The 518,208-nt window shown below is 35.8% G+C and overlaps 3 protein-coding genes, 1 long non-coding RNA gene and 1 pseudogene across 12 annotated transcripts; 3 read left to right on the top strand and 2 right to left on the bottom strand.

Annotated features, from left to right (window-relative positions):
- The first annotated feature begins 63,186 nt into the window (after positions 1 to 63,186).
- Positions 63,187 to 65,759, top strand: LOC100687161 (annotated as a pseudogene).
- Positions 65,760 to 191,425: 125,666 nt separating this feature from the next.
- On the top strand, positions 191,426 to 204,257 carry GIMD1 (GIMAP family P-loop NTPase domain containing 1). Its single transcript, XM_038581967.1, has 3 exons — positions 191,426 to 191,540; positions 192,822 to 193,216; positions 201,880 to 204,257. The coding sequence occupies exons 2-3, from the start codon at positions 192,824 to 192,826 to the stop codon at positions 202,138 to 202,140; spliced, it is 654 nt and encodes a 217-aa protein (XP_038437895.1). The 5' UTR covers positions 191,426 to 191,540; positions 192,822 to 192,823; the 3' UTR covers positions 202,141 to 204,257.
- A 7,619-nt stretch (positions 204,258 to 211,876) lies between these two features.
- Positions 211,877 to 251,705, bottom strand: AIMP1 (aminoacyl tRNA synthetase complex interacting multifunctional protein 1). 3 transcript variants are annotated; one of them, XM_038581975.1, is made up of 7 exons: positions 251,566 to 251,705; positions 236,471 to 236,604; positions 234,087 to 234,200; positions 231,484 to 231,651; positions 227,610 to 227,821; positions 221,308 to 221,476; positions 211,877 to 212,762 (listed from the first exon to the last, which is right to left on the bottom strand). In XM_038581975.1, exons 2-7 carry the CDS (start codon positions 236,577 to 236,579, stop codon positions 212,596 to 212,598), a joined length of 939 nt encoding a protein of 312 aa, XP_038437903.1. In that variant the 5' UTR covers positions 236,580 to 236,604; positions 251,566 to 251,705; the 3' UTR covers positions 211,877 to 212,595. The 3 variants fall into 3 exon arrangements, with proteins under 3 accessions (XP_038437903.1, XP_038437901.1, XP_038437902.1); XM_038581973.1 differs by having other exon boundaries at positions 251,530 to 251,683; XM_038581974.1 differs by lacking the exon at positions 251,566 to 251,705 and adding an exon at positions 251,415 to 251,553.
- Positions 251,706 to 251,898: 193 nt separating this feature from the next.
- Positions 251,899 to 474,882, top strand: TBCK (TBC1 domain containing kinase). 7 transcript variants are annotated; one of them, XM_038581969.1, is made up of 26 exons: positions 251,899 to 252,187; positions 258,910 to 259,130; positions 270,263 to 270,335; positions 303,391 to 303,505; positions 304,980 to 305,053; positions 311,623 to 311,764; positions 314,003 to 314,063; positions 323,187 to 323,248; positions 324,301 to 324,362; positions 326,856 to 327,004; positions 328,161 to 328,299; positions 329,786 to 329,885; positions 333,589 to 333,638; positions 333,841 to 333,970; positions 334,903 to 335,001; positions 342,905 to 342,967; positions 343,473 to 343,599; positions 345,001 to 345,051; positions 346,356 to 346,439; positions 352,369 to 352,454; positions 377,297 to 377,333; positions 378,398 to 378,559; positions 402,269 to 402,444; positions 436,109 to 436,284; positions 452,644 to 452,803; positions 474,305 to 474,882. In XM_038581969.1, the coding sequence occupies exons 2-26, from the start codon at positions 258,938 to 258,940 to the stop codon at positions 474,413 to 474,415; spliced, it is 2,682 nt and encodes an 893-aa protein (XP_038437897.1). In that variant the 5' UTR covers positions 251,899 to 252,187; positions 258,910 to 258,937; the 3' UTR covers positions 474,416 to 474,882. The 7 variants fall into 7 exon arrangements, 5 of the variants coding, with proteins under 5 accessions (XP_038437897.1, XP_038437896.1, XP_038437898.1 ...); XM_038581968.1 differs by having other exon boundaries at positions 251,899 to 252,183; XM_038581970.1 differs by lacking the exon at positions 251,899 to 252,187 and adding an exon at positions 252,385 to 252,566.
- Positions 419,284 to 473,025, bottom strand: LOC102156669. Its single transcript, XR_005382728.1, has 4 exons — positions 472,931 to 473,025; positions 456,326 to 456,470; positions 422,488 to 422,683; positions 419,284 to 419,677 (listed from the first exon to the last, which is right to left on the bottom strand). It is a non-coding gene; the product is annotated as an uncharacterized LOC102156669 (long non-coding RNA).
- Positions 474,883 to 518,208: the final 43,326 nt, after the last annotated feature.

The raw sequence follows: 518,208 nt of genomic DNA on the forward strand, positions 1-518,208 counted from the left end.
ATATTTCACAAATTAACTAGGGAGCAAAACATAGTATTACAGAAAATAAATCATAAATACAAAGAAAAAAGCTACTGCATAATTTGCTTCCAAATAATTTATCTATGAAATTAAACAAAGACCAATATGTTAGAAGCAGAAGAAAAAATCTCTTCCTCAAAAGTGAAAATACCTTTCTTTCTTACTTTCAACATTACAAGGCTAACAAAACGAAACTACACAAATGGAAGACTCTTGCCTGTGTACCTGTGACTTATTAATTGTATTGCAAGTGACAAGAGAAACCTTAAAAGTGTTCCTGTTGGTTAACAAGCACAATTTGAGGCAGAACTCTGCATTAGGATCACGGCATTTGTCAGGAAGTTCCACTGATTCCTCATTTTTGCTTTGTTTTCTAGCAATGTATTTAGCATGGGACCTACAGGTAGCTGCACAGTTTCTCCCACTATTTTCACAGCTCATAAAATGCTTAGGAAGTGTTTATAAAAATTGCTCAAAGAAGCTGGACCACAAAGAATTGGAGCTTCATGGATCTCAATGGCCCCGGCTTTAATTTCATTTTCAGGGAAGGAATATTTTTGTTGCAAATGCACTGGTAACATCTGTACTTCAGGTTCTCTTGGAAGAGCAAGTAAGAAGTGGTTCTGCCCAATGTATTATTTGGCCCTCACTCTGTAATATGTGATGCTCCAATTACTCTGTTCATGAACTCATGCACACAATGAATCCTCCCTCTTCCCTTAACATCACCCTCCTTTCGTTGGTCACTTTCAGTTATCTGACTACACTGGAAAGACATTATGTCATAAATAGCATAATAACATCTGCAAAGAATCCCCTTGGAATCCATTGCATGAGCTTTCAGAATCGAAGTATACTCTTGGATCTGAAGTCTACCATTTAGAAGAGCTGACCTTTAGCACTATAACATTTGAATTTTTCTTTTCATTCGTGCTGCTAGGGAACACATGGTCAGAGAAATATCATGAACAAGATCTCAGTTTATTGCTGTCTAGAGAATCACTGAATCAAGCAACAGCAAAACATTGGAGGTATCAACTTGCCTTTTTTGTTTGGTTTTGCTATTTTATAGGATAAAGGGTGGTATTAGATAATTTGAGTTTAATTGAATATATAGCCTTTGCTCTAAAATGCTGGTTTGGAGCTCTACACTTGGGTCCTATGCTGAACTTTATGGAATATAACTGTCAGCAGTGCAGGCTAATAAATACACAACATATTATGTGTATGCATATGAATCCATTAATATAAACTGTGGAGGACTGTCAGAGTAACTCTAACCCAGCTGTCATCCTTGAACACCACATGCCTAGCAAAGGTTTCACAGAGAAGATAATAGCCAGTTTCCCTTTTCTATGACTTATTTGATCAATTTATTACAATGTAAACATTTTCCTTTAACCACGCTAGGTCAGTAATTTGGGAAGAGAATGAGAAGAAATACAAAATCTGAAAAGATCCTTATTGTGCAGAACAATGCTACAATTTTTGCTTGACAATTGAAGAGCTTCATGTGGGTAACATGTGGATTTTTGTGACCCTCTTCTTCCACATATTTAACTTGAAGGAGAGTTCCAATGGAGATCACTCTACCAGTTATTTGCCTTGAAGGGAGATATAAACCCTGTTAGTACATAGGAAGCTTCTTCCTTTTAAACTGATACACTTGGGGTGCCTGGGTGGCTCAGTCAGTTAAGTGTCTGCTTTTGGCTCAGGTCATGATCCCAAGGTCCTGGGATCTAGCCCCATGTCTGGCTTCCTTCTCAGTGGAGAGCCTGCTTCTCCCTATCCCTCTACCACTCCCCTAGCTTGTGCTTGCTCTGTCTCTCACTCTCTCTGTGTGTGTCAAATAAATAAATAAAATCTTAAAATAAATGAATAAATAAACTGAGCTACTTAAAGAACAAAACACTTATTAGAGGGTGGAGTGTTGGAGGCAAGGGTCATAAGTTCCTACTTTGTGCTGCATATGCAAGGTTAACCATGGGCTGTATTGTCTGTATTTGGTCATGGCTCATTACCGTGTGTCTGTTGGAATTTGCCTTATGGGAAAAAAGTTTTCAAAATCTTGTCAAGACCATGGTGCATTTCCAGTCTCCTGAGGGAAGGTGAATATAGCCTACCCCTTACTCCCAAGTCCTCTGAACCCTGACAATTATAACACCATAAATTACCTTTTAAAACTTGAAAAAAAAAAAAAGTGTGTATTGTAGCTAGAGAGGTTAGATGTGAAATGTGTAACTAAGGAGGCCTATCCATAAAACTTAACAGAAAAAGGAAGAATGAGCTCAATCTGTGATATAAAAAGCATTATTTGATTTATGGAATATATTTTCAATTAATTGTTCCAGCATCTAGCCTTACCATAACTTAAGTAATAAGAGATTTCATGTACCTCTTCAGCTTTAAACAAGTAAAATGGGCCAAAAGTCAGTGAATATTTTCCAACTCCCTCATTCTGAAATAAGAAAAGTTTGGAAAAACACATGCAAATTCAAACTCACTCTTTAAGAAGTTTTCCCCAGTGTGAGACTTGGTTATCATCGCTTGAATCAAGACAGAGCCAACAAAGCTGGCCCATTCCCAGAAAGAGCCATCAGCAGGAATCACACGCAGCTCATTGTCCTGGTCATTGCTTTGGCCTACAGAAACAGGCCCAACAGGTCTGATGCTGAGATGGAACCTACTGAGAATACTCCACCTCCAAAGTCAGAAGATAATCTTACCAAATAGGAGGAAGCTGAATATTTCTATTATTTTTGGAGAAAAGAGAAAGGCTCCGGAATGACCTGTAGTGACCCCCATTAGCTTGAAAAGCATTCTGAGCCTTCATAAATTGTGCTAAAGGTGATAAAGAGGAAAAGAAAAAAAGATTGGGTATAGGCCAGTTTCCTAGGGTCCCCATGGTTCTAAGAAGAAGCAGAAGACCCAGGAACTTCCAAAGAGAATGCCCCAGCCCCCTCAGAGCTGGGGCATTCCCTTTTGGATCAGAGCAGACTCTTATCTTTTTTGTTGCACTGAAACACACCAGTTTACAACCAGCCCTGCTACCAGGCAGAGAAAATGAGCAGCTGTAGAGATGGTTCTGGGAACACAGTGGGGAGAGCCATGGTGTATTACTCCAATATTATTCTAAACTTCTTTATTGCCATGAAGTTATTCTAATGATCAAGACTCAAGAATACTACAGAAACCATTTGAGCTGTTGTGTGTTCAATAGGACCTGTCTTTTGGTAGCAGGATGGTCACAAAGAAAATGAAGAGTGTGTGAGGAGTAAGAAACAAGGATCAAGATCCAGACTTGAGAAGGAAAAATATAGCCTCTATTATTCTATTTCAGGTTTAGGACTGGATACCAGTTCCACAGGGAAATATGGTAAAAGGCAAGATAACTAGGTAGATGACAGATATAAAATCAAGATATAGGGGCACCTGGGTGGCTCAGTGTTTGAGCATCTGCTTTTGGCTCAGGGTGTGAGTCTGGGGTCCTGGGATCGAGTCCCACATCAGGCTCCCTGCAGAGAGCCTGCTTATTTCTCTCCCTATGTCCTTCTCTGTGTGTGTGTCTCTCATGAATAAATAAAATCTTTAAAAAGAAAAGAAAAGAAAAGAAAAGAAAAGAAAAGAAAAGAAAAGAAAGAAAGAAAAGAAAATCAAGATATAAACAAGCCAAGCCTATGTGGAGAGTCAGTGAATAAATGTGAAGAGGTTGCTGAAAAGTAGAGGCTACATTTTCTCACACATAAAATATAATGCAAATATGATTTGCCTAATTTAAGAACCATAACTCAAGTTTTCCTTATCCTAGATTTATGATTATTATTCTTCTGTTTGCTATTTTCTTTCCTTCAGAAATACCTACTATTCTGATTTATACCCTCCATTTCTATTAGTTTTTCATCTATTTTTATCTTCTTGACCATTCTTAATTCTATGACAGCTTGACTCGATGATGATGATGATGATGATGATGATGATGATGATGATGATGATGTTGGGATCCTAGAATTAGCCAACACTATACATCTGACATTTCCAGTGCATTATCTCCAGTTCCTGAAGGAGATCACTAACATGAATAATAAGACACAGCACTTAAACTTTTTTTCTTTCACAAATGCATTGCTCTTTTTTGTCCTAACAATGTATAAAGCAATGTTGGTGTATGGATGGTGGTAATTTTAATGTTTTACCTGCTTTTTATGATTTCCTATTCTCCTTCTGTGGCATCTGAGAAACATTTCTCCCACTCCATGTGTTCCTGGAGGAGCTGTCAATCATGTCTCCAGCCTTCCTTTCCTTGCCAAAGGGGTGGGAACATGATGATTTTTTATCCAATCATAATACAACATCTCCGCAACACAATGATAGAGTTAGTGTAGAACTGGCCTAAACTGGACCATTCATGGGTACTTTAGCTATAGCTGCTGCAAAAGTTGGTTCACAAGTTTTAATGATGTAGACCTGGATTACTTTTCTGCTACCTGATGGGAGACTGTCCATGTAGAAGAGGCCAATTACATATGCAGAAGCTGTGAAAAGCAGAACCAAAAGATAGAGAGAGCTGAAGCCATGAAAACATCATTTGAGCCCAGATTCCAGCCTTACCTGCCAGTTACATCAGCCAATAAATATTGTTCTTTGTTTAAGCTAGTTTAAATTGGGTTCCAGTCACTTACAACTGAAAGAACCTTGGGTTATATAAATGTCAAACATTATTAACAGGACACAGGTGATAGTCATACAAAGCCTCCTCAGCTTAATGATGAATGATTAATGTATGCTGTTCACATTTTCCAGAAATTCTTGATGTGCTACGCCAGTATTGTTGCACGTGCTCAGCAAGGTTGGTGAACATATCAGTTACTACAGTTTGTAGAAAGATTTCCAAATCATTGATTTCTTGATTTTCTGATATTGTCAACAGTTCTTGATCATTAGCGTTGGACTTTGGGTAATGCATATCTTCTTGCCTCCTAGATGTTATACAATTGTGGACGTAATATAGTTCAATAATGAAAAATCACATTCTGCTAAAGCCAGAGGTAAAATCATATATCACCCATAAGAGGTATCTGTTTCTATATCTTTCATCAAGTGAGTAAATGAGCCTGAGTTCAGTTTTATTCTAGAAACTATTTCATCTCAAAAAAATATAGTGAATATAAAGCACAATCCTATTCTCACTGTACTTCCAACATCAAGTGCATTCAACCACTGAAAATAATATTTATTGATGGCCTACTATGTTCTAGGCAGTATAATGTTACAGAGTGCAGTTGGGAAGATAAAGTTCAGATCAGTAGTGAAGGCAGGCAGTAAATTCATAAACACTAATTAATTTGGGGTAGTAATAGATTGTGTAAAAAAAAGTCAGGTAAGAGAATGGAGAGATGAAGTTTTGAAGAAGTGGCATTTAAGAAGATATCTGAAGGATTTAAGAGTAACAACGTGGGGGAGAGCAGGAAATTAGAAATTTTAAAGTTTTTGGGAAGGAATGAGTTTGGCATATTTAAGAAATGACAAGAAGCCCAGACATGAAGATACAGAATGGCCAACACTGTAGACCTTTGTAAGAAACATGGCTTTGATTCCATATATGATGCTAAGTCACTGAAGAGTTTTGAGCAAAAGAGTAGCATGATTTGATTTTAGTTTTTAACAGGTTACTCTGGGAGCTGCAGGATGGCAACAGTTGTAGAAGCAGGGAGTTAATAGAAACCAACGAAGGAGTTATTGTAAGCCAGGTGAGCCATGTGTGGCCTGAATTAACACTGATAGGAATGGAGTGTTGAGAAGTGGCTTAGGGATAAGTTTAAGGTTGAGTTAAAAGGACTTCATAACAAATTGCATGGGTTAAGGAAAGAGAAGAATCAAGGATAAATCTAAGTTTTTATCTGAGTAATTGTGCAAATGATGGTAGCATTTACTGAGAGGGGTAGTATCAAGAAGTATATTTTTCTGTATTTAGAAGGGATTTCTGCCTTCCACTTCTGCATAGGACCAGGGGAGGCAGCCAGACCAGGATTTCTTGTGCCCAGTATGGCAGGGTGGTAGAGTAGAAGTGGTTTTCACTTTCTGGCAGAGAGGCCTGAGAAAGCTCTACAGAGTTGCCTGAAGCCAAATGTGGTGTTGGAGCAGTTAAATATATTCCCTACCCTCAAGAACAACACTGACATGGCACAGAAAATTGAAGATCACAACTTTGATGATGGTAATAAGGGAAAACATAGACACCATCTGTGGGAAGATAGCTAAACCCATTCTGAAAAGAGTATCTCAGAAAAAGCCAGAACAAATCAATGATGATGACTCAGACATGATACCTACTTCACCTCATTTACCCATTTATCAACACTTGAAATGACATATGCCCCAATACTCCACCCCGCTTCGACTGGAAAACGTGGAAAATTTTTGAGATAATGTAAAAAGACCCAAGCAAAGTTTAATTTCATTATGCAGTTGAATAGAGGCTTATTACAATTCAGTTACATGAAAAATGAAGATTAGCCCCATTGTACTTCTAAGCTTGGGAACTTGAATTTATATCTTCTATGTAGGTCAGAAATAATTCTAAGTCTAATTGGCATGGAGTTTGGAGAGCCAGAACAAAAAAGATGAATCGCTGAAGTATGCGAGAGCTAAACGGAGACATATTCCCTCATCACTTTTGACCAAGGATTTCAGCAATTTCTGTGGAGATTAAAAAACCATCACCAATTGCTAGACTAAATGAATTGAACTAATATCAAGAATACATAGAATAGTTCAAGATAATTTAAATATTCTATTTAAAGTGAGTGATATAGCAAACAGTATAACTATTAAAAATTTATTTATTTACTTATTTATTTATGAGACAGAGCATGTTCAGGAGAGAGTAACTGGAGAAGGCATGGGCATAGGGAAAGAAAGAATGTTGAAGCACAGAGCCTAATAAAGAGCTTAATCCCAGCACCCTGAGATCATGACCTGAGCTGAAACCAACATTCAGCCACTTACCTGACTTGGCCACCCAGGTGCTCCAGTTTGGTTATTTCTAAGTAATTCATTTGTTTTATGAGATCACAAGTTAAAAAAAAAACCTTCAGCTATATCATGTCATGCCTTAGATATTGGGCACACCCCAGTGACAATGACTGTCACAATGCTGGTACCGAAAAAAGGTAGCTGAGGTAAGTAGTATCACTTACTAAATGTTATCCCAACCAGGCTGACTCCTGTTTATGTTGGTAAGTAGCACAATAGCAAAGATTTATTTGTAAACGTATATAATTATATGTTATATGCCACACTATGCTGTAGTACACACATTCTGTAAAATGTGTCTCAGAGCATTTTCTATCAGTTTTCTTAAAAACCACATTTGCATCTATGTATTCATTATAAAAAGTGAACATAGATTCAGATGTTAATTATAACCTAAGGAGAAATACTCTCATTTTGGTATACAATAATATAGAATTATGCTTTGTAATTCTTCAGTATAAAAATATGATGGAATTAAATTTGCATATAGAAATGCTTAAGACAAAAATAAATAAATAAATAAATAATAAATGCTTAATACTTTTACTCAAGAATTACAAATTCGATGAACTGTTCAACAAATGACCTAAAAACATAGGGTGATTTCAGAAGCTATGTCTTCTCATTGCTTTTTCTTCAATTATTTTTTTGTATTAAATGATATGTGACTTCCCAAGATTTTTTTTTTGTGAGTTCATGATTGTTTTGTTAGTTTGTATTTTGTTGATTCCATGATCCATTTCCATATCAAAATGTAGAATCAAACATGAAATCATAAAACATAATGTCTCCAAAAGGACATGAAAAAGTTCCAGGGACCTTAGAGGTTCCAAATTAAAGGCGATTAACATGGAAAGTATTTAAAGGACAGATTAGTATTCAACCCTCTGCAATGGTATCATTGACAATCAACTGTGGACAAATCTGAGCAATATAAAATTTTTCAAAGGCCTTCCATAATAAAAGTGAGAAATATATTTTATTTCTGCAGGAATGTGGATACAACTCTAGTGCCCAGTTCACCGTACTTTTGTCATCTGCACAAACTATCTTATTACATTAGACTATAATACTGGGCAAGTTATCATGTAATCCACACCAAACCAAAAATTCCTTGTTGTTTGTTTAAACCATTTTTAATTTGTATTTTTTATATGAATGGAATATCCCGAGCTTTCAAGTAAAACCAGTGCAGTACCTGGATCCAGTTGGGATGACAGAGTTTCCTGAGAAAATTCCCATTCCCTGTGGAAATGTCTTTGGAAAATCTAGTACTGACTCTATAAGTTTTGAAAAAAATATTATATAGTAGCTTAAATAACTATGATGTGGGTCTTAAATCTTTTTTTACAGTCATCCTTACTAATCATGACAAGTATATCTAATATCTTCTGGCTTGCCTGTCCAGCAACAGTTCATTTCTGGCGGAAATAGCAGCCTAATTTACCTTTTTGAAACCATCTTCTCTCAACTCAAATGACTTTAGTAAAATTATGTGACATCTCTACTATCCTTTCTCTTTTCTGCCCCATCTGAGAGGGAGTGACCTGGAGCCTATCTGTCCCAAGGCTTAGCTGGGACTCTTCCTTAGATTCCAAAGACTACCCCATATGCTTCCCATAAATTCTTTTCTTTTTTAAACTTACTTAGCCAAAGAACTCCAACTAACACAATACACAATCATTTAAATCAACATGGATTTCATTCCTGGACATTTATAAGTATTGTCATAAACATGACACTCTTCTGAACGATGTTGCTCTCATGTACATTTGAATGGAATAAAATCCATGAGTTTGAAGGACTATTACCTGCCTAAGGAAGGTGTTGAAATACATGAGTCAACCTGTAGTTCATCTGGAACAATTCTGCTTTTCTTGTACACTACAAACAATTTTATATTAGAAAATGTGCTTCTTACTTTTCTTACATGTGGTGATAGAGTTTCACTGCAAGGGCATTTTTTTTGGCCATTATAAATATTAAATTTTGTTGAGTCAGGAGACATTGTAATAATAATGCCCTCCAAAAAAATAATAATAATGCCCTCCATTTTACAACACTTCATATTGTATAAGAAAATTGTGAATATATCAATTACTCTGTTGTTGATATCACATAGGTGAGGAAACTGAGGCTTACAGAGGTTAAATGAATTTCCCAGTCATGCAGTTGGCAAATGTCAGAACTGGGAGCAGACTCAAGTTTTCTAATCTGAAGTCCAAAGTTCATTTCTTTATATCATTAACAGTCTCCGTCTAAAGGATCTCATAGTAAATGTTACAAAAATAGTGTTCTGAATGTGTCATTCAAGAAAGACCTTACACTGAACAGTTGATAGATTTATCTCAGATACAGGATTTAGGCAGCCAAATTTCAATCAAGATGCAATTGTGTTTGTAACACATAATAAATTTCTGTTTAAAAGCCTAAATCTCAGAAGAATAATTAAAGATATATGTCAGATGTTTGATTCTAATAATCTCACAAAATACCAAAGGGATATTGCATATTATTGTCTATTTTGTTTCTCTGAGATGGAATTAAGATCTCTCAGCCTGCACCTATGAGGTAGACTGATTCTCACCAAGTCTTCACCAATGTGCCTTGGAGAAGAGGAATCTTCCTAATCTCAGAACTAAGCACTGTTATGTGGATGTGAATATAGTAGTGAATAAAATAAAAATCAGGCAAAGTCCCTGAATTTATGGAGTTTATATAGGAATGAACAGAAACTAATTTGTATTAAATTAGGGATATTATAGAGCAGCCTGGATGGCTCAGCAGTTGAGCGCCGCCTTCAGTCCAGGTGTGATCCTGGAGTCCCGGGATCGAGTCCCACGTCAGGCTCCCTGAATGGAGCCTGTTTCTCCCTCTGTCTGTGTCTCTGCCTCTTTTTCTCTCTCTGTCTCTCATGAATAAATAATAAATAAATAATATCTTTAAAAAATAATAAATAAAAAAATAAATTAGGGTTACCTGCTTTCCAACTCTTTTTTTTAAATAGGATCTCATACATTTCCCTCAAAAATGTAGTATTAAGTGGTAGCAAATACATTTTATCAATAGTTATCTGTTGCTGAATAGCAAACTACTTCAAAACTTCATGGCTTTAAGCAACAACCAATCTGTAATTTCTGTGGGTCAGCAGTTTGGGCTGGGCTTACCTGGATGGTTCTAGTACTGGTCTCAGCTGGGGTCAGTACTGCATTCATGGATAACTGAGAAGTTGCCTAACATTGGCTGTTTTTGTTTTGTTTGTTTTGTTTTCTAGAACAAGTAGAGCAACTGGAAAATGTGTCTATCTTAATCAAGGGTTAGCTTAGTTTCTTCAAATGGTAGCAGTTACAAGATTTTGAAAAGAAGCAAGAGAGTACAAGCCCCAGTTTGCAATCTCTTTTCAAATCCCTGACTGCATAATGTTTGTTAATGCCCAGATAGACAAAGTAAGTCATAAGGCCAGCCTGGAGTCTGTAGGAGGTACTACCAATGGGTATGGATAAAAGGAGAAAGATTATTTATAGCCACTTTTTCAATCTACCACAGCTCATTTATTTGTTGGTTGGTTGGTCCATTTTCAATGCTAGACCAGGTTAGGTCCTATGTAACATATGGCATAGGCATGTCAATGTAATTTCCATTACAATTGAAAATCAGAAAACTTGAATTATATATTGTTAAATTATAAATTTAAATTCATAGTCAATTTACAATTAGATGGATGCATTCTAAGTCTTTCAAAAGTCCCTAAATTCATGATACAATATAACCATATAATTTTTTGCCATAAGATAAAATATGCTTCACTACTCATAATCCAGATTAGAGCTACTACCAAACCTAACATTCCATTTTTTAATTTATGCAAAATTTTTTTTTCTGGTTAAGAAAAATAAGAAAACAATACTTTCTTAGACCTCCTCCCTTTATTCTTGTCCACTATGAGGACTAGTAATTGGCTTTATTTTCAAAGCCATTTTTATACACAAAGACTTATTACACACACATTACTCCACAAACTTATGACACTGCTATCCCTTTAATTCACTTTAGTTATTTCATGAGTAGATACAACAAAGACAGCATAAAACCATAAAGCAACCAAGAAGTTAGGGGCTCAACTAGATGCGCTCAGTAGTTGAATGACTTTTTCCTACATATCAAGTCTCTCCAAACATGCAATTCAATGAAGGGCTCAGCCAAATCACTGATGACTACACAACCTAACTTTAGGGATCAACACAAAAAAATTGAAACCAAGAATATTAAGTCTATAAACACCAAGATTATATACTATTTTATTCCTCATAATCAAGAACAAATTGAAATATTTGAGTACATATGAATATATAGGTATACATAAATGCTGGCCCATGTTTTAATACAAGAAGTTATATTATATGATGTATAACTTGTTTTTAATTATGCCAACATTATCTGAAACCTCTAAAATGTTATACCTGCAAGGAATTTACTTCTACCAACTATTACCAAAGAAATACACTCTCAGACTACTTAAGTGTTTCTTTCATAATTCCCAGCACCTACCAGTGAGGTTTGCATATATCTAACATATGCTTCCATATGGCCTATCGTTCAAGGATCGTAGCTCCTTATAAGTATTTTAATAATGTCCTTTCAGTGTCCTTTGGTAAATGCCTGTTACAACTCTATCCAACATTAACTACACAGTTAAAAAATAAAAAGAGCTATTAAACTATTTATTCAGCATAAAATGTGATGAAACTTTTCTCTGCCACATTAAAAAAAAAGTAAGTCTCAACCACCAAACAAAAATGAGACAGTGGTAGCTAAAGAGTAGCTTTCTTGGCCAATAGAGGAGTCACAAAGGAAATGTCTGGGAAAGCACTTTGATCTCTGCTGGATATGCCTACCATGGTTAGCATGCGATGCTTCTCCCTTTACATAGAGGGAAGACTCAGGAAACTTCTCCACACTGTTGGTAAGGTTAGACAACTGTGGGGGGTGGTGCTGGGAAATGATTGGTAAGTGTACTGGATTTTCTCTTTCTGCCACACCATGCAGTCAGCTGCTTTGTACTGCACTTTCCCCCATAGTTCATAGCACCCTCCAACAAGGTCACACATCTACACTCTGTTATTCTATAAAGATAATAAAGAAACACTGTAACGTGCTCCATTTGGACAGCCTTCTCAGTGAGGCAAAACAGATGTCAAGAGAGGAGGACTATCAATCTAAAGCTAAAGTGAGAGGAGAAAAATTAAAATAAAAACTTCAAAATAAATCATTCACTAGGGAGTCAGTAGATGATAGAATATGACAAAGTGGAGTGGCAGCTCCAGGGAGGAAGCTCAAGACAGGCTCAAGATCCTGTTTCAGAACCAGAGTGCATTCAAAGTGTCAAAAGCGCCTCATTTTAAACAGGATCATCTGTGGATCCACAAAGGAATTGTGGGAGGTAGAAATTCTTATGAAACTAATCATGGTACTCCATTGGTCTTTTTAGAAAGGCATATCTAAAAGCTAGTTACGAATCTATAATCAGCACAGTGAACAATGCATCCTTCCCATGCTCCAAACTACCAACGCTATCTCTGAGCCCTCCACCTATCTGTGCAAATGCTATGTTGTATTTCTCTCTGTGCATTTTCTTTCCTCCCTCTCTGTCTCCCCTCCTCCTCTCTCTCACTCCTTTTTGTTCCATAGATAAACAGATAAATAAGAAAGAAATTGGATGATAGTTTTCTTTCTGTTTTTTGTTTTGTTTTGTTTTTTAATCTCCCCCTTTAAACTGTAAGGCTCTGGCAAGAAGAAATGTTGTATGCTTTTCTTTTTTTTAACTTTTTTTTTTTTTTTTTTTTGAGAAAGAGAGGTGGGGGGAGGGTACGGTGGAAAGGGGAGAGGGAGAGAGAATCTTAAGCAGGCTCCACACCCAGTGTGCAGCCTGACTCAGGGTTCAATCTCATAACCCTAAGATCATGACCTGAACTGAAATCAAGAGTTGGAGGCTTACCAGAGTGAGCCACCCAGACGACCCCATATATGATTTTTAATGCCACACACCCATGTGCTTAATTCATGGCTGCTGAGAAATTCTTTTGCACTGTCTGATTAAATGATTCAAGAGTTTTAGACTTCTTTTACAAAACATACTGGAAAATATGCATGTAACAGAATATATACAATGAGAACCAAGTTCTTTTGAATGTTTTCAGAAGAAAGATGCCAAACCCTGCTTGGCAAAGACATGTGACTTTATTTTCTTTCAATGGCACTTCAAGAAGCACAACAGAGGCCAAAATTTAATTTTTTTTTAAAAAATAGAAAAATACTCAGAATCAGCGGTTCATTTCTGTTTTTCTAAGTTCTATATTTTGGCACCAGAGAAATTATATTGCTGGGGCAAGATGATCACCCTGTTCTTGATTCTGTGGCATATAATTTGAAGATTTCATAGCACTGAATAATAGCAAGCATCTGATTCAGTTAATGTTCAAAAAGCTCTGGTTAAGCAACGAATCCATCTGGCCTGAATCAAACTGGGTGAGAGCTTACCAGAGAACCAGGGGGGAGAACTACTCTGTTGGGACATTTGAAATTGTCCAGCTCTCTAAGGAGTTAAAATTCCAAGGAAAGAGGTAGTTTATCTAATTTGAGTCTCATTTATAAGGCCCCAAGGGTAGAGAACTAGTAATGACCTAAGTCAAAACCCCATTTCTGTAGATTCATGCAAGACCATACCTCAATTATCTTACATGACAACTGGCCTCCTCTGCATCAGTCCTATAGCACCACAACCAATATTATCCTCACCCTTTATCAAAATAAGAAGTTCCATGTATCCCAAGATCACTTGCCCTTGCATCTCACAGTACCTATGCCAAGAAGCTCTTAGTATTTACAGCCTGTTTAAATTGAAGTCCATTTAACTTTATATTCTAAAACACAATCCATGAATTATCTGAAAATAATAAATGTGATTTAAGGAAGACCTACAGTATGACGACTTGTAATTTAGATTTGAATAAATTGCATTAAAAAAATAAGAAAATACTTCAAGGATGCAAGTCGAAGCAACACAATTACTTTTTCTTTCAGGTCTAAATAAGGCAATAATTTACTTAAAAGCATATCTGCTTTAAATATTGATATAGTCTCAAGAGATGATAGAATGCCTTTCTGGGTTTAAGTTTAATCAGCAGCACAGAGACAACAGACCATTCATTTCCATATTCCAGATAATGCAAAACAGTTACTTCATCTCAAGGCCTGTTGAGAGGCCAATAAAGTCACTGTATTGCATTAACTAGCACCTCTGGGCCTCTAGATGGTGGTTGTAAAATTGTAAGTGTTTGGATGAACACTTCACAGGATCTGATGATGAGTGCTTTTCACAGTAGAAAATGTGAGTCACACCACTTTTACAAGGGTATCTGCCTCATGAAGAAAGCCTGAAAAACTGGAATGAAATGTTAGCTTTGCCAGAAGAGTATCAGGAGGCATACCAAAAGACAACATGTGAAACCACGTAAGTTAAACTGTATAAATCAAAGTTCCATTTAGCTGTTTAGAAAACTGGCTTTGGCACCAAGTTCTTTATTGTCCTGAGCAACAATAGTATGAACCAGAACGGTTGCTATGAAAGTTTAAAGTTTATAGAGCTCCTCAGCATATATTCCCTCTCTAGATATTATGCTTTATCATGGCTGAAAATGATAGGAAAATGTTGCTATCATTTTCAGCCAATGATTTGGAGTCTGTCAGTAAGGCTGAAAATGTTTCAGTCTTTTTCAGCTAAACATTATTCACATAAATATATTTAATTACATTTAAATATTGTGTGATATCTCATGCCAAGTGAAGCCTTACATCTGTATGACTAGGATGGGGGTGGCCTTATTTATCTATTTGCCATGCAGCAAATCAGCAATTAAACAGGTTTCTATTTTATAATCAGCACAAATGTATTTCACATTAGGTATAAAGTTATGGTAATTTGAGAAGATTGTTAAATATAAAAATCCCAGAGATTAAAATTTACTTCCATAACTAAATTATTAATGTTTGAGGAATTGACTCAAACTTAACAAAGGCATTTCTAAAAATGTTTTTTTTTAAACACATTTTTAGTCTTTAGCTGCTGGTTTTTCTGAGTAAGCTTCCCTAACAGATAACATTTTTAACTTCATTAGGAATTTTACCTTTATAAATATTAGGTTTTTAAATAATCAAATTGGGACTTAAAATAGGATAAATATAAATATAAGGAACTTTTAAAATAGTAAGTACTTTCATTATCTTTACTTTGAATTTTTGCATTTTTCCTTTAAATAAAAATGTTTTCTGTCTATGCAGCTATATATAATTTTTTTAAAAGAGGACATGTATGTAGAAGTAGGTTTCTAAAAATCCACAAGGAAAGACAATTTTAACATATTTCAAAGATGCTATACTTCCTTTATTTTGGTTTCCACATGAATCTAAATCTTTTTGTTTATAATCAACAACAGAAAAAAAAGGATAATGAAAATAAAGTGCCTATCAACGTTTTTATTGAGGAGTATAATTTAAATGTAAATCACAGAAGCATAGTAGATGTTGTCCATTAAAAGTCCAATTCCAGTTCTAGAAGTCACATTCCCAGAAACCTAACATCTATTTTACAGTAGCAGGTCCAGATCTGTTTTTCTGAAATGACACACAGTATAGATAATCTTCACACCTGTCACTTACTCACAGACTTCAATAGAAGAAAAAAAATGTGGAGAGAAAAAGTAAACAATACCATAACACGATTACCAGTCCTAGATTTTATAAGCCAGGTGTAACAATGATTTTCTCAGTCACTGTCTCTTGCTAAGAATTCAAAAAGTTTACATAGCTGTAAAAAAATGTACCAGCTAGTATCTGAATTATGTGTTCTTTTCCCTGGGGCAAATTTAACCCTATTGCTTTCTCACCAATGATGTGGATATTAAACAATTCTAGTAAGTAAAAATGACTTCATTATGAATATAACAATCTCTGATTTGTTTAATTACTTTTAAAACTCTTTAGTCTAATATTTTTATATTGCATCCCCAAAAATACATTTCCCTTCAATTTATAACATATATGGCTTTCAGGATACTAGATAGCTGAAAAAGTGAGACTTTTTTTCTTTTTTTTTTTTTTTTTTAATTTTTTATTTATTTATGATAGTCACAGAGAGAGAGCGCGGCAGAGACACAGGCAGAGGGAGAAGCAGGCTCCATGCACCGGGAGCCCGATGTGGGATTCGATCCTGGGTCTCCAGGATCACGCCCTGGGCCAAAGGCAGGCGCCAAACCGCTGCGCCACCCAGGGATCCCGAGACTTTTTTTCTTAAACGGGGTGTTTTTAATTTAATATTCAAAACTGAATTACCATTAACATGTAAAAAGTAAATGCACATTCCAAAAAGCAAAAGTAAATTCGTTACCAAAAATCAGGTGCTAGAGACCACATGAAGGCACACAGCTGCTTGCTAAATCACATGTGTATGATGAAAAAATAGTAATCAGATTAGTTTCCCAAAACATAAGATTTTTACTGAAGGTGACTTTTCCACAGCATCAACAACTTCAGAACATTTATCCTGATGTTTGAAAACTGTCATTAAAATAGGTAGATATTCTGGTATCTTTAAACAGATTCCAATGTCCCCAGCACCTTACAAATAAATAATTCAAATTCTTAATTTTTAGGGTCAAACGTCAATGACTTTCAACAACCAAAAAGTGAAGGATTAAAATGCTTCTCTAGTGACACTGGATAAATATCACTGAGTCTTCTGTAAGCACATTAAATAAAAAAATGATGAGAAAGAATCTATGCAATTTCAAATTTGTTTCATGAGGAGATAACATCTATGTAGAAATGGGAAAGTTACTATTTTCTATTTGAAATCAGAATGTATTATAACATTTTCCACTCATTTTCCACTCGCTTCAGAATCCTTTGAAAGAGGTAAATCTGGATCCAACCCTTCCTCAGCTGTGAAAGTTGCTATTTTTGAATTGAAAGTCCACACTTAAGTCCGTTTGTCTTCCTCAAGGGCTCTTTCCCAGAAAGGCCTCAGTTGAACCTCAGGCCTAACATGTATATATGTGCATTCAAAAAGAGATGATTTCACCAAAATTCTTATTTCTGGCCACACCAACCCATGGTATGTATAGAAAGGCTTTGTCTCTATCCATTCCCAGGCATTGTAAATCAATGCCTTAATGATATTTGAAAAGATGAGTTTACCAAACAAATGGCAGAGTCTTCATCAACTTTTGATCAGGGATCACAAAAGTAAGAAGGAGTTTACATGAATCTGACCAAAAAATATTGGCCATAGTTTGAAAGGATTACCATAGAAAAAAAGTACTGCCACCCTAAATGGCCCAAGATTTAGCTCAGAGATAAAGCTTATAACACTTTCATAGTTTTGGAGAAAAAGAAAACATACACGATATTTTCCCAGCACCATCCACTTATCCTATACCCATAGGAAAAAGCTCACTCTTTCTAAAATACTTTACTTCCTATGCTACATGTATGTTCACTTGATGCTTTCCCTTTGCCTAGGTACTAAATCTACACTTCAGTTCTCTAGAATTCTTGCAATGTTTTTTCATCTCTGCTCACACACTGTTAAGAAAAGTGCGTCTTCTTCATGCTTTCTCTTCTCTCTGACCACTGAGTTGGAGGAAACCCAGCAAACTCCTCTAAGTTTCTAGATGAGAGATATAGGGCCAAAGTATGAAAGGGAGCTAGGTCCCTGAATGACCACACGGAACAGAGTCTCTGTCCCTCTGCTGGCATTGAACTTTGACAAAAGCAGAAAATATACTCTTAATCTATTAAGTTTCCTCAGGTTTGGAGGTCATTTGTTACAGCATTTAGCATATCCTAATTAAGCAATTTCCCCCATAAAGCATTGTCACAGTCAAGCATATTGTCTTACCCTTTGAATTTCTAAAAAAAAAAAATATTTTGTTAATTATTTTATTGTCATGGAAAGAATCTACCATGGTCAAATCAACAGGAAGTTTACAAAGTGCCTCTCAGCTGGAGTTATTCTTTGCTTCTTTTTCATTCATGATTCATCCAATGACCACTTTAAAACCATTAATTCTTGCTACTATAATTCACTTACAAGGATGGAGAAGTCCTTACAAGAGGATAATGACCTTGGAGTTACACAGAGAGGCTGGCAGTATGAAACAGAAATGAGATCACGTTATACTGAACTATATAACTATAATTTCCGAATCACAGAAGTGTTAAATATGTTATGTCACTAATTTTGGTCTTGTTGGAAATTTTCATTGCTCTAAAGTACAATAAACTATTCCACAAACCAGAGATATGTGGAGGGAAAAGGAAATTCAAGTAGCTGAGTGGAATTAGCCTTATCTTGTAGATACTGCAGGGTTTCCTACATTTAATCTTTATAAGCAGTGTGTTACAACCTTGGGGATGAAAAACACGGGGAACACATTAGAAACTTAAATTCCACTGTCTGACATACTGGAATTTTCAACCATTGTTTTCAGCTGGAAAAGTATAAAATAATAAACTTAGATGTTCTAAATGTGGCCTTTGGAGCTTTCTTTGTTGATGCTATCATGGGCACACATATTAAAAATGAAATGGAAGATGAATAGTTTACAGGGTAAAGAAATATTTTCCATCTTCACAATCTATGGTTTCAGGGCTCCCCTAAGGCTTTAAAATGAAGTCTACTTGGTGGTCTCAACTCTAACCCCTGGAGAATGTATTCCACATCTCCAACACAGAACACCTGATTCTGCAAAATTTGACACTTCTCGGCAGCCTCCACACAGAAGAAACTGAGGACTTGACACGCATGGAAATTAAATTATCTTCCACCCCTAGAGACATACTGTCCTCCCAGGTCAGGGTTACATTAAGGTCAAATGAAGGAGCTCAAATTTCAACCAATTCTGCACTAGCTGTGAATCGACAGAAAACACATCCTTTTGAGTTCCTGACAATCTGCTACATTTTGCACGATCCATCAAAAATAAGAATAGAATAAGGACACCAAATAAATCACTTTAAAGCAAAAATAGTTCTGTTTTATCAGTCTAGGTCAATATCTTAAAAACTAGGATTGCCTCTAACATGTGAGTTTCCCATTAGTTTGCAAATGTGTAAATAAATTCTGAGACAGTTATAAAAATTCAGTCTTGTTGGTAAAGACTAACTGTTCAATTAACCTTCATAGGAACTTAGGAGTTGTTCACTTGGTGCTGTTGATTACTAATCAACAAGTAATGGCTGAATGGCTTGCATGTAGCTAAAAACAGATTGAGATTGTAGCACTCATCATTAATGCCTCAATGAAAATATAGGAGCACTTAAAATATGAGATATGTCCTTTTAATGAAAATTAATCATTGATATTTATGAGTGCCCCTTGAATACAAAGTTATGTTAGACTTATTTAAATGTTATATATTTTCTAAGATAATTCTTACTGCTGAAAGTAGACTAGCTTTTCCACTTCCACTCAGTTCCTGCTCAGCTGATATGTCCAGCCACCCATTGGCTACAACAGGATAAACTTTAACCAAAATGGAAAGTTAAGATTATATATATTACCCTGGTGCAACAGAATATTTTCAGCTCATTCAGAACACATTACATTTCCCACACACAGGCAAAGTTTGGAGCATTCGATGAAATTATGCCTAGAAATTAAGGTGATTTGTTTCAAAGCCCTTGAAGACACCCAGACTTTGAATGTAGAAGTTATGAAAGTCTTATGGTTTCCTAGAGATTACCTACTCCATTCTTCTTTATTCTTTGTGCTGCCTCACCACAGCCTAATTATATTGTAAGAGACATAACATCATGAAGCAAGCCCTCTCTCCTTCCTCACTGGAGTTTACAGCAATATTTTTTTTTAATTTTTATTTATTTATGATAGTCACAGAGAGAGAGAGAGAGAGAGAGAGGCAGAGACAGAAGCAGGCTCCATGCACCGGGAGCCCAACGTGGGATTCGATCCTGGATCTCCAGGATCGCGCCCTGGGCCAAAGGCAGGCGTCAAACCCCTGCGCCACCCAGGGATCCCAGTTTACAGCAATATTAAGCTGTGGACACACAGCCTCCCTTGGAAGACCCAAATGGCTTAAACTGTGTCATTAGAGGTACCATACGGTAAATCCAATAAGAACGTATGGATCTGGGGATCCCTGGGTGGCTCAGTGGTTTAGTGCCTGCCTTCGGCCCCAGGGTATGATCCTGAGTCCCGGGATCGAGTCCCACATCAGGCTCCCTGCATGGAGCCTGCTTCTCCCTCTGCCTGTGTCTCTGCCTCTCTCTCTCTCTCTTTGTATCTCTCATGAATAAATAAATAAAATCTTAAAAAAAAAAAAAAAGAACATGTGCATCTTCTGAACCCATTCTGTGCACACAGGGCTTGAAACCATATCATCATCATCATCAAGCTCTTTGATCAACTGCAATCACATTTTAATGATCATCTGTTATATCAAACTGTCAAGCTTCTTACCACAAGAATTTCATGTTTTGGGCATTATATATCTACTCGTTGAAAATTCTTATTTTCCATTTTAGGCGAATGAAAAGACTGATTATTAAGCAGTCTTCTTATGTGAAAGGTTAGCTGAATCACATGTTATCTTTATACTGTTCTTGTTAATCTGTTTGTGGAACATTGTCATTTCTTTGTATTCCTCTTTCTTAGGTATCCTTTTTCCTCCACTGAATTCTGAAAGTGAGAAGTACATATGGCTATGAAACTCTTCTTAAAATGGAAAAGAAGCATTTTAAGCATTTTCAACCAGTAGATATATAATATAAATGGATTTTATGCATATATACGTAACAAAATGATTAAATGTGATATCATCAAATTACTTAAAAAGTCAAGCTCGGTTTTCCGTCTCTGTGGCTCATCAGCACATCAGCATTAGACCAAAGGGAATTTCTCCCATCTTATTACAAAGAGGCTTTCCTCCAACCTAGTGTTTTCAAGATTTCTTTGCATGGGAAATTTTTCCTATAATGTGTCTAGGACACAAGCCTAATCTAGTCCACTTTGTTTCTGAAAATCATTATCCTCAGGGCTGCATGGATTTTAGAATCCTATATGTCCAAATGTGTACATTGATAGAGCTTTCTGGTTAAAACTGCAAAGCCTTTGTAAGAGGTCCCTCCAAAATGAGTAGAGGCAGCAGTGGCAATCACTTTGCTAGAGGCAGCACCCCTGGAGAGCTATACTGCCTGGGAACCCCCAAGCTCCAGATCCCATTAGCATCATGCAAAGACAAAGTTAAGCTGGCTTTCGGCCCTCCAGGAAAACTGAAACTAATCTGGTTAAAGCACAAAAGCACAGAAAGTTCCTGTTACCAAAAGATAAATACATGTTCTCTGACCAAATAGTACAAATTGCTTGCTCCCTTCTTTTATTCTAATAATGCTGATTATAAAAAAATATAGATAGAGATACAGGCACCTTTCCCCAATACCACAGTCCTCACCAGAAATAACTTTTACCATTTCTATGCAGATAGATGATAGATAGATAGATAGATAGATAGATAGATAGATAGATAGATAACAGTAATAGCCAAAATTTATATAATAGTTGCCATGTGCCAGGATTGGTGCCAAGCCCTAGTATAGATGCTAAGTCACTTATTTCTTATAATAAACCAATGGAAACTATTCTTACCTACATTTTACAGATAACAAAACTGAGCTGCAGAAATAATAAGTGATTTGTCCAAGTTACACAGCTAGTGAGAGACCCAGCTGTAATTTGAATCCAAGCACTTTTATTCCAGATTCTATGTTTAAATACCATATAATACCATCTCTCAGTAGACAAAATGACAGAGCCAGGGTCCAAGTGGAGATACCAATACTGGCCACATGTGGATTTGACAGTAGAGACAGAGGTCAGTAGAGGTATAGAAGTGGGCATAGATGTAGACTACAGGCATAGACATAGATGTAGCTCAAGATGATTTGTGTTACTTTCTTTCTTACATTTATAGGACCATTCTCTGCATTATTCAGGGATTTTCTTTCCCTTAATTCTTGTTTGTTGAGGCATAATCTAGTCATAAAGCATTAAAACTATTTAATGGTAGATTTCTATGAATTTAGTCTACTGTTGTATAATCACCACCACAGTAAAAATATAGAATATTTCCATTATGCCAAAAAGTTCCCTTATGTTACTTTGAAGTCAGCCTTTCCACCCACCTCCAGGCCATGGCAACCATTGATCTGCTGTCTTTGAGACCTAATATATTTTGGAAATTATTCTACAGGGATGGTAAAAGTGGAATAAATACCAGTGATTTTACAAAATATAATCTGCATAAGATAAACTGTGACTTATGTGAACTGTGTTTATAACAGAATTGCACAGTACATCGGAGATAGGGTTACAGAATAGATTTATATAATGGTTATTTTATATTTTTCTATTTCAAAATTTATGGCAAATGCTAAACAAGAACAGTATGGACCACAGTTCTCTCTGAAAGGATTACCAAGCATTGGTAAGAGGAAATAACAGCTGTCCGTTTGCCTTCCTTCAGCTTGCTGAAAAGCAAAGGAGATAGTTAATAAAAATTAGCGAGAAAAAAGTGGAAAAGGAAAGAAACATTAAAAACATGGTAAACAATTTTGCATAGCTTAAAAACTACTTAAATAAGCTTCCTGTGGATGATGGTATAAAAATGAATTGCAGAGTTTAAAAAAAAATGAATTGCAGAGTTTTTTCAAGGCCTGCTCTTCAGCTAAGAGGCTGGTTCCGAAAATAAAAAAGAGCAGCCAGAAGACAAAGGACTTGGACAATTTTAGGGGGGATTTTCATCCTCATAGGTTTCTGATGCCAAAAACGGAAGAAGTTTTGAATACTTTCTTCAGCAAAGCACAACCATGACCCTCACATATCAAATTTAATATTCTCATTTAGCATTTCATAAGCTTCTACAAGGTTCCAAAGAAGAACAAGTACATTTTTTCCTTCCAGATTAATTTTTTTGGCAAACTGGAATGTGCCCAAAGGAATCCATAAGCCGCATTCATTCACACATGGAAAGAAAGAAAGCTGAAGTTCTTGATTAACAAGTTGATAAATCGTAACCTAGCCAGCAGCTGGTTTTCGTGGAGTTGCGTTGCTGTATATTGAAATGACAGAAGCAAAATACCTGTATTTTCTTTATATGTATTGCATTTAGTAGAGTACAACTCACAGAAAATAATTCTAACTAAAAACTCTGTTATACTTGTTTTGTGTATTCAGTTCAACATGGCTTAACCAAGTATAATCTGATGCCAGACATATCAGCTGGGCATTCCTAGAAGGGATGACAGAGCTTTTGGCTCATGGGTCAACTGCAGGATGATATTTTGGAAGTTCATGATAGGAAAGTACAAGGATTTTTTTCCAAAACAAATCCTTTTTAAGAGGTCCTTGATAGCCAAAGATTCTGAATATTACATTGCCAGGGTACACGCTAAAGAGGGGAATGTATAATGTACTCTCACCAAGATGATAGCAAGAGCATAGAAGTTCCACTGCAGGAAAACCTCTCCAAAGATAGAAACTATTTCTTTCACTCAAGATGTTTATCCTCCTATTTTATCTGTTTTTCTATGCAATTCAGTCCAACACAACACCTACGAAAGACTCATTTCATTCCTTTGCTTCTAGTATCAAGGATTTATTTCTAAAATATAACCCTCCATCAAATACCACCAAGTGTCTAAAAGCTTAGGAGGTTTAGTCCAGATTTTAGTCACAGAGGCAACTGAAGTTGCTGAATATTAAAGCCAATATTTCAGTCATCCTCAGAGAACTCCGGAGTCCAGCCATTGAGAGTGAACAGCTCAGTGAAATAGGCTTATGGATTTCCCTCCTTCTAACCCACTTCAACAACTCTGGCCTTAAAAGCTGGTGTAGCAGGTGGATTGAGGAATACAAAGTTGAGTGTCTTTGTTAAATTTTTTTGTGGTTTCATCACTTTATCCCCGGCTACAAGAGAATGGGTTAGAGATTGGAATATCTGAGGAGAGAAGATAGCATGTCTCAATTTGGGCAGCAGATTTCATTTAAGAAATGACTTCAAAACACTGATCTCAAGACTTAAAAAGGAACTAGATTTTGATATGTTGACTAAATATTTACAGGATGCTAAAGGATGTATCTGTCTATTGCTTTAGTTTTAACTGAAGTTACATTTATTTGCCATTCATTCTACAAAGAAAAGAATATCTAGTATTTGCCTAGCACTTCATTTTGAACACTCTACATACTTTAACTTTGGAATAGCCATATAGAGTAAGTAGTAATGTTTTTGCTTTAAATGGTAAAATTGAGTCACAGAGAGGTTCAGAGACCTGCCCAAGAACAAGCAAGTTTTTAAGTGAGGGAATTGGGGCCAGAATTCAGGTCTTTGATGTTTTAGTCCAGTGACATTCTATTATGCCACAACTATCTCCTAAGTCATTTAGTCCCAACATGAAAATGTGGTAAAAATTACAGAGAATGAATTAAGGAAAAGGCTGGAATTTGTAGGATCCTAAGATTTCTAAAGCTAGGTATTAAAAATGGTCCTCTAATATCCTGAAGCCACTAATGAATTGATTTATTAATAATAGAGACTCCCTTTATCTTGCCTTAAACCCCCCAGGTTGAGTCATACAGAATTTCCTGATATCTTGAAATAAGATCTCTCTCAGTCAATGGAAACCAGAAGATGGGAATGAGAAATAGGCCTTGTCTGTTTGAGACAGAAGGTCTCAGGTCTTTTGTTAGGTTCTGGGGATAATCTGGCTCCTCGTATTAAAATCATTCAATATCAAGAATTGAACTTTTTAGAAGAAAATAGTTAATAGTTTCTTTTACATATGTATTGAGGATATTGAGATAGATCAATCATTTAAATTCCCATTAATTAAATCAAACTTCAAGCACAAGGTCAGAAGAAAACTAGATAGTTACCCAGAAGCAAAACAAACAAACAAACAAACAAACAAACAAACAAAAACCTCATTGTCAAACCAGATGACATTTTGCAACTCTAAAAATTATTTGTTCTTCATTATAGAAAGTAATTTTGGTTATCTTTGCTTGAGCCCCAAGTATATTTACAGAAATATGAAACTCTTGCTGATTTGGAATAGAGTGTTTGACAGCACTTAAAATGGTGTTAGTAAGTGGGTTACACCAGGATATTTATGCAATTTAGTGAGCGAATTTGTATTTTGGTCTGGCAGGGCTATAAACATTATTTTGCAGTCATCATATATATTTCCTACTTCTCCGTTTAGTCAATTTGACAAAATACAGTGCCACCCTACCTTGTTAATGGCCCTCTTGAAAATTTGCCTTTTGTAATGTCAGCAAATAAGCAAACCCATATTTATTATTTTGTCTAAAATGTCTGTTAGAACATGTATATATGTAAAGATAAAATTTTTACAGTCATTGAAAATGTTGAATGGACTATGGGGGAAAAACACTTTTTTGAACATATATTGCTTCCAAAGCTATCATCAGAAGTTAGTTTTATAATTGAGGTCACCCTATTTTCTTCTTTCTTTCAAAATTATTGCTCCAACTGTTAAAATTGGCTTGCAGTGGACTCAGTAACATTACTGACTAGTTTATTTTACTGCTTAGTGACATTATAGTTGCAGTGTAACACTATTAATAACTGTGAATACAAAAAATATATATATAACAAAACCCTCTAATTAAGCTCCCACCAGCTCTGATAAAAGTTTGTCCTCAAGTTTCTAGCATTGCCATAACTACCACAGGACCCTGAGCTTATTATGTAAACACATTTAACTGCAATTCTTCTATATCATTGTCGATATCTTTATTCAACTAAATCTAAGTGCCCCAGAAGTTGACTCACTTCTTTCTTTCATTTGTTCCAAAATCACCTTTTAAAAGAGGTTTTTATTCTGAGATGGCCGTAAACAACTGTTTGTTGAATTCGGTCAACTCATTCTGGTGTCTTTATACTTGATTTCAATAAAACAAGATCTCAGTCGGAGGTGCAGGGCGCTCAGCCATCTTCAGTGTCAATGGATTATGATAAGTATTACATATAATCCCAAATGCTAAAGCCCTTCCAACACTCCATTTTTTGGCAATTTAGCCTTTTGGTGAGAGTAAGCCTGTTTGATGGATGGTCCTGAACAGGAGTTATGTGATCTCTGGCCTTTGTGTGATAGAAAACATTTTTTGGAAAAACAGTGTCTTGTATAATCCATCATGAAACAATCTTTCAATTTATCTGTTGTGACTCCAGTCTTCCCGCACCAACATAAATGTGCTTCAGATAATGTTAGTCCCAGTTCAGATGAAATTCTGCATTGGCAATTCACCCACCATTGCCAGCTGGAACGAGGCCTCCTTTTTGCTTACAACACACATTTAAAATCCAGGCCCAGAAACTGGAAGAACTATTTGTTGAACAGAGATCATGTGTGTGAACACAGCAGATGTGGAAATGCTGCTACAGCCAGATCCGCACTACAGGCAGGAATGGATTTGGGCGGGGAGGGGTGTTGTGTATGTGGGGTGGGGGGGGTTGTTAAGGGGGTGCAGCACGGGCTCACTATAACCTGACAGTGCTGAGAGATCCAAAGGCCATCTGGTCATCTTTATACCATCAATTAGTGCTAAAGTGTATACATATAGAGACACACACAAATACACACACACACACACACACATATATAGCATCTGCAGCATTAAAGTAAAAAGTTTTGTTCTGTTTTATTTTCACTGCTTTTAAGTAGCCACAGCACTCACCAAGAAGCCATCTTCTCATGATGTTTGTGTAAGTGTGAACCAGCAAGAGAAAGATCTTGGCGAATTAGAAAAGAGAAAATCACCTATTGCCCATTGTACTGTTTTTTGGCCTGGCAAAGATGTCCTTTCTGTTTTGGCTGTGGTTTCAGAGCCTTGAAGGCATACTGTGGGTGTGCAAGTTATTTGTCTACTTAAAATACAGATTCTTAAATCATTCACTCCCTCTCTGTTTCAAACAGCATATAGTGAACAATCTGTTTGCAATAATAATAGACATAAAAATTCCCCCCGCCCCCCCTCCCTCCGGCTAAATGGATGCTGATACTAGAACTGCTGTGTTTACTTTGCACCTGAATTCCACTGTGGTGAGTATTTGGGAGACTCATATTCCAAGAGAAGATTCCAAATGGCATTCTGGCAAATGACAAAGAATACAAATATAGTTCATTTTTAGATTAATTTATAGGCAGCCGTGTCCCAAGCCCCTTGGGCATCCAACAAAATTAAGAAAAAGAAAAATAACTACAAACACATCCAAGAGAAATATATCCAAATAAAACCAAGATCAGGAGCTCAAAATAAATAGTGCTATAATGAATACCACAAGCTACAAAGGGAAAACAAAACTTTAAGTTACTCAGAGCCCTTAGGGATGTAGATGTGATTAACCAATTCACAGTTGCAAAGTATTTTAAAGTATAAACCTTTGTATCATTGAGAGTTTTATGGGTTTGGGACAAGAGTCACAGGAACATGCCCTTCCTGGCCAGTCCTCTCCTGATGGCAGCTCACAGGACTAATTCCAAGTCTGCAAGCTGCTCTAAGCAACTGAGGCAGGGCCAAGAGCAGTGTGTCCATTGTTTTATTTTAATCATGTTTCAAAATAAATTAACAAAAGTCAATAGATAGATATCTTCTGTAAAGGAAGCTGAATAATTTCATTCTTAATACAAATAAATTTTTGGCTTTAAATGGGGGGAAGTAGAAGAGTTAAAGGAATGGTGCACTTGAGGTTGAGCCCCTATCAGGTTCCATGCTCAGCATGTAGTCTGCCTGAGATTCTCTCTCCTTCTCCCTCTCCCTCTCCCTTTGCCCCTCCTACTCATGCTATCTTTCTCTCTTTAAAATAAATAAATAAATCTTTAAAAAAAAGAAATCATGATATTGAATAAAAAGAAGAAAGATTTTTAAAATCTATTAAGAAGTTAATTAGACAATTAACTATATTATCAATTTACCTGAGGATGATGGGAGGTACTTTTACCTAACAATAGTGCAATAGTATATAAGTCATCTTAATCTCAGAGTATGTCTACATGGAATCTTTGATTCAAACCCAATTCATGGTGTTGATTAAAGTCCACATTTAAATGTTTGGGTCCTCTTTATATAAAGTTAAAGAAAACAAGGAAATCTCAGCAAATAAACTGTGTATTTTTGATGTGTGGTTAAATCATGAAAATAATCAAGTCTGTCTTCTCATCTTTCTGTGCTCTGAAACTAGCACAGTGTGGAGCAAAGCTTAGAAATCAGAAAACAGAACCTAGAATGGACTCAAGAATTGGCATTGCCCTCTGTATCACACCAAGGAGATGTTACTGAGACAGATCTTATAGTGATGCCACAATTGCATCTATCTATAGCTGAGTTGTTGAGACTTTTGTCCAGGCATAACTGTCAAAGCACTACTACCATGTGGAAACCATATAGCAGCAATTTTAACAAGTTTGGCTTTCTTTGAATGACTGAAATTTAAATGTCAAAGTGGAAGGGAAATGAAACTCAAAATACAGCATCAGCAAATTTGTGCAATATTTCAATTCAATTGATTGGGGTCTCTGCTAACACTGAAAACTATATTCAGGTTTTTACCATATTTATTTTTTATTATTTTATTTTATTTTATTTTTTTCTATTTGAGTCTAATTGACATACAATGTGACATTAGTTTCAGGTGTACAGCACAGTGATTCAGCATCTCTATATTTTATGCTATGCTCATCATAAGTATAGCTATAATGTAAGTGTAGTTGTAAATAAATTAAATAGTCCCATGTACTAGTTCTCAGACTTATATTTAAGCAAAAGAATGATGTGTGCATGCCATTGCTTTTGAATGAAATCATAAACAAAATGTAAAAATTTTATCTCTGAAGCAGATAAAAATAGAACTAGTCTTATGGAATCAAGACTAGGGGCCTGTGCTTCCTGGTTTTGTCCTCCTCCTTCTTATATCATATTATAACCATTTGTTTAGTTGTTTTACTCTCCCACATCATTGTAAAGATCATGAAGACAAAACCTATGCATGACTTGTTCCTCTTAATATTCTGAGTACCGTATGTAGTGCCTGACCATAGTTTTAATAAAGACTTTTTGAAGAAAAAAAGGAGGGAAGAAGTGAATGTTGGAAGAAAGGAAGAAAAATAACTGAGAGCTTAGTGAGCATTAATATTTGTGTTTGGGTACTCTGGCCAGTGAAAGGTGTAGGTTGTGCCTTAGGCTTTTGTAAGACGAGCATGAAGAAAGGTTCACAAAGATGTTCCCATAACCCTTGCACAAGTCTCTATTATAGCACTCATCATATTTTATTTCAATATCTGTTAACATATGTACATCATCCTACAAGACCATATGTGCCTCAGAGGTGATCACTCTTTTTTTTTTTTTTTTTATTATTATAGTCACAGAGAGAGAAAGAGAGAGAGAGAGGCAGAGACATAGGCAGAGGGAGAAGCAGGCTCCATGCACCGGGAGCCCGACGTGGGATTCGATCCCGGGTCTCCAGGATCGTGCCCTGGGCCAAAGGCAGGCGCTAAACTGCTGCGCCACCCAGGAATCCCCTGACTCTTCCTTTTTTTTAAAATTTTTTTATTTATTTATGATAGTCACAGAGAGAGAGAGAGAGAGGCAGAGACACAGGCAGAGGGAGAAGCAGGCTCCACGCACCGGGAGCCCGACGTGGGATTCGATCCCGGGTCTCCAGGATCGTGCCCTGGGCCAAAGGCAGGCGCCAAACCGCTGTGCCACCCAAGGATTCCCCCCTTGACTCTTTCTTATGTAAATTTGCATCCTTGACACTTTGCAGTGTCTAGGACATAATAAGTACTCAAGAAAAACTTGTTGAATAAATGATCTTTTTATGTGCTTACCAAAGATTTTGTGGAAAAGATATTTAATTACAAAATTTTCATCTGAGATATGTTAGTGTACATTTTGATTCTTATGTACAGGAAAGCAGGTAGCAAATTTGTTATTAAATAGAATAAATGTCTTTTATTCAATATAATAACTTATCCAATGGAATCATAACACCTAGCTCTTTCAGAAATAGTTACTGCACAGTTTTTTTATAGTTGTAGAAAATTAGAAATCAGCTCAATGTCAAAATATTAGGTAATAATCAATTATGGAAATATTATATATCTATTTAGAGCTAAATTTTGAAGCCCATTTAGAAATGCTTAAAATAGTTTATGTATTTAAGAAAATACCCTCTAATATGTTGTCACATAATACTTCTGTGACTTTGGCTACAGCATAATTTTTCTGATTGTTGGTTTACCTGTATAATGAGAAGCACAGTTTCTTTTCCAATGGTATAAATTTACCTATAGATCAAAATGAATTTTATTCTGACAGTTTGTAAATTCAGTCATTCAAAGTATTTTAACTTCTGACTTATAAGAACACCTATTTCTCTTTAGTGGAGGTTAAATAACGTTGCTTATTCAAGAGTAAAAAGAGAAGGAAACTAATGTTTTTGAACACTCTAATGTGACAAGCATTTTCTTTTTGTTTTTATAGCATAAAACATTTGATTATATCTAATTCATTTTTCTCATTCTATGGTATATCACAAAAGAACAATGAGTGAAGTTACTTCTCCAAGGTTCCTTCAGAAAATGACCTACCCAGCCTTTAGAATCTCACCCTAGTCATTAGGATTCATTCCCCATCTGTTTATCAGTGACTTGGAGTGACTGAGAAATCATACCTACTACATTTTGGAATTGGATTAACACACAGTAAGAAAGATACCTACTTCTTTTGAAGACTAAATTGTAGCCCAAAATGATCTTAACAACTTTAAATAAAAGTGAATACTTCGTGAGAAGACAGTCAAGGGAGAAAAATATGTGATATGAATTCAGGACGGGGAAGACTAGAGTTGCCATAAAGGCTAAGAGGTGCCATTTGAATCCTTAACTGAACATGAGTCAGCACACTGCTATTATTTTAAAAACCAGCAAGGTAGAGGAATGTACTATCAAGAACAAAACATGCTAGAACCCTGAAACAATTGTCCCACTGAGCATTAGTCAGGCATTTATTAGAGTACTTTATCCAGTTTGAGGTCCAAAAACTAAAGAAGGATAAGGAAACTTGGAAAGGAATGAGAGAAAAAGCAACAGAAAAGATTAAAAGTTCAAATAAAAGAGTCTATGAGGAATTGGAATTCATAGAGTAGAGCCTGCAAAAAGAGTGACTTTTCTAATGTTCATATAGTAACATGTTTTTTCCATAAACTGTACTTACCTAGGATATTGTGCACTCTTCTCTGGCTCCGTTGTAGCCTTTTAATAATAAAGGATTAAAATAGCCTTTAGCTTGGCGTTGATAAAAGAGACCGAAATATTAGATGCTAACTGTGTCAGTTTGTTAATAAAAAAAAATTGTATAATCATCTCTGGAACTTCTATTACTGATATCTCAAACTTAACAAAATAAGTTTCTTCTGTCAGACCTAGTTTTCTTTCCATATCCCCTTATTTTAGTTAGTGATATCACTGTGCATCCAGTCACCCCAGAATGACAGGAGCCATCTTAGACTTTTTCAACTCCCTTAACCAACCATACCAAAATAATCATGAAGTTCCACTAATTCTACCCACTAGTTATTCTGAATTGACTTCCTCCTCTCCATTGCTCCTATTCTCTTCACCCCTCATCATCTCTTGGTCTATCATCATGGATTCTTAACTATATATCCTAACATCAGTCTTTTTCTCCTCAAGCTAATTTTCCACACTATCATCCTAAAAAAACATATTTGATTTTATCCCACCCTACTCATGGATTTCTGCTGGTTCTATACTTGTTAAGGGATAAAAACAAAGCTTTGTAGCATGACATACAAACCTTAATGTCCCCAACCTAGCAGCTGGCCTCAGTCTTTTTACATCCCTTCTGAGTACCCCATATTCCAGCCACGATGAAACTCTTTACCACTTCAGACTATCTAGTTTCCTTTCAGGTCTTCCTGGTTTTACAATTATTTTTTTCACTTCACTTGAAATGTTTCCACCCTCATTTCTACTTCCTGGTTTACAATTATTGTTTTTTTCACTTGACTTGAAATGTTTCCACCCTCATTTCTACTTCCTGAATTCCTATGCATTTGTATTTTTTTTAAAGCTTGTGTAAGAAGTTACACATCTCTAAAAATCCCCATGAAACCCACTACCAAAATCTAGTTTAGATTCTTTGCCCTTGTGCTTATTTCCTTCATAGCACTGTGCACTGTATTATAATATCTGTCAAATTGAGAGATGATTGAAATGAAAATATGTCATTTGCTATGGTTATATCTTTGTATTCTCAGTGCCTGGCACATAATAGTCAATCAATAAATGTTCCCAATAAAAAAAATGTCTCTCCCCTAGACTATCTTAAGTGATCACATATCTTAAATGAACACATCACCATCTTACCCATATTTGTATATTTTTGAATGAAATTTGAAAGAATAAATATATAACATCAATCAGTTACCAAACTTGTAAATTGCTTAGCCCTCTCAGAAGTTCCTTCCTTTTTTTTTCCTTTTTATAATTTTATTTATGTTTTTATTTTTTAATTTTTTTTATTGGAGTTCAATTTGCCAACATATAGCATATCACCCAGTGCTCATCTCATCAAGTGCAAGACAATTTAAAAATTCATTGATAACATGCAGGTTGGGTTCCAAATAAACTATAACATACCTCAGATATATTATCTAATTTTCATTGGCTTTCACCTGCATCCCAGGAATTTAGCCTGAGAAAATTGTCATCGACTCAGTTACATCTGTGGAGCTGGCAAAAGCTATGCAGAGAATAACTAGCTCCATAAAATGTATGTAATGTTTTTCTTATCAAAAAAAAAAATCAACTCTAGATAAACATTGGCAGCAGTTACAGTTCCATCTGCCTGCTAACCCAAGGAAATATGTGCTTCTTCAACCACTTGTACAGAGAAAAAAAAATAAATTATATTACTCCTAAATTTTCTCACAGATATCCAAGATCGCCTCAATTTGTTCATAGTAAGAAAGCTCATTAAAATTACAGAATATTATCCAAATTATCCAAAATTAAAATGAAAGATTTTTTCATACACATCATTTTTAAAAGCCCTTTAAATTATTGAAATATATCATTTACAATAACTTTGCCTATTTAATTACAAATTGACCTAATTTACAATTTACTGAAGTCTAAAATATTTAAAGAATTAACATCTGTGTAACAGCTCTGAATTTATTGACAGTTTGATTCTTTTTTATTAAAACTAGCTGAGAATTTAAATTCAGATACGAATAAGTCATGTATATATTCCCAACTTGAAAAAATAAAAACCCTATGCTAGTTAGGTTCTTATAAAATATGTATCCTTTCTGTATATATGCCTTCTTTGAAGGTAAGAAAATAAACATTCATGAGGCAATAATTTCTTTAGTTTACTAGATTAAATATCAAATTTCTAAATATAGTTTAAATGTGTGCATATTACTTTCAATTTTAGCCCTTGGTTTGCCATTTAGCCAACGTGTTATTTTCTGTTGTTGTTAATTGAGATTTAACTTACCTATAGTGAAATGTGCAAACCTAAGTACAATTCCATGAGTTTTGAGAAAAAAGTACACCTATTAATCTACACTTTAAACAAGATAAAAAAAAATCTGCATAATCCTACAAAGTTCCCTCAGGCCCTTTGCTGGTCAATCCCAGGGGCAACCACTGTCCTGGTTTCCATCACCTTAGATTAGTTGTGCCTATTTTATTAACTTCATGCAAAATGTCTGTATTCCTTTTGTATATAGATTCCTTGACTCAGTATAACATTTTTTTTTAGTATAACATTTTGAGATTTATTTACATTGTTTGCCTATTCATTCATTTTTGTCTATTTATTTAAATGCTCTGTAACATTCTATTGCATAAATATACTACTCTTTAATAATCTATTCTTCTATTGATGGATACTTTTGTTTCTTCCTGGTTTTAGCTATTAGAATAAAGCTATCTTTTTGTAGGCATATGTTTTCATTTCTCTTGGGTAAATGCCTGAGAGTGGAATTGCTGGATTACAGAAATTCCTGAATATATTTAATTGATGAGTAACTGCTAAATAGTTACACAAAGTAGCTGTGCCACTTTACACTCTAATCAGTAATGTATGAGAGTACCATTTGCTCTCATCCTTGACAGTATTTGATCTTCTTAATATTTCAGAATCCTGTGGCGTTAAAGAAATCTCTCTCCAAGGATTTAATTTTCATTCCTTGGATGAATAAATGAGCTGAATTTTTTTTAATTATGTTTACTTTGTAATACATATTTCAATCTTCCCACTTCTTAATTGGGTGATCTTTATTATCTATCATTGAATAATATAAATTCTTTACATATTCTGATCATAAATCTTTTTCAGATATATACATTTTAAATATTTTCTTCTAGCCTATAGTTGTACTCATCTTTGCAAGGGCAATTTTTTTTAAGACTTATTTATTTTAGAGACAGAGAGAGAAATTACGGAAAAATGCAGGGATGGGCAAAGGGAGAAGGAAAGGGAGAGAATTCAAGCAGACTCCCTGTTGAGTTCAGAGCCCACCTCAGGGCTCGATCTCATGACCCTGAGGTCATGACCTGAACTGAAAGCAAGAGTCCAATGCTTACCAACTGCCACCCAGGTGCCTCTGTGAGGGCAAATTTTAATGAGCTATAATATTTATGAAGTTCATTTAATCATTGGTTTTAAGTTTTGATTAAGAAATATTTGCCTAATCCAAGATTGCAAATAGATTTTCCCATTTCATACTAGTAACTTTATGGTTTTAACTTTACATTTAGGTCTATGATTTATCACAAATTAATTTCTGTTCATGTTGTGAAATATCTGTCAGCACTTTTTTTTTTCTAGATGGACATCCAGTTGATTCAGTACCAAAAGCGCTTTCTTTTCCCAACTGAATTGCCTCAACACTTTTATTGGAAATCTATTATATATATATATATATATATATATATATATATATATATATATACTAGTATATATATATATAATATCCCTTGACTCTATTCTGTTCCAATGAGCTATTTGTCTTCATTATAATATCCTGATTACCTATAGCTTTATTTTAAGTCTTCAAATCAAACAATGCAAGTCGTCCAACTTTATTCCTTTTCAAGATTGTTTTGGCAATTCTATGTTCTTTGAATTTATATACAAATTTTGAAAATCTGTTTTCAAATGCACAGAAAATCTAGTTTGGATTTCTTTTCCAAAAGAAAAGATTTTTTTTTAAGATTTTTTTATTTATTCATGAGAGACACTGAGAGAGAGACAGAGACATAGCCAGAGGGAGAAGCAGGCTTCCTACACCCTGATGTGGGACTTAATCCCAGGACCTCAGGATCACAACCTGGGCCAAAGGCAGATGTTCAATCACTGAGCCACCCAGGTACCCCTAGTTGGGATTTCTGTTGATATGAGACTAAATGTATAAATGATTTTAAGGAAAACTGATATCTAACAGCTCATTAATATAGCACGTTTTTCTACATTTCTACATTTATTTATATGTTATTCAATTTCTCTCAATAATGTTTTGTAGTTCTCATGGAAGTCTTCCATATATTTTTTAAAAAATTTATTCCATGTTTTATGTTTTAGGATGCTATTATACATCACATTTAAAATTTAGTTTTCTAGTTGTTTGTTACTGATCTAAACAAATACAATTGATTTTCATATTCAGTTGATCCTTGAACACCACAGGTTTGAACTGTGTGGGTCCACTTATATGTGACCTTTTTTCAGTGAAGTCAGAACAATACTGTAAGTGTATTTTTTTCTTCCTTATGATTTTTCTTAATAACATTTTATTCTCTTACTTTATTGTAAGAATACAATATGTAGTACATATAAAATACAAAGTATGTTGTCAATCAACAGTTTATGTTATCAGTTAAGACTTCCAGTATAGAGTGGGCTATTAGGAAATTAAGGCTTAGGAGAGTTAAAAGTTTGAATTTTTTGACTGCATGAGTGTCAGCATGCCTAACTCCCACATTGTTCAAGGGTCAATTGTATTGGTCATGTATTTCATGACTTGTTAAATGCACTTTTAGCCTAAAGTGCTAGAGATAGATAAAATTTGAGGAAAAATTCATAGTCTTATTCATATGAAGAATCAAAAGACAGAATTCAGGGGAATCAAGACAACTGTAAACTGAGGAAGAGAATCTAGAAAGGAGAGAAACTGGGATTAGGAACCTCAAATTCTGTGTATAAATTCTGTTCCAAATTCCTAAATTATCCATACACTAGACAAACTCCAAAGAGACCAGCTAAGAAATGTAGAGATTTCAGCTATTGGTCATTGTAGGGAAGTCAGAATATGGACTTTGAGTCTATCTATGCTTTCTGATAAAGCAGAAAGGAATCAATGCTCTGAGAAACATAGCAGAATCTCCAATCTCTATAATGTTATTCACAATCCAGGATTCGAGATTAATTGTGTGTGTGTGTGTGTGTGTGTGTGTGTGTGTGTACATAGGGTGCTTTATTCTCCACAGAGTGATACATGCTAAGATGGGTTGGGCTTGGGCCGATGTCCCCATATGTACAGAACTGAATAAAGTGGGTCTCTGAGAAGAAGTCTGATTTGCCTTGATGTGGAAAGGGAGAGGAGGAAGATGGAGATGGACATTACAACCAGGGATGTGTTCAGTCCTGTGCTGGTTCTGGCCTGGAATGCAGGGAGATAAGGCAGCTCTTAGAGTAGTCACTTCCAGGCTGGGGCTCCCTGCCGAGCTTGGAGGGCCTTCTGTACCACATCTTCCCACTGGGCATCTGAGATCTCCCGAGGCCAGGCAGGAACCCCTGGAAAGGCAGGCTCACTCCAGCCATCGTCCTTTTCACCAGCTCCACATGTTCAGGGTCCTTGGGAATAGAGCTGTGGTTGCTCAGTCCGGTAGCTCCCTCCTCCACAATCCAGTAAGTCTGGATTGTGTTGTCTATCTTTAAAGAATGTTCTTTTGTTCTGGCAGAAGTGAATTTACTGATGGTTCATGGTGAACCTGTCAGAATTTTATTCTAGGCATTGCTAAGCAGGTCTAGAGCAACCATAAGGTTTGGAATTATTTCTACTGTGGCACCCTTTAGGGGTTCAATTAAATGATGCTTTTTGCAAAAGACTTTATCTGATTTAGATTTAATTTTGATTCTAGAATCAAAATTCCGAAATGATTTTATAAAAGTCCATTTAAAGTATACTAGCCATCTTCTTAAGTAGAAATTGAAGTTAGCTTCTATTTTACAATTATTTATTTTTTTAATAATAAATTTATTTTTTATTGGTGTTCAATTTACCAACATACAGAATAACACCCAGTGCTCATCCCATCAAGTGCCTCCCTCAGTGCCAGTCACCCATTCCCCCCCATCCCCCACCCTCCTCCCCTTCCACCACTCCTAGTTCGTTTCCCAGAGTTAGGAGTCTTTATGTTTTGTCTCCCTTTCTGATATTTCCCACACATTTCTTCTCCCTTCCCTTATATTCCCTTTCACTATTATTTATATTCCCCAAATGAATGAGAACATACAATATTTGTCCTTCTCCGATTGACTTACTTCACTCAGCATAATACCCTCCAGTTCCATCCACGTCGAAGAAAATGGTGGGTATTTGTCATTTCTGATGGCTGAGTAATATTCCATTATATACATAAACCACATCTTTATCCATTCATCTTTCGATGGACACTGAGGCTCCTTCCACAGTTTGGCTATTGTGGACATTGCTGCTAGAAACATCGGGGTGCAGGTGTCCCGGCTTTTCATTGCATCTGAATCTTTGGAGTAAATCCCCAACAGTGCAATTGCTGGGTCGTAGGGCAGGTCTATTTTTAACTCTTTGAGGAACCTCCACACAGTTTTCCAGAGTGGCTGCACCAGTTCACATTCCCACCAACAGTGTAAGAGGGTTCCCTTTTCTCCGCATCCTCTCCAACATTTGTGGTTTCCTGCCTTGTTAATTTTCTCCATTCTCACTGGTGTGAGGTGGTATCTCACTGTGGTTTTGATTTGTATTTCCCTGATGGCAAGTGATGCGGAGCATTTTCTCATGTGCTTGTTGGTCATGTCTATGTCTTCCTCTGTGAGATTTCTCTTCATGTCTTTTGCCCATTTCATGATTGGATTGTTTGTTTCTTTGGTGTTGAGTTTAATAAGTTCTTTATAGATCTTGGAAACTAGCCCTTTATCTGATACGCCATTTGCAAATATCTTCTCCCATTCTGTAGGTTGTCTTTTAGTTTTGTTGACTGTATCCTTTGCTGTGCAAAAGCTCTTATCTTGATGAAGTCCCAATAGTTCATTTTTGCTTTTGTTTCTTTTGCCTTCGTGGATGTATCTTGCAAGAAGTTACTGTGGCTGAGTTCAAAAAGGGTGTTGCCTGTGTTCTCCTCTAGGATTTTGATGGAATCTTGTCTCACATTAAGATCTTTCATCCATTTTGAGTTTATCTTTGTGTATGGTGAAAGAGAGTGGTCTAGTTTCATTCTTCTGCATGTGGCTGTCCAATTTTCCCAGCACCATTTATTGAAGAGACTGTCTTTCTTCCAATGGATAGTCTTTCCTCCTTTATCGAATATTAGTTGACCATAAAGTTCAGGGTCCACTTCTGGGTTCTCTATTCTGTTCCATTGATCTATGTGTCTGTTTTTGTGCCAGTACCACACTGTCTTGATGACCACAGCTTTGTAGTACACCCTGAAATCTGGCATTGTGATGCCCCCAGCTATGGTTTTCTTTTTTAAAATTCCCCTGGCTATTCGGGGTCTTTTCTGATTCCACACAAATCTTGAAATAATTTGTTCTAACTCTTTGAAGAAAGTCCATGGTATTTTGATAGGGATTGCATTAAACGTGTAAATTGCCCTGGGTAACATTGACATTTTCACAATATTAATTCTGCCAATCCATGAGCATGGAATATTTTTCCATCTCTTTGTGTCTTCCTCAATTTCTTTCAGAAGTGTTCTATAGTTTTTAGGGTATAGATCCTTTACCTCTTTGGTTAGGTTTATTCCTAGGTATCTTATGCTTTTGGGTGCAATTGTAAATGGGATTGACTCCTTAATTTCTCTTTCTTCAGTCTCATTGTTAGTGTATAGAAATGCCATTGATTTCTGGGCATTGATTTTGTATCCTGCCACGCTACCAAATTGCTGTATGAGTTCTAGCAATCTTGGAGTGGAGGCTTTGGGTTTTCTATGTCTATCATGTCATAGGTGAAGAGGGAGAGTTTGACTTCTTCTTTGCCAATTCGAATGCCTTTAATGTCTTTTTGTTGTCTGATTGCTGAGGCTAGGACTTCCAGTACTATGTTGAATAGCAGTGGTGAGAGTGGACATCCCTGTCTTGTTCCTGATCTTAGGGGAAAGGCTCCCAGTGCTTCCCCATTGAGAATGATATTTGCTGTGGGCTTTTCGTAGATGGCTTTTAAGATATCGAGGAAAGTTCCCTCTATCCCTACACTCTGAAGAGTTTTGATCAGGAATGGATGCTGTATTTTGTCAAATGCTTTCTCTGCATCTAATGAGAGGATCATATGGTTCTTGGTTTTTCTCTTGCTGATATGATGAATCACATTGATTGTTTTACGGGTGTTGAACCAGCCTTGTGTCCCGGGGATAAATCCTGCTTGGTCATGGTGAATAATTTTCTTAATGTATTGTTGGATCCTATTGGTAGTATCTTGTTGAGAATTTTTGCATCCATGTTCATCAGGGATATTGGTCTGTAATTCTCCTTTTTGGTGGGGTCTTTGGTTTTGGAATTAAGGTGATGCTGGCCTCATAGAACGAATTTGGAAGTACTCCATCTCTTTCTATCTTTCCAAACAGCTTTAGTAGAATAGGTATGGTTTCTTCTTTAAACGTTTGATAGAATTCCCCTGGGAAGCCATCTGGCCCTGGACTTTTGTGTCTTGGGAGGTTTTTGATGACTGCTTCAATTTCCTCCCTGGTTATTGGCCTGTTCAGGTTTTCTATTTCTTCCTGTTCCAGTTTTGGTAGTTTGTGGCTTTCCAGAAATGTGTCCATTTCTTCTAGATTGCCTAATTTATTGGCATATAGCAGTTCATAATATGTTTTTAAAATCGTTTGTATTTCCTTGGTGTTGGTAGTGATCTCTCCTTTCTCATTCATGATTTTATTAATTTGAGTCTTCTCTCTCTTCTTTTTAATAAGGCTGGCTAATGGTTTATCTATCTTATTAATTCTCTCAAAGAACCAACTCCTGGTTCTGTTGATCTGTTCCACAGTTCTTCTGGTCTCGATTTCGTTGAGTTCTGCTCGAATCTTTATTAACTCTCTTCTTCTGCTGGGTGTAGGATCTATTTGCTGTTTTTCCTGTAGCTCCTTTATGTGTAAGGTTAGCTTTTGTATTGGAGTTCTTTCCAGTTTTTGAATGGATGCTTGTATTGCGATGTATTTCCCCCTCAGGACTGCTTTTGCTGCATCCCAAAGATTTTGAACGGTTGTATCTTCATTCTCATTAGTTTCCATGAATCTTTTTGATTCCTCCTTAATTTCCTGGTTGACCCTTTCATCTTTTAGCAGGATGGTCCTTAACCTCCACGTGTTTGAGGTCCTTCCAAACTTCTTGTTGTGAGTTAGTTCTAATTTCAAGGCATTATGGTCTGAGAATATGCAGGGGACGATCCCAATCTTTTGGAATCGGTTCAGACCCGATTTGTGACCCAGTATGTGGTCTATTCTGGAGAAAGTTCCATGCGCACTTGAGAAGAATGTGTATTCAGTTGAGTTTGGATGTAAAGTTCTGTAGATATCTGTGAAATACATCTGGTCCAGTGTTTCATTTAAAGCTCGTTTCTGTTGGATTCGGGCTTCGGCCGCGCAGCCCCCTCCGGCGGAGCCGCCCCCGAGCCCCCCGAGCTGCTCCGGGTCCCGCCGTGCGCGCTGCAGCCCTTAGGGAGCTCGGCGCACTCTCCTGGGCGCGCAGTTGCTGTTAGTGTCCCCGGGAGCCCGAGGGCATCCCCGCCCTCCTGGGTCCTGCTCCACCTCCCCGCGAGCCCCTTTCCCCCGGGAAGGTCGGTGCAGCTCCTGCTCCTCCGGGACGGGGCTCTCCTGTCCTGGGGACACTCGCCCCGGCCTCAGCCCGGCTCCTCGCGGGCCCCTCCCCCTCGGAGGCCTTTTGTGTCTTTATTTCTTTTTCCCCGTCTTCCTACCTGGATAGAAGCGCGAACTCTTCTCACTGTAGCGTTCCAGCTGGTCTCTCTTTAAATCTCAGGCCGAATTCGTAGATTTTCAGGATGATTTGAAGGTTATCTGGTAATTTGGTGGGGACAGGTGACTTGGGGACCCTACTCTTCCGCCATCTCGCCCCTCCCCCTATTTTACATTTAAACTGAAAACATCCCAACATGGATTTTCTTCACTATCACCTCCAATGGATGTCCATGGAAATTCTGAAGAGTCCCATAGACAAACCAATGCCAATATATTATGCCCCCCTTAGAACACTTTTTCTACACTATAAAATGACTTCTTTCTTTTAGACCTTTTCTTTTTAGAACACCAAAGAAATATGGAAAAGGAAGTCCACTTTTCAATTCTTCAAATGAGAAAGAGTTAAAATTTTTATCATTAACTCCAAGTACCTTGTGTCAAAGAAAGTTTATCTCACAATCGACAAAAAAGTGTCTAGATCCTGTTCGCAGAGCTTCATGGTAGACAAGACTCTTCATCCACTCCACCAAGATGGGATGATATTAAATTTTGTGTTCAGTCATTCTAGGACCTTTGAGATACTGCAAGAAAATACCTCACCCTCACATGGGAAGGACCAGAGAACCAGGGCTGGTAATACATTATTATTATTTAAGATATCTTATTATTTAAAGATATCTTACATAGATAATAAAAGGACTTCACTGAAAATCCTTTCTGATACATTTGTCTCTAATAAAATATAATTGCAATGTAAACTATTAATTAGTTAGGGTATGGGAAGGAGGGAGTTTCCCTTGATCTTTGTCACCAGCACCTAGTATGTAAGTTAACACTTCAAAATACATTTTTCCAGGAAAATGTATTTATCTGTTTGTTTTAAAAGAATCTGCTAGAGGTGGATTCATAGAAACATGTCCTGTGTAAAATTTAGAGAATTTTCAGTAACGTATTCCAGAATTAGCAAATAAGCAGTCCATCTGGCTTATAGCCAATCTCTTTCAATCCAATCCATAAACATCCCTATACTAGGTATTCGAAGAGGAAGATAACCATTACTATTTCTTATGTTCCACTTCAAGCTTATAAGAAACTAGGATAAATGGAAGCAATAAGCAAAAACCATTTCATGTGCGAGAAACACTTTGTTACACTTGCTTTAAAAATTAGTATTATTGTTGTACTCTTCAAACTACAGAATAATATTTGCAACAGAATTCCTTGGCTTATGAGCAGCAGCTGTGGTCTGGGTGCTTTGGGCAGTAGGAAGTAAGCACTGCCTCTTTGCCAAGGATCCATTTGACTGCCAACGTGCATGGGGTTTTGTTTTGACCGGGAAGAAGAGAAAGAAATTTGGGGGGCAGAAACTGAAGGAAATGGGAATGGGAACAACAAAAGAGAAGAGTAGGCTTTTATTCTTATACCTGCAACCAGCCTGACAGGCAGATTTTAAGCCTTTATAAGAGTTTCAAGACGTGGCTTAAGGAATTGTATGAATGAACAACTGTGAAACTGAGGATACAGAGTAGGGCCTGAGGGCCCAGGGAATGTGAGCCAACAGAAAGGTAGGGAAAGGTCAGTGTCTGCCTCCTTGAGCCTCCTGACTTCAGTACTATAGATCTTATGCTCAGGTGCCGCTGGTAGCCTGGCTGTGGGGCGAGATCTCACCAGGAGCAGACAGAGGTAGCAGGATGACACTGGGTCATTAATGACAACTCCAAAGCTGGAGAAGTCCCCTAAAGACCTACAGGACGTCTTAGAAAGGACCATGTTCCTATGAGAGGAAAGCTGGCATCCATATAACCTCATTAATGTTCACAGGTTGGAAACATCTTGAGTTTTTAGGTTAGACTTACAAGTATGAATTAGGAAGTTGTATCCACGTGTGCACAAATACTTCCATATGGGTTAGGGACAAATGGGGCCAGGCAGGGCTAGGTAAGGGGCCACCAATGCAGGCTTACAAAAGTCCCCAAAATGCTGAGGTGTAAGGAAACCAGAGATAAGGGAACAAGCCAGACCAATCTGCCCTAGGTGTGGGTGGGGAGGGTGTCCTTTTTATGACAGTCATCTGTGATCCACAAAGACTAATCAGACCCTAAAAAAGTAAGGCATTAAAGATGTTATTACTAGTAACTCATTAAAGATGTTATCACTAGTCCTTACTCAATGGTGACATCAGTAGATAATGTTAAAAGGATTTAAGAGGGACGCCTGGGTGGCTCAGTGGTTGAATGTCTGCCTTTGGCTCAAGGTATGATCCTGGGGTCCTGGGATTGAGTCCCACATTGGGGTTCCTGCATGGAGCCTGCTTCTCCCTCTGCCTCTGTCTCTGCCTCTCTGTCTGTGTCTCTCATGAATAAATAAATAAATAAAATCTTAAAAAAAAATAAAAGGATTTAGGAACGCAGGTGAGCTTCTAATAAAAGACCAACCCTACAAGCCCTCAGTGGCAACCCAGTTGGGAGACCCCCGTCACTTCTGAGAGCTTTGTCTGTATCCTTGCTTAATAAACTTCTATACCTTTACTCCCTCTCCTTTGTCATTGAGATTAATTCTTCGACTCTGTGAGACAAGAGCCAAGCTCTCTCATATCACACACATACTTAGAGCAAAGCAGATGTACACCACCTTTCTTTTCTTTCTGAAAACATCTTGTCTGTCATTGGCCACAGCTTAACATTAGCCCATCTGTGATATTGACTCCTAGGTCTTTATTTTTCACAGTTCAACAAATTCTTCCACAGGCAGACCTTCACTCAGAGGTACTCACATATATGAGTCAGAAAAAGAGAACCGATAGGATAGATAGATGATAGATAACTAGCTAGCTAGCTAGCTAGCTAGCTAGATATAAAAGGAGATTTATTATAGAAATTGGCTTACATGATTATGGAAGCTGAGAAGTCCCATAATCTGCCATCTGCAAACTAGAGAACAGGAGGAGACAGTGGTATAATTCAGTCCTAGTCTGAAGGCTTGAAAATCATGGAGCTGATGGTGCAGTCTTGGTCTGAATTGGAAAGCCTAAGAAACAGGAAGGTCAACGTCCAAGGGAAGGAGATATCTTAGCTTAAAAAGACAGAGCCAGTATGTCCTTCCTATGACTTTTTATTCTATTCAGGCCCTCAATGGATTGGATGATACCCACTCAAGTTGGTGAGGGCAATGTCCTTTATTCAATCTACTTATTTAAATGCCAATGTCTTGGAAACACCCTCACAGACACACCCAGAAATGTTTTACCAATTATCTGGGCAACTGTTAGCCCAGTCAAATTGACATATAAAATTAACGATCAGACCACACTTTCATAATTCCCTAGGAAAACTCATCTGTCCTTCTGCTGTTTTTTTTTCTTTTATTTTGAAATGACAGCAATTTATTGAAATAAATATTTACTGAGTGCCGATGCTATATCAGGCTTTACACTTCGTGTAACAGAAGTTACCTTCTACCTACAGAGAGATTAAAAGCTTGTAAGGTAAATGGAGTATTACATTAATAACTAGAAAATAAGATGGAGTGTGTAAACTAGGTTAAAGAGATGCTTAGTATAAGAACATTCAGAAAGATATAATGAGTAACAACAATAATAATATCTAACGTTTAAGGAGAACTTCATACATGTCAAATGCTTCTCTAGTGCTTTTTATCTGTTACTTCATTTAATCACAATTACCCACTAAGACAGTTACTACTAATATCCCCCGCTTTTTTTAATGAACATACTGAGGCATTGAGAAGTTAAGTAACATTTCCAAAGTCACACAGCTAAAATTCATCAGAGCAGGAGAACAATAAGAATTTACTACATAAAACAAAGAAAAACCCCAAAACGTTGAAGTTAAATTAGAAACAATAAAACAGGGGGCACCCAGGTGGCTCAGTTGGTTAAGTGTCTACCTTTGTCTCAGGTCATGATACCAGGGTCCTGGGATGGAGCCCCACATCAGGCTCCCTGCTGAGCAGGAAGTCTGCTTCTTCCTCTCCCTGTTTCCCCCTCTCCCTCTACCTGCTGCTTCCCCTGCTTATGTTCTCTGTCTCTGTGTCAAATAAATAAATAAAATCTTAAAAAAAAAAGAAGAAGAAGAAACAATAAAGGGCTGATTCCATTAACCTCTAAAAACATAATGCTGAGAAATTTTCAAAAAGCTCCCTCAGCTTTTCAGTTTTTTATTAACAAATTTCTCAACAATACAATATAACTGCTCCAGATTAAGTACAATTTCTTTTTTAATTTTATTTTTCCATAGTTTCATCATTTCTGCAATAGTATTGTTTTTACTTTTTTCTTTGGAATCAGAAGTATTTCAGATAATGAGTAAAGCCAGCTTGGAAATACAATAATCAGATTCCTAGAAATCAACTTTTAAATGAACATTTGAAGCACTCCTTCCTTGTGAATTGAAAATGTTTGGATTGATAAATACATAGGTGATAGATATGTTATTTGTTAATATGAGATTGGCACTGGGCTGAGTACTTAAGGGTACAAGATGAATGAAGCAGAGAAACTGCCTTCTAGAAGTTTTTAATATTGCTTCTAGTATAGATATTATCCTCTAAAAGTTTCTAGGGGATCCCTGGGTGGCGCAGCGGTTTAGCGCCTGTCTTTGGCCTGGGGTGCGATCCTGGAGACCCAGGATCGAATCCCACATCGGGCTCCTGGTGCATGGAGCCTGCTTCTCCCTCTGCCTGTGTCTCTGCCTCTCTCTCTCTCTCTGTGACTATCATACATAAATAAATAAAAATTTTTAAAAAATAAAAGTTTCTAGTATGTGAGAGGAAATAAGAGAAATAAACAAATAGTTAATAATTTAAAATAAATGAACTCATGCCATTAAAGAGAAGTAGAACAATTGCTATGTTAATTTGGAGAAATTCTGTGTAGGACATCAGACAGCAGTGAAGACCTCTGGATTCATGACAACAAACTAACAACACACTTTTACAAAAATTGGACATCACTGGTCAAATATCCCTGCTTGACACCGATCATATTAAAGCATGAAATATCCCTCAACAAAACAAAATAACTAGAAGGAAAACTAGGAGACCACACAGGAGAAATTGCAGAACCATGCTTTTGCTTAGAGTTCTTGTCAATTGGGGAAAAAGCGTTGTAGAGTAAGGATCCAGTTCCTCATCACCTCCCATTCTCTTCCACCGTATACTGGTACCCATACATACACATACACACAATACTGACACAACTTTACAAAAGAACATATTTACTAAGTAAATAATCATTTCTAAGTATATTTCCTTTATCTTTGGAAATCAAAGATGCACATATTAAAAACACATCTTTCATATAATTTATTACTAGAATTAACAATGAAATGATCGGGAAATACCAATATTTTAAATGATTACATCTTGAAATATTATATCATAAAAATATCCTTAAAAATTCCTATATAATAGTTAAAAGAGTTTTTTAGCTGACTCTAGTGGATATGTAATTTCCATTAGTTAACCAACTTATTAAGAAAAAATATTTCTGCCTGTTGTTTATTATCTATAAAGAATCACTATATTAAGCTAAAAGATATTTTCTATCTATTGTTTTCATTTATAATCATGACAGAGTATTTTTCCTTGATTACCATGTTAAGTATCACTAAAAATGTAGTTTTGAAGGAATCCTTGAGAATTATAGAAAACCTATGATTTAGAAGCTGAATGAATTCATCAGGATCTCATTTCAAAGTAAAAAGTAGCATGAGACTATCCCTCCATCAAAGCAAATATGTTTAAATCTCCTTCCTTAGATACTATCATTATTTAAAGTTGTCAAAACTCCAAAAAAAAAAACAAACAAACAAAAAAAAAAACTTTGCACCTCCAAATTAAATCACTCTCAGTCAAATTAAATTCACTCTGATTATAAGTTGTACCTGTGGGATCCCTGGGTGGCGCAGCGGTTTGGCGCCTGCCTTTGGCCGGGGGAGCGATCCTGGAGACCCGGAATCGAGGCCCACGTCGGGCTCCCGGCATGGAGCTTGCTTCTCCCTCTGCCTGTGTCTCTGCCTCTCTGTCTCTCTCTGTGTGACTATCATGAATAAATAAATAAAATCTTTAAAAAAAAAAAAAAAAAGAAGTTGTATCTGCAATTTTTACCAAGAATGGAATATCTTTAGAAGTGGTAAGTTTCATAAAACTTCTAATACCTTTTCACTTCAATTTTGTGAGCAATGAAAACTTTTTCTTCTGTTTTAAGTCATTATTTTTCAAAGGAAACTTGATTTTGAACATTTGGGTAAAGAGAAGCTTCTGTTAAAGTAAACAGCAAAAGTTATTCTAAGTAATTTGGGGGATAAAATTCTTTTAATGCAACATTCCAGAGCTGGAACTCTGATGGCCATTTAGGATGAGGAGCTTGAGAGATTTTTGTTCTTAATTTATAGCTCATAATTTTCTGTTGGATTCTAAATTTAAAGCATTGGTTTCTCCCTTTTGTAATATAAACCTAAGATATCATGGTAAATTCTTTCTGAATGAAACTCCATAACACTTAAAATTATTGCAATCATAACACTAATAATACTTGGCTGCTATTTTCATGTAGAAAATATTCTTTCATTTCCAGAAAGTGTTTTAAGAGGGATTGAAAAAAGCAATGGGCCTTTAATTACAATTCAATTACACTAGTGAAATTTAAAGAAAAGTTCAGCATGAATAATTATTCCCTTGGTTATGAAGAGTGTATTTTGGGAAATGCATTAACTAGGGAAGCCACTATTTAGTAGTTATTGTTTCCCTTGAGATGTTTCTCCGACTTTCTTAAATACAGGATTTGAGGGGATCCCTGGGTGGCTCAGCGGTTTAGCGCCTGTCTTTGGCCCGGGGTGCGGTCCTGGAGTCCCGGGATCGAGTTCCGCATCGGGCTCCCTGCATGGAGTCTTCTTCTCCCTCTGCCTGTGTCTCTGCCTCTCTCTCTCTCTCTATGTCTGTCATGGATAAATAAGTAAAATTTAAAAAATAAATAAATACAGGATTTGGTTTATTTTACTACTATAAAACTAAAATAGACTTATTTATATGACTGATAATTTACTAAATTATAATCATAATTTCTTAAAATAGTCTTCTAAGTAGAAAAACATTGCAGAGGATACAAAAGAATCCTTCTCTGTAAGAACCAGATATAGAATTTTCTTTTTTCAGTCTTGCTATAAAAATATAAAATATAGTTCCAAAAGTACTTTGGCAAGTCTAAGAACTATATTCTCCAAATTTTACTTTTTCTGTTGAAGCATAACATACATTCATATTCTTAAAGTGCACAAACATTAAGTATATAGCTGTACAAATTTTTACAGTGGTCACATGTATTATCCAGATCCAAATATTACATTACCAGCAGCCTCATGCCCTCAGTTGTTTTCACCACCAGCATCTAAGCTAAGAATTTCAGTGTCTGAATTTCATTGTTGAACATTATTTATGGGATTTATCTTTGTTGTTACATGCCTAGAAATCCATTATTTTCCCATGCTATATCGTATTCCACTGCATGAGTACATTATAGTTTATTTATCTATTCTAATTTTGATGGATATTTGAGTCATTTTTAGTTCTAGGCCATTATGAATCATGCTGTTATGAATGTTTTTGACTCTTGGTGCAGGTATGTGTTCATTTCTATTGGATACACATCTAAGAGTAGAATGGGTGAGTCATAGGATATATGTAAGTTCAGCTTTACCAGATGCTGCCAGACATTACTTTCACAAATGACTTTTAAAGCAGTGTATGAAATTTCCAGATACTCCACATTGTTGCCAACATTTGGAATATATATATATATTTTTCTTTTAATTTTCACCATTCTGGTAGACCTGTAGTAGCATCTCATAGAGTTTTTAAATTTTGCTTTTCCCTGGTAAGTCATGATACTAAAGTATCTTTTCACACATATATTTTAAGTATGGATTTTTTTATCAGGTGTCTCTTCAGGTTTTATGTCCATTTTAATGTCTTTTTTTATTAGTTTGTGGAATTTATATACATAAAGGAAATGAGTCTTTTGTTAAATGACTTGTTTTTATGCTTTTATGAGTGTCTTTTGAATAACAAAAGTTGGTAATTTGGATGAAGTCCAATGTATTACTCTTTCCTTCGCTGTTTTATGTACTATGTAAGAAGTCCTGGCCTACCCTTAAAGTGATGATGATATTCTCCTATATTAACTATTAGCACTTTTCATATTTTGATATATGCTGTGAAGTATGTGATCAAATTTCATTACTGCATGAATATGCAATTAATTCAACATGTTTTATTTAACAAAACATCTTGGGGAGGTGGGCAGAGGGATGGGCTAGATGGGTGATGGGTATTAAGGAGTACACTTGTAATGAATGCTGGGTGTTCCATGTAAGTGATGAATCACTAAATTCTACATACTACACTATATGTTAACTAACTGAAATTTAAATAAAAACTTGATATAGAAAAAATTGTGAAAAATAAAAAAAAATATTTGCTCTAACACACTGCAATAGTACTTTTGTCACAAAATGGATGTATATATGAGTCTATTTCTATGCTCTCTGCTCTATTGTTCTGCGTATTTATTATCTCAGTGCCAACTGTCTTAATTGCCATAGCTTTAAAAATAAATCTTTTTATCTAGTAATTCAAATTTTCAGTATTTATTATTCATTTTCAAGATAGTCTTGTCAACATAAGATTATTCACGTCAGTTATGCAACTTAAAGTATGTGGGAAAAAGCTTTCATAAGTCATCCTGGCTGTAAAGTAGTAGACTACTAGTCTATAATTTTGTGGTAAATACTGATTGTCCAAGTTCATTTGAAAGTTTGACTATCCCTTCAGATGTGAATTGATTTGGGAAGGAGAACCTTTCATCTTAGGCCTTGAAGCTACTTTTTAGGGGGAATATAGGAGTTATCCTCAGTAAGAAATAAGCAGTGACTCATGAATCTATTAAATGAAGGAAGTTACGAAGACTCAAAATAGGAATCCACATTCTTTTGTTTCCTATACTAATCAGATGATAAAGTTTGTGTATGTGTATGCATGGTGCTGTGTTTAAAAATGATTAAACATAACATGTGGAGCCTGGGTGGCTCAATCAGTTAAGCATCCAACTCTTGATTTTGGTTCAGGTCATGATCTCAGTGTCTTGGGATCAAGCCCTGCATTGGGCTCTGTGCTCAGTGGGGAGTCTGCTTGAGGATTTGTCTCCCTCTTTTCTGCTCCTCCCTCTGCTCATGCTCTCTCAAGTAAATAAATGAATAAACGAATGAATGAATAAATAAGTAAATCTTTAAAAATGATTAAATATGCACAATTAGTTATGATATAGTTTATTATTTCCATTTTCCCAATGGAAGAATAAACACAAAATCTGTGACTTTTCAAGGTCACAAAATTAGAAAACCAGCAGAATCAAACACAAATTCATATTCTCTGATTCAAAGCCTAAACTTCTTCCTACTCTCTTTTGTTTTTTAAATTTCCTGTATGATCATATGTACTAGAAGTTCCTGTATGATCATATGTAGTAGAAGTTTAGTGGAGACATGTCACTCATTTGGCTGTCTAACTGGTGTAAATGATACTTATCTGTTCAATTACATACCAAAATCGACCTCATTCACAAAACAGTAAATATAAATTCTTTAGAAAAAATAAATTAATCTACTTTTCTTGTCATGGTTATTGCCAGTATTAAGATATATGTTACACTGGATATTTGTTTTCTGATAGTGTGGTGAAATATAAAGTACTGAGGAGTTTAAAGGAGATCTGTGAGGACAAGGATGTAGTTCATTGTCTTTTCCTAGACCAAAGAGAAGAAGTCTAAGAGTTTAACTGAAAACAAAATTAATATAGGCCAAATGAATAATTTAATCCAGGAATGGAAATTAACTCAATTATAATTGGAAATTTTGTCTTCGATTTCTTTTGTAATATCTCAATCTCTGGGATGTTAGTGAAAATAATGCTAAGTATCCAGGAAACATTCCATACAAGAAATAAAGTTCATGTTCCCCTTTTAAAACTCACGTGTATATTAAGTAAAACAACCTCTATGTTTTCTTTGATATATATAATTATGTTTATCTAAACTTATATTTTTGTATATAATCATCAACTAATCAAATTTGTGAGAAATACTTGGTGTACTTGAGGTTTTAAAATTTTTATAATATTTGTTAGTACTAAGGTGTTATCCTGCCAGTATTAACATTATATTTAAGTTCAAAGCACTGAAATATTGGATTTAGATTGACCGTATACTTGGGCTCACCATATACTCTCATTACGTTTATTCTCACTGCTGGTAAATATAGTGATTCCTTTTCCATGTGAATTTTGTTTTTAAAGGTAAACAAAAATGAGAAAAGTTAAAAAAATGTTTAAAGAATCTATATATTTTTTAAAAGTTATAATTATTGAAATTCAATAACTTAAGGTGCATATACTTAAAGTATAAAACATAATAAATTTTGACAACTGTATAAACTCATAAAACCATCACTTCAATCACAACAGTGAATATATTTATTATCCTCAAAACTTTCACTTTACCCTTTACATTCTGTCCCCAGTTGCTTTCCACCCCATTCCTATCCATGAGGAATGCCAATCTTACTTCCATCATTACAGAGCTTTTTTGAATTTGATATGAATGGAATATAAAACATGAGCTCTCTTTTGCCTTGCTGCTTTCACTCAGCACAATACTGTATACACTCATCTATTTTGTGCACATCAATAGTCCATCTGTTAATAAGTGAGTTTACAGGATACAGGATTAATATGCAAAGAACAATTATTTATATGTTCTAACAACAAGTAATCATTGCATAGTATAATCCAACATGTGGTTATACTATAACATGATATATCTGTTGAGAAATATTTGGGTCATTTTCCATTTTTAGCAATTACAAATAAAATTGTCATAAATTTTCATGTGCAAGTCTTTGTATGGACATGTGCTTTCATTTCTCTGGAGCAAAGAGTTAGAAATTGCTGGTGTATACATACACAGATAGTATGTGTTTAATTTTTGAAACACAGCCAAACTATTTCCTAAAGTGATTATAACATTTTTTATTCTTACCAGCTGTGAGATTTCAAGTTGTTTCACATCTTTGCCAATACTTGGTACTATGGATTAAATTGTGTCCTATCAAAATTCATTGTTAAAACTCTAAGCACCAATGATGATGATATTTTGAGATAGGACCTTTGGGAAATAATTAGATTTAGATAAGATCATAAGGGTGAGGCCCTCATGATGGGAATAATGACCTTATCAGAAGAAACAGTAGAGAGTTTTTGTGTTTTCCCATTGCCGTCTCCCCCCACCATATGAGACATATTGAGAAGGAGGCCCTCTATGAGCCAGGAAGAGACCTTCACTAGATTAGACTATACTGGTACCTTGATCTTGATTTCCAGCTTCCAGAGCTGTGATAAAATAAATTTCTGTTTATAACCACTGAGTCTGTAGTATTTTGTTAAGGAAGCCTGAGCAGACAAAGACACCTGGTATGATTAAAATCCATTTTAATATTCAGTTGTATGTTTTCTTATTGTTGAGTTTTGATAGTTTATGTATTTTAATACAAATTTTTTATGTAAATTGTGCAAATATACTTTTGCACTCTAGCTTCTCTTTCAGTGTTCTTTGCAGTATCTTTTAAAGAACAGAAGTTCTTAATTTTGAATAAGTCCAATTTATTTTTATGGAATATATTTTTGTGTTGTGTCTAAGAACCATTGTCTATGAGAAAGTAAAATGATACAAGCACATTGGAAAATAGTCCAGCAACTCCTCAAACAGCTAAACATAGGTATATCATATGATGTAGCAATTCCCCTCCTAGCTATGCACTCAAGAGAAATGAAAAACCTGTCTACATAAAAAGTTGTGCATGAACGTTTATGGCAGCAGTATTAATAGTTAATTAATATGGCCCAAGTGGTAGAGAAGTTTGCCCCATATCTTGGACTTAATGCAGTCTTCTCTTGTTTTGGGCCTCACTTAAAACTAGCAGCAAAAAACAGGCCATATATGCTGCCTTCAAAAAATCCAAAGAGGCCATTAGGTGTTGTGCTTCTTTCTTGGTTGTAGGAGGGGCTAAATCCAACAATTTTACCTTTACCTTAAATGGGTTGTCTTTCTATGCCCCACACCACTGGATCCCTAAAAATTCATTCATGTAGAAAGCCCCAGAATTTTCATTGGATTTATTTCACTATGACATACAAATGTCTCACCAATAATTTGAGTGTAATTGCTACTACTTTCTCACTAGGTCCAATAAGCACAATGTAATGGAGCAGTATGATATCTTATGGAAGGGAAAGGTAATCAAGATCCCTGCAAAATAAATATGACCTAGGGATAGAGAATTGATATCCCCTGAGGTAGTGAGTGTTTTTCTGACCTTGCCAACTGAAAGCAAAATGCTTCTGGTGGACTCTAGGAACAGGTATGGAAAAAAAGGCATTTGCCAGAATTCCTACATATCAAGTACCAGGGTATGTTATTTTGCTCAAGCAATGAACTCATATTTGGTATAGCAGCTGCAATTAGAGTCATCAGCTGTTTAAGCTTAGGATAACCCACTGTCGTTCTCTAAGATTCATCTGTCTCTGCATGGGCCAAGTAGGAGAGTTTAATAGAAATGTGAAAGGAATTACCACCCCTGCATCTTTCAAGTCCTTCATGGTGGAAATCATCTCTGTAATCCCTCCAGGAATGTGGTTCTGGTTTTGGTTTACTATTTTCCTAGTAAAGGCTGTTCTGATGACCTCTACCTGGCCTTTCCTTCATAGTGGTCCTCACTTCACAGCTAGGAAACTAATGGGGGATTCTGATTATGCATTCTGGATCTGGAAAAATAACTCATATGGGTTTGAGGACCCATTAGATGCACTGTAAGATGGACTTGTGCTGAAACACCATTGATCACCTAACCTTTATAATTTTCTATTTGGTTGGAGGATCACAGTGACGTTTTGGGTTTCGCAGAATTAGTGTCAGTTCAGAGTCAATGTCATGTAGTCCCTTAAAATCTGATTATCCCCTTTTCTCCATTGTATAGTTACCTTGGTAAAAGAGTATTTTTAGAGAAGGTTGGGAGAATAATTAACAGTGTAAAGAACTTTTCTCTTCTCCTTCAACATTTTGTTAGCAGTTTTGGATCTTTTGCCTTTCTATATAGACTTTAGGTTTAGTTTAACAATAACCACAAAATAACTTTGTGGGACTTTGGTTGGGATTTCATTAAATTTATAGATCAAGATGGAAAGAACTGACATCTTGAAAATATTAAGGTTTTCTGCCCATCAACATGAAATATTTCTCCATTTATTTAGTTCTTTGATATCTCTCATCAGAGCTCTATAGTTTTTCTCATATGGATCTTGTATATATCTTGTTAGATATACATCTAAGTATTTAATTTGGGAGGATGCTAATGTAAATGGTAATGTTTTTAATTTAAAATTCCACTTTGTTCATTGATGGTATAAAAAAGCAATTGACTTTTGTATATTAACCATACATTGTGCAACCTTAGTATAATTACTTACTAGCTCCAGTTTTTTATCTTCTGTAGTTGTTAATTCTTTTGAATTTTTTATATAGATGTAATCATGTAATCAACAGTTTCATTTATATTTTATATATATATATATATATATATATATATATATATATATACACATACATACACACACACACATACACACTTTTGGTCTCATTTTCTTGTCTTATTGCATTACCTAAGAATTTTAGAGCTCTAGTGAAAAAGAGTGGTGAGGAGACACTCTTGCCTTGTTCTGGATTTTAGCAGAAAGACTTTGAGTTTCTCACCATCAAGTATGAAGGGTTTTTTTTTTTTTAATTTATCAATTTAAAAATTCTGGTTGAGAAAATTCTCGTATATTCCTAGTTTACTGAGAGTTTTTATCATGAATGAGTGTTGGATTTTGTCAAATGCATTTTCTGCATCTATTGATATGATTGTGAGTTTTTCTTCTTTAGTCTGTGATTGTGATGGATCATATTATTCAATTTTTGAATGCCAAATCAAACTTGCACACCTGGAATAAATCTCCCTTGGTCATGGTGTATAATCTTATTCATACATTCTTGGATTTGATTTATTAATATTTTGTTGATGGTTTTTGCCTCTATGTTAGAGAGATATTAGTCTGTGGATTTTTTTCTTGTAATGTCTTTGTCTGATTTTGATATTAAGGTAATGCTGGCCTCATATAATGAGCGAGGAAGTAGTCCTTCTGCTTCTCCTTTCTGAAAGAAATTGCGGAGGATTGATATAATTTCTTCCTTAAATATTTGATATTGAATTGGATCTGGCGCTTCCTGTTTTGGAAGATTATTAATGTTTCAATTGAAAAATAGTTATAGACTTTATTAAGATTGTCCATTTCTTCTTATGTAAGCTTTTGGCAGGTTGTGTCTTTCACAAAATTAGTCCATTTCAGGTAAATTGTCAAATTTTAGGCCATTGCACTCCCCTACCCTTTAATCATAGGGACAGAGACACCTGCTGAAAGTTGGTAACCTGGACTCAGGCTTGTTGCTGTGCTTTAGTCTAAACTCCAAGCTCCTGCAACTGTCTTTCTGGGACAAGTGTGAACAAATAAGTTTAGCAGCAGAAACAGCAGACCAGAAGAGAGTGGCATGATATATTGAACATGCTCAGTGGGAAAAATTATGCATCCAATAAATACTCTGTCCATTAAGACTGTCATTTAGAATAGAACGATTTATAAAGAGTTTCCCAGACAAACAAAAACTAAAGGAGTTCATGATCGCTAAACCAGTCCTTCAAGAAATATTAAAGGGAACTCTTTGAGGGGGAAAGAAAAACCAAAAGAGACAAAGACTAGAAAGGAAGAGAGAAAATCTCCAGAAACAATGACTCAACAGGTAATATAATGGCACTAAATTCATATCTATCAATAATTACTCTAAATGTAAATGGATTCAATGACCCAATCAAAAGACATAGTGTATCAGAATGGATAAAAAAATAAGACCCTTCTATATGCTGCCTACAATAGACTCATGTTAGACCTAAAGATACCTGCAGATTGAAAGTGAGGGGATGAAGAACCATTTATCATGCTAATGGATGTAAAAAGATAGCCAGAGTAGTCATACTTATATTACACACACTAGATTTTAAACTGAAGACTATAGTAAGAGGTAAAAATAAATATGATGATCTAACAATTGTAAATATTTATGCCCCCAACTTGGGAACACCCCAATTAATTAAAACAATTAATAACAAGCATAAGGAAACTCATTGATAATAATACAATAATAGTAGGGGACTTTAACATCCTAATTAGAGCAATGGACAGATCATCTAAGCAGGAAATCAACAAGGAACAATGGCTTTGAATGGCACATTGGCTCGGATGTACTTAACAGATATATTCAGAATATTTCATCCTAAAGCAGCAAAGTACATATTCTTTAGAGTGTACATGGAACATTCTCCAGAATAGATCATGTACTGGGTCACCAGTTAGGCCTCAATGAATGTGAAAAGATTGAGATCATTCCATGCATACTTTCTGACCACAAAACTATGAAACTTTAAGTCAAACATAAGAAAAAAATTTGGAAAGTCCACAAATATATGAAGATAAAGGAACATCCTACTAAAGAGTAAATAGGTTAACCAGGAAATTAAAGAAGAAATTAAAATACACATGGAAACAAATGAAAAAAGAAAATATGACAGCTCAAAACCTTTGAGATGTAGCAAAGAAAGTCTGAGGAAGGAAGTATAGAGCAATACAGGCCTTCCTTAAGAAGCAAGAAAAGACATAAATACACAGCATAACCTTACACCTAAAGAATCTGTAAGAAGACAGCAAATAAAGTCTAAATCCAGCAGAAGAACAGAAATAATAAATTTTTTAAAAATATTTTATTTATTCATGAGAGACACACAGAGAGAGAGGCAGAGACACAAGCAGAGGGAGAAACAGGCTCCATGCAGGAAGCCCGATGTGGGACTCGATCCCAGGTCTCCAGGATCAGGCCTGGGGCTGAAGGCTAAACCGCTGAGCCACCTGGGCTGCCCTGAAATAACAAAATTAATAAGATTCAAACCCCCTACCCAGACCTATCACAAAGAAGAGAAAGGACTCAAATAAATAAAATCACAAATGAAAGAGGAAAGGTAACAACCAACACCAAAGAAATACAAACAATTGTAAAGGAATATTATGAGCAATTATATACTGACAAATTAGGGAAACTGGAAGAAGTGGATACATTCCTAGAAACATAGAAACTACAAAAGCTGAAACAGGAAGGAATAGAAAACTTGAAGAGCAAAGAAATTGTAATCAAAGAAATCAAAGAAAGTAATCAAAAATCTCCCAACAAACAAGAATCTAGAGCTGGATGGCCTCCCAGGAGAATTCTACTAAACATTTAAAGAAGAATTAACACCTATTCTTAAATTGTTCCAAGAAATAGAAATGGAAGGAAAACTTCCAAACTCATTCTATGAGGCCAGCATTACCTTGATCTTCAAACCAGACAAACATCCCACTAAAAAGGAGAATTATAGATCAATATCCCTAATGAACATGGATACAAAATTCTCCAAAAAATACTAGCAAAACAAATCCAACAGTACATTAAAGGAATCATTCACCACAATCAGGTGGGATTTATTTTTGGGCTGCAACGGTGGTTCAATATTTGCAAATCAATCAGTGTGATACACTGCATTAATAAAAGAAAGGATAAGAACCATACGATACTCTCAATGTATGCAGAAAAAGCATTTGACAAAGTACAGCATCCATTCTTGATCAAAATCCTCAACAAAGTAGGGATAGAGGGAACATACCTCAACATCATAAGGCCATATACAAAAGACTTATGGCTAATATAATCCTCAAAGGGAAAAATAGAGTTTTTCCTCTAAGATCAGGAACAAGACAGGGATGTCCACTCTCATCATTGTTATTTAATATACAACTGGAAGTCCTAGACTAAGAAATCAGGCAACAAAAAGAAGTAAAAAGGGGTTCAAATCAACAAGGAAGAAGTCAAATTTTCATTATTGAAAGATGCAGATGACATGATACTCCATGTAAACTCCTAAAGACTCCACCAAAAAATTGCTATAACTGATACATGAATTCACTAAAGTAAAAAATCAAGGTACAGAAATCCATTGCATTTACATATACTAATAATGAAGTGACAGAAAGAGAAATCAAAGAATTGATCCCATTTATAATTGCACCAAAACCATAAGACACCTAAGAATAAACCTAACCAAAGAGGTAAAAAAATCTGTACTCTTAAAACTGTAGAACTCTTATGAAAGAAATTGAATATAGCACAAAGAAATGGAAAAGCATTCCATGCCCATGGATGGAAGAACAAATATTGTTAAAATGTCTCTACTACCCAAAGCGATCTACACATTCAATGCAATCCCTATCAGAATACCACCAGAATTTTTCACAGAGCTAGAACAAACAATCCTAAAATTTGTATGGAACCACAAAAGACCCCAAATAGCCAAGGCAATCTTGAAAAAGAAAAGCAAAGCTGGTGGCATCACAATTCCAGACTTCAAGCTATATTACAAACTGTAGCCATCAAGATAGTATGATACTTGCACAAAAACAGACACACAGATGAATGGAACATAATAGAAAACCCCAAAATAGATCCACAACTATATGGTCAACTAATCTTTTACAAAGCAGGAAACAATATCTAATGGATAAAAGACAGTCTTTTCAAAAAATGGTCTTGGGAAACTTGATGCAGAAGAACGAAACTGAACCACTTTCTTACACCATACACAAAAACAAATTAAAAATGGATGAAAGACTAAATGTGAGACAGGAATCCATTAAAATCCCAGAAAAGAACACAGGCAGCATCAACCTCTTTGACCTCAGCCTTAGTAACTTCACTCAACACATCACTGGAAGCAGGGTAAACAAAAGCAAAAATGAACTACTGGGGCTTTATCAAGATGAAAAACTTCTGCACAGTGAAGGAATCAACAAAACTAAAAGGCGTCCTTTGGAATGGGAGAAGATATTTACAAGTGACATATCAGATAAAGGGCTAGTATCAAAAATCTATAAAGAACTTACCAAACTCAATACCCCAAACCAAATAATCCAGTTAAGAAATGAGCAGTAGACACAAATAGACATTTTTCCAAAGAAGACATACAAATGGCTAACAGGCACATGAAAAGATGCTCAACATCATTGATCATTAGGGAAATATAAATAAAAATTTATCAAATTTGATATAATATCAAATTAGGGAAACATCATTGATCATTAGGGAAATATAAATCAAAATTATATCAAATTTGATATAATATCAAATCAATGATACCACCTCATACCAGTCAGTATGGCTAAAATTCACAACTCCAGAAAAAACAGTCTGGTGAAGATTCAGAGAAAGGAGAACTCCCTTATACTGTTGGTGGAAATGCAAAATGGTACAGCCACTCTGGGAAACAGTGTGGAGGTTTCTCAAAAAGTTAAAAATACAACTAGCAATTACACTACTAGGTATTTATCCCAAGGATACAAAAATACTGATTAAAAGGGACACATGCATCCTGATATGTATAGCAGCATTATTAACAATAGCTAAATTATGGCAAGAGCTCATATTTCTGTCTACTAATGAATGTATAAAGATGTGGTATACACGTACACACAGGAATATTACTGAGCCATAAAAAGAATAAAATCTTGACATTTGCAACGATGTGGATGGAGCTAGTATTATGCTAAGGGAAATAAGTCAGTCACAAAAAGACAATGGTTTCACTCATATATGTAATTTAAGAAGCAGATGAACATAGGGGAAAGGAAAAAAAGAGAATGAGGCAAACCATGAAAGAGACTCTTAACTATAGAGAACAAATTGAGGGTTGCTGCAGGGGATGTGAGTGGAGGGGGATGGGTTAATAGGTGACAGGGATTTAAGGAGTGCACTTGTGATCAGCAGTGGTGTAGTATGGAAGTGTTGAATCTAAACTCTATTCCTGAAACTAATATTACACTATGTATTAACAAATTAGAATTTAAATAAAAACATGACACATAATAAAAATAAATATTTATAACAATATATCATATAAAATATAATAATATATTCAGTATAATATATTCCATATATATTCCAAATATATATATTCTAGATATCATATATGGAATTATATATAGTCCATACTATCAATTTCCCCTTAAGCACTGTTTTTGCTGCATTCTACAAGTTCTGTTTTCACTTTCACATAGTTCAAAACATTTTGCTGCATTCTACAAGTTCTGTTTTCACTTTCACATAGTTCAAAACATTTTAAAGTTTCTCTTGAGATTTCTTCTTTGGCCCATGGTGATTCAGAAGTGGTTGTTTAATTAAAGCTGCTGATGTTTTAACTTAGCATCATTTAGTTCATGAAATAAGTCATTAAGGGTGCGCTATAACTTTCATTTGAACTATTAAACATCAGATGCTTATTTCCCATTTGAAAATAATTAAAGACCCATTTATTTTATCGTTTGAATTAGTCTCTTGTAATTGATTTACCCAACAATTTTGTCATTAGGGTAGCAATGGATTTCACTCAGATGACAAGACATGTCAACACAAATGTAAAATTTCTGCAAATAGCATCCAGTAGTTAATCATATACTGGATCCAAAAATTTCTATTCTGGATATCTGAAATACAGTAGACATGGTTTGTTAACAGGAATGAGGTCACTGGCAAAGATGATGGAAAGTTCCAGGCAAAGACAGAAAGAATATATAATTTACCTAAACATGCATTCCTAAACTTCAGTTGCATAGTGGAAATAGGAAAGGTTGGGAAGCAGAGGAAGAGAATTTTGTCAGGCACAGAGAGTTGCAAGACAATGAGAAATGGATTAGCTAGAAAGTGTTTTGAAATTACTCATATTTTGAGTCTATTTTATGTTTTTAAGATTTTGAATTTAGCTTTAAATTTATGATTCACTTTATTTTAGGAGAACAGCTAGCAAAGAATAAAGAATAATTTCTGTTGACTTATGTTGTATCAATGTACGAGGAAAAAAAAGACACATGACATAGATTTCAGGGTACAGTTTGATGTGACAGCATGATTCATATTCGGCTTCCTATGACTATATTCTACAATCAGTGTCCATCAAGCTCTTTGTGGTTAAATTCCATGAGCTGACTATAGTACATGTGGTCAACATAAACAGATCAGTATGAATTGGTCATGGGAATCCTTTTTCTTGTCTAACCTTTACATAATTCCCTTTTTATGTGGTATGAAGTTAATTCTTTCTCCTATAATATTTAGTGATCTCTCTAATTGCATTAACTTCGTAGATGGTTCAAAGATTCAAAAATAAATCTTTAATGCTATGGCTTTACAGAAGGCATAGAAATTGAGAATGTTGAAATATACATGTTAATACCATATTTTGGGACCACTATGTATAAAAGGAACAGTAAACTATAAGGATTCCATTTGCTTTTTCTCATCTTCATTCATCTTTCAAGTTGCTACCTAGTCCCATCAAATAATTCCATCCAAAAAATTGTATTAATTAAAAAACACATTTCCATAATCTATAGAATTTTCTTATGGTGGAAGTAGCTTTAAAATAATTTTTTCATTTGTTTTTATTTTAAACTTTGCAAGTTCTGAGAATACAATTTCATCATGAATTTTTGTAAATCAATTTTTATAAATCAAATGATAGAAAGATGATAAACTATAATAATTGTGTCAAATAATCAAATGGGCAAAGCCAGAATAAAGCAAAGGATTAGCTCATTCACTCAATAAACATGTATTTCTTGAATACCTCACCATGTATTAGGAAAAGATAGAGTAAATTGATGAGCAGAAACTCATTCTATGATATTCTCCTCCAGAGAAAATTGAGTGAACACCATTGTTTCTATCACTGGGGAGCTGTTCTTATATTCAAGAGAGAGCAGAAAGATGTGACACTTGGGCAAATTACTTAGCCTCTCTAAGCCTTAGTTTCTCAACTTTAACATGGGGATGATAATAATAGTACCTGTATCATATATTGCTTCTAAATGATAATTGCTTAAGTAATGCAAATAAAACACTTAGAAAAGTGGCAAAGAGTAAGTATACAATAAAAATATTAAAAGAAAGCCTTACAATATGTTGTATTGTCTCTAGGTTATAATTAAACAACCTAACAAATATAAATTCTAGGTGTTTAGATCTTTAATATCTTGGGATAGAATCTATATCATGTTTCCTTTAAGCACTGGAAATACAGCAACATCTCCTTCTCGAGCTTCCCCCACTTTCTGTACTTTTCATCCTGATCTTTGTGATTTCTGTGCATGTTCCAGCTACGTTGACTATGAGTTTAGACCCTGTCAGGGTGAATCTTATTCACTCTTTCTTCCTGAAATTTCCTAATGTAATGCTATCATTGAATGTGGTTTCTGGGGGGGGGCGGGGGGGGGGGGCAGAGTGAAAGGAAACAAAATTCATAGTTATCCTCCAGATGAAGAAGACAGTGCCCGAGTCTTCTTGCAAGGATATTGTTCTTGCAAAAAATAACTCTTTAAATTAGACTCTTACTTTGCTTCAGAAATAGCCTACACCCTCTTCCGCCGTTGTCACCGCCATCCTTGGCGCCACTCGCTTCGCTCAGATCTACCTGGGAGAATCCACCGCCATCCGCCACCATGGTGAACTTCACGGTAGACCAGATCCGGGCCATCATGGACAAGAAGGCCAACATCCAAAACACGTCTGTCATCTCCCACGTGGACCACGGCAAGTCCACGTTGACGGACTCGCTGTGTGCAAGGCCGGTATCATTGCCTCCGCCCGCGCTGGGGAGACCCGCTTCGCTGACACCCAGAAGGACGCGCAGGAGCGTCATCACCATCAAGTCCACGGCTATCTCACTCTTCTATGAGCTCTCCAAAAAAGGACTTGAACTTTATCAAGCAGAGTAAGGATGGCTCTGGCTTTCTAATCAACCTCATGGACTCCCCAGGGCACGTGGACTTCTCCTCGGAGGTGACTGTCACCCCCGTGTCACCGACCGTGCCTTGGTGGTAGTGGACCGTGTGTCTGGTGTGTGGCCACTGCGGGGCGCATCAAGCCAGTGCTGATGAGGAACAAGATGGACCGGGCTCTGCCGGAGCTGCAGTTGGAGCCTGAGGAGCTCTACCAGACCTTCCAGCGCCCTGTGGAGAACGTCAACGTCATCATTTCTACCTACGGGGAGGGCGAGAGCAGTCCCATGGGCAACATCAGGATCGACCCCGTACTTGGGACCGTTGGTTTTGGGTCCGGACTCCACGGTGGGCCTTTACCTTGAAGCAGTTTGCAGAGATGTATGTGGCCAAATTTGCTACCAAGGGCGAGGGCCAGCTGGGGCCTGCTGAGTGGACCAAGAAAGTGGAGGACATGATGAAGAATCTGTGGGGTGACTGGTATTTTGATCCAGCCAACGGCAAATTCAGCAAGTCAGCCACCAGCCCTGACGGCAAGAAGCTACGGCGGACGTTTTGCCAGCTCATCTTGGACCCTATTTTCAAGGCGTTTGACGCCATCATGAATTTCAAGAAAGAGGAGACAGCAAAGCTGATTGAAAAGCTGGACATCAAGCTGGACAGTGGAGGCAAAGATAAGGAAGGCAAACCACTGCTGAAGGCTGTGATGCGCCGCTGGCTACCTGCTGGGGATGCTTTGCTGCAGATGATCACCATCCATCTGCCTTCCCCTGTGACAGCCCAGAAATACCGCTGTGAGCTCTTGTATGAGGGCCCCCCAGACAACGAGGCAGCCATGGGCATTAAAAGCTGTGACCTCAAAGGCCCTCTCATGATGTACATTCCTAAAATGGTGCCAACCTCTGACAAAGGTCAGTTCTATGCTTTTGGTCGTGTATTCTCAGAGCTGGTGTCCACTGGCCTGAAAGTCAGGATCATGGTGCCCAACTACACCCCTGGGAAGAAGGAGGACCTGTACCTGAAGCCCATCCAGAGAACAATCCTGATGATGGGCCGTTATGTTGAGCCTATTGAAGATGTGCTTTGTGGGAACATTGTGGATCTGGTGGGAGTGGACCAGTTCCTGGTAAAGACTGGCACCATCACCATCTTTGAGCATGCCCACAACATGAAGGTGATGAAGTTCAGCGTGAGCCCCATTGTCCGGGTTGCTGTGGAGGCCAAGGATCCAGCTGACCTTCCCAAGCTAGTGGAGGGTCTGAAACGGCTGGCCAAGTCAGACCCCATGGTGCAGTGCATCATTGAGGAGTCAGGGGAGCACATCATCGAGGGGGCTGGGGAGCTGCACCTGGAGATCTGTCTGAAGGACCTGGAGAAGGACCATGCGTGCATTCCCATCAAGAAATCTGACCCTGTAGTCCCCTACCATGAGACCGTCAGTGAGGAGTAGAATGTGCTCTGCTTGTCCAAGTCCCCCAACAAGCACAACTGGGTGTACATGAGGCACGGCCCTTCCCTGACGGCCTGGCTGAGGACATTGACAAGGGTGAGGTGTCAGCCCACCAGGAGCTCAAGCAGCAGGCCCGCTATCTGGCTGAGAAGTATGAGTGGGATGTGGCTGAGGCCCGCAAGATCTGGTGCTTCGGGCCTGACGGCACTGGCACCAACATCCTCACTGATATCACTAAGGGTGTGCAGTACCTCAATGAGATCAAGAATAGTGTGGTAGCTGGCTTCCAGTGGGCCACCAAAGAGGGTGCTCTGTGTGAGGAAAACATAAGTGGTGTGCGCTTCCATGAGCACGATGTGACCCTGCACGTGGACGCCATCCACCGTGGGGGTGGCCAGATTATCCCCATTGCCCGGCACTGCCTCTACACCAGTGTACTGACTGCCCAGCCCTGGCTTATGGAGCCTATCTACCTTGTGGAGATTCAGTGTCCAGAACAAGTGGTTGGTGGCATCTATGATGTCCTGAATAGGAAGCTGGGTCACGTCTTTGAGGAGTCCCAGGTGGCAGGCACTCCCATGTTTGTTGTGAAGGCCTACCTGCCTGTGAATGAGTCCTTTGGCTTCACTGCTGACCTGAGGTCCAACACCAGTGGCCAAGCCTTCCCCTAATGTGTATTTGACCACTGGCAGATCCTGCCCCGGATCCCTTTGACAACACCAGCCGCCCCAGCCAGGTGGTGGCTGAAGCACCCAAGCATAAAGGCTTGAAGGAAGGCATCCCTGCCCTGGACAACTTCCTGGACAAATTGTAGGTAGCCCTCCCCTGCAGCCCACCACCCCAGCTGGGACTCAGCACAGCCCCTACACCCAGCTGACGACTGACCACAGCAACAAGCCCTCGCATTCTCCATGACACCTCAAGACTGTCCAGTGATGCTCTACCTGATAGGTTCTGGGGCCCACTCAGTGCCATCACTCAACATGAACACTTGATGCCGTTTTTTTCAATATTTATTTCAAGATTTCAAAGGCAACAAACGCCCTAGCAGCTGGGATTTATTTGGCTGGTGGGGGCGGGGTAGGCAGGATGGCACACTCAACATTTTTTTTTCCCATTTCAGAAACTCAAATGTCAAAAAAAGAACAAAAGTGCATTGAGAGATTTATTTGGGTAAATGGCCCGTAGTGGATTTCCCCCCAGAAAGAGGGAAGGAACAAGCGGGTAGACCTTTCTTTTTGAACAGAAGCTAGAAGGCAGGAAACTTTGTGTGGTGTCACCGTGAGCACCTCCAGCTGTATTAGTGCCATTGGAATAATAAATTTGATATGGTGGTGAAAAATAAATAAATAGCCTACACCCATCAGTGAAACTGTCAGAGCTCTACATTTGAACCTGTAAATCACTGAGAAAGGAAGGTATTCTTTTCATGCACAATGGAAAAGAGCCAATGATCAGCTAGAACTAGAAGGTACCAATATAGGAGAAATGATTTTGAATATCTCCTTCTCATTTTAACATTTAGTAACAATCGGTAGCTTAGGATTAGCCAGGTCACTGGTGAAGAACAGTGTCTGGAGATTCTTATTTCAATCACCCAACTACCCAACCATCCATCCATCTGCCAATATCTCCTTCCATACATTGATCTATCCACCTTCCTACTCACCCATCCATTCAAGTACTCATCTATACATCTATCTTTCCATTCATGCACTTATTCACCCACCTATCATCCATCCACCCATTCAATTGCTTATATATATATATATAAAATATATATTATCCATTTACATCTACTACATACATCCTAAGTAGGTTGAAATCACCCCATGGATGAATATTGGCATTGACATATGCTAAAATTATGGGCTTTTTTTTTTTTTTTTTTTGGAGACCTGCTTATTATACAACTGGTGGTATTAAAAACTAGCATACACTGGTAATAGCCTAGTGACTATTCCCTTCTTCTGAGCTTTTTTTTTTTTTTTTTTGTATATTAAGTGCCAGTTTATTTTAAAGATTTTTTTTTTTATTTGAGAAAAAGAGAACATGAGTGGAGGGAGGGGCAGAGGGAGAGGGAGAAGCAGACTCCCTGCTGAGCAGGGAGCCAAAGATTCTGGGCTTGATCCCAAGACCCCGGGATTATAACTTGAGCTGAAGGCAGACACTTAACCAACTGAGCCAACCAGGCACTCCAAGTTCCTGTTTATTTTAAACAAACTGTAAAAATCATGAGATGGCCAAGCACCCTGCCATATCTGGCCAATGCACTTTTCCTCATATAGAAGAAATGCTGGGAACCTGTGGACTCAGAAAATGCTCACAGGACCTTAAGGACCTGGGGCTGGAGGATGGTGTTGGGAGGCCAGATGCCCAGAGTCTAAGAAGGTAAAATTGGGAGTGGGGTGGGGCTTTGTGGAATGGATAAAAATTTCACTGCATAGATTCTAATGTGAAATAAAATAACAAAATCATATTATTTTTTCCCTGTAATTGAATTTAATCTTTCTTTTGAGTCCCATTACATCAAATTCCAGAAACTTAACCTCAGTCTTCATCACCCTCCACCTGGAGTTACATCTAATTTGAGTCCATAACGTCAGTGTGGATTGGAGGTGTTCATATAACTGATCACTGGTAATATCAAATACTCATAATGACATCTCATCCATTAAGGATTACTCATTCTCATCTTTTTTCCCTATACTGATTTACTCAGGTCACCACTGGCCATCTTTGCCACATGAGAAATATTCTAATGCTCCCAACAGCTCTAAGTCTGAGGAAACCATGAGGCTAACTTGAAAATCTGCCTCCACAGTGTTTCCACTCCCCCAGGCTCTTCCTGGGATGGTTTGAGCAAGGTAAGCACATAGGACCCTTCTGATTTCAGATATTCCAACTTATCTGAGGATTTTTGATACCTTTCTCCTCCTCCTGGAATATAGCAGAACCCTTTCAATGGGATCTGTCAGCAGAAATTGATTTATTCTCCCTAGTTCTCCCATTTCTCCCACCTTGTCCTGGGGGATGTTTTTCAGTGTAGATAAAAGGATTATATTTTATAGCATCATGGATTTTATATTTCCTAAGTATTTTTGGTACTAAACTTTTGCACTTCAAAATTAAGTTTAGAGAGCTTTTTTTTTTTTTTTTTTTTTTCTGTTTCATGTTTCTCAACTGAGATAAATACTTCTGACTGTATAGGAAAAATACTAAGAGGTGTAAGAAAAATAAGTACAGAGAATTGCAAGCACATCTGATAAAACTTCAAATAATCATACCCCATAACACTTGCTTTAATATATTTTTTTCTATAAGACCAAGACAGAAACCTCTTTTAAAATAATTGCGTGGCTTATGTTTTATAGGTAGTTGTAGAGTCAAATGAGGGGTTATAAGCAAAGTATTTGGTCAGGAAACAAGAGAAATTGTAAGGATTAGGTCCAGGAACATTTAGTATAGAATGTGATCTGACACCTATATCACTGGGGGATAGTTAAGGAGACAAGAATAGCTGTATGCATTAGTAGGCAGGGAAAAAAAGGACTGGTTTTATATATTCCACATGTAATCTCCTTACCTTTTTTTTTTTCTCCTAGATCTTTGAAAACTAGAATGAGAGCATACGTCTCAAGGTACACATAAAAGTTGTCTTTTTGACTTTCTATTTCAAAAATTGGCATTGGAGAATTAGGTTAAAATCTAGTCAGGAATGTAAGATATCATAAATGTCCATTGAACATTGAAACAGCAATATTTTTGAATGGTTAAAACATCTTAGATTTTTCACTAATACCTCTTCTTTCTGAAGAATGTGAATTGCTAATATCTATTCACAATTTCTGGTACCCTTTTCTAAACTTTCTCAATAATTCACAGCTTCTCCTGACTTCTAAAACTTTATAAAAGGATAATGAATCATTTCGAGTGTAAACTCAATATAAATTATTTCACTTCCCAGAGAGAAAGAAAATGTCACACAAAACATTCTAAATGAAAGGACTGATCCTGATCCCATGCTATTCCAAAAGGAGGATTCATTTAAATACATCTGTTAATCTTTCTCACAAAGACAAATTTTGCAAGAGTTGGCCAAGGAAGGATAGATAATATAACATGGAAATCCCTTGCATGATTATAGTATTTCTCTAGAGCATGCTTATTGTTAATTTATGACTTTGCACCTTCCATCAAGACTATTGGGAATAAATTCTTCTAAGTGCTTTTGCTCTTTTGAATGTGAGTTCATAAATAAGACAACATATTTCAGGAAAAATTATGGGGCATTATGCATTACTTAAATTAACCCCTGGGTTGACTTCAGAATGGAAATGGGTAAATGATACGTAAGGCGAGAGTTGTTTAATCAGTTCTATGCAACCCCATCTTAAAATGTTGCAGCATAAAATCACAAGACCTCCAAATGACCAAATATTCAGCAAGAAGTCAAAGGAAGTTCTCAAGATTGTTTTATTTTTAAGTAATTTCTACACTCAACATGGGGCTCAAAATCACAACCCTGAGATTTTGAGTTGCATGCTCTCCTGACTGAGCCAGCCAGGTTCCCCTCAAGGAAGCTCTCTATATTAGCACTGAACCAGGACCCCTATAATACAAAATATTCATTTCATTTAGTGCATATAACCCTTATACATCAAAAAATATAATCCAGGATCAATCTGAATTAAAATCACATGTAGTATTATATAAGATACTCACCAGGGAAGAATACTAGAATTTTCAAATTTTCTGATTTGGAGATAATACCAAAACAACACCACCAAAAAATGACGAATAAGTCTAGAGGTATTGTAGCTGTCAGGTTAACTTGGAAGAAATGTCTCTCTTGCAAATGCCAAGACCATGCTGGTAAAGCTACACATTGGACCATAAATACATAGATTTTGTGCAACAGTTGTAGCGCTGGAAGTCCAAATCTAAACCTAGCTTTCAATCCCAATGCCTGCACTTAATAGCTATACGAATTTACATATAACACAAAACCTATTTGGGCATCAGTTTCCTCACCTATGAAATATGCATAAAGTTATTTAAACTGTAAGGTAGTTTCAACTATATAAAATATGTGTGCAAAACAACCAGCAGAGTGATCAATGCAGAATTAGTATTGGCTAAAAACTGGTTCTCTCGTCTCTTCTTTCCCTTTTCTGTTGTTGAACATGAAAAACATGCTGAGAAAATAAGAAAAACACAAATCTTATCCATCATTCAGCTCTAAAAATCTACGCTGGAACATCTGTTTAACCCAAGTTTCCTAGCAAATAGAGCCTGAGGCAAAACTTGAGTACTGACGCTTTATTAGAAAATGCAAAAGTAGCAAAATAAGGCAAGGAAGAATAGGAAACAAACAGATAGTGCATTACCAGAAAACTGTGCTTCATTAATAGACACAAACTTTCCCTCTATTACTTGCAGCATCAATAGACAAACTATAGAGTAACAACACTATGCTCCTATGCTTCTATGACAAAGAAGGGAAAATGGAGAGAGACTTTTTCTGTCTGCTTCTACATCTTCCATTGGTCAATGTTTGCCCATGGGGAGTTCCAATTTGCCTTTGAGGGGTCAGACAATGGAAGTGCCCAAGCTTTCATGGAGAGTGGCTCTCCTTAGCTGCAGCTAGAACTGAACAAAGGGTCAAGGGCTCCAGAGAGAGGTAAACTGAGAATCTGAACTAGCACCTTAAAAGGTGTCAAGTGGTATACCCATGCTCCTCATGATCTTTTCTTCATTAGATTTGCTTGAGTCTCATGTGGCACCAAGTTCTCTTTCTCGAATCCTTTAAACTCTTATTATTGGATTTTATTCAGATGTGGATGAAAGAGAGCTTTTAATATCAGATACATCTGTGTGCAGGTGTCATACAATTTGAAGCATACAGTGGAAGATAACTTTGAGTATCAAAATTAGATATTGACATGCCATTTTTGTTTTCCAGTATTGAGCTGTGCAGAGTTGTAACTGTGGACAATAGATTCCACGTGGTAACACAAGTTACCTGGTAACACAAAGTTGTAGACTCATCCTGAACTATCGAAAGAGGTTTTTGATTAGTAGAAATTGGAAATTCTATTCTATTTACTTTTTTAAAGGTTTTATTTATTTATTCATGATAGAGAAAGAGAGGCAGAGACATAGGCAGAGGGAGAATCAGAGAGAGAAAGAAGCAGACTCCCTGTGGGGAGTGCAAGACTTGATCCCAGAACCCCAGGATCACACTTGGAGCCAAAAGCAGCTGTTCAACAACTGAGCCACCCAGACATCCCAGAAATTGGAAATTTTAGACATAAAGGCATGCTGGAGAAATTCTTGGCTTATAGAAAAATAGCAAATGTCTTAACCACAGTCTGTACCTAGTTCTAAAATATACCTAAGTACCAAACAGTTGAGGCCTCAGTGCCTTCTGGCATTGTACAGCTCAGTACAACTCTAAGAAAATGTATTCACTAGGACTCTGAAGTCAATTATTGGATTTTTCTGAAAATGTGTCATGTAACTCATTCTAATGCCTCAGAACATCTTTTTCAGTAGGGGATGGACAAAATTGGTAATGATTACACTTTGAGAAAAGAAGGAAAAGAATAATAGAATGACTCATGAAAATCCTATTATGTTTTTGTCTACATAGTTCAGTTTTTCTAAGAAACTTCCCAGAGGTAATGATAATAAAAGCAGAGTTGCAATAACAGAAAGAAATTATGCTGAAAGCTCTAGTTTCACATATTCAATGCATTCAAATGTTATAAGACTTCTATAAGTTACATAAATTCATGACTTCTTTTTGCAGAATAATTATTTAGTTATTTTAGTGAAATATTCCAAATGTTCATTTTTATGATATCTGGTCATCCTGATATCACCACTAATTAGCTGTGGGACTCTCAGAAAATCACCTCAATTCTTTGTTCCTCCATTTGTTCATCTGTAAGGTGGAGAAAATAACAGTTATTTTGATAACTGATAGAGTTAATTATGGAGTACTCAGAAAAATGCTAGGCATTTGTCAAGTGCTCAAGAAAAGTTGGTTATCATTTTTATTATTATTTAGTAGTATTCATGGTAGTATAAAGTTATATAATGCAGAAGAGTTTGAAGAAGAGAGTAAAATCACATTAAGTCCACCTTACATAAATATTCATCCTTAATAATGACTAAACATTATTTTGGCATCTTTTTACATATGCAGAAATAAAACTCCACATACATACAAAAAATACATAGGACACCAAAATCGTCTTCTGCAAATAAGAAACACTCCGTTTTTTGGAAAGATTTCACTTTTTTATTCATGAGAGACACGAAAAGAGAGGCAGAGACATAGGTAGAGGGAGAAGCAGGCTCCATGCACGAAGACTGATGTGGGACTCCGATTCCAGGAGTACCCTTCCATTTTATATTCTAAAATAAAAACAACAAATTTAACTGAATTTAAATGTAACGGAACTAAGAACTGAAAGGAACATAGATTACTGAACTTCAGATATTTTCTGGAGGATCCAAGACCAATAGATATTAGTTCTTGAAAGAGTCCTTTGAGATTAAGAAACAAAATTATAAAAACCATTAAGATACGGAAATCATTAAGTGCCTTTTGTTTTTTGTGAGTTTTTTGTTTTGCTTTGAGACATTATCAACTGCCTCCATGTTTTGAAAAAGTAATAAATAAACCCACAACTTTTTCCCATCTTCCCTCTCCCATTCTTGAAAGACATATCTTTTTAAAAGATATATTATTAATCTTATATTTTCAAGGTTATAAGATTGATATTGTGATCTTAAATGGTAATTCTCCAATTTTAAAACAATAATGTGTGCTCTGTATTTAAAAGAACTTAAGATTTTCACCACTTTTGTGATGTTTTGGTTTGGTTTCGTTATTTTTGTTGCAGTTGTCTTTTGTTTTAAACCACAGCTTCTTTAAGTGTATCCTTTATTTCAGTTCTCCTCTTGCTTGTCTGAATATAGATGCCATATAGGTTACTCCTAAGATTTATCATTTTCACAAAATTTTACCTTACCTGAGGTTTTAATTTAATCACAACTGCAGTACTTGTAACTTGTGCATTGACTTTAAATACATAAAGAAGGCAATGGCATAAAGGGAAGTCTGAGAGTCCAAGCATAATTCAACACATGCACCTTTCTGGCCCTGAAATGTAGGGACTCACACACAAAGACCAGCAAGAGGTCTCTAAGTGCTAACGCCTGCACCTGATAGCCAGCAAAGAAATAGGATCTTAATTTTACAAAGTCATGGAACTAGTTTCTGCCAACAGCCTGAATGAGTTTGGAAATGAATTCTTCCCAGAGCCTTTCTATAAAAGTCAAGTTGTCAACACCTTGATTTTGGATTTGTGAAACCCTAAGTATTGAGAAACCAAACAAGCTGACCCAGACTTCTGACCTATAGAACCATGAGACAACAGATTTGTGTTGTTCTAAGCTACTCAATTTGTACTAATTTGTTACAGCAGCCATAGAAAATTAATATATCTTGTCAGCTATATAAAATTAATATACCTGGCCACACCCAGCAGTAATAGAGGTGGGGAAATGTGTTTTAGTTTTCTTTAGCTATGTGCAGTACATGCAGCTGAAAACTCTGAGTCAGTTTGTTTGAAAAATAATGGAGAGAATGTGCATTTGTGCCACAGTTAGTTTCTACCACAAAAGGAAAAGGCTTGAATTAATGAGGAAAGGGAGAAATAAAGAAATAAAGAAATAAAGAAAGAAATAAAGAAATAAAATAGCTCTTTAAAAGGTTCAAAATTATTAGAGACCATTCAAGATATTACTCTTCTAATTTTGCCACTGAATGTTCTGTGCCTTTAAAACTGAATATAAGGGGATCCCTGGGTGGCGCAGTGGTTTAGCGCCTGCCTTTGGCCCAGGGCGCGATCCTGGAGACCCGGGATCGAATCCCACGTCGGGCTCCCGGTGCATGGAGCCTGCTTCTCCCTCTGCCTGTGTCTCCGCCCCTCTCTCTCTCTCTCTCACTGTGTGCCTATCATAAATAAATAAAATTAAAAAAAAAAAACTGAATATAAGATTATACAATCAAAGTGCTCTAATCTCTCGTGTATGAGACTGACAATCGATTGGTTAATATTTTTCTAAAAAGTCCGTTACATTGGTGAATCATAATAAAAAATACATATCTTAAAGATCCTATTAGCTTAAAACAAATATGCATTCACTGGCCAATCTTTTTATGCGGAGTCGGCGCTTTCTTTGAATGTATGGCAAAAAATGGTTTTCTTGCACTTCTTTCAAAATTTTCAGTTTGAGTTTCTTTAAAACAGAACAAAAACTTTTAAAAATTTGAAATGCAATCTGAGTACATAATCCTTCTAAAGGTTCTTTAGAAACCCATCTCTCCCACAACTAATTCATCATCATTCCTTTTATCCACATGCCTTTATCCTTTTTTGAAGTATTCAATTTCATTTTCATCAACTTTCATTTCCTTTCCACTAATATTTCATGAATGTATATATTTATTAAACTATACAATCTCAACAGTAAGTGCTACTTACATCACACTTGACTGTTGATGAATGAAAAATAAATGAGGAGGTATACTAGAGTGAATATGGTATTTGCACCTTCTGGAGTAGGTGTAAGTAAGAATATTTGGAAAGGTAATAGAAAGCAGCCCTTAATCTGGTAGGTCAGTTAAGAAGGGTAGGATAAGAAAATTTACAATTTTTTACTATCCCAACAGAAATACGAACGAAAGCAAAACAAAACAGTAAATTATCACTAATTATCACTACCTACAAGTTTGATCTCTAGCTTTATTGAGACCTTTGAACCATACCTCCCTCAAACATGTAGAACCATCAATCAGTTCTCACACTCAAGAAACTGTTAAGGCCTGAAAAAATAAGCTCATGTTATTTCCTTCTTCCTTTGCAAAGTTCTTTTTCCTTTGTAAGTCCCAGGGGTCAAGTAGAGTTTCTCAGAAAATGGTGTGATGGACAAGAACTTAATAAAAATGTAAGATTCTTGCTTGTCAAAATGGAGCAGGATGGGACACAGCAAGGTGTGGAAAGAGGGAGGTTAGAGTATGAGATCCTATTCTATAAACATTCTCATCTACTGATATGGTAACTTTAATGTAACTTTCTGAAAAGGAAAAACAAACAATATTTTCTAGTAACACAATTTAAGTATTCCTTTTCATAAACTAAACATTATCTGCTAGAAATTTTCATTTATTTCCTGACCTCCTACACTGATTTCATGTTTTAAAACGAGTTCTAATTTTCATTTGAGAATGATTTCTTTTCAGCACCAAGCTGTAAGTTTCTCTCATTGAGTTAGTTTAATAGCTTTAATTTTTCTGACCTAATTTCAAAAATATTAATGAAAAAATTTCAACAGTAGAAGAGATTTTTAAAGGAAAACTTAGCTATGATTCTGACCATTTCAACAAAACTGTTTTCCTTTTAAATTTCTCTTCTAGAGTTTTATCTATATGCATACATAGTTTTGACATTATTGCAAATACAGTGAGCACTTTTATTATATTATTCTTTTCATATTTGACATTATATGATAAACATTCTTTTATGTTTGTTAAATAGTTTCCACAATTACCATTGGGGAATTCCTTTTCAAACTAACATATACTTCATGTTAGGAAGAAAATTCTTGGTACCATAACCTTGACTGTCTTATTAAAACATGCAGATAATTGATCATTAGCTATATGCTGGCACTAACTCCATGGTTTAGAGTTTGGGCTTTGGAATCAAACAGGTTCTGCTTTGAGTCTGGGTACTGCCATGTAATAGCTATGTGACTTTGGACACCTTGTTTAACCTTGAAGTTGCCATTTGTAATTTGGGGGGGGGGGGGATAGTATTTAAGTCATAGAAAAATTGCAAAGATCGAGTAAAATAATTCATATAAAGCACTTGACCACAATGCCCGACACATAGTATTTAATAAGTGGTACTTATTGTGAGATAATTACTATCAGTTCTGTGTAAGCACTATTCTTCAATCCCCAAATTTATAATATTTCATAATTTAGAGTAAAAATTGAGAGGGAGACTCAAATTAAGCCCCGCTATCTTCACAATCCATTGCCAACTACATAGCCCTTGATGTACACCTGCTACCTACACCACCCAGTGCCTGTTATTTTCCATTATCATTTATTTACATCTGAAAACTCTGTATCTCCTCAGATAAACTGCAAGATCAGGATAATATTATTCCTCTTTGTGGCTCAACAGGAAGATGCCATTACTTCTAGTCTGTTACTTCTCCAAAGCAGCGTCTTTGTCCAGTTTTTCCACATTGTCCTGGATGCTAACATTGCTTCTAGTTTGGTTTATTTCCTTACACTTTCTGACTTTATAGTTTCAACTCACCTTCCATGGCCTGGCTTTACACATCTTCTAAATTAATGTTAAGAACATTTGAATTTAAAAAGAAGAGATTGCGGTGGAAGAAAATGTAGCTTTGGGTGGAGAATAGAGTATTTTAAATACTAAAGTGGATAAATAAATTTAAAACATTTGTTTAAACTTGTTTTCCATTGTATTTATTTACTGTTACAAATCCTTCATTGAAGGAGTCTTAAACACAAACATATTTAGAACAAAAGGTTTTTTTAAACATATGTACAGACATTATCCAAGTCTATGCAATAAGACCTTGCCCCAGAATCAGCCAATTTCACTAAGTTTGGCAGTTTTTAGTTCTGAGTTCTATGATAGGGCCAATGGAATCACAAGCTGTGCTGTATCTGACAGGTTTAACCTTCAAGTCCCACACAAACCAACCTCCACTGACACAAAGATTGAAAGAAACCCATTTTGACCACCACAGAAAAGTCCAATGAAATTCAGACAGAATAGCTCCTTTGTACATTCATATATGCAACCTGAAAGTACCATCTGTCATATGTCAAACATGATGTTAACAAAGGTTTCAGTTATCCACATTTTATTCTGCTGTTGCCAAATCAAAAGTTATTATTTTTTAACTTGCTGGATCCTTAACATATCACAGTTTACAACAGGAAAATATCCAGCTGACCACTATTCAGAGACTAGAGACACAGAGTATAAAAATCACAAGTTCTGAACAAGGATTGTGTGAAATCTCAGCATCATTTTAAACCTAATTACACTTATAAGTTATAGATGGTTTCTAAATTGGTGAAAGTTTTATTCATGGTATTTACAATTTCCTTAGGGCAAAAATACTATCTGATTAAAATGGAATTTGTAAAGCTCAACCTCATAAACTTATGCTATGATAAACCACATACCAAAGAAATTAATTGAAATGAAGTTTCCTGTTATTTCAGGGCAAAGCATGGGAAATAACCCAAGAGGGTGTTGTGAGGGAGGGACATGTCATGCCTGTTATAGCATCCCCATAACTTCAATTATTAGAGAGCCATTTCTTCTGATTAGGATCCCTAAATGGTCTGATCAATGGTTGAGAACGATTAGAGACTGGGGAGAGGTTGATCATAAAAGAGGAATAAAAGAGAGTATTCCTAAAAAGAGTAGGAACTCTCATTAGACTCTTCATGAGCCAATAGAATAAAGCTATTTGAAGCAGTGCCCACTTAGAATTCCCTTCTCTCCATCTCTCCCTGTCAAACCCTACCTTTGTTTGCTTCCAACATAAAGTCAGGTCACCTCTTCTTAAATCTTTGTCTGTTACTCCACGTGGCAGTGGATCCCACCATCTCATGGCCCTCCCATTAGGGCCAGACGTTATCATAGTGTCTTGAGTAAGGTCTCTCTCCCCTGCTGAATTCCCAGCTCACTGAAGGCAGAGACCATGAGCTGCTATCTTTAGATGCTCTCTTCCTCCATGGCACCCAACTGTAATGCCTGGGAAGTGGGAGGGAGATAAATAGCATTGACTCCTTCCGGTTGGGTTGCACCTACTCACAGTCCAGCAGATGGCAGCAGCGCTGTCTTCAGAGGAGGCGGAACGTTTTATCAACATTCTGGTCTCTGCTCATTAATAAAAGCACTGCTGCACCTCCCTCTTTCTCCTTCATCCATGGCTGAACCATCAACTCATGCTATGAATTCATAGCAGTGTACATGCTAACAATGTGTGAGTGTCCGATTTGCAATTCTCTGTAATTATTTGAAAAACAGCGGTGGAAGTTGTGAAATACAATAAGCCCCACTCCTGTTACCGGCTAACACACACGTTTTGAAACACATGGCATAAATAGATCACACATACATGATACGTGTTTTATTGAGGGTGGAGAAATGCGTAGGGGAGTGTATATTCTCCATCCCTCCTGTTTCCAGGTGGGGAGGCTTCAATCTTTCTTTCTATCCCAGTTTACCCCTCCCTATGTAGTGGATGTGAGAGAAATCACTGAGCAAGTTTACTGCAGCCTTTTCCTCTTTTTCTCTCTTTCTAGAGCCATCTATCCAAGGACCCTGCTTTAAGGTCTGACTCCATATCATGTGGTAAATGTCCGGGACTTCAGGGAGGTCAGCAGTCACATTGCTCTTGATGCCTGATAGGTAAGTGTGTCTGATCAAAGCGAAGTATTAGGAACCATTGCAGCTGTATACCTAAATGCAGTCATCAGACCAGATATTGATTAGTAATAAAGCTGGCATTTTGATTTCCATCAGTATGATTCCTGTGTCTATATTTACTAAGGAGAAGAGAGTGGTTTTACTTGGGGGTCCTCACAAACCCCAACAAATGGTATTCAAAATAGCCCTATGTTTTAAGGGTCTAAAAAAGAATTTTACCCTCATTTGTTGTAGAACTAAATATTTTCTCTTGTTTTATAACCAACATTTAAACTAATATGCCTTCAATCATTAGCTGCTTCATCAAATGCTGGAATTAAATAATATTTTAAAAATAAGCTCTCAAAGACTACTCTTTTTTACTACAAGTAATTGGCATCAAAGTCGATAGACATAGCAACTAGTCTCTGCAACAAAATAACTTTATATGGTCCTGACATTTCAACGCCCAGCCTCCTCTTCTCCATTATAGAAATTTTCATTCCTTCCAGAAGTAGTCGGCCATACTTTCAACATTTGGTTAACCAGTTGAAACAAAGCACATTAATTTACCTCACTGAATAAAATACTCAAAAAATAAAATACTCAAAAGCATTTTGCTTTCTTGACTAGCCAAGGCTTATAGCTTTATATATATATACTCTCTTTCCTAATGAGGCCTTGAGCAACTAATTGTTTCAAGGCCCTAGAATAGTCTCCAATAATCTCAAAATAACCTTGACATTTTTAGTTGCTAATCAGCTACAGCTGAAGGGAAATTTCAGAAGCGTTAATGAGACGGGCCAATGATGTATACATTTATATTTCAAAGCCAAAAATTCTCCCTTTTTATCCCCAAATTAGCATAATCCTTAACCAATCTTCAGTCAAGGTTCAAACAGCAACATTTGTAGCGTCTTCTTCACTGCTTTCCCAAAATGTTTAAAGAGGAGGAAAATTCATAAACTAAAAAGTTTACACTATGTTTCCTCTTATCCCAATATTCTTCCCTTTCACCCTGGTTCATGTTTGTTATTTATGGGGTTTTTTTTCCATTTCATGTGCATAGAATTGAATTAGCCAAACCTATTGTTCATGGCATAGTCTCATCATTAGTCTATTCAAGTTTGGATTTATTTAGTTAGCTATTTCATTTATAATTTTAATGATGAGATATTTACCCATAGTTCAGCCACTCACCAAAAGATTTCTGTCCTCAAGGATATGTTCAACAATAATATTCTAAAATATATTTTAAGTCAAAGGACATTTGAAGATAATAAATGCTTTGAAAGACATACACACACACACACACCACCACCACCACCACCACCACCACCATACCAGAATATGGGAGCTAGGAAACGAAAAAGATGGGCAAAAGAGGCTGTAGTATTAATTAAATGAGTCCGAATAGGACTCATCTTGAGAATGGGATTTAGTCAAAGACTTGAAAGAGACAAAAGTGTTATCCAAGCAGATATCTGGAAGAAGAACGTTCCAGGTAAAAGGAATATCCAAAGGAAATATCTCAAGATGGGACAGTCCCTTGCATATGTGAGGAATAGCAAGGAATCTGCTGTGATTACTGGAGACTGAACAAGGAAGAGAGTAGAAGGTTCTAGCCTTTTAGCCATTGTATGGACTATAGTATTTGCCTGCCTTGAATGAAATAGGGAGTTATTTCAGGGTTTTAAGCAGAAGAGTGTCATGGTATAATTTGAGTTTTAAGAGGCTCTCTGGCTTATTTCTTGACAACAGATTCCAAAGGTACAGAATAATGGGAAACCTGATTAGAGATTCTGGAGACGGTGAGAAATGGATAGATTCTGAATAAATTTGGAATTAGAACTAACAAGATTACTTGAAAGATGAATATGAGATGTGAAAGAACAAAAGTATTCTACAATGGCTTTCTAGTCATAAGCAATAGTAGGGATAAAGTTGCCAGAACTGAGATTAGTGAAGCATTATTGTTAATGGATTAGGATCAGAAGCTCATTATTGGGCATGTTGAGTTTGAGAGGTATTAGACATCCAAGTGGAAATAATGACGGGTGCATGAATGTCAGGTGTGGAAAAAATATGGTCGTAGAGATGTGAATACGAAAGTAATTACTGTATAGAAGACATTTAAGGCCATGAGTGTAAATAAAAAGGAGGGGAAAAAAAAGAGAAAACAATTTAATATTCCAAAATTAAGAAGCCAAAAAGAAGAGGATTCAGTCAAGGAGACTGAGAAGGAGCAATCTGCACTAAAAGGAAGAAAACTAAGAGAGAATGGCATTCTTGAAACCAAGAGAACAGTTTATTAAGGAAGAATGAGTGATCAGATGTATCAAATGAGACTGACATATCAAGTTAGATGAAGATTGAGAATTGACCATCATATTTAAGATTATGGAAGTCACCGGTGACCTCAAGAACAATTTTTGGGGGCAGCCCCAGTGACCCAGTGGTTTGAAGGCACCACCTTCAGCCCAGGGTATGATCCTGGAGGCCTGTGATCAAGTCCCACGTCGGTCTCCTGCATGGAGCCTGCTTCTCCCTCTCTGCCTGGGTCTCTGCCTCTCTCTCTCTCTCTGTGTCTTTCATGAATAAATAAATAAAATCTTTAAAAGAAAAGAAAAGAAAAGAAAAAGAATTGAAATCAAAGAGTAAAGATAACTCCTTTGCTCCAAAGGGGAGCCAAGAAATGCAGTGGTAAACGGAGTAGAAAATGGGTGAAGAGGAATATTCTAAGACAAAAGAAAAATTTGATGATGAGAGAGGGAGAAAGGAATATTGTTAGAGCAATATCCTTGAATAGGCAACAGAGAATAAGATCTAAAGGCTGAAGAATGTAAGGCTGGTAATGCATCTGAGTTTTTATGAGGGCAGGAGACTGGAAAGGTTTTAGGAGATGAAGTGTGGGAGCAACAAAGAATAGAATGGTAATGTGCAGAGCCTGGATGGAGTTTCTCTTAATTTTTCAAACACTATTCATATAAGCATAAACACATCACTCTAGATTTAGTATTTAGCAATTGATTACTTGAAATATAGATGACCCAACATTTTCCATTCCACTGCTTACTCTAACCTCCTAAGAATTGGTAAGAAAAAGAAATGTTCAAAATCCATATCAATATGAATATTTTTAGCAGGTCATCAGATTAAAGATGGGTAATAAGAGACTATTTATAAAATACATTTAACAATTTTCTGAGGACTTTACATACCTATGTTTCCATTGCCAGGACATTCTTAAGTTCCATATCTGAGTATAATTCTATGGATAATTCAAAATGATAGTTTTTAAAAAGAACAAATAGATTTGGTTTAGATAGCCTTTGACATAGCTAAAAGAGAACAGAGTTCCAGTTATTAATCACAATAAACAAATGAATTCATAATAATAGAGTTCACAGCAATGCAGCACAATTTGTTTTGTGAAAATAATTGATTTGCTGGAGATTTGCTAGTCCAACAAGATAGTATGTGGGCCTTAAAAGAGGTATCTGTATTCCTTCACATAAAAATATTTCCAATATTTCCTGGAGAAAAAGCTGGTTACAATAAATATTTTTCTATCAATATAGAATTAGAGGAAAAAGTCAGATGACATTCCTAAAAGAGTATGCAATAAAATATAAATGGCACCTTCATAGTAGTGAGAATTCAAGTGATTATCTCATTCCCTACATTTTTCTGTATTGCTGACATTATTTCCAATATTAGCTTTATAATTTGGAAAAAGTATAGCAAAGCAATAATATTTTGAATAAGAAAAGAAGCAATAATCAAGAAAAAACAAATTTATTATACATTATGTAATGCTAATGAATAGTTCCAGTTATCATCATGAAGCACAGACTTAGAATGCTAAATTTTAACCTTAATTCTATCACAGTCTTGTTTGTGTGGCTGCAAAAAACTAAAAGGTCATTTGTATGACTATTGTATCATTGCAAAAAAGATAATAAAAAGTGATTACACCAGGGTGTGGTGGATTAACTAATCAGTGCTTGAAAGCAACTTTGGAAAAGTGATGTCAATAATTTTGAAGTTTTTTTAAATTCATAGATTAAAGTCTGTGCTTTTCCAAGAAAAAAAATCAGAGCTTCAGAGACCTTCAACTCCAAATGCCAAACTCTGCCCTCAGTTATGTGTGTGCAATTAGCTGCATGTGCCTAATTGAGGGCAGAATTTGGCATGTAAAATTTGGAATAATCTGGAAATTTTTTAAATGTGGAAAAAATTAAAATCTGTTTGATAAAATATGATGTGACCCAATTCAAATGGGCTTTGATGTATTTAAGAAACAGTGTTTTCACTTATTGAGAAAATACAAATTTCATTCAGCCCGATGTAGAACAGACAATTCTTAAGGATAAGAGGGAAGACAGTATCACCACTGATCTTTCCCCAGGGTTACAAGGATCATGTCTATTAAAAGTGATTGTGTGTTCCCTTACTATTAATGAATGCCTCACACAACAACAACAACAAAAGGAAGATAAGATAAAAGAAGGAGAGAGAGAGAGAAAGGGTTTGTGTGTGAATAATCTTGAACTTCTCAGAGAATTCATGACTGAGGCTTTCACATGCAACTGGTATACTTTTATTATTTACAAATTCTCTTATCCTGCACTCCCTACTCACTATTAGATTGAGCTCTTCTGCAAATAGAACCTTCCCAAAGTCATCTATCAAGAATAAAATTAACCCAAGCAAAGTGAACTTTCAGATTTTGTTTCTACTGCAATTTTCCTTTCACAGGTCATCTAAATAAGACCATCAAAATTTTGCGTCTAGTAATTTCTGAAGCCATTTTCAATTTTTTTCATTTTAAAACAGAAATTGAAGAAAAAGTAAATCAAGCTCCATATCTAGATATTTATCATATTCTAAACTTTTTCTTTCAATGTCACATTTTAAATTCTGATATATCCTTTTTATCCTTGCCATCTCACCAAGTGAGGGGTCAGAGAAGAGAAATAAAATCCAGAACTCTTCTCCCCCATTTCTGCCTTAAAAAAAAAAAAAAAAAAAAAAAGTTAGTTGTGCAATGTGCATAGTGTTCATTCTGCTGGTTGTGTGTGTTGAACTGTTTATCAACCCACAAAGTATGATCTGTTTCTCCTTTATGGTCCTTTCAACACACACACACACACACAAATTAGCATTCTTTCTCCATGCCCCTCAAGAGAGTCATCTGGATTATAACCACACTACCCATGGGATTAAACCACTTGTAAAGAAGTGGAGTCCTTTGCATTTGGATCTTGAAACTTTGAAAACAACCTTAAGCTATCCTCCTAAAAACATTAAAAGGAGCATTTTTGTGTGCTTGTCAGGCATCTTTACAAGTTCTTGTGCAAGGATAAAATGTGAGTGGTTTGCATTTTATATGTTCATTATTTCAAAATAGCCTTGCCTATCACCATAGATATAAAATCAGGAGAAGCCAAAGTCTTTCTAATGGCTTCCCCCCTACCGCCCATGCACCAAAGGCAAGATATTTCACAATTAAATATTAATATAGTTTCTGCCCACTGTCTCTATAATCAAAACCAATGTAATTGGTCAGAGACCCAGAGACCTGGTGCTGCCCATCTCTTCCACCCAGTGAATCACAAGACCTACATTTCAGTTTAAATTTTTGAAAAGGCTGGTCTATTTTGTCAGCATCTAATCAATATTTGTTTCATACTCTCAATCTAAAAATCCCCTCTAATATTAGCTGGAGCTTGACCCTCTGTAAAGGTAAGTTCCTAGTTTCATAGTATATTCATTTGCGAGGACTATCATAACAAAATACCATAGACTAGGTGGACTAAATGACAGAAATTTATTTTCTCACAGTCTGGAAGCTGGAAGTCCAAGATCAAGACACCTTCAAGGTTGACTCTCCTGAAGCCTCCTTGTACTCTTCATGCAATCTACCCTCTATGCAGGAGTGCCTAGTTTCTCTCTCTCTCTTCTTAGAAGGACATCAGTCCTACTGAATTGGGGCCTCACATCTCTGGCCTCATTTTCACCTATTCACTTCTTCAGATGTCTTATTTCCAAATATAGTTACATTTGTGGGTTGGAACTTCAACAAATGAATTCGAGGAGAGGGGACATAATTCAGTCCCTAACACATGCTTGAACTTCTTTATATTAACGTCACACACACTCCATCCCAGGAGTTATAGCCAGACAAACATTTGATCAGATATATCTTGAGGAACTTCACATTTAAAAAATAGACAGGGGGGAACCCTGGGTGGCACAGCGGTTTAGCACCTGCCTTTGGCCCAGGGCGCGATCCTGGAGACCCGGGATCGAATCCCACGTCGGGCTCCCGGTGCATGGAGCCTGCTTCTCCCTCTGCCTATGTCTCTGCCTCTCTCTCTCTCTGTGTGACTATCATAAATAAATAAAAATTAAAAAAAAATAGGGGATCCCTGGGTGCGCAGCAGTTTGGTGCCTGCCTTTGGCCCAGGGCGTGATCCTGGAGACCCGGGATCGAATCCCACATCGGGCTCCCGGTCCATGGAGCCTGCTTCTCCCTCTGCCTATGTCTCTGCCTCTCTCTCTCTCTCTCTCTCTCTCTGTGACTATCATAAATAAATAAAAATAAAATAAAAAATAGACAGGAGTTTATATATTGTTGATCAACGGTATCTTTGAAATCTTACTTTTCATCAATACATAGATTTCTTGTCAAGCAGAGTATAAAGTCAATAAATAGTTCATATTTTAAAGCCATGAATTAATCAATGAAATAACAAGTTGAGTAAATAAATTTGTTAATGGCATGACAATTCTCAAGTCGCCAACATTCCACCATGCCAGTGTTCATGATGTAATTATATATAAATTTTATATAACTAAATATACTTCTAGTAATTCTATAAGTGCAGAGGTTTATTTACTATAAATGCATTTCAGTAATTTCTTAATCCCAAGTAAATTTTCTCTGGGATTAAAAAAAAAAGCATTTTTAAATCCTCTACCATATTAGATATAATTGATGCAGTGATTCAAGGACTAAATCACTAGAAAGTCCTCAAGGAATTGTGAGTGTTCATCCTGGCCCTTCCATTTAGGCATTCCCTAAGTTCCTTGCATAGGCATTTTTTCTTCTTAGCTTACTTTGTAGACATTCTCTTAATGATCTCACCCATTCCCATAGTTTTACTCTCACTTTTTCCACAGATGATACCAAACTGAGCACCTAAGCCTACATTTCCAACAACTTACTGCGTTTCTCTGTAGTGTTGCAGGCACCTCACATGGAAATCATTTTCTTATAAAAATAGAATTGTCATATAAAGGATGTGCTACTGTGACATAAGAAATATTTTTTGATCTTCATCTCTACTTCTTGGCACAGAACTTTAAAAACTCTTGGGATTTCTTGAGTGCTAAGGGTAAAGGGAGCATTCTTTATTATTCATAATTCCCTTTCAAACATACCTGAGTTTATGCTAATGAAGTGACTTTTGGAGGATGGGGGCTGGTTACCAAAGGAACTGACTGGTGAAATTAGAGGATTGGAACCTGCTTTTAGCCTCACCCCAGACCTCCAGAAAGGGAAATGTGGCTGGGGATCAAGTTAATTACCAATAGCGGATGATTTAATCAATCGTGCCTAAGTAATGGAACCTCCATAAACAACTCTAAGGAGATTCAGAGAGACTCCAGGTTGGTGAATGCAACCACGTGCCAGGAGAGTGGTGGTTCCCAAATTCCACAAGGACAGAAGCTTTTGCATTCAGGACTCTGCCAGACCTTGACCTATGTACTTCTCATCTGGCTGTTTATTTGTATCCTTTAAAATATCCTTTATAATAAAATAGTAATAGTAAAGTATTTCCCTGAGTTCTGTGAGCCATTACAGTAAATTATAGAAACTAAGGAAAGGATCAGGGAACCCCCAATTGTAGCCAAGGCAGAGAGAAGTATGAGTAACCTGGAGATCCACTACTTGTTATTGGTATCTAAAGGAGGGAGTGGGGAGGAGTCTTGTGGGACTGACCACTTAAACTGTGTGGTCTGTGCCAACTCTGGGTTGTTAGTTTCAGAAGGAATTAAATAGTAGGATATCTGGTTGGTGTCCACAGAGAATTGGAAAGGTTGTTGGTGTGGAAAATAAATACATTTGGTGTCAGAAGTGCTGTGAATAAAGAAACAGTTTCCCTTTAAAGATGAAGAGCATGATCTTTCGATTCAGACTGATCTGGGTTCCAACACAAATGCCCAGACTTGCCAGTGGTGACCTTGGGAAAGTTTTTTTTTTTTTTTAATTTTTTTTGAACATTTTTATTTATTTATGACAGTCACAGAGAGAGAGAGGCAGGGACATAGGCAGAGGGAGAAGCAGGCTCCATGCACCGAGAGCCCAACGTGGGATTTGATCCCGGGTCTCCAGGATCGCGCCCTGGGCCAAAGGCAGGAGCCAAACCGCTGCGCCACCCAGGGATCCCGACCTTAGGAAAGTTACTCAAGCTCTCTGAGTCCTGAGTTAATCAATCAAGCAATAATTTTCCCCCGGTTTTCTTCCCTCCAACTTTCTCTCATTATTCCTATCGTTTTTTGCAGACTTTCCTTCACATCACTCATATTTTTTTAGCCTTTTAGCATCTGACCAGATCAATTTAAAAGCTTCTGTGGTCCTTACTTGTAACATTTATTCCCATTCTATTTTATCCAGCGTTTTTTCCCATTGAAGCCAAAAAAACATCCTAAGCTCCAGCCATAAAGGACATATTGTTCACAAACACATACTGCAGAAGTGGGCAACCATTCTACACACTTCTACTCACATTATCCCCTACATCTAAAACACTTCCTTCCTTATATCCACCTACCCAAATTCTACTCACTATTCTGACATAAGAATGATTATTCATCCCAACTCTGCATTCCTCTCCATGTACTGAAATGACTGAGAATAGATACGATAATCAGTTCAGACACATACTTAGTCAAAAAGACATTTAAACATTGCTATAATAATAAAACTAATATTAGTTTGTAATATTGGATTAAAGAATGTACCTTGATCTATGACCAGAATTAAAGTCTTTTTTTTAATTCATTTCTCCCAGATCTACAGATCAGAACTAGTCCTCTAAAGGAGAGTTGAGGTCTTCAGAATAGACATGCTCATCCAGAACCCCTCCTATACCCTTTAGGCCCTGGAGCCAGGACCTAAACCAAGGTTTATGGTTCAGGGTTACATGCCCTGAAACAAGGACATTTACCCTATGGAGAAGCCTAGGAAAAAACACACACCTCCTTAAGGTAAACAGATCTCAAAGAGGGGAGGAGGAAGTATATTTAAGTGAAACAAGTGCAAGGGCTCTCGTCTCAATTTCACCAATTATGTCAGTCTTCTTGAGGTGGAGGGTGGGGTGAGAAGCAAATGGAAGAAAGGTCAAGTTTCACTTTTTATTTGTTATGGAAAGATCAGAGTTCCTACTTCTTGAGTACATGTGGGCAGAAGCACTGGAAGAAGGAAAATGTGGTCCCACCTATGCTCTATATTTCAATGTTTAACTTTGAAATCTTAAAATGAGCATAAAAAATTTTCCTTCTGTGGAGAAGTTGAAAGTATAGCTAAACATAAAAACTGTATTAAAAATGTAAATACTGAAATGAAACAATCAGATAATAGAGGGGAAAAGTTGAAAAAGCTGACTGGCAAGATGGGAGCAGGAAAGAACAGAAAACATATGGAAAGTGTGTGTGTGTGTGTGTGTGTGTGTGTGTGTGTGTGTGTGTTTTAATTATTAAGGCATATGTGGCCAAAAACTTAAATATAAAAGTTTGTATATTTTTAAATATATTTGCATTCCTTGTCTCTGTAGTGGGTAACATCATAAGGCAGATTTGTGTTTTATTTACTTGCATTGTTTGAATTTCTTGAAAGGATAAGTAAAGACTGCTTAACATGAATTAAAAGATTGGGGCTTTTTCTCAACATACTATAAATGTAGGATAATAAAATTCAGTTTGGTTTTACTGCTGACAGTGCTATAATGTGATGGTGTAATTGCAGTTGAGAAAAAATTAAGTACCTGAAAACAGGTACTTGAATTTTTCTCATGAATGATATATACATTTGTATATATACACATACATCCTTAGGGCCAAAATTTCCATGCTCATTTTTAAGTTTAAAAGTATAATTATTTTAGAAAATGGGAAAAGATTCCACTCAATCATTTGTGATTGAGTATTTTTAAAACATATTTTTTGCATTAAAAATAAGTTTGATGTGCATTTGTTTTTTTGTATTTAGATGAGCCCAAACCATGGTTTTGAAAGAGAACTTTGAATTTGACCTACATTAAAATCCTCTTTGATATATGAGGGAAAAAATACGTCTAAAAGTATAAATAGCCAAGCTGAAAAAGCTACAGAATTGTGTTCAAATTACCTCAAATACTGAGTTTTCCATTAAACCTATAGTAAAATGCAAATTCTTAAATTAGTGAACATGAAGAATCTTCACATTAAATTACTGAGACAATATCAATGAGTTAATTCCCTTATTTATTTTTTAACAAAAAAAATATTCATTTGCTGTCCATTTTGTGTCAAGCACAGTTTGATGGTTTTTTTCACAGTAATGAACAAAAAAGGCTTAAAACTTTAGCTCTGACTGAAGTTACATTCAAACAGATTATAAACAAAATAAGCAAAATACATAGTATGCTATTGCTAAGTGCTACAAAGTTAATATACAGCAGCACCAGGAATATAAAATATTTCCGGGGAGGGAGAGATCACTACTATGCTAAAATTGTTTATCAGTTTTCTAAGATCAGTCCAGTGAATGGTCAGTTTCAGGGTTATAGTAGCCTTGGTCCCAGGACCAAGGCTTTATGGATTTATGTCAGATTAGGAGGTGGTGAAAGAGAAGCCTGAGCCTGACATTGGTTCACCACTGTCCAATAACCCACATTCAGAAGTACTGATTAGACCTAATCTGGGGGTATAAGAACAAAGTAGGACTTCTTCAGGTACCAGCCTCTGGGAAAGCAGCTCTGTTCCCCATTTTACAAGTGATCAAACAGACCTCAAAGGGTTTAAAACAAATTCACCAAGTTTAATTAGAGGCAGAGTAAGTACTTTAAAAAGTGCTAATCAAAGTGTGGTTCTCTGATAGTAACTGGTTCATGAAAACTTTCTCATTCTCAACAGGAGAAGAATTTAAGAAAAAGCATTTAGAAACTGTGAAAGCAATTTGACAGTTTTTTATCTATTCCATCCAATAATTAAAACTTAGAACTCGGGATCCCTGGGTGGCGCAGCGGTTTGGTGCCTGCCTTTGGCCCAGGGCGTGATCCTGGAGACCCGGGATCGAATCCCACATCGGGCTCCCGGTGCATGGAGCCTGCTTCTCCCTCTGCCTGTGTCTCTGCCTCTCTCTCCCTCTCTCTGTGTGACTATCATAAATAAATAAAAATTTAAAAAAAATATTTAAAAAAAAAAAAATAAAAAAAAAATAAAACTTAGAACTCTTTTTTGTCTTTAAATTTTATTTTGTAGTAATTCACTTGTTGGCATTTTATAAAATAATCAATCTGATGGGATGCCTGGGTGGCTCAGTGGTTGAGCGTCTGCCCTTGGCTCAGGGAGTAATCCTGGGGTCCTGGAATCGAGTCCCTCATCAGGCTTCCTGCATGGAGCCTGCTTCTCCCTCTGCCTGTGTCTCTGCCTCTCTCTGTGTGTCTCATGAATAAAGAAGAAAAAAATCTTTAAAAAAATAAAATAAAATAATCAATCTGAGACAGATTGCAAAGTCAAAAAACAACCTAGTTCTCCATAGGTAGTTTGAGAAGCACTGGACTAAAATATTGATCCCTTGACTAAAAGTCATTCTACAAACTACCACATATTACCATGAGTACCTTTTTTGTACCAAGCGCAGTGTTAGGGCCATATATCCAGAAACACTCTATGCCTTCATGGGTGTACAACAGACTGAGACTATAAACAAGTGAACAAGCTCTGGGCGTGGAGAATTCAATGATTTCCATTAAATCTCATTGCCTCTTGCTTGTGTGGACTGAAAATCTTAGATTCTGTATCCCTTCACTACCACTAGTATAAACTCACAGAGCCAGCTTTTGGGAACACATGTGTTACCCATGGTAACTATGTATTTCTTTTGAATATAGAGACCTGAGTCTATCTGTAGAAGCAAGGATCTTCAGGATTAAGATCAGAGCATTTCTTTTCTCATAAATTGCCTTCAAACAATCTTACTATTTGGCTGTATTCTAAAATGTGGTGAAAAGGATATTCTATGTGCAATCCCCAAATGAGGATTCCTATCCTTCTGCATTAGACAGCCAAAAAAGTTGTGAATTTTTAATCAGCCTTGTGACGTACTACAGTTTTAAACATATTTTTAATTTTAATCTTGGGTTTATAATCCCTGGATTAAATACTATAGTATTTATAGTTGATAATCAAAATAGGCAAATTCTTTAAGAGGTAATTTTTTTAATGTGGTAATCTACAAATATTCTAGCCTTAACTACCTTAGATTTATGAAGAAGTTTAGTCTGGAATGATGGTATTCATTTTGCTATTATTATTATTATTATTATTATTCATTTTAGTCAGTGGTTTATAAACATATCAATGATAAAGGGCTGAAATAGAAGAGATTGAAAAGAGATGTGTGAGACATATTGAGAGATTTTGAAACATCTGTCCAGTGGCCTCTTCTTGGTGTAGGAGACTAAAGTTCATCTGGCAATAAAAATAAATAAAACTAAATTTTAAAAATCAGTACTAATTGGTACCATCTAGAAAAATAGCAGGGCTGTTTAAAGATGGCTTAAGTTGACATTTGATAGCCAGGGGAAGGGGGGAAAGCAAATAAAACTGTTTAACTCAATGGGTTAGGCAATTGATAGTGAAGGAGTCCCAATATTTTTGGATTGACTTTGTGTGTGTAAAACTTAGGTCTTATATATCCCTATTCTTCAGATTCTCCTGTACTCATCTCCCCTAGTACCATTCACTGGGGAAGAAATACAAAGACATCTCAGTATCTTGGAGACTTGAAAAGTAATTGTTCTAGACTTGGTAATAAGCTGCTCATACAAGAGCTATCTAATGTATTTGTCCCAAACATTGCTTCCTCAAAGACTAGGAGATTGAGCTGTTTATAAATTCCTTTTGGGGGGATCCCTGGGTGGCGCAGCAGTTTAGCGCCTGCCTTTGGCCCAGGGCGTGATCCTGGAGACCTGGGATCGAATCCCACGTGGGGCTCCCGGTGCATGGAGCCTGCTTCTCCCTCTGCTTGTGTCTCTGCCTCTCTCTCTCTCTCTCTCTCTCTCTGTGACTATCATAAATAAATAAAAATTAAAAAAAATTCCTTTTGGCATTCTATCCTCACAACTGTTGATCATCCTCCTGGTTCTTCCAAGTCAAGTGACATCTGATTAATTGGGAGCTTACATTGCTATTTTATTAATGTTCTTCCTTAGTTTGCATTACCTTGTATTTTATCATAAGACCGAACCTTTTTGTCAGATAACTTATAGTTTCTCTATCTATCACTGTGTATCACACTGAGGCAGTATCACACTGCCTCCCCAACCATAGACTATCTTCTTTTGGATGTCAAGCATATGATTGCTTTCTATGGATCATTAAATTGCTTTCTTTTAAAAGAAATTTGCTTAGCCATTTAATGCTGTGTTGAATATCAGTTGAGCCATTTGGGTTTATTTGGTGGGTTGTTTAAGCAGATCAGTTTTAAAAAAAATAGACATTTGGGATGCCTGAGTGCCTCAGCGGTTTAGTGCCTGCCTTCAGCCCAGGGCGTGATCCTGGAGTCCCAGGATCAAGTCCCATGTCGGGCTCCCTGCATAGAGCCTGCTTCTCCCTCTGCCTGTGTCTCTGCCTCTCTCTCTCTCTCCCTCTCTCTCTCTATCTCTATTCTCTCTTTCTGTCTCTCATGGATAAATAAATAATCTTTAAAAAAATAAAATTAAAAAAAACAAAACTAGACATTTCTTCCTAACACCATTCAGTTAGTTGAAACTCCTTAGAAAAGTATGATTCCAGCTTTATAGTCACCCTGACATAATTCCAAGTTGTGATAAGAGTTTCTTTCCATGAATAAACATAATGCCAGCTAGATTCCTGCAACCTCTCTCCCATGAGTCAAGTGTGGCAATCTGCAGGCAATGTTAGACTGCGACATGAAGCAGCCTTCTGTAGGCTGCTTTGGCACAGTTTCAAAATAACAGTTTTCAATTATTCTACATTCAAACTCTCCAAAGTTTCTCTGTTGCCATTAGAATTAAATATAATCTCCCTACAATGACTGGGAAAACCCTACCCCTTCAGACCTCAGCACGTCTCCAAATGCACCTCTCCTTTTCCCGCCACAATCCAGTTATGCATGCCTTCTTTCTGTTGTCTCTGCCAAGCACACAACTATGCCAGCCTTTGAACTTGTACTCCTTCACCCTGGAATGTTCTTCCTTCATATCTTCATGTGTCAACCTCTTTCCTATCCCTTAGGCCTTAGGTTGGACAGAATGTCTTCAAAGAATCCCTTGCTAACAACACTCTATGGCTGAAAGCTCCATCCTGTTCCCTCCGCTCCCATCTCTCTGTATCTCACTGCCCTTTTCTGTAGCATGTCACTCTATTTCATAGCTCATGTCAATATCCGAAGTATTATTTATTTTGTTTTACTCATAAAATGCCTCTTTCCACAAGAATGTAGGCTCCACAAAAACAAGGACTTTTTCTCATCTGCAGCTATATTCCCAGTACTCGAGTCTGCCACAGTAGGTACTAAATAAATATTTGGAGGGTCAATAAATACGTATTTATTTACAAGAGGGACTGAGTACTGCATGTGGTAAGATCAAAGAAGATAGGTAATTAATGGCAGCTGTGGCCTCCACCCTGCTGTCCTGAGTAATTAAGCAATGCTCTGCTAAGCAATACTCAGGGCTGTGGTTAACCTGTGCCACCCTCCTTGAAAGATGGTTTGGAGCTACTTGAGCCATGGAAGGGTCTCCTCTTCCTTCACTACATGAGTGGCTTGTCTTTTTTTTTTTCTTTCCAATCACTTACAGTACTATCTCTGAAAGGATGTCTTATATATAATGTTCTCCATACTAATATATTTCCATTGATTTTTTAGTGGCTTAAAGCCTATTCTGATGACTGGATATCCCCTGGTTTGGAGTTTTTAATAGAGTGGGCCTGGAAGCAGCACAACCATTTCTATTCTCATTTCCCTGATAAACTCAAATGCTCTTGTCTCACCATCACCCCTAACTACAAGGGGGCTGGGATCTCTCAAGTGTGCCCAAATAAAAGGAAGAAATGGGTTTGGTGAGCAGATGGATCAGTCTTCACCACAACTAATTTCCTTCAAAGGGACTATTGGGTGTATTAGATGAGATAACAGTTGAAGATACTTACTCCAAAACCTGCTATAGTAAGTGGTGTTGTCATTAATTCAGGCATGTATAGGATAAGGGGAAGGTTACACCATTATTCTTTATCCCACCATCTAGTTCAGAGTGATTTCTGCCTCTTTGATTGGATGAGAGCTGATCTTAGAAGTGTTCTCCAGCTCTCTCCTCCTATAAGTAGAAACCCAGATCTTTTCCAACTCCGCTTCTTCAACATTATTGAAACAGAATAACTATCCAACATTCATATGAGAGCAATAAATTTTAAGGAAGTATCTCCTTTAACACAATCTTAAATGCCATGCTTAGCATAATATAAAAAAGTAGATATCAAGAATTCTCAAGCAAACTTTAGTAGAAATATTAAGTTGAGGAAACAGGGGGCACCCACAATTCACACCCCCTTTGCTAAAAATATATTTTAAACAACTTTATTGAGTTATAATTTATATATCATACAATGTACTCATTTTAAGCATACAATTAAATTATTTTATTAAATTTATAGAGTTTTACAACCATCACCATAATCTAATTTTAAAACATTTCCATTATCTCAAAAAGTTCCCTTATGCCTGTTTGCAGTCAATCCCCAACCCCACAGTCAGCCCCAGGCAACCACTCATCTGTTTTCTGCCTCCTTAGATTTGCCTTTTGGAGAATTTATATAAATGGAATCATACAATATCTGATCTTCCGTGTCTAGTTTCTTTCACTTATCATATTTTTTAAGTGGTCAATTCATGTTGTAGTATATGTCAGTAGTTCATTCCTTTTGGTTGTTGAACAGTATTCTATAGTATTGATATATCACACTTTGCTTATCCATTTATCAAATTATGAACATTTGGACTGTTTTCTGTATTTGGATACTGTGAATAATTTTAGTAGGACTTCCCATTCTTGCAATGGTAGTTAGAAGGATATGTCCAAAGATGTTACTATATGTTATAGAAACAGAGTAGTATGGTGGAAAAATCGTCAGATTTTATCCCAAAATAACTTGGACATATACCTAATTTCTCTCTTTTCTGGCCTGCCTGACCTTAGATAATAACCTTGTACTTTCTGGTAGTAAGAGCCTAGAATGGTATGTGACACAGTAGATGCTCCATAAATGTATATCCCCACTCTACTGTCCTTGCTCCATTGTTCTCTCTAATAAATTCAGAACCTCTTATCACCACCTCAAAATGCTGAGCCAAACTTCCCATATTCACATGGATTGTTTTTTCAAGATTGTGAATAAAATAAGAGTACCTTTTGTGTACCCTTCGAGGAAGGGTTTGGAGAAAGCCACTTTGTCTCCTTCGCTCTGTTCTTACTGGTCTATAAAATAGGAGCTTCTGTTCTTTCAAAGGTGTTGATGAGAAGCATCTATCTTCCCTTCTACATCTCATCTGTTCCTCTATGTGTGTGTGGGGGGGGGGAAGAAGCAGAGGAAGAGGGAAAGAGAGAATCTCAAACAGGATCCACACTCAGTGCAAAGCACAATGAGGGGCTCCATCTTATGGCCCTGAGATCATGACCTTAGCCAAAACCAAAAGTTGGTCACTCCACTGACTGAACTACCCAGTTGCCCCTCATTTGTTCCTCTTTACAGAAGGAGCTGTGATTTATCTGTTTGATATGTTGAAGAGTCTGTTATTTACTGATCCATATTTTTCTGGTGGTTAGGCTTAACATGGTAAGTCACTGCACACATACAGGAAGACTCCTCATGTCCCTGACCTGAGTTTCCTGGCTCGACATGGTGAGGCATTGCTGGTTGGATGAGTTACTGCTCTGAAGGTCTTACTGCTCAAGTGAATTCAAACATAACTCTGGAAAGAAATATTAGAAAGCTAGATAGGCCACATCCAAGCTGTATTTGCCAATCCAGCTTTACCTTCAATAAAACTGACATTACAATTTTCTGATTCCTGTGCCTCGTTTTCAATCTGTCATTTTGAGGGCAAAGGATGTGATTAATTCCCTCAAACCCAACATATGGAGGCTATTTGTCTCTTTCAGAAAGACAGGGCTGGGAATATATTTAGGCAGGCTTACTTTTGTAGTCTTTTTTTCCTTCCATGTGTGGAAGACTCTTCTTAGGACTAACCACCCAGTAATGTAATATTGTTATCCTATCATTTAACACAAGTTTATTCAATTCCTCTTGGGTTTCCCAAAAGAATTTGTTAGCTTTCTTTCTCTGAAGTAACAAATTACAGTCTGAGTCTGTCTCATATACCACATCAATCACTTGTTCAGTCCCTAGGATTGCTAAATGATTGACCCAATTGGATTGTTTAAGCTGTCCAATCATTTGGATTTGGGGTGTTAAAACAACTGAAGTGGTCTGACTACTTAGACTTAAAATGCCTGACAAACCATGATGAAGACTAAAACATTCAATTTAACTGGAAAACAAAGTTGTGGAATCTTTTAGATGCATCCACATGTGTGCACAAGCACAAAAGTGTCTCTCAGATTCTCATTCTATCTCCCCTCCCATCCTCTCCCTTCCTCTCCCTTCTCATCTCTCATATTTCTCTACTTCAATATTTATTTTTTTATTGAGGTATACTTGACATATAACATCATATTAGTTTTAGGTATATAACGTGTGATCACCACAATAAGTCTAATTAACATCTACCACCATACATAGTTATAAATTTTTTTTCTTGTGATGAAAATTTTTAAGATCCATTCCCTAGTCTCTATTTGTCTTTACCTTCCTTCTTGTCTCTATCTCTGAGAGTCAGCAAAGATTCATAATGGCAAAATATGCATTTTTTATTAGAGTGCTTCTTTTGCATTTCATCCAACATCAGAATCTAAGAAAGACTAAAAAGAAATGATTACATTTGTTCACTTAAAGATTCAGATGAATCACTGAACTATTTTATCATGCATAAGAAGAAACAACTTGATCTTGGCAGAAAGAGTCGAAATACAAGGAACACCCCTGAGAATATAGTGAGTCCCAGCATATTACTAAGATAAGGCAAGCCTCCCTGTTCTTAACACTAAACTATCTAAATCTTTAGAATAACAACTTGAAGGTTGCCCTGTTTACTTACAATCCAATATTATCCCCTTGGAAGTCATCCTCGTTCTTCACCTTTCTTCACCTTTAAGTATGTTTGGGCATGGTTGTTTGGCCAGAGTCCCTCAGAAACTGGAAAATAATTGACTTTGTGAAGATCCAAGTCCTAGCAACAATTACCAAAGTAAGATAAAAACTAAACAATTAAGTAGCAAGAAACACATTAATCCTTGAGTAGAAAAAGGTTATCACCTTCTAGTCTTCAAGTTAGCCTCTGATATGATATCATGAAGTCATCTTTTAAGACTGGAAAATCAAAGTTGCAAGTGTCCCTCCTGTAAATGTCACATCAGCACAGAAGACACAGCTGAATTATCCCAAGAGGTGTGATGCCTTGTGAATGACACAGCAACAAGTGGTAGGGTAATCCCATGAGAAGCTCTCCAAAAAGAGCTTGTTGAGATTTTTGGCCATCATTTAAGATTATAACACCCTCATTTTGAAGAAACTCTCAAGACCTCATCTTTTGAGATTCTGACTCATTAAGAATGTTACTCTCAGCACTACTGAAAATAATCATATTCAAAACACTACAGAGCCATGTGAGAACATAGAATTCTCTGTAATGTGTATAAAGGAAAGAACACAAAAAGTCTTAATTAAAATACTGTGATATTTGGAAAGTACTTTTTATTACACAACAGATTACTCAGTACATCAATTGTTTTTTTTTAAACATGGAACAATTTAATCATAAGGCCATTAGTGCATTGCAAAATGGTTCTGCTCCTGTTCTTTTTTATTTCTTTTAAAATAAAGTGATAATTGTCCTGCTGTCAAGACTCACTCTAAGACACTACATGCCTTGAATATTTTATTTTGGATTTTAATTAGACCTGAAAAACTAAGTGAGCCTGAGAGATGGGAGAACTTTTGTATTAACTTATTAGATCTGGACATTTCATTTTAATGTCTATTAATATCAACATATCAAGTATAGGGATCCGTGCACAACATTTAGAGAATAACATAATATGGAAAATTTAACATCTTAAAGTACTCTATAAATGTTCAAGAATGTTAATTGTCCCCAAATTTATTTATAATCTTTAAGGATCCCATATCTATAAATATTAGAATATTTTGCTCAATGTTTTCATCTTTCATAATTCTATGGGAAACTATTTTACTTATTTTTTTCTATTTTACTTATTATAAAGAAGTCATATAATTATCTTCACAGTTTAATCCAGCCATAAAAAAAGTGCTTTTCTTTATTTAACATTTAAATGTGAAAAATCGCATACTGATAATACATTAAGTAAAAAACTATCCTGGAACCAGCACCTTCACTCTTTGTTCTGGATTAACCCCTGTAAGTAATTTTCTTCCTCAGAAAGGTATCAGGGAGGAAAACACATCAGCTACTTAGGATATATTCTGGAAAAAATGTGCCAGTGGCTGTCAGGCCAAGCAGGGCACTCCACAGTTCACTAACAAAGATAGGCTAATTCCTTATACTATATATATTTTTTTCTTTCTTGATCTTTAATATGTAAAACTATAGAGAATAAAATAACAAATGCCCATAAACAGTTAATAAATGTTAATGGTTGAATATGTTTACTATAGCTCTGTTGATATAAGTCTTTTTTTTTTTTAATTCCAGTGTAACATACACTGTTATACTAGTTTCAGGTGTACAATATAGTAATTCAGCAATTCCATATATTACTCAGTGTTAGTTAAGTGTACTCTTAAAACTCATCACCTATTTTACCCATCTCCCCACCAACATCCCCTCTGGTAACCATCTGTTTGTTTTCTATAATTAAGAGTCTGTTTTTTTGGTTTTGATAGATGATGGATAAGAAGATATATATTATTCAGCCATAGAAAAGAATGAAATTTTGTCATCTGCAACGACATGGATAGAACTAGAGTATAATGCTAAGCAAAATAAGTCAGAGAAAGAAAAATACCATATGATTTCATTTATATGTGGTATTTAAGAAACAAAACAAAGATACGAGGTTTTTTTGTTATTCATTTGCTTCTTTATATATATATATATATATATATATATATAGAGAGAGAGAGAGAGAGAGAGAGAGAGAGATTTTTTATTTTATTTTTCAAGTTTTTATTTAAATTCCAGTTAGTTAACATATAGCATAATATTAGTTTCAGGAGTAGAATTTAATGATTTATCACTTGGAAATAACTGATTATTTGAAAATAACTCATTAGCTGAAAATTTTATTGTATACTTATCTTGCTATATTTCCTTCCTTCTCTCCTACAGGATATCTCTATCTCATATTTGGTGTAAATCTTTCCCCTACATGCTTTGATTCCTTCTCTCCATTGAAATAAAGGTAACCAGTTCCAATGTGTAGGACTATTTTATCACAGTATATATATGCTTCTTACTTTTTTACTCATTAGCTTTTTTATTGATATCCCTATCAATATCAATACATATATATAACCCCTTTTAAAAAAATTACAATAACCTATTTTATTAGCTAAATATACCACAATTTATTTATTCACTCCTCTATTGATGTGTATTTAGATTGCTTCCAGGCTTCACTAGTAAAATCAATGCTCCCTATGCACACATGCCAGTTTCTCTGGGATATATACTAAGAAGTAGAACTGCTAGATTGTCAGATGAGTACATTTTTAATAGTATTGTTGTTGTCAAAATGCTTTCCAAAATGTACATTCCTACTATCACTATATAAGAGTCCCATTTTTTTAGGTCCTTACCCAATATTCTCAGACTTCAAACATTTAGAATTTTCAGATCTTGAAGCTGTTATTAATGGCTATAATATTGTATTTCATTATTACTTTAGCTTGTATTTTACTTATCACTAAACTATCCAAAGTCGATAGCCATTTCAATTTCCTCTTTCCTAAACTCCCTCTTCATGCCCTTTATTCATTGTTATGGGGTTGAAAAGGAGTTTATATGGAGCACAGGTTGGAACTATAAACCAAATTAGCAGTGATCAGCTGTTATAAATAAGTTAAACATGCTCAGATGTATCTGTTAAATTTTAACATGCATATTCTTAGGCTAAATGTGATAAGTTCATCTTATAACTTTGTTTAGCATTACCTGTGCTTCACACACTCAGAGGAGATTGCTGTACTACCCAGAATGGCACTCAAATTCCCTTCTATCCTTTGAACTGACTTCTTCAACTCTTCCAAAAACATAGATTTGTGGGAATCTGAGATGGAAGGGGAAAAAGGCTATTTCAGATAAGCAATTTCTTTTCCATATCTTCTAAGGACAGCTTCTGTACCATTTTAAAGAAATATAAATAATTTATTTGTTGAAAGAATATGTGAGCTTAATCATTTTTATTCAATCCAGCAAAGCAAGTAGGTACTCATTCACAATTATCTTTTTTGTTGTCTTTACTCATTGATTTGTAGGAGTTCTATATGTATTCTAGATATTAATACTTTGTTCTCCATGTCATAAATATCTTTTCTCCTTCTTGTTTATTGTATCTCTTATTGTTTAGAACTTTATAATTTCAATGTAGTTAAATGTATCAATATATTCCTTTATGACATTCTTTTTTAGTTACTTGTTGAAGATATCTTCTCTACCTCAATGCAATGAAGATATTCATTATATTCTTTGAAAAGATTGTAAGGTGCCTACATGACTCAATTTGTTAAGCATCTGCCTTCAGCTCAGGTCATGATCCAGGTGTCCTGGGATTGAGCCCTATATTGGGCTCCTCTGTCTGCCCCTCCTCCCTCCGCTCATTCTCTCTCTCAAGTAAATAAATAAAATCTTAAAAAAAGAAAGATTGTAAGGTCTTTAATAGAATGGAATTGAATACATGTATTATTTTTCATATTTGGATAGGTAATAGTTCCATCATCATTTGTTATTGTTTGACATATAGTAATGAAATATGAGAGATGAACTGAAATCCCATTTGTAAGGTTTGTGTGGTTTTGGTCTTGTGTTTGTTTCTGCTTTCTCTTTTGTCCTTTTGATGTGTTTGCCCTTTCCTGAGCTAACACCATGAGAATAAAAATTCTATACTTATATAAGTATATAAATAAGTATATAATTCCGTAAGTATATAAGCAAGTGTTGATAACGAGCATTGCAAGTATCTCTTCCTCCTCCTTCTTTCTCTTCACAATTAACTCAGGTGATTTTTTTGTGGTGGGGGGGACTTACACTCTTTCATATTTATTTTAGAATCAATTGCTCAAACTCCATGAAAAACACTGTTGAAATTTTTATTAAATCACAATGAATTTATGGATAAATTGGGAAGAGTTGAAATCTTTATGGTATTTTATCTTCCTACCTATGAACAAAGCATATTTCAGTTAATCAAGTTTCCCTGTAAATGCTTCAAAACTACTTTAAAATTTTACCCATGTAAAACTTAAATAACTGTTTTCAATTTACTTTTTGTTATCATATGTTTTGTTATATAGCAAATCCTTTTTTAAATATATATATATATATATATATATATATATATATATAAGATTTTCAAAGCATCTGTTGCTGTTATATAGGAACATTATGGATTTTATACATAGATCTTATCCCCACCAATTAATAATTTAACTGGATATATTTTTGCATATTTTTGTGAAAATCAGATTGCCTAAAAATTATGCTTTGATGGAGAATAAAGAAGCTGAGAAAAAAAAGAGATAAACAACTACTAGATCACGAGGGGAGAATTTGAGAAATAAGTGCTACCATAAAATGAAACAGAATAATTGGGATCCCAGAAGAAGAAGAAAGAGATGGAAGTGAGTCAGAAGGTATATTGAAGCAAATTGTAGTGGAGAACTTCCCTAATCTGGGGAAGGAAACAGGCATTCAAATCCAGGAGGCACAGAGAACCCTCATTAAAATCATCAATAAAACCATCAATAAAAATAGATTAACAACTTGACATATAATAGAGAAACTTGGAAATCTCAGAGACAAAGAGAAAATCCTGAAAGTAGCTTGGGCAAAAGGTCCAAAACCTACAAGGATAGAAACACTAGAGTGGCAACAAACCTAGCCACAGAGCCCTGGCAGACCAGAAACGACTGGCATGATATATTCAGAGTCCTAAATGAGAAAAATATGCAGCCAGGAATACTTCATCCAGCTAAGCTGTCATTCAAAATAGAAGGAGAGGTAAAAAGCTTTCAGGACAAACATAAACTAAAAGAACTTGTGATCACTAAACCAGCCCTGCAAGAAGTAGTAAAGGGGATTCTATAAGCGAAAAGACAGCCCAAATGTAACATAGACCAGAAAGGAACAGAGACAATATTCAGAAACAGTGGCTAAATTCATATCTTTCAATAATTACTCTGAATGAAAATGGGCTAAATGCCCAATCAAAAGACAAAGGATATCAGATTGGATAAAAAAGCAAGACATTGATATGCTGTCTGCAAGAGATTCATTTTAGACCCAAAGATATTTCCAGATTGAAAGTGAGGGTGTAGATAACCACTTATCATGCTAATCAAAAGAAAGCTGGGGTAGCAATCCTTATAACAGACAAATTCAATTTTAAACCAAAGACTGTAACAAAAGATGAGGAAGGACACTATATCATAATTAAAGAGTCTATACAACAAGAAAATCTAACAATTGTAAATATTTATCCCCTAACATGAGAGCAGCCAATGATATAAAACAACTAATAACAAAATTAAGGAAACACATTGATAAAATACAATAGCAAGGGACTTTAATATCCCATTTGCTGTAGTGGACAGATCATCTAAGTAGAAGATCAACAAGGATACAAGGACTTTGAATGACCACTGGACCAGATGGACTTCACAGATATATTCAGAGCATTCCATCCTAAAGCCACAGAATACACATTCTTCTTAAGTGCACATAGAACATTCTCCAGAATAGATCACATACTGAGTCACAAATCAGGTCTCAACCAGTACTGAAAGATTGGGATGATTACCTGCATATTTTCAGACCACAATGCTTTGAAACTTGAATTCAATCACAAAAGGAAATTTGGAAAGAATTAAAATACATGAAAGCTAAAGAGCATCCTACTAAAGAATGAATGAGTCAACAGGGAAGTTAAAGAATAATTTTAAAAATTCATGGAAACAAATTAAAATATGACTGTTCATAATCTTTGGGATGCAGCAAAGGCAGACCTAAGAGGGAAGTACATAGCAATATAAGCCCTTCTCAAGAAACAAGAAAGGTCTCAAATACACAACCTAACTTTACACCTAAAGGAGCAGGAGAAAGAACAGCAAATAAAGTCTGAACCCAGGAGGAGAAGAGAATTAGTAAAAATTAGAGCAGAAATCAATGAAATAGAAACCAAAAGAACAGTAAAAAGATCAATGAACCTAGGAGTTTATTCTTTGAAAGAATTAATAAGATTGATATACCCCCAGCCAGACTTATCAAAAAGAAAAGAGAAAAGACCCAAATAAATAAAATCATGAAGGAAAGAGGAGAAATCACAACCAACACTGAAGAAATACAAACACTTATAAGGATATATGGCAACTCTATGCCAACAAATTAGGCAATCTGGAAGAAACGAATGCATACCTAGAGACATATAAACTACCAAAACTGAAAAAGAAAGAAATAGACAACCTTAACAAACCCATAATCAGCAAGGAAATTGAAGCAGTATTCAAAAATCTCCCAACAAACAAGAGTTCACGGCCAGATGGCTTACCAGGAGAATTCTATTAAACATTTAAAGAATTAACACTTATTCTTCTGAATCTGTTTTAAAAACTAGAAATGGAGGGGAAAATTCCAAACTCATTCTATAAGGCCAGCATTACCTTGATCCCAAAACCAAACAAAGACCCCACCAAAAAGGAGAATTACAACCGATATCCCTGATGAACATGGATGGAAAAATTCTCACCAAAATATTAGCCAATAGGATCCAATAGCACACTAAAAGAATTCTTCACCACAATTAAGTGGGATTTATTCCTGGGCTGCAAGAATGGTTCAATATCCACAAATCAATGTGCTACACTTCATTAATAAAAGAACAGGAACCCTATGATCCTCTCAATAGATACATAAAAAGCATTTGGCAAAGTACAGAATCCTTTCTTGATTAAAACTCTTCACCGTGTAAGGATAGAGGGAACATACTTCAATACTCTAAAAGCCATATACAAAAGCCCACCCACAGCAAATATCATTCTCAACAGGGAAAAACTCAGAGCTTTTCCTCTGAGGTCAGGAATACGGCAGGGATGTCCATTATCACCATCACTGTTCAACATAGAAGTCGTAGCCTCAGCAGTCAGACAACAAAAAGAAATAAAAGACATTCAAATTGGCAAAGAAGTAAAACTCTCCCTCTTTGCAGATGACATGATTGTCTGTGGAAAACCCAAAAGACTCCACCCCAAACTCATACAGGAATTCAGCAAAGTGACAGGATATAAAATCAATGCACAGAAATCAGTCGCATTTCTATACACTAACAATGAGACAGAAGAAAGAGAAATTAAGGAATCAATCCCATTTATAATTGCATCAAATACATAAGATACCTAACCTAACCAAAGAGGCAAAGGATCTGCATTCAGAAAACTAGGAATATACCTAACCAAAGAGGCAAAGGATCTGCATTCAGAAAACTATAGAACACTTATGAAAGAAATTAAGGAAGACACAAAGAAAAAGAAAAATATTCCATGCTTATGGATTGGAAGAACAAATATTATTAAAATGTCTATGTTACCAGGGAACCTGGGTGGCTCAGGCAATTGAGCATCTGACTTCAGCTCAGGTCATGATCCCAGGGTCCTGAGAATAAGCCCCATGTCATGATCTCTGCTCAGTGGAGAGCCTGTTTTTTCCTCTCTTTCTCTCCCCTCCCCCCTGCTCATGCTATCTCTTTCACTTGCTCTCTATCTCAAATAAATAAATATAATTTTAAAATGTCTATTTTACCTAGAGCAATCCATACCTTCAATGCTATTCCTATCAAAATATCATCAAATTTTTTCACAGAGCTGGAATAAATAATCCTAAAATTTGTATGGAACCAGAAAAGACCCCAAATAGACAAAGGAATGTTGAAAAAGAAAATCAAAGCTGTGGCATCACAAATCTGGACTTCAAGCTCTATCAAAAAGCTGTAATCATCAAGATAGTATGGTACTGGCACAAAAACACATAGTTCAATGGAACAGAATAGAGGACCCTGAAATGGACCCTTAACTCTGTGATCAACTAACCTTCAACAAAGCAGTAAAGAATATCCAATGGAAAAAAGACAGTCTCTTCAACAAATACTGTGGGGAAAATTGGACAGCCACATGCAGAAGAAGGAAACCATTTCCTCACACCATATACAAAAATAGACTCAAAATGTTTGAAAGACCTAAATGTGAGAGAGGAATCTATCAAAATCCTAGAGGAAAACAAAGGCAGTAACCTTTATGACCTCAGCCACAGCAACTTCTTACTAGACACACCCCCAAAGGCAAGGGAAACAATGGCAAAACTGAACTATTGGGATTCCATCAAGATAAAAAGCTTCTGCCCAGGAAAGGAAACAGTTAACAAAACCAAAAGACCACCGACAGAATGGGGGAAGATATTTGTAAATCTCTCATCATATAAAGAGCTAGTATCAAAAATCTATAAGGAATTTATCAAATTCAACACCTAAAGAACACATAATCCAGTCAAGAAATGGGCAGAAGACATGAACAGACATTTCTCCAAAGAAGACATATAAATGGCCCACAGACACATGAAAAAATGCCAACATCCTTGGCACCAGGGAAATACTAATCAAAACCACAATGAGATACCACTTCACACCAGTCAGAAGGGCTAAAATTAACAAGTCAGGAAATAACAAATGTTGGCAAGGATGGGAAGAAAGGAGAAGCCTCTTACACTCTTGGTGGGAATGCAAGCTGGTGCAGCCTCCCTGGAAAATAGTATGGAGGTTCCTCAAAAAGTTGAAAATAGAGCTAATCTACAACCTAGCAATTTCACTACTAGAGATTTCCCCCAAAATACAAATGTAGTGATCCAAAGGGGCACCTCTACCCCAATGTTTATAGCAGCAATGTCCACAATAGCCAAACTATGAGATGTCCATCAACAGATGAATGAATAAAGAAGATGTGGTATACAATGGAGTACTACTCAGCCATGAAAGAAAGAAAGAAAGAAGAAAGGAAGAAGAAGGAAGGAAGAAGAAGAAGGAAGAAGGAAGAAGAAGGAAGGAAGGAAGGTAGAAGGAAGGAAGGAAGGAAGGAAGGAAATCTTGCCATTTGCAACAACATAGATGGAACTAGAGGGTATTATGCTTAGCTAAATAAGTCAATTAGAAAAAGACAACTGTATGATCTCGTTCATATGTGGAACTTAAGAAACAAAACACAATCATCAGGGAAGAGAGGAAAAAATAAAACAAGACAAAATAAGGGGGAGAGAGAGACAAATCATGAGAGACTCTTAATCATAGGAAACAAACTGAGAGTTGCTTGGGGGGTGGGATAACTGGGTGATGGATATTAAGGAGGGCATATGATATAATGAGCACTGGGTATTATATAAGACTGATGAATCACTTCTTACCTCTACCTCTGAAACTAATAATACATTATATGTTAATTAGTTAAAATTAAATTTAAAAAATCTAAATGTAAAAAAACAAAAAGTAAAGAAGATTAAAAAACTAAAACTTGAAAAAAACTAAAACTTAAAAAAATTAAAAACAAAAATTATGACCTTGTCTTTCTTACGTAATCTGTATATCTCTTATCTCCTTTCTTTTTCTCATTGTAATTATTAAAACCACTGACACAGCATAAAAAATAAAAATATTAGTAATAGCAGATTTATTTATTTATTTATTTTAGGGAGAGGTGGGGGAGGGGCAGAGGGAGAGAGATAATCTCAAGCAGACTCCCAGCTGAGCATGAGCTGATGTGGGGCTCAACCTCAGGACCCTGAGATCATGACTTGAATCAAAATCAAGCACTGGATGGCTAACCAACTGAGCCACTCAGGTGCCCTCGTGAGAGCAGTGATTTTGAAGAAGGCTAACCATATTGCCTTTCCATTTCTTATGTTTACTAATTGTTTAATAGTAGCTTTTATTATGAAAGAATATTGAATTTCATTGAATGTCTTTTTTTTACATTTATTGAGATGAAGGTATGCTTTTATCACATTTTAGCTATTAATGTGCTGAATACATAAATATATTTTCTATTTTTGAACAATTCATCTATGCTAGGATAAATGCTATTTGATAACAATGGTACACTCAATTTGCCTAACAACTCTCTAGTAAAATTGACACAGAGAAAGAGATAATTATAATTTCACATCTATATTTACAATGAGATTAGCCTTTGTTTTCTTACTGTACATGCCTTATATAATTTGGATATCAAGTTTATCAAAGTTTACTACCATTAAAAAATAAGTTGTCAGGTAGTTTTGCCCTTTCTACTCTGAAAACATCATAAAAGCAGAATTATTTTTAAGTTAAAGATTTTCTAAAACTCTCTGGGTTTGGTGCCTTTGTGGGAAGAGTTAGATGGGTGTGAATTGTGATTGTCAAATAAGTATTTTAATGGTTTTTGGTATATTCAGGTGTGCTTTTTTTGTTTTGTTGAATCAATTTTGGTAAATTTTATTTTAAATTATCTAATTTATCTAAATGTAGCCATAAAATTGATCATAATATTCGAGAGGTAAAAAAGATGGTAGCTATAATTTTAACCCTATTTTCCTTATATTTATTTTGCCGCCTTTCACTTAATCAGGTTTCCAGATATTTTTCTAATTCATTAGTGCTTCTTTTTCTTTGATTCAGCTGTTAGTCTTATTGATCATTGTAATTGCTTCCTTTTAATTTTTGCTTTTACTTCTTATTCTTTCCTTCTTTCTCCTTTTATAGGGCTCAGACTTTTTCTTTAGATTCAATAGAAAAATCTTGGCTCATTAACTTTCAATCTTCTCATTTTATTATATACACATAAATTAACTTCTAGATACCACTGAACTACCCTGTTTTACAAATTTTCCTAAGAGGTGCTTTGAGTACATACCACAAGTTTCAATTTGTGGTGCACTTTTAAAAAATTATTTCCTTGCTTCCTTCTTTAACCAATTAATTACTTAGAAGTTTGTTTTTATTTTCTAAGCATATGGAATATTTTCTTATTTTTTTTTAATTTTTTTTTTTATTTATTTATGATAGGCACACAGTGAGAGAGAGAGAGAGGCAGAGACACAGGCAGAGGGAGAAGCAGGCTCCATGCACCGGGAGCCCGACGTGGGATTCGATCCCGGATCTCCAGGATCGCGCCCTGGGCCAAAGGCAGGCGCCAAACCGCTGCGCCACCCAGGGATCCCTTATTTTTTTCTTATTGGTTTCAGTTTAATTGCATTATGCTCAGCAAATGGGAATTTTTTTTCCAACTATTTGCAATTCATTGAGAACTTATTTTAGCCTGATACAAGATCAACTTTTGTAAATATGTCATGTGTACTTGAAAAGAGTAATTTCAGTATTTGTTGTGTGATTATATGTGTGTGTAATATTCATGTATATAATATATATCCTTGTATATACACAAATATACATAATAGATATACCATACATATTAATTCATCAAGCTAATTATTTTGGTGCTAAATAATATTTATAACTGTTCAGTTTTTTGAAACACAATTTAAGAATATAGCTACATTTTATTATTATTATCATTTTTAAGATTTTATTTATTTATTCATGACAGACACAGAGAGAGAGAGGGAGAGAGAGAGAGAGAGAGAGAGGCAGAGACACAGGCAGAGGGAGAAGCAGGCTCCATATAGGGAGCCAGACATGGGACTCGATCCCAGGTCTCCAGGATCACACCCCGGGCCGAAGGCGGTGCTAAACCGCTGGGCCACCGGGGCTGCCCAATAGTTACATTTTAAAGCATATTAAATACCAATATTGTTTAGTTTGTGAGAAAAATGTACTGAGCCAACACTTTGTAAAAGCATAGTATTATGTACTAGGGAGAAAATATCACACGAGTTCCTGCTGTCACCAAGTTTATAACACAGTTGTCTTCTCAGAAACACAAAGTAACCTCAGTAAAACCTGTATTGACAATAATATAGTAACTAAACTTTTTTAATGTGTCAAGTACTATTCTCATTATTTTATGGTTTTTTAAAAGATTTTATTTATTTATTCATGAAAGACACAGAGAGAGGGGCAGACACATAGAGGGAGAAGCAGGTTCCCTGCAAGGAACCCAGATGCGGGTCTCGATCCCAGGACCCCAGGATCACCACCTGAGCCAAAGGCAGACACTCAACCACTGAGACACCCAGGTGCCCCTATCTTATGGTTTAAATTCACTTAATCCTCACAAGAAGGTGATAAAGCTGAGCAGAAGTTAGTTTGCACACTGCTGGAAAGTGGCAGCACTTTTGAGTTTCTCTGAACTCAAAATGTGAAATATTAGCCTTTTGTTCTCAGCTGCAGATGTTTAACCACAATTCTGGAGATAACAGGGCATCCCACTGGGTTCCTAACACCACATTGGTACAATATTTTGATTTCCTATATATTGATTGATCTTATATTAGCTGTAGTCTTCACTATAAGTGATTATAACTAAAAAAGAAACTTTCTTTCCCCCTAAATTTGCACTATCTCCATATACACCTCATAGAAATGAGAAGAAACAGCCACAATTAGATTCACTTTTAAGCCTTTTAAAAACTTGATACCCTATTTGACTCAAATTCGTATTAAATAATTGCTTTCTTTAAAACCACAAAAACTTTGATTAACTTTTAAATGAAGAATATATATGATCTTCTATGTTTGTATTAGGAAACCAAAGCCTAAGAAGATGGTAAGTTCAGTCTATACTCAAGAGTCAGCAGTGGAATTGCATTTCCATATAATTTTTAGCTAACCTCCTTCTCTGATCTTCCATAAAATGCAGATGGAGATCTGATACCTTGGTGATATTGAAGATTGGCTTCAATAATGTTTACCAATGGTATAGTAATATCATTTCTTCAAAAGAAGGTAAGCTAACACTGATCTTTTTGTGTATGTTTTTGAAGGTAAGCTAACACTGATCTTTTTGTGTATGTTTTTGTTTTTCATGGACATAATTTGATTCCTTATATAGCAACACAGAGAGCTTCAATTTGGGAATATGTAGAAATCCAATGAAGTGGAGTCCTAAATAAAGTCAGTTAAAATTTTATCTGCTTAAATTTATAATTTTTTTAGTTGAAGTTTGATTTTGTTTCCACTCATGGGTTCTACTTCCAAACTGTGTTGTGGACATCCTAGCCATGTAATGCAGGTGCCTTTGGGGCTACCTAAGTGGAGAGCTGTAAAGGAGACCTAGTTGCTGGAGTTCTGGGTCCCTATGTCTTCCTCTCTTCATCCAGAGCAGTTCTGCTTTTATCCGTGATAGGCCCTGGACTCAAAATAAGGTTTCATTAAAGAAATGGTTCTACATACACTGTTTCAAGCCATTTAATTAGCTAAGATGTCTGCTTATCTAACTATACACCTTTTATAAGGTATTTGTAGTTCAAGCCAGTTATAAAACAATAGAATACAACCTTATGTCAAAGGCTTGCCTCTCCAAAAAAAAACAAAAAATTCTCAGATACCACTAAATAATGCAGTGCTATATTTATTTATTTGAAGACTTATATAGAGTTTAGTGTCTTGAGAGTCAAACTGGAACCATCCTCCATAAATATCCCAGTGAGCCTTAAAGAAATGGTGTAATTCATCCTGCACTTGTGGTTATTGCTAGCATCTTCGATTTCCCTGGCTTTGGTTCTTATACTAACTACTTGCTTCTATTTCTGGCTGACACAAATATATAAGCACTCATTAAAAAATTATTTTAAACCCACATCGGACTTGTAAGTCAGTTCAACAAAAGCAGGATTTTGTGGCATTCTGTCTTTAGATGCTTTTGTTATGCCAAGTATTAGAAGTTATTTAGCATTAATCTAAGATATGTGTTCAAACATCTTTCTGGTAATGGTCATAAGGTCAAAATTGAACAAGAGTTGTGGACATGAGCTCTGAAGTTTGAACCTGCTCCACCACTTATTAGCAGTGAGACCCTGGGCAAGCAACTTAATTTCCCTGTATGTCCAAGATAAAACAGCGCCTATTTCATAGGGCTGTTGTGAAGGTCAAATTCAAAAACATATGTAAACCACATTGAAAGGCATCTACCATATATACTTTGCATATATACAGTTCAATGTGTGTTCCTATGCCAACTGAATTCATCCTTCTGGAGTCCTATCACACAGTGGTGTAGTCATGTGCATGTGTGTGTGTGTGTGTTTTACCACATTCTGCACTTTTATAAGTGGAGAAGTTCATATCAGTGGGTATGCTATCTGTAGAAGACCTGGTTTCCTAAAAACCTGAGTTTGCTTTCAAGTAAAATTTAAAAATAATACCAAAATATTTATAATTATATTATACTTATTGTCCTAGCATAATTCCCCTTCAAAATACCCCTTTTCCATCTTCAAAATATCCCAGTTTGGGTGACCAATTAGATGGTCACTATATTTATGTAACACTAGGTAGTCTATGTAATTTACATGAATTTACTCATTTAATCTCCATAAAATCTTAATAAGGTAGATGCTGTTGTCATCTTGTTTTAGAGAGAAGGATATCATAACACAGAGTGGTTAGGAAAATTGTCCAAGGTCAAACAGAAATACTTAGAGTGGAATTTGAATCCTAGCAGTCTGGTTCCATTCATGTATGGCCTCAGCCTCCATCCTAGTTTATGCTCTATAAGGCTTGGTTCTTGTTTCTCTTATCCCCCTTTGTTATACTTTTAAATGACCCTGTGGCCATGAGGACAACCTTTGAGTATTCCCCAGACACAGTTTATATATGAATTTAGGCCCCAGATGCTTGATACTCAGGAGTGTTTTGATCTAAACTTTCTAGTTTAAAAATTGGTTGTCTGAATAAAAACTCTTGTGGATGGAAGAAGAGGGAGAAAAAAGAAGGAAGGACCAAGAACTATCATCAGACAACTTTGTAGGAAACCAAGCATTTATTCTCTGTGGGACCATTCTGTAGAAAATGGGTGGTAGAAATCAGAAGAGAGGGTGATCTGATATTTGGAATTTGGATATGACTGAATTGAACAACAAAGAGAAAAAAGATTTTCATGTTTGTGTAAAGATTATGATGTTTGAGCTAGAAGAGAATTCACTCAAGAAGATACGTTATAAAAGTGACTTTTAAAATGAAGGAGAGAGTTTAGCTCCCACTTCAGTACTGGAAGCCAAGGCCATATTTCTCAGCTGCTGCCAAGATCCACCGACATGTGTCAAGTCTGAGATCTTTAGTCACTTAAACCTGTTGTGGAAAGACAAATTCATATCCAGGGACTTGTGTTAAGATGACTCTTCAGTTTCTTTAAACTTGATCCAAGGAAAAATGGCTGCTATTCTGTTTCACTGAAATTCTTAATCTTAGCCATTGCAGTTCACATTTCTGGACAGCTTTGAAGGTTTTTCCAAGGATATTCAAAAGTCCAATAATGGCATGGGGTCCTCTCTTTTTCACCAGGTTATATCTTCCCTAGTCCCAATATATTGTATTTCCAATTAATATCAGTAAAATTACAACAATGGTGTTTTAAATATTTTAGACATAATTTATTCAATGTTATTAGTTATAAGTATTGAATAATTTATAATATTATTAGTAATATAATATTATAAATTATTCATTAACTTTTTAGCTTCATTTTAAACCATTTTATTTTTTACATTTTTTAATAAATTTTTTTTCTGGTTTTTTACTTCTTTGGCAGATTCACTATAATTACTAGTAATAATACTGGAAATATATAAAAACTTTTTGGAAATAAAACTTATTTCCAAGCTTTTTATTTCATATAACTTTTTCAGCATAATTATGAGTTGTGTGGGGGTCCCCAAGATCACCCCCAGGTTTAATGATTTGCTAGAAGGACTCACAGAAGTCTACATATAGTCTAACTCATGGTTATAATTTATTATAACAAAATGATACAAAGCAAAATCAGCAAAAGTAAAAGGCAAATGGAGTAAAGTCCAGGGGAAGCCAGGCATGAGCTTCCAGAGTCATCTCCTGGTGTAATCACATGGATAAACTTCATGCAGGTATTTGACATTTTACAAGCATTTTTGACACAGTGAGCCACTCTTATGAGGGAATGGTGGGAAATTTCCTGAAATCCAAGTTCCCAGATACCAAAGTCATCCTATAAGCAGACCTTTCTGATGATAGCACCAGGCTTGCTCTTTTCCTGCACATATTTGATAGCTTGATTTTCCATAGATAAAAATAACTTAAAGAAGCCAAATTGTTTTCATAATCATGAGTTTCTGCTTGGGCCCAATTCCAGTTCCCTATCCAATACTCTTTCTAGTAGCTTATACAGCCCTTCAGCAAATCATTAAACCTGGGGGTGATCTTGGGGACCCGCACACATCTCATAATTATGCTGAAAAAGTTATATGAAGTAAAAAGCTTGGAAATAATGGTTAAAAAACTGGTACCATGTACTACAGTACCACGTAATACATATACCATGTAACATTACTCAGCAATAAAAAGGGAAAACTATTGATATTGACAAAAATTTGGATGAATCTTTAGAGTTTATGCTGAGTGAGTGAAAAATAGTAAATCCCCCCAAATTGTATACTATATAATTCCAAATACACACACACACACACACACATACAAGCAACTTTAGAACTAATAAACAAATTTAGCAAAGTTACAGGATATAAAATAATATATAAAAATTGGTTGGATATTTATACCCAAACAATTAACTACCAAAAAATTTAAGAAAATAATTTCATTTACTATAGCATCAAATATAATAAAATACTTAGGAATAAATCTAACCAAAGATGTATAAGATTTATACGCTAAAATCTATAAAACATTATTGAGAGAAATTAAATAAAACACAAATAAATGGAAAGAACTCATGGATTGGAAGACTTAATATTAAGATGCCTATATAACCCAAAGCCATCTACAGATTCAACATAATTTCTATCAAAATTCCGGCAGCATTTTTGCAGAAACAGAACAAAATAAGGGAAAAATCTTTATGATAATGAATTTTGCAATGATGTCTTTCATATAGCACCAAAAGTACAGGCAACAAAAGCAGAGACAGTGGGATGATATCAGACTCTAAAACTTCTTTGCATCAAAGGATACAATCAAAAGAGTAAAAAGGCGACCTGTGAAATGGGAGAAAATATTTATAAATCATGTATATCTGACAAAAGATTAATATCCAGAATGTATAAAGAACTCCTACAACTCAATAGTAATAAATCAAATAACCTAATTTAATAATGAGCAAAGAGGAATGTAGAGGAAAAGACAACAAAGTAGGAGGATCTTGAGCTCTACTCTTCCCATGTACACACCAAGGCAATAACTACATTTATACATCTAACTGAAAATGACCTGAAGACTGGCAAAACAGATCTTCCACAGCTAATTGTAGAGAGCCACATTTAAAAGGGGAGAAGAGGTAGAAACACAGTCACAAGCCAAATCCCCGTTGTGGCTCACTATGAATAGGAGGGACAGTACTAGCATGGAGTAGCAAGGGGATCAGACTCACATTGGGCACCTCTGTTCCTGAGGGCCCACACTGGGAAAATGATACCCCATAATGTTTGGCTTTGAAAGTCAGTGGGGCTTAATCCTAGGGGAGAGCCAAAGGGAAAAAAATTGAATTCCTGCTCTTAAAGAGTCCACAAGCTAAATAACTCAGCTTGAGGAGCAGCAGTTTGAAAGGCACCTGAGATATATGTGAAAGAGATTTATTGACTAATCTTAGAACATATGCTCAAGGGGCAGGCACCTACAGGAAATTAATTTTCTCTGGGAACAAAAATCCTGATGGGTGCCATTTTTCTTGTCCTCTCTCAGCCTAGATAGTGGGACGTTTGTGGGAGTCAGTTCAAGCACTCTCCATCTACAGTGCTAGCACCATGAGCCTCGTCATGGCCTTCCCCTGCAGACACACCTCACCCAACCTACCCAACTCTGCAGGCATCCTTCAAAGCAGCTCCCATCCTAGTAAACCCAGCAGAATATCAGCCAAGACAGGTGCCACTCCAAAGTGACTCCTTCCCTGGAGAAAAAGGAAGATAACTGCAACAATGTACCCACAGTTTCTGTAGTCCAACCTACCTCTTAGCTGACTGCAGAGAGCAAGCTCTTACCTTCAGTGCACCTCCAGCTAATGGCAGAAGCTAACGGAAGACAACTAGGCTAAGTGTTACCCTGCCACTAATGAACCCATGGTGACTGAAGGCAGGCCTCTCAACAGTGCAGGCAGCTAACCCTGCCCAACATGCCCACAGCAAGCAAAGCAGGTCATGCATGCAGCCAGGCAATCATGCTCAGCCACAGCAGGGCGGTACACACAGGCCATGCAGGCAAACTCCTGGAGTGTTTAGTTCTGGTGATAAGGGTGGATTTTTCTATGAAGCAGAATATGTAGCTGACCTACCTTATATATAGAGTCAGACAAAAGAGAGAAATATGTCCCAAATGAAAAAACAAGTAAAAATCACAAAGAGTTAAATAAAATAGAGATAAGCAATATACCTAATAAAGAATTCAAAGTATGGTCATAAAAATAATGGACTTGAAAAAAAAAAGCAGATGTGAATTCAGTGAGAACTTCACCCAGGTATAGAAAACATAGGATAAAACTAGTCAGAGCTGAAGAATAAAATAACGAAATAAAAAATAAACTAGAGAGAATTGACAGCAGATTAGAGGATGCAGAAAAATGATACAGCAATCTGGAAGACAGAATAATGGAAAGGAACCAAGAAGAACAACAAAAAGAAGAGTAATTAAAAAATGAGAATATGTTAAGGGCTCTTCAACTTCATCAAGTGCAATAATATTTGCATTATAGGGATCCCAGAGGGAGAAATGAAGGGGGGCAGAAAACCTATATGAAGAAATAATAGCCATAAATTTCCCAATTCTGAGGAAGGAAATAGACATCCAGGTCCAGAAAGCAAAGAGAGAGCCTAACAAGATAAACCCAAGAATGTCTACACCAAGACACCTAATAATTAAAATGGAAATGATAGAGAATCTTAAAAGCAGCAACTAGTCATAAGGCTATAAGTTGATTTTTCAACAGAAATGTTGCAGGCCAGAGAGAATGGCATGATATAGTTAAAATGCTGAAGGAAAAAAACCTACAGTCTACAATACTCTACCCAGCAAGGCTATCATTCGGAATTGAAGGAGAGATAAAGAGTTTCCCTGACAAAAAAAAAAGTTAAAGGAGTTCATCACCACCAAACCAGCATAAAGACACATACAGACTGAAAGTAAAGGGATGGAAAAAGATATTTCATACAAATGGAAGAGAATGAAAAAAAGCCAAAGTAGCAATGCTTGTACCAGACAAAATAGGCTTTAAAACAAAGACTGTATCAAGAGACAAAGAAGGTTATTACACAATGATAAAGAGATCAATCCATAAAGAGGATATAACAATTGTAAATATATATGCACTCAACATAAAAGGAATAAAATACACAAAGCAAATGTTAAGAGACATAAAGGGAAAAATTAATAGTAATATAGTAATAGTAGGAACTTTCACACCTGACTTACACTAATGGATAGATCATCCAGACAGAAAATCAACAAGGAACTAATGGCTTTGAAGAACACAGACCATATGGATCTAAAAATATATGCAGAACATCCTATCCAAAAGCAGCATAATACAAATTGTTTTTAAGTGCACATGGAACATTCTCTGGGTTAGATCACATGTGAGGCCACAAAACACGTCTGAATAAACTTAAGGTTGAAATCTTATCAATTATCTTTTCCAACCACAATGGTGTGAAGCTAGAAATCAATTTTAAAAAATACTGGAAAACTAACATATGGAGGCTAAATAACATGCTACTAAATAATCAATAGGTCAACTAAGAGATCAAGAGGAATTTTTAAAAATATATGGAGACAAATAAAAATGCAAACACAATGGTCCAAAATCTTGAGGATGCAACTAACATAGTTCTAAGAAAGAAATTAAAGTGATACAGGCCTACCTCAAGATATAAGAAAAATCTCAAATAAACAACCTAACCTTATAACTAAGGAACTAGAAAAGAAAAACAAAGACCAAAGTTAGTAAAGAAAAAAGGGGGGGGGGGGAGGGGGATAATACAGATTAGAGATGAAACAGAGACTAAAAATAGAAAGAAAATATTAATGAAACCAAGAAGTGGTTTTTTTGAAAAGATCAACAAAATTGACAAGCCAGACATATCAAGAAAAAAGAGAAAGGATTCAAATAAATAAAATCAGAAAGAAATAACATCCAACACCACAGAAATACAAATAATTATAAGAGACTACTATAAAAAAATTACATGCCCATAAATTGAACAATCTAGAAGAAATAGATAAATTCCTAGAAGTATACAGTCTTCTAAAACTGAATCAAGAAGAAATAAAAACTCGGACAGACTGATAAATAGTACCCAAATTGAGTCAATAGTAAAAAAAACTCCCAACAAATAAAAGCTCAGGATCAGATAGCCTCACTAGTGAATTCTACCAAATATTTAGAATTAATACTTATACTTCTCAAACTATTCCAAAAAATAGAAAAGCTAACAATGCTTCCAGCTTGATTGTACAAGGCCAACATTACCTTGATATAACAACAGACAAAGAAATTACAATTAAAGAAAATTATAGGGGAGCCTAGGTGGCTCAATTCATTAAGCTTCCAACCTTTGATTTTATCTCAGGTCAGGATCTCAGGATTATGGGATGGAGACATGCACCAGATCTCATCCATGCTCAGTGGGGAGTCTGTGTAAGATTCTCTCTCCATCACCCTCTACCCTTCCCGCACCACTCTTTCTGTCTCCCTTACTCTGTCTTTATAAAAAAAATAAATAAATCTTTAAAAAAAAGAAAATTATAGGCCAGTAGCCCTGATGAACATAGATGTAAAAATACTCAACAAAATATTCGCAAACTAAATTCAACAATACATTAAAAGGACCATTGATCATGAACAAATGGAATTTATTCTAAGAATTCAAAGGTAGTTCAATAATCACAAATCAATCAATATGATACATCACATTAATGGAGGAAGGATAAAAACCATATAACCATCTCAAGAGAGGCAGAAAAATCATTTGACAAAGTACAACATTAATTCATGATAAACTCTCTCAGTAAACTGGGTTTACTGGGAAAATAGCTCAAAATAATAAAAGTCACAAATGAAAACACCATTAGTAACATCATACTCAATGGTGAAAAACCAAAAGTGTTTTCCTCTAAGATCAGGATCAAGACAAGTATGTATACTTCTCACCACTTCTATTCAACATAATTACTGAAGGTCCTAGATGCGGTAATCATATAAGAAAAAAAAAAAAAAAGGAGGGGATCCCTGGGTGGCTCAGCGGTTTAGCGCCTGCCTTCGGCCCAGGGCGTGGTCCCGGAGTCCTGGGATGGAGTCCCAAATCGGGCTCCCTGCATGGAGCCTGCTTCTCCCTCTCCCTGTCTCTCTCTCTCTCTCTCTCTCTCTATCATGAATAAATAAATAAAATCTTTTTTTAAAAAAAGGCATCCAAAGTGATAAGAAAGTAGCAAACTGTCCCTATTTGCAGATGACACAGTATTACATAGAAAACCCTAAAGATTCTATAAAAAAATTATTGGAATAAATGAATTCAGTATAGTTGCAGGTTACAAAATTAATATACAGAAATCTTTTGCATTTCTATACACAAATAATAAAGTAGCAGAAAGAAAAAGTAAAAGAATAATCCCATTTATAATTGCACCAAAAAAAATTAAATATCTAGGAGTAAATTTAACCAAGGAGGTGAAATACTTATACTCTGAAAACTATAAGACACTGATGAAAAAAACTGAAGATGACACAAATGGAAAGATATTCCATGCTCATGGATTAGAAAAATTAATATTGTTAAAATATCTATAGTGCCAAAAGCAATTTACAGTTTCAATGCAATCCCTCTCAAAATATCAATATCATTTTTCACAGAACTAGAACAAATAATACTAAATTTCATGTGGAATCACAAAAAAACCTTGAATTGCCAAAGCAATCTTGAGAAAGAATAAAGCTGGAGGTATCACAAACCCAGATTTCAAGTTATACTATAAAATTGTATTATCAAAACAGCATGGTCCTGGCACAAAAATAGACACATAGACCAATGGAAGAGGATAGATAGCCCAGAAATAAACCCATGCTTATGTGGCCAATTAATCTATGACAAAGGAGGCAAGAATATATATAGAGCAAAAATAGTCTTTTCAATAAATGGTGTTGGAAAAACTGGAGAGCTACATGCAAGAGAATAAAATTGGACCACTTTCTTATACCGCACACAAAAATAAACTCAAATTGATTAAAGACCTAAATTTAAGACCTGATATAAAAATCCTTAAAAAAATAGGTAGGCAATAACCTTGTGGACATTGGCCTCAGCAACATTTGTCTAGATATGTCTCCTGAAATAAGGAAGACAAAAGCAAAAATAAACTCTTGAGACTGCGCCAAAATTAAAAGCTTTTGCACAGCAAAGGAAATCATTAATACAAGGAAATGGCAACTTACTGGATGAGAGAAGATATTTGCAAGTGATATAATCCAATAAGGGGTTAATATCCAAAATATATAAAGAACTTATATAACTCAACACCAAAAAAACAAATAATCTGTTTAAAAAATGGGCAGAGGATCTCAATAGATATTTTCCCAAAGACATACATATGGCCAACAGGAAAATGCAAATCAAAACCACAATGAGAAATCTCTTCACATCAATCAAAATGACTAGTATCAAAAAAAAAAAACAAGAAATAACAAGTGTTATTCTAATTGAAATAAATCAGACAAATGCCATATGATTTCACTTATATGTGGAATCTAAAAAACAAAACAAATGAGCAAACAAAAATAGACTCTTATAAAGAACAAACTGGTGGTTACCAGAAATGAGATGAGTGGGGGGATGGGTGAAATCAGTGAAAGGGATTAACAGGTACAAACTTCCAGCTATAAAATAATCAAGTCATGGAGATGAAAAGGGCAGCATTGGGAAATATAGCCAATAATATTGTAATAGCTTTGGTGACAGATGACAATGACATTTATCATGGTGAGCACTGAGAAATGTATAGAATTGTCAAACCACTGTATTGTACACCTGAAACTAACATAACATTGTATATCAGCTATATTTCAATACTAAAAAAATAATAATAAATAAAATTTTTAAATGGGCAAAGAACTTGGTATTTCTCAAAAAGTGACATTTGAATAGCCATAAGCATTTGAAAAGATGCTAAACATCACTAATCATCAGAGAAACGAAAACTACAATGAGATATCACCTCATACCAACAGAGGGTGACTGCTACCAAAAAAGCAAAAAAATAACTGTGAGGATGAGAAGTTAGGACACTTACATATTATTGATGGGATTGTAAAATGGTGCAACTGCTATGGAAAACAGTATGGCATTTCCTCAAAAATTAAGAAAAGAACTACCATATGGTCCAGCAATCTTACCTCTGTGTATATATCCAAAAGAATTGAAAGCAGGAACTCAAAGAGATATTTGTACATCCATGTTCATGGCCGCACTATTCATAATCACCTAGTGGTGGAAGCAACCCAAATGTCTACTGAAGAGTGAATGACTCAAACAAAATATAGTATATGCATATAGTGGAGTATTATTCAGCCTTAAAAAAAAAGAGGAAATCCGTCACATTCTACAACAAAGATACACTTTGAGGATATTATGCTAAGTTAAATAAGTCAATTCCAAAAAGACAAATGCGGTGTGATTCCACTTACATGAGGTATCCAAAGTAGTCAAATCCATAGAAATAGAAAGCATAATGGTTGTTACAAGGGGTTAGGGAAAGAGGGAAAAGAGGAGTTGTTTAATAGATATGGAATTTCAAACTTGCAAAATGAAAAAGCTCTAGAGATCTGTTTCACAACAATGTGAATATACTTAACACAACTGAACTATATACTTAAAAATGGCTAAGTTGGTAATTTTATATTACATATTTTCTATCACAATTAAAAAAATCACTTGAAACCAGTTGGTCACCCTGAGCAATAGGAAGGTTATATTGTAATTTCATACCACGAATGATGAATCCTCCCACTTTTTAGGTTCAGAGGATACTGCTGTCCTACAAACTTGAACACTTTCCTTAGTTCTCCAGGACAGCTGGACACAAGATCAAGAAATATTAAAGAAGACTTTACTAAAGCTTAGAATCAAAAGACTGAGACTCTGTATATGCTCTCTCCCTAGAATACATAAAGATAGGACAGATTCAGTGGTCTTCAAGGAACAAGGTATCTGATAAGACAGACTGTTTTGCTTTCAATTGTTGGTTATGCTCTTATTTGAAAGGCCATTATCACCATATCTTCAGGAAGATCTGGTTCCTGAAGAGATGTGGGGAACTAAGAATCAGTCAATGTGTCAAAACTTGGTTTTGAGTTAAAGAGAGAATTCTCAGGGCAGTGTCAAACCATTGCCCAACTTAAAGGTGAATCTTGGGGCAAAATTATGAGAGCCAGCCACCCCATCCTATGTTGTTTCTTACTCCACAGCCATTCTTAGAGCCTGTGATTAAGCCCTCTGCCTTATGTACCTGAAAAATATCTGATTTAAGATTTAGCTGAGGCTTCACCTTTTTGTAACTTTTTTTGCCCCCTTTTCCAGACAGAGCTAGGTAGGTACTCCATCTCTGCTCTCCAAAATTTTGTATACAGTAGCTTTGTTGTTTAAAAAGAGAGAGAGAAAAATCCTCTACTGGACTAATAAATCTTACAGAGAGAAGATACTTTCTTGTTCATATTCATTGTTTATTCAAAAAATAATTGTTGGGGGATCCCTGGGTGGCACAGCGGTTTAGCACCTGCCTTTGGCCCAGGGCGCGATCCTGGAGACCCGCGATTGAATCCCACGTCGGGCTCCCGGTGCATGGAGCCTGCTTCTCCCTCTGCCTATGTCTCTGCCTCTCTCTCTCTGTGTCTCTCTCTCTCTCTCTCTCTGTGTGTGACTATCATAAATAAATAAAAATTAAAAAAAAATAATTGTTGGATGAATGAATATGTGAATTTAGAGGCAATTTGGAACAAAAGAGTGAAAGACCAATGAAGTGTCCTTCCTAAAAGTTTCTCCACATCTACCTTTAGATGAAACAATTGTTTTAAAAATCCTCTCTCGTAGCTTCCATCCCAAATAAAATCAGTTTCTGTGGCTCTTAGGGCAAATTTTCCAAGATGCATCCCATAGAGCAGAACATGGCTGGACACAGCCAAATAAAGAAATTGGACTCTCTATTCCCTGCCCTCTCCACTGCATCCTGTGCAAAAACTATAATGTTTACCTTCTCTTTTGTCTACATTTTCCTCTCACATATTTTTAAATAATTGGACCATAGTATGAACTAATTATTTTCCAAATTTCCTGTTCTTAAAAAAATTAAAAGTATGGCTTTAATTAGAAAGAACAAAGGAAAAAAGAAAAAACTTTCTCATTCTTTCAAAAGTTAAAAATGACTTCAGAATTTCTTATAATCAAATTCTATACACAGAAAAATTATTCCTTCAGGGCTTGCATTCTGTACCCTCCAAATCAGGTTAGGATTAATGGCTAGTGTTTTTTTCTTAATCCTATGGAACCATTTATTTTAAAAATGAAATGCTATTAGAAACCTAGTAGCAAGATCCCAAGTGGGGACTTTTGAAATTTCATGCGCTTGATAATGAAATAGAATTGCACAGAAGTTTCAACCTAAAGTTTTATTTATTTAAATATGTACAAAGGACAATTTTTTCTCTTCTGTAAAGCCTCAGAAAACGTGCAAGAAGTTTTTCTAGAAATGTAACAAAGTGCATATATCAAGTTCAGTGGAGTCAGAAAAATCTGATTACAAACCCCAACCTACACCAAACCACAAATCTGCACATCCCAAATCTACCATTTATTAGTTGTGACCACAGACCATTCATTTAACCTACTGGAGCCTCTATTTTTCATAAATAAAGAGTATTTGATAATATAGGTTTCATAGTATTCTTATGGAAACTAAATGCTGTATACAAAGCATGTAACACAGGGCCCGACACAATAGGTGCATATTAAGTGTTGTTTCCCTTTCTCTCTCTTGAAGTATTAAATTTAAATTAAAATTTTACTAAAATTCATGTGCTGGGAATATTTCCCAATAAAAAAATGATGAACAAATATAAAACTTGGTCAACAGTTGACACCTGTATCAGCTATACTATTATTATCATGTAATTATAATAACCATATTACTTATGATTTTTCTTTTCTTCCCTTGACATGAATTGGCTGAAATAGTACCATGGAGCCAATACTAACTTCTTTATTACGACTTTTTAAAAATAACTGATAGAATATTTTAGTTTACATGTCAAGAGGAAAGAAACAACTGACTTTTCAAAGTGACTGCCATGCTTCTAATCCATATTTTTAAAGCCTGTCCTATTTGAATTTGCATTTTACTCATTTTATTTTACTTTTTTTAAATTTTTATTTATTTATGATAGTCACAGAGAGAGAGAGAGGCAGAGACATAGGCAGAGGGAGAAGCAGTTTCCATGCACCGGGAGCCCGATGTGGGATTCGATCTTGGGTCTCCAAGATCCTGCCCTGGGCCAAAGGCAGGCGCCAAACCGCTGCGCCACCCAGGGATCCCTCATTTTATTTTATAGCGGAAGAAAAGCTTCAATAAAATCAGTGACAACTTTCCTTTTAAGCCCCAAATTATTGCCCTTTGTCTTCTTATAGCAAAAGCTTGACTTTTCAGGCCCTTGAATATAGTGTGTATTACCAATATTGACCTCAAAAACGATCTGCTTCAGTGTACATTATAAGATGTCTCACAATGATAAATCAGGAAAGAGAATATGTGTCTGTGTGTGTGTGTGTACAGTAACAGAGAAATTTTATGGTTTCCTTGACCTTATTTTGGCAACCTGAAAAGAAAACTGCTGGGATTTGAAGATGTTGTTCCAGAGAATTTATGTGTGCTGAAGCTGATACTTGGGCTTCTGAGCCATTCTCTCTGGCAGTTAAATATGTTCTAAAAATCTTGGCTCTATCATGCAAGATAGCTTTTAAAATAATAAACAAAAAGAAATGACAATTCAACTAAATAAGAAAATACTATTTTAAAGAAAGCTAGGAAAATATTTTGAAATTAATTGAAAAACATCATACTATTTATTTTTTACAAAAATATCTGTATCTTAATTTTTTCAAGAAAGTTATAGTTCCCTTTAGAATAAATGGAAGTATGGCTACTTAGTATCTAATATCTGAAAACGTGCTATTTAAAATTGAACTGTCAGAGCTGATTAGTTCAGCATTTACTTTCTACTACTAATATTGCTACTCCTTCCATGCTTTTGTAGTTATAACAAGAATAAAATATATAAAAGACCAGGATTCTGTCGTTAACCTCTAATAGATCCTAGAAACTCATTATGAATATCTGTCTTTCATTTTGCATGTGCTTAACAGATCTGAATGCTAAGACAGTAAAAGACATAACAGGACACACCCACACATATCTTCTAAAATATGTTTACAACTCCACTATCACTTTCCCATCTTCACTGCAACTTCCTTCTAACTCTGCCTTCAGTCCAAACCTCAGGGTAGTCATGGATTTAATCCCAAATTAGACCTTATCCTAAAACCAGATATGGCCATATTGGCCCTAGACTAGTTGACTCAGTTATATTTGCCCCATGAAATACTGGTGTTTCACCGGTTACCTGGATCAAAATGGTCCAAAAAAAACAATGATTTTTTTCAGTTTATGTGGGAAAAACACTGATAACAAACAGAATGTTCTCAATGTTTAGTTTTCCTCAGATAATTTTTCATACATGGTTGCAGCTTTTACTATTTATCTACCCTGATAACCCTACTATCCTGATCTCTTTAGCAATTCCTAGAAAAAACTATACTTTATTTTATACTCTTTTGTCTTTGCACACACTATCCTTTTGCCTAAAATATCCCTTCCTCTTTTCTTATCTTCCCACCTTCCCTGCTCTAACAAAATCCTTTCTATCTTTTAAGTGACAAAATAGATGACATATAATCTTGGCCTCCTTTTCTGACTATATCCTTTATGATGCCAAACTTGATTTGGATACCTATCTCAGGTGCTTTCATTGGACCAGGTGCATCATGTACTGTGGCATGATCCCTTTGTGATGCTACTACTTGCTTACTATTGTTTTTGATAGGTGACAAACTCCAAGGCAGATACTGAAGGCATGGTCTTTGTGGTGTCCTCAGGAGCTAACATTCATTCAATAATGTGACCTACTAGCTTTAAGAAATCTTTATTGAGTGACATGAAAGAATGCTAACAGATGATAAAACAACTGAAGAAATTACAGACAAATCTTTAAAAGTTGAAAAGAATTATTATGGTGGTTCAGTAGTGTTTCCTCCATAGATGCTTGTGATTATCACTTTTATATTGCATACAAATTGTATATTTTTCCCATCTTTTTCTGGGGAAAAAAATGCTCCAAATTTAACTTAAAACACAACTGTCTGGCATTTAACTACATACACATGTTTTGAAAATCACTACCCTCCAGCCATTTCTTATTTTTCCTCCATTATCAACTCTGTTCTGGGCACACTTCTTTTGACTCTAGATACTTCTGTAATCCCTTAGTATATAGGAATTGACAGAAACCATGAGACACTTTTAACCATGGAACTCTTAACTTCTTAGAAGACTTACTCTTACTCTCAGCCTCAACTGCAGAGTTTTTAGAAAGAACAAGCTTCTAGAATAAAACTAAGTACTAGAGTAATATGAGAGTATCACCATAGGTGAGTAATATGCCATCCTATCTTCTCTACTTTTCCAGGGAATAAATTTCAAACAGCTCTCTAAATGTTGAGGAGCCACGTGTTAATATATCTTAAACAAATAACAGCAGTATGTGCTGTTGCTGTTTGTTCCTTTAGGGAAGAATATGTTTAAAATTCAGTTCTCCTGTATGAACCTGGAGAATTCTCTTTAGCTTTTGTGACAAAAGGCTTTTATTGTTACAAATATCACCCATTTAACACATGCAAGAACTATGACCTGGGGCATAGATGGCCATTAGGATGTCTGAGAAGGTCTAGCAAAAATTACTTTAGGAATGAGAATAGGAGTGATGGTGGGAGTGATGGTGGTGGGAGTGATAGTGATGATAGTGATAGTTAAAGTCAAGGTAGTGGCAGTGGTGTTGGTAGTGGTGGTAACAGTGCTAATAATTTAGTGGTAGTTATTGTGGTGATGTGATGGTAATGGTAATAGTGATGGTGGTAATGGTATTAGTGGTTGTTTTATGGGGTGATAGTAATACTGACAGTGGTAGTGATCGATAGAGTAGTAGTACTCTTTCTATTTAGTATTTTAGAGACTCAAAGCAAGACCAACAGAGGTGGCTTTTGTTTTTTTTTTCTTTTGCTTTGGCAAGTTCTCAAAATTTTATGGATTTTAAGTGGAGCCAGTTTTTCCCTCATTTAATCCAAGTGTTCCTGAAAGAAGGCAACTCTACTGCTCTGGAGTGGCACAGTGACCTTCTCTCTTCTCAGATGGCCTTGCCACCCTCCAGTCATGTCTCCCAAGGTGGCCATCTCAATCCACCAAGTCATGTGCAGAAGTAGGCCTCTGCATAGGGCCAGACCTTTCTTTAGGTTGAATTTTGCACCTTTTGTTTCCTTTTTCCCTTCTTGGTTTTTTTTAGACTCTACATGTAAGTGAAAATTCAAGTGTCTTTTTTCTGTCTGACTTATTTCTAAGAGAGTTGACTTTTTTAATGAAAATTCAACATTCATTCATAATTTTTTTCCTCCCAAGATTTTTTTAAATTCAATTTAGTTAATATATAGTGTAGTATGCGTTTCAGGAGTAGAATTTAGTGATTCATCACTTACATATAATACCCAGTGCTCAGCACAAGTGCCCAGTTTCAGGCCTATGACCCATTTAGCCCATCCCCCACTCATATCCCCTCCAGCAACCTTCAGTTTGTTCTATATAATTAAAAGTCTCTTATGGTTTATGGTTTGCCCCTAAGAGGGATAACCTTTGAACAAGCCCCTGACAACACTTTTCCACAAGTATGCAAGAAAAACTAAGTATTCAGTTAATACTAAGAAAAACTTTTCTGTTCATACTGTGGTGATACAGTGCCCAGATATATGGAGCTCAGGTCTGTTAAAATCATTTCTTTTTTTTTTTTTTTTTTAAGATTTTTAAATGCATTTTGAGAGGGAGACAGAGATAGTGAGAGAGAACATTAGCTGAGAGGGAGCCCAATGGGGGATGGGGCTTAATCCCAGGACCCTGGATCATGACTTGAGCCCAAGGTAGATGCTTAGCCAACTGAGCCACCTAGGTGCCCTGTTAAAATTATATCTTACTGAATGCCGGCTGCCATATGCCCCTCACTTCCAATCCTCAGATCATACACATCACCCTTTCATTCACCCCTTTAACTATTTATGTAGAGACTTCAAACCAAAAGTCATTCCCTCTGAGAAGCCTCCCCTGATACCCAATGCACCATAGTTCTCAGGGCTTTCCTCTCACCAAGCATTTATCACAGTTTTAAACTATTTATTTATCTATCTCTTCAGTAAATAAAAGAGATCCTTGAAAACAAGCAAAAATTATGTTTTTTCATCCCTGTATTCCCAACATCTAGCACAGAGTGTGAAATAAATGTTTGTTGAATCCCTGGGTGAAAGAAAGAATGAATGTTTCCTATAAGATGGTGGGTTTCTTGGAAGGAGGGGCTCATGCCTTTTTCACCTTAGTTTTTTCTGTCCATCTCCCAATATTTTCTACATTGAAGGTTCTTTGTAACAGTGGAGGAAAAATAAAGTAAGTCAAAGGGCAGCTTTAACATTCATTTGATTTATAAAATAATACTAAAATAGGTAGCAATATTAATACCCCAAGGTCCCTTCATTCCTAAGATTCAATGATGTTATGATGCTGGTGAGGTACAATTATATGTGAAAAGGAATACGGACCTCCAAAGACGCCTTACTTCAGTCACCAACTATTTGAGGACCAGAGACCAGACTGAGCTCAGGCCTTAATGCTCCCTCTCTAGTTCTCCCTTCACAAAATCACAGTAACTCATACTCATTTCTTTCTCTTCTTGGGGGTCCTTTTTATATGTGGTAATAAGTGCCTATGAGAATAATCCTCCTTCAGTAAGACATAGCATTAATAGTACTTACACTATCTCTGTTTTTAGGTCCCACCTTCTCCCTAGTTAAAGCAGAGACAGTTACCTTAGAAAATAACACCTGCAAAGATAGAGAAAAAAATGATTTGGTCCAGATGGTAATGTTTGGCAGTTGCCAAAAGATTCACATGGCCAGAACTCTAGGCCAGATCAATTCCATCACACCTTTGCCTGGAGATGGACTGAAAACAAAAACATGGTCAATTCCCAGTTTTACTCTAGTTTCTTTGATGTAGATTCTCACCCATTAGGGACACAGTTCTGGGACCAGAGATCAAAAAAACACTGGTCTTTATTATCCTTTGCTTGTTCCCTCTGACACTGCTTGCTCAAAGAAAAGGAGGTGGATGATTTCCAACTTGGGTTCAGCTCTCCTGAGAAGCTTGTGGTTTCATGAGTCTGAAAACAGTGCAGTCATTCCCAAGACTACTTTGTCCAATAGTGTGCATAGGATCCCCTGCTCCCAAAGCAGAGCTCTAAAAGCCATTCCATCCACAAGAGCCAGTTCAACCAGCAGCCAAGAGTCAACCTTGATAAATACAATTTTAATAAGCACTAGAAAATCAGGAAATTGCAGGCCCTTGGCTCTTGTAATTTTTATCATACTGAGTTCCCTACAGAGAGTGAAAGAAGAGCCAGTAATGTGTCATCCTTTCCATCAGAGTCCTGCAAAAAGTCAGTGTTGAAGAGACATTTTCCTGTCAGGTACTACTGTATATCAAATGTATCCATCTCTTGGAGAAAAAGGCAAAATTAACTTGAAAACAAAGAGAAGAGTCTGTAGCAACACTGGCAGAGGATAAAGTTTATAAGCGGGCCCAAGGGTACTCCAAATCTACCATAAGGGAAACATCTGACAAAGAAAAATGTGTGCTGGCAACTTGTTTGATTGTAATTTCAATGAAAAATTGAAACCATACTTCCATGGGATTAAGCTTCCCTCATTCAGCAGAAGGAGGTTCCCGTTAACAAATATGGACCATGTTAGCATCCCCTGCATTTCTCCTTTCAGGCTGCTTGCCTGTAAGTTTACATTGTGAGCAGGAGATGGAAGACACGTCTTCAATGTGGCCAGGGATGGTAGAATTGGATTTTGGTATGTTGGGGACTAAAGCGGTGGCAGTGACAAAAAGTAGACTTTTGCCTTGCAGAGTCCATGTTAATTAGAAGAATCAGTAAGTCTATATGGGTTCCTTCCAGAGAGATGATAAGACTTTCTTGATGGCATGCAAAAGAGACCCAGAGTTTACCTATTACTGTGTAACGATGCTGAATGGAGGAAAGACACTTTAATTTATCTTTCCCATTGGTATGTGTCTTTATTTTTGTCATACACAGGAGAGTGGTATAAGGAAACTGGTCATGCTCTTGGTTTACAAAAGAACAAATGTTTGGTAAGGAAAAGCAACGCACTTAGAACCCAAGGGGTCCTTCACAGCATGTGTTCCGCAAAGAACACCAGAACTGTTTACAGCATGTAAATATCCCACAGAGTCAGTCAAAATAGTGATAATTAATGTGTTTAAAGATTAATGAGCTCAAGACCAGTATATGGTGAATACAGCTGACAATTTAGCAAATGCAAGGGCTTGAAGAAGGAATTATTTTGTCTATAGTTTCATTTATTTATTTTTACCAGCACTGCTGCCTGTCCTGCATTATGGTCCCCATTGCCTCTTTTACAGTACTCTGACCATCTACAGAAACACGGATATTGACCTCCTGTGACTAAGTGTTTCATAGAAAAATCAATCCTCGGGACAGAGAAAGGATCCTCTACTCCAATGAAATTATTTCACTATATAAAGTATTGAATTATTTGGGAGTGTTTGTAAGAGAAACACACATCTGGTGGGAGGAAGGAAAATGCATCTGAAGGTTAATCCCTTATGAAAAGGCCTCAGCCAAAGAATCTTCTATAGATGTGTGATGAGATACACTTTCCCTAGGTAGCTCTAACTACGTAGAAAAATGTCTAATGTTGCTCAGCCGTGTCTACATTTTATATAGGCTTCCAAGGGCAAGAGTCTTGTCTTTTAAACATTGACTCTATTATCTGGCATATGATTGATGCTCAGAAAGCAGAGTAAAATAAAATACCTTTTTGTGAAAACTCTGATTTTATACAATTCAAGAGAAAGAACATAAAAATCGGAAGCCAAGAGTCTTTTCAATAGAAAAATCAATAAGACTTGTTATAACCAAAGAAAAAGCAGCTAGAGTTTTAGATGTTACATTAAGACTAACTCCAGCTCCACCAATGTCAATCCAAACATGATTTAAATCTTCTTCATTTCTTCCACTTCTTTAATGAGTAACCTAATGGATTAAAATTATGATTTTATTTCCAGAACTTAAATTACTATGAGTGTAAGCAACGAGAGGAATCACTCCAATAATTTCAACAGCTTTCTGCCCTGACAGTAACACCTCATCTGTCCATAGCGGAAACAAGAAATAACTGATCACATACTTCTGAATATATAAAGGTAAAAGTCACACAGAGCACAAAGATCCCATACACCCCTAGCTATCCTACCTGATTTTGTTGAGAGACTATTCTAAAAAGAAGGAAGAGCTGTTCTTTCATGTCCTTCTTGGTACCAGAAGGCAGGGGACAAGCCTTGGTAGGAAGTAGTTTATATTAAGAACGGCCTAAGGGAGAATCTCTTTTCTCTGTGAATAGCCATTATGGCTCTACTAGATCATCCATTTGCTTGGGGGCAAATGGATGAATGAAAATTCTTCTACCTTGGATAATTGAAACTGAGATGTTTTTCCAATGAACCTTGGATAATTGAAACTGAAATGTCTTTCCAATGCACCAAAAGGCAAACTGAAGAAATAGAAATAACCAGAAAGACACAGAATATGTGGTCACAAAAATGTGGGCCCTGGATCTGCAGCATCAGCATTATCAGGGAACCAGCTCCAAATGCAAATTCTTGGACTTTTTCCAGACCTACTGAATTAGAAATTCTAGAGGTGGAGCCAAGCAACCTGTGTTTTATCAAACCCTCTAGATGATTCTGAAACTTGCTAACATTTGAGAATCACTTCTGTAGACTAAGAACAAATGCAGAGAAGGGGTAGCTGGGGAGCTAAAATGCCTGCCAGATGGTGAAGATTTGAGAAAATGACAGTAGCAAAAAGATGGAACAGTGTAGATGATGGTTGCAGACAATGGGTTGACTAATACATTAATATTTTAAGACCATAATCTTTAAATACATATGCACTTGACCTATAAAACAATGCTTTTATTGCATTCAGTACTTTTTGAACTTCTACTTTAATACTGAGTAAGGTCTAAAGTTTTGGAATTAAGGGGAAGCATAACATTTTACTTATTTGGGGACCATATCTAAATAAATATCAAGCATTAGAAACAATATAAAGATCAAGTAACCTAAAGATCAGCTTTGGGAAGATTTGACAAAGACTTTTTTCTTAACAGATTTCAGTTTAATAACCAATAATCTTTCTTCACAGGTCAATAGGTCTAAATTAAACAAAGAATAGACTTATATAAATAAGTAAATTCAGTAGATAGATTTGTTAAGCAGTGAGATGGCTGACACCAAAAAAAAGGTGCTTTTTTTTTTTTTTTTTTTTTTTTTTAGATCTTAAATTGATTTTTGTGGGATGGTTTACAAGCAATCCAATTAAATGGCAAAGAAATGTATTAGTTTCAAGTTTATCTTCTGATCTCAGTCTACAAGTTCATAAATACAAATTTCACAAAAATATATATTTCCCAGCCCTATATAATTTGATAAATAGGTCTTTTCTTTCTAATGCGAACCCAAAAAGCATTAGATGGTTGCTGAGGGATCAAGCACTTAGCAGGCAACATGCTACAAAAAATATTTTTAAATAGTTTTATTGTCCTGAAGTGCTTGAATTAGAAGATTCACCTAACCTGTTTTTTTCTAGCTTGTCTTCCTAGTTTCTTCTTAGCTTGTATGTCTTGAGACCAAACCCTTAATCTTTCTGAGACATCTTTTTTACTTTGAGGATGCATCTAATTATACCCTTCTCAAAGGTTATGAGTTTAGACAGTAGAATGCATGATAAAGCCTTAGTAACGTTCAATTTGTGTGTTATACGGACAAAAGGTATGGCTTTTAAAAATCTAGGACATTCATATACTTTAAAATGCTTTTATAAACTTTTAGAATCATTTAACATAGGAATCTTTGAAGTATATATTGCCAAAATATAAAATATCCCATGGGAATCTTTGATTTTTTTATCAGTAAATTACGTTTTCACTCTGTTTACTATGATGGCTAATAGAGTTTCTTCTAAACAACCTTAAAAAACTTTTTTTTTGTATATTAAGTTTCTTGGATTGAAATTGTTATTCATAAAGACTAGGCAAAAATGACCCTGGCAAGCACTATTTTGGCTTGTGTTAATACAGGGAGCAATTGTATAGGGGGATCCTTGGCCTTTTATGTTCTACTTAGCAATTTATAGCCTAAAATAGAGATGCTCAAAGAGCTGTTTTGCAGTATCTCCATCCTTCCAATACATCAAAAAACCAGGATGATGTAGCCTCTGGGAAAAGAAGACATTTGGGGAGCTGTAAACAGAACAGCAGCCTAAATGCTCAGGTGACCTGGAACCACAGACAGATCATCACACTCAGATCTGCCAAACAAGAGGGAAGGTCTTAAGATACAAACAGCTGAGAAATGAATTGATCTGATGAACTTTTGCATGATTCATGGTCAGAATACAATGAAATACAAGGAGACCTGAGAGATTCATTGAGATCCTATTAAGCCTTTACCACTTGTTAGTCCCCAGAGAATCTAGTTATCTGAAAAATGTGAGTATAAATCTGGCTCATTCAAACTTTCAATGCTATTTCAGCTTCTAGGAGGAACACTGCCCCCTGCCCCACTTTTCTAGTGGCAGTATTTAATGAAATGTTCTATTTAAGAGTAATGTATTGGAGGAGGATAATTCTCCTCAAATAACCTACTATTTCTATGAAATCTGGCTTTGTAGTCTATGCTGTTGAATTTTACATGGAAGAAGGATTTTTTACATTGGGAGAAAATCCAAAACAAAGAGACTTGGGAAATAGGACTTGCTTCACTCTGCAGGGACAACAGAGGAGCTTCGCATTTGCTGAGAGTGTGCTTTCTTAAGTAGTTACATATGGTTTGTATCTGGTCATTTCTCGAGCGCCCTGTATCTTTAATATTTCACTATTTAGTCATTTTCTATTAGTTTTAATTATTTAATAATTTTTTAAAAAACCTTTCCAAAATGGCGCCTTTTGAGTTCTGAGCCCTATATCCTTAACTAAAGCAAATAAATCTGTGGGCGTTTCATAACAGGAACCTCCTGAGAAGAGCACTAACAATTTGACCCCATTCCTTTCATTCAATAAATATTGATTACATACATATTAGGCTAGATGCTGTATACTTTTTTTAGTTCTCCCTCTAATTCTGTCTATTAAACATTCACTCTATACATTGACTTTCTTTTGACTATTAATTGAAAATTTTCAAAAAGACCATATATTTCTATTGAAAATATTATTATTTATCATGTGCCCTAAGTGAAAATAGCACAGGATGAAGACTAGGAAGCTTGGGTTCTAATCATAGTTTATGCCACTAAATTATTGTATGTTCTTAGACAAGTCCCTTAATTCCTGTGGTGCTGGGTATCCTCCTCAGTAAAGGAAGCAGTTGGACTAGGAAACTATTAAGGTTCTTCTGGTGCTGGGACTTGTGACTTTTTCATAGAACAGTGCACTGTTATGATGTAATCTTAAAGCTCTGTCTCCAGTGGTAATTGTGCTCTTGACAATTCCCACAAAATATTTTGATTTCAACATCCACTGACTGAGAGGAGGCACAAATCACTTGGGGTGAACACCATAGCCATAGACTAAGAAATTATTTTTATCATAAACTATGACAACTACTTCCTCCATGTTCAATGTCAACTCAATTTCTCACCTGAAGGTTAACTGTTCTGTGGTCTAACTGTCAGCTGCACACAGTCTGGTTAAACCTCTGATGGCTGGCTCTGGCTGTCGGCTGAGAAGCCAGTTAGAAAATATTTGGATCCTGGACATTGACTTTGGGCCTTTTTGATCCAGAGGGAGGTATCAAATATTATATGGATCAGGCACTAAAACCCTTCCCAGAATAGTCAGGTTTCCACTGTAATTGTGATGCTATAAACTGGATAGTAGCTGCTTCAGTGCTGTGTGCCTCAGTCTAGAAGTCTAGAGTGGTCCAAATGGCCCCAGGGGAGCAAACCTTTAGGCCTTCCCAAACACAGAGCTCACAGCTGCCCCCACCCCCACCCAGGCTGCATGCAGCTGCTTGTAGCCACCTTTCCTGACATAGACTTAAGTCAGCTGCTCTTGGATTTGTTGGGCCAGAGGGAAATAAAGGAGGGGACAGAAAAGTGAGAGAGAGGGAAACAGGGGTTTTCATGTCCTGTGTCCTCAAGGGATTATCATTTGGATAAGTTTGAGAGTTCTTTTAGGACATTGTACAGACTCACTGTGTTTCTCAGGATGAGAGAAATGATCCTTAATATGCTCACCATTAATGCCTGCAGCATTACAGAAATCAGGTCTGTTACTTGGTCAAGTCCCTGGAGAGTAACCAGTCACCTTCCACCTTTACCAACTCCCTCTCAGACCCTACATACCAGGGCCCTTTCCCATTCCTCAGCCTCCACTTCCCAAAACCCCCTCTCTTATCTCCCTCCTAACTCACAGTGTGTCTGTGTGCCATTCTCTGTGGCTCCACTTGTGTGTTTAAGTGTGTCTCTTTCTGTCTGCCTTTCTATCTCTGACTTTCTTTCAATCTCTCTTGGTCTATGACTATGTGTGTTTCTCTATTTCTTCCTCCCTTCCCTCTTCCCCAAACCATTCCTGATGCAGTAGAAAATAAAATAAATTTAATGTTTCTAAAAGCACATCAACGACTGATATTATTAATTTTGCTTTTAAAAGTTACAGTATCAATACAAATATATATTGAAAAGGAAAATAGATCAAACTCCCTTTTCCTAAGTTTCTCTCATAAAAGAAGGGGTCAGGAAAGATTTGGAAATTCTCTTCTCAGGTTTAAGAATGTGTAGTTGGGAGAGCTCAGACAATGGCCACCAAGTATCCCAAATTAGGCCTCTACCTCTGGAAATTCTAGAGGTGATACTCAGGCTTGGGAGTGATGGGGTGTAGCATAGCTATGGCCCACTCACCTCCTGGGGTCCTCATTGTCTCCAGGGGCTGGTGTTCATCTCTGTTCTGGAACCCTTCCAGTAGGTTTTTCTACTAAAGGAACAGAATAGATTTGTAGAAACAGGACAAGTTTCAGGATTAAAAGACTTAGATTTGAAAAACAAAAAACTTATATTCATAATTCTTGCTCTGCCTCTATGTGGCATTGAAGTTATCGCTTAATTTCTCCTTTTTCCTATTCTTTATATATGAAATAGAGACAGCACTAATCTTCTTTTTTTAAGATTATTTATTTATTTATTCATGAGAGACACAGAGAGGCAGAGAGAGAAGCAGGCTCCATGCAGGGAGCCCGATATGGGACTCGATCCCGGGACTCCAGGATCATGCCCTGGGCCGAAGGCAGGCACTAAACCACTAAAGCTACTCAGGTGCCCCAATACTAATCTTCTTTATGAGATTTTTATAGCTCTTGGGACAGTGAAATGATAATGCATAGTGTGTTAAAGTGCTTATTTTGATTGGTTTTGTTTTGTTTTTTGTTTATTAATTCTAAGATGCAGTGGTTCTCTGAGGTAATTTTGTCTCCCAAGGGACACTTGGTAATATCTAAACGATTTTGGTTGTCACAACTGAAGGCGGGTTACCAAAATTGACTGGGTAGAAGCCAACAATCCTACTAAATATCCTACAATACACAGGGCATTTTGCCACATCAGAGAGTTATTTGGTTCAAAGTAATAAAACTGTGCAGAGTTTGAAAAATCCTGGTTTAGAATGGTAAACTTTTTAGAGTACTTTATTTATTGTATCATCATTTTATTTTCATTATTTTGTTATTTTCAATGTGCTTTTTCTATAAATGTATTTTATATATTCTTATCTCCTTGTCACATCTATGAGGATATTCCTTGTGCCAAGCAAGGGAAGTTGGCCACCTTCAACCCCTTGGCCATCTAGCCCCCAATATCTGTTCCTTTGACAAATCCCTGTACAATACATAAAACATACTATATTAAGTTATAAAGATTCACAAGACCAAATTCCTCCTCATGATATAGTAATTGCAACACAGCTAAGTTTATTCATTTGACCACTTGAAAACTGGTTAATTTGGGCAAGGTACTGTGATAAGGACTGGAGGAAAAGATTTAAAATAAATCCAGATATAATCTCTACTTTCAGGAATCTATAGTCAAATAAGAAAGATAGAAGGCAAACAAAGAAGCAAAAATTGTATAAATAAACATATAACTACAAACTGTGTATAAGTACAATAAATGAAATAGATTCTAAGAATAAAAATAACTGAAGGGATCTTATTTAAAAAGTGGGAAAGTGGGTGAGAAAGATTAAAGGAGGCTTCTTGATTGATAGCTGTACTGTGACCTAAAGGAAGGGGACAAATTAGCTAGGCTAGGAATTAAGTGACTTACATGAACATCACTCCTCAAATTATCTGTAAATCTATGGCTAGAATTAAGGTCTCCTGGCTCTTTCTTATCACCGTGTCCTTGTTTGAGATGCATCCCTCAAATATATCAGTAGCATCATAAAATGCTACAATGTTTTTCTACAAAATATCCCATGCTTATACTGGTCTCATCCACTGATCCACTGTGGAATTTTTTATTTGTTTTTATTCAAGGACTGATACATACATTAACCAAGTAGGAGATCCCTTTCAAATATAGAGGTCAAAATATGGCCAGATTAATAAAGATTGAATTTTACATTTAATAGACAAAATAATATAGAGAAAATATATCTTAACAAATTTCTTATGTGTTCTAGATATATTTCATTTGGACTTACAGATCCATTCTTCAGCCTTCTTAAACTTGCTATGCACTGGCTTGGTGGGAGCATGAGAGTAAGGGGCAACTAGTGGCAGCAGGCTAACCATATGCACTGTATCAACAGGTTGCCCTCCAGCATTTCGTTGGGTTTGACCAATAGGGTAGCACTGGTGGGGGTGGCAGGGAAAGGGAAGAGATCAGGATATTTATTAGCTCAGGCTTCTCCCACGCAGGGTGTCCATGGGATAGCTGTATCACTTGACCAAAGTATCCTATCAGGCTTACACCACCACAAAATGTTTCTCTCTCTCTCTCTCTCTCTCTCTCTCTCTCCAAAGAAACACTTCCTCCATCAGGTCTATCTACAAGTGATAGTAACAAAGCCCTTACTTACGAATTCTAAACTACCACACAATCCTTTTGATTTTCTCATACCCTTTCCATACCTTTGTAATAGTCTTATTTTTAAGTCTCCTCAAATATCCTAACTTAAATACCCACCTGATACCTATGTATCTTCAATCTGCCATCCCTAGTAGAGAAAAGGAAGATGATATGATCCATCATTAATCAACTTCCCTTAAGCTGGTCACACATACATGAAAGTCACAAAGTACAAAATTTCCAACTTGTATTGTATCCTTCAATCCCTAGAGATATCATAGGCTTCAGCATTATCCTCTTTACTTTTATTCATTACCCGTTTCCTGAATGGGCCTGGTCTTTGTTAATGCTTTTGAAGCTTCCCTAATGGCTATTTCTTTTGGAACCATTTGAGAACAAAGCTCTTACCTTTGGACTCTGGTGTTCCTTCAAAAGATGCTGAAGTCCTAACCTCCAGGTATCTGTGAATGTGACCTTATTTGGAAATAGTCTTTGCAGATATAATCCCATTAAGATGAGGTAATTTTCAGTTAATGTGGGCCCTAATCCAATATGACTGGTGTCCTTATAAGAAAAGGAGGAGAACAAGATAAACAGATAGAGGCAAAGTATCATATGACAACAGAGGCAGAGAATGGAGTCAGGTGTCTGCAAGCCAAGGAGCACCAAGCTAGCAACATGAGAAGCTAAGGAATTGCATGGAACAGCTTCTCCCTTAGAATGTTCAGGGAGACCATGACCCTGACAATATCTTAATTTTAGACTTTTAGCTTCCTGAACTGAGAGAGAATAAATTTCTGTTTTAACCCATCCAGTTTTGAAGCACATTGTTCTCATAGCGCTAAGAAATTAATATAGACCTTTCCTCTTTTTTTTTTTCCTTTTGCATGTTTCATCAATTCTTTTACCCTTTTCTTCCTATACAGCACTCTCGACTCCCACCTCACCCTCTCTGTCCCTACCATGAGTGATCATTTCAGTACTCTCTAGTCCCTTCTGTGTGAATTTAGAGAACTTAGATCCCATGTGTGGGTAGCTACAAAATAATAAGACCATTTATATGACCAGATGGGCTATCATGTTTCCAATTCTAGAAAAAAAAATGTGTAGAAGTGGAGATAATGGAAAAATCTTTAAAAGGCAATACACTAATTTTGTTAGACTTGCCTCTCGCATAGTCGTTCTCATCCAGGGGTGGTTTTTGCCCCATCCTCCACCACCCACTTTAACAATGTCGGAGACATTTTGATTGTTACAATTGCAGGAGGCTGCTGCTGCTATCTAGAAATCAGGGATGTTGCTAAACATCTGCATGGCACAGGATAGTCCCCTACAACAAGGTTACGTGGTCCAGAATGTCATCAGTGACAAGGATGAGAAATTCTGCTCCAGATCATGCCCTAAATATGTTTACTTCCATCTTGTTTATTGAAAGGAGAAATGTATTTGAATGAGCAGTAATGATGAATAATTCACTAAGCAGCATGAAAATATTTGTTCCATTTTGTTCTAATTCAGAGTTATGAAGTTAAGAATCACTCTGAATATTTGAGAAAAAGTAAAATTATGTTTCCTTTTCAGCCAGTGGTACACTGTCCCTCTCACACAAAATTCCATTTTCATGTCAATATACAGTTAGGCTTTTTAATCTGGAACTAAACTCTCAAACTTTTGGCACAGAGCAGTTTCTCTTTTGCCCTGTTCTCTTTATGATATTTGTTTGCTGTTAGAGCTTACAGCTCAGACATGTGTTTCAGTTCTCATATCCTGTCTCCTCTTTTCCTGTCTCTACTCTCTTTACCCCTCCCCATTACTGGTTTTACTAAATTTTACAAACTTGTGGGCTTTTGAAAAGATTAATCTGCCAAAATTCTAAAACATTTTAAGGAAACCATAACTAACATAAAACACATAGGTTTTTTTTTCTCTAGCCCCTACATAGGCTGAAATTGAGTCTAAGTGAATCTACTTTTACTAAACCTGAATAATTTGGGTGAATACCTCCCTCTTCTCAATCAGCATTTTAAAACTATCTTGCCATGCTGTCATTCTCATTTGTCAAGTGAGAAACACGTGTTACACAAAATGTTATTTCTCCAGAGATTTCTTGATATCTTTGAATTTCCATTTTTGTACCTTTGTAAACATTTTAGTTTGATCTTCCTGAAAGATTAAAGCTAACAAGGTAATAATACATCATCTACCTTAGATGGAAGAAGACTCTGGTTTGCAAGTATTATTGACTCCCTGCTAAGTAGGGAGTCTACTTTTCCCTCTGCCCCCCACTCTGCTTGTGCTCTCTCTCATTCTCTCCCTTTCTCTCAAATAAATAATTTTAAAAATATATGATTGATGAGCTGGGAAGAAGTTAAAAAATGATGAGTTACTTTTGACACTGGTTCGTTGTATAACTTTGGGAAATCTGATTAATCTTTCAATGGAATGATTTATCTATCTTCTCATGTTCAAAATAGAAATGATACTAGTGTCCCGAAAGGTATTTAGCCTACCATTTATTATAAATGAACTGTGAATATGCCTTCTATATTCAGATTGGAATGGTTTATCTTCATCTTAGATCTTAATGCTTAAGCATGAATAGGTTGGTTTGTGATAAAATGTCTTTCCCCACAGTGGGTCAAACCACATATGGACCCAGTAGTCATAATGAATACAGCCAGAATGTTGAAAAAAAAGAATATCCCATATTCTGCTTTACCATAATGCTTGAAATACTGTTTTTTATTTTTATTTTTTTATTTATGACAGTCAGAGAGAGAGAGAGAGAGAGAGAGAGAGAGGGGCAGAGACACAGGCAGAGGGAGAAGCAGGCTCCATGCACCGGGAGCCTGACGTGGGATTCGATCCCCGGTCTCTAGGATCGCGCCCTGGGCCAAAGGCAGGCGCCAAACCGCTGTGCCACCCAGGGATCCCAAAATACTGGTTTTAAAGCTATTTGAGTAACTTCAAATATCTCAACTCATTGAGAAGACTACTGTCCCTTTTGTCACATCATCACATTGTCAAATGTTGTTTCTAAGAAACAGCAAAGGGAAATTTGTTTCTTTTTGGAGAAAAGAATTAATGAGGTGATGTGAGGACTTGCGTGAGACTTTTTCATAAATATGACATATTCAGAAGCCAAAATGCTAGCCTCAATAAAAATGATACTATTTTAATAATCACCGAAGTGGTTACACTGTTCTAGGAAAGACACTAGAACTTCAAATATGTAGAAGTCTGCTTAATGTTGAAACAATACATAATGCTGCAAAATGTGGCTTATACATGTAAGAACAAAAAAAAAAAATAGCCCAGCAAATTTTTTCAATATATAAATTTAAATGACAGGTTGACAATCCACAAAGTATGCAGTGATGACTGTATTTCAAAGACACTGTCAATTGTAAGACAAACCATTATTTTAAGCACAGCTAAGAAAGGAGGGAAAGTCTCAATTCATTGTTAGATCATTGTTTTAAGTACAAGTAAAAAAGAGAACTTGGTGCCAATTGAATTATGACATAAAGCTTTCTAACTACATTGAGTGTAAGAGGCATCTCAGTTTGCTATGCTAAAATGTGAAAAATGGGCATCTTAAAATGCATGAATACAATGGTCTTTTTTCCAAGTTTTATTTCACAAAAATGTATTGAGAACTTTTTTTTCTACTCTCCGATCCCTTCTTGTGAAGCTTGGAAAACAGGACGGAATTTACTGATGTTCTTTAAGGGAGGAAAGAGACAACAGAAACTCTCTTATCATCATGATGGATGGAATTTGTCTGTAAATGCTAGCTGGTATCAGGGAATCTTTGTTTCTGATAGACTGGAGGGCCAGGGGAGACAATCTTTGCTGGAGTGCTTACTGTCAAGCAGACTGCTTACTATTGTACAAGTTACTGAATTGTTTGACATTTTAACTGTTAAGACTTACCATGTAAACTAATCAAGAGGAAAAGAAAGTATGAGAAAACAACTAGATAGATTTAGTTTGGCTAATATTTGATTAGACCACTCACAGAGATGCATTATTTTAAGCAATGAGGAAATTAAAGCATTCAAAATGGTTAACTATAAGCTGCCATAGCCACCTGGTAGATTATCAAAACTGAGTCCACAAATGCCCCTAGATGCTCTACACATCTCTAATTTGACTTCAGAGTCCACCATTCCCAGTAATGTAGTACTGTCAAGATTATTGCATTAGTCATGTAGGTTCTATTATAACAAATGGATCCAAAATCCCAGCAGTTTAATACAATAAAAGTCTACTGTTTGTTCATACAGCAGTCTAAAGGAGGAATTCCTGGCCAAAAATTCTCCTGAATCTCTCTCTTCCACAGACTCAAGGGCCCAGGACCCTTCTGGTTCTGAGGACCCATATGACCTCCGCTCATCTGCAGGATGGGGAAGCAGAATCATATGTGGGAGAAGTCCATTGTATAGAGCTCCTTTACATGGCCATATCTAACTACAAGGGAAGTTGAGAGATGAAGTATAAATGAGTGCCTGAGAAGAAAAAGGAAAATAACAAAGTAGTTTCTGTCACAGTTAATAATGCCTCCAGGGGTGAAGTATGTTTATATTTCCTGAACTCCCTGCAGAATTCAAGACAGTGACCAAAACAAACACTCCTTATAACACTCATTTCTTGGCTTCTGTGACAATACATTCTACTGATTCTCTTCCTATTTCAATGATCACAACTGCTCAGTCTTCTTTGATGACTCTTCCTCTGCCCAATAGCCAAATGTTGTTGTGATCCAGGACTCATTAGACACCTTCCTATTGTCTTTTTATACATCCTTCCTAGGTGATTTCATTAGTTCCATATCTCCAATTACAATTCACATACAAATGATTTACAAAATTGTAATTCTGGAACTTGCCTCTCCATTATTCTCCAGATTCATTACAAATCCAACTGCCTACTTCACATACAAATTTAAAAGTCTAATAAATATGCTGCATAGTACTTATCCTGAGTAACCACCTCATGTAGATAAGATTTTGTATCCTTGGTAAATAATAAATAATTCAGGAAATTAATCCAACCTTTACCTGTGTATATGTGTGTGTGTATGTGAAAGAGAGAGAGAGAGAGAGAGAGATTTCTGCCTGTAATTCATCAAAAAGACTCTATCACTCATCATAAAATAAATAAATACAATTTGGAGGAGGATTAAGACTATAAGAAAATACCAGAAAGAATACAGAGAAGGGGCTATGAATAGCAAAGTGACTAGAGATATAATGTGATACTATATTGAGTATTATAAAGGATGTATATTGTCAAATATTTAATATGTTTTTAAAGCATATACTAAAGACAGCATAGATTATATTTAAGATATCATTTCAGAATCTTGGTCCTATAAAATGCTCCACGAAAGGAGGTTCTGGGATCAAATATGCTTAGAATAGTTACTCTCAGGAATCTATAATACAGGGGCACCTGGGTGGCCCAGTTAGTTAAGCATCTGCCTTCGGCTCAGGTCATGATGTCAGGGTCCTGGCATCCTGCATTGGGCTCTATGCTTGGTGAGGAGTCTGCTTCTCCCCCTCCCTTTGCCCCTCCCCTCACTCGTGCTCTCCCTTTCTCAAATAAATAAATAAAATCTTTTTAAAAAATCCATAATACATGTTTATCTGTTAAAGCCTCTAAAGACCAGTTGTTTGAGGAATGACTATGTAACTGAATGTATGTATAGGTAAATGGATGGATAGTCTGTTGCCAAACTAGCATAACTATTGTTTAAAGTAATCAAAGTGGTACTCTGTGGATCTCTAGAACATGTATTTTGTCATATTACAACTTTCTAAAATTTGTTATTTTTGTTTTATGAGTATAAAATTACCATTACTCAGAGTTTCCATCCACATGTGACACTTGATCTAAAACTAGTGGAAAGTTACAGTTATTTCCAGCTCTAAGTTTTATAACTACAATATTTTAAAGTAAAATGAATTATGGATCACAGATATTAGTAGAAAGTTTTATTAATTGGATATGGGAAAGAAAAGGATAAGCTTAGGAATATTTAAATAAGAAACATTTGTTTAGAGAAATCTTGGACAATTATGATCTTACAATTTAGAGATATTTTTTAGAATTTCACTAAGTATTATATAGTATTACACTGGTACAAGTTTTCTTAGAAAACATTTAGCTTAGTTAGAAACCTCCATATAGTAGTTTTCTATTACTACTATAACAAATTACCACAACCTAGTGACTTTAAACAATAAAAATTTAATCCTTTACTGTCTTGGAGACCAGAAGTCCAAAATGAGTCTGACAGGCCTAAAATCAAGGTATTGGCAGGGCCAACCTCCCTCTGGAGGCTTATAGAGCATAATCTCTTTCCTTATCTTTTCTAGTGTCTGGAAGTGCATTCCTGGCATTTCTTGGCTCATGGCCCCTTTTCCATCTTCATAGCATATTTCTCTCTGATTCTCCCTCCCTTAATTTCTGTCACATGGCCACCCTTTCTTCTGTGTCATATTTTCCTTAGCCTCCCTCTTTTAAGGACACTTGTGATTGCCTTTAGATAACCCAGGATAATCTCTCAAAATTGAAATCCTTAATTTAATAACATCACTAAAGTCTCTTTTGCATTATAAAGTAATATTCACAGGTTCCAGAGATTAGAACTTGGGTATCTTTAGGGGCCACTATTCAGCCTACTACACTCCCTTTTCCCTAGACAGCCAACTGAAAGAATACAGTTTTTGCATTTCATCTTTTTCTACATTTGTAGAAGAATGTTTCTCTGTTTAACTTATTTGTATTTCTGGAACAGCTATGTCAAGCTGTTCAATACTCTGAGCCTTAAACATGGCTTTTGTTAGTACACAAATATGTGCAAGGCAGCAAGCCAGGTGGAGGCAAAATTTTTGTCAACTAACCAAGACTACTTGGTGTCCTGCCTGCCATGGAAAATATGAGCCACTGACTATCTAAATTGATTTACTTTTTGCTCTTAGGAGTGGTTTATTCATGATTCTTTAATTTACTTTTCAATCATTAGAGCCGTTTTAGGTGGAGACTTGTTAACTATATTAAAACTTAGATGCAAGTTTTGTATGCCCAAGGTTTTTTGTTTAAAATTAAGAGAGTTTACATTGCTAAAGCACAGTAACTAAGGCTTCTGTTACAGAATTCTGCAATATGAGACATGTAGCACAATTTGAAATATGATTTTTAAAAAAATAAAAATTCAGTAGTAACAGTAAACATCACCACATTCACATGAATAAAAAGGTAGACTTATGCTACTCAAAACTTTTGTTTCATTCATTCAGTACAGTTCCTACTACATGTTTCAAAATAATTATAAATGGAGTATTTTGTCAACCAAATTGATAGAAGAGGAAATGTCCATACCAGAGTACTGGAAAATAGAAGGATAGAAAATACAGAAGACAGCATAGAGATACATGGAAAAAATGTTAAATATATATATATGTGTTTATAGATTTAACATATATATTTAATTGAAATATATGTAACATATTTATATGTTAAATCATATATGATTAAATCATAATCATATATGTTAAATCATAAGTCATATATATAACATATATGTTAATCATATATGTTAAATCATATATGTTAAATCTTGAAATTCCAAGAGGGGACAAAAAGAAAGATAATTGTGGGGAATTATCCAAAACTGCTAAATGAATTATAAACTGTCCATGAAGCAGGATATCTGAAGCAATATAAACACATACATAATAAATCACAACTACATGCATTATAGAAAAAACTCTAAAAGCCAGAGACAAAGAGAAAAGAAATCTTCAAATAGCCAGAGGAAATATATATACACCACTTTGGATCTCCCTTCAGATCTTCTAGGTCCCAAGGTATCAGGATCAATTTGGACCCTGTGCCAACAGCTCTTTTACCAGTAAAATGACCAAAAATTTCTGGGAGGATGAACTTAGGGAATGACTACCATACTCACAAGAATCCTGCTGTTTATGCCTTCAAAATATAATCTGACTATTTATCACTTCTGCTACAACTCTGGTCTGAGTTACAATAATCCATGTCCTAGATTAGTTAACAACCTTTCAAATAATTTCTCTTTTTCCACTCTTACCCCTTGCAATGCCTTTTCTGAACACAGCAATCCTAATTAATGTAGGTCAGATTTTGTAACTTCTCTACTTAAAAAAATTGTTCCATGATTCCACATTTCCCTAAGCTATAAAAAACAATGAACTTAAAATGTCCTAGATATAAATAAGGTCATTTAATTCTATATGAATATGATGCAGAGGTCCTATCAGATCTACCTAATCTAACCATCATCTCTTTTAGTTCTCTGACCATATATCTTTGCACGCTCCCCCTGTTATATTCCACTGGTCTTGCTATTTCTTCAACACTTATAAGTGTTCCTGACTTAGAGCCTTGGAAAGCAGTGCCCACAGATATTTACATAATTCATTTTCTTCAAATCTTTTTTCAAATGTCAACTTTTCAATGAGTCTTATCCTAATCATCTTATTTAAAATTGCAACCTCTTCCCCCAACCTTAACATCCTCTTTACATATTCCCATATTAATTGTCTTGTTTATTGACCTAAACTCCAGATTCATTTATCCCCCACTAGAGTACGAGCTTCACCAGGACAGAGATTTTTGGCAATTTTGTTCACTATTAAATCCACTAGTATGCAGAATTATATACATGACATATAATACATAATACTACATGTTTACATTTTAATGAGTTAAAATTTTAAAAAAATAGATAAAAAATATTTGAAATATATTTTTCTTATAAACACATGAAACTAGAGTTACCATCTTATTGCAGGAAAACAGTCCAAACACCCTGGAAGTCCAAACTCCTCACAAATAAGCTTAACCTAGATTCAATGTCATTTTGAGGACATTTTTTTTAGGGAAGAGTTTACTACAACTATAAAAACCAAAAAAACACCCAAGATGGACTGATTACAAGCACTCAGAGTAATCAAGAGTAGAGTGAATAGTAACATTGCTCCAAGATCATTGCTCTAAGAGGTGAATGAGGAGAGTCTGTACCTATTACTGCTCTCCTAACACCCCATCTCTTCACCTGAGAAATGTGGATGTCATAAAGAGCAAAATGGAATAAGATCATGGAAACAAACAATTCATCCTGACTTTTTTAAAACATTATTTGAGTAAACTTATCTAGCCATAGGTCTTTATTTCACTCAGGACATAAATATTTACATAATCATTATAATATATTCTAACTCATTGTCTTTAACATTTACTTCTAGATTCTACACTGTCATCTCATGACCATTTGAGCAATATAGGGCTAATCAAACCTCACTATCCAAATTGGATTATATTTCTATATAGAAATGTCAAATAAGATAATAAAATATTTTCTATTTGTTTTGAGTCATTGGTTTCATTCAGAGTTACAATCTTCAAAATATTATCCTAGAAGGAATCAGTTATTAACAGAAGTATATCATAGATATTCAATAATTCAATATATGCAGAATATAATAATAGTGTTGTGAGTTATATCATCACTCATATCCCAGAAAACATTCTTCAAAATATTAAAACCAATCATATGTATATGGCTAGTTCAATCCTTGTGGATTAAATGATTATGATTTATGCAAAAAAATTATTAAAAAATTATTTAAAAATTTCTAAATCTACGTGGCAGTTATATTCATCTTTACTTTATCTAGTAATAAAATAAATACACATTCTTAGTGTAAAATTCAAAAAAATTTGAGATGATATCTAGGTTTCATACAGTACACTAGAATATACTCTCTATATAATATTCTACATATAATACGCTATATATATGTATATATATGTGTATATATACATTGTTATATATATGTAAAATAGGACATATCCTACATGCATATAGGATGTGTGTGTGTGTATGTATATGAAAAAAATGGAAAAGAGAGGGAGCCAAGATAGGTCTTAACTTGAAATCAAGAAAGTGCCATACCAATCCATTTTTAAGATCTGGTTGATTAATTGTCTAAATAATGTGCCATCTAGTCCATACCTTTGTGGTTGTAATTAAGCTCTGAGCTGCATGTTTTGGAAAAGAGTAGTTAAACCTATAGAAAGACAATGTAGCTTCCTTTGGTTTCTCAAATCCATCTGGAAGTGGTACGATTTAAAATATAAGTTTCAGTATTTAACTCTTTTTTGTAATCTATCATGAAAAAAAAGATTACAATAACCTGTATTGCAAAACAACAACAACAACAAATCCATGTTCCTTTATGTAAAAGGAAAAAATTACAATTGAATTTTATAATTTCATGCATTATTTTAGTATAGTTACAATCAGGTTTTATTTTATTTCTTTCTTTCTTTCAAAATACACATTTTTAAAAATTTTATTTATTTATTCATGAGAGACACAGAAAGAGAGGCAGAGACACAGGCAGAAGGAGGAGAAGCAAGCTCCAGGCAAGGAGCCGGATGTGGGACTCGATCCCCGGAAATCTGGGACCAGGTCCTGAGCCAAAGGCGGACGCTCAGCCGCTGAGCTACCCAGTTGTTCCAAGCCACGGAGCCACCCAGGCGTCCCCAAAATACACAATTAAATAGATGTAAAATAAAAACTTCAATGAGAGCTTATATAATGCATTCCCTACAATAGCTACTTCTGTTTCGTTTTAAATCAATCAAATTTTGTATAGAATCTTTGGAGCTGACTTTACAGAACAGCAATACTATTAGGCCTAAAGCACATGTTTCCAATCTTGTGTAACCAAGACAACATTTCTTATAACATTCAAGAAATGACACTGCATTGTGCCTGAGATGAAAAAAATATATGTATCACTTAAAATATCATTGAAATCAGTATGATTGTTACCTATTGTTACAGAGAATATAGGTTTTATCTCACTTTTGTTTACTTCATCATTTCTACTTTCTAGAAATCCCTATTGTAAAAAATACAAATACAGCCCATAACTTTGACATCTAAATTTGACCATGTTAATATGATAAAAAGGGACATTCTCTTCTAAATTTCTATTCCCAGTGAAATTTATGTTTATGTGTAATAACTTTTTTTCAATGGAATTTGAGTCTTATGTACGCTAATTGATGAATCCTTTCAACATCTTTATGAAATAGGCAGGAAATTTCTGTTAGTCAAAACATGAATGAAAACAAAGTTGTGCTCTATTATGTACCATGGAAAAGGAAATCTAATGAATTGTTATGCAGAAATTGTTAATTAGTTCTTCTTTTCTATTGAGAATCAAACCAGAGGAAATTGGTTCAAAATGTTCTTAAATTACAGTAGGGGAATAGACGATAGCAATATAAAAGACTTTTTTAGTGGTGAGAGTAAAAATGAGTCTGGATTAGGTTGATGAGCCTACAGGAAGCTTGTTAACAGTAGAACATAAAACATTAGGCAAGGGTTGGGAATATGGGGTCATGCAAAACACCCTACCACCTTGTCCTATAATTCCTCTTCCTATCTCAGGATGGTCAGGCACTTATATTTGAAATATTCTCCTAGCACAATACTAAGTATCAGGGAAACATTTCTCCTGTACCAGTGAGTTAACCCGGGTAGACACCCGAGCTCCATAATAAAACAGTTTTTTGGGAATCATTCCTCATTTTGGAAGAAGGTAAATAAGATAAATTTCAAATATTAATTTTACATGGTTTATAACAGGAGGAAAGTAATTAATGTTCACTTCAAACTCTTCCAACTCATGAAGTTCCACATCAATGAAAATTACATAGAATTAGTTTTTGGTCATCTTAAGAAAAAGAAGGATATCATGGTTAATGAAACTTTTATCTTCTTTTAAGACTATAGACTAAGTGATTACTGACCAAGTTGGTAATTCAACTAAGTTTACCCTAAGGTGCTTTTGGAATCTATAAATAAAATATTTTAATAGACTGCCTATCCTTCAGTCTTTGAGCAACTATAGGTCGGAATCCTAGAAAGTTTACTCATCCTTTTGGTTTCCCAAAATAGGCTGTAATTTACATCAGTGGTTCAGAGTGCTAAGCATTAGCATTCTCTCCACCAAAGCATGGCTGCATTGATTTAATACAGTGTAGTTATATAACTTTTCACAACTGTTAATTTAAATTTTTCCTTTATTTTAGAGACATCAATCAAGTTAATGAATTCAGAGCCCAGGAGGAAAAATATTGGTTTAACACTAATATGCCTTTCAACATTCCAAAAAGTATCAAAGCAACAGTTTATGAACATTTTCAATGGTTTAAATTTCAATCCCAATAACCCCCAAATTTGTGAAGAAATACAGATAGATAGATACAGATATAGATTAGATAGATATCTTCATTTATTCACAGATATCATCCCAAATGGCAGGAATCATCAATATGATTAAATTTATGGGCTTAATCCAAAGGACTATTATATTCAGAATTTCACCGATTCTCAAAAATATAACTTTGGATCCAAACTTTAATTAGAAGTTCTCCCAGACATAATATCTTGCCTTATTTTTTCACATATTAGAGTTTGGCCTAATTGAAATTTTATAAAATAAAATTAATAATGTACACTCAGTTTTCATTTATATATACAACTCATTGAGTTATTCATTTTCTGAAAGAATAAGAAATGTATAGCTCTTTGCAAAATCATTCCACAAATATTCCATTATAGTAAGAGCTCCAAGACAATGTAAACATTGTTATTCTATCTCAGTCATCGCTGAGATGGCTTGTGCTTTCAAATTACGGTATTTGATGATTTAAGTACTTCTACTAGTTCCGTGTCCTTTTGGCAAACCATGTTTAAAAGTAAAGTCACTGGGATCCCTGGGTGGCGCAGCGGTTTAGCGCCTGCCTTTGCCCCAGGGCGCGATCCTGGAGACCCGGGATCGAATCCCACGTCGGGCTCCCGGTGCATGGAGCCTGCTTCTCCCTCTGCCTGTGTCTCTGCCTCTCTTTCTCTCTGTGACTATCATAAAAAAAAAAAAAAAAAAAAAAAAAAAAAAAAGTAAAGTCACTGAAATGTTCTTAAGGCAAAACTAGGTTGTTCTTTTTTTTTTAAAACCCTAACTATAGTCACACTTGGATATTTCTGTTCTAACATGAGAAAATATTTTTCTTATAAAAGAATTTCTTAAATTTTTTTAAGCCAACTACTTAATACATACTTTTGTTTTGTTTTTGTTATGAAGATTTTATTTATTTATTCATGAAAGACACACACACACAGAGGCAGAGACACAGGCAGAGGGAAACAGGCTCCATGCAGGAAGCCTGACGCAGGACTTGATCCCAGGTGTCCAGGATCAGGCCCCGGACTGAAGGCAGCGCTAAACCGCTGAGCCACCCAGGCTGCCCTTAATACATACATTGGTTGACTTGTCTTACATTTAGTATTTACAAAGAATATAAGCTATGCTATCTTTGAAAAAATATTAGTTAGGAAATTAAGATTATATTTAATTTAAAAGAAGATTCCAAAGTCAGTCAATTCCTCCTTAGTTTAAGTGCATGCTACATATAGTTTTCCATATGTATATATACTACTACACCAAAAATCAGGCACATTTCCCTTAATATGACCAAAATACTGTAATTATGGACAATGTGGTCTTAACATTGAGTGTAGAGAATGCTTTCATTATTTGATTATATTCAATTTCATTCAATTTCCCATCTTTCTCAAGATCTCTCTCCTGAAAAAGAATACCACAGGATAATATGAGGTCAAGATAAATAGAGCCAGGAATGAGATCTACATGTTTGATTCAATACCCTGTTTGGGATAATAACATAAAATCGCTCCATCTTTCATTTTGTTGCAGTTATCTTTCTGGCACAAAAATATCCAAATGCGGCTGTCCAAAAATTTCCAATGATTAAGACAAAGCCAAACTCCTTACCTTGATCTATAAGACACATCAGATTCTGGCTCTCACCTACCAAGCCAGCCTTCCATTTCCCAGTGTTCCCACTCCTCTTCTAACAATGCAACTGGAGTTTCAATCTCCTAGTGGTTCCCTAATCCTATTGTTCTCCGTAATTATGTACATAATCAAACTTTGCTTCAACCTGTAAAGTCCTTCCATTTTTTCCTGACCAAGGGATTTCTTACTTATATTTAAAAAGTCTCCTGAATTCTGAAACTTTCTTTCACATCACTCATCTTCATAGTAGAATTAGGTTTTCCCTCCTTTATGATTCTCATGGTTTTGTTAATATTTCTATTATGAAAGACCATTAAAATATGTATATAATATCATGTACCTTCAAAATAATGTATCTATTATTTGATGTACATTTTCCCTATGTTTATGAGCACCTAGCTATGGAATATTTTTAATTGCCCACAGATCTACTGTTTATGATTTCTTTTTTTAAATGCAAGTATTATTTCCTAATTTTCTAACTAACTTATTTCAAATATATTCTTCATAAATGCATAAAGCCAATACATACATACATACATACATAGTTCCTGGCACAATGACTAGTACTTGAAAGCACTCAGTAAAAGTTTGCTAAGTGTTTAATTTTTTATCTGTGGCTTGATGTGGCCTAAGGTATTCCACATTCATGGTCTAGGGTTTGCATGAAGTGAATTTGGTGATTCCAGTTTCAATGGAATAGCTGGAATAAGGCAAGAAAACACCATACAATGTATCTATAACTCCAAAAGTTTTCTATGTCTTATTTTCCCCCATTTAGGGAGTACTAGCCAACCCAGTATTACATTGGGGCATAAATAAACCTTAGAGTTAGGTTAGATCCAAGTCAGCAATGAGCTATGAAAAATATTTAATTTTAACTAAAAAATAAATGTTTTATTAGCATTGCTATTTTTTTTTAAAAGATGTTATTTATTTATTCATGAGAGACCAGAGAGAGAGGCAGAGACATAAGCAGAGGGAGCAGGCCTCAGCCCGCTGAGCCACCTGGGCTGCCCAAGCATTGCTATTTTTGAGAAAAATAGTTTTTGAAGTTTATTCAATACACAAAGTTTACAAACATAAAAGGAATTTTCTAAACTGTTACATTCCAGGCTGCTTTGATTTAATTCTGTCAAAAGCCTGAAACACTCAAGAAATGATGAAGACATGTTAAAATACACATGATCTCCCAATGGTCAAAACTGGAACAATTTGAGCAACAAAGTAAATAATAATACTATTAGATTGTAATCTATACTAATATGAATAAATGATTGAATAAATGAATAAAAGGACAAAAGGAATAGCTACTTTTGAGAACAAATTATCATTAAGTAAATACCATAGTAACAACTGGTTGCAGGCAGATGATAAATGAATGACAAAAATCAGTGAGCAAAATGATAATAGGATATTTGTAGTCTCAATGTGTGTCTCTATTACAAAGTATCTTTCTCAGGAATAAAAAGAAATTTGACTTTGGGGAAAACTGGCAGACACCACTTTTAACAAGTGATCAAGGTTAGTATCACTTAGTAGGAAGATATATCAACATCAGATACTTGCTCATATGATGCACCAAAAGCACATCCTTTCTGTAGTATTTTTGTTAACAATGAATAGTCTCACTAAAATATTGAGAAAAAAATCAGACAAACCTAAATTGAAAAGCATTCTATAAAATGTCCCAAATTGCTCTTTAAAATAAGTGTCAGGTCACAAAAGACATAGACAGATTGAGGAACTGTCACAGTTTGGAGGAGACAAAGTAAATGTTACAACTAAATGCAGCATGGAGGGACACCTGGGTGGCTCGGTGGTTGAGCCTTTGGCTCAGGGCATGGTCTCAGAGTCCCAGGATGGAGTCCAATATCAGGTTCCCCTTGAGGAGCCTGTTTTTCCCTCTGCCTATATCTCTGCCTCTCTCTGTGTGTCTCTCATGAATAAATGAATAAAATATTTTTAAAAGAACACATTTCTAATATATATATAAACAACAATGAATGAATGAATGAATGAATGAATGAATGAATAAATGCAGCATGGAAGCCAGGATTGATTCTGGACCAGAAAAAGGATATTACTGAAACAATTCATAAAAATCAAATTAAATTTCTCTATATAAATACAAGAAGAAAGGAAAGAAAGAAAAAGAAAGAAAGAAAGAAAGAAAGAAAGAAAGAAAGAAAGAAAGAAAGAAAGAGAGAGAGAGAGAGAGAGGGAGGGAGGGAGGAAGAAAGAAAGAAGAAAGAAAGAAAGAAAGAAAGAAAGAAAGAAAGAAAGAAAGAAAGAAGAAAGAAAGAAAGAAAGAAAGAAAGAAAGAAGAAAGAAGAAAGAAAGAGAAAGAAAGAAAGAAAGTTAATAGTATTATAGGGATGTTCATTTCCTGGTTTTGATGTCTGTGCTATTGTTATCTATAATGTTAACCTCAGGGAAAGCTCGGTGAAGGGTATATATAAATTATCTATATATTTTTGCAACCTCCATGTAAGTCTTAAAATTATTTTTTTAAAAACCCACAAAATTCCTTTAAATGAAATCTTTGTTTACTTCCTTACTCAGAGTCCATTTATTTTATGAAATTCCCTCTGGTCATCCTAGCCAAAAGTGAGTTGCAGAGTCTAGAACCAGAATGCCAGAGTTTGAATCACAAACTTAAAATATCCAAGATATATAAATTTGGACAAACTCTTATCCTTCTGTGCTTCAATTTTCTTACAAGTAAAATGGGGGTAGTAATACTAACTGCCTCGTATGTTTTAAGAATTTCATGATTTATTATGAGTAAGTGCTTAGAACAGTGTCTGCCATATAGTATGTACTACGTAAGTGTTGTTACTATTGTCATTATTCAATCTACATGGGCCTCTCATACATTTCTTTGCATTGTAATTGTCAGAATATAAATCTAAGCTTTTATATACAATGACAATGATTGTAGGACTTTTTTCTACTAGTACTCTGCTACTTTTTTTTTTTGCTATTTTCATATATAATTCATATCTGTGTATGTCAGAAGTTAAAGAGGAGAATGCTGAACACTGACTTGTATGTATTGTGGGATTGATTTATCAGGTTATACATCAATATCTATATTCATTTGGAATGACATTTTGGGAATATCAATGAATAATGTCGAAGAATGTAGGCTTCTCAAAAGTTAAATATCAGACAGGGGGAAGGGGGCCGGGGATGAGCAAAATGGATGAAGGGAAGTAGGAAATACAGGTTTACAGTTATGAAGTGAATAAATCGTGGGAACAAAAGGCACAGCATATGGAATATAGTCTATGATATCAATAATAGTATTGTATGATGACATGGTAGCTATACTTGTGGTGAGCATACCATAATGTATAAACTAAACTTGTCTAATCAATATGTTATACACCTGAAACTAGTGTAACATTATGTATCAACTTACACCTGAAACTAGTGTAACACTGCGTATCAACTACACTCAAATTTTAAAAATTAAGTTAAAAATGGGAGTCTCACCTATTTTCAAATTTGTCACCTGCCACACATCCATACACAGTACCTTCCACTCTTATCAGATAATAAGCATCAAAAGCACTTTGTTAAATGGGACGATTGAATACACAAACTACTATTAAGAAATGCCTTATGTCTTTTGTAAGTTTTCATTTTAATTCCAGTTAGTTTCAAGTGCTTCCATCAGAAGTGCTCATCACAAGTGCACTCCTTAATCTCCATCACCTATTTCACTCATCCCCCACCTACTTCCTCTCTGTTGACCATCAGTTTGTTCTCTATAGTTAAGAGTCTGTTTTCGGTTTTGTTTTCATTTTTCCTTTTTGTTCTCTCTCTCTCTCTTTCTCTCTCTCTCTCTTTTTCCTTTTGCTCATTTGTTTGGTTTCTTAAATTCCACATGAGTGAAATCATATGGTATTTGTCTTTCTCTAACTGACTTATATTTCATTTGGCATTATACTCTCTAGCTCCATCCATGTCATTGAAAATGGCAAAATTTTGTTCTCTTTTAAGGCTGAATAACATTCCATTGCAGAGGGCGGAGGGGCGAGATGGGGGAAGAGTAGGGTCCCCAAGTCACCTGTCCCCACCAAATTACCTAGATAACCTTCAAATCATCCTGAAAATCTACAAATTCGGCCTGAGATTTAAAGAGAGAACAGCTGGAACGCTACAGGGAGAAGAGTTCGCGCTTCTATCCAGGTAGGAAGACGGGAAAAAAGAAATGAAGAAACAAAAGGCCTCCAAGGGGGAGGGGCCCCGCGAGGAGCCGGGCTGAGGCCGGGGCGAGTGTCCCCAGGACAGGAGAGCCCCGTCCCGGAGGAGCAGGAGCTGCACCGACCTTCCCGGGCGGAAAGGGGCTCGCGGGGAGTTGGAGCAGGACCCAGGAGGGCGGGGATGCCCTCGGGCTCCCGGGGACACTAATAGACACCTGCGCCCCGGGAGAGTGTGCCGAGCTCCCTAAGGGCTGCAGCGCGCACGGGGGACCCGGAGCAGCTCGGGGGGCTCGGGGGCGGCTCCGCGGAGGGGGCTGCGGGGCGGGAGCAGCTCGGGGGGCTCGGGGGCGGCTCCGCGGAGGGGGCTGCGGGGCGGGAGCAGCTCGGGGAGCTCGGGGGCGGCTCCGCGGAGGGGGCTGCGGGGCGGGAGCAGCTCGGGGAGCTCGGGGGCGGCTCCGCGGAGGGGGCTGCGGGGCGGGAGCGAGAATCCAGCAGCGCAGGCCCCGGAGCACAGGGCGCCGGGACACAGCCCAGGATCCAGCCTCCCCCCGGGACAGGCAGAGGCCGGGAGGGCCCAGGACAGCGAGGACGCTCCTGCCCCAGCTGAGCAGATCAGCGGCCCCGCCCCGGAGCCTCCAGGCCCTGCAGACGGAGAGCTCCGGGGCTACGGCGGGGGCTGACTCCAGGGCTCCAGAGCTGGCCCCGCCACTGCGGTTGTTCCTCCAAGGGCCTCACGGGGTAAACAACCCCCACTGAGCCCTGCACCAGGCAGGGGGCAGAGCAGCTCCCCCAAGTGCTAACACCTGAAAATCAGCACGACAGGCCCCTCCCCCAGAAGACCAGCTAGACCGACAAGTTCCAGGGGAAGTCAAGGGACTTAAAGTATACAGAATCAGAAGATACTCCCGCGAGTTTTTTTTTGTTTTTTTTTTTTTGTTTTTTTTTTTTTGCTTCTTGGTTTCTGTTTGCTTTCCCCACCCTTTTTTTCCTTTCTTTCTTTTTCTCTCTTTTTCTTCTCTTTTTTTCTTTTTTCTTCCTTTTTTCTTTTTTCTTTTTCTCTTTTCTTTCCTTCTTTCTCGCCTCTCTTTTTCTCCTTTTCCCAATACAACTTGTTTTTGACCACTCTGCACTGAGCAAAATGACTAGAAGGAAAACCTCACCTCAAAAGAAAGAATCAGGGATCCCTGGGTGGCGCAGCGGTTTGGCGCCTGCCTTTGGCCCAGGGCGCGATCCTGGAGACCCGGGATCGAATCCCACGTCGGGCTCCCGGTGCATGGAGCCTGCTTCTCCCTCTGCCTATGTCTTTGCCTCTCTCTCTCTCTCTCTGTGACTATCATAAATAAATAAAAAAAATTAAAAAAAAAAAAAAAAGAAAGAATCAGAAACAGTCCTCTCTCCCACAGAGTTACAAAATCTGGATTACAATTCAATGTCAGAAAGCCAATTCAGAAGCACTATTATACAGCTACTGGTGGCTCTAGAAAAAAGCAGAAAGGACTCAAGAGACTTCATGACTGCAGAATTTAGATCTAATCAGGAAGAAATTAAAAATCAATTGCATGAGATGCAATCCAAACTAGAAGTCCTAACGGCGACGGTTATCGAGGTGGAAGAATGAGTGAGTGACTTAGAAGACAAGTTGATGGCAAAGAGGGAAACTGAGGAAAAAAGAGACAAACAAAAGACCATGAGGATAGATTAAGGGAAATAAATGACAGCCTGAGGAAGAAAAGCCTACGTTTAATTGGGGTTCCCGAGGGCACCAAAAGGGACAGAGGGCCAGAATATGTATTTGAAGAAATCATAGCTGAAAACGTTCCTAATCTGGGAAGGGAAACAGGCATTCAGATCAAGGAAATAGATCCCCCCCCTAAAATCAATAAAAACCGCTCAACACCTCGACATTTAATAGTGAAGCTTGCAAATTCCAAAGATAAAGAGACGATCCTTAAAGCAGCAAGAGACAAGAAATCCCTGACTTTTATGGGAAGGAGTATTAGGGTAACAGCAGACCTTTCCACAGAGACCTGGCAGGCCAGAAAGGGCTGGCAGGATATATTCAGGGTCCTAAATGAGAAAAACATGTAACCAAGAATACTTTATCCAGCAAGGCTCTCATTCAGAATGGAAGGAGAGATAAAGAGCTTCCAAGACAGGCAGGAACTGAAAGAATATGTGACCTCCAAACAAGCTCTGCAAGAAATTAAGGGGGACTCTTAAAATTCCTGTTTAAGAAGAAGTTCAGTGGAACAATCCACAAAAACAAGGACTGAATAGATATCATGATGACACTTAACTCATATCTGTCAATAGTAACTCTGACCGTGAACGGGCTTAATGACCCCATCAAAAGGCGCAGGGTGTCAGACTGGATAAAAAAGCAGGACCCATCTATTTGCTGTCTCCAAGAGACTCATTTTAGACAGAAGGACACCTACAGCCGAAAATAAAAGGTTGGAGAACCAATTACCATTCAAAATGGTTCTCAAAAGAAAGCAGGGGTAGCCATCCTTATATTAGATAAAATAAAATTTACCCCGAAGACTGTAGTGAGAGATGAAGAGGGACACTATATCATACTTAAAGGATCTATCCAACAAGAGGACGTAACAATCCTCAATATATATGCCCCGAATGTGAGAGCTGACAAATATATAAATCAATTAATTACCAAAGTTAAGACATACTTAGATAATAATTCACTTATACTTGGTGACTTCAATCTAGAGCTTTCTACACTCGATACGTCTTCTAAACACAACATCTCTAAAGAAACGAGAGCTTTAAATGATACACTGGACCAGATGGATTTCACAGCTATCTATAGAACTTTACATCCAAACTCAACTGAATACACATTCTTCTCAAGTGCACATGGAACTTTCTCCAGAATAGACCACATACTGGGTCACAAATCTGATCTGAACCGATACCAAAAGATTGGGATCGTCCCCTGCATATTCTCAGACCATAATGCCTTGAAATTAGAACTAAATCACAGGAAGAAGTTTGGAAGGACTTCAAATACATGGAGGTTAAGGACCATCCTGCTAAAAGATGAAAGGGTCAACCAGGAAATTAAGGAAGAATTAAAAAGATTCATAGAAACTAATGAGAATGAAGATACAACCATTCAAAATCTTTGGGATGCAGCAAAAGCAGTCCTAAGGGGGAAATACATCGCAATACAAGCATCCATTCAAAAACTGGAAAGAACTCAAATACAAAAGCTAACCTTACACATAAAGGAGCTAGAGAAAAAACAGCAAATAGATCCTACACCCAGCAGAAGAAGAGAGTTCATTAAGATTCGAGCAGATCTCAACGAAATCGAGACCAGAAGAACTGTGGAACAGATCAACAAAACCAGGAGTTGGTTCTTTGAAAGAATTAATAATATAGATAAACCATTAGCCAGCCTTATTAAAAGGAAGAGAGACAAGACTCAAATTAATAAAATCATGAATAAGAAAGGAGAGATCACTACCAACACCAAGGAAATACAAACGATTTTAAAAACATATTATGAACAGCTATGCGCCAATAAATTAGGCAGTCTAGAGGTAATGGACACATTTCTCGAAAGCCACAAATTACCAAAAGTGGAACATGAAGAAATGGAAAACCTGAACAGGCCAATATCCAGGGAGGAAATTGAAGCAGTCATCAAAAACTTCCCAAGACACAAAAGGCCAGGGCCAGATGGCTTCCCAGGGGAATTCTATCAAACGTTTAAAGAAGAAATCATACCCATTCTACTAAAGCTGTTTGGAAAGATAGAAAGAGATGGAGTACTTCCAAATTCGTTCTATGAGGCCAGCATCACCTTAATTCCAAAACCAAAGACCCCACCAAAAAGGAGAACTATAGACCAATATCCCTGATGAATATGGATGCAAAAATTCTCAACAAGATACTAACCAATAGGATCCAACAGTACATTAAGAAAGTTATCCACCATGACCAAGTAGGATTTATTCCCGGGACACAAGGCTGGTTCAACACCCGTAAAACAATCAATGTGATTCATCATATCAGCAAGAGAAAAACCAAGAACCATATGATCCTCTCATTAGATGCAGAGAAAGCATTTGACAAAATACAGCATCCATTCCTGATCAAAACTCTTCAGAGTGTAGGGATAGAGGGAACATTCCTCAACATCTTAAAAGCCATCTATGAAAAGCCCACAGCAAATATCATTCTCAATGGGGAAGCACTGGGAGCCTTTCCCCTAATATCAGGAACAAGACAGGGATGTCCACTCTCACCACTGCTATTCAACATAGTACTGGAAGTCCTAGCCTCAGCAATCAGACAACAAAAAGACATTAAAGGCATTCGAATTGGCAAGAAGAAGTCAAACTCTCCCTCTTCGCCGATGACATGATACTGTGTATAGAAAACCCAAAACACTCCACCCCAAGATTGCTAGAACTCATACAGCAATTTGGCAGCGTGGCAGGATACAAATCAATGCCCAGAAGTCAGTGGCATTTCTATACACTAACAATGAGACTGAAGAAAGAGAAATTAAGGAGTCAATCCCGTTTACAATTGCACCCAAAGCCTAAGATACCTAGGAATAAACCTAACCAAAGAGGTAAAAGATCTAGACCCTAAAAACTATAGAACACTTCTGAAAGAAATTGAGGAAGACACAAAGAGATGGAAAAATATCCCATGCTCCTGTATTGGCAGAATTAATATTGTGAAAATGTCAATGTTACCCAGGGCAATTTACACATTTAATGCAATCCCTATCAAAATACCATGGACTTTCTTCAGAGAGTTAGAACAAATTATTTCAAGATTTGTGTGGAATCAGAAAAGACTCCGAATAGCCAGGGGAATTTTAAAAAAGAAAATCATAGCTGGGGGCATCACAATGACAGATTTCAGGTTGTACTACAAAGCTGTGGTCATCAAGACAGTGTGGTACTGGCACAAAAACAGACACATGGATCAATGGAACTGAATAGAGAATCCAGAAGTGGAGCTCAACTTTATGGTCAACTAATATTCGATAAAGGAGGAAAGACATCCATTGGAAGAAAGACAGTCTCTTCAATAAATGGTGCTGGGAAACTTGGACATCCACATGCAGAAGAATGAAACTAGACCATTCTCTTACACCATACACAAAGATAAACTCAAAATGGATGAAATGTGAGACAAGATTCCATTAAAATCCTAGAGGAGAACACAGGCAACACCCTTTTTGAACATGGCCACAGTAACTTCTTGCAAGATACATCCATGAAGGCAAAGGAAACAAAAGCCAAAATGAACTATTGGGACTTCATCAAGATAAGAAGCTTTTGCACAACAAAGGATACAGTCAACAAAACTAAAAGACAACCTACAGAATGGGAGAAGATATTTGCAAATGACATATCAGATAAAGGGCTAGTTTCCAAGATCTATAAAGAACTTATTAAACTCAACAGCAAAGAAACAATCCAATCATGAAATGGGCAAAAGACATGAAGAGAAATCTCACAGAAGAAGACATAGACATGGCCAACAGGCACATAAGAAAATGCTCTGCATCACTTGCCATCAGGGAAATACAAATCAAAACCACAATGAGATACCACCTCACACCAGTGAGAATGGGGGAAATTAACAAGGCAGGAAACCACAAATGTTGGAGAGGATGCGGAGAAAAGGGAACCCTCTTACACTGTTGGTGGGAATGTGAACTGGTGCAGCCACTCTGGAAAACTGTGTGGAGGTTCCTCAAAGAGTTAAAAATAGACCTGCCCTACGACCCAGGAATTGCACTGCTGGGGATTTACCCCAAAGATACAGATGCAGTGAAAAGCCAGGACACCTGCACCCCGATGTTTCTAGCAGCAATGTCCACAATAGCCAAACTGTGGAAGGAGCCTCGGTGTCCATCGAAAGACGAATGGATAAAGAAGATGTGGTTTATGTATACAATGGAATATTACTCAGCCATTAGAAATGACAAATGCCCACCATTTGCTTCAACGTGGATGGAACTGGAGGGTATTATGCGGAGTGAAATAAGTCAATCGGAGAAGGACAAACATTATATGGTCTCATTCATTTGGGGAATATAATAGTGAAAGGGAATAGAAGGGAAGGGAGAAGAAATGAGTAGGAAATATCAGAAATGGAGACAGAACATGAAGACTCCTAACTCTGGGAAACGAACTAGGTGTGGTGGAAGGGGAGGTGGGTGGGGGTGGGGGTGAATGTGTGATGGGCACTGAGGGGGGCACTTGAGGGGATGAGCACTGGGTGTTATTCTGTATGTTGGCAAATTGAACACCAATAAAAAATAAATTTATTATTAAAAAAATTCCATTGCATATATATATATATATCACCTCTTCTTCATCCATTTATCTGTTTATGGACACTTGGGCTGCTTCCATATCTTGGCTATTGTAAATAATGTTGCTATGAACATAGGTCATGCATGTATTCCTTTGGATTAGTGTTTTTTTATTCATTGGGTAATCAACCAGTAGTGCAATTGCTAGTGTAGTGTAGTTTTTAACTTTTTAAAGGAACCTTCATAGTGTTTTCCATAGTGGCTACACCAGTTTGCATTTGCACCAATGCAATGCCTTATCATTAATAAATTTGTGTCCAACCATGATTTGATGTCTCTGCTTGAAATGTTACTAGGCTATGGCTAAAATTACCATTGGATTTTTTATTTTAGAAACACTTCATGTTTTATTTAATTCTGTTACATCATAAGAGGTAAGCTGCATCTTGTTATTTTAAAGAGCAAGTTGGAGTTCATGATTCTAGTTTGTGTGGGAGAGGGTAAATAAGATTTTATATACAAAAAATAATTATATGTTAAATCCTATGAAATAAAGTATGTTCCCGAACTAATAAATGTGCTTGACTTAGCTACAAGATCATAATGGTCACCTGTTTTTTATTTAATAATTTAGATGACAGCACAGACCTCACTTCACAATTTTCCCCTCTTTACACATTTATTCATGAGTCCATAGTACATATCTTCATATTCCTTTTCAATTTCACTTTTCATTTTCAGTTAATGAAATCTTAATAACAATGGAGTTTGAACAGTTTTCCCCCTATCATATTCAGAAAAAAATGACTTTTAAAAGTTTTGTCCCTGAAAAATCTTTGGAATATATATATTTATGTGTGCAAAGTATAAAAAGAAATTACCTACTGAGTATAAGATATTGACATTTATGAGAAATATGATTTGAACTAACAGACTAAGAGTGTATTATATACATTTTTTAATTTCCCAAGGGCATTCTGGGACAGAATAAGATGCATCAGGAATCCATTTCCCTCCTAGATAACAATTACATGGGTAGAGTCTGTCTAATGTAACTATTTTGGAACTCTGGAGTCTACTAAAGGTTTTCCACTTCCAGGGAAGGCTTAGACAGTAAATTGTGATTAATTTCAGCTCTTTGGTCATCAGTGGCTACCCATCTCCCACTTCTAACCCATTGAATGTATCTGTGCATGTTTTCCTGGAACACTTTGCACAGACACAGCTTGCAAGAGCCAGGGTGGGCAATAAAGACCCTGTCTTACAAACATTGGGATCTATATTCGAGCCACTGATCACTGCTTCTGATCAGAGAGGTGTGGACACAGAGGCAGACAACTATTGTTATTCCCACTCATTTGTTTCAGGCCCCTACTGCACTGGCTGAAGTGACTTCTGGAGAATTTAAAGGGCTAGCACCTTTTCCCCCTCTCCCTTTATTTTCTCTTTTTCTCTTTTTGGAAGCCAGTCATAAAAGATCAGGACATTCAAAAGAAAAAAAAAATTAAAAGTCACCATGGATGTCCAGGGAAAGGTGCAGGCTCAAAAAAGACCTAAGAAGACCTTATGTTTATACCTTAGGCTGATCCTTAACATAGAGACAACCTACAACAATCAAAAAGAAAACAGAAATGAAACAGCAAACCCTAGAGAGTTTTTGATTTCCAGAGGAGAAAATCTAACTTCCAGAGTTATCATATTATTAGATTCAAATGTTCAGCTTTTAACAACAAAAATAAGATATACAGAGAAATAGAAAGTATGCCCATTCAAAAGCAAGAAATAAGCCAATAGATACTGTCCTTGAGAACTACCAGATTGCATACTTACTAGACAAAAACTTTAAAACAATTGTCTTAAGGATGTTCAAAGAACTAAAGGAAGACTTGGAGAAACAAGATAACAATATATGAACTAAATGGAAATATCAATGAAGAGATAAAAGACCTAAAAAGAAATACTAGAGCTGAAAAATATAATAACTGAAATGAAAAATTCACTAGAGAGATTCAAAGGCAAATTTAAACAGGGAAAAGAATCAGCAAACTTGAAGATAGGACAATTGAAATGATTGAGTCTGAAGAAATGAGAGAAGACAAACTGAAGAAAAGTGAAAAGATCTCAGGGATCTGGAGAATATCATCAGTCAAATCAACATATGTATTGTGGAAGTCCCAGAAGGAGAAGAAAAAGAGAAAGGGTAGAGAGATTATTTAAAGAATAATGGCTGAAAGCATCAAATTTGGTGAAAGACATCTTATAAACATCCCAAAAAGCTCAACAACTTCCAAACAGAATGAACAGACCCACACCAAGACACATTATAATTAAACTGAAGGAAAAACAAAGAGCAAATCTTGAACACAGCAAGGGATGTACAAAGGGTCCTCAATAAGATAATCACAGATCTCTCACCAAAAACTTTGGAGGCAAGAAGACACTAAATTGAAGTATTAAAAGTGCTAAAAGAAAAAGCTGTCAACCAAGAATTCTCTGTCCAACAAAACTGTTCTTCTAAAGTGAGATAAAAATGAAGAAATTCCCAGATAAGCAAAAGCTGAGGGAATTCATTAAAACTAGACCTGCCCTGCAAGAAATCCTAAAGGGAGTTGTTCAGGTTGAACATTAGAAGCTGTATGAAGAAATAAAGATCTTAGTAAATGTAAATATATGGGAAATTATAAAAACTAGTATTATTATAATAATAGTATGTAACTCCACATACTGTTTTCTATATAATTAAAGAGATTAATGTATAAAAAAACACAATTATTATGTTTTTGGACACACAATGTACAAAGATGCAGTTTTTTGACATCATTAACTGAAGGAGTGGCAAAAATTTTTCCTAAAGTCTTTCCTAATTAGCCTCTGAATTAAGCAGGAATACAACTCAAATCATAATAAAGCATATATCATGTTAGATTTCACATGAGGGTGTGGTAGTAGAATCTAAAGAGTCATTTAAAATAACTTCACAGGGGATCCCTGGGTGGCGCAGTGGTTTGGCGCCTGCCTTTGGCCCAGGGTGCGATCCTGGAGACCCGGGATCGAATCCCACGTCAGGCTCCCGGTGCATGGAGCCTGCTTCTCCCTCTGCCTGTGTCTCTGCCTCTCTCTCTCTCTCTCTGTGACTATCATAAATAAATAAAAAAAAAAAGTTAAAAAAATAAAATAACTTCACATTAGATTACACTTGGTGTTTAAAGTGACATCACTTTTTTATAGTATGTGAAATATAAATTAACAATGGCATTATTTTTATTTTCTTTAGAGGAATAATGGAGAAATAAGAAAAAATGAAAGCACATGTAAGCAATTTTTTATATGTTTTGTCTGGACTTTGGAAGTGTAGTTTGTTTTAAATCTGAGCCCAATCAAGAAAAAAAAAAAAAAATGAGAACAGCCTATGAACCATTGCAAAGATTCAAACTTTATACATATATACATTTATTTATTTATTTCTCTCAATTTTCCCAACTGGTTTCATCTGTTCACTTTACAAAAGAGAGAAACTATAAGTGAGAATAATACAGAAAATTGTTTTTATATTTCTTTAGCATATGTTTTGCCTTTAAATAGTCACATCATTCAACTAAGTAATCTCTAACATAGCATAAAATCAAGATCATTTGTAAAACACAACTTTCATGAGGGTAGTGATTAAAAGGTACAGGAGAGAGTGCTTTCTCAGGTCTTCTTCGCTTTTCTTTTTTTTGTTTGCTTTTGTTTTTTTCTTCACTTTTCTTATATATGCTTTCCATTCATTTCCATGGAAATGATGTTATAGAAAATGATCACCACTCAGAGCAGTTTTCTATGGCATGGGAAAACTAATGAGTACACAGAAATCTACCATATTCTCTCTCCGAAAAATTTTATCCTGTGGGTTACGAAATTTTTCATTTTGGCCTTTTGAATTTCTAGCTAGAATTTTCTTTCCTGTAAACTGTGTAAGTTTATCAGAATGGCATAAAATTACTCATTGCATACTCTCTAGAGAAAAGAAGGAATGATCTTTCCCAATGAAGACAAGGATGATAATGAAAATCGAATGTGGAGTAATCAAACCCATGGCAGCGCATCTTCTAGAAAAATATTTTGTTAAGTTAAAATGTTATCTAATGAACTGTCAGGACCATAATGTCACACATAACAGAAGTTAGTGTTGGACACATTTTGGGTAGTAAAATATTTGAGGTTTTTCACTGTTCTACCTCTTAACACAGAATAATTTTATCACTCATTTAAAAAACATTTATTAAGAGCTAGTATATTACCAAGTGCTATACTTCTCCTGCCTTTAAGGAGCTCAGGATGTAGGAAAGAGCTAGACAGGAAAACCAAGAGTAGTAGCACAAAGTAATCACTGCTCTGAGAGTTTATACCCAGAGTTCAATAGGTACACATGGGAGGGAAACTTAACATGACTTGAAGTAAGGACAAAAAGGTGTGAGAAAACTATTCTCAGCTGATCTACATTACTTGAAGAAAAGTAGGATTTCACCAGAGAAGAGGAAGGAAAACTTTGAGGCTGTGTGAAGAAGCATGGACAGATCTGAGAGATAGTTGAAGGTGAAACAGTACTTGCTGATCAGATATGGGAGATGGGGGGGGGGGGGGGAGACTAAAGAAAAACAAAACTATCTCATTTTCTACATTTGTGTAATTTAATTAGCATTCTCTATATGCCAAGCCAAATATTAGGTCAGACCTAAGAATAAAAATATGGAAAATATATGGTCATTGTTCTTAAAAACTTTGTGTGTTGGGACTATGGGGAGGGGTACAAGACGACTTTTTTTTTTTTTTTTTTTTAAGATTTTCTTTATTCATGAGCGACACAGAGAGAGAGGGAGGCAGAGAAACAGGCAGAGGGAGAAGCAGGCTCCACGTAGGGAGCCGGATGTGGAACTCGATCCTGGATCTCCAGGATCACACTCTGGACTGCAGGCGGCGCTAAACCGCTGTGCCACCGGGTCTGCCCAACAAGAAGACTTTCTAAAAGCAAGTGCAATTGCAATGTTGTGATTTAAAATAAGAAACATATATTTGGTCTTCATCTTATTTCTGGTACAGAACTTCTAAAACTCTTGGAATAGCCTAGGTGATGAGAGAGATTAGGGTGATTTTTGTTATGTTGATGAGGTGACTTTTAGACCTCACCTAAGGATGGGGACTGGTTGCCACTGGAGTTAACAATGTGATTAGAAGGTTGGAAATTTCAGACCCATCCCCCTGATCGATGGGGCTATCCATCACCAATAGCCAATGATTTAATCCCTCGTGCCTATGTAATGAAGTCTCCCTAAAAACTCAAAAGAATAGGTTTAGGAGAGCTTCTAAGTTGAAGATTTAGGGATAGTAGTACACTCAGAGAAAGCCTGGAAACCCATGCCCTTTCCCCATGCTGTGCCCTATGCATCTCTTCCATTAAGCTGCTCCTGACATATCCTTTTATAGCAAACAGGGATCTAATGAATAAAATGTTTCTCTGAGTTCTATGCGCCACTCTAGCAAATTAATCGAACCCAAGGAGGGGATCGTATAAAACTTCAGATCTATAGGCAGTTGGTCAGAAATCCAGGATTGGTATCTAATGCAGGACTTAGCCGTTATCCTGTGAAATTTGATGCTATCTCCAGATAGATAGTGTAAAAATTTAGTTAAATTGTAGGACACCCCACTGGTGCTAGAGACTTGCATGGTGCCCTGGAAAAACCCCATCACCAGCACCACCACTACCAAATTGGATTTGGGGCCCAGAACTCTAGCAATGAAATGTGGTAGGATATAATTCTTAGAATAAACAGTCAGTTACAAGTAGGATTGGGATCAATTCTGAGTATAAAGTAAGGACCAATAAAGTTGTTGATTCAAGATCCCACTCCCATCCTTTCCCATAGCTAAACCTAGAGAGATCACAGCATTCATCCTTGCTTAGCCTATAGTCATTGCTTAAACAATATTCCAAGCAACTATAGCCAACAATAATTGGCACATAAATAAATCCTGTGTACTCACTAGCTTGAAAGTCTTTAAAGGAAAGGGAAAGAAGTGATGTGGGAATTAAACATCAGGAAAAAACATTAGGAGAACCTCTGAGATAATGACTAAAACTGACTAAAACTGGTTCTTCCTCCCACCTGGCAGGAGGCATAAAAAGGCAAGAAAGATCCTCAACTGGAAGGGCTGACTCCCTTGGCTGATGCCAGCTCCCTGTATAATCTGTCCCTAGAAAAGAATTGGTGAGAGCTCCATGGGCCCCACACATCATTTATTCTATAGCAAAAACTAGAAATAGAAGGGGAAAAAGAATGAGAGAGATTCTGAAAACCAGAGAAAAGTCCACAAGAAAAGGTTTATACTGCCTAAGTGGGAATAAAGGCAAAAGTAAATTAAAGAGTTCTTATCATGAATGGCAGCAAGGGCCTGTGGAACCTGATGGGGAAGGAAGCCAGGCTTCCTTGTTCCTCAGTATTGAAATAATCTAATTCTCTTTCTAGTATTGCACTAGAAAGAGAATTAAATGCTCATCAATTATATTAAAGTAGATGGACTTATTAAAAATGCAAGAATGTTTGCCAAAAACAGACGGAAAATAGAAATTCAAAACAAGGTGAGCTCATTTGCAAAATCCTAGCCCTGCCACTAACTTCTAGCAGCTAACAGTTCCATATCAGCATGATGCTAATGGGAGATGGGTGGGAAAGAGGAGGCCAATAGAGGAGGGAGAAAACCCCAGAAATAGTTTATAAGTTCTCACCCCTCTACCATTTTCTAATATGGAGAAAGACATCTCTCTTTCCCCTTCTATTTAATAGGCATTGGTATCAATTAGAGCCAGTGAATTGTTAAGTTACATTCCTTGTGGGAATCAGGATTTCTTCCATATACCTACTCTAGATACATGCTTATTAATCTTAGACACTGCAATTTATTGAGACTAAAACCAGCCAGATGAAAAAAATAAAAAATAAAAATAAAACCAGCCAATGTTAATTTCTGAGCCTGCATTTGAATAATCACTCTCTTTCTATAATATTGGAATTGTAATTCGAAACCGTGAAATAACCTTAGAAACATCAAGTCCATCATTTTCAAGTTCTCTATTGGGGAAAGTCAAATCCAAAAAAGTCAGGATGATTTGCCTTAGTTTATAGGACATATTAGTAGAAACACTAGGGCTAAAATCCAGGACTTCTGGCATCTGTTACACTATAAAATTGAAGAAAATGAATACTTTGGCTTTGAATAATTTTTTTAAGAATAGGGTTTAGAATAGGGTTTAGCTAGTGGCTATCCTAACAGTACTTTGTTATTATATTACTTTAACAAGATCTATTAAGTGATGATGTAACTAAAATAGCAGGAATGATAAGCATGCACAAATATTAATCATGATTCAAATTATTTTAGGGCATCATACAAAGCTTTAAAAAAATACTCTTAGAACTATTGCCATAATGAAGACTTAGCTTACTCAAAACAAACAATGGGGAGGTGGGTAGCAAAAGCTTTCCCACCTATAACTAAGAGAATCAGAAAAAGCTAGTAGGATTGGCAGAGTTTGCAAAGGACAGATTAACTTAAAAGAAAATCAGTGCTTGTTACTTTAATCATCAACATGATGGAATTCTTTTTTTGACAATCATTGTCAATTTGCACATTAAGTCACTATTCAATTACCCAAATTTGAAACAGAAAGTACTATTCTTCTACAGTGGAATTAAAAATTAAGATGTTAAAAATGATGACTATGATCAGTTTACTTTTAGAGTTTCTTTTCTTCTTTTCTCTTGAGTTCTTCAAATTAGAACATATAAAACATGGTTTCCAGAAACACATGTGGGTGAGTCCAGAAGCAGATAGAATGATATGTTTTCTCAAAAGAAAGAAGTATTACACTTCTCAAAATTAGAGAAAAAATACTAATTTTAGAAGAATCCTCACTGATTTTGGAGAATACTGGACTTCTGCAGATTTATAAAATTGAGAGATACATGTAGAATGCCTACATGTAGAACATGTAGGAATGCATTAGAAATATAATAGGGAGCTTTAGGGGGATGAGCATTAGAAAATTTTTAAGATGTTCATTTCTTCCAGGGCACTGTGATTTCTATTCTACATTGTCAGTCTCAGCCTTACTCAATGTATCAATTAGAAAATGGAAACTTTCCATGCACATTTCAGGTTTTTTGGAGCATGAATGATTGAACATTTTTAAAAAGAATTTCCATGAAAAGTTTATGAGGTGCTTCACTTCACTCTTCAACTCCCAGTGTCCATAGTTGTCAGTGTTTGAGGTCAGGGTAATCTAAATGAATAGTTTAGTTCATGAAGCAAGATAGAGTAAAGAGAAGGAATATTTAACATGTGTGGGATATTACATAACCCTCAGTCCTCTGCCCTTTTTTCTTTACATTCTGAGAAATCATCTCCTTGGAATGCCAATACAATATTGTGGTTTATACAGAGGCTTTTGAGCCAGACAGTATAGGACTGGAACCCTAGTTCACGTGACTGTGGATGTTTCTTTACAGCTCAATTTTTTTAATTTATGAAATGTGAAAGAGGATGGTGAATAGGACTTTTTAAATTACCCCTGAGTTGCTGTGGCCCAATGCTGGTAATAAAGGCTCCAATGTCCCTTTGTTATATACTTGCTTTCTAAAATCCCATTGAAGTGGATATGTACATATGACCCAAATCTGAAAAATAAGGTGTAAGAATATGTCTTCCTGAGGGTTTTTGTTAGGATTTTGCTTCATGCATAAGAAGACGAAACTTTGTAAATAGAGAGCCCTTGCCTTTTTGCTTCCAACTTCCTATAAATGCATTTCTGTGACCTGGAACTATGGTGGACACATTATAGCCCAGCAATAAGTCACAAAAACAAAGAACTAACACAGTGGGAACTGCAGAGAGAAAAGATGGAAAGAGAGACAATGTTCTTGATGACCTCAATAAGTTGCTAAATTAGTCCTGGACTGCCGCTTCCAGACTTCTTCAAATATAAGATAATTAAAAGTCCTCAGTGCTTAAGCCATTGTTCATTGAGTTTTCTGTTATTTGCATCCTCACATCTTTTTCTTTTGATGAATCACATTGGGTTTTGTTGACCAGTTATTTTATCAGTACAAGAGTCCAAAGAAAGCACCTATGCCACCACGGAGCACTATTTATCTTATGAAAAATGGGATACTGTGTTATGCAGTATATTTGTCCTCTGGATCTTCTGACCCTTCTATTCCATCCTTCTGTGTTTGCCAAATGGCTGACTGTTATATACTTCCTCAATGGAATCCCTTGGCCTCAGACTCCCAGTTTGTTTCAGTGCTTGGGAATCACCAAAAAAAGAAAATAGGGTGGGGGAAAAAGTAAGAATGAGTACCTACTCCTTCTTCTTTCCCTATGGGTCATCATCAGTTGGGATTTTCTTGATCATGCTGGAGGCCACAGTTGCTGTCAGGTAGCTTTTCTCTGAGTTTAATAACTACTTCCTTCCCTAATAGTTCCAGGGGCCCCCACTTGTGATAGTTTAGGGTACCATTCCATCTTTGTTTTGTTTCTCTTATAGTAGTCTCCTTATTCTCTTAAATTACCCCATTTGTGTACATCATCTATTTCCTGCTGCTGGTCTGATATTTTTAAGGAGAAGGAGCATGGGATTTTGCATATAAGCCAAGGGTACAAATACAAACTAAATAAATTGACACAAATTACCAAGAGTATCAATCTTTTTTAAGTGGGGCAACAATACCTACTCCAAAGGGTTACTGTAAGGATTAAATACAAAGTGTCTTAATAGCAGCTTGTACATAATAGATGCTTAATAAACGTAAGTTCTTTTCCCATCCTCTCTATTCCAACTCTTCCCTGAATTACTGAATCAAAATAGATTGATTTCAAAGTTGCTGATTTTATACAGAACACCTAAGACATACCTCTTAAGATGGAAAATAAAGAACTGGCTCAAGTACCTCTACTCCCTCTTTGTCACAGCCATTGCAAACATCAGTAATCAATCAAGTCACTTGTCCTTACTCAGTTCTGATGTGATTTTAGAATCCTCAAAAAAGCCCTCTGAGAAGTCATTTTTTCCCTCTCCTCTCCTCAGACATCTTTGTTCCAGGAACATGAAAGTCCCAAACTAGACCATGAGTGGCTTAAAGTAACAGACAAGAGTCAATATCCTTAGAATTATCTCTGCCATTCTACAGCAGCTAAGATTGGAAGCATGTTTTTTGAGTGGCTAAACAATGAATTTCACATTCATCCCCTGGCATCATTCTATTATCATGGATGCAACTTGAAATAAATAAACAAGCAGATAAGGGGACAAGACAAGAAGCTTGAGAAGTCATTTCTCACTGAAAATCAGTTAAATGATTCATTTATTTCTCAGGTGAAAGATGAATGAAATAGTTTAAGATCTGACTATATTCATTACACTACAGAATGAATTCCCTATGCACACTGTTAAGGTTTTGATGATCTTATTTAAGGACTAGTTAGCTATTTGGTAGTACTGATTTATAGAAAAAATTTAGCAGTGGCACCTGTATTTGAAAAGAAATGCAACAAAACTCTGATAAAAATCTGACTACAGTATGAAAAATTGCTATACAGTATTCATTCCACTCACTGCATTATTCTTTTTAACACACAAGTAGTACAATCAGGGCCAAAATCCTCAGTTTCCCCAAGTGAACTCTAAAAAGGAAAGACAATTGGAGAGATAATTGTTGAGGACAACATTTTTTATGCAGCTTGTAAATTCACTGACATAATGAAAAAATGTTAAAATTTTGATGTAATGGTATATTTCCTAACTTGCAACTGAAAAACCAATCTAAATGACTAGTGTGTTTGACAAGCACGAGTGTGTTGATTGTATATTTCTACTTGCCTTCAAGGAATAGTTTCAAATATGGTACATGTATGTATGTAATATATCAGCAGAATATTTTATAACATTTATGAACACTCCTGTGTCAAGGCACTGAGCTAAGTGCTATACATAAACAAAAGAATTCAACTGCCATAACATATAATAGAATACATATTATTATCCTCATTTTACAGATGAGAAAGTCAAAATCCAAAAATGTTATGTGAATTGCCCAAAGTCTCAGGCTTGTAAGTGACAGTCCTAGCATTCAAAATACAAGACTTCTATTCCACAGTCATTGCTTTCTCATGTTTGTACCATGTTTGATAATCACAAACAGCAAGCCAATAAATACCCACTGTATATAGTAAAAAAGAAGTTACAGAGCACAAGAGGAAGACTGAGAGCAATAAAATCATTTCCATTTGGGACATGTTGAATATTCCTGAATATGTTCACATACAGTATTTCACTTAATTTTACATGCAGTATATCAGCAGCCCCTTAAGGTTTCACTGATTTCATTTTACAGAACAGGAAACTAAGGCTGAGGAAAGATACAAAACTATTTCATATAGCTAGTTAGTAATGGAGAAGAAATTTAAACCCAGATCTATAGTTTTTAAATATCTATACCAATTTAAACTACCTTTCATGACTACATTTCATCCTAGAAAGCTATTGGGAAGAAATAAACTATGCGTAAGTTCAATACAGGAAATCTAATCTATTCTTTACTGCCTGTAATCACTTTTAACACCCCCCACTGTCATATTTATAAAGGTCATGCAAAAATATAGTTTGGATGGGGTGAATATTGGAAAAGACATATTTAAACTCTGCTTTATTGTAAAGATAGATTCAAAATCAATCGGTATTTATTAAACACAATAAGACATATTGCAGACTATATTCACATAGATTATGTCTTAAGCTCTACAAAAATCTTCTGAAGTAGATCATTTCTTGTTTTTCAGAAGCTTTCCTGATTTCTAATCCAGTTTTTCCAATTTGTTTCTAATTCTTACACATTCATAGAAAGGCATTCATTCAACATTTATTTGAGTGACTGTAACTATTCCTTTAGGTGTTAATAAAGGAGAGAAACAAAGCAATGTAATCCTCTAGTTTTATGGCAATGATTTGGAGTCTAAGTGTGTCCAGATTCTGAAAAGTTTTCACTTTTGAGTTTCTTGGTAACTCCTACATTATGAACCAAATATGATATTAAAAGAAATACATGGCATAATAGTACAGAGTTGTTGAATCACTATGTTGTACACTTGAAACTAATGTTAACATTGTATATCAACTATATTCAAAATTTTTAAAAAGATCCTGTAGAATTTAATTTGCCTTATAATTATCAAACCTCTGATTTCTGGAAAATAAATGATGTACCCAGCACAAATTAGTCACTCAATAATATGTTTCGAATTACTAATCAATTAGCTATTTGGGGGCTCAACTTGAATAAGCTTCAGATGTTCCTTAATATCCATAGTACTGGCATAAATTTTAATAAACACATTTTCATGATATTTCATTTTTAAAAATAATTACCTTTATCTTGAATAATAGCAACATTTATTTCATTTGTCTTTAGTGAACATAAGAGACAACCATAGGAAGAAACATTTTTATATAATGTGCTATAAACACCATTCATGATACTTTATTGTCACACTAGGTTGTGATGTCATCTATGTATTTATGTTCTATAATATTATCTCAAAATGTTATATTTTGCTCTTTGATTATAATGTAAATTTGTGCACACCACAGAGTTTAGAGATTGCTTTATTTATTTATTTTTTTTTTAGAGATTGCTTTAAAGAATATCTACTTTAAAAATAAAGTATTATAAAATACAACTGACAATAAAACTAATATCATACAAGGGACCACTTTGAACCATAGAGCTGTATTGCCACTTCTATATGCAATCTACTTCTTGCCATTTCTTTTGCCAAATTAAACTTACTATTGGACTATGTGAACATGATCTTTATCCTATTCTGTAATATCCTGTATACCTTCTTCCCAAATTGGTCAGAAGACCAAATTCAACTCTTCCACCACATCTAAGCTTACAACAATATGTTTCAGATGAATGTCTCCAAATACTGTGGGCCTATGGATTGTTTTTTAGCCCAGCAATTTTATAGTAATACTGTAAAGCAATGACTTCAATTTCATATAATCATGCTTGGCACAGATAGTGGCTCTTATCCAGACCTATTTAATTTCACCTTTTCGGAATTATGTAAATATCATATGTCTCTTTTTGAAATTTACCACTACACTACAGTGTTATATTACTGACCTCATCTCTCATAGACCACACAACGCATAGACCTTAGCATTTGTCGTTTTTGCACTTAGCTCATGTGGTGAGCACCTGAAAACCATTCTTAAAATTTACCACCCACTTTCTCGCCTGCTCTGCCTCTGACTTTTAAATCATGCTTGTTAATTTCTGTAGAGATTTGGCTGACAAGCAGGATGTGAAGTACTATGTGGGGCTATGATCACAGAAGTACAATACCAAGTCAGTGTACAATTTTAACAAAGTGGCTATTTATGATAGTTACTGGGTATGATGAGAATTAAGTAGAACATAAGCAAAAGACTTGTGCAGAGCATTTAACATTTCTCTTTTGTATTTATCCATTTTATGGTATAATGAATAAGTATATGGTCTCTGGGCTCAGGTAGACCTGGGCTGGAGTTACTTTTTCTGCTACTTCTAAGCTGTGTAACCTTGGGAGGATTCTTGTCTTGAGTTTGCATCTGTACAGATGAAGTGATAATAATTGTGCCAAGCACACATATTTGTTATTCAGAATTGCATGAAAAAATTCACATAAAGCACTTAGCAAGCACATGCTTGCCTAACAAAAAAAGTACAGCTGTTGTCATTATCACTATTGTTGCTGTTGTTGGTTGGGTTTATTTTTTAGTTTTTATTTTTGGTGGTGGTGGTTGGGTCTTTATGATTAAAATGTCCATGATGATCAATAAGATTTAACCCAAAACAGAGCCTTTCGCCTAAGATCAGAAACAAGACAGGGTGTCCACTCTCACCACTGCTATTCAACATAGTACTGGAAGTCCTAGCCTCAGCAATCAGACAACAAAAAGACATTAAAGGCATTTGAATTGGCAAAGAAGAAGTCAAACTCTCCCTCTTCGCCGATGACATGATACTCTACATAGAAAACCCAAAACACTCCACCCCAAGATTGCTAGAACTCATACTGCAATTTGGCAGCGTGGCAGGATACAAAATCAATGCCCAGAAGTCAGTGGCATTTCTATACACTAACAATGAGACTGAAGAAAGAGAAATTAAGGACTCAATCCCATTTACAATTGCACCCAAAGCCTAAGATACCTAGGAATAAACCTAACTAAAAACTATAGAGCACTTCTGAAAGAAATTGAGGAAGACACAAAGAGATGGAAAAATATCCCATGCTCCTGTATTGGCAGAATTAATATTGTGAAAATGTCAATGTTACCCAGGGCAATTTACACATTTAATGCAATCCCTATCAAAATACCATGGACTTTCTTCAGAGAGTTAGAACAAATTATTTCAAGATTTGTGTGGAATCAGAAAAAAACTCTGAATAGCCAGGGGAATTTTAAAAAAGAAAATCATAGCTGGGGGCATCACAATGACAGATTTCAGGTTGTACTACAAAGCTGTGGTCATCAAGACAGTGTGGTACTGGCACAAAAAAAAAACAGACACATGGATCAATGGAACTGAATAGAGAATCCAGAAGTGGACCCTCAACTTTATGGTCAACTAATATTCGATAAAGGAGGAAAGACTATCCACTGGAAGAAAGACAGTCTCTTCAATAAATGGTGCTGGGAAACTTGGACATCTACATGCAGAAGAATGGAACTAGACCACTCTCTTTCACCATACACAAAGATAAACTCAAAATGGATGAAAGATCTAAATGTGAGACAAGATTCCATCAAAATCCTAGAGGAGAACATAGGCAACACCCTTTTTGAACTCAGCCACAGTAACTTCTTGCAAGATACATCCATGAAGGCAAAAGAAACAAAAGCAAAAATGAACTATTGGGACTTCATCAAGATAAGAAGCTTTTGCACAGCAAAGGATACAGTCAACAAAACTGAAAGACAACCTACAGAATGGGAGAAGATATTTGCAAATGACATATCAGATAAAGGGCTAGTTTCCAAGATCTAAAGAACTTATTAAACTCAACACTAAAGAAACAAACAATCCAATCAGGAAATGGGCAAAAGACATGAACAGAAATCTCACAGAAGAAGACATAGACATGGCCAACAGGCACATGAGAAAATGCTCTGCATCACTTGCCATCAGAGAAATACAAATCAAAACCATAATGAGATACCACCTCACACCAGTGAGAATGGGGGAAATTAACAAGGCAGGAAACCACAAATGTTGGAGAGGATCCGGAGAAAAGGGAACCCTCTTACACTGTTGGTGGGAATGTGAACTGGTGCAGCCACTCCGGAAAACTGTGTGGAGGTTCCTCAAAGAGTTAAAAATAGACCTGCCCTACGACCCAGCAATTGCACTGCTGGGGACTTACCCCAAAGATACAGATGCAATGAAAAGCCGGGACACCTGCACCCCGATGTTTATAGCAGCAATGTCCACAATAGCCAAACTGTGGAAGGAGCCTCGGTGTCCAGCGAAAGATGAGTGGATAAAGAAGATGTGGTTTATGTATACAATGGAATATTACTCAGCCATTAGAAATGACAAATACCCACCATTTGCTTCAACGTGGATGGAACTGGAGGGTATTATGCGGAGTGAAATAAGTCAATCGGAGAAGGACAAACATTATATGGTCTCATTCATTTGGGGAATATAAATAATAAGGAAAGGGAATAGAAGGGAAGGGAGAAGAAATGGGTAGGAAATAACAGAAAGGGAGACAGAACATGAAGACTCCTAACTCTGGGAAATGAACTAGGGGTGGTGGAAGGGGAGGAGGGCAAGGGGTGGGGGTGAATGGGTGACGGGCACTGAGTGGGGGCACTTGACGGGATGAGCACTGGGTGTTATTCTGTATGTTGGCAAATTGAACACCAATAAAAAATAAATTTATTAAAAAAAAAAAGATTTAGCCCAAACAAAAACAAAGCACATTAACCAAATGTCAACTAACTTTGGACAATTTTAACTCTTCTTTTAGAAAATCCATTGTTTCTTTATGTTTTAAATGTTTTCCCAAAACATTTTTGGGGAACAAAGTATAAAAATAAAGCACTAGTTTACATATATTAATAAATTGTTCTCTCATGTCCCTTTGCCTTCTTCCAGTGTGCTTTTTCCCCTTCTCTACACTCTGGCACATAATCCTATTGTTCTAGCCAAGTGCTACAGCTGAAATAAAAATAATAACTAGTTGAGCAGATGAGTGTCAATAACTATGCACTGAGAATAAGAGTAACTCTAACTGTGAGACTTACCAGCTATATGATCATGAGCAAGTTACCTAACCTCTCTGTCCTTTAAAATGGGGTTAATAATACTAGTCACTTCAGAGGGCTGCATTGCTTAATGTATTAAAAGTGTCTAGAACAGTGCCTGGGACACGTACTACATAAGTCTTAGCTTTCTATTACAGTATTCTGAACTCATATATAGCATGCATGTACACATACACACAAACACTACACTGACATTTCCTTTTCTACATTATTACTACCTCTCTGTGTTATGTCCCTAGGTAATCTGCATTGCACAGAAATCTACAAAGGATGACATTCATTTGATTCTCCTTCTTTCAGTACCTCAGTCACTCTTCAGTTTTGTTAGGGATTTGGAAATCTAAAATTCTTGCTTTAGGCCACAAGTACCTGTAGTTCTCTGCTATTTTATCTTTTAAGGTTTAATAAAGGGTTACTATATAGTAAAATTTTGCCATCCAGTATTTCATCCCCTGAAGTCACTCAAGACCTAAATTTAATACTAATAACTATACCTCCCATGGAGCTGACACTCTGATAGGAGCCTGATAAGACTGTCCTATTGTCATGTACCATGTTTTTTTACATAGCTTAGTTGATGATAATAGTCCATCATTGGCAAGCAACACACACACACATACCCTACCTAACCTCAGTATGGGATAGGAAAATACTAAGGGAGTTAGAGGATTTCTGACCTTTCTAAAATAATTAGCAGTATCTTTTATTGGTCGCGGGTTTCAGATATTTTGTCTCCAAATTCTATGATGATATCTGTGAAGTTAGTTCCATACCAGTTTTCTAGGGAGAGGAAAAGTTTACATTTTCTTGGAAAAGAAAAATTAGGTCTCCTAGTATGAAGACTAAAAACATATTAAATAAGTTGGAGTTATTATTATGCAGGGTCTATTTTTCTTGACTTGAGATTCTCAATTATTTGGGGGGAAAAAATAAAATGGCAGATTTTGTGGCATCAAGCCTAGGAGATATCAGGTGTGACATCTGATATGCATGGCCATAACTTTGTTTCTAACCAATATCCATGGCATTAATGATTCTTTGTATTATGATAAGAGAATTCTCTAGTGCTTCCCAAGACATTACTAGAAGAATTCATAACACATAAATGTTCGAAATTGAATAATACATGACAAATTAGAGTCTCTTAGCAGTTGAAGTCAACCTAGTATCTTATCTTAAGGGCTAAGGAGTTATTAGCATTAATCACTATGAGACCCAATGCCTCTGTGCATTTGGCTAATAAAATATATATTTATCCACAAAGGCTGAGTGCATGTTATTTCCTAGATAAGAAGAATAAAGCATATAAAATTTTTGACATATAAAATTATTTTTATGAATATATTTTCAATAATACTCTATATTATAATATTCTATATTATATTATATCATCTTATTTTTCAAGATTGAATAAGAAAAATCTTCTATAAAAGAGGATCTAAATTAGGGTAACAGAATTTAACAGAAGTTTTTTAAGAATAAATTTTGGGAAATTTGAAATCCTTTGAATTAAAGCTCTACTAAATTTTGAAGATGGTGGCAGAATAGGAGGATCCTAAGCTTGCCTCGTCCCAGGAAAACTACTAAATAACTATCAAATCATCCTAAAAAAAAAAAAAAAAAAAAAAAAAAAACAGAAATTGACCTAAAAATTGGCAGTACAAACTCCACAAAAAAGGTAGAGAAGAGGCCACCTTGAAGAACATAGTAAGTGTGAAGACATGATTTGGAAGAGAAGGAGATCATGGCTGCTGCTGTTGGGAAGGAGCTTCAGTCATAGGAAAGAGCAAGAGACAGATTTTTGTGAATTCTTGCAACCAGTGGGGCTTAAAGCCTGGAGTTTTAAAGGTCAGTGTGTTTGGCTCTGGCAGAGCTCAGAGGACACTGGGGCTGCTCTTAGAGAGACGGCAGGGCAAAGAGACTGCAGACATACAGCATGGAGATAGCAATTTGAAGAGTGCCTGGGCACACAGTGGAGAAGTTATTTGCTCTTCTCAGAGTGTGTATCAGAAAGGCAGCATTAGTGGAAAGAGGCCTCTGGGAACAAAGGAACTGACCAGCATTGTTTCCCTCCCCTGCTCATCAGCATAAACACAGAGCCACCTGTGGGAACCAGCATAGCACCACACTTGCTACTTAATTTGCTTATAACAAGCCCTGCCCCCACAGAACTCTGGTGGAACCATTCTTCTCAGTCATGCCTCCATCCCAGTGCAATGGGTTTGCCCAAACCCTTGCCAACACTGCATCTCTTGACCCAGGAGTTTTTCAAGGTCTTGGTTCCAGTGGCAGCAGTGTTCTCATTCACAAGCTGGTCTCATTTCACAACCAGAGCACACCTAGTTAAAACATCCAGCATTCAGGCCAGGGACTAAACACTGCCCACATCAGGCAAAGAGAGTCTGCAGACAACTGGCCTGAAGGATAAAGCAGCCAGGACACAATAGCAGAGTGCATGCAGCACACATTGGAGACACTTCCAGAAGGGCCAGGCCCTAGAGAACAGAGACACACACTGCAAGACACTATAAGATATCTTCATAAAGTTACTATCCTCAAGTACAGAGACATAGCTGACTTTTCTAATACAGAGAAACAGGTACAGAGACTTAGACAAAATGAGAAGACACAGGGATATGTCCCAAGTGAAAGAATAGGACAAGGCCACAGCCAGAGATCTAAGTGAAACAGATATAAGTAACATGACTGATGGAAATTTAAAGCAATAATCATAAGGATACTCACTGAAATTGAGAACAGAGTGGAAGATATCAGTTAGAGATTTAGCACAGAGAAAAAGGAATAACATAGCAAAGATAAAGGTCTCAATAAACAAAATGAGAAACATGCTTGATAGAATGAATCACAAGCTGGAAGAAGCAGAGGAATGAATAAATGAATGATATAAAAGACAGAACAATGGAGAGGAATCAAGCTGAATAAAAAAGAGAAAAAAGAATTATGCAAAACAAGAATATACTTAAGGAATCCAGTGACTTCATCAAATGTAATAACCTTCATATAATGGAAGTCCCAGAATAAGAGAAAGAAAAGGGGGCAGAGAATTTATTTGAAGAAATAAAACCCAAAAACTTCCCTAATCTAGGGAAAGAAACAGATATCCAGATATGGGAGGAACAGAGAACTCTCAAAAAAATCAACAAAGCATATCCACACCAATACATATTGCAATTAAAATGGCAACATAGATAAAGAAAAGTATTAAAATGAGGAAGACAAAAGACAGTTACATACAAAGGAAACCCCATAAGATTATCAGTGGATTTTTCAGCAAAAACTTTCCAAGCCAGAAAAGAGTAGAGTGATAAGTTCAAAGTGCTAAATGGGAAAAGTCTGCAGTCATGAATACTCTATCCAGCAAGTCTATCATTCAGAATAGGAGGAGAGGTAGTTTCCTAGACAAACAAAACTAAAACAGTTCCTGACTACTAAGCCAGCCATGCAAGAAATATTAAAGGGGACTCTTTGATTGGAAAGGAAAGACCAAAAACAATAGTATGAAGGTAGAAAACACAAAAGCAGTAAAAATGAGTAATTCTCTAAAAAAAAAAATCAATCAAGGAACTCACAAAAGAAAAGGATATAAAATATGACACCATATACCTAGAGCATGAGGAGGACAGGAGTAAACAATGGGTCCAAATTTTTATTTTAAAGATTTATTTATGTATTTGAGAGAAAGAAAGTGCAGGGGAGAGGGAGACGGAGATAAAGAATCTCAAGTAGACTCCATACTGAGTGCGGAGCCCAGTGTGGAGCTCAGTTTCACAATCCTGAGATCATTACCTGAGCTGAAATCAAGAGTCAGATGTTTAACCAACTGAGCCACGCAGGTGCCCTAAGAATGAGTTCAAACCTAAATGACCATCAACTTAGACTGATACATGCAGAAGATGTTATATACAAATCTAATGGTCACCACAAATCAAAAACCACTAATAAATATGCAAAGAATAAAGAGAAAGAAATCCAGATATATTACCAAAGAAAACCAGCAAACCACAAAAAGAGAAAGACAAGAAAAGATCAGAGAGCGTTTTCAGAAACAAAACAAGTAATAAAATGGCAATAAACACATATCTATCAATAATAACTTTGAATGTAAATGGACTAAATGTCCCAATCAAAAGACATTGGGGACATAATGGATTAAAAAACAAGACACATCTATATGCTGCCTATAAGAGACTCATTTTAGACCTAAAGACACCGGCAGAATAAAAGTGAGGGGCTAGAGAAACATTTATCATGCAAATGGATGTCAAAAGAAAGCCAGAGCAACAATACTTATATTGAACAAAATAGACTTTAAAACAAAAACTGTAACAAGAAACAAAGAAGGACACAATATGATAATAAAGGAGACAATCCAACAAGAAGATATAATCATTGTAAATATTTATGCTCCCAACATGGGGGCACTCAAACACATTAAAAAGTTAATAACAAACATAAAGAAACTAATTAATAATAATACAATAATAGTAGGAGACTTTAACACTCCACTTATATCAAAGGACAGATAATCTAACAGAAAATCAACAAGGAAATAATGACTTTGAATTACACACTCAACCAGATGGATTTAGTAGATATATTCAGAACATTCCATCCTAAAACCTACCATACAATCTTTTCAAGCACAAATGAACAGTCTTCAGAATAGATTACATAATTGGTCACAAAACAGGCCTCAACAGATTCAAAAAGAATGAAGTCATACCATGAATTCTTTTTTTCTTTTTAAGATTTTATTTATTTATTTGAGAGAGAGAAAGTAGTGGGAATGGGCAGAGGGAGATGGAGGGAGATGTCTTAAGCAGACTCTGCACTGATCATGGAAACTGATGTGGGGCTAGGTCTCAAAACCCTGAGATCATGAGCTGAGCTGAAACCATGAGTTCGATACTTAACCAACTGCACCACCCAGGTACCCTACCATGAATCTTTCTTGCCCACAACACTCTGAAACTAGAAGTCAACCACAAGAAAAAAATCTAGAAAGACCAAGAAATAAAAAATTACATGGAAACAAATGAAAATGAAAACACAACAGCTCAAAACCTTTGGGGCACAGCAAAAGTGGTTCTAAGGGGGAAATTTATAGCAATATAGACTTACCTCAAGCAGAAAGAAAAGTCTCAAATAAACAATCTAACCTTACACCCAATGAAGCTTGAAAAATACAAACAAAACCTAAAACCAGCAGAAGGAAGGATATGATAAAAATTAGAACAGAAATAAATGATATACAAACTAGAGAGCAATAGAACAGATCAATGAAACCAGGAGCTTGTTCTTTGGGGGAAAAAATCAATGAAATTGATAAACCTCTAGCCAGACTTACAAAAACAAACAAACAAACAAAAACAAAAACAAAAAACCAGAAAGGACCTAAATTAATAAAATCACAAATGAGAGGAGAAATAACAACCAACACCACAGAAAGACAAACAATTCTAAGAGACTATTAAGAAAAATTATATGCCAACAAATTGGACAACCTAGAAGAAATAGATAAATTCCTAGAAACATATAACCTACCAAAACTGAAACAGGAGAAACAGAATATTTGAACAGACCAATTACCAGCAAAGAAATTGAATCAGTAATCAAAAAACTCTCAACAAACAAAAGTCTAGGACCAGATGACTTCACAAATGGATTCTATGAAACATTTAAAGAGTTATTATCTATACTTCTCAAACTATTCCAAAAAATAGAAAAGGAAGGAAAACTTACAAATTCATTCTATAATCAGCATTACCTTGATACCAAAACCAGATAAAGACACCACAACAAAGAGAACTACAGGCAAGTATCTCTGATGAACACACACACAAAAGTCATCAACAAAATACTGGCAAACTGAATTCAATGATACATTAAAAAAATCGTTCACCATGATCAAAATGGGAATTATTCCTGGGTTGTACGGGTGATTCAATATTCATAAATCAATCAACTTGATACATCACATCAACAAGAGAAAGATAAGAACCATATGATCATGTCAAGAGACACAGAAAAAGCATTTTACAAAGTATAACATCCATTCATGATAAAAACCCTCAACAAAGTAAGTTTAGAGGGAACATTCCTCAATGTGACAAAGGCCATATATAAAAACCTCACAGCTAACCTCACCCTCAATGGGGAAAAACTGAGTCTTTCCCCAGAAAGTCGGGAACAAGACAAAGATGTCTCTTCTAGCCAATTTTATTCAACATAGTACTGAAAGTCCTAGCCATGGCAATTAGACCAAAAATCAGAAAACAAAAAGAAGTAAAAGGCACCCAAATCTGAAAGGAAAAATAAAACTTTCACTATGTGCAGCTAACATGATATAGAAAACCAAAAAGATTCCACAAAAAACCTGATAAATGAATTCACTAAAGAAACAGGATACAAAATCTGTGTACAGAAATCTGTTGCATTTCTATACACCAGTAATGAAGCAGCAGAAAGAGAAATTAAGAAAATAATCCTATTTACAATTGCACCAAAAATAATAAGATACCTAGGAGTAAACCTACTCAAAGAGGTGAAGTACCTGTACTCTGAAAACTATAAAATACTGGTGAAAGAAATTAAAGACAGCACAAGGAAATGGAAGGACATTCCACACTCATGGACTGGAAGAACAAATATTTTTAAATGTCTATACTACATAAAGTGATCTACACATTTAATGCAATTTCTATCAAAATACCAACACAATTTTTTTCACAAAACTAGAACAAATAATTCTAAATTTTTTATGAAACCAAAAAAGACCCCAAATTGCCAAAGCAATCTTGAGAAAGAAAAGCAAAGTTGGAGGCATCACAATTCCAGACTACAAGTTATGTCACAAAACTATAGTAATCAAAACAGTATGGTTCTGGCATTAAAACAGACATATAGAATAGAAAACCCAGAAATGGGCCTACAACTATATGGTCAAGTAATCAACAAAGCAGGAAAGAATACCCAATGAAAAAAAGACAGACAGTCTCTTCAACAAATGTTACTGGGAAAACTGGACAGTAACATGCACTTTCTTACACTATACACAAAAATAAATAAATAAATAAATAAATAAATAAATAAATAAATAAGCAAAGGAGGCCTGAAATCATAACAATCCTAGAAGAGAACAGAACACAGGCAGTAATTTCTCTCACATTGGTCACAGCAACAGTTTTCTAGATAGGTCCCTGAGTCAAGGGAAACAAAAGCAAAAATAAAATATAGGAACAATACCAAAATAAAAAGATTCTGCACAGCAAAGGGAACAACAAAACTGAAAGGCAACCTACTGAATGGTAGAAGATATTTGCAAATGACATATCCAAAAAAATATTAGTACCCAAACTTCCCACTACCTCCAAAATAATCCAGTTAAAAAAATAGACAGAGACACAAATAGATATTCCTCTAAAAAAGACATATATATGGTCAACAGACACATGAAGAGATGCTCAACATCATTATCACCAGGGAAGTGCAAATCAAAAGTATAATGAAGTTTTACCTCACACCTGTCAGAATGGCTAAAATCAAAAACACAAGAAACAAAAAGTGTCGGTGAGGATGTGGAGAAAGGGGAGTCCTCTTGCACTGTTGGTGGGAATGCAAATTGGTGCAGCCACTCTGGAAAACAACATAGAGTTTCCTCAAAAAGTGAAAAATAGAAATACCCTATGAGAAGCAATCACATGATGAGGTATTTACTCACAGCATATAAACACTAATCCAAAGGAATACATGCAGCCCTATGTTTATTGCAGCATTATTTACAATAGCCAAGATATGGAAGCAGCCCAAAATTCCATTTATTGATGTGTGAATAAAGATGTATCGTGTGTGTGTGTGTGTGTGTGTGTGTGTGTGTAATGGAATACTATTTGGCCATAAGAAAGAATGAATCTTGACATTTGCAACAACATGAAACTAGAGAGTATAATGCTAAGCGAAATAAGTCACTAAGAGAAGGACAAATACCATATGATTTCACATGTTTGTAGAATTTAAGGAACAAAACAAACAAGCAGAGGAAAAAGAGAAAAAGAGAGAGAGAGCATGAGCGCAAGAAATAGACTCTCAACTGGAAAACAAACTGCTGTTTGTGGGAGGGGAGGTGGCAGGAGGATGGGTGAAATAGGTGATGGGGATTAAGGAGTGCACTTGAGATGAGCACAGAGTGATTAAATAAATCTTTAGGGGCAGCCTGGGTGGCTCAGGGGTTTAGCACTCTCTTTAGCCCAGGGCATGATCCTGGAGACCCAGGAACGAGTTCCTCATTGGGCTCTCTGCATGAAGCCTGCTTGTGTCTCTGCCTCTTTCTCTCTTTCTGTGTCTCTCATGAATAAATAAATAAAATCTTAAAAAGAAAAAAACTTAAAAAAAAAGAAAAGCCTACTAATTTTTCTCTTGCTTTCAAGATTGTATTCATTTCTTCAATAATGACATAGGTTTATATGATGACTTACTCTACTATAATTGTAAATGATACCATGAGTGTACTTGTGATTCTCAGTTTTCAACCTAAAGGGCTCAAGGCTGGCGTCCAAAAGTTTAGTTATTGTAAGTCACATCATTCATTATATCCTCGAGGTGTCAAATTATAAATTTCATTTATGTTAATAGAAATCCATTTGAAACTATAAAAGTACAAAAGTTGCACATGTATGTATGTATTTGCACATACATACACACATGTACAAAAATTTATTAAGTATATAAAGTCAAATCCAATATATAAGCCATCACAGAACAAGAAGAGGGATCAATGCTAAAATATAAAATATAAAAATTGTCAAAATTGACAAAAGAAGAACAAATTACTATAGCAGAAATTTTTAAAGTTGTCCTGGAATGACTTCTAGAAAGCTGCTGGATCTAGCTGTTTTTGTGAACGTTTTTTTAAACCTTCTAGATATAAATAATTGCCAAGGTATCTGAATTATTGCAGAGTACCACAAAAGAAAGAGATTTTTCTAATTCATTTCAAGAGGTTAGCATATTCTTGATCTGAAAACCTGGCAAATAAAAGATAAAATGTAGAAATCTATAAAGCAATTTTGCTATTAATAAAGTGGCTAAAATTATAAGTAAATCTTAGAAAACTGAATACAGTAGCATAGCAAAAGAATACTATACACTAAGTAATTGCCAACAATTAGTCTTGCCCCCTCATCATTCACATGCCAAACAATCCCATCAGTAATGCCTCTCATCCTAGTCGTGTTGCTTAAGGAAGAGGAGTAAATAGGGGGAGGACATGGGTAATTTGGAAAAAGAAATGTGCTTACTGTGTCAGTCTGCAAGAGGAGCCAGTGTCCCATGGGGGCTAGGAAATAAAATGTTTTAAATGATTTTATTTTCCCCCTTTCTTTCCTGAATTTCCTAGATGCTTTGAAATACACATATTTCATTTATAATCCTAAAAAAAATCAATCAGAAATACTGAGAAGGAAAGCAAATATCAAACAAAAAAAAAATAACATCATAAATTTTCCTGAGTGAGGATGAGACTGGTACAGGTTTTAAAATGTGAAACCAACCAAAGTTGAACTGAAGCCTTCTTTATTCCCATAGATATTCCTATTTTGGTGTGGTCATTCTTCAAGGCTCCAAAAACCTTCAAAATGCATTCAAATTAAGACTGTCCTCAAAATTTAAGCTGCTGACCAGTGCTCTCTGAAGTTTTTGGAAAGGTAAGATCTGATGTCTTATCCTAAGATCAGTTTAGACTGAGTTAATTATGTTACCACCAACTGCAGCCAGTTTATGAGTGCTCCCCTCGACTTACAACAGTATTGGCCAAGGTTAAGGTCATTTAGACACCATAATTACAGATTCTGGTTATTATTCTAAGGGTCTTCTTTATTACAGAAAGACATAACATATGAGTAATGTGTTCACAGTTCAAGCCGATGAAAATTGGAATTTGTTTAAAACTATAGGAGTACCTGTTAAGTTAAATTAGTATCAGTCAAAGAAAGTTTATAGTAAACCTCAATTTTATGGAGTATAGAGACACAATTTTAGTAATTATGGAGATGTATAATTTATATAATTATAATGTATATGTGTGTTATGAGCTGAATTATGTCTCCCTCAAATTCGTATGTTAAAATCCTAACATCTAATACCTCAGAATATGACTGTATTTGGAGACAGGACCCTTAAAAGTGGTAATTAAGTTAAAATGAAGTCATTGTGGTGGTCCCTATTCCCGCTATTACTGGTGTCCTTATAAGAAGAAAAGCTTTGGATACAAACATACACAGGAAAGACCATATGAAGAGATAGGGAGAAGATGACCTTGGACACACTAAGGAGAGAGGCTTCAGGAGAAACCAACACCACTGACACCCTAATCTCACACTTTCAGCCTCAAGAACTGTGAGAAAATAAATTTTTGTTATTTAAACCACTCAGTCTATGATACTTTACTATGGTAGTCCTGGCAAACTAATATGTGTGCAATGTGAAATATAATTGTCACTTCTGTCAACTAGAGTCACCCTTACCACATAATATCTCATTTCGGAAACTGTGAAAAGTCTAAGATTCTTCCCCAGACTCTTGGAAGATCTTAGGTACCTGTGTCCTTCTAGCTTCAACCTCCTGCCTTTCCTCAGTAACTTCAGTTCAGATGTCATTTCCAAACTCCAATTTATCCTCTGCTAACCTAGGGTGGACCTCAGGTTTCTCCATTAATTTCCATCAAAACAAAGTAAAGTAAAATACTAACAACAATCAAAATCAAAACAAAAGTAAAAATCATGACATAGCTTACTTTAGATCCCAGAAATGCAAAGAACTTAAAATCGAACATTAGCTATTTCTGCTCTAACATAGTCCCTTAGCCATTTGCACAAGTGGGAAATCCAGATTCCCACCATGTTCTAATGTTATAGTTCTTGTTCTCCCTCCCCTTCTCTCCTTCTCTTCCTCCCCCACTACCTCCTTCTCCTTTCCACTTCTGTCTCTCCTTCTCCTTCTCTCCATTCATTCTTGATATACCCTGATCTTTTCTATTTTCTTGGCTCTTGCACCATTTCCAGCAGTTTGGCAATCACTTTTTGGGAGTTTGACTTATGTTATTAAGATCACTTTTTCTACTTCAAGTAGCTAATCGAACTATTTTCTCAAAGACCATACCCTTCCTCAGAGAAATCCTGGAGCCAGCCATTAAAGTAATACAGTTTTATCCCAGGTACATTATATTTAGTCAAGTTTCTGTAAAGAGTGAAGGTAACTTTTCAATTTTTTTCATTCTGACCTAAAAATGATTAACATTAATTATTTAACATCATCTAATATCAGTTCATTACTCTTCTATATAATCTCTACATTGCCTTAGATCTAAAACCACCATTAAACCTGTTGGAAATTATTTTAAAATTTTGCAATCTCATTGGAACTTTAAACCACACATATGATCTCAGAACCTTATTTGTTAAACTGTCAACCGTTTCATTCAGCAAATGATTTAAATAATGATTTCAAAGTGGAGGGTTTAAAAACTAGAACCTTCTACACTTGTCACATTTTATAAGGAACGTAGGAATAATGGCTCCATTTTACCTTTATTCAAAAGATCTTCCGCACAATTAATATGTATTGATGTAAGTTGCGTGATTTGAGGAATGTCAGTTTATGGTTTGAGGAAGAAAATGAAAATAAATTCTGGTTCATAATCACTTCTTAGCAAACAGGCTACTACTGCCATCTGGGGGAGGTTCTTTCTGCTTCATTTAAGAAAACCAAATGTGCTTGTCAGATGAATGAAATCGGTTCATGTTTTCCTTGTTATATCCACAGGAAGACTTTTTAACTTTCTGTCCATGAAGTCATAAGGCATTCCAGATGTCTCCCAGATTCCTTCACACAGAAATACATACTTTACAGACTTTTGAGAGGTATAGGAGAAGATGAACCAGAATATAACCATACTAAGGTTTCTACATCTTACACACTAGAAAGGTATTTGGAGAAGTATGGGTTATATAGAAAAAAAAATTAAAGCTTTCAATAACAAAATGAAACCCCAATTTTAAGCAAAACATATCTGGCCTCAATTTACAGTTAGTTGTACACCTTTTCTGAAATATGCTATCATTAATTGATATAGAAACTACATGTGTAGATATGAGTATGTTTGTGATTACATCAGTTAGGAAAAGATAAATTCAATTCCATAGAAATAGCCAAGAGTTTTCTTCTAGAATTTATGAAATACTGTTATGAACTCAATATCTATTTATTGCATGTATGCTGTATATCTATTTGTTGAAACTTTTGATGAAATAAATGAGGAACTTTCCATCATTCACAATGGAAAAAATTGTGACCATTGCTTTTGAATGTTTAGTTTGTGTTTAATAGTTGTCAATCTTGCATTTCTTTATGCTATAGATAAGTTGTTACCTATCAGCAATGCCTTAAAATAAACAATTTAATCTTAGAAATAAGGTTTCAGGAAGTACCCTGTTGAAATGACCAGGCTGTCAGGTGACACAAAAAAAAAAAAAAAAAAAAAGAAAGAAAGAAAGTCAGTGCTGATTAAAGGAAGACAACTAATCATTTATAGAGAGGATTCTGGTAATAGATTAACTAAATAAAATGCATACAGTATCAGTCCCAGAGTGGTACGGTAATACTGTCAGAAGGTTAAAGTTCATACCAACGAACAACTATACTAGCTCCAGGAAAGTCTTTGTTGAAATGTATTTTGAAGATTGGAAAAGGTAGGTGACATACAGCAAGTATACTGGGATTCTGTGATTATAATTTTTTTAATCATGCATTTGCTTCAGGAGTAAAAAGAAATCTAAGTGACTGTGGTTCAGCTGACACAACTGAATGAGCTGGGTGAACTGGGGTCACCTTGAGGGACGCCAAAAATGAATGTCTCTTGTGTGGGAGTGTGAATTTCCTTCAAAATGTTCATATTAGAGTCTAAGGAGGTTGGGGTGAGGAATATTAGAGGACAAGAAAGGCCAGAGGTACATAAAACTGAATAATAGAAGTACAAGTTATAAGCAGAAATAATAAATATGCAATTTTAATTAAATGTCCTTACTTCTGAATCAGCAGGTTGAGTTAATTTGGCAATTGGTCTATAGCTCTGCCTTACTGATCTAATGAAAATGATCAATGACCTTAAAACGCTTATGTTCTGCACAAAAGATTATCTCCAACTTAGGGGTGTTGTAAATGGAATAGATTCTCCTCCCTCCTAACAGAACTACACAATGTGTTGGGCTTTACTTCCTTTATTCAAAAGCCAATAAGTTACTATGATAGACCATGGAAATGATTTATTAATTATTTCATAACAGAAATTATAAGCAGTTCTCACTTTCATCAGAATGTTACCTGGTTGTAAAAAAAAATAGTAAACAAAAACAGAAATCTTCTTTAACAGTATGAATGTTTCATAGGAGACAAACAATCAGGAAGTCAAGAAAGATAATTTTTTGCAGATGCCACTTGTGTATTCCAGGGGTAGAGAGGTGGGGAGGAGGGGATGTTATTTAAAATGCAAGAAAGATCCATTATTTCCACTCTTCTGTTCCTACTTCTTCTACAAGAATGATTGATTTTCAAATACTGCTGCTAGCCTTGTTAATGAATTTAGAAACGTCAGCACCCATTGCTAAACTGACTCACCTACCACACAGATGAGTTAACATATTTCTCCTAAACATGGTTTACATTATCTTCATGTAATTTGGGTTTTTTTTTTCCCTTCATTTTCCTGCAATTATTGCTTCCTCATTTCTTCCTTATCTGTATTTGACTTCTCTCTCTCTTCCCCCATTGTAAACTACCAATATTATTTCAATCTTCCACTGTCACTGCGGTGTCTACACTTTAGAGGAATGCCCCTCCATGCTTTAGTTACTATAAATGAGGGTTAAGTAAGCCAAAAATAGTACCTGGAGTACTCCAGGGCAAGTAAGAAACCTTACATTGGGTGAATATAGATGCCTAACTGCTTATCCTGAAACTTTGTTTACCCACAGACATGACAGACTCCAACAAGATGATCATCAACTTGGCCCTCTTTGGCATGACTCAGAGTGGAAAAAGTTCTGTTGGGAACATTCTGCTGGGAAGCTCTGACTTCCACAGCAGCTTTTCTCCATGTTCTGTGACCAAAGTTTGTTGTCTGGGTCGCAGTTGTCACCTCTGTGGCTTCATGCGTCGAGGGGGACAAGAGATAACCCTGCAGATTCAGGTGTTGGACACTCCAGGTTACCCACACAGCAAGTTGAATCAGGAGCATGTGAAACAGGAGGTCAAGCACGCCCTAGCACATCACTTCGGGCAAGAAGGTCTCCATCTTGCACTGCTGGTCCAGAGAGCAGACGTGCCATTTTGCGAACAAGAAGCATCTTCCTTAGTCCAGATGATTCAGGTAATACAAAAAGGCAGTTACACTAATGCCATTATTTCTATTTGGAGGACATTATCCTAATAGGAAAGAACTATGACAATCTGGTAAAAAGAGTAGTTTAGAACAAGTTTAAAACAAGTGCTGGTCACACAGAAATGGTAGAAATACTTGATTTTTCCCACCAAGAGTCATTTTTACAATTTCTTTTAGAGGAATTCAGTTAGTCATTTTACAACTAGATCATAGACCCTTCAGGCTCCCTCCCCACCCCAAAATAAGATGTTAGACTTCAGAGGTTAGCTAACCCCTGAATAAGTTGGTAAATGTGGTCTCCAGACTACCAGCATCAGAATCAACTGGGTTGTTGTTAAAAATGCATATTCATCTAAGCGCTAGTGAATCAGAATTTCAAGAATAGAGCCTGCATATCTGCATTTGCATAAATTTTCTGTATATATTTTTTAATGGTAAAGTTTAAGAACTACTAAAACTTGCACCCATTTAACATCAGGGGTAATCTCTTATAGTTCACCAACAAATGGGTATTCATTCATTCACCGATTCAGTCATTGCAAACTGTATCAGGTACTTATACAGAGCTTAATGATTGGTGAACAATATATGAGCCCTGCTCTCACATAGTCTAGAAGAGACAGATAAGTATAAGACAATGCATTAAGTACCAGAGTAATATAACATATGGCTTGGGGGAAAGAGGTTTCACTGTGACTTAAATCATGGTCAACATGTAGGGAAAATCTATGCTTTATTTATAGGAAAGAAATCGGGAATTTCAGATGCTCTGAGTGCCTCATCATCTTTAGGGTCAGCAACTGATCCACTGTAGGCAAGAAAAGACCACAGGGACTCAGCATGAATATGAATAACATATGCCACCTTTGCCTAGTGGTCCATCCATGTTTGTTTGTTCATTTATTATAAGTCACTAAGTTGGAAGCTTGTTCAGTCAGTATAGGTGAGGACCTGGGAATAGGGAGAGGTTCTGAGTATGGCTATAACTGGGGGATGGAGGGAGTAATACTTGCATATGATATATACACATATATAAGCCAGGTCCATGTATAACCAACAATTCGTAGAAACTGCTCATTGAGCTGCTCCATTCTACTCAATCTCTTGATTCTCTAGTCTCCGGTCATGCAAATCTAACTGTTGGATTTGACTAGTATTACTCAGTAGCCTCATTAAGTCACCAAGATAAGAGAACTCATCACTACTAGAAGCTCCACATGTGAACTATAGGGAGAATAGACAGCAGACATTTCTCACTCAAGAATTTGCTACTCTTCCTTTGGCCTAGTCTATGATCACTTCGATGTAGGATCTATTACACTTAGAAATATAGTATACTTAGATTCAAAGAAATATCTTTTCCCTTTAACTAGAAAAGGCATACGATTGTTCTAAGTGACAGACATACTTTTTTTCAGTAACTGTGCATGTTTCTAAAAATGAAAAAAAAAAAAAGCCATATGTGAAATCACAACAAACTAGCGGAAAAAATTAGGGTGACAAAGAGTATAAAAGCTAATCCTCATCATCCAACTCCTGAAAAATCAAGGACATACTAAACAAAAGTAGAGAAGATGATTGCAATTAAGAAACAATACGGAATCTAAGCAACCCTACAAACCTCCCCCAAATTATTAAAGTCTGAACTTCAAACAACATTTCTGGTAGAAATCAAGTGAGGGGAAACCTATTGCCATTTCATCAGTGTAATTTTTAAACAAGTTTTAAAATTAATTTAAAGATGCTATTAAACAAAAATTTAATTTAACATGTAGTTGGATATAAGTCTGCAAATTCAGTAAATGCACAAATATTTCTCAAAAACTAACCTGACTCTATATGTCTCTAAATTTTTATCTATGCTGGTCCTTTGCTTAGCCGAAAAGGGTTTTTAAAAGACATACATTTTAAAATATATTTCTTTTCCAGTTTTAGGATATAGAACTCTATTGTAATCCCCTAACTTTTTTTATAAAAGTGAATTTGATTCAGACATATCTCTGATCTTTTTAAAAGGTATCTGGCATACAACTGCCTTCTTCTTTTACCACTGCCTTCCTTAATTCAGTGTCCAGTTCATGACTTAAAGGCAGAGTGAAGATGGGCTAGAGTAAAACTCAGATCCAGAATTGTTTTTTCTAAAATAAATATCTTTTCCCTCTCAGGAAAACTCAGCAGCCAAGATTTAGTAAGCTTCAGAGGGGCCCATGACCCCTGGGAAGAACTGCAGTCCTATTCTGGGCTTCCATCATAATTTTTGGTTGAAGATCGCCTATGCACAAGCTGGCTGTTTATGACCTTCTTCCTGAAGGTGCTTCAGTTACTGGTGGTAGCCATCTGGATATGCTCACAGATTGGGAGCAGCTGCAGAATGTCTGAATATTCAACAGGACCAACAGCTGTTAGGAAGGAGCAAAGAGTTGTTAAGGTCCTCTGGTTCCAGACACACCCTGGCTTTCTTTTTCTTCCTGGCTGATGCAAAATGGGGAATGGGGAATGGAATATTAGCCTTCTCCTTTTTCCTTTCCTCCTTTCTAGGGGCACTGATGCCTGTCATGGAAGGAGTCTACAAGGCCAACGTCAGAGAAGTGACCTCTTCTTTCCTGTACCTCCCTGTGGTCTCTTTAAATCTCTTTTTTATTTGTGCTCTAATATTTTTTAGAGGGGCTATTGGTTGCCAGCTATAACAAATGAAACATTTTCCTAAATGATCCCTTTTTCTTTATTTGTGTTAGGCCTTCATAATTTATAGCAAAATGGTAGAGAACTCAGTGAGTTATCTCCCTCAAATTGGGAAATAAATGGAATGATTCATCTACAGATTATCTGAGTATCATTTGAATGTTATTTAAAAATCCACATATAATGAACAGAGAAGACAAAATAGTCACCTTAAAGAAAAGTGCTAGCAAGCAGCCGAAGTGCACTAGGAATTGAATCCAGGAATTGACTAAAGTCCAAATTCTTTCCACTATCATAGTATCCTGTATTATTACTATACATAATAAAGCCTCAAGCATGTATTTTTTATTTGGAATGAATAACTCAAATATTGATGTTATAGGTGGGTGTGTATACAAAAGGCTCAGAAAGGCCAGTGCAAAGCCTGAAAATACTTAACAAAGATAATGGGCTTAGTTGTTGGACAGAATTTAGTTGAAAAATAAGCCTTCTTATAATTCTAGGTATGTGACTATAAATGTTAGTAATTTCTTGGCTTCAGTTCCTCACTTACAAAATGAGGATAATTTTACCTATGTTAAAGAGTTTTAAGGGTTATGTTTAATGAATGTAATGTGCTTGGCATTGTGCCTGACTTAATAGTAGGTTCACAGAAAATTATTATCATTGTTACAATTTTTATTGTTATTGTCACTACGCAGATTGTGATGAGCACCTATTCAAATGGATTACTAGATATGAGCAATCTACTGTAGAGGTTAAGAGCATGGGTTCTAGAGTAAGTTACACTTGTGTTCAAGCTCCTAATTAGTTACTTACTTGTTTTGTGACCTTGGGCAAGTAACTTCTCTAAATTTCAATCCCTTCATTGGTAAAATTGGGACAGATAACAGTATCTACTTGACTGGTTTTTTTTCAGAACTAATTTCATATTAACCTAACAGTAAATTAACTCAGACATTAGCACAGACAAGTACACACTAAATGTCAGCTATGGTCATTATAATTTTATTGTTTGTGTTTGTCTTATGCTAAAATTAGGACATTTTATTTGTAGCCTTCTTCGGGATTATCTTGATAGGCTTCAGAAGAAAATCAGAGCGAAATTAAATTTACAAAGCCCTGATGTATAAGAACTTCATGATTTAGAAAACAAACTGGGAGGAAAATTCACTGGCTTAGTTAAGGTTAAAATGAAAAGCTCCAATTTAGTGGGAAGGAGATGGTCCTGACAGTTAGGGGACCTCTGTTATAGGCCCAGGCCTGCCAACAATCAGCTGTGCAGCTTTGGCCATTTAACATCACATGCCCACAATATCTTCATCTGTAAAATAAGACTATTTGGACAGAAGATCTCTAAGGTTGAATGTTCACTGAATCTGATCTAACAAGGTCTTATCATTCAGCTCTCTGAGATGGAAATGTGGTGTTTAAGTGGGATGAGAGTAAGGGAATAGTATGAAATATAAAGAATGGTCCTTATTGTCCTCCTGTTCCATGATAATTTTTTTCTCAGTTGATGTAATAGTTGGCTTTTTAAAAAATTCCCCCTAAAAAGTCCAGATGCTATGATTTCATCAACCACAAACAAATGGGGCAGGGCTGGTGAGGTCCTGGGAAAATGAACATAATTCCTGGAAAACAAAGTTTATATCCTAACTAGTTGTCCCAAAAGGACTAGATGGACTCATACCCATTAGCACTCTGAAACCAAACAATTCATGATTGATTATAAAATTTCCATCTACCTTAGTACTATATTTAAATTATTAACACCAGATAACTTACATTAAACTTATCTTGCTCTTGGATTTTTATGTGAGGTATCAATCAACTGTGATTATCCTTTCTCTGGGTCCACAGAGAACATGTTTGGCCACTAACACAATGACTATACACCAAGCGACACTACTTTCAAATAGTCAACTATTTTCCAGCCAAAAATCAATCTAAAGATTATAAGCTAAATCAACCATTCTCTTCTATTTTTGGCAGTAATTCAAAAGTGCAATTTCTCTCACAGTTTAGGACATGAGCATCCTTTCATAAATAATTATCAACATGTAAAAGCTTCCCAGTGGCTGAACACATGGAGTTGTAAGTGGTGTTGAGCTTACAAATCTATTTTCCTTAGGTGGCTTAACTCATTTTTCCTGAATGCTATTTATTATAGTTTAAAGTATAGGAAATGTCTAGTGGAGACAAAAAGGGAATGTGTTACTGTTACAACCCCAAAAAACAGGAACTAAAGACACGGTGTAAAAGTTACACCATTGAATGCAGTAAGTACTAATCTAGCAAGAGAAGAATTCTATAATATATAACTCCAGAAGGGATCACTTGGGCCAAACAGTTTATTTAGCGTGAATTTTTATTATGGTGATGTTTTAAAAATGTTTAGTGACAAATGTGGTTCATGCATCAACCAATACCTAGGGTATAGGCCTGGGGGTAGCACTCAAGAGGTTAAAGGTAATGTCTATTTATTAACTTATAGTACACATTTCAATATTATGACAATCAAAATAAACACATCAATAGTGTATTCAGAATATCAGAACTGGCTCTAAATTTGAGAAACTTTCAGAGACAAGAATGTTCAAGGATCAATAGTTTCACTTTATAGAAGTAAAGTCCCAATACTATACAATCCCCAATAAGGCTTAATCACTCTCTTTACTTGTGTAGGTCTTCACTGCCTGATACCTCTCTTGTTGATTCCTATGCTAGAGGCAATATAGAGGCATAGCTAGAAACCTCTCCTGACTCTTCCCTTTACCCTCACTTTCCAATCCCACCCCAAACGGGGCCAAATGTCTGCCTCTATAGCACCAGTATATTTTCTATCACAACACCTACAATTACAATGAATTGAAAGTATTTTCTTCCCTGTCTGTCCCTCCTCCTCAGTTTTCAGTTAGTACCAAAAAATCTCCACTGGACATAAGCAGAAAAGTGAATATCATGGTCCACTCTGTGTCCCTGGAACAAAATAACCCTCAATAAATATTTGCAGGAGGAATAAATCACCAAGAATTCTTTTAAAAATTCAAATTCCTACGTTCTATTCCTAAATATTCTGCTGCCTTTTTAGCAAGCATCCCAAGTGGTTCTGATGTAAATAACCCAGGAATCTTTTTATTCTCAGAATCTAAATTTAGCACTTCATTAAATTTTCAACTATTTACATTAATTTGTAGGATTGCCATAACAAGGCTGTACTACCTGGGTGGCTTTTAAGCAACAGAAATTTATTCTCTCTCAGTTCTGAAATGAATGTTAGCAGGGTCAGTTCCTTCTGCGGGCTGTTTAGTGAAGAATCTATCTAAGGGTTATGTCTTTGGCTTATGGACGATTGTCTTTATGTTTACATGGCATTTTCCCTGTATTCATATCTTTGTCCAAATTTCTCTGTTTTATAAGAACACCAATCATATTGCATTAGTGGCCTTAACTTGACTTGACTAATTACATTGGCAACAACCCTACTGCTAAATTAAGTCACATTGTGAGGAACTAGAGGTTAGGATTTCAACGTATGAACTTGGGGGTATATACAATTCAAACCATAATACCAGTTTATTCTGTGACTCTCTGATCTCCTCTCAAGAAATATGTTCAACATACTGAATTTGACAAATTTTGCTATGTCATACTAGCTAAAATGTTGACATTACATATATACTTAGATTTACATAAGAGCTATTTTCCCTAAAAGGAGGGTTAATTATAATTTTGCTAATTTGTGTTTTGAAGGCACATAAAAATATATCAATTAAAGTACCTTTTTAAAAATTCTTTTGTAAAGGTTAGAATCTGTTAAAAATAATTATTCATTTAATGTACTGATCTTGAAACTTCAGATTTTTTTCAGGTAGGGCACTTTTAGGAGAACCAGAAATTTACAATTATTCTATGGTGTGGACAAATTTTAAACAGATATGAGGGAAAATTTTGGACTTACTCATTGATAAAGTCTTTTTGAATGCAAAAGAAAAAGTGCAGACTACCTGCAAATCCATGAGAATGAACTATAAGACAAGAGAAATTTTATAGGTAAATTTTGTGTCCCAAGGATCAAACTTCAAAACTAAAGATTTAAAACAAATAAATAAAACCTTCTGTTTGAGATGACAATGAGGGCCCAAATTCCAAATTAATCCAACCAATATCTGCTGAGAGTTTACAATGTGTTAGAGGCTTTGATTGATATAGAAAGACATAGACTCTGCCTTCCAAAAGCTTATAGTCAAGTTAGAGTAAACGTATAAATAAATAGTACTGGTAAGTGACAGATTGTATTAGGAATTATAATTGGTAACCATGGTCTCAAGATGTTTAAATATATTGTCCTACAGTTGCTGTATTTTCATATTATTTACATGTTTTGATTCTTCCTCTCTCTCTATTCATTTTCAGTTTTTCAGTCTTATAAATACCAATCCTATACTTCTTACATACATTGAAAATAGTAATAGAAATAGAAATAGAAAACTGACTTTCAATTTTTAAAGATTATTTTTAAACCAGTTTGTACTGATATCCCTTTACAGATTTGTATCCAACCTCTCTATGCATCAGTTTCTCTGTATCATACTGGAGAGAACACTAGTATCTCCCCCAAAGCATTATGTTGACTTTCAAAAGGAATAAAGCATTTCACTTGCCCAGAATAATATCTAGCACTAAATATTAGTTGTCCTCCTTTCTTTCTTCTGATTACTAGAGGTCCTGGGTATTTCTTGTTATGTTTATTCATAAGTATTTTATATTTTTCTGAAGGATCAAAAATAAATAAACCCTCAAACCCTGTATTTGAGATGATGATGAGGGTCAAAATTCCATAGTGCTATTATAAACTGCTAGCACCTTTGAAAATATTTTGGTAATGAAAATATCTGGAATGAAAGGAATGTCATTTTACTTTCACAATGTAATGATTTCATATAACTTTGGAAATATTTTTAAAAATTAAATGGTTATTTCTAGATACCTTTCATATTCTGTGAACAATTTGCCACATGCTGTTACTTCCACTTTATATCAGCTTATTTTCACTAATCAAACAAGAGTTTATTACATAACCAACTTCCACATATTACTAAACAAAGGAACACGAGTCTTCAATGTTTTGCAACCACATTAGAGGAAGTTATCTGATAAACTGGCATTGATTCTAGGCATGTGAAGTAAAGAAGATGCGAATCACAGTAATATAGTCATTCCAAATCACTAAATGTAACTTGATCTTAGCTTTTTCATTACATGTCATCTGATTAATCAATAGATTGTAGCCAAATCCTTAGAAGGTACTTTTAGTTACAATAATAACACAACATTCCTACAAAAAAGGATATGACAACGCCCTTAGCCAAAGTCCTTTGATTTAAAGGAATTGTGGTTCTAACAGCTTCAGGTTGGCAGGTAAATATGTATTATTACTGACTGTTGTAAGTGAAATTGTATCACATGCAGCGTTAATAATATGCAGTCCTGAAATTGTGTATATGTAAAGTATAAAAGCAAAATAAAATGGAGAAATAAAGCCTTTTAAAATTTTATTATTTTTATTATTTTTATTTTTTTAAATCTTATTATTTATTCATGAGAGATACAGGAGAGAGGCAGAGGCTTAGGCAGAGGGAGAAGCAGGCTTCATGCAGGGAACCCAATGTGGGACTCGATCTTGGGACTCCAAGGATCACGCCCTGAGCCGAAGGCAGGCGCTCAACCGCTGAGCCACCCAAGGTCCCTAAAGCCTTTTTTAAAAAAACAAAATCCACCCAGCTCTCTCCATTTACTTACATTAGTTGACCCCATCTTCACTTCCCATTACATATATCAGATTTTAGTAACATAATGACATCCAGATCTGTTGACTGTCTATATTGAACCATAATAACTCCTTTGCTTGTGTTTGAGGAATATAGGCCAAGGCAAATAGCCATTTAACATCTTCTCTCTTTCAGGAACTTCTGGGACATGCTTGGAAGAATTACACTGCCATTCTTTTCACCCATGCAGAAAAAATAGAAGAGGCTGGGTTCAGTGAAGATGAATACTTGCATGAGGCCCCTGAAACACTGCTAACGGTGCTAAATTCTATTCAGTGCAGATATATTTTCCAGTATAAAAAAGAAAATTCATTTAATGAACAAAGATTAAAAATGTTAGAAAGAATCATGGGATTTATAAAAGAAAATTGTTACCAAGTTCTTACCTTTAAATAAAATTTAGATAAAAGGAAAAGAGCTTTGGGTTTTAGAGTCAGAAACCTTGTTTTAAACAGCTTTGTTAGAATGGATGAGGACTGTCAGAATTCCCACAGGCTACTGGTAAGAGTGTACATTTGTATAGGCAGTTTTGGACAACTGTTTTGCAGTTAAGAAGAATATAAAATAATCAAGACCTCTAATGCAAATCCTATGACACAGCAATTGCCTTCCCTTTAAGTATATATTCAGCAGAAATGTGTATATTTCTGCACTAAAAGACATGTATGTACAAGAATACTCATAGCAGTACTTTTGCTAATAGCTAAATAGCTTTTAGAAATTATCCAAATGTCCATTAACAGTAAAGTGGATAAGCAAATTGAGGTATATTTACACAATGGAGTATTATACAATAATGAGAATGAGCGAACTGCAACTGCAAGGAACGATATCAATGAACTGCCCTAACAAAAAGTTTAAAGAAGCCAGACATAAAAGAGTATATATTATATGGTTCCATTTGTATAGAGTCCAAAAACAGTCAAAACTGATGTAATATAAACTACTCTGATGTTAGAAGTGTTGGAAATCTGGAAAGGTCACTCTTGGGAGGAGATAATAAGCATGCACTGGGCAGCTTCTGAGATTCTGGTAACATTTTGGTTTTGACCTGGAGGCTAGTTTCAGTGTGTTAACTTTGTGAAAATTCAACAACAAACACTTCTGATTCATAAACTGTTTAGTATATCTTTTTTATCTAAATAAAAGTAAAATGAATAAATTATTATCTATATTTTTAAAACTTCCTCCACTGCTTACTTGATACTAGATGAGGAAAACTAATCCTGTGAAATCCTCATCTGGAATATATACTTGATAGTTACCGTAATGATTAAACAACTTGGCTCATGGTAGATGCTCAATAAATGTTAACTTTCTTTTCTGCCATCTTATGATCTGTGGTTCCTATTTAGGGTTGGAAATGTAGGTAAAGATTCACAGCCAAGCCTTACAGCAGAAATAAGGGTAACAATTTTAATAACCAAATATGAATAAGCCTTGGCTGAAGAAGCAGCTTCTCTACCTTGAAGGTTAGTCACTGGCTTTGTAGAGAGCTCCAGGATGGTATCCAAGACAGCAGGTAGGATGGAAGGAAGATAATTCTAGTTAACTCTAATATCCAAGACTACCACGAAATCAAAATTGGATCACCCTCATGTTTAACATTTGTACATGAGCTTTAGAACTTATAAAATTCTTTCACTAGGATAGTTCCCAATTTACAAACAGCTTGGTTTCATATTTTTTAAGTGTGCAATACACTGTATTTCATATTAGAAACAGAATTATAGCTGGTAATTATTCTGCTAGGCCTTCAAAAGCCTACTTAATGCTTAATTTTACCTGAACTCCAGCACAAATGGTATTAGAAAGCCTATATAACCAACATTTATAAAATGCTTCTATGAGAAAGCATAATTCAAATTCCAACTTGAAACCATATCCCTCTTCATTTCTCTGCAGTGCCCCTTCTATCATGGGTCCAGGATTGTAAAGTGAAAGCTTCAACAATGGGACTCATTTAAGAACCAAACAGGAATTGACACTTCTCCAGGGGTTGGTCACTTGGTGACAAAGAATGAGATTTGAGGCTCAGGAGTTAAAATTGAAGTGAGTGCTGAAGAGAGGGGAAAATGCAGGTTTTAAGTCCTTCATATTCTTCACTCATGTGATATCAGTTAATTCTTCTAGAATGTAAATACTAGTTTCAAGAAAGATAAGTTGTGCAGAACATGAAGGGTTCAAGATCTCCAAGACTGGCCTGGTGTTAATGATTAATAGAGGAAAGGTGCCTCCAGTTTCAAAAAGGAAGACTTCTGTGATGTTGACCTGAATTACTTATTTTTATTATATATATTTGCATATATATATCTATTTAAATAACTCCCTAAATGTGATATTACATACTTGACTTTATTTTAGTAGTTGTATTTTGCTTTTTTGATTTGCCTTTACCGCTCTCCTCCTTCCATCTCTCCTCTTCATGCACATCAGCCAATTAGAGAGACTCATGTCAACAGAGCATGATATGCACCGTTCCTATTTTCTGTAAGTCCAAGTAATTGCATACAGAGTACATATATATATATAAACATATGGAGGACTTTTGCCTATTTTTATGTATTTATTTATTTTATTTGGGGTGGGGAGGAAGAATCGAGAATCTTAAGGAGGCTACAAGTGCAGCACAGAGCCTGATGCAAGGCTCCATCTCACGACCTTGAGATCACAGTTTGAGCCTAAATCAAGAGCTGGACGCTTAACGGACTAAGCCACCCAGATGCTCTGACTTTGGTCTTTTTAAAAAACATTTTCATATTTTACTCACTACAGCATCTTTTTCACTTAATACCACCTCATAAAAACCCCTCCAACATAAAATGTAGCTTAAATTCACCTTTTTTAACACTTCAGTGTATTTTTAACAATTTGTGCAACTACTTCTCTATTGATGTGCCACCCAGCGTCATGCTCTAACAACTATTCCTGTATATGTATTTTTTTAATTAATTAATTAATTTATGATAGTCACAGAGAGAGAGAGAGGCATAATTCAAATTCCCACAGGCAGAGGGAGAAGCAGGCTCCATGCACCGGGAGCCCAACGTGGGACTCCATCCCGGGTCTCCAGGATCGCGCCCTGGGCCAAAGGCAGGCGCCAAACCGCTGTGCCACCCAGGGATCCCCCTGTATATATATTTTTATATAATGCTGACTTTTTCCCTGTAAGTTAAATCCCCAAGAGTGGAGTTTCTGGGTTGAAGTGTATGTACAATTTAATTTCAATATATCTTACCCATTTTCTTTTCGTAGTACAAGAAATTTTATTTTCACCAATGTTTGAGTACTCTTTTCCTAAATTCTTGCCATCTACCCTGTTATCTTAAATACCTACTGCTAACACTCATTTGATAAAGCAAAAATCATCTTAATTTGCATTTTCCAGAGTTATCTCTAGAAATGTTACTCATTTAGATTTCGTCATCTACGAATTGCCTCTTCACACTCTGTCCTTTTTATCAGTTTTCTATTGGATTACTTCTTACAATGATTCTTTACTTGACCAAAACTTTAGTTAGGCTTAAACTTCTAGCCCCACCTATGCACTTCCTGATAAAATCTAGTCTCCACAAGAACCCTGGTAAGTTAGTTTAACCAGAACCCTCCACTCTCAGTATGTGATCAGGTTCCTAATCCTCCAGCCAAGTGACCCCTGATCCTCACTCTCCTCCTTGGCTGTAAATAACCACTTTCCTGTGCTACATTTGGAGTTGAGCCCAGTCTCTGTCCTAACTCTAAAATCCTACTGCAGTAGTCCTTTTACCTGAATGAAGTCTCCCTTACCTTTTTTTTTTTTTTTTTAAGATTTTATTTATTTATTCATGAGGGACACAGAGAGAGAGGCAGAGGCAGAGACATAGGCAGAGGGAGAAGCAGACTCCCTGTGGGGAACCTGATGTGGGACTTGATCCCAGGACGGTGGGATTCATGACCTCATGACCTGAGCCATAGGCAGAGGCTCAATCACTGAGCCACCCAGGTGCTCCTCCCTTACCACCTTTAACAAGTGTCACTGAATTTTTTTTAACACTGTGCTTGGCAAAATAGAGGAGCTCTATGTATGCTATAGATATCAGTCTTCCATCTGTCTCTTATGTTGCTATTCTTTTTCAATTCTATTATCTATCCCTTAATTTTGTTTATGAGAACTTTTGCCAAACTAAATTTGTGAATTTTCTTATACTCATATATTTCTATGTTCATGATACAAGATATGGTTTTAGTTTCACTTCCTTCCAGATGAGAAGCCAATTATATCTTCTCTTTTTATTAAATAATTCACCCTTTTCCTACTGAAGACTCACCCATGCAAGTATCCAGGGTGTTTCTCCATCTTCCTTTAATTATTTTATATTACTGTATTTCTTGCATTTTTCTTTTCCTTTACCAAATCAGCTTCACTGATCCTTGGTAATTTGAAAGCTTTATTCTAACTGATACGCTTTAAGGACTACTTCCTTGTTCCTGAGTTCAGAATCAATCACTATTGTTTGATAACAAGGTAATAACTATTTCCCTAACCAAGATCTTTCTACACAGCAACCTGCCCTGGCCTACTAAAATAGACCGTTAGAACACTTTCACTTGCTCTTAATCCCTTTCTTCTTCCCATGTCCTCCCTAGGGAAACAGGCTTTGGAATGCTTTTCCTTTCCCCCTATTACCAGATTTTGCTAAGACATTTAATTAAAGACTTCCCTGACAGATTGCCCCTTCTGTACAAAAGTCCTCTTAGGGCACCTGGGATGTAGTGGATGTAAAAAAACTAATTTGTTAGTTGGTAGTCAGGTAATTGAATAACAAGAATGGTGAGACACTGAAGTGAACATCTTGTTGCTGTGCTGTACTCTACCGGAGGAAGTTGTGGTGTTTGGCTTTTTTTGGATAACCCTACACGTGTATCCATTGAATAAACTCACTGTAACTGAAGATAACTACAACTTGCAACAAAAGAACCACATAACCAAAATTAGCTTTAGGTAAAAGAAAGGATGTCCAGAAAGTTCATCTTTGGTATCCTGCCACCTATCCCATTAGTCTATAATTTGCAATCTTTCCTTATGTCCCTTCAGAGGCCCAGTCTGTATGCTATTCTCACCTGGAAGGCAAAAATCTCTACTGAACTTTGTATTTGAAAGTGTTAACTTTTGGAGGACCGGAAGATAATATACTTGATATTTTTGTGCAGCTGATGTTAGAGTCTCATTAGCGCATATCATCTTGGGGCAATGGTGATTCATCTCTAATACTCACTAGCTCTAACCTTTACTAGATTTATTCTTCTAAATATATTACCTCAATTAGCAATTTCATACTTTTTATTAGTTATGTTTATCTATACTGTGCCATGTTTTCCATAAAGATTTCTGTTCTACTGATTTTCAGGCATATTATAATTCTTTACAAAAGGCTAATGTTTTTAAGTGGCATTGCTATTTCCCAAATTTTCAAAGTTTATTTAAAAAAGTAGTGTTTTCAAAAGCACCTGAAGTTTTTCCCAATGCATGTGCTGTTTTAAGAGGAAATGTTATCCTTTTATATGAAAACTGAGGGTATAGAAAAAATATTTCTACCAACATCATTCTCTTTTGCTAAACCTACTGAAAGTGACTTTTAGTTTGTATTTTTCTTAATCTTTTTCAAAGAGAAATCAAATTGTGGTGTTGATTTTGGATAACTCCTGCACTATTCTTTCCAAATTCCCCAGCTATAAAAAGCTGAATGGGTTCTAAATTAACAAGTATCAGACAAATAAGCAATCTTAGAGATGAAAAGTTAAGTGGATGAATATATATTGGGAGCGTTTCTCTACTGGGATGTATGATATTCTAATGAGGCAATTTTACAAAAACAAATGTAAAATTTTATTAGAGCAGCCTTGATATGAAGGCTCATCTCAAAAATGCCATTGTAGCAATGAGCAGACATTAATAATTGCTATTTGAACAATATTAGGTATTATGTAGAAATGGGAAAGGCAAGAAGAGTATCTAGCCCGTTCATTAAAAAGGATCATTCTTTTTTCTTGCAATTATTGAGCCTCAGGCTTGTTTCTGCTGCTGTTGCTAAGGACAATAGCCTGCCAGATAGGAAATGATGTTGATGAAGACATAAAATAACACTTATACACATATTTTACTCAAAAATCCAGAGAACTGGGAATAGTGTGTTAGGAGGGGGTGGGAATAAGGAAGGAGAAGGAAAAAAAATAAACCAGGGAATACATATGAGTGAAAAAAATATAATCTACAATAATTAATTCACACTCCGAAATTCCAGATGGCTCACTTTCAAACCAGCAATTATTTCACTGTTCAGGGTCCTTTCTCCAATTTTTTTTTGGAGTTATACCCCTATGAATTATCTCTGCCAAGACTTATCCAAAGGAAAACCTTTAACTATAAAAAGTACAGTAAGCAAAAATGTGTAAGTCACTAACTCTTTTCTATTCCAACAAGTTGGTATCCGAAGATTTGGTTTGTATATAGAGGCATATTAGCCATCAGCAACTATCTTTCTTTTCATTATTACTGCAAATTGTGGAGTTATCATCGAAGTAGTACTGCAAATGAAGCATAACTGTAGAGTTGCTCCAGGATTAAATACATATTGTCTATCTATCTATCTGGAATTCAGTGACTTCTGTCATAGGTTGGCTTTTGGGACAGAGTGTCAGGATCAGGGCTCTCAACCGTGCAATAATCAAAGGATCAAGGCACAAGGCTTTTTAAAAAGGGAACTGCTACCAGCACCAGCAGTCTGGTTTTACCAAGAGGTTAATCCTAAGAATTTCTGCAATGACAACAAAAAGGTTGGTAAGTTATCTTTGTAATCAATCACTCCAAAGGAGTGTTTAGTGATCTTGCCTCTTCCTTTAAAATCTCTTAAATACTCTACTAATGGAGTCATCCTAATCTCTTTACATGAACTACTAGAGTTTAGGGACTTTATCACTATCATTCCCTGAAGTTTAAACAAAGTTAAGTTTCTCATCCAAATAAAAGAAACCACATGACATTTAACTGACATGGAAGAAAAGCGTATTATAATGGAAAAGAGCACAGCATTAGTAAGAGCTGGAAGATCAGGTTTCAGCCAGTTATACCTTACCACAGGCATTTTACTTTTCTGCTGGTTCTTTGGGTAAAATGAAATGGCTGGTCTACTTCAACAGAGTTAAGAAAGAAATAGGCACAATGTATACAAGTACTTTGTTAGTTATAAAGCACTAAATATCTTAATCTTAATCCTAATCCTGTAATAAAATCCATGAAGAAGAGAGGTATTATTAATATATTCCCTCTAACTCTGGTTGGAGAATGGCATAGTTTATTTCTTAATTGAAATTTTGGAGAGCAGGGCAGCCCGGGTGGCTCAGAGGTTTAGCACCACCTTCGGCCCAGGGTGTGGTCCTGGAGACCCGAGATCAAGTCCCACTTCAGACTCAGGCTCCCTGCATGGAGCCTGCTTCTCCCTCTGCCTGTGTCTCTGCCTTTCTCTCTCTCTCTGTGTCTCTCATGAATAAATAAAATATTAAAAAAAAAAAACACCAAGAAATTTTGGAGAGTAAAGCTTTCCCCACAGGACAGCAATCTGTGGTATTATTGTTAGTTGAATTACACTAATTTTCCTTCCTAGTTTTTATTTGGTAACTTGGTGGTAAAGTTTTAGTTTTCACACTGCTGCATAGCGCTTAGAACCAGAACTTGTCACAATTTATGTAAAGTACATAGTTAATACTGAGTACTTCTGATATTTTTATATTTTTAAAGGTTCAACATATAATTTCTCTGGAAAGCTGAGGTATAATATACTTATGTCCCTTTAATTCTCTTGTCATACACAATAGCCAAGTGCTTCCCACTGACCAAGAACTTAAAAACAGAATTGCTTCTATTTATATTAAGCTAAAACATAATAGTGAGAAATATTATCTTCCTAGTCTAAGAAAATTGTAAAACTAGGGGTGCCTGGGTAGCTCAGTTGGTTAAGCATCTGCCTTTGGCTCAGGCCATGATTCTGTGCTCCCTGTTTAGCAGGGAGTCTGTTTCTCCTTCTGCCCCTCCCCCTGCTCATGATCTCTTTCTCTCTCAAATAAATAAAATCTTAAAAAAAAACACACCTGCAAAACTATTTAAAATTATCATTAATACTAATCCAGTCAAAGGGCATGGATGAATGGGAGTGGTCAGTATCTAAATATCTAAACAATAGATTTCAGTGGGAACACATGGATAAGAGTAAATTTCAGTAATGTAGTAAGTATGTCTTACCATAAAGTAATATCAACATAATATATATCTACTGTTTTCAAGGAACTATCTTAAGTACTTTGTTGGTACTAACTCCTACAATCTTTGTAATTCTGAGATAGGTATTATGAGGTAAGTATTATACCCACCTTAAATGAGGTGAGTAAAGTAAAGGCTAAAGAGTTGCCCAGGCTTACATACACATTTAAGTTGTAGAGCCACGAATCAAAACTAGGTAGGTGATTTGGCTTCAAAACCAATACTAAACTATATGGATATCTTAGCATCTCTAAGAGTCATCTACAAATGCAGGTTTTTGGACCTGCAAAGCCAAGGCCAAAACTCTTGGACCTGGTTAAATTCACTAATGTTGCTATACAGGTGCCTATCCACATCCTCTACCTTATTGACAAGCTATTAAACTTCCATGAGTTACTCTGAATATTTTGTAAATAGGTTAAATAGGAATTTACATATTTTTAAAAAAGCAACAATGAAGTATCTGTTTGGTGGGCACATAATGTTCTTATATCCATACAGTACTTAGTATTCTTGGTAAAAGCAAAAAGGGGAAAAATGTCAATTTTATATTAAAATCAACATGTCCTGAAGATGACTCATCTCAAAAGAATACACATAGAATTTCTAGGGGCAGCCCTGATGGCCCAGTGGTTTGGTGCCGCCTTCAGCCCAGGGTATGATCCTGGAGACCTGGGATCGAGTCCCATGTCCGGCTCCCTACATGGAGCCTGCTTCTCCCTCTGCCTGTGTCTCTGCCTCTCTCTCTCTCTCTCTCTCTCTCTCTGTCATGAATAAATAAATAAAGTCTTTAAAAAAAAAAAAAAAAGAAAAGAAAAGAAAACATCTTGAGGGAGGGTCAACTTTTTTTTTTTTTTTTTTTTGGTTTAGTTACCAAAACATAAATAGAAGTCAAGAGGCACCAACTGTTTAGGCTGTGACCTAACATCATCTTCTGTTTGAAATCCTTAAAGGGCTGAATACCAGTTAAAGTCAAAAGGTTTATGTCCAGTTCATGAACAATGCCAATTTTTTTGTTGTTGATTCCATAAGAGCTCTCTTATCCCAGCAATAAAAATTAACCAGAATTATTTTTCTGTAAAAACAATGACTAATAATGAAGTTGCACTGATAACTTGATTCATGCTTTATGTAACTTTAAAAAATTGGGAATAAATATTCCAACTATCTAAGTAGTTAAAACATTCCTTATATTAAAGAAATTTAATGTAATTGGGAAAAATTGGAAAATACAGAATCATGAAACTTTGTCACAGTCTTATTTCCAAAAGAATAATATATCCTGAGTACAAAATTACTTTTGACATTTACTATATTTAGTTGTCAACAGTTGGTATTGATGTTCTGTTAATATTTATTTTTTCAGAAAGAAGATAAAACTGGCTACCAGAACTCTGTGGACTTTTAAATAAATGAAATTTAATTACACCTTTTAAAATCTGGCATGCAGGGTTGTTCAATTTCTTTGTTTTGCCTCTCCTACTTACTGGAGGCAATAAACAGAATATTGTGTAAATTTCTTTTAAACAATATCTATACTCCTACCTCCACAGATGTATTTCTTTTTGGTAGCCGAAACTATCAGTTGACTCAAGGCTAGTCAACCTCAAAGCTCATAATTCCTATGTTAATTTTCATGGTTCCTACAATATCTGTAAGATGAGTGAAAACAGGCATTTGACACCTTAATATATATGAATGTTAATTTTGATAACAATTTTCTTGAAAAATCAAAATATATTGATCTTAAATGCTCTTCTAAAGGTAATAACTTACAAATAATCTTTAATTAGGTACCTAAAGAATCTTTATAATCACCTAGAAAAAAACGTAGTCTGGTGCTTTTACATCAATTTATTGGAAACTGTATTGGCAACATTTTGCAATATATTTATTCTTTATAGTCAAAATTTATTACTAATTATTTTGTCAAATAGAAGAAAAAGTTCAGTACACAGTTGAAAATTTCATTCTTTAAAAAAAGTCACCTTCAGTATACAGTTCTCAGTATCCCAGTAAGCAATAACAATAATGTTCACGTCTCCTACTTTTACGATGTTTGGCTTTCTAAAAGCAACAGCTGGTCATTTTCAACAATACAAGTAGTTAATAAGCTTGACAAAAATTCTAACTTGTCATTTCTAAAGAGGAGAAGACATTTATAATACAGATACACAATATACTAAAAATCTAAGGGCTTAGAATTTCATGCACCATGTGCCTACAAAGAGAATTCTAAATGTTCAACTAGTTCAAGTTATCTAAACATATCAAGAAAAACAATCAGCTAACCAACATCCCTGCTAAAAAATAAATCATCACAAAACATTAGTGATTTCCTTCCTACATTATAAATGAGCACAAACTCGTTTAATGTAGGTAAGAATGTAATGTTTCACTAACCGATTAAAAACAACATATACCCTGTCAAGTCTACAAGAGAAATAACAGACACAAAAGCCAATTATATTTTAGGTACAAGTGACAAATATATTTCTTTTTATTGTTATTAAAGTTTTCTCCAATGTATTTCAATAAATGAAGCATTTTACTTTATTTTACTTTATTCCACTGTTGGTCATAGTTTGAGCCCTACACACTCCCTTCCCTTTCACCTCAAAGGGAGCTCCTTTGTATGTAGCCACACACTCATCATTAGTGTAGAGATCAGGTTGGATCTGCTCCCAAATCTTCTTCTTAGGATTCAGCTCCTTGTCAGGCTCTCCTATTGGAGGAAAAAATAAAAGTTGCATAGCTAACATATTAAATAAATTATCCATAGTGAACTGTGTAGGCAACATCTTTTGATCTTTAGACCTGATCAGAATTTTAATACTAACTTTTAACATTTATTTTTGTGATGTCAGTTTATATTTTTGACAGGTAAAATAAAATACTTTGTCATTTCCTAACATGGCTTCTCCTTTGGAATGTTTAATTGTGATGTTTAACGGACACCCTTACAGTTTAAGGTTAGGCCCCCTTTTAAAACAAAAGTCTCTCCTAATGATGACTTGAACCCTGCTGACGGATCAGCAGAACCTGTAGGATCTTATTTGGAACTGATATTCTCTATTGTAATTTTGTTCCTATTTAAAAATATTTTTATTTGTTTCACTGGAGAGATGATGCTTAGTTTTAAACATTAAAAGTGTAGTTGCTTTGTAAAACTAAATATATACACACACAAAAATATTTTTGCATGTAGTAATACAGCTAAAAGAATCCTCCAAATTATTAAAACAAAAATATACTATACTCATTTTGTTGCAGAAAAATTGTGAAGAGATGAGATTGTAATTTTTATTTATTTATTTATTTTTTTATTTTATTTTATTTTTTTTTGAGATTGTAATTTTATGTGTTATATTTTTACATGTGGCAGAAGTAGCTTATGCTTTACTTTGTTTCAATGTACAATATAAATGATGAGATTGCTGCTATTGTGCTTAAAGATTTCTTATTGATACTGTAGAATGGATTAACTGTTCATACTATCTAGCTAAATAAAATAACTACTTTGGGTTTCATCTACTGCCCATTCCATTTGGTGAGATGGAGAGACAGAGGTAGTAAGGAGACAAGTACAAGCATTTTCTAAACATGAGAAATATATACTATTGCATGCAACGTACATTAATAACACTAATTTTAAATATAAGGAAACTGGTGTTTAGAGACGATAAGTTGCTCAAAATTACATGATCAACAAATGGAATTACAATTTGACAGCAAAACCCTTATTCTGCTAGTATAGCATCTTGCCTCTTGATAAACGATCCTTTAAAAAAAAACATTTTTACATGTGGATCATAACCCATTCTATCATAACACACACTGAAAGTCTATAGTCAACAAACGACAAATATGTTGGAGAATAATACATCTGGTCTAGACTTAAGGGCTACCAATATATCAGACAATCCCTCTATTTAATGACTGATAAAGAAGTAGAAAGTTAAGTTTGATATAACATCATTTTAGTAGCTAGAGATGTTCAATGACATTTGAAATAAACAATCAATTCAAGAAACTATGAAAAGGGGATCCCTGGGTGGCGCAGTGGTTTAGCGCCTGCCTTTGGCCCCGGGCGTGACCTGGAGACCTGGGATCGAATCCCACATCGGGCTCCTGGTGCATGGAGCCTGCTTCTCCTTCTGCCTATGTCTCTGCCTCTCTCTCTCTCTCTGTGTGACTATCATAAATAAATAAAAATTAAAAAAAAAAAGAAACTATGAAAAGTAACACATCTCTCCAGCATTAGTGTGAAATAAAAATGGTTTTTCCAAAGGTAATAAAAAGTTTCTCTGAAGTATAATTCAATAATGACAGATATGTAACTTTCTAGATCTTTTCTAAGTGACTACCAAGTTCAAATCTTCTGGAACTACTTTAAAAAGAAACTTTTAACATTACTGGAACTAATTATATTCTATATTCTGATTACACCTTATTATCTAAACTAGTTTTTATTCTCTACTTCATATGACAGGAACAACAAAACTGAGTAAATTGGCCACAGTGGTTTTGCCCTTTATTAGTGCTTCAGAAACTGCCATGAAACCGGCAAGAAGATATAAAACTGTCCTTGATATGCAGGTTTTCAGAGATGACAGAATAGTTCATTGAATGATGTATCTATTCTAGAAGAACATGCAATGAAACTAAAACTGAAAGACTAGTATAAAAGATAAGGATGTCTCTTATTCTTTTAAGGGCATTTGGACAACAGAGAACTAATTAATAAACAGAATAGAAAAAAATCAATATATAAATTATCTACAAGTTTTTATTTTTTGTTTCTAAACCATTTGTTAGTCTACAAACATAATCCTACTTTGCTTGTACACAGACCAAGTAGGGAAGGAAGTGGGCATCCCAGAATCCTAGAGAGCTGGAGATAGAGATACTATTCAGGGAGGCCTGAGTACTAACTCTGAATTCCTACCACCACCACCACCACCACCACCAAAAGATGTTACCAAACTGATAATGGATTAATTCAAGAAGCAGAGAATCTCAGATTATCAAGATCATAGATTTTATGGGTTGTTGCTAAATGCAGACATAAGCCCCAAATACAAAAAAACGGTGATGCAGCACAAAATTAAGCCTCTCAGATCTAGGAAGATATTAAACTGGTACAGAAAATAATATTTATAATACATAACACATAGTGCTTATCATGGGCCTGCCACTACGCTAAGTGCTTTACATATACTTACTCATTCAATCCTCTCAGTACACTGTATAAGTACTATTTTTTTTTAAGATTTTATTTATTCATTTGAGAGAGAGAGACAGAGATAGAACACAAGTGGGGAAGAGAGAGAGAAGCAGGCTCCCTGCTAAGTAGAGAGCCCAATGTAGGGCTTGATCCCAAGATCCTGGTATTATGACCTGAGCCAAAGGCAGATGCTTTACCAACGGAGCCACAAAATGCTCCCATAAACACTATTAGTTATCCGCATTTTACAGATGAGGAAGTTGATGCACAAAGGTAACAGCTAAAAACTTAAAAATACCAGGCAGGTAGCGAAGTGTTTCAAAAGTTAAACCTCATGAAACTCACACAGAATAGATACCATTAAAAACTTCTTATAGATGAAAAAGATGAACCTCAGAAAGGTTCCCAGGTCACCCAGCACTGTGGAGTCAAGATCTGAAAGCTTTAACTAATAATTTTCCAGTAACAAACTTTTGAACTAAATATAAACTAGAAACTACTAAAAAGAACCTCTAAAGCTTGACTGTTGCTTTTAACGCACCAGACTCAATACCTTAATACTCTGAATGTAGCTACAAGACTAATTAATGAATGAACCATGATTCAGACAAATAAATTTTGAGATTATAATTAAAACTTGTCACATTATGATACCTGATTATAAGTTAGAGTTGAACAGTCTTGGATGCAGTGTTAACTTTCTAGCTTACTCAAAATGTTTCTCAATAATATATTATTTAGTAGGGTATATAACAAGTTTGAAATGAATGTTTACATCATCTGCCATGAAAAACATACCTAATATGTTAAACAATTGTTTTTTAATGAACTATATTTTCCAGAGAAGGCTTTCATTATTCCTGTGTCTTATGCCCTGTGTATTATTCCTGTGTATTATGCCCTTCTAATCTTATTTTCCTATTTTTCTTTTTGTTTTCTTTTTGACATGGCTATCCAAGGAAGTTCAATGATAACAACAATAAAAGTTCTTAAAGTTAAAAACTGCAGAGCCTCTGAAATTGCTAAACACATGCCAATAATCACCATTTGGAAACGGTTACACATAATGTAAGAGAACTAATCCCTCAGAGACTATTTTAGGCCAACTCATTGTAAACAAAGCATACAGGGAATAGGGAATAGTTCAGAGAGGAGTTTTTACAGATGTAAAAAGCTGTGACCACCTTCTTAGAATTTAAAACCTACAAAAAGCAATAAATACAAATTCCAAAGTCCCAGGCATTAACAATTCTGGATTAAGGACCAGAAACTTTGTTTTAATTAGGCCATTCTTTTGTACAGAATGCTCACTGATTATCAGCTTCTCTTTGGTATCTGCCATGTCCATAAAAAGCCTAACAGTAACTGAATTACAGTATGTTTGATTAATTGAGTTTTTGAGATACAATTAACTGTAACTATGGACAATTGTGGCACAAAAACTAAAGTATAACTGTAAATAAGTCAATTAATTTGAGGTGCATGAGTGGCTCAGTCGCTTAACTGACTAACTTTGGCTCAGGTCATGATCTCAGGGTCTTGGGACTGAGCCCTGTGTCAGGCTCCCTACTCAGAGGGGTGGGGGGTGGACGATGACTCTAACTTTCCCTCTTCCTTTGCCCCTTCCCCCACTTGTGCCCTCTCTCCTTTTCTCTCAAATAATAAAATCTAAAAGAAAAAGAAGTCAATTAATTTTAAAAGTTAATCAATAGAGAAAAGTGGTTTGGTGGTTTGAGAGGAATAATCTTGACAATAATGAAGGCAGACACTCAGACCTGTTCTCCAAATACTGTTTTCTTTCTTTTTCCCCCCATGTTTTACTAGTATGTTCTTTTCTATTTACTCATACACCAATTTACTGAGCTCCCACTCTATGCCAGGCATTTTTCTAGATGCTAGGAATATAGCAGTGAATAACCACCACAATAAAAAAACAAAAAAACAAAAAAACCCAGAAGTCTTGATTTCATGGTGCTTACATTTCTGTGTGGGCAATCAATAAATAATGTATATAGTACGTTATATGACGGTAAGTGTTTTGAAGAAAGAAAAAATAGATAACATTTTAAAAGATTTCAATAGGATAAGGGACCAAGCCATGTAGCTAACTGGGGAAAGAGCCAGTGGCTCAACTGGAATGATCAATAAAGATCTGTGGAATACATAAGGTTAACAGAGATAATGGGAAGCTATTGTAAGAATCTGGGCTTGTACTCTGGGATCAAATGAAAAGCTTTCTAATAGTTCTGAGTAGAGAAGTAACACAATCTGACTTACATCAATCTCCCTGCTATCACTGAAAATAGATAGAAGGGCAAGGGAAATCAGTTAGAAGGTTTTGACTTCCCAATAAGAGATGTTGGCACCAGGACCAAAGTGATAGTGGTGTAGATACGAATGATTCTAGATATGCCCAGAAGGTGCAATTACTAGGACTTTTTGAAGGAGAAGATATGTGAGAAAATACAAAGAAGTTGAGAGAATGGAATTCCTGTCAGTTAAGATAGGAAATACTATGGAAAAAGGGAATTCTAGGGGAAAGATGGGGATAAGTATTCTCCCTTGGGACAGGTTAGTAAAAATATCTAGTAGGGAGCTGAATAACTAACTGGATAAAACAGTCAAGAAAACGAACATGGAAAGGAAAATAGAAGATGCCAACTGTGGAAAAAGAGAAGGGGTCAAAAGCCAAGGCCTGGGATACTCCAATGTTAAAAGGTCAGGGAGGTAAGGAAGAATCAGCAAAGGCAGATAAAAAGGGCAGCCAACGATCACCACCAGGATAATGTAGTGCCAGAAACCAAGTTAATTAAGAAAGAGTCTAAGAACTAGACATGGATATTTAGCCAAAGAACTAGACATGGATATTTAGCCAGAGAGAGTAATGTTTGATCTTGAAAAGAACAGTTCTGGGAAAACTGAGCAGAGGAAACTGATAAAATGAGTTTTGGAGGGAAGAATCTAATATAGACAAGTTTGAAAAATGAAATTAAGACATTTATTTTTTAAAATAATAAATGGATCAAAAAATTCAACACTCTTTGGACACCTGGGTGGCTCAGTGGTTGAGCATCTGCCTTCGGCTCAGGGTGTGATCCGGTGATCTGGGATCGAGTCCCACCATCAGGCTCCTTGTGGGGAGCCTGCTTCTCCCTCTGCCTGAGTCTCTGCCTCTCTCTCTCTCTCTCTCTCTCTCTGTGTGTCTCTCATGAATAAATAAATAAAATCTTAAAAAAAAAATCAACACTCCTGCATATATCATACATGCTTTGTGATTAGCCATTAATTTATACTTATTAATAAGGCTCAATATTAATAGAAATAAGCATGATCTTGTTCATGCTTATTCAGAAGTCTGAATACAAATTCTCTATTATTAGACAAAAACAGTGCATTGTCAAAAAGGGGCTGTTATTGCCATTGTCTTCTAGCTATAATATTATTTTCAAGTTATTTTTGCTTGGTGCTTTTGGGACTAGTTACCACATTTAAATACTAAAATACATAGCTTCACACATTGAAAATTTTAAAAAGTACTGGGTGGGGAGGGTTTCTAGCCATTGTTCTATTATTTGGCATCCTCTAAACTCTATGTACTTTTTGGATTTGTAGCTTGAATAAATAGTTGTTAGGGTAAAAAGCCTTTGCAAGGCCAAATCGTGCTTCAAATGTTTGAGCCCCAACTGCAATTTCTATACCACACTTTATACAACATGAAATGTAAGTCTCCAGACACTGAGCACATCAAGTGAACATCAAAATGTAGCAGCAGACACCTTAAGCTTTAATAAAATGTAAAACAGATGCTGAAAAATAAAGCACTGATAAATCATGGCTCTCACTGGAAAAAGGAAAAAAAAAAAAAAAACCAGCAAAACTAATGGCCTGTTGTGTAGTAGTAACTGTTATTTCCTTTCAGATTTACTGCTACAGAAGCAACTGATGTTGAAGCATAAGCAAGGTGAGTGAGCATTAACAGACCTCATGTCCTAAAATTTACCAATTATTTGATCCTGTTCAGTTTGGTTAAGCTATTATAAGTGATAAGAAAATAACCTCATAGGCCATTTTAAAAGTTAGGTTTTTGCTTTTTTCACTTTACAACTATTTTTTGTACCTTCTCCACATATTCATGTGCTGAGGACAAGGGGAAACTACGAATTTGCAGGAAATACCAGACTTGGGAACAATGTAAATATAGACACATAAATAGCCAAACAGATAGATTAAAGAGTAAGTAAAGACAGGAAATTCATACTGGACTATTAGCATCTTTAATGCTGAGTCACTGACTTTCCTTTACTCAACAGGAGCATCCAGATAAACCTGATTCAAGTTCTAAAATAATACCAGGTAATTCTTTGAGATAAGGGAATGAAAGCCATCATAGCAATAAAAGAATTATAAGCCTTCATTAATGAAATAGTCCATATTAATTCACAGCAAGCAATCATCAACAAACAAAAATGCTACAGTATTAGAAATTCAGGCACATTTATTGTTTCATCTCTTCACTAACTCTATATAACCTTAAGCAAGTAGCTAAATTTTGTTGGGCCTCAAACCAAATCTGTAAAATAGTGGGTTAAAGTAGATTATTTCTTCTAGTTCTAAACATATAACTCTACAATTTACATCAGAAAATAAAACTTAAAACATACTAAATCTTAAGTGTTTAAATAGAAAGGCAAATATTAATGAACATGCATTTTTTTTAAAAAAATGCATGCTGAATCTTAAAAGAAAGTTTACTTTTACTGTCATTCTATTCCAATTTAGTGATTAAGACTTCTCAATAGAATTTCAGGTTTGTCAGGTATATAAATGATGATGAACCCCAAGTTTGAGATTTGGGGAAATGTTTTGATACTATGGCAGCAGAATGGTGATCGTAAGGCTCCAAGAACCAAAAGCCATCATGCTGCTTTAAGAAATGATTCTAAATGGGATTTTTCTAACACCTAGATTAACATGAAAGATTCTTAGAGCACAGACCATTATGGTTTCCAATTTGCCAAAGTTCAAGACATATACATGCATTCAAAGTCACAGATACTTGCTAAACAATCTGTGTTTTTTAGATTAGTCTACTTTTGATTAGGAAGGGGGAGTTGAATTCAAGGAAATTAACCCATGCTTTCATCTATATTTTTTATCTTAGTTCAATGTTAAAATCCTTCATATCCTGGTATTTTTTCAAAAATCACAGTTAACACAGGATTTAAAAAAAGCAGGCCCATCTAATCACATCAGCCTTGCTATGCTATTTAAATTCAGCTATTTCTACAAATATATCTCCAAATCAATTCTAACTTTTAGATCTGATTCTACTTGTTACCCTAATTTATCTCTACTTTTCCCATTACTCTAGTCACATGAACATCCTGTAGCTAAAGGCAATCTTTTAATTTCTAACTATTTCCGATATTTATTCTCTTATAAATATCCTTTCTCTTTTACTTCAAAGATTTATTTGAAGAAACTTTTTCACATATTATGAAGCTTCATCTGTCTCAGGAGAATTTTATAGGAAAAAACAAGCAAAATGAAAAGCAACTTCCTTTGAGATTATTACAAGAAATACAAGTTTTAACTCAGTTTTTCTTTATATCCTAAAGTCAAGTAAAAGCCTATGCAAGTAGATTATCTGATGGATTTTGAGAATTACACATTTCTTCCCCAAGTATGAACTTTCTTTTTTTGTCTTTCTATGCTGCATTCTGAGATAATTTACAGCTTCAAGGACTCTGTAGCACATTAATTGGTTCTCTATCCATATCACACTCTTCCGCTATGTAAGAATTATCAGCAAACTCTCCCTAGTGTTTTATGCAATGTGTGCATCCATAGGGAGGGTGCTGGTTAGATGGTTGTGCTTAATGTGCAATATTGAACCAATCTCAACAAACTCAATAATAAATTCTCAATAATGGTCACTTAAGGTAAAGCCTTGGAGTCATACACAAGATTGATTTTAAACTAAACGTAACAAGAGAAACAATGGTTCCCAAAATGTTTTAAGTAATGATTAATAAAAACTTACCAGGAAAAGCATCGAAAACAATTTTGTCTCCAGGTACAGACCCTGTAGGAGGCGCCAAGATTTCAACCTTCTCAGGTGAACTAGCACACATCACCATTGCTTGAGATAGCACTCCCCTCATCTTTGCAGGTTTCAGATTACAAAGTAAAATCACCATCCGATTTTGCATCTGTGTGAAACACAAACTGGTGATTAAAGATGCACAGAGATTTAAATTATTATACCTAGAATACAGTAAGGTACATCTAATGTTCGAATAAATATAAAATGTTCTACTCTTGTAGATGTATTTTTGTCTCTGTGTCCAAATTCTTTTATTGTTATGAAGTTGTACATAAACATGAAAAAAAAAATTCCATGAACTACCTGTGCATTATAGTTGAAGGAGCAGAGCAAGACTTTTCAGTAATTTTTAGGCTGAAACAGATTGGTTTTGAATTTAGCTACCATGTATATTAGCAATGAAATTAAAGTTGAATTGTTTTTCCTGGGATCCCTGGGTGGCGCAGCGGTTTAGCGCCTGCCTTTGGCCCAGGGCGTGATCCTGGAGACCCCGGATCAAATCCCACGTCGGGCTCCCGGTGCATGGAGCCTGCTTCTCCCTCTGCCTATCTCTCTGCCTCTCTCTCTCTCTCTCTGTGTGACTATAATAAATAACTAAAAATAAAAAAAAATGTTAAAAAAAATGAATTGTTTTTCCTCACAAAATGAGAAAAAATATCAAATTTAAAGAGCCATCTCTAGGCTCTTTATGTATGTAAAGTATTTAGCTTAGCGTTAGCACTAAAATAAGTGAACAATTCTTTTTCTCCCTACATATTTAGCTTAGCGTTAGCACTAAAATAAGTGAACAATTCTTTTTCTCCCTACATATTTAGTCATTTCCAATACTATGCAAGATTCATTTCTTAGTTTAAAAATTACTCTTGGGAGTCTATCATTCTTGGGAAGGTACAGAGTTAGAGGAATCTACTCCCATGGACACACCAATGAAAACTACATCTACTGCAAGTCCGAAACTGACCTGAAGATTGACAGAACACATCATCTACACCTAGCAAGAAGAGAACATCGAAAAGGATAGGACGGTGGAAACACAGTCAGGAATCCTGGCAAATAACCACAAACAGGAGGAGTATCACAAACACAGACCAATTCAAACTGGGAGAATGAGTCTTCATGATATCTGGCTCCAAAAATCAGTAGGACTTAGCTCCAGGAGCTTTAAAAATTAGCAAGGCTTATCTGGGAAAACCAGGGGGTGACAAGAAATTAAGTTCCCACACTAAAAGAGTCATCACCAGACACAGTACAAAAGTAGCAGTTTGATAAGTGCCTGAGGTATATGTATAGGAGATATACTAACTAATCCTAGGATGAGCTAGAGGGACAGAAATCTACAGGAAATATCTCTGGGAAAGAAAGAAGTGCTAGAGAGCATCATTTTTCTTGCCCTCTCCCACTTAGATGGCCTGAAGCTTGCAGAAGCTACTTAGCTCCATCTAACTTACCAGCATCATATGCCTCCTACCCCAGCATCCCCCACCACAGACAAGTACTATCCAATCTACTTGCATCAGGAAGCACCCTTCCAAAGTAGATCCTATCATGTCAAACATAGCAGGCAGGCAGGGTTTAGATCACTCCAAAGTGACTACTGCCTTGGAAAGAAGGAGCGATAACCCTATACACCAGCACAACCACAATTCCTGCAATGAGGCCTCTTCACAGGCTGTACAGGAAGCAAGCTTTGCCCTTTATACACCTGCAACTATTGCAGAGTCTAACTGCAGACAGTTAAGATGAATGCTGGCACACCAGTGAGCTCACAAGTCCTTCAACAGCACTGGAAGTAAATCCTGCCAGTGCAAAGAAAGTCATTCTAGCCATGAGCATATCCACAGCCAAGGCAATCTTGAAAAAGAACAAAACTGCAGATATCATAATCCCAGATTTCAAGATATACTACAAAGCTGTAGTAATCAAAACAGTATGGTACTGGCACAAAAACAGACACATAGATCAATTGCACAGAATGAAGAGCCCAGAAAATCTACAACAAAGGAGGCAAGAATACATAATGGTTGGAAAAAAGAGTGGTTTCATTATTTGGTGCTGGGAAAACTGGACAACTACACGTAAGAGAATGAAACTGGACCACTTTCTTACACCACACACAAAAATAAACTTAAATGGATTAAAGACCTAATTATAAGACCTGAAACATAAAACTAGAAGAAAACATAGGCAGTAGTTTCTTTGACACAGGCCATAGAAACATTTTTCAAGATAATGTCTCCTGGGGCAAGGGAAACAAAAGCAAAATTAAACTGTTGGGACTATACCAAAATAAAAAATTTTTGCACAACAAAGGAAACCATCATCAAAACAAAAGGGCAACCTATTGAATGGAATGGGAGAAGACATTTGCAAATGATATATCCCATAAGGGATTAATATCCAAAATATATAAAGAACTTCTACAATTCGACACACAACATAACTATTTATGAGGGAAATGCAAATCAAAACCATAATAAGACATCACCTCACACGAAGCAGAATTGCTAGTATCAAAAAGCCAAGAAATTAAGTTTTGGCAAGCATGTGGAGAAAAAAGAACTCTTATGCAGTGTTGGTAGAAATGTAAACCAATGCAATCACTGTGGAAACCAGAATGGAGGTTCCTCAAAAAATCGAAAATAGAAATACCATATGATACAGTAATTCCACCACTGGCTATTTACCCAAAGAAAATGAAAACCCTAATTCAAAAAGATATATACAGCTTTGTATTTGCTGCAGGATTATCTATAATAGCCAAGATATGGAAGCAATCCCAGTGTCCACAGATAGAAGAATGGATAAAGGGTAGCCCGGGCGAGTCAGTGGTTTAGCGCCGCCTTCAGCCCAGGGTGTGATCCTGGAGACCCAGGATCGAGTCCCACGTCAGGCTCCCTGCATGGAGCCTGCTTCTTCCTTTGCCTGTGTCTCTGCCTTTCTCCCTGTGTCTCTCATGAATAAATGAATACAGTCTTTAAAAAAAAAAAAAAAAAAAAGAAAGAAAGAAGAATGGATAAAGGTGTGTGTATGTGCACGTGTGTGTGTGTGTGTGTAATGTACATAAATGTGGAACACAGATATAATGGAATATTACTCAGCCACAAAAAAAAGGAAGAAATCTTGCCATTTGAGACAATATGGATGGACCTAGAGGGTATTATGCTAAGTGAAATAAAACAGAGAAAGACAATACTATATGATTTCACTTATACATAGGACCTAAAACACAAAGAAATAAATAAGACTCTTAAATACAGAGAACAAACTTGTCAGAAGGGAAATGGATAAGAAGATGGGTAAAATAGGTGAAAGAGATTAAAGGTGCAAACTTTCAGTTATAAAATAAATCACAGAGATGAAAAGTACACCATAGGGAATATAGTCAATAATATTTTAGTTAACTTTGCATGGTGACTACACTTATTGTGGAGAGCACTGATAATGCACAGAAATGTTAATCACAAACCTGAAATTAATATAATATGGCAAGCCAACTATATTTCAATAACAAATATTAAAAAATATACTACTGATCATTTAACTCTTCAAGCATTATGTACACTGCAATTAACATGTAGGGCTATTTCTACAATTTGCTTTAGAAATGAATAGAAATTTCTTTAATCTTCGAAAGTTAAATGTCTTAATTTTTTCCCCAATTAGCAAAAATAAGGAAAATAGTTGTTTATATTCTTTCAATAGGCTTAAAAGAAAATAGCATACAAGAGAACTATCACTGCAGGGAAAAGGAAAAGGCATATTCTAAATAAAAGATGGTTTTTATAAACAAATGTTATGGCAAATGTACCCCAAATCCTATGATTTAAAATAACAGCAGTAGACCTAAGACTCAAATTCAAAAGGCCTCCTTTTCAGAGGTCTTCATGGAAAAGATCTTCACACAAATAACTTAAAATACCACATTAGAAAAAAAAAAAATACAGTCACTATGTATAAGAAAAAAACAATGGGGTGAGCTAGATGCAATTATTAAAGCACCAGATGATACTCATGGACCTTTACCTTAGAAAAATACACAAGTCTACATAGCGTAGTATGCAATTTGTGGGGGCAAAGTGCTCCTGCTTTATAGAATGTTTAATACTACTGCCTTGATAGGTTAGATACAGATGTGTATATAAATAGCTTTGCTTAAGGCTATGAATGACAGCTGTTGGAAGAGAAGAAACAGTCTGCAAGTTATGGAAACAAAAAAGATGAAGCGAAGGGAGGAGGAGTTTTTCCAATTTGAGCTGGTTCAAGATCAACTGATACTTTTCTCCAGGGCTTCTTAGGAAACTAATTTCATAAGCAGTCATGAAAAAGTCCTGGTTCTACATAAGACGAATTTTAAACAGAAGAAAAAAAAAGCACACACATGAACCACGTCTACCTTTTTTTAAGGACAAGAGAAACTTCTTTGCTAATCTCACTTCCATTTATTCCCCTCTACAGAGCAGCCAGATGATCCTATTAATATATGAGGCAGACCACATTTCTCCTTTAGCTCAACAGTTTTCCAATGGCTTTCACTCAGAATAAAGCCAGTCTTTACAATGATCTATAATATCCTGTATCATTAAACATCCTTATTTCTGATTTCATATTGCATGACATTTCCCCTTCTTTACTTTGCTGTAGTGATACTGCTTCTCTTCATTTTCTTAGACCTTTCCTTAAATGTCACTTTCTTTATGATGCCTTCCCTAACCATTTTATAGAAAATGACATCATCCTAACTCCAACAACTCCTAGATTCTTTTCCTACTTTTTCTTTTTATACTTACTTTTTATACTTATAGTATACTTAATATATTATATATCATGATTTTCTGACTCTCCATAGGGTTGTGAGCTTCACAAACACAGCTCTTTTGTTTTTTTTTTCCTAAACAAATCTGTCTATCTCTCTATCTATCTATCTATCTATCTATCTATCATCTATCATCTATCTATCATCTTAACTCACTGCTATATCCCTTGTCTGGAATAGTGCCTGTACATTGCAGGTATCCAATAAAGACTTGCATCTGAAAGTATGAATGAATGAATGTGGGGATTTATCCACATTCACAAAGCCAATAAGCAATGGAGTTGGCAATGAACAAAGGAGAACTATTTTAACATGAAAGTCTACAGCCTTTGCGGGGATCCCTGGGTGGCTCAGCAGTTTGGCGCCTGCCTTTGGCCCAGGGTGTGATTCTAGAGTCCTGGGATGAAGTCCTACGTCGGGCTTCCGGCATGGAGCCTGCTTCTTCCCTCTGCCTGTATCTCTGCCTCTCTCTCTCTCTGTGTCTATCATGAATAAAAAAATTAAACAAAAAAAAAAAAAAAACAGTCTACAGCCTTTGCAGTATCTCAGAAGCACCACAAGGTAGAGGAAAGAGGTAACTCAAATTACTGTAGAAGACATCTTGAAAAACCAAATTAAAACCATTACTGCCTAATTTTTTCCACTGTCACTGGAAATACATACATGTGTGTGTCTATATACACATACACATATTTTAAATACCTAACAACAAAATACAAAACATTCAGTTTTTATTAAAAAAAACACTAAAAATTACAAGTTCAAGCTCTATGAGCCCATCTTTTTACTTCAAGTATAAAAATATTTGAGTTATTAAAAGAAACAAAACAAAACATGACTTTTTACTCTTACTTATTAGGTTGATGCATTCTGGGTTTGTATAACAGTGATTTAAAAAAAATTGAGGAGTAACAAAATTCCATGACAGAACAATGCTAAAAATATTTACATTGTATTACATACAAAAACCTAAAAACATTTTAAAAACTGAGAAAAGGGACGCCTGGGTGGCTCAGTGGTTGAGCATCTGCCTTCAGCTCAGGGTATGATCCTGGAGTTCTGGAATAGAGTCCCACACTGGGCTCCCCAGAGGGAGCCTGCTTCTTCCTCTGCCTATGTCTTGGCCTCTCTCCCTCTGTGTCTCTCATGAATACATCAAATCTTAAAAAAAAAAAAACAAAAAAAAACGAGAAAAAATAATGCATCTTTTGTTTTTCTATCCTCATGAACTTGATCCTAACTTGCAACTCTTTTGCAAGTTTTTAGTAGTTTTATGTACTTTTTTGGTGAAATTTATTGCATTAAAATTAATCACATGAACTAATCAATATTGGCTCATGTTGTATGGTCACCTAACAAAATTATATGGAAAAACAGTAGGAAAAAGTGACACATATGGAAAAGTAAGTTTTACTGTACAGATTACCTGTTCAAGGGGAACATGATTCACCAGGCCACTGACAACTGTTCTTGGAGCTGTTTCTCCAACATCCACTTCTTCTACATATAAAGAATCAGCATCAGGGTGTTTTCTGGCAGTGATGATACAACCAACTCGAAGATCCAGACGAGATACATCCACTGGCTTAGAGTCAGCACTTCCTGCTACTGATTGCTGTTTTTTCTCCCTTTTCTCTCCTAAAAAATATTTATTTTTTTATTTTTTTAAAAATATTTATGAATGGTTAAACATCAGAAGTAAAACAAAAATAAACTATGAAAAACTCCCTAACATCAATACTGATGAGTTTAAAAAAGAAAGTGTTTATCTCCTACTTTCAATTAAATAATAACAAAGTAAAGAATTATTCAAGTCACAACATCTTGAATCCTATTTTGGCTATTTCTCTCTTCAAGAACTGCCTGAATCTCTAGTTAAAGACATAAAGTAGAGATGGGTAAACTATATTCATTCATTTACATATTGTCTATGGATGCTTTTGCACTGTGGCAGAGTAGTTGTGACAATGACTTTATGGTCTGCAAAGGTTAAGATATTTACTAAATAGACCTTTATTGAGCAAGTTTGCCTTTCCCTGTAACAGAGCTGGAGTAAATCCATAAAAATTTTTACTGTGACTCTTCAGAAAGTGAAAAATCCTTTATTTAGAAAAAACTCCATAATTAGCACCAGCTAAGAGAATGAAGTACAATATAATTTCACTGATAAAATGTTTCTCTCTTTAGTTAAACACACCAACAAGTATACAATGAATTTCTCCACTTCTTATATTTTTCAGAAGACTTATTAGCACATTATTATTCAGAGCAACTATTTGAGCAGAAGAGAACATTTTATTCTGATTATGTTTTAAAAATCCTCCGCTTATTTATATGTGTCAATAACCTAACTCTTATTAGCATTTGACTACTTTGGCCACTGAGTCAAATGCAACCTGTAAAGAGTTCATATTCCTGAAGTTTACATCTAGCTTCTCTGGCAGGAAAAAATGTAAAACAAAATAAAAACTTATTTACTTGCAATCTACTGGGTAGAGATAAGCATGTAGTTGTGACTTAGATGCCCAGCTTCTCAACTTTGTTTAATCTTGAACAAGTATTTACTGAAATCTAAGGCACTGGAAATAGTAAGATGAGCGGCCCATACTATGAATGCACTGAAAATCTCTTTTAAGGCAGGTATATATAATGAGTACGTGACAAACATTACATACACATAGAAATATAGAAATAAGAGACAGTGCCTGAAGTGGGAAAGAATCATTTTATGTAAGGACATTCGCAATTTATACAAAGACAGTTTACAAAAGAAGAGGTAGAGCTAGCTCAAAATAACAGGTGATTTTTAATCTAATGAATTTTTTAAAATTCCATTTTCCGTGTAAAATATTAGCAAAGATTTTTTTAATGGAAAAAAACCCAAATGATATAGAAATAAATATACAAAATTACTAGAAGAAAATAAACCAAAATCTTAGTAAAAGTTACCTTTGGGTGATTATATGTTTAACATAATGCAGTATAACAATGTATCTATATATATTTTTAATTTTAAACTTTTATTTATTTTATTTTATTTTATTTTATTTTATTTTATTTTATTTATGATAGTCATATGGAGAGAGAGAGAGAGAGAGGCAGAGACATAGGCAGAGGGAGAAGCAGGCTCCATGCACCGGGAGCCTGACATGGGATTCGATCCTGGGTCTCCAGGATCGCGCCCTGGGCCAAAGGCAGGCGCCAAACCGCTGCGCCACCCAGGGATCCCATATTTTTAATTTTAATCTACTTCCTAGGCATTTGAAATACCTTTATCAGGAACCCACATTCCAGAGGTAACTGTATCAAAATCTTTACCAAGAACTTAGTCATCATAAAAAATTTTAGGAATGTTTAATTAAAAAATGAGTGATGCTCACTAGAAAGACTGTATCATATCCACAGCCTCTGCATGAACAGAATTTTGGAATCTGGCAATTCTAGCAGTCAAACACCAATGGAACAGCCTTCTATTCCAGCACTGTTCAATATGTGGATAGATGCCAACCCCATACAGCTAGTTTACATTTAAATTTAAAATAATAAACATTCAGTTCCTTAGCCATACTAGATACATTTAAAATGTTCAGTAGCCATACATGACTACTGGCTACTTTGTTGGATAATGCAGTTATACAGCATTTCTATCATTACAGAAAAGTACCATTGGACAGAGGCATTCTAGACATAGAGCTCTATTTGGTCTTATGTGGTGTCTCCTCCCACAAAGAAGACTCCATTGTCTCATTTAAATAGAAGATTAATCCTGTAGTCACAAACGCAATATATCTTCCTTTGGGTTATGAACTTCATCATACTTAGAACAGGCTGTCTGATTGTTTTGTGACTTTTTTTTTTTTTAAGATTTTATTTATTCATGAGAGACAGAGAGAGAGAGAGAGAGAGAGAGAGAGGCGCGTAGAGACACAAGCAGAGGGAGAAGCAGGCTCCATGCAGGGAGCCCAATGTGGGACTTGATCCCGGGTCCCCAGGACCATGCCCTGGGTCAAAGGCAGACACTCAACTGCTGAGCCACCCGGGTGGCCCAATTGTGACTACTTCTTCTTCTTCTTTTTTTTTTTAATAAATTTATTTTTTATTGGTGTTCAATTTACCAACATACAGAATAATGTCCAGTGCTCATCCTGTCAAGTGCCCCCCTCAGTGCCCGTCACCCATTCACCCCCACCCCCCGCCCTCCTCCCCTTCCACCACCCCTAGTTTGTTTCCCAGAGTTAGGAGTCTTTATGTACTTCTTAATAAAGTTTATAAAGTGAAAGAATTAGCTGGATTTGCTTTCATTGTAACCATACCACCTAGTGGTGAAGTTATGTAGAAGGTATATAGCCCCTACCTACTACTAAGAAAGGTTACTGATATTTAGTAAAAGGAACTGACAAGTGTCAGATGCTAAACTGGCTTAGGTTAACTCACAAATTCCTCAGCCATTTTATATTTTCCAAAAACTCTTAAGTGGGTGTGTTATGAGAGGTGCATATAATGAATTATAAAAGCATTTATTCTTTAGACATTCTTGGAAAAATGAAATCTCCAAAGGAGTAAAGGAGAAGAGATATAAAGAAGGAGTCAGATTTATGATTAGAATAGCTTTAGCAGCAAGGTAAGAATTAATTAGAAAAGATGAGGCTTTAACATTAATTCAAATGGCAGATCAGGAGAAGTTGAAGAAAGGTAGCACCTAACAAAATGGAGCCATGGAACTGGGTTCTAGATATGTTTTGGTGATAGGAATTATATGTTTTGGTGGCCAATTAGGTATGGAAATTGAGAGAGGGCAATAGGTTAACTGTAACATTTCTAGTCTGGCAATCTAAGTGGATGGTGATATACTTTCCATTCCAGTTTTTATGGGTTCCTAAAATGTTTACACCCCTATACCTTAGTTAGTTCAGACATTCTCCTTTGACTAGACTATCCCTTTTCCTTTCGTCACAACTAGTCCCAAGGTAACTTCCTACCTGTGACTTCTCTGAAACTGAAATACACACTAAAATTTAGTCATACCAAACTATGGGCCTCTATGCTTAATCTCTACTTTCTATGTTTTTAGTTATCTTAAAATATACTCTACCTAAAATACAACATTCTTACCCTATCGACTTGGTCAGTCTTCACACATCCTTTAGAGCCCAGTTTCCATGCTGTAGTATCATACTATTCCTAACTTTATTCTAGTTAATAAAGGTTTCAACTTTCTTTTTGACACCACTATTATTATCAAAAGTGATGACATCTGATAAATCAGTCAAGAGCCAAATAACCTTAAAGGTTAAAAATACCTTTCACTTCAATTTTCTCTTTCATCTTCTTTTCTTCTGCTTCTCCTCCTCCTATCTGTTCTTTGGCACCAGAAGATATAGTTGTTATTGGTCTAGACTGTATCACATTTTCAGAAACCATGGAATTAGCTTGCAGCAGAGTACCAGATGGAAATGGTATTTGTTTCACTGATACAGAAAATAAATTAAGATAGAGTCATTATGAAAGAAAAATTCACTGCATTTGATTATCAAGTCTCTACCAAGACTGTAGAATGGCTGCCAAGAAATTAAGTACATTTTAACCAAGATAAAAGTTAAATAAGCGATTCTCATTTAATCACTAATAACTGAGAAAAACATAGATAACAACAATAACTAATATTTATTATGGACTATGTCCCGGACACTTTTTAAACTGCTTTACATGAATTAACTCTTGTAATTCTCATAAATTCACCAAAAGCAGTAATTTCTATTGACATCCCTATTTACAGATGATCAACATGAGCCATACAGAAGTTAAAAAAGTGGCCCATCATACACACAGTCAGTAGGAAAATAAGAATTTCTACTCAAGCAGCCTGTCTTCTGAGACTATCCTTTCATAGTTTGGCAAGATAGCATGCATTTCACTCAGGTTTTCTTTTATATTGCACAAACAACTGGGAAAGTGTTTAAATAATAGTCATTTTAATATCAGAATTAGTGGAGAGACATGTCCATTCTATGTCAAAAAAACAACTTTTTTAAGGAAGAAAACTTCTTCAGCAATGTTAAAAACACTCTCATAGCCTAGTGAGTATGGAAAAACATAATCCTGTGAGGGATTTTGATGTGGCTTAAATTCTGGCCAATTTTCAGACCACTTTTCTGAGGTATTTTTAAGTTCCCTGGAGGCTCTTGCTTCTTTTAGTAATGTGACACTCCATCTACCCTACCCTTATTTTGTTTCACCATTCAACAGAATGCAATACATTAATTCAAATTGTTGATCTGCTTTAGTACTTCATTAAAAAGATCAGAGTTTAAAATATTCCAGGGCAATCTTTTAGAACTGATAAAATGAAAAGTAATTTACATTGTTAATATTTAAACTGTTTAATTCTATACCTGTATTCCAAATCTCCTTGTCTTAGAAAGGATCAGATCTTCCACTGACAAATGATATTCTCTTTAGTTGATAGCTGTAAGCACACATTGATTTTTCTTTAATTTTGTCTAGCTCACTAGGGATAGAGCTCATACTACAGCATTCAAAATAATTCACTCACTGACAGGATAGTTCAAAAGGAAGCAGTAAGAGACTTTCACCATACTTGGGCCTCCTTAACTCACTTAGGAAGGATTTTCTATAATACAATTATATGCCTTTCTGTGTAGTACTTTGAAATTGTAATGGAGCTATTATTATCGTTGTTTTAAAATGATGTAAATTTATTTAGATTCCCTTAAAATAATTCAGTAAATTTAAAATTTTTATTTCCAATATAATATTTGAAATTATAATTATATGCTGAGTTGGCTAACTTAAAAATTATGATTTCAGGCAAATTACTTTATACTCGTAAGCTTCTATTTCCTCATGTATAAAACAAGGACATCTGTATACACAAAATATCAAGGATAAAATATATAATGTACATGAAGCACTTTGCACACAGTGCCTGGCATATAGTAAAACGTAATAAATGTCAGCTACATATTATTACAACTTATTTTCAATAACTATTTAATAGGGAACAGTGATGATCAAGTTGAAGTATATAGCACAGAGATTAAAAGCATAGTTGTTTTAAATCCAAGTATAATTAATATATAGCTCTCTCTATTAGTTTCCGGCATACAATAGGATTTCCCTGATGAGGTAACAATATACAACAGAAAAAAGTCTTCAACAAATGGTGTTGGGAAAACTGGACAGCTACATGCAAAAGAATGAAACTCCTTACACAATATACAAAATAAACTCAAAATGGATAAAGACCTAGACATAGAGACCTGAAACCATAAAATTCCTAGAAAAAAACATAGGCAGTAATTTGACATTGGCTACAGCAACATTTTTCTAAATATGTCTCCTGAAGCAAGGGAAACAAAAACAAAACTAAACTATTAGGACTATACCAGAATAAAAAGCTTTTCCACAGCAAAGGGAACCATTGACAAAACAAAAAGGCAACCAACTGAATGACAGAAGGTATTTGCAAATGATATATTTGCTAAGAGCTTAATATCCAAAATACACACAGAACTTTATAGTTCAACACCAAAAATAAACAAAAATAATAATCCAATGAATTCAGGCACAGGCACATGAATTGGCAGAAGTCAGGAATGCCAGAATAATGCTCTTTTCCAAAGACATACAGATGGCCAACAAACACATGAAAACATGTTCAACATCACTAAAAGCATAGGTCTGCACTTTTTTGCATGAGCTCAGGCAAGATCATTTGCCTTTTCTAAGTCTCCATTTCCTCTTCTGTAAAAGAAGATGATTGCATGAGAAGGGCTACTGCGGGGATAACATGAAAAATCAAGCATAATATCTAATTTAACAATCAAGGATATAATACTATTATCATAAATCAAAATAACCTATTATTTCTATATTTAATCACCTCCATTTTGAATTTCTGCCTGAATTAGCTCTTGTTTCAATTCTTCAATTTCCTTCTTTAATTTAGCATTTTCAACTCGAAGTTTCTTCTCTTCTCTCAAAGTTGCCTGCAAAACTAGGATTAAGAAAATCTTAGTAAGATATAGCCATGTTTTCTAAAAGTTTTCTTATAATACTACTTGAAGGGCATAGCTATATTAACATAATTAGGATAATACCAATAACCAAATGTTTGCCAATTCCTTTATATCATTTAGTATTTATTAGAAAACATGACAAAAGAGAAAAAGAGATTATTATCTGTGAAATAATAATGGACCAGAAAAGTTTGCTTATGAATCATTTCCTAGCTTCCATAAAGATGCTAACGACAACTTAAGAAACAGACTAAAAGTGTCAACCATAAACTATCAGCATGAGGCAAGTATTAGACACATTAGTTTTTTTAAAGCCAAGATCTAATAGCAAACCATAAAAAAAACTATTCTTATTCTTTCTTTTTAATCATTACCTTTTAAAAGTACCTGAATAATCTTTTACTCCTAATGTCTCAGACTGAGCTGGCCAAACGTTCAATGAGTGAAATAGCTTCAAAGATTTCCTCAAAATATGATATGTGTGTTAAAGGTGAGCAATAGGGCATACAAAAGAATAAAAGAAAACCAATGATTCTCAGTGCGATTGATACTGCTCCCTAGGTAGGACTTTTAAAATCTGTGGGGGTATTCTTGGTTGTCACAAATAATAGAGTCATGTCGGGCATTTAATGGGCAGAAGTCAGGAATGTCAGATATCCTGAAATATGCTAGATACACCTCTGAAATAATAAGCTGTCTCACATTCTGCAGAATTTTCTAGTAACCCATTGTACATTTGTGTAGGTAAAAATCCTGTTATTTGAACCTAGACTCTATTTTTTATAAATAAACACAAAATATTATTAAACATTTTCATTATACCCTGAATTTTCTATAAATCAGGTATCATATAAATCAAGAGCAGACTCTACTTTGTTTTGTTCACAGTTTTCCCTAAGAATTATCCACCATTCTGAGTAAATAAATAGCACAACTGAAAGTTGCTTCTGGCATCAGACTTGCCTACATAAAGGCAGACTAAATACACACTCATACCAATTAGCATTTCTATTGCATTCTTGGTGATTCCATGTATGGGAACCACATTGCATATGACTCTCTCATATGCCTGGTAGGACAGTCCTGCCTAAGTATTTACTCATTAAAATGCATATTTTTATTATTACTACTATTTATAAATTACTTTCTTTTTAATTTTCCTATATATTACATAGTTACTGTATGTTTTGAAATTAAGAGTATAGGTAGATCATTTTATCTAAGAAATATCTTCTTTACAGAGTATTAAAAGATTTTATGAAATATTTACTATAATACAGGAACAATGAGACTGAGAACCATCCAAGATAGGCTACCAAAAAATAATAATAAAGGTAAAAAATAAATATACAATAAATATAAGAGGGTTCCTTTTTATTTCAATTAGCAAAAATGAAATGCTAGTCAAGCTAATAGCCACTAATAGCCATCCATCTGAAAAAAAAATTCACAGAAGCACTGATTAATCTCTTTCTTTATCTTACTAATGAAAAACAATATTAAAAATTTTAAATAAGAGAAATTGATGGGAATTTTAAGAAAAAAACACTTATAAAACATTATAAAAAAGAAATAATTAAAGCAGTATTGTAAAATTAATAAAGAAAATAAAGAAAAATTATTTTGAAGAGGAACTGATTCTGTAAGCCATTCACAATCTTATACAGCAAAGAAAATCATTGATTTCTATTTGTTACTGTAAAAGATTTGGGAATGTTCATTATATCATTAACATTAGCCATTGAGAAATTGCTTTTAAGTAAACAAAAATTAATGTAAATCCTAAAAGCAGAAATTCAGATGTTATTTTTGTACATATTTTTGTACATAAGCAATTTCTATGTAAACTTAAAGAAGTATTGGAAAAAATGAAAAATCATTTCAGAAAATGCTTTAGCAGAGGGTGATACAAGTGTATATTCTTAGAAGAGATAAATTTGAGTTCATATTTGATTTTATCCAATTTTCTTCATTTTAAATTCTAATTTTATAACTAACTTATTTTAAACATTAATTTTCCTTTAGCATTCTTAAAATAATACGTTGTTTTCTCTACATTACATTCACTATATACCAATTCTAATTTATCCTAATCCCAGAAAATCATTTTACTCAAAATGAAAATATTAAAGGAATCTAAAAGTTATGATCAAGATGATGAAGTAAATTTATGGGGGTAAACACAGTTTTTGTCCCGTCAACATAGGAATTCATTTTAAGTAACTTCTTCAAAAATGCAAAATCTTACTTGCTTTCTCCTTAAGAAGAGCAACTTGCTGCTTTAAATATTCAATAATTTGATCTGCTTCTGCACCCTTCTGTTCCAGTCTCTTCAGAACAGTACCATTAGTTGCCATTTTTGCCAAGAAACGGCAGGAAATCCTAAGTGAAAAACATAAGTGGTAAATAACACTGTAGAAGGAATAAATTTATTGTACAGGACAGTATAAGCAAGGAGTCTGAAAGGAAAACCATCTTCTACTCTAACAGATCAATACACTAGGAAAAACACTTTTCCTATACACAGCAATAAACCAAACAAACGGAAGAAATGTTAAACAACTAATTTCTCAATATGTTTGGAAGAGGCAATTTTTTTTCCCTAAATGCAAAAAAGATGTTACTTAACCACATTTTAGGTTGGAAAGCTTTAAAATACAGCTGAATAAAAAATAAATAAATAAATAAATAAATAAATAAATAAATAAATAATAAAATGCAGCTGAATAACATGACAAAACAAAAATACTAAAAGAATAACAATAACCTTAACTAAACTAGAAGTGTTCCAAAGTTAAGAATTGCTGAATTCCCTCTTTACATGTTATTTTTTATATATTGGATATTTCTACTGTTTAACTATGTACAATTTTAAGAAGAAACACATGGATTAGGAAAGAAGAAAAATGTCATCAATTAACATATCAATATTAATGACTCAGAAATGTCAGCATATATACTGTGACCCTTGTTAAAGTTATGATTTTAATTTTATAATAATTCATAGAAATTAGAAAACATCCTGTCATTATGCAGAAAAATGCATATAAGCAAACATTCTGAGGTTAGCTCACAATGTTATAGTTTAAACTGCTATTAAATAGTAACACTGACAAAAAGATTAATCATTAATACTACAAATTGTTCTTTTTTTACCTGTTTAGCTTCAATTTATAATACAAAATGTAATGAGACAAACGTTGCTGAAGTAATTCTGACTTTAAACAAGCGATATACAATAAAATGGTGAAATTTTTTGATAAAGGAAAAAACTGGCTAATAATGAACAAATACAAGATCATTTGAACATTTCAAATTATGCGATATGTATAAAAAGGAACATTCTGAAATGTTTACCTTTTAATTAAAAAAAGAACCAATTTTCAAAAAACTTTATGCTAAAGTTGACAATTTATAATACAGAATCACTAAAAAAAACTGAAAAAAATAAAAATGGTAGTAAGTGAAGAAAATATAAATGAAGTTAATCTGAAAAAGTACATAGTAAACTGCTCATTTTCTATATGAGCTATTATTTAACAGTTTAAAAAAATACAGGCAAAAAAAATACAAAAATTGAAAATGAAGATAACCAGCTTTATATTTAGCCAATTTTTACAACATGAATACTGAATATTGTTATTGTTCCTCAAATGTTGTTTTAGAATTTTAGAGAAAAATACAAACTAACAGATGAAGAAAGTTAAAGTAAACAAACAAACAAAAAGCTATGTTCTTCTGGACTTTTAGTATCCTCCTTACAGCATTCTTTTAGTTTAATGTCTTTATTTAGTCTAACATAGCAATCAAGTATACTCAATATGTGAAAATAGCTATCCCTAGAAAAGTAATGAGTATTTGATTTAGCATAATTTGTTAGCTTTTATTTTTATAGCAAAGAAAAATTTGATATTAAAATAAATGTGATCTTAATGATATGCTTTAGAAAAATCCCTAGTAAATAACTGATAAGAAACAAATGGATTTTTTTTAAGATTTTATTTATTCATGAGAGACAGAGAGAGAGAGAGAGAGGCAGAGACACAGGCAGAGGGAGAAGCAGGCTCCATGCAGGGAGCCCGACGTGGGACTCAATCCCAGGTCCCCAGGATCAGGTCCTGGACTGAAGGAAGCACTAAACCGCTGAGCCACTTGGGCTGCCAGAAACAAATGGATTTAAGTAAGTGTAAGTGTTGTGAATTTGCCAATGGGTACAAAGTCATTTCACAAGTATCAGCTAAGGTGGTAATAAAGCAAAACATGAAATTCGTGTCCTGACTCACATAAAAAAATCTCAAAACTAAGACTCACAATAATTCACAAAATAGAGATCATGAAACCTAGGCTAAGGGAAAGAACAGATACAATCTTACTGAGTTGATAAATCTATTAACTATCTGCAAAATACAGTTACAAAAGTGAGCTGTAAATATTAAACACATACATAGAGCCACTAAGAAGAAACAGTAAGATAAGAGGAAGTGGTAATACTTTGAATGATACTGATGAAAAATGTGTACCTCTATATTTTATATATTTATTATGTATATAAAAGGAATAAAATTTATATATTTGGCTGTAACTCTACAAATACATAGATTAAGGTCTAGCTCTAAACTGAAATAAAACTAGGATTGAGAAATGTTATCACTTGAAATATTCAGTAAACATGGATTCATTTTTAGCCAAAGTATATAAATAAAACATGAAAAATAAAGGAAAAACATGTTAGTAAGAAAGAGAAATGTTACTGAAAAACATACTTAAGCCATGAAGGCCTTAAAAAAAAAAAAAGATTTTATTTACTTATTTTAGAGATAGAAAGTGCAGGAGCAGGGTGTGGGAGAGAGACAGAGCCTGACGTGTAGCTCCATGTCACAATCCTGATATCAAGACCTGAAGCAAAATTAAGAGTCTGATACTTAAAGGACTACGGCACATAGGAGCCCTATATGCCATGAAGTCTTAAAATGTTGAGAACAGAGAGAGAAGACAGTGATCCTAATAAACCACTCAAATATATATAAAATAATTGTGGATGACAGAAGCCATCTCAAACTTCCTGATAGGTATTATTGGGTAATAATAATACCTACTGTTTCATTTGTCTTTAGTATTTGCCAGGTCCTTTCCTAAGCACTTCACAATATTAACTTATTTAATTACCACAACACCATGAGGTACATAAGGAATGTTCTCCTTATATAGAATACTATGAACTGTAGCTGAAAAATGACAGGCATCAAGCACAATTTTGGGAACACAAAAAAGGATGTATGTACAATCCCCAACTTTAAGAAGCTCACAGTAGTGTGGGTTCCTATAGGCATGATATTTTGTAGATCTTTAGGTATGATTTTTACATTTTCTTAAAGGTTAAGAACATAGCAAATAATAAAAATATAAATTATACACATTAATATTAAAAATATATTTAGATAATTTGGCTAAACACACCGTTTTTTTTTTTTTTTTTGGAATATTTATTGGAGTTCAATTTGCCAACATATAACACCCATTGCTCATCTCATCAAGTGCCCCCCTCAGTGCCTGTCACCCAGTCACCCCATTCCTCCGCCCACCTCCCTTTCCATCACCCCTTATTCGTTTCCCAGAATTAGGAGTCTCTCATGTTCTGTCTCCCTCTCTGATATTTCCCACTCATTTTCTCTCCTTTCCCCTATAATCCCTCTCACTATTTTTTATATTCCCTGTATGAATGAAACCATATAATGTGGCTAAACACACCTTAATTTCTTTATGAGTGGTATACAGTCTATGGGGGTGATAATATATTTACATTAATTCTAAATTTTGTGTTTATAATAGTATACAAAATATATCCAAGGACTCCTGTGCAGGGGAATACAGTAAGACAACAGTCAACTGAAAAATCTTTGTCCCTTCCCCGAGGAATAGATACTGTCATAATTACAAAAACTCTAAAGCAACACTTAACATTATTTAAACAAATGGTACACAAAGAAGGAACACTCAATGATATATAGACTTCACTCTGAATGCTTTGTCAAAGCCTTCAAAGGACTAATAGTACTAGTTCCCAGCTTTAGCTCAGAAGGCAAAGCAATCCAGCAAGAGCCAATACATACCATTTTGCCAAAGGCACAAAGTGGCTAAGAATACCAAGAGAAAAATTGTTTTATGAAAATGACATAAGATGTTCTGATTTAAGGATGAGAAAAAAATTAAGATTCACTATATACTTTCTGCTCAAGTTTGCTGTGAATTTAAATCCGCCCTAAAAAATAAAGTCTTAAAAAAATGCACTGAAATCACAAACTTAAGACAACTTAAGACTGTATGAATTTAAGACCTGAATATACTGTACCTCCTAATTACTTATGACAAACTCTGGTTATGCAATAACCAATAATTTTCCAAAATTTATAGTGATAGGTTATTTCTAATACCTTAACTGCCACAGTATCAACAAAAATACTACAAAGGAAGCCTCATTAAAAGAGAGGACTTTTGCTTGCAGTCATTTTTCTCGTAATAATCAAGTTTTCTTGACAAAAATAAAACAAGAATGACTCTAAAACACACTAGTTGTTAACCAGTGCCTACTTTTTCTTTATTTCATTTTTTAATAATAAATTTATTTTTTATTGGTGTTCAATATGCCAACATACAGAATAACACCCAGTGCTCATCCCGTCAAGTGCCCCCCTCAGTGCCCGTCACCCATTCACCCCCACCCCCTACCCTCCTCCCCTTCCACCGCCCCTAGTTCATTTCCCAGAGTTAGGAGTCTTCATGTTCTGTCTCCCTTTCTGATATTCCCTACCCATTTCTTCTCCGTCCCTTCTATTCCCTTTCACTATTATTTATATTCCCCAAATGAATGAGACCATATAATGTTTGTCCTTCTCCGATTGACTCATTTCACTCAGCACAATACCCTCCAATTCCATTCACGTTGAAACAAATGGCGGTATTTGTCATTTCTGATGGCTGAGTAATATTCCATTGTATACATAAACCACATCTTCTTTATCCATCCATCTTTCGATGGACACTGAGGCTCCTTCCGCAGTGTGGCTATTCTGGACATTGCTGCTAGAAACATCGGGGTGCAGGTGTCCTGGCGTTTCATTGCATCTGAATCTTTGGGTTAAATCCCCAACAGTGCAATTGCTGGGTCGTAGGGCAGGTCTATTTTTAACTCTTTGAGGAACCTCCACACAGTTTTCCAGAGTGGCTGCACCATTTCACATTCCCACCAACAGTGCAAGAGGGTTCCCTTTTCTCCGCATCCTCTCCAACATTTATGGTTTCCTGCCTTGTTAATTTCCCCCATTCTCACTGGTGTCAGGTGGTATCTCGTTGTGGTTTTGATTTGTATTTCCCTGATGGCAAAGTGATGCAGAGCATTTTCTCATGTGCATGTTGGCCATGTCTATGTCTTCCTCTGTGAGATTTCTCTTCATGTCTTTTGCCCATTTCATGATCGGATTGTTTGTTTCTTTGGTGTTGAGTTTAATAATTTCTTTATAGATCTTGGAAACTAGCCCTTTTTTTTTTTTTAATTTTTATTTATTTATGATAGTCACAGAGAGAGAGAGAGAGGCAGAGACATAGGCAGAGGGAGAAGCAGGCTCCATGCACCGGGAGCCTGATGTGGGATTCGATCCTGGGTCTCCAGGATCGCGCCCTGGGCCAAAGGCAGGCGCCAAACCGCTGCGCCACCCAGGGATCCCTGGAAACTAGCCCTTTATCTGATATGTCATTTGCAAATATCTTCTCCCATTCTGTAGGTTGTCTTTTAGTTTTGTTGACTGTATCCTTTGCTGGGCAAAAGCTTCTTATCTTGATAAAGTCCCAATAGTTCATTTTTGCTTTTGTTTCCTTTGCCTTCATGGATGTATCTTGCAAGAAGTTACTGTGGCCGAGTTCAAAAAGGGTGTTGCCTGTGTTCTCCTCTAGGATTTTGATGGACTCTTGTCTCACATTTAGATCTTTCATCCATTTTGAGTTTATCTTTGTGTATGGTGCAAGAGAGTGGTCTAGTTTCATTCTTCTGCATGTGGATGTCCAATTTTCCCAGCACCATTTATTGAAGAGACTTTCTTCCAGTGGATAGTCTTTCCTCCTTTATCGAATATTAGTTGACCATAAAGTTGAGGGTCCACTTCTGGATTCTCTATTCTGTTCCATTGATCTTTGTGTCTGTGTTTTGTGCCACTAACACACTGTCTTGATGACCACAGCTTTGTAGTACAACCTGAAATCTGGCATTGTGATGCCCCCAGATATGGTTTTCTTTTTTAAAATTCCCCTGGCTAAAAAAAAATAAATAAATAAAAAAAAATAATAATAAAATAAAATTCCCCTGGCTATTCGGAGTCTTTTCTGATTTCACACAAATCTTGAAATAATTTGTTCTAACTCTGAAGAAACTCCATGGTTTTTTGATAGGGATTGCATTAAACGTGTAAATTGCCCTGGGTAACATTGACATTTTCACAATATTAATTCTGCCAATCCATGAGCATGGAATGTTTTCCCATCTCTTTCTGTCTTCCTCAATTTCTTTCAGAAGTCTTCTACAGTTTTCTTTGGAGATGTTGTGTTTAGAAAACTTATCGAGTATAGAAAGCGCTAGATTGAAGTCACCAAGTATAAGTGTATTATTATCTAAGTATGTCTTAACTTTGGTTATTAATTGATTGATATATTTGGCAGCTCCCACATTCGGGGCATATATATTGAGGATTGTTAAGTCCTCTTGTTGGATAGATCCTTTAAGTATGATATAGTGTCCCTCTTCATCTCTCACTACAGTCTTCGGAGTAAATTTTAGTTTATCTGATATAAGGATGGCTACCCCTGCTTTCTTTTGAGGACCATTTGAATGGTAAATGGTTCTCCAAACTTTTATTTTCAGGCTGTAGGTGTCCTTCTGTCTAAAATGAGTCTCTTGGAGACAGCAAATAGAAGGGTCCTGCTTTTTTATCCAGTCTGACACCCTGCGCCTTTTGATGGGGTCATTAAGCCCGTTCACGTTCAGAGTTACTATTGAAAGATATGAATTTAGTGTCATCATGATATCTATTCGGTCCCTGTTTCTGTGGATTGTTCCATTGGACTTCTTCTTAAAGGGAATTTTGAGAGTCCCCCTAAAATTTCTTGCAGAGCTGGTTTGGAGGTCACATATTCTTTCAGTTCCTGCCTATCTTGGAAGCTCTTTATCTCTCCTTCCATTCTGAATGAGAGCCTTGCTGGATGAAGTATTCTTGGTTGCATGTTCTTCTCATTTAGGACCCTGAATATACCCTGCCAGCCCTTTCTGGCCTGCCAGGTCTCTGTGGAGAGGTCTGCTGTTACCCTAATACTCCTCCCCATAAAAGTCAGGGATTTCTTGTCTCTTGCTGCTTTAAGGATCGTCTCTTTATCTTTGGAATTTGCAAGCTTAACTATTAAATGTCGAGGTGTTGAAAAGTTTTTATTGATTTTAGGGGGGGATCTCTCTATTTCCTGGATCTGAATGCCTGTTTCCCTTCCTAGATTAGGAAAGTTTTCAGCTATGATTTGTTCAAATACATATATTGGCCCTCTGTCCCTTTTGGCGCCCTCAGGAACCCCAATTAAACGTAGGTTTTTCTTCCTCAGGCTGTCGTTTATTTCCCTTAATCTGTCTTCATGGTCTTTTAATTGTCTCTTTTTTCTTCAGTTTCCTTCTTTGCCATCAACTTGTCTTCTATGTCACTCACTCGTTCTTCCACCCCGTTAACCCTCATCATTAGGACTTTTAGTTTGGATTGCATCTCATTCAATTGATTTTTAATTTCTGCCTGATTAGATCTAAATTCTGCAGTCATGAAGTCTCTTGAGTCCTTTATGCTTTTTTCTAGAGCCACCAGTAGCTTTATAGTAGTGTTTCTGAACTGGCTTTCTGACATTGAATTGTAATCCAAATTTTGTAACTCTGTGGGAGAGAGGACTGTTTCTGATTCTCTTGAGGTGAGGTTTTCCTTCTAGTCATTTTGCTCAGTGCAGAATGGCCAAGAACAAGTTGTATTGGGAAAAGGAGAAAAAGAAAGAAGAGAAAGAAGGAAAGAAAAAGAAAAAAGGAATAAAAAAAGAAAAAAGAAGAAAAAGAGAAATAAAGAAAAAGAAAAAGGGGGGGAAGCAAACGGAAATCAAAAATCAAAACCAAAACAACAACAACAAAAAAAACAAAACAAAAAGAAAAAACAAAAACAAAACAAAAAATAAACAAACAAAAAAAACAAGGGCGAGTATCCTCTGATTCTGTATACTGTAAGTTCCTTGACTTCCCCTGGACCTTTCCAGTGCTGCTTGGTCAATAATTTGTTTTTCCACTGTCTGTCTAGCTGGTCTTCTGGGGGAGGGGCCTGCTGTGATTTTCAGGTGTTAGCACTTGGGGGAGCTGCTCAGCGAAAGATATTTAAGCTGTTTATCCTGTGAGGCCACTGTGAGGCTCAGTGGGGGATGTTTACCCCGTGAGGCCCCAGAAGGAACAACCACAGTGGCAACGGCCAGCTCTGGAGCCGTGGAGTCAGCTCCCGCAGTAACTACAGAGCTCTCCATCTGCAGGGGCCTGGAGGCTCCGGGGCGGGGCCGCTGATCTGCTCAGCTCGGGGCAGGAGTGTCCTTGCTGTCCTGGGCCCTCCTGGCCTCTGCCTGTCCCGGGGGGAGGCGGGATCCTGGGCTGTGTCCCCGGCGCCCTGTGCTCCGGGTCCTGTGCTGTTGGATTTGCGCTCCCGGCGGGAAGCTGCCTCTCCACGGAGTCGTCGCCCGAGTCCCTCCGAGGTGCTCCCAGAGCCGCGCAGCCCCCTCCACGTGGAGCCTCTGCCGGAGCCCCTCCGAGCTGCTCCTGGGTCCAGCCGTGCATGCTGGAGCCCTTTAGGGAGCTCGGTGCACTCTCCCCGGGCGCAGGTGTCTGTTAGTGTCCCAGGGATCCTGAGGGCATCCCCGCCCTCCTGGGGTCCTGCTCTAACTCCCTGCGAGCTCCCTTCCGTCAGGGGAAGATTGGTGAAGCTCCTGCTTCTCCAGGACGGGGCACTTTTTCTGGAGGCACTCGCCCCAGCCTTAGCCCGGCTGGTCGCGGGCCGTCCCCCTTGGATGTCTTTTATTTTTTTTCCCCCGTCTTCATACCTTAATAGAAGCTGAACTCTTCTCACTGTAGCATTGTAGCTGTTCTCTCTTTAAATCTCAGGCCGAATTCGTAGATTTTCAGGATGATTTGAAGGTTATCTAGGTAATTTGGTGGGGACAGGTGACTTGGGGACCCTACTCTTCTGCCATCTTGCCCCTCCTCCTCTACTTTTTCTTTACTCCTAGATAACTGGTTATTTTGGCAATATTATTCATGATATCACAATTAACGTGCCTTTTGAGATATTTTGGATTAGGTTGTAGTCAGATCTATATGTTGACAAACTTCTCAAATTCTAAGTTATTTATTTTTAGAATTAGACGCTCTGGAAATAGGTTTTCTAGTACTTGTTTAACTGTCTTTAAACTTTTAAATATATAAGTAGGATGCAGAAGTTTATGCAGATATGGATTACTAACACCAGAGCAGTTTTTTTTTTTTTTTTTTCCTTATTTACAGCCAACAAATCTTGGTCGAATGACATACCTAGGAGGCTGTGTGTGACCTTGGCAAAACTGCATAACTTCTCTGTTTCATTTTCCTAATTTACAAAACGAGGATACTTTCATTTGATTTCACTTTCTACTTCTTTGGCATGTCCTTCTAGGGCTCCTTTTTCTTGACTTGTCCCTTTAAATCCTTATGTTTTTCAGAGTTTGGTCCTGATCAATAGTCAATTCTAGAGTTTACAAACTATCACCACAGTGATCAGAGAAGCCTTTGTGTTTCAGGGTTAACAATGTTTAAAACAGTTGAAGGTGAGTGCCATTTAAAGCAAAGCAAAAGGGGATCCCTGGATGGCTCAGCAGTTTCAGCGCCTGCCTTTGGCCCAGGGCATGATCCTGGAGTTCCAGGATCGAGTCCCACTCCCGTCATGGAGCCTGCTTCTCTCTCTTGTTCTCTCTCTCTACGTCTATCATGAATAAATAAAATCTTTTAAAAATAATAAAAATAAAGTAAGGCAAAAGTGCACAACTCTCTGTTGTCTCATTTATGCTACCTGCCAGGCCCCTATAAAAAAACTTAAGTTCCTGACCCCAATTTTTCCTGATTTTGAGCCATGTGCCTAGTTTACAGTAAAAAGCAAAAATAAACATGTTCTTTGTACTCACTAAGCTTTCAGACAAATGAGGTAAACACATTAAATTGGAAAAAAAAATTTTAAACAAGACTATTTAGGGCAACAGTGCTAGTTTAGTAACTTAAAGCTCAGACAAATCTTATACCATTCAACCCAGCGCTCATTTCATTATTGTGAGCCAACCGCTCCACAGTGATTTTCAATTTTACATTGAGTACTTACTGAATTTCATAACTTTTAAGTTCCCTTAGTCTCCCCAGAGCTTTTAATGTGCTGACAGACTTAGGGATTCTCACACATGATAATGTTAATAATATTGTTATTATTATAACAATAATTGTTAAATAACAATATTATTAATATTATCATTAACAATATGCAGATAACATTAGCAAAGTATTTACCATGAGTTGGCTAAATGTGTTACATAGATCATATATGAAGACTATTTTATACAGAGAAGAAAACTTGAATTAAAATCAATTTGCCTTAGGTCATGTGATGAGTTAGTAAATAACAGGATTAAAGTTTACTGTCTGTCTGATTCTGGAGTCAGCTCTTTTAACTTCCAAGCTGTAATTTCTAAAGAAGACATAATTATGTAGAGTTTCCAAATGTGTTTAACCACAGAATGCTAACCAAAGAACACCTATTAACATTTATTAGAACTAGTATCCTCTAAAACAATTGGGAAAACTGACTTCATCTGTACTAAATTTCATTTAATGATTAGGGCATTAGAACAGGTTTAATATTTAATCATATGCACAGTAAATATAAATGTAAAACACATAGAAGAAAAAAGAAATAATACTTAACTGCACGCACAGTAATTACAAATGTAAAACACATAGAGAAAAAAAGAGTACACAAGTTATGTTCTGTTTGGATAGTAAGAGTTTCTGGAGAGTTTAAATATAGACGTTTTTTCCCCCTTTAATAAATTAAAAAAATGACGACCTAATTTTTATGACAAATTTGAAAGGTGTTACCTAAATTATTCTGCCTATTAACATTAATTTTGGTTACGAAAAAAGCTATTTTAAGACGCCACTAACCATAAAAACTGAGGCTGATTTTATGAAATACATGAACTTAAACATCTTAATCATTAAAAGATGGGATCCCTGGGTGGTGCAGCGGTTTGGCCCCTGCCTTTGGCCCAGGGCACGATCCTGGAGACCCGGGATCGAATCCCACGTCGGGCTTCCGGTGCATGGAGCCTGCTTCTCCCTCTGCCTATGTCTCTGCCTCTCTCTCTCTCTCTGTGTGACTATCATAAATAAAATAAACTGAAACTTTAAAAAAAAAAAAAACACAAAAGACTGAGATTTCTGTCATTACCAAATGACTTTCCTTTACCTCAGCAATTTCCTCAGTAGTCTTTTCTCACTGATTCTAAATTGCCAGTAATTCCTTTTATTTTTTTCAATTAAATTAATTAACATATAGTATGTTATTAGTTTCAGAGGTAGAGTTCAGGGATTCATCAGTATTATATCCAGTAATTCCTTTTAAATAACAAGTTCCCTGTCTCACGTTTTCAACGTTAGGGATTAAATATAAACAAATGAGCTTGGGAAGCCCAGGTGGCTCAGCGGTTTAGGGGCGCCTTCAGCTCAGGGCCTGATCCTGGAGACCCGGGATCCAGTCTCACGTCGGGCTCCTTGCATGGAGCCTGCTTCTCCCTCTAACCCCCCACCCCCGCCCCCTGTGTCTCTCATTAATAAATAAATGAAATCTTTTAAAAAAAATGAGCTATTGCTTTGAAATGGAAGTTTTAAGTTCAAGTTTTCAATTTTACTTTATAATATAGGAATTCTACTACAATTTGGAAGTGTCTAACTTCTTAAAACACCTGATTTCACTGTTTCAGAACTTCAGTTAGGTAGAAGTTTATACTCTTCCTAGATGCTATAAGTATTATATTTTTATCAAATCTAAATGCCACCAATTGTAAAATTGCTCCAATTAGATGCTCTGTCATTTTTTTAAAAATTTTTATTTATTTATGATAGTCAGAGAGAGAGAGAGAGAGAGAGAGAGAGAGAGGCAGAGACACAGGCAGAGGGAGAAGAAGGCTCCATGCACCGGGAGCCTGACGTGGGACTCGATCCCGGGTCTCCAGGATCGCGCCCTGGGCCAAAGGCAGGCGCTAAACCGCTGCGCCACCCAGGGATCCCCAGATGCTCTGTCATTTTATGTACCATTAAGAAAAAAGCACACATCCTGTAATATTTGAAGAATCTCTTAAATTTAGCCCGATTTTTATATCACTTTTTATTTCCCTGTATTTCTTCATACACAGCAACTTTTCATTTTAATGGTAAGTCATCATAAAAAGGATACTTAAAATGGAGATTAAAGTCAACTACTATATACCCTATATACCAATACTATATATAATTAAACTGATGACAATATTAACAATTATGACCAAGTATGCATAAGTATGGTCACTGACAAGCATGTCAGGAGTCCCACTTCATAGTGATTCTAAGACATCAACAATTGTAAAATGCACCACTATTTCAGTAAATATGAGAAAAGCATGTGTGTCAGGATTAATAAACTATAGTAACTTTAATCAGTTTTTTCCTGCTACCATCAATACTTCATCTAAATTTCCAATCTTCGTTCCTCTGTTTGCTTTGTAATCTAACTGCCAAATCACCCCATATGAAGAATATGTTTATGACCATGCTACATAATGTGGTACGATTTAGAACTAGGTTAAAACTATTACAATTTAAAACGTGTCAAAAGTCAGAATTTTTAAAAAGGTAAATAAAATTAAATATTCTGAGAACAATGCATCCCAGAGATAACTCATTTAACAGTGGTAACTGGCAGTAACTCCAGGGGTGTTTTTGCAACTTTTGCCAAAATATAGAAAATCAACCTAAAACTGTTCTTTTTGTGAATGTTTCTCTTTTTTTTATTTCTTTTTATTTTTATTTGGTGTGTTCAAGGAATAGATTCAAATTTTAGCTCTGCTACTTATTGGCTGTATTACTTTTTTTATTTAAATTTTTTTGAAGTATAATTGACACAACATCAGGTTAGTTTTAGATGCACACACAACATGACTAGATATTTATATATACTGCAAAATGATCTCATTAGCCCAGTTAAGATCCTTCACCATAAATAGTTCAAAAGATTTTTTGGGGGGCACCTGAGTCAAACATCTGCCTTCAGCCCAGGTCATGTTCTTGGGATCCTGGGATTCAGCCCCACATTAGGCTCCCTGCTCAGCAGGGTTGGCTTCCTCTTCTGCCTCTCCCCTCTCCCCACTTGTGCTTGTGGGCCCTTAACTCTCTTTGTCCAAAATAAATAAAATCTTTAAAAAAATTATTTTTCTTCTTGTGATAAAAACCTTGAAGATCCACTCTCCCAGCTTTCAAACATTTAAATACAGTATTTTTTTAATTATAGTCACTGGGCTATTCATTATATCCCTGACTTACTCATTTTATAACTGGAAATTTGTTTTTATTCTTGATTTTGTTTTCTTTACTCAACAGAATGCCTCCTCCTCCTTTACTAATAAAAACACAGGGGGTCCGAGAGGGCTTTAAGGATGGGTAAGAGGGGATTGCTCTAAGACAGTCCATATATTTCTGGTACTATGGCCATTAACAGAGAAAACCTTTCTGTTCAGTGAAACACGCATAACATTTTTAAAAACTGTATGTCTAGATCTCTCAGATTTTCTTCAATAGGGTTTAACCATCCCTTTCCATCCACAGAAACACTCAGTACTTTTTCCCCGTTTCTTATCCAAGAACACAGCTAGTAACAACAGCCACTATTTTAATGGGCCAGGCACATTACAAATGAACTCATTTGAGATTTCCAACCTTGTGGGATAACATTTTCCACTCCATAGGAAAATTCAGAGAAATTACACGACTCGTCTGAATCCAAACATTATAAACTCAAATATTAAATGTCAAGGCTACGATTTTCAACTTGTGTTAGCCACTCCAAAATTCACACTACATTTTTAAAGTGCTTCCCAAAACCTTAATTAAAATAGATTAACTCACCATCCACCAATATTCTTGCACACCTAAACTAAGAGCACGAAAAACTTGGCCAGCCATTTCTTACACCCCTAACTGAAGCCACGATCGTGTCCCCTCTAGATTACTATAAAAGCCTCCAAACTGGTCTTTCACCCTGTTCTTTTCAGTCTATTCTCCACGGCTGCCAGTAAGATCCTTTTTAAAAGGAAGCCAGATTATATCCGACGGTCCACTGCTCAAAGCTCTCCAGTAACTCAGGTGCCCTCAATACCCTTCGTGACTTCTTCATTCTATGATTTTTGTCTCCAATTTTAACCCTTTCACTCAGCTCCAATCCAATCTTCCCTGCTCTTCAGGGGAGTTTCCGCTTCATGACCTTTGCAACGGCTGGTCCCTCTACCTGACTGCAGTTCCCCAAGACATCTGTAGGGTTAGTTTTCTCAGTGATGTAAGCTCTTGCTCGAAAGTCGTCTTTTCCAGTGAGACCTTCCCTGGCCACACCAAAATTTCAAACTGTATCTTCCTCTGCTTTATTGTTTTCTTTTTCTCTTCAGCGCCTGTTACAACCTGCAACATGGCATGCTTTCCAAAATTCTGTCTACTATGTGTCTTCGACAATAAAATGTGAACTGCAGGAAGTCAGGGGCTTCTGTTTCGCTCATTGCTCTTTCTTTACCCAATACCCGAAGCCTTGGTCGCTTAACTAATGGAAGGAGGAATTGCTGCCCCAACCCCACCCCAGTCCTTTCACACGTGGGTGCGCGCGCACACATGAAAGTTAACGTGTGTGTGTGTGTGTGTGTGTGTGAATATATCTTTTCTCCAGCAGCATCCCTTCCCCAGCCCCCGCATCCCATTTCTCAAACGTGGTTCCTTCAAAAGGTCCCAAGCTGTGCCCTACCTCCACATGCCAAGACTGGCACTGGTATGAGCGTACCTTCCACTAGTACGTGCAGGCCAGGTCCTATGTCGCCTAGACGAGTAAGGGAAGGGAGGGGTACTCTTTCGATCTCAACCCGCCTACCCAGGACCCCTCCAGGGGCGTCACTCACATGAATCGGCGGACAGCACGACCCAGGAAGACTCACCCGGGCAGCGTCGGTCCCAAGCAGTTAGGAACGCCCTCCCGCCGGCGACAGCAGTGAGAAAGGACCCACCGAGGCGTCCCCACCGAACGCCTGAGCGCTCCGCGGATTTGACTCCAAATTCTGTCTCCCAGATCCTGTGTGCAGCCGCTTCAAGCCCTTCATCTTCTGTTTCCTTCGCCAATAACCCCACCCGCACCCTGTACTTCTTCCTTGGTGGCCACATGTTTGCTACCAGTTTGGGCAAGGGGCAAAACGCTGGGCGTCGGGGTCTTTCGTCAATGTTGTGTCGTGGGGGTTGTGAGGTCAGCGGAAACGGCCGGGCCGAAGTGGGGGTGGGGGTGGGGGCGGGGAGAGCTGCGAGCTGTCAGTGGAGAGAGAGTGGGACTCGCGCTCCTGGCCGGATTCCGAGCTGGAAATTTCGGCGGCTCTCGCTCGCAGGCAAAGGGCAATCGCCGCGCTCCCCCGGAGCGGCCTCTTTTGTAGAAGCACCTGAAGTGCAGGGTCTGGTGCACTAAGCAGTAGCGCAGCGGAGGCAAGAGCCACAGCGACAACCTGGGGCCCTGCGTAGAAGCTCCATCCCCTTGTGTTTCGTGTCCGCCTGCGTCCGCAGACTCGGAGGCAGGTATTCGGGTTTGTCAGTTCCGTGTGTCGTAGTGGGTGGGGCTGGCGGGAGGTGGAGGAACGGCAGGTGCGGCGAGTGGCCCCGCTTGCCCACAGGAGGAGGAGCCAACCTGTGGAGCTGCGGGCTGCAGGGCTCTGAGCCCATCCCTCGCTAACGTCAGCCTTCCCCCTGCACACGTTGACCCCGCAGTCCCTGGTGACGGACTGTAGGCATCCCTGTTTCAAAGGAAGATTTAAAGAAGAGGTTAGGGATGTGGAGTCACCTCTCCGATACCCACCGTCGATACAAAGTCCTTGGTTTGGCTTCAGGTTTCAAAGGCTTAGTCAATGCTTGAGAGGGAACGTCCCCCGCGGCGTGGGAGAAGGTGACGATTGGAATGGTCAGTGGTTGCTTTTCAAGGCCCCTTGGTTCTTTGTATTTGGGGCGCAAAGACCACTTTTTTTGACGGAAGGTGCATGCAATAAACGAACCAGTATTACTTGCCCGCTGGAGAAATATGTGGACTATTTTATTTATGATGAAGTTGGCGGCTTTTGTACTATTCCGTCCCCATTCTTATTTCGGACTCCCAAGTTCTTTGAGGGCGGAGATGGTCTCATTCACTCTCCCTGGCCGGGCAGCTGAAAAAAACACCTGACTTGAACGAGGTTCAGGATATTTGTTGAATGAATGAATGTTCGATCCCTCTGCTTACGTTGTTGTTTTTACTCAATCTCTCACCTCAGCTCTGTTGTTTTTTTTTTTTTTTTCTTACTAGTTTTCTCCTACCCACCAAATGTGAGCAAGTCCATGTGTGTATTTCCTATACGTGAGCCTTTTTATGTGCACCCATCTAGAAGGCAGTTGACGTGGGACATTGATGAAATGTTTTATGCTCGCTAGTGTCTTACCTTTTTGAATAATTTGCAATTTCTATATTTGGTTATTTGCTTTTCAGTTGTTGGATAGAGGCAGCCTAATTGAAAACCAAATAGTATAATATAGAAGGATTGTGTAATAAAATGCAACAATTTAGTGTCTCCCTTCCTACCCTTAGACCTTTTCAGAAATGACCACTTTTAACCTTTTCTAACTTTAGGTCTATATATTGAGTAATAAGTTAAATTGCCCATTTTTTTTTAATTGACTTCTTAAGGTAACCCATACAATCCTCAGCCTCTCTTCTCCAAAGTTTTGAATAGTTATTATAATTTTTAGTTTTCATATTGATTAATGTTATAATAAATAAATGTAAAATAATGTATAAAAATTATTTTTTCATGTCAATTTTCAAAAATATATTTTGGCTCCTTATTTGGTAAAATGAGGAAAGTAATGACTCTACCTTCTTTTCTGCCACTGCAAAAACTACATCCACCACTTTTACATTCCCTTATCTGAACCTTTCCTTATACATTGTCAATTGAGTAATATTTACATTATATTTCTTGACTATATATTTTTTTGCTTTATTATGTGCTAGAAACCAATACAGCGTTACAATACTATGGCTTTGTAAGTATTTCTAATTCCAGAGCCAAAAAGGATGCCATGATGCATTTCCTTACCAATGTGTTAATTTCGTGACTTCTATGGCACGCTGAGGAGAAGACTTGTAATATTAACATCAAATTGATTTCTTCTTTCTTCCTCTATGATGACAAAAAATTATGCCATAGTTAAGTGTAATTTATTTTTTGGATCACATACTTCCTATATAGTTTTTAACCTTCCTCACTTTTACAAAGGACTTTCTGTTTTCTTTTGGGAGACAGGTACATGTGCTTTTTTTTACCAAGTGCTCCCATCAGGCTTTCTTCACCATGTCCTCTCACTTTTTGTATGAGAAGCTTCTATTCCATTTCTCTGCTTGAAGATGTACCTCTTGAAGCCAACCTTCTGTTTAATTTGAACATATTATATTTTGGTAGGTTACATTGTTTCTTAACCACACATCTTCTGTTATTTTTCTCCTCTCTTTTGATAGAATACATCCTAAGGATACTTATTCATTCATAAAAGATATGTGGATGGTAATTTTATTTTTTAATGTTCGTATGGCTGTAAATTGTTTTTTGCTATTATGATTGGTAGTTTGGCAGGGTATAGAAACAGAATTATGTCTCTTTAAGTCTTTCAAGGCTTCCTTGTCTTCTTTCACTATTGCTCATGAAAAGATGAGAATGACAGTCTTAATCTTAATTTGTTGGTACCTGAACTGTTTGTTCAGTACCACTCTCTGGAGTGATTAAAAAATTTTAGTTTTGTATGATGGTTTGAAAAGTTATGATGACGTGTCTTATGCCTTTATTCTTCTTGCAATGAATTCATTCAAAGGAGCTAAGACAAATGTCTCGGTGTGGTTATTTTTATTTATCCTCCTTAATATTATAAGCCTTTTTAATTTGAAGTACATATTTTCCTTCAACTGTGGGAAATTTTCTCCTATTCTGTCTTTCATAATTTATTCTCCTTGGTCTTTCCTCTGTTCTCTTTGAAACTCCTGTAAAGTGGTTTTGGAATTCTTGGTTTGATTCACTATGTCTATTATCTTTTCTCTTACATTTTCATCTATTTGCTTTTTTGTTCCATATTCTGAGAAGTTGTCTCAACTTTCTTTTCCAACACTTCTATAAAACATGGTAATAATTTAATTTCCAACCACTCATTTTTAATTTTTCCTTTCTCGTAGTCTCCTAATTTTATTTCATTTTTTTTATTTTTTATGAGATAAAATGTATATATATATTGAAATGCACTGATTTTAATTAGTAGTTTGATGAATTTTGATACATGTAAACATCCATGTGACAACCACCACCCCAGTGAAGATGTGGAACATTTTCACTACTCTCCAAAAGAAACTAGGTTTCTTTACCCAATCCCATCTTCCTTGCCCAGTGCACTATGTATCATTTTTGTCACTCTAGTTTTGAAGTGTAATTCTGAAACTACATTTAAAGGGAGTTGTAGAATGTGAACTGATCTGGGGCTACTTTCATCAACATAATGTATTTGAGATACATATATTTTGGCATGTTTGCTTCTTTTTTGTTGTTGTTGAGTAGAATTCCATTAGATGAATAAGCCACAACTTATTTATACATTCACTTGTGTGACATTTTCATTGCTTCCAATTTGGGGATGTTGTGAATAGAACTGCTATGAACGTTCTCATACAAGTAGTTTTATGGACAGCTACTTTCATTTTTCTTTGATAAGTATTTAGTAGGAGTGGGATTTCCGAGTCATAAACTGAGGGTATTTTTAACCTTGGAATAGTTTTACGAAAAGTTTTCTAAAGTTCTTGTGTCATTTTTACATTCCCACCAGCAGCAATATATAGCCTCCATTTCCACATTTTCCTCAGCACTTGGTATTTCCAGTCATTCTAATTTAGGCATTCTGGTAGGTGTAAAATTGCATGGTTTCGTGGTTTTAATTTTGCATTCTCCTGATAATTATGATTAAGACCTTTTTCCTATGCTTATTGTCTATTTGTGTGTTCTCTTTTGGAAAATATATGTTTAAGATTTTGCCTATTTTTGTATTGACTTATTTTCTTTTCATTATTGAGTTGTAAGCATTGTTGATATATTCTAGGTACAAGTCTACTATCATATATACACATATATACATGTACATGTATTTGATAAAAACAGCATATATATACATATAATGTAATATATATGTATTTATAAGTATAAATAACATTTTCCTTATTGTTGGCCTGGATTTTCATTTTCTCAAGGGTGCCTTTTGTTGTGCAGATGTTTTTAATGTCAATGAAGTTTACTTTATCAAGTTTGTCTTTTATAGTTAGCACTTTTTTTTTTTTAATACTGCCTAAGAAGTCTTTGCCTACCCTAAGGTTGCAAAGATAGTCTTTTACGTTATATTTAGATGTAAAATCCATTGCAGATTTCCATGGATATAATAGTAGGAATAGAATTAATTTTTTTTTTTTTAGAGTTAATTTTTTTATCCATATGTATATCTTGTTGTTCCAGGACCATTTGCTAAAAAGACTGTCCTTTCTCTACTGACTTTCTTGGCCTTTGTGGAAAAACAGTTCATTGTATTTTTTATATTTTTCATCTCAGAATTTTAAAGAATATATGAAACATGATATGTAGCACACACATATATAGATATGGAATATAGAAATTATGGAGCATATTAATAACATGAGCACCTATTAACCCACTGATTAAGAACTAATGTATTACTCAAGATTTTTGAAGCTTCTTATGGATTCTCCCCTAATCTCACTCCTGCTTTTCATACAGTGGTAACTCTATTCTCAAGTTTTACTATTATTATTATTATTATTATTATTATTATTATTCCTGTACTTTTAAAATATATTACATCATATTAATGTATTTCTGAATTATTTATTATTTAGCTTTTCTTATTTTTGAATATTATGAATATTGACATACATTTTATATGCTGTTTTTTCCTATTCAACATTATATTTCTGGATTCATCTATGCTGCTAAATGTTGCTGCAATTTACTTATTTTCTTTCATGTATACTCTTCTATCAGATGAATGTACCACAATGTATGTAACCATTCACATGTCTTTGGACATTTAAATTTCCAGCTTGTGAATAATAGAAACAATACCATGCTGACCTTTCTCATATGTGTCCCTTTCTATATGTGTGTAGGAGTTTCTGCAGAGGGAATAGCAAAACAGTGTCAAACTGTTTTCCAAAGTGACTATATTAATTTACATTCTATTTCTTCATATCCCCCTAACATATATTATCAAATATCTTAATTTTTACTTAATTTTACTATCTGGCAAGTATAAATTCCTTTGTAGTTTCTTGAATATTAATGAGGCTGTTCATCTGTATCAGCAATTCCTTTGTTACTCTTTTGTGAAATATGTTTTGCCATTCTTCCTGATGTAATGTCATCTCAAATCTTTCTAAATGTGTTTCAGCCAGTTTTGGGTTTTTGTTTTAAAGATTTTATTTATTTATTCATGAGAGACACACAGAGAGGCAGGTTCCATGCAGGAGCCCGATGTGGGACTCGATCCTGGATCCCAGGATCATGTCCTGAGCCGAAGGCAGACACTCAACCGGTGAGCCACCCAGGCGTCCCCAGTTTTGGTTTTTGTTGTTTTCTTTTCCATATGTTATTTCAGTTGCCTTCAGGGCAACATTTTTTTTTTAATTTATTTTTCGCCCATTATATATTACCTTTTTTTCCTTTGAGGATAAATAGCTACCCAGGATTGGGAGGGCCAGTGACAGAGTTAAGTCTTTTATTCTTCAGCCCTTTAAATTATCTTTCTAATTTCAAATCCTCTTCTGACTTATGTTCCCCACTATTTCTGCTTCTCTGATCTGAAGCCTCTGAATTCAAAGAGGCCCAACAGACCTCTTGACTATAATACAGGTTGTAGTTTCTTCTTTTTTTTTTTTTTTTTTTGCTTTTTGCTTCTTTTGACAATACTCCCCTGAATGAAAAAATGCTATATTGGAGTTTTTTTGAAGTCTTTCATTAGCTCATGGCCCTTTTCAGTTCTCTTCTTTATTTTAAAATGTATCATTTTAATGTTTTTAATGAGATTTCTCCAGACATGAAAAGTGGTCCATTACTTCAACTTAGAATTCCAGCATTTTTTATTTTGAAAGCTCAGAATGGAAGCATGCAGTACTTGACCAATGGAATGTCTTTTTAGTGAGACACTTGGGTGAGAGAAAGATTTTTTTTTTGTCCTTTTTTTGTTGTTGTGATTGCCTTAATGCAATTCATACTGATTTGGAACAAGTTCCTTAATCTCCAGGTTACTTTGGGTATTATTTGCTTTGCAGGCCATGTCAATAGGACCATTCCGGATAAATATACATGAAACATCTATAAGCTGGAGGCAATAACATCTCTGAAGGTTGTTGAGAGAATTGAGACAGGTCCCTTGTAGGGGTGCCTGGGTGGCTCAGTCAGTTAAGTGTCTGTCTTCAACTCAAGTCATGATCTCCAGGATCCTGGGATTGAGCCCTGTGTTAGGTTCTCTGCTCACCGGGAACCTGCTTCTCCCTCTCCCTCTGCTTTTCTCCCCTCCCCCAACCCATTTATGCTTGCTCTCTCTCTCTCTCTCTCAAATAAATAAAATGTGTAAATAAATTAAACAGGTCACATATAAAATATCTAGCACAAAAGCAAATATTGATTGTTAAGTAACATTGTAGAGGCCTCTGTTACCTAGTTTAATTTTTACTACTATTAAAATAGTGGCGCTGATAATTTAAAGTTAATGGTTGGTATCTATATTTCCTCTTTCTTGACTTTACTCACTCTGTGAGAAGGAAAAGTTATTGACACTTTCCTGACTTTACTCACTCTATGAGAAGGAAAAGTTCTTTATGGTCTTTTCTCTACTCAAGCTTTAGGTAAACAGAAGATCCTTATTGATATGAATATGCAGTAACAGACTTCCTCTGAACTCTTAAAACTGTCAGGTGTCATTGAAGAAATGTTCTATTTTTCCTTTTTATGCCATTGAAAATCTTTGATGATGGTTTAGAGTTATAATATAAATTTATAATTAGGTGATTTTTCCTCTTTGATATTATCTTGTAACTTTTTAACTTTGATATTTTTTATGGTGAAGTGTTCTGATTGGCATTTTTCTCCAAGTTATATATTAATCATATTTAAGGTTAGAAAACACTGACTTAATTTTTGGTTGAAGTGTCATAAAATTCTCTCCTTTTCTAGATCATCTTGGAAGACGTAGGACTCTGAAATGTTTCCCCTAAAGGATGCTGAAATGGGTGCCTTTACCTTCTTTGCCTCGGCTCTGCCACATGACGTTTGTGGAAGTAATGGACTTCCTCTTACACCAAATTCCATCAAAATTTTAGGGCGATTTCAAATCCTTAAGACCATCACCCATCCCAGACTTTGCCAGTATGTGGATATTTCTAGAGGAAAGCATGGTAAGTTTTTCTTTTTTGTTTTTGTATTTATTCTGTTACCTTGATTACGTTACAGATATGCACTGAATACACGCAGTAATCAGTATGTGTGTGCATGTATGCCTTCACCTTCAGTCCAGCCAAACTGAGTCTTTTGAGCTTTCCTGATTGTCTTGGCCCCTCACATGTGCCTGGGTTTATAGTCTGCTGTTTTTTTTTTTTTTTTTTTCTTGGATTATACTGTGCTCCATTCCCTACAATCTGAGTTTAGTCCCTTTCCTAGATTCTTTTATAACTTTTATCATATTTTATTATTCATTTCTATTTAATTTGTCTCTTCTGAGAATTCTTAGTTCTTGAAGAAAAGGACAAAATGGGGTACCTGGGTGGCTGTCAGATAAGCATCCAACTCTTGATTCAGCTTCTGGTCATGATCTTAGGGTTCTGGGACTGAGCCCCACATTTGGTTTCACGGTCAGTAGTGAGTCTAGTTGAGATTCTCTCTCTCCCTCTCCCCGTACCCAGGCCTCATGTGTGTTCTCTCTCTCTCCCTCTCTAAAATAAAAAAAATAAATAAAATCTTACGAAAAAAAAAGGACTAATGACTTTTACCTCTGGCCTCAGAGTCAGTACTGGACTGAGCACACAGGAGGCATTCAGTAAATGTTTGTTGGGTGAAAAAAGTATTGAATGACTACATTTGAGGGATTCATGTTTTTCAGATCTGAGAATCAGGATTTTTAATTTTCTCTTTCAGGGAAATCACCTCTCCCTAAGTGTATTTCTTTCCTTCTATAAAAAGGAAATGACAGTTCTAATTGTCAGAAACTTTGGAAATATCTATTTAACTGTATTTTATTATTGAAAGTAATAACCTGGGCTGTCTTCATTTTTTTTTTTTTTTTTTTAACCTGGGCTGTCTTCAAATGAAAAAGGAGTCACTAATTTTTTTTTTTTTTTGAGGTGCATTAGTCTTTTCATACAAAATTACATTTAGGAAATCAAAGTAGAAAAGTTGAATCCTATTGGTTAAAAAGTCAGTGTTTCACCAGGAAGATGTTTACTACCTTTTTAGTAGTGTAGTCAGGCTCTTCCATATTCCATATCCATTTGGACTGCTATAACAAAATATCATAAACCAAATAAACAGCAAACATTTATTTCTCCCAGTTCTAGAGGGTGGGAAGTCCAAGATCAAGGCACCACAAGAGTCCGTGTCTAGTGAGTCCCACGTCCTCATTGACAGCCATCTTTTCATGGTGGATGGGACCAGGGAGTTCTCTCAGTCTCTTATAAAAGCACTGATCCCATTCATGAGGGCGGAGCCCTCAGGACCTAATTATCTCCCAAAGGTTCCACTCCCAAACACTGTTGCACTGGGGATTAGGTCTCAACATATTAATGGGGTGTCCGGGAAGACACAAATATACAATCTACATGACTCCTAAAGGTGTTTATGATGGCAATATTTTAATTATTTTAAAATTGTTTTTGGAAACTTAATTGCATGCTAAGCTTCCATTGCTGAAAATTATTTTAAGTGCATCTTAGTGAAATGTATTTAATTTTCCAACAAAATACTTTGAGAAAGTTAACTACTTGCTGATGTAGACATATTTTTCCTATAAAAATGGCATTTTTGTGTGTTTGAACTTAATATTACAAAAAATGCAAACAACGTTTCCTTTGTTTTGCTGATAAATAGGCTAAATCATACTTTCAAGTAGTCTGGTTTTCAAAAAATATTTGCTCTGAAAACATTTACATGTTACAGACTTTGAGTAGAAAATGTTGTATAACAAATATTATTAAGTTAATATTTATGGAGTATTTATTGTGTTTTAGGCTGTTTTCTAAGTGCTTTACATGTTTTAATGAACTTAATCCTCATAACATTACCATGAGAAAGGGACTATTATTCTCTTTACATATAAGGAAACTGAGATACAGAGCAATTAGGTAACTAATCTAAGGTCACACAACTAGTAAGAGGTGGAATGCTAATACATTTTATTATATTTCTGAAGATTTTTAAGGCTAAGATAAGTGTATGTTAATGCAAATATTGACACTTCAAGCAATCAGAGCTATTTGATGCCTTAAATACTTTAGAGCTCTATCACATACCTAGTGTCTTGAATACTTAGGTATGTCAGGAGGCCTGCTAAGAGACATGAGAAAGAAGGTGATAAAAAGAATTAATTGTTTTGCAGATAATAAACATTTGTGATTTTTCATATTTATATGTATGTACACATATGCTTTCATGCACACACAGACATATTAAAGTATACATTATTCTATAGGAAACTCTTTTACTATGCAAGTTTGCCTTTGATCTATTCAACAAAAGCCTAACCTTTCTAGAGAGAATGTAGGGTGGGCCATATTAAGGCCATAAGGTTCTCTCTCCACAGGGAATAAACTTGGAGGGCAGAGCTGATGAAAAACTAGAATTGAAGTAAAGATTTAAGTTATAAAGATATTGATGAGTTGAAGATTTGTTTAGGAACCGGTCTTTCTTGTCTACTCTGACATTTCTTATATTGTGTTTTGTCCTACACCTAAGTAACATCAGTCCACTGGTGTTAAAATGCTTTAACAGTTTCTCGCCTAATACTATGGCCCTCCTTGTGCTAGATGCCAGATATATGAAGATGAGGAAGATAGGATCCCAGTTGCCCAGCTCTAGAAGTAGTAGAGGGAAAAATAAAAACATGTTTATCATATAGTAATAGTTGTTATAGCAGATGATGTACAATGTGCTGTGCCATGGGAGTACAAAGGAAAGAATGTTGAGTTCTACATTGAAGAATATAAATATTCATCAAACTCCCATATAGAGAGTTTTAGTGGGATAGGGGACTTTAGAACACAGAGGGATAGCTTTTCTGTCTGTGAAGTTTTATTTACTTTCATTTAATGGTACCAGTGGCCTAAATTGAATAGCAGATTTTTAAGAGATATGCTGGCCCTTTATTGTTGACATATTCCTAAGAAAATCTTAATATCATTTTTAATTAATCATTCTTATTCTTTTTAAAGGAATTTACATTTCTTAACTTTTTATAAACTTTTTTCTAAAAAAGTTGATATATATACAGTATTATGTATACATACACATTATATTTTATGTATACAGTATGTATGTGAAAAATATATATAATCAGCATGGGTAGAAAAGAAACAAAGAATTGGATATTAAGTTACCATATTAGTACATAGTTTCTTCACATGGACCATACATTTTTTTGTAGAATTCTCATAGGTCAAGGCAAAGAAGGAAATCTGCTTCAAATTACATTCATAATAGTCAACATGTTGGGCAGCCCCGGTGGCACAGCGGTTTAGTGCCGCCTGCAGCCCAGGGTGTGATCCTGGAGACCCTGGATCAAGTCCCACATCAGGCTCTCCGTATGATGCCTGCATCTCCTTCTGCCTGTGTCTCTGCCTCTCTCTCTCTCTCTCTCTCTCTCTATGAATAAATAAATAAAATCTTTAAAAAAAAATAATAGTTAAAATAATGTTAAATTGATTTTTAAATTTTTACTTAAATCTGGAAAAATGATCACCTGTGAGCTTTATAATGTTCATACAATATATTGTATGTTCAGGTATTATATGGAGACATTAGTATATAAATTTCTGTGGTATGGGGATGGGATCTGAGATATCCTGCATTTGCTGTTATGGACAGTTTTCAACACATCGGCTAAATTTGCTTTATTCTTTTTTTGTATTGATCTCTTAGTGGAAATCTCTGTAGCTTCTTGTCCCAATTTTTCTGTGGGTGAACGTCTAGGTACACTAAATTTGACAGTTTAAAATACACCCAAGAGCCACAGGGTCCTTTGAATGGTCAGCAGGAGATCTATGAACCTCGAAATTAGATGCAATTTTGTTTATGTCTGTACGTGTATGCACAAGCATTTTTTGGAAAATGAGTCCATAGTTTTAATCAGATTCTCAAGAAGGATTCATAATGTAAAGAAAGGGGAGAATTTTTTTCTTTATTTAAAGACAATCTGGAGAAGTTCTAATGTAGCCAATAAACCCTCCAAAGTTGATTTGACCTGTATCTACAGGTATGCCATATCACATGTTTACCAATCCAGAGACCCACATTCAGAGACACTGTATAGAGCTTTGCACAAAACCTTCTGACTAATGCAATGAGGAGGAGCTGAAATCTTTTTCTCTAATTCATTTGGAGAGGAGAGGTACTTTTTCTAATTTGCCTATGTATAGCTATGAAGATGAGTGGTAACTGTACCTACAGGAGACTAGAGATAGCTCTAGCCATTTGCCAAAAGTCTAGAAGGGAACTTTTGGCAAGTTTGTTGTTTTTTAAAAAAATGTTTTTTCTTGGCTAAAACTTTTATTTGATGAATGGCTTCAATGACATTAACTAAATATTTTTAAATTATAGGAAAAATTTGGGGCTTTTTATATCACCAAACAATTGGTAGATATTGTCAATCCCTGAATGCCTCAGACATCTCTTCCCACCACTACCAATCTAATTACAAATTCTAAATAATTTACAATTATTACATTGACTCAGTTTCAAAACCACTCAGAGCAAAGCTTGGCAATATCGTAGATCCTTGTTATCATTTGTAGTTGACCATAATTAGTGTTGCTGTTTTCCATCTGCAGTTTTGAAGTATGCCTATCTCCCCAAACTCTTGCCAGTTAGTTCTTAGGATTTCTTCATTCTTGTATCCTAAAGTGCCTTTTATTTCTTTTTTTTTTTTTTTTTAATTTTTTTTTTTAATTTTATTTATTTATGATAGTCACATAGAGAGAGAGAGAGAGGCAGAGACATAGGCAGAGGGAGAAGCAGGCTCCATGCACCGGGAGCCTGACGTGGGATTCGATCCGGGGTCTCCAGGATCGCGCCCTGGGCCAAAGGCAGGCGCCAAACCGCTGCGCCACCCAGGGATCCCAGTGCCTTTTATTTCTTTCTACTAAGTCTGGAAGACTATTCAGACCTTCAGATCATGTGACTGGAGTCTTGGCTTCTATCCAGTTCTTCCTAGACTTCCTCTTCTTGGGATAATTGAGTCAGTCGTCCTAGATATTTCTTGAGTTCCTTGTTTTCCACCCTCTACCTAAATGAGCCCCTGTAAACAGTGAACTTGGGAGAACCTTATGACATAATCCCTTTGGGGAACAATATTACTAACTTTCACAGGAACATTCTTTCTAGTTATCAGTGTCAGAAACTGATCTCTGTAGAAACTATTAGACTCTATTAGTGTTGAACCTAGCTCAACAATCTGGGTTGTCCCCTTAGGCCTATCCACCATATTGCTGGTTACATTCCTTCCCCTGCTTGTCCTGCTCCTAGATCTCAGCAGCCATCTTTTCTAGGGTAACATAGGTCATGGATATGTATAGTAGTTGTATATTTTAAGTTTGGCTGCTTAGAATGAAAATATCAGTGATTATCAAAAGGTTAGGGAATTTGATTATCTTGTTTATATTGGCAGTGTTCATTGTCCTGAAAACTTGTATGCATAAGGAGTAAATCACTGATAAGTTTATATAAAGGTCTGTTTGTTCCAAAGCATTCCTGTGATTTCAGTTACATTTAGTTGAAAATGCTCTATTCAGCAATATCCTTGAACAATGCATATTTCTCAATGATGTAACACCACATGATTTTGGTTTGGACTCCACTTAATTGTCTCACCAAAGAATTTTGATTTTGGTTCTCTTTCCCCCTTTTATTTTGTTCTTGCTGCATAGTTATCTCATATCTTGCATTGTCAATTCCCTCACCTTTCCATTTTCACTTGGGGTTATGTATGACATGTGGTCTGTTTTAGTAACATTATGTTTTCTCATGTTAGATTAGCTTTCACTTTTTCTGTAGATTATTCAAAACTGATTCAAGATAATGTTAGTTTCTTCCTAACTCAGAATGAAGTATTGAAACTCAAGAATAGGGGACATTTTATTAGAATTCAGAACCTGATTTATTAAAAGAAAAGTTGAACAAAATATCTTTAAAAGAAAAAAAAACACTAAAGCATGAAAATATGTAAGTTAACAAATTTATTCTTTTTTCTTTCGACTTTGAAATCTCAGCAGTGTTTAGAAACAGAATGAGGATTATAAGTGGTAATGCATCCCATTTTATTTGATATTATTTACCCAGAAATCTTTTGGCGATTGGTAGTGAAATAAAAAACAAAGTTATTTTAATTAATAGATGTGAAATTCAGGTGGAGAATAGTAGAATTGTTAAGGACCTATAAGATAATTTATTTTATATCTCTAGCTGCAATTTTCAACCTAAGTGTGTCTATCAATTCAGAGTTCCATCATAGAAGAAGAACCAGTAGGATATTCATATTAAGATATTAGTTACTAAGAATTGGCTTCTGTGGCTGATGGGGCGAGGCAGGCCATCAAGAAGGACAAGGCAGGCTATCACTCTTGGATAAGCTACAGTCCATGAGCAGAATTTCTTCTTCAGAGAAGCCTCAATTCTGCTCTTGAGGCCTTTACAACTGATTGAATCAGAATCACCCAGATTGTCTAGGATAATCTTCCTTACTTGAATTATAGATCCTGATCATTTATAACAATATACTTTTACAGTAGCACCTAGATTAGTGTTTGAATAACTGAAAACTCCAGCCTAGTCATATTGACTCGTAAAACTAACCATCACGATGACCTAGTAACAATATTGTTACTTTAATTTAATAAATTTTAATTTAATTAAAATCTAAGCACAATTTATATTTGTCAGTTTTACTATATAAATATTTTTTTAGGGATCCCTGGGTGGTGCAGCGGTTTGGCACCTACCTTTGGCCCAGGGCGCAATCCTGGAGACCCGGGATCGAATCCCACGTCGGGCTCCCGGTGCATGGAGCTTGCTTCTCCCTCTGCCTGTGTCTCTGCCTCTCTCTCTCTCTGTGTGACTATCATAAATAAATAAATATAAATAAATAAATAAATAAAAATAAATAAATAAATAAATATTTTTAAAATATTTTAAACCTGCTGAACCAGTCTGTTTTTATTGTGAATAATAAAAGAATGATGCAGTAACTGTATTCTAATAACCTTCATTTAACATACTCACCATTAATCTTTCTCTTAAATTAAAAAAAATTAATTTAAATCTTTCTTTTAGTCCCTCTCCTGATTCAACTCCTTTATTGTCTTTCTTGCTTAATATTGTACTCTCTTCAGTTTCTTAGCAGTGACTTAAGAGATACAGTGCAGGCTGTATTTGCACCACAGTGATACTTGCGTTCATCAAATATTTGTAAGAAGAAAGATTATTTCACAGTTCTTGCATCTTCTACTCTTTAAAGTTCATCTTAGTGTCACATTTGTTTTTTATAAATAATGCCACTACATTGCTGACTTATATTTGGCACATTATGATTCCCAGATATTTTTGTCATATTTTATTCTGTGAAACTATATTGTTTTTATAACAAACAGAAGTTATTTTCAAACAGTGGTCCAGAGTTTCAGGATGAAGACTCTCTAATGATTTCTTGAAAAAATGGTTCATATTAGAAACATTGTTTTGGTATACATTCCATTACCTCTGGGAGAAACTTTGATATTCTGCCAAGGATTAGGTCTCTGCTGTATTAAAATAATGGTTCAAAGTTCCATAGAATCCTGAAGCTTTGGCAATCTCTGGTTGATGATGTTTTGAAGGAGTTTCCAGAAGAAGCCTGACAATTTTTTTTTCTAAATTATTTTAAGCCTGACAAATTAGGCTAGTGCCAAACACTTTGGAAGTCTCTCATGGATATGGAGACTTATTATCCAACTTAGATTTATAAACTAATGGAACTTGCACATTTTAACAAATTGTGATGTTTTTTATAATTAACACTATTGAGGTATTATTATGCCTAGTTTACAATGCAGGCGTATAATTTTCTACACAGGATAGATCTTTATTTATTTATTTATTTATTTATTTATTTATTTATTTATTTTTAAGATTTTATTTATTTATTCATCAGAGACACAGAGAGAAAGGCAGAGACACAGGCAGAGAGAGAAGCAGGCTCCATGAAGGAAGCCTGATGTGGGACTTGATCCCAGGACTCCAGGATCATGCCCTGAGCCAAAGGCAGATGCTCAACCACTGAGCAACCCAGGTGTCCCAACAGATCTCTATTTAGATAATGACTTAGATCATATAAGACTCTTACTCATTTCTAATAACTACATTGTGCTTTTGCTCAAGTTTATTTAACAAGTATTTTTAGATTAGATACTTGTATGTTTGAGGTGCCAGTTCTAGATACTGGTGATACATTTGGAATAAGACCAGCATGTTCCTGCCATCATGAAACATATTATGTAGTGGAGAAAAAAGACATTAAATAAAAACGTATACAAATCCTTGGAGTTGAAATAAGTGCCGCTGAAGAAAAATACAGTGTAGAATATATTATATTACAGGAGGAGCAAATTGATTTGGGGGGCACCAGTAAAGCAGTTCCTTAAGGAAGTCATATTTAACTAAGAATGAATAATAATGATTGGAAATACTTAGATTGTGAGTGTTACGTGCCAGACGCTATTTTTTTAAAAAAGATATTATTTATTTATTCATGAGGGACACAGAGAGAGGCAGAGACATAGGCAGAGGGAGAAGCGGGTTCCGGGCAAGGAGCCTGATGTGGGACTCAATCCTGGGACCCGTGGATCACAGCCTGAGCCAAAAGGCAGGCACTCAACCACAGAGCCACCCAGGCGCCCCACCAGGTACTGTTGTTGATCCTTATTATGTATTAACTTACTTCAATCTAACAACTCTGTGAGATAGACGCTATTGTTTCCCTCATTTTAAAGAGGAAGCTGTGGCATAGAAAGATAGCTGACTTCTTCAAGGTCACATAGCTAATGAGGTCAAACCTGGTATTTGAGCTTAAACAGAAGAGTCCACTCTTAACCACTGTGTTTCATGATAGGAGTTGGCTCCTATCATGAGCTCCTATCATGAGGCGAATGGGGAAGATCATTTCAGGCAATGGGAACACATGTGCTGGTACCTTCAGCAAGATGCAGCGGGGGGAACGGAAGTTGATAAACCAAAGTAACAAAAGATGAAGCTAGAGAGGGAGTTATGGTACTCAGATTTACTATTATTATTTTATCACGTAGACTTTAGTGTGAAAATATAATGGAGGGTAATAAGAATTAATGTGAGATCAATTAGGGCACATTGTACTCTCATCTAATATTTAGATGATACTGACTTGGACCCACTTTGTGGTGAGTGGAGCAAACTACAGATTCTGGAAGCATTTGGGAGATAGGAATAGTGGGACTTTTTTTTTTTTTTTTGAGAAAGGTAGATTACTCCTAAGTTTCTAGCCAGAGCAGCTGGCAGGATGGTCTGAAATAGCACTCAAGAACAGGCTTGGAGAGCAAAGTGTAAGTTCAGTTTGAGTTATCTAGTTTGAGGCGACTTTTATATCAAGGCAAAAAATTATCTATAAAAGACTGGAATGCAGAAGAGAGTTCTGGACTTGGAATAAAATTTGCAGATTTTCAGCCTTGGGAATAAATGAGAAAACACAGTACAAAGAACAGAATCAAAGGTGGAGGAACTAGAAGCATTCTGTTTGGGTAGAAGAAGTGCCATTGTACAGAGGAGACGGAGGAGAAGCAGCCAGTTAGGAAAACTGACTAAATGTTGTAAGATAAAAGTGAAGGAATGCAGCAGTTTCCCATTTGGTTTTCTGATTGTATTTGCTTTTTCCTCTGAGAACTTTATAGTTGTACTCAATTGCTTCAAGTTCCAATTTGTGTGCTTTTTTTCTTTATTGAACTGATTTTCTTTTTTACTCTCTTCCCCCACCCCCCCCAATTAAGTGTTCTTCTAAATTTAATTTCCTTTAAGTTCCTGTTTAGATCACTTGGAGTCTTTCAGTTTCATTTAAAGCATTTTTAATTTTTCTGTTTCAGATCATTCTGTATAATGCTACCACTTCACAGCTTCAAGCTTCCAAAATTTGACCCATGCAATATACTGCCCTCATACCTTACATGATCACCTGTGTACCATTGTCCTTCATCTCTGCTCCCACATGCAAGACTATACCTTGATTTAGTAGTTACTGATAGCTATCCCTTTTGCTGGATCCCTGCTCTGGAATTCTCCTTTTCCATCTTCTGCTCTCTGGCCTTTTCTACCTTTCCTACTTTTCATTTTCATCAAAACTCTTCGCAGTGATCATATTCCCAACCATTTTGCATTCTTACTTCTTTGTTTCATCCTAGTCTGCCATCTATATTTTGTGTAAACCTTCTTCCTTATCTAACTTAAAACCCATTTTGCATAGATATTCACAGAACTCCAATTTCTTTTAGACCCTTGATCTCTCCTGAAATAACCTTGTCAGATTCCCAACCACTTGGAGGCCCAGTTGTACTTTCTCTCACTCCTCATACATGCATTCATTAAAAAACAAAACAAAAAAAAGACAATGTGTTAGTCATTAAGGATAACTGATGAGAAAAAAGAAATGTATGGTTTGATCTTCAGAACTATCCTATCTTATTCTTTAATCTGTTGGAAAATAAAAGTTACATCATGATATTGGTGATGCCCACCAAAATTTTATATTATTACTTAATCTCAGCAGGTCCCATGATGTTACAAATAATCCCAAATCAATTTTCTGTTCTTTCTTCATAGTCATGATTCAGAACATTTCTACTTTTCTCAGGTTTCTGAACTCAGTTGCAAAACCTTGTGTTTGAACCAGACTGCCAAAACAATTTGTCCCTAGCTCCCAATTTCCTCTTCGCTTCAAAATTTCTTTATATCTTCATCCAAGCTTTTCCTTTTCCTAATCTGTGTCAGAAGGGTTACTCCTTTCTTCCGAAGGTAAAACTTTCCATCTGTTTTTCCTGATGCACATGGGAGAAACTCTAGACAAAAACACAAGATGACATGAAATTCTTATTTAATGTGTTGTTTTATTACACATTTATTGTGTTATATAGATTTGACAATTATGTAGTTAACATAGAGTTTGAAAAACTCTTACAGTACTACTAATACTGTATTTTTAATGAACTATATTATTTTGTTATTAAATGTTTTGTTAATCAGATATAAAGTGGATTTGCTTTGTTTTACTCAGAAAGACTGGTGGTGGTAGCTGAACACTGTGAACGGAGTCTAGAAGACTTGCTTCGAGAAAGGAAACCCGTGAGGTACTGTGTAATATCAGGACAATTAAATGAAAAGCAGAAATTGGCAAACAAAAAGATGTAACAAGAAACGGTAGAGTTTTCGTTTCTTCTGTTACTTGTTTAATGATAAAATCCAGGTGCAAATTTTTATTTTGGGAAATTTAATGCACAGGCCCCAAAGATATCCAAAATTGACATTGTCCAGCATTCAGTTTTTGTGAGGTAGGAGTTCTCCAAAGTACTTGATAAAAAGAATTCCTAAAGAGATGATATATATGAAAATTTGAAATGTTTTTAGTACTAAGCATTTCTCTAGCTGAGATTAAGAGTATTTTTCTGGGAGTGGTATCTAATAACTACTATGCTGGTATTCTTAGGAACACAATGAACTGTGTTAAGGAAAGGCCATGTTGAAGAGTAGAGAGAAATAATAATCATAGCTTGGGTGGAATCTAATGATATAGTTTAAATTCAATTATTTCATTGACTCAGGAACTTTACTTTCTGTCTCAGGCATTCTTGGCAAGAAGAGTATGTGGTATATATGATACGAATATACTACTAAATGATTTCTTTACACATTTTGTGAAACTAACTAAAAATCATGAAAAATATCCCTTTAATGAATAACGAAAGTTTATGTTAAGTTCTAGAATGATCAAAATTTATGGTGATAAATATAAAAACAGTACTCAACTCTGGTTAGGGGAAGTGATAATAAAAGAACTGATTCAAAATAGTCTTGAGGAAACTATCTGGAGCAATGGAAACTTTTTACATCATGATCAAGGTATTACTTGTCTGGTACATGTTCTTGCAAAACTTCTCAAAAAAAATTTTTTTAAACTTCTCAAAATTCACTGAAATATACACATCAGATGTGTGCAGTGCATTTCACCTATGTGAATTATGCCTCAATAAAAAAAAAAAAACCTTTTTCCTTATTTATTTGGCTTGAGTTCTAAATCCCTCATATAGCAACAATATTGTTAATGAAGGTGCTCGATCCAATGGCATACCTATTTGTATTTCTTTCTTTCAATAAGAAGAAATAGTATGAATTAGTTGTACTGCTTAACCATTACTTCACCACTTAGTGGTTTAAAAACATTTATCATTTCATGCAATTTCTCTGGGTCAAGAATGAATGAATTCAGGAATGAATTAGCTAGGTGGTTTTAACTCAGGATCTCATGAGGTTGTACTCAAATGGTTCTGTAGTCATCTGAAAGCTTGACAGGCTGGGTGATCTAATAAGATAGCACACTCATTTGGTGCCAGTTTTTGACATTAATCTTTAATTCTTCCCCATCTGCGGGTCTTTCCACTGGTCTCTTGTGTATCCTTACAACATGGGATTGGCTTGTCTCAGAGTGAGCAATCTAAGAGAGAAAAGAAAACAAAGTGGAAGCTTCAGTGCATTTTGTGACTGTGGCAGAGGACTACATAAGAATGTGAATCTCAGAAGTCAGCATTTATTGGGGATCACCTTACAGGCAGGCTATCACAGAAGTCTTAGAGATCATACAAGTACTTTAAAAACAACAAACAAAAATGGGAGTGAAATACTAGCCAACAATGAACACTAATTGAAAAATAAAGTTCTTAAAATTATTTGGTATTGGTTTAGGCTAGTTGAGACAGAAGAAAGGAAGATGTTTGTACTATGAAGAGAAGGTAGAGAATTAAGGGAATATCCAGAAGTACTAAAGGTAGAATATGGTCTTCATAGACATGGCTTTACTGAGATCAGAATTGATCTACATTCTGAAAATTGATGTTATCCTTGGGCTTGTGCTCCCAGCCATTCTAGAGGATCCTATAAGCTACAACTAGAGTAGTTCTCTGGTCATCAGGGTGATAGTAACCATAGAATGTTCCTTCTGATCTTGAAATTTCCCTCTCTGCCCATACTTGTCCTTCCTTTGCTTACTAAAAAAACTGAGACAGAAGAGAAAAAGCTGGAGACTCAGAAGACAAATTTCCATGTTCATAATTTTACCTCATTCTTTACTTTTACTTTTTTTTTTTTTTTACTTTTCCTTTTACTTTTTTTACTTTACTATATAAGAATACAATTGATACTGCTTTGCCAATAAGATTAAATCCAGAAGCTTGTGGAAAGTTTTACTTTTCTGTGTTCATCATCCTCTATTTTGTTTTAGAGATAAATCCGATGACCCTGATAGTAGTTTGAATAATATGAAGGTATAAAGAAGCCACCTTTCTTTAATGCCTTTCTATGTGTCTTCATGAGGACAAAATGTTACAGATGGAAGCATATTCGTTGGGTAGATAGATAAATAGGAGTAGGATTGGATTAAATGCAGGTTTCATATTGTCTTTCGTGCCATTTATATTTCTAATAGTCTTTTCCATAGAACATACAGTAGTTTTTATGGATCTTTGTAACTTCTTCAAGTAAGATATATTTAAACATTTTGTAAGTACTATTTTCTAATCATTCTCATAACAGACTAAAATTCAGTATTTTCTTCATTCATTTTAGAATATAACATTCAGCATTTACTGCCTTTGAGTAGACATGATTCTGTCAGGTTCAGATCCAAGTTGTTATCTGATCCATCCATCTAAACTAGCTTTGTTGAAAACCATTTGACTTTCCACATATTTGGATTACATTTGTCACTAGTAACAGAACAGATTTCATGTGCAGAGTTGCTGTGCTGCAATTTTAATTAATTCTATAACCTGTTTACGGAAAGTGAGATGTTCTGATGGCTTACAAATCATATAAATTTCCCATACTGCCAGAAGTAAGCACCCTGCACCTGTAAGAGAGGCTGATACAAAATAAACAGGAAATCTGCTTAGATGGGCTTGCAATTTGAGACCATGGTTTTCACTTGTCCATCTGTCTCTAACTGTTGTAAAACTGTAAGCTGCCAGTTGTCTGGTAGTTATTTGCAGTTCATTGTCTAAACTTAAACATCATCCAAGGTATGTATCTTACAGATTTATATTTTGAAGAAAAATTTAACTCTTGTAAAATTAGTGACATGGGGAGTAGGAAAATGAAAACTAGAAACTTTGAGTGAAGCACCTAATGCCAATTTACTCACTTTTTTTTCATAACACATTGAATATCATTGAACTAAGCAATTTTGGACTAAAACATCATAGTAGTAATTCATATTACAAATATATTCAGACTATCTTGAGGTTTAAGATCCTACTACAAAATCAAGTATCCTTTTTTTCCCTATCATTTTAATGGCTCTAAAACTCTTTTTAAGAGTTCATGTTATCCAAATAGAAAATAATGATTTTGTGCTATGACCTGGAGGTATTTATCAAGTCAGTCTCTTATAAAATACTATTATTTGTACAGATAGTTTGCTGATCTGGTTTGAAAGAGAAAACTCACCATTTTCATTATAGTTTATTCAAGCTTGAATATGAAGAGTTAATCTTTGGAGAATGCTGCTCTCTCTTCAGTGGCTTTTATATATTACTTGTGCCAGAGTTTGATCTTGCCAATATTTCTCTCCAGTTTCAGTTAAATGATCAAAATTATTTGTTGGAAACATAGAAGCATAGAATTCAATTAAACTCCTATAACCAGTAGGTTTCAAGAAACAAAGTACAGCATTTGGAAGGTTTGTTTGAAGTCATCTCATATTTGGTGCCTGTGAATCTATTTAATTGCTACCCTAAAGCCATATTCAAGATACTGAAAAGTGGGGAAACTTAAGTCTCAACTTCTTTCTGAAATATTTTCCGAGAATGTTAAAAAAGAGAGACATACCTTCATCACTTCTATTAAAGCAAGCATGAGGAAATGGTTTGCCTTTTAACACTAGGTGCTATTTGGAAAGTATTTCCCTTTTGTGTTAGTGTTATTCAGAGCATGTACTTTTGCTTAATCTGTAACAGTGTCAGCAAGTGTAGTTCATAGACAGATATTCAGCAGTGTTTTGGCACTTGGAGTAAAGTTTCTGCATTGTCCTTAAATTTGCAAGTGAAGGCAGGGTGAGTAGTGCAGGCATGTTTCTTTAATAAAATGTTTGTCATATGTTTTTAGGGTTATGGTTTTGAAAATTTACCAGAGAACCATCAGCATAGCAGAGGTTATACATGGTTATACATGGAGACTTTGATGGGAAGCAGGCTATGTCTGCAGCTGTTCCCTAGCTTGATGGAAAACATGATCAGACTTACTCGGATGAGTAAGTTTTATTTGCCCCTATTAAAAGATTGTCTACTCACTGAATTAGATACTCCACAAAGAATTTTGGACATATTCTAGAGTACAGTCTACAGATGGATAATGAGCCACAGGTCACAGTCATGAGAAATGGATAGTAGATATTCTTATTTTCAGAAATAACCTGACAGTGGAAGTTCAGGCTTTCATACATTTTTTTTTTCTTTCAAGGCCCCTAGTTTCAAAATTCATTTGAAATCATTATAGTGTAGTCAAGTAACTTAGAGATTTATATAACTGATGTATATTTTTCTTCCTATTTTACTTGTTTTGTTTAAGGATGGAAAATAATGCTAAAAATGCTCTTCACTCAGGCTTGGAATCTTGCAGCTATCTTTTGCTTTCTCCATCACCTGTACTCTATATAATATCAACCGTCCTGTATCTTTAATACAACCTTGGTGGTATTTCCCACATCTCTACTGCTTTTGCATTCTTTGGTTCAGGCCTTCACTAACAAACTGCTTGACAATCTCATGACAACATTCTCCTAACTGGTCTTCCTGCCATTAGTCGTTAGTATACTGTTACTACTTTCTGCTGCTGTATTATTTTTAAAAATCAGTCCATTTCCTGCTATAAAACATTAGGTGGCTCTCCATTTGTGTGTGGGGCGGGGTTGGGGGGGAGTGCATTTTATAGGCATTTGATCTGACTTCAATCGAACTCTCTAAACTATTTTGAAATATTGTCTGAATTATGCCAGTAGTTTTTATTGTTACCCATAGATCGTTGAGAAGACGGAGTGCCAGACAATCGAAATACAACATGAAGAGCTGTCTTTTTATCTAAAAGTATATCTCCAATCTTTGTCATGATGTATAGCACTTTTTTAAGTTGCTCACTTACCTCCATCTCTATACCATACCACTAAACCAAAGCAAAAATTTTATTTTCCTACTCCAAATTTCTTTATTACATTGTATCTCTCCAGTTGTAAGATGCCTTCTCCCTTTTAGCTTATAATTTAATTGTCTACAGGGGCACCTGCATAGCTCAGTTTGTTGAGCATCCACTCTTGGTTTCAGCTCAGGTCACAGTCTCAGGGTTGTGAGATAACCCCACATCTGGCTCCACACTCAATGGGGAGTCTGCTTTAGATTTCCTCTCTGTCTCAGCCTCTCCCCCTACTCACACTTGCATGTGTGTCCGCTTTCTCTCTTTCAAATAAATAAATAAAAATAATTGTTTGCTTGTAATTTTAAAATTAAGGAAGCTATGATTTGCCTTCCCTAACCAACCATACAATTTTTAACATGCATACTATAATTTTTAAATTTTTCTGTCTCCTAAAATTATCAGCATAGGAGTTTGCATATAGTTAAAGTGTTGTAAATAAACAATTGAATGAACTGATTATGCTTTTAGTTTAGTCATACAGTTCAAACTATATTTCCCTATTATTTTCCTTTTAATCATGTGCCATAATTTTATTTCCCAGCAGATGAGTTTTGGTTGGATAGTCTGATGTAAATGTTATCTTGGTGATTTGTTTATTATTTTCTTGGAAATATTTTTTAAACATAGAATGAATAAACAAATTGTTCATTTCCTTTCTCGTGGTTCTGGGGGGAATTCTTCTGGAGAAGAATCTACTTCTAAACTCATTTTAGGATATTAACAGAATCCAGGTCCTTCCTATGATAGGACTGATGTCCCTATTTCCTTGATTGCTATCAACCAGAGGCTGCTCTCAGCTTCTGGAAGCCATCTGCACTCCTTGTCATGTGGCCCTCTTCATCTCCAAAGTCAGCAATGGAGAATCTCCCTCATCACATCTCACTCATGCCTAGAATGTTTCATATTTCCTCTGTCTCTAATCTCTAGATCCAGATTCCAAGGATTCATATGATAAGGTCAGGCTCACCCAAACAATCTCCCTTTTTTAAAGTCAACTGTGCCATGTAACAGCTTGATCATAAGAGTAAAGTCCATCATATTCATAGCCTTAGGGGTTATACAGGGTATATATCAGGGAGCAAGGATCTTGGGGACCATCTTAAAATTCTCCCTAACATAGTTTGGTTATTAGGGAAAATTTTATAGTCTTTAGGAAGTATGATATTTGGTGTTCTTTTCTATATTAGTAAGTTATTGTGGCTGAGATGGTGGGAACTGTGGTGTGTCAGGGATCACCAAGACCATTCCCAGTTTCACTGATTCACTGGAAGCACTCACAGAACTCGAAAGTCATATACTCAATGGTTACACTAATTTTTTTTTTTATAGCAAAAGGAGACAAAACAAAATCAATAAAGGGAAAATAAAGGGGCAAAGAATGAAGGAAAGCAGCCACAAGCTTTCCGGACTCCTCTCCGGGAGAGTTGTAGAGGATGTACTTAATTGCAAAAGCAACAAGTTGTGACAACATGTGCCAAGTGTTGCCCATTAGAAAAGCTTGTCTGAGTCTTGCAATTATCTGATATAAGAAGTTAAATTATTAGGGTTTCGCCACAAAGGCACATAGTGCCTCTGTGATTGACTGCAGTTAATGATGCTTTAGACCTCGAAAGGAAAGCAAGTGTTCCACATAAATTATATTGTTTATAAAAACTATCTCTAGATAAACTAGAGTAGTTCAGAGCCTCAAATGGGCAAAACACTCTTATCAGAACATTTCCAAGAGCACAGTTCCCAGGAGGCCACAAAAGGCCAGTCAGGAAAATAGGCACTTTGAGGGAATACACAAAGAGACTAATGAGATTCATTTTTGAAGAGGTATTAAAACAGATTTTATAGCCACTTCCAGCAATTTGTGAAATATGTTATGACTTTGTAAACTAATACTTGCTGTTCTTGTTCAGTTGGGTTTGTGTAAAGACTTTTTTTTTTTTCATTCATCAGTGTGGTACTAGCTTTCAATTTTAAACATTTTCAAGTAATTAAAAAAATTTAAAACATCACAATCCACACAAAACAAAATAATGGGCTAAATTTAGCCATTGAACAGCCAATTTGCAATTATCTGATATAAGAAGTTAAATAACTGGTGGAGGAAGATATATTTCTTCTATGCTTTGTTTTAAAGGGATGGGGTCATTGTGAAAAGGAATGAAAAGTAGTAGTTTTTAAGCTTTATTTTAACACCTTGGAAAGAAAAGGTGAAATATCTGCATATCCTAATTTTACAACTGAGGTAAGAAATTATATACTTTTGAAAGATTGTTTTTTTAAATAGCAGTGAGAATTTAGGAATCATCTGAGAGATGATAGAAGTCGGCTGTGTGGGGAAATCATTTGTACCTATGAAAACTTTCTATTTAGAAGTCACCTGTGTATAACCTCAACGGCCAACTGGTATAGCATTTTTTTTTCATTTATTCATTGTTTTGCCCCCTAATAAACAAATTATTTCCTTCAGTAAGTGAGAAGAGAACTCTTTAGTAAACTAACTCAACTTAGCAATTGCACTGATTTCAAGGGATCACTTTTAATTTTATGCTGTGGTATTATCTACACTCGTAAAAGACAAAAGAGCAACAAAACAGTGATGAAATTAGTAAGTACAATTTCCTATATGGAAATATTTGAAAAGCAGAAACTGTTGAGTTGATAAATTATAAGGTGTCAACTCATAAAAGAACTACTATTAAAGAAGTGCTTGGAGTCAGTGGTTCAGAGGGTTTTTACTATTTTATTTTGTCTTGCTTGTTTTTGTATGTATATAATATATATGATTGTGGTATAATATATATGATTACACTATATATCCTTAATTTATCCAACTTCCATGAATTAATATGCCAATTCACATATAAGGTAGGAATCTTAGATAATATGCTTCAGTTCACCTTCCTCCCATCCTGTAGATATTATTATCATTCATTGTGCAATTTATAGTTACTTTTGCATGTATTATAAATATGACTATGCATTATTATCGTTTTTCACTGTAAAAGATATCTTTAAGACCTTGAGAAATGAGGAAAAATTATTTTACATTTAACCATATATTTACCATTTCCTGAGCTCTTTATTTCTTTGTTTGATCCAGGTTTTCATTTGGTATTATTTTGCTTCAGCCTGAAAAACTTTCTTTAAAATGTTGTTTAGTGCATCTCCAATGTGGACAAATTCTCACAAATTGTGATTATCTAAAAATATCTTTATATCACTTTAATTATTTTCTTGGCTGGCATTATATTATAAAAAATTTCAAGGGGCACCTGAGTCGCTCAGTGGATGAGCATCTGCATTTGGCTCAGGGTGTGATCCTGGGATCCTGGGATCAAGTCCAGCATCGGGCTCCCTGAGGGGAGCCTGCTTCTCCCTCTGCCTATGTTTCTGCCTCTTTCTGTCCGTCTCTCAGAATAAGTAAAATCTTTAAAAAAAAAAATTCGAAACAGTACAAAGTTGAAAGAATTATGAAATATACCTATATTCTACAATTAACATTTGGCCAGTTTTTGCTTTATCACATATCTATCCATGCTACAATCTGCTTATTATCTTATTATTTTGATGCATTTCAAGGTGAGTTGCAGATAATGAGTGCACTTCCGTATTAAATCTTTGAGCACATATATCATTAACTAGAATCTAATATGTGTTTGTTTTCTTTTTAAGTAAACTTTACATTCAGTGAAAGTACAAAAACTTGTATATCATTTGATGAATTTTGACAAATGTATATACCTGTGTAACCCAAATACACATCAAGATTAGATCACCACCATCATCCTAGAAATTCCTCTCATAACCCCTTCCCAGTAAATCTTTCCTGTTCAACACAACTCCCAGAGACAACCAGTTTTCCGATTTCTTTGCCCTAGATTAGTTTTTTCCTAGCACTTTATATAATTATAATTATACAGTATATACCCTTTTATATAAGGCTTCTTTCACACATCCTAACATATTTTCATGTATTACAATCTATTTCTTTTTATTGCTGTATTCCAGCTTATGAATATGCCACAGTTTGTTTAGTTCTGTTTATGAACTCTTGAGGTATCTCCAGGTTTTTGGTTTTTTCAACTGAAGTTGTTGTAAATGTTCCTAGAAGTCTCTTTTTGTAAGCAAATTTTTTCTTATCCCTGGATAAATATGTAGCAATAAAATTGATGGCTTATAGGGTATACATATATGATTGTTCTTGTTAGAAATCACTAGACTTTTATCTAAAGTATTGTACCTTTTACATTCCTAATAACAATGGATGAGAGTTATAGTTCCTCCATATCCTTGCCAGCAGTTAGTGTTTTTATTCTTTGACTCTTAGCCATTGTAATGAATATAAAATAGATCTTATTGTAGATTTAATTTGCGTTTCCATGATGACTAAACATGTTGGGTGCTTTTCATGTATTCATTGGGCATTCATCTCATGACATACATATCTGATCAGTCTTTTGGTCCCATTTTAAGTAGATCATTTGTCTTTTTATTATTGACTTATAGGCATTAATTTATAATCTCTATATTCTCCATACATGTACTTTTTACAATATATTTTTACAGATATTTCTGCCAGGGATGCCTGGGTGGCTCAGCAGTTTAGCGCCTGCCTTCAGCCCAGGGAGTGATCCTGGAGTCCTAGGATCGAGTTCCCCATCGGGCTTCCTGCATGGAATCTGCTTCTCCCTCTACCTGTGTCTCTGCCTCTCTCTCTTTCTCTTTGTCTCTCATGAATAAATAAATAAAATCATTGAAAACAAAAACAAATATTTCTGCCAGTCTGCATTGCCTAGTTATTTTTTAAATGTATAGCTTGATGAGCAGAAGTTATTTATGATGAAGGCTAATGTATCCAGTTTTTCTTTTCTGGTTATTACCATTTATCTTTTTTCAGAAATCTTTGCTTCTCCCCAGTCATGAAGATATTCTCATATGTTTTCTTCTATTAGCATTATAGCTTTAAAATTCATATTGAATCTCTGATCTCTCTCAATTTAATATCTGTATGTGGTATTTAACTCTGTTTTTGCCATATGGATATCCAGTTGTTCTAGCTCTATTTGTTTAAAAGACTTTCCTTTTTCCATTAAATTGCTTTGATGCTTTTATTAAAAATTAAATGGCCATGTAAATATAGGTCTGTTTCTGGGCCTTCTACTTTGTTTTATTTATCATTTTCTATTCTTATGTGAGCACCATACTGTCTTTATTACTCTAGCTTTATAGTAAATATTGAAGTCTGAAAATACAAGTTTTCCAACTTTGTTGTTTTGTTTCAAGATGGCTTTAGTCTTTAGTGATCCTTGGTTTTTTACATTTTCATGTAAATTTTATAAACTTCCCAGTTTTTAATAGGGTCTGTTGGTATTCTGATTGGGATTATATTGCATCAATGGACCAATTTGGCAACTACTGAAATCTTACTTTTGAGACTTCCAGTAAATGAACATGTTGTTTCTCTCCAAAGTTTTAAGTCTACCTTAATTTCTCTCAGCAATATTTAATAGTTTAGAATGTAGAGTTTTTGCTGTTCTTTTAAACTTATCCCTAAGTATCTTATGTTTTGATACAATTTTACATAAAATTATATTTTGTTTTCCAATTATTTGCAGCTAGTATACAAAACTGCAAATAGCATAGGCATATAATATAAAAATACAAGCATGAAATAGTTCAAGAAAAAATATAAGGCATAAATATTTTAAGAAGGAGGAGAAGTAGAGGAAGAAGAATAAGAAGAGGAGAAAGAGGAGGAGAAGGAAAAGTTGTAGATCTATTTCTATTCAATGATGTTGTGGTTGTGTAGAAAATACTACAGCACTTACAAAAGAACTCTTTGAATTAATAAGTGAGTAACAGGAAACAAAGCCAATATAAAAGTATCGGCAATAAGATGTTAGAATATGTTGGTTATTTAGCAGTAAATCACCCATACTACTTAGCATCTAACTTTTTTTCCTAAGTGTATTAGAAGAACTTTCCCTCTTGGAAGATCAGGTGATCCAGTGAGGTAGAGAGTAATCAAATAATATAGTGTTTGAATAGTTTTGAGGCCTAGGGCAGATTTACCAGCCTATATTTCCTAGAATTTGGGAAACTGTTTTAGGTAAACAGAGTGCCAGAAATCACCAAATTGAGGGCTGGTGCTATAGAAAAAGTGACTCAACAAGTTCTATCTAATGGTCATCTGAGATGAGGTAGTTGGAAAAATGATAAAGCCATTGTTTTTGAGGATCATACTTTCTGTTTATTGAAGTATAATTAACAATGTCCTATTAGTTTCAGGTGTTGATATTTGTATGCTTATAATGTCATCCTCACCATTAGTCTAGTTAACTTCTGCCACCATACAAAGCTATTATCATAGTATTGACTGTATTCCCAATGCTGTACTTTTCATTCCCATGACCTATTTATTTTATAACTAGAAGTTTGTTGCTCTTAATTCTCATCATTTCTTTCACTCAACCCTAAACCCCTCCCTGCTCTGGTAACCAGTAGTTTATTTCCTGTACCTATGAGTCTGTTTCTGTTTTGTTTGTACATTTGTTTTGTTTTTTATATTGAAATACAAATAATGCTGTATTTGTTTTTCTCTGACTTATTTTACTTAGCATAATACCCTTCATGTTGTCCATCCATGTTGTGACAAATGGCAAGATTTTATTCTTTTTTATGGCTGAATAATATTCTGGTGTGTGTGTGTGTGTGTATATACTACATCTTTTTTGTCTATTTATCTGTGGATGGACACTTAGGCTGCTTCCTATCTTGGCAATTGTAAATAATGCTGCAGTGAACATAGGGGTGTATATATCTCTTTCAATACATATTTTCATTTTCTTTAGATAAATACCACAAGTGGAATTGCTGGATCATTGGTAGTTTTACTATTAATTGAGTAATTCCATACTGTTTTCCACAGTGGTAAAACTAATTTACATTCCCAACAGTATTGTATGAAGGTTCCCTTTCCTCCATATCTTTGACACCACTTGCTATTTTTTGTTTTTTGTTTAAAAATAGCCAATCTGACAGGTATGAAGTAGTATCTCTTTGTGGTTTTGATTTGCATTTCCCTGATGATGAGTGATTTTGCATACCATTTCATGTGTCTCTTGGCCATTTGTAGGTCTTCTTTGAAAAAATGTCTATTCAAGTCCTCTGCCCTTTTTTTTAATTGGGTTGTTTGTTTTGATATGAAGTTATTTAAGTTATTTATTGTAGATAAATACTTCTTTAATGTTTTTGTTTGTTTTTATTTAAATTCCAATTAATACACAGTATAATATTAATTTCAGGTATACAATATAATGATTCAATATTTCCATACAACACCTGGTGCTCATCATAACAAGTACACTTCTTAATCCTCTCACCTGTTCCACCATCCACCCACCCATCTCCCCTCTGGTAACCATTAGTTTGTTCTCTATAGTTAAGAGTTTGTTCCCTGGTTTGCCTCTCTCTCTCTTTCCTCTTTGCTCATTTGTTTTGTTTCTTAAATTACACATATGAGTGAAATCATATGGTAGTTGTCTTTCTCTGACCAACTTCACTTATACTGTCTAGCTCCATCCACATCATGTAAATGGCAAGATTTCATTCTTTTTTATGGCTCAGTAATATTTGTGTGTGTGTGTGAGTGTGTGTGTGTGTGTGTGTGTGTATCTTGGGCTCTTTCCATAGTTTGGACTATTATAGATAATGCTGCTATAAACATTAGGGTTCATGTATCCCTTGAATGACTATTTTTGTATTCTTTGGATAAATACCTAGTAGTACAATTGCTGGATTATAGGGTACTTATATCAAAAAGCTGTAGTGATCAAAGCTGTATGGTACTAATATAAAAATAGACACATAGATCAATGGATCAGAGTAGAAAGCCCAGAAATAAACCACAATTATATGGTTAATTAATCCTTGACAAAGCAAGAAAGAGTAATGGGAAAAAGACAGTGTCTTCAACAAATGGTTTTGGGAAAACTGAAGAGCAGCTTGCTAAAGAATGAAACTAGACCATACACAAAAATAAATTTGAAATGGATTAAAGGCCTAAATGTGGGACATGAAACCATAAGAATCCTAGAGAACACAGGTAGTAACCTCTTAGAAGTCAGCCATAGCAGCTTCTTTCTAAAAATGTCTCCTGAGGCACAGGAAATAAAAGCAAATATAAACTGCTGAAACTTCATCAAAATAAAAAGTTTCCAAAAAATATAAATAAATAAACAAATAAATAAATAAATAATAAAAAGTTTCTGCGCAGCAAAGGAAACAATCAACAAAATTAAAAGGCAACTTACAGAATGGGACAAGATATTTGCAAATGACATATCTGATAAAGGGATAGTTTCCAAATTTAAAGAACTTATTAAACTCAACATCCAAAAAACAAATAATGCAGTTAAGAAATGGGCAAAAGACATGAACAGACATCTCTCCAAAGAAGACATACAAATGACTAACAGACACATGAAAAGATGCTCAACATCACTCATCATCAAGGAAATACAAATCAAAACTACAATGAGATATCACCCCACATCTGTCAGAATAGGTAAAATCAACAACATAAGAAACAAAACAACAGCTGTTGGTGAGGTTATGGACAAAGAGGAGCCCTCTTATAGTGTTGGTGGGAATATACACTGGTGCAGCCAGTATATGGTGCAGTATAGAGTTTCCTCAAAAAGTTAAAAAAATATTTCATGTTTTCATCAAAGATAATCATTTTGATTGAATGGAGGATGATCCTATCTTTGCATAGATGTATGCTATAGTCGTAATTGCTAACATAGAACTTTTCTCAGAAAGCAAGTTTAGATCTGATCAATTTCTTGAACAAGTGCTTTTGTTGAGCACCATTGGACAGCAAAATAAAACATGGGAGAAATTTTGTTTGTTTTAAAACAAAATTGAAAGTAGAAACTGCTAAATGTCTTTCTCTATCATAGAATAAGCCAAATGTGTCCCCCGTAAAATTTTAAAATGTGAGCAAGTCTACTCAGTGAATTTGTCAAAATATCAAAACTATCCCCCAGATACCTAAATGAGTTAACAGGTCGAAAGGCGTTTTTTAAAATTATTGGTCTAGATGTCACTGTGCCTTCCAAAACTATTTCAGTTTTGGCATAATTAAAAGTTAGAAGTTCTTTTCAAACAATAATTGGCCAATTTTCTTGAAGCTATTTCTGGATGGAGGGTCCTGTCATCAGTATGTTAGAGGACCTCTCTCTGTAATATCAGGAGGCATAGATCTAGTTCACCTAAAAGCTTTTCAAGCTAACAGGGGAAAGACTATCCCTAATTCTTTGTCTTTTCTTCTTAAAGCAGATGTTTGCCCTGATGGAGAGAACTCTTTTTCTTTTTCTTTTTTTTTAGTTGAAGTATAATTAACATACATCATATTAGTTTCAAGTATACAACATATTGAGTCCGCAATTCTATACATTACTCAGTGCCCATTTTTTTCTTTGTCTTAACGATAATATTTCCTTAAAGGCTTTTTCAGGAATGTTTAAAAGCCCTGAGATAATATTTGTGTCATATGGTTTGGTCATTTGATCATTGTTGGTGTTAGAAAAGCAGATGACATATCAAAAATGCTACCAAAAAATTTATTAACAGAAACTGATTTTAATTGAAAGTAAGATTATGGTTGGTAGGTGTGGTATTTATACCTATAACTTTTTCTTTTCCTCTTGTTAAAATTTACATTTGAAAAACTGTGTTTATAATTAATTGGCAGAATTTTTTAGGAGCTATCTGAATGAGCTGTACATTTTCAGAAGTCTGTACTACACATTCAGTATACACTGAGAAAATAGTATATAAGGAGTTAAATAAGTTAATGACATTAGTAGCAATTTTAGGAACTTTAAGAAATTATTTAAATGGAGCACTTAAAAAATTTTTTTTATTTAAAATTCAATTTAATTAACATAGAGTGTATGATTAGCTTTAGAGGTAGAATTTAGTGATTCATCAGTTGCACCCAGTGCTCATTACAAGTACCTTCCTTAATGTTCATCACCCAGTTACCCCATCTACCCACCCACCTCCCCTAAGTGGAGCACTTTTAAATTAAAACATTTACTAATATCATTCATGAACAGAAGGGATAGAAAAAAGGAAGGGACACTTGTGACACTTGTATTTATTAAATACATACTGTGTTCTAGTTACCTGTCTACATGCTTTTCATAGATAGCCTTAGAGTTATTCATCCTAGTTAATGAGTTATCTAAGGTTTACAGAACAACAAATGTCTTCAAATGTAAAAAGCCAAGACCAACTATAGCATAAACAGTGAATTATGACTCCAATTGGCCTCTTCTCACTGTGGCCTTTCTTTTTTGTTTTGTTTTTTTAAAGATTTATTCATTTTTTTTCACAAGAAACATACAGAGAGAGGCAGAGACACAGGCAGAGGGAGAAGCAGGCTCTCCACAGGGAGGTCAATGTGGGACTCGATCCCAGGACCCCGGGATCATAACCTGAATTGAAAGCAGATGCTCAACTGCTACTGAGCCACCCAGGCATCCCTGTGGCCTTTCTTTGAACAATAGTATTCCAGAATCTGCTTTTCTAATAGGTGCTATTCCAAAAGCACAATATCTTTTGTGGCAACAAGCTGCTTTAAATTGCCAAGTTCAGAGTCCTATAATTAATTATCAGCCTATCTTGCTGATTTTATAGGGATTGCTTTGTTTCTTGACATCTTTATCAAGCCAGAAATCAGAGAACCCACTTTTATTTTGGCATACAAAGAAACAAGCAAAAATGGTTTCATTATAACCAAAATCTTTTTAGTATGGTTGACCCTAAACAACTCGGGAGTTAGGAGCACTGACCCCTTGTGTAGTCAAAAATCCATGTATAACTTTTGACTCCCCAAAAAGTTAACTACTATTAGCCTACTGTTGAGTAGAAGCCTTATCAGTAACATAAACAGTTTATTAACACATATTTTGTATGTTATATGAATTATATACTGTGTCTTATGATAAAGTAAGTTAGGAGAAAATGTTATTAAATTGTAAGGAAAATACACTAATAGTACTGTATTATATTTATCGAAAAAAATCCTTGTATAAGTGGGTAGGCATAATTCAAATTGTGTTGTTCAAAGGTCAGCTGTATACTTTTGGCAAAATGGGTTCTCTTGTAAGATTTTAGGAGTGAAGAAATGAAAACAGCATATACTACAAAAGAATACACATAGGGTTTATGAATTCCTATGTCATCTTAGCCTTCTCAGCCACCTATTACAAATATTTGTACAAATGCAAAGTTTACTTTAGAAATGATTTTTATTATAAATATTCAGGACCTCAAAGAGGAAGGACTAAACAAAAATAATAATGATAACAACATAATTATATTCTAGACATTGTCCTAAGCACTCTACAATGATTATCTTATTTCTTTCTTACAAGAGCTCTATGATGGAATTTATTACTATTACCTCCATTTTCTGTGTGAGGAAGCATATGACCCTATAAGGCATCTAGTAAGTAATTTTCTCCTGGTCATACAACTACAGGCATACCTCAGAGGTATTGTGGATTTGGTTCCAGACCACCTCAGTACAGCAAGTCAAATAATATTTTGGTTTCCAGTGCATATACATTATGTTTACAACTATACCATATACGATAAAGAGTGCAATAGCATTATGTCTAAAAACAATGTGCAAATCTTACTTTAAAAATACTCTATTGCTAAAAAATGCTATTATGTGAACTTTTAGAAGTCATAATCTTTTTTGCTGGTGGAGAGAGTCTTGCCTTGATGTTGATGGCTGCTGACTGATGAGGGTGATGGTTGCTGAAGGTTGGGGTTGCTGTGGCAATTTCTTTAAATAAGACAACAATGACGTTTGCTGCATTGATTGACTCCTTGTTTCATGAATGATTTCTCTGTAGCATGCAGTGCATGTAGCACTTTACCCACAGTAGGAATTCTTTCAATTCTCTCTAGCTCTGCCAGTGCTTTTATAAAGTTTATGTAATAAACTTAGTTATGTAATATTCTAAATGCTTTGTTACCATTTTAACAATCTTTACAGAATCTTCACCAGAAGTAGATTATTTCTTTGCTCTTCCATAAGAAGCAACTCCTCATCCAGTTAAGTTTCGTCATGCGATTGCAGCAATTCACGCCTTCAGGCTCCACTTCTAATTCTAGTTATCTTGCTATTTCCACATCTGCATTTACTTCTTTCACTGAAATCTTGAACCCCTCAAAGTCATCCAGGAGGGCTGGCATCAACTTCTTCCAAACTGACTCATGTTGATTGATTGACTGATTGATTTAAATTTAAATTCAATTAACATATACTGTGTTATTAATTTCAGGGTAGAGGTCAATGATTCATCAGTCTTATATAATGCCCAGTGCTCATTACATCACATGCCCTCTTTAATGTCTATTACTCAGTTACCCTATCCCCCTAACCCTTCTCCTCCAGCAAACCTCAATTTATTTCCTATGATTAAGAATTTCTTGTGGTTTGACTCCCTCTCTGATATTTTTTCCTCTCTTCCCCTGTGATCCTCTGTTTTGTTTCTTAAATTCCACATATGATTGAAATAATATGACAACTGTCTTTCTCTGATTGACTTAATTTGCTTAGCATAATACCCTCTCGTTCCATCCATGTCATTGCAAATAGCAAGATTTCTCCTTTTTGATGGCTGAGTAATATTCTATTGTAAATACATATCTATATTATATATTATTTTGTATATAATATATATTTACTATATATATTTACTATATATTACTATATATATTATATATATATATATATTTAACATCTTCTTTATCTATTCATCTGTTGATGGATAGCTGAGCTCTTTCCATAGTTTTGCTATTGTGGAAGTTGTTGCTATAAACATTTGTATGTGGGGGCTTTTTTGTGTAGTTTTTTGTGTGTGTGTGTGTAGTTTTTTTTTTTAAGATTTTATTTATTCACGAGAGACAGAGAGGCAGAGACATAGGCAGAGGGAGAAGCAGGCTCCTGCAGGGAGCCTGTTACAGAATTCAATCCCAGGACCCTGGGATCACGACCTGAGCCAAACAAAGATGTTCAACCATGGAGCCACCCAGGCATCCCTACATTTATATGTTTAGGGTAAATTCTAGTAGTGTAATTGCTGGGTTGTAGAGTAGCTCCATTTAAACTTCTTTGACGACCCTCCATAGTGTTTTCCAGAGTGGCTGCACCAGCTTGCATTCATTCCCAATGAAACAGTGTAAGAGGGTTCTCCTTTCTCCACATCCTCACCATCCTCCTGTCTGTCTATGTGTCTGTGTCTGTCAAAGGAATGTTGAAAAGGAAAACCAAAGCTGATGCTATCACAATTCCAGACTTTAAGCTCTATTACAAAGCTGTAGTCATCAAGACAGTATGGTACTGCCACAAAAACAGACAAATAGATCAATGAAACAGAATAGAGAACCCAGAAGTGGACCCTCAACTCTATGATCAACTAATCTTACCAAAATAGGAAAAAATATCCAATGGGAGAAGGACAGTCTCTTCAAAAAATGGTGCTGGACAGATTGGACAGCTACATGCCAAAGAATGAAACAGCCATTTCCTTACACCATAAACAAAAATAGACTCAAAATGGATGAAAGACCTAAGTGTGAGACAGAAATCCATCAAAATGCTAGAGGAGAACACAGGTCACAGGAGAACCTATGTGACCTCAGCCACAGCAACTTCTTGCTTGATATGTCTCCAAAGGCAAGGGAAACAAAGGAAAAATGAACTATTAGTACTTCATGAAGCTAAAAAAAACTTTTACACAGCAAGGGAAACAGTCGACAAAACCAAAAGACAACCAACAGAATGGAAGAAGGTATTTGCAAATGTCTTATCATGTTGGTATTTTGACATGCCCTTCCCGTGAAGGGGCATGGGATGTTCTTAAGGGCATTTAGAGAGGTGAATCCATTCTGGAAGATTATCGATTTGCTTTGTCCAGATCCACGAGAGGAATCACTGTCTATGGCAGCTATAGCCTTACAAAATGTATTTCTTAAGTAATAGGACTTGAAGTTGAAATTACTCCTTGATCCATGGGCTAAAGAATGGAAGTTGTGTTAGCAGGCATGAAAATAACATGAATTTCATTGTCCATCTCCTTCAGAGCTCTTTGGCGACTAAGTTCATTGTCAATGAACAGTAATATTTTGAAAAGAATCCTTTTCTGTGTAGTAAATCTCAACAGTGGGCTTAAAATATTCAGTAAATCGTGTTGTAAATAGATGTGCTGTCATCCAAGCTTTGTTGTTCCATTTATAGAGCTCAGGCAGAGTAGAATTAGCACAATTCTTGGATCCTAGGATTTTCAGGATGGTAAATGAACATTGGCTTCAACTCAAATTGAACACCTACATTAGCCCCTAACAAGAGTCAGCCTATCCTTTAGAGCTTTGAAGCCAGGCATTGACTTTTCCTCTCTAGCTATGAAAGTCCTAGGTGGTATCTTCTTACAATATAAGGCCATTACATCTACAATGAAAATTATTTAATGTAGACATGTTTATTAATTATCTTGCTAGATCTCCTGGAAAACTTGCTGCAGCTTCTACATCAGCATTTGCATCCTCACCTTTCTCTTTTATGTTAGGAGTTGGCTTCTTTCCTTAAACCTCTTGGGCTTCTGCTAGCTTCCAACATTTCTTCTGCAGCTTCCTTACATCTCCCAGCCTTCCCAGAATTGAACAGTGAGGAGCCTTGCTTTATGGTAAGCTTTGGCATAAAGGAAAGTGGTAGCTAGTTTGATCTTCTATCCAGACCACTGAAACTTTCTCCGTATCAGCAATAAAGCAAAACAATCTTCTCATCCGTGTATTGACTGGAGTAGTCCTTTCAATTTCCTTCAAGAACTTTTCATCTGCATTTACAGCTTGTTTAACTGTTTGGTGCTAGATCTCTAGCTTTTGGCCTATCTTGACTTTCAACATGCCATCTTCACTAGGCTTGATACTTCTAGCTTTTGATTTAAAGTGAGAGATATTTGCTTCTTTCATTTACTTGAACACTTAGAGGCAACTGTAAGGTCCTAATTTCAATATTGCATCTCAGGGCACAGGGAGGCCCAAGAAGATGGAGAGAGACAGGGAATGGCCTATCAGTGAAGCAGTCAGAACACACATACTACTTACCAATTGTTTTTATCATCTTATATGAGTACAGTTTGTGGCACCCAAACAATGGCAAGAGTAACATCAAAGATCATTGATCATAGGTCACCATAGCAAATATAATAATAATGAAGGAGTTGGGAAAATTGAGAGCATTACCAAAATATGACACAGAAAAATGGAGTGAGCAAGTGCTGTTGAAAAAAATGACACCACCAATAGACTTGCTTAACACAATGTTGCCACAAAACTTCAGCTTAGATAAAACGTAATATCTGAAGTGCAATAAAGCACAGCACAATAAAATGAGACATGCCTGTAATAAGTTATCCATATCCTCCCCTAATGATGGCAAAATGGTCATAACAATAAGGTATGGTAACTGATGCTTAGAGCAATTACTTTTACCATGCCTATCACAATGTTATAGCTGGAGCTCAAAACCTCTCTTTTGACTTCACTTTCTATACTGTTAAACACTGAGAGGCGATATAACATAGGACAGACTCTAACACCAACCTGCTGGGTTTGAATCTCAACTCTACCATTTACTCACTTGGCTAATTTACTTAACCCCTCTGTGCTTCAATATACCTTCTAGGATAGTGAAATAATTCATGTGAATTATTTGTAACAACATTGATACAGTATGAGTTATCTAAGTTTCCTATTAGTGGCTGTTGTGGCAATAGTGTTATTATTGTAAGTACTATAATATACTAAATGATTTTTGAATATTATCAATTAGCATTCCCTGTGGACTAGGTATAGCCTTTCTATGATGACCTATTATGATTTAAATTAGGATTAACCTATGCAATAACCATTCCATACTCCTTCATTAAATACATATGTATCTCAGACATTGGACTAGGTGCTAGTGGGACGAAAGATGAAAATATAGACTCCCATCTTTAGAGAAATTGCTAGCTAATGAGGAGACAGAATCATAATAAACAATTATAATTTAGCATTTTTTGATAAATATGTGCCAGAAGAATATGCAAGTTATCTTGGAGACAGAATACCTCACAGCCAGGAGAATCCAGAAAAGTTTTATAAGAAAATAATGCTTGTGTTGAATTTTAAAGAATGTATAGGTGTCATCCAAGTGGACCAGATAGAAAGGCAGAGTAAACAGCATATGCAAAAAAAGCATTGAGATGCAGGCAAATGAATAAAGCAGATGCATAGGGTCCATGGGACGAGAGGTGAAGGAGATGAACTTGAAGAGTTAAGTAGTAAAAGCATCCATTAGAAAGCAATGAGATTGCTTCTTCTATTTTTCTTTATGAAACAGTTTTGGAAGGTTGAAGTGGGGTGCTCTTGTTTAAGATGATGGGTTGTAAATATAGGTTGCTATTTCAGACAGTGACTTAAAATGAAAACGAAGTGGTCATGTGAAGAATGACTGGTATCCTACTTACAAATTCCTCCTGGATTACCTAGAAAAGAGAAATGCAGTTTTCTCTCTTTTAATCATCTAAGTCAATGAAAATCATAGCTCTCTTCTGCAAGCAGTCTGGTTCAGGTCAATGCATTCTGTATCTGTGAATATGCTAACTGTACTTTACTTTCTCTGTTCACATGTTAGTTTATTCACTAGCTAGACATTTTGTCAATTGTTGGTGTCATCTGTCTTAGGTGATAGGACATTAAAAAAACATTCATGTCTGTTTGTTTTTTACAGCATTTACATCAATGTCCAAATGCAGACAAGTGCTTCAGAATCATCATGATAATGACTGGATGTTCCCATATCTGCCACATACATCTTAGACCAAAAAAAAAAAAAAAAACCATACCGATCCCAATTTGCATATTTTAATGTGAATCCTTATTAGTTTATGCCACAAATTTTCAATTGTTCTCCCATAATGACGTTTTAAGAATATGACACTCCTCAAAATCTGGGACTCTGTATTGTTGTTTATTTTCTTGTGAAGTTTCATTGTAAATATGTCCACCACTTTCCTGGCAAAATACTATATTGTTCTTAGCTATTAAAAGTCTGAAGGAGAATATGTCCTTCAACAGATGAATGGATAAGCAAGTTAGTAAAATATTACTCAGCAATAAAAAAGAATAAAGGACTGGTAGCACAGGCAACAACATGGATGAATCTTTTTTTTTTCATTTATTTATGATAGTCACACAGAGAGAGAGAGAGAGAGGCAGAGACATAGGCAGAGGGAGAAGCAGGCTCCATGCACTGGGAGCCTGACGTGGGATTCGATCCCGGGTCTCCAGGATCGCGCCCTGGGCGAAAGTCAGGCACTAAACCGCTGCGCCACCCAGGGATCCCAACATGGATGAATCTTAAGAATATTATGTGAAGTAGGAAAAAAAGCTAGACACAAATAATGCTGTGGTGTTCCATTTATTTGAAACTCTTGAAAAGGCAAACTTAATCTAGAGTAATAGAAAACAGACCAGTGGTTGCTTTGAGCCAGGAGTGGGATATGGAGACTGTCCAGGAAGAGGAACAAGAGAATCCTTTCAAAATGATGGAAGTGCTCGATTTCTTGACTGTGGCAGTGTTTGCAGTCATATATACATTTGTCAGAACTCTTCTAACAGTATATTTAAATAAGTGTTTTTTTATTGCATGTAATTTAATCTAAATAAAGATCATTTAAAGAAAAGGAGAATACTTATACTCAGATTATGTTGGGGAAAAACAAGTCACCTTGATGTCATGTGCATCTTTATAAACAAGTATACTAGTTTCCTATGACTGCTGCAACAAATTATCACAAATTGAGTGGCTTAAAACACCGGAAATTTATTCTTTCCTAGTTCTAGAGACCAGAAGTCAGAAATTAGGGTATTGACAGGGCCCACTCTCTTCAGAGGCTCTTGGAAAGAAAGAATCCTTCCTTGCCTTTTCCAACTTCTGGGTGGCTATCAGCATTCTCCAGCTTCTGTGGCTTGTGACCACATTACTCCAATCTCTGTCTTTATAGCTCCTCTTTTGTGTCTCTCTTATAAGAACACTTGACATTGGATTTTGTGCCCATCTTGATAATCCATGATGATCATATGCAAAGACCCTTTTTCCAAATTAGGTAACATCCATAGGTTCTGGGGATTAGGATGTGGACATATTGGGGCAAAGAGAGTGGGAGTGGGGCCCTATTTAGACTACATCAACTGATATTATTATTCATTAATATAATGCTTTTCCATGACTTAGTAAAATATAATTGTCCTTTACTTTTTTAACAGTGTTCTGGTATTATTATGGTATACTCTGGGTATCTGTCTATATATACATACTACTCTCTTTCCTATAGCTTCCTGGAATTAATCTAATTTTCCTTGTATCATAGAAATCTATGACTCTAGTTGAAGTTTAGGAGAAATAGAACCGACTCATTCAGGTGGATCAGTCTTGGAAAAAAGGAACTATGTAGGTAAGCAAAGCTCTCTAGAATTCTACATTAGTTTTGGAGACAAAGGCCCAACTATTAATATTATCTTGCCTTATTCTGCCTCCTTGATGGCTGAATAAGGCAAGATAAAGTTATGATATAGGAACCTTGCAAATTTCCTATATCAGACAATTGCTATATCATAGGAACTTTGCAAGGTTGATAGACATAGTTAAGAATAAAATTTGAATTTTTTGGATTCTTTGGTCAAAATATCATCACTGCATCACCCAATTCTGATAAATAGAATAGAAACTGAATAGGAAATTTTCATCAACCAAATCTCTTACAATTTTCTTAAGATAGACCAACACATCATTGAACTGAATATTATAGTTTGACAAACTATTCTTTGCACTATGCTATCTTGCAGACACTGAAGTAAAACACATGCCTAAAATGTAGGCCCTCTCCAGTTCACTTGTTTGTAGTGATGAGTTAGGGGTAGGGTGGCAGATTCCCTAAAAGGAAAATGTTGGTCTCAAATCAAAATTCTGAGCAATAATAGAAATTTATTCATTCTTTTTCACATAGTAATATGTAAATAAATTTAAGCTTAATAAAAAAAAATGTAGAATGAGCAAGGGCATAGGTTGAAACAAACATGAGCCACCATAGGTTCTGTCTTAGAGAAAAGTTACAATTTTATGTAGTCCCAAATGCTGCCAGGGCATGGGAAGTGAGATTTATTGCCCAGTGTGTTTGTACAGCCAATATCAGTAACTATGGTGAAAGAAATGTTTTTGGAGTGTCTGTCCCAGGATAGAAGGTCTGCTTGGAAGAAGAAAAATTCATGTTGCAGAAATAACCAGCTCACCCTGAGACCCTCCAATCCTTCTTATGAAATGTCAATCTTTTTTTCTCAAAGATAAATTAGGAAACCATTTTTGCTGATCTTACTCATGCAAATAGTTGGATTAGCCCAGATTAAAATCTTTGTTAATTTATGGAAGATGATAGATGATAAATGATAGATAGATAGATAGATAGATAGATAGAATAACAAAATGTTATTTTATAATTTATTATAGAAACCTTGTTGTTTTTTTGAGAGGGACTTGGGCTTTTTGTTTATTTTGTTCTACTTTTACAATTGGCCAGGATTCTGTGCCGGACCAATAGCTCATTGATCTTCATTCAGCCCCTTTTTGGTGTTATATTTCCACTTTATACATTAGCAGACTGAGGCGGGATGAAATTGGAACATTCTCCAAGCAAAGCAAATTAGTGAGAGTCTCCTGGCTTTATGTCTGAACCTCAAGCCACTAGCCTATACTTTCCATATGTTTTTTGATCTTATCAAATTAAGTTTGTAATGAGAAAGGAAAGTTATCTAGTATTCAGGTTGAAAAATTAATCCCCCAGTTTATTGTATCCCATTGAGAATTAGTCACATTCCAGATTTATGGCTTTCAATATCTTTTTTTTTTTTTTTTAATGAGAACCAAATTGTAAAATATGCCCAATAGCACAATACAGGGACAGAGGACTGATTTTTTTTTTTAGACCTATTACAAAATAATCTTTAGGTAAGTAGTTAATCAATGCAACTTCCATTTCAAAAATCTGACTCTGAACACATGAACTATTAAATTTAGCATGACTGGGTAACATGTGTACCCAGTAGTGAAATAAATTACTTCCTTTTTCAACTCTAAAAACTTTCTTTCTTTTTTAGAAAAAAAAGATTACTCTGTTAAATACTGTGGTAATTTTAACATTGTTAAAATTATTAAATTTTAAATTTATTAAATTTTAACATTATACTAAATGTTAAGTGATAAGTGGCAAATTATAAGAGCCTCAAACACATTAGCTCACCACTGAAAATACCCCCTCTCCAAATTTCACTTATAGATCAGTGAGCCATTAAAAATTATATACTTCTTGAGTTCTTATGTCTTGAAGTTACAGAAGGAGAGTTTAGGTTGAAGATAACACAGGGTTATACAGTTGTATTATTATTTGAACATTAGTCATTAGTATTTCATTTTTCTTCTCCATTTTTTAAATCACACAGTAGCTAACTAATTTTCATCTGTGTTTACTCTCCTTTAATATTTTACTTCGGGCTGATACCAAGTTAGGAAAGTTTTAGACCAAAAGGAAAATTTCTGTGGGAGTGATCAGGTTTTATAAGGTGAAAGAACATCTTGAACTCATAGAATCCAGAAGTGTGTTTCCTCTCTTGGTTTGCTGACAGTATGGGTATTTTGGCTTGTGGAGTGGCCCTTAGAAATATCGTGGATTATGGATCAGAGGAAATAGCATGTGTGGTTTTAGTTACCACCTATTGTGAATGACTTCCAAATCTATCTCAGCAACCCTGACCTCTCTTCTCTTTCTTGGCCTCTATTTCTTGCAATCTGAATAACATCTCTTCTTGGAAACATTGCAAATACCAAAAAGAACTGATGGTTTGAGGCTGATAGGAATTTGTCCTTATTAATGTTTTAACACCTTTATTGAAGTATAGTTGATATAGAAGGAAACTATAAATATTTAATGTATGCATTTGAGTTTGGATATATGAATACACCTGTGAAACCATCACTACAATCAAGGTAATAGACATATCCATCACCTCTAACAATTTCCTTGTGTCTTTTTTAGTTTTGTGCGTAATAAAAGCACTTATGTACACTCTTAACAATGATATCTACCCTCCTAACAAAATTTTACGTGGACAATACAGTATTGTTAACTACTGACACTATGTTGTACAGAAGATCTCCAGAACTTACTCATATTGCACAACTGAAACTTTAAATCAATTAATTTTCCTCTCTCCCTATTCTCCCATTTTCTTCTCTCCCGAGTCCCTTGTAACCATTGTTCTCTGCTTCTATAAATTTACTATTTTTTAGACCTTATGTTAGTGGAATCAGGCAGTATTTGTCCTTCTGTGTCCAGCTTATTTCACTTAACCTAATGTCCTCCAGATTTATCCATATTATTGCAAATGGCAGAATTTTCCTTCTTTCAAAAAAACCTCTAAGTCAGCTTACAAGAAATGAACCTTCTATAAATGAGGTTGACAGTGTTGATCCATTGGAAGCATAATATACATTTTGAGCTGTTATTTCATTAATGGTGAAGAATTTAATCTTGTTTTCTGCACCCTCTTGCACCATCATAGGATGTCATTGTGTACATATATTGAACACCTATTATTTGATACATGTTTATTGAACCCCTACCTTACAGTCACTGTGATAGGGATTGCAAGATGAATAAGTTAGTACCTGCCTCAAGGTACACTGAGAGAGACAAACCTATATGGAAATTATTACTATGGAATTAATAAGCTCAGCAACTATACTGTCAGAATATAGAGAGGAGTACAATTCTCCCAGAGGTAAGGCCATCAGATGAGAATCCATTAAGAATTCTGGAAAAAAAAAATAAAAGGTTGAAATGACAGAATAGATCTAAACTAAAGAAGGATGTCAAAAGGGGTCTGGTTGAGATAACAGGGGAGGCTTAGAGAATAGGGATCTCAAGGGCTTACTGAGATTAAAGAGCAGGTCTTCAGAGAAGTATAGGAAATTATCATTGAATATCAGGATATTTAAGTAAATAGGTTGGGCACTGTCTCATTGTGACAAGTATCTGAATTTGGCGATACTGACTGTAGTTAGGATGAAAATCTATGGCTATGAACATGTGAAGCAAACCAATCCTTATAGATATTAAACCCATGATCTTGGCCTCAATACGTTTTAACCAACTAAGCTAAACAACTATAGTTTATTTAGGGATGATTGAAACAGAAGCACAGTGTAAATCTCCTTTGAAATACATCTGTAATGGGAGGAACAAAATATACTTGGTATTTTACTAACCTACTAGATTTGAAAATCATTAAGCTGTGTTCAAAATTCAGATACAGGGATCCCTGGGTGGCGCAGCGGTTTGGTGCCTGCCTTTGGCCCAGGGCGCGATCCTGGAGACCCGGGATCGAGTCCCACGTCGGGCTCCCGGCATGGAGCCTGCTTCTCCCTCTGCCTGTGTCTCTGCCTCTCTCTTTCTCTCTGTGTGACTATCATAAATAAAAGAAACAAAAAAACAAAATTCATATACAGCCAGGTTAACTCATGCCTTAATATTATTGTCAATTGTTCTTGCTCATGGTTAGTAGTGTTTTTTGTTTTGTTTTGTTTTTAATTATACTTTCCCAAGATTTATTTTTGTAGACCTGTTTTGGATTCACCAGTGTAAGAAATAGGTGTTTATGTTTTCTTTTTCTTGTAACACAGAAGAAATGGATGATTAATTCTTCTCTGCTAACTTAAGTATTGAATTATATTGAAATTCTATTGAATTCAATTGTATTAAAATTACCAGTTTATAAATCTGTCTTTCCAACTATACTGTAGGTTTTTTGACTGTGAAGATTAATTCTTTCTCTTGATATCCATGGAACCTAAAAACATAGTGGTTTAAAAACACAATACCAGCTAATAGCCACTTAATTGATGTGTTTAAATATAAAGGAAAGTATTTTGAAATGTCTTTATTAAAAATTATTAGTCATATTATTTTGAAGGCTACCTTTTGGCCATATCTATGTATTTATAATCACCAAAGATTATTTTGCTCATTAAACTTTTCAGAGTGTTAAGGACAGTGGTAACAAAGTAAATGCTCCCCTCCCAGTCTCTAGTAGTAACAGTAGTAACTGAAAATTTCAAAAGGAAGAGAGTATTTTCTGACTTGAATTTTCATTTACATTTTCTAGATTAGTGATGGATTTCTTTATTAACAAGAGTCTAACTTGGGAATTGTGTAGGATGAAATCCTATTATTCCCTGGCAATATATATATATTTTTTAATTGTGTGAATCCTACTTTCTTAATCCTAACTCTCCTTCTGGAGTCTGTTTTCAGTTAACTGTGACATGCTATTACTGGACATGTGATTTTTTTTTTTTTTACCTTGCTATTATGTTATAATTACTTTAGCTACTTCAAAATAATTTTTTAAAAGATTCTGTGATCTAAACTATTAGCAGTATTAAAGAATACAGTTTTAAAAGCAAAAGGTATACAGAATTTCACAAATACTGATTTCTTCTCATTATAGAATAGCACTTTTTTCTTCTTATACCTTATATTTTAAAATAAATTTTAAAATTAAATCCTAAGTGGGGCACCTGAGTGAACCAGTCGGTTAAGCATCTACCTTTGGCACAGATCATGATCTCTGGGTCCTGGGATGGAGCCCGACATTGAGTTCTGTGCTCCGCAGGGAACCTACTTTTCCCTCTCCCTCTGCTATTCCCCCTGCTTGTAGTCTCTGGCTCTATCTATCTGTCAAATAAATAAAAATAAAATCTTTTTTTTTAAATTAAATCCTAAGAGTACAAAAGGGCAGATAAGCAAATCTGATTTACTCTGATTTATACTGATTACTACTGAGTCGAATCGCTATAATTCATGTAATAGTCTCAAGTAATAGCTAAGAAAAGGTTTGGCATGAGCTTCAGCTTTATATTTGAATTTTTAAAAATTATTTCAGCATATATGCTCATCAACTTGATAATAACATGAATGTGGGGGCACCTGGGTGGCTCAGTCAGATAAGTATCTGCCTTTAGCTCAGATCATGATCTTGGAGTCCAGGATTGAGCCCTACATTGGGCTCCCTACTCAGTAGAGAGTCTGCTTCTCCTCCTCTCTCTGCACCTCCTCCCTCCCCCATGCTCTACCTCTCAAATTAAAAAGAACAAAAAAAGTATGACTGTGCTTTTTGACATGGAAGTATTTTCCAATTATATCTTACAATCAGGGAAAGCAAGTAGACAAAATAGAACATGCAGTCTTCTGTGTTCAGCTGTTTCAGAACTGGTTTAATGGAAAAATTGCTTTAAAGGTTTGGTTTTCATTTCCAAAGGAAGACATTTATTTTAAAGCAGTGTGCGACTGAGGTCCTCTAGTGTCACAGCTGAAAATGACATCAACTTTTAAGATTTTGTGAATTGTGTCTGTGTGTCAGAAAAAGAAAAGAACAAGGACAAAAGAGATTACTACTGTAAACTTGACTCAAAGAGCCAGAAGAACTTAGAAAACTAGGTTCTTATGTTTTGTTACTCAATCTCAAGGAAAGTTTTTCTTTGTTTGTAAAAGGAGAGACATTTGCATTCTTTCATATGCGTATATTTATCAGTGTTACTGTAGTTGTTTTAAAGTTTAGAATCTTCCTTTACATGATTGGTTTCTTTTTTGAAGATGTTTATGAAAACTCCATTAATTTAAAATTGTTTTTGTTTCACACATTCCCTATTTGCTCTAGAGTGACTATTGTGGCCCTTTAATAAAAGAGAAGTAGTTTAAATAAGTATTCTTTAAATAGTAACTTTTATTGTTTCTTTTTTACATATTTCATGAAGAATATCAATTTATCTTAAATATGGCTGACAACCAGGTATTATCAGATATTTGAGGGAAAAAATAGTCTGAGAGAAAGAGAGCCAAGGGAAAAAGCAAAAACAAAAAAAAAAAAAACAAAAAAAACGTATCCCAAAGGAAATGAAGATAACATTTTTCCCCCCTGAATTAGCAGAATTCTGGTAACTATCATCAGAAATTCGAAAGAATAATATACCCATACCAGAGTAAAGGATCTATTGAAAAGGAACAACTAGGAAACAGAACAAAGAATCTGGAAATTAAATAATAGAAGAGATATGACTAAAGGCCATCCTCATGAGAAATAAAACAGAACATTCATCTGGAGAATGGATCTAATTTTTACTTGCCCACTAAGAGTTCTAACTAAAAGATATAGTAGAGGGAGAAAACAGCCAAAGACTTAACAAGTCAGCTTCTTTTTCTTCTGCTAATGGAACATGTGAGTCTTCAGATTAAAAGAAGATTATTGCTTACTAACATACATGCACAAATGCCCACACTCTAGACATACTCGACTAAAATTTTGTAAGTGTAAAAGAATCGCATGCTTCCAGAGGAATAACAAGTTCAATGATATTGAACTTCTTACCATGAATAAAGAACACTCGAAGATAATGGAGAAATCTTTTTCCAAGTTTAAAGATAAGGATAAAACATTTTAAGACCTGTCATGCTTTAAAATGTCCTACTCATCCCACATTTATGAAGAATTTTCTCATAGATGTATTCTAGCTAAATAAAAGTATAAATACAAAATGACTAATAGGAGGTATAAAAAATGGTAGCTGATGGCAATCTTCATGAATAGTTATAATTATAAAACTATAGTATCTATTAAATCCTGATGACTGAGACATTTTCTCTTGAGAACTAGGGGTTAGGATTAGGTATATATATTTTTCTTAGTTCACAGTGAATATTTACTAATGATGGTATGGAAATGTGACGGTCACTTTTCATCTGTCCCAGAGTAAAAGCCGAAGTCTTTAAAATGGCCTAAATGGCCTAACATAATCTGGCTTCTTGCTGTGTCTCTAATCTCATCTTTTAACACTGTTGGCTGATTCTCCTGCATGCACAATGTCTTTATTACACTTTTTGAACTGCTGTGCAGTCTCCCAGTTCAGGACTTGCTTACTGTTCCCTCTGCCAGAATCACTTATTTCTCAAAGAGCTGCATATCTTTTTCACTTCTTTTAGATTTCTAACAAATGTCACTTTAGTGAGACCTTCCTTGATCACACTCTATATGTATTAGCAACCTGCTTCCTCACATTCTCTCTTCCCTATTTTTTATCCTTAGCACTTTGTCACTATGTCATATTATATATTTACTTGTGTGTTTAGCTTTCAAGAAAGGAATGTAGATTTCTTCTATTTCACTTATAAAATTTGATAATGTAAAAATAATATGACTAATGAAAATCAGAAGTTGAGAAAATAAAGTGGGAAAGTTGTAAAAGTATGTTAATTATATCATCTTGCATAGCAAAGCCTTAATTATATTAACTAAAAGTCTAACCACCAGAAGAATTGAAAACAGAAACTGCTAAGGGTGGATACCTCTGGAAAGTCAGACTAGGATGAAGGGAGAGGGATTTTAGCTTTTCATGTCTTGTTCTTTCTTATGGTTTTAATTTAGAGGAGGGAGTCATATTGCAAGGTTTTTTTTTTGAAAATTTTATTCAGCTTACTTTTTTTAACATCATGTTTATTGAGCTGTACTTTACATATTTTAAAATATAACCTTTTTAGCGCACAGGTCAGTAAGCTTGACAGACTCATCATCAAAATCAAGATAACAGTTCCACATACTCCTTTGAAGTCAGCCTGTCCCTCCAAGCAAGCCCATGAAAATCAGTGACCTGTTATTCCATACTTTTACTTTTAATTTATATCTTTTATTTAATGTTGGTAGCTTATAACCTGAATATAATTGAGTCTTAATTTCTATTCCAGTCTGATAATTCTTAGCTTTTAAATGAGTGAGTTTAGATGTTTACATTTATATTTACTATAATGATTGATACATCCTAATTAAAATCTGTTATTTTCTAGTTGTTCCATTTGTTCTATGTTCTTTTTTTTTCCCCTTTTATTCTGCCAGCTTTGGAGTTGACTTTTTTTTTAATAACTCCATTTTATCTCTGCTGTTGGCTTACTTAAACCTTTTTTTTAAAATTACTGTTAGTGATTGCAGATATTAATTTAATTTTTGAAAGTCTAATTTAAAATGGAAAAAAATGGGTAGAAAAGAAATCTATACTAAAATATTAATATCGCTAGTTTGGGCTTAGGTTAGTCTTTCCTATTTTTCTGTATTTCATTCCTGACTTCCCACATGAATGGTGCTTGATTAAAAAAAAAAAATGGAGAGAAAGAAAAACTGAGCATCATGGTGGAAGATGGCTTAGAAAGAATTAAAGAAAAATGTTTGTAAATCATTAAATTGCTGGAGGTTGTGGATTGATATGGAAAGTAAACTCATGTATATATATCATAAAATATATTTTAGCTATTTTTCAGGGACTTAGGTATTTTGTCTTGAGCAAGAAAGGTGGTTTCCCTTGAGTTAGTTCTGCCATACATCTGAAACTTTTCTGATAATTTGACAAAGTCAAACCTGCGGAAGGTTAATCACACACCACCAAAATTCAACTCCCTCCCTGGAAAAACAAATACTGCTATTAGATTAGCCTTAGGAAACTGTAGAATCTTTACCAGATCAATTCTGTTGTAATCAGAAAATCCAAAATATGTATATAATAGATATTTCATAGAATATATAGATTGTATTTTCTCTGAACTGTAAGAGGAATAATAAAAATGTAACTGAATTTTTATAACCTCATTTCATTCTTTAAAACAGGTTCTGTATCTGCTTTGTAACTGATCTATTGTTCTGTGACTTTTTTTTTTTTTTTTTTTTTTGTAGCTATTCAAAGGTTTTGTGCATAGCATTTGAGGTACTTCAGGGTTTGCAGTATATGAACAAGCATGGTATAGTACATCGGGCCCTGTCTCCTCATAATATTCTTTTGGACCGAAAGGTAATTGTCAGATAATACATTAAATATTTGTTATTTGTGGTTGGAAGCTACTGAAATCAGACCCACTCAATAAGAAGGACTATAGAATACAAATATGTTTTAATAATATTTATAGTGAAATAGCTCTATGAAAGTGATATATTTGTGGTGGTTAGAAAAAAAAAACTATCTTTAAATTATATAAAGCCATATGTTTTTCACATGCATTACTCTTCTTTTTCCCAAGATTCATTTTCCTACTTCATATTTGGTTTTTCCTTTCATTTGCTTTTTGAAAAATAAGCATGGTAGCTTCTTAGTCCATTCCTCCTCTGAATTTGTTTTCATTTTAAGAAAGCTTCTCTATTTACATAGAGTATTTTTCTCATAACACAGCTGTATTCTATTTTCTCTTTATTTTTCTTTTTTTCCCTATTTTTTAAAATTTCATTCTCCATTTATCTTCTTTTTTTTTTTTTTTTTTTTTTTTTTTACCAGCTGTTCATACCTAGCTTCTTTTCCTTTGGAATGCTACTTCTCTACTTGGAAATCTTGTGGAGGATTAATAAGAAGTAGGTCAAGAGAATTATGGGTAGTATAATTCATAAACATTTAAAATAGTTTTGAGGTACTTTTTCTGGGAAATTATTTTTTGTGGGATTATTCTATTCTTCTGTTCTCTCCCAGACTTTTACTACAAATACCCTATGATATTAAAAATGGGTATTCATAGAAGCTAAAATGGTTCTCATTAATATCATTTTTATGGCAGTGAAGTATCTAACCAATCTGTGTTGTTTAAATAAATAATCATTTTGTAGTGCTGAGAAGTAAAGTTCTTGAGAAAAAGGAAACATCTTAAAATCTGCTTTTTTAAAGTTTTAAACATCTAAAAGGAGGAAAACTTAAGAGACTTCTAAAAATTTATATTTGCTTTTTATTAAGAATCTCACTTTTGTGATAATTATGTTTTTCTCAAACAATATAAAAATACTTAGAAATCTAGCATATTCACTAATATCTTGATTTGTGAGCTCATCTTTTTAAGTTAAGAACTCTCATGTCAGTTAAATTATAACTATGAATGGACTTGCAAGTTCTTGAAAAAAATTCTTTTGTGAAAATTACCAAAAAATGTTCTAAGCAGGGATTCAAGACAAATGGGAACATTTCTGCTTTTTTTGTTTTGTCAAAATACCTGGAAAAATATAAACAAAAAATTTTAAGTGTTATTTGTTGTTTTGAGATCTATAAGTAATATGTGTAGATACACATACATATATGTATGCATATACATATATTTGTAACGAGTATAAAGCAGATTTCAAATATTGGCAAATAGTTTTTAATAAAATTATAGTAAAATTATGGTAAATTAATTTTTTTCTTAATGTACCTGACTGGTGATTTCCTTACTTATGGAATGTATAATAATACTTTTTCCTGCTACTAATAGCAAAATGTTTAATAGTGATTTTTATTATTGTTATTGTAGGGACATGTTAAATTGGCTAAATTTGGACTTTATCACATGACAGCTCACGGTGATGATGTTGATTTCCCTATTGGGTAAGAATATGTTTTCTTTTTTCTGAGTTGTGTCTTCAACTTTGTAATATTTGATAAAATGTATATTTTGTTAATTACTAGTGATATTACTTTCTGATACAAAACTAGCTTTGCTTTATTGACATATTTTAATTTTCTGTATACTTTTAAAAGAATAGACAGTGAGTTTTTCCCAGTGTCCAAAAGATATCTAATGTTGATATTTCATTGAATGGGCAGAGAGGCTAACAGATTATTAACCTTCTTCACCTTATAATGCTTACTAATTAATTTCATTTCATCCAGAATTAGATAAATTTAAGGCAAGAAGGCTGGCCAGATTCTCACTTAGTGATAATGAGTGTTCCTTTTTTTTTTTTCTTTTTTTAAAATGAGTGTTCCTTAAAAGATTGAGGAAAAATCATTCTTTTCTTTTTCTTTTTCTTTTTTTTTGAAAAATCATTCTCATAGTATTTTCTACTGTATCTAAATTTAATCCTTTGTTCTCTAAGATATAACTGTATATTAAGACTCAAGTCATTTTAGGTATCAGAGGTAATGGAATAGAGACTGTACCTGAAAGTATATGTTTAAGTTAGGAGAGGTGTATTTGATCACTTCTGATATGGAATTCCAGTTTATGCTGGCCTCCAAGAGAGGGAAGTTTATTTTATTCTGTTCTTAATGGATACTTATAATACAGATTTTTGCGTTACATGTATTATGTGGTTGCTTTGTAGACCTTTAAATAATATAATTCTTTTATTTTTTGAGTGTTTAACTTTAGTGTTTAATTATTTTCAGTACGTAGAAGTTTCAAAATAGTACAAAGAATCCCTTCATAGCCTTCACTTAAATTCCCCAAATGCCAGTGTTTTACTACATTTGCTTTGTATCTTTTTTTTACACACATAGGTTTATATATATTCAAAAAATATTAATATAAGAGTATCTAATGTATATGATGCCCTTTTACCCCTAAATATTTCAGTTTATTTCCTGAAGTAAGGAATTAACCACAAAACAAATGTTAAAACAAGGAAATTAAGATTAATGTAATACCATTATCTCATCTAAAGATCTTAATTATGTTATTCAATTGCTTTGTTATTTCATAATAATATCCATTTGTGTTTTGCTCCTCTGGCTCTCTAAAATCAGTTCTGTCACTCCATTACCAAGAATTGTGGTTGGAAGTCATGGAATGTGTTTCTGCAGAACATTGCTTAATTAGATGTTTTTAAAAAGGGACTCATTTACAAATTACCCTTTATCTTTATAAGGTAGATTATAGGTTTCTTACCTAAAATTTTTGTTAGTTAGACAATTGCTAATAATCTTAAAATAAATTGCTTAGTCCTTCCTTTAATTATTAAGACAATATTTATTAGTACCTTCTCTTCTGGCTGCTGAATATGCAAAAATGGATAAGATAGGTTACTGTCCTCAAAAAGCTCATTGTTTAATGGGAAAATTTTCTCTTTTGATGGCCTACTTCTGAAGGTACATAAATTAATAATCTTACAGTTTCACATACCAAAACTTGTGGTCATAGGAAACAAACAGTTGTTGTCCAAGCATGAAAACAATATTCTGTGAAAATAGCCTACATTTTATTTGTTTAAAAAAAATCCCTTTTGAGTATAATAAAAATAAGTTCACAGTAAAGCTCTAGATCTTCTTTCATATGTGATAATTGCCTTTTGAAGTAACTTTTAGGAAGCAGTAATCTGACAGAAAGTAAATGTGATTGCTGCTGCTTCTTCATGTTGTCTAAATCAAGCTGTATGACAAAGAACTCCAAAACATAATGCAAACAAAAATCACTTTAATTTTTTTACCTTTTTACCTTTTACTTAAAGGTGCTTTAGGTTTGCTTGTGATAAATAGAAGAACGGAAGTGATTTTTCAAAAAGCACATCAAGCATTTTGAAGAACTGCATTTGAATTTAAAATGCTTGGATAGAATTGGGCTTGTGTGTCATTTGGTCTGGTTTACTTTGATGTCTTGGACCCAAAGGATCTGACCAGAAAGTATCAAAGAGCAAAATGTGAAACATTAGCCAGGAAAAATAAAGTGATCAAACAGCTAAAGCATGAAAGAAAATATTTACACCAGAAGAAACTTGCAGTTGATTCAAAAGACAAATATTAAGGAACAACAAAGTAAAATGTTAACATCTGTTTCAAAATATTGTAAAGATTTAGAAATTGGACATTCATTTCAGTTGGCCAGTAGCTTAATACCTTGTTAAAACATCAAACAGATGATGAAAGCCTCACCAGTCATACTCACAGCAAAGTTCTGATAATTTCCTTTGAGTGTTAAAATTCTATGCTAAAGAAGAGACACTTGTGGAAAGGAAATAATTTACATTTAAAAACAATCCTAGGGTTTATTATTTTTATTAATTAATTAAAGGAATTCTTGATTAGAAGGGAAATTAGAATTTTTGGAACCAGGGTCACTTCTATGCTTCTAGAGATCACCAATCAAATTATAGATATAACGATTTACCTATAGTATTGCTTGGCCTTTCACTACCCACACTATTATTTTTAGATAAAGTGAAATCAGGATTAAAAGTAAACATTTTGCCTTCTATGATGTATCATGTACATCATGTATCATAGATGTATCATGTATCATGGTGATGATTAAAAATATCACATTTCATTTATGTCATTTTTTCCATTTTTATAAAAACAGTACTCAGTAATATTTATAACAGTTTGTGAGGTAAACATTAGTATTCCTATTTTCAGGTTAAGAAACCCTGATCACATATAGAATATGTGCTACAATTAAAACTAGAATACAAGTATCATAATACCAAGTCCATACTTCTTCCACTAGGCTTCAGTTTTCTCTAGAGATGTCATTTAGAAGAGCAATATGATCACTTTAGGGTAAAATGACAAAATACAAATTTGTATGAGCAAATTAAAAGTGTACATTATTATCATCATCATCATTGCATTAAAATGGAAAGAAATGTAAAAGCCTAATTTACCCATTTAAGCTTAAGTTATATTCTTTGACTTAATTGACTTATATTTTACATGTAAGTACTGGCAATCATAGTGTGAGGAGGTAGCTGCAGAATAATTCAGGAAGAGAAATGGAATATTTGAGTGCCTACATTGTATATATTACATACATGTTCCATATACTTAAATATGTTTTGATTATAGTTATTATTGCAGGGTGCCATAATAATCTAATGTCCATGGAATTGAAAAATCCAGATAATTGTGCTCATGACTAAATCTGATGATAAATGAAGAAAGGGTATGTACATAAGCAATAAGTAGGGCAGAATTCCACTCATTTTCATTTCTCTTCTAAATCTGTTTTTGTTTCTTTTGGTTCTGGGCTATAGGATTTAAATTTAGTCATTATCAATATGTTCTGATATTTATTGTAAGGCAGTCTTCATTGGCATTTTTGTTAGAAATGTTATTTTTTTAACAAAAATTTACTGAGTATATCTTATATTTAAATTTCATTGGTAGTTGCTTATAAAATGAATAAGATACACCAGCGCCCTCCTGTTTGTTTGACAGGAGGGTAAATTTTTGTATACTTAAATATAAACAGAAACAAAACAAAACACAAAAAGGTGTAGTATTACATATTGTGTGTAATCTATTACATAACATATTAAAAAAGGCAAAATAAATATAATCATTTGAGAACTGTAAAAAAGATACAGAAAAAATACCATGGGAATTCACTGAGAGGAGAAATGATTTCCATCTCAGCAAATCAACTTTGTGGGATTATTCATAAAATGAATTTATTAGAAAGCTACAGTTTGAAGTTTGATATATTTTATAGAATATACTGTTTAGAAAGACTTTGTATGTATTATTAAATAAAGTGACTTACATTTATGAGTTTAGAAGACAGAAAACATTAACAGTGTTTTAGTCTGACAGGAAAATATTTTGTACAATGATATGATTTTTTTTGCCAATTCCTTTATATTTACCATTGAATTTTCTGCTAAAATTTTTCCTGTACTTTATAAATACAAATTTTTATCTTCAGTGAAATATACTGACATTAACCTATACTAAGTCTCTATAACATCACCAGAATACAGTAAAGTACTGAAAGACAAAGATTACTCAAATGAATTCTCTCATAAATGCCAAGGGTTTAGTGAGGTTGCTAGATACAGAATTAATACAAAGAAATTGTTTACATATCAGCAAAAGAATATGATAAACCTAATAAGAATCTAAGCAGGTATGTTTATCTCTGTGAAAGAAATATAAATCTTTTTTAGAAGAAGAAGACATTGTGAAAGGCCTCAATAAACAGAGATACATGTTCATAGATTGTTAAGGTTAGAATGAGAAAAATGCCAATTCTTCGCAACCTGTTCTACATTTGATCTAATTTCAATAAAAATTCCAACTCTGTGGTAGGGGGTCAGGTGGGGAGGGAGGACATGAGGGAGGGAGGGAAGGAGAAAGAGAAAGAAAAAGAACTTGACAAGATAGTTCTCTCTCTCTCTCTCTCTCTCTCTCTCTATATATATATATATATATATATATTTAGAACAAACATCTGAAAAGTACCTAGACACTCCTACAGAGAAATTAAAAGGTGTGTGTGTGGTTTGTTTTTTTTGGGGGGGGAAACTCAGCATTTTATTATTTTTATATAAATTCAATTAATTAACATATAGTGTATTATTAGTTTCAGAGGTACAGTTCAGTGATTCATCAATTGCATATAATATCCAGTGCTCATTACATCACATGCCCCCCTTAGTGTCCGTCACCCAGTTACCCTATCCCCCCACCCACCTCCTCTCCAGCAACCCTCAGTTTGTTTCCCATAGTTAACCATCTCTTATGGTTTATCCCCTCTCTGATTAGGTCTTGTTTTATTTGTCCCTTCCTTCCCTTTTGCTTTTCTTAAATTCTACATATGAGTGAAATCATGTGACAATTGACTTTCTCTAATTGGCTTATTTTGCTGAGCATAAGATCCTCTAGTTCCACCCACATCATTGCAAATGGCAAGATTTCATGTTTTTGATGGCTGAGTAATATTAGTAATATTCCATTGTATATATAAACCACATCTCCTTTATCCATTAATCTGTCAATGGACATCTGGGCTCTTTCCGTATTTTGGTTATTTGGACATTGCTGCTATAAACATTGGGGTGCAGGTTACCACTACATTTGTAACTTTGGAGTATATACCTAGTAGTGCAATTGTTGGGTCATAGGGTAGCTATATTTTAAGCTTTCGAGGAACCTCCATACTGTTTTCCAGAGTGTCTATACCAGACTGCATCCCCACCAGCAGTGTAAGAGGGTTCCCCTTTCTTCACATCATCACCAATGTTTATTGTTTCCTATCTTGTTAATTTTAGCCATTCTGAGCAGTGTAAGGTTGTATCTCATTGTGGTTTTGATTTGTATTTCCCTGATGCCGAGTGATGTTGAGCATTTTTTCATGTGTCTGTTGGCCATCTGGATGTCTTCTTTGGAGAAATGGCTGTTTATGTCTTCTGCCCATTTCTTTACAGGATTATTTGTTCTTTGGGTTTTGAGTTTGATAAGTTCTTTATAGATTTTGGGAAAAGGTGCATGTGTTTTGAGATGACTTATCTTGGCAATTATTGGCAATTACTTATATAATGTTATAGACTGAAAATAGTATAATGGTACAGTGTCAGGCAAGATTACCAGTGGAACAAAATAAGGAGCCAAGATGCAAGCCAACATAATATATACAGATTTTATTTGTGGTAGAAACTGGTACTATGGGCTAGTTTTGTCGGGGGGGGGGGGTGCGGCAAGGGCTAGACTTTTCAGTAAATGGAATAAGGCTCAATTGATTATCCATATAGGAATGGAACTTCCAAAATGTTCTTCAGAGTTTGGTCAAATAAATAAAGTGCATTAATACAATGAAATTATTGGCAGTTTTCAAAGATAATAAGTCGTATACTTATTTTTATAGAATTATCTCTAAAATATATTTTAAGTGAAAAAACAAAGGAGGGCAAAATAGTGTGTGTAGTCTGCTGCCCTGTGAGCAATGGTGATGGATGGTCAAGTTAATCTATATCTATAAATATGAATGGGTGCCTGGAGTACAGAGATGAAATAGTCTTACTTTTTAATTTATATATTTTTAAAGACTTTGACATTCCTACTTTTCAAAAGAATACATACTATTTTCAAAGATAAAAAGTACTTTAAATAATAGTTAAGTATAGGGAGAAGACCGGTAGTAGGGAGAAAAGGAAAACACCTGGAAACAGAATGGTGCAAGACAGCAGTATGTTAAAAAGAGAGGACAGAAAAGAAAGGAACCAATGCTTCAGACAAACACAATAGTTTTAAAATTATTTGATACTCATATATATTTTCTCTTGATTTCTGGACATGAAGACCTATATAATGATGGTTATTTTAAAATCTTCCTACTTGTTAATTGTTAATTTAATTGCACTAGACTTTTACATAGGTCTTACCATACAGCTAGTGAAACTGTAGTACTACTATCCCCTTTGTAGTTTGTAGTAATCATTAATTTATTTAATATGTCATTGTAGGTATCCATCATATTTGGCACCCGAGGTAATTGCACAAGGAATTTTCAAAACCACTGATCATGTGCCAAGTGAAAAACCATTGCCTTCTGGCCCCAAATCAGATGTGTGGTCTCTTGGAATCATTTTATTTGAGCTTTGTGTGGTATGTATAAATAAATACTAAGCTGATAAAGAGAAATTGTGTGCTTATTAGAATAGGTTTTTCAGATAGGAAGGCTAATATGTTTTTACTTTGTGGATTGACTAGATAGAAGAAGAAAAAGGTTTAAATCTCAATTTGACTTGTTAAAAACTCCTATTTGATCATTTATTTGCATATCATCTTGGTATCTTTATATTTTTAAAGTTTTTTTTTTATATATTTATTCTTGAGAGACACAGAGAGAGCGGCAGAGACATAGGCAGAGGGAGAAGCAGGCTCCCTGCCGGGAGCCTGATGTGGGACTCAATCCCCAGATCATGACCTGAGCCAAAGGGAGATGCTCAATCATTGAGCCAACCCAGGTGTCCCTCATCTTGGTATCTTTAGAAGCATTTGTACTTTCCTAAGTATAAAGCATTTACACTGTACTAAGTGTAAAAAATTAAGCAGTTCTAGAAAGGCTTACACTACAACTGCTTACAGACTCTTTGATATGTTCTTGTTCTCCTTTTTCTGTGGTATTCTTTCTTCCCTAAATACGTTGTTCTCTTCTGTTTTCTTCTGTTATCTGCAAGACTCACTTTGTAGTTGAGTTGTGTTTTATGAGACCATTCCCAGACATCCTCTATATTTATTAGGGCAAAGACTAAGATGCTATTAAAAAGAAAGATATTTAAAATACATACATCTACAATAAAAAAGAAATAACAGACAAAAAAATTTACACCATTGAAAGGACTTTAAAATAGAAGTACGTGTTCTTTAGGTTGGATGTAAAAAAACAGTAGCACAGTGTCATCAAACTGCTGAGAAAGTAATTTGAATTTTTAATTCTTTAACTCACAAAATGAACATTCAGCAGTGGGAATGAAATAAAGGCTATATATAAAATTTTGATAGCCATGAAGAAAAAAAATTACTGGTAGGGAAATAACATGAGTCAAGATCATATGATCATATGATATCATCAGTCATATCATACCATCAGTATGCATGAACAGGGAGAGTATAGTCACTGTAATCAAAGTATGCAAGTGATCAAGTTGAACTGCCTTGTGTTTGTTTGTGTGTGTGTGTGTGTGGTGTGTTCATCACAGTAGATAAGTAGTAAGCACTTAGATTTAAAAGATAGAGTCATATCTTGGGTGACTTTGAATGCTAAGTTGAGAAGTTTATATTTGGTTATATAAGGTATGGGGGACCATTTAAGCTTTTAAACAAGATATTGATAAAATTAAACCTATATTTCTAAAAGATTAATAATATAGTAGTGTAAAAAATTGAGAGGAATGGCAACTTTTTCAATGATCTTTCCACCTGTAGTTCTAATTTCATAAATTTTTAAGAAAGCTTTTTGCAGTCTCTTTATTAAAAAAAAGAAGTCTTTTTTTCTCCACAAAAAGACCAGCCTATCTTCTTAAGCCTTTCTTTCTAAGTTTATTTAAAGAATCTTATACATTTAATTTGTTTGTAAGAAAAGAATAATAGCCAACATCTTTGTGCAAAAAATGTGAGGCACTTTTTTATACATTATATAATCACTACTGCAACCTGTGTGGCATGTACAGTTAATGTCCCAATCTTATAAATGAGAAAAGTGAAACTTAAGATGGTTAAGTTTTTGCCCAGGTTATGTAGCTTGGGGTCAAAAGTCCAATTTGGCACATTAAGTTGCTCAGCACATAATTGTTGAAGTTATAACTGGTTCGACTCTGTTTCAAGCAGCCCCCTAAAGCTGACTAATAAGGAAACAATTAAAATACAATGTATGTATCTTAAAATAAATATACCAGGTGCTATGGGAGCACAAAGAATGGTTGTCTAGTTCATTATGAGAGGAGGAAGAAGTGTCATTGAATGTTTCTTAATGGAGACAACAGGTTACCTGGATCATGATATATAAGTAAGAATTAGTTGGGTAAATGTAAGGGGCCATCTTAGTCCCTTAATCAAGTAAGACTCCTGGTGGCCTGGGATCTCTCTAGGCAACCAGGTACATGTTGGTATCAAAAGTGAAGAATGCTTGAGACCAAACTAGAATGTAATGATCCTTAGATATATAAAATGTTTAAATGTTAAACTTATGATTTTTCTTTAGTGAAACTAACTTTAAAAGTCAAATAAAACCTGTGAAGAGAAAGAGATACCTGACAAAATCATTTTCATTTCTGGGGGGAAAAATACCTCCCTGAAAAAAGATGAAATGTTAACATGAATTTCTTTTCTGATTTTATTCAGGGAAGAAAATTATTTCAGAGCTTGGATATTTCTGAAAGACTAAAATTTTTGCTTACATTAGGTAAGTATCTCACAATTGATTAGTTTCAATTACAAATATAATCTTTAGTGACCGTTCATAGTCATGCATATTAAGAATGTGTTCTAAAATAGTGAATACACTGAAATATCCTGAATTTCTTTAATATTCTAATGATCAATGGTAAGCATTAATGGGACAACTTAAAATTGCCTTCGGAATATTATTATAGCACTTTCCTTATTAAGGAATTATAATGTGAATCAAATATTATCTTAGCTTCATGATTCAGCCCAGTAAACTAAATTGTGAATGCAAAATATGAGAATATAAAATTATACTTCTGTGTAGCAGTTTAAATTCAGACAATATATATTAACTTTTGAGCTTTCTATATGATGAACCATGTATGAATGAGAAGAACATTTATTTTTCCCTATAACAAGCTCATTTATTTTACATGTATATTAGGTCCTAATATTTAATTCAAATTTACAAAAATTTATATAATCTAAATCTATAATTTAGAATAAATTAAGTACATATGGCGAAGGAAAGAAAAATTGATAGAGCACTTTATATGAAGGAGTGAAAGATTGGTGTCCATGTTAATAGGGTTTACAAATAAGAATGTGTACAGAAGGTATCAATAAATATTGAATAATAATATATAGTTGTATTAAATGTTACTGTATTTACAACATTTAATTTCGAAGATTGATATTAAGGCTTTTAAGGAGTCTTAGAGATTCCTTAATAAGGTCTACAGAGTAAATTTATACTTTATTATTTTTTTAATTTTAATTCCAGTGTAATTAACAGTGTTATATTAGTTATATTAGCTTCAGGTGTATAATATAGTGATTCAACAACGTATAGACATTACTCAGTGCTCATCATGATAAATATGCTCTTAATTCCCTTCACCTGTTTCATCCATCCCCCCCCCCCCAATCCATCTCCCCACTGGTAACCATCAGTTTTTCTCTATAGTTAAGAGTCTGGGTTTTTTTTATTTGTTTCTTTTTTTTTTTCTTCATTTGTTTTGTTTCTTAAATTCTACATAAGAGTGAAATCATATAGTATTTGTCTTTCTCTAACTTATTTCACTTAGCATTATACTCTCTAGATCCATCAGTGTTGTTGCAAATGACAAGAATCTACTCTTTTTATAGCTAAGTAATAATATTCCATTGTGTATAAAAATACCACATCTTTGTTGTTGATTATCTATCATTGGACATGTGGGGTCCTTCCATAATTTGCCTATTCTAAATAATGCTGCAGTAAACATAGGGATGCATATATCCTTTTGGATTAGTGTTTTCATATTCTTTAGGTAAATATCCAGTACTTGGATTCATGGATCATATGGTACTTATATTTTTAATTTTTTGAGGAACATTCATGCTGTTTTTTCACAGAGGCTGCACAGTTTGTGTTCCTACCAACAGTACACAAGGGTTCCTTTTTCTCCACATCCTTGCCAACACTTGTTATTTCATGTGGTTTTTCTTTTTACGTTAGCCTGTCAAGTGTGAGGTGGTATCTCATTGTGGTTTTACTTTGCATTTTTCCCTGATGATGAGTGATATTGACATTTTTTTTCATGTGCCATTTAGCCATCTGTATGTCTTCTTTGGAGAAATGTCTACTCATGTCCTCTGCCCATTTTTAGTTTAGTTTTTTTTTTATTGAATTGTATAAGTTCTTATTTTATTTTAAATTATATAATTAATATACAGTGTTATATTAGTTTCCAATATTCAATACAATGATTCAAGAGTTGTTCAAGTTCTTTATGTATTTTGGAAAGTAACCCTTAATCAGATATGTCATTTGCAAGTATCTTCACCCATTCAGTAGGTTGTCTTTTATTTTTGTTGCTTATTTCCATCACTGTGCAGAAGCTTTTTTTTTTTTGAAGCTTTTTATTTTGATATAGTCCCAATAGTTTATTTTTGCTTTTGTTTCCCTTGCCTCAGGAGACATATCTAGAAAGATGTTGCTAAGCCAAGTCAGAGAAATTCCTGCCTGTGTTCTCTTCCAGGATTTTTATGCTTTCACGTTTCACAGTTAGGTCCTTAACCCATTTTAATTTATCTTTGTGTTTGGTATAAGAAAGTGGTCCAGTTTCATTCTTTTGCATATGGCTGTCCAGTTTTCTTAAGACCATTTCCTGAGAGACTTTTTTCTCATTTCATATTCTTGCCTTCTTTGTGGAAGATAAATTGGCTATTTATTTCTGGGATGTCTGTTCCGTTCTACTGATCTACGTGTCTGTTTTTGTGCCAGTACCATACTATTCTGATTACTACAGTTTTGTAGTATATTTTGAAATCTGGGATCATGATACCTCCAGTTTTGTTCTTCTTTTTCAAGACTGCTTTGACTATTCAGGGTCTTTTGTGGCTCAATTCAGATTTTAGGATTATGTGTTCTAGATCTGTGAAGTATGCTGTTGGTGTTTTGACAGGGATCATACAGAGATTTACACTTTAAATCCCCAGAGATGTGTGTACATTCTTCAAATTATATAAACACAAAAGAGTAGTATGCATATGTACATTACATATATAGGGAGAGAGAGCAAGAGAGAAAGAACAAGAGAAACTTCATCTTGAACTACTGCTTTATCTCACTATTTATGTGGCTATCTTCCAGTATCTGTAATTCAGTTAATATTTAGTGTTTAAAATCTTTATTTTTATCAAAACATGTAAGTTAACAAATGAGAAGCTTTTTTTTCTGAACATTTTATTTTTTTAATAAATTAAATTTTTATTGGTGTTCAATTTACCAACATACAGAATAACACCCAGTGCTCATCCCGTCAGGTGTCCGTCACCCATTCACCCCCACCCCCCGCCCTCCTCCCCTTCCACCACCCCTAGTTCGTTTCCCAGAGTTAGGAGTCTTTATGTTCTATATCCCTTTCTGATATTTCCCAACCATTTCTTCTCCCTTCCCTTATATTCCCTTTCACTATTATTTATATTCCCCAAATGAATGAGAATATACACTGTTTGTCCTTCTCCGATCGACTTACTTCACTCAGCATAATACCCTCAGTTCCATCCATGTTGAAGCAAATGGTGGGTATTTGTCGTTTCTAATGGCTGAGTAATATTCCATTGTATACATAAACCACATCTTTATCCATTCATCTTTCGATGGACACCGAGACTCCTTCCACAGTGTGGCTATTGTAGACATTGCTGCTAGAAACATCGGGGTGCAGATGTCCCGGCGTTTCATTGCATCTGAATCTTTGGGGTAAATCCCCAGCAGTGCAATTGCTGAGTCGTAGGGCAGGTCTATTTTTAACTCTTTGAGGAACCTCCACACAGTTTTCCAGAGTGGCTGTACCAGTTCACATTCCCACCAACAGTGTAAGAGGGTTCCCTTTTCTCCGCATCCTCTCCAACATTTGTGGTTTCCTGCCTTGTTAATTGTCCCATTCTCACTGGTGTCAGGTGGTATCTCATTGTGGTTTTGATTTGTATTTCTCTGATGGCAAGTGATGCAGAGCATTTTCTCATGTGCATGTTGGCCATGTCTATGTCTTCCTCTGTGAGATTTCTGTTCATGTCTTTTGCCCATTTCATGATCGGATTGTTTGTTTCTTTGGTGTTGAGTTTAATAAGTTCTTTATAGATCTTGGAAACTAGCCCTTTATCTGATACGTTATTTGCAAATTTCTTCTCCCATTCTGTAGGTTGCCTTTTAGTTTTGTTGACTGTATCCTTTGCTGTGCAAAAGCTTCTTACCTTGATGAAGTCCCAATAGTTCATTTTTGCTTTTCTTTCTTTTGCCTTTGTGGATGTATCTTGCAAGAAGTTACTGTGGCCATGTTCAAAAAGGGTGTTGCCTGTGTTCTCCTCTAGGATTTTGATGGAATCTTGTCTCACATTTAGATCTTTCATCCATTTTGAGTTTATCTTTGTGTATGGTGCAAGAGAGTGGTCTAGTTTCATTCTTCTGCATGTGGATGTCCAGTTTTCCCAGCACCATTTATTGAAGAGACTGTCTTTCTTCCAGTGGATAGTCTTTCCTCCTTTATCGAATATTAGTTGACCATAAAGTTCAGGGTCCACTTCTGGGTTCTCTATTCTGTTCCATTGATCTCTGTGTCTGTTTTTGTGCCAGTACCACACTGTCTTGATGACCACAGCTTTGTAGTACACCCTGAAATCTGGCATTGTGATGCCCCCAGATATGGTTTGCTTTTTTAAAATTCCCCTGGCTATTCGGGGTCTTTTCTGGTTCCACACAAATCTTAAAATAATTTGTTCTAACTCTCTGAAGAAAGTCCATGGTATTTTGATAGGGATTGCATTAAACGTGTAAATTGGCCTGGGTAACATTGACATTTTCACAATATTAATTCTGCCAATCCATGAGCATGGAATATTTTTCCATCTCTTTGTGTCTTCCTCAATTTCTTTCAGAAGTGTTCTATAGTTTTTAGGGTATAAGTCCTTTACCTCTTTGCTTAGGTTTATTCCTAGGTATCTTATGCTTTTGGGTGCAATTGTAAATGGGATTGAGTCCTTAATTTCTCTTTCTTCAGTCTCATTGTTAGTGTATAGAAATGCCACTGATGTCTGGGCATTGATTTTGTATCCTGCCACACTGCTGAATTGCTGTATGAATTCTAGCAATCTTGGGGTGGAGTCTTTTGGGTTTTCTATGTACAGTATCATGTCATCAGCGAAGAGGGAGAGTTTGACTTCTTCTTTGCCAATTTGAATGCCTTTTATTTCTTTTTGTTATCTGATTCCTAGGCTAGGACTTCTACTACTGTGTTGAATAGCAATGGTGAGAGTGGACATCCCTGTCTTGTTCCTGATCTTAGGGGAAAGGCTCCCAGTGCTTCCCCTTTGAGAATGATATTTGCTGTGGGCTTTTCGTAGATGGCTTTTAAGATGTCGAGGAATGTTCCCTCTATCCCTACACTCTGAAGAGTTTTGATCAGGAATGGATGCTGTATATTGTCAAATGCTTTCTCTGCATCTAATGAGAGGATCATATGGTTCTTGGTTTTTCTCTTGCTGATATGATGAATCACATTGATTGTTTTACGAGTGTGGAACCAGCCTTGTGTCCCAGGGATAAATCCTACTTGGTCATGGTGAATAATTTTCTTAATGTATTGTTGGATCCTATTGGCTAGTATCTTGTTGAGAATTTTTGCATCCATGTTCATCAGGGATATTGGCTGTAATTCTCCTTTTTAGTGGGGTCTTTGTCTGGTTTTGGAATTAAGGTAATGCTGGCCTCATAGAACGAATTTGGAAGTACTCCATCTCTTTCTATCTTTCCAAACAGCTTTAGTAGAATAGGTATGATTTCTTCTTTAAACGTTTGATAGAATTCCCCTGGGAAGCCATCTGGCCCTGGACTCTTGTGTCTTGGGAGGTTTTTGATGACTGCTTCAATTTCCTCCCTGTTATGGTTTTCTATTTCTGTTCAGGTTTTCTATTTCTTCCTGTTCCAGTTTTGGTAGTTTGTGGCTTTCCAGGAATGGGTCCATTTCTTCCAGATTGCCTAATTTATTGGTGTATAGCTGTTCATAATATGTTTTTAAAATTGTTTGTATTTCCTTGGCGTTGGTAGTGATCTCTCCTTTCTCATTCATGATTTTATTAATTTGAGTCTTTTCTCTCTTCTTTTTAATAAGGTTGGCTAATGGTTTATCTATCTTATTAATTCTTTCAAAGAACCAACTCCTGGTTCTCTTGATCTGTTCCACAGTTCTTCTGGTCTCGATTTCGTTGAGATCTGCTCAAATTTTAATTAACTCTCTTCTTCTGCTGGGTGTAGGGTCTATCTGCTGTTTTTTCTCTAGCTCCTTATGTAAGGTTAGCTTTGTATTTGAGTTCTTTCCAGTTTTTGAATGGATGCTTGTATTGCGATGTATTTCCCCCTCAGGACTGCTTTTGCTGCATCCCAAAGATTTTGAACAGTTGTATCTTCATTCTCATTAGTTTCCATGAATCTTTTTAATTCTTCCTTAATTTCCTGGTTAACCCTTTCATCTTTTAGCAGGATGGTCCTTAACCTCCACGTGTTTGAGGTCCTTCCAAACTTCTTGTTGTGATTTAGTTCTAATTTCAAGGCATTATGGTCTGAGAATATGCAGGGGATGATCCCAATCTTTTGGTATCGGTTCAGACCCGATTTGTGACCCAGTATGTGGTCTATTCTTGAGAAAGTTCCATGTGCACTTGAGAAGAATGTGTATTCAGTTGAGTTTGGATGTAAAGTTCTATAGATAGATGTGAAATCCATCTGGTCCAGTGTATCATTTAAAGCTCTCGTTTCTTTGGAGATGTTGTGCTTAGAAGACCTATCGAGGGTAGATAGAGCTAGATTGAAGTCACCAAGTATAAGTGTATTATTATCTAAGTATGTCTTAACTTTGGTTATTAATTGATTTATATATTTGTCAGCTCCCACATTCAGGGCATATATATTGAGGATTGTTAAGTCCTCTTGTTGGATAGATCCTTTAAGTATGATATAGTGTCCCTCTTCATCTCTCACTACAATCTTCGGGGTAAATTTTAGTTTATCTGATATAAGGATGGCTACCCCTGCTTTCTTTTGAGGACCATTTGAATGGTAAATGGTTCTCCAACCTTTTATTTTCAGGTTGTAGGTGTCCTTCTGTCTAAAATGAGTCTCTTATAGACAACAAATAGATGGGCCCTGCTTTTTTATCCAGTCTGAAACCCTGCGCCTTTTGATGGGGTCATTAAGCCCGTTCACATTCAGAGTTACTATTGAGAGATATGAGTTTAGTGTCATCATGATATCTATTCAGTCCCTGTTTTTGTGGATTGTTCCACTGAACTTCTTCTTAAAGGGGAATTTTAAGAGTCCCCCTTAAAATTTCTTGCAGAGCTGGTTTGGAGGTCACATAATCTTTCAGTTCCTGCCTGTCTTGGAAGCTCTTTATCTCTCCTTCCATTTTGAATGAGAGCCTTGCTGGATGAAGTATTCTTGGTTGCATGTTCTTCTCATTTAGGACCTTGAATATATCCTGCCAGCCCTTTCTGGCCTGCCAGGTCTCTGTGGAGAGGTCTGCTGTTACCCTAATGCTCCTCCCCATAAAGGTCAGGGATTTCTTGTCTCTTACTGCTTTAAGGATCTTCTCTTTATCTTTGGAATTTGCAAGCTTAACTATTAGATGTCGAGGTGTTGGACGGTTTTTATTGATTTTAGGGGGGGGGATCTCTCTATTTCCTGGATCTGAATGCCTGTTTCCCTTCCCAGATTAGGAAAGTTTTCAGCCATGATTTGTACAAATACATATTCTGGCCCTCTGTCCCTTTCGGCGCCCTCGCAGGGAGTTAGAGCAGGACCAGACATTAAACCTGCTGTTTAATTGGGAATGCCAATTAAACATAGGTTTTTCTTCCTCAGGCTGTCCTTTATTTCCCTTAATCTATCCTCATGGTCTTTTAATTGTTTGTCTCTTTTTCCCTCAGTTTCCCTCTTTGCCATCAACTTGTCTTCTATGTCACTCACTCGTTCTTCCACCTCGTTAACCCTCGATGTTAGGACTTCTAGTTTGGATTGCATCTCATTCAATTGATTTTTAATTTCTGCCTGATTGGATCTAAATTCTGCAGTCATCAAGTCTCTTGAGTCCTTTCTGCTTTTTTCTTAGAGCCACCAGTAGCTGTATAATAGTGCTTCTGAATTGGTTTTCTAACATTGAATTGTAATCCAGATTTTGTAACTCTGTGGGAGAGAGGACTGTTTCTGATTCTTTCTTTTGAGGTGAGGTGTCCTTCTCGTCATTTTGCTCAGTGCAGAGTGGCCAAAAACAAGTTGTATTGGGAAAAGGAGAAAAAGAGAGAGAAAGAAGGAAAGAAAAAAGAAAAAAGAAAAAAGGAAGAAAAAGAGAGAGAAAGAAAGGAAAAAAAGGGTGGGGAAAGCAAACAGAAATCAAGAAGCAAAAAAACAAAAACAAAAACCAAAAAAAAACACGGGGGAGTGTCTTCTGATTCTGTATACTTTAAGTCCCTTGACTTCCCCTGGAACTTGTCGGTCTAGCTGGTCTTCTGGGGGAGGGGCCTGTCGTGCTGATTTTCAGGTGTTAGCACTTGGGGGAGCTGCTCTGCCCCTGCCTGGTGCAGGGCTCAGTGGGGGTTGTTTACCCCGTGAGGCCCCAGGAGGAACAACCCCAGTTGTGGTGGCAGCTCTGGAGCCCTGGAGTCAGCCCCCGCAGTAACTCCGGAGCTCTCAGTCTGCAGACGCTAATCTGCTCTGCTCGGGGCAGGAGCGTCCTTGCTGTCCTGGGCCCTCCTGGCCTCTGCCTGTCCCGGCGGGAGGCCGGATCCTGGCCTGCGTCCAGGCGCCCTGTGCTCCCGGGCCTGCGCTGGTGGATTCTCGCTCCCGGCCGCGCAGCCCGGTCCACGGAGCCGCCACTCGAGCCCCTCCGAGCTGCTCCTGGAACGGCGCAGCCCCCTCCGCATGGAGCCTCTTCCTCTGCCCGAGCCCCCCCCCCCCCCCCCCGAGCTGCTCCCGGGGCCGTGCAGCCCCCTCCGCGGAGCCGCCCCCGAGCCCCTCCGAGCTGCTCCGGGTCCCCCCGTGCGCGCTGCAGCCCTTAGGGAGCTCGGCGCACTCTCCCGGGGCGCAGGTGTCTGTTACTGTCCCAGGGAGCCCGAGGGCATCCCCGCCCTCCTGGGGTCCTGCTCTAACTCCCTGGGAGGCCTTTCCCCGGGAAGGTTGGTGCAGCTCCTGCTTCTCCGGGCCGTGGCTCTCCTGTCCTGGGGACACTCACCCTGACCTTAGCCCGGCTCCTCTCGGGGCCCCTCCCCTTTGGATGCCTTTTGTTTCTTTATGTCTTTTTCCCCGTCTTCCTACCTTGATAGAAGCGCGAACTCTTCTCACTGTAGCGTTTCAGCTGTTCTCTCTTTAAATCTCAGGCCGAATTCGTAGATTTTCAGGATGATTTGAAGGTTATCTAGGTAATTTGGTGGGGACAGGTGATTTTGGGACCCTACTATTCCGCCATCTCGCCCCTTCTCCAAAGACAAGCTTTTTAATATTCTAAGTTCTAAAACTGCTTAACAGAATTAAAAAAAAATTATCAGAGTTCAGTTCTGATAGAAAAACAGCATTAATTCATGCAATTTTTCTGTTTTATAGGTTGTGTAGATGACACTATAATAGTTCTGGCTGAAGAACATGGTTGTCTGGACATTATAAAGGTTTGTCATTAATCTGTTATTGAAAATTCATGTATTTTGTATTTGAGATCTAATAAGCTGTTTATTTCTGTTCAGATATTTCTTTTCATAGAGTGACAAGCTAATATAAATTAGTATAAAATCCAATTAAAGACTTCATAGAAAAATCAAAATGTCCTAGAATAGCAAACATTTGAGTAATGTATATTTTTAAATGGATCATTTAAAATAATTCTTTACTTTTTAAAAAATGTTTTATTTAAATTCAATTTAATTAGCATATAGTATATTATTAGTTTCAGAGTTAGAGTTCAGTGATTCATCAGTTGCATATAATATCCAGTGCTTATTACAACACATGCCCTCCTAATGCTCATCCCCAGTTTCCCCATCCCCTCTACCCTCCTTTCCTCCAGCAACCCTCAGTTTGTTTCCTATGGAAGAGTCTCTTATGGTTTGTCCCCCTCTCTGATTATGTCTTATTTTATTTTTCCCTCCCTTCCCCTTTGCTCCATTTCTTTTCTTAAATTCCACATGAGTGAAATCTTATGACAGTTATCTTTTTCTGATTGACTTATTTTGCTTAGCATAATACCTTCTAGTTCCATCCACGTCATTGCAAATGGCAAGATTTCATTCTTTTTTGATGGCTCAGGAATATTGTTTTATATACATACCACCTCTTCTTTATCCATTCGTCTGTTGATAGACATCTGGGTTTTTTCCATATTTTGACTATTGTGGACATTGGTGCTATAAGCATTGGCATGCATGTGCCCCTTTGAATCACTATGTATCACTATGTATCCTTTGGCTAAATCCTCAGTAGTGCAATTGCTGGGTGGTAGGGTAGCTCTATTTTAAACTTTTGAGGAACCTCCCTACTGTTCCAGAGTGGTTACACCAGTTTACATTCCTACCAACAGTGTACAAGTGTTCCCCTTTCTCTGTCTGCATCCTCACCAACATCTGTTGCTTCCTGACTTGTTAATTTTAGCCATTCTGACTGGTGTGAGTAAAATATTTTTTTAATGGATAATTTAAAATAATTCTTTTCTTTTTTTATTTATCAGGACCTTCCTGAAAATGTGATAAATCTTTTGAAGAAGTGTCTCACCTTCCACCCTTCCAAGAGGTTAATATTATTAAGACTTAGAGATTATACTGAGATCTTTAACATATAAGTAGTGTTTTTTCCTTATTAGTTATAATATTAATGAATTAAATGAGAATATTTACATATATAGGAATACATAATTGACATTAGTATCATAATTGTTAGTTATGGCTCTGATGTATATTAATTAAAGAAGAAAAAAATAATTAAACCACAATCAGGAAAGCTGGCATATTTTCAAAAATGTTACTGGTTCATTTCCTAATCTCCAATTAGAAAATCAGCTAAATTGTAGATATTCCTAAACACGAATGACATAAGAGAAATGACAACAAAAGTTTATTGGCAATTGTCTTAAGCATAGAACTTGGATAAATGATGAGGTCAGCTAACATTTGTTTAAAATATAAAAGGATTTCTTGGAACTATTATTATTTATTTTCATTTGATCTTATCACTGTTAGCCTTACAGTTGTCTCTCCTAAACTCCTTAAGTGAAATCATATGACAATATGATATTTGAAAATAATGTATTCTCACTTAGAAAAACATCTTTATCAATACATGTTAGGAAGAGTGAAATAGTATTAAAAACATAATTTTGGGTAAACATGCTACATTAAGAAAGGAGGAAGAAAAGCTAAAGGTATTATTGGTTTAGAATTTTAAGATATTCAGTAAAATAGTACATCATAATCAAGACAAAAGTAAAAAATGGGGATGCTCATATATAATAATCTTGATTATAAGGTACAAAAGCACAATAAGGGAATAAGCATTTACTTACAGTCACTTTACTTTTACGTACAAATACACATCTCGACTCTGCTAAGGAGAGTTTTATTATTATTTTCTGTACTGGTAATGTATTTAAGACTTTTAACTATCCCCTTGATTGCCGTTTTTCTAGCCAGTTTTTTTAAGGACATTTTCCAGTGTTATTTGTATGCTTTGGAAAAAAATCAAACAAATTGCCAATCAATATTTATGATTTTATTTACTTTACATTTCTCAGACACAAACTATGTGTAAGTAACTTAAAGAAACATTGGTTTTCTTATGGTTGATTGCTGGTTACTTAGTGGCCAATTTGAGTTAGTGAATAGTTTCTTTAATATGCTGTAGCATCATCCATGACACAAGTTTCTTTTTTTATATATATATATATTTTATTTATTTATTCATGAGAGTCAGAGAGAGAGAGAGAGAGAGAGAGAGAGAGGCAGAGACACAGGCAGAGGGAGAAGCAGGCTCCATGCACCAGGAGCCCGATGTGGGATTCGATCCCGGGTCTCCAGGATCGCGCCCTGGGCCAAAGGCAGGCGCCAAACCGCTGCGCCACCCAGGGATCCCCCATGACACAAGTTTCTAAGTACATTCTGCCACAGTAATTCGGTTGACCCACTGACAATAATGTTAATTGAAATTTTGGCAGATCACCAGGGAAATCATGGTTAACTAGACTAAAAAGAAAAATGCACATGAAATATTGCAAAGTATGATTCTTTTTTGCATATTGAAACATATTCTTATAAATGTAGATGCAAATGTTTCTAAACATAGGTATATTAAGCTTCCCACCATAAAATATATTATTGAATTCTATTTTTACAAAAAAACAAAAAACAGTGATGTCCCATTGTGTTTATTTAACTCTGATAAACAGACTCTTTATGGCAAGGACCAGATAGCAAATATTTTTGACTTCATGGACCATACAGTTTCTGTCATGGTTATTAACACTGTCCTTGTAGCTGAAAAACAGCCAAAGACAATACTTAAATGCATTAGTGGTACTATGTTCCAGTAAAACTTCACTTTTGGGTACTTAAACTTGTGTTTTACATAATTTTAACATATCACAAAATAACGTTATTTTTATTTTTTCAACTATTTAAAAATGTGAAATCTATTTTTAGCTCATCAGCCATACAAAAACAGACAGTAGGCAGTTTTGACCCATAAGCCATAATTTTCTGACTCCTGATGTAAACTATATGCTTTTATCATTTTTTTCTTACATTAATAAACTCTGTAGAAATTTGTTATCTTTCTTTTAATTTTTTCCAAAACCACAATTGATTTCATACCATATTCAGAAATAGGCCTACATTAAATACTACAAAAGCCATGTATTATGAAAATTTTACAAAGTATCTTACTAGATTGCTCAATATAAGATTATTCATATTTCCAACAGTCTTTTTTCACAGCACTATTTTTGAAATTAGGTAAGGCACTGGCTAATAGGCACCACTGTCATATACAGAAGTTTTATTTTTGAAGAGAGTAATGAGACACACAAATCAGGGAATAAACATTAAAAGGTCAGCATGACAAAGCAATTTTAAGGAAAAAAGAAAGTTGATATACCCTGGTAAACATAAATTATAACTGAGTAACTTGAAAATTAATTTTCTATATCTTACAACTTTTTAAGTAAGTGATATCAAAAATTTCTAATGATGAAATTTGTATCTCATTCGTACTCTGTTTTAAATTTTTCCCAAGGCCAACTGCAGATGAATTAATGCAAGACGAGGTATTTAGTGAAGTGTCTCCTTTGTATACTCCCTTTACCAAACCTGCCAGTCTGTTTTCATCTTCTCTGAGATGTGCTGATTTAACTCTGCCTGAGGATATCAGTCAGCTCTGTAAAGGTAATGATAAATAAGACAAAAAACAATATAAGCCTTATTTTTAAAGAAAATACCCTTATCCTATTTTCGTTTTACATTTATCAACAATATGTATATTACATTAGTGAGGCTTTATCAATACCTATCTGAGAATTAAGAGATAATTTTGGATTTGCTTAAAATATAACTAACCTAACATTTTAATCTTTTAAATTTAAATTGCTTTGGACCGAGAACTTTAAGAATCGAGAAAAGGAAGTGGCACCCAAAAAAATTTATTATACAAACAAAAGTCCTATTTTCATCTTAAATCTTAATACCAAAATTGTTTTCTAATTCCTAGTAGAATATCTAGTACATCAATATACATATATTCTATATAATTTATCTCTAATTATTCTATATAATTTATCTCTAGTTTATCTCTAAGAATTTATCTCTTTATAAATTATCTCTAAAAATTGTTTTATTGGTAGAACTCCATATGATTATATTCCACATTGTAAGGAAATATCAGCTTTCTTCTTTTCATTCATTACAACTCTCAGAATGTGTGTTTTAGTGACACCAATAAAATACTCTTATATTGAAGTTATCATGATGTGTAAGTCATGTCAGGAAATATATACTAAGCATTTATTCAGCCAAATCTTTTTTTGAGTTTCTGCTCTTCCACACACTATAACTGCAAGTAACATTCATACCAAAAAGAAAGGCAAATAAACATTTATGTTACTATTATAAATAAAGGTCAATAAGAACATAGTGTGGTGGAATCCCTAGTGTGCCTGAGACAACGAGAGTCTTCAAAAGAAGCAGCAATTGCCTCAAGACATGAAGGATGGGATAGTTTGTGTTAGTTATCTACCCAAGCGCTTTTTTTGCCCTTATCCCTTTCCCACAGAGCCCAATATATCTGGTATCCGTATAGAATATATATCCCATATATCTCTAATATTGAGGGTAAAAATTTCACTTTTTCTCAAAGAAACTGAATGTACATCCAATATGTATATCTTCATTTCATCCTTTGTGCAGTTTATAGTATGAATTTTCTAAAGGGACTCTTACTATGTTCTTCAATTACTTTTTTTTTTTTTTGAGAATATTAGCTGTTGCCTTTTAATAAAAACAGAAAGTGTGATAGCTCTGATTCTTTTCTATTTGCCATTAATAGATATAAACAGTGATTACCTGGCAGAAAGATCTATTGAAGAAGTATATTACCTTTGGTGTTTAGCTGGAGGTGACTTGGAGAAAGAACTTGTCAACAAGGAAATCATTCGATCCAAACCACCTATCTGCACACTTCCCAAGTAAGGAAAGAAAGTTTCTCTTGGAAATGAAAAAAATATAGTAATAACATTTTTTTTTTAATGTGGAGTTTCTCTGGTAGACATTCCAACTAAGTGATTATGAAAGCAACTGGAAGCCAATACCTTGTTTTCTTGGCTGAGACTTCTAATTAAAGAATTCCCGTTAATATTTATTATTTCAGGGATGCCTGGGTGGCTCAGCAGTTGAGCGTCTGCCTTTGACTCAGGGCGTGATCGTGGAGTCCTGAGATCAAGTCCCACATTGGGCTTCCTGCATGGAACCTATTTCTCCCTCTGCCTGTGTCTCTGCCTCTATCTCTTTCTGTGTCTCTCATGAATAAATAAAATCTTTTTTTAAAAATTTATTATTTTAAATAAATATTGTTTTTTAATAATTTGCTTTATGATCTATTTGAAGTAGGCTTATCATAATGGAATATCTTATAATAATTGATGTTTAATAAATGAAAAATGTATAAGTCAGAAAGAATAGTAATATTCAAAAGAGTTAATAAACTAGTGTGCCTATTTTATGTAACTATTGTTTATTTCCAATTACAATTGTAAATGTAAATGTACTCTATGGCCTCATTGTTTATCCTAGAGATCATCATAGTGCTAAATCACTGTTGTGAAAACTCTGCAGAACTCCGTGAGATCTTGGACATCCTCATATAAACTACACTGAAAGTTAAATAATAGTACAACTCTAAGGACCAAAATTGTTACTGTTCCATTGCTCTTTGTATTTATTCATAAAGATGTGAACCTCAATCTCTTGAATTTCCACCGATGCTTTAAATTTTTAATTTTAGATTTTAGGACTAGATTGATCATTGTAACAATAAATATCACCTATGATTATTTTTTCTTCACATGTTAAATTTTTAGGTTAATTATTTGAGTAGATCACTGGGCCTCTACTTTTTCTCTCCCTTGAACTGATTTTTAAGTCAATTATATTTCTCATATATTGGATTAAGCAAACACCAGGAAATAAGATGATGGAAATTCCAAGGTATATGTAAATTCTCAAAATTAATTCTCTGAAATCCTAAAGAAGTTTTATGCATTTATTATTCACTGTTGTTTCTCCCAAGAAGATACTATCATGATTTTTCTTTCTTCTTTTATCATCTCTCACTCAAATAAAATTCCTCAGGAGCACATACACATATTGTCAAGAGAGTAATTTTGCATTGAACTTGCATGAACAAAGAAGATAAATCACATTCCTATATTCCTAAAATGCTTTATATTTCATATATTGTATTCATACCAACTCAATTTATATTTAAAAATGAGAATTGTTTGGTGAAATTTCAACCAGCAGTCGCATATTTTTAATTAATCTGTTTAGTCTAAAATGTCCTTCCTTCTTTGATGAGGAAATGATGATTTAAAATAACTTTTATTTTCTAGAAGAAGCAATAAATTAGATTTTGTGTGCTCATTAAAATAATTTTTTTTTTCAATCTCTTTTCAGTTTTCTCTTTGAAGATGGTGAAAGCTTTGGACAAGGTCGAGATAGAAGCTCACTATTAGATGACACAACTGTGACATTGTCATTATGCCAGCTAAGAAATGTAAGAATGATATTTTAACAAATGATTTTTCTTAATAAAATTTTACAGATACACATGAAGCCTTGAACTCCTCCCTAATCTCATAAAATATCTCAGAGTTTCTTTAAGGCATGTGCCCAGAAGTGACATTATTCTGAAACAGGATCTGTACTACATCTTCAGCTTTAGTATATATTGTTCAGTCATTCCCAAAAGTATTTGTATCTTTTTACCATCATTGGATATAAGGTTTCTCCTTTTCTGTATACTTGGTAACACAGGGTATTATCAAATTTTAAAAAACTATTGCTCTAGAGGCTCCTTGGTGGCTCAGCTAAGCATCTACCTTCTGCTCAAGTCATGATCTCAGGGTCCTGGATCAAGCTCTGCATTGGGCTTCCCACTTAGTAAGGAGTCTGCTTCTCCCTCTCCTTTTGCCCCTCCCCACCACTCGTGCACTGTCTATCTTAAATAAATAAGTAAAATCTTTAAAAATATTATTGCTTTAAAAGGTGGAGAATAGTATTTTGCTATAATACTGATTTTTAATTCCCTGATTATAACATTATTATAAGAGGTTATGAATCTCTTCATATTTCTTGGTAGCCTGTTTACCTCTTCTGTACATTACTAGTTCATATCTTTTGTCAATTTTTTCCACTGGGTGATTTCTTAGTGATTTGACTTCAAAAATATTTCCAAATACAGAGTCTTTGTTAGCTATGTGTAATGCATATGTCTTCTAACCTGTGGCTTTTCCTTTAACTTTTGTTGATGTCCCTTAAAAAATATGATATTCCTAGGTATAGATTTTTCTTTTGGTATTTATCCTGCTTGATGTTAAGAGTTTCCTGGACCTTTGTTGTTTGATGTCTTTAATTTTGAAAATTTCTGTCTTTATTACTTCAAATATTTCTCCTTCTTCTGATGTTTCTCTAACACATAAATTACATCTTTTGTTTCTTTATTAGAATTTTTACCTCCATGCTTATAATACCCATCTGTTCTTGCATGCTGTCCACTTTTTTCTTAGACCCCTAAGCATATTAATCATAGTTATTTTATTTTATTTTATTTTATTTTATTTTATTTTATTTTATTTTATTTTATTTTATTATTTTAAATCATAATTATTTTAAATTCCTGGCCTGATAATTCCAAACTCTCTGCCATATCTGAGACTGGTTCTGAAGCTTACTTTGTTTCTTCATAGTGTCTTTTTCATATTTTAGCATGTCTTGCAATTTTTTGTTGAAACCCTAACATGATTTATCTGTAAAAACAACTACAGTAGGGATCCCTGGGTGGCGCAGCGGTTTAGCACCTGCCTTTGGCCCAGGGCGCGATCCTGGAGACCCAGGATCGAATCCCACATCGGGCTCCCGGTGCATGGAGCCTGGTTCTCCCTCTGCCTATGTCTCTGCCTCTCTCTCTCTCTCTGTGACTATCATAAATAAATTTTAAAAAATTAAAAAAAAAAAACGACTACAGTAAATAGACCTTTAGCTCAAGATGTCATGTTTATCTAGTTGTTTACTATTGGTGTAGCTTTTTTGTCAGAGGCTAAAGTTTCCTCAACTGCCATTGTTCTTGTTTCCCCTGGTGTCTTTCGGTTTCCCTAGAGACTTTAAAATCAGGTCTGAGGCCTCCAGTTCTTTCAGCTGGAATCCCTTTTTATATAGGAGCGCTACTGACATGGAGGTAAGGTAGTAAGGATAAGGAGTTCTATAATCCTTTGGTTTGGTCTCAGCCTTTTAGTGAACCTGTGTCTCTGGGCTGTGACCTTTATATACGCTTCTTAGCTTTCCTCCTTACCTTATTAGTAGAGACAGGATAGCTACAGAGAATCAGTATCGGATATTCTTCTTCCCCACATCAATGACTAGAGGCAGCTAAAGTTGGATATCCTCCCCTCTGCCCCCGGACACACACAGTTCTTTGTTTACTTGAATATAGCAGGATCTTCTCCAGTCTGGCTGCATGTTAATCAGATGCCCAAGTCTTTGTCCCATTGTACTTAAAACCCTAGGCCACAATTATCAATATACTTTATTACTAGCTTATATCCTCTCTCTAAGCCCAGCTTTGGGTCTCATATCATTGCATTTTCCTTATATTTTGAGGGTTTTTTTGTGATTTAATATTTTATATATTATGTAGTAGGAGGGACTTAGAATCTCTTCCCTGCCATAATGCAAGGAATAGATAATTTAAATATATAATTATTACCATATGATGCACTAAATTTATGTCTTGGAAAAGAAGGAATGTGGATAATGAATGAAATAGGTAGCAGTACAAAACAACAAACAATAAACTACATGAAATATATGGTTTTGACTGATTTGATTTTACTCTTAATTTGTTTCTTTGATTTAAATATAATCCAAGGTATATGAAGATAAGTTAAATGAATACAAGGCTTCAATTTTACCTTCTCAGTGAACTTACATTTCCACTTTTGAAATTTAAAGTACCTTTTAATATAATTATTAAGAAAAAATGTTAATGTTGCTGATTTTAAAAATAATATGGAAACCAGATATTTTTTACCTTCTACTTTTCTGTATTTTTGCTTTTCTTTTTTTACTTTTAATATGCTAAATTTTTAATAACAAAAAAAGGCAGAGAAGTTACTTATAATGTTTATGATTTTCAGGACAGTAAAACCCAAACTTTAAAATAATGTACATATTAATAATACAGTAAATTTTGAGAAAATCTTATTTTTCTCCTTGGAACTTTAACCCATCAAAGAAGTACCTAAAAGTTTAGAGGCAAAAATGAGATAAATCTACAGCACATCAAATTTTAGAGAAAAGCTAGGCATAAATTCAATGTTTGCCAGATTCTCAGTTATGGGTAAAAGATTTTTCTTTGCCTTTTAAAAATTCTGAGCATAACTCACATGAGTGAGCACACAGAAGATTAATGCTGGCTACACACAGAGCTTGAACTTCTGTGTCAATCTCCACAGGAGCAGATACTCTGCCTTCAAGTTGGAAGTTGAACTAAAGAGCAGAGCAGCAGGCAAGATGGCATTAACTTTAATCACCCTACTTAGGATGTGTCTAAGATTTCACTTTACTATTGCCTGCCTTCTTATGTTTTTGAAGAATATCTGTAATCCTGGCAATGTTATTATTTGGAGTAACATTTACTGTAATGAGTTTGTGAAAAAGATATTTAAGAAAATTGAATTTTTTCAGTTGATTTACCAGCTATTTGAGTCATGCATGTTCAAAGTATGATGTGAGAAATTCTTTTGAATCCTTTTATTAGCACCTTACTTTTGTCTTAGTTTGTGTTAATGTCAAGGCAAAAATAAATTGGACTCAAGTTTTTAATTAAGATATGTGTATTAAAAAGTACCTTTCCATATAATCATGTAATTTAAGGATGTTTTATCCATTTATTCAGTTTTATACTAATTTTAGTAATTCTGCATTGTGTTTGGAAAACTATCATAATAGGTGTCTAACATTTATGAGAAATGCCTGAAGGTAAAAAAAATTAAAAAAACAATATTCTTTACAGCTAAACTCATTCCCTGGAGGCATGGTATATTTGCATGTTTATGATAGGAATGAATTTTAAATTCTATTTTATAGTTTTCTTGTTATCTTTATGAATATATAATTTTTCATCATTTTTCTTTTTAAATAAAGTTTAGTGTCTCTGTCTCAGATCTTAAATATCATAAATATTTTTTCTTTCAATTCAGAGATTAAAAGATGTTGGTGGAGAAGCATTTTACCCATTACTTGAAGATGAGTGAGTATATATAGATATATGTGTATATATATATGTATACTTTTTACCATTACTTTTCTTTTACATTTATATTAAATTGATAAGAAGCTTACACATTTTCTTTGAAAATTGTTTCCTAAATAGAATACAAAAATGTGGTGTTCTGGGTTTTCTTAATTTTAGATGTTTTGTCAATTTTTCTGCTTTTATTTCTCTCCTATAGCCAGTCTAATTTACCTCATTCAAACAGCAATAATGAATTGTCTGCAGCTGCCACTCTCCCTTTAATCATCCGAGAGAGGGACACAGAGTACCAACTAAACAGAATCATTCTCTTTGACAGACTGCTAAAGGTAGGGATTCTAAAGTACAAAGAATCCATATACAATCTTTATTTTTTATTTCATTGGTAATTCTTAGGGAATCTAGATGTCATGGGAACACTAACTCTTATGACTTATTTTATCTGACTAATAAAAATAATACATGTTCACAGTAAATAAAAGCAAAAACAAAATGAAGGAATCTATGCAAAACCGCATTAGACAAAATATTAATATCCTTGCTTTTTAAAGAACACTTACAAATCATTAGGTAAAAGGACTTTCATTGAAACAGAGAAATGGATAAAAAACCATAATACAAATTTTCCATATTGAATTTGCAAAGTGAATCGATGTATATTGAAATTAGAACTCTCATTGTTCTGGAGCAAGTGTTAATTGGTTAAAACATTCTATAGAATGTTTATAGAATTTGAAATTTTGTTAAGAGCCTGAACAACATCCTTATCCTATGTTCTATTAATTCTCTTCTAGAAATCCCTCCTAAAGTACAAATTTTTAAAAAGACAAATTTATATGCAAGCATATACAAGTAACCATAATAATAACTTAATATTTATTGAATACTTTCTGTATCACTAGGTATTTAACAAAGTTATTTGTAAAATTTGTTACTTATGTTATTTAATCCATATAAAGCTTATAATACTATTCTCTGTAAGATTCAATCACAGTTCTTCCAGAGCACAAAATAGAGAGGAATGGTTAAAAACAGTAGTTTCAGCCTCTTTCTTTGATAATATTATATACAATTTGCAGAGGATAGGAAACTATTCCACTACTAACTTGCATGTATTAATAAGCTAGGTAAAATAATTTCAGGTACTTGGAAATTTATTGCAGGTCACCTTCACCTTATCACTGGTATATTCAGAACTATTTAGATTAAAAAGATGGTACTTGGTAACTTGAGATATTTTTCATATCTTTTTTACCTATAGGCTTATCCATATAAAAAAAATCAAATCTGGAAAGAAGCGAGGATTGACATTCCTCCTCTAATGAGAGGTTTAACCTGGGCTGCCCTTCTGGGAGTTGAGGTAAGAAAGAAAAGAAGTTAGAAGCTGATCAATAGTGTTAAGAAAGAAGGAAAGTACTTTCTGAATATATTTTCCAAGTTGTTAGAAAATTATATAGTAAAATTTGAGTATTAAGATTATTTGGCAAATTTTAGTGAAAGGAATGGAGGAGAAGAATAGACTACATAGAATAGAAAAATATAGTTGAGGTCTTATTAGATTTATGCTATTTAACATTTCATTTAATGGGATTCAGAAATTATCTTGATTATTCATTTTAAAATTAAAATATTTTATTTTTTCTATATTTTTTTATTGGAGTTCGATTTGCCAACACATAGCATAACACACAGTGCTCATCCTATCAAGTTCCCCCTCAGTGCCCATCACCCAGTCACCCCAGCCCCCTGCCCACCTCCCTTTCCTCCACCCCATGTTTGTTTCCCAGAGCTAGGAGTCTCTCATGTTCTGTCACCCTCACTGATATTTCCTACCCATTTCTTCTCCCTTCCCTTTTATTCCCTTTGACTATTTTTTATATTCCCCAAATGAATGAGACCATATAATCTTTGTTCTTCTCCAACTGACTTAGTCACTCAGCATGATAGCCTGCAGTTCCATCCACACTGAAGCAAATGGTGGGTATTTGTCATTTCTAATGGCTGAGGAATATTCCATTGTATACATAGACCACATCTTCTTTATCCATTCATCTTTCGATGGACACTGAGGCTCCTTCCACAGTTTCACTGTTGTGGACATTGCTGCTATAAACATTGGGGTGCAGGTGTCTCGGTTTTTCACTGCAGCTGTATCTTTGGGGTAAATCCACAGCAGTGCAATTGCTAGGTCATAGGGCAGTTCTATTTTTAACTCTTTGAGGAACCGCCAGACAGTTTTCCAGAGTGGCTGCACCAGTTCACATTCCCACCAACAGTGTAAGAGGGTTCCCCTTTCTCCACATCCTCTCCAACACTTGTGAATTCCTGTCTTGTTAATTTTCGCCATTCTCACTGGTGTGAGGTGGTATCTCATTGTGATTTTGATTTGTATCTCCCTGATGGCAAGTGATGCGGAGGATTTTCTCCTGTGCTTGTTGGCCATTTCTATGTTTTCCTCTGTGAAATTTCTGTTCATGTCTTTTGCCCATTTCATGATTGGATTTTTGGTTTTTTGCTGTTGAGTTTAAAAAGTTCTTTATGGATCTTGGATACTAGCCCTTTATCTGATATGTCATTTGCAAATATCTTCTCCATTATGTAGGTTGTCTTTTAGTTTTGTTGACTGTTTCTTTTACTGTGCAGAAGCTTTTTATCTTGATTAAGTCCCAATACTTCATTTTTGCTTTTGTTTTCATTGCCTTCATAGATGTATCTTGCAAAAAGTTGCTGTGGCCATGTTCAAAAAGGGTGTTGCCTGTGTTCTCCTCTAGGATTTTGATGGATTCTTGTCTCACATTTGGATCTTTCAACCATTTTGAGTTCATCTTTATATATGGTGTAAGAGAATGGTCTAGTTTTATTCTTCTGCATGTGGATGTCCAATTTTCCCAGCACCATTTATTGAAGAGACTGTCCTTTTTCCAGTGGATATTCTTTCCTGCTTTCTCGAATATTAGTTGACCATAGAGCTGAGGGCCCATTTCTGGATTCTCTATTCTGTTCCATTGATCTATGTGTCTATTTTTGTGCTAGTACCACACTGTATTGATGATCACAGCTTTGTAGTACACTTGAAATCCGGCATTATAATGCCCCCGGCTCTGGTTTTCTTTTTCGGTATTCCCCTGGCTATTTGGGGTCTTTTCTGATTCCATACAAATCTTAAGATTGTTTGTTCCAACTCTCTGAAGAAGATTGATGATCACAGCTTTGTAGTACAACTTGAAATCCGGCATTATAATGCCCCGGCTCTGGTTTTCTTTTTCAGTATTCCCCTGGCTATTTATTGAAGAGACTGTCTTTCTTCCAATGGATAGTCTTTCCTCCTTTATCGAATATTAGTTGACCATAAAGTTCAGGGTCCACTTCTGGGTTCTCTATTCTGTTCCATTGATCTCTGTGTCTGTTTTTGTGCCAGTACCATACTGTCTTGAAAACCAAGGCTTTGTAGTACACCCTGAAATCTGGCATTATGATGCCCCCAGATATGGTTTTCTTTTTTAAAATTCCCCTGGCTATTCGGGGTCTTTTCTGATTCCACACAAATCTTAAAATAATTTGTTCTAACTGTCTGAAGAAAGTCCATGGTATTTTGATAGGGATTGCATTAAACGTGTAAATTGGCCGGGGTAACATTGACATTTTCACAATATTAATTCTGCCAATCCATGAGCATGGAATATTTTTCCATCTCTTTGTGTCTTCCTCAATTTCTTTCAGAAGTGTTCTATAGTTTTTAGGGTATAAGTCCTTTACCTCTTTGCTTAGGTTTATTCCTAGGTATCTTATGCTTTTGGGTGCAATTGTAAATGGGATTGACTCCTTAATTTCTCTTTCTTCAGTCTCATTGTTAGTGTATAGAAATGCCACTGATGTCTGGGCATTGATTTTGTATCCTGCCACACTGCTGAATTGCTGTATGAATTCTAGCAATCTTGGGGTGGAGTCTTTTGGGTTTTCTATACGCAGTATCATGTCATCAGCGAAGAGGGAGAGTTTGACTTCTTCTTTGCCAATTTGAATGCCTTTTATTTCTTTTTGTTATCTGATTCCTAGGCTAGGACTTCTACTACTGTGTTGAATAGCAATGGTGAGAGTGGACATCCCTGTCTTGTTCCTGATCTTAGGGGAAAGGCTCCCAGAGTTTCCCCATTGAGAATGATATTTGCTGTGGGCTTTTCGTAGATGGCTTTTAAGATGCCGAGGAATGTTCCCTCTACCTCTGCACTCTGAAGAGTTTTAATCAGGAATGGCTGCTGTATTTTGTCAAATGCTTTCTCTGCATCTATTGAGAGGATCATATAGTTCTTGTTTTTTCTCTTGCTGATATGATGAATCACATTGATTGTTTTACGAGTGTGGAACCAGCCTTGTGACCCAGGGATAAATCCTACTTGGTCATGGTGAATAATTTTCTTAATGTCCTGTTGGATCCTATTGGCTAGTATCTTGTTGAGAATTTTTGCATCCATGTTCATCAGGGATATTGGTCTGTAATTCTCCTTTTTTGCCGGGGTCTTTGTCTGGTTTTGGAATTAAGGTGATGCTGGCCTCATAGAACAAATTTGGAAGTACTCCATCTCTTTCTATCTTTCCAAACAGCTTTAGTAGAATAGGTATGATTTCTTCTTTAAACGTTTGATAGAATTCCCCAGGGAAGCCATCTGGCCCTGGACTCTTGTGTCTTGGGAGGTTTTTGATGACTGCTTCAATTTCCTCCCTGTTTATTGGTCTGTTCAGGTTTTCTATTTCTTCCTGTTCCAGTTTTGGCAGTTTGTGGCTTTCCAGGAATGCGTCCATTTCTTCTAAATTGCCTAATTTATTGGCGTATAGCTGCTCATAATATGTTTTTAAAATCGTTTGTATTTCCTTGGTGTTGGTAGTGATCTCTCCTTTCTCATTCATGATTTTATTAATTTGAGTCTTCTCTCTCTTCTTTTTTATAAGGCTGGCTAATGGTTTATCTATCTTACTAATTCTTTGAAAGAACCAACTCCTGGTTGGTTCCTCAGTGCTCCTGGGCCTGCGCTGGCGGATTCGCGCTCCCAGCTGCGCAGCAGCCTCTCCGCAAAGCCGCCGCCTGAGCCCCTCCGAGCTGCTCCCGGGCCACGCAGCCCCCTCGCCCGAGCCCCTCCAAGCTGCTCCTGGGTCAATGAGTGCGCGCTGGAGGCCTTAGGGAGCTCAGTGCACTCTCCTGGGCATGCAGGTGTCTGTTAGTGTCCCCGGGAGCCCGAGGGCATCCCCGCCCTCCTGGGTCCTGCTCCACCTCCCTGCGAGTCCCTTTCCCCCGGGAAGGTCGGTGCAGCTCCTGCTCCTCCGGGACGGGGCTCTCCTGTCCTGGGGACACTCGCCCCGGCCTCAGCCCGGCTCCTCGCGGGCCCCTCCCCCTTGGAGGCCTTTTTTTTCTTCATTTCTTTTTTCCCCGTCTTCCTACCTTGATAGAAGCGTGAACTCTTCTCACTGTAGCGTTCCAGCTGGTCTCTCTTTAAATCTCAGGCCGAATTCGTAGATTTTCCGGATGATTTGAAGGTTATCTAGGTAGTTTGGTGGGGACAGGTGACTTGGGGACCCTACTCTTCCGCCATCTTGCCCCTCCTCCCTACCCCTGCTTTCTTTTGAGGACCATTTGAATGGTAAGTCGTTCTTCCACCTTTCGTTTTCAGGCTGGAGGTGTCCTTAGGTCTAAAATAGTCTGTTGTAGACAGCAAATAGATGGGTCTTGCTTTTTTATCCAGTCTGATACCCTGTGTCTTTTGATGGGATCATTTAGCCTATTCATGTTCAGAGTTACTATTGAAAGATATGAATTTAGTGTCATGGTAATACCTATTCAGTCCCGGTTTTTGTGGATTGTTTCTGTGAACTTCCTCTTTCTTTTACAGGGTCCCCCTTTAGTATTTCTTTTTTTTTTTTTTTTCCCCTTTAGTATTTCTTGCATAGCTGGTTTGGTGGTCACATATTCTTTCAGTTTCTGCCTATCCTGGAAGCTCTTTATCTCTCCTTCCATTTTGAATGAGAGCCTTGCTGGATAAAGTATTCTTGGCTGCATGTTCTTCTCATTTAAGACCCTGAATATATCCTGCCAGCCCTTTCTGGCCTGCCAGGTCTCTGTGGAGAGGTCTGCTGTTAATCTAATATTTCTCCCCATTTAAGTTAGGGATCTCTTGTTCTAGCTGCTTTAAGGACTTTACCTTTGGAATTTGCAAGTTTCACTATTAAATGTCAAGGTGTTGAATGGTTTTTATTGATTTTAGGGGGGGACCTCTCTATCTCCTGCATCTGAATGCCTGTTTCCCTCCCCAAATAGGGAACTTCTCAGCTATGATTTGTTCAAATATGCTTTCTGTTCCTCTGTCCCTCTCAGCACCCTCTGGAACCCCAATTAAACATAGATTTTTGCTTCTGAGGCTGTCGTGTATTTCCCTTAACCTTTCCTCATGGTCTTTTAATTGTTTTTCTCTTTTTTCCTGCATTTCCTTACTTGCCATCAACTTGTCTTCTATGTCACTCACTCGTTCTTCTACCTCATTAACCCTCGTTGTTAGGACCTCCAGTTTGGATTGCATCTCGTTTAATCTATTTTTAATTTCGGCCTGATTATATGTAAAGTCTGCAGTCATGAAGTCTCTTGAATCCTTTATGCTTTTTTCCAGAGCCACCAGTACCTTTATAATTGTGCTTCTGAATTGGCTCTCTGACCTCGAAATGTTATCCAAATTCTATAACTCTGTAACAGAGAGTACGGTTTCTGATTCTTTCTTTTGTGGTGAGGTTTTCCTTCTAGTCATTTTGCTCAGTGCAGAGTGGCTAAAAATGTGTTGTACTGGAAAAAGGAGGAAAGAATAAAAGGAGGGGTATCCTCTAGTTCTATATACTGTAAATCCCTCGACTTCCCCTGGAGCCTTCCAGCACTGCTCCATCAAGAACTTGTGCTCCCCTGTCCTTCTAGCTGGTCTTCTGGGGGAGGAGCTGTTGTGCTGATTCTCAGGTGTGTGTACCTGGGGGACCTACCTCGCCCCCTGCCAGGTGCACAGCTCAGTGGGAGCTGTTTACCCCGTGAGGCCCCTGTTCCCTGTTGGCCCCACTCTGTCCCATGCACAGGGTGACACCAGAAGGAAAAACACCACTGGCAGCAGCCAGCTCTCCAGCCCTGGAGTCAGCTCCCCTAGTAACTACCACAGTCTCCTAGTCTACTCAGGCCTGGGTGCTCTGGGGGTGGAGTCGCTGATCTGCACACTTCGGGGGCACCTGGCAGCAGGAGTGTCCTCGCTGTCCTTTGCCCTCCCGGGGGGAGCACAGGATCCTGGGCTGTGTCCCCCAGTGCCCTGGAATCCAGGGCCTGCGCTGCTGGCATCGTGCTCCTGGGCCATGCAGCCCCCTCTGCCCTGAGCCTCCACCTGAGCTGCTCCCGAAGCCCCACCGGGCGCTTGCTCCAGTCCTTTACCCAGCTCAGCCCCCCCGAGGTATGGGGCGTTCTCTTCAGGGGAGCACTTCCTCTGTTAGTGACCCTGGGAACCTGAAGGCCCCACTGCCCCTCCTGCGGTTCTGCCTGATTTCCCTGCTAAGTGCCCCTCTGTCCAGGAAAAATCCACTGCAGATTTTTAAAATTCCCACTTCTCCCAGGCTGGGCTTTCCTGTCCTGAAGGCTTTTACCACCAGGCCTTAGCCCAGCTCCTTGTGGGGGGTCCCTCCTCCACTTGATTCTTTATTTTCTTTAAGCACCTTCCTATCTTGTTAGAAGCACAAACTCTTCTCCCTGTAGTGTTCCAGTCGTTCTCTTTTAAACTCAGGTTGAATTTGTAGGTTTTCAGAATGATTTGAAAGTTATCTAGGTAAGTTGGTGGCGCCAGGTGACTTGGGGATCCTACTCCTCTGCCATCTTGCCCCACCCCCCAAATTAGAATATTTTAATATATATCAGTTATAAGTATATAGTACTGCTTATATAGTATGTTCATTTAGAAACAGGACTGCCTGTTTATAAGAAGAAATTCTCCACTCTAATTTGAATCTATTCAAAAATTGTTAATGTAATTTAGTGCCTTTTGGCATATGTATCTTACCAGAACCATGCTGTCAAGAGAAATAACTCCTTTGTCTTCTGTACTACCATATCTGTGGCAGTGAGAAGAGGAGAGGTTTCATATTATCAGAGTTACTTGCAGTATTAATACACTTTGGTGACAGCAATCACAATAATGGGGCAAATCATTGCCAATTTTTATTCATTTCCTGTCAGTTCGTCATCCTGCCTTCCTGTATTCTCTTACAGATAGCTTATGGATATATATCACCTATCTTTTTGTGTGTGAATTCTCCCAAGAATTTTTAATCCTTTTAATTCTCTATTGAAAGAAGTCCTTGCTTTATTACTGATTTTGTTGGTGAAAGTCTGTATCTTTGAGTTTGGTTGGTTGCTTGATAAGAATGCCTATTATACCTACCATATGGTAATGATTAGAATTGTAGAACCATATAAGTGCTGAAATTCAAGAGGACTTCCAAGATCAAGTTGTCTAAATGTCTCATAAAGTAGATGTGTCAGAGATGTTGCTAATAGCGTGTAATATCAGAGATTAAACTCCAAATTCCTAGCTTTTTCTCTACCATTACAGTAAACCAGAGAATCAAGAATTGTTCTATGCCTGATTCTATACAACATGACCAAAATTTGAGATGGTTTATTCACTTGTTCCTTCCGTAGTGGTATAAATGGAAAATGTAAATTATCTTTTTAATTGCTTAATGATTCCCTTAGGGATTCCACATGGTATTTCATTCTTTAATTTATCCCAAACCTCTTCCTCCAGGTGCTGAACTCCCTTAAACAATTTTATTTAATTTTGTTTTTGTTTTTATTTCCAACTTTAACAGGAAAATTTCCCCTATTTTTTTAAATTTATTCATGAAATGTACTATGTATGGGATAACAATGAATAGAGCACAATAAGGCTGTGCTGTGTTGTGGGGGCTGGGAGATTAGCTAAGCATACTCTGTTAGCTAAGTGATTCTTTTAACATATTTGTCTTCCTGTGTGTATAATTCAAATGACACCTTAGTAAAATGGCAAAATGTCACAGACTTTCATCACAGATTGTCAAAGATATGAAGAATTTTCCCAAGAGGATGCTTTCGGTTTGAATGTGCCTATCTTTAATTGATTGTATTTTCAAAGATAGATGTTTCTAAGAGCTATATTTTGTCTAAGTCAATAATTTAGACAATTTAGATATAATAATATATCTTCTCTTATTTTTTGCAGGGGGCTATTCATGCCAAGTATGATGCAATTGATAAAGATACTCCAATTCCTACAGATAGACAAGTATGATTTAGATTTTCTTCAACATCCTAAGATAGTTCTGCCAAATCTTTAAATTTTAGGAAAACAGGAGAAATTTTATTACGAATACTCAGCAGCCATCATATGTATATAGTATTAGAGTAAGCATAGCTCTTATTTTCTTCACAAGTTAGTGACTCAGAACTATTTCTTAAAAGAGTTAAGAGCAGGTAACTTTTCCTAATGTACTTTTTTATCTGAAGAATTTTCCCTTTATTTAGACCAGATTGTAAAGGAAGGTTTTTTGAAAACTATATTAATATATACCTTTTCATTAGAAATGGTCTTTTTTTTTTGTTTAAGTATACATACAACTTTTTTGGTGCTTCCAGAGGACTAACATAAAATTTAAAATCCTCAGACACCAAGATTATGTAAGTGCTCTATTCTGAAATTCAAGACACAGTCTTTCCTTTTCCTTATCTTGACATCTATTGGAGATCACGACTGTATTCCAGTTCTACCTGATTGTTTCACTGTTTTACAGATTGAAGTGGACATTCCTCGGTGTCATCAGTATGATGAACTATTATCATCACCAGAAGGTCATGCAAAATTTAGGCGTGTATTAAAAGCTTGGGTCGTGTCTCATCCTGATCTTGTATATTGGCAAGGTAACTTCCCCCCCACCCCCAATTATTAAGACTCTTTTTGAAGTATTTGGAGCATGTTGCATGACTAACAATTTGAAAAATTGAAACAAAACATCAAAATATCCTTGGCTTTCAAGAAAGTTGATACTGAAGTTACCCATTTTTTGAAAGAGCTTTTTTTAAAATTTTGTCTAAATGCCTGGTGGATATCATTTGAATGTATGATATTTAATTAAACAATTTGCCATAATGTTGATTAGGAAAGTAGGAAGAATATTCTGTGCTGTTGTAATCTTTGGGGATACTTTTTTATTGCTTATGTACATTATAGAATAATATTGTACCATAAATAATTTGGGGCTAATTGATAATCTTGTCATTGAATGATTTACAACTTGGTTATCATGGTTATTAGGAATTAGAAAATAGGATACCACCCTAAATGCTCATTTTATTTGTTATCTCTTCTTTTTTAAAAATAATTTTGATGTTCCATATCCTTGATATTTAGCCCTTCTCATTTTCAAGAATAAGATGCCCATTCTTCCCAGTTCCATTTTTTAATTTGTTGTTATGAACAGTAGTTTTTATTTTTAAATCTAAATATCTATCTGGCCAAACTTAAATTGAAGCTATTATTCTTCCTAGCCTTGTCCATTGTAGATTTCCATTTCTTCCTAACAATTATCAGATAGATTTATGTGCCTTCCTTTAACATGACAACATATGAATAGCATTGTTATCAATAAAAGAAATATGTCTAGGGCAGCGCCAGCGGTTTAGCTCCACCTTCAGCTCAGGGTGTGATCCTGGAGACCCGGGATCGAGTCCTGCATCGGGCTCCCTGCATGGAGCCTGCTTCTCCCTCTGCCTGTGTCTCTGCCTCTCTCTGTGTGTCTCTCATGAGTAAATAAATAAAATCTTAAAAAAAAAACTCTAGGAAATAGATATTATTAAAAATTTTTAAATAAAAGAAATATGTAATATATTTGTATTTTACTTCACAATTTCTAAAAGATTGCTTTTCATCATCTCAGAGAAACTTGTAAGACAAATTTCCATCTCCAGGATAAGGATATATGCTTAGAGATGTTAAAATGATGCCAAAATCACACAGGATCAGAGATGAGACCATATTCTAAGTCTTCTATCAATTTTACATTTTTTGATTACTATATTTCTCTCTTTAACTCATAATAATATTGATAATAACAATAGCTGATTTGTATTGGGCATTTACTATGTACCAGTCATTATCAATTATGCTTCACACTACCCAATGATGTAATATATTTCTGGATGGGTAATACTTATAATGCTTAATCTATATAAAAGTAATGTGGGGAACTGAATAAGGTATGTATATACACTTATATGGATTTATATTTATTGAATTATTTCTCCCCAACCCCTTGTAATCAGGTCTTGATTCACTTTGTGCTCCATTCCTATATTTAAATTTCAATAATGAAGGTAAGCCTGTTTATCATTTAAATAATCATTGTACATATTTTTCTAAAATATTTTATTCAGACAGGAAAGGTTTTTGTTTTTGTTGTAAGGTTCTTGACTCTTCATAGTAGATACTGTAAATTTCTGTGAAATAATCTGTTAGACTCATTTTAGAGGATGTAAGATTAATCTATCACTAGAGTTTCAGTTGTGACCAGGCAATGACTAGAAATTTAGGGAGAATCTAAATATGAATTCATCTTCTGAGATGACCATTTAATGAAACTTTGGAGAAAATTTTGACTTTTTTAGAGATTAGCTTTAGTCTATGTATACTTTCTGAATAGTTTATAAAGAAATAAATAGTGGTCTTGTATCTCCAAAGCTGATCATTTCAGTTATTCCTTAATGAAGACTTTTCTTGTTCTCCCTCTTGAATGCATATAGCACCTTGTATTTCTGGAAATGTATCTTGTGCATGTTTTTTAGTTATTTATATACTAATATAGTAACCCTTTCTTTGTTTAGTAGCTTTTTTTAATGGCAAGTTTTTTTATTTTCTGCCCCCTTTTTATAAAGCCTCTTTTATAGAAGGTTTTTCAAAAACTATTTGTTAAATTTAATTGATTCTAATCACTAATGATATCACATAGAGAGGCTGCTACCCTATATATCATGAATCTCCAGAAATTTCAATCTTGAAATCTCCCATCTTTTTCAAATTCTATTTCATGTCAGAATTTACAAAGATTTCAGGAATTTAGTAGAGATAGCATAATTCCAGAGAGCTATAATTTCACTATTTGAGTGATTTTTTAAAATGCACTGTTCTCTGACATCAATACTCATTAATCTAGAACAGAGATTTTGCTGTGTTTAGTCAAGCATAGTCTATTATCACACATTGATCAAAAAATGAGATCTGTGTTTCAAAGAACAGTTTATGACTAGAGTTCCTAAATCCAAAGTTCTCAGACTCTTTTGTTTGTATCAACAAAAATTAAGGATCTTGAGGTCTGTATGGCTCATTAATGATGAGGAAATTTAGAGATTTTGTTTCTGGTAATAAAAGTTTTTATTGTTGTGGGATAATGATTGCCACTCTCATTTGAAACTGAAAAATTACTAGGGTGGTTATTTTTTGTTGCCCAAAATATTTCCGTTTTAAAGACAGAGGGTTCCCCTCCCCACTTAATTTTGTGTTTCCATCAATTGTTAACATGACTCTTGTTTAATAGTAGATTCAAGGATTGTGTGCTGAGTGGCTTCTAGTCATTTACCCCATTGGCTAATTTGCTATGTATCTTTGCCTTATTCTTTCTTAGCTTTGGCTTATGCTTGTATGTCTGCCTTTATCCCCAAATACCTGTATAACTTCTTCTTGAAAGACAACTCACACGTAATACAAGGTAAGCAAATGTCTTTACTTGCCTTTTTACAAAGAAAGTGCTTATGTCAAAAGTAACAATACTCAGTTACATTTATGATGGTGACCCAATAAAATATGATAATAACCCATCACTAAAACCGATAAAGAGACCATTAAGTTTAGTCTTTCTTCCAAATCTATAGAGAATTATGATATTTTTCTACTACTAACCGAAGACAAATATGTTTTATAGGAAGGAAGTTGCTTTTTGCTTTTATGTTAATTTAGTAAATCCAACTTCAAGAGTCATGTAATGTCAACTTCTGAGAATTTATGAAATTATGTATTATAAGAGTGTATCTTATATCTTATTGAGATATGTCCCATACTTATTCATAGTTTCCTTATTACCTTTATCAGTAATATTTATTATAGAATTGGCATATACTCTTTAAGATTCCAGCAATACCAAAATGAGTGGATTTAATAACAGCACTTTGGATGATACCAAGATTTCAGAGACTATACAATGCAAATAACTTGTCAAATAGTGACCAAAACAAACTGAAACAATTAAACAATTAAAGATAGAAAATATTCAGGTGAGTATTTGTGTATCACAAAAGGTGATTCCTTAATCTTTAGTTAAGTAAAGTCAGAAATAATGCTGTTATTTTTAAAGCTAACATGAATCCAAAATATTAACTGAACTTTCATATCAAAAGCCTGGAAATAATCTTTTCCCAAATTTATCAGACCTCTGTTAAAGCATAGCACCTAGCTAAATTCCTTTACTTTAAGAAAGATGAAGATATTTGGAGAATCCTCAAAAAAAAAGGGGGGGAGGGCAATTAAATCAGAACTTATAAAATGAATTAGCTAGCTCTTAGAGGGCCATATTCCATAGTTTCTATTACATGTGTTTTTCTTTTAGTTCTGTATAGATTCCTATTTCAAAATATAGAAATTATTTACCTCCAAAAAGTTTTTTCTAGTAGTTGTTTTATAATACAGATATTTTATATTGATAATGAATTTCCAACTTGAGAAAGATGAGTTTTTATACTTTTTAACTGCAGACTTTTAAAATACACTTTAAAAAGGCTTATTAAACAGATAAACAGGACAAGATCGTGTTTCATATAAGTACAAGAGAAACCATAGTGTACACAACATGAATTTGGAAGGACTTAGAAAGGCCAAAACTAGTCTTAGTTTGTTAATCAGTAATATATTTTAACATTTAATATTGTAATTAAAAGACTACACTATTATTTAAAGTTTATTTTTGTGTTAATAATTTTCTCATAAATACAAAAATGAATACTTATAAGTCAATGAAATAAACATTACATACTACTATATTAGCATAGAGGATGAAGTTGGGAAATAATTTTGTGTTTTTTCAAATTTTCTTTTCTTTTTGGTAGCAAAGGGAAGAGAGAGTATGTCTAGAAAGGTTTCATTAAAGAGAGAATATTTACTGATGAATTGGAAATTTAAGTAGGAATTTACTTGGCAGAAAAGGATAAAAATATCCTTAAGACAGAGGACAAAGACGAGAACTACAGTAAAAACATCCAGAATGGGTTGATAAAATAGCCAGTAGTCAAGTCTATTGCCTGAAATCCAAAAAAACTAAAGAAGGAGGTGAAACAGTATGCTGATTATTTGTTACTAATCAAGTAATGTTCCCATGTGTGGGAACTTTCTAAATTTCATCTTGTATCCATATTATGAAATTGTTTTTGAGAACAAACAGATGACTTATTTATAAATAGCTGCATAAAAATATGAGTGTCATACAAAATCCTTACACTGTTATTTGAAAAGTATGTAATGAATTAAGAATCTGTTTTAGGGATCCCTGGGTGGCGCAGTGGTTTGGCGCCTGCCTTTGGCCCAGGGCGCGATCCTGGAGACCCGGGATCGAATCCCACGTCGGGCTCCCGGTGCATGGAGCCTGCTTCTCCCTCTGCCTGTGTCTCTGCCTCTCTCTCTCTCTCCTCTGTGACTATCATGAATAAATAAATAAAATCTTTAAAAAAAAAAAAAAAAAGAATCTGTTTTAAAGAGAGGTGTAAGAATTTTTAATTTGGAAGGAATAAAAGGGAAAAAAACTTTTATTTTATATCTCATTGCAAAAAATTAAAAGGTATAAAGTTTCACTAAAACAAAAAATGTATATTACACATGATTTTGTGCAGTAGTGCAAGATTAAACTTCACTTGAAGTCTAAGGGGAATTTTCAAAAATATCTTGATTTTCTTCTTAAAAAATAACATAACATTTACCCTTACATAGGTCACCTGTTAAAAAATACTATTTAAGGGATATTATTATGGCTCTAGATGTATATCTTCATTATTAGAAATCACAATTAGAATGTTCTATGAACATTTTAAGAGTCAGCAGTAATATCCTTGAATTTTTGTTTTAAATATCTAGCTAGTTCACTCACTCTATGTTTAAAATTTTTTGTTTTTTAAAAAAAGATTTTACTTATTTATTGACAGAGAGAGAGAGCAAGTGAGCACAGCAGGGAGAGCAGCAGTCAGTGGGAGAGGGAGAAGCAGGCTCCGTGCTGAGCAGGGAGCCCAATGTGGGGCTTGATCTCAGCACCCTGGGATCATGACTGAACCAAAGGCAGATGTTTAACCAACTGAGACACCCAAGTACCTCTCCTTGAAATTCTTTGTTTTATTTTGACTACTGGTCTATTTATCTGTACTACCCTTAAATTCTCTGAAGTTGATTTCTAAATCAAAGGACATATACACTTCAATTTTTTTTTTAATTTACTTTAGGGAACCTTTAAGTACATTTTTGAAATAACTCAAAATATCACCTAGTGCTGACTTCATCAGTTCTACTATATCCTACCTTAAAAATTTTTTTCCAAATAAAACAAACCATAGTATATCTCATTCCAAAGTTTGTCCTGAGCAACCAAAACTTTTGCCAGCCTTATGACTCATATTTCCATGAGATGATATGTAGTATATAATAATATAAATGTATATATATATTTATGTGTATATTTTATATAAATACTTATGTATTTGTGTATATTTTATACATATATATGCAATTATAGCACATATCATATATCATAAATCCACTATGGATATTTGGTAGAATACAAGGAATATGTTTTCATGATGGATTAGGTTTCTTCAGTCCATCCTTACTTAGCCACATAATACCACATAGTAATTATCTTTTATCAGGCTTAGGTAAGAATGATATTTAATAAACTAGAGCCTAGCTGTGGGGAATTGCCTGAGGCATGGTTTTGTAGTTTAAAACAAAGTGTACTTTTTAAAAGTTAATAACTATATGCTTTCATCAACATATAGTTGAATGCTTACAATTACTGATGTTGTGTACCTCTAGCTCCTAGGTAAGTTAGGACTGTAAACATACTTTGCTAATTAGAATTGGAAAGAAAATTAAACAATGGGCCATTGGGATCTGACCTGAGTTTTTACTTCAATCTGTAACTCTTGAAGCTGATGTGAACTGTAACTTTCTTGTTTTCAAAGAAAAGATGAGACAGTGGATAGAATGTATTCTGTTGCTATAAACACCAAGTCAAGAAAAGTATTAATCAAATACCTATTCTTTACCCAACACCCATGGGTAAAAGTTCAAATTAGATCCAGAATTCAGCTTTATCATGGTATTGAGAACAGCACCGCCTCATCTTTTCTTTCTAGTGCTTCTTGGTGCTCCTTTTTATAAAATATGTATCGTTGCTTATAGGTAAATAATTATACAATACAATATGCTCATTAGAAGCAAAATTTTATTTTTTTGTTGTTTTTCTTTGAAGTACTACTTTAAATTCCAATTAGTTAACATACAGTGTAATAGTAGGTTCAGGAGTAGAATTCAGTAATTCATCCCTTACATAAAACACCCAGGTAGGGATCCCTGGGTGGCGCAGCGGTTTGGCGCCTGCCTTTGGCCCAGGGTGCGATCCTGGAGACCCGTGATCGAGTCCCACATTGGGCTCCCTGCATGGAGCCTGCTTCTCCCTCTGCCTGTGTCTCTGCCTCTCTGTCTCTCTCTGTGTGACTATCATGAATAAATAAATAAAATTTAAAAACAACAAAAAAATACCCAGGTAGAAGTAAAGTTTTAATTGAGGAAAAGAGGGGGAAGGCAACTTATATTAACAGATTGTCATAGATTTAGTACTATTTCTTTAAATATTAAAATTAAGGTACTTTAAAAAATAAAACCAAAAAAAGCAGACAATATTTTTATAGGTTATTTTCACCAAGTAATTGGTTTGATCTACTTTATTGAAAGAAGTTGAAGTTACTAAGAGAAAATGTTCATTGAGTTATTGTCATTTTTTTAAACCTATGGGAAGTACTTTATCATGTGACACCACATAACAGCCATATTTACAGACACCTAACCATAGTGTAGATTTGAATAGGGAGATGGCTCAAAAATAGCAATAGTAGTAGTTCCAAGTATTGACCTTTATTTGATAAAGGAAAACAGTTTTGATGATTGATTTATCAGAGTTTTAAAATGCAATTTTATATAGTTCTTATTTTCTTAAAAGAACTACTGTTTTAAACTAAATATAAACAAGGTACGGTTTATTCACATAACAAAACTGCATTTGAAAACAAGCTTAAAAATTTCCCACCTCAGTCTTTTTTTCTCTTCTCAGCATTACAAATGCTTCATTCCATCATGCTGAACTCCTCAGCATCTTCCATGTCATTTCCAGGGGAATCCCTGAGTAGTGAATGTCTGTCTTCCTTCAGAAAGACACAGATAACCTGGAATTTTTCTTACCATATTCTCCAGTATTTCTACAACTCCTACTTTCTGCTCTTTTGAGATATCCCTCTTTGTGGCACATCTGGAAAAACATACAGCTAGAAACCTTTTCAGCTAGGAACCTGAAAACCTAAATTATGAGGCTGGCTATGTCATAAACTAGAGAATAATCCTAAATAGTCATGAAAACTCCCCAGTCCTCTGTTCTTAACTGCAAAATATAAGTCACATTTATTCAGTCTTTTATTATTATGTATCTTCACAATAACCATCAGATTTAAGTAAGGCAGCATTCTACTCACTTTATTTTCAAAATAGAGCATAGCTGTGGGGAATTGCCTGAGGCATGGTTTTGTAGTTTAAAATGAAAAAAGTCATTTTAATTTCAAAAAGAAAAAAAAAAAGTTGAGCTCCTTGAGGTATGTGTTAATTTTGTCTTTTTACGTAGTAAAAATATGATTTCCTTGAGTGACGGTTGCCAGAATCTTGTTCAGATTAGAACGCAGTGAGTAAATTGACAAGAATAGTATTTTGTTGAAAGAGTGGAAAAAATAAGGAAATAATCCTCATATTTTAACTGAACTTTATGAATTAAAATAGGATTAGAATCAACAACATGTATTTTTGTTTACCCATATGTCTATATCCCGATTAACATCTTGTTCATTCTTAATCCTAAATATCGCAAAGTAGAGCCCTTAGATGAAAATATGTTAGAACTGGAACAAAGGCCTATCTCTGTATATATAAACAAATTTGAAGCATAATTATTCTATTGATTGCTTATAAAGTGTTCTTTATTTAAGTATCTGTTCCACTTTCTGAATATACAGTAAATGCAATACAGATTTAATATTGCTAGAGAAACTGTATGTTGAATTTAATAGGAAAATATCACATATATAATCTGTGATTTAAGAAATGAACTGATAGTTAAGAAGGTAGAAAATAAATTGTGCCACAGCATTTTGGTATGTTTAATAATTAGTAGTGATTAAAATGCTAATAAAACAGAAAATTACCTATTAAAGTATATTTTCCTCTTGGAGAAATTAAATATCATTCAAAATGTATATAAAACAGTAATTTCTTTTAATAAGATGTCTTTATTTTGAAGTATCATGTAAAAATGTTGATTGTCTAAAACTTCATTGTTGTTCCAGAGTATCTGACTGTGTTCTCACAGATGATTGCATTCCATGATCCAGAGTTGAGCAATCATCTCAATGAGATTGGATTTATTCCAGATGTAAGTACTTGGTACATTAATAGAACATGAAATAAAAAATAGAGTAAAAATTGGTAGCACAAAGGGGTACTGTTTTTAAAAATTTGTTGTTGGGCAGCCCCAGTGGCGCAGCCATTTAGCGCTGCCTGCAGCCCAGGGCCTGATCTTGGAGACCAGGGATCGAACACACATCGGGCTCCCTGTGTGGAGCCTGCTTCTCCCTCTGCCTCTCTCTCTCTCTCGCTCTGTATCTCTCATGAGTAAATAAAATAAAATCTTAAAAAAAAAAAAATTGTTGTTACGGGTATCCCCGGGTAGCTCAGCGATTTAGTGCCACCTTTGGCCCGGGACATGATCCTAGAGTCCCAGAATCAAGTCTGTTGTTGGGCTCCCTGCATGGGGCCTGCTTCTCCCTCTGCCTGTGTCTCTGCCTCTCTCTCTCTCTCTCTCTCTCTCTCTTTCTCTTTCTCTTTCTCTGTCTCTCATGAGTAAATAAAATCTTTAAAAAAATAAAAATAAAAATTTGTTGTTCCAAGAAGTCCATATGTTTAAACCAGTTCCTATTACTAATTATAGCCTTCTGTTATAAAGTTTGTGTGATTACCTTACATATTCCCACTTTAAGTAAAGGGAAAGTATGTTGTTTTTTTTGGCACTATCAAATTGTTTTGAAAAATCCTTTAGTTCGAATGTTGTAATAAACTGTGCTGCTATAAGTGTTTTACTTGAATTTTGATATTCAGGCCTGCTTTTGAAGCAGTAGGAAACTTAAACTTTAGTGAATTTTTAAGTAGCAGCTTCTGTATTTTTCTTGATATATTTCCCTCAGAAGCTTTGCCAGATTTTGGCTTACTTCATTAGCTTCTTAATAGTCCATGTCAACCCAAAAGTCGGAGTTGACTCTTAAAGATTAGTCATGGTTAGCCTGTTACTCATCAGTGTTATGTGATGTGGAGTCAAACCTCTTTTAAAAGTCTTCCGGAGTATGGTATCATAGGTTTTTGTAAACCTCAAAAGAAACATATTTGAATTTTTTTTTAATTTATTCATGAGAGACAGAGAGAGAGAGAGAGAGGCAGAGACATAGGCAGAGGGAGAAGCAGGCTCCATACAGGGAGCCCGACGTGGGACTCGATCCCGGGTCCCCAGGATCACGCCCTGGGCTGAAGGCAGCACGAAACCGCCGAGCCATCCGGGCTGCCCAAAAAAAAAAAAACATATTTGAGATAGAGATCCCCTCATTCCATCTTAACTTTCTTTGTTTCTTGATCATGCCTTTCCTTTTAAGGCTCTTATTCAGGGACCAGTATATTAATGGTAAGATTAGAGGTGAAAAAATGTTTATATTAACACTTAACTAATGTATTTAAAGTGTTAATAATAATTATAGTATGAATATTTGCAGAGTACTTTGAAGTTTAAAAATATTTCCATTAACATTATTTAATTCTCAAAAACAAACCTGCAAGACATATGAAGCAGATAATTTCAGCATTTGAGAAATATAATGTTTGAGAAGATGACAAAACTAATTAGTCACAACTAAAATTTTAACTTACATCATTTGACAACCCTCTGCCCCTAGTCTAGTTTATCTTCCATTGGGAGAATAGAGACTAAAACATAGGTATACTTATTCCTAGTTCATTTCTCTTTGTATTGTGTTTTGTATTATTCTGTAATGTAACCATCCTTAACATTTACAGTGTCTTTTGCTTCTAGGCTTCTGGAGAAATACCTTTTACTTAAGTACCTGGTTTATTCTGTGAGGGCTCCAAAAAGAACATGTACAGGTTAAGAAATAAAATAAGGACAAGCCCTATAATTATATAATGATAAAAGACCTTATAAAAAAAAGAAAAAAAAAGACCTTATAAACAAAAAATTAACCAGTATACATATTATCATGTTAAGTATTCAGTTTTTACATAACCCCACCTTTCTTACTTCACATTATGGGAGGTATAAGACAAAACTACATTAAATATTATGGCTGGAGTTGAAGAAATTATAGAGGATCTGACTGCCAAGTTGGTAATGGAATAAAGTATTTGAGGGGGAAAGAATACTAATAGCTAAAACACAGACTAAAAGAAGGGATTATTTTCAAAGAATTCTCTTGAAAGTACCTAACTATGCCCAGTAGTAAACAGAAAATTGCACTGGGCCAGACGTGTTGGTGATTGACAAAAAAAAATTTATGCAGAAAAATATGTATGGAATTACAAAGACAGCCTGATAAAATTTTGAGACATATTCATGAATATAGATGATATTAAGAAAGGACTCATCAAAGGAAATATATAGTCCATATTTGCTTTAGTTAATCAGAAAAATTGAATTCGGAATGAGTATAGTATGAGGATGGTGAGCAAAAAATATTGCTAAAAAAATAATGCCAACATATATTAAGTGCTTATTGTGTGCCATGCCCTGCTCCACCCTCTTTAAATAAGCCACTTATCTAATCCTCACAAACTTATAAATCTAATTGAACAATGACTATTAAATATTTATACATAAAATTAATTTAGAAAAGGCTAATAGCTGAATGGAAATAAAATTTTAACTAACAGTAGTAAAAAAAGATAAGAGTAGGTGAGAACTCAGCTTAAAAGTGTTGTAATGTTTTTATATTATATGAAGGAAAAATAAATATACTCCTTATACTTTAACATCAAGTCAGGGATCTTTTCACATCTGGGATTTGATTTAACTCCACTGAAACTAATAAATGAGCCTGTTACAGTTTCATAGCTGCTAGCAGAAAACCCAAGACTCCTGGTTCAGAGACAAAGGACATTATCCCTCATAGCACAGCAAGCAGCAGGAGTATTAGCATATATATCTTGATTTTCTAACCATACATACATTTTCTAATATGTTTGTATCAAAACAGCCTTGGAAAATATAATCCAGGGATGCCTGGGTGGCCCAGCGGTTGAGCATCTGCCTTTGGCTCAGGGCGTGATCCCGGGGTCCTGGGATCAGGTCCCACATTGGGTTCCTTGCAGGGATCCTGCTTCTTCCTCTGCTTGTGTCTCTGCCTCTCTCTCTGTGTCTCTCATGAATAAATAAATAAAATCTTTAACAACAACAACAAAATAAATAAATAAATAAATATATATATATATATTTTTTTTTTTCCAGAACAAAAGGCAGTTAGTGTCTCCACTCACAAGAAATGCAGAAGTATAGAATGCATATTAAAATTTTAATGGTAATCATTAAGGAAATAGAAAGAGAATGTATAACTTCTAAATCAATGGGAGGGGTGAGGGGGTGTGTGGAGCAAAGTCAACCGAAACTATAAAAACATCATAGAATGTAAGCTAATTAGATTGACTAATAAAAGAAATTTTCAGACATTTAAGAAATCCATAAATCCATTTACGCTATTTATGAGATAAAAATTTAAGGATATTGGTCAAAGAAGGAGATAAAAAGTATGAGTTAGGCAAATACTAACCCAAATACAGTAATATTAATATAAACTCGTAAAACGAAAAACATAAACATAAAACAGACATACCCATAAGTAGATATTGGTATGTGACAGAAATGGCTATATAAATCATTTAGAAAAGAGCAGATTGTCAAACAAATGGCTCTAATACAGTGGGTAACTACATGGAAGGGAGTGGAAATGAAAGCCAATTTCATATGATATATAAAAATAAGTTCTAGATTGACTAGAAGACCTAACTAATTAAGGAGTGTCATATTCATTATTTACATCTAGGAAGGAATTTTCACAGAAGTTACAGAAAGTACAAACATAATATTTTAAAAAGAGAAAATTAGAGGAGAGATACAAAGGAGCCTTCCGTTCTATTGATAATGTATTATTTTGATTTTTTAAATTTCCAAAACAATTGTCAAAAATTGTTAATTTCTGTTAAATCTGAATGGAGAGTATATATTGGTGTTTATTAAATGTGCTGCTACAGAGAGTGAGGTAATTATTCAATAATATATATGTGATATCTTTGATTTATGCTTCCCTCTTTATTATGACCCCCTTCAATAATTAATGGGGCATTTTTATGTAATTTATTTTTTTAAAGATATTATTTATTCATGAGAGAGAGAGATATGCAGAGACACAGGCAGAGGGAGAAGCAGGCTCCCTGCAGGGAGCCTAACGTGGGACTCAATCCTGTGTCTCCAGGATCAGGCCCTGGACTGAAGGCAGCACTAAACCGCTGAGCCACCTGGGCTGCCCTTTTTGTGTAATTTCTTGTAAAAATTCTTTAATCCTGGTATTATTATGAAGTAATACTGATTTATATATGTACTATGATTAATCTTACGAGATACAAGTCATATGGGATGGGAAACAGTTTCTTGTGTGATGAGAATGTCTAGTACATGACAAGTGCTGAGCCTCACTGGCCCCCATCCACTGATTGCCTGTAGTAATCCCCTAATTATGATGACAATTAAATGCTTGCATGTATTTCTGAAAAGTGACTCTACATATATTTCCAAACACCCTCTAGAGAATACTTTTTTCAATATTGAGAATCCTAGATTAAACAAAGAAAAATAAGGGAAAGGAGAATATATCTCACCGGCAAAAAAATGTCTTTTTACAATTCTCTTGTCTCAGAGACTAAGCAAACTGCAAGGTATTTAGCAAAGATAAAATTTTAATAGAAGATTGAGGGTTTTTTCTAAATCTTTTATCTTGCTTTTTTTTTTTATTGGCCTGTTTCTCGTCTGTAGATAATATGAAAATATTAAGACTACTTTTAAATTTAATTGTGAAAACAGATTTGGTATTTTTAATACAGAGAGTGTTGATAGTGAATACTGGGGGAAAGCATGTGATGATATGCAGGATTTTTCTAACATTTTACTTTATTAATAATCATATTTTTAGTTGCATTTCAGTAGTTTGTGCAGTAGGTTTTGTTTCTTTGTTTCCCCTTGAATTACTATCTTCAGTGTTCTACTTTTAAAATAATTGCTTAGGTGACTTTCTGCATCACTAACAGTATAGGCTAGGTTCATTGAGGGCAGGGGTGGGCACTTTTGTAGTAAGATTCTGAACCAAGTTTCCTACTCAATAACTAATCCTATCAAAGTAAGCCCTCATTAATCTCCCGTCATTGAAATGCAGGCTCTCATTGCAGGAAAGACTGATTTCTGGCTCCTTTCCATTTGCTGTGGGTCACAGAATTCTAAATATTGAGCACTGTTGGAGCTTGAATAGTTAGGAATACTATGCACTGATGTGATGCTTAAATTATATATGTCATGGTAGTTATGTGATTTGCATATAAATAGTGTGAGTAACTTGTATTTGGCAAAATTGGGGCCAGGGTGATTTTTATCATTTTTGTTTTGGTGTATATTTCTGCTTCTGAAAATATACAAGGCCTTTGAAATGAGAACATAAAAGTATGTTTCTTCATTCCTAAGGAAACTATTTTTCTGAAGTGCCATGAATAGCATTCAGCTTACAAATTATGAACAGTTGTCAGGTGGCCATTAAGATAAATGATAAGAGCTGTATCTCAGTTCTATATGTGCCTTTTGAACCTACTGTCACTTCTAAAGATAAAGCAAACAAATTCAGTGGTAAGCAAGTATGGTGGCAAACCACTGTCATTTAACTGCAATATTAATGGATGCTTATACTACTACTGACTCCTTTCTTCTCAAAATTTATATTCAGCTTGGTTTATACTAACAGAAAATGTGAAAGGATTACTAAGAAATATTTTTTCATTTGTTTTTATTGAAGTTAGATTTGCCAACATAGAGTATAACACCCAGTGCTCATCCCATCAAGTGCCCTCCTCAGTGCCTGTCACCCACTTACCCCAAACTCCTGCCCACATCCCCTTCCGCAACCCTTTTTTCATTTTCCAGAGTTAGGAGTGTCTAATATTTTGTCTCCCTCTCTGATTTTTCCCACTCAGTTGCCCTCCTCTCCCTTATAATCCCTTTCACTATTCCTTATATTCCCCATATGAGTGAAACCATATGGTGATGTCCTTCTCCGATTGACTTATTTCACTCAGCATAATACCCTCCAGTTCCAACCACATCAGAGCAAATGGTGGGTATTCATCCTTTCTGCTAGCTGAGTAATACTCCATTGTGTGTGTGTGTGTGTGTGTGTGTGTATCTTCTCTATCCATTCATCTGTCGAAGGACATCGTGGCTTCTTCCACAGTTTGGCTATTGTGGACAATGCTGCTATGAACATTGAGGTGCAGGTGTCCTACCATTTCACTATATCTGTATCTTTGAGATAAATATGCAGTGGTGCAATTTGCCGAGTCATAGGGTAGCTCTATTTTTAACTCTTTGAGGAACCTCCACACAGTTTTCCAGAGTGGCTGCATCAGCTTGCTTTCCCACCAACAGGCAAGTGGGTTCCCCTTTCTCCACATCCTCTCCAACATTTGTTGTTCCCTGTCTTGTTAATTTTCGCCATTCTCACTGGTGTGAGGTCATATCTCATTGTGGTTTTGATTTGTATTTCGCTGATGGCAGGTGATGCAGAGCATTTTCTCATGTGCTTGTTGGCCATTTCTATGTCTTCCTCTGTGAAATTTCTGTTCATGTCTTTTGCCCATTTCATGATTGGATTTTTGGTTTCTTGGCTGTTGAATTTAATAAGTTCTTTATAGATCTTGGATACTAGCCCTTTATCTGATACGTCATTTGCAAATATCTTCTCCCATTCTGTAGGTTGTCTTTAGGTTTGGTGACTGTTTCTTTTGCTGTGCAGAAGCTTTTTATCTTGATTAAGTCCCAATAATTCATTTTTGCTTTTGTTTCCCTTGCCTTCATAGATGTATCTTGCAAGAAGTGGCTGTGGCCATGTTCAAAAAGGGTGTTGCCTGTGTTCTCCTCTAGGATTTTGATGGATTCTTGTCTCACATTTGGATCTTTCAACCATTTTGAGTTTATCTTTGTATATGGTGTAAGAGAATGGTCTAGTTTCATTCTTCTGCATGTGGCTGTCCATTTTCCCAGCACCATTTATTGAAGAGACTGTCCTTTTTCCAGTGGATATTCTTTCCTGCTTTCTCGAATATTAGTTGACCATAGAGTTGAGGGCCCATTTTTGGGTTCTCTATTCTGTTCCATTGATCTATGTGTCTTTTTTTGTGTCAGGACCTGTCTTGATGATCACAGCTTTGTAATACAGCTTGAAATCTGGCATTGTGATGCCCCCAGATATGGTTTTCTTTTTTAAAATTCCCCTGGCTATTTGGGGTCTTTTCTGATTCCATACAAATCTTAAGATTATTTATTCCAACTCTGTGAAGGAAGTCCTGGTATTTTGATAGGGATTGCATTGAATGTGTAAATTGCTCTGGGTAGCATTGACATTTTCACAATGTTTACTCTTCCAACCCATGAGCATGGAATATTTTTCCATCTCTTTGTGTCTTCCTCAGTTTCTTTCAGAAGTGTTCTGTAGGTTTTAAGGTATAGATCCTTTACCTCTTTGGTTAGGTTTATTCCTAGGTATCTTATGCTTTGGGGTACAATTGTAAATGGGATTGATTCCTTCATTTCTCTTTCTTCAGTCTCATTATTAGTGTATAGAAATGCCACTGATGTCTGGACACTGATTTTGTATCCTGCCACACTGCCGAATTACTGTATGAGTTCTAGCAATCTTGGGGTGGAGTCTTTTGGGTTTTCTATACACAGTATCATGTCATCTGCGAAGAGGGAGATTTTGACTTCTTCTTTGCCAATTTGAATGCCTTTAATGTCTTTTTGTTATCTGATTCCTGGGCTAAGACTTCTACTACTATGTTGAATTAGCAGTGGGGAGAGTGGACATCCCTGACGTGTTCCTGACCTTAGGGGAAAGGCTCTCAGTTTTTCCCTCTTGAGAATGATATTTGCTGTGGGCTTTTCATAGATGGCTTTTAAGATATTGAGGAATATTCCCTCTATCTCTGCACTTTGAAGAGTTTTAACCAGGAATGGATGCTGTATTTTGTCAAATGCTTTCTCTGCATCTATTGAGAGGATCATATGATTCTCGTTTTTTCCCTTGTTGATGTGATCTATCATATTGATTGTTTTACAAGCGTTGTACCACCCTTACATCCCAGGGATAAATCCCACGTGGTCATGATAAATAATCTTCTTAATGTACTGTTAGATCCTAGTATCTTGGCTAGTATCTTGTTGAGAATGTTTGCGTATGTATTCATCAGGGATATTGGTCTATAATTCTCCTTTTGGTGGGGTCTTTCTTGGTTTTGGATTCAAGATAATGCAGGCCTCATAAAACAAATTTGGAAGTATTCAGTCCCTTTCTATCTTTTGGAACAGCTTTACTAGAATAGGTATTATTTCTTCTTTAAACGTTTGATAGAATTCCCTTGGGAAGCCATTCGGCCCTGGACTTTTGTGTCTTGGGGGGTTTTTGATGACTGCTTCAATTTCCTCTCTGGTTATTGGCTGGTTCAGGTTTTCTATTTCTTCCTGTTCTAGTTTTGGTAATTTTTGGTTTTCCAGAAATGCATCCATTTCTTCTAGATTGCCTAATTTGTTGACGTATACCTGCTCATAATATGTTTTTAAAATCGTTTGTATTTCCTTGGTATTGGTTGTGATCTCTCCTTTTTCATTCGTGATTTTATTAATTTGAATCTTTTTTTCTTTTTAATAAGGCTGGCTAGGGATTTATCTATCATATTAGTTCTTCTATCTATCATATCTCTTCTGCTTGGTGTAGGTTTTACTTGCTGTTCTTTCTCCAGTTCCTTTAGGTGCAAGGTTAGCTTGTGTGTTTGAGTTTATTCCAATTTTTTAGGGAGGCTTGTATTGCGATATATTTCCCTCTCAGGACTGCTTTTGCTGTATCCCAAAGATTTTGAAGGTTGTATCTTCATTCTCATTAGTTTCCATGAATCTTTTTAATTCTTCTCTAATTTCCTAGTTGACCTTTCATCTTTTAGCAGGATGCTCTTTAACCTCCACGTGTTTGAGTTTATCCCAAATTTTTTGTGATTGAGTTCAAGTTTCAAATCCTTAGGGTCTGAAAATATGCAGGGGATAACCCCAGTCTTTTGGTATCGGTTGAGACCTGATTTGTGACCAGAGTATGTGGTCTATTCTAAAGAAAGTTCCATGTGCATTTGAGAAGACTGTGTATTCAGTTGCATTTCGATAGAGAGTTCTGTATATATCTGTGAAATCCATGTGGTCGAGTGTATCATTTAAAGTTCTTCTTTCTTTAGAGATGCTGTGCTTCGAATATCTGTCATTTGCAGAAAGCACCGTGTTGAAGTCTCCCAGTATTAGTGTATTATTATCTAAGTATGTCTTTACTTTGGTTATTAATTGATATATTTGGCAGCTCCCACATTACGGGCATAAATATTCATGATTGTTAGGTCCTCTTGTTGGATAGATCCTTTAAGTATTATATAGTGTCCCTCTTCATCTCTTACTACAGTCTTTGGGATAAACTTTAATTTATCTTATATGAGGATTGCTACCCCTGCTTTCTTTTGAGGACCATTTGAATGGTAAATCATTCTCCTACCTTTCATTTTCAGGCTGGAGGTGTCCTTAGGTCTAAAATAGTCTGTTGTAGACAGAAAATAGATGGGTCTTGCTTTTTTATCCAGTCTGATACCCTGTGTCTTTTGATGGGATCATTTAGCCCATTCATGTTCAGAGTTACTATTGAAAGATATGAATTTAGTGTCATGTAATACCTATTCAGTCCCTGTTTTTGTGGATTGTTTCTGTGGACTTCCTCTTTCTTTTACAGGGTCCCCCCTTAGTATTTCTTGCTGAACTTGTTTGGTGGTCACATATTCTTTCAGTTTCTGCCTATCCTGGAAGCTCTTTATCTCTCCTTGTATTCTGAATGAGAGCCTTGCTAGATAAAGTATTCTTGGCTGCATATTCTTCTCATTTAAGACCCTGAATATATCCTGCCAGCCCTTTCTGGCCTGCCAGGTCTCTGTGGAGAGGTCTGCTGTTAATTTGATATTTCTCCCCATATAAGTTAAGAATCTCTTGTCTCTTGCTGCTTTAAGAACTTTATCTTTGGAATTTGCAAGTTTCAGTATTAAATGTCGAGGTATTGAGCATTTTTTATTGATTTATTTGGCGGGGGCGGGGGTCCTCTGTATCTCTTGGATCTGAATGTCTGTTTGCTTCCCCAGACTTGGGATTTTCTCAGCTATGATTTGTTCAGATATACTTTGTGGTCCTCTCTCTCTCTCTCTCTCTCAGCCTCTTCTGGAATCCCAATTAGATGTATATTCTTCCTTCTCAAGCTGTCATTTATTTCCCTAAGCCTCTCCCATGACCTCTTAATTGTTTTTCTCTTTTTTCCTCAGCTTCCTTCCTTACCAACAATTTGTCTTCTGTGTCACTCACTCTCTCTTCCACCTCATTAACCCTAGCAGTTAGAACATCCAGTTTGTATTGCATCTCATTTAATCTATTTTTAATTTTGGCCTGATTATATCTCAATTCTGCAGTAATGAAGTCTCTAGAGTCCTTTATGTTTCTTTCCAGATTCACCAGTAGCTTTATAATTGTAGTTTCGAATTCAATCTGACATCGTATTGAAATCAAATTCTGTAACTCTGTGGTAGAGAGTACTATTTCCAGTTCTCTCTTTTGTGGTGAATTCTTCCTTGTAGTCATTTTGTGCAGTGCAGAGTGGCCATATGAGCAGGCTGAGTCAAAAATATCAACCACAATGTAAGTAAAATACATATAATAAAATACATATAAAATATAAAATACCGTACATATAAAATACATATAAAATACATATAAATACATACAAAATACATATATACATATAAAATACATATAAAATACATATAAAATACATATAAAATACATAAAATACCGTAGATGATTCCGAAGAGATCAGAGACCAGAAAATAAAAGAAAAAGAAGAACAGAACAAAATAAAAGAACCATTAAAGTGAGAAACAAATTTTAAAACAAAGTAGTAAAAATAATAAGCCAAAAACAAAGAAGAAGAAGAAAAAAAAAAGAGGTGAAAAAAAAGGTAAAGAAAAGAGGAAAAAGAAAAAAGGGGGGACGGAGGATGGTGGTGGTGAAGTAGTGGTAATGGAGAGAGAATGTAGTCTCTCCCTTATGGGTTCTAGAGGGTGATCCTCTTGGTTCTGAGTGTATTTTGTTCTGTATGTTAGAAGATGCTCAATCCCATATTTTATAAACCAGCAATACTTATAGAAAGCCCCAACACTGACCACCAAAACATAAACAAGATAAAATAGGGGGGCAGAATGGAAAGGAAGAGAGAATATAATCTCACAGAATGAACCAACACGGTGCTCCACTTGGTTCTGGGTATTTGTTGATCGTATTTTACAGGTACTAACTTCTGCCATTGTAAAACAAAATGAGGCAGAAAAAAAATATTTCTCATATATCTACCAAAATTGAATTGAATACATTGAAGGGAATGTAGAAGTGAAAAATATATCTAAGACATATAATTGTAGAAATATGAAAGTCAAAAAGGAAAAAAAATTAAAAATGAGCTGGTAAAATATTGTAGTTAAGGTGGGAAAAGAAAAAAAAACATTGGAAATTTTTAGTCTGATATAAAAATGATTCATAATGGAAAGAGAAAAGAAAAAGAAAAGAGAAAAGCAAGAAAAGGACCCTCTAGTTCTATATACTATTTTCCCTCATTCCTGGAGCTTTCCAGCACTGCTGGGTCAAGAACTTGCCCTTCCCTTGTCCTTCCAGCTGGCCTTCTGGGGGAGGGGCCTGCTGTGCTGATTCTCAGGTGTGTGCACCTGGGGAGATGCCCCACCCCCTGCCGGGAGCTGGGCTCAGGGGGAGCTGTTTACCCCGTGAGGCCTCTGTTCCCTGGTGGCCCCGCCCCTCCCAGGCGCAGGGTGAAACCAGGAGGAACAACAATGGCAGTGGCCAGCTCTCCAGCCCTGGAGTCAGCTCCCCCGGTAACTACCACAGTCTCCCAGTCCGAAGTGGCCTGGATGCGCTCCTGGAGGCAGGTGCAGGGGGCACTGACCTGCACAGCTCGGGGTGCCCCGTGGCAGGAGAGTCTCCCTGTCCTGTGTCCTCCCTACCTCCACCTGTCCTGGGGGGAACATGGGATCGCCGGCTGTATCCACTGGGCTCCCTGGGATCGGGTCCTGTGCCGCTGGAACCGCACTCCGGGACCGCCTCTCCCAAAGGGAACAGGGCATGGCCACCTCGGTCTGGAGCCGGGCCGCCTAACAGAGCAGATGCTCCCAAATGCCCTGAGGGCTGCAGCGCTCCAGACTTTTACCGAGATCAGGCCGCAGTTTGCTGTGAGCTGTCCCCGGCGCCCCTCCTCTTATAGCCACCCGGGAATCTTGAGGCTTCACTGCCCCTCCTGCGATCCTGCCCGAGTTCCCACTTCCCCAGGGCTGGGCTTTCCTGCCCCAGAGGCTTTCACCACTAGCCTTAGCCCGGCTTCTTGTGGGGCCCCTCCCCCCTTGGATTCTTTATTATTATTTTTTTTAAGATTTTATTTATTCATGAGAGAGAGAGAGAGAGGCAGAGACAGAGGGAGAAGCAGGCTCCATTCCAGGGAGCCTGACATGGGACTCGATCCCAGGTCTCCAGGATCAGGCCCTGGGCTAAAGACAGCGCTAAACCGCTGCGCCACCAGGGCTGCCCGGATTCTTTATTTATTTGTTTTTCCTGCCTTCCTACCTTGTTAGAAGCAAAAAATTTCTCTCTGTAGCATTCTAGCTGTTCTCTCTTTAAATCTCAGGTCAAATTATAGGTGCTCAGGATGTTTTGAAAGTCCTGTAGGTAAGTTTGTGGGGCCAGGTGATTCGAAGACCCTACTCTTCTGCCATCTTGCCCCGCCTTCTATTAAGAAATATTTATGTATTTACTTGTTTGTTTTGTTTGTTCATTTGTTCCTTCATTTATTCCTGGTCTTTATTTTTTTAATGCTACAGAAAAGAATTTAGATTTTAATATAAAGAGACTACTGGTAATAAACATTTTATATTTTACCAAGATGTGGTTACAAAATAAATTAGGAAAGTGTACCTTATTTAGAATCTCCCATATCAAGAGTCCCCACTGACCTGGTCTAGCCCATCTGCAAAGTGCTAGCCTGTGCCGTTTTGTCTGTCTACTGCTATGATATCCCCAATATTGGTTCTAATCCCATTTTACTGACCTTGCATTTGTTAAGGCTGCTGAATTCGAATGGCTTATTGAGCTCTCCTTTCCCCAAGAGAGTTTAATTACCTTTCAGAAATGGTCCAAATCTTAAAATTCAAAGACTTATTAATTTCATAGGGAATCATAAAGTAATTTAAAGTAATATTTTGGTACCTTCTAGCTAAGAACACATACACACAAGTTAAATATCCAGCAAGTTTCTCTGTTTAGTAAATCCTTACTTGAATCTCCTCCCCATTCTGTTCCCAATCCAATGTATTCCTCTACTGGTTGAGAGACAAGTGAAAGGAAGTAAAATAGTTTAATATATAGTGGTTTTCAAACTTTTTGATCTTGAGACCTTTTTAAGGATCAAGGATACCAGAGTCTTTGTTTATGTGGGTTATATCTACCAATATTACTAACACTTTTTAAAAATATTTAAATGTATTAATTTCTTTAAAAATTACAGCAAGGGATGCCTGAGTGGCTTAGCAGTTGAGCGTCTGCCTTTAGCTCAGGGTGTGATCCTGGGATTCGGGATCCAGTCCCACATCGGGCTCCTTGCATGGAGCCTGCTTCTCCCTCTGCTTATGTCTCTACCTCTCTCTCTGTCTCTCATGAATAAATAAATAAAATATTTTAAATAATAATAAAATAAAAATAAATAAAAATGACAGCAAAGCCACTGCATGGTAACCATAATAACATGTTTTTCTAAAAAATAGTTGTTTAAAAAAAAATGGTGAAGTGGTATTGTTTTATATTTTTGCAGTCTCCACTTAATAGAAGAAAGCTAAATTCTCGGGATCCCTGGGTGGCGCAGCGGTTTGGCGCCTGCCTTTGGCCCAGGGCATGATCCCGGAGATACGGGATCGAATCCCACATCGGGCTCCCAGTGCATGGAGCCTGCTTCTCCCTCTGCCTGTGTCTCTGCCTCTCTCTCTCTCTCTCTCTCTCTGTGACTATCATAAATAAATAAAAATTAAAAAAAAAAAAAAAAGAAAGCTAAATTCTCATATCTACTTCTGAATTCAGTCTGTTATGAATCATTATTTTGTTTGAAGTGTATGAAGAAAATTAGGACTTATATAGACATGTAGCTGGCAAAGGGCGTTTTCAGGCAGTGGTAGTTTCTTACAGCTTAGTTACAATGTATGGTCTAAAACCATACCTATGAACTTTTCATACTCTATTCCATTCAAACCGATCAGTCTGTCGTGTTGTTTTTTTTTTTTTTTAGATTTTATTATTTATTCATGAGAGACACAGAGAGAGAGAGAGAGAGGCAGAGACACAGGCAGAGGGAAAAGCAGGTTCCATGCAGGAAGCCCGATGTGGGACTCAGTCCCAGGACTCCAGGATCATGCTCTGAGCCAAAGGCAGATGCTCAACCACTGAGCCACCCAGGCATCCCTGTCTTGCGCTTTGAATGGCTTTTATCTACACATGATTTTATAATGTCATGCATTGATCGTTTAAAATATTGGCTTACTGAATTATGCAAATCTTTTAACTATGAAACCTTTCATTATGCAATATTTTAAAAATCATTTTCATTAATATGATCACTGATCTCATCCAAAAAACCATTAAGGATTAGAAAACTGCCAAGCTTACAGTGGCAGAAACAAGTTTTCTAAAATTCTAATATTCACTTGACTGCTACCATTTTTTTCTTGAAGTGGAAGGCTCACTTTTTTGAGAAATGTCTGCTTAATATGAAAGTCTGGAAAAAATAATTGTCTATATGTCATACTTGCAAGGAAAAAAAGAATGGTATTCGTGGGGGGGAGGGAGCACCTGCCTTGACTCACAGCTCAAATGATTGTCCAAATGATTTTCCTCAAAACAATCTTTACACTTCAGTATACAATATAAGAGTTTTATGCATGCTTTCCATTTTTTCCATTTTGTCTCATAAAACATTTAAAAAGATACTTAATACAATTATTAATTTTAAGCCATTACAAGAATATATGACTATTACACTTTAGTGCCATGGCCTTGATTTGTAATAAGGTACCAGCAGTTTTATCCACCAGTGGTTTTGCACACAACACAAAGTGCCTTAGTAGTGTTGTGAAAACAGCTTTGAAATTTTGACCCAAAAAGGGTCTTGAAGATCCCCCGGGGTCTGTGACCACAATTTGGGAAAACTGGTATAGAAAGAAAGCACTCAGACACTGGTGTCAAATGAGCCAGAGTTCTAATCCTGACTCTTCAACTTATTAGCTAAATACTTGTTTGTTTCTTATCCACAGTCCTGTTAGTGTTTGTGTTGATTATAATAAATCTTACCTCAAAGGAACATTGTGATGATTAAATAATACATATAAACTACTCAGTATAGTTCTAGGTTCACAGTGTTAAGGAATTAACCATTATTAGTGTTCTTGTTCTAACTTATTGTTAGAGTCTGATCACATACTATTTCTTTGGTTATATTAATATGATTTACATTTAGAAAAACATACTATTGCAAGCTGTACTGCATATATTATTTTGCTGTATCAGTTAATGAATTCTTTGCCAGGGCAGCCCGGGTGGCTCAGTGGTTTAGCACCACCTTCAGTCCAGGGCGTGATCCTGGAGACCCAGGATCAAGTCCCACGTCCGGCTCCCTGCATGGGGCCTGCTTCTCCCTCTGCCTGTGTCTCTGCCTCTCTCTCTCTCTGTGTCTCTCAGGAATAAACAAATAAATAAATATTTTTTAAAAAATGAATTCTTTGCCAAAGGCAACATAGTACTAATAACAATGAAGACTTTCTTGCATATCCCACTTGGTAAGATTGGCACTCACCACTTTGAATTTTACCTTTTTTATTTCCTTGATTTTTTATTTGCTAGATTTTTAAGGTGTTTTTCTTCCAGAAAGTGCTACATAACATGTCTTTTTGTCCTTTACTTAAGGTAAATTAATTTTGCGTGAAAATTTTAAAAAGCTTTTTAGTACTCAGATAATTGAAAGGCACTCTGGAATTGAAAAGAACCTATAGTCCTTCCCTAAAATGAGACTGTGGATCCTAGAGCTATTAAATTCTCCAGCTGGTTTTATTACTGATTTCTACTTTATACTTTTTCAGTTCAATATTATAAGTCAAGTAAAAACAAAAAAAGAAATGATTATACAGTTATTTAATTTTAATTTCCTCTTTTTTTAGAATTAGGGAAATCATTACCTGCAAAAGATGTAATAATATAACCTTTTGTATACAAGAGAAAGAAAACTGTTTACCATCTGAATCCAATAGAACTTTTAAATTATTTTATATGTTTAAATAATTTTGTAATAATTTACAGAAGTAGAATGAAGACATAGCAAAAAATAATTTTATTAGAAATTTAGTAAGACTATGAATATAGCAAACCGCAAATTTTATTCCATATATTCATCATTTTGAAAGTATGTATTCTTGAAATGTACAGAATGCTTTGAATTTACTGCTCATCTATCATGCATGAACCTGGAGCATATCTATCTTGTAAATATTGATTCTAGATTTCAAATACATTTCTAATAGATTCTAGCATTTCTCTGGGTCTTCTTCTTGCACCTGCATGTTCAAAACCTGCAGTTATCAAAACAAAACATTAATAGGCCTCATAACTTTGTTGGAGAACAGCATCTTTTTTGTTTGATAATTGCAAAATATTTTCATTTTAGATAAATGAACACAGGTTAATAAATTTAATGATTTTTTTCTAATTATGTTTCCTTCCAATCATTTTGTAAACATGCCTACCTTTAGCATTTATCCACTTATTTTTTTTTAAAGATTTATTTATTTATTCATGAGAGACACACAGAGAGAGAGAGAAAGAGGCAGAAACATAGACTGAGGGAGAAGCAGGCTCCTCGCAGGAGCCCAATGCGGGACTCGATCCCAGACCCCGGGATCAAGACATGAGCTGAAGGCAGCTGCCCAACCACTGAGCCACCCAGGAGTCCCTATCCACTTAAATTGTATGAAATTTTGGTGTAGAAATATTTTAAGATTAAAGCTCACTCTCATTTATCTTTTTAGCAAAATAGGATGGTCCAGATTTTTGTTACAAAATATTGGGTAATGAGTCCTTTCCTGTGAGAGACCAACTTATTGTTTACCTCGATTCTTGTGTTTGAGGAAATTCATTTAAGATATCATCACCTGAGCATTCAGTTTGAAATTTCACTATATAACCAGTGTAACACTGTTACCACTTCACTAGAATCTAGAATGCTACTGCCAATCTTCGATTGGTCTAATAATTGTGAAACATTATCCTCTATCAGTATTTTTTTCTCTTTGCTAGTGAGGGTGGAAAATGAGAAATTCTGAATTCTCAACTGTGTTCATTGAACTCTTTAAAAAAAACACACTGTAATTAGGTCTCATGAATCTTTTATATCTTCTTGAAAGATGATGTCATACCTTAGATGATTCAGTAGGAAAAAAAGAAAATGGTAATAATGATCATTTATTTTAATATACCATCCTTCTAGGTGACTCCATCATTTTTCTTTTTTCCTTTGTTTTAATCATTTTTTAGCATAGTTGGGAATAATTGAAAAGTAATAATAAAATGATTCCTACTTTGATAAAAGAACAAAATATTTCATGATGCAAGAAGAATAAGATCACTGAATTTTCAGTAATGTATCACAGATTTATAAAAGGACCTAATAGATTCATATGGTGATTTTAATCTTCTTTTCAAAAGTGTATATAAATTTTCTCTTTATTTTTTCTTCGTTAAAAGTAATAGAATATTATAAAATATCAATCCTTACAAATAGTTAGAAATGCTCAAAAAAGCATATCAAAAACTGTAATTGAGTCCAATATACCCTGAGTGTTAATGAAATATATTGTAGGCAACAGTTTTGAATGGCGATTATGAACTACCCTCCCCAAATTCTACCTCTCCACCATACTAACATTTATTCTTTACTAGGAAGCTGGACCCATTTGAAGATAATAAATAATGAAAAGATGGAGAGAAAAAGAAAGGAGAAAAGAAATAAAAGAATCACTAATAAAAGCAAATGAAAAAGTCTTCTGTTACCTCACAAAAATAACCCAACATGATCTTACTTTAAAAATGAGCAACCAAAAAAAAAAAAAAATGAGCGACCTGTTGGGTCTCCTGGGTGGCTCAGTTGGTTGGGCCTCCAATTCTTGGTTTTGGCTCGGGTCATGATCTCTAGGTTGTGGGATTGAGCCCTGTTTCTTGGGGCTCCACACTCAGTCGACTTCTCTCCCTTTCCCTCTGCCGCTCTCTACCATATCCACCCCATCCCAGCTTTCACTCTCATTCTCTCTCTCTCTCAAATCTTTAAAAAAAAGATAAACCACTTAAAACTAATATTACACTATATGTTAATGGGAATTTAAATAAAAACTTAAAAATATAATAAAAATAAAAATGAAGAAAATAAGGAGCTAAAAAATATATAGATTACCAAAAGGAGATAAAAAGTGAACTGATGAAGCCCAGAGATATTTGAGAATATTATATTAATAGTAGACTCATTAAAATAGTGAAAACTAGAATGAAAGTATAAGCCCACTCAATGACATCAAATGGTTTTGAGGAACTCATGCAGAATAAAATGGAAAAGGATAAATATACCTAGGTAATTGCAAAGTGGAGGTAATTTCATAGAAGAGGCTTAACTTAAATGTAATTTAAATGTAATCATACTTCTGACTTGAAGTAAACAAAATACAGTATGCTTATAAGGAGGTAGATTAAGAAACTCAACTAGAAGGAACTCCCTTTTATAATAATAATAATTGTATAAAATATAATACTTAAAATAATTTTTATAATACATAAAATAAGTAAAAATATAAATTAAAAATGTTAATAGGAGAAACAATGCAATATGTAAATTACATTTGTCAGAAGATTCATCCAGTTTATAAGAAATATTTCCTTTTTAAATCTTTTACATTTGTATAAGTTCACAACTTTTTAAACCATAATTTTCTACTTTTCGAAATAAAAGTTAATGAGCTTCCCGCCTTTGCTTTTCCTATTGATATTTGTAATTTTGATATTACCAGGCCGTTGGAAAGACCTGCTCAAATGCTTAAATATCACTATTCTTTCTTGATGTAGCTAGGGGGCAGTATTTACTCAGCTGACTTAGTTAACTACCACTAGGCCAAATAAAGCAAAATAATTTAATCATCTGGAAAAATAGCTAAAGCATGTATGATTTTTTTTATTGGATTTCAGTACTCATCTTTAAGTCAGGAAAAGCTAATAATATATCTAACTTAATAAGGCTAATTTTATGTTTTTTTATATTTTAATAAAATATTTCATTATTTGTTATTTTTTAAATTAAAATGTGAACCAGCCTAGTATTCAAAATTATGTTATACTGCTATTTTTCTCATACATGAGACTGTATTATGAAGATGTACCAATATCCTAAGGAATTATTTAAGACAAAAATATCAGTTAAAATTTTAAAAGGTACAAATAAAGTAAGAATAAATAACACGCATTATTATTTCACAGAATATATTAACTATTTACCTGACTTCAGTTGATAAAAGATGACTGATGCTGGTGAGCACCTGGGAGTTGTTATGTATTAACGAAATGTTTTCAACTTGAATTAATTATTACTTTTCAAATATTATTAAAATATGCATTTCACTTATTTCTAATAATTCTTTATCATTGTTATCAAAGTATAAGTATATAATTCAGAATTTTAAGTTTCGTGTTTTTTAAGTACTTTCCACTATTTAATATGGAGACACACACACACACACACACACACACACACAAACACACACAGGTATATATTATCCAAGGAAGATTAGCTGATTTTCTCATTATTTCCTATTTATTGAAAAATTTCTCAATATGATGTATAATCTTATATTTGGATCTTTTAATCTATCTCAGTTGTCTTCATTATATATTTTTTTCTTTCTTTCAACAAACATGTGAGTGCCTGTTATGTCCTGCCCATTTTCCAAGGCCATGGGTATGTCAATGGAAAAAAAAAAAAAAAAAAAACAGACAAAATCTTTGCCCTCATTGAATTTATATTCTAGTGGGAATAAACAATAAAACAGGTAAATATATATATGGTATGTTGGTTAGTGATAAGTACTAAAGAAAAAATTAAGGAAGGACATGAATGTGAGGTGCTCAGATGAAGAAGAAATTAAATTTTTAAATAAGGTGGTCAGGGGAGTGGGGTGGAAGATAGGTTAAAATAGGGGATGGGGGGTTAAGGAATGCACTTGTGGTGAGCACCAAGTGATGTATGGAAGTGTTGAATCACTATATTGTACACCTGAAACTAATATAACACTATTAACTAACTGGAATTAAAAACTTGAGAGAGAGAGAGAAAGAAAAGGAAAATGAGGGGGTGGGGGAAGAGAAAGAAAAAAGGAAGGGAGGGAGGAAGAAAAGGAAAGGGAATGGAAGGAGGAAGTCAGTCTAGGAAAGCTTTCATGGAAAAAGTGACTTTTGAATAAATGCCTTAAGGAACTGAGAGAAAGAGCAACTGAAGCAAAAGCAACAGCAAGAGCTAAAGCCCTGAGATGTAAGCATGCCAAAAATGTTGAAGAAGCAGCCAGGAGACCAATGTGACTGGATCCCAATGAACAGAGAGATGAGAGTCAAAGAGGATCAGATTTTACATCAAACCAGGTTGCTTAGTTAAGACTTTAGCTTTTACAGTGGTGAAAAGCCACTGTATACTGTTGACCAGAGGAATGATGTGTTCTCACCTAACATTGCAACAAGATCATTCTGGCTGTTATGGTAAGACACTCAAGGAAGGCAAGGATGGAATTTGAAAAGGTTAGTCATGCACTATTGTGATAATCTAGACAAGAGTGCCTTGAATCAGGAAATTAGTGGTAGGGGTGGTAAGCAGTTTTTTGCATTATGCATAATTTTGAAGGTAAACCCAGCAGGTTGCCGGGGACAGATGTATGTAATCATTTGGGAAAAAAATAGAAAAAAGAGGAAAAGTCCAAGGACTGAGAACAAGACATGCCAATATTTAAGTCAGGGAGTTGAAGAACCAACAAAAGAGATTGAGCAGAAAAGTAGATGAATGTGGTGTCTTAGAAGTCATATGGGGGTGAAAGGTGAGAAGGTAAGAATAATTAACACCCTTGATGATTGGTAAAGAAGCATTGAGAATAAGAATTCACTATTAGATTTAGCAACTTAGAACTCTTTTATAACAAAGGTAAGAGTAGTTTTGGTAGTGAAGTGGAGGCAAGAACCTAATTGGAGCGAATTGAAAGAATATTTAGTGAATATCTACTGCCCTTAATGAACCGTAAGCTCCTTACAGGCTGGAACTATGTTTTTGTTCACTGCTATATCCTGTCAGTCAGTGAGCTCTCCCTTACTCTGTCTTCTGTTCTCTTGAGACCTCCAACAAATTGCATAAGGCCCACTCACATTAGGAGGGCAATCTGCTTTACTAAGTCTACTGATTCGCATGTTGATGTAATCCAGAAACACCCTCCATGACACAACCAGATTAGTGCTTCACTAATATCTGGACACCCCATATCAATCAAGTTGACACATAAAATCAACCATCACAAGAAGCATTGCCTTTTTTTGTGATTGTTGATACGGTTGCTTTTAAATGTATCATTTGATATTTTTATTTTGTCTTATCAGTTCTTTTTCCTTTTTATCTGCTTTTTTTTTCCTTTGATTTTATCTCCTTTGTTGACATGTTAACTATGATTCTGTTGTGTTTTCTTATTGGTTTCCTTAGGATTTATGCAGTGATCCTCAAACAGGCAGTTTTGCCTCCCAGAGGATTTTTGCCAATGTTTGGAGATGTTTTTGACAAAACTGGGTGAATGCTATTGGTATCTACTAAGTAGAGGCTTGGATCACTTCAATAATCTGAAAATGCAAAGGACATTCCCAACCAAAAGTTATGTAATCTAAAATGTGAACAGTGATACAGTTAAGAAATTGTTTGCTTTCAAGTATTATTATACCACTTCACAGATAGTACAAATACTTTATAATATATATTTCCATTTTACCCTCCCAGTGTTTGCATTATAGTTGTCCCAAATTTTATTTCTACATGTTATAAACCCCGCAATAAGTTACTCTTTTTGCTTTAAACAATCAACTATTTTTAAAGATTTTTTAAAAATAAAAGTCTTCCATACATCCACATACACATTTACAATTCCCTATCTCTTCATTCCTCTGTGTAGATCTAGATTTCTATTTAGTATCATTTCCCTTCTGCCTGGAGGACTTCTTCAGCATTTCTTGTAGTACAGGACTGCTGGTGATGAACTTTTCAGCTTCTCTGTGTATGAAAGTCTTTGTTTTACTTTTTGTCTTCAAAAGATATTTTTGCTAACCGTACAGTTCTAAAGAGACAATTTTTTTTAATACTTTAAAAATGTTACTACACTCTATTGTTGGGCACTGACAAGAAAGCATTTTTGAGAAGAATCTTCTTACTGATGCTCTTATATAATGTTACGGCTTTTTTCTGTAGCTATAGTGTAAGATTTTTTCTCTTTACCACTAATTTTGAGAAATTTGAGTACAATGTGCCTTGGTGTGATTTTCTTCATGGTTCTTGTGTTTGGGATCTTGAGATTTTTGGATCTATTAGTTTATAGTTTTCATGAAATTTGGGAAATGTTCAAGCTATTATTCAATTTTTATTTCTGAAAAATAAATAAATAATATATTTTTTTCTGTCTCTTCTCATCTCTTCTGTCTCTTTGGGTAGCTCTAATATATATATTTTAGCTGATTGAAGTTACTGATGCTTAGGATTTTTTTTTTTTTTTGGTCCTTTTTCTCCCCAACATTGTTTCATTTTGAGCACTTTCTATTTTGATGTTTTCAAGTTCACTATTTTTTTTCATCTGCAATGTCCGATCTGCTCTTAATCCCATCCAGTATATTTTTTTGGGTCTCAAACATTATACTTTTCATCTCCAAAAGTTTGATTTGTTGGAATTGTTTTTTGTATCTGCCATGTCTCTACTTAACATAGACATCCTTAGCTTGAAGTCCAAGTATCTTGAACTTCATTTTGGGATGTAGCTAACTAACATTGAAACAGTTTGATCCTTTCAAAGCTTGTTTCTAAGGTTTATTAAGTAAGACCACAGCAGCATAATTTGGGAGCATAATTTTGCTAATATTACTAAGGCAGTACTCTTAAGTACTCTATCCAATTTCTTGTTTATTACAGATTTTTTATTTGTTTATTAGTTTTCTTGTTTATTCTGACTGGTGGTAAGATGAACTATTCCTGGCTTTGTGTGAGCCTGGTAAGTTTTCCCTCTGATCATTTGAAGTGATTCCTTCTCTACTTTGTGTAGGTTCCTCATACAATGCCCTCTATACTATGTGTGAAAACAGATTGTTAGCTTGTTACCAAAGTAATTCAGTTAAGATTCCTAATGGGAAATACTTGGCTTTGATCAGAAGGGTAGAGGTATTGTAATGTAATTTATGTCACATACTTTAAAGAAAGAAAAGCTAAACAATAGTGATGAAACTGATATTTACTGATTATTTTTAAACTTAAATTAAGCTGAAGAATTCAGATTTTGTTATATTTTATTGTTTTCTACAATACATATTCTTTACAGTGAAGTCCCATACCTTTGTACTCCTCAGTTTTCCCTTTTATAATGTCACTTGAAAGAACTGTGTGTTAATGTATGTAAATGATCTTGTGGAGAGCATTGGGCTTTATTTCTCATACAGTACTTAGATTTTAACATAGTATATAATTATATCTAAGGTTTTTGACCAATGTTTTGATAATATAAATACTCAGTGTGTGCTATTCAAAGACATATGCAACTTTACTCATGAATTCGTAATTGATAGGCCTTGAAAGGATATTTGTTTAAATTTTATAGGTAGTATAGAAATCTTTGTCTAATATAGACTGCACTGATACAGAAAGTAAAATAAAATTAGAGTTTTTTCTAATTTTTCTATAAATTATTATTGATTTTTGATACTTGCTACTGACAAAAGAGCTTTTACTATTTTAGAAATTAAGAATAATTTCTCACTTTCAAAATGTCAAAAAATTAATTCAAAGTGTATATACGAGACTGTGTGTGTGTATTCATTCCTAGACAATAAGCTTAGGAAAGCAAACTTGTCACTCAGCTAAAGACACGAATTATTTCATTTCTAGATCTTCTTACTTTTAGTCTGTTTTGAAGTTTCCTATTAATTTTGAGATTGATAATAGAAAGCATGTGCTTCATAGTACGTTTTTATGAGACATTTTTCAAATACCATCTTATCAATTCTCAAAAATACCAAGGGTAACTCAACACTGATAACGACCATTATAATCTCAGAAATATTTTTGTACAACCTAAAAGTACACCCTTGGAATTGGCAAGCTAGTATTGTTTTTGGGTTAGGCATTGCCTTGAGTATTTTCTTTGATGAAGTGAAGACATTCTGTGGAATAATCCTTGGCGAAAGTGTCATCTGCAGCATTTGTAAGAGATATTATTTAGAAGAGTATTTGTAGTAGTAATTATTGACATTTACTCTTACTTTAATCAGTGGAGTAGACCAAAGTATCAAATATTTTTTACCATTCAGTTTATTGATAATCATTGTAATTATCTTTTATTTTTTCTTTATCCATCCCTGGCACCCTTTTCCTCTTCCACCCATAGCTCTATGCCATACCTTGGTTTCTCACCATGTTTACTCGTAAGTATTATTTCCCCTTTTCTTCAATATCATATTGGTAAAAGGACAGCTCTGTTCTACCCCAGTATATTATAGCTATAGTGATATTAAACAGATATAATTACATGAGTATCCTTATTTAATTCTAATGTAATAGAGTTGGGTAGGGAGAAATTTGAATTGTTTTGAGGGCTGAATATCAAAAAGAGTATAGCATAGGGTGAATGTTGTATAGTGATATATAGGATGCCTATCTTACATGTCATGACAGTCATACAATCTCTGCCCTCTATTGAAAAAGAAATTAACATTAACTATATAGTATGTACATAGAATTTTGGAAGGCAACTTTTACAAATCAAATGAGAGTCAATTTTTAGAGATCCTTTAATAACTAATACTTTTGCTATTTCCAAACCTGGAATTCCTTTAGGAATGAAACATATTATGTAGATATATAATAGTTTAATCAATTACAGTGTTAATATAGTGGACATTCTGTTTAAATGGGTATATAGGATAAATAGAGTACCATATTTAGAGTGATCTGTATTCATTGGCCTGGAAAGATATCCAGTCTCATTAAATGTAAAAAAATAAAGTTGCAAAAAATAGGATAAAATAATAAAGCAATTATTTAGAATGCATAATAAAAATGTAACAATACTGAATCCGAAACAAGACTAAATTTCACCTAGGTAAATAAACTTGTGAGAATAGTATAACAAGAAAATTCTAGGAAGAAATATAATAAATGGAACAACTATACTAGGATTGATGATGGAGGATAGAAAATGTCATCTATTTGACCAACTTGATTATCAATTTTTAAAGATGCCTTAGGAAGCAATAAATATTGTATAAAAAGTTCTATAAACATTTTATGAAACCAAACCAAAAATAGTGTTTATAAATATTTTATAAAACCACATAAACATTTTATAAAAACAGTTTGGTAGTATTTGTTCTTAAACAGTTTTGACCATAAGGCATTTGTCATATGTCTAGTAAAACAGCTTGTTATTGTTTTAATTTCTGTTATTTTGGTTTTTTAATTAATGTATTTACATTTTGTTATTATACAGATGTATTTCCACTGCACAAAATTTTCCACCTCTGGGATACCTTACTCCTTGGGAATTCCTCTTTCCCATTCTGTATTGGAGTAGCAATTCTCCAGCAGCTACGGGACCGGCTTTTGGCTAATGGCTTTAACGAGTGCATTCTTCTCTTCTCTGATTTACCAGGTATAGATATAAATAAATAGAATCACTAAATGAAATGCAATTATAAGATAATGAGACAATCTAATAGCAATTGGCAAAAATAGTCATCCAAGCTTCCAAAATCTCTTCTTGAGCATTGACTCCCTTCTCTGGATTCCCTTGCCCATATACGGCCACATCTGCTCTTCCAGCATTTTAAGTACAAACCTGGGGCGTACTAGGTGGCTATGGTTTACTTTAGAGTCAGTGATGCCATCAAAGAAAGGGTAAAAGAGCTGGGGGCAGTGATATATTTGCCTTCAAGCTTAAGACAGGCCTATTTATTTTCAACTGATAGAGAGTAAATAAGAGCTACTTGTTTAGGTGTTTGAGAATCTGTATTTTCACAAAGATGTAACCCACATGCAAATTGGTCTCTCCTATCCATAGCTGCCTAGTAACCATTTGGCAGTTTGAGGAAAAGAAACTCTGTGCCCTTCGGAGAGCACATCACAATCCTGGGAAATACTATGTCATATGGTATGAAATAGTAAGTTAAGCTATATATTATACTCACAAGTGAGGAGTTTGGAAATCTAGGTGTTAAATGCTAAGTGTGGAAATAGGGAATGCAGCTATGTTCTAAGCTTTGCTGCTGTGGTTGCAAAGATGAAAGTTATGTGGTTACCTAGGATATAACAATCTGTGGAACTAAAAAACTATGTTCTTTGCAGAAATCAAAATGTTTTTCCAATAGAAAAATTTTACTTTCTTCAAACAGCATTTCATTAGCTCTAACCTTTCTGCTGAGTTTATTGTTATTCTCCATAGCTTTAGGCAGGCCCAAGTGACTGCTGATAATACATGCACTTAAAGTTATCCAAGAGATAAATTTGCCTAAAAAACAAAGAGCAAAAGAAAGTTACCTTAAGATTACATATTTATTAAGCACTCAGGAGGAATATCTATCTATCTACCCTGATTTTTATCCTTAGTGGATAATCTATATCTGGTACTTCACCATTTCTCTGTTGTTGAAAATTTTCATCCTTTTGGGAAAATAATAACAAAAATGCTTCGATTTATTTAAAATTTCTCCTCCTTCTTTCCCCCAAATTCAAAGTACCACATCATTTTCCTAACTTACCAAACTTAAGTTAGTCTTTATATGAGCAAACAAGTAGTTTAGTTCTTATATTATTTGTTTCTGGAAGATTCCTTTTGAAATTCAAATTTTCAATTTTTTTTCCTTTGATGTTGGACAATAGTGCTTGCTTCGGCAGTGCAAATACTTTGGTGTTGGACAATAATAAAGAAGCTAGTTTCACAAACTCGGAACACTCTCTCTGTACCCTGCAGATGTTTTCCTCTCTTTCACAACTTGCCAAAGTAAACAGAATGATTAATTAGGATTAAAAGAATTTTCTGGTCGGTTATTAAAAAAAAATCGGAAATGCAGATTGTGCATTTTGAGATCAAGCAAATTTAATGTCTTTCCAATTTCATGCATAAATGCATCACTAAACAATGGTGAAAGAATCTGTTGTCAGATTGTATAGGCTTATTAACAGTAACTCATTATTATTTCCAAAATCAGAAAGTAAGAATACATTGTTAGAACTGATCTGTTGAAAAGGTAAACTCTACCTACCTTTAAAAATAGGATGCCTTCTATTAATGTGAATTGTCTTGATCCCTAGTTCCATAATTCTGGCTCATCATTTGCTTGGTCACTGTATAATTCCTGTTGGGACAGAAAGAGATTATAATAAAAATATGACTTAAAAAAAAAAAAAAACGGAAAGAATCTAAATGCAGACCTTGCCCTAAAGTGCACCTATATTTTATTTTTAATCAAAGGATGCTTATTTGGGATGTCTTTTTTTTTTTTTTTTTTTTTTTTTTAGATTTTATTTATTTATTCATGAGAGACACACAGAGAGAGGCAGAGACATAGGTAGAGGGAGAAGCAGGCTCCCTGGGACTTGATACCAGACCCCAGGATCTTGACCTGAGCCAAAGGCAAATGCTCAACCACTGAGTGACCCAGGTGCCCCTGGGATGTCTTTCCTTTATTTTTTAAAAATATTTTATTTATTTATGAGAGACGGGGCGGGGGGGAGGGGCGGGGCAAAGACACAGGCATAGGGAGAAGCAGGCTCCATGCAGGGAGCCTGATGTGGGACTCGATCCCAGGTCTCCAGGATCAGGCACTGGACTGAAGGCAGTGCTAAACCGCTGAGCCACCTGGGAGGCCCTGGGATGTCTTTCCTAAATAGATCTAAAGAGATCTCTTTTCTTCATCATGTTGAGCTTCCTAACTATACTTGATGCTTGAAAGAACTGGAAGTGATCATGGGAAGTCCTAAGAAGTGAATCCAGAATAATACATACACAAACACACTGAATGTACCCATTCTAAGCAAAATATTATGTGACATAAGCTTGGAGCATATTTAAGAGAAACAATCTTTTTAGCCTACAGAAACTAACTCTATTTTTCACTTTAATTCTTGAGACCAATTTTGTAGATAAAGACAGGATAGGATCAAGCATTGATTTGAACTCACTAAATACATTGTACTTTACTGAAATCCCCACTTAACTGAGTTTAAGTTTGCATAAGCAAACAGCAAAGTTAACTAAATTCTTTGCTGAAGCAGATTGCTAAATTCACTGTTTAGGACATCTATTTATAGTAACATAATGGAAATGCTGCCTAGTTGGTAACATTGTGAACAAAATAGGGTTGCATTCTGTTGTTGTTGTTGTTATCCTTTCTAGTTTCTTTCTACAAAAAGACACTCAATAGCTCTAGTTGTTAAGAGCATAGAATGTGGAACCAGATCACCTGGGGTTCAGATCTTGGCTCTCAGTTATAGCTATGTGACCTTAGGGTCATGACCTAACCTCCTTATTTCCGTTAACTCTGACTATATGCAAATGATAATAATACCTACCTCATAGGGTTTGCTGTGTTAAATAAATATACCTAAGCAACTTAGAGTACCTGGCACAGAGCAAATACCATGTAACTGATTATTAATGTTGTCATCTTCATTATTATGCTTTTTTTCGTTTTTCCATTCTATCATGACATGCTTTCCTATTGGTGTTATAAATGCAGCAATTACCCCATTTGGCTTTTTCTATAAATTATTAAAGCAGATATCAATCATATAGATTTCCTTGTTAGCAAAAGTAATTGAGGAATTACCTAAGAAGTCTAGTAAGAAGAAGTCAAGTAAGCCTTCTATGTTGAGTGAATATTATGACTAAGCAGAATATTTCCTTTCATTGCTCAGAGATGATGTAGTATAGTAGATGGACAGCACAGACTTTGCAGTCAAGACAGTTAAGTGCCTGTGTGAACTGGGAAACTTTCAGTGCGATGCTCCTGCTGAAAGGAGCACTGCTCCTGCTGATCTATGTTATCTACAGACAGCTGGGGTGTAAGTTCACACTCCAGCTCTGGCACGTTAATTTCTGCCTTAGTGTTACAATGAGCACTAAAGATAATATACATAATGCACCTGACGCAAAATCTGGTACTGAGTACGCATAGTGTGCATAACTATTCTCTTAAAGTACATGTAGTATTTAATGTTTTAAAAATACATAAAGAACATATAACATTCAGTCTCCAGGAGTTCCCTATCCTTTCTCTCTCCCTCCTGTCACTTTATACTCTTTAATTCTTAAAAAGAGAACATAGAAAGATATTGTTTTTTGCCAAAAATTGTTCCCAAATTCTGTTCCCTTCTAATAAATTATATAGTGGGATGTTACCTTCTGAGGAAATACAAATGTACTAGAAAATTTTGTTCAAAGTTCTTGACATGTATGTATGTCATTTTAGTACTAGAGGAAATAAATATGAAAGCAGTACACTGCCATTTCTTATACAATTTTCAAATAGTGGCAGGTATTTTTAGAAGGAATACTCAGTTTTTCATAGTGCCATCCAATACTGGATATTGGCCACTGGTGTTATGAGAACAGTTTCCAAGGTTACCACTTTTTAAGCTCAATTACAGGATGATATCTGTCAGACTTCATTTGGCCCTGTCTTAACACTGTTCTGCTCTAGTGTCCATCTGAATTGAACTAAGAATGTGAAAGGATCACAAAACAAGGACAATCATCCAAAAATATTATATAGATAAACAATGGTGTTAGTAAAGCTAAACTCCAGTAAATGTGGGTTTGTGAAAAATACCATGTTTAGAACAAAAAGGCAAGGCAAAAGTAGACTTACTTTTGGGAAACATTCAATAATATTGATCGATAAGACTTAGCAACTTTGTTTTAATGTTTTTGAGCAGTGAAGCACCTAAAGTGAGTGAATTGGTTGCCAGGAAATTTTGACTACTTTCTGTGAGACCTTAGGATAAGTTAAGTCATTTATTCAATACATGTCTAATAAAAATAATTATATGACAGACACATGTTTATGCACTGTGGTCATAAATGTAAGGATAAGACAGTACTAGCCCCATAGGAGGATGAGGAAAAAGCACTGGAGGCTTAGAATGTAGCATAAGGATGACCAGAGGTGTGCAACTGCATGACCATCTTACACTAAGTAGGATACTAATAGAGTGACTGGAGGGTAGGATGAGAGATAAAGATAATTGGAGTGAATGGACTAGGGTAATAGCACTGATAATGGTGATAAAAACTGGTGAAATAGAGCCCTGATTATGGGGAACCTAAATGATATGCTGAGGAATTTGGGGTTTATTCTGTATGTAATTGGAAAGTTTTAAACAGAAAAATGACATAATTAGATTTATATTTTAGAAAAATGATTCTGGGTGTAAAGTGCAAAATGCATTAGACACCTCTAAAATGCTAGGATTCCAAAGAATGGACAGAGAGCAACTGGCCAGGGATAAGTTCAAGAATATGCTAAAAGAGTACCTATTGATCTTTACCAAGGTAATTGACAAGGCAAAGTCTTAAGAGAATTTTCAGATGCTATCTCTCTTTAGCACCTACAAAATTTGAGTAAATTGGTCTCTCACTACACATTTCTTGTGTTTTAGAATCCTCTTATCTAGTAATAACATTATATCCTTGTGTTGCTTGGACTACAGATAATACTCATTACAATCAGTATTAAAATATGAATAAGTGAGTTACTCAAGATTACTGAGTCTTGAATCTGTGCTTCCCTACCCACTATAACATACTTCATCTCACTATATTAAATGATGGTTAGCAGGTCTATCAGCCTGAGAATGTCAGAGAGTGCTGTCCTTATGATTTACCTTATAGAAAATGCTTCATAATAAGCATATTTTATCCCATTCACCTTGTTTTCTATCAGTAAGATAAGCAACTTTATAGTTGTTTGTTAAGCAGTGAGAGTCTCGTTGTATTATTGTTGAGATGTTTTCATGTCTTAGAACATCAATACTTAGAATACTTCTCATCTTCTTCTTATAAATAATTTGTGTCAAAAATATCTGTGATTGGGATGGTAGATTAATAGGTTACAGATCTTTGTGGTTTTGGATTTTAATGAAATTATTCAAATGTTCTAAAATTTTTAATAGATAATAAATTATGCTATGTAACTGAACAATGGAATGTAACTCAATACCTAAGCTCTCCATTCTAGTCTAACTGAAAATTTTACATAAAATACTTTGTAGGAAGAAACAAAGACCTACCTTGTGCTTCCTCTTTTTGTTTTTTCTCTCAATATTTTTAGACATATTTTTAATTGATATAAGATTTACAGATAGTGAAATGTATAAGCCTCAATTGTACAATTCAATATATCTTGACAGTAATAAACAACACCCAAATCAAGATACAGAATATTTGTTACCCCAGAAAATTCTTTCATGTCACTCCTCTGTCAGTTTCTATTCCCCTGTTCTATTAATGTGTATGAGTTTTATTTGTTCTTGACGTATTTTCTCAACTGTCTTTCAATAAGTTGGTATTTTTTATTTCATTGAAGTTCATCAGTTGTTTCTTTTATGGATATTGTCAGGGGATAGACTGAGCTCAAGCAGGCTGGTAGCCAGCTGTTTTAGTAGCTAATTAAGACAATAAGCCAAAATTAAACTAGCAGTCAAGTCTATAATTGCTTAGTACAATAGGATAAGCAAGAAGCTAAATAGAAGAAACCACCAACTCTTCCATGTTTTATTTTTCCACATGGAATAGTACAGGGTCAAGTGGATCAGCACAGACTTGGAGGTCTAACAAAGAAGCATGGAGCAGAAGGTTCCTGTGGTCTAATAGACCTGAAGGCCTGGGAAGGCAGAGTGGCAACAGATTGGAGTGGAAAAGTACTTAGCACTCAGAATGGAGGAAATATCTTTATATTTTAAAATTTATTATCCAATCATGTATCAATAATATATAGAAATTCAATTGAATTTTGCACCACGATACCTTCAAACTTGCTAAATTCACTTTTTAGTTCCAATAGTTTTGTAGATTACTTAGAATTTTTTCCAGATGTAAAAAACTATATTGTCTGAGAAGAAAGACAGTTGTATTTCCTCCCTTCCCATTTTTATGCCTTTCTTTTATTTTTCTTGCTTGTTTGCACTGACTAAGACCTTCAATCCACATTGAATAGAATTGATGAAAACATATCCTTGTCTTGGTTCACTCTTAGGAGGGAAAAGGAAAAAAGCATTTGATGTCTCACCATTAAGCTTTATGTTAGCTGTAGATTTTTTATAAATGTCCTTTATCAGATTGAGGAAGTTCCCTTCCTTTCCTAGTTTGTTCAGAGTTTTTATGATTAATGGGTATTGAATTTTTATCACGTTTTTTTTCAGCATCTATTAGTTAATCATTTAGTATTCCTCCCTTAGTCTGTTAATCTGAAGAATTTCATTAATTAATAGTCCATTTTGCTAAACCAACCTCAAATCCCCATGTGTGACAGAATAAGAACTATATATTTGTTTTCTTCCTCCACTTCCTGACACAAATTTCCTAAAGCACCTATAATTACCTGAATGACAGGGATGCTAAGAGCATCTTTTGTTCTAATATTTAGTCTTTGACTTTGGCTCCTGACTCAAAGGTTCTAAACCCTTGGAATTTCCTGGGTGATGGGAGCAGCATTTGCTTTAATGAGATGAATCTTTGTGGGCTTCTAGAGAGCTTCAGGATGAGGGCTGGTAATCAGAAAGACCAAGTTATGGTTAGAAACTTGGAACTTTCAGCCCCATCCCCTGTCTTCATAGGACAAGAGAAGAGATAGAAATTGAATTAATAATCACTAATGCCTATGTGATGAAGCCTTTATAAAAATATCTAAAGAGTTGAGAGAGATTCTTTGTTGGTGAACATATCCACATGCTAGGTGGTTCACCTCACCTTCACAGGAATAGAGGCTCCCACACCTAGGATCCTTCTGGACTTTGCCCTATGTACCTCTTCATCTGGCTGTTTATTTGTATCCTTTATAATAAACTGGTAAACATAAGTAAAATATTTCCCTGAATTATGTGAGCTGTTATAGCAAATTAACCTGAGAAATGAGATTATAGCCAGTTGGTCAGAAGTATAGGACTTGTGACCAGCATCTGAAATGGAGGCAGTCTTGTGAGACTGAGCCCTTAACTTGTGGGATCTGTGCAAATTCTGGGTATTTTCTGTTCATAATTGAATTAAATTGTAGGACACCTAGCTGGTATTCAGAGAGTTGGAAAATTAGTTGTTGGTATAAGAGAAAATCCTCATATTTGTTGTATCAGAAATACTATAGAGATAGAGATAAATTTCTAAAAACTGAATCTTCCAAAACTGAATCAGAGAGAAATGGAAAATCTGAACAGACCAGTTACAAGTTACTATTCAAAAAACTACCAACTGGGGCACCTGCATTGCCCAGTCTGTTAAGTATCCAGCTCTTGATTTTAGCTCAGGTCATGATCACAGGGTCGTGAGATCAAGCCCCACATTAGGCTCTGCACTAAGCACAGAACCTACTTAAGATTCTCTCTCTCAAAACAAAGCAAAAACTACCAACAACAAAAGTCCAGGAGCAGGTGAAGTCACAGGTGAATTCTACTAAACATTTAAAGAATTAATACCTATTTTCCTCAAACTATCCCAAAAAAATTAGAAAAGGAAGGAAAGCTTCCAAATACATTCTACAAGGCCAGCATTACCCTAATACCAAAAGCAAAGATACACACAAAAAAAGAAAACTACAGACTAATAACCCTGATGAACATAGATGCAAAAATCCTCAACAACATACTAATAAACCATGTTCAACAAATATACTAAAAGGATCATTCACCATGATCAAGTGGGATTTATTTCAGGGATGCAAAGATGGTTTTGTATTCACTAATCATTCAACATGATACATTAGCAAAATGAAGGATAAAAATCATAATGATTATCTTAACACTGCACAAAAAGATTTGACAAAATTCAACATCCATTCATGATAAAAACTTTCAACAAAGTAGCTTTAGAGGGAACATGCCTCAACATAATAAAGGCCATTTATGAAAAGCCTATAGCTAACATTCATACTCAATGTTGAAAAACAGAACTTCTCCTTTGACATCAGGAACAAGACAAGGATGTCCATTCTCATCGCTTTTATTCAGCATAGTACTAGAAGTCCTAAAAACAGCAATTAGACAAGAAAAACAAATATAAAAGACATTTGTATTGGCAAGGAAGATGTTAAACAGTCACTGTTTGCAGACAACATGATATTATACTGAGAAAACCCTAAAAATTCCACCAAAAAAAACTATTAGAAGTAATAAACGAATTCAGTAAGTTGCAGGACACAAAATTAATATGCAGAAATCCATTGCATTTCTATACAATAATAATGAAGTAGCAGAAAGATAAATTAAGAAAACAGTCCATTTATAATTGCACCAAAAAGAATAAAATACCTAGGAATAAACTTAACCAGGAAGGTGAACGACCTGTACTCTGAAAACGATAAATAATGATTCAAGAAATTAAAGATGACACAAACAAATAGAAGATATCCCATGCTCAGGGATTGGAAGGATTAGTATTGTTAAACTGTCCATACCACCCAAAGCAATCTACAAATTTAATGCAATCCCTATCAAAATACTAACTGCATTTTTCACAGAACTAGGACAAACAATCCTAACATTTGTTTGGAACTACAAAACACTTCAAGCCAAAGCAATCTTGAGAGAGAAGAACAAAACCAGAGGTATCACAATTCCGGATTTCAAGATATTCTGCAAAGCTGTTAGTGATCAAAACAGCATGGTACTGGCACAGAAATAGACATATAGATCAATGGAACAGATTAGAATCCAGAAATAAACCCATGCCTATATGGTCAATTAATCTACAACAAAGGAGGCAAGAGTATATAATGGGGAAAAGACAGTCTTTTCAATAAATGGTGCTGGGAAAACTAGACAGCTATATGCAAAAGAATAAAACTGGGCCACTTTGTTATACCATACACAAAAACAAACTCAACATGGATTAAAAACCTAAATGTAAGACCTGAAACCATAAAATGCCTAGAAGAAAACATAGGCAATAATTTCTTTGACATAGGCTATAGAAACATTTTTTCGATAATGTCTCCTCAGTCAAGGGAAACAAAAGCAAAAAATAAATTCTTGGGACTATACCAAAATAAAAAGCTTTTCCACAGCAAAGGAAACCATCAACAAAACTGAAAGGCAAACTACCGAATGGGAGAAGATATTTGCAAATGAAATTTCCAGTAATGGGTTGATATCCAAAGTATATAAAGAATGTTTATAACAACATAAACATAAAAAAAAACCAACATAAAAAAACCTGATTAGTAAATGGGCAGAGGACCTGAATTGACATTTCTCTAAAGAATACATATAAATGGCAAGCAAATAGGTACATGAAAAGATGGTTAACATCACTAATCATCAGGGAAATGCAAATCAAAGCCACAGTGAGATTATCACCTTACAGTAGGAGAATGTCTGCAATCAAAAATAATAATAATAATAATAATAATAATAATAATAATAATTAGTGTTGACAAGGATATGGAGAAAAAGGACCCCTGGTGTACTGCTGGTAGGAATGTAAATTGGTACAGCTAATGTGGAAAACCGCTGTACCAATTTTGGAGGTTCCTCAAAAAAATTAAAAATAGAAATACCATAATGATACAGTAATTCCTCTATTGAGTATTACCCAAAGAAAATGAAAAGAAGAAGGAAGGAAGGAAGGGAGGGAGGGAGGGAGGGAGGGAGGGAATTTAAAAAAATATTGTGAAGAAAAACAGTTTACTCCTAGGGTATACCCCTGTGTATTGGTTTCCTATTGTTCCTGTAAAAGCTACCACAAACAACACAGATTTATGACTTATTTTTTTAAGATTTTATTTATTTATTCATGAAAGACACAGAGAAAGAGACAGAGACATAGGCAGAGGGAGAAGCAGGCTCCCTGCATGTAGCCCGAAGTGGGACTCGATCCCAGGACCCTGGGATCACGACCTGAGCCAAAGGCAGATGCTTAACCACTGAGCCACCCAGGTGCCCCTAGATTTAGGAATTATACTTCTGGAGGTCAGAAGTTAAAAATCAGTCTGACTGGACAAAAATCAAGGAGTTGGGAGGGCTTTTTCCTTCTGGAAGCTCTGAAGGGAAAATCCATTTCCTTTTTGCCAACTTCTAGAGGCCCCGTTTGTCTGTGGCTCCTTACTTCATCTTTAACACCAGCTGCATAATATTGTCACATCTCTTTCCACTTCCTATAAATTCGTGCTCCTTCTTATAAAGTTACTTGCATTACATTGTGTCCCCCAGAATAATTCATGATGATCTTCCCATCCCCAGATTCTTAACTTAATCACATTTCAAGATTCTTTTGCCATATAACAATATATTCATGGATTCCAAAGCTTAGGATATGTATATCTTTGGGTACCATTATTCATCCTACCACACTTAAGTAATTTTTTGTTAAGAACTTTATGTCTGTGTTCATGAGAAATGTTGGGGTTTGTTTGTTTGTTTGTTTGAAATGTTGGGTTTTAATTTTCATATATTTTCTCAGACTTGTATCAGAGTTTACACTGGGTTATATCAGGGTTACTTAAGGTTATAATCTTAAAACAAATGGAAGTATTCCCTCTTCTATCTTCAGAATGAATTTGTGTAAGATCATTAGAAATTCTTTAAATATTTGATAATTTTCACCAATGAAACCATCTCCACCTGTAGTTTTCTTTGTGGGAATTCTTGTATTAAGAATTAACTTCTTTAGGGGGATCCCTGGGTGGCTCAGCAGTTTAGGGCCTGCCTTCTGCCCAGGGTGTGATCCTGGAGTCCTGGGATCAAGTCCCACATCGGGCTCCCTGCGTGGAGCCTGCTTCTCCCTCTGCGTGTGTCTCTGCCTCTCTCTGTGTGTCTCTCATGAATAAATAAATAAAATCTTTTTTTTTTTTAAATTAACTTCTTTAAAAATGTGTGACTACACAGTTGTACTATTTCTTCTTGTGTCAAGTTAACTTCTTGTGTCAAGTTAACATCTTGTGTCAAGCAGTAAACTGTGCTTTTCCAAGGAGTTTATTTTATCTGCTTTCAAATTTACTGGTATTTAATTGTTCATAATACTGTATTGCTATTGTTTTACTGTCTGAGGTATCTGTAGTAATATTTCCTTTCATTCTTATACTAATAATTTGCTCTTTATCTTGGTCATTCTGCTAAAGTTCATCAATTTCATTAATATTTTCCTTGTTAATGTAACGTTTATTATTGTTTTTCTGGGGTTTTTTGTCTTAACTCTTCTTTCATCTGTATTCTTTGAATTTAATGTGCCCTCTTTTCTTACTACTTAGAGACCAAACAGAATACTGATTTTATAACTTTCATACTTTCTAATATGACTGCCCCTAAACACTTCCTTTGCTGCATACAACAAATTTTGTTATACTGTCTTTTCATTATTGCTTTAAGAATAATTATTGATTTCCCTTTAACTTATTTTGGTAAAAAAATATTTTTTCGTCAATATTTCAATTTTAAAAACTTGTTGAAACTTAATTTATGTGACACTTGTTACCTATCTTGTTAAATGTTTCATGTGCATATTAAAATAATGTTTATTTAAATTTTTTGAGTGAGATGCTTTATAAGTTTCAAGTAAGTCAGCAATGATATTTGGGTCTTCTTTATCCTAAGTAGGCTTTTCCTCTCTTTGTTCTGTGAATTATTGGAGAGAAATATTAAACTCTAGCTATTATTACAGATTTATCTATTTTAGCCTTAATTCTGTCAGTTTTTGCTTTTATATTTTAAAGCTTTTTATGAAATGCATATACACTTAGGGTTGTTATGTCACCTTGATGGAGGAACTTTTTATCATTATGAAATGTGCCTCTTTATCTCAGTAATACTTCTTAGATTCTGTTTTGTGTAATATGAATGTAATCACATGAACTTTCTCATGCTTTGTTCTTATAGTATTTTTTCTGTATTTTATTTTCAACCCATCTGTGACTTTAAGTATTAAATTTAGAAATATTTAAAATATATATTTATATTCTATTACTTTAAATGTATTACTCTCAGACATATAGTTTTCTAGACATTTAATTGAGGCATATAATTATTTTTTGCTGTGTTTATCCACTCTGATACTCCCTTTTAAATAGAATGTTTAGTTCACTTGTCTTTAATATGGTTTAGGCATATTTCTAATTGTTCCATTTGCTGTATTTCTCCTCCTTCTTTTCTGACTTCTTTATGTTAATTAAATAATTTTAACATTTCATCTTAATATTTTTGTTGACTTTTTATTTTGCCTTTTGAATTGTTTTTGGTTCTTGCTCTAGGGACTATGGTCTGTTTTCTTGACCTACCTATTTTTCACTGAGCTAACATTTTATAGTTTTATAGAAAATGTAAAAATTTTGTAAAAGTATGATTCCATTTACTTTCCATATTTTCTGGCATTGTTTTAATATGTTTTACATCTATATTTATGATAAACTTCACAATAAACTGTCATTATTCTGATTTTAAATAGTTACTTTTTAAAGATATTAAGAGAAGCTAAAAGATCATTATTTTGTATTTTCCACCATATTTTTCCATTATCAGTGCCCTTCATTCCTTCTTGTAGATTCATGTTTCCTCTTTATTTTTGTTTTTCAGTGGATTGACTCTGTTATGCCCCAATATAGGTTTATATATATATGTGTGTATATATATATATATATATATATATATATACATATATATTATTTATTTATTCATAGAGACACAGAGAGAGAGAGAGAGAGAGAGAGGCAGAGACATAGGCAGAGGAAGAAGCAGGCTCTGTGCAGGGAGTCTGATGTGGGACTTGATCCTGGGACTCTAGAATCACGCCCTGAGCCAAAGGCAGACATTCAACTGCTGAACTACCTAGACATCCCTAGTATTTTATTTTTATCTTGCTTTTAAGACCTTTCAGCAAATTTCCACTTCAAACAATGTATTTTTCTGTTCTAGTGTTTCAACTTTTTTATTGTTTGCATTTCTCTGGCCATTGACTTGACAATATTTTCCTTTAAGTCATTGAACATATTTATAGTAATTAAAGTATTGTCTAATAATTCTAGTTCTGGATCATCTTATAGGTCTATTTGTATGAACTTATCTTTCTCTTGATTATAAGTCACATTTTTCTGCTTTACATACGTAGCTTTGTTGATTATACAGGTGGATATTGATAAAGATGCATTAAAAGGAATCTTGATTTTATCAACTTCCTTTAAAGGGTTTTAAGATTTGTTTTGCTAGACAGTTAAATAGCTGATGGGTTGTTTGGTTCATATTAATTTTTTTATTTATTAAGGTAGGTCTCTTAATTTTTTATTTAGTCCAAGAGAATGTGGCATGTCTATGTCCTTGAGTGAATGAATACCCAAAGTGTTCAGTGGGAACTGTCACTGTGAGTGGGCCACCTCTCCAACACTCAGCAATTATCCTCCTGATGCCTCACCACTCAATACCATACTTTCAGCATTGTAAGAATTCACTTTTAGTTCAATTTAATTAAACAGCAAGGTGGCCTTTATGGACACAGTGGCACAGAGGAACATTATGTAAATCAAAACCTAATTTTAGGGGATCCCTGAGTGGCTTGGTGGTATAGCGCCTGCCTTCGGCCCAGGGCGTGATCCTGGAGTCCTGGGATTGAGTCCGACATCGGGCTCCTTGCATGGAGCCTGCTTCTCCCTCTGCCCATGTCTCTCATGAATAAATAAATGAAATCTTTTAAAAAAAACTAATTTTGTACATTTTTAATTCTCCTATAGTAAGCTTCATTTCTACAGCTACATTGTAAATAGAAAATTTGGGCAATGTAAATAACCTCTATAATAGCCATCAATCACTTAGGGTTTACAAAGCTTTTTAAAATGTTTAATCTTGTATAAATATCACAACTATGTTAAGTGGATTTTCTTATTATCTCCATTTTGCTCTTGAAATAACTGAGGCACAGTGATTTTATGAAATACTCATTATTATATAAGTTGGTAACTGGTATTTGGAGTCCAAATTTAATACTTTTTACTATATGGGGGAACATGTTATTTGTTTACAAAGTAAGTTTCCAGATCAGCAATTTCAAACGATTCAATCTAGTATCTTCAGAAGTTTAGTTCTATCTTTCTAGGAATCTCATTTTTAACTACTGTAATGACAAAGCATGGTGTTAGATAAAAACCTGATGTTAGGGAATTATTGGCCATTCATTTTTTTTTTCCATATATTTTCCTTTCTCAGTGAACAGCAAATAAAAACTCAGTTTCATAAAATTTTTTTTTTAATTTTATTTATTTATGATAGTCACACAGAGAGTGAGAGAGAGAGAGAGGCAGAGACACAGGAGGAGGGAGAAGCAGGCTCCATGCACCGGGAGCCCGACGTGGGATTCGATCCCGGGTCTCCAGGATCGCGCCCTGGGCCAAAGGCAGGCACCAAACCGCTGCGCCACTCAGGGATCCCCAGTTTCATAAAATTTTTAATTCATTTTAAATACAAAGCATAGTCTCTACAATTTGTCTGCTCTTACTTAAGCAAGCCATGTTTTATAGTAGTAGTTTGAATATACAATATTATTTATTTCCTATCCTTAGCAGTTCTCCTTGCTACCTAATTTTCTAGCTACCTCGAAGAGATAATTGTGAGCATATTATCTCAAACACAGATTGGGATGAAATAATAACCATACTGTTGTTAACTACAAATGAAAATTTCAGAGTGGGAAATGAAATGATTCAAATTGACCAATATGTTAAATGTCCTATCTAAATCAAGATATTCCACAATAGTTTCAATGGCCCCTCTTGTCATTATAATTACAGGATTAGGAAAAAGTTATTAATATTTTAACTCTTGCAAATCCAGTTTCTGCTTTATGTCCAGTAATACACAAGGAGATTTTTCTTAATGATAATGTTCTTTGGTGTGGAATGTATTTTGCATGTGGATAAAAAGTTATAATTTGTTACCCTAGTCAGGAAATAAATATAATTACAGGGATGATTTGATTACACATTTTTAACGTCCTTCATTAGTTCTTTATTTTTAAAGAAAAATTTTTTTTGAGATGTATTTATTTGAGAGAGGGCATGCATGTGAGCAGGTGAGTGGGGGGAAGGGCTGAGGGAGAAAATCTTCAAGCAGAATCTGTGTTGAGCGTGGAGACCAAGAGCTGGATCCCACGACCCATGAGATTATGACCCGAGCCGAAACCAAGAATCAAGAGGCCTAACCAACTGAGCCACCAGATACCTCATTAGTTCTTTAAAGAAAAAAAAAAAAAAAAGGCTAAAATAAAAACTCCACTTAGAAGTCCCCTTGGAGTTATCTACTCTGCTGTTTTTACTGATGTCACTTCTGTCACTGGTCTTTAGTTTTTTAATTAATAGACTTTATTTGAAAAAAAAATAGACTTTATTCGAGGGGACAATTTTAAGTTTACAAAAAAATTTGAACAGATAGTACAGAGTTCCCATATTTCTCCATTCCTCTGTGTGTAACTTACCATATTTGACATCTTGCCTTAATGTGTCACATCTGATACAATTGTTCAGTCAGTATTGATACATTATTATTAACTAAGGTCTATTAACTAAGTTTACATTAGGGCAGCCCCAGTGGCTTAGGGGCAGCCCCGGTGGCTTAGCGGTTCAGCGCCGCCTTCGGCCTGGAGCCTGCTTCTTCCTCTGTCTCTCTCCCTCTCTCTCTGTGTCTAATAAATAAATGTTTTAAAAATCTTAAAAAAAAAAAATAAGTATACATTAGGGTTCGCTCTTTGTTTTGAGCAGTTCTGTGGGTTTTGACAAGTGAATAATGAATAATGTCATGTATTTACCACTACAGTATTCTACAAAACAGTTTTACCACCCTAAATATCTGCTATGCTGCAACTATAAATTCCTTCTCAGTCTCCCCACCCCACTCTACCCTGGCAATCAGTGATTTTTTTTTTTTTTTTTACTGTTTTTATAGCTTTGCCTTTTCCAGAATGTCATATAATTGGAATCATAAAGTATGTTGGCTTTTCAACTTTTTCCTCCGTGTCTGCATATAGCTTGATAGCCCATTACTTTTCATCACTAAATAACCTCTCAAGTTTTGGAATTTTGAAAGGTAAAAAATATTTTTTAAAAGGCAATCTCGGGGATCCCTGGGTGGCGCAGCGGTTTAGCGCCTGCCTTTGGCCCAGGGCGGGATCCTGGAGACTCGGGATCGAGTCCCATGTCGGGCTCCCAGTGCATGGAGCCTGCTTCTCCCTCTGCCTGTGTCTCTGCCTCTCTCTCTCTGTGTGTGTGTGTGACTATCATAAATAAATAAAAATTTTAAAAAAAGAGAGCCTTCTGTCTCTCTTTAAAAAAAAAAAAATAAATAAAAATAAAAATAAATAAAAGGCAATCTCTTTCTAAATAAAAATCTACCAAGTGCAAAATTTTAACTGAGTTTATTTTTTTTAAGATTTTTTTATTATTTATTCATGATAGTCATAGAGGAGAGAGAGGCAGAGACACAGGCAGAAGGAGAAGCGGGCTCCATGCCGGGAGCCTGACATGGGACTTGATCTCGGGACTCCGGGATCGCGCCCTGGGCCAAAGGCAGGCGCTAAACTGCTGAGCCACCCAGGGATCCTTAACTGAGTTTAAAACAAGAAGGCAGACTAACTGGAATATAAGGCTAATGCTTTTTAAAATTTCAGGTGAAGTGCCAAAATTTTTCATGCATTCTATCTGGAAGTGTGTAATATCTCTGAGTTCCTACCATGTGCTGAAATAATATTATTTGTACTTCACAATGCTCCCAAGAATTAAGTATTTTTATCCCTATTTTATTATTGAGAAAAAAAGAGGCAGAAAAATGGGTTTGGCCAGAGCTATACAACTTGTAAGTAACTGAATTGAAATTTAAACCCAGATCATACTGCCTCCCAGGTTAATGCTCTTTCCAGTATGCCATTATTATTATATCACTTTCTAAGTAAATACCTTAAATGCCACTAGACCAAGAGCTAGACCATGGAGCAAGGCTTCATACTCATATCCTAAATTCATTCCCACCCCTTTTAAACCAGAACCTTCAAAGTTTGAAACCTTTTCAATTAAGAATGACAAAATGTACACGTCTATCCCTACTCCCTTCTGAAACATCATTAAAGACAAACACTAAGGGAATGAAAAAAATATAATCCTAAGAACAAAGAGAATGTAAGAAAAGTATGAGTAAACAAGAAACATCAACAAAAATTTAGAAGATAGAACACAATTACATAAATAATAACTCACTTAAAGACAAACACTAAGGGAATGAAAAAATATAATCCTAAGAACAAAGAGAATGTAAGAAAAGTATGAGTAAACAAGAAACATCAACAAAAATTTAGAAGATAGAACACAATTACATAAATAATAACTCACTTAATAAAAAGTAAAGACAACTGAAACCTTCCTGTAAAGGAGAATACTAGCCAGAAGCAAGCCAATTCTTGATGCAGAGCACCAAAAAGCCTCAGGAATTGGAAGTGGAATGAAAATGAGACGGAAAACAAAACAAAACAAAACAAAAAAATGAGAAGAGTTAATTCAATGTATGCATAAGGAGTAGTTTCATTCTCCCATTCCTGTAGATCTTTGCACCCATCTTGCTAGCCAAGTGTCTACTCTTCTGCCACCTAGGAGAACACTGGAAGATAGGAGGAAGATTTAGAGTATATGGACCTGAAGCCTAAGCAATGTAGAGAAGTGGCCCTCTCTAAGAAGATTAAATTACATTACAAAATTAGACCACTAGAAGAACACCAAGAATGAGTAAAGAGATCATAACAAATTACAAAACAGAAAAATAACATTTTAATTATTAATGTCAGATGCCTCTATATTTTTCCTTCCTTTTTGCTTCATATTAATTGATGATCTCTTCTGACAATAATTGTACATAGTTTCTATACAAAAAAAATAGATAATCAGTGTGTCCACTGGCAGTGTTGGTTGAAACTTGTTTTTTATTATGGATAGTGAGAATGCATAAAACATGACTTAACACAGGTAATACCCTCTGTTGTGATGCTACAGGTTTCTTTCTTATAAAAAGAGAAATGTTATTTTGTGAAATGCCTATCAAAAAAGAAAAAAGTTAATGATGCACTTATAACTGTATATGTAACATTATCAAGTATATTACTAGAAGGAGAGTATTTCTCTTTTGATCAGGCATCGTTGAGATGCCAGATTCTCTGCTTAACAGTATTTTTTTTAATTTTTATTTATTTATGATAATCACAGAGAGAGAGAGAGAGAGAGAGGCAGAGACATAGGCAGAGGGAAAAGCAGGCTCCATGCACCGGGAGCCCGACGTGGGATTCGATCCCGGGTCTCCAGGATCGCGCCGTGGGCCAAAGGCAGGCGCTAAACCGCTGCGCCACCCAGGGATCCCCTCTGCTTAACAGTATTATGTGTTTAAAGTTTGGAAGAATTTTTAAGTCTGATTTTTGGCTGTGTTTATTTCAACTGTTTCTTCTATCCATAAACTTCTGGTGCTGGGATACATCATATTGCTTTACAACCTCTGCTCCTGTATGGTGGGTGACGGGAGTATTTCTAGAGCAATAACTTTACTATGCTGTTAACATAAACAAAGCCAGATACTAGTTAAAGTAGTAAAGACAGATTTTATCAGTGATATACTGTTAAAATAGAGGAGAGTTCAGGGGCACCTGGGTGGCTCAGTAGTTGAGCATCTGCCTTCGGCTCAGGTCATGATCCGGGGTCTTGGGATCAAGTTCCACATGGGGCTCCCCACAGGGAGCCTTCTTCTCCCTCTGCCTATGTCTCTGCCTCTCTCTGTGTGTCTCTCATGAATAAATAAATCTTAAAAAACAAAAACAGATATTAGAAAAAAAGTTCAGCATGAACTAAACAATTTGTACAGAGGTGACTGGCCATTTTAAAGAGAAAATGAGGATATATGGGGACTAGGGATGAGGAGGGGCTCAAAAGATTCAGGGAAATGAAAAATTACAAAATGTGAAGGAGGACCGTGTGAAACGCATCCAAGATTTGCTAACTGGCACTTACTGAAATTGGGGTTAGCCAGATTAGAGACTTACTCCCTGGAGAGGTAAAATGTCCCCAGGAGAAATATTTTACTTAGGCCTCTTCTAACAAATGACTGTGTCTCCAAGCTAGCCAATAGTGGATCTACCAGTCACCAATACCTGCCCACATATACAGAACTTCCAATCTGAGTTTTTAGTGCTATGCTTTAAAATATGTAGAGTCCTCGATCATCAAACCTCTAAAGAAAACCTCCAACTAAAAAACACAGACCGGTACAAATGGAAAAAAGGAATATCCTCAGAAAGGTAATTATGAGAAGATACGGCAACTATGACAAATCAGATTTAAGTAACAAAGAACAAAAAAGATTTACTGGAAATTAAAAATGATGTGGAAATGCAGTGAGCTTTCTAAAAAAAAGAGTTAGTTGATAAAGTTTAGGAAATCTCTCAGAGAATAAAACAAAAATACAAATGGAAAGTAAGAAGAAAAGGCAAAATTAGTAGAAAACTAACTCAGGATGTTCAAGATTTTTTTAAATGAAAAGGAAAAAACAATTATTGCAGATATTAAACAAGAACTTTCTCTGTTAAGTGAAAGATTACAAAAGGACCATTAAGTACCTAGCATAATGAAATGATACATATTTACATATATTATTATGAAATTTCAAAGCACCAGAGATCCTAAAAGCTTACAGAAAAGGGGAAAATCACATACAAATAATTTCCATTCAGAATCATATCAGACTTCTCAGAAGACAAGGGAGCACTATTTTGCATAACTCTGAAGGGAAAAAATTAAACGCTAGAATGCCATGCCTACTCCAACTATCAGTCAAGGGCAGAATAAATATATTAAAAGATATAGAAGATTTCAGAATAATTTGTCTCTTATGCACCCTTTCATAGAAGCTGCTGGAAAATGCATTCCACCAAAATGATGGAGCAAATCAAGAAAGAGTAAATAATATCTTGTCTCTGAAATTAGGGATCAAATATAGGGGAGAGCCGGAGGGAATTAGATGATAGTAAAGAGAAGTGCCGGGACAACAGCTGTTAACTAGGTCTTGGAAGCAGTTCATAGCTATTAGAGCAAAAGAACAGAAATCTTCAGGAGAGATGTATTTTCCACCTATTCTGGCCCAAATGAAATATGAGATGTGTTTTATTATTTTGGAAATAGTTTAGTCTTTCTGAGAGATATGATAGTAATGGATGAGGATAAAGAAAACAGGATTTAGAGAAGCTCTTTCAGAGTCACAAAGTTCTTCATGGAGCCTGGAATCAAACCTAGGAAACCATAATCCAGGGTACATGCTTCATTCACAATGCATTAATCAGAATTATAATGTAAAGTAAAAAACAGTAGTACCCTAGGATAAGAGATTACTTATTAAGAATAATTGCATATTTTGATGTACAGTTTTGCAGAGTACAGTTTGCATAATATTTTGGTTATGATAAAGGACTTTGGAAGGATTTTGAGACGGAAAGGAGACATGGGTCAAGTGAATGGAGAATAGGATATCTGCCAGTACTAATAATCAGGGTGGAATTGGGGTGGATGCCAGTAAATTCTCAAGATTCAATATAAACCTTTTATGGTATTGGTAGGGTGTTTTGGAAGTAGATACCACTGACTTTTCCATTGCTAGTGATTTAATGACTGAACTACAACCTCTGATCTGGATCATTGACTTGAATTCAAGCTTTTACAGGGTGACAGATGTGTCAGACTGATTTGAGCACTGTAGATGTAAAACCTATGTCTGAAATTCTTTGGAGATTAACAGTGTTAAATGGATCAACTTTTTAAAAAAATTACAGGGTTTTTTCTCTTTAGCTTGAAATTTTTATCTTAACCATATTAACTGGAATTTTTCTAAAATGAATTGAGCGTATCTCTTTCTTAAGTGGAGTAGAGAACCTATCTTGAACTTTGATTTTTCTTCTGATTGGTGTCTGTGTGCTTCTCTTTGTGAAGTATCAGGTTGATAATGTTACAGAGCTTCTTTAAAATACATTTCACTATATTTACCATTGCTCAAATAAAAAGACTCATGTCTCAAAACATGTTTAACTGTTTGAGGTTTTTTTATTATGTATTTTGTGTTAGGAAGAGGGTGATGAAATCTGACCTCTTTGTGTAGCCATGGAAGTGACCAACTGTGAAGCTGGCAAACATCACTAATAACAGATAAAGGAATGCTTAATTGAGTAACTGGTCTTTCTGGGCCTCCTGGCCGTACACCAAATCTAAATGAATTGAGAAATAAAAGATGCCTTATAACCCTTTAGAAACCTCAGACATTCTATTCAAAATAATGCATTTACCATATTAAATCATGTAGCTTCCTTATGTTTTAGTTTCTTCATCTTCAACAGAAATGAGGAGGATTACAATATCTGTCTAGAAGAATCATTGTGGAATGCCTGGATGGCTCAGCGGTTGAGCACCTGCCTTTGGCCCAGGGTGTGATCCTGGAGTCCTGGGATCAAGTCTCACATTGGGCTCCCTGCATGGAGCCTGCTTCTCTCTCTGCCTATGTCTCTGCCTCTCTCTCTCTTTCTCTCATAAATAAATAAACAAAATCGTTAAAAAAAAATACAAAACTCATTTTAAGAATTATATGTTTTAAGCAAAAGTATAAAATGCCTCTCATATAATAGATGCTCAATAAGTGTTCATTTATCTTTTCCGAGTGTTTTCCTCCTCATAAAAGTAGGTAATCATGAATGCAGCATCCACAGAATTGACTTAAATGCATATATCTTTTTTTCCTTATATATAAGTTCCTTGTTTCAAAAGAGAAATAGGGAACTCATCCCTTTGTAATTTAAAATATGAAGTATTTTTTCCATTGTTTACCTGAACTGACACACTTGGACCTTTGCAAAGAAAATGAGAATATCTGCCATTTACTAGTGTTAGGAATATAGGTAGGGAAAAGCTAGTCCACACTAAACTCCTTCATCCTAGTCAACTTCTTGAATTTCTACTGCCTTTCTGGGATCTGTCCACTTTTTCCATATAGGAACAGCTTATCTCCATCAGGAATATTTACCTCCTGAAGAGCTACAGTATCATCAAAACACACAAACAATAATGTGAAAGTGTAATAACCTTCCTATATATATTAGCTCTGTATCAAAGATGCATAAATTTCAAATCTGAGAAAGAAAAGGAAATCTTTGAAAATTTTTTTTTAACCATTTTAACCAAGTGCATGTAATTTTTCTATATGTGAAACTTCACTTACACCTTTCTTCATTTAACTCAGGAAATTATTTTAAAAATTGAAAATTAAAAAATAAAAATAAAAATAAATAAAAAATAAAAATTGAAAATTGAGGAGCACCTGGGTGGCTCAGAGGTTGAGCATCTGCCTTTCTCTTCAGGTCATGATCCCAGCGTCCTGGGATCAAGTTGCCCAGCAGGCTTTCTGCTGGAAAACTGCTTCTCCCTCTGTCTATGTCTCTGCCTCTCTCTCTGTGTCTCTCATGAATAAATAAATAAAATCTTTTTTAAAAATTGAGAATTAAATGAGAAGTAATCAGAGAGGGAGACAAACTATGAGAGAATCTTAACTATAGGAAACAAACAGGGTTGCTGGAGAGGATGTGGATGGAGTAATTAGGGGATGGGCATTAAAGAGGGCGTGTATGTGATGAGCACTGGGTTTTGTATGCAACCGATGAATTATCGAACTCTACATCTGAAACTAATGATGTACTAAATGTTGGCTAATTGAATTTAAATAAAAAATAAAAATAAATAAAAATTGAGAGTTGATATTTTAATAAATTTTGCTCTGCTTATTTTATATCTCCTTTAATAGGTGAAAATAAAACTTTTAGTATACTTTATTAGAAGTCATAGTGAGCTGAATCTTTTACCTGCCCACTCCCAAACTCTAGCCTTCCCCTCCCCAGCCTCTGTTTTACTTTGAAAAAGTGAAAATATTATCAGAGTAAATCAGTCTCACCATAGTAGTCCATATATGCTGATTCATATCTACATTATATTTTCACTGACATCTTTTCTAACTAGGTTATCATCTTAGCCATATTGGATATATGCATTTAGGAAAGAGTGTGATTTTTACATGAACATAGCAATTCAAACTCTAAATGTTTGCTTTTTTAAAAAAAATTTCTATCTAGAAATCGACATTGAACGCTGTGTGCGAGAATCAATCAACCTGTTCTGTTGGACTCCTAAAAGTGCTACTTACAGACAGCATGCTCAACCTCCAAAGCCAACTTCTGATAGCAATGGTATCAGAAGTTCGACACCTTTTTTCTCCACTGAGTGTCCAGATCCTCCAAAAACAGATTTGGTATGTATGTGCAGATTAAGTTACAAATTCTGAAGGAAGATGGATGTTAAAAATGTAGTGTAGCATGATTATTGTTCATAATAATATTATCACTTATGTCCTCTTAACATAGCTATTTTCTAATATGATTGTATTTATGCAGCTTTCAGAAAACCTTGATGTCTGTCCATTTAGTTTTACAGTTAAGATTATATTATACAGTTAAGATTATATATATTGAGATTATATTATATTATTACAGTTAAGATATATTCCCTCAGGTAGCAAGTTTCACATTTTGTCTATGTAATCACAGTATCTCAGCTTATTCTATACTAAAAGAATTACAGAAGCAAAGGAAGAATTATAAAAATAGAGAAAGACAGGGGCGCCTGGGTGGGTCAGTCAGTTATGTGTCTGCCTTCAGCTCAGGTCATGATTTGTAGGTTGTGGGATTGAGCCCCACTTAGGACTGCTGGGGAGAAGGGGAATCTGCTTTTCCCTTTGCCCTTCTTCCTGCTCCTGCACTTGCTCTCTCCGCCCCGCCCCCACAATAAATAAATAAATGAATGGAGACAGAGGTCTTAGTATATAAGAATAAGAATGTATACTTACTGAGCACTGATTGACAAAAAAAAATTGCATTTTTAAAAACTTGTCAGGTTTTTCAACATTATTGTTCTTATTTGGCTTTACAAATATGGTTGACTAAGGTTTCAGTTATAATAATTCATATATTTCAAACATTCCAATATTACCACAATATCTTAATTATTTCCATGAAGTTGAATTTCAATTAACATATATAGAGAACTTTTTAGATACCCTAATAACTTTAATAGGATAGGCTCTAATTGTAAAAAGGAACATTTTAATGATAAAACATTTTCAAATTTTCTTTCATGTATGTTAAACAATAGAATATGCTGCTAGATATTTTTGGAACTAAATGTTTTTGCAAGAACTTGCAATTTTCACCCCTTTGCTCTTTCTGTAATTTTTCATGTTCCCAAAATAGGAGAGCATCCTTGTTTTCACATTATCCCATCATGATCAAATTGTATTTATTAAAGATAAACATGACTGTGTAGTTGAATACAAAGTGGTTTTAGTAATTACAGTCCTTGCTTCCAGAAATATAGATGATAAAGAGGAAAGCAGCTACATGAAAAATTATGGTAAGATATTTCAAACATCATAAGAGATAAAATTAGAATAAGAACCTACACTAGCAAATAAATATTTGCATTACAGTTTTCCAAAAGTAGATGAAGCCACCCAAGGAGAAATAAATTCTCGAACACTGGAAGTGTTCCAGGTGATATTACCACCTAATGGATTTTGGTACAGGAATTCACTTACCAGCAAAGGATTGTTCTAGATGACCTATAAGATAGCTTGAAATTGGGGCACCTGGTGGTTCAGTTGATTAATAAGCATCTGCCTTCAGCTCAGGTCATGATCTTGGGGGTCCTAGGATTGAGCCCTGGGTCAGGCTCCCAGCTCAGCAGGGAATTTGCCTCACCCTCCTCCCCTTCCCCTACTCATTCGCACTCTCTGTCTCAAATAAATAAATAAAATCTAAAAAATAATAGTATAGCTTGACACTCTGAAATTTAATGATTCTATATAAAAACTTATTTATAGTTTTCTTTTTTTCAAATTGTAAAGTATCATCACAACAGAAACGCATTAATTCTTAACTTCATACTAGAGAGCTATCCTTTGGCAGATGAGCAGTTTTTAGCAACCTTTAATGGCATTTAATGAAGGGAAACCTGAGTAATTATAAAAATTAGTAAGATAACACTGAGTTGGGAGTTGGAAAAATTAAGTAAAAATAAAAGTATAAGAGAATTAATATATCTAAATACTTGGTGTTTCCTTTAAAAAATGCTAGTTTTTAAATGTAGACCCATCATTTAATCCTCATTAAGAACCTATAATGAAGTATGATTATCTCTGTTTTATAATGGGAGCATGAAACTAAACTCAGAAAGAGATTAATAGTTTATATAGCTAGTACATAGTAACACCAGATCTTTAAGACATCACAGGACGTGGTTTTTTTTTGTTTTGTTTTTAATGACTTGAACTATATACAATTTGCATACCATGAATTTCACCCTTTTCAAGTGTAAAATTCAGTGGATTTTAGAATATTCATAAAGTTGTGCAACTATCACTACTAATTCCAGAATATTTTCAATATCCCAAAAGAAACTGTATCCATGCTGAGTCACTCCCCACCTCTCTCAATCTTTTGCAGATACTAACCTTTATATCCCTATGGATTTACCTATTCTAAATATCTCATAAAAATGGAATCATACAATAACATGGCCTTTTGTTTAACATATGTTTTCAAAGCCTACACATGTGTCAGTACTTCATTTCTTTTTATGGCTGAATAATATTACATTGTGTGGATATACTACATTTTATTTATCAATTCATCAGTTAATGGACATTCAATTTATTTCTACTTGTTAGCTATTATGAATAATACTTCTACAAACATTCATATGTAAGCATTTCATTATTTGTTTTCACTTCTTTTAAATATATACTTAATAGATATCCTGGGTAATAGGCTAACTCTATGTTTAACTTTTTGAAGAACTGCAAAACTGTTCTACCAACTGCCTGCACTATATTACATTACTCTTAGCAATGTATGAAGGTTCCAGTTTCTCCACATCCTACCAATACCTATTTTATCATAGCCATCTTAGTGAGTATGAAGTGGTATGTCATTGTGCTTTTGATTAGCATTTCCCTAATCATGTTTCACATTTCTTCATGTATTAACCATTTGTATGTCTTCTTTGGAGAAATGTCTATTTAAATCCTTTGCCCATTTTTTTAAATAATAAATTTATTTTTTATTGGTGTTCAATTTGCCAACATACAGAATAACACCCAGTCCTCATCCAGTCAGGTGGCCCCCTCAGTGCCCGTCACCCATTCACCCACACCCCCTGCCCTCCTCCCCTTCCACCACCCCTAGTTCGTTTCCCAGAGTTAGGAGTCTTCATGTTCTGTCTCCCTTTCTGATATTTCCTACCCATTTCTTCTCCCTTCCCTTCTATTCCCTTTCACTATTATTTATATTCCCCAAATGAATGAGACCATATAATGTTTGTCCTTCTCCGATTGACTTATTTCACTCCGCATAATACCCTACAGTTCCATCCACGTTGAAGCAAATGGTGGGTATTTGTCATTTCTAATGGCTGAGTAATATTTCCATTGTATACATAAACCACATCTTCTTTATCCATTCATCTTTCGATGGACTTACTTACTCAGCATAATACCCTCCAGTTCCATCCACATCAAAGCTCAGGAACATGGCTCTGAGGGGCACTGACCACCTGCTGTGTTTCACTCTGTGAACTATCTCAACATCCAAGAGCCTATTGCCTCCCAGCTCTGTGGCAAGTCCAAATGGCTCCACCTACAAAATCCAAACACTCCTCCCTATCTAGTCCAAGCCACCATCATCATGTCTTGCCTGGGCGACTGCAGCGGCCTCCTGTTGGGCCACCTGCTTCCACTCTGAAGGAGCACTTTTTATGAGATTTTTATTCTGCCATTCTCACTGACCCCAATCATATCCTATGCTGTTTGTCCTCTGCATTCTAATTCTTGAGTGAAACAAAATGGTTGAGAGATCATTGATTTTTCAAGATCAGAAAAGGGGGCACCTGAGTGACTCAGTCAGTTAAGTGTCTGTCTTTGGCTTAGGTCATGATTCCAGGGTCCTGGAATTGAGTCCTTCATTGTCACTCCTTTCTCCCTCTTCTCCCCACTCATGCTGTCTCTCACTATCTTTGTCTCTCTCTCTCAATATCTCTCTCTCTCTCTCTCTCTCAAGTAAATAAAATCTAAAAGATAAAAATAAAAGGAAAGGAATATTAACAGTTCAGAAAATATGAGACTTTCATTTTGTGATGAAGTAAAATTTTACTAAGAAAAGTTGCTTTTTATTTTAAACTTGAGGAAGTGGTTTTAAATCCCTACCCCTACACCCTCCAGGAAATGAGATTTTTTTTTGTTTAAATGGTCTAATAGTTTGAATGTGACTAAACCCAAATTGCTTTTTGTATTCCTAATGATGGTAAGTCATTTGCTAAATCTTTGTCATGCAAAACAAACTTTTATATGTACTCTTAAATCAGATATTTTATCCCCAACAATAGTAAGAATGAAGAGAAAATACACTACATTATTTACATGAAATGTTCCTATCTGAAGAATACTCAAGTATTAGTTCATTTTTCTTTAGAATTTATTTCATTCCTTTTTATATGTTTCAACCATAAAGAAAAATATAGTGAATGACGTAAAGACCAATACATTATTTTTTCAGTATTATGTTTGAATACATATTACCAAAACAGACACCCTTGTAGTTGCTGGGGATATAACCATGGGGTAAAAAAAGTACCTGCTTCCATAGAATTTGCATTTTATGGAGGATTTACAGACAACAAGAAAAAATAAACATTTGATATGTTACTTGGGAATAGGTTCCACTGAAAAAAGTAAAGAATAATAAGGAAGATAGAGAATGCCAAAGAGAAGGAGTTGGGATAACATTAAAGAAGCATTGTTATTTTATATGAGGGACTCAAAGAAGGTCTAGCTGATAAGACATTTAAGAAGAGGAGGGAGTGAGAGGGTAAGTTGCATAGATTTCTTGAAGAAAAATGTTCCATTTTGCAGGTGCAAAGATGGTGGCATACTTTGTAGGGCAAAAGTAAGGAGACTATGTATAGAATGGAATGAGTGAAGAGGAGAATAGAAAGTGACAAACTTAGAAAGGTATCAATGGATAAGATCTTGTGTAACCCTTAAGACTTTGACTTTATGCCAAATAAGATGAGTAGCTGTTGTAAGATTTTGAGCAGAATGGTGACATGATCTGACTTACATATGAAAGGATTATTTTGACCACTGCATGGAAAGGAGACTATAGAAAGACAAAGGCAAAATAGAGACCAAGGAGAAAGTACAGTGGTTAGGACCCGAGGGTCTAACATTGGAGGTGATGAGAAGTAAATATATTTGAAAACAAATCTAAGATTTCTGCTGCCTGAATGTGAGGTATAAAAGAGAGAAGAATCAAGGAGGACTCCAAAGTTTTTGTCCTCGGCTAGAACAAAGTTTTTGTTTCTTGGTGTTTTCATTTACTGATTAAGGAAGACCATAGGAGTAGGTTGGAAGGTAGAAAATAATTTGAACATACGGATTTAGCAATTATTAATTGTCCATAACAAAAAATAAATATATTATTAGTTTTATGCATAATATCTTTTATGCTTTTATGCTTTCTAGTTGATTATTACTGGCATAATAGAAAGATTATTATTTATTTTAGATTCATTTTATAGCTAGCAAACTTGTTTGATTTTCTGGTTTTGTTTTGTTTTTAAGACTTACTTATTTATTCATGAGAGCTACAGAGAGAGAGGCAGAGACAAAGGCAGAGGGAGAAGCAGCCTCCCTGCAGGGAACCTGATGCAGGACTCAATCCCAGAACCCCCAGGATCATGACCTGAGCCAAAGACACTCAACCACTGAGCCACCCAGGCACCCCTGATTTTCTGTTTTTAAGAGACTTTATTTTATAGAACAGTTTTAGGTTCACACCAAAATTTTGCTTATACTCCCTGCCTCCACACATGCATAGTCTTCCCCATTATCAACATCCTCCACCGAGTAGTACATTTGTTACCACTGATAAAACTACATTGACAATTATTATCATTCAAAGTCCATAGTTTACATTAGAATTTACTCTTGGTGGTATACATTATATGGGTGTGAACAAATATATAATGACATGTATGCATCATTATAGCATAGGGTAGTTCCAATTCCCTAAAAATTTACTGTTACACCTGTTCATTCTGCCCTCTCTCCCAAACACTAGGAACACAGATCTTTTTACTATTTCCATAACTTTTCCTTTTCCAGAATGTCATAGATTGGAATCATACAGTGACTGACATATCATTTGGTAATATGCATTTAAGTTTCCTCTGTGTCTTTACATGTCTTGATAGCTCCATTTTTTTTGTGCTGAATAACGGTTCATTGTCTGGATGTACCAGTTTTTTAACCATTCACCTACTGAAGAACATCTTAGTTCTCCTAAAGTTTAGCAATTATAAATAAAGCTTCATTAAAATCCATGGGCAATTTTTGTGTAGACAAAGCATTTCAACTGCTTTGAGTAAATACCAAGTATTTTGGAATTGATTTTCTTTTTTTTTATAATAAATTTATTTTTATTGGTGTTCAATTTGCCAACATACAGAATAACACCCAGTGCTCATCCTGTCAAGTGCCCCCCTCAGTGCCCGTCACCCATTCACCCACACCCCCCGCCCTCCACCCCTTCCACCACCCCTAGTTCGTTTCCCAGAGTTAGGAGTCTTCATGTTCTGTCTCCCTTTCTGATATTTCCTACCCATTTCTTCTCCCTTCCCTTCTATTCCCTTTCACTATTATTTATATTCCCCAAATGAATGAGACCATATAATGTTTGTCCTTCTCCGATTGACTTATTTCACTCCACATAATACCCTCCAGTTCCATCCACGTTGAAGCAAATGGTGGGTATTTGTCATTTCTAATGGCTGAGTAATATTCCATTGTATACATAGACCACATCTTCTTTATCCATTCATCTTTCGATGGACACCAATGCTCCTTCCACAGTTTGGCTATTGTGGACATTGCTGCTATAAACATCGGGGTGCAGGTGTCCCGGCGTTTCATTGCATCTGAATCTTTGGGGTAAATCCCCAGCAGTGCAATGGCTGGGTCGTAGGGCAGGTCTATTTTTAACTCTTTGAGGAACCTCCACACAGTTTTCCAGAGTGGCTGCACCAGTTCACATTCCCACCAACAGTGTAAGAGGGTTCCCTTTTCTCCACATCCTCTCCAACATTTGTGGTTTCCTGCCTTGTTAATTTGCCCCATTCTCACTGGTGTGAGGTGGTATCTCATTGTGGTTTTGATTCGTATTTCCCTGATGGCAAGCGATGCAGAGCATTTTCTCATGTGCGTGTTGGCCATGTCTGTCTTCTCTGAGATTTCTGTTCATGTCTTTTGCCCACTTCATGATTGGATTGTTTGTTTCTTTGGTGTTGAGTTTAATAAGTTCTTTATAGATCTTGGAAACTGATTTTCTTTTTAAATCTAGTAGATTGTGGATTCTCTTGGATATTTACAAAGCTAATTAAATCATATAAATATATATATATATAATATCTTTCTAGGTACTATTTTTATGATTACGTTTTTGGGTTTTTTGTCTTATTGCATTGGAGAAGACCTCTGGTATAAAGTAAACTAGAAGTGATGAGAGTGGATAGATTTGCTTTTACCTAAATTTAATGAAAATTCTTATAATTTCACCACTAAGTTTGATGTTTTTGATAAATACTCTATTTGGGTGGTGGATTTATTTTATACAGAAATTTTTCCCTTTTTCTCTTAGTAGAGTGATTATCATGAGTGTTGAATTTTATCAAATGCTATTCAACTGGTAAGGATTGATTAGGATCACCCATTTTTCTCCTTTAATACAACAATGTGTGGGGCACCTAGGTGTCTCAGTGGTTGAGCAGCTGCCTTTGGCTCAGGTCGTGATCCAGAAGCCATGGAATTGAGTCTTGCATCAGGCTCCCCACTGGGAGCCTGCTTCTCCTTCTGCCTGTCTCTGTCTTTTTCTCTGTATCTATCATGAATAAATAAATAAAATCTTTTTTTAAAAAAATAATGTGTAACATTATTTATTAAAATTTCTGATATTAAATGGTCTTTGCATTCCTGAGATAGACTCTACTAGGTCACTACAAAAAAAGAAATACTGACTATATTTTATTTGCTAGTATTTCCTTATAGTGAATTTCTACATCTATATTCATATGTGAAATAAATTTAAAATTTTTTTGTCTGTCCTTGTCAGTCTTTACTCTTAAGATTATATTTCTCTGTGGCACTTGGGTGGTTCAATCACTTAAGCATCTGCTTTTGGCTCAGGTCATGATCCCAGGGTACTAGTTCTCCCTCTCTCTCTGCATCTCCCCCCACCAGTGTGCTCACACACACTGTCTCTCGAATAAATAAATAAAATCTTTTTTAAAAAAGACAATATTTCTTTTTCCCTTTTTTTACTGTCCAGTTTGTATAAGAGGAATTATCTGTTTCATATAGATTGAGTAAAACCTGTCTCTAAAACCATCTGAGCCTATTGTCTTTTAAATAGGGAGATACTTGATTATTCCTTCTTCTTGAGTCAATTTATGTTACCTTATGGGTTTCTTAAAATTATCCATTTAAATGCCAAACTTATCAGAATTATTTTTTAAAGTGTCTATTTTGTTGGATTTTTATATTTATATAATTCTTTTTTCAAAATATTTTTAATTTTTTTCTACATTTTATCTGAAATTTTGTCACCCTTTTCTTTCCTTCTGCTTATTTGAAGTGTTCTTGTTCAGATGTTTAATGTAATAGAAAGTAGATACAAAAAGATAATGTATGCATGTCTATAAAAGCATATTCATTAAATTAAGGATAATCATAATTCAGATTTTATACTATATAACTATGTCAAATTCTAAACAGGTAAAAAATAGCTTTTTAAAACTGAAACATAAACTGTACTCTGACTAGTAGAATGGAAGCTTGAAAATAACTATGAGAGGAAAATTCTAATTAACATTAATTTATACATGCATCTATCATATTTATTCCCTGAAGTAGACCCATTGTAGTAGAAAAAGCATGAGCTTGGCTGTTAGATGGACTTGGTTTTAAATTTCACCCTGGTCCTTTGGTTTTATAATCTTAAAATCTTATAATCCAGTTTCCTGTCTGAAAAAGTGAACATAATTATAATAATTCCCACCTTGCAAAATTATTTTAGGAGTGATATATGTAAAATAGTTCAGTGTCTAATATGTAATAAGCACTCAAAAACAGTAACAATTATTATTACATATTTACTAATTAGAGATTAAATGTTTCAACTTTGAAAACTACCCAAGAATTTTATGACCATCTTTTTTATCCAAATAATGTGTACAAAAGATGCTCTGATATTCCATTTCCACTCAGCTATGCTAGCTTTATTTCTATAACTTTACATTTAGAAATCACTACAGATACTAAGGGGAGAGAGGGAGGCTGGCTCTCCAAAAAAGGAATCTTTCTGGCAGTTTTACCTCAGTAATTTCAGTTTAAGATTTCACTTTGACCTTTACTTCTTAGTTTTAATACTATTTTGATCTGGAAACTACTAAAGAATTGCCAAAAGAATTATTTCATCTAGTGCCAATGTCTTTCCCATCAACTTTTCCTTAAATAGCTAAGATTGCTTCACAATTCTGACCACAGGTTATTAATTTAAAAAAAATATAGGTAGACAGATTTATGTGTAAAAATACATATATTTATATGTGTGTACATATGTTTATATGTACACCTTTATATATCTTACCTTATTTACCTTTATACAAATATATATAAATATAAATGTGTAAATATATAAATACAAATATATAAATATATATGCAATATATATTTGTATAAATGTATATATAAAGGTATGTAACTGACAAATAGAATGAAATGGATTTATTGAAACTGAATATATTTTGAAATTCCTACTTATAAGAGATAAATGAACTAGTCGGTTGATAATAGATTAGTGACGTTATTTTGAAAATTAGTTTAAGCTATAGGGAATTAGGATGGGGAGAGGAATGAAAAATCACACACTCAAGAGAACATTTAAGGTTGGGAAAATAAATACTCATGATTAAATTAATAATTTTCCATATTGGGGGAAATTTTGTGGTGCAAGCTATGACAATTGATCTCAACATTTATTTTCTCTTTTAGTAGAGGTACAATATATGTATAGTGATTTTCAATTTGTAACAAAACTTCTGTCTCTCACCACCAAAGTTTCTTTGGGGTATATAAGTAATTTATATAATTATGAATATCCTTTACCAACCTTACCTTTCCTTCCTATCCTTCCTATCCTTTCCCCAATTTACTTTTTAAAATTTCATTTTTTAGTTGTTCTTTGGCCTCTATTTTCAGTATGTCCATGCTCGAAAATGTACACCCAAGGGAGAGTGAAGCATGGTTGAGCCAAGCTGAGTGGTTTTTTTTTTTTTTTCTTTTTCTTATTCTGAGATGAATTCTTTGCCAAGGCTCTGCTTTGTGTGTGTGTGTGTATATATATATTTTTCAAATAAATGTTTAAGCATTAAGTGGAATAATTGGAAGGGAAATGGGCATTATAACTTAGTGCTTTGACTATAAGATTTGGGGAAGGTAGGAAATTCTTAGAATTGTTCAGTTGAGATATTTGGCCATGCCTCATTATCACTATTGAATTGTTGATGAATATATTTAAAAAAAAAAAAACTGCTGCTGATTCAATCTCAGTATTAGCTTTAAAAAGCAATAGGATTGCATGTGCAATTTTCAGCTCCTCAAGAAATTTATAGACATATTAAAGAAAAAGTATATCAGAGACATTAGATCTCTTGAATCCAATGGAACTATTGTGAATGTGAGTGACTATGTGCTTTTATCATTAAATTTGTTGTTCTCTGGTTACATACACTTTTTTGTTAGATGTAGATTATTTTTGAAAGTACATAGCATCACCACAGTGAAAGCTACTACATTGTATTTTTGCTACTGTCTTCCATCATCTCTTTGAGATTCAAAATATCATAGAATAAGTTAGCAGCTTTTACCAAATATACCCAAGTTCAGTTCTTCTATGTCTTCATATTACTACCACCTACATGTAATGAAAAGACATTCTTATTGTTATCTGTATAGTACTTACTTACTGGACAGATGTTATTTTTAAGATATTGTTATACATCTGTACTCAGAAATAAATCTATTTAAGTGATCATGATACTTTCACCAAAAGAAAAAAAAAAAAAAAAAGATGACAGTTTTAGGCCACAGGTAAATTTCAGTATATTTTATGAAGTGGAAATAATTCAGATGACATTCCTCAGATCATTATTTAGTCAAATTGGAAAGTAATAAAAATAACTAAATAACTTCTTACTACTTAGAAATTAAAAACTAACTAAAAAAAATTAAACAACTTCTTAATTCTTCAGATAAGGAAGAAATTCCAAATGAAAATTCTAGAGTATCTAGAAAATAATATGAGAACCCCATATATCAGAACATATGGGATACAGCTAAAGTGGACATTTGTCTTAACACATAATGCCTTACACATAATAGATATTTCGTGATTGTCCTTATCAACTCATTTAAATGAGCCTTTGAAATATAGGGTTTATGTAAGTAAATGACATCAAAAATTCATTTTTCATTATCATGAACAATCTCAATACTCTCCCAATAAAAGGTGTATGGAAAATAAAAATAATATTGCATATTTATCTAATTTTGTTTTACTTATTCTTTCTAATGCATACTGAACTTTGGTAAAGAGCCCATTCACTGGAATAGGTCACATTTCCTCTGCTAACAAGAGAATTTGCAATACTGTGGAGTTCTACTGTTAATGTTCTGGTATATTAAGTATATAGGCCAAGATTTTACTATAATACACACCTTATAACTTTATGGATATTAAGTTCTTAAGAGATTGAAGAAGCAGGGTAGTTGTAATTATACACAATAAAATAAAGGAGTTCTTAAATACACAGACCTAAAATTATATCTTTAATAATTTAATGTAGTTATTCTAATCTGCATCTAGCCATCTTTTGCTTTGAATGTACCTTTCTTGAATTCTATAGTCTAAGCCTATCAGAAATCCTTTCTCCTTGTTGGTTATATCATCATATTATGTATGCAAGTTGTATTTAATTTTTATTACACTTATTTAATGATGAGTTTTGCCATTTCAAAAATATGTTCTACTCTGTCATAAATATCATAGGGAAAAACATATAACTTCATATTAATAAAATGAAGCTCTATAAGTTGCTGAAGAGGAGTGAAGATCAAAAGAAAGGGCAGAGCCAAGGAGACATATCCTTGTACTCTGAACTTCAGCTGACTTTATTGGGTCTGTATTTTAAGTAATTTTGACCCCTTATTCTGAGAAGAATGGTGTTAGTGGAAGCTCTTAGTCTTTGGCAAGAAATGCCTTAGTTGAGAGGACAATAATTCCACTAGCAAGATTTCTGAAGTCTGCTAATGTTGAAACAAAATCTTGATATGAACAGTCATTCCTAAGCAGAGCTAATCATCAGAGAATTTCTTTGATCTCTCTCTAAACTAAGTCAGGTTTTTATTTCTGCTAGTCAAAGAGTGAACTCCTCCAAGTTGGACGGAGCTGATGAGAACTTGTTTCTGAAGTTAAGGAAGTGAACAACATTGGTCAGAATCTGACACTTCATCAAAAACTGTTTGGGTTAAAATTACCTGCAAAAGCCATATCATTATATTAAAGAAAGTGAAGTTTAATGGATAAAGGTTTACTATTTTTGAAATCTATGCTGTTATTCCTCAGTATTTAGTAGTATAGCTGATTATTTTCTTTACATATAATTAATCTTTTTATCATTTATAAAAGTCTGTCATTATATTTTAATCCATTCACCATAATCAGGAGTTTACCAGATTATTTCGTTATTATTCAATTAGCTATTTATACCTGAGAGCTGAATTAAAATTCCCAGGCAAATTCTTAAATTCTTGGTGATAAATATCCTCGCATCCTTAAAAAAGGAATAAATGATTGCAAGATTATTACATTTTGTCTCAATTCCAGGCATGTAGATCTAAAGATAGAGAATATCACATTCTATAATAGTTTTTTTAAATTTACATGACTAAATTACTCCATTATGTACACACACACACAAGGAGCGTATGTATCTTATTCTCTATCATATCTATCTTATTCTTTTTTTTTATTTCATTTATTTGAAAGAGAAAGCTTGGGTGTGGGAGGGGAAGGGCCAGAGGGAGAAACAGGCTCCCCACTGAGCAGGGAACCCACTAATGAGGGACTCAATCCCAGGACCCAGGATCATGATCTGAGCTGAAGGCAGATGCTTAACCAACCGAGCAACCCAGGCACCCCAACACCTATCATTCTTACGCTCACTTCACTTTGTGCTCTACTTTCTCCATCCCCCTGACAAAAGTCACAAATTATTTTTTAGACAAGCTTGCCATCATCTCTTACCTGTTTTCCTAACAGTAACTTCCTGCTGCATCCATTCATGTTCCTCTCTATTCTTCAGACTTCAACCAGCAAAATCTTGTTACTTTTTTTTTAAATTTCTTTTACTCAAAGCAACAGCAGTTCATCATCTCACACTTCTGGAGGCTAAATATCCAAAATTGAGATGTTGGTAGAGCCGTGTACTCTCTGATGGATAAACAGGTGAATCCTTCTTTGCCTCTTCTAGCTTCTGGTATCTGCCAATAAGCCTTGATGTTCCTTGGCTTGTAAATGCATCATTCCAGCCACATAGCCATCTTCTCCCTCATCAGCTTCCCTCTGAATGTCTGTCAGTGAATCCACATTTTTCATTTCCCTTTTGAAAGATTCTAGCCATATTGGATTCTGGCCCACATTCAACATAATCTTTTTTTGGGGGGTAGGGAGGTACAATAAAAATAGTTTATATTTTGTTCAGGAAGTCAGAATCTAATCTAAACATTTATCATAAATGTTCAAATTATTTTCTGTCCTTACATCAAAATCACACTGCCTTGATAAATTGAAACTTTGTGTTGAATACTACTATATGGCAATATAAGTCCTTCAACTATTTTCTTCCTCTTCCAGATCGTCTTGTATGTTGGCTGTTTTACATTCTTTTTTTTTATTTTTTTACTTTTCAAAAATTTATTTTTATTTAAATTCAATTAACCAACATATATTATTAGTAATCTTTTATAACCAAAATTCTTATCAAGACTCGTCTCATTATTATTATGATAAAATTCAAATTTCTTAACATTATCTATGAGGCTCTGCATGATCTTTCCCTTGCCTACCTTACTTACTAAGTTCTTCCGTAGGTGTCTTTCCCTCATATTTTTCTATGCTTTAGATTTCTCCCAGTTTTAGGAATACCTCACACATACTTCTACCTTAAGGAAAGAATCATTTTATCTCTGGACTCCCTGGGCCTAATTCAGTGCCTGAGAAATAGTGTGTTCTCAACATATGTGTATTTAGTTGAATTAATTACCAAAACTAAGGTTATACCAGTTAGCTCTCAGCTGAACAAAGCTCTCTATTGCTTAGTCACAGCTCCTTATTCATCAGACATGCTACCTAATTTTCCTCCATAGAATGCATTGTACTTATAATTACATATTTATGTATTATATGCTTATCTCTTATTTTCCACTGTATCTTCAATGCCTATTATACTCGGCATATCAATAAATAGTAATCAGTATTTTTGAATGAATTAACAAAAGATTAATTCAAATTAACCAGTGTCTTACTCTATTTCCTGTAAGACAAGATATCTGAAGAATGGTCTCCAAAATCTTCTATAATACTTATTGAAAATATGTATTTGAGACTTCACAAACATCTTATTTCTACTAAATCAATTCTCCAAAAGTTGGCTCCTGGAATCTATGTTTTTACTAAGGCCTTTGGGTGATTCTTAACATGATATGTGCATAATATTTTCTCATGACTTTGCAGGTAAACAGAAATATTCATTCAAAATGGGAAAAAACTTCAATGATAAGACATTCATATTTATGGTGATGGTGTTATTTTTTGTATTGATCCTTTGTATATTTTTTATACTAATCTACTTGTGTTCTAGTTATTTATGTCTAACCTCTTTTGGCAAGTTACCTTTCATGAACTACAACCATTAGGTGATGTTTTCACTACTGTTTTCACTAAGGTGATGTTTTCACTATTGTTTTCACAACCATCAGGTGATGTTTTCACTACTCAGCAATCTCAGCCTACTGACTCTCTGAGCCTCTTTTTTTTTGTCTTGACTGCTTTCAAAATCTCTCTGGCTCCTCCCCCCCTTCTTGTCCTGCTTTTGAAAGAAGTTCCTAATCAGAGGTACTGACCTACAACAGTGGAATTTCAAAGGCCATTCGTGTGGGAAAAAAATAGAAATTCATCCAGGACTCAAAAAACTTATGTTCCCTAATACTTTCTGGTATTTTCTTTCTTGAGGTCAGTAAAAGGAAACCCTATTAAATCAACTCAGAAAGTGTGTCATGTTTGAAGTAATAATTACAGGGTATCAAGACATGCTCACGTATGAGCATAAACACAGAAATGGTTGTCCTATAACATGGACAGCATCAGGAATTGAAAATGACAAAATATCCCCCCCCTAAAAACTGAAAAATATGAACAGTTTTTCTTCAACAAAAGAAATGTAAAGAAGCAAGAGAAAGGTTGGAGGGGATAAAAATCAAGATCAAATGTAAAGATTTTTTTTTTAACTTTTATTTTACTCTTCTATTTTCTTTTTCATTTTAAGAGACTTCTGATTAACTTTTATTCATTCAGCAAACATTTATTGAGCATCTAGTACAGCCCGAGCACTTGATAGTTTAATTTACTAAGGGATTTGCAGTTACAGAGAAATTTTCACAGTCCTTATTTCCTAGTAGTGTTTATTGCATCTTTTCAAAATAGTTTACTGATTGAGGGTGCATGCAGAAAGGTGGCTGAGAACACATCAGTTCAGATGAAGGGAAAGAATATCAGCAGTGCCCCAGCCTTGCCCCCATTACAAACATGTTGTTAGTTTTCCAGTCTCAAGTATATTTAAGACAAGCTAAAGTTCAGAGTTAACAAGATTATTATCATTTTATAGAAACTTTCTTTCCCACAGTATATCAGTTACAAATTTGGGGTGTAATTTAATTCAGCAAACCAGAAAACTATTTTGGCAGATGACAATAATATATCAGGTAGGGATAAAAACATGTTATTAGATTGTTTGGAAGGGTAAACTGAACCAAATTGTCAAATCCTTTGTGGAATGAAACAGAATCAATAAATAGATGTCACAAAATGACTCAAGGATAATTCTTTATTTCCAGGTCAAGAAACTAAATTAGTGATGCATTATTATCATTGTTTTTTTCTTGGTAACCCTTCATATTTTTCTCAGTTAAAAAAAAAAAAATCTAATTTCACTGTTCTCTGAAGCTTGAAACATTTACATGTTATTTATCTTGTCACTATATTCTTAAACATTTACTATTATCCTTTTTCTGTAAAGTTATCCTAGGAAGTCAAAATTCATAGTTACATATTAAAGATATTTGTTTCCTCTGAATATAGAAATCCATGGGTTTCCTCATCCTAAATCATCAAATTAATAAATTCTACTTCTCTGAATATGGAGATCTCAGTACGCACAAGCCAGTTCTGAATAGAGCAGTGCCCTGTAAACAAAGCAAGTGAAACAAGAACAGAAAAAATTTCCATAGCCAGATAAAAAAATCACATAATGACTGAAGGAGCACTAAGAGATTTCTAGAGTGTACTATATTAAAGAAGATTGGAGAGCCAGTGGGCAGGGTAGTGTTCTTGAGAAGGACAAGAGATATCTAGAAGTTTTGAATAGGAGAGTATTGGGGTGGATTTCTTGATGGGAAGCACGAAAGTAAATATGAATTATTGTCACCTTTCATGAAAATAACAATTGTCATGATATAGAGTATTCTACTTAAGATTGGCCCATGCTTGCAGCTGATTGGATCTGAAACAATGGCACACTTCCCTACAGACATCAGAACGATGCTTTGATGCAGCATTAACATATCCACATTGCAGTTGCTCGGAAAGTATGCTGGTGACAGTATTTATTCCTTTGCAACCAGATTTAATTCAGTATTGATTTGAGACAGCTCTTGTAGCAATGTTTTTCCACCAGTAAGTCTATAGAATATATTTTCTCCATGAAGAGTGATGGGCACAGATACCACAATTCCAACTTGCTAATGAATATCTGGGGTCTTGCACTGAGGTCTTCCTTATGCAACCTCAAAGTTCAGGGATGTCATTTCATGTATCAGTGACATTCCATGGCATTTAAAGAGAAATGGATTCTGGCACAATTCTGTCGAAAGGCTAGCAACAACAGACCCCATTATTATATACAGGATTCAGTGAGTCTAATCATTTTCACAATGCCAAAGTATCAATGTCCTTGTTTTTTTCCAGCCTTTCTTCCAGGATATCCTATAAAATATGCAAAATAAATAAACAAGCCATATTAGAAATCAATCTACTAAAAATTCAGTTTGTTAACCTGATTTATACAGATGCTAACACAGAATTTAACAAAGATGCATAATGCAAAAGAAAAGGCAGCTTTTATCTGCAGCGTTCTCACATCTGCTAGAGAATCATTGCTAAAGGTTATTTCTTTCTTCATTCCCCCTCCCCGCAAAGCCAAAATGAGCAACTAGAAACCCTTGTTAAGCTGGTATTATTCCAGAATACATCTATCTGAATTATGATTATTGTTCAAAAATCCTACAGAAATTACGTAAATACTTAGCAAAGAGTAGATAAGTAGGGTCCTGAAAGATTGACTTAATAGATTTTATACTTTTATACTTCTCAAATAGATATTTGAATTAGTCTAAGGTTAACAACATGTTCGTTTACTTGAATAAACTAGTTTCCATTGATTCTAAAAGCCCTTATTCTTCTTATTATTCTCTAAAAGCACTGAATTCTTACATGAATTTATACCTATTTCTGAATCCTTTTTTCAGTTATATTCATCTCATTCAGATTATTTTCCAGTAGCAAGAGGTTATTAAAATTATAATTATATCACACATTTGCCATTGTTTCTGCATGAATAGTAAAATTGGCTTTTTTTCCCCTCCCCTAGGGAAAGAAAAATCATTTGGTATTTATATTGCCATTGAATTAAATTTACAACTAAGTAGGAAAAACTGGCATATGATATTGTGTTTTATATTTTGCAAAAGCAAAGTGAATCTTCCTGTCTTCTTTCTAAGTTCCTTTGTGGCATTTTAAAGTTTCCTGCATATTTTTTGATAGGATTATTTCTATGTTAACCTTTCTGTTGCTATTATAATTGGGATATTTTATTATTTTATCATATTTTCTAGCTAGGTTTTTTTATACCAATAGAAAGATTTTATAAACTATTTGGCATAGTGATTAAGAATACAGCATCAAATTTTTGAATCCCACCTTTGCCATACCAATTATGTGACCTGTTTCCTTTGGAGCCCCTTCTAAATCTAGGGTCAGTCCTAATTTCTGTTTACGTAGAGAGTATCAGTCTTATCAGAAACCATCAAACCTTTAGTTTAAGCCAGAGATATTTGAAAGTCCTTGCTCATCATTGGATATAAATACTATAAGATGTCACGGAATGGGAAATCCTATGATTTTGAGACGGAGTTGAAAAAAAGAAATTGACTGGATTTGAAGAGCAATGACATGTTACTGAAAACTTACCAACCAAAGCTAAAACATAAATTTCAGTTAAATTTAAGATACCAAGAGATTATTTGTATCTTGTTTAACTGGAAAGGAGATAATTATTTCTAGTAGTATGCAATCATAAGTAATTTTAAATTACCTTTCCTGAGAGGTTAGTACCAACTTGTGTATTTGTATATCCACTTGTCATTTGTTGGTTAATTCTTGATTCTATATGGTATTCTTACCATTATTTTTTTTCTTACCATTATTATCACTTCAATTAAAGTAACCTCATGTGTTTTAATAATTAACTTCATTTGGTTTTGTAATAGAATAACTATTTTTCTATAAATATATACTTTTGAACACATCCAAATGTCTGTCACTGTGGCCAGAAGTGCCAAAGAATTTTTTTAATGTAATAGGGTGTACAATTGTTGAATTATATCTGTATGTTGATAGTCATTACAGTTTTTTTGAAGATTTACTTCACCCCAAGAAATACTGCTTGTAACTCCTTTATCAAATATTTTTCCTTTTCTTAGAGAACTATTTTTTTTAGAGGGAAGGAGGAGCAGAAAGAGAGGGAGAAAGAATCTTAAGCAGGCTCACGTCCAGCAGGGCTCAATCTGATGACCTGGAGATCATGACCTGAGCCGAAATCAAAAGTCAGATGCTTAACCCACTAAGCCATCCAGGCACCACTTCTTATGTAACTTTTTAACTGCATGTCATGTTATATTAAGCCAAATGGAGGCTATGAAGACTTTTTTTAAGTTACTACTTTAAAATAGACTCTATCTAGAATAAATATTGCACTAATTTATTCCATTATGATAAGCTGGTAATTTTAGTTGTAACTAACTGTTACATCTAACAGACTTTTGCTGTTACATTTAATAGACTTTTGTTATATTTATACAGTTTTTTTGTACATCAAATAATTTATTAGGCTTTCTTATAAAATTCTGTTTATTTATGCCCAATTTATGTTTCAGAATCTAGAACTCTAGTTAGATCTTAAATTAATTGAAAAATTAGTTTATCCATAAAATACTCTTCTTTTCTATCAGAAATATGAAAAAGTGGGCTCTTAAAAAGTTCACATGAAAAGGAACCGTTCAGATTTATCAATTCATATTCCATAATCAGTGTTATGTATTATAAACCTAAAGTACATCTCCATGACCCTGGCATTAGATTGGTTGTGACATGTATGTAAACTTTCTAATTTCATTAAATCTCTTCATTTGTGTGAAAAAAAGTTTGAAATACAATACAGTAAGCATATTATGAATATTAATATTTCTTTATATTCTCATAAGAATTGTCTGGGATGGTTTATAGTATATTAAAATAAATGGTTTGAGATTAGAGACAACTGAGTATCCCCTTCCTCATAAAACTTTTAACAGTCTTCTGTCTTCACAGGGGAAACTGAATTTCCCTTCACTTGGGACATCTCAATTATATTAAGATAAAAATGGTTGGCTGATGCATGATATTAGCTGAACATTCCACTAGATATTAATCATTGTAATAACTGTTAATACCACAAGCACTTTAGAGAGCTCATTTACCTTGTCCTTGGCAGGGCAATAAGGATGAGAGAAGCAGATCTCCAGACTTTCCTCCACAGAGATTTACTGAGGCTTCCAGCCAGAGAGTGTTTGGGTCATTTATTTGACATGCATTCGTTGTATAGTGAGGGGAATGATGGGGGAATTTCCCAAGTCACAAGGAACACTGAACAAAAATAGCAGTGTAATCACCTCACTGTATAAGGAAAAGGTTAAGAGTGAGAGAGAAGGGTAATGAAATCAGCAACCCAGTTCCAATGAAGGCTACCTTGACATTAGAGTTTGAGGTGAAAATACCTATTGGACTAACTAAAATACTGTGACCTCTTAGTCACCAGCTGGCTCTACTCCCTGAATCTCTGATGCCATTGAAAGCTGACCTTAACATCCTATGTGGAATAGCAGCTCAATCACATTCCGGAAGGAAGGTGTCGTGAGTTCCAGTTTCAGGAGTGCAGCTGAGAGGAGCCATGCTCAGGTTTAACTTTCATCTTGTTTACCTCAGACTAGGAAATTTATCAGATTCTGGTTTTATTTCAAAAATTATTTCCAGAAGCTTTTAGAAATTTATATACAACAGCATCAACACCACCATCTCTCACACATTGCTATGTTGATATTGGTTTTGTCCCATAAATCACTGAGATGAGAGTTCTTCTGTTATTGTAACTTCCATCTCTTCTGCCCCCACTTCAACCTATGTGAAGTAAAAAATATTTCCCAGCTACCTGTCTATGAAATACAATAAGTTCTCACTGATCTAACTTTGCATAAGCTAGTCATGCTTTATGAGCAACACTTTACTAAGCCTCACAATTAGAAGCATTCCTGAATCTTTTTAAGTAGAAACTCCTCTGTTGTCATTAAGTATTACCTACAGATGTCTAACTTTTGTCCCAGGAAGTAAGCAAAAGTTTTGGGACCTATTGCTAATTGAAAAATCTATCAGAAATAAGGTCATGGAGTTCTAGAGCTAAAAAGAACCATAAGATATCTACTCCTGCCCCTTTATTTGATACATGAGAAAACTGTGGCCCAGAGAGATGAAATATCTCCAAAATGATCTTGTATATAAAAGGGAGAATTACTCTCTTTATAGAAATTTAGCTTACATGCAGTTTTTCAGGAGCACATCTGGGAAAATTTTAGCATAAAATCCCTAATCACTGAAAAAAATTCTATCCACTCTTCTTTGTGCTTCATGTTCATATACATTACCTCTTGCATTTAAGGGAGAAAAATATTGTCTAGTGTGAGAGCTGTATCATGCAGCTTCCAGAGCGTGATGGTTTTATTTCAAACTCAATTTCTGATGCTATATTTCTATATCTTAGAAAGAGTAACCTCTCCCTTTTCTCTCTAAAAACATGAGGGAGAAATGAAAACACTAAAATGCCCCCAGAAACAATTTATTGCCTTAAATATTTAAGATAAAAATATCTTTGTAGATTGATCATGCTTTTGAAGATGATTTTTCTTTGTTAAACTTCCTTTGAGAATCATAGTTAATGTCGCCTATGCCATTTGTAAAAATCTGTCCTTCTTCATACAAAAGTTCAAAATATCTAGCTCTAAGAAAGCAAGCAGTCTATTTATTGTAGACATGTGGAAAAAGCCTTATTAATAGTTTATATAATTTAATTTTCTCAGCAGTGGATAGATGTGCCTACCATAACTAGGAATTTTTTTCTACCATTTTTTCCTTTCTCTTCAAATTATTTATCTTTTCTCATAACTTAAACTAATTTTTATGCTGATAATTCCAAAAATGTAATTCTAGCCTCACTTCTCTCAAATACCAATATCTGTCTCTAATTGCATTTTCATCACTTTGTCTTTAGTAAACCCTATGCAACCTCAATTTCACATATCCGAGTCTGAATTTTTCTTCCCCTTACTTGCTGTTTGCCACTGTGACCATCCTTTTTTCCCTAATCACCCATATTCAAATCTTAAGAGCCATCATTTATTCCTCTCTGTCCTTTATCTTCTATATAGTTTCTTATACTACTTTTCATGTCTTCTTTTTTTCCTTTAGCCTTTCATTAATACACCCAATTTTACTAAGTAGGAACTGACTTCTAGGCTCTCTGCTAGGCAGTAGAAGTGTAAAAACAAACAAATTCTGGTCCCTGCTTTTACAGAGCTCATGGCATATTAGAAGAGACCATTATTAATATGAGGTAGGGACTTTAAACCTAAGAAATTCTGGTTAGATACTTGTGAAGGCAACTATTAAAAATGAAATTAGCATCCTGGCTAAAATTTCTGTCCCATTCATTCCAGGCTGAACTGAAGAAAAAATGGATTTTAAATGACACTGTCTTTATTCAGTATATCTCCTAAAGATAGAACCAAAATCCTAGAAGTAAAATCAAAACACCTTTCCAATATTTGTGATAGAATGGCTTTACACAGAATATGGGTGAAAACCCCCAGTTCTTTACTTGGCCAATTCCTATTTATCCTTGTATTCTAAACACAAATGTTACCTTTCCAACGAAATATTCCCAACTTGTCCACTTTCTCCTGGACAAATGAACCATTTCTTCTTCTAAATCATGACAGAAATTAAGTTGCAATGAGTTCAAGAATGAATGACAAGGAGAAGGTAGAGATGAGAAGAAGATAAAAGGATAGTAACTAGAGTGCCTGGGTGACTCCATTGGTTAAGCGTCTGCTTTCAGCTCAGGTCATAATCCCAGGGTCCTGGAATGGAGCCCTGCATCCAGGCTCCCTGCTTAGTGGGGAGTCAGCTTCTCCCTCTCCCACCACTCCTCCCCCACTGCTTGTGTGCACGTTCTCTCTCAAATAAATAAAATCTTTAAAAAATAATTTAAAAAAGGATAGTAGCTAGACAAGGACTCACCCCTTGGAGAGTAATTTTATTATTTATTATTTGTTGTTTTAATGTATCTTTCACCATGGATGGGAGAGAATTGGCCAAGTAGTAAGGAAAAGACTAAAGGAAAAAGGAAGATAGTGAATAAAGCAAAACTCTCTGTTTCCGATGTCATCTTTTAATCTAAATCTTCATAAAATTCACTTTCTAACAAGTCTTTCCGACTATCATTTTTCTCATCTCTATTTCATCCTCCCAAATACAACCAAATTAGTCTTCCTAAGATATTGCTGTTAACATGTGACACATTCTTCCAAAAATCCTATAGTACTTACCTATTTGTTACATCCTCAAGCTTCCTTATCTTTGAGATCCTTCATGATCTATCCCCTTCCCATCTATTCAGTACTGTTTCCTTCTAATTCCCAGGGTGGGTGCATGCTCAGCTTGTTAAGACTAGTCTGTTCATTGTGTTTTTCGTACTTACGGACTGTAAGTTCTACAAGAACAAATATCTTTGTTTTGTTCATTATTGTATTCCAAGCACAATATGTGGTACCTAGTAGGTGCTCAATAATTATTTATAGGACATTTCTTATTTATTCATACTTCAGAACTCTTAAGAGTTATCCACTTATGCACCATTCTTCTTTTTCTTTTCTACTTATCTAAACCCTGATGATTTCTTCTAACTCAAGTCCTACTTACCTCACCTATATTTTGCTAACTACTTCTGCCTGTATTGTCTTTCTCCCTTTGTCTGAATTCTCATACTATGTACCTGTGATTCCATACATGGAATCCTATGGTTAAGAGCCCAAACTCCAGAGCCCGACTGACACAATTTGAATCCTGTCTCTGTTATTTACTGATTATATATATTACTTAATGATTAAATTATTTTACCTCTCTGCCCCAATTTCCTCATCTGTAAAGTGAGCAAATAATAAAAACTATCTCATAGGATTGTTGCAAGACTTAAAAGAGTTCATGTCTGTCAAATGCTTATCACAGTGAACTAGCACAGAGTAGGCACTATATAAGAATTTTCTGTTATTGTATAGTTTTACTGCTTCATTTATGTTAGTCTGGCCTTTTCAACTAGATTGTGGGTTCTTTGAGGTAGAAATGTTATTTTAGCTCTCTCAAGATGGCCAAGACAGGCTAGTTAAATATTTGTTAATTGATGATTTATTCAAAATTAGGACTACCATGAAATTCAAGCTGCTTCATTTAAGATCCAATTTTTCATAACAACTTATTTTATATATAAAGATCACCAGTCTACCAAACATTTTTATGTCTGTTATACCAATTGCTCCTTACAGTAAATTTGTGAGGTAAAGAAGACACGTGTCATTATACTCACTATACAGTTTAGGAAATTAAGGTCAGAGAGGGCTCAGCACTGCCACGTCTCCCTACTTCTTGCCTGCTCAGAGAGGCCAGCTTAATGCCTTCTGTGTAAGCAGACATTATTCTACAAAACAGAAGGTCAGCCACCCCTTCTTGTACGTTTGCCCAAATCTCCACAAATCATTGTCATCAGCACTCACCCTCATTTGCCTTGTGAGAGGTGGTTTTCTATCCTGTGGAATGAAAAGGGTGGTACGTGTGATCTTGAACACTGCTCTCCACAAAGTTGACATGCCCCCTCCAACTAAATCTCCTTATGTAGACTGGGAGGAAAGGGGTTGCATGATAGTTTAAAATAGTAAAGTCACTTTTGTTCCTTTTCAGTTAGCTGTAGGGCAGGTAATGTTGGCTTTTTTTTTTTTTAAGATTTTATTTATTTATTCATGAGAGACAGAGAGAGAGAGGCAGGCAGAGACATAGGCAGAGGGAGAAGCAGGCTCCATGCAGGGAGCCCGATGTGGGACTCGATCCAGGGACCGTGGGATCACACCCTGAGCTGAAGGCAGATGCTCAACCGCTGAGCCACCCAGGTGTCCCGGTAGTGTTGGCTTTTGTTGATGGCTTCTGTTATTTGACAGCATATAGAGCCTTCTTATTTCAACATAGGGACAACATCACTCCTCATTCTGTTACACATTCATGCAATTATTTATTTTTTTTCATGCAATTATTTATCAAACATTCTAGCACCTTTGGTGGACAGGGCCCTATTATATTTGTTATGGGAGATAAGAAAGAAATATAAGAAATTTAAGCTATTGAGATACCTGATTCTGTGTTGTCATTAGTGTGTTTATATTGCTCCAATCTCTCTTCTAGAAATATTGTATGTTGCCTGAAAAAAACCTTTGAATAGACTTTCACTTGTACAAGGTATCCTCAAAAGAAGTATATTTTTATTGTGTTGAAATATACATTACTAATACATGGTTAGCCTATGATATTCCTTGCCTTGTAAGTATGCTTACTTTTGCTGTTCATACTTTCTGATTCATATTTCTACTTTCCTTTTAGAAGATTATTTTGTATTCTAGTTACTGTTCCAATTATAACTATTTAGTGAAATTTCATAGTCTTTTTAAAAAATTATTTTTGCTCAATATTCAGATTGATCTCTATAGATGTATACAATGTATGTCACTTTCTGTGCTATCTTATTTAAGTTCTTGAATTATAAAGGAGATATTTAATAAATGATACTTTTCTCTCAAAGTGAAGAGACTTTAGATTGATTCAAAGAACCAGTACTGTAGCCATTCTAAGCATCATCCTGTCCCTGAGGAAAACTCTCAAAAGCTTCAAGAAACTATCAAATCTATTACATGCCTTCTGAAACAGCACAATTGGCCTCATTTATAATCCAGTACTATAAATAGCTTTTAGAATCCTTAATTTCCAAATGGCTTTAGAGAGGCTAATTTTTTTTATTGAGATTTTCTCTCTTCCTCACCTTCCCCCTACACACACACACACACACACACACACACACACAGAGCATTATTTTTATTATTATTATTATTTATTTTTAGAGGGACAGGAAGGGGCAGAGGGCAAGTGAGAGAATCTTAAGCCAACTCCATGCCTAGCATGGAACCTGATGCCAGGTTCAGTCTCACGACCCTGAGATCATGACTTGAACTGAAATCAAGGATTGGAAACTCAACTGACTGAGCCACCCAAGCACCCCACACACATAGCATTATATATGAAAACTGCTTTCTTCCATAAGAAGAGTGTTTGTTTTGGTTGGGTTGTTGTTTTTATTTTTAACTTTCTATTCTAATAAAAAATTTTAAGTATGATCACATATGAACTTGTTTCTGAATGTAAAATTAAAATATATTATTCTTAAAGGAAACAAAGTTGTTGCTAGGAAAAACACCAGCCTTTTAGGCAGCAATCCATTGTATAATTTATACTATCTTATGTTAAACTATGGAAAATATGTAGTTATTTAGTGATAATGTAATTTACATTTGTGTTGGTACAAGTCAGGGAAAGTATAATTAGTCTTCCAAGTGTCCAACAGGCCCTTTTCTCAAAATTCTTCATACATTTGATAAAAGATTAGATAAACATCAATTTATTCAAGTATCCCTTCATGCAAAAGCCAGAATAGTCCTCACCAATGAAACATTTTGATGAAATTCAAACATTTTTTGTCTAATTGCCTATATTAACTTTTGTGTCTCCTTCCCAAGTTTGAATGCATGAAAGTCTATCCTACTTGCTGATCTCTTTTTTTTATCATTTTTAAATTTTATCTGAATTTAAGAATAATAGCGATTTTATTGTTTTTCTTTAGCACCTCTACACATTTTCCAGTACCAGATCTGATTACCTGTAATGGTGAATACAGCCATTAAGTTCTCATTTATAAAGTCTTTTTATATTGCTGTAAGCATTTGATAATAATTTTTTTCAGATAGGTTAGATTCATAGTTATAAAGTATTAAAGAAAGCTATATAATAATGCTATATGAAAACAAATCTCATTTTTATAAATTTAAAGAATCTTAAAGTATCTTATGCTGAATCAATAAAACTTAACCACAGCAAAGCATTAAGAGAAAAATAAAGCAAATGAAATCCACTCAAATTAGGATAATTCAAGAAAGTTCTCTTTACAGAGATAATAATTACAAAGATGATGGTGGAATGCTGGTGAAAATATAAAAGATAATGCAGTAAATTATGTATACTATCATTGGTCCTGTTGCCATCCAAAGACTGAAAAGGATGAGGGAAGAAGAGGTTACCAGAATGTGAAAAAAGAGAAGCAGACAGAGAAAGCCATCCTGAGAGGAAAAGTGACCTTTGGGGTGACATCTCAAGTAGGGAATCAGAGGCATAAATATTCTCACTCTCCTGTTGTCTGTGCCCACTTAAAGGCCAGAGGAGCTAGAATCTCTCTTGATGTAGTCCAAATGAGTTACCTACCAGAGCAGAGACTAAAGTGGAAACCAGCGGATAGTGAATCTGGAGGGGCAAATAGAAGATATCCAGAACACTTACCTACTTTTTGCATTTCTGATTGTGAATATGTTTTTATACTTCCAAAATTAGTGAGGTTAAATTTTTTTATTACCCATTTGTATTTCTTTCGTCAAGGGTATGTTTACATCCCTGCTCCTTTTTAAAATAAGCAGGGTTTTGGGTTTTTTTTTTTTTTTCTTATTGATTAAAAGAGCTCTTTAAGGAAAGAGCTCTTTTAAACATTAAGGGCACTTTAAATTTTTATTTTTCACATGTATTTTTTTAAATTTTTATTTATTTATGATAGTCACACAGAGAGAGAGAGGCAGAGACATAGGCAGAGGGAGAAGCAGGCTCCATGCATCAGGAACCTGACGTGGGATTCGATCCCGGGTCTCCAGGATTGCGCCCTGGGCCAAAGGCAGGCGCCAAACCACTGCGCCACCCAGGGATCCCCTTCACATATATTCTTCTTAAGAGTTCTGCTTTTGCTATATGCTTACAACTGTTCTCATCATCAATATTTTCCTCATCCCATTAGGATTACATTTTTATACATAATTCCTTATTCCAACTATTAATCATTTTGCTATATAGTGGAAGATAGAAACATAATATTCTTTTCTTCCAGTTAGTAAGTTTTGCTGATCCTGACCTAGTGATTGACGTGCCATCATATTCTTTTAGCCAATACTTTGTGTATTTGAATCTGTCTCTGTTATCCCATTATGTCCTATTAATCTTTTGGTCTTTTCTTGTGCAGTACCATACTGTTGGTTTTTTACAGTTTTAATATGCCTAATGTGTTCTGTTCTTTGTCAATATTTTCTTGACATTCTTTCCTATTTGGTCTGTCAAATGAATTTTAGAATTTGCTTTTCAAAATTGAAAAAATATTCTTTTTAGAAATGGGATTAAATTATTATATATTAATATAATGCTCCAAAGAAAAATGAAGTTCTTATAATATTGACTTATTTATTCCCAGATAGCAACTTCCATCTCTCAGTTTTTCAAATGCCCATCACAAAACTCTCGTTTTCTTTAAATGTGATCCACTTATTTCTAAATGTTTTATTTTGGAGAAATATTTTGATATTGTGAATGAAAGCTTTTGCTCATTGTATTTTCTGACTTGCTTATGCTGCCATGTAGAAAAACTAATCATTTTGTGGTAGGAATGTTGTAACTAAAACCTTACCAAATTCTTACCAATTTAATTGGATTTTCCTTTAATTATTCCAGATTTCTAATAAGACTACTGTATCACCTAAAAATAAAAAGTTATTTCTTTTCCAATATTTATACCCTTTACTTATTTTTCTTATTGTCTCAATAGCAACTTCCATAATAATAATAATAAATAATAATGCTGATAGTTGTATTTCTGCATTTCCATTTTAATAAGTCTATCTTTGTGGTTCATCATTAAGTAGAATGTCAAATATTGGAAATAAAGAACATCTTTTATCATCTAACTTTCTTTCTGATACATCTTAGCATAAGTTTTTCTTTTTTACAATTGAGAATCAACGCTGAGTTTTATCACATATGGCTTTATGCCAATTATACTTTGTGTCCTTTGACTAATTAAAGGTGATGAACTCTATTTTTAAAATTGTGCTAATATTGAACCATCCTTCCTGGAACATGCCCCTACTTGATTATAGTATGTCATTCTTTCAAATTGACACTACATTCCTTTTTCTGGTTTTTAGATTTAAAAAAAAAATCTTTATTCATAAGAAATGTGTGTGTGTGTGTGTGTGTGTGTGTGTGTGTGTGTGTGTGTGTCTTTAGTGCTGTCTTTGTCAGTTTTAAGTATTAGTTTAAGGTAGCTTCATAAAAATGCCCTGGGAGGGGATCCCTGGGTGGCTCAGTGGTTTGGCGCCTGCCTTTGGCCCAGGGTTGGATCCTGGAGTCCCGGGATCCAGTCCTGTGTCGGGCTACCGGCATGGAGCCTGCTTCTCCCTCTGCCTGTGTCTCTGTCTCTGTCTCTCTCTCTCTGTATCTATCATGAATAAATAAATAAATAAATCTTTAAAAAAAAAATGCCCTGGGATACTTTTTATCCCTTTAAAAATGAGACAGAATTATTTTGGGGGAAAAATGTGTTTGACACCTTTTCCCTACTTATAAATAAAGGAATTGGGCAGAGAGGTTAAATATCACACCCAAAGTCACATACTGATAAGTGGGCTGGCCAAGATTTGAATCCAGGTAGTCTTAACTCCAAAGTCTATGGTTTCCTGCCTATAGACACAGATTAATTCATAAAGGGCTCTATATGCTACACTAAGGAGTTCCAACTTCATTCTTTCAATGCCCTAGAAGCCATTGAGGTGTTTTTAATTATAAAAGTTACATGATCAGATTTTATTTTTAACTCAAGGCACGGGAGGGTCCACTCTTATACCTTCCAAACTTTGGAGCTTTCCCACACTTCCTCATCCCCACCACCCTTTAGGTGACTACTGGCACCTGTTGTCTTATTGCATGTTCAGTGTGGTTTCTGTGTGGCTTTAAAAAAGGAGAACGGGAGTAGATCCTGCCTCAGTACATGTCTGAGTTGGTTGTGGAACTACAGCTGTGGTCCTCTGACACTGATCTCTTAATTTCAGCAGCCTTATGTCCTTTTCTGCCCCTGCATTTGAGGTGATTACAGGCTGCCTGTGTTCTGGCCATTGGTAATGTGCCAAGGAAAAGTTACAAGGTTTTCTTTATGTTCAGAGGTTCCAAAGCCTTAGGTGACTGAGCACAAGATTGATGGAGGGAAGCAGGCTTTCAGTGCTTTCACCTCCTAAGACCCAGATGTTTTCCTGTTGGTGATTATAGCCGTTTCTTGAGCATATAAATAGTACCAAGTACTTCTTGCTATCTGCAGTAGTGTCTCATGACTGCTGTTCCATGTGAGAGGTAGCCTCAGGGAGAAACTGAATCAGGAGGTCCCAGGAAGGTCTACATGTGCAAAGGTACCATGAGAGGTATCACCTTATCAGCCAGGCATTAGGCCATGAGGCCTCAAGATCAGTCTTAGATCCAGAGGCTACTAAAGTAAGTCTCAAGGCCATGAGTCTGTGACCCTTGGGTTTGCTGATGTTCCTCCCCAAGATTCTCTTGGTGGTGTTTGTGAACACCAGGGGGACACAAAATGGAGAAGGAATCCCCACATGAAGCATCTCCATAGTGCCTCCTGCTCTCCACTTAGAGCATCATGGATCAACTCTTCCCATAGAAGATCAGAGGGAAGGCATTAAAGCTGGGACTGGGGTCTACTTCAGTAGGCTCTAAGTCTTTTTTTTTTCTTTGTTAGTGAATCTTTTTTTTTATTTAAATTCAATTTGCCAACATATAGTGTAACCCAGTGCTCATCATCCCATCAAGTGCCTTCCTTACTGCCCATTACCCAGTTACTCCAACCCTCCACACCCCCCCTTCTACAACCCTTTGTTTGTTTCCCAGGAGTCTCTCATGGTTTGTCTCCCTCTCTAATTTTTTTCCACTCAGTTCCCCTCCTTTCCCTTATAATCCTTTTCACTATTTCTTATATTCCACATATGAGTGAAACCATATGATGATTGTCCTTCTCCAGTTGACTTATTTTACTCAGCATAATACCCTCCTAAATCTTGACAACAGTATCCTGAGAGGCCCTGGACAGGGAAGGCCAGCCCTTTGTCCCTCTTCTATCCCTGTAACGACTTTAATGACCAAGATTTTTTCTCTTGAATTGCAGCTTCTCATTACTTTCCTCTCTGCCCACCCATTCAGTAAACCGTACAGACTTGAAAAAAAAAAAAAAATTCTGACTCTAGGTTGGCTATGAATAGAAATTCACAAAAAATATGAATTTTTTTAAAGAAATAGTTCTCGGACAAATTGGCTTGTGATATTTGCACATCTAAGCGTGATATGCATTGTATATTAAGGTTCTTGGGCAGAAATGATAAGCTAATAGGTATTTCCAAAGTTGTTCTATAGTTATCTTAAATTCTTGTCCACAGTCCATAAACAAAGTCCCATGAATTTGAAACCCAGTCACAAAGGAAAATGCCAATGTCAATAGTACTAAGAGGAAGTTTTATTTTTATACTTCTAAGTTGAAATTTACAATGAATAGTAAAATTGCATGCAAAATTCTTAATAAAAGAGAAACTAAATTCCATAATTTTTTAAAGATTTTTTTTAATGATAGACATAGAGAGAGAGAGAGAGAGAGAGAGAGAGGCAGAGACACAGGCAGAGGGACAAGCAGGCTCCACGCTGGGAGCCAGACGCGGGACTTGATCCCGGGACTCCAGGATCGCGCCCAGGCAGGCGCCAAGCTGCTGAGCCACCCAGGGATCCCTCATAATTTTTAATATTATAATTATTTTCTTCATAAAGCAAAGTAGTATAATTTATCCTAAATCTAATCTCCTAAAATTACTAATTACTAATCTCCTAAAATTAATTTGCAGAGGAATTTACATGTATCATATTAAAGTTCTTTGCTGATATATACTCACAAAAGTTCAGAAAGTTGTGCATTTGTTAATGATTCCTCTCCTCTTCTCTTACCATTTCATGTAACAATTGCTCTCTCCTTTGAGAAACTCTTTATGTATAATACATTTGATTGGAATCAATACCAAGGTCAGATCTTTCTTAAATCAATCAGTTCTTCACATAGAATACGTTGGTCAAATTCTCTGTCAAATTCTCTTCATCAGCCAGGGCACATCTTTCATTCAGATGAAACCTGTTTGAAATGCTACATTCTTCACGAAATGACTAAAAGCAGTACTAGGGTAATCGAAAGTTCTTTATTTTATCTTCATAAATGTACGACTTCATGTGAAGCGTGGGAAAAATACCTATTGAGATTGCAATCTAACAAAAGAGATCAAAGCATTGATTGTATACCTAGCTGATTTTAAAGTTCTATCTTTTTGAAACATTTTAAATTTCAAAATATTTAAGTAGATTTAATTCTTAATATTAAAAAAATGAAATTTCTAATGTCTATCTTTGATTAAAACCCATAAATACCCACAAAGCATAGCAATTTCCATTTCTATTTAAAAGCTAATGAAGTGGGAGAAAGAATTTATGGCATAATCAGGGGAACCCAAGGGATGAGAGCTGACATTTCAGGTGAAACTACAACCAAAACCATTTTTTTTTTTTTTTTTTTTCAAAAAAAGTCTGTCTGAATGGTAGGGGAGTGGGGGTGGGGCACAGAGACACACAAGATGAGTTAAATAGGTGATGGGGATTGTCTTGATGAGCAGGTGTTGTATAGAAGTGTTGAGTATACACCTGAAACTATAGTATACACCTGAAACTAATATTACACTGTATGTTAACTAACTGGAATTTAAATAAAACTTTTTTTTTAAAGTCTGTTAAGTGATCCATATATTCACTCCTGCTTAGAAATTCTAAATTGGAAAATTCTAAATGTGATATCCCACAATGGAACTGTGAAAATAGAGAAAATAAGTAAATGAGTTAATAGACTCTGTTTTAAAAACTTATATATATTTATATGCTTAAATATATATTTTTCTTTTGAATCCCTGTTTTTCAATCAAATGAATTTTGAAAGTTCTTAAATTCTCGAGGAATGTTAAATAAGTTTTCAAGAGTGACTATTAACACTCCATAAATTTATGTTGAATTTAGTTAAGTAATATTTTGTTGCCTTTTCCGGGGCCGGGGGGGGGGGGGGGAGGAATTCCCTCTCCCTCTTAAATAACATGGAGAGCAGTTGTAAACAGCCCTTCATCTGAATCACTGAATCAGTCTTACACCCTATCACAATCACATAGACCAAAGTACTGGTTTGATTGTCTAGAGTCTCATTTTACCTCCTTCACAATTAAGATACATTATCAATTTTGTTTACTATCTAAGAAAGTGTTATATCGCTCTGCATTCATCTCTGAGAATCTAATTTCTGTTTATCTATATGTGATATAAATTATATTATAAAAGTCTAATATGTATATTAGAACCATGTTCTTTCATTAGTATGTTTACTGAGTAACAGTGCAATTTCTTCTATTATCAGAGTTTTAATTAATGTGATTCACAACAATAGTAATTATACTTGAAGAAAAGTGAAATGTGCTCTCATAAAGAAAAATCTGCCTCATCTCTTTCTATCACATTTGAACCAGGAGCTTGTAGTGAACCAAAAGAATAATGCTTTCCTCTGTGTGTAAGTAAACCTTAATAGTAAGGAATACAGTTACACAGTAGACCACTAAAGTGAGACTCAGTTTCCTGTTCTCCTATATGCTATAGTGATTGATATCAAGAGCCTACAGATATTCTATATTGGCTATAGTTTGTCTCTCTGTATTATTCTCAATATTTGTACTGTTTGTATATTTTTTTCAGTCAAGAGAATCCATCCCATTGAATGACCTAAAGTCAGAAGTATCACCCCGAATTTCAGCAGAGGACCTCATTGACTTGTGTGAACTCACAGTGACAGGCCATTTCAAAACACCTACCAAGAAGACAAAGTCCAGTAAACCAAAGCTCCTGGTAGTTGACATCCGGAATAGTGAAGAGTATCCTTTACATATGCGCTTTTAGAGGGTGGTACTGCCTTACTCATACTGTTTCCTTTCCATTTTAAGGGTATGTGGTAAAAACAATGAACATATCCGGGGTTCCTCTGAATTGAAATAGCTAAATAACTCTCATACTAGATGCCAGAATAGACTTGTATAATGTTTCATAAGATAACATTGCATGACCTTAAAATGGTTTCCAGACAACACCAGAATATTGGGACATTTTCTTGGTTTTTATATTTCTCTAGTGTATATTGCTGTTCTTGCAGGCATTTGAATCTTTCTCGCTATAGATAAAATTTTGGTGAAGATGGAGAGTATTTAACTGGTCTATTTCATGGCCTAAAAAGAGAGATTAACAGATCTCAACTTTGAACTTGTATTTATTATAATATTCAAAATATTGTCTTTAGAAAACATATTAAAGTATTTTTTACTGATATTTTACTATTTAATGTACCATAACTTCTTGGGATTTTGCTTGGCAGTAAAGTAGGAACAGTTACAAAATAGTAGTAGTTTAATCTTTCCGTCTATATCTTAATCTGTCAGATTCTCATGAAATATGCCTTGATTCTCTGTACTCTAGAATCTAGGTAAATGATATTCAAACTTTTTAAAGCAGGGTAATTCTTTTTTAAAATAAATTGTCTTAGAAATTCATTATATAAAATATAAATGAAGAAATTTTAAATGATTTTCTTCGTAGGTTAGTATTTATATCATTTACTAACTAGAAATGAGTTATATGAAAATAAGGCTTAACAGATTAGTGGTTTCTTATAAGCTAAAATTGGCATTTTTTTAAAGATTTTATTTATTTATTCATGAGAGACACACAGAGAGGGGCAAAGACATAGGCAGGCTCTCTGTGGGGAGCCCAATACAGGACTCCATCCCAAGACATTGGGATCACAACCTAAGCCAAAGGCAGATGCTCAATCACTGAGCCACCCAGGTGCCCCTAGCATATGAGTTTTCATGTATATATTTGCAATTACAGTTTTTGGAATGAGATTTAAACTACATTTGCTGAACTCATGAAGCAATCCATAGAATCTCAGATTACTAAGAATACAATTTGGAAGCCTGCCATTTAAAATGATATATCCCCACCTTTTTGTGAAAAGTTACTACTTTTTATTTTCCCTCACTTGTGAAAGATAACTGAATTTGGAGAGAGCCTAAATGTTTATGTCCCTGGTTATTAAATCTTCAGGGATACTGGAAGTTCTTTAGCGGAGTAGATGAGTGGATTCCCAAAAGAAGCATTAAATTCCAGTTGACAAGTCAGGAACTCTTGCCGTAAAAGATCTTATCTGTTATTTCAAGGGTTTAAAATACATTCAATTTTTAAAAATTTTAGCTTGTTTCTTTTGGTTGAGCCTTTAGTCATAGTGTCTCATAAAATCATGAAAAAGTGTAGCATTATAGTGCCCTATTTTAATTTTATTTTTTTTTAACGATTTGTGTATTTATTTGAGAAAGAAAGAGAGGAGGGGAGGGGCAGAGAGGAAAAAGTCTCCAAGCAGATTTCCCACTAAGTGCAGAGCTGGAGGCAGGGTTCCATCCCATGACCTATTAGATCATGACCTGAGCCCAAAAATACCAGATGCTTAACCAACTGAGCCACCAGGTGCACTAGCCTATTTAAATTTTAAGGATTACTCCTAAAATAATTAAAATAGCATTATGCCCAGCACTCTTCTGAAACTTCCTTTCAAATAATTTAAATAGGTATTTAAAATTTTAAAATACACACAATATAAAAGTGACATTCAGTCCAAAGTTTTTCAAACCTCATAGTCTGATTTTTAAATTGCTACTCTCTTTTATTTTCTTCAGAATAAATATAAATGGAACAGCAGAAAGCAGAGTTGCTAGCCTGATCATTGTTCTGTGAGGAGTATGGATGAGTTGCCTAACATCGGAATGCCTTTATGTCATCCCACAATACATGTTTCATAGTTACAACTAGGCAGAGACCTGAGTTGGTTGTTTTAGTCTTTATAATCACGGGCCTAAAGAGGAGAATCAGTAGTGTTTTGGGTCATTTGCGGGGGAGTGGTCCCAAGGGAATGAAGAAAGAAAATAAAGTCACTTATCTTTTATCACCTTCCCAAAGAACCGAACTTGTGAAATTTTCTAAATCCCCTTTTTGAAAGCCTGCTTTAAAACCAAAGTGTACTTAAAGTTGAGTTATTTATCCTCACAACATTTCTAAGTTATGTTTTTTTTTTTTCCAATATCCTCTTCTTTTATCACATATCTACTTTGTCTCACCTCTAAATACCAAATGTTGGCACCGTTGTATCAATCACACTGCTTAGTGAAGAACCACAGGCTAAACTCTTCCAAGAGTCATTGGGTGTCATTAGGTCTCTTCTAGTGTCAAGAGCACAATGAATAATGGAGAACTGTGGGTTCTATAAACCCTCTCAATGAAGTATCTAAACTACCTACCTATGGCCTTCCAAGACTGAAAAACCTTTTATAATCTCTAATGATGCACACCATTTGATTATATTATGAGTAAATAAGTAACTTTTTTTCTATTAATCTGAAACTCTGTTCTCAGGCAATTAAAGGCAAAGGGATAGTGTGTTTAATGGTAATGGAGAGATTCATAAATTTAGTGCTTCAAAGTAATATATTAGAATGTGGTGTTTGACTTTTTTAGATGTCATCATTAATAGCAACCAATAAATTTTACTCTTATTAGTGCTGTGGATAATTCTTTAAAGAAAAAGGTATAAAATATAGTTCTTATTCACTAGGTTGCTTTTAGTATAAAGAATATAAAACATGAAAATATTTTATGTGGAAAATAAGTAAATAGTAAAGACAATGATGTATTAAAAATGCCAATTGAGTGGTACAAACAATGTATCAGTAAAGAAGTAATCTCTAGATAACAGAAGCAGGGCAGGGATAAGGGTCATATCCTTTTAATCTTTATAATCCCAGCACCAGGTTTGGCTCCTAGAAAGTACCCAGAAAATATTTTTATAAGGAAAACAACAGGATGGAGGACACAGTGCCAGTGTCCTACCATAACCTTTCAAAGTTATAACATAAAGAAACAGTGGCATTTTACATTCTATATATATATATATACCCAGTGACTTTTGAGGCCTTTCTTCCTAAAACCCAGAAGCAAGACACTACTTAGAAGTCAGTAGAGTCAGAATTTAGAGGTTGAAGCATTCATCAAATCTAATATGCATTCATTCAACAAATATTTACTGGCTATCTCAGTATATTCTAGTCAGTAATGTACTAGAGTTTGAGGATTTGTTGGTAAACAAAATGAGAAATTTCCTGCACTCAAGGTAACTTCATTTTAATTGAAGAGATAGATAAATATATCTATCATAGGACCTTAAACAGCAATAAATGCTATATATGAAAATAAAGCAGGGAAAAGGAAAATAATAAAATTTTATAAAGTACTCAAGGAAACCTTCTCAAAAAAATATTTCAGCAGTTAACTAAATGATGTAAAGAGGCAGGCTACAAATTATATAGGGAAGAACATTCTAGGCAGAAGGACAAACAAGGGCAGCAACCTAGTATATGAACTTGCTTGGCCATTTTGGGCCACCAAAGACACCAGCAATGTAAGAGATTAAGTCAAAAGAGAAAAGCATCACTTAAGTCAAGAGAAACTATAGGATGGTCAGAAATCTCTGTAATGTAGTTTTAGAGTTAGTAACATGTCCTCAATTCCTTGGATACCTATAATCATTAATTCCTAAAAATCTATAATCTACAATAATCTTAATTATATAATTAAGCTATAATTAAGTTCTCCCAGCATACAAAGCATGATGCTAGCCTTACAATGTAGATTCTGCTAATACCTCTATTTTACTGATGAAGACACTGAGGCTTAAAAAGGCTAAGCAGCTTCCCCAAGCCCCTACAAATGGCAGTTGGTAGAGACAAACCCATGCTCCTAAGATTTATGCTCCTAAATTTTATCCAAGTGACTAATTGGCCTCTGCATAGGGCTGTTAAGCATAAATAAGTCAGTTAACGAGTGAATATAAATTAATGACTGAATGAGACATCCATTGATTCCAAATTACATGTTCAAATGCAATACATGTTCCTTCAAATCTTACACACAAACTGAATTTTTACTTTCAGTGCCTTGTATGGGGGGGGAGGCCTGATCTCTAGTAAACAAATGTGCCAGTAATTGTCTTTATATAGGCACAGCCACAGATTCAGGGAAAACTGAACTTTTTTTTCTGCCAATTGAACTATTTTTTTAAATGAGTTAGTCAGCTATTAAGTAATTTATCAATAATCATATGATGGTTAATTTTATGTGCCAACTTGGCTAGTTATGGTGTCCAGATATTTTGGTCAAACGTTATTCTAGATGTTTCTTCTTTTTTTTAATACTGTGCCTTTTATTCCCATGGTGTATTCTTTCCATAACTGGAAGCCTGTATTCCTTTTGTATATTCTTGCCTCCTTTGTCATAGATAAGCTAACAATATAATTGGGGGTTTAATTCTGGGCTCTCTATTTTGATCCATTGATATTTGTGTCTATTTATGTGCCAGTGCCACACTGTTTTGGTTACTGCAGCTTTGTAGTATATCTTAAAATCTGCAATTATGATACCTCCAGCTTTGTTCTTCTTTCTCAGGATTGCTTTGGCTATTCAGGTTCTTTTGTGGTTCTATACAAATTTTAGTATTTGTTCTAGTTTTGTGAAATATGCTGCTGACATTTTAATAGGGATTGCTTTGAATCTGTAGATTGCTTTTGGTGGTATGGACGTTTTAACAATATTAATCCTTCCAATCCATGAGCGTGGAATGTCCCCCATTTGTTTGCATCATCTTCAATTTCTTTCATCAACATTTTATAGTTTTCAAAAAGTACAGGTCTTTTACCTGTTTAAGCTTGTTTCTAGGGTTTTGGGGTTTTTTTGGTTGGGGGGGTGGCATTTTTGGTATATGTTGATTGATTTGCAAGTATTGAATGACCCTTGCATTTCCAGAATAAATCCCAGTTGAGAAAACTGAACTGTTTTAAATATTGGAAAGAAAAGTTGGAACACTTTGAGGGAAACATGTTAGAAAGGTTTTTTCCTACCATCATGATTTCATTTAATCCATTAAAAATATTCTTCTGTTGGGGCACCTGGATGGGTCAGTTGGTTAAGCATCTGACTCGATTTCAGCTCAGATCATGATCTCATGGGCTGTGAGATGGAGACCCACATCAGACTCCATGCTCTTTGGGAAGTCTACTTGAGATTCTCTCCCTCTGCCCCTCCCCCTACTCATATGCTAGTGTGAGCTCTCTCTCTCTCTCTCCATCCCTCTCTCTCTAAAATAAATAAATGTCTTTTAAAAAAAATTATTCTATTAAATTTTCCCGGATGCCTGGCTGGCTCAGTGGTTGAATGTCTGTCTTTGACTCAGGGTGTGATCCTGGGGTCCTGGAATCAAGTCCCACATCAGACTCCACACAGGAAGACTACTTCTCCCTCTGCCTGTGTCTCTGCCTCTCTCTGTGTGTCTCTTATGAATAAATAAATAAAATCTTAAAAAAAAATTTTTTTTCCCAAAACCTATCATTAGATTCTGATGTTTTAAACCTTAAGAAATGAAAGCCTATTGAAATCCTTATGATATTTTTAAAGGAATTATTTTGTAGTATATCTCTTAACTCTGACCAAGGTAAATCTTTGCAGTTAAACTCTAGGATTTATGTGAGTTTACTTCTCTTTTTATGAAGTTAATAAATATTTAATACTAGTAGATTCTTAAAATATTTATTTTTCCCACACCAACAAGATGTAATCCTATACAGTAGAGACCAAAAAAATAAAAAATAAAAATAAAAAAAAAAAAAACCAAGACTCTAATACCTTTTCCCAAAGAAGGTAAGTTATTTTTGAAGTGTTGTTTATAATGGTTTTCAAATTGTTTATAGTCTCTGTATATAATTTTTATCCTCTCTTTTGCTTTTATAATAAGATCATTTAAACAGGAAAGTTTGGCTAACACGTTTCTTCTATCTTCATAAAGGTGAAAATTTTCTCGTAATTTGTTCCTTCAGGAGACTAAGAATCTAAAGTTTAATCTCATCTTGTTTACCTATGTAAAATAATTGAAATGATTGTTTATGAAAGAGAGGGAGGCAGTTACCTTTCAGCAAAATAAGTTACTGTCTACCAGTGAATATAAAGGATAGCCTTATCACCCCCTAGATCCCTCCTATGTATATAAGGGAGGAAAAGTATATTTTCCCTCTACCCTTCTAAATTCTTGGCTGGGGCTTCTGTAAGAGAAGACAAATTAATAAGAGAAAAGCATACAAATCAATTTAATGTAAGTTTTACATGACATGGGAGCCTTCATAAGGAAATAAATGAAAGAAGCCTTCATAAGGAAATAAATGAAGAAATGGTTAAACTGAGAGTTTTTATATGAGTCTTAATGAAGAGTGGAGAGTGGCAGGAACATTTGATAGGGCAAAAGGGAGTATGAGCTAAATTTAGCTAAACTAAAGGAAACTTAGCAAGGCCTATTTGCTCACATTACTTGTCCCCCTGTCTTAGAGATACAGATATCCCCATCCTCTGCACATGCCATTTCTCAAATTCCTTCAGCTTAAATTTTCAGTATACCAAGATGCCATATTTAAGAGTACTGTATCTTGAACCCCATCACCTGAAATTCTGCTAAAGCTTTAGTCATTTAGCTTATGATACAAGTATTCCCAGTTAATAAAACAAATACCCTGAAAGAAGAATATTTTAATCTATTATCAAGTCTTGTGATAAGGTAAGGAGAAGCCTATTAAGTCTGAGAGAACTACCCCTAACTTCTGTGGAGCCCAGTAGTATGGGTAAAGAATACAGAAAAGGAAATCTGGAGAACATAAAAACAGACTTTACCCACCTGACAATAAAGACATAATCTCAACTTTGTAGTAAGAAGGAAATTTAGAGATAATCTAATCTAAATTCAATATTAAAGCTGAACAGTTTATGTCAGAGAAACTAACAGCTAAGTTTCTATTGAAATCATATTATTTTTGTTTTTATAAGAAAGAAACTTGAAATGTTAATCTACATAAAGGTTTAAGTCAGTTAAATTCTAATACATTACAGGAATTTCTGAGCAAACAATAACTGCATATTTTAAAGAGGCAATAGAAAGTGTTTCTCATATAGTGGCATAAATTTCATAAGTAATGTTAATAGTTTCAAAGATAATACACAAACCAAACTGTTGTTTTCTTTAATGGTTCTAAATAGAGTTTCAAATTTTCTGAAGTTCATATTAAGAGTGGTCTTAGTCATGTAAATGTGGGACCAACTGATACTATCTATAAACAGAGGTACTTTGAAGGAATATTATTCTCATATCCTTGAATTGAAGGCTGAGGTTTTTGCAGCTTTATTTATAAAGCACTTACTTTTTTTAATATCAGAAGCTTTGGAAAGACAACCTCAGGATTAAATTTTTTAATTTGAAAAACACATAAACTCCGTTGTTTTTATTATTATACCACATTATTCATTCTTAGTAAATGCTAGTGTTGCTCTTGTCTCTGTGTCCTAAAGAATTAGTTTCTAAAAATTTCTTCAAAGTAATTTAGATACTTGTGTTCAGAGCTGAATTAAGGTACATTAACTGTTGAAGAGCCCCTATTTGTTCTGAGACTCATCCACAGCCCTAGTTCCTGAGTGCCATATAGTCTCATTCAATCAGTCCGCCAATCCTATCTGAGGGCAGTGGGGAAACAGAGTTAAGTCAGAACCCCTGCTGACCAGGAGTTCACAATTTTATGGCTAAGAGAGACACATTAAATAGATAATTCCAATTCAATGTGAAATGGTTTCTGTTTGAGACACACCCAGAAGGCCATGGGAATATAAGGATGATCACCCAAGCTAGGTGATCTGAGGCAGGTCTTGGGAGACGTATAGTAATTACCCCAGAAATGAAGAGGAAAAGGACATTTTAGACTGAAAAAAAAAAAATACTGTATGCATGCACAGAGAGGGTGAGAAGACACATTCAGGAAATTACAAGTACTCTGGATATGCGTGGCTGGAAAACATGAGAGTAGGAAATGACACCAAAGTAGGCAAAGGTAGCTTCATGGAGAATGTTGCATAACATGCTAAGAAATTTGAGTTTTATTCCAAAGACTATGAGAAAGTATTAAAGAATTTTGATCAGAGAAGTAGCATGCTCACATTTCTATCTTGTAGGGATTTATGCATGTGGAAGAAGATGAGAGTGGAGGTAAGGAACAGGCAAGACCAGAAGGATGGAATCCTTTGATATGCATAAACATTTCTCCATATTTGTAGTCACAAAGGGGGAAATCTTTAGCTTTGCCCTAAAATAAATCAGTTTTAGTAAACCCTTTGGGTCAATATCTATGCTGGAGAAAATCCAGAGAAATACATTTTAGTGCTATTTCTTTCCCTTTTCTCTTTCTATGTATTAAAAAAGGTAATTCTGTATCATGGCACTTACAAGTGTTGATAGGTGGTGGTGCCACTAGCTAGGAAGGCTATGAGATACTTAACATATTTGTGCTTATACAAGTTATTCTAGGTTTGACACAATTCTGAAATTCATTTACTCAGCAAATATACATGTATTCTAAGCACTGTATTAAATAAAGCATTATGAGAGTTCCATAGATGAGATAAATACAGATCCTATAAATTGTTTTAAGTCTTGATGGAAGTCAAGTATATTAGCATTAGGATGTTTTATATAAGATCAAACTGCTGGGCAGCCCCGGTGGTGCAGCGGTTTAGCGCCGCCTGCAGCCCAGGGCGTGATCCTGGAGACTGGGGATCGAGTCCCACATCGGGCTCTCTGTGTGGTGCCTGCTTCTCCCTCTGTGTCTCTGCCTCACTCTCTCTCTCTCTCTGTCTCTATGAATAAATAAAATAAAAAAATCTTTAAAAAAAAAAGATCAAACTGCTGTCATGGGAGATGTACAGATACTTTGGGAAGGCAAGTTTTCATGGAGGAAACACTTGAAGGATGGATATTGTTTGAACACTCAAAAAATGGAGAAAAAAAATTTAGGCAGAGAAAGCTGCAGGAGCTAAGCAGGACATATACTGGAAACAGTGTGTGACTGATGTGGTTGGAAGTGAAGTAGTTAGGTCTTATTCATGTGGACTCACCTGAGACATTTGGGCTTTGTCTTATAGGCAACCATGAAAGGTTTCTTAACAAGGATATGATAATCAGAAGTTTGTTTTTTAAATTTTAATTTAACAGTATTGTGAAGAGAATGGATTTCCAAGGGAAACGATAAGAGTTGAAGAAAACAAAAAGCTACCATAATAGTCTGTGCTCAAGGGAGTAAGTATCTGAAATAGGCAGTTAGTCATGGGAACAGAGATAGGAAGATGAGATTTATTAGTGCTTTAAAATGTTGGATGTTGCCACTGATGAAGTTTAAACTGATTTGGTGGATGGTGATGTCATTCAAAGAAAGCAGCAACAGATTTAGCAAGGAGAAATGGTGATCTCTAAAGATACAATTTTCTATTGATTAATGCTATTTAATTACACTCTATATGAGGAAACTATGGGCTTAATTCCATATTCTCTTTTGGCTATTGTTATATTAAAGGTATAGCCTTTACTTTGGACTCTATAACACTAATTATAATTAGTTAGCATAGCAACCAAACAAAGCCAACAAAGTGGTTTGATGAAATGCTGGTGTGTTTCGTTTATAGAGGTATGAAGTCACTAAGTGTGGTACCCAGCAAAAATGCTGTGGCCTTTTAGTGTTTAGAAAAATATGAGATTGTTTCTGGGTTAAATTTTGAGCTGTTAGATATTTTAAAGCCATTATTAAATCCTTTTGTGAAGTGAACAATCTTTCTAGATTATGAACATTTACCTATTTAATATACCTATATTATTCTCAGAGGGATATTTTATGGTGCATCTACTTGTAATATTTGTTATATAGACTGACTTATAAATATAGGAAGGTCTTCATATCTTAGAAACCTAAAAGATGATGCATGTCATCCTTATCTGTTTATACTATTCTAATAATCCAAGTCTTTTCTCACACATGTTTTAAAATACTTGTTCTGACTTATTTATACATTGGAATACCAGATTTTGTTTAATGTGAAAATTTATGTTTATTATAAGTACACACTCGAATGTTTTTTTGGTAATGTCTACCAAATGGAATGTTGAGTTGAATGCTGTGTTTTGGAGAAAGGAACAGCTTACTGCAAGGTCACCAGTTGCCAATGAAAAATCACGTTTACTGGAATATATCACAGAGCGCAATCAGTGTAATAAACACCTGATTCAAATACCTGACTAGGTGCCTGCACAGTGTAATAAACAACTTGATTCAAATACCTGACTAGGTGCCTGCTATACTATTTTTATAGCTACTATTGTTCTATAGTAGAGGTTTCATTGTAATTACTAATGATTTCTTTAATCACGTACTTTATCTTTTAATTCTTTCAAGAATGTCATCAAAAATCCTAACACTAAAAATGTTTTATGAACACTGAAAGGTTAAAAAGTTACTGTTTATGAGAGCCACTGCCACTTTTGTCAAAACCAATCTGAAAATTGTAATGGACATTGTTACACTATAAAGATGTATATATGATTGGAGGCAATTACCACATAAATACTTTGGCTTCTAGATTCTAAACTAAGTACTTTGAAGATGAAACTTTTTAAGTTCTTAGTTTCTAAAATAGCAGAGTGTCTGGCTGTTGGGTAGAGTACTCACTACAGAACTTCAAGTGTGGTTATTGCTTACCCCATATCTGTGTTTATGCTGACAAACAATGGCTTTTTTAAATACAAAAGGCAAATGTAGAGTATCCAAATTTTTGTCTAGAATATGAGGAAAGCAGTGAAGTGACACTTGTAATCCTCAAATATGTATTGTTGCATGCTGATTTCTAATACTGCCTTAGTATTAAGAACCCATACACACTTGTCTTCCACTGCAGTACAATGAAGTCAAACTGAAGTTCTTAAAGCATGGAGAAAGTGCTTATCTCAGATGTGTTCTCTAACATTTTGCTCTCCTTGCCATATTTTGCCCACTACTAATTAGTAACTATATGTCAGAAACTGCCTTCTATCACACTCTTATTCTGTCTAATTAACACAAAATATACGAAATCTGTCCTTCACTCAGTTTTCAGATACTTAATATTTTATTATGATTATGGAGGACTCAGAAGGTAAAGAAAAGTATTCAACTACCTACCTTTACAATATAATCTGGCAGCCTCTCACATGTTTAGAAATTGCATAACAGAGTTTTGCTTCATCATTATGATATAGGTTTCACATAAGAAACCTACATTTCGGGCAGCCCCAATGGCCCAGCGGTTTGGCGCTGCCTTCAGCCCAGGGTACGATCCTGGAGACCTGGGATCGAGTCCCACGTCAAGCTCCCTGCCTGGAGCCTGCTTCTCCCTCTGCCTGTGTCTCTGCCTCTCTCTATGTGTCTGTCATGAATAAATAAATAAAATCTTAAAAAAAAAAAGGAAAGAAAGAAAGAAGAGAGAGAGAAGAAAGAAAGAAAGAAAGAAAGAAAGAAAGAAAGAAAGAAAGAAAGAAAGAAAGAAAAGAAAAGAAAGAAAGCTACATTTCTAATGTAGGTAGAGAAACTTAAGTACCAAGGAAGCAAGAGCCTTAAATCAAAATTTTCTTCATTGTTCAACTTACTTAAATAAAAAAGTAATGTTCATGGTAAATGTATTAATATGTAATTAGGCCAATTTCCTTCTGTTATTTGCCAGTAATGTAGTTAAGGATAGATATTTAGAGGTTTGACTACTCTAAGAGCATTCATGCTTACCTAATCCTATTTGCACTAGTTTTATGACAAGTGAGTTCTTGGATGAGTACTTTTAAATGTTTTCTAGAACTTTTTGATTGAACTAAACTAAGAATAGTGGAGTGTGGTTTAAAGTTTTTATTTCTGTTGTACCTTATCTTTCAAAATGTTAAGATAGGTGCAGCCTCGGTGGCGCAGCGGTTTAGCACCGCCTGCAGCCCAGGGTTTGATCCTAGAGACCCAGAATCCAGTCCCACATCGAGCTTCCTGCATGGAGCCTGCTTCTCCCTCTGCCTGTGTCTCTGCCTCTCTCTCTCTTTCTCTCTCTCTGAATGAATGAATGAATGAATGAATGAATGAATAAATAAATAAATAAATAAATAAATAAATAAATAAATAAATCTTTTTAAAAAAATGTTAAGATAGCTTTAAAAAGGTTTGGAATACTTATGCATTTTGGTTTATAATTTTCTTTTTCCCAAAAAGTCTCTGCTACCATCATATTTTGTCAAGCATTTTAACATTTAATATAGATTTTTAAAAATCAAATTATAAAGCACAACCAACAGAAAATCCTAGGATAGTAACAAGTTTATGACTTATGTCTAGTAACTAAAAAGCATTTTGGACTGAAATCTTTAAAAGCACGTAAGAAATTGGTGATGAGTTGATAAAACCATCTAGATGGTCCTCTATGATTTAGATACAGATTTTAGATATTGGGTATTTGGGTACACATGAGTACTTTTTTAAGCCAAGTATTTGTAGAATTTATCTTGTTAAATAAATATTATTTTTAGAGTCACTAATTTTCTAATATGTAGCTGAACAAATTATATATAGCAGGCTTTCAAGTGTAACTTACATTGTAAAGCTTAACACAGTTTAAGCATTGTCTTTTGTCTTTTATTTTTTATTTTCAAGGGAGAGAAACTAATTGGCTCAGCCAGCATCAGATATTCACCTTCACCCTTCCCTTCTCTACTGTCTGTTCAGCCATGATTGTGGAAGGATCATCTGATACAAACATGATAATCTAGGCTCACCCTTTCATGGGAACAATAGTTGAGGCTCTTTCAAACAAAGTGGGAGGTGGGCAAACAACCCAAATATATCTAGGATAGATTTGTACAGTTTTTGCTACTATAAAAGCACTGGAAAGAAAAAAATGTTCACAGTTGATAAGGGCTGTTTGATAAACACAAATTCTCTTGCAACTGATTCAGACTGGCAAATGTAGAATCATTTGCGGAAAACATTTGAGTTGTTAGGTTCTTAGTTTGTGGTATCCAAATTTTTCATTTTAAGACATGTTCTACCTGAATATAAAAGTACTATCAGAGTAATTATATGCTGAGAAGAAAGCCCTGACTGTTGATGAAAACTGCAATTGAGAATATTCAGTAATTGTCAATGTTTGAGAAACTAGTGCTGATAAGATCCAGAGGTGATCCACCCATAATCATAAATTATTTGTCCAATCTAGAAGACTGTAATTAAACAATGTACACTGGTATGCTATGCTAGTGTTTACTTGACCTCTTTTCTAATTTTTCAAAACTTTTTATAGTTCTTTCCTTTGTTACTAATGCCAAAAAAAAATGATGAAGCAGCAACCGAGTAGAAAATTTCAAATGTAAGATATATGGTCAATCTTTGCCATCATTCTTGAGAGTGGGAGCCTCAATTTCTCCTCTCACCATTAATGAGAGAGAAAGAGAGGCAGAGAAACATAAAGAGAGAAGTAGAATTCTAAAGATGAACCTACGAACTGGGGCAATTGAGAAATTGTCATGTCAATAAGTAATTATAATTTTCCCCTTCTACAATGATGACTAATGAGTTTTGAGGAGGGATATTAGTTGCTTGTGGCATAACTTTTTAAAATTCTATTGCTCTTCCATTTTTTAAGAGACATCTAAGGGAAATGCCTCTATTGAGCATATAAATATCCCCTCCATGGTCATCAGTCAGTGATTGTTGAGGGAGGGAAGACAGATTGCCTAGACTTCTTATAATAAACGAGTTTTCACATAATAGCCTTTCTTCACATTGTTGCCAAAGTACAAATGTGATTTGTAAATTCTCTGCTTAAAATAATTTTTTATTTTCATTGTTCTAGGATAAAGACTAATATTATCAACATGACCTACAAGACCCTGCTTGGTCTGGCCTCTGAATTCATTTCTCAGCTCATCTTACCTCATGCTACACTTGTTCTCTAAATTCTGCTGGCACTGGCCTTTGTTTCTCTTTATGGGCCATGTGCCTAACACTTCTATAAGCCTAGTATTCTGCCTGAAATGTTTATCCCTTCCACTACCCTGTCCCACCTCCACTCCATCCCTTTGTCTAATTAACTTTTATTAATTTTTTCCAATTTTAACTCAGCTGTCACTTGCTTTCTCAGTGAAAACCTTTGCTGCCCTCCCCAAGTTGATATATCCTATCAGAGTATCTTATCCCTCTCTTCTAGAACAATTTTCACAGTTATTTTATGTTTATTTGAAGAGTTATTTGATTAATAATAACATTTAAGAATGGCTTCCTCAGGGCACCTGGGTGGCTTAATTGGTTAAGTGTCTACCTTAACCATGATCTCAGAGTCCTAGGATCAGCCTCACCTCAGGATCCCTGCTCAATGGGAAATCTGCTTCTCCCTCTCCCTCTGACCCTCGCTCTCACTTGTGCATTCTCTCTCTCTCTCTCAATTTCTCTAAAATAAATAAAAATCTTTTTTAAAAAACCTTCCTCTATACACTCTCTATATGAAGAATTGTCTTTTTAATTGTACTTTATTTTGGGGGGATATATATATCCCCCTATATATATATATATATATGGGCCTATACACTCTCTATACACTCTCTATATGAAGAATTGTCTTTTTAATTGTACTTTATTTTGGGGGGATATATATATCCCCCTATATATATATATATATATATATGATATATGGGCCTTTATTTTTAAATTTTCTGTAGTAAATCTGGAGAGTCCAAGAAGCATAATTTGTTAAACATCATGGCATCTATTGGCAGGAACAGGTATTATTGACAGATAATAAATAACATTAAACAGGATCTCACATTTCAAATAAATTTAAATACCTTAGGAATTGTTGAAAGACTAAAATCATAATTATTATTTAATCTACCTCTCTCGTTTCATCATCTGCCACTTCTTGAAATATGCTATGCCTTAGTTGGGGGCATATTTTTTAACACCATATGATGTTACTAATACATGCTTTTAATTCCAAAATTAAAAGTAATACTCAGTGAAGTCATATGAACGATTCTAAAGTGCAAATATAATACATTACCCCTTTAGAGAGCATAAAATTGGAAAGAATAGAAATATCAGCTAAATTCAGTTGAGAAATGGACAACAGAAGTGTTTCCAACCAGTGCTAATGACCTAATCAACTCTAAAGAGGGTCCTGGTTAGCAGTCACTTGCCTAAAGTAGATAGGTTTTATAGTATCAAGTTAGGTCTGAGAATATGTGATTGACTATATTACTTCAGAGCTGTAAAATAATCATGGTAATAATAATGAACTGAAAGCCATGAATATTGTGCAACCCATGGGATTGCTGCATCCTGATCACTTTTGCAATACTTTGTTTAATCAGTGAAGTCTTTCAGTTTTCAACTCATCTTCTTCCTTTCCTTTTTTCATTACATTTTCATATTTAACTTTTTTTTCTGTAGCAGTACCTTACTTCATTTAGATAAAATACTCACTAGAGCATTCAAGACGTTAAGAACTGTCAAAGTTCTTAAGGGGAGGGGTGGTAGGTAGGATGCCTGGGTGGCTCAGTGGTTGAGTATCTGCCTTGGGCTCAGGGCATGACTCCCACATTGGGCTTCCCTCGAGGAGTCTGCTTCTCCCTCTGCCTATGTCTCTGCCTCTCTCTGTATGTCTGTCATGAATAAATAAATAAAATCTTTAAAAAAAAAGTTCAGGGGGGATAAAACACTAAAAACTAGAAGTAAAATAAATAAGTCTTTGAAGTAGTAATTAGTAAAAGCTTATTGTGCACATACCAAAAAGTCTACAAATCAGGAGCACTCAAACAAAAGTGTGAAATGAGGTTCAAGGATATATTGTTATAAAGCAGCTTTTACAATGTGGAGGCAGTTACTGTTTATTTTTCACTTTGGTTACAATATTAGAATTTTCTTAAATGAAAAGGAATTGATTAGGGGTTACCTCATCAATTTGGGGCAACAATTTAAGTTTTATGATTTTCAGAGGCATAAGCCAGAAGTGACCAAGGTTAAGTTGGCCTCACTTGTCTTGCAAAATAAGTCAAACTAAAGTTTGCTTGTATGACTAAACTAGTTTTGTCTGCTCAGGGAATTTTTAAATCTGGTTTTGTTTGTACATTTATTTCAATGTACTGTCTTCTGTGAATCAATTCCTTCTGTGAGTTTCCCTCACACACTCACTTCTACACACAAATGTTTTCCTTAAGCTTTCTTTCTCAGTTTTATTCGGGGTCATATTTCAGGCAGCATCAACATTCCATTCAGTGCTGCCTTCACTGCAGAAGGAGAGCTTACCCAGGGCCCTTTCACTACTGTGCTCCAGAGCTTCAAAGGAAAGGTCATTGTCATCGTGGGGCATGTGGCAAAGCACACAGCAGAGGTAAGTGTATGCAGAAATGTCAATGCACATAATTGTTTTAGGAGAGCTTGGTTCTTGTCTTAGGGAGTAGAAGAATGAATCTCGAGGACAACAGAAAATGAGCAAAGTGATAGAAGTTTATGAAGCAGAGATACAGAGAAAGCTCTCAAAAGTGAGAGGGTCCCAATAGGGTTGCCACTGAGGGCATTTACAGTCTGTCTTTTATAGGAAACTGACCAGGGAACTTGGCAAATTTCTTGTCAACATCAGGGTGGATATTTAGAACAAACATAGTGGACTTGTAACAAGCAAGATTTTTTTTTTTTTTTTTTAAATATGGTGAGCACAGGGGATCCCTGGGTGGCTCAGCGGTTTGGTGCCTGCCTTTGGCCCAGGGCGTGATCCTGGAGTCCCGGGATCGAGTCCCATGTCAGACTCCTGGCATGGAGCCTGCTTCTCCCTCTGCCAGTGTCTCTGCCTCTTTCTCTCTCTCTCTCTCTCTCTCTCTCTCTCTCTCTCTCTCTCTGGGTGTGTGTCTATCATAAATAAATAAGTAAATAAGTCTATAAATAAATAAATAAATAAGGTGAGCACAAACACGGTGTTCCCTTATTTCTGATTAATATCTCCTCCTATCCTTTCTCTATATCTGGGACTTCTGTAGCCATTACTTAGTAGCCATTAAGGAGGGATACTTCCTAACATTTAGAGCTAGGGAGCCAGGTTCATTTTTTTCTGATTTTTCTGTCTCACCTCTTGGGTTGGGTAGGAACCTGACTCTGGGGCCTTTCCTTATCTTTCCCTGCCTAGCCCCGTCTGCCCCTAACTCATTCCTACATCATAATGATACCCGGAAGAGTATATTTCCACAGGAATTAGCCACAAATCAAACGAGCTTTCAAGATCTGACTATATTCTTACACTGAAAAGCTTATTCACCTTTTCCAAGTAAAAGAATTAATGCTTTTTTCTCGGTGTGCAACATCAAGATCAGTAGTAAACTTAGATCCAAATGATAAGCTATGGTGTTTCATTTTTGTTTTTGTTTTTGAACTTCTTTCTGAAATTGCATAGAAATAGCTTCTATTCTTTCCATGGGAAAAGCACACTGGGGCTTGGCTGGGTTCTCTGAAAGCTTATCATGATGGAATTTATTGGATTTGGAGATTTTATTTACTGTAGGCTCAAAACTTTTTGATGATAGAGAATTCAGGAAGGATATCAATTTTCATATACGAGAATATGAAAAAATAAAATGTTTCCCTCTTCCCTATGTTCTAAGTGAATTGAAAATAAAACAAGGAGTAGCATATGGAGGTCAAAAATATCACTTATTTTTTTTTTATAAAAGACAAGTTGGAAAATATAATTTAATATGAGAGCCAAATGGGCTTGCTCACAAATCCCCCAGAACTGGTGAACATAATCCAGATACAGGCAACACTGAACCAGGATAAACCCTTTTTCTAAAGGAGGGACGAATCTGTTCCTGGAAAAGTAATAGAAGTAGTTTGTTCCTGCAGGTAGCTTATTTCCAGAATGAAGAAAGGTAAGGCGGAGCCTTCCCAAATTTACCAATCAAGTAAATCACTCCTCCACTACCCTGGGCAGAGTGAAGAGAGGGACAAAAAGAAAGTTAGAAATACACCTAGAAAAACTTCTCAAAGAATTCAGCGGTGGAGATAAAATATTCCACTCTAACATGTGCATTCCTTAATGTCTATATATACTGAATAATCTAGAAATGTAGTGAGATGAAAACTTTAAACCTTTTGGTCCTAGACCATTTTAAGCATCCAATAATCCTTATCTCAGAAGTACGGGGCTAATGGTAACAATGGTTTTTGACACTAAATGATGGTCATCCCTGATGAGGAACCTTAATTGAACATACTAAAGAAGTATCTGAGTGGTTATTAGTTATGACATATATCACTCACTCATGTTTTATATAATTATTTCAGGCATCTGACAGGGAACAATTTAAATACACCTATTTCAGAGAAAGTATACTAAATGACAAATGTGCAATTTTAAGTAAATGAGAACATTTTAAAAGTAAAGTCATGATATCTAAATTGTTTTAATGTAAATTGTTAGACAATAATAATTGCCATTCTTATTTTATTACTACCATAATCCTACTGCTGCATTAATCTGTACTGCCATAGCATTCCAATGAAAAATATAAATTTTCAATTACAATGCATATCAATACATTCAAGCCACAGAAATACTATTGAAAAGCACGTATTTCTGGGTTCCAAGTGATAGACAACCTTAGGGAGAAGTCCTTGCAATGATAGTTATTGACTGTCTTTGTAAGTAGCAAGTACTTTTCATATGTCATCTCATTTCATTCTACACAACATTCTTCTATGAGGGAGGCATTCTATGCATTTTACATATGAGTAAACCTTAGACTTAAAGTTTAATTTGCCTGTTTCAGAGCCAGGTTTGAAACACAACTCCATTATGACTCCATTATGGCCACCCTCTTAGTAAGTTCTTAAGGCTTTTGAGTCTGATGCTGCTATTGGTCCTGTTTTCTGTATGTTTGTTTTTAAATAGACTTATTCTGACTTCTAACTAATCACAATAGTTCTTCCTAGTATATGAAACCAAGACCTGAAATAAACTTCCATGCTCTTTAGGCTGACAAGCTTAAGGCTCTATTTTTATAAAGCATTCACCATTTGAAAGATGGTTATCTAAGAAGTAGACTCTGTATGATTTAATTTTCTTAAATATGCTGAATGCTTTAAAGCATCCTACTCATTGTACTAATATCTAGAATTGTGTTCTAACTTTACCATAAAGTTTAAAACATATATAAAAATATGTAGATAACTAATTTATTTCATTAAATAATCAGTTATAAAGCATTTGTCATTTGTTATATGCTATAAAACACTATGAAATGCTATATCATAGTGCAAATTTAAAAGTTCAAAATATGAAGAAAATCTGGAAGCATGACTATTTGGATGAAATAATAACAATATATGATAATAATGATAAATGAAGAGCCATCACATGAATAAATTAGCCAATGTCTTCCTTATCAGAAACTTATGAATAATTCCTCCTTCTTCAAACCGCATGGTCATTAGTACTTGTAGACAACAAACAAATTGTATGCTCAACTATTCATGCTTCAATCCAACATCAGGAAATTATTTTTGAGAAAAGAATTTAGTATTTGGGAGCACCTGAGTGGCTCAGTATTTGAGCATCTGCCTTTGGCTCAGGTCATGATCCTGGGTCCCGGGATCAAGTTCCATATTTGGCTCCCTATGGGGAGCCTGCTTCTCCCTCTGCCTACATCTCTGCCTCTATCTCTCATGAATAAATAAATAAAATCTTTTTTAAAAAGGAATATTTATTTAGAGATGTATTTTCATAATTTTTCTCACTATAGGGTTAAAAACTTCAGATATTTGCTTATGCTGTTTATCTGCTGTACAGATCTGTATGACTTTACTAATGCTTCCCCACCACCACCACATAAGTTGGAAGCATCTCAGTTTAAAGTCTATTTACCGGAATTCTGTGTATTCGTGGTAGTAGGTAGCTTCCATTTGTTCCACCTTTCATTCTAGATTCATTTTCCACACTTCTTCATTCTTCTCTCTGCCTTAGGAGGCTTCTCTCTGGCTTCCATGTTCTCTGGCTTCCAGCTATTGAGCTAATGGGAAGTTGTGACAAGTTATGGGAGGGAAAGAGTCAAGGGTATTTATCCTCTTGTATTCTTCCCTCAAAAATCATCTCAGGTAAAAAAAAAAAAAAAAAAAAAAAATCATCTCAGGTTTGCTGAATTCCTCTACTGAAGGTTAACACTTCTCCCCAGAAAGCCTTCTCTAACTACTCTCTTTCCAGCTCCTAATCCCTTTGGCTCTAGGGTATGAAGAAAACATGCAAATGGGCAATAAGCACATGAAAAGATACTTGACATCATTAGTCTTTACTGAAATATAAATCAAAACCACAATGGAATACTACTTCACACCTAACCGTTGGCAAGGATATGGAAAATTTGGAAAGAAATTCTGGCTCAAGGCTGGTAGGAATGTAAAATGATGCAACTTCTGTAGAAATCAGTTTAACAGTTTGGCAATTCCTTCAAAACATAAATGTAGTATTACATTATGACCAGCAATTCCACCCTTATGTAAATACCCAAAAGAATAGAAAACACTAACTCAAACAGATACATACTTGTATGCCAGTGTTTATAGCACTAATCAGAATGCCAAAAGGTGGAAACAACCCAAGTGTCTATCAACAGATGAATGAATAAACAGAATATAGAATATACATACAGTGTAATATTATTCAGCCATAAAAAGGAATGAAGTTCTGATGCATACTGCAGTGTGGATGAACCTTAAAAAGCTCATGCTAAATTGAAATAAACCAAACACAAAAGGACAAATATTCTGTGATTCCACTTAAATGAACTATCTGTTATAGGCAAATTCATGGAAACAGAAAGTAAATTAGTGTTATTAAGGGCTGAGAGAGGGGAGAATCTGAGTTTTTCTTCATGAGTACAGCGTTTCTATTTGAGATGATAAGAAATTTTGGAAATAACTAGTGGTGACAGTTGTATACCATTGTGAATGTACACATTGAATTGAATTGAATTGTACCTAAAAATGGTTAAAATAGCAATTTTTAAAAAGTTCTAGGTTTGGGTATGTTCAGACTTCCCTACTTTACACAGTTCATCTGAGCCCTACAATTTTTGGTCAAACAGTAGTAGAGACTCTTTCATAAGAGCTCTCATATCTTCTTCCCCTGTGAGTATTAAAAAAAGAAAACAAACAAAACACAGTGATTTCCAAGCAACTAACAGGTTTTCTTCTAAGTTAAAATCAGTGCACTGAAGCTGGCAGGGTCCTATTTTGAAAAGAGTAAGGAAGCCATGGTTGAACACTGTGAAAAGAAAGCAGAAGTACCAATTCTAGTTAGTACAGTTACAAATTATCTTTGCAAAAGTTTATGATTTTTATGTCAAACCCATATTTGGACTAGGAAATTTCTTACTTACAAAACAGTAGGTACTGATTGTAATTCTTCTGGTTTTACATCTTCTTTTAAGACCTAGTAAAAGAACTAAACTGGAAATCCAACAAATAAAAATATTAAATGGAATAGATTATATCTCAATAAAATAAAATGGCTCTCAATATTTAATTCAACATGTAGCAAAATATCATTGAGCAACTGCAAGAAAGAAAAAAAAATGAGCCTCTTACCTAGTGTGTAACAGTATTAAAATCACCCATTTGACATATGAATTAGGACCAGAGTGTCTTTTGTAATACAGATATGAAGAATTTACTCTATAATGGCCAAGTGTATTGAATATGTTGTCTAAAATGACATAGGAGAGGGCAAAACAGATCTGAGAATTACAGCTTATTTGTGTACCTGACAAAAATTGGAAAATATATGATCCTGTTTTATGTATGTATTCACGATTTCCTGTAATTACAATTGATTAACGATTTATTGGTTTCTTTGTACTTACTACTTCATAGGGCTTTTGTATTCGGCCTAGCTTCCGCATTAAATACACCAGGAAACTTTTAGAATCTGCCATTTCTAACCTAGCTAAAACATCGCTTTTCCCCTGAACAAGGCAAAAAAAGAGGACTACAAGATCTTAGTGTAATTAGGGTACCACATAGGGCTTCTCCTTCTAAGTCCTACTCAATCTCACTTGTCAGGTCATCTTTAATTCACCTTATGCTATAGGTTAAATTAAGCAGTGAGCTATTACATAATTAAGCACATCCACATATTCTGAGAACAATGTCATGTCAGCATCAAGGAATGTCAGGTGTTCTCAGATAATTGAAGAGGAGTCCTGAGTCTCTGAACTGTGTACTGCTGCTCCAAAGAATGGGTCAGATTTTGTGCTGATCCTTGCTGCTGTGTGACTGAGTTTAACTTGACAAATCAAACAAATGCAGACTGCATAGTTAGTAGGGTTAATAGGAGTAGGAAGACTTCTGTATCAAAAGAAGGGTAAAGTCAATTCAGGCTTCATGTAACATTTGAAATGAAAAAGATGGCAAGATATCATTCTTGTCTCACTGCAGAGATAATCATCTTTTTAAAACTCACATGAGAAACTGCACTTTGATTGGTAAGCCAGAATTAGATTCCTGGGCATAGAAGGAAAACATGCCAGCATGATCTGTACAGAAAGCACCATAAAAGACATCCCTTACAAAACTGAAAGGTGCTGAATTAATCTCAGACAGCCTGTGTATAAATCTGTGTATATTCAGATCAGTAGGGAGAGGCAGAGATAAATCCACCATCCAAATTATGGATTAAATGAACCCATGAGAAGAATCATTGTTATATCCTTGAGCAGATTACTCAGATTAAAGGAAATTTTTATTTTTAACATTAATCAAATATTACCTGAGGAGAAATGTATGCATACATTTTGTGTTTTGATACCATTACACTACCCCACTCCCAACATAAGGTCCAAGTCTCGTATCTCTGCTGGACAAAATACCATCATGCACTGACATCTTTCCTAGAAGTAAATTACAATGTTTAAGGAGAATGTTAACAGCACGGTAGCATGCTTTAATGTGTTATGGGGTTACTTTTTTTTCTCCCCTGTGGGGAAAGAATGTAGTAAGATCCAACTCTAGAGCTAGTGATAGCTATCAGACTGGAAAATGGCCAACAACATGGACCAGAACAAAATGAAACTCCAGCTGGTGTTTCTCTACCTTTACTAAGTCTTTTAGAAAAACACTAAATATTGTATTGTTGTATTAGTCACTGAAATGTGTAAGACTTTATAATTACCCTATCCAGATTATATTTTGTAGTTATAAGACCACAAGAATTTCATCCCTGCCAGTGTACCACATTCTAAAGGTTATCTAAGAAAGAAATTAATGAAATCTTTGCATTTCACACTGTCTTGTCAACCCTTTAGAAAATATGAGGAACATCTTGTCTTTCCCTTAAAATGCCTTACTCTTGGCATAAAATTAGTGCTTTTCTTTTGTCATCAAAAGAAATACTCATCTGAGAACATAAGAGCCAGTGACAGTAATCAGCCTTGTGTACTATTATTGCTATTATTCTTTCCTTTAAAATAAAACAATGCAAAACAAAACAAAAAAAAAATAGAAAAGAGCCAAACATATATTTTCGAATAACAGTTGATTTAGAAACCTAGACAAGAGATGATTTTGGTGGAGGTTCTAGGACTAAAGAGTGTGAGTGCCTGATACATTCTACATACCCAAGTAAGAATTAAAATTATAAAATGGCATGTTATCAACTGCAAATAATCATATTCGTAAAAGGAAAGCATGCCGTTGCAGCTATTTTTCTAAAAAAAATGACCGTCCATTTGTGTTTATTTACCCTCCTCTGGAAGCCAGTGTTATTTGGTTTGGGATGTTAGGTTGAAAGTCGGTCTGTACTACAGTAATGTAAGGCTTCCACATTGTCATCCCTTGGCAAGAGTGCTCAGAGGGGACTAGGTGACTCTGAAAACACTTTGAGCCAATTCAGCATATGTTGTCCCCACAGTAAACTTCACTAGCTCCAGATAGTATCTACCTAGTCTTCAGATTAATATAATACTTTTAAACCTCTTTGTATGAGATCTCTTACCTGTCAGAAAATATATTAGGCCTCTTTATAATTGTGCCTTAAGCATTTTGGTAAAGAATGGGAAGTGAATCTCTTTTATGAGTTCCAAATATGCAAGGAATTCTTTCTTGGTCATTTTAGACCCATAAGCACTGGCTATGGTTAAAGTTGGCTTTCTTCCTGGCTTATTCTTTGCCTTCTTGTCAGCAAATGTTTTGGGTTTATATCAGATTATAAGGAAACATTTTAGATATTAATGTGGCTTGAACACACTAGACATAATATGAGACCTACAAGTAACAGTGAAAAGTCTTCCATATAACATTTGTTAAATGATGGAGGATAACTTACTTTAAAAGACCACCCAGCTAAAACTTGCCCTGTAGAGTCCCTGTTCTCATAACTTTTCAAAGGATTTGTGAAGTAAAAAGCACCGTGGGAGCCTTAAAACACCTAACCAGACTTTGTTTTTTAAACATCTTTACTAGATGTATTATGTGTACAAGCAGTTTTTAAAAAGACAGAGGGAACACATTTCCAATTTTCAGGAAAAACTGCCAAGTCATCATCTGAATCTTGTGATCTCTGGCACCTTATATTCATGACCTGTCACAAGATGAAAGTTATCTTTTCTCAGTATGTGTTATTCTACGTACCCACCCTGCCCTCCACGGCCCACCATTTAATTAATTACTCCTTACCACAGGAATGTCTGTGGCTGATTAACAAACTAACCATAGTTGCCCTCCCACTTGACCTACAGAGGCTGGAACTTGGCTATGATCCATCATAGCCCCAACTGTTTTGAATCTGAGTTTTTATTGTATACATTCTTTTCAGAGCATAGTATACTATGTGTATAATATGGCCAGTGGCTAAGACACAGTATGGGTTTACTGTTCTCAGTTGTCTAGTATAAACACAAGTTGATAAATGATTTGTTGCTGAAATTCTGGTCCCAAATATCACAGATCAAAGGAAAATGTACCACAAGGCTCATTAGGGCTCCTGATACATGATGATATTAGATGATGAAATTTTATCAGAAGAGGCTTATCTTCTAATATAAGCCAGTATCCTTTTTTCCTATTAGAATAAGAACTGTTTTCAAAAAAACTTTGTCATGTCTAAAAACTTTTTCTATTTTCTTAATATCAGCTTTCCAAAAAAAAAAAATTCCACATAGCCATTCTTAAGAGGCCTTCTTTGAAAGTATAAGCTATTGTTAAACCTAATCTGTAAATCTATAGGAAGATCCCAACTGCCATATGGATAAACACTAGATCCCAACTGCCATGTGGATAAACACAATCAACTATCATAAATTAAAAATTAGATTAGTATAAAGGAAAACTTTTAATCCAAGAGTCCATCATGAGTTTTAGAATTTGAACTAATTAAAATTACCTGTAAAGTGATGTACAAATGTGTCATTTTTTGAAATAGCTTTCATCTAATTGCTCACAGTATATGTAACCTAGTAAACAGTAGCACTTACTGTTTTATAAACAGTTCATAAATACTGTAAACCCTACCTGATACCCCATTTGGAGACAAATCTGCTATTTAAGTTTAAATCTGTATAATTGTGAGGTATTGTAAATGGCTCTCCTATTAATGGATCAATTAGGGAAAGAGAAAAGGAAGAAGAAAACTAGCTTATACTATTTACTATGAATCAAGCACTTATACATACTATATCTAATCCAACAATACTCAAGTATACTACTCAATATATTACTACATATTAACAGGTGAGGACACTAAAGCCACAAAAGCTAAGTGACATACCCAGGATCCCACAGCTAACCAGTGGCAGAACCCTGACTCAAACTCTGTGTTAACTACAAAGTTCCTACATTTTTTTCTATACCACCCAGTCTGTTTGAATGAAATAGTGAATTATCTCACATTCTCAACTAGTGATGACAAATTATATAGAAAATTATTGTTTGTCTTATCACCTTGCTAACTAGGTCTGGAATTCCCTCATCCCTACTCCCCACCTGTCTTAACTCAGATCACCAGTACCTCATGCCTGACTTGCAATCCCCTTCCCCCAGTTTTGCACCACAACTAGGGCAAGCTTTTGAAATGTAAACTGATCCTTGTCAAAATGTCTCTGTGACTTTCTGTTGCCTTCAAAATAAAATTCAAATCCTACTCACGATTTACAAGGCCCTTCATGATCTGGACTCTGCTTTGTGAAACAAGCTCATCCCTCACAGCTCTTCCCTTAGCCTCTTAGGTTCCACTACAAGAACTACTTGTATTTCTTTATGTACTATCTTTTTGTATTTCTCTCTACTTGGAGCATTCTTCCTACTTCTGTTCACCTAGGTAATTCCCATGTGTCTTAAAAGACTGTTTATATACCATTTCTTCAAGGAACTCTATCTTAACTCCTCAAGTCTGGGACTAAGTACCCTTGCCAAAGGCTCATAGGATATTTTTTTACTTTTATAATGACAATGGGACCACTATCATATATAGAATTTCTGTGTGTTTTATTTAAAAACCCATCCTTCCTTTAGCGGCACACAGCAACAGGTAAGGACACAAAGTTTGGAAGAGAAAAGAGGGGCTACATTTCATGCTCTTTTCCAGGTTCTCTCATGCAAGACATAATTTGTACAACCATAAATGATGGCTCTATATAGCATTTATCAAATGGCATTTTAATTGCCTCTTCTCTGTATCCCCAACTAAACTCCAAGCTCTCTGAGGACAAGGATTATATTCATTGTACTCCTGGCTCCTGGCATAATGCCTTTGAAGTAGAAAGCATTTGATAAATATTTGATGTTTGAATTAATGACTAAGTTAATGAATGAACACATGAAAAATAATAATTTACTATAGACTGAACATATGCAGAAATTAGTGAAAAGGGGAAGGCAAAAGAAAAAATAATAATATCAACTACTACTTTAATTCAAGAAAACAAACATTAAGTTCTTATGGTTCTTTCTGATGGAAAGTTCTTTCTGATGGAAACTTTTTTTTTAATAATAAATTTATTTTTTATTGGTGTTCAATTTGCCAACATACAGAATAACACCCAGTGCTCATCCCGTCAAGTGCCCCCCTCAGTGCCCATCACCCATTCACCCCCACCCCCTGCCCTCCTCCCCTTCCACCACCCCTAGTTTGTTTCCCAGAGTTAGGAGTCTTCATGTTCTGTCTCCCTTTCTGATATTTCCTACCCATTTCTTCTCCCTTCCCTTCTATTCCCTTTCACTATTATTTATATTCCCCAAATGAATGAGACCATATAATGTTTGTCCTTCTCCGGTTGACTTATTTCACTCAGCATAATACCCTCCAGTTCCCTGATGGAAACTATTATGAGGAAACAAAAAGGAGAAAGACATGGTCTCTTGCCATCAACAACTTCTAGTTAGGAAGATAAGACATGTATACAACCAATTAAAACTCAAAGCAGAATGTAGCATGTGCTGTGTGAAATTTATAATTAAAGTTCTAGAAAATCAGTGAGAAGGAAGAAATTTCTTCCAGTTAAATGAAGGGTTCCTTCATGGAGAAGATGATAATACACCTTGAATTATGAGTAGAATTTCAGTAATGAAATGTCTTGGGAGGAGAGCCATCGTCAGGAGGGAATATTCCAGACAAAGCAAATAGCACATGCTGATTGGAAAGCACAGGGCTTCTTTGAAGAGCATTTTTTTAGCTACAGACAAGTCTGGAAAGATAGGTGAGGAGTCTGGAAATAGATGGCCTTGAATACTATACTGAGGAGTTTACGTTTAGCAATGGGGCACTATTAAAGGTTTTTAAGAAAAGTGATACTATACCAGCTGTATTTTAGAAAGTCATTTGGCAAATTATTTTTGGTGTCTTCCCTCTCCATTGCCCTTGATCCCAATAAAATATAAATTTTTAAACACCAAAAACTAGAGACCAGTTAAAGAATTTCTCTATGTTCCCAGTCTATTTCCATGCTAGGTTCTTCCCAGATTCTGCCTTTATGCTGATCTTGTCTTAAGTTTGCAATCTCCCACTGTCTAAATAGTTTCTAAGCCCCCATTTAGCAAAGCTATCATGGCTGTGGAGAAAAGGAAACAGGAGTTTGTCTGAGAATTATAGGCAAAGCCCTGCAACTTTCCAAAGAACATAGGGGAAATGGCCTCACTGCTTTTATTATATGATTCAAGGCATCTGGTAGCATTCTGTCACTATCTTCTCTTACTTTATTCAGGACACTGAAAGACTGTCTTCTCATTAATTTCTAATTTACATGTAAATAGATGCATGTATTTATATAAAGAATAAATAAGCATAAATCTAAAATGAAGAATTTCTTTTGTCCTTAAAATACAAAGAATCTTTTTTTTAATTTTTTTTTTTAATTTATGATAGTCACAGAGAGAGGGGGGGTGGGGGGCAGAGACACAGGCAGAGGGAGAAGCAGGCTCCATGCACCGGGAGCCTGACGTGGGATTCAATCCCGGGTCTCCAGAATCGCGCCCTGGGCCAAAGGCAGGCGCCAAACCACTGCGCCACCCAGGGATCCCAAAATACAAAGAAACTTTAGACAATATTATCAAAATGAAATTTTCAGTAAGGACTTTTGGATATTATATATTGTCCTTCCTGACTATAGAGAAGCAAGCTATTCCTTGAAAAGGATCCAGAGATCTTGAATCACCTTGCCTGAGGGACAATAGCCCTTAGAAAGAAAAAAGTCTACACAATAGTGTTAGGGGGTCTCAGGATTTCTGAGGGTCTCCCAAATTGCTCTGTTTAGGCAGCAGAGTGCCAGGCAAATGGAAAAGGAAAAACTAAAAGCACAAGAACCATTTAGGAACTAATCCAAGAGTAATTAGGATCTAAAATGGAGTAGGAGCAGAGGAATGGAAAAAAGGAATGGATCCAAGACAAGCACAGAGAGAACTGACACAGCTTTGTGACTAAATGAGCATGGAGTCAAAGTCAAAAGTAAAAAATAACCTTAAAAAAAAACCTTTAAAAGTCAAAGATAACCTTAAAATTTCCAGATTGGGTTTTGTGGTGGTCGGGGCAGGGGGACAGCGGGGACTGCTGATACCTTCAACAGAGATAGGAAGAGAAAGTAGATTTAGAGAGACTGATGAATTTTAGACATAGAGAGTTTGAAGTGCTAATGGGACATGAGTATGAAAACATCAGTTAAGGATTTAGAAGTTCAGACTAGAATTCAAAGAGTTAAAACAGGATGTGTATACGTACAATCCTTCCACATATGAAATAAGCACCTTAGTATTTTACAATACAAAAAAAAAGTAGGGTTTTTCATTCTTGTAATTAAATTTAATAGCTTATAAATGCATTATTCCAGAATGGAAGACAAATTCCAGGTAATCGGCTTAACAATAGACTGCCAAAAGACCCTTTAAAGATGCTTAAATTTGTTTCAAGAAACTGTATAAATCCATTGTCTCCATTATAAACTAGCTTACAAATTTATTTTTTCAAGATTTTATTTATTTATTTGAGAGAGAAAGAGAGAGAGTGAGAGAGCACAAGTGGCCAGGAGTGGAAGAAGCTAGAGAAGCAGGCTCCCCGCTGAGCAGGGAGGCTGAGGTGGGGTTCATTCCCAAGACCTGAGCCAAAGGCAGTCGCTTAACCGACTGAGTCACCCAGATGCCCCAAGTTTATAATTTTTTTTAAATTGCTTTAGAGCACTTGATTGGTAGAGGACATCAACAAAGAAAACAAGAGATCAAAGGAAAATGGAAGAGGAAGAAAGGAAAACATTTTGACGTGTGAGGAGGAAAAGGTCTATTATTGGGATATCAACAAAGCAAACAATGAAAAAAAGTTGCATTGACTTATAGTATGCTGAGATATCATGCACCTTCAGGAAATTTTTTTTAAGATTTGTTTATTATAGAGTGTGTGCATAAGTGGGGAGAGAGGCAGAGGAAGAGGGAGAGAAAGAATCTCAAGCAGACTCTGTACTGCACCAAACTTGATGTGGGGCTCAGTCTCATGACCCTGAGATCATGACCTGAGCTGAAACCAAAAGTCGGATGTTTAATTGACTATGCCACCCAGGCACCCCTGCCTTCAGGAAATATCTAGTTTTGTTGCCATTTCTAATCAAAATGTATACTTTAAAAAATTTAAATTATCTTCCTTTAACCCCCATGAGATTTCTTAGACTTACATATAAGAAAGACAAAGAAGAGGGCAGCCCGGGTGGCTTATTGGTTTAGCGCTGCCTTCGACCCAGGTGTGATTGAGTCCCACGTCGGGTTCCCTGCATGGAGCCTGCTTCTCCCTCTGCCTGTGTCTGTGCCTCTATCTCTCTCTCTCTCTGTCTCTCATGAATAAATAAATAAAATCTTTAAAAAAAAAAGACAAATTTAACATTGCACATGAAAATATTAACTTACTTGTTTTTCACAAACAAATGGCCCACATACCACTAGAAATTGCCAAACTTCTTGAGAGAACAGAGGCTGAGAAGTCATGTGGAGCCCAAGAATAGAAAGTAAAACTTCCACTGCATCCTTTTCAAATGATTTTATCTATTTCAGTTCCTGAACTATGGAAATGAACTAGAAATAAAATTAACTGTCATCTGACTACTCTGTGGACTTCTACAGCAAAATAATTACACAAGAGTTTATTATTTACATATTCATAAACTTCATCATCAATATTTTTGTATAAATTGTTTTTCTTATGTAGATACCTTTTAAAAACATAAGTTTTAGAAATTATCTTACCTCTTTCAACTTAAAAGAGTTGAGCAAAGACTCTGTTAGTAAAGAATAAGAGAAAATAATATTTGACTCTTACCAGATCCAATTAGTTTCCTTACTATTTTCCTAAAATCCTTTTTTCCTTCTCTGCTGGCAATAAAGCAGTTTAACCAGTGCCAAGCATACTTCCTAACACACTGTAGATGCTCAAAAAGCATTTCTTGAATGAATGAATCAGTTCTTCAGTAGATATTAGAGCAAATTCTGTGTATTAGGCACTCTTCTGGGCATTAGAGAAATGGTAGTAAGTAAAACAAAGTCTCTATTTTCATGGAGCTTACAATATACTTACAATTATAGTCAGTAAATATATATCAAGGGGTTATAAATGCTGAAATAGAAAATAAGTAGGATGAGGGGAAAGAAGGCTAGTGGCTTATTTTCTTTATAAGATGATCAGGAAAGCCCTTATTTGGAATGAGATGGAAAGCCACTAGAACATGGGAAACAATGATGATCTGACTTTTATTTTATTTTAATTTTATTTTATTTTATTTTATTTTTAAGATTTTATTTCTTTATTCATGGGAGACATAGGCAGAGGGAAAATCAGGTTCCATGCAGGGAGCCCGAAGTGGGACTTGATCCCGGGACTCCAGGATCACGCCCTAGGCCGAAGGGAGATGCTCAACCTCTGAGCCACCCAGGCATCCCATGACTTTTATTTTAATAGAATCATTATGGTTGCCATATAGTGAAAGACTTTAGGTGATGAGGAGAGAAGCAGTCAGACAAGAAGTTATTGCTATAATCTAAGATGTGATGAGATTAAAGAGGCTGAAAATGGGGAGTGGAGGAAGGGTTTGCAGGTTGGCAGCTCATGTAGGACCTCGTAGATAAAAGTAAAGACTTTAGATTTTATTCTGAAAAAAAATAATAAAACCAAGAGCCATTAAAATGCTTTGAAAAGAGAGGTTATATGATCTAACATTTTTAAAGGATCACTCATGTTGTGTGGTGAATAGACCACTGGAGCAAGGATGGAAGTAGGAAAGACCAGTTAGAATAATATGTGGTGTAATCTATTTAAGAAATAATGATTGCTTGGGCTTGTGTGGCAATAGCAGAGGTGGTGAGAAGTGATTATGTTCTCAGTATGTTTTGAAAGTTAGAAACTACATGATGCTTTGGTAGAAAAAAGAAATATATATCCATATTTGTTGCTTATATAGCTGGAAGAGTAAAGCTGCTATTTCCTGATATGTGGAAGACTTCAGCAGAAGTTTAGAGGTAGAGATAAAAGCAGAAATTAAGTGTTTTCCTTTGAAACTGTTAAGTTTGGAAAACTTAACTGGAGATATTGAGGAAAGAGAGTCATGAGTTTAGAGTTCAGGGAAGAGGCTAAAGACATAAATTTAAAGGCATCAGTGTACAGATGAGACTTAAAGCCATGGGACTAGATATCACTTAGTGGAAGAATGGAGATGGAGAAGAGAACTCAGAAAACAGCAATGGGACAGAAGTCAGGAAGACAAGGAAAATATACCAAAGCAGACTGGAAAGATCAGCTAGTGAGGTAAGAGAACTAGGAGAGATTGACCTACTGAAAGCCAATGGAAGAGAGTTTTGAAAAGAGGAAGGTATAATCAAATGTGTCAGATAATGCTGATGGGTCAAATCAGATCCAAATTGAGTCTTAAAACTTGAATTTGGCAGTGTGACAAAGTGGATATTCTTGCTGACCTTTCTAAGTGTATTTTAGGGAAGTGATAGAGACAAAAGTCTGATTGGAGTAGATTCAAGAGAGAATAGACTTTCTGCAAAGAAATGAAGAGATAGAATAAATATGTATATTACAGGAGGCTAAAAGACATCCATTAGTCACAATGTATGAACCTTGTTTGGATCCTGATGCAAATAAACAGATTGTAAATATAGATAAGTAGGGGATGGATGAATGGATAGATGAATGGAGGAAAAGATAACATTTATGAAGTAATTGTAAATTTGAACACTTACTAAATTATATTAAGGGATTATTATTAATATTTTCTAGGTGTGATAATGGTACTGTGGTTATATCTTTTAAGTATTTTTATTTCAAAGATACATATTTATGATGGGATTTACATCAAAATAATGGATGTGGTCAAGAGGAGTGGGTAGGAGGAACAAATGAAATAAATTGTCTGAGTTGTAATTGTTGAAACTGGGTTTTGGGTACCTAGGAGCTCATTATACCATTCTTGTCTATTTTTATATAGATCTTTGACATTTTTCCTAATAAAAAGAGAGAATGAGAAGAGATAAGATGGAAATGGAAACTGTATAGGAAACCGAAAATTAAAACAAGAAAACTACAGCTATTTAGAAAAAAACTACAATTAATTTATATATCCCCTTATGTAACACAAACTATTTTTCTAAAAAAATTTTAAAGATACAATCTTTACACTACCAAATTTCCCAATTGTGTTTCTAATTGGAATCACAAAAAATAACCCCTTCAAATGATCAAGACCCTTATTAATGACCTCAGAATTTCTTAAATAATCAGAACAAGACAGCACTTGGGTTATTTTTAACACAAGGCCACACTGTACTCTAAATACAGAAATTATCCCATATTCTATTTGTCATATTTTTTCATCCCACACTTATTGAGTTGTCCAGCCAAACTTAGAAATAGGTATATAATTTGCATGAAGTACCAGTCCAGCCCCAATGACACAGTGTCAGAAATATTAAATGGACACCATATTTTCAGAATTGCAGGAGTCAAGAGGATACATAGGATTAATATAGCATCAGACTCGTATCCATAAAACCAAGAAAATGAAATTACTACAGCTGTGCATTATAGGATAATTCACCAGTTCCCTTATTCAGTTCTATGTCCAACTAAAAGTAGTATTTCCATATCCCAAATTTAGCAGTATTTGGATGGAAAGGAATGGACAAATAAAATGGAAGAGAAAAAGACCTCAGTTTGAGCTTCACTAGAGTGTTAGTCAATTTATGGCAATTGTCCAGTTCCCCATACAGACTTAAACTCACAAGGCCAAAGTTTCACATCAAGAAACTTAATTGTCCTACAATGTGCTCCTTTCAGAATCTTGCAGAAGCCAAATTTTCTTAGCTGCCTGTGGGTTCTACCAAACCTGCGTCCTAGGACACCCAATAAGAAACAACATGATCCTGTTCTGTACTTCTCTTAAATATTAGCCATACTCAGCCTTAATTTCTTGGCCTTAGTTAAGCTACACTACTCTGTGGCAGGTCAAAATATCCCTTTCCTCCACTTATTCTCCTCCTATAATAGAACTTGACTTCCGTGGACAAACATGCCAGCCTCTTAATTCAAGCTAAGATGAAAGACAGAGAAAACAAAATGGAGTGCCACCCATAAGGGCCTGCCACTTTCAGACAGTGCTGTTTTGAGGTGTGTCTGACTAAGCCCTAGAAATGAAAAGCACCACCAGATTCTACTAACCAGAGGAATGACAAAAATGTAAGAGCTTTGCCTTTTCTACATGGGAGTATTTCCCATAAGAAATGCAGCCGCCTTGCCATCTATGAGTCCCCAAATCCTATCCCAGCAAATATCAGACCCTGCCAACTCCAAATGGAATGTTGACCTATAGATCTCAGCTGGTTGTGCAGAACCCCATTCTCTCCACATAGGACTTGGTCTCACAAACCCAGCCCTGCAAACATGACAGCATTTTTAGTGCAAAGTAACTTGCTCTCCACACAAGACTATACCTGCTAAAATTGTAGTTTGAGATCTCAGACAAACCTGACCAGCAAATGAATCCCATTACCTAGTTAAATTATTCTCAATGCTAGCTATACAATCGAATCACCTAGGAGTCTTTAAAACAAACAAACAAAAAACCTGATGTTGGAGCTACATCCCAAGAAATTCTACTTATTACTGATCTAGAGTGGGTCTTGGGTATCACTGTTTACTAAAAGCACCCAGAAGATTCTGAGAGCTCTATAACCACTGGTCCAATATGACATCCTGCCACTTCTGCCAAGGATATTGCTCAGTGAGTCTAGGTTTGTGACTTCTCTTTCAGGTCAGGCCTCTCCCAAAGCTACAGCTGCAAGCTACCCTAGATCCTTAATCACTGAAGTCCAGTACCCTGTGTGTTAACACCCTAACCCTGCCAAAGCCCTGCCAGATGAAGAGTAAAAGATGGATGAGACCCTGAACTCTACTTGCCTGGTTCTCCTCTGTTCTACCACATATCTTCTCCATGAATGGCATGGCTTTTTTTCACACGGTGGAAACCACCCCTGTACATAGCCCTTTCTTTCCTCCCTTTCAAACTATAGCCACAGAGTGTATTATCTGATCAACAAAGTGGCCATCACATCTGGGTTCCCATTCCCTTCAAGCATCAAGAAAAGAGGGCTGGAGAGGGGGGAACAGCTCCCTTAATCCCTGTTGAATTCAGAGGTACCCTGAACTTCTGCTTGTGTAATAGCCATACTACTTGTTGGTTAGTTACTCTCTCCACTGATCTATAAGCACTGCAAAAACTGGAACAGTGCCTAGTACTCAGTAGGTGCTCACTAAAACATTTGATAAATAAATGAATAAATGGAAAAGAGGAACTGCTGCCATGGTAGGAGTGGAAAAGATACAGACATGCTTTCACTGTTAGGGGCCAGTATTTAACATGGGTGATTGCAGCCACAAGCAGAGCAGAACTCAAAATCCTTACCTGAAAACTCAACATTGACGCTTTTTCTTTACTTAAGCACAGCCTTGCTTTTCAAGGCACCTAAACATTTGCCATCTCCTTGTATTCTGTTTCTACTTTTCTTCTTAGACCCCCCAATGTAGCAACACTCTAATTGTTTCAAAGTGCTCTGTCCTGCCCACTTTGCGTTTACCATTTCCAGCTCAACAGCAACCTAGTTGTTATGTCCCTCCTTACAACTGTGGGCACTCTTTCTAGCTCTACAGCATAGTTTGAGAGAGATTAAGTTAAATGTACAATAAGAAGTCCTTCCTTACTTGTTTCTGACTTGTACGGTCTTTTGAAAGCACTGAATGCTAAGACTTCTTTACCATAAGATTTTTTCAGTAATGCTATGTTTAATATCTTAGAGTTGCGGCCTACATGGTAATTGTATTGTTACATGTGAGAGAATGAAGCAAAGATCTTTCAGTAATCATATGGTTCCAGGGACTATGCTGCCTGCACTTGACTCAGAGCAGATGAATCTAGCACCTCTGCTCTGAAGGACTAAGGTTCAAAGAGAAATAGGCAAGAATAGTATGAAGACCAGTTCACATTAGCAGTCTAGCTCACTTGATAACCTTTTGAAATACAGAAGCACTATTTTTCTTCAACATTAATTACTACTAAGGATGCCTTCAGGTGGCTAAGAGTATAGGGTCTGAAATATCAATAGCCATTGAATCTACTAAAGCACCGCAGAGAACAATGGAAAAGATCAGTGGGATCAGCAGCATTAAGATCCATTTCTGTGAGTAGTTTTGAAGATTGTTAAAAATCTCAGTCCAGCAATATCCAATCCATCTACTTACTGATACCTTTATCTTTTTGCCTTATGTAGTATGTCTCAAAATATTGTACTCGGACTACCTGCATTAGAATCTAGGGGTGTTTATTTAAGACAACGACCAGCACCACAACAAAAACACATTCTTGAGTCCCAGATCAATAAAGTAGAATCCCCAGTGTTGAGGCCTTGAACTTATCCTGACCAAAACATTCAGCTTTTGAACCATAAAGTCTAGACTGCTTACTTGAGGCTTCAAATATTCCCAACAGCACGGCCAGCAGGTATTCATTTTTCTTGAGGGATCTGAGATCAGATTATGACAAAATAATTGAAAAGAACATGAGGACACAAATACTCAAAGATTAGAATAGAATAGAATAGAATAGAATAGAATAGAATAGAATACCACGAAGGGGAGGGAATGGAAATAAAATGCCAGAGTTCCAGAAAGCCCTTCGTTCCTTCATTCTTTTGCTTCAGGTTGTATGTCATTTGTCATAGTTTAGTTCAGTCCAATATGCATATATTGAGCTCATGTTATGTTCCAGGCACTAGGGATAAAAAGAAACAGAACAGGCTCACTGTCCTAGGGGAGTTTACAGTTTGGTAAATGAAGCAGGCTCTGAAATGGGTAATTTAAATAAACACGGTAAGCAAAAGACAGAGATTTGCCCAAGGAATTTTGGGGGCTAACAAGAGAGGTTTGTACTGGAGACTTAGCATGTAGAGAAGAAATTGTCTGAGTAGAGAAATAAGTAGAAATTAGGCAGATGGAGGAAGGTGAGGGGCTTTTGAAGAAGAACTAAAGGATATCCAGGAGCTGGTAGGAAATAGTACGTGTTCCCAACAAAGGGTAACCTGCACAACCAAACTGCTCTGAATCCTAAAGTGATCTCATTTCTATCAGGATTGACAAGTAATTCAGGACTGATTTATCATAAGGGCAAAGGAATGGAGAAAGATAACCAATGATCCTGGTAGGTAGATGTGGGCCAACTCAGGAAGATATATGTATGTCTTGTTAACCTTTTGAAGTCCTATTTTGTTAGCCATCTAGAAGACCTCTTAGATCAATTCTTCAAATTCATTCCAAGTTTGTGGTCTCAAACTGTTCATTGAAGTTGCTCCAGAAACATGTTACAAGTTTATGGACTCTCTCTTGGACATAATACATGGAATTGCAATAACTAGTAAATTGACAGTAATGTCACAAATTGTTCAGTATAGATTTGGGAATATTTTAACTATCACTGAAAGAATACATGAAAAATAGTAATATTAATGACCTCTGGAGAGGGAAACTGAGAAGACAGGAAGGAGGAATTTACTTCTCACTGTAATACTATTTGAATATTTACCATGTATATTTACTGTCTGTTCTGACAAGTTTAAAAAGAGAACTAAAGAGACACATTTATTCCATAGTATAAAGGAGCTGTCAATATGTTAAATGGTGATTTGATTTATATTAAAAACTCGATTAATGATATTCATTGATACATCAGTGATAGTATTATTAGTTTCGTCTTTCACAGCTTGAGAAAAAAATGGAATAGGAGAAATAGAGATTTTGTATATCCTCTATAAATTTGGCCTTTTTTTTTTTTTTTTTTTTTAGTTTGCAGCTCATCTTGTGAAGATGAAATATCCAAGAATCTGCATTTTAGATGGTGGCATTAATAAGATCAAGCCAACAGGCCTCCTCACTGTCCCATCTCCTCAAATATGAAGAACCAGGACTGTGACTGTGAAAAGGACAGAGTGATATCAGCCCTCAACAGCCCAACTCTTCATAGCCTCACCACTCTAAAACAGCTAGACTTCCACATTGTGGCATTGCCATAAAGTTTTGTCCTGAAGCCTTTTTTTTAATCTCATAACCCACATGTTCAGCTATCCAGGCAACAAACTTGACTGTACATGTATTGCTGAAAGAATTTCCTTAACAGTGAAATCCGATCATGTATTTTTACCACAGTGCAACACAAAGCCAGAGGAATTCAGCTGACAAGGCAGATTTAGCATTATCAAGAAATCTCAATTGCACTGAAAAAATCTGTCTCCCGTTGCACTGAACAGACAGTCCTAACAAAGGTATTATTTAGAACCATAGACTGAATGAAGGTTGAAGTCATCTTTCCATGATAATGAAAAGTAAAAAGCTATTCACAATATATTCCTTATAAGTGAATGCTATATTTGGTGACTCATTTTTGGCCCAAACAGATTATGTGTGTGTCTGTGTGTGTGTATGGTTTGTTGAGAAGAATTTAGCCCACTGAAAAAAGTAATAATAATTTACTTCCAGCAAAATGAAAGTCAGAAACCATTCACATTAGATAGAACATTTATTTATCACCTATAGCAGAGAAACCCAAAATAAGAGTGACTTAAACCAACTGGAACTGTACTTCTCACATTAAAGTCTCCATAATGAGTCTAGGGCTAGTATACTGGTTGTATAATCATTAAGAATTCAGGTATCAGGCAGCCCAGGTGGCTCAGCAGTTTAGCACAGCCTTTGGCCCAGGATGTGATCCTAGAGACCCGGGATCAAGTCCCCACATCAGGCTCCCTGCATGGGGCCTGCTTCTCTCTCTGCCTGTGTCTCTGCCTCTCTCTGTGTGTTTGTCTCTCATGAATAAATAAATAAAATCTTTTAAAAATTAAAAAAAAAGAGAACTCAGGTATCTGTACATTGCTTTATGGTTTCTGTCTCATGGATCAAGATGGCTGCTCAGCTCACACCATCACATATGCCATTTAGAAGGAAGGGAATGAAGGAGGAATGAGAGGGTGTGGGAGAAGCAAAGAAAAAGGGAGGGAGCATAGAAGAAAGGGGAGAAGGAAAAGAATGTTCTTTCTCTTTAAGGGCACAAACCAGAAGTTGCACATATTACTTCTGCTTATATGCCATCGGACAGAACTTATATGTGTGGCCACACTTAGCTGTAAGAAAAACTGGGAATATATAACCTTTGGCTGAGCAATCATTTACCCAGGTAAAAATTTTATTTTTTGAGCTTTAATTATTTAAAAAATTTATTAAACATTTATTATTAAAATTTTTATTATTTACTGTGTGGGAAGAGGAAAACTTATATTGAAGATAATTAGCACCCTATACCACATTATTCTAAAAATTAAGTAGTGTACTTCATCGAATCTAAGACATGTCATAATTGTATATACTATAAAGAAAGAAAAAATGCAGCCAATTTAACTGGACATACCATCAATTATAAGATGCATTCCCATTTCAGAAATGTGAAAAAAATATCCATCTTAGAATTATTGAAATATAGCATCTTTCTTGACTATCTTCAATTTTAACTGAACAGTGGTGGGTTTTTTTTTTTTCCCTCTTTAACTTATATTCCTCTTCAGTGTTAGGACTACTAGATGTAGAACATTTCAATAAGAGCCTCAATTCAACTCTGACTGTGCTTTTATTTCTATTTGTTTTGGTTTTTTGCATCTACTTTTTTTAGTGAGATAAAATTTACATACCATGAAATTCATCCTTTTTAAATGTATAACTCAGTGGTTTTTAGTATATTCACAAAATAGTGCAATCATCACTACTGTCTAATTCCAGAACATTTTTATTCTCCAAAAAAGAAATTCTGTAACTATTTGCAGTTATTCCCCATTAATCCCTCCCAAGATCTTTGATTTAATGTTTGTGTATGGTGTAAGATGGGTATCCAAACACATTCTTGCGTGTAGATACTAAGCTGTCCCAGAGGCTATGTCATTTTGTTTTGCTTCATTGAATTATATTTAGTCATTCACCAAATATGTCTTAAATACCTATTAGATGCAAGACACTAACATAATTAGTGGTTATATCATTCTCTGACCCCTACACAATATACAAAGAAAAATTTAAGAATAGTAAGAAAATGTTTCCACCATTTCCTTAATAGTATTTTGAGATCATTATCTACCATAATAAGAGAAATATCATTAAGTCCTCTTATCCTTTCCTTCAACCTTTTGTGATTTATTCATTCTCATGACTATGAGGACATAATGCAGCACTGTTGATCACTTGAAAGGAGTGGTTCTGAGTTTTAAGTTTGCCTTACTGAGAAAGCAGAGAAGGATGAGGAGTGGAGAATTGAATGAATTGGAAGGTAGCAGGAGAAGATGAAGACCTGGGTATTAAGGAGAGTTGTGTAAGAAGATAATAGTAGCCAACCTCCATCACAATTTTGCATTTGATCTTTCTTAAAACTCAATAGATTTAGATTTATTTTTATTTTTACTTATTTATTTTTTTTTATTTATTCATGAGAGACAGAGAGAGAGAGAGGCAGAGACACAGGCAGAGGAAGAAACAGGCTCCATGCAGGGACCCCAATGTGGGACTCGATCCCAGAATCCCGGGATCTCGCCCTGATCCAAAGGCAAACAGCTCAACCGCTGAGCCACCCAGGTGTCCCTAGATTTATTTTTTAATGAGTTTTTTAAACATTAAAATTATGAATATTTAATATTATCAACAGTAAAATAAGAAAGAGCATATAGTCACTTCCGTGCTTACATGCTAGGAATGATATTCGGTGGCAGATATTTCCAACAAAATTAACCTCAACAACTATTTGTTGATCTAAACCTATATGACCCATAACTGTAGAGGCCCTTTGTTTTTTGTTTTTTGTTTTTTAATATTTTATTTATTTATCCATGAGAGACACAGCAAGAGACAGAGACATAGGCAGAGGGAGAAGCAGGCTCCCTGCAGGAAGCCTGATGCTGGACTCGACCCCAGGACCCCAGGATCATGCCCTGGGCTAAAAGCAGACGCTCAACCGCTGAGCCACCCAGGCGTCCCTATAGAGGCTCTTTGTAATATATCATTGACTCCTACACTATCACTATCAGCACTATGTTTCTTTTTCAATCTGCCTGGAATGCCCTTTACTACCACCACCAGCCCCAAAAATGCACAAACACTCACACTTATAAATCCTTCATAATCCAGTAGCAGCAGCATCTCCAGTCATCTCAGTCTTCCTCATACTGCATTAAAAGCCTCAATACCCAAAGCATTCCATTCATACTTCTAATAATAGACTTATTACATCATTTTGCAATTATCTGTTCACATTTGGGGCCCATATTAAAACTGAGCTCCTTAAGGTCAAAGACCATAATTTATACTTCTTTTTGTATTCAGCAACCCACTACACTGGAGATGCTTGTTAAGTGTAAAACTTGGGTCTCTTACTTAGGGATTTTAGAATTTATATGGATAGGGGAAAAAAGAGATAATTTTTTTCCAATGCAAACTTACCTGGTACCTGGTCATATATAAATATATTGAAATCTCAATTCACTGAGTGAAGAAAAAAAATCTCTAATGTTCTACCCAACTCTAAAATTCTGTAATTCTATAAGTTGGAACAAGTAACTTCTAACTACAAAGTAAACTAAGCTAGCTGCATCTTTTCCAAAGCATAAAAATGCTAAATTAAAAAAAATGTATTTATGCACAAGAGACACACAAAGAGAGGCAGAGACATAGGCAGAAGGAGGATGAAGCAGGCGCCATGCAGAGAGCCCAATGTGGGACTCGATCCTGTAACCCTGGGACCACACCCTGAGCCAAAGGCAGATGCTCAACCACTGAGCCACCCAGTTGTCCCAAAATGCTAAATTTAAAAAGATTAAAACTGTCTTAATACTTAACCAATTTCTTGATGTCAGATCTGAAGAGGAACTGAAATACTATCAGGCCCATGGAATATCAGGTATCAATATAGGCCCTAGGAATGGTGGTTTTAATGCACATTGGATTAAAAGACACAGCCTTGGGCCTTCCAGTAGGGAGTTTATATTGACTACTAGAAACAAGTGACAGTCTCAAAGAACTCTTTGTTCCATGAAATGACTAAAAATAACCCCACCAAATCAGGGAAGGTGCAGGAGGGACTGTCCTGGTACTGAGTGAAGAAAGACAAATCTGTTGTAGACAGATGGAAGTGTTCAATAATGTGTTCAAAATGGTGTTCAAAATGTGTTCAATATGTGTTCAAAATAATTGTTCAAAATGTTGGGGTAAGGGGGCACCTGGGTGGCTCAGTGTTTGAGTGCCTGCCTTCAGCCCAGGGAGTGATCCTGGAGTCCAAAGATGGAGTCCCACATCAGGCTCCCTGCATGGAGTCTATTTCTCTATTTCTCTCTCGGCATATGTCTCTGTCTCTGTCTCTCTCTCTCTCATGAATAAATAAATTAAATCTTAAAAAAGAAAAGAAAAGAAAAGAAATGTTGGGGTAAGTCCTAAAATTAGAACAGGTTTTTAGGCATGTGTTCATCTATCTAAAAATGAGAACAATAAATAATGTCAGACTTTTGGAAAGCATAGATGGTGCTGGATCTTTGACTCCTCTGTTTCCTTCTCCAAATAGTTACATAAATACAGTTGACCCTCAGACAACACAGGGGTTAGAGGCACCAATCCGTACACAGTCAAAAATCCATGTACAACTTTGACTGCCTACTGTTGACCCTAAGCCTCACCAATAACAAACAGTTGAGTAACACATATTTTGTATATTATATGTATTAAATTCTTTATCCTTACAATAGAGTAAGCTAGAGAAAAGGCAATGTTAAAGAAATCATAAGGAAGAGAAAATACCTTTAGAGTACTGTACTGTACTTATTGAAAAAAATTCTCATGTCAGTGGACCTGCACAGTTCAAACTTGTATTGTTCAAGGGTCAATTGTACTTATTTATAGGTTAATATCAAAAGTATGGTACAGCCTCTCTAAAAGATCTTATGCAGTAGTATCATCTGATAAAACCCATTCTAAACATATAGGACTGCTGCCTAGAGTGCTGTAGAGTTGGTGAATGTTTTACTGTATCGGAGTCATACATAGTCACCTCAAGGGTATACGTGGCTCATATATGCCTTTTGCTAACCAAATAATTCAATCTTCTTGGTAAACATTCATTAAGCCAAAGAGGGGAAGCAAAACAATAATATTTATGATAGATTTTTGTTTGGATGTTCAATCCTGAGACAACTTCACAACTACCACCTTAGATTTTATGTGGAAAAATAACAGGAGTGTTAAAAACCTTCACTGTCTGACACTAGCAAGTGCTCACACACAAACTTTAGGTTTTGCAACCCAGTTTTATCGCATTTAATATTAGAAACAGTACACATTACAAATAAGCCATTTTAAAAGTTAGCCATATTTTTTAAGTTGCATGTATTTATATCTTTTCTGAGTAATTTTCTTATTAATGTCTTATGATAGATGCTTGTCACATGAAGATTAAACTTGTATCTTGGAAAATTCAGTGTTCTTTAGATAGACTGTGGTATTTGTAGCTTCTACCATGACTTCCAGGCTTCATGTCTCCTTGGACTGACATTCTTTAATATTTTTTTCTCCTTCCTTCAGAGGACACATTTTTAGTTTGCATTCTCTGCAACATTGCAATAATACTGTTCTGTTCTAATGCTCACTGTGACCAGTAAACAGTGCATGGATGAGTACCAAGTACTCATTGCATTGTATTGTCAACATTCCTGAATATTATATATTAATCCTCTGGGTGGTGGAGGTTAAAATCCTGTCCAGTCTTGGCTTAAGACTAATCTTAGAGCTATAACACATGCATTTAAAACATTAGATCAGATTCTAAATATTGCATCCTGCCACTCTAAAAGATACAGCTTTTGAAAATATTACTATCTTTATATAGAAATGTGACTTTAAAAAAAAACAGCACATGACTTAATATTCTCTTGAAAACTATAATAGTGTGATCACTAGGTAAAGCATTAAAATCTAGTATAATCCAAGCATTAATTGTATCATTCACTCTTGAAATTTATTCTTGTTTCCCATCCTTATTACTTTTTTTCAATTTAATTAGCATACTTTGCAGTCCTTTATAGAAGAATAACATATTATTTTAAGGCTTATAGTGTGCTGGAACTGGCTCCTAGTGGCTTGGGACAGCTGAATATACCCATTTCTTCCCAACTCTATGTTTAATGATCTCACACTGGTAACTTAAAATTGGCAACAGCAGAAGTATTTACACCATAGAAACAGCAAATATCACAAATCATGGTTTTCCTTTTGTTATTTTTTTTAAAAGCCAGCTAGTTATATTCACCAGCAAACTATAGGTTTAACCATCCTATGGTCATTATGTTGTCTATAGATTACAAATCATGAAGGTAAAAGGAATTTTAAAGATCATCCAATCCAAGCATCATTGTTTCAAACAAAAAGAACAATGAAACGATTTTGCAAAAAATCACATAGCCAGTAAAGGATCCAAAATTATAATTCTGCTTTCGTGATTGATTCCTAACCCATTTCTCAGTCCATCACATATAGACAGAGAAGGCAAAAGGACACCAATTTCACCCCATTACACATTCATTACAGATCAGTTTTAGGTCAGGCTCTGTGTTAGATGATGCATCAGATACAAAATTGAACAACTACAATTGTTGATTAAACTCACTGTTGACGGGATCCCTGGGTGGCTCAGCGGTTTGGCGCCTGCCTTTGGCCCAGGGTGCGATCCTGGAGACCCGGGATCGAATCCCACGTCGGGCTCCCGGTGCATGGAGCCTCTGCTTCTCCCTCTGCCTGTGTCTCTGCCTCTCTCTCTCTCTCTCTCTCTCTCTCTCTGTGACTATCATAAATAAATAAAAATTTATTTAAAAAAACTCACTGTTGACTATGTGACATAGAAGTGCCACTTAACATCAGCTCCTAGGAGATGCTGCTCCACTGCCCCTATCATATTCACTATTCAAAATAAAGATTCCTCACACACACACACAGACAAAATATAGCTAACTATTTGAGCTAAGGATAGAACCACTGTGAGGAACCCTTGTTAATGTTACCTCTTAACCTCCAATAAAACATTACCCAGAAAACATCCCTGGTAGAGAACCACATTGTCTCCATCTACAGTCAAGTCCTTTATATACAGGGTCACAATTGGCCTTCAATCATTGCCTTCTAGTCCATAGCTAGGGACTAGGCTCAGAGGATTGGAAAAGTCCTTGTATCAGCCGCCTAGTTACATGTGGAAAGCCAAGAAGATTTATCTGGGGAGGGCAAAGGGAACCTAATTTCTAGGTCTTTTAATCATAGAAGAAACAGGTCACTTAGGTCATTTGCTAACTTAAAAAATATATATTTTTATGCACTGAGATAAACTATCCTGATAATTTATTACTTGTCAGATAACATATCTTTTCTAAAATTATCTATAGGACGATTAATAATCCCATCTACCATGTATGTATTCATTGCCATGGACACCATATAGGGTCATTAAGGATCTGAAAGGCATGTGAGGAATATGACTACTGGATCGAGGCCAAATGACACAGAGTAATTTGCATAGTGTCATGCCACCAAGGAGAATCTTTTTTTTTTTTTAATGGATAATGAGAATTAAAAACAATCTCTGCATTCACACATTATTATTAAATATATATGGCAATATAGAGACAGGATAAAGCATCTAACTTAATGCATTGTCCAGTGTGACCATTTTAACTCCTTATTCTGAGTCTATTTCCTGTTTACAAAGGATTCAAGAGGTTCTTGTCCCAAAAGTGTTGCACACCCTGTCCCCCACCTGCCCTAGCTTGACTGTGCTCTGCTCATGATTGAGATTAGCCTTGGGATGAAGGCCTACCCTGAGAAACTACTATAAACAGAATTCATTTTCAGAGACATATCCATTTACTGCTGTGTAGCAAAAAAAGTTATCACACCATATCAATTCAGAGGTAGGAGGTTCCTATGAATTATTTCCTTTCTTAAATTAATCTGATAGAGACTGCTCAGTGTTTCAACCCTCCTTTGGAGCTAATATAACTCAATGACTCTATAGTCCCCCTAAACTGTGATTTATCTATGTTTGGTTTGTAACAGATTTTTTTTGTATCAACACACCTTATTGTTAATATCAGAAAATCATTTTGATTTATGCTACCATCTGATGCCTGAAAAGAGGTCTGAGATGAGCATTTTCCTGGTAGCAAGGAAATTTTTAAAAACACTCCTCTCCCTTTTATATTAATTTAACTATCCTAAGCAGATTAAGTCTAACAGTATCCCAGGTAATAGAAAAGAACTAGTTCAGATTTCAGAAATAAACATATATATAAATATTTATATAGCTATTGGTTAACTAATATTTTATAAAACCATGGAATGAAGTGTGCTGATTGGACATTGAAGCACACACTCCAAAATATATTTACTTGTGAATCACATATTTTTAAAGTGTAAATGTAGAGATGAATGAAATTATTTAAGGAGATAGTTTGAAAAAAGACATTACATCTTAACCCACTTATTTCAATATCAATTCTGGCAATGTCATTTTAACATGAATCGTCGGCAGCAAGACAACAACAACTTAAAATTTCAGTGGTGACTTATAAAACTTACATTAAACCAGATGTTATATACTTGTATAGAAACTACCCATAGATGACAGTAGGTCAAGCAGAAGCTGACTATATTAATTGCCCCATAAATAATTAACTATGTGACATTCTGAAATGACTTTAAAACTACCCCTTTTGATTAAATGATGTAATATCAAAATTCATATTAAAGTTCATTATTGGGATCCCTGGGTGGCGCAGCGGTTTGGCGCCTGCCTTTGGCCCAGTGCGCGATCCTGGAGACCCGGGATCGAATCCCACGTCGGGCTTCCGGTGCATGGAGCCTGCTTCTCCCTCTGCCTGTGTCTCTGCCTCTCTCTCTCTGTGTGTGTGTGACTATCATAAAAAAAAAAAATTAAAAAAAAATAAATAAAGTTCATTATAGTCAGCAAAATTAATTCTATTAAATCAGTAGAATAGTTTTTATTCTATTAAAGGATAAAAATGAGGAAATTAATTGTTGTAATTATTTAGTTCTTTTAATTAACGAGTCCTGTCTATGACATTAACTGAACCGTTTTAAAAGCTGCTAGGTGCTTTTTGTAAAGCCTGATTGAAATTTTATGTGAGTGGATTTTTGGGTATGTACTTCTACTACTTAATCAGCTAGAACAAAAAGTTGATTTGTAGGATCTGAACAAAATGCTAAATTAAATATCTGGTACAAATTAGTTGTTAAAAATAACCAAATGAAAACAGTAAATTTTTAAAAAGTCTTACTGAAACTCCAAAGCTGTTATTCCCAACATAGACCCTCTACTTGACATATCTTGGCTCTAGGTCACGTTTTTGTTGCTCCATGAGAGCACATGAATGATTTAGCTATCTCAAAGGTTGGTGAAACCTTAACTCCTCCATGATGCTTTCCCCTCAAATGGCATGTGTTTTTTTGCTCACCCAGCTCTTAGAGGGCTGGAATGAGGAAGGACTGTGGGCTGTGATTTCAGGTTGGCTGGCAATTGTTGTCCTCATGGTTGAGAGAGGGATTGAACTTTCTCAAGGATCTTTCCTTTCACAACACTAAGTACCCTTACACCGACCAGAATCACGGTCAATCCCACTTCTTGCAGCACGGTTCAGGAAGCTCAGCCTCCACTGTGGCTGTCTCCAGAGCAGGGCCTCCTCAACTCGTGCGTCAGACTTTAACTTCCCAGACACCTTGAGAATGGGAAACGTGTCAAAATCCCAGCGCTAACACATTAAGAGTAAGTTGTCAAAAGACACAGAGAAAAACAATACACATTTCAGAAAGAGGACAAAGAAGCAAGAGTTAGAGTTTCTCTCCCCTAAGAAACCACAAATTAGAGACAACCTGCAGAAAGAGGGAGAGAGCAAGAATCCAAGAACCTTGCTCTTCTGGCCTCTCCTCAGCCCCCTCTCAGTGTGTGTGCCCTGTGCAATTCCCTCAGGGATAATAGCCTTTATCCAGCCCATCTCCCAGGCTTATGAAGCTCATGGAAGAGCATTCTGTAAAGAGAAAAGTATCATTCAAATGTAATCTGCTTAGGCACCTGGGTGGCTCAGTCGGTTAAGCGTTGGACTCCTGGTTCCAGGTTAAGGTCATCATCTCAGGTTCCTGAGATCCAGCCCCCAGTCGGGCTCCCTGCTCAACACAGTCTACTGGAGATTCTCTCCCTTCCTCCTCTGCTCCTCCCCACTCCTCACATTCTCTCAAATAAAATCTTTTTTTTTTTTATGTAATATGCTTACAATTTTTATAAAAGTCATAACTGATCTATCAAACTGTTAAGCTAAAATTTAGACCTATTGTGCTTTTTTAAAGATTTTTTATTTATTTATTCATGATAGACATAGAGAGAGAGAGAGAGATGCAGAGACACAGGCAGAGGGAGAAGCAGGCTCCATGCAGGGAGCCGGACATGGGACTCGATCCCAGGACTCCAGGATTGCACCCTGGGCCAAAGGCAGGCGCTAAACCGCTGAGCCACCCAGGGATCCCCCTATTGTACTGTTTTAAGAAGAAATTTTGACACAAAAAATACTCTTACAGTTGTATCTTTGGTCCTATAAGGCAACATAAACAGGAGGGAAGCCTTCCCCAGCAGTGTTAAAATAGATTATACACTACACACTTGCCACTGTTTGATTAAAAGCAACTGTTTCTGCTAAATGGATACATTTTATCCAAGATCCTTTCAGATTTCTCTTTGTTTTACATATCACCTTCCTCCAACCCAGTTTTACCAACTTAAAACACCCTCTTTTTACAATAATCTAAATTCTCTCTTGATAAAATCTGGCAGTTTCAGCTTTGCCAATAGCCATCTACACCTAGATGACAGAGATTGACTTTATTTCAAATCCACTCTTGCCTTCAGTTTTATCTCCCTCGTCCCTTGCAGCTTTCCCCCGGACTTCAAAGCAGCTTTGTGGTTTGCCTTGCAGAAAATCAATGGTTGGAAGATGAAAAGCAGACTTGTTTATCTCTGCCTGCTGAAGGTCATTTTCCTCAGTAGCATCTGTGAGATCCACAGCGACTTTTCCTTGCAGAGGGGAGATGTGAATGGATTATACCCAGAAACTATTATAAGGAGAGAGTGGTGCCCATTTTAAATGGGTGAGATCACATCAAAACACAAATGTATTTATAATAATTAGAATTTCAGAGTACTGGTGTGTACATTTCGAGGGCTCCTGACTGTGACCCTGATTTTTTTAAATTATGCCTGGATGTATTGTGGGGACAAAACTATATAGTTTATCACTTTCTCTAATAGGCACCTGAGATAGTATCTGAACTTAGCAGGCTTTCAGGATTGGCATTAACCAAGGAGTGTGGATAGGTATTTGTACCTGAATAAAAAGCACTCTTCCTGCTACAGATATGGCCAGAGCTGTTGGCCTAGCTTAGCCAACTTGTACATCGTACATCAGTCTCTTTTCAAACAATGATGATATTCTCTAACCTAATCCCATCATATGCATTGCTTAGCTCCCAATGTTCTTTATATTCCAAGGATGTTTCTTGAACCAGTATTCGAGAAGAGACCTAAAAAAGCACATATATTCCCCAATGTTCTCAAGTCATTGTGTGCTGCCCTGAGGTCCCAGAGTGTATGGCTTTTGCTTCCATGACAACACTTTGTTCTGACCCTGTGATATAGCTGGTGGGTTATGTCAGGTAATAAAGTTTCAGTATACTTTGATGGTATTAAAGTCAGGGACCTAAAAATCCCCGCCAGTCACCCCCCTTTCCACCAAGTTCCTGAATAAAATTTACATACAGGGACAACTGCAGGTGCAAAACAAAGTTCCAATTTATGGTTGGGCCAGTGACCACTACCCTCCAATTCAGAGCTAAACCTGGGTTAAAGCCCATAGCTTAAACTTAAGGCTTCTGGAGTATCTTCTGTGCTCCAAGGCAGAATCTAAATTTTAAGCGCTCCTGGGCGGCTCAGGTCATGATCCTGGGGTCCTGGGATGGAGCCCCACGTCTGATCCCTGCTCAGCTAGGAGTCTGCTTCTCGCTCTCACGCTGCCATCCCTCACCCCCACTCGTGCTCGCTTTCTCAAATAAATAAATAAATGAATAATGTTCTTTTAAAAAAAATCTAAATCTTAGAATCCCATTTTCTAATTTATTACTTGGTATGGGAACTAAAAAGGCTAGTAAGGTTAAGTATGCATATAAACAGATAAGAAAAACAAAATAAAGGCCTGCTAACTAAAGGGCATTATGTCAGCTTGCCGATTGTACCACTTGTAATGGAAATAAAAGAAGGGCAAAACTCTTAAAATACAGTAATCTTACTGTATTAGGCATGGTTTTTCCAGAGAATCAGAATCAATATATATAAGAGATTTATATCAGGGGTTGGTTCCCACAATATCAGAGGCTGGCAAGTCCCAGGATCTGCAGGATAAGTTGGCAAGCTGGAAACCCAGGTGGGCTGATGGGGTGGTTCCAGTCCAAAGACCAGCAAGTTCCAGATCCAGAAAGAGCCAACGTATCAGTGCAAGTCCGAAGGCAGGAAAAGGTTGATGTCCCAGTTCTGAAGGCCATTAAGCAGAGAGAATTCTCTTTTGGGGGGGGAAGGATCAGTTTTTGTTTTGTTCCCACTTTTGACTGATTGGATTCAACACATTGGGGAGGGCAATCTGCTTGATAGCTACCAAATCAAATGTTGATCTCATCCTAAAACAGCCTCACAGACACACCCAGGATAATGTTTCACCAAGTATCTGGACACCCTGTGACCCAGTCAAGTTGACACCTAAAATTAACCATCACACCTGCCCATCAGTAAGTGTGACCCAAACAAATGTTCTAGAACCAGATGAGTCAGATTAGTATTCCCTCCTTTTGTGGAGAGGAACAAAGAAAGGGGATAGGCAAAATGTGAGTAGAGTTTCTCTTTCCTACATTTAGAACTCTCCCCCCTTTCTAGATTTCTCTGAGGTCAAGATGGGTGGCATTTTTATTTTGCTATTTCCCATAAAAACTAATATACTGTCAGCAGAGAAGTAGGCTTCAATGAGTTTATTGACTGAATGAAGAGAATGAGTATTCACAACATATAAAACATTAATCAATAATGATTAAATGCCAGGTAAATGCCCATCCCCTGGGATATGCAGTGGGTGATATTAAAGAGATAGCACATGGTATAAGAACTCTGTTTTCAGGGTTGGCACATTCAAAGGAATTTAAAAAAGGGAACAATAACATAACTGTGTGGCGTAGGCTACAACTGTTCTGTGCGATCAGCAAAAGCTGGGACTGTACTTCCTTATTTGTTAAATAGAATTGACCCCTGCCTGCCTTACAGGGGTGGTATGAGAAATAAAGACAAAAATGGTGATAAGGCATATAGCACTTAGCACGCAGAGCACATAAAAATAGAGGTAGCTATTTTTATACTTTTTTTGGTAAACTACTAGAGGAGAGCTTTTCACCTTACTATTAGTTTGTCCTTAAAAGCACAATAAATCTCATAATGTCTCCATGCTTGAGGTCTTTTTCCACCCATTATGTGAGAAATAACCAGCCAAGGCAGAAAAAGTGCTAATGCTTGCAGTGGGCATGATCAAGGGCCAGAGAGGAAAAAGGAAATAGAGCCCTTCCCTTTAGAAGCTAACCCTAAAACGAGAGTCCTGGGGCGGGCTGTGACTATTTAACACCCATGAGCTGGGCACTATGGAATTTGGAGCAATACTTGCTGATCTTTAGGGAAATGGCACCTGTTTGCTTGGATTATGTGCCGAATCTCCTGAGAGCCAGCAGGCATTTGCTTGTTGGAAGAAGCACAGCAAGAGCCAGCTGCTCCTGCCACCCCACTGAACCCTTAGAGAAAATTTACCCAAGACTGTGAATATGGGCAATCCTGCCTTGAGGAGCTACCGCACTAGCTCTGACTTGTTAATTTTCTAAAATCCTATTTTGAGTCAGTTGTCTGGAGTAGCAAGCTGAAATTCCTTTTAAGCCTCTGCCGGTGGCCAACACGTTCTCTAGTCTTTGTCCTTAATTTGCGTCCATCTTCTGAAAGCACAGCAAGTTCATTCTGCTGCCAGTGGTGATGGCACAGCTTCCCCTCAGACGGGGAGTTTTATCTTGATGCACTGATTAGTACACGATTCTGATGCCGCTGAGCATACAATGCCATGATCAATCTTTCCTCTGCTGATTAATTATTGATATTAGTAATAAGTTATTTTAGCTATCTGAGGATTCATGGCCTCAGACAAGAGGAAATTTGAATTCATGAGAGTGTAGCTCCCTTTCAGTGTCTGTTCTAGAAGTGGTCTAATTACTTAACCTAAAAACAAGGGGGGAAAAAACTCCTAATAATTCCTTGGAACAAGTTTTCTATTAGGACTTTTAATTTAATTTAATTATTTTTAAAAAGATTTTATTTATTTGAAAGAGCGAGAGAGCACAAGCAGGGGGAGTGGCAGGCAGAGAAAGAGGGAAAAGCAGACTCCCTACTAAGCAAGGAGCCCAATAAGGGGCTTGATCCCAGAACGCTGGGATCATGGCCTGAGCCGAAGGCAGACACTTAACTGCCTGGGTCACCCAGGTGCCCTAGGACTTTTAAAACTACCTTAAATGTGTCTTTTATTACAAACACCCATACTAAATAAAATTTGGAGTTAAATTTAGCGATTGATTGTTCATTTTTATTTTTATGGTTACTCTGTATTTTTTCCTTAAGGGAAAATACTGACTGGTCATATAGGAACTTCATGTTCCTAAGTATATTTTTCTACATGTTTAAATGCATTTGTAATGTTGGATGAGGGGTGACTGCACATTTTTCACTGATAGGTTGCTCTAATGCAATGTGTAGAACCGCCTGAGGTACCGCAAAGGAGTGTGTGCATTAGAGTTTTTAGGTGGGGACTCAGCTTTTCCCTTCCTGGTTGTGTGACCTGAAACATTTAACCTAACTTTGCTGAGCCTTGGTGTCCACATCTGTAAAGTGGGTTTAATAATCATGTATGCTTCACAGGGTTATAGTGAAGATAAATGTGGTAATATATGTAAAGCAGTTATCACAGTGTCTGGCACACAGGAAAGACTCAACGCATGAGGTAGCTAATACTATTGATTATATAAGATGCCACACCCTATTCTGGTGCCTTTTCTAAATTCTTGTGCTACTGAAATGCAAGCAATAGTGAAATTGGGCCAGCAAGTGCATTTCTTGGCTAGTAGAGGCAGTGTCCTTTATTCATGGTGTCTAAGGCCCAGGATGGGCCAGGAAATACAAAGAAAATGGAGAAGCTTCCAGAAGTGCTCTGGAAGAATTAGAGGATGACCACAGGGGGGTGAGTCACAATGCAGAGAAGCATGCCTGAGTTGGCTGGGGTGGCAGGGAGACCCTTTTGCTAAAACCTAATGAAGAGTAGGACTTTTTACTCTGAGTCCAAGAGAGGACATTTCAAGTAGAGGAAAGTGAATGCCCAGACCCTAGGAGATGAGGAGAAGTAGAAACACAAGGGAGGTAAAAGTAGCGGGAAATGTATGAGGGGGCAAACAGCCCTCTCCAATACTTCCTGAGACTATGCAAGAACACAGACGGAGGCCCTTGTTCTGAACTCTGTGCACAGGGAATTCCAGCATTCTGGATTTCTGGACTGGAACAAAAGGGGTAGGCAAAACATAAGCTCAAGTTGTGTGCATCCTTCTAGTCCCAGGGAATGACCAGACCAGGGACTGAGGGGGTGGGGGTGAGGGAGGCACGGACTAAAGCATGGAACAAGAGCCAGAGCAGGGGCCATTGAGGAATTCCAAACAGCAGCATGATCTGATCAACTGCAAATGTGAGACATGTCATTCTTACAGCAGAAAAGAGGGCTGCTTGAAGGAGGAAAGACCTCAGGGAAGAGTCCAGTAAGGCTTCTGTCCATGTGGCAGAGGGAAAGACAGAAAGTGGGGAGGAGGTGCCCAAGTGTCTGAACAAAAGGAAAAACAATGGGGATGGAAATGGAAGAATAAAGACAGAAGATATCAAGGATATAGAGTCATCAGGACTTAGTCATTTTTAGAAAAATGTCTATGTGTGTGGGTGAGGGAGCAGTAAGGAAGACAGAGAAATCTAGGTTCATTATCTGGTTTTAAGTTTCATCAAGGGATCCCTAGGTGGCGCAGCGGTTTGGTGCCTGCCTTTGGCCCAGGGCGTGATCCTGGAGACCCAGGATCGAATCCCACATCAGGCTCCCGGTGCATGGAGCCTGCTTCTCCCTCTGCCTGTGTCTCTGCCACTCTCTCTCTCTCTCTCTCTGTGACTATCATAAATAAATAAAATTTAAATAAATAAATAAATAAATAAATAAATAAATAAATAAATAAGTTTCATCAAGAAGCAGTGATGACCAAGAAATGGAGTGGTAGGAATAGGAGATTGGCTTCACCTCTAGACTTAAACTGCCTAGAGGAAACCCAAATGGAATTACTTAGAAGGAAACTGGTTAAATGAGCTAAAGGTTTGGGGTATAATCTGAGCTGAACATATGGGTTTGGGAGCTTCAGCACATTGGTCATGGTTGAAGCTATGCATATGGATGGGGTTGGCTAGGGAGGATGTTAGTGAGACAAGTAAGCTGAATGTTGAACCCTGAACAATACCTAATGAGGGATAAGCAGAGAGAAGGGACAGAGATTTTGGGTTGGAGAAAGAGATGAAGAACCTAGAGTGCAGTTGGAGAAGAAAAGAATGGTTAGGAGTGTCAAATGGGGGACGCCTGGGTGGCTCAGCAGTAAAGCATCTGCCTTCAGCTCAGGACATGATCCTGGAGTCCTGGAATCGAGTCCATGTCGGGCTCCCTGCATGGAGCCTGCTTCCTCTGCCTGTGTTTCTGGCTCTCTCTCTCTCTCTCTCTCTCTCTCATGAATAAATAAATGAAATCTTAAATAAATAAAAAAAAGGAGTGTCAAATGGTGCTGGAAGGTCAAGTAATATAAGGAATTTAGAAATAGTTATTTTATAGCTAAAATGTCACCTTCTTATAGAGACTTTCCTTAACATTCTACTCAAGAACACCCTCCATTCTCTTTCAAAGTACTTACCCCCATTACCCCCATTTGTAATTATGTATCTACTTCCATGTTTAAAATTTGTCTTCCCAGCTAGGATACATGCTGCAAGAGAGCAAGGACTGGGGCGCCTGGGTGGCTCAATCCATTAAGAGTCTGCTTTTGGCTCAGGTCAAAATCTCAGGATCCTGGGATTGAGCTCCACATCAGGCTCTCTGCTCAGCAGGGAGTCTCCTGCTCCCTCTTGACGCTCCTCCTTGCTCATACTCTCTCTCATTCATAAATAAATAAGTCAAGCAAGCAAGCAAGGGCCATGCCTATCTTCTTTCCCTCCATATCCTCAGCACTCCACTCACTATCTGGCACATAGTAGGTGCTCAATAAATATATAGTGACTTTGCTGAGAGGAATTTCACTGGAGCCGAAGCTGGTTGCAGTGCGTTGAGGAGTAAACTGAAAAATGAGTAAATGGTGAAAAAGCGATAAGTCTATAATTTCTAGAAACTTGATTGTGAAGAGGAAAAGGGAGGGCAGAAGGAGGGAAACTATAAGGTTAAAAGGAGGTCTTTATTGTTGGTTTTTTTAAAAGAGACTGGAATCTGTTTACATTATGAAGGAATGGAGTTCATGGGGCTGAAGATGCCGGAGATGAAATAAGAAGAAGGCTGGGATCCACAGCCTGGGAGCACTGACTGGCAAGGGACCTGGGAAGAGATGATTCTACCATAAGTGGCAGTGGAGGAGAGCTTAGGGAAGGGGAGAGGAGCTGGTGTAAATCTGGGCAAATGTAGGTGTAGGAGAAAGAAGTTGGAAGAACTCATACCTAATAGTTTCCAATTTCTCTACACCATAAAAAGGGGAATGATGGCTTTAAGGGAATAATGAAGATTTGAAATGCATGCTTAGGGGGAGGAGTCAGCTAGAAGGTAGACTTTGCGAGGGCAGGGACTTTTCCTGTCTCTTTACACCTGGATCCTCAGCACTTAGAATAGTGCTCAGCATATGCATTCTTTGAATGAGTAAGTGAATGTCGTCTGGGTCATCATTTGCTACATAACAAGCTCTCCATTTACTGATTTGTTAATGATAGTATTTTCCAAACTCATTTCAGCTAGCACCTGCTACTTCCTCAAGTGCTGGTAGTCTACTGAATGCTCTGCAGGAGGCTGGCTTGAGGCAACCCTAACACTGGAGCTTTAAGCCGATCCCAGGTGGCCATAGTTGGATGGTATAGTTAGTCGAACTCTCTGGACCTAAGTTTCTCATCTGTAGAGTGGAAGAGTTGAATGGGATTAACTGGAAAATCCTGAGACTTTATGAAATCTGGGAGATTTGGCCTGCACACACTTCCCTTCCCCCAGAGCTCTGCTCTTGTCCCATCATGGCCAAGAACCACCTCCAGCCAAACTCAGAAGCTGGACCAAACCAAAAGCTCAACCCTCACACTATGTATGAGCTGTCCCCAGAGGCCTGGCTTTTCCATTCTAACCTCAGCTTTGATCCATCTCAGGCCCAGAAGATGCCATAATGATGATCTCTGTAATTCTATGGGAAAGACATGGAAGCCCAACTGTAACAGCAATAATTCGGTGGTCTAGCAAATGCCAGATATAATTATACTTGTATGTACATAATTGTACTAGCATGACAGATGATAAATATATGAGAGCAAAAGAATGTTCATCTATGACAAAAGACCTTTAGCCCATTTACTGAAATCACTCATTTGCCACAAGTGGAGTTCCAGTTGGTAGGTTAAGTTAGTTTGTATCTTATAATACATTTCCCATAGAAATGTTTGACATCGTTTAGACTCCCATGAAGGCTCCTTGCTGAAAGCCCATTTAATCCACAATGAAACTATAATTCTAAGAGTATTCCTCAAAGGCTAAACTTGGAAGACATCCATCTCCCCCATTTCCTCTCCCTGGCTTTACAGCCCCTCTTATTTCATCCTCCAGACCTCCCAGCCCATAAGTAACTTTACCAGTTCACCAAGGAAAGAAAATGTGTATCATCTAAATACAATGGTTTCTATAGTTAGAAGAAGGCCACATAAATGTCATTCTTCAGCATTTGAGGGAGCCCCATTCCCACTCCCAGAATTGTGTTGGTCAACTCTTCATACATACGGGGTGTACACATTTGAAGTTCCTAAGTCAAATCCTATATGGCAGGAATGCAGGCAAGTAATCTCTGCTTTAATAAAAGCAAAACATAGGGGACGCCTGGGTGGCTCAGCAGTTGAGCATCTGCCTTCGGATCAGGGTGTGATCCTAGGGTCCGGGATTGACCCTTTCAGGGAGCCTGCTTCTCCCTCTGCCTATGTCTCTGCCTCTCTCTCTCTCTCTCTCTCTGTCTGTCTCTATGTCTGTCTCTCATGAATAAATAAATAAAATAAAATAAAATAAAATAAAATAAAATAAAATAAAATAAAAGCAAAACATAGGAATATCAGTATTTTCTCATCTTCTATGATGGTAATTAATGGAGGTGCCACCTTAAAGCTAAATTGGGCCTTCTGCTAAGACTCCTATGTGTCTAGCTATGTTTGTCCTGTTGGTGGGCAGGAGCTCCAAGATGGATGTTGGCATAGGAGCCCAGGAGCTGCATAGTGCTAATCTAGAACATGGTTTTCAAAAATGTGGTCCCCAGATAGCAGCATCAGCATCACCTGGGAACTCATGAGAAATGTAAAATCTTGCATCCTATGCCAGACTCACTAAATCCAAAAATCTGCTGTTAAAACCCAGATGGTTTTAACAAAACCTTCAGGTGACTTTCATAAATGCTAAAGTTCGAGAAGCACTGCTCTAGAATGTTGGTCCCTGAACCTGGCCTCTTGAATTTGTACCTGCACTGCAGGAAAAAAGGGAGCTCCGGGTAACAGATGAAAGGTATGTTCTCACAAGGTTATGCATGACCTGGCAACAAGGTCACAGCTACCTAGTAGGCAAGAGTGGCAGGATGGCGGACTTTAGCCTAGTCAGAACTCCAGAAGGTATAGTCCTTCCTTAGCACCCTATGGGTGGCTGATTTGGGCCACTGGAAGCAGGGACCTCTCCTGGTAGTCGACCTCTGACCTATCAAGAAGATTTCCAGAGCTGTGCAAAGGTAAGGAGAGGCACAACCACCCTGAGGTGGCTTCTTGATCCCCAGCTAGGAAACCCTGAACAGAAGAGCATACAACAGCTATTTCTGAGGTCATGTGTGACACCCTGGGGGAGTATCAAAACTGGGTGAGACGTTCACGGAGCAGGAGTTTGTGCGCCATGCAACTGGGGGAGGGACGGAGGTGGAGGAGAAGGCTGTGATGTTTGGACTATTAAACTGATCCTGTTAGACTGATGAGGCTTAGGGAACTTGAATTACAGGAAGAATGGAAATTATTTTTAGTGTAAGGTTTAGCATATTGAAAATTTTGATTTCACCTCTCTCTGATGACTCTGTGGTATAAACACCAAGCAGAGAAAAATCTTGGCCTGGATTTAAAAGCACAGAAGAGCCATCCTTCCCCCTGTGCAACCCTCACACACACACACACACATACACACGCCTACAAGTGCATGTAAACACACACACACACACACACACACACATCAGCATGGCACACAGCAGTGGGTAATTACTGAGGGCTTTCTGAAAGCCTGCCTGCCTGAGCATCAATCAGATCCACAGCCTCTCCTGACAATTACCCCATCAGCTTCAGCCTCAGTAAAATAAACGAGCCATTCATAGGTTTCTGGAAGCTTCAGCCCCAGCAATGCCTCCTCAGATACAGCGGTTTGGCAATTTGGGGTCTCCTTGGGCTCTCACAAAGGGTATCACATTTCTGACCACTTTCCCTGTGGTTGGATCTATTCTTCCTCCTTTGAAGGTCATAATTTCTGAAATGTTGGCATCTCCCTCTTCTTCCCTTCCTGTTTACCCTCTTGTAATTTGAAGGCAGTGAGGCCCAAGTCATGGAAATTGTTAATTGCACCCTTTAATTTTACTAAACGAAAGAGCTGGTGATGGCTCTGGCTAGGCTGCCAGGAAGTTCACAGCCTGTTTATTTGGTGTAGCATGGTTGGAACCCTCACTAAATGTCTGCTTCTCTTATGGAGATGCCTCCTTTCCAGGATGTTGGCTTAACACTCATATTTTTACTTTTTCAAGCTACTGAGTATCTGGGCATTTCATTCTCCAAAAATTTTTTCTAGAAAAATAACTTAGGGGAGGAGGGCGTAGATATCATGTGTTATATTAATTCACCCAGACACCATGAGCTTGAAAATGAAATCTCTGGGCATTTGTCAGCCCTGGTTCCTAGTGAGTGTATCACTTCCCCCAGGGCATCAAGAGATCAGACCCAGTGAGACAAGGATACCACAATTCTTGTCAGTGGCTCCATGCCCACTATTTCTTGTCCCCTGTGGCTTTGTGCCACTGAGCCCTGTAATACAAACCTTGTCTTGCCTGCTATCTTTCCTTACCAACTCTCAACTGAATTTCTTGCACCAAGTAACAGGAAAGTCGAAGAATACAAATCTTTTCCAATGCCAGGATCTGTTTAAAGCCCTGCTCCCTGTGCATGCAGCCTCAAGGACATAACTCATTCCTGCTAGCCCTTTCCAACTGCCCCCCTGCCAGAGAACCCAAAGCAAAAAAGTCTCTTTTCTTGTTGTCTTTCTCTTGGTCATTTATCTAAGAGGGCCTTTTGCTGGACAAGTAACTCAACTAAATGGAGCCAGAGAGAGAGAGAGTAAGTGAGCCATGACATCATAAACTCCACAGTAAACCCCTGAAGACCCAAGAGTTGTAGTTCCCAGCAAAGACCACCCCATGGGTATAGCCTATGCCACTTGTAATAGAAACCCCACATCCCCAGCACGGGGTTGGCACTCTCTAGATTCCTCTGTGTCAGGACAGACTGCTTTAGTTCTGCCATGGAAATAACCCGCCACCCTGGGATCAGGTATCTTCTGTTGAGGCCAAAATAGAGTTGATAACAATGGCTCCTTTGGTGTTCTGGAAAGGGAAGGCTGTTGGCATGGCTCACCCCTCTCCCTTTGTGAGGGACATTGCTCCATCCTCCCTGTTTCCCTTTCCTTCCTCCCTTCATACAGTGTGATAAACAAACCAAACAGTATCATCCATTTCACCTTGAATGCGCTCTCTTATCCTCCCATATCGATGTCACTGACATTTGATTCTGAGGTATTAGGATAGATGATAAACAACTTTACCTTTTATAGAGGACCTAAGAAGAAAGGATGGTAAGAATAAGTAGGCTCATTGTGGACAGAAAGGCAGCCTATTCACCAGAATGCTTTTCCTTCCTTACAAATGGCCTCCATAATCTGGGAGAGCACAGTGATAAAGGTGAGGGGTAGGGGTGCCTTGAGGAGTATCTTAGAGTTTGAGAAACTTTATTTAAATTGGCTAATATGGTGCCCCTGAGTTGAAAGTTTTTCTGGCCTACTATCAATAGTGGTAATGTTAATTAATAGACTAGTTTCCTATTTCCATGTTTCTCTTCCTAATCAGTCTTAATCATATTTTGCTCATTCCTGATCTCATGTAACCTAGTGCTGAGATACATAGCATCCTTTGTTTTCTGACTAATAGTGGAAATAGTTATCAAGTTATGGATATTTCCACCTACAACTTCCCTCAAGCCATCTCATAGAAACCAGTCTAGAACTTTTCCTGGGACAGAAAGTTTGATCTTATATATAAAGAAGTAAAGCCTGAGCCAAGGCTCAGGATGCCATGATTCCTCCCATTTAAAGTAACTGGTTGTCTGGGAGACCTTATAGGGTCATAGGAAGAAACTGGACTACACAGTTAGCCAGGTGGGGCTTCAATTCCCAACTCCATAACTCAAAGACTCTGTGATTCTGGGCAAGTCATGTGACCTCTTTTCAAGATTTTATTTATGTATTTAGAGAGAGAGAGCAAAGAGGATCAATCCTTGTCACGACCTGAGCTGAAATCATGTGCCTTCATGTGACCTCTTTTGAAAGTCACTTTCCCTATCCATAAAATAGATGTGTGCATGTGCACAAGCAGCGGGGGAGGGGCATAAGGAGAGGAGAAGCAAGGAGACTCTCCACTGAGCAGGGAGCCTGACATAGGACTTGATTCCAGGACCCTGAGATCATGACCTAAGCCTAAGGCAGATGCTCCCTGACTGAGCCACCCAGATGCCCCTCAAATACTACATTCTTAATTAGACTTCCCTGCCCACTCTATTTAAAATTGTCACTTGACTTTTATTCCTGAAGTCCCTTTCATGCCCCTTCCCTGCTTTATTTTTTTCCCATAGCCCTCATCGCCATGTGAAGACTGTATATTTGATTTGTCTACCATCTGTCTCCTTCCATTAGAATGTCAACTCCCTGAGGGCAAAGATATTTTGTTCAATCTCATGTCTTTATCACATATGAGGCATTCACTAAAATTTTTTAAGCAACTGAACTGATGAATACGACCCTCTAGAGAGTTTCTGGGCTGCAACAGAATCTGTGGTGTCCCTGAGCTCAGGAGTCAGAATTGAGTATTTGGGGAGGCAAAATACAGAATTCACAACACAGAGTGGAAGAGAGGAGAGAGCCTCACAGAGAACTCCAAAGATGTGCAGAATGTCTGCCTGGAGTCTTCAGCTAAATACTGATTAGCACATGCTTTTGAGAAAACTACCAAAGGCCAGGGGAAAAAAAATCAGAAAGAAATGTGGAACAATTCCTTGAGCTCATAAGGGTCATAAACAGTTTGTGTTCCCACCACCCATATCACTAATGGGGCATCAAGCAGAGTACTCAGTGAGTTATTACCTCAATAGTAAACCAAACAGCCCTAGATGAAAGGCTGCTCTGTTACCACCTAAAAACTTGAAAGCAAGCCTCAAAAGGATCAGAATCTTCTAAGTAACCTAAACCATGGAACAAAGCTCAAAACTATACAAAGGAATATAAAAATATCCAGCACCCATAAAAGGTAAAATTTACAATGTTTGGCCTCCAGTAAAAAAAAAAAACAAAAAAAAAAAAACAAGCATACAAAAGAGCAGAATTTGTTACCCATAATGAAGAGAAATATCAGTGACTTGAAATTATTCCAGAAATGATGCAGATGATAGAATTAGTACACAGAGGAATTAAAATAGTATAATCATTTAAAAATTTTAGATGTAATTATTAAAATGTTGCTACAGTTTATATGTTCAAGAAAGTAAAGCATAAGCATGTTAAGGAGAGATACAGAAGATATAAAAAAATAAAGGGTACTTCTAGAGATGAAAATACAATACCTGAGATGGAACATATACCATATAAAAGCAAATTATTAGATACTGTATTATAAAAAATTAATGACCTTGAAGGAAACAACAGAAACTATTTAAAAGTGAAACAGCAAAACAAAAACAGTGAAGAAACAATAACAATTCAAAGAGATCTGATGTACATATAATTGGAGATCTCCAAAAAGGCAAGGGAGGAGAGTTCAAAAAAAAATATTTAAGGAAATAAATAAATGTTCTCAAATTTAATGAAAACCATATGCCCACAGATCCAACACTCAACAAACTGAGAACACAACAAACATGAAGAAAAATACATCAGGCAATCAAAATCAAATGATTTAAAACCACTGGTAAAGAGAAAATCTTAAGAGCCGCTAGAGGAAAAAAGACGTACAGGGGACCAAAGATAAGAATGACAGTAGATTTCTGTTTGGATACACTGAAAGCCAAAAGTCAGTGGGTCACCTTATTTAAAGGACTGAAAAGAAAGGAAAAAAAGAAAACTCTTGACTTCTATCCCCAGTAAATATATCTTCTGAAAACAAAGGCAAAATAGGAAACTTAAAATACATAAAGCCTGAAAAAAAAAAGTACAGATCGCCTGAAGGAATTCATTACTGGCAGACTTGCTCTACAAGAAGTGTCAAAGAAAGTCTCACAGGCAACAAGAAAACAATGCCAAGTGGAAATCTGGATCTAAATCGTGTAATAAGGGATACCTGGGTGGCTCAGTGGTTGATCTCCTGCCTTTGGCTCAGGGCGTGATCCTGGAGCCCTGGGGTGGAGTCCCACATGGGTCTTCCACATGGAGCCTGCTTCTTCCTTTGCCTGTGTCTCTGCTTCTCTCTCTCTCTCTCTCCCTTCTCTCTCTCTCTTTCTCTCTGTGTCTCTCATGAATAAATAAATAAAATATAAATAAATAAATAAATAAATAAATAAATAAATAAATAAATAAATAAATAAAATAGTGGAATAAAAGTATAAAAGTTCTGGGTAGTAAATAATTGGGCAAAGTACAAAATCCTTTTTCCTCATTTAAAAAATATCTTTTAAAATATAGTCGGTTTAATCAAAGATAACAACATAGTGTGGGATAGAGGACATATGAAGAAGTAAAATGTATGCACTATTGAAAGCAAGCCTCAAAAGGATCAAAATCTTTCTAAGTAACTTAACTAAGTTATATCTGGGCAGTATTCACATTTCCTGGTAGTCTTACTGTTTTATTTTATAGTTGACACATTAAATTATAATCTCAACAAAGTCTATAAATTACATTTGGTTGATATGCTCTAAAGGTTTTTCTAATTTAAAGGCCCCCACTTTCTGTTTATTCTTTCTCTTTTCTTGCAAATGTATTTTTTTGTTGGACAAACCAAGTTATTTGGTCTGTAGTTTCCTAAGTTCTGGATCTTGCTGACTGCATTCCCACAGCACTGTTTAACATGTTTCTGTGTTACCCTTATTTCCTGCAAACTGTTACATGGGTCCAGAGGGTTGAGAGAAATGAAACATTTAATTGTTAAAATAATTTCCTTGAGTTAAATATTTCTTGTTTCAGTGTTTATAGAGAGAATGAAGGCCCAAGGTTATTTCCAGAATCCACAGTGTCCCCTGAAGCAGGGGAAAGTGGCTTAGGGGCTGCTCCGGGTAGCACTGGGTGCACTGTCCCAGCCCCATAGGGACCGATGCCCTGTAGCCCTGTGCACTGTGTGTGATTCAGCTTAGAGTATCCCTGGTAAAAGAGCCACCATCTACAGGATGACATAAGAAATCCAACCATAAGACTGAGAACTTGAAAATTCTACTGTTGTCCTATTGAAGGATGCCCTAGAAGCCCAGAACACTCTTTTCTCTTATGAAACTGCACTTTGTGAAAATACATGCTGGAATGAAGCATAAATGTCATAAATTCAGCAATTCGTATGGGACCGAATGAGAGGAGAAAATTTCAGAGTATTATGGGAAGACATTCCAGTTATATATGTGGCTGCCTTGAGGCCAGCAGAGCTTCATTACGGTCACACATTTACTGCAAAAGTTTAAAGTCTCTGTAAAACACAGGGATCTGCCTGGCAAGACAAGGAAAATGAAAAGCTTCAGGCACACTGAGAAGTTGCCAAATAAAGCCATGATCTTTTCAATTAACCTGTGTGTACAGGCATTGGATAAGCAAAGTCGGCTCTGACGTAGATGTTCCCATCTGGCCCAACTGAAATCCCAGAATCAATTTTCTTTTTTTTTTTTAATTTTTATTTATTTATGATAGTCACACAGAGAGAGAGAGAGAGAGGCAGAGACACAGGCAGAGGGAGAAGCAGGCTCCATGCACCGGGAGCCCGACGTGGGATTCGATCCAGGGTCTCCCGGATCACGCCCTGGGCCAAAGGCAGGCGCCAAACCGCTGCGCCACCCAGGGATCCCCAGAATCAATTTTCTATCAAAGAGTTCTTTTCAGTCTCAAAACAACCAATGTTCAATCCCAAGAGTGAATTTTGTGTGCACACCAAACAAGTTTTAGAATCACTAGACTTGGGGACCTAAACTGACTTTTACTTGCTGGTCCCTCCACTCAGTTCTACAGCCATCGGGGAAATTCTAACTACCTATGCCTAAAAATGTTTGATACCCATCCACAGACAGACTTCACCCCCTGGTTAAACAGTAGTCCTCATCTGCCTCAGTGAAGTATGCTGAAATATTCCAGCTTTTTCATGAGCGTTGATTCCTCCAACATAGAAACTCAAACAAAAAGAATCTTCACTGCTAAAGATACACCTGCTTTAGAAAGCAAAGTTCTGTTGAATAGAAACACAGACGATGAATACTGGTTTTAAAAGCTTGGAGAGGGGCCCCTGGGTGTCTCAGTGGTTAAACATCTTCCTTTGGCTCAGTTCATGATCCCAGAGTCCTGCAATCAAGCCCTGCATCAGGCTCTCTGCTCAGTGGGGAGCCTGCTTCTCCCTCTCCCTCTGTCCCTCCACTGTGTTCTCTCTCTCTCTCTCCCTCTCTCTCTCAAATAAATAAAATCTGGGGATCCCTGGGTGGCTCAGCGGTTTAGTGCCTGCCTTCAGCCCAGGGCGTGGTCCTGGAGTCCCTGGATCGGGTCCAACATTGGGCTCCCTGCATAGAATCTGCTTCTCCCTCTGCCTGTGTCTCTGCCTCTCTCTCTCTCTCTCTCTCTGTGTGTGTGTGTCTCTCATGAATAAATAAATAAAATACTTTTTTAAATAAAAATAAATAAATAAAAGCTTGGGGAATTCATTCTTCATCAACTATAAAACTCAAACAGCAATGAATGCCTTTCTTTGGCAGACATGATCTGGAACACAGTTGAGTGTCAGTTGTGTAGAAACTCAGATACGTGCAGATCACAAGCAGTCTCCTGCTTCTAAAAGCTGAGTCCACCAGGGTGACAACATTGACAATTTTCTCCCAAAATTAAAAAATGCAGAACAGGAACAACAGTATTATCTATATTGAATAGAGCTTATAATGCAGTTGCTTCGATTCTTTGGGGTAGTTTTTCTTTTGTATTTGTAAACATGAAATTTGTATATAAATGTGAGTGTGTTATAAGGTGTAAGATGCTGATCTCTATTTTTTAAAGCTTCTGAATGGAAGAAGTCCAATAATCAATAACCCGAGATGAAAATTTCTATCCACTTAAATTCATAAAGCCATGGGATCTTTAACCCCATTAATAAAAAATGCACAGCACCTTAGGTAGGCAACTTACCTCCATCTTCATTTACTTTCATTTTTTCTTTTGTTTTAGTTGCTTAATATATTTGAAATATAGAAAAGATTGACACTCTAGCTAGGCACATGTCAGGTTTTATTCCTAATCTGTGCAAATAAGAAGCAAAACATCATCTGTTGGGCCACCCTCCCAGGGGGATCCTGGTTAATGTTTCCAAGTTTCCCTAGAAACAATTACCTTCATTTCAGCACACATTGGCTTTCTACTCTATACCAGATCCTACCAGTTTTGTTCACAAGCAACAGGTTATCAAAGAGGAAAAATCTTCCCTCCAGGGCTCCAACATGCTTTTCAGAGAGTTAGAGCCAGCTTATCTGATGTATCCAAAAGAAGTGTTTCCTGGTTATAGCAAAACCAGCGTGTCCAAAGGTCTTGGATTTAGAGATAAATTAGGCACCTAACAGAGGCTCTTTGGAGAAAGCCTTCTCTTTGAAAATCCATTAGAGAACGATTTTATCAATGATCTGCTCTACTGGCCACTGTGTTTTTTCAGAAGGTCATGGAATTTTTTTTTTCACATTTCTTAAGTACAAAAAAAAATGGATAAAACATAAATTTATGTACAATTAACAGATAATGATAAAACAAACACCCACATAACATTGCTCAGATCAGCTTAGAGTACTGTGAGACCCAGAAGTTCCCAGTGTGTCTCTTCCCAATCCCAGCAACCCGGGTCCCCACTATCCTGACATTTATCATGATGACTTTTTGATTTTTGTTAGAGTTTCACCATGTATGTATTCAGGCATCCCTGAGATCATAATTTAATTTGCCCTAGTTTACAACTTTATATAAATATAATCACAGGATATGGATTATTTTGAACTTGCTTCTTTTGTACATTATATTTATAAAATCCACGTGGGGGGCAGCCTGCGTGGCTCAGCGGTTTAGCGCCGCCTTCAGCCCAGGGCCTGATCCTGGAGACCCGGGATGGAGTCCCACATCGGCCTCCCTGCATGGAACCTGCTTCTCCCTCTTCCTACGTCTCTGCCTCTCTCTCTCTGTGTCTCTCATGAGTAAATAAAAATCTTTATTAAAAAAATCCACATGGTTGCCTATGACTATAATGTATTTTTTCCCTCATTCCTGTATAGTGTTCCACTGTATGACTATAGCACAGCTTATTTATCCCTTCTACTTTTGGTAGACATTTAGGTTGGTTCTAGCACTGAGCTACACTAATCAAGTTAGTGTACTAACTTGTACTTTAACCAGCAGTGGCTGAGAGCACCATGGCTCTACATTTTTGCCAACAGTGTTTCATAAGACTGGATTTTTCTAAAAGCTTCTACCTAACTTCTAATGAAACGAGCTTATAAAGCTCAGGATAATGTCCTCACTGTATACCCTCTTTGCACAGGCTAAAAGAACAAGAAACTTTGTTAGTACCGTTGCCCCCTTCCATCCAAGTGACCAAGTGGCCCAGCACTTGGTTTCATTTAATGTGGTGCCAAAGTTGTTCATGGTCTGAGATCTTCTCCTGTGCATATACTTCACTTTGATCGTGCCTCTCTTAAGATGTTATTCTCAGAAATCAATATTATCTTTCCCTGATGATGTCATGGTGTGGAGAATCAAGTTCAAGGAGAAATTCTGAAGCATCATAAATGTATGTCAAGATACTTGTAAAATGAGCAGAAGCAGAAGCAGAAGCAGAAGCAAGACATGGCTCACCAAGCTTTGTCTGCAAAGACTCAAATATGATTCAATTGCTTAACTATTATGAAATTCCAGGATTTCCCTTCCATTCTGATGAACTAAACTGTATCGGAGCTGCCGGGAAAGGCAGCTATGAGTGTGCTTCTGCAGGCCTAGCAAGCTGCCAATCTTTGCCACCTTCACCTAGTAGGGCCCGGCCCTGCCTGCCACTCACGATCTGTGAAGAAGGGGAAACAGCTTTCTTTCTCCTGGTGCTCTGAAGACTCCAAGCAGAGTATGACTGTGGTTCTTTAGAAGATCAGATATAATAAAATAATGCTGGTGAGACTCAGTGAACCGCTTGAGAGTTAACAGAGAACGTTCATTCTGAAGTTGGAAATCCAAACAGAAAAACGCATGTATTACAAGTGTTCTAGAATCAGGAAATTACTATTCTTCATCGAGCACACAAATTGCTGGGCTCTGTGTTGAGCAATTCAGACAGATGGTTGCATTGCACTTTCCCAACAATCTGAGACCCGAATCTCTTTCCCCTCTCTGTTTTCCCCTACCTGCTTTCACCTAGATCACTCCTACACATGGTTCAGGGTTCACCATCAAAGCCTCTTTGTCCAGGAAGCCTCCCCTGACCTCCCAAGCCCAGGTTGAATCTAACTCTCATGCCTTTCCATTGCCCCCCATACTTCCCCATTGTGGATCTCCACATACATTCCTGCAATGTCCTTTTGTCTCTGTTTCTGTGCTAGATTGGAATTTCCAAGATAACGGAGACTAATTTGTTTATAGTTGTAAGTTGGCATTACCTCAGTGTATGGTCAATAACAGAGGCCAAAATATAGATTCGCTGGATGCATAAATAATTTTCTCTCGTCGTAGAGAGAAAATAGGAAACTAATAAGGAGCTCCCAAGCCTGTGCTCCTTATCAACACAGGACCATGTTTCCCTGGCAAGTGCCTGCTCTGTGGCAGGCTAGGTGCTGTGCTGAGTGCTTTACCCACTGTATCCCTCTTAAACCATTCACTAACTCTGGGAGATAGGTCTCTCCCATCCCCTGCTTGCTGACGGGAAAACTGAGGCTCACGGAATCTAGTACCTTGCCCAAGGTCTCATAGCCATTAAGTCCAGAGCCAGGAGTTGAATTTCTGAGGCTACCTCCTACCCATCACCAGCCCCCCACCCCTTCTACATCTCTCTCTGGATGAACTGGTTGCACAGAGTTTGGCTTTTGTAAAGGAGGATAGTATGTATGGAGTAGGGAATATGCTTTGGAATTGTGGCTGGAATTACCCTTGAATTCTTCTTTTCATTTACTAAAAACTCTTAGATGAAATATATCAACTGAACAATCTCACGTGTTACTGGATAATAAATCAGAAACATGAATAGAGCTACTGTGAGTGGCTCAGATTGGGGATCTATGGTCAGCCCGTCCGTGTTCAAACACAAACCTGTCCCTCCATGATTGTGTAACCTGGGGCATATTCCTAAATCTCTCCAGGCTGCTGTTCCTTGTTTTCCAACAGGGGATGACAATAGTATGCCTGTCATGGGCTTCTGTGAGGATCGAATGAAGTCATACATGCCTGGCACATACATGTGCTCATTAAATGTGGGTGGATTCCTTAAGGATGCTTTTCTTGCCAGCAATGGAAAACCTGGATTCAACTAGTTTAAAGAACAGCAGAAAGTACTGCTGTCAAATAATAAGACCAAAGTTCAGGTGGCTCCACAGTCAATTCACAGTTAATTTTCAAGGGCTCAGGGGCCATATCCACTCCTGTCTCCACCTTGCCACCTCCCACTGGGACACTTCCTGACAGAGGTTAATCCCTGCCCTGTTCCACATACTCCAAAGAGTTCTGGACCTAAGTCAGGGGTTCAACTTTACCAGAAGGCTAGAGAGATGCATTCACTTATACAAACTTCATTAACCCTGTAATACTGGCTCAGAGTGGTTGCTGAGACAGCTCCAAGTCTCTGTGGACTGATCCTCCTGAGTATGGGGTCATCCTGCCTGCCCACCACCACCAAGAGCAGGCACTAGGAAACATCCGGCTGTTCCTCCTGCTTCCCCTACCCATCTCCTTTTACCCCCTCCTAAGATCCTAGCGTTTATGCATCTTGGGCTCCATCTGGGAGGTTCCGATCTCCCTGAGAGCAGCTCCTGTGTAGTATGATGCAAATGTGAATTTCCCACCAGGCCCTGCTTAGAGTGTCTCTGGATGGAGCTGGCTCATCTGTCTTTCAGCCGGGGTATCTGAGAGTGGGAATTACTGGCACTGCCCCAGGAACTTACATCTTTTGAAATAATTCTTATCCAAAAAATAAAAATAATGGTAGGAATGCCAGACATGGGCATATAGTAGTAGGATGAACCTTTCAGCATAGGTAAATTCTTAGCTTTTTCTATAGAGTTCATCTTGCTTGTTTTGTTTTGTTTTGATTTTTGATTCTTATTTCAAAAGCAAAATCTCAAAGCAGAAAAGTTTAAAGACAGTAAAATAGAAACAAGTAAACATAAAAACATTCACAATTACTAATAATCCTGAGATGATAGATGATAGATAGATGATAGATAGATAGATAGATAGATAGATAGATAGATAGATGTCAGTGGGTTTTTTTGCTGTGCAAATATTTGCAAATGGAGAATCTTGCCCCGTGTTCAGTTTAGTAACTGCTTTTTTTTTATTTTTTAATTTTTTTATTTGAGATTGAGAAAGAGCATGCCTCCATGCGCCTGCACAAGTGGGGGAGGGGCAGAGAAAGAGAACCTTCAAGCAGACTCCCCGCTGAGCACAGAGCCCCATGTGGGGCTCCATCCCATGACCCACGAGATCATGACCTGAGCTGAAACCAAGAGTCGACCACCCAACTGAATGAGCCACCTGGTAACTGCTTTCTAACTAAGCGATAATAGTATAAATTTTTTATGTTAAAGAGATATAAGCCCTCAAAATAGATTTTAATGGCTGCAGAGTATTGCATTATATGGATGTACCATAACGTGTCTCAGAAAGCTCCAGCTGTGGGACAATGTTCTGCAATTACAAACAGCATCTTGGTACATAGTTAGGCAGATGCATTCTTGGGTTTGTTCTTAAATCCCATGATATAAATGGGCACCAGCCCTTCCAGCTGTGCAACTTTGAATAAGAAATTTCTTTTCTCTGATACTTGTTTTGCTCATCTTAAAATGGAAATGGAGCCTATTCCGTCGAGGTCGTAAGACTAACATCAATGAAGGAATATAAAAAACTATAAAGCATTTTAGAAATGGAGCTGGTCTTATCATATTTTGATGATTACTCCTGCGCTTGTGTTAGAATATAAACTGAAGATGATGAGTTCTTGAGGACCTCTCCATTTGCTTGTGTTAATGCCCCAAATGATATGGACGTTTTTCTACTTTATCTGGATGAGTGAGTTTGCTATGTTTTGAAGACATCTTACTCATATGGTTTCTCCCCAGTTTTCCTAGTGCTTCCTTCCAAGATATCTCATTTTAGGGCCCCAGACTGTGTTCACAGACCAGGCTCATGACTTTTCCTCCAGAAATCTCAGTGTGTGAGCTGCCTAGGGCACCCTGGACTAATATTTAACCTAGCAGTACAAGCCATAAGCCATTGTCAGAGGCTGGATGGATTGATCTGGAATGTAAAGGTTTATTTATTTACTGGCTCCCTAATGTGCAGGTTATGTTACTGATGATGTTGTCTTGCCATGCGGGAAATGTGCACACTCTTTGGGGTTGAGGCTTAAGTGAGGGCCATAATAATCTGACCCCAGTGAGCAGTGATTTTCCACAGCAGCAAAAAAGCTTTAAGATACAGCAGCGGCAGGAGTCCCAGCTTACTGAACCAGAAGCTAAGGCAGAGCAGAGCCTCAAACATTAGATTTTGTCTTCACTCCCTGAGCCTTCCACCCCACCACCCACATGCATGCACGTGCACACACGCACCCACACATACATGTATGCACACACACATGCATGCGCACACACGTGTATGGCAAATCCTTTTTTTGAAGGACCATCCCAGGATCTTTGTCCTCCATAAACCCCTGACCTTTTCCATCCTCTCAGATATCCCACCCCTCTAAAGTCTTTCAGCACTTCAGTCTATGACGTACACATTGCTAGTTTGTTGTGACCTGTCATCTCATGAACTGTCACGTACACTTCACACACATGCCCTGAGGTGAGGGCCGGATATACCTCTGCCTCCCCCTGAGCCAGAGTTAAAGCACAGAGGTAGAGTTGCTCAAGCAATTCTTTGGACAAGTCGATTCAAACAGAGCTGGTTCTTCCCTTCTGGCTCGAATTTCAGTCAGCTGACATTGATGAAGGGCCCTTCATCCAGTCTCCAGAAAAGACACTTCATGAATGAGGATAATTCCAATCACTTCTGAGTCACTTGGAGAAACCACCACCAAATGTTCAAAATGTTATGTGCAGTGAGCATCTAAAGAGCATGAAGAGGGGCACCTGGGTGGCTCAGTGGTTCAGTATCTGCCTTAGGCTCAGGTTGTGACCCTGGGGTCCTGGGATCAAAAGTCCTGCATCGAGCTCCCCACAGGGAGCCTGCTTCTCCCTCTGTCTATATCTCTGCCTCTGTGTATCTGTCATGAAAAAATAAATAAAGTATGTTTTTTAATTTAAATAGCATGAAGACAGAACTTTGCTGAGACCCACTTGCTCACCCTCCAGTGGAAGCTGTGGCCCAGAGAAGCTAAATGACTTGCTCAAGGTGACACAAGTATTTTGCAGGAATTAAAATTGCAGCCCTCTAATAAAATAAAAATTGCAGTCCTCTGTGTAAAAAGCTATGAAAGCTTTTGTGTTCCTCAGTGATGGGCACTACAAAAAATACATTGATCAGTAAAATAGTTACATGTTTAGATTCCATCACAGTAATGGACTCAAAGCATTTAATTCTTTCAGTTGTGTAGAAAATTCTAATTAGAAGTTTCTCAGGGAATCCTTTTTCATATGACAATTCCTTAGGGGGCAAAGAATCCATGAAATAAATAAAAATTCACTTGTAGCTCTCTGAGTGGTCCCAACAGTGCTTGTTGGAGAAGGGAAATAATTCCTGTTTAGGGCAACAACATACAGCTCACAAATGTCATTTTAATTACACATTCTCTACCTGTAGCGTGCAGCATCTGTCGGAGAACTAAATATTCTCAGCCTTGTCGTGGCAAGTTAGTGTCACAGGTCTGGCTCTGAACAACATTTTGTGCACCAGAAAGCTCTATAAAAGCAACAGCATCACAGGCCAGTTTCACAGCGGCATTGAGTTATGAACAACAAAATATTTTTATTTTGCAGAAGCATGTCTGAGTTCTTCAAAACCCATTCACTGAGCACCTAGGATGGGCAAAGCACACTATTAGCTTAGATCCAGAGAAGACACGTAGTCATGGGAGCAGCTCTCAAGAACAGGACTGTGCTACCAGGGGAGAAACCCAGCTTAGACCATGAAGATGCCCACCTGGCTCATGCAGCTTAAAGGCCAAGAGAAAATTCTGGCTTTAAGTGAAGCTTGACTAGTGGCTCAGCCTTGTCTCTAAGAACCTCCATTCTCAGTCTTGATCTGTTTTCCACAGCTTCCAGAGCGCTTGTGGGAGTCTCAGATGATGGCAAGGGGCTGCCGTTGCTGCAAGACTGTCGCTCTCACACTGTACCATCCAGGGAAGGGAAAGTCTTTCTGGGCAATAACAGGGAGGAGTTCTACGTGGTTTGACTAGCGTGGGTGGCGGGCCCACAGATGAAGCAGCCACTGGAGCCAGGGGAATACTCTGCTTAGCCTGGGTCTGTGGTAACAGGTCTGGGTCTGAACCGCTAACTACTTACTAATTGATCAGCTTAAGTGAGCAGGATGGGATCAACTCCACCCAAAGTGTGGGATACAGAAAGGGGAAGGAGCATGTTCACCTCATTAGCAACAGGCTTCTGTTGGTTGTCTGGAGGAGGGAAAAAAACAGGAAGTAAGGGACTAACTGATAAATACCCCCCACACCCCACACCCCACACCCAACACAAACAAATGCCCAAGAGTAAGACCAAGGTGAGATCAACTCAAAGGTGTCCCTGGCCAGGAGCTATTTATGGCGCCACAGATGATGTCTCTGACCTTGTGCAAGTAACCTGGCAGTGCCACATTAGCCATGGTGAGGGTGTGCACAGGACAGGGCTGCTGCATCTTCAGTCAGAGGGCTAATTTTACAGGAAGCAATTGTGCCACAAAAGATGTGTTCAACTCTCCCTGGAGTGATAGAAACGAGGAACTAAAAAGCAAGCTGTAGTCAGAGCTGATTGAGGACGGTCAGATTGCAGGGCTACCACCAGGGCCAGAGTCCAATTGTTCTACATCCCCCAGCACCTACCTTGGCAGCTCCTGCTTCAGTACACATTAATAACATATTCATAACGTTGGCACCGAGGTGTATTAGGAAAAGGTGACATCATGCTCAGCTCATCTCAGGGAGGAAAGTGGTGTAAAAACTGGGAAGAGCTTTGAAATGGAAGCTGAAAGGCTCGGCCTCTAATCTGGTTTATGCCACTGATTCACTTGAGGCAATGTCAACAGGTGGGCTCTGGAGTCAGTGGCTTCACAGTTCCTACCTATTTAACTCAAGCAAATTACTGAGCTTCACGGATCCTGAATTTCCTTATCTGTAAAAAAGAAATAATAATCTTTATTATTATTGCTGTAGAATTTGGTTTTAAAGTTTTCTTTATTTATTCATGAGAGACACAGAGAGGGAGGCAGAGTCACAGGCAGAGGGAGAAGCAGGCTCCCTGTGGGGAGCCCGATGCGGGACTCGATTCCAGGACCCGGGGATCTCACCCTGAGCCAAAAGCAGACGCTCAACCACTGAGCCACCCAGGCACCCTGTTGGTATAGAATCTTGCTACATCTTAGTTTGCTCCCATGTACAAATGAATGCATATTTTAAATGGCACTGATTACTTGCCTGGTGGATATAAGACAGGTGGCGTTATGTCTGTGGAATGGCAGACCACTGGGGGAGTGAAGGTGGTCAATGGAAGCTGAGGCAGTGGAGAAGATGTGGAGGCCAACCCCAGCCTCTAATTCCCCAGGCAGGTGATCGAGCTGCTCCACTTGTTTTGGGAGGACAGGACAGGACAGGCGGTGGCATAAGGTTGTACGCTGCCCGGAGGGGAGCCAGGGCTGGCAGGGTGGACAGATGCAATCTTCTTACTCTTATTGGAAGATTTCCTGCCTCATTACCAGCTGTTGTTTCTACCCTAAGAGTTTGAAAGTCAGATGCATCAGCTTCTGTGTGGAATGAAAACTTTTTTCGGGGAAATTTTCAATTACTAGGAAAAATCCTTCCAGGTTCTGGGTATTTCCCCTGCAGGAAGTTCTTGCCCCACCTAGGAGCATGCCGGTCCCTTCCGCATGAGGTCCAGCATGTGGTCAGTAGTGTAGAGACCATGGTTTGGGAGTGACTTCAGGTCCCCCCCCCCACTCCCTGTGACTTTGGACAAGTTATTGAAACTCTCTGAGCATCAATTTGTTTCCTCATCTGTAGAGGAGGGTGTGGGCAGTGATCCCTGGCAGGGTGGCTGTGGGGAAAGTTCCATGGAAAGTATTTCACTCCCTTCCTGGCACACGGGGTCAGGGAGCGGGGCTTTATTTGCTGAAGCTCTGAGAGGTGAGCTGTTTAAATGGGGATGTGTCAGACAGACTCATTACTGTCTTTTGGAATTTTAGCTCTGAAGATTATACTATCTTTTAAATAAGAAATTTATTGAGGGGCACCTGGGTGGCCCAGTGGTTTAGCGTCTGCCTTTGGCTCAGCTTGTGATCCCTGAGTTCTGGGATCGAGTGCCGCATTGGGCTCCCCACAGGGAACCTGCTTCTCCCTCTGCCTGTGTCTCTGCCTCTCTCCCTGTCTCTATGAATAGGCAAATAAAATCTTAAAGAAAAAAAAAAGAAAGAAATTTGTTGCTATTGCTTTAAAGGTGTCAACTTGTCTAAAACCCCAGGTATTTTTTTTTTATTTAAAAGATGTTTTATTTAATCCAATATATGCAAATTATCATTTCAACATTTCAATATAAATACTCTTGAGATGTTTTATTGAGTTTTCATACTACGTTTAAAATCTAGAGTAAATTTTATACTTTACAGCACATCTCAGGTGCTCAATAGCCATTCATGACCAGAGCAATTCTACACAATTTGTTTTACTCTTTGACTTTTTTTTTATTGGTGTTCAATTTGCCAACATATAGAATAACAGTGCTCATCCCATCAAGTGCCCCCTTCAGTGTCCATCACCCAGTCACGCCCACCCTCCGCCCACCTCCCTTTCCACCACCCCTAGTTCGTTTCCCAGAGTTAGGAGTCTCTCGTGTTCTGTCTCCTTTCTAATATTTCCACTCATTTTTTTCTCCTTTCCCCTTTATTCCCTTTCACTATTTTTTTATATTCCCCAAATGAATGAGACCATATAATGTTGTCCTTCTCCGATTGACTTATTTCACTCAGCATAAAACCCTCCAGTTCCATCCATGTCGAAGCAAATGGTGGGTATTTGTCGTTTCTAATGGCTGAGTAATATTCCATTGTATACATAGACCACAGCTTCTTTATCCACTCATCTTTCGATGGACACCGAGGCTCCTTCCACAGAGGATGTGGAAAAAGGGGAACCCCCTGCACTGTTGGTGATGTGAACTGGTGCAGCCACTCTGGAAAACTGTGTGGAGGTTCCTCAAAGAGTTAAAAATAGATCTGCCCTATGACCCAGCAATTGCACGGCTGGGGATTTACCCCAAATATACAGATGCAGTGAAATGCCAGGATACCTGCACCCCGATGTTTATAGCAGCAATGTCCACAATACCCAGGTATTATTTTAAAATACGGCTGATGGGTTGGTGGTCAACAAGACATACATGCTAATGAAAATGTGGCTCAAGGGACCCATCACAGGATTTCCAGCAGGGGAGAATCCCAAGGAGTCATTTGAAGGCCCTGTCCACGTGCCTCCCCCACTCCTATTCAACATTGCCTCCGTGACTGAGCTTTAAAGTGGCTTTGTCTGTACAACCGACTAGAACAATCACGGCTCTAATGAAATAAACAGAGGAGTAACATGTAGTTTATTTAAAAAATGTGAAATCCAGAGCCCCAGTGCCACTTACTAATTAATGGGACTCTGGACCAGTTGTTTAAACTCTGTGGGCCGGGCACCTGGGTGGCTCAGTGGTTGAGCATCTCATGATCCCAGGATCCTGGGATCGAGTCCTGCATCTGGCTCCCCAGAGGAAGCCTGCTTCTCCCTCTGCCTGTGTCTCTGCCTCTCTCTCTCTCTCTCTCTCTCTCTCTCTGTGTCTCTCATGAATAAACAAAATCTTGAAAAAAAGAAAAAAAAAAGAAACAGAAAAAAGAGATATTTGAAAAATAAAAATAAAAAAATAAATTTTGTGGGCCTCAATTTTTTCACCTGTAGAATTGAATTATAATATATCTTTAAAGATTGTCCTTGAAGTTTAAATAAAACGATATATCTCAGCAGCTTGAGCCATAGTCAGACTCAATAATCAGTTATTGTTCTTTCTTTGTGTTCTGGTGGCTTCCTAATTTTTCTCTGGCTCTTTGCCAGTGTTGGCTGCATTCACTTTGTCCCTACATTACCTTTTCTGGATTCCTACAACATGAAAAATGTGTAACTCATTTTTAACATGGTATCTTGTTCTATTGGTTAATTAATGATTTTAGTTAGTTTGGATGCCAAAGGTTTATACTCTTTAGGAATCTGAGCCTGTTGTCCCAGATGGGGTTTGAATGCCTTTTGACTCAAGGGTTTTTTAAGATGTATGAGTGTTCCAAGGTAAATAGTCACGGTCTCATAACTACCAGTCAGGGAGTTTCTCTGCCCTAGATCTGTTTCCTGAAGAGAATGTGTCCCAGGGCTCTTTCTACTCTACACTGGTTTGTCTAGCTTGAAGGACCCCCAAATCCTTTGCTGGGCTGATCTATACCTAGGTTAGAGATAGCTGAACATGTCTGCCAGGGACTGAATTGTGTCCCCCTTAAAGGGTACGGTTGGGAGGCCCTTAACGCTCTGAGGTGATGGTATTTGGAGGTAATTAGGTTTAGAGGAGATCATGAGGGTAGGGCCCTGATGATGGGATTTGTGTCCTTATATGAAGAGACACCAGAAAGCTTTGCCATGTGAGGGCACAGTGAGAAGGTAGCCATCTGCCAGCCAAGAAGTCGGCCCTCATTAGGGAACCCAGTTGGCTGGCACCTTGACCTTAGACTTCCCAGTCTCCAGAGCTGTGAGACATAAGTTCCTATTGTTTAAGCTACACAGTCTCTGGTATTTTGTCATAGCTGCCTGATCAGACCAACACAATGGCAGTCCCTATTTCTCCCCAAGCCAATTGTATGATGAAAATGAGAAAATTAATCCCAAATACTTATCCCAGAATTCTTTTTTTTTTTTAATCCCAGAATTCTTATCCCAGAATTCGCTATTGGAATAAAATTTCATTGCATGTTGGTCCCGTTGCCCTCAAAATAACAGATATATTTTATATTTAAAGTACATTTCATACGCCTCATAAAGTAAGTGCTAGACATTCATGGATCTAAGTGTTTGGAATCATAAACTGGTGTGTGTGTGTGTGTAACAAAAATGTTAGCATTTGGCAATCTAAATAAGCCACCAGTAATAATAACAAAAATGTGCCAATGATAATAGTGATGATCTAGTAATAATGGTTCCTATTTATTGAATGTCTCTTATGGCTAGATGCTGTGTTAAGTGCTATACAAATATTATACTATTCAAATTAATCTGCACATAAATCCTGAAGGAAGTACTGTATCTCTTATTTTAAGATAAGGAAACTGAGGATCAGAAAGGTTGACTAATTTGCCCAAGGTTGCACAGCTGGTACTAGGCAGACAGGGTCATTACTATGTTGTGAAAAAGGGCTGTGACAATGACGATCGATAATGGGAAGCCACCTGGGCCCAGGAGCAATGAGGACTGGTGTCAGGATGAGGATCATCAGGTAGAGATGAATGAGCACAGTTAGTGCCCCTGGGGGCAGCCTCCCCTGTAGCCCCTTCTCCTTGAGGCCATCCACCCCACACGTCTCAAGGCAGGCGCACACCTATAGGAGAAAGGACAAGGCTGCAGAGAGAGTAAAAAATGTGGGTTTTGGGGGCAGCTCGGGTGGCTCAGTGGTTTAGCACAACCTTCAACTCAGGGTGTGATCCTGGGGTCCTGGGATCAAGTCCCACGTGAGGCTCCCTGCATGGAGCCTGCTTCTCCCTCTGCCTATGTCTCTGTCTCTCTCTGTGTCTCTCATGAATAAATAAATAAAATCTTTTTTTAAAAATGTGGGTTTTGTGTAGGTGTGGTTACTGCCCATGGCAACATCGACCCAGCACTCCACCACTGCTCGGGGAGCTGAGAGCGGTCTCACTAAAGCACTCAGCCGCAGACACTTCATTTCCTTCAGCCTGAGGCATCTCATGCCATAAACTTGTTTCATCACCAAAGACAGAATAACAACAATGCCTTTTCTTTCTCTACCTGTACAAGAAACTCAGCTTTGCTAAGGCAAAACCACAGCCAATGATAACCACAGGAGGTTGGAGGGGGGTTCCTGTGGATGTGCACTTTGGGTGAAGCAGGACATTTCAGATTCTATGTGGATAGTCAGTTGGCCAGTCATGCCATTGGCCATACTGCTCTCCTGGTCTACAGGGTCCCCCTTCTTTTTTAACAGAATCTGTGAGGTCCAATATAGAAATATGGTCACCTTGTTGAAGTCTGAGTTGGTCAAAGTCATGATTCTTCATCTGAGGATTGCAATCTGGGGACATATTTTTCCACCTGCCTCAAATAGATGGTAAATCACCATACAGATGCCAAGTCAGCGCTGTTCCCCTCAGAGGCCATGGCCGGCCATCCTTTTCTGTCAGCATGACTCACTGAGGATGTCCATCTTTTGGGTCTCTTGAACTGTGCCCTGGGCACTTGCCAGGCATGTTTTTAGCAGGTTTGTCAAGCCTGGCTTCCTGCCCAGAGTTGCCACTGAAACTTCAGCTTACCTCCTGTGATTTGGCTGGATTCAGGAAGAACTAAACTTGGCCTGGTGGCCCACATCCCAAGTGCCCTCAATTCACAGGACATCCGGCTTTTTGTCTGCCTTCCTGAACAGGCCTCGTGAAGTTGTTCATGAGCTCTGCTGCCTGAAACACTCCCATTCCCTTGCCTCCAGTCTCTCTCGCTATGAGCTGAAGGAGAGGACAGAGGCAGGTTCATAGCACTTTCCTGGTAGTTGAGGATATTAATTCATAGCATCCCTCTCTCCTCTAAATGAGGAATAAACTAAGAAGACCCAGTTGTCAGATGGAGACCAAAAATACTAGTTGTATCACTGCTAAAGCAAGCGTTGAGAAGGCAGCTTGGACAGGCAGCTCAAATGACTCCCCCTCATTTATCTAAGACATGTTCGTAGCCAGAGCAGCTGGACACTTAGAGGCTGTCTCCCCTCCCCCTCCCAGGGGCAAGGTCTTCCCCAGTGGGCTTACACGGTAGAGAAAGACACAAGGGAGGCCCCATGAACCTCCGCCAACAGACAATCATGGACTGGGCATCAGGCCTGACACCAGTCACTGCTCCTGGGGGCAGAGGGAAGAGAGAAGAAAGAACAGACGATGCAGTGACTTCCTTTTTACTTCAGAGAATGCAGAAGTTCCTGAATTGCTGGGCTGGTGGGAATCCAGGGAAGGGGAAGCAGCAATAACTCCCAACCCTTACATTCCTCCGCACACCCAAGACTTGTCTGGATGAGCAGTGAAAAAAGGCTCTGGAGGTAAATGAGACTGACAAGGACCAAAAAAAGTGTAAGAATAGAAGAAAAATATTACAAATAAGAGACATCCTGGAAAACAAAGATCGCAATGCCTATCTTATGGACAGTCTTTCAATTACTAAACATGATGCGCCATGACCTAAACATACCAAGGTTACAGAGTAAGGAGGCGAGGGGAAGAATGTGGACACGCTCAAGGCACAAACTGTATACTCAGAACTACACCTCCCATGAATTTTGCTGAGGCTGGAATATTTTTTTTTAATTACTGATTTTTTTTTTTATTACAGCAGCTAAGAGCCTCATGGAATATAAACTAAGATCGTATTTTCATTATTTAAGTAGCTTAGGATTTTAAAATTGCTAAAATAACCAGATTAACTATTTTTTCCATATGGCACTTTTCATTTCCTTTGAAAATGCTGGGTGTTTGAAGTGGCATTGTGAGGTCAAAGGGAAATCTTACACCTTGGACAAAATAGCCAGTGATCTCATATCAGGAGCTGCCAACCACTCTCACCAATGAGAGGATTTCCTTCATGCCCAAGGAAACCACAGATTTTGTATAGTAGGCGAACAGGAGAGTGGGAATCGAGCCAGTTTTTAGCAGTGTGTGCTCGCAGGCCTCCCAGAGTTGTTCTAATGAGGCCACACAAACTCTGGAGTTGAACTTGTTTCGGACAGCTGGCTAATCTTCCTGGATTAATCAGGTTGGAATCAACTTGAAAAGATACAGACTTGGTAAGAATAGCAATGCACACTTGCCGCAGGATTGCCCATTAATGCTATTTTTAAAAATACCTACAGACTTAACATTTTTATAAAAAGAACTTGGAATTCTTTGCATACAAGTGTGATCCGTTAAAGGAGAAATTAATGGCAGCTCAGTCCGGCAGTGATCTCATAAAAATATGAATAGAGAGACATTTGCTTTTGAATTTAGAGTAAAAGCTACCACATC

The sequence above is a fragment of the Canis lupus genome, chromosome 32 (assembly GCF_011100685.1).
Source record: "Canis lupus familiaris isolate Mischka breed German Shepherd chromosome 32, alternate assembly UU_Cfam_GSD_1.0, whole genome shotgun sequence".
Taxonomy (NCBI): domain Eukaryota; kingdom Metazoa; phylum Chordata; class Mammalia; order Carnivora; family Canidae; genus Canis; species Canis lupus.

Excerpts from the sequence above, each read along its gene's own strand:
- GIMD1 (XM_038581967.1), top strand. The coding sequence starts at position 192,824 with ATGACAGACTCCAACAAGATGATCATCAACTTGGCCCTCTTTGGCATG. Across the intron at positions 193,217-201,879 it reads CCTTAGTCCAGATGATTCAG|GAACTTCTGGGACATGCTTG; the intron begins GTAATACAAAAA and ends TCTCTCTTTCAG.
- AIMP1 (XM_038581973.1), bottom strand. Across the intron at positions 227,822-231,483 it reads AGAGAAAATTGAAGTGAAAG|GAGAGAAAAGGGAGAAAAAA; the intron begins GTATTTTTAACC and ends AATATTTTTTAG. Across the intron at positions 212,763-221,307 it reads TGTTTTCGATGCTTTTCCTG|GAGAGCCTGACAAGGAGCTG; the intron begins GTAAGTTTTTAT and ends TTCCTCCAATAG.
- TBCK (XM_038581969.1), top strand. The coding sequence starts at position 258,938 with ATGTTTCCCCTAAAGGATGCTGAAATGGGTGCCTTTACCTTCTTTGCC. Across the intron at positions 328,300-329,785 it reads CCTATCTGCACACTTCCCAA|TTTTCTCTTTGAAGATGGTG; the intron begins GTAAGGAAAGAA and ends ATCTCTTTTCAG. Across the intron at positions 346,440-352,368 it reads CAACTCACACGTAATACAAG|AGTATCTGACTGTGTTCTCA; the intron begins GTAAGCAAATGT and ends TTGTTGTTCCAG.